This window comes from Canis lupus, chromosome 22 (genome assembly GCF_003254725.2).
Source record: "Canis lupus dingo isolate Sandy chromosome 22, ASM325472v2, whole genome shotgun sequence".
Lineage (NCBI taxonomy): Eukaryota > Metazoa > Chordata > Mammalia > Carnivora > Canidae > Canis > Canis lupus.
Window position 1 is genome coordinate 8689689 of NC_064264.1, and position 442885 is coordinate 9132573.

At 39.0% G+C, this 442885-nt stretch overlaps 1 protein-coding gene, 1 long non-coding RNA gene and 1 pseudogene across 3 annotated transcripts; 1 reads left to right on the top strand and 2 right to left on the bottom strand.

The window, feature by feature from the left end:
- Positions 1-48073: 48073 nt before the first annotated feature.
- Positions 48074-49029, bottom strand: LOC112678749 (dnaJ homolog subfamily B member 6-like; annotated as a pseudogene).
- A 20352-nt stretch (positions 49030-69381) lies between these two features.
- Positions 69382-423938, top strand: VWA8 (von Willebrand factor A domain containing 8). Of its 2 annotated transcripts, none has more exons than XM_035704343.2 (45): positions 69382-69644; positions 83575-83652; positions 110115-110245; positions 113639-113749; positions 129917-130084; positions 134117-134281; positions 134597-134646; positions 135601-135709; positions 137757-137861; positions 156157-156288; positions 158171-158305; positions 158395-158472; positions 185677-185837; positions 187824-187937; positions 197569-197737; positions 199320-199397; positions 206494-206609; positions 213602-213708; positions 217352-217458; positions 230280-230351; positions 248860-248936; positions 273473-273548; positions 275667-275802; positions 278233-278352; positions 281044-281249; positions 283192-283343; positions 295851-295959; positions 297618-297756; positions 301973-302172; positions 308927-309037; positions 309961-310025; positions 310490-310615; positions 311748-311857; positions 312573-312727; positions 316749-316944; positions 324213-324294; positions 328781-328982; positions 374145-374253; positions 377452-377608; positions 384139-384247; positions 399147-399272; positions 400965-401123; positions 414552-414650; positions 415794-416032; positions 418248-423938. In XM_035704343.2, the coding sequence occupies exons 1-45, from the start codon at positions 69485-69487 to the stop codon at positions 418354-418356; spliced, it is 5715 nt and encodes a 1904-aa protein (XP_035560236.1). In that variant the 5' UTR covers positions 69382-69484; the 3' UTR covers positions 418357-423938. The 2 variants fall into 2 exon arrangements, with proteins under 2 accessions (XP_035560236.1, XP_048955293.1); XM_049099336.1 differs by lacking the exon at positions 110115-110245 and adding an exon at positions 244245-244319 and having other exon boundaries at positions 69584-69644.
- Positions 309229-317700, bottom strand: LOC112678834 (uncharacterized). Its single transcript, XR_003147904.3, has 4 exons — positions 317082-317700; positions 314551-314652; positions 310441-310741; positions 309229-309429 (listed from the first exon to the last, which is right to left on the bottom strand). It is a non-coding gene; the product is annotated as an uncharacterized LOC112678834 (long non-coding RNA).
- Positions 423939-442885: the final 18947 nt, after the last annotated feature.

The window sequence follows — 442885 nt, forward strand, 5'->3', positions numbered from 1 at the left end:
TACAGGATATTTCCATATCTTGGCTATTGTAAATAATTCTACAATGAACATAGGGTGTATATATATCTCTTTGAATTAATGTTTTTATTTTCTTTGGATAAATACCCAGAAGTGGAATTGCCAGGTCATATGGTGGCTCTATTTTGAATTTTTTAAGGAAGTTCCGTATCTACAGGGGCTGCATCAACTTACATTCCTACCAACAATGAATGTTTTTTTGTCTTTTTGATAATAGGCAATCTGACAGATATGAGGTGCTTATGTCATCGTGATTTTTGATTCATATTTCCCTGATAATTCATGATGTTGAACATCTTTTCACATGCCTGGTGGCTATTTGTATGTCTTCTTTGGGAAAAAATGTCTATTCAAGTCCTCTGCCCATTTGTGACAGGATTGCTTTTTTAAAATATTAAGTAGCATAAATTCTTTATACATTTTGGATATTAGCCCCTCTTGGATGTATTGGAGATTTTGCATATGCTGTTCTTTTTGTGATGCTCCATCCCCAATTTTCACATGGTTGGCTTCTTTTCATTCAGTGTCATCTACCCTAAGAGGCTATCCCTCCCATTCAAACTAAAGTAGTGTCTCAGTCTCTCTCTCTCTCAATCATCCACCCTGTTTTATATTCTTCATAGCACTTATCACTGCCAAATATGTTATTTATGTGTTTACTAACTGCCTCCCTTCCAGAATGTAAGCATCATAAAAGCACATACTGGTCTTGTTCACTGCTTTATTCTCAGTATTTAAGTACCTGATACATAGTAGATGCTCAATACATTATTTTTTAAAGATTTTATTTATTTATTCATGAGAGACACAGAGAGGCAGAGACACAGGCAGAAGAAGAAGCAGGCTTCCTGCAGGGAGCCTGATGTGGGACTCGATCCCAGGATCCCGGGATCATGACCTGAGCCAAAGGCAGACGCTCAACCACTGAGCCACCAGGTGCCCATCAATAAATTATTGAGTGAAAACTTTATCCCAATGCCTACAAGACAACACTTGTGTAACAGCTGCTATGAGCCAGAGACTGTAATTACACAAATGCTCTCATTTCAACCCAAAGCAACCCTAGAGCTAGGTACTACTATTTCTGTACTTCACAGTTAAAGAACATGCAGCACCAGGACGTCACAATACCTAGTAAGGAGCAGAGCTGGGATTTCCTGCAAGCAGCCTTGCTCCACAGTCCATGCTCATCAATACTATATATGACATTGATTGGCTTAGGTTGTCCACCTGAGGCCTTCCCAGGTCAGGAAACGACCCTCCAGCCTGTCAACACTAACAGGTGATGGGGAGAGAATCCTAAGGGAAAGCAGTAATTGCTGAACACTGAGTAAAAGAAAGAACATGCCACCCCAGGCTGGAACTTGATGGCTTCTCTTGTTAGAGCGGAATGCTCCAAACACTCTGTGCCTTGATACAATGTGCAGAGTATACATGGGTATGAATATTCACCCCCACCACACCCCACTCTCAGGGCAGAGATGGGGAGAAGGAGAACACAGGCCAGCATGCCTTTGACTTTTGTTAAGGCACAGCAATGGTAAGTCAGAGGGGAGGAGACCAGTACAAGAGCAGAAGTCTACCTATAACTTCAAGAAGCTGCTGCCCATCAGTTATCCACGCAGAACCCATGAGATGAGGGGACTCAGTTCCTTGAGGTCCCTACGTGATCATTCTATAACTCTCTAGCCACAGCGCTCAGAGGGCACCTTTCATCCTTCAAATGACCTGAGATGCCTCTTGGGCAGGGATTCCTGTTTCCCCTCTGAGATCTTCCCTCTGCCTTTAAAAATTCCATGGAGTCCAGTCACCAGCGCTGTCTGTAGAAAAGTTAGATGTCCCCATTTCTTCCAGGTCTCATCTTGAAAAGCAGTTAGAACTACATATGTGCTCTTTTCTCCCTTTCACAGGGAACAGCCTGACCGCTAAGATCTGGAGCCATCACCTCTCCAGATCCTTGTCTCCTTCGGCTCCTGTGGTCATGTCTGAAGTTAAGACTGTTTCCTGGGCAACAGCTCTCTGGGCATTTGTAACACCCGGTGCCATTCTGCCAAAGACATCCCACTGTTTCTTTACCAACCTGGCTCCCCATAGCCAAGACGTTCAAATACAAGGTTGTTAGTTTTTTTTTTAAGTAATACTGTTGATGGTTAGTCTTTTCCTGGTCTACTTTTAGTCTCGCCTCCACCCAAGAAGAAATTACTTTTGCTATGTGGCAAATGTACCTATTCTTTTTTATTCAATTAATGATGAATTTTTATCACACTGGGACCCTGAAATTCCTACAATCTAGGTTTATCTAACATCCATGGGGACATCATGAGTCCTGATATCAAATCACATGGACAACCAAGACTGGCCTTGTTGCTTACTTCTCTGCCTACCTCTCTGCATGATTATAGAGAGCAGAGGTCTGTAACTAGAACCACTCTGAGAGCTCACAGGTTCAGAGAGACCAGTGATAAGCCCCAGGTATTCCCATAGTCGAATACAACCCTGGCTCCTTCCTCGATCGGCTCTAAGGTGTTGGCAAAGATAGGAAAAACATTAAGAAGTATTTATAACAAGGAGCATGACCCAGAGCAACCAATCCAGAAGCATTCGGAATTAACAATTAAAAGGTCAAAATTCTCACACACCAAGACTCCATGTATCTGAAAGGGACCAACAGTGACCATATGGAATTTTACTACTGTTGCAGATGACTAGCAATAGGTAACATGCAAGCAAGACAGACAAAATTAGATAAAAACCTGACTAGAGGACAGAATTTTAATTTAATTTTGTCCGTGGAAATACATAACACCCTCAAAAGGGAAGAGCTTTAGGCATACATATATATATATTCCAGTGACATTCCTCTGCTCCTTCAGTGACACCCTATTTCCTACCGAATCAAGGTCAAGCTCTTTCACATGGTGTCCAAGATCTTCAGTAATTAAGCTTCACCCATGCTCTCTTCTTAGGTTATTATTGGCTCACTAGAGTTCCCAGACTCTGGAATCTCCTAAAAAGGGGAAATTTTTGGTTGAGAGACCAATCGGAGGACGTTAAAGAGAAGAGCACTCATTCATAGCTGTCCCAAATCTTTTGAATGATCTTTCCACAATGTAATAATTCTCCATATTGTATACCTTCCTTCCCAAAGTCCATTAAGCTCTATTTCCCAGCCTCTCTGGTCTCTAGGATTCAGACCTGGGACTGAGGATGTGCCAGCAAGACGTAACCACAAGAGACTTTGATCCAGCCTCGTTGGAAGGGATGGGTCTAGCCATAGGCAGTGTGGTCCATGTTAGCAGCGTGAGATGGCAGTGGCTTCTAACTGGATTTCTGATCCTGAGAGAAGCAGCAGCTCACTGGGGAGGCCAGTTCTGCAATGTGGTTCTGGGAAGTTCTACCTAGAGTTCATCACATTAGCCTTTAGGACAAGCTATCTACATAACTTAATAAATCCCTTTATACTTAGATTAGCTAGAGTGGATTTTTTTGTTTGTAACCAAGAACCTGTTCAAAGAGTTTCTTATTATTTCAGTTTGACAAATGAAAGTATTTTAAGAACAAACCGATTTCCCTACCATTCTGATGACATCATAGATTCATGCCTGCTTACAACTTTTGTTCTCTGGGGATAAAAAGGCCAAAAGGCAATTATTTTTCAGAAATAGGTAGGTTGGAGGATGCAGTGAAGTGAGATGCCATCCTCTATCAGTCCAGGGAGAGTTAATGAACATGGCACCAGAGAATAATATTAGGTTCCTCTAGGCAGGTTCAGAAAAGGCAAACAGCACAGACATTTCACTTCCTCTCTTTCCCTTACTGCTGTCTTCTGAATAGTACCCAGCCTGACTTTTGTAACTGAGGTCCCAAAGGAAAGATCTCCCGATGAAGACAAGTTGTCACCACCAAGTGTCTACATAATTAGTTCAAATGCTACAGGAGTTTATCATTACAATAGTCTGAATTCATTACCTTTGATGGCTTGGAAATTTGTTTCCCATTAATGCCTTTTTCTCTAAGACCCTTGTCATAGGTAGGACAGGAAAAAAGAAGAAAGAAGCAGAGAGATCATAAGAAGATAGAACTAGGGGGGTAAGGAGAGAAAAACACCAAGAAAGAGAAGGAAAGAACATAAGTCTAGGGAGCATCTCAGACCAATTTCTCCTTTCTTTTTTCAGAACTAACTTATAATTTCATGTTTGCCCCCAGTGTCTGGGAGATAGAACTCTCTGTTCACTACCTGGGAAAAGAAACTATCAAAAATACTGCTCACAGGGTACCATGTTGAAATACTTACCACCACTTAGGTGGTAAATAGGCTGATTTCACAGATCCCACCTGAATGAAGCTAGTACATGTGCCATTTGCTTGAGACTGCCTTCCCTGACCCCTGAACTCCGGTTGATCCTCTTTACAAGCTCACATGGCACCTTACATGTCTTCATTTTAGCACTGATCATTACTTTAAATAAATAACTAATTATGCAGAAAGACACTGTCTACTATTGCCATCACTTCGTAACAGAAAGGTCTTTTATATAAAAATATTTAGAAAGAGACAAACCTTATTTTGAGAAGAGAAAAATGTTTTCAAATGTAGAAATGTCATACCTTCATTTAAAATACACATTTTATGTGCTTGTGTTTTGATACAAGTTTGCTGACTTTGGCATATCATTGGACATTGCCATAAGAAGAGCTCAATGTCCACCTTGTTCCAGTAGTGTGGTTTTTAACAGGCTCACCAAAGGATTTCGATCAACGGATGTCTCACATGATCCAAAAATACTCTGGTTGAATTGAGAAAGGCTACGGAACAATCATCCCCACAGTTTCCCTGCTGTGCCTGTCTTGTCCTCAGAGCCTCAAGCCAGGTGCCTGGCTGGCCAGGGCTGCAAGAAAAATACCGCAGTAGACTCTCTGCCTGAGGCTGCCCAGCTCAAGCTTCCCAAGGCCCTAAATAGTCAGGAATCCATCTCAAGGGATATGATAGGCCAGAAGACAAAGGGATGAATTGGCATCAGTAGGGGACAAGCTTTTACAGACCGCCTTGTTTGGTCGTTCCCCTAATTATTCTCTATATATGCTCCTTTCACTCCATTCCCCCTGGGTGTTGAGTTAGGAGCCTGTACTTTATTCATATCTAGTTTAGAAGGTTTTAAACATGTTTAGTGATTTTTTCACCTTTGTCCACCATAGCGCATAACTATATTTTCCAATATAATTTCAAAGTTTAACTGAGGTATTTATAATTTACTTTGACAGATGCTCCGTAAAGATCATAAGGCTGTTCTTAGTTTGTGCATGAATTTATAAATGGCTTTACCATTTGTTGAAAAAACATAAAAACAATCTCTCTTAATCCCATATTACTATGGTTTCTATTCTAAGCTTGACTTCTATACGACTCAATTGGCTTCTATACATCAATTCAATAGAATCAATTCAAATAGTAAACACAGTTTACAAGTCAGATGTTACTAGTACATAACTAGTTCTAATGTTAAGATTTATCAAAATGATTTTAATGGTCTTCTTCAATAAATATAACAATTTTACAATAGGCAATTTCACACCAATATGAAGATCCAGAAGATAATGATTGAATTGGGTGTTAGATTTTCACAATCAAATTTCTTGAAATATTCAAAATATCATCCCAAAGTCCATGCCTTTAAAAACCATTTGATAAAATTTAACACCCATTCCCAGCAACACTCTGTATAAACTATGAAAAGAGGGAAACTGCAACTTGTAAAATGGCATCAATCAGAAACAATGGCAAACATCACCCTTAACATTTATCCCTTAAAACCAAGAGAGTAAGACAGAAATGTTCACTATTATGGCTACAGACTTTTTTTTTTTTACAAAAATCAATAGCAATAATCAGTTGTTCTCTTGAAAAATCCTATTTATAACGGTAGCAAAGGATATAAAATACCTAGAGTATATAGAAATATATAGATTTGTATGAAGAAAACTACAAAATTTAGCTGAAGAGCATTTAAGAAAATATGAATGTATCTTATTCTTGCATGGCAAAGACTTAAATATTATATATTTAAATGTTTGTGTTATTATAAATTATTTAAGTGTTACATTATATAATGTTAATTCTCCTTAAGTTGATTTATAAAACCAATTCCTAAAACCATTTGGTCACATCCATCCAGAGACATTAACATGCAAAGACGTCTCTAATTCATTTCGAAGCAACTTATAGCACAATATATACAGTATGATGCCACATTTAAAACAAACAACAAAAAAACTGTGTGTATCCATATATACATGCATATAAAAAAGCTTGGAAAGTTGCACAGTAAACTATTAACAAGGTTTTATTAGTTGAAGAAAAAATTCTAAATATCAACATCAATACAACCAATTAATATAACCAAATCTATTTTTATATATATGTAATCTATAAACTTATATATGTTATATCACATGTAATCAATCAATATAACCAATATCAATTTACCCAATAAATCACGTACTAAAATTCTGTGTTTATCAAATATCCATTTCATAATATACCAAAATGTTGAAGCTCCTTTAAAGAATTTTTTGTTTTAAGGTTTTTACTTTCGAATACTTTGAGGATTACTTAGCTAATAATATATTAGGCAAATAAGTAGATTTTGAATTACTAATTGAAACAAGGACTAATACTCTCATAATAATGAAATCAATCACAGCATTTCACATTTCTTTGTCATCCCTTTATCTATTTGTTTTGGTTTTTTGACATGATGACGAAAGGACACAAAGACTGACTATAAATGAGGTCATTTTCTCCGATAAACTATAAATAAGCAATTATAATTATACTTTATGACATATGCCAAAAAGAACTTGGATTGATTAGGGATTTGAATGAAAATAATCAATTTAGCAATTGCTTCTGACTGAAGAACTAATTTTATAGCAAGAAGAGTGGTGCAATGGCCTCATGTCCACAGAATTCACTGATCGTCCCAAGTTCCCATCATCTAGAGGCCTTTAGGGAATGCTGACAAGGTACAGGTTGGTACAGGTATTGCCTCATAGGATGGAGTACACGTTTTGAACCCATGATTAAAGGGACCAATATGCAGTGGTGTTTCTCCTATAACCAGAATGCCCAGGAACCAAAGCATGGTGATAGGGATCTATCCTCTTACCAGCGCATGGGGGAACCCGCAAATGTTTGCTTTCCATCCCTGAAATTTAGGTTCTGCTGGCTTAAGGCCACAGTTCTCAAGGGAATAATATTTGCTTTAAAATCTACAACAATGTTTCTTTTATTGAACTGGAAGTTGAGACTGTCACCTGGCCGTTGGGACTTCCACTGAATTAACCTGTAAGGAAGAAATGAACACCAGGGTTTCCTCCATCCTAAGCCCACTAGGAGAGCAGTAGGTATATTTAAAAGTTCAGCAGAAATAGAAAATCAAATCCTAAGAGAGCTGATTTAAAATTTAAAGCAATTCCAAAGAAATCTATTGACCTAAAGAAACATCTCTCCAATTCAATCTGTGAGTAGTATTGCAAAGAAAAAGAGAAGAACATTATCACAGAGATCATACTGAGAGAAATTACTGAAACTAACTTGTCCTCTTATGGAAGAAGAAGAAATCTCTCTTAAGTATCTAGAGAATTATTCCTGGATATCCACCTGTGAAATTCTTAAGCTATAGAGACATGTGATATTTAATGGAAATAGCTAAAGGGAGCAAGAGCTATCAATCAAAGATTAAGAGTAAAAGATTTTTAAATATATATAATAGAACATAAGCAAGTCATGAGAATAAAATGAGCATAGAGCTCTTAAAAACACTTGATTCTCCCTACAAACCCATCATAATGCCATCATGCTGTTATTGTTTTTTTTATATTAGTTAATTTGTTTGGGCTTTTGGTTGTCATTTGTTTTGTTTAAGGCAGGAGAAATTTTTTGCAAATGTAGAGCCTGAATGGCTATTTTAACACAATCGGCGTCTACAAAATAAACTACAAAAGATTGGGGCTATAGGAAGGGACAATAAACATGAGTGATTTAGATACTATCACAGCAACAGTAATTAAGTATCTTAAGTAAAGTATGATTGTTACAAAATTTACAAAAAGAGAACAGTGCGAAAATTGTTCCTGAACCAAATTTAAAATGTGAATATAGGGGATCCCTGGGTGGCTCAGTAGTTTGGCGCCTGCCTTCGGCCCAGGGTGTGATCCTGGGGCCCGGGGATCGAGTCCCACATCGGGCCCCCTGCATGGGGCCTGCTTCTCCTTCTGCCTGTGTCTTCACTTCTCTGTGTGTGTGTGTGTGTCTCTCTCATGAATAGATAAAATCTTTAAAAATAAATAAATAAATAAATAAATAAATAAATAAATAAATAAAATAATACTAAAAGATAAACACAATCTTGATCTATACTAAAACTTCACACATAGTAGGGAGCTCAATAAATATTAATTTCCTTCTTTTCTTATAGCAAAAAGAATTTGGGAAAACAGAAACAAAGGAGAGGTGGGGCAAAAAAGCTTGATTTTTATAAAAAATAAAGACAAAACATACTGGGAAATTTGGAAAGCAATTTTATTGATAAAGTTAAGAAAGAGTTGTTTTTTGTTTGTCTGTTTGTTTTGTTTTGTTCTTTTGGGTTTTTTGTGTTTTTTTTTTTTGGTTTTTTTTTTTTGTTGTTTTTTTTTTGCGTTACCCAAATTATTCAACCACTGGCATAATTTGGTCAAATGAGAGAGAAGCCAGATCTAAAGACCTAAAAGACGGAAAGATCTATAATAACTAATGTAAAAAGTGATTAGAGACTATCATCTGTAATTAGTACATGAATTTTTAAATCTAGTGAAAATTCCAAATACAAAACCTCCATAATATAAAATAGAGAATTCTTCTATTGCTTCAGGTTTCAAAAATCTTTCCCTCCCTAGAAGTTTGAGAGATAGTCGATTATATTGTCTTCTCTTTGTAATCTAAATTACATTGATTCTAGGGGGTGCCTGGGTGGCTCAGTCGGTGAAGCGTCTGCCTTTGGATCAGGTCACGATCTCAGGGTCTTGGGATCAAGTCCCACATTGGGCTCTCTGCTCAGTGGAGAGTCTGCTTCTCCTTCTGCCCCTCCTCCCATTCATGTTTGCTCTCACTCTCTCTGAAATAAATAAAATCTTTGTTTAAAAAAAATTATAGGGATCCCTGGGTGGCGCAGCGGTTTGGCGCCTGCCTTTGGCCCGGGGCGCGATCCTGGAGACCCGGGATCGAATCCCACATCGGGCTCCCGGTGCATGGAGCCTGCTTCTCCCTCTGCCTGTGTCTCTGCCTCATTCTCTCTCTCTCTCTGTGACTATCACAAAAAAAAAAAAAAAAAAAAATTATAAAAGGCAGCCCAGGTATCTCAGTGGTTTAGCACCACCTTCAGCCCAGAGTCTGATCCTGGAGACCCGGGATCGAGTCCCACATCTGGCTCCCTGCATGGAGCCTGCTTCTCCCTCTGCCTGTGTCTCTGCCTCTCTCTCTCTCTCTGTCTCATGAATAAATAAATAAAATCTTTAAAAAAATACTTTAAAAAATTACATTGATTCTGGCTTCATAAAATCCTGCTTGGCTCTCCCAAAGTTTTGGGGGTCCCCAGGTGGTACTTTTAGGTGGGTGTGATGAAGCCGAACTGTCACCTTTGCTTATCGTCAGGCTCTTCTGATGTCATTGCCCTTGACCTTCCAAGATGCTTATCTTCTCAAAGCTCATGGTGTTATGAGAAATCAGCACATCTGAGTGAATGGCAGCTCTCCTCCACCTGGGTGAGGTCTGTTAAAGGGATCCTACAGAAAACTATCTGGGGGTAGAGGTATTCCAGAGTTTGTTACAGTCCCTTTTTTGGTTTACATGCAGCTTTTTTCCTTCAGGGCATGAACTCTCTGGCTTGGTTGAGACTTGTTCATGTGGCCACTACTCATTTGACTCTGGAGCTCTCTCCCTCATGGCTCCTGACTCCTTTCAAGGTGGACTCTCTGCCCCAGGGTCCATGTTCTTCTAGTAATTTATCACCTCTCATCACAACCGCTACCCTCATGACTCACTCACACGTCAGTTCTCCGTGTGTCGACATCTGTGTTTACAACTCAGCAAGATTTCATTTCTCCCCAGGAGTCTGCTGGCTTCCGTACAAGTCAGTGATGCACATAGAAGTGAGCAGGGATAGTAAGTACCACCTCTCCCCACCTAGCCCGAGAATGCCAACCTCAACCATGACCTAGCTGCTGTGCCTTGCGTACTAATGAGGAGCCAATCAGGAACACAGAAACCACTCTAGGTTTCAACAGGCAAAGCATAGGACAATGATAAAATACATGTCAGGGTGTTTATAAACACCATGTGCAGCAGAACCATTCTTAATGAAGTCACGAATGAACTCTTAAAATGCCAATCTATCAGAAGGTTATAGCATTGACATACTTGATCTCTGCAATAGCCGCTGGCCTTGGGCTTCCTCCCAAAACTCTCCCCTTGCTTTATTTCTCTGATACTTTCTTCCCTTACCTGTCCAACCACTCTCTCAGGCTCTTCACCGGGTCTTCTACTTCCACCTCCCTTTTAACTTGATAACTACTTGCTGAATAGATTAAATCAGCATTGATCTTCAGGAAGATTTATAATTTGATATAAACTGTTTTTCTTAATGTTTTTCTTAATTTTTTCAAATCTTTCACCAAAAAAAAAAAAAAAAAAAAATTAGGCCATTTATTTATGTAGTTGGTTAGTTAGTTATTTTTACTCTGCCGAAGAGGAAACCCAGGCCTGGAAGGGAAGTCATGCGCTTACATCTTAAATCTACCGAATTAAGTGAAAATCAAAGATCCAGCAGCACTTAAACAAGCCTGAACCCTGGTTCTGAGCTCTGGTCCAGGACAATGGTGCCTCTTCAAATAATAAGCAAATAAATGTTCCCAAGGAAGTGACAGACTGCCATCAGGCATTTTTTTCTTGTCATTTCCTTGTTTCTGTTTTAATTTACTTATTTGTTTGTTTGCCCTGTGAGAAAGGAGTTAAGAAAAAGGCATATATAACATGCATGTTTCTGTCTTCCCCATTTCTTTTTCTCCTCCACCTCTAATATTGTTAGTTCTGAAACAGTAGTTTTCATCTAAATGGGTTTAATGTAGTGAGGTTATAATATAACAATCGTATTCATCTAAATGTGCTCAGCGTATTCAATGGCTCACTTACTTATCTTATAGTATAACATTGGGTTATTTCACATTAAATATCCATCCTATTTTGTATTGAAAAAACGTGAATTCCCAATTTAATTGACTCCCCATATGTCACTTGAATTATTTTAGTGCTAGTTGGGTTTTTAATAGGCTTTTGGACTATGAAAGAAATAATAAAAATGAGGTGTGACGGCGCCATAACTTGATAGAACCTTCAAGGCCCACATGATCTGCACCCACCCCCACACCTTACCTCTCTGGCCTTCTCTCCTTGAGCGTTCCTCTCATTCATGCTGCTCTTCGTTGCCATACCTTAAGTGCTCAGGCATGTCCCCTGAGGACCTTCATAAGGGCTGCTCCCTCTATCTGGAATGTTCTTTACTCCAAAGCCTTTATGACTCACAGCCTTGCTTCTTATACACCTTTGCTCAAATGTCACTTTTCAAGGAAGCCTACTCCGACTGCCCTATTTAGAATTGCAACCTGCTCCTCCCTCCCCGGGCACGTGGGATCTCCCACATACCCTCTTCTGCTTTGCTTTTTTTCTGTAGCACTTGTCATCTTCATACATTCCATGTAACATTTACCTTCATGTTCACTTCCTAGGTTTCATGGTCTCTGTGCAGGCATTTGGAGCTGAGCTCAAGGCTCACTCCCACTCTTGAGAAAGGTAAGAAGGCATAATCACCTGCTTGCTCTGCTCAGAAAGTGTCAGCCACCGAGGAGGGAAGATGGGTGAGGCTCAAGACTCCAATCTTCCATAGGGGTGAATTTTCTGCATTTTCAGAGCAAGCATTTTGGCTATAACTTGCTCAAGGTTGTGACGGTGTGGAAGCCTCGCAACCTTCCAACAGAACAGCCTGCTAAGTTACTAGGAACAGCTTTAACAAGCCTGACACTGCTCACAGAAACTGTGAGCCTTTAGCTAACAGGACCTCTCTGGGGAGCACCTGTCTGTATCCACTCACAGGAGTGCTGGTCTTTTGGGAGGAAGGAGAGGCAGGTGGGGTCATTGGCTTTGGTCGCCTCTCTTTGCCAGACACATAAAAGCAAACACTACTTCTGCCTACCAGCTGAAAGAAATTATAATCAGAAATATTGGGAAAGAGGAAGAAGTGAACACCGTGACCCTGATTATTTTAGATAATCCAAAAATTATTGAGACTAGATTATATAACCAAATTTAGTACTTCTTCTGGAAAAGTACACAATAGAAGATATGTGATACTCAATGAGTAGTACTGAAAATCTGGAAAAATATAACATTATATCTCCCACCTTAGACCTTAGACCTATGCCTGAATGAATTCCGATAAAGTCTAAAATAGAGAAACACAAAAGAATATAATGACATACAAATGAATATTCACTTATTATTGGAGTGTTCTTTGATGTCATGAAAGGTAGAAAAGTACAGATTTGAGAGATTTCGTAGATGTTACTCTAACAAACATAAACCTATTTACAGAAAAAAAGAGACATAAACTGAGTTAAAAACAAAGCAAATCAAGAAAACTATTCAAAGACCTAATTTCTTTCACATATAAAGATCTTGTACAAATGAATAAGAAAAAAAGATGTTCAATAGAAATAAGATAGCCTCGGGAAATTAATGAGCAATCTACACACACAAAAAAAGAATCCAAAAAGAAACCAATTTCTAGCTTGACAAATGCCTAGTGCTGATGAATGTTGTAGGAAATTGATGTTCTTAAATGCTTTTGGTGGGAGTGTAAATTGGCACACATTTTTAGAGACAGTGTGGCAATAAGAACCAAACTGTAAAATGGATATTCTCTGTGCTACAGCAATTCTATTTCTAGCAAAGTACACTATGGGTATCTCATATAAATAATCAAATATGTACTTATAAGTATTCTCATTGTTGCTTTGTTTGAAAAGCTGAAACCTGGAACAACTTAAATACCCATCAACAGTGGACTAATGAAATAGACAATATCATATACTGAGACAATGACATATTATGCAAATGTGGAAAGGTTTGAGGTAAACGGACATATCCTGATTTGGAAAAATATCCCTGAGATTTCATTGAGTGTAAAAAGCAAGTTATAGGACAGTAAGAATGGAAGGATTGAGCTTGTGGGGAATAAAAAGGATATCTATAGATGTGGTGAGATAACTCTTTAAAGCGTTTGTGATTCATCTCCTGTCCCACCATCATCACAGGGCCATTCCCCTCCACCCAAGTCAGGCAGCACAGGGGCAGCCCGGGCCTCAGGGGAGCAAGGCTACATGGAACAGAGAACAAAAGAATCAATTCTCAGCTTTTTAGTTTCAAAATAGACCTTCTGAAACTCTTGGCAGAGACAATAGGTTAAACAATAGCTTTGAAAAAATGAATGTTGATATAAGAGCCAATCTTCCTGCTTGAAATTGGATAAAATATTCCAAGAGAGAAAGGAGAAGCAGAGAGGAGAGTTAGTGGGAACCACACAGTGATGAGGGTCAGCACATTGCCCACCTTGGGCTGAGCTCCAGAGCGTTGTGGGGGGTCCAGTTTCCTGCCCCAGGGCTCCCACAGAATTTTCTTTGCTGTCACAGCATAGGATAGCGACAAATATAAGGGGTGCCAGGCAGATGGGCCTGGGACAGCTTCACTCACTGGCTGGGACCAGGGAGCAGCCTCTGGTTTCTCATAAAAAATCAATAGCTGCTTGAGACCTCTGGGCCAGGAAGAGACAACCCCCTCAGCAGATGCAGCTTCAACTACATGGTCTGGTCTGGTGCCAAATGCCAATATGGCAGACTGACAGATGACAACGGCCCAGGGCCAGGTGTGGTGGTGGGCTCCATGGTAGATGCCTCATGTTCAGGGCTGACTGATGGCTGGCCATCTCCCCTGCCAAGCCTCTGTTCCACACCTGGACCCTAGCACACCAATACAGTCCAGACAAGCAGAGAGGAAGCTCCTCACTTGACTGAGAAGACCTTGAAATGCCTGCATTTCCCTTGCATTGACAATATTTTCTGCCACTTGACAGAACTGGTACTCAAAATAAAGATTAAGATGTTATTTTTTTGTTGTTGTCGTTGTGGTTGTTTAAGTTTTTTTTTTTAAGTTATATTTTTGCACTCCTAAATGTGGTGTCCTGATAATGATCCTGCCTGCTATGAATAAATATCTGCTTTTTATAAATTCAGGAAGGTATTTCAGAAATTTAACAGGGGACGCCTTGGGGGAATAGACGTGAAGAGATGGGGATATCATGGAATTTTCAATTCTGCACTATTTGAGTTTTATTAAAGCATGTATTTTATGAGCATGTATTAATTTAATAATAAATCTTAAAGACCTCATCATTAAAGTGCTCGAAGTATACGAAGTCAAGCAGATGAAGACATGCGTGCAGTAGAGCATGATACTTGCTCCATTCCCACAGCCACAGAAACACAAATGAGACAGGACAAAGACTCCTTAAAGGTAACGATGCAAGGTTCAGATGAATCTTTGAGGACCCCAAGACATGTAGTAAGTACATCATCCCCTGAGAACAACCTCCATTAGGACTAGTTCAGATGTTCCCCGAGGACCCGGTCTGTGAGAAGAGGGTAAACTAAGAATTACATTTTTGACCTAAGTCTAGGCAGAAAAGAAAAGGATATTTGAGTGCTCCCATTGTATCAGTTCATTCATTCCTTTATATTGATCTATGCAAAGCCTTCAAATGTAACTCTTTTTTAAGAATTTTTTAGACTTAATTCTAGGGGAAAAAAACTTGAGGAGAAGGTAGAAAGATTTCCCATATACCCACTGCCCCCATGCATGCATAGTCTCCCCCATGATTGACCCCCATGATTGACCTCCCCCATGGGTGGTACATTGGTTACAACTGATGAACTTACACGGACACATCATTATCACCTAAAGTCCATGGTTTGCTTAGGTTTTACTTTTGCTGTTGTATTTCCTATGAGTTTGGATAACTGTATAATAGCATGTATCCATCGTTACAGTACATGCAGAGTATTTTCACCAAATGGAACTTTATATATATATATAATATTTTTATATATATAAAAATATACTTTATATATATATATATATAATTGGAACCAGGTTTGCAAATAAGTGCTCCCAATATTGATCTGTATCCTTGAAATCGTTTTCATCATATGAGTTCCCCAGGGTGGTACATGTGAGAGTAGAGAATACATGTCCTTAACTACGGCTCTTACATAGTTTAAAGATTTCATTTATTTATTTGAGAGACAAAGGAAGACAACAGGGGGGTAGGGGCAGAGGGAGAGGGAGAAAGAATCTCAAGCAGACTCCCCATCGAGCGGAGCCTGAGGCATTGCGCAATCTCAAGACCCTGAGATCATGACCTGAGCCGAAATCAAGAGTCACATACTCAACCAACTGAGCCACCCAATCACCCTGCACTTACACAGTTTAAATCGTGTCTCTCCCCAGAGTGCTGAGTGGAAGTACCATTTGTAAAACTTTAAGCAATGGCGGGAAAGACTGTGGTTTTGTTGCTATTGCTATTACCATCAATATTCTTCTTCTTACTGGTGGGACTCGGGAGGGTGAAAAAAATGAAAAGTGTCATCTGAGCAAAATTCAAACCGATACCTGGGAGAAATGAATTCTAAGCTGAGGGAATGACAAGAGCAAAAAGCCACAATGTGGGAGCCTGAGGTGTCTGAGGAAAGCAGGAGGCTACTCTGGTCACAGAGCTCACGGGGAGTCAGGTTTTACCCTGAGTGAGATGGGAAGCTGAGGGGAGAGATGGTTGTGCAAATACAATTTAGAATGTAAGATCATCACCAGGCTGCTATGATCCAAGTGGACTGTCAGTGGCAGGGGTAGAAACAGTCTTTTGGATGTTAGTGGAACACACAAATTCTAGGCAAGGCAAAGAATTTGTCTTTCCCATCTGGTGCTCCTAAGCTGCCTTCAGGTAGGTGTCTTATTTGTCTCTTCAAGGCAGGCTTCATTATTCATCATAATTTAATTTCACCAAATAAAAATGGTCAAGGGGGCTAGGAGTTGATGATTAGCCCACAGAGTCTTTCACCCTTCCAATGCTCATAAAATAACCTCTAGCAGTCAAGACGGAAAGCTACGGGCAGGAAGCCCAGCAAGATGGGGGTCAAGGCAGCACAGAATGAGAGGACTGGGAAGGGACCAGATAGCCTTAAGGAATGCAGTGGAGACAGAGGAGTCTGAGTTCACCAACTAAGTCTGTGTAGACAGTTAGAGGAGTTCAGAAGCCCTGCCTGACAATTCAAGCACTTGGGTCATTTTAAATCAATTTATTATAATTGTATTTTGAAAGCCCCGGGCTTCTGTGGAGATTCAAAGATAGCCCTTTGTGCATCATGATATTGTTTCAGGCAGTAGAATTACTGCAGGAAGTCACAGTTACTCAGAAGAGGAGGAAATACTTTCCCCAAGGGTTGCCCTAAATAGAATAGGTAGTGAGGAGAGATATGTTCCCTGATACTGAAGAGCGTCAAGCCAAAGCTACAGTGACCACTTGGAATCCACATGTGTGGCTCTGCTTGGGCCACCATAACAGAATACCACAGCCTGGACAGCTTGAACAATAGAAATGTATTTTCTCACGGTTCTGGAGGTTGAAAGTCCATAATCCAAGTATTGGTAGGTTTGGTTTCCTCTGAGGCCTCTCCACTTGGGTTGAAGAGAGATGGCTGCCTCCCGGCTGTGTCCTCACACGGTCTGCTCCCTGTGTGCTGTGTGCGCCTCCCTCAGGTCTGGGTATGTGTCCACATTTCCTCTTCTTGTGAGGGCACCGGTCAGATTGGATTAGGACCCACCCATATGACCTCATATAACCTTAATCACCCCCCACCTTTTAAAAGAGAGAGAGAGAGAGTATGAGCAGAGAGGATGGGCAGAAGGAGAAGTAGACTCCCCACCACAGAGTGGGGAGCCTGACTCGGGGCTTGATCTCAAGACCCTGAGGTCGTGACCTGAGCCCAAGGCAGATATTTAACCGACTGACCATCCAGGTGCCCCCTAATCACCCCTTTAAACTGAATCACCCTACTTTATCCCTCAATACAGTCACATTCTGAGGTCCTAGAGGGTCGACATACGAATTTCTGGGGTGGGGGTGGGGGGAAGGGGATTGTCACACAATTCAGCCCATAACAAAACAAGTTTCTTTTTTTTTTTTTAAAGATTTTATTTACTTATTCATGAGAGACACACACAGAGAGAGAGGCAGAGACACAGGCAGAGGGAGAAGCAGGCTCCACGCAAGGAACCCGACATGGGACTCGATCCCGGGCCCTCAGGATCATGCCCAGGGCCCTCAGGATCATGCCCTGGGCTACAGGCAGCACTAAACTGCAGCGCCACCGGGGCTGCCTACAAAACAATTTTCTATGAATTTAAGAAACACACACACACACACACACACACACACACGAACCACAAACACACACAACTAAAAATGGATTTATACTCCAAAGTGTAGAGGAACAGAGATGAAATTTAAATGTGCTAAAATGCATTGAAAAGCAAAGCGAAGAAAAAAAAAAAAAAAAAAAAAAGCTTAGTAGTAAGTTAAAGAAAGCCATCTCCCCAAAGAGTTAAATCGCTGTCAAATCATTTCAAGCCAGTGGTAAGCTGGGTTAATTGTCAAATACTTCAGCAAGATCTAGTGGGGGAGTTAACAGCCGTTATTATCTTAAAAAGAACACATTCCTTTGAAATGCTATTATGTTTTAGAAGCACATAAGAGGTTTCCAAGGAGAGTCCCTTTTGTGTAATGATGCAAATTGAGCTGAGTGGTATGCATCATTTCTGGGGTGACATCTGTGGGTAAAGTCAGAAAAATCCAAAGGCTGCACACTGTGTGGAGGTAAATTTTCTTGAAGGAGAATTGAGATAGTTTCCAAAGATGGGCTACACAAAACTCTGTAAAGGGGAGATAATGTGGGGGGCTGGGGGGTGGGAATGGCAGGTTTTAGAGCCTTGCAGGTTTCCTGCTGTTTATAGATCACAGATCCAAATATAGATGTATTTTAAGTTTTTAAAACATTCGTTTTGTGTGAAAATCCCTCTCTACAAGAATCAGCTTCGGTGAAATCAGCTATGAAAGGGGTATCTGTTGACCTCACACATCTGTTCAAAAAGGAAATGATTGGGGCCAAAGAGCCCTCGCTATCTAGATCTTCTGAATAGAAACAAAAGAATTTCTGGAGAAAGAATAGCGGAATGAACATTAAAACGGAAGAAAGTAAAATTAAGTTATAAAATATTAAAAATTAAAAGGCAAAAAGAAATAAATCAGAAAAGAAGTATAGGCATGTGCTATGACTAACTCTTACTTCTCCTAAATGACCACTTTGTTTCCTGGCCCTAATGCCCTCCAGAGATCAAGAACTTAAAGCCCAAACCCACTTATTTATGCTTTTTTACTCTTATTTCCCTGAGATTGGTATTTGGGTAGTATGAAACTATTGAACATTTGCGAGTGCCTTGGCAGTGAGTTATTCTTTTAAAAATGTGACTCCATTAAACATCTGCCTTTATTACAGTTGTAAATGCACCCTGAGTCCCATAAAGCTCTGGATGCATCCAGGCCATGCATCAATATCTCTGAAGCATCTAGGTGCCACTGTGAGGACTTCATAAATAATTATATGCTAGGTTATCACATTATTCACTGGCAAAGCTTGCTCTCTTTAAAGTGGTTTTGAAGAAATCATCTCTGAAATTCCAGTAAAGGATTCATCTGGGGTATTTTAAATACCCCCTGGACCCAGCCTACTTTGGCTCCCATCTCCCATATTCCATCCTGCTTACAAAGGTCCCCAAGAAGTTGAAAACCGTTCACCCTTCAATGGTGGGGCCTCTGTTGATTCCAACTTTATCACCGTCTCACAGGTACTTTATTCTAATTGCAGCCCCCAAAGAACCATTGTTCTGTTTTGTTCACAGCAAGTCTGAGATAGTGTATCATGGTGTCAAGGAGGGGCTTAGTCATGTAATCACATTAACATAAATGAAAAAAAATTAGAAAAAAAAAAAACAAGCAAAGAGCCTACCCTGTGTCTGTGTCTTACTTTTCAGATGATTTTTCAATAATATCCTACATCCGCAATGTGCGTTCAAATTTTGGAATTTCACAAAGTGAAATGTGTGACAGTAGGAAAAGTCATCCCTAAGAAAAGCAAGGTTGGCCAAAGGTCTGGCTTCCCTCCCTTTCTTCCATATTTCTTTCTCCTCTGTCTCTCTCTCCCCACTCTCTCCTCCGCCCTCCACCCCATCCATTTACATATTCTATAGAATGTCTATTTTAATCCAGGCCCTATATCAGGGCACTGGGCATTAAAGATACAAAGGTTGATTAAGGTAAAGCAGCAGTGATAATTCAATATAATAAATGCGATGGCAGAGGTATGGACTGGATACTATTAGAGCACGTCTTAGTTTGGCTACCCCCACCCTCCTAAAATCAGACCCTAAGAGAAATATTTGGGACAGGTGGTTTATTTGGTGGTCACACCAGGAAGCAGGGCTGAGGACATGTGGAAAGTGAGCAAGAAGGAGAAAAGCTAATAAAAAACAGCAGTGGGCTATGATGACTGGAGCCACCCTCCCACTGGAGGTTCTCCGAGGAACTGTGTCCAAAGGACCTCAGGCCACCCCTTGGAGGATCTACTGATTCCCATTGGCTATTAACTGGGAGCTGACTCAGCAGATATTTGCTTCTGCTATGCTTCCACTATGCTCCTGCCACCAGGCTGAGCAGTTTCCTGTCGATTCAGAGAAAGCTCAAGGCAGCGAAGCGCAGAGACACCTCAGAGAGGAGTGGGCCCGGCACAGGAGCTGTCCCCTGGGAGGCCAGCGGGCTATGGCACAGTGCGCCACAGGTCATTTGCTGCAGAGAGCATCGAGGGGCTCCCAATTTGATCTTGGGGGAGGAATAGGAGGCTTGTTTCCTAGTGGAAACAAGGTCTCAGCTAAATCTCAAAGAAAGAGTAGAACTAAGCAAAGGAGAAAAGGGCATTCTAATATACAAGAGGAGCTGGAACAAAAGAGGGAGATAGCACCCTTGGCTGGGATAATGCGAACAAACAGAAAGAGATAAATCCAATGAGTTTTAGGCAATGGACTGACAAGACTTGTTAAGGACAATGAGTGTTTTAGTAGAAGTAAAGGGAGAAAGAAGTTTCTGGTTAGGGTGACAAAGTAGGTGGTACAGGGGGAAGGACAGGGAACCCACTTTGCATGGTGAGGAATATGATAAATATGCTTTGCACATAAAATGTCTAAGGTGCGTGTAGACCATACAGGCCGATAACTGGATGTTGAAAGATATGAATCCATTAGATACTTGCCTTCATTGCATTTATGAAAGCACTCCCGGGTCTCTAAGTTCTGGGCACATCTGGCCACACATTAACTGTCTCCGGGCTTAGGGGAGAGGTAAGGGCTAGAAATGACAAGGAAGTCGGTATGGTTATAACGTGGTGAGAAACTGCTATTCCTTTTTCACACCAGGCCCAGGGGAAGGTGCTCTGTGTCCATTCTTTCAGTTAATCTTCAAATTAGTACTATTTTTGGCTGCATTTGGCAGGTGAGGTGTGGGGAGATGGGCACAGGAGGATGATGTTGTAAGGGTAGGAAATGGTGGAGCCAAGACGAACATCTAGGGCAACGTTACACCACCGCACCCCGTAGATGGATGGCATGAGCTGGAGGAAGGACCCCTTTCCAGTGGAGACAGGAGGGAAGAAGGTAAGGGATGGGTAGAGGCAGAGGTCTGTCATGGGGAAGCGGAGTAAGCTTTCGTAATTCACATCAGCCTCTGTTCTTTCTATGCAGATGTCCTGAAGCAAAGAAGAACAACTTGAGGATATGGTGGGGAGACAGGACAGAGACAAAACCTTGGGACAACTGGTTGAGGAAGGAGCAGACATCGCTAAATCTGGAAGCTCAAAGCCCTTCAGCTTTTGAGAACATCTTTCCAGCTGCGTTTAGATCAAGCATCTTAGGATTTTTACCCCACACAAACACATGCCTTAATAGTCACAGGTCATCCTCTTAGGCCAATGGGTTAGGATCCAGCACCAGGATCAGTGCTGACTCCAATGAGGTAAACTCTTGCCCTCGCACATGGGGCGATGCATGTTTCCGACGATGGAGCAGTCGTGTCTGCAACCAATGCCATGCACACCTGTATACACTGTGGCTGTGAGCCAGTCCTGCCCAGAGCCTTGGTGACACTTGATCCTACATGGCTGTGTCCACGATGGAGGCACAGCTGTGGCGGGATGGATGCCATGTTACAATGTGACTTAACCTTCTGAAACCTTCTGTCTGTGAGTATGAAGATGTAAGATATCAAAGCCCGAGGGATGTTGGTGACCGTGGGGTTTCAAGAGAATCAGTATAGAAAACATATCCAGCCAAGCTCAGAACCCTTTGGGAGCTAGATGGAGGACTCAGACACTAGGAGATCAAGATACATGTATTACTGATCAAATCCTGCCTGGAGAGCTCAGCAGAGTATGTAATACCCAGGTCTGCTCATGTCCCATCCCTAAATTAAAGAGAATTACCCACTCAGTCACAGGCACAGCTGCACGCAAGTCGGCTCCCTCCATGGGTGTCTAATCCTTTAAAACTTAATGCTTGGAGGAGCAGAAACTGTGTTGCTCCCTACAGGCTGACCACAAAAAGAACGGAGGAAGGATGCAGCTGAGTCACCTAGATTCAATCCCTTTCCCCAAACTCACAAATCAGATAAATCCCACATTTTCTGGGGGAAAACTGGGGAGTCAGGCTTCAGAAAAGCCTGGGAGTGTTAGTTAATAGCAGCGCCTCCACAGGGAAGCTGGAAAAAGAGTGAGAGTACCCCACCCCTCCTGCCACTAGCCTGGGCACCCACATGGGGCCCTTTCTTCCCCGTGAGCCAGAGAAGCAGGGAGACTGAGAGACATAGAGACAGAAACAAAGCAGATGAGTCTGCAGAGAGAGTCCTGAGAGCATCTGGTTCAGTTATTCCTTCTACTTCTGGAGTTTTCCATTTTGCTCTATTCCACAAAAATCCTAACAAAGTCCTCCAAGTCAGGTCATGGCCTTATTCATTTGGCTCTAACAGTATCCCCCATGCATTTTTCTCCCAGCAGTCGCTGAATTGGACCATCCTCAGAACCACAGTGTTGCATGTTGAAGGGTCTCTTAGCCTGGGCTCCCCGTAGAGCAAAATCTCAAGTAAGTACTGAAGTTCAAGTAAGTTACTGAGGCATGTGACTTAGAAAGCAGAGGTGAAGGACAGGGGGGCAAAGCAGGGAAGTGGGGAGACCCAATAGAAAGATGCCCTCCTGGCTGCTCACTCACCCTTACTGGTCATTTGCCTTGTGGAACTCAGGGTTGCCCAACCAGGGGAAAAAATCATTGCTCGATAGGCTCCAATCCATCAAAGGTTTGCCCCTGCCTTTGCAGGCTGTTGCGTGCTGTGGGTTCCCACTACGTCCCTGCCTGAGCATCAACAGCGAAGCCTAGGGTGGGAAGCCTGTGTCTCTGTCTGGTTGTGTTTGCAGGAAAAACGAATGTGCCCAGAACTGGTCGTGCAACACAGTAGGGGCTGGAATAAGAGATGGGTGTGGCGGGGAGAACCGAAGTATGCCCAAGAAGCATCGGATACAAAGACCTTCCATCTTCATGATGAAATAGACTCCATTATTATAAAGAAGTAACATACTTGTCTCTTAAAGATGTATGACACATCTCTATTTGGATCTCCAAAAAACCCCAATACATTCCTCATGCAGTTGTAAATAGATCTTCTTTTCTGATAGATTAAAATAAAACCATTGGTAGATTATCACTGTAAATTATCTTATCTTTAATAACATACCAGGCTCTTCCCCCTTTCTTGTTACCCCCACTGTCCTAACTAGTTACGCAAAAGTTAGGTGTTTTTCCTGCTCTCATTCAACATTTACCAAACAAGAAGAGTGTGTCTAAAAACCAACCATCCAACCAAAAATTAAGATCCCTCCCCTGGACACAATTTATTAATTCCATTAAACGTATAATAAGAATACTGGTAGACTGCTATTTTAAGACCATCCCTCAGCCTAACGGGAACCAGAAGAAAGCACGTGAAAGAGATATCATGGTTAGAATGTGTAGTGTTTAGGATTTATCCTAGCAGCCTCAATACCACAGCAACTATGGACTTTTGGTTAAATAACTTTTTCTTTTATTCCATCAGGTGTTAGTGGTTTCCTAAAGTTATCCACAGTTGGATAAACCAACCTTCCCGTTGGGCTATGCAACAATTTTTAACACCCCGCTGTATTAAATGTCCTCAGTTTGATACCTCAAATGTTCTTTTTTTTAACCCCCAAAAGGACACTGAATAATATACATATGCAGATGTAAGTGTGTGTGCCTGTGGGTGTGTATGTGTGTGCATAATTAAGATATATCCTTTTTTGTGTACTGGTAATATCACACTGTTTGTGTTGCTCTGTATTTCAATGTTTTCAATTAATAATACATTTGGAAATATTTCCACATCAGCTCATATGACCTAGACACCTCCTTGAATTTAAAAGCTGTAAAGTATTCCTTTGGTTGGATATACTGTCATTTATATAAGGAGAACCCTGCTGGTGAGCATTTAGTTGTTTCTTTTCTTTTTTTTTTTTTTTTTAAGGTTTATTTATTTATTTTGGAGAAAGAGAGCGAGTGAGCAAGCACAGGGAGCAGGAACAGAAGGAGAGGGAGAGAGAGAATCTCAAGCAGACTCCCTGCTGTGCACAGAGCCTGATGCAGGGCTGGATCTCAGGACCCTGAGATCATGATCTGAGCCAAAATGAAGAGTCCGACACCCAACTGACTAGGTCACCCAGGTGCCCTCATTTAGCTGTTTCTAAGTTTTCCACTATTACCAGTGGCTGCAACTAACAGCCTTGCATGTATATATTTGCATACTTACACAAGTAGATTTGTAGAATGAGACAGAATTTGGGGTTTGCTCCAGTTTTTAAAACTGTATTCCAGACCCAACCCCTGCCTTGTGGCCTACTTCCGGTAATTGGGTCACAGATTTGATTTTCCACTTGGGAGTCTTGCCTTTTTTTTTTTTTTTTTTTAAACTAGCTCTTCAATCCTAAAGAACCAAGACCCTGCTCTGTTTTTTGTCAGTTCCCTACCAGGGACTAAAATCCTACATCGGAACCTCTAGGCATCTTGCTGTCTTGCCACTTCCTAACAGACTTCTCTGATGTCTACTTGAATCTTGAAATATTTTCCATGCCCCAATTTTTTCCCCCTGCTTTGTCTGCCTATTGGGATATCTCTTAAATATTGTATCCCATTGATAACATTTACAGTGACCACCGTTTTTTTTGCTTTAATTTCTGGATACTGCTTTATCTGCTGAACTGGATTGTTTGTATCTGCAAATGAACTTCTTGAAAGCATAAAATTACATAATTATCCCTTTGTAGCCTTGGGGCCTGTCTCATGATAGGGGCCAGTTACATGCTATGATGTACTTGTGAATCTGAGGATCAAAGATTAGAGGATCCCCTGCTTCTGACTATAAAAGATATGCTGCAATTAGAAAAAATGAGTTTAGGATTAAGATACACAGTGGAAGTAGAGAGGGGGCAGAAATAGAATTTTTTGCAATCCTGGGGGCCTGAGAAATGAAACTGATGGTGTTCGTCTCTTAGGTTTTAGAACCACAGTTAAAGGAAAAGAGGGGTTCAGCTGGTTGTGGGGAGAGAGCATAAGAGGGCCTGTGGTTTGATGTGAAGTGATCAGGAAAGTTATATAACCTCATGGACTGGGCAGTGGATTGAGAATCACTTACTCTGTTCCTACCATTTCCCGGGCCAGAAACCTAAGTGACACATTCTCCAGAATAGGAGGCAGGAGGAAGAGTCAAAATCCCAGAGTTAAAAGTCATAAAAAAAAAAAAAAAAAAAAAAAAAGGATTATTTAGGTGAGATCACACACACACACATACGTAGACACACACGTACGCGCACACCCACACACACACACAACCTCTTGAAACAAAAATAGGAGAAATTTACCAGCACCTCACTAAAACTGCAGAGGAAGGAAGCCCTTAGAAGTTTCTATCTAGCAAAGGGTGGTAAATACAGAAAGCAGACTGCCAGTCACTAACCATATCAAATGTAGAACCTGATGGTTAACAGTCTCTAGCTGGTAAACTACTTGTATTATTTTAAGGAATATAAAACACCTATGAGAACGTTTGTACATTTAGTCTCACAATTTCAGCCTTCACCATCTTATTTTTTTTCCCTAAAATCTTAAAAATTGCTAACTGAAAATTCTTCCGGGGGGAGGGGGGAGGAGATTTCAAGGCACAAATTCCTACAGTCCAAAGGGACTAATGCACAGTAAGGGAAGAGAGTGGCACTTTCTAATGGCAATAATGCCTGAGACATATCTTGCACATGAAAAGTAAACTGTGTCCATCTGAACAAGTAAGAGAGGATATCCTGGGCCAGGAAATTTCCCTAACAGAAGTATGCAAGCCTGAGAGCAAGCTATGTTCAGGAGCTGCAAGCAGAGGATTGTTGGGATGGAGAAGGCCAGTGTGTTTGTTGCCTGTTGCTGCCTTACACACTACTCCAAACTCTGTGGCTCAAAACCACCCTGGCCTATTAGCTCAGTTTCTGTTATTCAGGAGTGGGGCACCTTTTAGGCACAACCCTCCTCTTAGGGTTTCCTGAGGCTACAATCAAGGGTTTGGAGGCTGAAGCATCACCTGGAGGCTCAACGAGGGGAAAGATCTGTCTCCATGCTCTCTCAAGTTATTGACAGTCTCAGGACCGAGGGCCCGGTTCTCTGGCTGTCTCTTGGCTGAGGACCAGTGTCAGCACCCAGAGTCCCTCTCAGGTCCATGGGCACCCTCCATCTCAGCGATGGAAATCCTGCCTCCTGGTGCATCCTTCTCACCTCGAATCTCCCACTTCTCCCTCTGCCACGAGGAGGAGCAATCTCTCTGCCCCCAATGGGCTTGTGCAATTAGTTTAGACTAGCCTGGACCATCTTCCTCTCTTACCATCAAGGATTACTAACCTTCACCCATGTGCTGTCCTCAAGGTGTGCCAACCATGGGTAGACTCTTAGGGAACGCAGCAGTTGGGGCGCCCCATTTCAAATGGACAGTGACTACCTAAGAGACATCTCAAGGGAAGCAGATTGGATTCTACAAGAGCAGAAAACCACATTTAAAAAAAAGTCCGTCAATTCAGCAAAACTCAGGTGTTCTGGCTCAAGAAGAGGAGACGTCAAATTTTAAAAGGCTGTCACAGAGGATGGATTGGCTTTGGCCGCCCCGGGCAGTGGGTGGAAGTCACAGGTAGCCCTGGGACCGGGCAATACAAAGAAACATCAGTATTCTCTGCATTCTTTGCATTTTTTAACTTTTTAAAAATTTTTATTTTTTTTCTTTGCATTTTTTTTTTAAAGTCTCTCGAAATATGTTGATGTGAGAACTTACCCACATCTGTGGATTCCAGAACCTCTGAGAGCAGAGCAGATGACTTGAACCTCGGGTCGGAATTGCCTCTTCTTTCATGCCTCTCCCTGTGCTTTGCCCATCACCACCACCAACACCACACTATTATTGGGTTTCTTCTTAATGGGGACTCAAATCACATCCCAGGCAAACTTTAACTAAAGTCCCTTTGAAGAAAACTGGTATGAAATATTATATGGATATAAAAAGACCAAGAGCCTGGGGCTGCCTCTTTTCCGCTCAGCCACTGCAATGGGAGATTATAGACACATCCTACCACGTAGGTGAACCTTGCGGACATCATCCTAAGTGAGATAAGCCTGACATGAAAGGACAGATACTATCTGATTCCACTTATATGAAGTACCTGGGGGAGTTAAATTCATAGAGCTAGAAAGCAGAGGGGTGAGGGACAGGGCCTGGGGGAAAGGGAAATAGAGTTTCAGCTGTAATGGGTGCAGGGTTTCAGTCTTGCAAGATGAAGACTTCTGGGGGATGGACACTGGTGATGGTTGCACAAGAGCGTGAGTGTACCAACTGCCCCTAATCTGTGCACTTAAGCACGTTGCATGTTATGTATATTTTACCACAATTTTAAAAAATGCTTTAAGAGAGACTGTATTAAGACTAGCCAGAGTTCCTTAAGAAGCTTCTTTCCCAAAAAAAACCCCCCAAAATAAAAATAAATAAATGAATGAAAAGAAGCTTCTTTCCCTGGGATTTCCTACTGTATCCTCATCGAACTAAAACACTTGGACAGGAAGAACTTCCCCACTCGATTTCATGATTTTAAGAATCCAGAGCTTCCATCACAGGTTGACCATGTGTTGGAGGGAGCATAGCTCTTTGAACATAGCAAATGTTAATACATTTGTTTATTCCATCTTATTTGTGTGGGACAGTTTGCCAAATAGGCACCCAATTTGAGTGTGGTCCAGAAAGGAAACACAAACGTCAGGACTTGTTTTCTTTTTCTTTTTCTTTTTCTTTTTTTTTTTTAGGACTTGTTTTCAACAGGCAAGTCTTCCCAGAGTGAGCAGAGATCATATAGAATAGGACCTCTTCCTCCTCTGAAATAAATGGACAACTAAATAAATATTAGAGTTCCAAATCCCACCTACCTCCATATTCACGTCGAGGTGCTGAATTTGTCTTGTTCTAATTACAGCCAGAGGGACGCCTGGGTGGCTCAGTGGTTGAGCATCTGCCTTTGGCTCAGGTCGTGATCCCAGGGTCCTGGGATCGAGTCCTGCATTGAGCTCCCGGCGGGGAGCCTGCCTCTCCCTCTGCCTATGTCTCTGCCTCTCTTTCTGTGTCTCTCATGAATAAGTAAAAATAATAATAATAATAATTGCAGCCAGAGAGCTAAATGTCCACTATGATCAAGACCTACCTTGAAACAAATGCTGTTGTACCTGCAACGCTAATCAGTATTTTTTCAAGAGAACTCTTATTTTATAGTCGATTTCCTAACTATACATTAATCTCTTTTTTTTTAAAAAATCCCAGGGCATCTGTGTGGCACAGTTGGTTAAGCATCAACTCTTAGTTTTGGCTCAGGTCATGATTACAGGGTTGTGAGATGGAGCCCCGTGTTGGGCTCTGCGCTGGGCATGGAGCCTGCTTAAGATTCTCTCTCTTACTCTCCCCCTGCCTCTCCCCCTTCTAAAAGAATCCCTTCTTCCTTAAATTCTCATATATAATATTAGATTTTAAATTTTCTACCCTGAAGCGATTGCTAAATTTGACATTGGCATAGTATTTGAGGCTGCATTCTTTCAGAAACCATCAAATACATAATGAGACGTCCTGAAATTCCCCTTCACCTGCTTCCCCTGCTCATCATCCCAACCCTCAGAAAGAGATTTTTCCACAAAGAATCTCATCTTATTGGGTTGCATGTTTTCTACAACAGCCTCTGTTATTTTATAAGAGTAACAAAACAGGGCAGTATTTTGTTGCAACTGATGAACAGATCTGATCATGAGAACAAGTAAAATTTTAGTCTTCCCTAGGGAAACGAGATGTAAAATAGCTACTAAAAGTCAATATAAAATTCACATAAACTCACTTACATAAAGGATGGCATCCATATGTGTTTGTTTCTGCGGCAGGGATTTAGATGTATCTTCTGATTAATCATTTTGGCTCATGCTTGGCTGTGCTGTAGAAGTACCAATTCTTCACCCTTAAGTCAGAGAGATTGCCTTCGAGGAGTTAAATATGATATTGTGGTTAATTGCAATGTGCTCACAGCACTCACAGAAGGCCCTATCTGTTGGCGGCCACAAAAACCGCACTGTGACCTTCGGGGCCACAGCCTCCACTGCTTCTCCAACATCATCATGAGGCTGGCAGTATTTGGCTCTGGCTCTTGTTGGTGTTTCATCACCATGACTCTGCTCGTGACTATGTGTCCATGATATAAAATTAGTACAGGCTTAAGGTACTTTGAGAATGTTCTGCTCACTGACCAAAGGTTTTAATGAAGCATCTAATCTGAACTTGGGTTCTGTTCAATTATTTGATTCCTCAAAATTATTTACCTTTGTGGAAACCCATCAGCAGCTACGATCCAATAGTTTTGTCCTTATGTTCTCCCCTTCGGCTTTATGCCTACGCTACTGATTTCTTTTGAGTTCACTTTGGTAGCTTACACTATCATAGGCTCCTTATTTCCTGCCTAGTTGTGGCATACTTAAAAATTTTTTTTCTTCTCTTTAGTATCTCTATATGTTCCTAGGTTTAACTTATTTTTGTTATATTATTTCCTTTCTTGAAGTATGTGCAGTTATCTTTCCCTTTTTTAAGAAATCAGTCTAGTTTTTATTTTAAAAGCTTTGCTACAGGGGCATCTGGGTGGCTCAGTGGTTCAGCATCTGCCTTTGGCTCAGGTTGTGATCTTGGGGTCCTGGGATCTAGTCCTGCATTGGGCTCCCTGCATGGAGCCTGCTTCTCCCTCTGCCTGTGTCTCTGCCTCTCTCTCTGTGTCTTTCATGAATAAATAAATAAAATCTTTAAAAATAAATAAATAAAAGCTTTGCTGCAAATTAAAACTAAAACTTTTTTAAAAATTTTTATTTATTTATGATAGTCACACAGAGAGAGAGAGAGAGAGAGAGAGGCAGAGACATAGGCAGAGGGAGAGGGAGAAGCAGGCTCCATGCACCGGGAGCCCGACGTGGGATTCGATCCCGGGTCTCCAGGATCACGCCCTGGGCCAAAGGCAGGCGCCAAACTGCTGCGCCACCCAGGGATCCCCAAAACTAAAAGTTTTTTAAAAAGATTTTATTTATTTATTTGAGAGCAAGAGCAAAAGAGAGAGCATAGAGGGAAAGGGAGAAACAGACTCGCCACTGAGCACAGAGCCTGATGAGGGCCTCCCTCCCAGGACCCCGAGATCGTGACCTGAGCTCAAAGCAGACACTTAACCAACTAAGCCACCCAACATTTTTTCTTAATTAATCTATATGAATAAACTACATTATGGATTTCCTGTTAAGAAGAGGATTTGTATTAATAAATTTCAAATGGGATAAGGTAAAAGTGACCACTTGGAAGCATGTTAAACTGTGAAAATGGCCTTATAGGTATCATATTATTTATACTTCACACTTGACAACTCAAACTGATAAGCTTGGTTGGACAACATAGCTAGAATTTAACATAAGAAAAGAGGACATTGGTATTTTCCAAAGTGAATTCCAAAGAACCTAGTTCCTTTACATGTTCATAGCCATTATGTCTCAAAGGGTTCTTTTATATAGAAAATTTGAGAAGCAGTGGGCTAAACAGTTAAACGAGCTTATTTACATGGTACCTTTAAGGAACATCTAAAATGCCAACGTGCATTGTATAGCTCTAAGAGCCAGATATAAATATGCAGCATTTCTGTTTCTGCACATGTTTCATCTGATAAGACTGGTGTTCTATAAAACATACTTTGAGAAGTTCTGGAATATCAGATGAATTCTTGACCTAGAAAATAGTCTGGCAAGGTACATGGTTAGTTGAAGGAATGTCCCAAAACATTCAATGGCTTTCTAGAAGCCACTTAAGGAACTTCATTAAAAATCTTACGGTTCTAAATCGTCCATTTAGTGAGTTAGCTTCATGTTATCATTCACCAAGACAGGCAAGACATGGAGATGTGTGGCCCACTTTGAAGGTGGGACGCAAAGTGAGTGGACAAGAGTCCAGTGCTGCCAGGAGAATGTCTAAGGATTCCACATAGTAGATGTCCTTGTGATATCTAACGGAGAATCTGTTTTCAGCTGGGACAGCTTGGACTAAATGGAGAGCGCCCTCTCCACTCCACACCAGAGGCTGGCTGCAGGTAGAGGTAAGTCTGTAGGTGTGCCTTTTCTCCTTCTCCCTCTGCACGCAGGGCTGACCTGAGGCCTGGAGATGCAGCAGCCATACAGCGGTCATGAGGGATGTAAGAATAACAGCTCATGAGCTAAGGATGGCAAAGGCAAGGAGAGAACGAGTGAGCATGGGTCCCTGACACTCTCTTTGAGCTACTGCCCTGGCCCCTGGGCTGCTACATTTGAATGTTTTGTTATGAGACACAGATGAAATTCTATTTGTTTAAGCTATCATTAGTCAGGCCTTGTGTTATCTGCACTGGGAACATCTTAACCAAACCAATGCTCTGTCTTGGCTGAGAAAGGGCTACTGTGGAAATAATAGATCTGCATCACAGGAAGCTGAAAATCAGATGTGTCTGAACATATTCGACACAACAGTGGGATGAGTCTTCCAGAAGCACATCCTGAGCTCTGAAAAGCTTCTTGAGGAAAACTCATCCTGCAGAAAGCAGATGCTAGACATTGTAAGAGCTTGACTCTGGTAAGAAAGCTTTGATTATTGGGGGAGGATGGGATGTTACGGAAATAGCATTGAATCTCAAATATCAATCTCCAATATTCAATACTGATAATGCAATTTGTTTCCTGACCCGGAGCTCATTGGGAGTTATATTGGATTATTAGGAGGGGATCTGTAAAAGAAAAGCTAAAGGAGATAACCCCACAGCACAAGCTTAGCTTTCTGCCCCCTTTGAGAGTGTAACGCCTAAGAGGCACTCTCCCACTTTGGAACAGAACACTGCAATGCTTTAACATCTCAAAAGCTCTGCTGTGTCCTCAGCTGTTTCGGGAGGTGCTAATGTCCCAGTAAGCTGGCAGATGGCAGGTGTGAGAGGAAATTTGTTTGCAAAGGCATATAAGATATTGTCTGGGGACTCCCAGAAGTATTTGGAGGAGTCTTTGCAGAAGGACTTACAGGTAAGCTGAATGGGCAAAAGTCCATTTACCTACCCGAACAAATTTGATAAATGCTATTAACATAACCTTATCTATACCTATAGCCTGGTGAAGCCTAAAACAATTTATGTTACAGAATGTGCGGAAGTGTTAGTCACGCACAGCTTTACCCCTTCATTACAGCCCCCTCAGGGAGGGTGTTCTCAGGGTAGAAGGCTATAGCACTTGGAGATAGAAGAAGTGATTCCAAAGGTCATCTCTCTCTCTCTCTCTCTCTCTCTCTCTCTCTCTCTCTCTCTCTCTCTCTCTCCTTTCTCTCTTGCAGGATAAGGCATGGGCTATAATGTGCCATCTGAGGCAGTATTTTTGATCCTGGAATTTTAAGAGGAAACAAGGTAAGGCCACACAGAGTAGAATGTACAAGTTGGCTGCGTAGAGCTGGCCACAGGTTTAGGAAGAGGATGCACTGTGCGAGGTGTGTGTATATTGAGTATAATAGCAAAGTCAAAAGTTTAAATTGAGTGTAACCATCAATAAAATTAAAGGCTACCTACTCAATGGAAGAAAATATTTGCAAATCATATATCTGACAAGGGATGAATGACCAAAATATATAAAGAACTCATACAGCTCAATAGGGAAAAAAAAAATCTGATTTAAAAATGGGCAGAAAGGACACCTGGGTGGCTCAGTGGTTGAGTGTCTGCCTTTGGCTCAGGTTGTGATCCCAGGATCCTGGGATGGAGTCCCACATCAGGCTCCTTGCGGGGAGCCTGCTTCTCCCTCTGTCTGTCTCTGCTGCTCTCTCTCTGTGTATCTCATGAATAAATACATAAAATCTTTTTTTAAAATGGGCAGAAAAATCAAATAGACATTTTTCCAAAGAAGACATAGAAATGGCCACTCACTACATGAAAAGGTGCTCAACATCACTAATCATTAGGAAAATGCAAATCAAAACCCCAATGAGATATCGCTTGTACCTGTTAGAATGGCTATTATAAAAAAAGATAAGAGATAAACACATGTTTGCAAGAATGTGGAGAAAAGGGAACTCCCTTTTTTTTTTTTTAAGTAGGTTCCACACCTAGTATGGAGCCCAACGTGGGGCTTGAATGAGATTAAGAATCAGACACTTAACTGACGGAGCCACCCAAGTACCCCATGAGAAAGGGGAACTCTTGTGCTCCGTTGGTGGAAATGTAGACTGGTGCAGCCACTGTGGAAAAACAATATGTAGGTTCCCTTAATAGATAAAAATAAAACTACCATATAATCCAACAATTCCATTTCTGAGTATTTATCCAAAGGAAATGAAAAGACTAAGTTGAAAAGATATATGCACCCCAATGGTCATTGCAGCATTATTTAAAATAGCTAAGACATGGAAACAACCTAAGTGTCCCTTTAGATGAATGGATTAAGAAGACATAATATATACATATATAAAGGAATATTATTCAGCCATAAAAAGAAAAAAAATCTTACCATTTCTGACAATATGGGTGAACTTTGAAGGCATAATAAGTGAAATAAGCCAGAGAAGGACAAATATCATATTACTCCATTTACATGTGGAATCAAAAAACAAAACAAAACTCAAAGACACAGAGAACAGATAGGTAGCAGCTGGGGGCGAGGGAGGGAGGTAGGGTGTTGGGAGGCAAATGGGTAAATGTGGTCAAAAGATACAAACTTCCATTTATAAAATAAGTAAGTCATGAGGGAATAATGTACAGTGTGGTGACTGTAGTTAATAATACTGTATTGTGTACTTGGAAACTGCTAAGAGAACAGACCTTAAAAGTTTTCATCACAAGAAAAAATCCAAACTGTTGGTGATGATGGGTGTTAACTAGACATATTGCAGTGATCACTTTGCAATATATACATATGTGAAGTCATTATGTTGTACACCTGAAACTAATATAATGTTGTAAGGTTAAAATTATTATTTTTGTAAGGTTAAAATTAAATAAATAAAATAATTTAAAAATTAAATAATAAAAAACAGTAAAAATTTAAGTAATACAAAAATTTTAAAAACCAGAAACAAGGGGGGATCCCTGGGTGACTCAGTGGTTTGGTGCCTGCCTTCGGCCTGGGGCGTGATCCTGGGGTTCCAGGATTGAGTCCCACATCAGGTTCCTTGCACGGAGCCTGTGTCTCTGCCTCTCTCTCTCTGTGTCTCTCATGAATAAATAAATAAAATCTTAAAAAAAATACAGAAACAAAAAAGAACTGAGCATAACTTTGCACATCACATTTGAGAGTATCATTTGCGAATTAAAGAAGGTGGAGAAGGAATTGTAAACCATAAAGAATGGTTGAAGGAGGTGTCGGTGCTGAACATGCAAAGAAGGAAAGTAAGGAGATATGTACCTCAATTTTTAAAATAGATAAAGATCTGCCATAAAAAGAGCGGAAGTGATGAGTCATTCCTAAAGGAAAAGCTAGTTTCAAAGATGGAAGTACTATAGCAGATTCAGGTTCAAAGATTTTAACTCTTAGACTTGTTTAACAAAAATGGGCTTTTGGAGGAGTTCTCTACAATGGAGGCATCCAAGAAAGAGCATAATGGTCACACCTCAATGATATATTGGAGAATTAAACATTCTATGGGAAGTTAAACTAGATGATCTCTTGATTTTCTTGCTGTCTCAATTCTATGATTTCTTTAAAGTACAAATTTTCAAATTACAAGAGGTAATACTGGTCAACATAAAAGTTTTTCTCACTTGATCAAGCTGTGTGAGAATCTTGAATGGTTGTGTTAAAGTTATATTAAAAAGTATCCATTCCCCCTTCTAAAGTCATCCAGTAGAAACCATTCCAGAAACACTGCACAAAACTTAAAAAGTTTGTGGGTTTCAACATCCTGGTAAAAACAGTGTTGTATAACTATTAAAGAATTATTTCATAGTATCATAGTGCCTCTCATGTGTTAAATCACTCAAAGTTAAACATGAATCTTTCCCATTTAACTTTTTTTTTTTTTTTTTACCTCTCAGTTGCGAGGTCAGGTCAAAGTATCTTTATGGAGCAAAACTACTCCATTCTTCTTCTGCAGTCATGACAGGTAGAAGGAAATTGCTAAACTGTCCCACAGAGCATGACAACCAGAGAATAAAGTTTCCAGAAAATATTGGTTAAAATATTTTCTGGCTCATGGTCCAGAGAATAAAAGAAAAATTCCTTTAGATGCAGAGTAGTATTAAGAGCTTGAAGCATAATAAAGGTCAGTAAAATCATTGTTCATTTTCCTTGGAAAAGATACAAAGCTCAGAAATAAAGTCCAGGAGAAAATTGAGCATGAAAAAGAAATCCAAGGATAATTATTTTTACTCCTATAAAGCAGGCTTAGCAATAACCACTCAGTTGTTTGCCCAGGGCGGCTGAGAATTTATACCAGATGAAGACATAATAAAGAATTCTGACTACTTTACTCTTATGGGAAGTCTCGAGTAGCCGAAACAAAATCAGAAATTGGTAAATATTTTACGTTTATTTCCATTTTTTCTTAGGAAAGATGTGAGAGCAGGAAAAATAAAATTCCCAGAGGACCCGAAGAAAGAAAAGAAGCTACAACTTTATACAAAACCAGAGAACAGAGTGGGAACTAGTGGAGCGCAGCCCAATTCCAAGGTTTAAACAAAGGAGCTTTGCCACAAATACTAAAATGCAGCAACAGCCCCCAAAACAGGGACAGCAGAGTAAAGAAAAGCTAGCAGCGTGATGCAAAAGCAATGAAAAATAAGAGACAAGGGCAGCATTACTCCCAGCACATTCACCAGAAAGGGAAAAGGATCAAGCATTCCTTACCTAGAAGGAAATGTTTGTTGTAGGAAGTAACAGATTCTCAGGGGAAGCCCAGACAGCAGGAGGAGTCACGGGGATCAAAGGGGATCAAGGAACTTTCTGGGCTCAGAAAGTTCAGAATTAGTAGGAAAAAGGATTCTAACCTTACGGTTCTTTTAAATAATTAAGAGATTAGAAAATACCTGCTCATTGAAGACTTTCGACAGAAAGTCCTTTTCATAAGATGGGGGAAGAGTCAGAAATATAATCAGGGGGAAATGTGTAGTTTGTTTTGTTTTGTTTTTCACTTTACTATCACAAACTCTCCATATGCCCCATCCCCACCTCCATCAAACTTACTGCCCTCTTGTTCAAACAAATAAATGAGCTTCCTGGTAACACTAACGGCATCTAGAGGTGAGAGAGTACTATGGTACCGCTCTTTAGAGGACTGACCCCCCACACCTAAAGCCCTGAATTGTTTCAGACCACTATGATGCCCTTTGACATTAGGCTCAATTATGTAATAGGAAATGGTGACCAAGAGCTACACTCTGTTGAGAAGATGGGGTGGGGGGTTGGCCAGCATCATGAGATAGTGAAAATACCTACATAACTTCTAAGCAGTGTCTCAATTTTTTCATCTGTAAAACGGGGACCATAAGATCTATTTTTTGGATTGTCGTGGTGCAAATCTAGTGGACTGCAACCCAGGATTAATGGCATAAGTCAGTCCTGGACTTATTACCAGGAACAAGGACCTCAGAGTGATCCTAGCTGCCTCTGCGGTGCCCCAAGGGGCTTGCCGAGGTGGGAGCCCTGAATCTGAGCCCTGGGGTCCTCCGTTCCATCCTCTTTGTCAAGGTGCTATCCCTGCTGCAGGGATCAAGTCTCTCCTGAGATGTTCTCTCTCTGCAGGCGTGGAGGGTTTTCCCTTCCTCACATGGTGGACATCAGCGTGGGACTTTTAATGAGATTTTCTGACATTTAGAGGCTATTAGAAAGAAAGTATGACACAGAGAATAACTATTGCGCAGGCCCAGAGCCATTCCTGGGCTGCTTAGAGTGACCACTCCCAACCATCTGCTGGCTGCTTCCTCACTGTGGCGTGTGTCAGTTAGAGCCTTTGGAAAGCACATGTGGGCTTGGAGTTGGCAGTGCAAAAGGTTTACTGGGGAAGAAAACCTACTGGAAGAAAAAGGAGGGACTGGGATTGAGTAGGAGAGCCATCAGACCGAGATGCAGATCTTGTCCAATGGAAGCACCAGAGCGAGGACTGTCTTTGCGGAGGTGGACTTGAGGCAGTCAACAGCTGGAGGCTGGCAGCTGACCTTGCTACTTATAGCTGGGCAGTGAGTCTTCCTTGAAGGGGTCTCTGAGCACTGCACATTCCTGGGTCTGCGCACAGTTCAACACCTCTAGGTATCCACTCCAAATCATCAGAAATGCCTTTGCATCGCTTGGCCTCCCATGCTCACCAACTGACCCCTGACTCCAGAAATGAGACAAAGTCTGAGGTCGACTCCTGTAGCCTCATGTCCTGCTTCACGTCCTACAGACTTCTCCCCTACATGACTGACAAAGGGAAAGTCCTTTCCCCTCATAGAAACCCCACTGCTATCCACGAGAGTGTGGCTGGTTTATAGACAACCACACAAATGTCTAATAGTGGTATATTCCCCAAATATGGGTTATTCCATCTTGAAAAGCACCACATGTGGCATTTCAGCAGCTAATCCAAATGGCACTCTGCCAACCTCAGTAAAGATCCCTACCAGCCTTTTCTCGTCAATGGTACCATACTCTTGGAATCCAGTTGTATCCAGGGACACCTTATTTTTAAAAAAACAATATATGTAAAAAGTGCTTTGAGGATCATTTTCTGTGTAAACGCAAGAAATTATCCATATAGTGCCAAATATTTATGGATGTATGAAAACATTCTTGACTGAATTTCTCACTTTCCTTCTAAATATAGCTATCATGCACTTTCAAATAGTGAGTAATAAGCAAGAACATGCCAAAGTTTAAGAAGAGAGTGTTTAAAGCATTTTCTGATTTTCCTCTTCATAGCATATACTTAATATGGTTAGTCTCAAGCTCAAATAGAGGTTTTTTTTTTTTTCCAAAAGTTAGTTGTAAGACATTTGTTTGGAATTTGGAACATATTTCCCATTGAAATAATGCCCTAAATTGCATTTACTTTCCTGAGTGAACCCACAAAAGGCTACCGTACCTAGAACTTTAAGAACTTACCTCTTCTTCAGTTATATATATATATATATATATATATATATATATATATATTTTTTTTTTTTTTTTTTTTTTTTTTTTTTTTTTTTTTCTTGAACAGGGAGGGAAGAGCAGAGGGAGAGGGAGATAGTCTTAAGCAGGCTCCACACCCAGGGCTGAGCCCACCACGAAGCTTGAACTCAGGACCCTGAGATCATAACCTGAGCCAAAATGAAGACCTAATGCTCAACCAACTGAGCCAATCCAGACACCCAGGCTACAATATATTCTTAGGGATATTATGCATATCAAGATATCTTTAAAAAGATCATTCACCTCCTTCACAATACAATTCAACATGGCAACTTAGAGTGTAAAGAAAACTCAAAAAATGGAAACAGAAACTCAAAAAGGAGGAAGGGTCAAGGCTTTGGAGGGTGGATGTGAGGAGGAAGGATAGGCGGATTTTCCCCCTCCGCCATGCCAATCTCAATTTGTCTTGACTTTTGCCATCTCCTATGTCTGTCAGTCCCTCCATCACCTTGCAAACACAAACCTGTGTTTCTGGGAGTGCTGTGAGGGCAGTGATGGGAACTCCTTTCTCTTTCACTCCTCCCTCTCCCCTCTTTCTCCAGATTCCACCTCTCATCTCCATTTCCCCCTCACTCTCTCCCTTTTCTCAAAAGACTTCTCTTTAATTCTTCGTGGTTGAGCCACTTGCCCCCTCGTACCTTATGTTGTCTTATTTCCACCTTTAAATTCATCTCTAGTTTATCTCTGTTTTGCATCCATGGCCATTGCCTGGATCCGGCTCTCACCATTTCTCCCTGGCAACTCGCATGACTCTCTCTGTCTCTACTCTCATGTATCCCGTCTGTTCTCCATCCTGGACATAAGACAAATTTCATCATGCTGCTCTCCTCCTCAAGGACTCCAATTCTCTGGGGATCAAATCTAAACTCCTCGTACCTGGCTGCTGCCAACCATTGGGCCTCATCTTTTTTTTTTTTTTTTAAATTTATGATAGTCACAGAGAGATAGAGAGAGAGAGGCAGAGACACAGGCAGAGGGAGGAGCAGGCTCCATGCACCGGGAGCCCGACGTGGGATTCGATCCCGGGTCTCCAGGATCGCGCCCTGGGCCAAAGGCAGGCGCCAAACCGCTGCGCCACCCAGGGATCCCGGGCCTCATCTTATCATGCCTCCACTCATTTCTTCTGACTGAGTCCTTCTCACCTCCTCAGACTGGGTTGGCCAGACCCCCTTGAACCTTCCTTAGGGTCCCCCTCTAACTTAGCATTTTTAGTTGTTTGCTTCTGTTTCTCCTATGAGATGGTGAGCACTTTGAGAGAGGACACTAAGCCTCTTATCCGTAGTGCAGTTGTTACAGAATTGAATCCATTCTACTACCAGTTTGAGGCATAGTGACGAGTGGACTGAGGCTCTGGACAAGATGAGGAGCGGTGAGGTTTAAGGAACAGCAGTCCATGTGAGAGTCTGATTTATTATGGGGCTGTGGAGGATCTACTTTAGCAGGAGAGAGAGGGATCCCAGTGAAGGAGGGAGCTTCTCAGCACCTGATGTAAGGGAGAGCCACTTTTAAAACAGGCAAGGAACTTGGGCTAAACTGGACACAAGTAAGTCAGGAAATTCCTGTACTCTCCCTTTAATGTATCACAGCCTCAGCAAAAGCAAATGTCAAAAATCATTATCACAGCTCAAATGCCCCCATTGAAAACGAATGCTAAATATATGTCTTGTTTTAAAGATTCTTTGAACCACAGTCATTTTTGCGAGAAACAAATTTCCTAGGATACTTTCCTAAATCATATATATTCTGAATAATGTCCACAATAACATATACATTAATAATGTGCATTCGGAAACAAATTCTGCTAAATAGTGCTTAATGAACATTATTAATAAGGAATATTAAGGCCCCTTTTTGCATTAGAAGGCCCTCCTTCAACCTACAAAGCTTCTTCCTCCCAGGCAAATCTTGTCTTTAAAAATAGCGCTTTTGACCGGAGCTACTTAAGTAGCCCCAGATTCCTGGTAACACGAACATTTGCCTAACAATTTTTTCTTCCTTAGGAGTTGCAAGTGGCCTTATATTAACTATGTCAGGCTACAAGGAAAACACTAATTTACTAATTCTGGAGTGGAAATTTTTTCCTTCTCTATCCAAACCTGCTGACCCACAGCAACCACAACAAAAATCCGTCAAGGCAGACATAAATATAGGTTTTAAAAAGAGAAATAGAAAGTGTTCCATTTCATGCTTGAGTACAATAAATAATAAATACAGCAAACGAAAAAAATGCTTTGGTATTCTCTTTGGGTGACAGGACAGGCAGAGGAGAAGGAAGGCTGAGGAAGCCAGTAGAATTAGAAATAGAATGAGAGGAAAAGATGAGAGACAGATAGGCATAGAGAACTCAAGCTACAAAAGGAAAGATAAAGACAAAAGCAAAGCCAGATAGGTAGACAAATTAAGTTTTGGTGGTCGATGGAATGTGGGGTGTAAAAAGAGGAAGACACGGAGGTTTCAAATGTTGGTAGAAGGTGGTACCACTAACTCAGCTGAGGAAGACCAAGAGCAGAACCGGTAGGGGTGGGGACAAATACTGAGCTCTGTCCCAGACATACTGTGTTTGAAGGATCTACCGCAGAACCAGAAGGTGATTATATCTCAAGAGTTGGAATGACACAACTCAGAGCAAGGGACTTAAATTTGGAGTTCATCCCCTTAGAGATGGCAATTAATGGTGTGAAAGCAAAAGGAAGAAAGTGCTAGAGAGAGAGTGAAGAAGGGGTCCACCGTGGACACTACAGAATGACTTCATCAAACTCTCGTATTAGCTTTTTCCAGTGAAAGCCATGTGGTTGAATATGCTGCATCATTTTTCAACATTGGGGTTTGACATTTTGTGATTCATTGATCTCAATGCCTATTTCTAATTTGATTGATAGCTACACTTGTTTTAATGGTAAAGTATCTCACAAAGATACACAGACTCAAAGGGAGAAGTGCATCATTGGCAGCACTTACTAAATAATGATACTCATTTTTCTCTCCTATACATTAATTATGCAGCAGCCTTTGTTGAAATCCAGATGGTCGATTTCTGTCTTCCCTGGTATCAATTGGTTGTTCTTGCAAAGTAATTGGGAAGTGTGTTTTAAAATTTTTAACAAGTGGGCTGAAAGGCTACTGAAATTCTCCATTGGATAGATGGTTAAATTGGTTAAAAATTTAATAAAATTAAATTTTATAAATTTATAAATAAATTTAATATTTATCTAATATTTATTTAATTTATAAATATAAAATATTAAATTTATATTTATATGAATATTTAATATTATTAAATTTATAATATTAAATATTTATTAATATTCAATATCAATTTATTAAATAAATTTAATAAAATTTAATTTTAATAAAATTAAATTTAAATAAAATTCTATTTCCAAGTTTTTTCCCAAATATTTTAGGTGTGCAGATATGACAGTTTCAGTAGGTGTTATGTTTACGTTGATGAGGCAACAGATTCACTTAATGGTGGAGACGTTGACAAACTTCCATCTTCAAAATGGTCTCTCCTCAATACGAGTTTCTTTCTAAAAGTAATTAATTTCTTACTCTTTAGCTCACTCTTTCAGATCTGTTGAGACCATGATTGCTTCCCCTCCCAATGTGACTGATGAAAGAGCAGTTCCCAAAAAAGTCAGCTCTGTCATTTCATGTCCCCTTGACTCACAATATTAGTACCACCTTCAATCAGCAGCATCTTTGCTGTGATTTTTTTTCAAACCATTTGTCCATATCTTGAGGATTTGTTTAAAGGTAGATTTGAAAAAAGGTAGATATTATAATCCATAAACCCACGTAAACAGCAGTTTGTGGCAGTAATGAATGAATGAGAAAGCAAGTGAATGAATGAGATCACAAAGGTCAACTTCCTCATTATGCAAGATGTTCTACTTTTCCCTAGAACATTTTGTGTACCTGACATGACACAGATCGAGTGGGGGCAACCACGTCATTTTGTAAATAAACATTAGTAAAGCCTCTAAAGTGGATCTCAAAATGTGAGGAAAGCATAATTTCCTTCTTGTCTGTAGATTTAAAAATATGTAGATAGGATTACTATTATTTTCTTCCCAGGCCCCAGTGGTTTGTCTTCCAAAACCAAGGGAAGGGGAGTGTCTCCACTTTGGAGACCACTGCTTCAGAGAAGGAGAGCTCACACTTTAGCATGTTTATGAATCTTTTGGAGGTGATTTATTTGTTTATTTGGTGCATTTATTGAGAAATAGTTTACATATAGTAAAATTTACCAATTTAGGCAGTTAGTTCTTATTTTTTAAAGATTTTATTTATTTATTAATGAGAGACGCAGACAGAGGCAGAGACATAGGCAGAGGGAGAAGCAGGCTCCCTGTGGGGAGCCTGAAGTAGGCTCGATCCCAGGACCCCGAGATCATGCCCTGAGCCAAAGGCAGATGCTCGACCACTAAGCCACCCGGGTGCCCTAGGCAGATAGTTCTAGGTGGTATGTAACATCATCACAGGCAGGATATGGAAAATTTCTATCGCTTCTCCCCAAATCTCATGACCCTCTGTAGTCCATCATTTTCCTCTAGTTGCAGCCCCTGGCAAGCTCATGTGGATTTCTGTCCGTAATTGAGATAAAATTCATATAACTTAAAATTGACCTTTGAAACCATTTTAAAGTGCATGACTCAGTGGGTTGTAGTATATTCACAATGTTGTGCAACCATCACCCCTGCCTAATTCCAGGAAATTTTCATTACTCACAAAAGAAACCCCATACCCCTTAAATAGTCTGCAAATATTTCTTATAAAAAGCTTGTTCAACATGCAGATTCACAAGTTCCAGAGACTCTGACCCGGTATATGGGGCGGGGGGGGAGGGGGGCGGTGAGACTCTAGAATCTGCATCTTTAATAAGCCCCCAGGTGGTTTGATGCAGTTGGTTTACAAACCACATTTTGAGCATCTCTCTTCTAAAGATAAAGTGATTATAATACAGCACGATACAATCTAATTTTAGAAGAGACACACATGTAGTAATTGGACTGTTTCCTTAGAAGTATTATCTAAAGCTCCCTGGTACTTCACCATTGTCTTCCAACAAATGAGATCTCATTAAAATTTTTCTTTCCTTAACCCTACCATTCATTTTCCTCGATAGAGATTTTCCAGATATTTCTGAGCATCTACAAGGGATATTTCACATCTTTTTGCTTCCTCTAGCCACCTGGAGACTCCTTGTATCACAATTTATGCTGGCTATACCAAGAATGTCAAGGTCCATGGCACGAAGTGCTGTCTTCTAAGCCTCCCTATCTTAGGATGGGTTTCCTGGAAACAGACTTGAGATGGAGAATTGTGCACAGCACAATTTGAGGAGTGGTCTAAGATGTTTTGGGGAGTGCTCTAAGATGACACACTGGTAAAGAAGTAAGAAAAGCAGATGGAGCAGGTGGAAAGGCTAAGAATTTAGCTCATCTTATGGCCAAACCTGAAGGGGGGCTGGCCTTTCAGTGTTGTTCCATACCGAGGCAAGCCCAGTTGGGCTTTTGTATATCCGCAGAAGCCAGGCACTGGCCATAGGCTGCTCTCCAAGAGAAAGAAGAATTTCCTGTGGTGGAGAGCATTTTTTTTTTTTTTAAGAGGACATATTTACTTACATCACTATTTCTGTTTTGCAACTATAATTTTAAGTAATAAAATTTTCCAGGAAATCAGGTAGTTTTAAAATTAAGCTATTGTAACAAAGAACATTTTCACAACATGCTTTTTATGTACATGAATTTTTAAGAGTTTAAATGGTTCTTTTGAAATACTGCAATATAACTAAGAGCTCCTATTTAGACCTTGTAATTTTTTTTTCCAAAACTGTTGAGTTGAGGAGATCATGCTTATCCTTATAATTCAGATCCTTCTAGATGAAGCTCTTGTCAAACACACTTACAAATACAAACCTTCTTCATAAACGATCTATGTTTGACGGTGAGCTGAATCTATTTGACACGTTTTGGGATGAGCAAAGATACTTTCTAAACAACTTAAATCTCTTCTGGAAGTTTTCTGAATCAGTCATGCCATTGCTTGTAAGTTGTAGAAGTTGTGGGACATCAGCAGATGATAGTCCAGCATCTGAGGTAGGGGTATTCAGGGCCCCAAAGAGGTTTCTAAGCAGAACACTACAGTATCCACTACAGTCCACGTTTTTATGCCATTCATACCCCTATGCATTTTCATAGTAAGTTCCTTTGTTTGGAAACAGCTTACCCAGGATTCTGGTTGGTCTCATTTCCTGCAGAATTTACAAAAAAAAAAAAAAAAGTCAGTGGGAAGAGTGAGAGCCCCCACTTCTGCAGCTGATCTGGAGAATATACTGATAACTTGATGCCAACCTCTTCCTTTGCCGACTCTGGTTTCCCGTTAACCTCAGCCAGAAGCTATTTTGGCCTCGGTGGCTTGCCTAGTACAGTCACCCAGACTCTTATTCCTGAGGGGTCGAGCCCCTGCTACTATGACCTTGCAGTTTCTGTATTTGTTCATTTACTATCAAAATGGGGCCACTGAGAACCAAGAGATGCTCATATGGATTACCTGAGCACCAAATATATTCTACTCTGCCCCCGCATTATGTAGCAGCAACTCTGAGCTGTGCCTACAGCTCACTGTCAAACAGCACCCACCTTGCTCCAAAGGGGAGGGGATTTTGACAGAAACTATTGTAATACTCCTGAAGTCAATGGAGCCTTAAGAGACTGTGATTTGACTTTAAGATGGTAAAATGTGTGACTTGTTCATTAGAACCATCTCTGTAGAAAGGAAACCATTTGGCAAAATATTTCTGAGCTGCTCTGTCCTGACACTCCAAGCCTTTCTCATTAAGAAACCAATACTCTTCATTGATCTTGAATCCTCATTTAGCAACTTCCCACCTCTTTCCTTTCATTCATAGCCAAACTCTTCAAAAGACAGTCTATGCCAGCATTTTCAAAAGCATCCAAGGAATACTGGGTCCATGGTATTACAAAGCAATTTCAGGGTAAATGCATTTGGAAATTTTAATTAATTATCACTAATAGCTAAGATTTGCTGATGGTTTACTACAAGTAGGCACTATGCTAAAAGCTTTCAAAGTATTAGCTCATTTATTTTATTCAGGCATTCACTCATTCAACAAATATGTATTGAGTTCCTACCATGTGTCAGTCACCATAATAGGTGCTGGGAATATAATAAATTACAACAACCACAAAAGACATGGTTCCTACTCCCACGGGGCCCACACTTTAGTGTAAAGACAGGTATTAATCAAAGAATCACTAATAAATGTAAAGTTGCAGTGGTGCTTATTGCTATAAAAGATACATGGGGCACCTGGGTAGCTTAGTCAGTTAAGCGTCTGTCTTCAGTTCAGGTCATGATCCTGGAGTCCTGGGATCAAGCCCCGCATCAGGGTCCTGCTCAGTACCGAGTCTGCTTCTCCCTCTGACCTCCCTCCTTCTTGTGCTCTCTCTCTCTCTCAAATAAACAGATAAAATATTTTTAAAAAGACAGAGAGATACATGGCAGTATTGGAAGAAATTGGAAACTCAGAAATTGGAAGTTGGTCTGGGGTTGGTCTGGGAATAATGAATAAGAGATACACACAGACACACACAGAGGGTAAGGAAATCAGTCAAAGATATCATACAACAAAGTGACATGATTCGATTTGCATTTTAGAAAGATCATACTGGAAAGGATGTGGGGAAGAGATGAGAGAGTGACAAGATTGGAAAGAGGAAAACTTCAGGAGGTTCCTGAAGCACACAGAAAAGTTAACATTAAGGCCTAAACCCTAGAGGATCAAGAAAAGGGAAGAATAGATGGCTATGAGAGAGGTAAATTCGACAGGATTTGCTTGGATGTAAGAAGTAAAGGTATGAAAAAGTTTAAGGGTTACCTAAGGCTTCTAATTTGGTTAAAAGATTAAAATAAATTACTATTGACTAGGAGAGGGACCTAGGAGGAGAATCAAGTTTTGAGAGAGTTGGGATAAGTTTATCTAAGTCTAAAATGAATCTGAAATACCCGTGAGTTCTTTAGAGTAAGATTATTCAATTTGGGCACCACTGATACTGTAGGCCAGATAATTCTTCGTTGGAAGCCATTGTCCTGTCTACTGTAGGATGGTTAGCAGCATCCCTAGCCTGAGACCCACTGGGTGCTGGGATCACCCTATTCCCAGTCCTGAAAATCAGAGATGTCTCCAGACATGGCCACATGTTCCCTGGGGTACAAAACCTCTCTCTGTTGAGAATCGTGGGTATTTATTTATTTATTTATTTATTTTGAATGCTCCAAACACATTCACATTTTTTTTAAGCAAATGACAAAGACCCAGTTTACTGGCTTTACTTTTTTTTTAAACCTAAGCTTAACATTACATATTTAAACAACTGTCAAATCTTACTAAGTTGCCAGTGTTCATGCACAACTAGAAACACATCCTCAGGGGATCCCTGGGTGATGCAGCTGTTTGGCAACTCCAGATCTTAATCCTGGAGGCCCGGGATCGAATCCCACGTTGGGCCGGTGCATGGAGCCTGCTTCTCCCTCTGCCTGTGTCTCTGTCTCTCTCTCTATCTGTGTGTGACATCATAAATAAATAAAAATTTTAAAAAAAGAAAAAAAAAAGAAACACATCCTCAATTTATATTAAACGAGAAACGTATTACCATTAATGCATTAACATCTCTGCCTACTAAATACTGAAAAAAATTGAGATTATTTTTGTGGAAGATTCATCCTGGCAATGTGAACTTCACAGCAGGCTGACTCTACTTGGCTTATGTTTCAAACACAATGGAAAAGCAGGTCCGTTCTGATGTTAGTGTACGAAAGAGTCACGGCCACCTTGGATTATGTTTAATAAAAAAGCAAAGTGCATACAAATATTCACAACAATTTTAAAAGACAAAACAAAACAAAACAAAAACCAAACCAAACAAAAAAAAACCCAAAACAACGGTCCCAACAGTAAACTCAAAAGTTTGAGTTGACAAATAGGGCTCTAATGAGCTGTGTATAAATACTTTAGATTAAGTACAGTTATACTGCAAGTTGAGTTCGAGAAATTTCACAAAGGAAGACATAGACATGGCCAACAAGCACATGAGAAAATGCTCCGCATCACTGGCCATCAGGGAAATACAAATCAAAACCACAATGAGATCCAACCTCACATCAGTGAGAATGGGGAAAATTAACAAGACAGGAAACAACCCATGTTGGAGAGGATGTGGAGAAAGGGGAACCCTCTTGCACTGTTGGTGGGAATGTGACCTGGTGCAGCCACTCTGGAAAACTGTGTGGAGGGTCCTCAAAGAGTTAAAAATAGATCTACCCTATGACCCAGCACTGCTGGGGATTTACCCCAAAGATACAGATGCAGTGAAACGCCAGGACACCTGCACCCCGATGTTTCTAGCAGCAATGTCCACAACAGCAAACTGTGGAAGGAGCCTCGGTGTCCATCGAAAGATGATGGATAAAGAAGATGTGATCTATGTATACAGTGGAATATTCCTCAGCCATTAGAAACGACAAATACCCACCATTTGCTTCCATGTGGATGGACCTGGAGGGTATTATGCTGAGTGAAGTAAGTCAATCGGAGAAGGACAAACATTATATGGTCTCATTCATTTGGGGAATATAAAAATTAGTGAAAGGGATTATAGGGGAAAGGAGAGAAAATGAGTGGGAAATATCAGTGAGGGAGACAGAACATGAGAGACTCCTAACTCTGGGAAACGAACAAGGGGTAGTGGAAGGGGAGGTGGGTGGGGGGTGTTATGCTGTATGTTGGCTAATCGAACTCCAATAAAAAAATATATACAAAATATACAAATATATACCAAAAAAATTGAGTTTGTTTGAAATCTTCAAAAAAGCGTGTTCCTGTCAGTCCTCAGTGGTGCCCGTTACAGCTAACATGTCTGCTACACGCATGCATTGTTACTTGTGGTCCAAGTGTAGCAGCTGCTCCTTACCATTTATCGTTAAGGACTTTAACTGGCCGTTGTCTTCAACTTCTACTCTTTCTTCACCATTCTCCACAATTCTCTTTGTAGTGGTTTTTCTGCCATTAACCCTTTTAGTAGAAGGGGATGTAGATATGAAGTTGCCCATCCCACTACCACCAAATGTCATGGAAGAGAATGAAGGGAGGCCCCCGGGACCTGGCGATGCGAAGGAAGTAAATCCTGTATCAAAAGAAGAAAACCCTCCTTGGAAAGATGGAAATCCACTGAAGGCGGAGAAAAACGACCCCATGCCTTGGTTCCTGCTCCCAGGGGGGCCTCTTCTGCTCCCAAAGTAGTCCTCAAATGGGTCTTTGAAGAAGTCAAAGGAAAATGGATCCCTTGCACCAAAAAATTCCCTGAAGAAGTCATCTGGGTTACAGAATGTGAAGCTAAACTCCAACAGAGTGTCAAAATGAACCCCATCTCCACCATCTAGCCTTTCTTTGCCGTGTCTGTCATAGATGTCCCGTTTTTTTGCATCTGATAACACCTCATATGCCTCAGCTACTTGCTACTTACTTTCCTCTCTGCTTCTTCTTTATTTTCAGGGTCTTTATCTGGATGCCATTTTAGGGCCAGTTTGCAGTATTCCTTTTTATTTTTTTTAAAGGTTTTATTTATTTATTCATGAAAGACACAGAGAGAAAGGCAAAGACACAGGCAGGGAGAGAGGGAGAAGCAGGCTCCATGCAGGGAGCCCGATGCAGGACTTGATCCCGGACTCCAGGACCATGCCCTGGGCTGAAGGTAGGTGCTAAACTGCTGAGCTACCCAGTGATCCCCCTGGCATGCCTTTTTAATATCCTCAGCTGAGGCATGTCTCTGCACGCCTAGAACATCATAGTAATCCACCATGTTTTAATAGGCTGTTAGAGTGAGTCCTAGGACAGGGAGTCGGTGGCGGGTAGGAGGCATGGCGGGGCAGCGGCTCAGGTCCCCTCAGCTCTAGCATCGTGGGTTTAGATGGAGGCTGTTCCCAGGGGTTCCACTGCCTTGCATATCCTAATGGACCCGTATTTGCATCTCAGCCCACACCTTCTCGTGAGTTCTATACTCACACAATAAACAGCTCACTAGACATTTCCAGAGTGGCTGGACAGGATGAGGGCCCAATTCAATTCAGGATGATATTTAATCCCATCTGCACAAATTCTGTTCAGAATCCCATTCAAGGTGTCAGTTCTTTAAAATGCCTAAGGGGGCACACACTGCTGTCAAATCCTTGCCTATATAGAGAAATTCCTCTCTAGAAAAAGAGAAAAATGAGAAAGGAAAAAAAATTTTATTTTGGAGCCTGGGAGTAATGGCTCCTTAATAGCTAAATAGGTGGATGTTTCAGGACCTTAGGGAAATCTATGAATCCAGAAACAGACTGTTCAATCACTTAACACTGGTCAGATAACAGGGTTGTCCTAAATTCATGGGTTTAAATGTGTCAAGGAGAATTAATTCTATGTGAGAATAGACCTGATTCTTTCCCTTCATTTTATTATCTTCTCCAATAATACGACAAATATATATTTATTATAGAAATGTCTAAAACAGAAAAAGGATAAAAAATGTATAATTGTTCATGAACTGACCACTCAGGCGTATTCTAGATTTTATATCCTTGTCATACATTTTTTAAAAATTGGAATCCAGTTGGATAGATGCTTTTATCTCCCAGCTTTTTAAACATTATAATGTGGAGGTCTGATGACTATACTATAGTTAGTCATTCTTATTGAGAGATTAACTTTCCGTATTTCAGGATTTTAAATAATGCCCCACAGAACATTCTTTTTTTTTTTTTTTTAAGATTGTATTTATTTATTCATGAGAGACACAGAGAGAGAGGCAGAGACACAACACAGGCAGAAGGAGAAGTAGGCCCCATGCAAGGAGCGTGACATGGGACCTGATCCCGGGACTCCAGGATCATGCCCTGGGCCAAAAGCAGGTGCACTAAACCACTGAGCCACCCAGGGATCCCCCCCACAGAACATTCTTAGACCAAATCTCTGATAACATCCCTGTGTGTCTCCTCAAGCTAGAGTCTTAGAGGGGTATAAAATGTTTCTAGGTCCCTGATCCATGTTGTCATGTCATATCCCAGAATAACTGTACTATGTACACACCCACCAGTGATGTGTAAGGTGAGTCTCTTACCCCATTCTCATCTTCATCACCAAAACTTTAAAAACAACAACTTTGCCTATCTGATGTGCATGATCATTTTTTTCCCTCCTTAAATTAGGCTATAAGATTTGTGTTACTAGTTGTTTCCTAAAGGGTACAACACTCATTGTTCAAGTGGGAAAGGAAAAGCATTCAGGCTCAGCTGCTGCTTGGAGGCCTGGGCTAGGCCAGGTCACCGTGAGGAGGGAAGTGAAGTGAATCTGCACACCCAAACCCCCTTATGCACAGTTTCCTCCTATAACCTCCCTTGTCAAACAACAAATGTTGGAGAGGATGTGGAGAAAAGGGAACCCTCTTACACTGTTGGTGGGAATGTGACCTGGTGCAGCCACTCTGGAAAACTGTGTGGAGGGTCCTCAAAGAGTGAGAAATAGACCTATCCTATGACCCAGCAATTGCACTGCTGGGGATTTACCCCAAAGATACAGATGCAGTGAAACGGCAGGACACCTGCACCCCAATGTTCACAGCAGCAATGTCCACAATAGCCACACTGTGGAAGGAGCCTCGGTGTCCAATGAAAGTTGATGGATAAAGAAGATGTGGTTTATGTATACAGTGGAATATTCCTCAGCCATTAGAAACAACAAATACCACCATGTGCTTCGATGTGGATAGAACTGGAGGGTATGATGCTGAGTGAAGCAAGTCAATCAGAGAAGGACAATCATCATATGGTTTCATTCATATAAAGAATATAAAAAATAGTGAAAGGAATTATAGGGGAAAGGAGCAGAAATGAGTGGGAAATATCAGAGAGGGAGACAAAACATGAAAGACTCCTAACTCTGAGAAACGAAAAAGGGGTGGTGGAAGGGGAAGTGTGTGGGGGGTTGGGGTGATTGGGTTTTGGGCATTGAGGGGGGCACTTGATGGGATGAGCACTGGGTGTTATGCTATATGTTGGCAAATCGAACTCCAATAAAAAATACTTAAAAATAAAACAATGAAATGAAATAAAATTTTCTAACAAAAACTAAAAACAAAATCACAAAACCTCTCTTGTCTTAGGAGCATCCAGCATCTTTACACTTTTTTAACTCTTTCAAATTTTGTTCTTAAAAGGAATTGCTTGAGATTGGGGAAGGCTAAATTTCTTAATCACTGATGGGTATTTAAATTTTGATTTTATTTCTTTTACTTACAAGCACAGCGAAATGTTTCTTCTACCTTGGAGAAGGATGGTTGGTATCATCTACAAGTCTTGGAGGGTTTAAGAGAAGATCCCTGTTCCTGAAAGACTGAGCTGGTCCTGAGAGAGTGAGATCAATGCCGGTATTGAGTAGTGATTCCTGAGACTGGTCTGACCAAGGGTCACCTGGAGAAGAGAGCTCTCCCTTGTTTTGTTGACTTGCTCTTTGGATTTGGGATTGTGGGCATGGTGGTGTGAGATAGTCCTTCTCTTTCACCTACTCCCTCTTCCCTACCTTCCTTCCTTTTGCAAATTACAAAGCAACATGCACTTGTTTGAACCTGCATTTGTCACGACAAGCATGTGTCATTTTTGTAATTTAAAATAATTTCAAAGGAAATAGAAGTTTTTTCTTATCCCTTCATCCATGCCTCTGAGGTAATTATGTTAACAGACTGGTATGCAAGCCTCCACACCTCTACCTGCACATACAAAACACGTACCAACATGAGCGTGGGGGGACTGTTCATTTCTTTTCCTTTTACTAATATGCCTCTTATTATTATGCCTGTTGCTATTATTACTATTATGCCCATTACTCTGCAGCTTGTTCTGTTAACTGAACAATACATCATGTATATCATTTCAAGTCAAGGCATATAGGCTAATTTACTCCTCCTCCCTTTTATTTTTTTATTATTATTTTAAAAGATTTTATTTATTTCTTCATGAGAATACACAGAGAGGAGAGAGAGAGAGAGAGAGAGAGAGAGAGAGAGAGAGAGAGAGAGAGGCAGAAGGAGAAGCAGGCTCCATGCAGGGAGCCTGTTGCGGGACTTGACCCTGGGTCTCCAGGATCACACCCCAGGCTGAAGGTGGTGCTAAACCGCTGAGCCACCCCGGCTGCCCTCCTCCTCCCTTTTAAAAATAGGGAGCTTTTACTTTTTTAAATTTAAATTTTAGTTAGTTAACATACACTGCAATCAATATTGGTTTCTGGAGTAGAATTTAGTGGTTCATCACTTGCATATGACACCCAGTGCTCATCACAGCAAATGTCCTCCTTAATACCCATCACCCAGTGGTGATACCCTTAATACCTTAATATCCTTAATATCCCCCACCCATCTCCCTCCATCAATCCTCAGTCAGTTTTCTATCATTTAGAGTCTCTTATGGCATTTCCTACACTCCTTTTTTTTTTTAATTCTCCCCATTCCCATATGTTCATCTGTTTCTTCCTTAAATTCCACAGATGAGTGAGATCATATGGTATTTGTCTTTCTCTGACTGACTTATTTTGCTTAGCATCATACACTCCAGCTCCATCCATGTTGTTGCAAATGGCAAGATTTCATTTTTTGATGGCTGAGTAATATTCCAGTGTGTATATACACCATATCTTCTTTATCCATTCATCAGTCAGTGGACATTTGGGCTCATCCCATCATCTGGCTATTGTTGATAATGCTGCTATAAACATCAGGGTGCATGTGCCTCTCCGAATCAGTATTTTTGTATCCTTTGGGTAGATACCTAGTAGTGCAATTGCTGGATCATAGTGGGATTCTATTTTTAACTTTTTGAGGAAACTCCAAATTGTTTCCCAGAGTGGCTGTACCAGTTTGCACTCCCACCAACAGTGCAAGAGGGTTCCCCTTTCTCCATATCCTTGACAATATTTTTTGTTTCTTGTGTTGTTAGTTTTAACTATTCTGACAGGTGTGAAGTGGTATCTCATTGCGATTTTGATTTGTATTTCCCTGATGAGGGGTGATGTTGAGCATCTCTTCATGTGTTTCTTAGCCATCTGGGTGTCTTCTTTGGAGAAATGTCTATTCATGTCTTCTGCCCATGTCTTAACTGGGCTATTTTTGGGGTGTTGAGTTTGATAAGTTCTTTTTAGATTTTGGATATTAAACCTTTATTAGAGACATCATTTGCAGATATCCTTTCCTAATCCATAGGCTGCCTTTTAGTTTTGTTGACTCTTTCCTTCCCTGTGCAGAAGCTTTTTATCTTGATGAAGTCCCAAAGGTTCATTTTTGTTTTTGTTTTCCTTGCCTCCAGCAGTGTGTTCAGTAAGAAGCTGCTATGGCCCAAGTCATACAGGTTGCTGCCTGTGTTCTCCTCCAGTATTCTGGTGGTTTCCTATCTCACATTTAGGTCTTTCATCCACTTTGAATTTATTTTTGTGTAAGGTGTAAGAAAGTGGTCCAGGTTCATTCCTCTGCATGTGGCTGTCCAATTTTCCCAACACCATTTGTTGGAGAGACTGTCCTTTTTTCCATTGGATATTCTTTCCTGCTTTGTTGAAGATTAGTTGACCATACAGTGTGAGTCTATTTCTGGGTCCTAAAAATAGATAGCTTTTAACTGAATAAAGTAATAGATGCACCTGTACAAAGTTCTATCAGTACAAATGTATACAATGAAATATTTGTGTGCCTCTCACCCCAGACACTCAGTCTTCTTCCTCAGAGGTGACAATTGTATATAATAACAGGATATTAAGAAGAATTTTTTCTTTCTCTCTGGAATTGGCAAGTAGGGCCTAGAGCTAAGGGCAGAAGCAAAATGACTCCACACTCTCAAGAGTCCTACCAACATTTGGAGCTGGGCACCGTCCCCAGAGCAAGCAGAAGTTGCATTAGCACTATCAGCAAGCACTGGGCCTGACTCCCTAGCACGTAAGGGGAGAGCAGGGATGGGGAGAAGAAATGAAAGCCTTGCTATTATCCTGGGGAGAGCAAGGCAGTATGCTTGTATATCCTACCCCTTCCACCCCCAAAGCCAAGTGAAACGGAAGGGTCCAAGGGAAGGAGTTGGCCGTGGCACAGCCATTTCCTCATGACTTTACTTGGCAAGGGTGTTGGAGCTTCCTGTGAGTCAGGGACACCATTGCATGCCTCTGAATGAGAGCCATGTGGCTTCCCCACCCCTGAGGGGAATCCCAGCTGCAAAGGCTGTGGAAGTTGCCACAGTGGCAAGAGCTGAGCTGGCAAGAGCTGGATGGTCTCCTCAGGACACTGTGCTTCAGAGGGGGGCCTCTGAAGAAGTTGGGCCGACAGCCCTTGAAGTGCTCACATTTGAGCAATGGCCGCACAAGGCAGTGATGACACAATTTAGTAGAACCGTTGATAAGCAACAAGGAGAGGATTATAATTGTACCGGGTAAATAAAGAGACCTTTGTTCTTTGCCCTAAATGTCTTTCCTGTCTGGGAAGCTCTGGGCAATAGTTCTCACCTGGTGTAGCAGCACCTCACGAGGTACAGTTTAGAAATTTGTGGAGGTGGTTTTTGGAGTTGTCACAATGACAAGAAACCATTCCTGGCACCATTGTCAGGGACTAGGGATGGTAGATGATTTACGGGGCACAAATGCTATCTTGCTACAAACCTGTCCCATGCAATTATCCAGTGTTCTTCTGCTCATTCATGTCAGAAACCTATACAGAACTATCTGAGCCTAGGACCCAACTATGTTTTAAATACAAGTATTTTTATAATTTCATTTTACTGTTTATATAACCATAAAATTATTAAATACAAAAACCAAGATTCAAATGTTTTAAAACACACCAAATTTTATTATGCATGATTATGGGCTGTGATTTAGCATGACCCTTTTCCAACAATCCTAACTTCTAGCTAGGGAACAGAAAGCAACTGTGGTATTTCTGCTATAATCACAGCATCTCACTGGATTTGTAAAAGGGTCTGAGTAAATAGGGTAGACATTGAACATGTTGAGGTGGTTAAGTTTCTGCTTTGGGTCCCTGATCATTTTTCAATCCTGCTCTAACTGTGCACACTAAGGAGAAGGAAAGGGGATTATTGTCTGTTGAAAACCCGAAACATGTCAGGGTGCTGCTGGGTAACTAACCTGGAATCCCCAGATCACTAGCTCTCCATTTTATCCGTGAGGAACCCAAGGCTTTAACGGAGAGTAAGGCAGCCAGACCTCGTGATCCTTCTCTGTTTACTCCCTCTTTTCACTCACCTTTGAACTTTAGATGTTTTTGTTTCTCTGTTATGCAAAGTAATCACTGCTGCTCAAAGTGACATCCTTCTTCCTTTGTGGTTGCCAAGATGCCCAAACATTGGTTTCCTTTGGGTAACAACCTTAAGTTAGCTTTGGATCTTTCTCTTTTGATTTTCACAGATAATTAGCCACCTGGTAATTTTTCTTCCACGGTTGTTCTTGGATTTACTATGTTTTTCGAAACAGTCAAGTCCTTGGACACTTCACGTTTATATATGGGTAAGTGATTTATCCCCTCTAAGTCTAGGTTTTCCCACTCGTGAAACAAAAATGACAGGGGTTGAAATGAAATCAGCACTCAATAAAGCTTACTCAGGAAGCCAATAAGGAAAACAGGATTTACAACTAGGATGGTGCCTCCTTCTCCTCCCCTTCCTTTGCAGTCCCCCAAAGGGGCTCTCTTTGGACATCAACTGGTCCTGCAATCCAACTCTGGCACCAACAACCAGGAGTTAGCCCAGACCCCACAAACTGAAGGACACAGTCCTCAACCTGACTATCCTCACTTCAGACCAACTGCCTACAAATCTGGAGGGTTTGCATGACTCCTCCAAGGTCTGATAATTTGCTAGAATGACTCACAGATCTCAGGAAAGCACTAAATTTAAGATTACAGGTTCCTTATTTTTGCTTATTTTTTTCTCTCAAAGATTTTATTTTTTTATTCACAAGACACACAAAGAGAGGCAGAGACATAGGCAATGGGAGAAGCAGGCTCCCTGCGGGGAGCCCGGTGGGGGACTCAATCCCGGGACCCCAGGACCTGAGCCCAATGCAGGTGTTCAACCACTGACCCACCCAGGTGTCCCAAGATTACAGGTTTTTTAAATAAAGGATACAAATCAGGAATAGGCAAATGAAGAGACACATAGGACAAGGTCTGGGAGGGTCCCATGCCCTCTCCCTATGGTACCAGGATGTATCAACCTCTCAGCACATCAATGTAGTCATCAACCAGGAAGCACCCTGTCTAGAAGTTTGGCCATGTGATTTGATGCCCAGAGTTTTTATAGGACTTTTGATTCCATAACTAAATTCCATCTCTATCCTCTCTCCCCTACCCAGATGTCAGGAAGTTGGAGCGACATCCTGTGGTTCAAAGCACTGACCTTCTAACCATGTCATTGGTCTTTCAAGCATGACCAGCCCCCATCAAACTATGCAGGGGCCCACCATGAGTCTCCTCATTAACATAACTCAAATGTGATCCAAAAGGCTCACGATTAACAAAGACACTTCTATCCCTACCAGGAACCTGAAAAAAGACTAAATTCTGTAGTGTAGGGCAGGCTTCAAAGCAAAATTTGAAAACCACTGACCAACAGAGCAAACTATAAGCTTTTAAATATAACATAGCCTAAATAGATGATAAATTCCATGAGGGCAGGGAGGTGGCTTATTCACTACCATTCCTCTAGTGAGTTACACGGTGAGTAGCATACAGTGAACATTTCGTAATGTTGCACGGCACTTTCCTTAAACTCATTCATATGTTGCCTGTGACGTTTTTGCCTCGTTATTTCAAGCTCTGATATGTGTTTTCCCTTCTCCATATCTAGTGTCTAAGTTCCTAGAGGCTAGATGCATTTGTATATTCTAAGGGTATGATAAATGCTACTTAAACAAATGAATCTTTCTTTATGAATAATTATAATGCACAATGCTGAAAGAATTATTTACTTCAAATGGCATTGTCATTTAAAAGAAAATAGAAAAAATAAAAGAAAATAGGTATCACACATGATTCGGTCATAACACAAATAAAGCACAATGGTAATTTCAGATAATCATCTACAATTAAATTTGGGGCTCTTTAAATGAGAATATAAAGGGTTAGGTTGGGATGCCTGGGTGGCTCAGCTGGGTAAGCATCTGACTCTTGATTTGGGCTCAGGTCAAGATTTCAAAGTTGTGGGATAGAATCCCATGTTGGGCTTGGTGCTCAGCATGGAGTCTGTTCCTCCCTCTCCCTCTGCTCCTCCCCCGCTCTTTCTCTCTCAAATAAATACATAAATAAAATATTTAAAAAAAAAACAAAAACAAAAAAAATAACAAGTGTTGGGAGGATGTGGAGAAACTGGAACACTTAGTAAACTTATGTATACTGATGTACACTGTTGATGGGAATGTAACATGGTGCAGCCACTGTGGAAAACAGTATGGTGGATCCCCCCAAAATAAAAAAAAATACAATTACCATGCGATTTAGAAATTCCACTTCTAAGTGTATCTCAAAAGAATTGAAAGCAGGGACTGAAAGAGATACTTGTATACACATGTTCATAGCAGCATTACTCACAATATCCAAAAGGTGAAAGGAGTTCAAAGAGTCTCTCAGGAGACCTGTATATACACACAAAGGGATTTTTTCAAACTGAAAAAGGAAAGAAAGGACAGCCCCAGTGGCCCAGCGGTTTAGCGCTGCCTTCAGCCCAGGGTATGATCCTGGAGACCCGGGATTGAGTCCCATGTCAGGCTCCCTGCATGGAGCCTGCTTCTCCCTCTGCCTCTCTCTCTCTCTCTCCCTCTATCATGAATAAATAAATAAAATCTTTAAAAAAAATAAAAAGGAAAGAAGTTCTGCAACACAAGTGTCTATCAATAGATGAATGGATAAGGAAGAAGTGATATAAATATATATATCCTTATAAATCTCTTTGTATCTATATCTATATATATATTCAATGGAATATTACTCAGATAAAAAAAATAAGTGAGATCTTGCCATTTGCAACAATATGGATGGACCTAGAGGGTAATTGAAATAAATCCAGACAAATACCAGAGAGTAACACATGGAGATGTCCAACCCTTATGTTGTACTCCTAAAACTAATGGAACATTGTGTGTCAACTCTACTTCAATTTTAGAAAGTTAAAAAAAAAAAAAGAAACTGTAGAACTGTTTTTTTTTTCCAAAAGTAAATTAAAGGAAATTCTGACATATGTTTTAAGATGGATGAATCGTGAGGACATTATGCTAAGTAATAAGAAATAAGCCAGATAGCTGTGTCATGAGATGCCCAGTTATTTGCTTAAACATTCTGTGATGGTAGGTGTATCTGTGATGATGTTTTCAAATGAGATTAACCTTTGAGTTGGCAGATTGAATAAAGCAAATTGTCCTCCTTGGTATGAACAGCCTTCATCCACTCTGTTGAAGGTCTAAATAGAATAAAAGAGAAGAGGGAACTCCAACTGCCTGATTCTTTGAGCTGAGACATCAGTGTTCTGCTTTTGGACTCCAACGGAAATATCAGCTCTTCTGGGGTTGCAAGCCTGCCAGCTCTTAGATTGGTACTACATCATCAGCTCTCCTGGGTCTTCAGCTTGCTGACTGCAAATCTTGGGACTTCTTGGCCTCCATAATTGCGTGAGTTCATCCCTTGTAATAAATCTCTTTGTATCTAAATCTATGTCTAAGTATGTGTCTATGCAACCCGGTAGTTCTGTTTCTCTGGAGAACCCTACTACGTATGAGGTGCTTAGAGTAGTCATACTCACAGAGACGGAAGGTAGAACCATGGTGGGGAGAGGCTGGGAGTGGGATGAATGGGGAGTCATTTGTTCAATGGGTATAGACTTGATTGTGGAAGATGAAAAGACTTCTGGGGATGGATGGTGGTAATGGTCGCACAACAATGTGAATGTACTTAACCCCCCTGAACTGTCTATTTAAACATGATTAAGGTGGTAAATTTTATGCTATGTGCATCTTGCCATGATTTTTAAAAATTGAAAAATGTTTTTTTTTAAACTAATAGTCTTAACTATTAAACATACATATAAACCGTGACGTCAGCAAAGTTAGCAATGGTGACTGTGTTATTTACCAACCTCATTATCCATGGCTTGTGTTATGAAGTCTGGTATTGGTGGGAGTAATGGCAGCTATTACCAGTCTTTGCTAATTTTTTGAGACTTGTTAAGAATGTAGAAAAACATTTCCATTTATTCAAGAAATACTTAATGAGCACTTTGCCAGGTCGAGTGCTAGGCACTCAGAAGAAAATGCTCAACCAGACAGCCCCCCCCCACCACCACCCTGCCCTGTAGCTTAGGGCCCAGTGAATGAGAGAGACAATGAAACATGGATAGCACATACAGGATGTGTGATAAGGGCAATGAGACTGAAAATAGGGAAGGAGGCCTACTTTGATAGGGAATCTGGAAGCTTCTCTGAGAAGGAGCATTTTAAGCTGATACCTGAAACTGAGAAAGAACTAGCTATGGAAGAGAATTCTGGATGGAGGGAATACCAAGAGTAAAAGCTCAATAATTCCTGAACTACTGACGAAAATGGTACTTATACATGTTTGCATACCTTGAATGGTGCTGAATGAAGGGGACTTCCATAAGGTTACAGACTAATGGAATGTTTTCAGCTATAAAATAAGAGGTTAATATTCTGCGATAACTAGATTCTTTTGAAGAAATACCTTAAGGATAAATCATTTACAAAGGAAAATATATCTTAAATAAATAGAATTGTCTTGAAAAAATGGGTACATGTTGCTTTTTATCAATTAATTGTATACACTATGGATTGACGATTTTATTTTATTTTTTAAAAAGATTCTATTTATTTATTCATGAGAGACACAGAGAGAGAGGGGGGCAGAGACACAGGCAGAGGGAGAAGCAGGCTCCATGCAGGGAGCCCAATCTGGGACTCAATCCCAGGACTCCAAGATCACGCCTTGGGCTGAAGGCAGGTGCTAAACCACTGAGCCACCCAGGCATCCCTGGATTGACAATTTTAAAGGAATCTTATAGATAATCCTTTCAAACAGTGAAGATTGGTCTCTGATTTAGTTTCTTGATAAGCTCATACATGGTGAAATGGCTTTGTGATTGTGGTTTTCAGTCCAAATTCAGTAGAAGAACAATTGGCATAATGTATTAACTCAGAGTCAAGGGATGGTGCTGGGGAAATGGGTTTCCAGAACGCTGGAAAACGTGGAGCAGAGATGCCTGGGCTCACTCTGTTCTCCCTTGCTGGCCTTTGAGATGCAGGATGAAATCAGGGATCAAAGGAGCCTCACATATATATTTCCTTACCTAGAAGTACATAGGTTGATTACATTTTTCCTGAATAGGCCTTGAATGTAATGAAAATTACGGTGTTGCAAGAATTGAGCTTCCCACAACTTGACAATACCCTACCATGAGTGAGCAGTTGTGCTGGAAGGATGTGCCCCTTTAGGGATTTTTTAGGGGCCTAGAGAAATACACTTGTGGCCATCTTCATTTGACCAAAATTTTTTTTCCTTTGTTAATAAGTTAGGAGCTTGATGTGACTTGCATTTATAATCTACAGCTCATTATATTTTCACGTATATAGAGAGGTACTCTTAGGTGATTGATACTAAAGACAGCCACATCTCTCAGCCAAGCCACTTGTGCAAGGCTTCTGGGGGAAAGTTGGCATCAGTCAGAACTTCCGAAATTATAAGTAACAAAAGCTAAGTCAAATGTACATTAAATAAATATTTATTTTCTCGCTGATGTCCAAAGGAGTGGTTCAGATTTGGCTGATTCGAAGTTCAAAACATATTGCCAGGATACCTTGTTTCTCTTTGCCTTAATCATTTGTTTTGCTTTTCTCTTGTTTTAGGCAGGATTTCCCTGAATTACAGCAAATATGGTCTCAGCAGTTCTTGAATTACACGGGGGCTGTAAGAACCTGTAATCTGAGTAAGAAAGAGTCCCTGCACCCATAGCCATCTCTGATGAAATTCTCTAACTGGTGCTGGGTCAAACTCTGTGAGTGTGAGTCATATGACCAGCCCCTGCCTGGTGAGGTGGGACCAGGTCTGGGAGATTCAGGTGCCCAAAGGAAAAGTGATGACTCCCATTAGAAAAAAGTGGAAAGGGAAATATAACAGACTATCCAGCAGAGAAAGAACCAAGAAATTGCTCTTTTGGAGGAAAAGAGACAGAAGACTGTTGTATCCATATCCATATATATTTTTTCTTCAAATATAACAAAAGCTACTTATCATACTAATCAAGACTTCTAGACACTGCCCATACCGAATTTACATTTAATATCCATTTAAAATCCTTTAAATTATCAAATCACCTCATGTCCAATGCTTGTTTACTCAAATCGTTAACATTTCCTGAATACCTACTGTGTGATCTCTTAGACACTTTCCATTTATTATTGAATCCTCACAATATTCTATTAAGTATTATTTATATTTTCCAGATGAGGATATTGAGGCTCAGAAAGGCTAGGTAATTTGTTCAATGTCACACAACTAGAAATGAAATGTGATTAGAGCCCAGATTTGCCTGGTTCCAAAGCCTATGGTTTTACTACCTCATGTTTATTCCTTAGTTCCACTTATTTTTTTCACAAGGATTTGAGGATTGAGCTAGAGAGGTACACTGGGAGGAAATAGCTATGTATGTATATTGACAACTTACTGAAAAAGTGTTAATATTCTTCATATGGAGAGAGTTCTTAAAATCAGAACAATATATATATTTTTAAATCAGAACAGTGTTTCAAAAAATACATGGAAGGAGTATCAGACCGATTAGTAACAAAAGTGCAAATGACTTAACCGTATGAGTTAAGTGTTCATCATCACTGGTGATCAAAGGCATAGAAATTAAAATAACAATGTCAGTTTGGAGGTGCCAAATAGATTAATGATTTTCTTTCTATTCCTTTCCTTCCATCTTCCTTTCCTCATTCCTTCCATTCTTCCTTCTTTTAATTGTGTAGGGAAGGGATCAGGGAGGCAGAGACCCTCATACAAACTGGTAAGAATAAATATTGGCACAATCCCTTTATTTTCCCCAAATCTAGCTTTTCAAGATAATTATGAGAAAATAGCAATCCCCTGAAGTCCCACTCCCCATCAATCCATTTCCCACAACTGTCTTCATCTCTTTAACTGTATTTATCCCAATTCTTAATATCTCCAACAACATGTTTATATTTCTACTACATGAGTTTTCAATTTTAGATGTTTTCTTGAGTTTTCAGTTTTAGGTGTTATCTATTGATTTTCGACTTTGGATGATGGGAATTTAGCTCTGTTCTCACTAGTCACTATCCTCCTATCTTACTAATTCAGTTATATCATAATTTGGCTAGCATAATATTCAATGTTTATGGTATTATGACTACATGAATGCCAGTTACAGTTAAGCCACATACTACACTGTACTTTACCTTTCCTGCACGTTCTGTTTTCCTCAAAATTAATAATCTTTTGTTTGTTTAGTTTTTCATGAAATCTTTATTAACTCATTAACTATTTTTGTTTCCATTTTCTTAACAATATCTAGTGACATTGATTGTCTTGAAGTCTCTTTGAACTCTCTGATCAGATCCTATGGAGACTGGTAGCCTTTTGGCCTGCTGTACAGCCATCTCCTTCAGCTCTCTCTTCCTTAATTAGGGATTTCCTTTTCCTTTCTCCTGGGCCACATCTTTATCTCCCTAGGTCAAATGTCTTCCTCTTTTTTGGCTCCCTGTCCCTCTTCCTGAGAAAAGATGCATCAAAATACATTGTTTTGGGGATTTTTACATGTCTGAAAATGTTTCTTCCAGCTTAATTGATAGTTTAATTGATAGTTTGGCTGGGTATATAATGTTTGAAAATATTTTTTCCCCCAAATTTTGAAGGCATTGTTTCATTGTCTTCTGGATTCCATTATTGCTATAGCCAACAAATTTCTCTCCAGGGACAAATGTAATGTATAGAGGATAAAGTTCTTTCCCTAATCTACCCATAAATAAAAAATATGCCATTTTTGCGTTAAACATTCAACAAACTTAAATATTATAACTCAGTGCAAAATTAAAATAAAAAGTTTTCTTACTGGCATCTTTATTATGTTTTGATAAACAGGCACCTGGGGTTATACTGCCTCTCTCTTTTCCCTTTGGCTATGACTTTGGAAATTCAGTGCTAATTCTTTTTTTTTTTTTTTTTTTTTTTTTTTTTTTTATGATAGTCACAGAGAGAGAGAGAGAGAGAGAGGCAGAGACACAGGCAGAGGGAGAAGCAGGCTCCATGCACCGGGAGCCCGACGTGGGATTCGATCCCGGGTCTCCAGGATCGCGCTCTGGGCCAAAGGCAGGCGCTAAACCGCTGCGCCACCCAGGGATCCCTCAGTGCTAATTCTTAATTATTGATGTAAAGCTTGATTTTCTCCCTGAAAACTAGCAAATATTTGTGTTTGTTGTCAGTTTACTGAAATTTCACAAATAGCTTCCTTGGGCTAAGCCTTTTTTAATCTGAACACTTGCTTCCTTCATTTCTGGGGAGTTTTCTTGAATTTTGATGATTTTCTACCCTGTTCATTGTATTCTCTACTTGAGGAACTCTTGAATTCTGGAACTCATTCATTAGAATGTTTGAACTGATTCTTTAATTTTTAAACTTTGCTTTTTCTTAATACTTCTGTTCCTTTTTCTGGGAGATTAGTGTAACTTTATTTTCCAAACTTTCTCTTAAGTTCATTTTATTTCTGCTACAAAAATTAGTCATTACATATAGCTAATTTTTTTGTTGATTCTCTTATCTTTGTTTTTCATGTTATTACTTTTTGTTTGTTTTTAGTATTCTTTCAACTTCCTTTGGATTTAATCTGTTATTCTCTTTTTTATATTTAAGTTGAAAGACCAGTCCATTAATTTTTAGCCTCTAAGCACAGTAAAGCTTTAGCTCTACATTACAGGATTTAATTGGAGGCATTTTCATTACTGTTAAGTTCCAAGTGTTTTCTAATTTTATTTTCTTCTTTGAACCATTAGTATTCGGAAGTATGTCTATTTTATGAAAATGTCATGAAATTGATTTCTTACTTAATTGCATTAAGATCTGAAATTCTGTTCTCTGTTCTTTTTTGTTGAAACTTGCTTTATGTTCTTTAACATAACTCATTTCTATGTTCTATTTGTTCTTGCAGAAAATGTGCACTCTCCCACTTATGCTTGCCAATTTTTTTTGTTAATCAAATAAAGCTTGTTAACTGTCCTGTGAAAATATCCTATATATTTACCGTCAATTTTTTTTTACTGAGTCAGTTTAAATTAAAATTATTGCCTTATATTTTCTTCACAACAAGCAAATTCTGTATATTCAGGCATCAAACCCATCTGAGTTTCAGGAGAAGCCCCAAATTCTTCAAGAAACAAAACTTTCTACCTAGAATTAAGCAGATAGATGTGATGCCTTATTGTCTACCTTAGCAATTTTCCCTCCTAGTCTTCCATTTAGCTAACTGTGTAGCCCTTATCCCACCCTGGCTTTATGCTGGGGTCTTCAATTCACTCCCTGTCCTGTGTGTCACCTATAGCTACAGGCACCAGGGAGAGTAGATGTTTTCAGGGCATCCAGCACCTCTGATGATTCCTCAACCTCCCAGGCTCTTCCTCCAGCTTTATTCTGGGATTTAGAGAATTTTCCCTAATTTGTTATAAGCCAATTAATTTTTAAGTGCTGTTTTAAAATGTTTTATCCAGCATTATTGTCGTGTGTGTGTGTGTGTGTGTGGGTGTGTGTGGTGTTCCTCTAGTATATCTTTCTTACATTACTCATCTCTCTCTCTCTCAACTTCTCATGTTCTTGCTCACTCTTATTTCATAAAGATATGTATTCTTGCAATCTTAACCATGAAAAGTAGCAATTCCCCTCCTCATCACTGTATAAATTTTCAGTGATTTACCTACCTTCTGAATTGACATGCTATTTTATTTTCTTTGTCTCACAGTATTTTAAAATGGATTCCATTTTTCTCCTTTCTACTTATTTTTGCATACAGAATATTCCATCTGTCCTGACCTGGTGTTTGCCAGCAGACAGACTGGCCAAGTTGTCTTTGGCCCTCTTGTTTGTCCACTTGTTGCTGGTCAGATTCTTTTCACAGATCTTAAGATCGAGCAGGCTTTGGCTCTTGTGGTTCCTTCAGGTTCCTTCTCATACTCTGAATAGATGGAGTTCAAGAAAACCTACAGTTCAAAGTATTCTCAGGGCTACTATCCCTGCCATGTCCTTGTCTAGAAACATTTCATGATGTAAAGAGGCCATCATCTGTTCTCTTCTTTCCTCTTTTCTCCAATTCCCTGATCAGTTTTTATTTTATTTTATTTTATTTTGATTGCTTGGTAGATAAGGGGAGAGTATTTACAAATTGTTTTAAAAGTGCTGAAGAGGATGAATAGGTGGGGCAGCTTTAGCAGCAAAACAGAATAATGGAAAGGACTGTTACCTAGTTTTGTGACTGAAATGTGTGGCATGTGGGTAATATCCTATAGGTATTATTAAAAATGCACATTCCCAGGCCTTTTCAGACCTACTAGGTCAGAATATCTGGGTAGGGGTGGGGAATGAAGTCTACATCTCTAGATGATTGGGCTGTGCACTGAATTCTGAGAACCACTGGTGTGGTCCACACAGTGGACCTATGATTTCTCAGGAGGATGAACAGTAAAGAGGGATGAAGCACTTACCTTTTAAAATAGGGCATAACAAGGATGGATTATTATTATTATTATTTTTTACAAGGATGGATTATTAATTGAATTTTTCCATCCAGTTACATTAATATGGTAGGAAGAATATTTCCTCTAGACTCTGGGGAAAAAATGAATAATCAATACCAGTTTTTGGTAGTGTGGTTTTTAAAAAAGTATGTGACTGGTTATTTCAGTGGGAATTTGAGAGAAATTACACAGAGGTTGTGATAGACATCTTTTAAAACCAAAGACCTCTGGTTTATCTTCTGAACATTGCTGAGGTCTACTTTTTCTGATTCAGACTCATTGTCACTGACAGGGGTTCATTGTTGCAAGCAGAGACTATTTTTATTGCCACAGAGCTAGAACTTGATGTTTCCTTTCTTCCTTACTCAATTCACAATTCATGTCTCATCTAAAACATGAGCAAAGGGCATCCCTGGTGGCGCAGCAGTTTGGCGCCGCCTGCGGCCTGGGGTGTGATCCTGGAGACCCGGGATCGAGTCCCACATCGGGCTCCCTGCATGGAGTCTGCTTCTCCCTCTGCCTGTGTCTTTGCCTCTCTCTCTCTCTGTGTCTATGAATAAATAAATAAAATCTTAAAAAAAAAAAACATGAGCAAAACGTCCAGTGGTTGCCCAAGCTGCCTGTATGGTGACGTCTAACTCTCCAACTTCATCCCTGCCATTCAAGATTCTTCTTTGTATAATCTTTTCTTCCCTCCCCTGCTCTCCTAGAGATTATGCCCTTCTCACCTGACTGGTATCATTGTCCTTGTCAGGACTTGCTTGTTAGGACTGTAAGCCTCTGCTCACACCCCATACACACTTCTTTGTTTATCCAAGTCTAAACTAGCATTCACAGTAAACCTCAGGTGTTACCTTTCCTCTGGCTCAAATTTTTCCTTCACATTGCAGATTTGTCATTCTAAAATATCCTCGTTTTGGCACTTCCTGGAGGGTAATATGTAAACTCTTTCACTTTACATGAAACATGGCCCCAATTTCTCTTTCCAGTCTTATCTCCACAAACTTGACATACTTGACCTCCAGACACAGTGAATCACTTTGATTCTCAGTCTTGCCACATATTTCCAGCTTTCTGTACCTTTGTACATGCTCTTCCTTCTGCCAAATATGACTTACCCTTTTCTCCACTTGAACACTCTCAAGTGTTTTTTAAGACCCATTTTTATTTTATGTATGTATGTATGTATGTATGTATGTAATTTATTTTTTAAGACTCATTTTAAACATTACATTCTCTCTGAAACCTCACTGACCTCTCCCTGGTGAAGCACTTTACCCCTTGAGTCTGAACATCCTAAACATGTATTTTATTGTATCATAATTCTTCATTTCTGTATTTGTCTTCTGTACTTGAAATGAGCCATTGCTACACAGTACCTAGCAGGGTACTGTTTGTACTATAGTTGCTTAAAAAGTGTTGCTGAATGATTGAATGCTGTAACCTGTATTGATTTCCCCATTGTCTCAACTCCAAGAGCTCTTAGAGCTTACATCATTCATTTTGCTCAGTTACCTCAGATTATTCTTCTACTGTTTCAAGTGCATTCCAGCAAGATTACATACAGATGTCTTGATCAAGACTTAACTTTTCCAGGGGCACCTGGGTGGCTCAGTGGTTGAGCTTCTGCCTTTGGCTCAGGTAGTAATCCCAGGGTCCTGGAATTGAATCCCGCATCCAACACCCCCTGGGGGGCCTGTTTCTCCCTCCGCCTATGTCTCTGCTTCTCTTTGTGTCCCTCATGAATACATAAATAATATATTAAAAAAAAGACTAAACGTTTCCAGACTCAGTGTCCTCACCTATAGAATAGAGGATAATAACAGCACCTCAATCATAGTGTGAAATGAAGTATTGCATGGGAGTGTTTAGCATAATGCCTGGCACATAGAATGAACTCAAGGTGGGGAAAACATTTCGTACACTGTTACATCCTACATTTCCATCATTTTCCCCCAGCAGTCTCAGAGAGCTGAAGATCATATGAGAACACATGCATGAAACCATGTTGTAATGCACTTTGCAAACATTTACCCTTATTTTCACTATGTCCTAACTAGGTTAGAAGTCTGTTTCAGCCTTCACCGCTTAGGTCCAAGTCCTCGGCAAGATGCACAAAGCCTCATCCAGCTCAGTTTATCTTTTATGGCCACCTATCACCTCTCAGCACCCCTCACAGGGTCCTGACATAGTCAGTGCTCCATGTAGAGTCAAAGATAGCGACAGCTCCAGAATTACCAAGGCCTCTAGCTGCAGGTGAAGCCTTCTGCATTCTTTCTGCTGTTCTGTTGCTGTTTGTCCTGCACCCGTGCAAACAAACCGATTTAAACCCTTGGCCCGTTCACTCCTGACATTTTGGGGATGCTGTATAATTAGATCAGGCTTAGCTGGCTTTGGGTAGGCCCCCTTTTGCCTTTGGCATGCACAACAGGGAGCCAGCTTCAGCCAGCGTCCTTACTTTTTTTCTCTAGAGACATAAGTTATATTTACTTGACTCTTCCACTGTAGAACGCCTCAACAGGGGCTTGATGTGGGTCCTTTCTCACATTCCGGCGATTTGTATGTATCATTAAAGATGTGACTTCTGCATTTAGCATACAAGACGTGGTAATCAACAGATAGGGGGAGAAAAATAAAGGACGAGGCTTTTAAAACAGTGTGTGGAGGGAGGCCTGGGGGGCTCAGCGGTTGAGCGCCTACCTTGGGCTCAGGGCGTGACCCCGGGGTCACGGGATCGAGTCCCACATCAGGCTCCTGCAAAGAACCTGCTTCCCCCTCTGCCTGTGTCTCTGCCTCTCTCTCTCTCTGGATCTCATGGATAAATAAATAAAAAATAAGCATATTTATTTTTATTTTTACTTATAAAATAAATAAATTTTTATTTATATTTATAAAATAAAATAAAAAGACACTATGCAAAAAAAATACAGTGTATGGAAACAGGTATGGTGTGAAGCAGCTCGCAAGGAAAGCGCACAATAATGATAAGACGGGGCCGCTGATGGAGAGAGGGAGCCGCGTACAAGGATCCCGGGAGCTGCACCAGCAAGCGCTCCTAAAACCCGTAGGCGTCCCCCCCACCCGGACCCAGTTTGCGGGCCTGCAGGGGACGAGCGAGGCCGGCCGGGCAAAGGCAGGTGAGCGCTCGCAGGTGCGCGAGGCGAGCTCCGCAGCCGGGCTTCCCCGGCGCCGCGGGCGGGGGCGGGGGCGGGGGCGGGGGCGGGCTCCCGGGGCTCGCGCTCCGCGGGGTCCCTGCGCCCGCACCGGCCCCACACGGCCGAGCCCGCGGCGCCCGGGGGAAGGAGTTTCCGGCGGACCCGGCGCCGCTTCCGGTCCCTCTCGCCGCGCCGCCTCCGCTGCCTGGTCCCGGACGCCGCTCGCCGGGGACCCGCTCCCCGGCCGCCGCAGCTCCGCCCCCCGCCCCCCTCCCCGCGGCGGCCATGCAGTCCCGGCTCCTGCTCCTCGGCGCGCCCGGCGGCCCCGGCGGCCCGGCGGCGCGGCGCGTGCGGCTGCTCCTGCGGCAGGTGGTGCGGGGCAGGCCCGGCGGCGCCGGGCGGGCGGAGGTCCGACTGCTGCAGGCCGGGGCGGGGGCCGACACAGGTAACCCCGCGACGCCCCGCGCTCCTCCGCACCCCTCCCCCTGCTGCTGGGCTTCGGGAGGAGCGCCGCGCGGGAAGCGCGGGAAGCGCGGGAAGCCGGGACCCCGAGGCTCGCGTCCGCCTCTCGCGGCCGGTGCTGTGTGACGCGGGGCCGCGCGCCTGCGCTCTCCGGGCCTCCTCCTGCAGCCCGGGGGTGACCCGGGGTAGTGCGCTCCCCTCCCCCGCCGCGGCCGCCGTACCCCCCGATGCCGGTTTGGGGTGAAGGCAGCCCGCAGCCCTCGGGAATTGTTGAGACCCGGGCTTGACCTTGCCCTCCGAGTGTCGGCGGCCTGGGGGCCGGGCTGCGTCCTCTGCCCGCCGGGGCTAGTGGCGGCTCGGCAGGTGCACCCCTTCTCGCCCAGGATCCGCCCCATCGTTACAGTGTTTTAAATGTATAACACAAGCCTTTCTGAATTTTCCAGGGGGCTTTCCTTTCTCACAGCGCTCACATCTTGTTAGAGCTGAAAGTCACAACTTAGTTTTATGTGTTTTTTTATTTTTAAAGATTTTATTTATTTATTTGAGAGAGAGAGAGAGAAAGAGAAAGAGAGAGGCAGAGGGAGAAGCAGGCTCCATGCAGGGAGCCCGACGTGGGACTCGATCCCGGGCCTCCAGGGTCACATCCTGGGCTGCAGGCAGGTGCTCAACTGCTGAGCCACTCAGGTGCCCCACAACTTAATTTTAAGACTCATGAGTGCACAGTTGAGTACCTGAGACTCAGGTACTCAGAAGAGAAAAAGTGTCTTGGAGGCGATCACACCCCTAACTAGTGACAGCTTTAGAATCATTGCTCTGATTTCTAAGCTCAGCTTTTTGGTGTTTGTTTTGCTTTTTGTGTGTGTGTGTGTGTGTGTGTGTGTGTGTGTGGTTGGTTGGTTTGTTTGCATCCACCAGAGCTGGTTTTAGGAATCTTGTTTTTGTTTGATTTGGTTTGGTTTTATGTCGGAGTCAGCATTTGTGCTGTTTAAGGAGAGGGATGTGTGTTGTGGCTCTTGAATGGCAAGGTGATTGGAAGCAATATTTTGCCAGTGTCATTGTTGCTTAGAATAATGGAGGTTTTTACTAGGAAGTTGCAGGTTTCCTTGTTTGTCTTCCAACCCCACCCCAATCATTTTCCTTGTGGTGAAGTTTAGGTCCCATACATTCCATTCATTCATTCATTCATTCATTCATTGAACAAATGTTTTTTTTTTCTTTTTCCTGTGTAGAGTTGTGATTTCAAGTTTTGCCTCTTTACCACTTATTTTGACTCTAGGGTGTTTGTTTGATAGAGGTTTTTGTTTGTTGCTTCTTTGTCTTAGAAAGCAGAGAGGACAAGGGTAGAAGTGCAGCATAATCTATAACTTGGGCTTTGGAGTTAAACAAATGAGTTGGAGTCCATTTTTGCACCGTCTGGATATGGAGACTTGAGGGTGGGTGGCTTACTTTTGTGTCCTAGTTTTCTTAACTGTAAAATGAGGGTAAGGAGAGTATATTTGATAGGATTGTTGTGAGGATTTGATTCATATAATTCCTGCCACATATTAATGTTCAATAAAAGTTAACTTCTTTATGATTCTTAGTATATTCATTTTCAGCTACAAGAGTTATTCCGTTTCCTTGGCTTTAGGTGAAATGAAACCAGTCACTTTAGGTCTAGAATTGTTAGAACTAGTTGAGTAGGCATATGGAAAAAAGTTGATTCATACAAACTTAAAAAATTATGTTCAGCAAATCAAAGTGCAGGGTTTGCTTCAAATGTGAGACTCATGAACACATTACAGACAACATATTAACTAACTTCTTAGACTCAGTCACTGACCTTGGCAGGATCAGACCACAGGGAGTAAATTGTGCTACACCTACTTGCCTTGCTGTTGCAAAGTTGAAGGAAGGAGGACTGGATCAGTGCCATTGGATCCTCACCAGAGATGTGGGCTCTATTAAAAAAAAAAATTGAGAGCCAGGTAAACAGGAGGCAGGCTCTTGGCTATCCGAGGACATGAATGTTGGCCATCAAGGTTGGAATGTCTCATTTTGAACCAGAGGTCATACACAGATAAAATAAAACCACAAATAGCACTATGCTGTAATCAGTTACAGTTTAGGTTGGGGAGATGCTCCCAGCTGCATAGACACATGTGACCAGTAACTCACCTGTCTGTGTCAGTAACTCATTTCTCTGTGTAATTGACCTTGCTTGCTAGCAGTTTGGAAAAAGAGCTACAAGGTACAGAAACAATAGATTCACATCGTATACTGTTCTTGTCTCCTGGAATGTATGTATGTCTTACTTATCTTTATATTCCTTTTGGTGCCTGTCACCGTTTTGTACATAATGAGCACTCAGTGACTCATAATGCTAAAATTCATACAGAGAAGGAGCAGAAGAGGCTGGAATGCCTTGTGGGTCTTCAAGATAGGAGCTTTACAAAGCCTGGTAAGCAGATGGAAGAGGGGGTCTTTTATGTTAAAAAAAAAAAAATCCCCAAACCCACTGCTTTTTATCCTTTGCTATTGGATAGTTCAAGTGTCCACAATTTATAAATTTTTAATGCCTCTTTACACTTCAGTTAGTATTTTCTTTTAGTTTTAGGAACAAAGAGGCTTACATCCTTGTAAGCTACTGTAAAAAGTTTTCAATAAAGATTATTGGTGTTCTCATGGATGGAGCCAAATAGGTTGGTTCAGTAGGATTCTGACATTAAATAGGTTTAGATATACCATGGAGCAAGATCAAGTGATAAACTTGGAAACGTACCTGTATAAATCCACCATAATATGTTTAGTGCTGTCATTTAACAACATTGTTATTAAAAGGATTCACTGTCTTATCTTTATGACTTTGTGTATGAAATAAATTTGTTTAAAGAAATATTTATTATATAACAAATGAGCCACAGGGATGAAAAATACAGTTAAAGAATATACTCAGTAACATTATGATAATTTTTTTGTGTGATGCATGATAACTGTACTTTATATGCTAAGCATTACATAATGTATATAATTGTTGACTCCTTATGTTGGACTAATATACTATTATATGTCTGCTGTACCTAAAAATTTTTTTTGATTAAGAAATAACAACAGATACAAAGCTTGTGATAACACACACCAACAATTCATAATGAAAATAAAAACTCTTCAGAAATAAAGGATATTTCCTACAATTGATGAAGGCATGGTAGGAATCAGCACCTTCTTTCATCTTTCAAGGTGAGAACTTGAAGTCCTGCTCTGTGATGGGAAAGTTCCAAGTTATGTTTCTTTCATTTAATTGGAGGTACCAAACAATTCAATGAAGCAAAAAAAAAAAAAAAGTGGTACACGCTAAAATGGTTAATACTAATATTGTATTGCTCTGAGATTACACAGTCGTGTGCATAAAAATGAAAACTTAAAAAAAAAAGAAAACATAATATAAAGATTTATTACCAGAGCTTTTCAGATTTACTGATACATGACTAATATTGACAAGTCATTTGCATCAGACTTCTGGCTCATACAGATGAATGAGGTGAATGTCTCCCCATTCCTTGAGTTTATACTCCTGGGACCGATTTTGTACTTCTGCCCTCCAGAACTGTAAGAGATAAAATTTATGTTGTTTGAAGATACCAAGTTTGTGGTCATTTGTGACAGCACCAATTGGAAGCTCATTCATCCACTTAAATCTTTTTTGATTTCTTTAGCACAATTTTTCTTTCTTCTGCTTTTTAAATGTGGTTGAATAGGGACACCTGGGTGGCTCAGGGGTTGAGCGTCTGTCTACCTTTGGCTTAGGGTGTGATCTTAGTCAGTCCCGGGATCCAGTCTTGCATCGGGCTCCCTGTGAGGAGCCTGCTTTTTCCCTCTATGTTTCTGCCTCATGAATAAATAAATAAAATATTTTTTTAAAAAAGAAAAATATTTAAAAATACTTTTCATAGAAGAAATTTTTGTTCATCGTAGAAAAGTGAAATATAAATCCCCTAAGGACTAATTCTCCCATGCAAAGTCATAATTGTCAACTTTTTATTGTTAATATTATTAGACATTCAAAAATGCATATAATATTTGTACAAATACACATTTCTTTTTTTAAAAGTGGGATAATGTATATTTTATTATTCTCACTCATTATTGTGAGCATATTGGCAGTGATAAATATTGCCATACATGATTATTTTAGGTGGATATTAAGCTCTTATATTTATCCATATAATTTATTGTACCAGTTTCCCATTCTTGGACATTCAGGTTGTCTATTTTTATTTTTATTTTTTCTAAGTAATCTCTACACCCAGTGTGGGCTTGAACTCACAATCCTGAGATGAAGAGTCAGATGCTCTACTGACTGAGCCAGTCAGATGCTACAGGTTGTCTATTTTTTAAATATATAAAAAGTGCAATAGATATCCATCCAGAAATCATTTTTTTTTTTGTGATTTTAAGATTTTATTCTTGGGCTACAATAGAATTAATGACTCTGGTGAGGGGAAATAGAGAACTCTTGCTTCAACTGAGAAATGCAGTGTGAAGGGAAAAACTATACTATGGTTCAAGTCTTAGCTCAGTGTTTACTAGGTATTGAACTTTGGGGAAATTATTAACTACTTTGAACCTGGAGCAGGCTATTTTGACTCTGAGGGCATTGTGACCCTTCTATGATAAGCATTTAGCAGTAAAATCCCCCAGCAATTGTAACCTAATAAATCGTTGGGAAGACCTGTGGTAGGAACATGAAGATTAATCTGGAAATTGCGAATAAATTTGGTTTTCTCTTGGGTCTAAGTTTTGTACTGAAAAAAAAAAAAAAAAAGGTACACTAAATCAGTGATTCTTAACCAAGAGTTATTCCCTTCCCTCAGGGGAAAATGTGCATAGAAAAATATGGTTCACATAGTTGAGAGGTCCAGTGGTTGCAGGCTAGATGTGGGATGTTCAAACATCCTTAGGGATTGGGTTCTCTCTGCCTTTCCCCACTGTTCCCCCACTTTCCACTCTCCATTTGTTGGATTTACTTTTTGCTGTATTGGTCTCAACATCTGCCAGGATTTCTTCAAATGGTAGCAATGAGAGCCATACTGACAGCCCTAGGTTTTGATTGTCCTTACATTTCACACTGTTAGAAGAAGAGAGAATATCTTTTCCTGTGAGCTCTGACAAAAATCCTTGTGAGAACAATTATTGTCCAACCTTGGGTCATGTGCCCATCTCTAAACCAATCATTGTGGCCAGATGGTGGAATGTTCTGTCAAGGGTTGGGCAGGATACTTACTTCTGGAGATTTTGGTGCAGGGGTAAAAGGTGGGATGAGTGGTACTCTACCTGAACCAAATGGGATGAGCTTCCCCACTAAAGTGAGGAATTCTTTTGTCCAACGGGAAAATAATATTGAGCAGGTAAAACAAAATAGCTGTCTGCTAAACATCACGTACATAATATCCAAAGGGGTTTGTACAAGAATAAGTATTATTTAAAAGATACTATTAATTATTGTTTGAATATAGAAATTATTTTCCTACGAATCTTTGGGAAATTCCTTTAAATTAGGAGCATTGCAAGTGAAAAAAGCAAGCCTTATTACTCTAAATGAGCCTTAAATTTAACTTTATTTGGAAGATTTTATCTTTTGGATTCTTTTCAGGGCTTTTCATTTTCAAGTCCAACTTTCCATGCCTGAATAGAGTATCTATCAGTTTATTGGTAGCAGTATCTGTGTGATAGTTTGTGCTATACAGAGACTTAGGTTAATCTGAGTTATGCGTGCTTGTTTTTTTGCATTATTTGTAATAATGTAATTAAATGTTAAGCAGCATATTCTATAAGTCTCTACTGGTTAATTCCTTCTAGTTATTCTAACAGTTTCCATAATGAATATCTTATATTATTAACTAAAATCTTTAAAAAAAATTATTGCACTTAACCAAAATAGTATATTTGAGGAAAGGTATACGTTACTTTCTTCTGCCAAAGTTATGTTACCTATTGTGTTATGATCAGTATCTCCATTCCCCTATGGATTAATACTCACTACTTCATTTAAATGAATGCTCTTTGTGAGCATTTTAGAAGAGAGATTGTTACCAAAGAATGCAGAAAATCAGTGAAACAGGGCTTAAAACAGTACCCAATTAAGAAAACAGGATTTAATTAAAAGATATAATCTTTCATTTATTCATTTATCAAACATTTATGGAATACCTACTTGGTTTACTATATTACTTTTTGCACTGTGAGTACAAAGATCATTAAAACCTAGGCCCTGCCCACAGAATTTTTAGACCGAACAGTGCTCTTCAAACATTTTTCTCACTTATCTCCTAAAAGGACTTAGCAAACATGTATCCCTTTGTATATTTTGAAGTTGATATCTAGAAATTTTCCTGACAAGGATAGATAGTTGCAGAGTATGGTGTTTTGCAGTATGTTGTAAATATTGACATTTAAAACAAAGATTGTTAACAAGTCAAAGTATATCTTTTAATTGGAATCAGAATATCCTAGTAATTTGTTAGCTACTAGCTCTGTTTTGAAAAATAGATAAAAAGAGAAAAAATCAGAAAGTTTGCATTTTTTATCTCCTTGAATTTGTATTTCAATTACACTTACTCATAATTTTATCTTAATATTTTTTCTTGAAATGTTTTGTCTTTATCATATTTTTCTGCAACAAAAATATCTAATGTTCAAACATATCATTACAATTAAAGCACAGTTCAAAAGAATATAAATATGTTTCAAATTTCTAAAAAACCTAAAATTTTGTGGAAACAGACCTATTAATAACATGAGTGGTGCTTTCCCCCAGTTAAATATTAATTAGTCTAATTAATAGTCCCTAACTGAATATTATTATTACTGCATGTAAATAATTTTGATATACCAATATCACTTAGTTCTTTTTAGACTTTTTAGGTCTGAGCCAAATCAAAATGTTGATTTTCAAAAATGTTATTTTATTTGACAACTTAATTATAGCCTTTTCAGTTTTGTTCATAGCAAAGAATTGGATGCCACTTGACTTGTAAGTAGAGTCACTGACCTAGCCACTAGAATCACTCCTGCCTCGGTTTCTGGGAGGATCAGTAGAACGCCTTTACCAAAATTTATCAAATGGCTATGGTTATTTCCGCACAAAGAGGCTGCTTGTTTAGTCTAATCAGAAAGAGTTGATAAAATTAAAACCCTTCATTCAGCGTACCTTTGCCAATACAGTATTTTTTTTGAGAAAATGCTTTTATCACCTGTTTAATTTTTCATCAAATTTTAGTTGTTTTTTTTTTAAATTTTAGTTTTCATAATTAAAGTAATCTGTAACTATCAATTCAATCAGCTAAATTAGACTTTATGACAGAAAAAAAGTATTTTTCCTTTCAATTCGAATGAATGTTAATATATATTTTAGAGAATGTTTTAAAAGCCACTGAAAGGGGATCCCTGGGTGGCGCAGCGGTTTGGCGCCTGCCTTTGGCCCAGGGCGCGATCCTGGAGACCTGGGTTCGAATCCCACGTCGGGCTCCTGGTACATGGAGCCTGCTTCTCCCTCTGCCTGTGTCTCTGCCTCTCTCTCTCTCTCTCTCTCTATCATAAATAAATAAAAATTAAAAAAAATTAAAAAAAAAAGCCACTGAAAGATGAATTACGGGCCACATTTTATAGGCTTGATTACTAAATACATTAAAGATAAGAATAAAGGAGTCTAGTGGTTACATATTTAAATTACCTGTTTCATGATATATGGTAATGCAATTTTGTTCTTTAATAATTTATAATAAATAATGTAACAGCAGTTAAAATAAGTTATTTGTGTAATGAGGACTATGGTAGAAGGCATGATATTATCTGTTAAATGTGTAATGAACTTTGTATGTGGGCTTTAGAGAACAATTAAAGTCATGTATAAACATCAGAAATAAATTCATCAGTTTGTTTAGACTCCTGATCAAACTTATGACATTGTACTTAGTGAAATGAAAACTCACTGGTTCAGAAGCTAGTACAGAACATTTTCATAGTAAGAAAAAAGAACCGTTTTGTAAGATGAGGAATGAGTATAGTTGTAATGAATATTTCATGGTAACATTTGAGAATAAATTTTTAACTGCCTTTTTGGAAGATAAACATCCAACCTGAAAGAAACATTTAAAAGCTCTTTCTGTGGTTTTTATCTAGTGTACTGTGAAAATTTTGGTAGTATTGAAAACTATTTCAGTTACATTAAAATGGATCAGCATCAATCATATGTACTGCTTCAGATGTTCAGAGGTGCCTTTGTGTGTGTATGTGTGTGTGTGTGAACAGTATGTTCTCAAGAGAAGTATTGAGAAAAGCTGAAAAAACACCTTACCTTTAATATGTGAAGAGCCAGTTTTTGAAGCTTTCTTTGCTTTGTACTCAGAGCTCTCCCAGCTTGGATTATTTGACAATATTAACTCTCACGTCTCTGCTCTGCAATGTACTCTATTTGACACAGGCCAAGATAGTCCAGTCATTTCTAAAGCTGTTCTTCACTTTCAGTAGGAATATATAAGACATGGAAAAGTATTCCTAGGCAGGTGTGTGTTGATTTGAATAGTCTTTAAAAAGAGACTTTTCCCAAACCATAATGTTCTATGCCTCATTTGTTTAGCCCACTGGAGCAATGCACCGTCCACCATGGTAAGATAGATGGGAGGCTCCTGAAAAGGCCTGTGGGAATGGAGAACCTGTAGGGCCCATTCTCAGTTCAGTGTTAGGGAAGAACACATGGAAGTGAGGATCTGAAAAACTGATCTCCTTAAGACTGCCATGCTCTGTACCCTTAGAAAATATGCACTCTACAGACAATTATTGTAGAAGAACAATAGTTGATAATTCTAATACAGTGTGAGAAACATGAACCAGGTACTATGCTAGCAGAAAGACAGGAGTGGGACTCTTGATGGAGGTGGAGAGTGTGCAGAAGGAAAAGATAGGGTAAGTTCAGTGAGGAGATAAGGATATTTGAAGAGTAGTTGTCTGAAGGAAAAGGGGTGTGAAAGAGGGATAGGCCTTTCAGGCCATGGAATAAAGCATCAGTCACTGAGATGGGAATAAAAGAGGTAGAGTTGGTTGAGGCTGGTTGGAGAACACACAACAGAAAATCTAGAGTTCTGTTTTTCTCATGCTAAAGTTGAGGTAATATGTAAGTAATGTGTCCAGTAGCCTACTGATCGGTATGGAACTCAGGAGAGAGATCTGAACCAAAGGAGACATTTAAGACTTTAGTTGTACAGAGGTCAAAGTTGGGCTATTGGCATAGATTAGGTGATTCAGGAAAAGCATAGCATGGTAACAAAAGGTGGCCAAGAATACCAACATTGAGGCTGGAAAGGCAAATGTCATTTTCCTCTTTGCCTACAGCAGATATGACTAATTGATCACTACCTTATTTCTTAACAAATCTGATTTCCATCGTGATTGCTTCTTTAGATTTTTTAGATGCCTTTTGCTTGATTTGCAAATGTTTAAAGACTTTCCAGTTATCTTTTTGTTATTGATTTCCAGTTAATTCCATTTTGATCAGAAAACATACTTTGTATGATTTCAGTCCTTTGACATTTTTAAAGATTTGCTTTGTGGTCCAGCCTAAGATCTAGTTGGTGAATGTTTCATGTGTATTTAAAAAAAAATGCATTCTGTCCTCATTGGGTGTAGTGTTGAGTAAAGGTCATTTATATTGAGTGTTTAATAGTGTTTTCAGATCTTCCTTATTCTGTTTTCTTTTTTTAAGATTTTATTTATTTATTCATGAGAGACACACAGAGAGAAAGGCAGAGACACAGGCAGAGGGAGAAGCAGGCTCCATGCAGGGAGCCCGACGTGGGACTCGATCCCGGGTCTCCAACTGCTGAGCTACCCAGGCTGCCCCCTTATTCTGTTTTCTTTTTTTAAAATCATGAGAATTTTTTTTTTAAGATTTTATTTATTTATTCATGATAGTCACAGAGAGAGAGAGAGAGAGAGGCAGAGACACAGGCAGAGGGAGAAGCAGGCTCCATGCAGGGAGCCCGACGTGGGATTCAATCCTGGGTCTCCAGGATCGCGCCCTGGGCCAAAGGCAGGCGCTAAACCACTGTGCCACCCAGGGATCCCTTATTCTGTTTTCTAATTAATCTTAGCCAAAGGCTGAGAAATCATTATTCTTACTTTTGTATCTTTCTATTTCTTTTTCTCATTCTTCCATCAGTTACTGAGATATAGTAAAATACTCAAGTATGATGATGGATTTACATAGTTCTACTTTTAGTTCTGTCAATTTTTTGTTTCATGTTTAATCTCCCCTCTTCTACGTTGCCACGTCACCACTGTAGATTTGCTGTGTTCCTGCACAAAAGGTCACAGCTCCTTTTAGGAAGCTTTCTAAGTACTCTCACTCTCTCTGTTTGCTTTCTCTCCCCTTCTGCTTCCACTAGGCCCCTTCAGGGAGAGGGGTGGGAATAGCTTTCTGTTGTTACTAGCCCAGGATACTTGCACTATCTTTGTTGGTTTTCTTAAACACTGTCCCACTTTCACAAATTCTTTTATTATACTTTTATTATACTCTCTTTTATTCTTTTATTATACTCTCCTTAGTTACTCAGTTTGAATGTAGCATCCGCTTTTGCTGGGGCCCTGATCAATAAATGGATATGTTTAGGAAAAACATTTCAGTTAGTAGGAAAACCCAGTGCAAAAGCCTGAAATGAGTATGCGTCTGACATGTTCAAGGAATAGTGTGGAGACCAGTGTGGCTAGAGTAGAGTAAGCTGGGAGGACACTAGCAGGAGAGGAGGTTAGAGAGGAAATGGGGGAGCCAGAGCAGAACAGCATTTTGGGCCATTGCAAAGATGAGGATGGAGTGAGAACTTGTACTACTTGACTGTTTTGTTTTTTTTTGACTTTTATTTTATTATGATCACTGTGTCTGCTCTGTTGAGAATAAACTGCAGGGGGGATCCCTGGGTGGCGCAGCGGTTTGGCGCCTGCCTTTGGCCCAGGGCGCGATCCTGGAGACCCTGGATCGAATCCCACGTCGGGCTCCCGGTGCATGGAGCCTGCTTCTCCCTCTGCCTATGTCTCTGCCTCTCTCTCTCTCTCTCTCTCTCTCTCTCTCTCTCTGTGTGTGTGACTATCATAAATAAATAAAAATTAAAAAAAAAGAATAAACTGCAGGGTGCAAGAGTTGTGACAGGAGAACTGTCAGTAGGTGAGAGTTAATGCTTTTCAAGTGAGAAAATTAGTGTAAGTAGTAATAAACCCCTAACTGGCTTGGGTCAACATTATGCTGGTAGAGAATATGGTGAGAAGTGGAGTAAGTGGGATTTTCTGAGGAGGCAAGAGAGAAAAGTTAAGAATGGCTGCAAGATTCCTGATCTGAGCCCCTGGAGGAATTAAGTTGCCATTAGCAGAACTGGGGAATATTGTGGATATCGCACATTTTGGTGGAAATATCAGAAGCACAGTTTTGAATATGTTAGGTTTAGCATCTACTAGGCATCTCAGTGTCTGTTGCTTTCCCTGTATAGAGTTCTGTGGTGTGGGCCAGGGATATAAATTTGGGAGCCAGTAATACACTGGTCGCACTAAAAGGCGTAAGACTGGAAGAGCTCATCAAGGAGATGTGGTAGGTGGAATAGAAAAGTGACTTAGAAAAGACCAAGTTGAGGAGAAGAGGAAGAGCAAGCAAGGAAGATTAGGAGTCATGGTGAGGTAGGAAGGAAACAGGAGAGGGGGCTGAGAGAGGGAGAAAGAGGTGGAATCCTTGATGGTGTAAGTCTTGAAAGGAGGCAGGGCCGGCCCCCACCTTACCCTGGAAATCAGAGGGTCAGCACTTTCTCCTGCCTGCCCCCAGCAGCAGGGCTGGGAACCAAGGCTCGGCCAGTTAAATGCCCTGCCCAGGACTTTGAGGCACCAGGGAACTATGCAGAGTTCTCCACAGTTTACCTGAGGGCAGTGTCCTTATTAGAAGATGCATCTGAAGACTAGACTACAGATGAAGGATCCTGATTTCTGGAACTTAAAATAGTCCTTTCCCAACTTTTCTACAGGTCTGAAAAATATCAAAAGGAAAATGGGGGAAAAAGTCCTCTGGTCATGGTGGCCCAGGTGCGGATCCAGGGGTGCCAGGGGCAGTGTCTCAGTGAACTTATCCTGGGGTGTGACTTTGTGTGACTGCTGTTTGTCCACTGCCTTCCCTCCATGCTGTGGACTAGTTATTTGCCTGGGTCTCTTCAGTGACCCACAGGTCCTGAAGCTCCCTCCCGTAACTGCTGCAACAGAAACTGCAGTGACTTTTACTAGGCTAACTTGAGATGGGGTTTCTGCTACAGCAGTTATAGGAAATAACTCACGGGAACCACAGGTTACTTGGAGTTAAGATTAAATGAAGTAACACAGGGCAGCCTGGGTGGCTCAGCGGTTTAGCGCTGCCTTCAGTCCAGGGCGTGATTCTGGAGACCCACGTCGGGCTCCTTGCATGGAGCCTGCTTCTCCCTCTGCCTGTGTCTCTGCCTCTCTCTGTCTGTGTCTCTCATGAATAAATAAAATCTTTAAAAAAAATAAATGAAGTAACATAAATGACATGTCTATAACAATATTTGCCAAATAGCCAGTATTCATTAAGTATTAGTTGAAATCTAGACTAATTCGGAGGAAAAGTCTGATTTACACTCTAAATATACACGTTTTCTGTATTAGAAAGTATATCTGTGTTTTACATGATGTTTCCTCTCAACTTACCACATAGCTGTAGTATATTTCTTCATCTATAAAATATTTTTTTTCCTTTTTTTTTTTTTTTTTTTTACATGGAGTTACAGATTTCTTCATTTGTAAAGCCTCTGTTTCACATAGTTATTCTGGGAATGTATAAAGTACTTAGAAGATGGTAATCATTCAACAAATCTTGGCTGCTTTTGTTATTATTACAGTGATTTAAGGCCTTAGTCTCTGGGATACCTAACTAGCTCACAGATGGCAATGCTGAAAGTTGTATTTTGCACAACTACTTTTTCTTTTTAAAAATTTTTATTTATTTATTACTTATTTGAGAGAGAGTGAGCGAGCACACAAACAGGGAGCAGTAGAGGGAGAGGGAGATGCAGGCTCCTCTGAGCAGAGAACTTGATGTGAGGCTCGATCCCAGGACCCAGGGATCATGTCTTGAGCCGAAGGTAGACACTTGACTGACTGAGCCATCGAAGTGCCCTGCACAGCTACTTTCTCTAAGTGTCATTGAGCCTTTTACAAATGAAGTTCCAGGTGCAGATGGGATCAGTATGTCTATTTTGCTCTTGGAGAGAGCAAACCAGGGATTGTTTTGGTTTTAGTCCTGCACTTTAGAAGATCAACCAAACAGTAATGTTATGAAACAAAATCAGAACCATGTAGAAGTGAGAACTTTTGCCTGTTTTGCTTGTTTCATGTAGGAATTCTTGGCATATAGGCTGGAGCTTTCCTAGAAATAAGTTGGATTACATTGCTGGAAAACTTCAAGTTGTATAGAGTTGAATTAAGAACCTATAAGGATATAAAAAGGTTGTAAATTGTGTTAAAGATGTCACCTTATGGGTGCTTTGGATGATCTTAAACAAAATACATCCTTCTGTGTTGCTGTTGACTTTACTAGTATTGCTATTAATGAGAAAATAAGGCCAGTTGATAAAATTCTATTGTACTTTGCCTTTTTTTTGCTGATGTAGCATTTAAAATGTGAATTTCACCAATGCTTCATTTTTCCATTATATAATCTATACTTTGGATACAAGTTTGAGGACGTAGTGGTTAATGTAGACACGTATGTCCACGGGGCCAAACACAGGTGTGTGGTACATTTCTATAATAGTTGGGGTGGTCATGGTTGGGAAAGGCATAGTGGGTGGTTTTCTTGTCTCTTGTAATGGTGTGTTTCCTTATTATCTTTTTAGGTGAAACAGTTAATATTGGAGATGTATCCTACAAGTTGAAAACTCCTAAGAGCCCAGAACTCGTGCCACAGAACTACAGTAAGAAATAGTCATTTATTTATGAATGAATAACTTTTAACTTTTCATTATGGGAATTTTCAGCATATGCAAAACTAGAAATAACAGTATAAACATGATGTACTTGGAATTCAGTTTTAACATTTATCGATATATGCCAGTCTTCTTTTAAATGACCCCTATTTTTCCTTCTGGAGTATTTAAAACCTATCCCAGACATCCTTTCACTTCACCCTCAAATATTTCAGTGACGCATTTATTTTTTCATGTACTACTCTTTCTTTTTTTAAGTTGGGATAAAATGTCCACATAATAAAATGCACAGATCTTACGTATTCATTTTAGTTAATTTGGTAATTTTATAAACTTATATAACCACCGATTACTTTTATCACCTGAATATTCTTTTGTGCTCCTTCCCCTCTGGTCTGCTCTGGAAGCCAGTGTTCTTTTTTTCTACCATGATGGATTAGCTTTGCCTGTTCTTTAGTTTTATATATAGTATAAAGCTTTTCTGTGTGTGTATTTGGTTTCTTTCCAACAAGATAATGATTTTGGAATTCATCCATGTTCCCGGGTTTATCGATTTGTTTTTAATTGCTGAGTAGTATTCTATTGTATAAATATACCACAATTTGTTTATCTGTTCTGTTGATAGACATTTGGAGGGTTTCCATTTTTAGACTGTTATGAATAAGGTGCTATGAACATTCCTGTACAAGTATTGTAGTCATAACTTTTCATTTCTCTTGAATAAATAACTAGGAGTTGAATTGATGTGTCATAGGATGGATGGCTGTTTAACTTTTAAGACACTGCCAAACAATTCTCCAAGGTAGTTATGCTATTTTACCCTTTGACCAACAGTGATGTTCTATATCCTTGCCAACACTAGAATTTCCAGTCTTTTTGAGCTTATTCATTCTACTAGGTGTGAAATAGTAACTTACCATGCCTTTGTTTTACAACAGCTTTATTGAGATATAATTGATTTATGTAAAACTTACCTTTTTAAAAAGTTTACCTTTTTTTTTGTTTGTTTTGTTTATAAAGATTTTATTTATTTACTCATGAGAGACACAGAGAGAGAGAGGCAGAGACAGAGGCAGAGGGAGAAGCAGGCTCCATGCAGGGAGCCCGACATGGGACTTGATCCCGGGTCTCCAGGATCACTCCCTGGACCGAAGGTGACACCAAACCTCTGAGCCACCCGGGCTTCCCCAATATTTACCTTTTTAAAGTGTACAACTCAGTAGTTTTTAATATATTCACAGAGTTGTGCAGCCATGCCCCTATCTAACTTCAGAACATTTTCATCACACCCCAAAGAAACCTTGTACCAATTAACAGTCACTCCTTGTTTTGTCCTCTGACAGCTGTAAGCTGCCCTCCCCCCCCCCCCCCCCCAGCCTTTGGCAATCACTAATATATTTTCTGTTTCTGTAGATTGCCTACCCTGAATATTTCATATACATGAGATCATACAATATATGTGGCCTTTGCATCAGCTTTTTTCATTTATCATAGTGTTTCCAAGGTTCATCCGTGTCATAGCACCTATCAGTATGGGATTCCTCTTATGGCTTAATAATATTCTCTAGTATGGTTCTACTGCTTTTTGCTTATCTCTTCATCAGTTGATGGACATTTGGTTAATTTCTACTTTTGGGTTGTTACAGATGGTACTGTTATGAACATTCATAGAAGTTTTTGGACAGGCATATGTTTTGGATATGCACCTAGGAGTAGAATTGCTAGGTCAGATGGTAACTCTATGTTTAACATTTTGAGGAATTATCAAACTGTTCTCCACAGAGGCTGCCCCATTTTACATTCCCACTCACAATGTCTGAGGGTTCTAATTTCTCCATATCTTCACCAACACTTACTATTGCCTTTTTATCATAGCCATCTTCATCAGTATGGGGTGGTAGCTCGTTGTGATATGCATCTCCATAATGACTTGCAGTCACTTGTTTGCTCAAAATCATATCTTCTTTTCTCAGAATTCCTTAAATGACTCCTCCTACCTTGGAAACCAAGGTCACTCCTTACTTTTCACGATTTATTCTCAGCCTCATCTCCTGTTACTCTCCTTCCTTTTTTCTAGTCATTGGACACAAAGTAGATAATTGTTCACTCTTCAGATTCTTCCACTAGACTATGTTCTCCTTGAGGGAAATCTCTCACTTTCATCTAACATAAGTTTCCAATGACTCTACCTCCCTAATGACTCTGCTGTCTGTCCCCTCCCACTCTGTCTCACTTTTCTTTTACTATATTTTTTTGAGTTATTTTCTTAGAGGCCACTCTAAGGATTACAATTAACAGTTTAGCTTGAAACAAACTTGTTCCTATTAATAATAACTTAATTTCAATTGTGTACAAAAAGCTTTGCTCTAATATAGCTCTCTTTCCTTCTACTTCCCTTTTTGGTGTTATTGTCATATGAAATATATCTTTATACATTAAAGTCTTTCATCACAATTTTCTAATTATCACTACCTGAAGTTATCTTTTAAATCAGGAGAAGGGAAGAATTACAAATAGCAATATGTTTATCCTGTCTTTTTGTTTGTTGTTTATCCTGTCTTTATATTTACATGTGTAGTGACCTTTACTAGCATTCTTTGTGTCTTTGAGTACATTTGGGTTGCTGTCTAGTGTGCTTTCATTTAAGCTTGAAGGATGGACTCCTTTTAGTATTTCTTGTAGGATAGATCTTGTAGGATAGATTAATTTTCTCAATTTTGGTTATCTGGAAATTTCTTTTTTTTTTTTTTTTTAATTTTTTAAATTTATTTATGATAGTCACACAGAGAGAGAGAGAGAGAGAGGCAGAGACACAGGCAGAGGGAGAAGCAGGCTCCATGCACCGAGAGCCCGATGTGGGACTCGATCCTGGGTCTCCAGGATCATGCCCTGGGCCAAAGGCAGGCGCTAACCCGCTGCGCCACCCAGGGATCCCATATCTGGAAATTTCTTAACTTTACCTTTTTTGTTTGATGAATTCTTGGCAGATAGGTTCCCCCCCTCCCCCCAGCACTTTGAATATGTCATCTTACTGCCTCTGACCTCTATAGTTTGTTTGTTTGTTTGTTTGTTTCTTTCTTTTTTAAGATTTTATTTATTTATTCATGAGAGACACACAGAGAGAAGCAGGCATGGGGACTCGATCCCGGGTCTCTAGGATCACGCCCTGAGCCGAAGGGAGGCGCTCAACCACTGAGCCACCCAGGCATCCCTATAATATCTATTTCTTTATTGATATTTTCCAGTGAGATATTATTATACTCTAAGTTTTTAGATTTGGTTTGTTTGGGTTCTTAGAACATATTTATAGAAGCAAATTTAAGGTGTTTTTTACTAAGTTCCCTGTCTGACTTATTCAAAAATAGTTTTATCGATAGCTGCTTCTTTTCTCTGCCTGCTATATTTTACTATTTCTTTGTGTTTCTTCCTATTTTTTTTGAGTAGACTTATTAAATAGTATAATCTGACAACTCTGGACATCAGCTTCCCCCGCCTGCCTCGGGCTTGGTTTCTCTCTGCTTGTTCATTTAATGACTTATACAGATTTACAGATTGTTTTTCTGAAGCCTATACTCTGTCACATGCAACCACTGGTTTCTGCTCAGTTAGCTTACTGGCCAGCCAGTGATGGGACAGAGATTTCTTAAATGCCTCAAACACATCTGTTCTCCCAGTCTTTGACCAGGGCCTGAGTGTGCATGTTGGGCATGATTTCCATGAAGCTCCAGAGGCAACTTTTAAGTATGTCTTCCTGCTTGTGCAAAGCTTCAGTGTCAACCAGAGGTGAGCCATGAGGCCCTTCTCATAACTTTCCCAAACATGTGCATGGCCTTCTAGATTCCTAGACATACACTGTGATGTTTCAAGCCTTCCTTTGGATATCTTATTCCCTTTTTTTTTTCCTTTTAAGTTGTTTTGTTTGTGTGTTGTTCATCCTTTTGTTAGCCTCAACTGGTTTGGGTGCCTCAGGCAGCTGTGATGTTAAACAATTGTTGATTTTTTTTTTTTTTTACAAACACCCTGGGTAGTGTTGTTTGCACACTGAGCTTTGAGCTCTGAGTGGATCAAATGAAGTCAAATTCTAAAAAAGGAGCTTTTCAGGGAGCTGTTAGAGAAGTCAAGTAGGGATAGTTTTCTACGGGAAGGACTGTTAGGAAGCTGCAACCCTGTTCTGTCCCATTCAGTGGTTGCCAGGCTGCTGGTTTTCCCCAGCGTTGTGGGTGGTTGGTTTTCAAAGATTTCCACAAAGCTGGGGAGGGAGATCAGGGGAAGTTAAAAGACCATGGCACTTACTGTTCATATTAAGGTTCACCCATTTTTCCTGGATAAATGCTTGTCAGATTGTTGAAAGTCTCTTGTTAATTTCTAGATTTCTGAAACAATTGATTTTTGACAATTTTTACTAGTATTGCCATTGCCTTTGTGGAGGAGTGGATTTTCAGAAGTCTAGTAGTGCACGTCCTCTCATTATGGTTTTAATTTGCCTGTCCTGATGAGTAATGAGGTCAAAGATATTTTCCTGTGCTTATTTGTTATTTGTGTATCTTTCGTGTTATATCTGTTAAATATTTTGCTTATTTAAAAAACAGTTTGCCTTTTTATTGTTGATTTGTAGAAGTTTTTCATAGACCCTAGACACAGAGAGTAGCATATATATGCTTTGTCATATATATGTATTATGAATACTTTTTTTCAGTCTCTGGCTTGCCTAATCATTTTCTCAGTGGTATCTTTTAGTTGGCAGAAGTTTTGGTTACATAGTTTATCTTTTATTATGATTAGTGTTTATTATGTCTTAGAAATCTTTGCCTATCTCAAAGTTGTGAAGATAGTCTGTTTTTTTCTTAAGAACTTTCTAGTTCTGGGACTCCTGGGTGGCTTAGGGGTTGAGTGTCTGCCTTTGGCTCAGTGCCCGTCTCCCAGTCACCCCCACCTCCCGCCCACCTCCCCTTGCACCACCCCTAGTTCGTTTCCCAGAGTTAGGAGTCTTTCATGTTCTGTCTCCCTTTCTGATATTTCCCACTAATTTTTTTCTCCTTTCCCCTTTATTCCCTTTCACTATTTTTTATATTCCCCGTATGAATGAGACCATATAATGTTTGTCCTTCTCTGATTGACTTGCTTCACTCAGCATAATACCCTCCAGTTCCATCCACGTTGACGCAAATGGTGGGTATTTGTTGTTTCTAATGGCTGAGGAATATTCCATTGTATACATAGACCACAGCTGCTTTATCCATTCATCTGTCGATGGACACCGAGGCTCCTTCCACAGTTTGGCTATTGTGGACATTGCTGCTAGAAACATCGGGGTGCAGGTGTCCTGGCGTTTCACTGCATCTGTATCTTTGGGGTAAATCCCCAGCAGTGCAATTGCTGGGTCGTAGGGCAGGTCTATTTTTAACTCTTTGAGGACCCTCCACACAGTTTTCCAGAGTGGCTGCACAGGTCACATTCCCACCAACAGTGCAAGAGAGTTCCCCTTTCTCCACATCCTCTCCAACATGTGTTGTTTCCTGCCTTTCTAAACTACTTTAGCTCTGCCTCACAAATGATGATTTAAGTTTTCATTATTATTCCATTCAAGATATTTCTAAAAATCACAAATTTTTTCTTCGGTCAGGGGTTATTTAGAGGTATGTTTGCTTCATTTTCAGTATTTGGTTTGTTTTTCTTTATCTTACAGTTACTGATTTCTAATTTAATACTATTATGTTCAGAGTATCTAATTTAATACTATTATGGTCAGAGAACATACTTTGTAGAGTTAGTTCTTTGAAATTGGAATTACTGAGACTTAACAATCAGCATATGGACTTTCTTGGTGAGTGTTTCATGTAAACTTTGAAAAAATTAGTGTTCTGCTGATATTGGGTATCGTAGTCTATAAATATTAATTAGGTCAGTGTTGACAGTATTGTTCAAGTCATTTATGTTTTTATTGATTTTATCTACCTCTTCCATCAACTGCTGATAAAGTGGTGTTAGAACTTCTATAATGATTGTAGATTTGTCTGTTTTTCCCTTTATTAATTTTTATTTTGTATATCTCAAACCTCTCTAATAGGTATGGACACATTTATAATTGTTATATCTTCTTTATAAATGGTCCATTTTATTATTATGCAATGCTATCTTTGTCTGGTAACAGTTTTTTTCTTAAAGTTAATTTTGTCTGATAATAATGTAAGCCACACCATCTTTCTTGTGCTAAGTGTTTGTATGGTATGGTCTTTTTCATTCTTTTACTTTCAGCTAGTCTGTGCCTTTATATTTCAAGTGTGTCTTATGAGCAGCTTATTTATCCATTCTGACAAGCTCTTTCTTTGAAATAGAATGTTCACCCTATTTATATTTAATATAATTATTGATGTAGATGTGTTTAAGTCAACCATCTTAATGGTATTTTGCTCTTTCTCCTGTTTATATTTTTATATACATCCCTTCTTCTCTTCAGGGATAATATATTCCATTTTGTCTCTTCCATTAGCTATCTAGTTACACCTCTTTTTCCAGTATAGTTCAGTCCAATGAAACTTTCTGAAGTGATGGATATATTCTATATTTGTGTTGTCCACTATAGCAGGCACTAGCCACATGTGGTTATTAACCATTCAAAATGTGAACAGTGCAGTTAAGGAAACTAATTTTAGATTTTATTTAATTTTAATTAATTTAAACTTGAATTTAAATAGCAACACATGACTAGTCAGTACTCTATTGAAGAGTGATGCTTTAGGGATCATAATATACATCTTGAACTTATCATAGTCTACTTTCAAATAAAGATATATTTTAGGAACAATGGTAACATTTCAACACTATACTTTCCTATACCTCTCATAACCTTGGTAGTCTTGCTATCATATATTTTAATTTTGCATATGCTAAGAACACCACAATATTGTTATTTTTTATTTTAGGCAACCAATGGAATTTTAAATTTAATATATATGTATAAAATAGAGGTTATTTTTAAAGTTTTTAATATTTACCCATATTTTAATATTCTATGTTGCTTTTCATTTCTTCCTGCAGTCAGACATCCATCTGAAAGCATTTCCTTTCAGCCAGAATAGTGTTTTTTTTAGCGCTTCTTTTTAGTAGGCTTGTGATAGGAATTCTCTCATCTGTTGTCTTTTTCTTTTCTTTTCTTTTCTTTTTTTTTTTTAAAGATTTTACTCATTTATTTTGAGAGAGAGAGAGATTGGGAGCATGAGCATGAGCAGGGGGAGGGGTGGAGGAAAAGAGAGAAAATCTTAAACAGATCACCCACTGAGTGCAGAGCCAGATGCAGGGCTCAATCTAAAGACCCGAGATCATGACCTGAGCTGAAATCAAGAGTCAGTTGCTTAACCCCCTGAACCCCCAGGCACTCCTCTTTTTTTTTTTTTTTTTTTTAAAGTAAGCTCTACACCCAAGGTGGAACTCAAACTCACAACCCTGAGATCAAGAGTTGCATGCTCTACCGACTGAATCAGCCAGGTGCCCTTCATCTGTTGTTCATCTTAACATGTGTTTTTATTTTGCTTTCATTTTCAAAGGAATTCCCCCCCCCCCCCCAACACACTGGATATAGAATGCCAAGTTTTTGTTTTGTTTTGGGTTTTGTTTCCTTTTTTGTGCTTTAAAGAAACCATTTTATTATGTTCTGGTTTCTATTGTTTCCAATAAAAAGTCAGCTGTCATTTTTGTTGTACTAATAGTTGTAATTTGCCCTTTTTCTCTATCTGCATTTAAATTTTTCTTTTTAGTTTTTCTTTTTTTAACTAGAAGTTTGGCTTTGGTGTACCTCGGTGTGTTCTTTGAATTTATCTTCTTTGCATTTCTCTGAGCAACTTGAGTCTCTGGGTTAATAAGTTTAATCGGTTTTGGAAAATTCTTGACCATAATTAAGTTGATTGATTTTCTTTTCAGCTTTGTACAGTCTTGTGTTCATCCCACCTGTTGATTCGTTCATTTCTGCTAGTATATTTTTCATTTCTACATTCATTCAGTTTTTCTTTATATTTTCCATCTCTCATACTTGAATACATTCGTGTTGTCCTCCTTTTGCATGTGATATTTTAACATTTTTCATGGTCTAATAATTCCAGCATATAGGCCATTTTTAGAACTGCTTTTATTGATTTTTGAATATAGATCACATTTTCTTCTCTGTCTCATAATATTTTATTGTATGCCAGACATTGTGTATAAAAGAAGTAGAGACTGAAGTAAATGATATTTACGCCCAAAAAGGGCATGCCTCTTCATCTGCTCAGCCCCATGTCTATGGTGGGGGGCGTGGGGACCACTGGAGGAGGAATGCTGAGTCAAATTAATACGTGCTTGAGCTGGGACTGGGCTTTGTTGTTGATTAGTTAGATCCCATTTATCTCTGCCTTCAAAGGTATTGAGGAAAAGATCAGGATTTTCTTAGTAATGTTTGGGATGTGAATTCTGGTGAGATTCCAGAGCTTTCTTTATGCTTTCTAGCTGAATTTTCAGCTCTACAAACCATGGCTAGTCTCTCTTTGTCGAGCTGCATCTTTGGATTGCTGGGGAACTTTGCCATTTAGTCCTATATTCCGCTTGCTTCAACCCAGATCTCTCTTGATGCTGTTGCCCTGCCTCTGGCCTCCAGAGGCCATATCAATGAAGGCCAAGAGTGCTGCAGAAGAATTTATATCAGCATTTCTGCCCAGCACCATCCTTGAGAACTGCTGCCTTATACGGTATAAAGACATGAAGCGCCTTGGAGGGATTTCTGTTGCTTTTTCTGTCCCATCCCCAGCCTTGTGGTTTGTCGCCTTGGACTCACAAAAGGTCCAGCATGCTTCAGGAAGAATAACCTCTCCGTTCTTGCCATTGTGTCTGGGTATTAGTGTTCGCTCCTGTGCCAGTTAGTGGGTAGGTGCAGATCCTCTCATGACTGAAACTTCTCAGTAGGTTGATTAGTCATGTCACCTTGTGTGTGGCCATTTTAAGTTTGCTGAAAGTTCAGCTTGCTTATCCTGATACACCTAGGTCAGATTCCTCCTCCTCCTGCCATCCTACTGGGTATTAAAGTAAGCTGTGGGTTTCTTCTCTCCCTGAAGTTACTCCTTACTCTCTAGAATCTAGTTCATTCAGATTTCTTTGTATTCTTAGCTTTATGACGGGTTTTAGGAAACTTAGTTTTACAGATCAACTGCCCTGTTCTGGTTGTTAGGTTGAAAGTAAAATTCTCTTCAACTCTCTTCATCCTAACTAGAAGTGGGGGAGTCAGGAACATTTGTTTTTAATGTTCATTATTTACTGGTTATGCCTAATCATATTGTAATTGATAGGTTTTCTTTTCTGGAGGTGAGCCTAGGGACTCTTAAATCTTTAAGAAACTGTTGTATTTACCTAGAGAAAACTTAACAAAATAGATTTTAACACCTTACATGATAATTGAAAAAAAAAAAAAAACACTCATTTTCCCCCTGATTTCTGTATCTTTTCTTATGATGAATGTAGCTGACTTTTATAATGAACTTCAGAAGTGAGGGGTAATATCCACTGGTGAGAGAAGGTAGGAAAACTGTTACATAGTTTGTGTTCTGTATGTAAATATCTATTTGGTAGGAGGAGGATTATGTTTAAAATTTTATCTGGGCAGCCCCTGTGGCACAGTGGTTTAGCGCTGCCTGCAGCCTGGGGTGTGATCCTGGAGACCCGGGATCAAGTCCCACGTCAGGCTCCCTGCATGGAGCCTGCTTCTCCCTCTGCCTGTTCCTGCCTCTCGTCTCCTCTCTCATCTCTCTCTCTCTGTCTCTATGAATAAATAAATAAAAAATCTTAAAAAAAAACTTAAAAAAATTATCTGTACTCTTTCCTAGATATGAATTTCTTTCTATTTTCCCTTCCCTTCCCTTCCCTTCCCTTCCCTTCCCTTCCCTTCCCTTCCCTTCCCTTTCTTTCTTTCTTTCTTTCTTTCTTTCTTTCTTCTTTCTTTCTTTTTCTTTCTTTCTTTCTTTCTTTCTTTCCTTCCTTCCTCCCTCCCTCCCTCCCTCCCTCCCTCCCTCCCTCCCTCCCTCCCTCCCTCCCTCCTTCCTTCCTTCCTTCCTTCCTTCCTTCCTTCCATGTGTGAGTTTCTATAGTCCTTTAACTGCTCCAAATCTCCTTGATACTATGGGTACAATCATTTCAACCTAATGGATGTATTATAAGCCTCAAATATCACATAGGAATCAAATAGCCTACGTGAAATGTGTAAGATAGTGCCCAGCACACAGTACTCAATAAATATGAGCCCCTGACACAGTCATTTCCTTAATCTCCTGATTCTGTTCCTCGTTATTTCCCATTATCCTATGACTGTAACACTGTTGAATATGGTTAATACTAAGGGTTGGTATGATTCTGCTTAAGAGATACGTTAAAAACATCTACATCTTCATTCAGTTATACCCTTAAAAAATGAATCTGGAGGGAATCATTACTAGTGATCTTAGTAATATTATCAATCAATTTTAAGTCTTACAAACATTGGCTTTGAATGAACATGTTTTCATATTTTGCAAATGACTGGGGGCAGCATAGTAGAGGTTGGCTTAGATCAAGTTCCATGTATAGAAGGTATCAGTTTTTAAATACAGTAAAACTCAAATATATTGTCATCAAAAAAACCCCTAGAAAAGCAAACAAAGAAAAACCCTCAACATTTTCTAGTTTAGCATACTTTGACTTTTTATTGCTGTTTTCATACATTTGTTATGCAATCAAAATTTTTCACTTCTTTTCTGTTTAGTTGTTAGTAGTTTACTCTTTGAAATTTATCAGAAGAGAGTTTATATTGAAAGCAATTGGATAGTGTATAGACTTCAGTTTGCATTTTCTGTGCTTGCTATGCGTTCATCATTGTTCCCACCATATTCATAACACAAGTATCTTTAGATATAGTAATAGTTGTATATCAAAGTGATAGTAGCATGTTTTACCCAGTAGTAAGTTATTAACATTGTTTCTGTCTTTTGTATGAGCAACAGCACCCATTTGTAAGGAAAAGACTATTGGGAGTTGGTTAACTTGAAATAGGAAAAGTTGCTGAGCTAATAAGTCAATTAAAATCTTAAATATCTCCGTAAGCATATTGTTGCTACATATTGATTGGATTTGATTATTTATTTATTAATAAAACATGTTTTGGGGCATTTATTTACTATATTCCGTTCAAGTATCATATTATTTGAATTACTTCTCTCTCTCTCAGGGACTGTTTCCATGACGGAAAAGCCATAGTTGTTTGGCTTTACTCTTGCTATTACATGACTGGTTGGGGATAATGGATTTTGGTTATGAGAGAACTTTGAGATATATATCTATATATATTATTTTTATGATTGATATATATTTATAATTAATATCTATATTATTTTTTAACCTCTTTTGGAGTTACTTTATATTTTGAAAATGGTGTTTTGTTGAAGTTTGATACCCTGTTACTTTCCTACCCATATTTATGCTTCCATTTAACTCTTTGCTATTTGCATATTTAACATTTTTAAATGAAACATAAAAAGACAGACTTTTGTTAAGAAAAGGAACTTTAGCAATTATTATCCTCTTTGAAACTCATTTCATAATCAGGAAAGTAGGACCATAAGAAAGAGGTCAGAGGACTAATTAGTAGCAAAAGCCCAGATTTCCTGACTTCAGTTTGATTTTTCTTTAATAATTTGTTACAAAAAAAAAAATCTGTTACAGTATTTCTGGCTACTTTTCTTTAAATTTGAGAATGCAGAGAAGATTGGTCTGTTAAGTGACTCCTTTGGAATTTAAGAGTATGAAAAATATTGAAAACTGAAAAATATTGAAATAGTTGAGGCATGGCAATGCTATTTTACTTCTGTCTTTTCCAAGAGCACTGAAAATCAATTATTGTCTTCTAGTAATGAAGAAATAAAAAATTACAGTGTCAAAACATGAACCCTGATACTCATATTTAACATCTTTTTAATAGAAGTGGCAGAGATCTTATTAGCTGACAGAGATGCTGTAGACTGGGAATATTCTCAAGTAGTCTAAAATTCAGTTTAGAACCATGTGAAAGCAGTATTACCTTATGAAAGTAAAATTTCTTAATTCACTGACCATTCAACTGAGACAATGAATGCTTATATTTTATAGTTGGTCGTCAGCTTCTTACTTGAACAGGGTTGGACACGGCATTTAGCCCAGTGCCGGGCACATAACAGACAGAGGAGTTAGACTGTTCTTCAGCTTTTTTATTATCTAGGTCTTGTCACCTCCTGCCTTAACCATTATAACTCCCACTTACCATCTTAGTCCCTAGTCTCACTCCTGCAAGTGTTCAAGTGGGTAATTGAAGATTTTTACTTTTTTGTATGAAAACCGAATCTCAAGCCTTAGATGAAATTGTTAGCTGTTGAAAAAGGGTTCCTTCATGCTTTTATTCTTGAAGTTAAACTATAGTGTATCAAGCTGGTATTTCTTCCAGTGTTCGCCTTATGAAGTTATGCTCCAGGGTAGCAGGTTTTTAATAGATGTCTTTAAAGTTGACTTCAGAGTATATTTCTGCTTCCTTACATAATCTTCTTGTTGCAGTCAGTGGACCAATTATATGTGAGGTCGTTTAAGGTTTACTGGACACACTGAACTCATTTCCAAGCAATTAGGGCACACAAAGGTTTTATGCAAGAATTACAACATGGTGCTTTTAAAGTGGTGATTTTTGGCATAAAGTCGACCATGTGAAAGATTTTTTGGGGGACAGGGATGTTTGTAAATAATTTCAAGAGGTTTGAGAATTCATCAACGTGTAAATGACAGTAGCATGGAAAAAATGGTCATTTTTTTTGTCTGTGGATAATGTCCGCGATCATTTCAGCTGCTTGTCAGTTTTAATGAATGAGTGGCAAAGCTTACACAGAAGGCCTGCAGGAAGGTGTTAATTAAGAATCACTTACAGAATAGAGTCAGAGCTTCAACAATAGTTTGAGGAGCAAAGCGTTCGATCCTTGAGATTTGCCTTATTTTCAGTAGTGTACTAATTGCTACTCACTACATGAAAATTTACTTGTAGACAAAGATTTCAGTTGAGATTTCTGTAGAGTAGAGCCCTCAAAGGGAAGAGTCCCATCAACTCTTAAAGCTGTGTACCATGGCCTGAAGTCTCCTCCAGAGTCACTACAGTAGCCTTCATTCAGTGCCTAAATTTTCTTTCGTCTCCTTTCTCCTAGGCAACATGCTAAAGACAGCATTTCTTGATGCATTTTGTTACCTTTTATTTTCTTTGCTGCTTTCTGCAACTTTCATTGCAGATGCACAATTTTTGAATTATGTAACGTATAAATAGGCTTCTTTGGATCTATGTGGTAATTTAACTGCTAACGATGACATTGTTTGAAAGAGAAAATGAATTCAGGTAGTAAACCCCTTAAAAAGTGACATTTTAATGGATAGCTAACACATATGATAGATAGATAGAGGATTAATACCCTTAATATACAAATATATCTTACAAATTGATGAGAAACATCATATCATCCAGTAGAAAATAGGCAAAGAATTTAAATAGGCATGCCACAGGAGAGGGAATCCAAGTGGCCAATGAGTATATGAACGTATGCTCCAACCCTTCTTAATAGTTAGAGAGATGCAAATTATACTATAAAATAGGAATTTCCATGTATCACCTGGGCCAAGATTAAAAAGTATTATAGAGGCACCTGGGTGGCTCAGTCGGTTGAGCATAGGACTCTTGGTTTTGGCTCAGGTCATGATCTCATGGGATGTAGGATCAAGCCCTGTGTGGAGCTCCACACTCAGCAGGGAGTCTGCTTGAAGATTCTCTACCTCTGCCCTTACCCCTGCTTGCATATGCATGCGAACACTTGCTCTCTGTCAAATAAATCTTAAAAAACAGAAAGTATTATACTATCCATTACCTACAAGATTGCAGGGAAAAGGTGTTGTCATACATTGCTGGTAGAAATGTGAGTTGATAGGGCTTCTTTGGAAAGTAATATGGTAGTGACTATTAAAATAAAAAATATGTGTACCTTGATGTAGCAGTTTCTTTTTCAGGTTCCATTCATTAAGGAAAAAAAGTCAATATATAAAGGGTATTGGTACACAATATGTATTGTAGCATTTTGGTGTTATTGATAGTAACAAAAACTAGAAGCAATGAGTGTGTCAGTAGAGGAATGGTTGAATAAATTATTGTTTACCCGTGTTATGGAATCTTTTGGAGCTGTTAAAAAGGAATGTTAGATTTTTATCTGTGGACCTTGAGGGTGGCCATGCCATATTGTTAAGCAAAAGTTGCAGACTGAAAAACAAAAGTTAGCAGACTTTAGGGTAGTATATGAAGTCTGATACTATTTTTCTTTTAACAGCTTAAACACCTTTCATAGGTACATTATACATCCTTTTGTATGCAGAAAAAAGTGTGGAAGGTTACACTCCAGGTTTTTGATTTTTTTTTGAGGGCATTTGGTTAGGAGTGAGGCTGCGAATGGAAGGGGTCAAGAGAGATCATTTTTCTTTTTACATTTTTGGATTTTTTTTTCTTCATTACAGTAAGTATGTATTAGATTGTAACTTTAAAAATAGCTAATAAAGCCCTCATGTTTAAAGTGAAACTTACTAAAGAATACATCTATTATAATCACTTTTTCTATGACCTGAGTCATAGAAATAAAAAGTTCATGCTTTATGTTTAGAGAACTTGGACTCATTTGACAGGGCCTAAAAAATTCTTGGTTCTTCTGAGATGTGTTTATACTAAAGGTCATATCTTTGGTTTTATTTTATGTTTTTGGTTGGTATAGTCTTATCACGAATATGACTAGCTACCCTAAGACCAGCAAAGATGTCTTCAGTAAATTATCACAATGTAACAATATGTTATGGATGATAAGAACTTTATAAGAAGCTGAGTTGCAAATTGAATTTTGGGTGTTAAATTGTGATCTGTTGATTAGTCAAGATATTCTAATATATGTTACCCATCATATTACTACTTTCCCTGTGTATCAGTTATTCTGTACTTCCAGTATGGCTATTATTACTTTGCAATGTGGTATTTCTAAAGAAATGCACACATTTTTGTTCCTATTATAGAAATCAAATGCAACTAATAGAAAAAAATTTGGATACTGAAATACTGAAAAGCAAAAGAATAAAACTGAAATCATTTATAACTCTAATTATAAACTCTGTTAACATTTTAATGTGATATTTTAATCTTTTAAAAATGTTACTAAGTATAATTTACAGATACAATAAATTTCATATTTCTTTCTTTCTTTCTTTTTTTTTTTTAATTTATGATAGTCACAGAGAGAGAGAGAGAGGCAGAGACACATAGGCAGAGGGAGAAGCAGGCTCCATGCACCGGGAGCCCAATGTGGGATTCGATCCCAGGTCTCCAGGATCGCGCCCTGGGCCAAAGGCAGGCGCTAAACTGCTGCGCCACCCAGGGAATCCCTAAATTTCATATTTCAATGTACAGTTTAATAAGTTGGTTATTTTTCAGTTTCATAAGTTTTGATATATGTATGTAACCATGAAACATCACCGTAGTTAAAATATTGATCAAATAAATTCATCACCCCCCAAAGTGTACTGGTACCCCTTTAAAATGCCCCCTGGCTCTTCCATTTTCTGGGAATCATTGATCTGCTTTGTAGATATATTTGGATTTTCTAGAATTTTATATAAATGGAATCATATAATATATACTCTGTTTTTGTCTGATTTCTATCACTTAGCATAATTATTTTGAGGTTCTTTCATGTTGCATGTCTTAATAGTTCATTACTTTTTATTGCTGAGTAATTACAGTTTGTTCATTCATTCATCTGTTGATGGACATCACTGTTACTATTTTGAGGCTCTTGAAGTACAGCTGCTCTGAACATTCATGTATATCTTTATATGGACATAAAACTTTCTTTTTTCTCGTGTATGTAAATACCTAGGAGTGGAATGGCTATATCACATAGTAGATATTTAACTTTTCAGGAAACTGCCATTCTGTTTTCCAAAGTAGTTGTGTCATTTTCCATTTCTACCAGCAATGTATAAGAGTTCTAGTTCCTCTACATTCTTGCCAGGTCTTGGTATGGCTAGTCTTTTTAATTTCAGCTATTCTAATCAGTATGTAGTGGTATATTATAGTAATTTTAATTTCCATTTCCTAGTGACTAGTGAGGTTGAGCATTTATTTATGTGCTTATTTGCCATCTGTATATTTTTTGGAAGTATCTGTTCAAACCTTTTGCCCACTTTTTTTTTTTAATTGGGTTGTTTGTGTTGTTTTGAGAGTTTTTCATATGCTCTGGATATAAGAAATTTATCAGATATAAGACTTGCAAATATTTTCTTTTGGTTGGTGACTTGTCTTTTTTTTTTTTTTTAAATCTTTTTTTTTTTTTTAATTTTATTTATTTATGATAGTCACATAGAGAGAGAGAGAGAGAGAGGCAGAGACATAGGCAGAGGGAGAAGCAGGCTCCATGCACCGGGAGCCTGACGTGGGATTCGATCCGTGGTCTCCAGGATCGCGCCCTGGGCCAAAGGCAGGCGCCAAACCGCTGCGCCACCCAGGGATCCCTGACTTGTCTTTTAAGTTATTTAATTGTGTCTTTTGAAGGGCGGACGTGTTAAATTTTAGTGAGATCTAATTTATCAGTTTTTACTTTTATGGATTGTGGTTTTGGTATCATACCTAGGAAATTTTTGTCTAACCAGAGGTCACATTTTTTTCCCTAGATGTCTTGACAGTTGTATACACAATTTACATTTAGTTAGATTATCCGTGTTAAAATAATTTTTATACATGATGTGGGTCAAAGATCATTTTATATAAGGTATGAGTCAAAGTTTGTTTTTACATGTGGTTATCTAATTATATCAGAACCATTTCCTGAAAAGACTATCCTTTCTCCACTGAATTGCCTTTGTACCTTTGCCAGAAATCAGTTGTTCATATATAATTTAAGTCTATTTCTAGACTGTTCCATTGATCCCTGCCTTGACACCAAAGTCTCACTATCTTGATTATTATAGTATTGCAATAAGTCTTGAGTCAGGTAACATTAGTCTTCCATCTTTGCTCTTCTACAAAGATGTTTTGGCTTCTAGGTCCTTTGCATCTATCTGATTTTAGGATCAGCTTGTCAGTTTCCACAAAAAGCCTGCTGAGATTTTGATTGGAATTGCATTGAATCTGTACATCATGTTGGGGATACTTGATATCTTAATAATTTTGAGCTTTTCAATCCATAAACAAGGTATATCTCCTCATTTATTTACATCTTTAATTTCTCTCAGTAATGGTTTTGTTTTGTTTTGCTTTTTGTTTTTCCTCTTTGAGATAGAAGGGCATGGCAGGCAGGAAGGGGCAGGAAGAAGGAAGGAGGTAATCTTAAGCAGACTCCTTGCCTAGCATGGAACCTGGCATAGGGCTTGATCCCAGGATCCTGAGATCATGACCTTGGCCTTTAAATGACTGACCTGTGCAGGCACCCTTTTGTTGTTTTCAATGTACAGGTCTTGTATACATTTTGTCAGTCATCATTCAACTATTTCATATTTTTTGATGTTATTATAAGTGGTATTGTTTTTTAATTTCAACATAGAAGTACCCTTAATACTCATGTTGGGAGTTAGAATCGCAACATATGAATTTTGGAGGCATGCATTCAGTCCATAACAATTTCCTTGTGATGTCTTTGTCAGATTTTGGTATTCAGGCAATGCTGGTCTCATAGAATGAATTGGGAAGTGTTTCCCCCTTTCTAGTTTTCTGAATGAGTTTGTATAAAATTGGCTTTTTTCCTTAAATGTTTTGTAGACTTCACCTTGGGGCTATCTTGGCCTGGGGTTTTCTTTATGGGAAGATTTTTAACTAATTCAATTTCTTTGTTCGATATAGCTATTGAAGTTAACTTTTCTTGTATTAGCTGAAAAACAGCTGCCTTTTTTTTTTTTCTTTTTAAGAGAGAGAGAGAGAGTGGCAAGCATGTGCTTGCGAGAGTGGGTGGGGGGAGAGGAGGGACCAAGGGAGAGGAGAGACAGAGAATCTCAAGCAGGCTCCATGCTCAGTGCCCAGCTAGACACAGGGCTGGATCCCATGAATACAAGATTGTGACCTAAGCTGAAACCAAGAGTTGGATGCTTAATCAACTCAATCACCCAGGTACCCCAAGAAGAGCTGACTTTTTTAAGGAATTTGTTTTTCAAGGAATTTGTCCATTTCATCTAAGTTGTAGAATGTATTGGCATAAAACTTTTCATAATATTCACTGATTCTCCTTTCAGTATTGGAAATATCTGTACTCATGTCAACCCCCATCTCATATTCCTGATTTTGTTAATTTGTTTCTTCTGTCTTTCCTGATTTGTCAATTTTATTGATATTCTCAAAGAATGAGCCTTTGGTTTCGTTGATTTTTAAAAAAATTATTTTATTTTCTATTTCATTGATTTAAGCTCTGATCAGTATAAATTGCATTTCTTTGGGTTTAACTTGCTCTTTTTCTGGTATCTTAAGGTAGAAGCTGAGGTGATTAACTTGAAATCCTTCCTTCTTCTCCATATAAGCATTTAGTGCTATAAAATTTTCCTTAAATACTGCTTTCCTGGCATGCCATAAATTTTGATACATTGTGTTTTCACTTTCTTTGTTCCATGTGGTTGGCAATTTCCCTTTTTTCTTCTTTGACCTGATGTGTTATTCACAAGTGTGCTATTTAGTTTCTAAATATTTGGAGATTTTCCAAAGATACTTTTATCATTAATTTCCAATTTAATTTTGGTCAGAAAACATACTTCGTGTGAGTCAAATCTTATAAATAAATCTACACAGTGTTTTTATGAATGACTATTTACATACATTATTTAGGAAAATGTTCTATATGTACAATTTTGTGATCATTTTCATAATGCATTAAATTACAGAAATTTTCCTATCTCAAATATTTTCTAAAACTTGACTTAAAAAAGGTAACATTATTTTTTTGTAGAAATAATACATTTTTTAAAGTATTTATTTATTCATGACAGACACAGAGAGAGAGAGGCAGAGACAGAGGCAGAGACACAGGCAGAGGGAGAAGCAGGCCCCATGCAGGGAGCCCGACGTGGGACTCAATCCTGGGTCTCCAGGATCAGGCCCTGGGCTGAAGGCGGCGCTAAACCGCTGAGCCACCCGGGCTGCCCAGAAATAATACATTTATGTGGTTCAGAAACCAAAACAATATAAAAAAGTGCACATTGAGAAATCTTAGTTTCACCTCTGTTGCCATTCATACTATTATGAAATATTATGCCATATTATTGGCATAATATATATGCCAAATATTATGAAATAATATTGCCATATTATTAGTTTCAGGGGTATCTTTTCTGTATTTCTGTATGCAAATACAAGAAAAACATGCATATATATGTGTATATATATAGTCTTATTCTGATATCTTTACACAAAAAAAACAGCTTGACAACCATTGCACAAGAATATGCTTCCATTTATTTAATGAATTTTGGTGTGTTTTTCCTGTTTTAACAAAAATTGGATGCCCTTTCTATGCTGAGTACTGTGCTGGCCAATATTGTACTTCCTATTTATTTATTTGTTTGTTTGTTTGTTTATTAGTTAAAGTGATAGACAGAGAGAGAGGCAGAGACACAGGAGGAAGGAGAAGCAGGCTCCATGCCGGGAGCCCGATGCGGTACTCAATCCCAGGACTCCAGGATCGCACCCCGGGCCAAAGGCAGACGCCAAACCGCCGAGCCACCCCGGGATCCCATGTACTTCTCATTTAATTTTGATTATAGTGGGACTCCTGGGTGGCTCAGCGGTTGAGCATCTGCTTTTGGCTTGGGGCATGATCCTGGAGTTCCAGGATCGAGTTCCACATCAGGGAGCCTCTTTCTCCCTCTGCCTATGTCTCTGTCTCTCTCGTTCTCTGATGAATAAATAAATAAAATCTAAAAAATTTTTTTTGATTATAGCTATATTGGATCAGACTCATCAGTCTACATTATAGATGAATGGGTTCATGTAAACTGAGGCTTTATATATATATGCATTGTTTTCCTTTGACACATTTAGAGGACCTTATTAATATTCGTTTTTGTGTTCTTGGTGCTAAGCCTATATAGTAGCTCCTTAACAAATGTAGTTATGTGAATGATTTAATTTCTTAGTTAAGTTAGCCTATGGTAAATAATGAGGATTTCAGTTCTAAACATACTGTATGTTTTTACTTTGACGTCCATTTTATCCAAGTAGAGTGATAGGTGATTATTTAGTAAATGAAAGTATACTTGCAGTAAGATTAGATGTGATTCTTTTGAAATCTCTCATGATGTGGTAGGAATGAATGCAGGGGTGTGTGGCAGGCTTGGGTTCAAATTCTTTCTATACTATTTTGTAGGATAACTGTGGTGTGTAAAATAAAATGCCATGAAGAATACCTAACATAAGCTCTACTAGTTAGGGGTGTGGTAAATATTGGGTTCCTTTCTCCTTTATTTCTTCAGGGTGGGCTCTAGGTCCAGAAGGTTATTTGAGTATAAATCCAGAAGCCCATTCATTACCACCAAATCCACACTGTGCAGCCTGCTGTCTAGGATGCACATCAGGTTGAGGATTTTGCAGGTGAGGATAAGGCTTTAATATCTTTCCTTTGGTGGTTCTCACTGGCTGAGGGGTTTGACATGGTGCTTTACCTGTAATCCTCATAATAGTCATATATGATAAGTGTTATTAGTACTACTCTTTTGAAAATAAGAAAACTTAAGCCCAGAAGATTCAGAATTCTTGTCCAAGGACACTTGGACAAGAAATCACAAGGACACTTTGTGAGAAATCACAACTAGGTTTGTTTGGCTTCAAAGCCTTTTTTTTCCCCTCCATTATAATATGTTGCTCCTTGAGATGCTTAGAAAACATCACTAGTTTTAAAGGACTTATTATAATGAAATTAGAACTATGCATAATTTTCTGAAAATTTAATTTTAATCTTTACATGTATGACAAATTTAAGTCTGGGGAGGGAGAAAATTATAATCTGGATTCCTTTAATAGACTTATTTTAAAGCCCTTGAATATGCCTGGGCAAAAATAGTACATATTTTTTTTTTTGAAAAAAGTATTGGCTAGGGATTGAATATGGAATGTAGCCCAACATGAACCAGATGTTTTATTTTTACATAGGGAAGGAAATGTTAGAATATAGGATCAAGCTCTCTGGTATTATTTTGACATCAGTTTATCATTATGTGGACTTCTGGAAGGTAGCATCTTGTGCCTAAAAACATTGAAGTCAGGGTTTTCTCTTGAGCACAGGGCTGTGTTTATATTAGGTTATGCATGGCAGTTTGGCAGTTTGTTTTGCAGATGTTCGTAATGTACAGTCTTACATCTTGTTTCTATTTCTGGAATGCTTTTAAGTATGACTCATGGTTTTTTGAGGCCATCCTAAAAATACAGCTAGTTTTAAGCATTAATGTAAAATACACCACAGACACACCACACAGCAGTACATGATGCTTTCTTTCAGTAGTGTAATACAATTTTTTGACAAATTAAATATTTTCTTTGACAAAATAGACTATGCTAAAATATGAATAAAAAATGAGAGTTCCCTCTTTCTCTTTCTTTTCTTTTTTTTTTTTTTTTAAGAAAAACAAGTCCTCTCATAATGTAAACAACAAAATGAATTGGAAATTTCAATAAAAGAAGTAAAGCATGATATCATTGTCCTCCTCAAAAGCCAAGAAATAGAATTAATGTCCAGAAAAGCAAGTCCGTTAAATTTGATGTAGCCCCATGAGGCTCACACTTGTAGGGAAAGTCTTGGATCTGAAGATAGTGCCTGTTAAAAAGATTTTGGAGGGGCAATAGGACATAATGGCTAAAGTGCAGACTTTGAACTCAAAAGCTTAGGTCTAGGTCCTGGTTTATATGCTTAGGAACTGTGGGTAAATGATAGCACCTCAAGAACTTTGATTTTCTTATTCGTGAAAGGTAGGTAATGAATATTTAAAGAATGCTTATATGGCACTATTACCACACACTGTTCTAAGTGCCTGATTTAATCTTCATTATAGCCTTATAAATAAGTACATTTGTTATATCTGTTATACAGCTGGAGAAACTGAGCACAGAGTGTTGAAATAACTGATGTTTACAAAGCTAGTAAACAGCAGAGTTGGGATTTGAACAGTTTGGCCTGATTCTGTATCCTGACACAGTATAGTCTATCTCCCAGGGTGGTTGTGAGTTCCAAAAGAGATCCTGTATGAAAAATCATTTGTATTTTCACCTGGTACATGAAAAGGATGCAATAAATTATGGCTATTATTATCCCTGTTGTCTTCGTCGTTGTTGTCGTCGTCTTCTTCTTCTATTATTATTATTATTATTATTATTATTATTATTATTATTATTATCCCTGTCTATTGGGGAAGGAAAAAGTAAGGGAAAAGAGAAGTCTTACTGGAGGTAGAGTATAGACTACAAGGCCAGCTGTACGAAAGAAACTTACATAGAACTGAAATGTGATGAGAGCCTTAGATCTCTTGGTACCTAGCAGCTCAATCCAAACTTTTTCACTATTGACTTGCCTCCCTGACAATTTCATTTTTCAGAAGCTAGAGGAAACTAAGAGGAGCTCTTCCTCAGGGCTTAATTGTGACTAATTAGAAATAAACTCATTAGTGGTACGCAAGCAACAGAAACCTTGGGGAAAAAAAAACAAACCCAGGCACTGTATTTCTCAACAAGAGTGCCATTGACGTATTGCGCATATGGAATTGTCTTGGACATTGTATTTAGTATCATTAAATGTCAATAGTGTTCCAGATTATCCCTCATCCTCGAAAGCTTTGCAACAACTAAAATTACCCCCAGACATTTCCAAATGCCTTCTGGCAGGCATACAGTGGTGGCAGTTTTGCCACTAGTTGAGAACCATGGTTGAGTGGCAAGAGTAGAGGAAAGGATTGCTGAGAATTGTCAGATGTGCCTTAGGCCAGTGGATCTCAACATGAGGATCGTGTTGAGTGAGGTACTCCTGAGCATACACAAAATTAAACTCAGTTACCAGGATTCCTACTTTAAATAACTCCATGCCTTTCTCTTGTACTTAAGAAAGTACATGGTATACAAACTGCTCCGTAATTATAGGTATAATTGATTCTTTACGAGTGTGCTAAAAAGAAAAAAATATTCCTAAACCTCAGCACTTTATTGACACTGACAACTTGTGAGGGGCAAACCTCACATTTGATTAGAAACTGCTGCATTCAACTTTAAAAACGTTTTGAAAATGTATATAGTTCCAAGGTCAAGGCATTCAAAATAGAATGGAACTAAATAGAGACTGTGATTATGAATAGTTACAGATAGTTATAAATAATAAACAGTGGGAGGAAGCTGAAGAAACCAACTTGGCTTTACCTTCTATAACTTTGGAGATGTCATATCTTAAATAGTCAAGTCCAGGTAATGGAAGGTCAGGCACATTGCCAAAGCTGAATACAAAGGGTTGAAACCAAACTGTAAGGACAGTGTAGACAGGGCCTGTGGCCAAAGCTGGGATTTGTAAAAACATAAAGAAAAAAATCCCTAAAGTGTTTATGTTTTTAATTATGTATTTGATATTGGCATAAGAAGAGTTAGTAGATCTGTAGGATAGGGAACATTGTGTAATTTTATAATAGAAAAGTTAGAGCTTCTTAATTATTTTCTTAAACAGCAAACAGAATGACTCATCTTGAAATAAGAAAAAGTAGACAATATATCACAAAGATGGAATTAAGCCTAAAGTAGGAAAGAAAATAGTTTAAGTGGACAATTAATATTTATAAATTAAGTTGAATCTCCAATCTCAGGTGAATTGCTTCCATAGCATCGTGAAGCGCCTCGGTAGATTCTAAATGGTCTAGGTCTTAGAGCAGTGTTTGTCAATCTGTTTTTCGTTTTTGCTCTTCTGAGGATATTTACCCCCCAGTTGTCTTTCTCCAATCTCATGAAATGTCAATACCACAGATAAACTATATATCTTACATACGATATGCCTTTAGTGGACAACAGACCATTGTAACATCTAAGATTTTTAAAAAATATATTTATTTATTCATGAGAGACAGAGGCAGAGACACAGGCAGAGGGAGAAGCAGGCTCCATGCAGGGAGCCCGATGTGGGACTCGATTCTGGGGCTCCAGGATCATGCTCTGGGCCAAAGGCAGGCACTTAACCACTGAGCCACCCAGGTGTCCCTAAGAATTTTTTTCAGCCCCTCTTCCAAGGATCAGTTTTTGCCTCCTTGTGGGTAATATGCTCCCTTGTGCATGTTGTTGAGGATTCATAGAGGACAGGAGAGAAGCCAAGCACTTCCACTTAGATGATGAGTCTCCTGATGTTCAGACATAGGGGCACTTGGTTTGGGGAAATTATAGAATGTTTTAATGTGATCCCAGTGACATGACAAACCAGCCCTGCTGCCCCAAACCTTGTTCTTGGTCATCTCACCATGAATAAGAAAATCAGAAATTCATCTTTATTTTTTCCAATGATTAATCATTAGCTTTGTGGGTAGGGGAGTAGACTATACTTGTAAGGTTGTGCTGTTGGGGTTGGTGGGGTAAGCACAGCTTTAGCCTTGGTAAGTGTTCTTAGTTTAATCTTTGAATTCTTTCATGACCTCACTGGGGGATTAAACAAAGTATAAAAAATATGGTATATATTCAACACATATAAAGGACTTTTAGGATATACATATATGTATATGTATATGTATATATGTATGTATTTATGTGTAAAATGCAACACAATAGTAAAGGAAACACTGTAACCCACATTCAATCTAGGAACTAGAATATTACCAAACACCATTGAAGATCTCCATGAGAATCTAATTCCCTGCCCAAGTATCCATTATCCTCAATTTATCATTCTCTTGCTTTTTTGCTTCTCAAGCATTATTTTATTATACATATAGTTACTTCTAATAAGTTTAATTTGCTAGTGTATTGAGCATTATCAAAGTAGTATCATATGAGATTTATTCTGTGACTTAGTTTTTTCACTGAATACTACACCTTTTTTGTTTTTTAATATTACTATACCTTTTAAGAGTTAAATATGTTGGGGTGCCTGGGTGGCTCAGTCAGTTAAGCGTCTGCTTTCCACTAGAGTCATGATCTCAGGTCATGGGATCAAGCCCCCACACTAGGCTCCCTGCTCAGTAGGGAGTCTGCTACTTCCTCTTCCTCTGCCCCTTCCCCAGCTTATGTGCGCAGGTGCACTCTCTCTCTCTCTCTGTCTCTCTCCCTTTCCCTCTCTTTCCCCCTCACTCTCTTTTTCTCAAGTAAATAAATAAATATTTTTTTTTAAAAAAACCTTAAACATATTATTGGAAGTAGTGGTAGTTCATTCCATTTTTGTTATATTTTTGTAATATTCTTTTATGTGCATTTCATCCATTTCCAGTCTCCAGTTGTATTTTAATTTTTAAAAAAATGATTGTTTTATATTTCTTTGTTATATTCGGTTTTGAATAACATTCTGTGAGTATTCCATATGTCTCCTGAGGTATAAGGAAAAGAGTTTTTCTTATGTACCTAGGAATGCACTTCCTGGGCCGCTGGTGATTTACAAATGAGCAAGCACAAGTTAATTGTATTACTTCAAACATTTACAGAATGCTTAGGCAGAAAATGAGCAGATTGATGGGTGGTTTAACAGTAGACTTAGATGGGCATTGGAATGAAGTCGTCTTCTACTGTGAGCCCTCACAACCTATTGCCAACTTAAAGTTATAATATAGTTTTCTTAAATTTTTAAAGAATATGATAACCAGGGCAGCCCGGGTGGCTCAGCAGTTTAGCACCGCCTTCAGCTCAGGGCCTGATCCTGGAGACCCGGGATTGAGTCCCACATCAGGCTCCCTGCATGGAGCCTGCTTCTCCCTCTGATGCGCGCTCTCTCTCTCTCTCTCTCTCTGTCTCTCATGAATAAATAAAATCTTAAAAAAAATATGATAACCATGACTTGTCTGGGATGATTTGATCATGTCCCCTTTTTAGAACAAAAGTATTGGGCTATAAAATTGTGGTATTGATTCTAGTTCCTTATATCACCCTTGAAAATCACTTTTATTTCTTTGGTGACATTATAGGTGATCATTCAAATGTTCTTACAAGCTTTTAAATGTGGGATTATATGATTCTTCGTGAGATCATAAACTTTGTCCTGTTTTAACCTTAATAACAATGGTTTTATTGTGTGTGAGCAGTGTGAGAATTCACCAGGTGTATATATCAATGAATGTGTATGTGTATACAGATAGATAAATATGCTTTTTAAAATATAATAGACTATATGCATTTATTGCTTGGAGATTTATAAGTAGTACTCTGATTTGCATTTCATTTTATCTTTCTTTCCCCCTTGAAGTTTCAGACTCTGTGGTTCAATCTGTAATTCAGCATCTAAAATGGATGATGCAGAAGGATCTTTTAGGGCAAGATGTCTTTCTAATAGGACCTCCTGGGCCTCTTCGACGGTCTATTGCTATGCAGTACCTGGTGAGCAATCAATTTTTATGGATTCCTAAGGATCTTAATTTGGATTAGTGATATTCTAAAATAAACTAAGAATTTACAAAAATATCGGGATTACTCATTACTTGAAAAAAATTCTCATGTTGAAAGATGATTTGTTGAATAAAGAGTTTGGAATAAGTTATCTGGGAAGGAAATGTACATTTATCTTTCATAGCAGTAGGATATTTTTACTGTAACTAAAAAGTTCTCAACCTCTGGTAAAAAAGAGAAATATAAATTGGGATGCCTAGATGGCTCAGTGTCTGTCTGCCTTTGGCTCAGAGCGTGATCCCTGGGTCTGGGGATCAAGTCCTTCATCAGACTCCCTGCATGGAGCCTGTTTCTCCCTCACATGTGTCTCTGCCTCTCTCTCTGTCTCTCATAAATAAATAAAATCTTAAAAAAAAAAGAAATATAAATTCAGGCAATGAGTGGCAGATAGGATCATAAACTCTGAGATTACAAAAGAAAACTGAGTTTTGTATTACTCAGGGACTATTCTTTTATCTCAAATCCACATTTTAAAAAGCCAAACAAATTTTCTTGACTTTTTGATGTTATATGATCCTTAAAGGGAGCCTGTGGTTTGTAAAATATCTCTATGTGTTACATGCTTTTTTCCCTTTAAATAGATGAAAAAACAAGTTTATTAAATAGCTCACTCAAGCTTTATCCAGCTACTATATGATGGACTTCAAACCTCTTTTTGACCTGTTATCCTCTTAAATGTTTGTAGTTCTCTGAGTATGATTGTGAGGTGAATTGAAATATTAAATTTTCAACACAAATGAAAAAAAATTGTACAAGACTTTTTTCCCCCTACTTTGCCAGCATTAATAGGCATTGTTCTATCGATGGGCAGAAGAATGCTATCAGCTGAAGTTCTGTCTGAAGATACTTTGTAGGATGAAGAGAAGAACTTTGCTTTAAACTTCCTTGTGTTACTTGATATTAAAGAATTGATTTCTGTGCTACTGAAATATGCTTCGTGTACTGTTTTATTTCAGTGGTAAATTTATTTTGGTACTTCCAAAATCATGTAGGGTGAGGGCGATAAAAATACATTGGACAAATCAGAACTTAACTCCTTCGAACCCATACCTTTCATATCTTTTGTTTGTTCCTATAACCAGTTTGTGAGGCATAATAGAACATCACAGTATTATCTTCATTTTATTAACAAACAAGGTAAAAGTGTCTTGTTTAGTAATACCAAGTCAGCTACTGAGAATCGCTCTACCTGGTTCATATCAAAGATCAGGATATCTCACTTTGATTTTGTTTCTGGCAAGATCCTGAAGCTTGTTAGGAATGTGGAATGAGAAAGGCTAGGAGATTATGGGAGTCTTGTTGATTCAGAAATGCAGTATAAGTCTGTGAGTGTGAAACTTGTATCTTTAAAAATACACACTTTAAATTATGAAACAGAGCTGAGGCAGCTTTAAGATGTGAAAATACACATAGGAAAACTTAATAGCCTAAGCTGCCCTACAAACTCTGCAGTGGGTTTGTTGCCATTAGATATAAGATCCTATGCCTAGTAATATCCAGAGGAGTTGAAGTCTTTACAGACAGAGATTTGGGGGTAAGCCCACTGAACCAGTGAGAAATTAAGTAGAAATAATTTGATAGCTGTGTTTATTTTATATTTAATTCACACAGAGGGAGTTTTATAGATAGCTCAAAAAGATTCAACAGACCACTGCTGCTTCCTCCATCTGCTGCTCCTGGTACTGTGTGTGAACTTGCTCAGACCTTTACTGGGAAGTAGCAGCTGGGGAGACTTTGGTGTTTGTCTGGCCCGAGGAAGAAACCCAGGAAACTGTCAAGACAGAGGATGATATTCTTGGTGTGGCAGTTTGGGTTGTTACCATGGTACAATTTAACAAGAGGTATCTATGACCTTGTCAACCAGTTTTGACAGCGTTTTTCAGTAGTCACATTCACCTAGTCAGTGAAACAGATATTATGGCACCAGTGATGTGTTCCAGAAGCAAGAAGGGGGTGTCCACTAACCAGAGAAGTTGCTGCTTTAGTCCAAGTGTGCTTTCACAGGCAGTTCATTCTTCTTTAGAAAAATATTGTTTGGGGGATCTCTGGGTGGCTCAGCGGTTTAGCGCCGCCTTCAGCCCAGGGCCTGATCCTGGAGTCCCGGGTTCGAGTCCCACCTCGGGCTCCCTGCATGGAGCCTGCTTCTCCCTCTGCCTGTGTCTCTGCCTCTCTCTCTCTCTCTCTCTCTCTCTCTCTCTCTGTGTCTCTCATGAATAAATAAATAAAATCTTAAAAAAAAAGAAAAATATTGTTTGATATTACCGTATCTTCACCACTGTGACGTATGCTTTCTCTGTTTAAAATGCTTTCTTTTTTCCATACATACTTAAATTTATGGGTGCATGGGAACAAGCATATTTTCTAAGAACAAAATGACAACAATAACCTATTTTTATCAGTATCACATGGAGATGAGGCAGAGAAAAAAACATTCTGTTGTGTGGAAATATCCTCTTCTACCATGAATGGCATGCTCATTCAATTTTTTTCTTTATACTTCAGTAAATTAATTTGTTCTTCCTGTTTAATAACAACATGTTGTATGCCTTATTCAATTGGAGAGCATTGTTGTTTTTAATTCAGTGTTGTAAAATGAAGGATAATGTTAAAAACTTTTTGTGCATGATTGTCACATGTATGGCAAAATGACATTAGGGATGAATAAATTCTAAAAGAAGTGAATTCTGGATGGTTTCCTCTTTAAACCAAAAGTGTTTGTTTTTTGTGAAAGAATTCTTTTTCCCTCTCCTCCTCCCCTTCATCCTTTCATCTTTGTCCTTCTTGAATAGCTATGTTTGTTTTCTTTCCCTCTTCTGTTAATCTCACTATTGATATTTACCTTATTTTCACACTTGGTAAAGTGTGAACCCAGTGTATTATGTAAGGTTGGAAAACCTTGGTAAGTGGACTACATTAATTTAGATGCCCTTTTAAAAAAAGGTGAACATTACTTACTGAAATGGCTCTCATTTGTGAAAAAAAGCAAGTCGGCAAGCCATCACTCATGGTATTTGAAAAGAATTGTATAGAAGATAATAAGATAAGATCTGATTATGATTATTATTGCTTAAAAAGTAAATCATTATTAAGTAGTAAACTATTGGGTGCAGCAAAAGTAGAGCTCTGAAGAGAGGTACATGCATGTTTTGATGAATGCTCAATGTTTTGCATTTTTCTCAAAGCTAAGACTCAGAAGGTTTTAATTCAGAATAACATTTAAGATGCTTTTCTCTAGGGCAGTGGCATTGTTGAATAAGTGGCTCCAAAGCACATGTTGGGAATTTGATTTAAAATTTTGGAACAATTTCACCCTCTGCTCTGCAGGAGCTGACCAAACGGGAAGTCGAATACATTGCCCTGTCAAGGGACACCACTGAAAGCGATCTCAAACAGCGTCGAGAGATCCGAGCAGGGACGGCTTTTTACATTGATCAGGCAAGTTCTTATCACACTCCAACACATGACTGTTTAGTCCAGGTCTATGCAAAATTGATTTTTAAAGTACAAAGATATAGCCTGTGTGATAGTGAAAGATAACGTACTGTGCTTTCTTTAGATAGATTTAATTTAGATTTTTGGTTTTCCTGTTCTTGGAAATGCCTTCTTGGTTTAGCACTAAATAAAAAACTGTAGATGAAATGAGTGGTTCTAAAATGTTACCTAAAGATCAATATGGTGATTTCTGAATTTTTAATTGCTTCCTAGTACTTGCAAATAAAATTTGAATTTTTGAAGAGGAGATGAGGAGCTTTTAAAAGGAAATTCTCTAGCACATTTATAAAAGTATTTTTGATCTAAAAGTCAAGTAGGTAAAAAGGTGTGTTAAACATAGTGAAATTAAATATATACTTCCAGGAACTACAACTTTTTACGGGGGGGGGGGGGTAGGGAGGGAGGTTTTTAGGTGCAGATTACCAAATAAGATAATATTTTATTAATATTATAATGAAGCTTGTTGAATATTTCTTCAAACAAATAGCTTAAAATATTAACTATTGTTCTTCATTAGGAGTACCTAGTAGAAAAAAAGACAGAGATTTTAAATAAGTAACTCATAGGAGAAAGATTTCAAATGTCTAATAAATTCATGACAAGATGCTTATTAACCTTTTCATTTATAAAAATAAAACTGAAAACGTTAATGAGCTATTGTTTTTCTTTTACCTCTCATATTAGCAAAGATTAAAAATCTGCTAATGTCCATTGTTGATGAGGAAAAAAGTTATGAGGAAGCAGCATTGCTGTTGATGCAATTTTGAAAGAAAATTTGGCAATATTGATCAAAAGAGAAAAAATTAAATATATTTGGACCCAGTGGTTATGTTTCTGGCAATTTTTCTTCCAAATGTTATTTGTATAAAGCATGCAAAGTTACATATGCAACGGTGTTTATCATAGCATTGTTTGATATCATATAAAACTATAAATGAAAACTATAATAATGTATATTTAGGAGGGACTCAGTTGGTTAAGCATCTGACTCTCAATTTCGGGCTGGCTCAGTTGGTTAAGCATCTGACTCTCAAGTTCGGCTCATGTCATGATCTCAGGGTTGTGAGATTGGGCCCCAAGTAGGTCTCTGCAGTGGGCACAGAGTCTGACTAAGGTACTCTTTCCCTTTGCCTCTTCCTCTCACCTCATCTTTGTCTCTCCCTCTCCAAAAAAAAAATAAAATAAAATAAATAAATAAATAAATAAATAAATAAATAAAAAGAATATTTAGGAAACTAGTTAAACTAGTTAAATAATAATGGTGAGTAGAATTCTCTAGAGCCATTAAAAAGAATAAGATGAATGTAGTAATAGGAAAGAAATCTAGGAGAAAGCATGTAAGTGATGTTGCAAGACAGCATATGTAATCTGATCCTATTTGTGGTAAAAAGACAAAGAGAAATATATAAATGTTTGTGTATATATTGGAAATTTCCAGAAGGATACACAAGAATCAGTTAATAGAGCTTACCTCTGGGAAATGTGACCCAGAATCTGGGGTGGGGCAAGGAAGGAATTTTCATAGCTCTCTAAATTGAAAGCTTCCTCGGGAGCACATTTAATTACTTTAAAAGAATATACATTTGGCCCTTGAACAGTGAGTAGATCAGGGGTGCTGACCCTTGAGCAATCAAAAATTTGCATATAAATCTTGGCTTCCCCAAAATTTAACTACTAATAGCCTATTGTTGACTGGAAGCCTTACAGTAACAGTCATTTAATGTATTTTGTATATTATCTGCATTATATACTGTATTCTTACAATAAAGCAACGTAGAAAAAAGGAAATGTTATTAAGAATATTATAAAGAAAACACATTTACAGTAGTACTGTATTATATTGAAAAAAATCTGCATGTAAGAGGACCTATCCAGTTCAAACATGTTATTCAGGGGTCAAGTATAATTGTAAAAGGAAACACTGAGTGAATGAATTTTTGAAGACCGGGATATTCACCTTGTCTTATAGATTACTTATTAGTTACAAAAGGAAAAATGTACTTAAAATGGAGAGATTTGGCAGTCACCACCTTTAATGGTGATCACACTTGGCACTATGTAGTGGAAAACCTGAGAAGTTCACATTTCCAATTAAAAAGTAATCCTTTGTGGATGAAGCACACAAGTACATTTTAAAGAAACCTGTTTTATTCACATGATGCGAAGGTTTACTTTATACATTATTTCTAATTACACATGGGAAGAAAATATACCTTTACAATGCCTACTTCTTTTCTGAATGTAGTGAGACCAAGAGTAAGGAGCTCGGGAGAGGGCGTAGAAAACCACGATTACGGCCTAAGTAGCAGAGAGGAGATGGGAACAGACTTAATGACACCGGAAGAACTGGCTCTGGTAGAGTGTGGATTTAAAAACATACTTTTTGAGTGAATTTTGTATTTGGATTGATTGTTGCAGTACAAATAGTGAGGAAGTGAAAGTGGACTTTGATATGCTTACTATTATTATTTTTAATATGCTTACTATTTTTAAAGGTACCTTAAAACTTTGTATTTCTTAAAGTAAATAATTTAGATAATGCTATGTAATATTATGTTCTCCCTGCCATTCTAAAAAGCATATTTTTGGATGATATCTATTTTAAAGTTTAAAAAATATTTAAAGTGCTATTATAAATCAATGCTAGTATCTTATATTTTATGTTTTCTTGGCAAGTCCTACTTGTTATGATGAACATCGGTGACTTAGGATGTAATGCACGGACACCTTCAGAGCCAGTGATTGTGGTATAGGAACATTGTCCTTTTCCTAAGTTACTTCAGACTGTTTGTTGAGATAGTATCTGATTTTCATATTTTTTCTTCTCTTAATAGCTCTTTATTATTTGTTCATAATGAGATCACAACAGTTCCTTGCTTACACCTGTGCAGTCCCATCACACTCAGAATAAAATCCAATCCTTTTAATAAGGCCTGCAATACTCTACGGGACCAGATCTTGTCTACCTCAGCTCCTTTCTCCCCTTCCCTTGCTTTCTCGGCTCCTGCTGCGTGGCCTTGTTCTCTTCTTAAAAATAGATCGAACACTTTCCGCCCTCACAGCCCTTGTACTTAATATTTCCTCTGCCTGGTATGATCTTTTCCCAGATCTATATATTCCCGCCTCCTCATCATTCAGATTATAACTTCTCAGAACGTTTTAGTAATCACTGATGATGCACACCCCCTTCCACATATATGGTGCCATCATGTTACACAATGTGATCTTCAGAGTACCTATCACTATCTGAATTTACCTAATTATTTCTTTGTTTCCATGTTTATGGTCTGTGTGTCCCACCAGAATGTAACTTTCTTTTTTTTTTTAGAATGTAACTTTCTTGTTTATCTCTGGCACCTAAAAACTGTCTGGAATATGACTGGCATTTACATTTGATGATAGATTTCTCCTTTGGATAATCAATCTTGTTAAAATTTTAAGTAAATTAAGAATAAGTAGGTTCCGGTTAAGACCAGAGGGGCTCTACAGTGGAAAAGATTTGTTTTTTACACCTATTTTGAATCTTCAGAATGAATAATAATTCTCATCTGGATTCTAGATAGATGAAGTTGCCAATTGACTACCATCTGGTCATTTGGGAATTTCTTTTATTTGTTTAATACTCTTAACCATAATAATGGAACATTAAGAATAATGGATATTCTTATCTTGATGTCTGATTATCAAGGGGGAGGCACTATCATCATTCACTAGTAGGTGATGGCTCTAACCTAGGTGGGCCAACATCAGTGAAAAAATGCCTGTGGCCATGTGGTAGGTGCTGGGAGAAAGAGTTTGGATTGTTCAGTGTATTCGATGCATGCATATGTGACTGACATTCAAGTGATTACTAATTGACATTTCAGCTGGAAACCTTGGCAAAACCCCCAGTTCCAAGTTGAGGGTCATGACTATCAACTTCTTCACTTATTTGCATGCAGGATTAAGGATGATTGATGATAAAGTGAGAGGTTAACCTGTATTGCTACTCTTGAAGGTTAGAATTAGGTTAATAATTCTATAGTAGGGAATTTGTATTTTCTTTCAAAATAATGTTTATTTTTTCCTGATTAACAATATTATAAATGCTTTTTATAGATACATGTATATATATATAATATAGAGAATTGTTAAATATTTATCAAATGACTGCTGTGTGTTAGGCACTGTCTAGGTGCAGTGAGCAAAAGAAACAAATTCCTGTCATTGTAGTGCTTTTTTTTTTTTTTTAATTTCGTTTATTCATTTTTAGAGAGAGAGTGCACACACAGGTGCAGGAGTAGGGAGTGGGGAGAGGAGCAGAGAAAGAGGGAGAGAGAATCTTAAGCAGGCTCCACACTCAGCACGGAGCCAGGCATGAGGCTCAATCTTACAACCCTGAGATCATGACCTGAGCCCAAACCAAGAGTCGTTCACTTAACTGACTGAGCCACCCAGGCGTGATAGAGCTTATGTTCTAATGGGGGAAACAAAACCATATCCTAATGAAGGATAGTATAATAAAGTAATTGCTAAAGGGCATTGGGAAGGATATAAAAATTACTTTTCTCTTCCCCTTCAAGAACAACAGTATAAATATTTTCTATATTATTTTCTACTATGCCTACATGCATATCTATTTAATCATGTACAATAATTTTTACAAAAATTATATACCATATATATAACATTTTATAGCCTGCTTTTTAAAAAACCTGATATTTTATCAGAAGCATCTTCCTATGATACTAGATATTCCTCAAAATATAATTTTTAGTGTCCATACAGTATTTTATCTAATAGATGTGCTATTATTTATTTAACATTCCCATTTTATCCATATTCCCATGTTGGTAATTTAGTTTTTTTTTAAGTTTTCACTATTATAAATAAGGCTTTGTTAAATATCATTTTATTTGTATCATGTAATCTCTGAGTATTTTTTAGACTTGAATACTAGAAGTATAATTACTCATCAAAAGATCTAGACATTTTCAAGAATAATTCAAGAATAATATATACTGCCAAATTACTTTTTGGAAAGGATGTTCCAACTCATGCTTTCATCAGTGTGCGATGAGGATTGCCTCATGTATTCTTGTCAGTATTGGGTATTTCTTTGAGTGTACTTTGCCAAATTAGTAGGATTTAATTGGCATTTAAAAATTACTAAGCAGGCTGAATCTTTTTTATATGTTTATTGCGTACTGCTTCTATCAGATATCAAGGAATTGAGAGGATATGGAAAAGGAAAAGGGTACCAATGAAGTAAGGTATAGTCTGTTAAGAAAATGGAGGGATCCCTGGGTGGCGCAGCGGTTTGGCGCCTGCCTTTGGCCCAGGGCGCGATCCTGGAGACCTGGGATCGAATCCCACGTCGGGGTCCCGGTGCATGGGGCCTGCTTCTCCCTCTGCCTGTGTCTCTGCCTCTCTCTCTCTCTCTCTCTGTGACTATCATAAATAAATAAAAATTAAAAAAAAAAAAAAAAAGAAAATGGAAATTTACACTGTTTTGTATATATAAATATTTGCCAAAACTTACCCACTTGTTCGTGTAATTTAAAATTATACAACTACTTTGCTGATTGGATTACAGATTAAGCTGTTAAAAAAGAATTGGTTAAAGAAATTTCTATGATTGGCATTTTGACACCCATGGAGACATAAGGAGACCAAAAGATATTTTGTTACCACATTAACTTTCATTTACTTCAGAAGATAAAATAACCTGAAAAAAGTAAATTATCATTGATATTTTTCTCACCTCATTTGTTGACATTCTCTTTACTAATTCTCTTTTTTACCATGTGACTACAAAAAGCTAGAGTGGAAGACTTTAAGTCAATAGAAAATTGCTTCCATTACTCAAATTTGAACCAATATAAATTGACCCACAAATAAATTATATTTTGGTTTTAATGTTTTATTGAGAGGAGACACTCAAGATAATTTGGGGAGTAAAAAGCCAGGATGGGACAGTTCAAATGATTTTCTTTAACTTTTCCTAAGCCAGGAGCTTTTTTCACGTTAGAATCTTGTTAATTTGTTTGACATGGTACCATGCAGTTCCATAATGTATGATGTATGTATTTAATATTAAGCATAAAAATGCACTTTAAACAATTATATAATATTTTTTCCTCTTTAAAAAGTGTTTATTGATCGTATACAAAATAGAGAAAATGAATTATATTTTAATGTCTTTTCTTCTGTTTGGGATTATTCTTTTTTAAAATATTTTATTTATTTGAGAGAGAGAAAGAAAGTATACACAAGTGGTGAGGAGGGACAGAGAGAGAGGGAGAACAGACTCCTCGCTGAGCAGGGAGCCCGATGTGGGGCTCCTTCCCAGAACCTGAGATTGTAACTTGAGCCAAAGACTGATGTTTAACCACTAAGCCACCCAGTTTGGCTGTTTGGGATTATTCTTGATTCTCTCTTATTGATATTGAAAAAAAATAAGGGTTAACCTTTTCTTAATGCACTGCTTAAATATTATAGGTCATCAAAAGCAACTCCTAATAAATCAAATAACAGTGCTATTGATCAGAAAATAATATTTCTAGTTTGTCAAAATGCATTTTACTTATTTTAGCAAATAGAGGAAAACATTTACTTGTACACTTAATCCTATTTGTGGATGCTGAAGCTACTTTCCACGTGGAACCACTTTTAAAATTACAAAGTTAGGGATGCCTGGGTAGCTCAGTGGTTGAGTATCTGTCTGTCTTCAGCTCAGGGCATGATCCCGGAGTCCTGGGATTGAGTCCCTCATCGGGCTCCCTGTAGGGAGCCTGCTTCTCCCTCTGCCTGTGTCTCTGCTTCTGTCTCTCATGAATAAATAAAATAAAAAAATAAAATTACAAAGTTATATTTCAGAAGTTCATTGATAAATTGTTTGGAATTTAAAAAGCATCGTGTATAGAAGAAACAAAGCTGTGGAAAGTGGCTGAATTCTGTTATTTGCACCAGACCCTTTACAACCATATTGTTATAAAATGTTCTGATTGTCACTTGGACAGTTCGAGAAGGTCTCTCTCTGTTTATTCTGGCCTCTGTGTTAGTCAGAACTCAGGCCTTTGGTCCTTAACCATGTTACCCTCTTGCTCAGGCCAACTCTTGTATACTCATATGATGTTAACTGAAAGATTTACATAATTCTTTAAAAAAATCAGGGTACATAATATAACACTGTGGGTTAACTATCCTGGAATTTGAAATAAAATAAAATTTAAAAATCAAGGTAGAAAAACAACTTTTATTGAGACCTCTATAGTACTATGTGCTTTATGTGATTGCATCTAATCTTCAGAACATCCTTAGGAGGGAGATGACTTCCCAATCTTATAGGTAAAGTAACAGAGCCTTAGAGGGCCATGGACATACAACTGATAAATAGTAGGTGGAATTTGAACTGGGATCTGTCCAATTCCAAAGTTTTGGTCCTTTGTACCATATGCTATTTCCCTGAAAGAGCAATGGTGATGATGATGATGATGATGGCCACCAGGACTACAAGGATGACAGTATTGATAGTAATAACAGCTAATCATTTTGTAGAGGTTTATTGTGAGCCAGAGTTTATCTTGGTTCATCTTCACCAGAATCTGTGAGATAAGCACAGTAAGTAGTATAGATTTAGAAAGAAATGGAAGCTCAGAGAAGGAAAGTAACTAGCCTGAATTACCAATAGCAGATAAGTGGTGGTGCAATGAAAAATCAATCTGATCCTATTCTGATATTTTGAAATGAACTTAAAATGTAATTATTTTCATCTTTTTTTGGCTTCCTCGGTGCTGTTACTGTAGCCATTTTGAGTCATTTGAAGCTCTTTGGAATCTATTTTCATTAAATCATGGTTATATTAATAATAATTTCTATTTTAATAGATCTGATAGCTTTAAATGTCTTTTGCTGTTTTCTTTCATAAATAGTGGCATTGTGCAATACCCCTTGAGGATATTCTCACTTAGTAAATGAGGACACAGACCTCCAGATTAATTGTTTGCCTAAGGTCTTTTATCAAGTCAGAAGCAAATCTAGAACAGGGGCTTAGACAGGTTTTGACTTTTAGGTCATGCAGCCTCTTTTATCTTGAAAGATGCATGCCTGCATGTTGGATTGTTAAAGCTGTGATATGGTTTGTCCAGAAGGATCTGGCTGCATTTTTTCTGATTTCTATTTGAGAAAATTAGGTCTCTGGAAGTTCTATAGCTTGAAGGGCAGGAAAGGATCCTTATGGTTGATGTAATTTCTACTTTGAGTAACGATTACAAATATTCATTCCACATAAAATATGTATGTAGTGCTCCCTTCTTTTTAAGATTTCAAGGGAAAAGTATACCACCATTACTTTATTTGAAAGTTTTTTATTTAAAAAATCTGTATAGAAAATATTTGAAATATATAGCCTCAGTCATTCATGCTGACAGTTAAACGTGTTCTCTTCTCATAACAAGTGTGGGCATAGATAGCTATTATCCTTCATATAAAAAATTCTTCCTATACTTACATAACAGCATCTTTTAATTGAGCTGTTACATTTTTATTCCATAAACACTAAAAGCCTTCTGTGAGCCAGTTCTGCACCAGGACAATGCAAAGGCAGGGTTCTCACCCTTTGGGGACCTGAGACTCTTGTTGGGGAGATGAAACAGGCTTATGGGAGAACGAGGAAAACTTCAGCATTATGGCTCCACCCTTATATGCTGAGCAGACAGGGGGCAAAGGGGCATCAATGCAGGGAGGGTAACATGTTTGGGCCTCTGTTGGGTACAAAACCTGTAACAATTTTTTTCTCTCCAGCGTTTCCAATTAAGAGACTTACTGCATGATACAATATGTTGTAGATATATTACTTAATGGATTTTCTATGTAGTTTTAAACATTATTCTTTTTTTAAAATTTTTTTCAACATTATTCTTTACAAATGTGATGAGATTGTATTAATAAAGTTTGGCAGTACTGATTATTTTCATCATTTTTAGACTATTTTAAGGAACAATCAGGAAGCAAGATGATGCTGAATTACTAACTAGTATTATTATTATTTTTTTTTTTTTAATTTTTTTAAATTTATTTATGATAGTCACAGAGAGAGAGAGAGAGAGAGGCAGAGACACAGGCAGAGGGATAAGCAGGCTCCATGCACTGGGAGCCCGACGTGGGATTCGATCCCGGGTCTCCAGGATCGCGCCCTGGGCCAAAGGCAGGTGCCAAACCGCTGCGCCACCCAGGGATCCCACTAACTAGTATTATTTCTGTAAATTCAGTGATTCAGATTTTATTACCAAAAAGCATCTTGTTAAGGTTTTCTCCTTTTAGCCTGTATTCTTGCCTGCATTTAAACATTTTAATTTACGTGTATGTACTGGGTCTATAGCCACATATCCAAAGGGCAAGTCTGGAAGAAAGTTAAAAACCTTGGGTGGTCCTTCTCTGCATGTTGAATTTTTTCTTTTCATTCTTTTTTTCTAAAAATAAATATAGCACTCTTATAAATTTGTAATCCTCTTATTATATTCTTATCGTTGAATTCATTTGCACTATAAAGCATCCACCATCATTGCCACTCAAATTTTGTGTAAAATAATAAGAAAAAAAGCTTTGAAGAATTTTAAAACATAATACTCTTAATAAAGTTGAGCTACATTGCATAATCATAGATTTCATTGTTGGAATAGACTTTTCAGATGGTGTGATTCAGTCTCTAACTTCCAGCAAGTAAAATATGATCATCTTGAGGACAACGGACAATAATAGATATGTAGATATGGTGCCTGTTCCAATGGACTCTTTCAGTAAAATGAACAGGAAGTGAAGGAAGGCTCCTGTTGAGATGGTGCTAGTGAGGATTGAAGGGGTGATGGATGCATGAACTATTTAGAGATTATACTTGAGTCGTTTCAGGAGTCAGAAGTAATGAATTCTGGGTGGCAAGAGAATCAATGAGACTTTAATTGGCAGGCTTTAATTGAAATCAACATCAGGAAGAGAGTTTGGTTTAGGATAGAAGTCATATTTGATTTAGCATGTTGAATTTGAATACCTCTATGGAGATGTTAAAAAGGAAATGGGAGTATGGAGCTCAGGAGGATGGTTAGGGGCATATGGTATGTTTCTCAGGAAAGATGAGATAAAGAAAATGAAAAATATGCCATCTATTGCTATTGTTGCTGTTTACTTAATGTAGCACATAACATAGCACCTGCCATATAATGGCTACTCAGTCAACAAGTAAGAATTTGTGGGAGTAGGTTAGAACTTTGCCAATAAAATAACAAATGGAAAAAGGTTGAGGATAGAACCTTAGGAAATGTTTGCTCTTTTTTTTTTAATTTTGTAAAGAGTACAGGTGTCAGAAGGGTTGGGGAAAGCCAGAGGGAAAACCTACTTGGTAAATGTCTAAGATAGAAGATGAAGCACCAGAGAGAATCAAAGGAAAATACTTGGAGGAAAAGAGAACATGAAGATCAAGAAAATACCTGATACTTGGCTGTTTGACTTTTGGTGCTTGCAAGAGAGCAGTTTCAGTAAAACAAGAATGATAAAGGCTTATAGAGGCAATGTGTATGGGACTGTTTTTCAAGGGGCTTGAAGATAAAGAGAGGATGTTAGGAAGTATTAGGAGACTGTAGGTTTTCCTAAAGTATAGACATGTTTGTAGAAGAGAAGGAAGTTGAAAATGCAATTAAGAAATGGTATAGTTGTTGGAAGATTTTGGAGGTGGTGGGAGGGGATGCCACTAAGCTCAAGGTACAAAAAGGACTGGTCTTTGGGGGGTAGGAGGAGTAATCGTCAAAGACAGAAATTAGAGTAGAGTAGAAAGATGAAGACAAAGGGTAAATTTCCTACATAAATTTAGGGAAAAGACTAGTTCACTGCTACTCAGTTCCAGAGATTTCTTTGATTTGACAGTGTACTACTATTATGATTTGTTTCTGCTCGTGGCATTTCTGACTCCAAATGTGTAGGTTTTCCATACCAAGCAGTTCTCCAATTCTCTGCAGACACCAACAGGGTATCCTAGAATTTAGTTCAATTCTGATGCTAACTACCTGGAGTTAACACAGACCCCACAAGTTAGAGGCGTAATCTAAGGCTACCCCTACTCCAGATGCCAGCTGCAGGTTTGAGCCACCTATACTTCTGGCTGACTGGCTGTATATCAGGGATTCCTATAACCCCTTCCTTCAGTTTAATAATTTGCTTGAATGGCTCATAGGATTTAAGGAAACACTTTATTTATAATTACTGGTTTATTATAAAGGATATCATAAAGGATACAAATGAATAGCCAGATGAAGAAGTACATCAGGTGAGGACAGGAAGGGTCCCGAGTGTAGGAGCTTCTGCCTCTGTGGCATTTGGGGTGTCTCACCCTTCTGGCATGTGGATGTCTTCACCAACCAGGAAGCTCTCCAGATCTTATTGTGTAGGGTTTTTGAGGGAGTTCCAATAATTGACTTGAGTGATTAAATAAATCACTGGCCATTGGTGATTTACTCAGTCTTGCCTCTCTTCTCCCTAGAGGTCTGGAGCTAGGACTTCATGTTCCAGCTCTATCGTGTGGTAGGTTTTTCTGGTAACCATCCCCCACCCTAAAGCTATTAGGGATCAATCAAGATCTGCCTCATTAGCATAAACTCGGTTGGTATGTTTGAGAGGGATTTATTTTGAATAACAAAAGATTCCCCTTTCACCTCCATCACTCAGTAAATTCCAAGAGTTTTAGAAGTTCTACAGCAGGAACTGCTGACCAAATATATATTTGGTCATATCATAATATCACAATTGACTTGAAAAATAATATTAATTTGGGGGAAATGTGATTATAGTTACCCCTAGAAAACTTTAGGGCACTGCTACATAGTCAAATAAAGTTTGAGTTGAATGGAGTCTCTTGTATGTATAGAAATGTATTGTGCAGATTTTGTTTTTCTTTTTTTTAAACAGGCATAACGAATTCCAACGCCTAGTAAAACTAGATTGTGAAGTTACTAATCATCTGCGGTTGCGTTATTCATTGACCTCTTGTTTCTTTATCTACTCAATTTCTCCATCACTTAAGGACAGGTTAAAATTTTTAGCTTTGCCGTTTTCAAGCTGTATAACCTCAATTGAAAAATTGGGTAAAATAGTGTCTACTTTAGAGGGCTGTCATGAGGATTAAATCAAATAGCATAAATGGAAGAACTTGATTCATGCATACCAGTTACTACACTGTAGACCCTACGACTTTCGCTCTCAGTCAGTGGGTCAAACTATCTCCAACATCAAGTAGCAAATTCTTCAGTTTTATTTCAATAATTATGCACTCTCTTTTCTGTCCTTTACCAGCTCTTCCTCATCACCATTGGAACATGTTCAATTTTTTGCTTCATTAAAAAAAAAAAAAAAGAATTGGCTGCCATCAGCTGCACTGTCCCAGCTCAGTTGCCCTTACTACCAGCAGGTCTCTCTCTTCTCTTCATGGCCAGTCATCCTGTAGAATGTAGCTCAACTTGGGCTTGTCTATTCCCTCAGGAGTTGATTGAGATCATGCGTTTTTATTTATTTATTTATTTTTATTTTTTTTTTATTTTATTTTTTTTGAGATCATGCGTTTTTAGCAAAAATACCATAGAAGTGGTGTTGTACCTGTCTCAGAGCATTATATTAGAAATTTAGCACATGAAATTGATACATCTCTTTACTGGAAATGTTAATTTTGATCACTTGGTTAAGGCGGTAATTTCCAGATTCCTCCACTGTTGTATTATTTTTCCTTTTGTCTCTTATAAATGTGTTGTAGGGAGATATTTTTGAATCTATACAAATATTCCATTTCTCATCACACTTTTACCTAGTTATTTTACCAACCATTGATGATTCTTGTTTCCAACAAGAATTTTTATGGTGGTTTTCTATCATTCTTTACTAGTAAGGTTATTAACTTGAGGTCTCCATTGTATACATATACCTGCATGTATGTGTTTTACTCTGGAGAAGAGGTGCGGCATTTGTTAGGTTTTCCAGTGGTCTTTATTTATTTTTTAACTTTTTTTTTTTTTTAAGATTTTATCTATTTATTAATGAGAGACATACAGAGAGAATGAGGCAGAGACACAGGCAGAGGAAGAAGCAGGCTTCATGCATAGAGCCGGACATGGGACTCCATCCCGGGACTCCAGGATCACGCCCTGGGCTGAAGGAGGTGCTAAACCGCTGAGCCACCCGGGCCACCCTCCAGTGGTCTTTAGATAGTATTATCATCTTTCATCTGCACTATTTTTTCCATTTTATGGTCACAGCACCTACCTCCATTAGAGTAGATGAAAGGAATTATTTATGTATTTAGCTTCCGTTTCTGATCTCTCACTATAGCTTATTCCAAATGCCTCTGAAAAGATTCTTTATATAAACAAACCAAAATATATCTGAGTTGAATAGAAGTAGTGTTTGTTGTTGCCCTATGTTGTCTACACTTTGTCTTCCCTGCCACACAGTTGGGAAACCATTAAATTTTGATATCTGTATTTCTAGTTTTATCTTAGAAAACATGTGTTTTCATCTTTATGAAGTTTTTAAAAGTCAAATACAGTATTTAGTCTGTCTTGTAACAAAGATTGATAGAACTTTTAAAGAATATTACCATAGGTTTTGATAACATTTATTTCTCTTGAATTATAATTATAAATTATATTTATTTCTCTTAATTATATTTATTTTTTTCTTCTTATGAGTGATGCTTTCTTGCAGTAAATAGATTCTTTTGAAAGAAAGCTTAATTGAGATGTTAGCTGAAACATGAATTTTTATAAGAAGTAGTTTACATTTTGATTTTTAATGTCTCAGAAACCATTTTTGTGGCTTTGTGTTTTACAAAGCTAGCAGAAATGAGATTCTAATTTTTTTTTTTTTTTTAGGAAATACAGAGTCACTTATATCCATGCATTATTTTTAAAAGTGAAGCTACTTGGGGTACCTCGGTGGCTCAGTGTTTGAGCATCTGCTTTTTTGGCTCAGGTCATGATTCCAGTGTCCTGGGATCAAGTCTCGCATCAGGCTTTCCATAGGGAGCCTGCTTTTCTCTGCCTATGTCTCTGCCTCTCTCTGTGTCTCTCATGAATAAATGAGTAAATAAAATCTTAAAAAAAAAACAAAAACAAAAACTGAAGCTACTACCACAAGATGGCTAGTTTGGTAGAAAATAATTAAAATATATTTGAAAATGATAGATTTGAAGGATTATGCATACATTTATTTTTAAAATGAGGTGATCATGTTAAGTCTAATGCAGTTTTCATAAAAATGTATAAATAAGCTAAATTCTAAAATATAGTATAAAATTCAACATTTTATTGAAATGATACTTGATTAAACAATGTCTGTTTTCTTGTCTACACTTGGAAAGTCATTGTATTGCTATTTGAGAAATTTCTCTAGATATTAACTCTTTTAAAAAAAAAGAAATAATCTTTATATCTTCCCATCAAACATCCAGATCATTTTGGGCTAACTACTGTGGAGAAAATTAAAATTTTTTTTGAGAAAATTAAATTTTAAGCAAAAGGGTCAATATAAATACAGATTTTTCTAGTAAAGCTATAGGGTTATATATATGTTTAAGAGGAAATCACAACCAGTCCATTGGTGCAAAAACACCACATATGAGTTAAGCTATTGCCAGAAAATGGTGTTGGATAGGTACATAGATGCCATATTGTAAAGGACATATATGCCAACTTGAGGAGCTTAGACTTAGTGGGGGGGGGGGAGAGGTAAGGGGGTAGAATGGATGAGTTAAAGAAATATTAAGGAAGTTAAATCATCAGGACATGGTGATAAATTGAATGTAAGAAGTGAGATAGGAATCAAAGATCCTGGCATAGGCGAATGGTACTTCCATCTTAAATAGAAAGTACAGGAGGAAGAGCAAATTTAGGGGAAAGGATGATGTGTTCAGTGTTGTACAGAGGAGCCTGAGGTGTTTTGTGGAGTCTAAATTGAGACCATATGATGAGTCTATGGTGGAGCTTAGTGGGGGGGCTCAAGATTAGGGAATCATCTGCATAAAGGTGGTTGAAACTTTATGATTAAGTGAGATCATTCAGGCCAGACCTCGTAGAGTAAGAACTGTGAGCTAAACATGTGATTCTTGCATTACCTACAGGGAATGTCTGCCTGACGCAGACAAAAGAGAAATGGTTTTTCTAAGAGAAGACAGTACCATGGAGGCCGAAGAAGGAGACTTATAGAGAGAGTGAGAGCATAAGTTTAGCATGTTAATTCTCTGTCTGTTGTTGAATGAACAGGAGAAATGTCATTGAGGTTTTCTTTTTTTTAACCATGTTTTCAAGGATTTTTGACCAAAAAGTATTTTTTTTTTCGATTTTATTCAGGGTTTATCTATTAAAGAAATTTTTTTTTCACATCTTTAGTACTTTTTTGGTTGGTTTTCCTGTCTCTCACCGTTTGGGGTCTACTTTATTTCCTATTTTTTTTCTATTTTCCTATTTTTTTATTATTCTATTAAAAATTAAGTTTAATTTTTTAAACTTTATTTGGAAGACTTCTAGGACTATAGTTATAATAAGTCTGCTGTTAAACCTGACTCTTTTTCTGTTTTGGTAAGTTTATAATGTTGTCAGCATTGAACAGTACACAAACCCAAGTTCATTTTGATGGTGACTCTTGTTTCAATGATTCCCACCCCCACAAGTTCTCACCTAGCTTATTTGATCCTCGCAAGAAGCTTGCGGGAGAGACAGGGTGGACCATACGCTTCATTTATTTTTTCTAGTTAAGGGATCTATTCTCTTGTTTAACTCTGTGGTCGATTCAGAAACAGCTACAAACAGCTATGGTTTTCTGTTTCACTGGGCAACTATCTAAAATGTTGCAGCTGAAAGGAGCCTCAGAGATCCTTTCTTCCCATCCCTTCATGTTCTAAGTAGGCCTGAAGAATGAAAAATCACTTGCCTAAGATCATAGGGGCAGATACAACAAAACCAACATCTCCATACTCAGCTTTCCTGGTTTCCTGGTCCCTCTAATAAGAACCACGAGTTTAATTTGAATTACACGAGAAATGAGACCATGCTCTGGCATCTTCAGTGTTCTCATATTGCTTTTGTTTCTTGGCAATAGTGTGCAGTCCGTGCAGCCACAGAAGGCAGAACCCTTATTTTGGAAGGCTTGGAAAAGGCGGAGAGGAATGTTCTACCCGTTTTGAACAACTTGCTGGAAAATAGGGAAATGCAGCTTGAAGATGGACGTTTCCTCATGTCTTCAGAGCGTTATGACAAGCTTCTCCAAGTAAGAAGAAAAATCCGGATCCTTTGTCCTGGCAGCTAAGCTGTGGATGGTGCCATTTGTTGTAAGACATGATTGTATAGGAATGAGGAAAGTGTTCAGGTGGCTCATAGCTGTGGCAGGTTGCTGCACTTAGGTCATGAGTCTGCAGATCATATTAGAAGATCCCTCAGATTTTTACTTTTGGGTTTTTTTTGGCAGTATAATAACTATTTGTTCCCCACCCCATCCCCTTTTAACGCTCTCTTCTCTTTCTCCCTCCTTTCCTATCTTCCTTTTCTGTCTCCCAAGAACTGTACTGAGAGTCTTAATGGCTTCTAGAAGCTCAGGGAAGACAAATGGGCAAAGTATAGTCTTGGCCTCCAGAAGTTCAAACTCCAGTAGATATTGGCAGAAGTGAATAAGATATTTAACAGATACTCTGACAGTCCAGGCTGCCTGTATCTGATGCTTGCATTTTTGTAAGACCCTTCTAACAACCCCCGATTCCATTCTGGCTCCCCCCATAGCACTCTGTGATCTCTTTAAAACGTGGGAAAGATGAGATCAGACCTCTGTTCCTAACCCTCTCCTCAGTATAAAACCCAAAGTCTTCCAATGGAAAATAGGTCTTGTCTGATCTGAGCTCTTACTGCTCCTTTGGCCTTACTTCCTGCTGTCCTTTTTTATTTCACTTCAGCTGATAGTGTGTTCTCTTTACTATATCTTAAATCTGCTGGGTAGGCATTCTAGTGCTTTGCAGAAGTCACTTGCTCTTCCAGAATGGTTTTCCCAGATACTTGCCTGGCTTACTTCTGTATTCCTTTAAATCTTTGCTCAAATGTTGTTATCAGTGAAGCCTGCTCTCACCTGCCTATTTGACATTTCAGGATCCCCTCTGCCCTCTTGTTCCCTGACTCTGCTCTAGTTTTTCCTTCATCTTCTAATATCTCATAGGATTTATTTACTTGCTATGTTTTTAGTTTATTTGCTACCTCCCTCTACTATGTGATAACTTTCAGTAGAGCAGGAGTTTTTTTCTTTCGCTGATGTTATCTCAAGCTCTTAGAGCAATGCCTGACACTTGGGGGGTGCTCAAGAATTATTTGTTGAATGAATTAAAAAGTACAATAAGATCTTTAAATGCTGTGTTGCAAGTTGATATAAAGAGGGCCACAATAAGAGGGTGTGGGGCCCTTCAGAGGCTTTGGAGAAGGGTTTCATGTAATGTCACAAAAGGGCAAGTCTGCATTCTAGGACTTAGAGTCTCTCTGGCACCTGTGTTGTAGAGGTACACATATGCTAATTTAACTGCCCCAAGGTGGTTACAAATTACTCAAGAACAGAATCTATGTTGTATGTTTCTTCTTGATGCAGCAAATACAAGCCCAGGACACACTAGGCACTAAATACATGTTGGCACCAGAGGTTCTAACTGAACTGATGCTCCATGGCTGGCAGGACCAGAAATAGCTTTTTCATTCTCTCTGTGTGAGTTTGTTTTCTGAGAAACCTGTCTTGCTAACCTTCACCAGTCTGTTTCTTTACTGTTTAGAAGAGTCTCTAGATGGTGTCTTCACTGTGAGGCATAGCTGTCTTGTTTTGGATCTCTCTGAAGAGGATATCATACGAATATAATTAGAAGAGGATAGTTGAGGATTTAAGCAGTAATAAAAGTTAAATTCATTCATATTGTTAGAGTTAATTTACTGAAATGAAAGACATGTTTATTATTCACTTATTTAATTTTTTTAGATTTTAATTAATATTTTATAAGTAATATGAATAAATATGAGAATAGTCATTTATATTATTTTTAAAGTAGGTAGATGCTAGGCAGAACATTTTCTCTTTAGATACTTTCTAATTAAAAGAGAACTATTATTTGCCCCTATAGCTATTTGTCATTTTTAGTAAATGATTTGGAAAAGAATACTCAGATATGGGACCTTTTATTCTTAAGTATAGCAGTTACTTCACAATGAGAAGTGTGATATATTCTTTATTTGTGTTCGAATTTTGTGCAAAGTTATTGAACATATTACTTTGGACAAAAGTTTGAGATACGGGGTGCAGAGGGTTTTAGTATATACAAGGAGTGCTTGTTACTGAGAAGGATATACTACATTGTCTTTTCCCAATGTAAATATTAGTATAAATACTTAATTTTCATTGATAAATGTCATTTCTATATTCAGAGAATCTGTCTCATAAAAATCTCATAGAATATGAAGGCAAGATCCTTCACAAAAAACCACCACCCTAAGACAATTTCTGTGATAAAAAGATTTCAACACCATCATTTAAGTCTCATCTATTTCTAGCATACTAAATCTGAATACCTCAAAATTTTAATGATTTCATAGAGGCAATTGTAGTAGAATTTTGTTATTATGGAAATAGATACATTCCATTTGTATAAATTTTATTTATATCATGATTGTTTTTTTGGGTAAGTGGAAAATAAAAATATTCAGCTCTCTGAGGATTGTTATGGTTTGATTCTTTTGGTTTGTTTCTCAGCAGGGTTAGATCCTGACTCTTGTTTTCTAGTGCATGCGACATATCATCACTGTTAGCCCTGTTACTTCAAGTAGGGTCATAATGTTGGTCATAATGTTCATTATGTTTTTAAATTATTTCATGCAATCAACAGAGATTTGTCCTGTTATGTTTAAGAGATAATAAGTCCTCTCAAGAGCTTGGATCCAGCATGGGGTAGTAATGAACAGAAGTCAGTGCACACATGTATGATAAAAGCTTGCATACGATGCAGTGGAGGATACAAAAATGGCTCTAATGGAGGGAGGGTCCAGTTTAGCGATAATGTTGTTTGTGCTAAGCTTTAAATTATACCTGTGTTTATGCTGTGCAAAGTGAAAAGGATGTTTCAAGCAAGTGGAGCAGTGTTGGTGAAGCAGCATGTATCTGGAGAGCCACAGTTGTGAGATGGGGCTGGAGCCACAGGGTCAGGAAGGGAGGTTGAGGGGTGGGTGTGCAGTAGTTGTTGAGACTGAGAGAATCAGACATGAATTGAGCCAGGAAAAGCGTTGTGTCATGTGAAGAGTTTCTACACTGTCAAATGGGCTGCACCCCCTGAAGATAGGCTGAAAGCTGAGGGCATGCACATTCATATAAGCTTTGTAAGCTGTATAGCTGAGGACAGTGAAGAGCCATTGATAGGGTCAGGCAGAGAGAGAAGGGATGCCATCTAACAGGGGCCTCCTTTGGACCAGTTACTTCCACATACACTCTCAGGTTTAGTTTTCCTAATAGCCACGGTAATGTTGGTGATATTGTTCCCATTTTATTGATGACAAAGCTGAGGGTCAGAGGGTATAATAACATGCTCTTGGTCACTTCATTAGAATTTACGCCAAATGCTAGAACCAGGAATTGTAACACCAAACCTTGTATCGTTTCCAGTCTCAACTCCACCATATAATTGCAGGACCATGAGCAAGTTATAGAATTCCTTTGAATGTCAGGTTGTTCATCCTTAAAAAGGAATTAAATGTTCATTTACATTCTGGTAAATTTAACTGAACAAAATTCATCAAAAGTACTTACCACATGGTGACTTTTCAATACCTGTTAGGTGTTACTATTGATATACCTTGGCAGAAATAGACCTATAACCATGGTTGTCTATTTGAGGTCCATGGGCAGTCTCTGCTCTACCAGTGAGTGGTCAGTGCTTCTAGGACTACCTTTTTACATCCTCTGGTCTGAATCAGTATATTTTTCCTTACCCTCCCCACTCAGTTTCTCTGTGTTAATGACTCCAGCTTAGAGATCTGACCTACATTGCCTTTGTTCCTTGATGTATTAGCTGCTACTAATACTAATACTAAGACTGTTCAACACTAGTCTTCATGTTGTGAGCCTTCCCTGGCACCGTGATCCCGATTTCACTTTGCTCCCTTCCTTGACAGTTTGGTTTTGAGGTGGTTCTCTGATTTACTCAGCAATCAGGGCCTAAAGTCCTTAGCCTGGCAGCTCTTGCAGTTGTAATCTGCATCATTTATGCTGTAAGTTTTGATCTCTTTCTTTCAGGATCATACCAAAACAGAGTTGGATGCTTGGAAGATTGTTCGGGTTAGTGAAAACTTCCGAGTCATTGCCTTGGGCTTGCCAGTGCCTAAGTACTCTGGGAATCCATTAGATCCCCCTCTCCGTTCTCGATTTCAGGCCAGAGATATTTATTATCTGCCCTTTAAGGTATGTATGAACAAGGATCACTTATTTTTAAAGTACCTTTTCTATTTATATTTGTTTACTTTTATAAAAATGTTACTGTGTTTGTATGTCCCTTTCCTTAGTTAATGGAGAGAAAAATATATAAGGTAAAGAAAATCTCCAGAAACTAGGAAGACAAAATATTGTGGTGTTACTTATCTGATGGATTAAAAAGTATCAAGAAATGATTTTTTTTTGCTATTACTAGTGTCCATTCAAAGTTTGAAATGTTTCTATAAAATTTTGCATTTAGTCTGTTACATTCCTTATTGATTTGATGTTTTTGTGTTATTTTAGGACCAACTTAAACTGTTATATTCAGTTGGAGCCAGTGTCTCTGCTGAGAAGTAAGTATTTCAGTTACACACACAACCAGAGACACACATACACACACAGACTCTTAAAAATATCTGGACACTTAACATTACAATTTGTTTGTTTTGCACGTTGATTGACTGATTAATTCATCCATTCAACAACTGTTCTTTGGAGAATTTTTCAGTAGCTCTGGTAAGTACCAATGATAAGGTTAATAAGACATGATTCTTGAAGGCAAGAAACAAGACTTAGTGGAGTTTAAAGATATGGAAATATATTCATTTAATATTGTATAGTAAGCGTCTTAATTTCAAAAAGACATTGGCATTTAAGATGGGTTCTAAAGAATGAGTATGCTTTTGCCAGATAAAGAATGGAAGTAAGGAATTCTAAGAAGTTATTTTTAAAACATGGGATATGAGAGTGCATGCCTTGTTCTTGAGGCTATAAAAAGCTCCTGGTGGCTGGGATTCAGGTTTGGATTAGGAAGGGTGGGAGGGGAGGTTGGCAGGATAAATTTGGGCCAGGTTGTGAAAAATCTCACACATTGTCATATTTAAGAAGTCTGTCTGGGGGCACCTGGATGGCTCAGTGGTTAAGCATCTGCCTTCAGCTCAAGTCATGATCTTGGGGTCCTGGGATGAAGCCCCCAAGATCAAGCCCTGCATTGGGCTCCCTGCTCAGCAGGGTGCTTCTCCCTTTCCCTTTGCCTCTGCTCCCACTTCCGCTTTTTCTCTCTTTCTCTCAAATAAATAAACAAAAATAATCTTTTAAATAAGAAATATACCTGTGTATCTAATCAGCTTCTGAATTTTAAATGGAATATTATAACATGAAGCTGTTTTTTCTTGAGAATTTAATAGTAAGTGTCATCTTTTAGATTAATTAAATTGGCTCAGCCATTTTACATTTTAAAAATAAACACATTTTATATATTAAAACTATTAGAATAACATTTAACATCACTTTATTTTTTCCCCTAGAATTTCTCAGCTCCTGTCCTTTGCCACCACTCTTTGTTCCCAAGAATCTTCTACTCTTGGACTTCCAGATTTTCCTTTAGATAGTTTACCAGCTGCAGTTCAAATCCTGGTATGTATAAAATATATTAATGACTTGTATACCCAAATGTGGTGAAGAATATTTAAAAGTTAATCCTTGGGGATTAATCACTTCAGTTTGCCATGTCATATTCTTCTATAAATATTGTAAGACCTGCAATTAATTGGCTGTAGCACAGTAAACTGGACAGAGACCAGCAACATGTCCTGAGCCCTTAAAGAGCTTCCAGCCTTGGAGGAGGGAAGGTAGACGGCAACTCAGCTAAAAGTTCCACAGAGGGAAGGAGGACCCCACCTGAAGAGGCATGAAGAGCTTGCAGAGGCATATTGTAGTCTAAGCTGTGCCTCACACTTGCTCCTACCTGAGGCAGGGAGCTGGGACTTTCACCCTCAGGCACCAGGAGTCATTACTCAGTGGTCATTGCAAGGGACACAAATTTCCAGGCGCTAGCTGCTCTCGGCCTGTAGCAAAACTGGCTTCAGGAGTTCAAGAGCAGTCTTCTTTAAAAGGCCTGCAGCTGTTGGCTGTTGAAAGGGAAAGGTGAGAGATTCAGAAAGGATAAAAACAGATCTGAGATGTTTGGTGGAGCATTAACATTGTCCACTACAGTTTACCAGAGGTCATGAGAGCTGTGTCAGGAGTGGTGGAAATGCCCTCCATGCAGGAGGCACAGCACTTACAAAGGTGTTGAATCACAAAAGGACTTGGTATGTTTGAAGAATGCTGAGTTGTATTACTAGAGCAAGTGTGTATGGTGGAGAGAGAGAAGTTAGAACTTTATTGTCAAGTGTTTGGCATGGTGAGTGCAGCTTCTGGATTTTATGGGGTGAAAGAAGTGGCCCATGAGATATTAAGTGGATGAAGTGTATAGTAATCAGATATATGTTGGAGGATGATACCTCTGCTGGCAGGGAGGAGGGATGGGGAGAGCATGGTGGCATAAGGAGCAAACAGGAGAGATTCTGCTAAGGAGAGCATCATCCCAGGTAGTAGGAATACTACCAGGACAAGACATTTATTTTTAAACTGTTATTGCTATTCATTTATGTCTCCTGAGACTGAGTTAGGTTTTACAGGTATTGTTTACCCTGTTCTATATATTTAGAACAGCTTCCCTCTTCCTGTTTAGCATGTCTTTCACTTTTCCTTCTTTTTGTTTTTGCTTGGAACTTTTTATTTTTACAATTCTCAAATCTAAAAAAAAAAAAAATTCACAAATAGTAAAATGAACATCCGCAGTGCCTTCAACTAGAATCACCAATTTTTAGCATATTGCCACATTTGATTGCTTTTTCTTTTTTTTCTGAACCATTTAAAAATAAATTGTGGTCAGTATTCTTATAAACTTCAGTGTGCAACTTGTAAGAATTCTGTAGAATGTTCTTCTCATAACCAGAACTGTTAATCATACCCCTCATCATGTTAATAGTATTTCTATAATATCATCTAATAGACAACCTATACCGAAATTTCTCTAATTGTCCTTGTTAATAGACTTCTGAAAGTAGAGTGAACAGAATTGGGAAGACATTTTGATTTGGAAGAAAGTTTTTAGAGTTACAAGTACTTCTAACTTACAGTTAATAACTGTGAAGCTAAGTACATGTGAATGTGACTAACTCAGATTTGGAATAAAAGTGAAGGAGAAGCTACTTTGGGGTGAGTAGGGTAGGGAAATGTGTTCAGACTTCTAGTTTCAGATATGCTGAATGGGAGTCCATGGAAAATCTAAAGTCACATTGGGCAATTGAGAGTTCAAGTCTAGAGCTCAGGAAAGAGGTCAGGATCAGAGGCAGAGACAGAGACAGAGGTCAGGATCAGAGGCAGAGACATGGGAGCCATTAACAGATAGATGGCAGCTGAAAGGTGGGAGTGGGTGAGCTTACCCAGGGAAAGGGTGTGGAACAGGAAGAGAAGAGGAAGTAATGAGTATTTACTTGTGTAGTCTTCTAGAAAACATGAGAAACTTGTTGGTTATTGTTTATAGGCAATTTCAATGTCATATATGTATTTCAGATCAATTTTCTGTGATTATTTTAGATATTCCTCATTCCTATGCATTTTTGCTCCTAAATAGGATTCTTTTCCTATGATGTCAATCAAACATGCAATCCAGTGGCTTTACCCGTACACTATTTTACTGGGACATGAAGGGAAGATGGCTGTGGAAGGTGTTTTAAAAGTAAGTGTCTTATATTTTAACTAACTACTTGAATTTAAATTTAAAAAAATGCGTATCTGTTTCACTTTCCTTTCCTTTTCCATTGTCTCTTCTCCTCCTTTCTTTTCCCTTCTTCTCATTTCTCCCTTTTATCCCTTACTACTTTTCACTTTCCATCTTTTTTCCTTTCCTTTGCCTTCCCTTGCTTTTCCCTCTCTTTTCCAGGCATGAAGGCACGGGAATGGCAGTGATAGGGAAACAAGTACAGAAGTAGTTGGTGTGGCTGGGACATTAGCTACATTTAACAAATAAGTAAATCAATTGAGTGAATGAATATATTGAGGATTATAAGAGCTCTGTTTCTTACTGTTGAAATTAGAATTTATAAATATAGAAAGGAAGAGGGGAAGAAAGACTCCTGAGGTGTTAAATTGGAATTGGAGGAATTAGAATGAACTCATCTTTTTTTCAATATATCTAAACAGAGTAATAGATACAGTGTATTTGTGAATACAGACACATATTTTTTAGCTCTGTCCTCTAAGAACGCCTAAAATCTGACACTCCAGTGGCAATGATCATGCCAAGTGCTGAGACCTCGGTTTCTAAATACCACGCTCCTAGGACGTAGAGCTGGTTCAAGGCTCAGCACAGAGAAAGTACAAAATGAAATGAACCTGGATCATCTTACTGTACCAGAAAGTAAGGAAATGTTTCACAAATGATGTTGATATGCCAAAGTGACAGAGGAGCCAGCTTGAAGTGCCTTCTGTTGGCTAAAATGGAGGACAAGTTTAGCCTCAAAATAAACAATGGTAACAACTAATTATAAACCATCGAACAAAATAGGAGTCCCAAAATTCATATTGATCTAAGTGAATAAATAAATATAAGAGGGAGAAGAAAAATTTATTGAATGAATGCAAAAGGAATTATATAAACAGAAAACCACCATTTGGCAACCACCAGTGGTAGCTGATATAGGCAGGAGTCATCAAAGATTTTTTTTTTTTTTTCATCAAAGATTTTAAAGCTGGTGACTGGATGTTCTATGAAGAATAGGATAATGGGGCACCTGAGTGGTGCAGTCAGTTAAGCATCCAACTCTTGATTTCAGCTCAGGCCATAATCTCAGGGTCGTGAGATTGAGCCCCGCATCGTACTCCACACTCAGGGGGCCTCTGCTTGAGATTCTCTCTCTCCCCCCCACTAATGTTCTATCTCTTTTAAATAAATAAATAAATTAATAAATTAATAAATTAATAAATTAATAAATATCATTAAAAAAGAATAGGATGTTGATGTAATATAAGAATATCTCTTACCAAAATACTCAGTTGATTACAAAAGAAGAAAATGATCCTTTTTTGGTAAACAGCAACTTGACCAGGTGGAACAAACTGACATTGTGTCCCTCCTGAGTGTTGAGCTGAGAAGAGTTCAGCCTCATTTCAGGGACATTCTGGGTAAAGATTCATCTTATGAGTTTGGCCGTGAGAAAGTATGGTATAGACCTAGGTTGAGGGCCATCTTACCTAATGAAAGGCCTGTATTCTTCAGAATTCTCCAGTCCGTAAAAGACAAAAAAGCTAAAGAACTACTTCAGATTGAAAGAGACTAAAGAGATATGACAGCTAGATGCAACATGTGCCCTGCATTGGATTCTGGACCAGATAGGAAAAAGTGACGTTGTTGGCACAGTTGGTTAAACTTGAATACAGTCTGTGGATTGTATAATAGTGTTCTATTAAAATGATTTCCTGATCTGGAAGCTTATGTGGTGATTATGTTGTCCCGAGTTCTTATTTTAGGAAATATGAACTAGAATGTTTAGGGGTGATGAGGCATCATATCTGCAGCTTGCTCCTCAATGGTTCACAAAAATACCAATGATAATGGGTTTGGAGGTGCTGCTGGAGGGAGGAAGGAGGGAATAAATGTGCTACAATGGTAATCATTGAGAAATCTGAGTGAAGGCAAAAGAGACATTCTTCGAACAACTGTGTCCTGCAACTTTCCTGTAACTTTGAAGTTATTTCAAGATAAAACATTTTATAAAGTGAATGTTCACTACACCTTGTTTCAAAATAAATAAATTTAAAAAACAAATATAACTATATGACACTAAGGTAAAATTTATCTGCCTATAACTTAAATTATTAACTTGAAAAATGAGTCCTTTATATTAAACTATGGAAATTGTTATACACCTGTTATTAAAACTAATGAAACTCTTATTTTTTATCATATGTGGTTCATAATATATGGAGCATGATTTTCTTTCAAAATATGCATGGCATAGTTTCCTCATTGTATAGTTTAATGGTAGTGTTTTCTAAAGGACCAGTCATAATTTATAACAATATATTTAGACATGTTGACTCTTGGCAGAGATTTATTGACTTACCCAAATTAATTCCTTTTTATGAAAGATAGTTTTTGTTTTTCTTTGCACCTTGGATTAAGGAACAGGTTTCTTTTCTTTTTTTTTTTTTTTTAAATATTTTATTTATTATTTATTTATTTAAGTCACAGACAGAGAGAGAGAGAGGCAGAGACACAGGCAGAGAGAGAAGCAGGCTCCATGCACCAGGAGCCCGATGTGGGATTCGATCCCGGGTCTCCAGGATCGCGCCCTGGGCCAAAGGCAGGCGCCAAACCGCTGCGCCACCCAGGGATCCCAAGGAACAGGTTTCTAAGCAGTAGGTAGAACGTGAACACTAAGCTGTTGCCTGTATGTATAGGCCCTTCATTTTCTGGAGGCCAAGATTTTACCACCTTAAGCAAATGGAGTAGTATTTGTTTCTCCCTATCCCAAAATCTACAAAGGGACTACAGAAAGAAAAGTATTCTCTATGTAGCTAGTGATAGTGAGAAATCAGAAGTAGATTCTAGGTACTTTAGCAAGTTTTTTAAAACTAATAAAAAGCTCTTCCTTATAGATGCTAAGAAGTATATTTGGGGAAAGAATCTAAATTAGCATAATCTAAATATAACTATATAGTTTAAGTTGTATTCTAGGCACTGAAAAAACTAGAATTCATCTTTGATTTAACCAACATCTGAACTAAGTTGGCATTGGTCATTGAAATAGAGCATGTAGTGTTTAAGAAAGAGGCTGTGATTCCAGATGTGCTCCCTGGATGCCCATCAGCACAGTGCTCAGTGCCTGAGGAACAAGGGTAAATAGTCAGGGATGAAGAAAATGTCATGGCAAAGTCTGATAAAATGAAGCAATGTGGACTCTTTTGTGATACAACTGAGAGAAGATATTCAGTGCCTAGAAAATTCAGTTATAAACAAAGGTATTTATTTTTATAAGGAAGCCACTTTGATGTGTTTCTGATCTCTGATTTCAAAACTAGTTACACAAATTAGATTTCCAGTGAAGATGGTGGAGTAGGAAAATGCTAAGGGCATTTTGTCCCATGGATACAACTAGATAACACCCACATCAGTGTAAATAACCCAGAAAACAATCTAAAGATTGGCAGAGCAGACTCTCCACAGCTAAATATGGAGAAGAGGCCACATCAAAGTGGGTAGGAAAGGTGGAGATGTGATCAGGAGGTAAATGTACCTGGTGAACTGTCTGTGGGTGGGAGGGACACACTGGACTCAGAGGGGGGGAAAGTACAGGCTCTTAATACCAGGTCCCCCAGGTATGGAGACCTGGACTGGGAAGATGCATCTCTGTAACATTTGGCTTTGAAAACCAGAGTTGCTGAATTTTGTGAGTTCTTACAATTAGTGGGGCTTAACACCTGGCACTTTGAAAATCTATGGGCTGGGCTCTGGGAGGCTAATATCAGTCTGAGACCTACCCTTAAAAAGACAGCATAACAGTTGAAATACAACATAGAAATAGCAGTTTGAAAAATACTGAGGTAAATGGGAGGAAGATTTGATTACTAATTTCCGAGCATGTGGTGGAGAAACAGGGATCCTTGGGAGACTTCTCCAAGAAAAAAATGCTGGCAGGTACCATTTCTCTCCCCATCCCTCAGATGGACTACATGGACTAGTGTACATGGACTAATAGTGGACTACATGAACTAGTGTAGCACTAACACAACCTACCTAACTTGCTAACAGTGTGCCCTACCCCTGCATTCTGTGGACACATCCCCTCCAATACATCATGACCAGAGCACACCCAAAGTGATGCCATAAACCTGGCAGTGTGCAAACAGCTCCAACAGGTATGAGCACCTTGACAAAGTGACTCTTGCCCCGGACTGGCCCAAGGTGGCCCCAGATTGGTCCACTTACAACACAGGGATCAAATCCTGTCCACAACAGGGAAGGAGAGCTGTTGCAAATGACTGGATTGAAGGCAGAAGTGGCTCAGCCATAACAGTAGAATGCATGTAAGACACATGGAAGACACCCCTGAAGTGCCAGGTTCTGGTGAACAGGGGACTTTGCATTACAGAGCACTGTAGAACCTCCTCTTCTAAGGCCACTACTTTCAAGACCTGGAGATGTAGCTGACTGTCCTGACACACAGAAATAGATACAGGAGTTAGACAAAATGAGACAGAGGAATATTTCCCAAGTGAAAGAAAAGGAAAAATCACAGCAAAAGAGGTAAAATGAAAATAAGTAATATGCTTGGTAGAGATTTAAAGTAATGGTCATAAAGATACTCACTGGACTTTAGAAAACAGTGGAGGACCTCAGCGAGACCCTTACCAAAGGGATAGAAAACAAAAGAGAACCAATCAGAGTTAAAGAACTCAATAACTGAAATTAAAAATACATTAGGTGAATGGGACATCTGGGTGGCTCAGTGGTTGAGCATCTGCCTTGGCTCAGGTCATGATCCTGGGGTCCTGGGGTTGAATCCTGCATCAGGCTCCCTGTAGGGAGCCTGCTTCTCCCTCTGCCTCTCTCCTCTGTGTCTCTCATGAGTAAATAAGTAAAATATTTGAAAAAAAATAAATAAAAACACATTAGATGGAATAAATAATAGATTGGAAGAAACAGAAGAACATAGCTGCAGCTTGGAGGGCAGAATAATGGAAGGTAATCAAATGGAACAGGAGAGAGAAAAAAATAATAGAAAATGAAAATAGACTTAGGGAACTCAGCAACACCATCAGGCATAATAACATTTGCATTGTAGGGATCCCAGAAAGAGAAGAGGCAGAAAAGGGGGCAGAAAGTATATTTGAAGAGATAATAGCTGAAAACTTCTTGATCTGGGAAGAAAACAGAAACCTAGATCCAGGAGGCACAGAGAGCCCCCGGCAATATATTTAAAAACTTATCCACCACTATCAAGTGGGATTTATTCCTGGGATGCAAGGATGATTCAATATTCACAAATCAATCAATGTGATACATCATATCAATAAGAGAAAGAATAAAAAGCATATGATGATTTCAATAGAGAAAAAGCGTTTAACAAAGTACAAATCTGTTCATAATAAAAACCCTTAACTAACTGGGTTTAGAGGAAATATACCTGAATATAATAAGACTGTATATGAAAAACCCGTAGCTAACATCATGGTGAAAAATGGAGAACTTTTCCCCTAAGATCAGGAACATGACAAGGATGTCCACTTTTGCCACTTTTATTCAGCATAGTACTGGAAGACCTAGCCACAGCAATCAGACAACAAAAAGAAGCAAAAGGCATTCATATTGGTAAGGAAGAAGTAAAACTTTCACTATTTGCAGATGACATGATATTATATAGAGAAAATCCTAAAGGCTCCACCAAAAAACTGCTAGAACTGATGAATGAATTCAGTAATAAGCTCACAGGATAGAAAATCAATATCCAGAAATCCTTTACATATCTATATACTAATAATGAAGAAGCAGAAATAGAAATTAAGAAAATCCCATATACAGTTGCACCCAAAATCCAAAAAACCTGTACTCTGAAAACCATAGAACATTAATGAAAGAAATTGAAGGTGACACAAAGAAATGGAAAACATTTTCCGTGTTCATGTACTAGGAAAACAAATATTGTTAAAGTGTTCATACTACTCACAGTAATCTACAATTTATTTATTTATTTATTTTTTAAATTTATTTTTTATTGGTGTTCAATTTACCAACATACAGAATAACCCCCAGTGCCCGTCACCCATTCACTCCCACCCCCTGCCCTCCTCCCCTTCTGCCACCCCTAGTTCATTTCCCAGAGTTAGCAGTCTTTACGTTCCGTCTCCCTTTCTGATATTTCCCACACATTTCTTCTCCCTTCCCTTATATTCCCTTTCACTATTATTTATATTCCCCACATGAATGAGAACATATAATGTTTGTCCTTCTCCGACTGACTTACTTCACTCAGCATAATACCCTCCAGTTCCATCCACGTTGAAGCAAATGGTGGGTACTTGTCATTTCTAATAGCTGAGTAATATTCTATTGTATACATAAACCACATCTTCTTTATCCATTCATCTTTCGATGGACACCGAGGCTCCTTCCACAGTTTGGTTATTGTGGACATTGCTGCTATAAACATCGGGGTGCAGGTGTCCCTGCGTTTCATTGCATCTGTATCTTTGGGGTAAATCCCCAACAGTGCAATTGCTGGGTCGTAGGGCAGGTCTATTTTATTTTTTTTATTTTTTATTTATGATAGTCACAGAGAGAGAGAGAGAGAGGCAGAGACACAGGCAGAGGGAGAAGCAGGCTCCATGCACCAGGGAGCTTGACGTGGGATTCGATCCCGGGTCTCCAGGATCGCGCCCTGGGCCAACGGCAGGCACTAAACCGCTGCGCCACCCAGGGATCCCGGCAGGTCTATTTTTAACTCTTTGAGGAACCTCCACACAGTTTTCCAGAGTGGCTGCACCAGTTCACATTCCCACCAACAGTGTAAGAGGGTTCCCTTTTCTCTGCATCCTCTCCAACATTTGTGGTTTCCTGCCTTGTTAATTTGCCCCATTCTCACTGGTGTGAGGTGGGATCTCATTGTGGTTTTGATTTGTATTTCCCTGATGGCAAGTGATGCAGAGCATTTTCTCATGTGCATGTTGGCCATGTCTATGTCTTCCTCTGTGAGATTTCTCTTCATGTCTTTTGCCCATTTCATGATTGGATTGTTTGTTTCTTTGGTGTTGAGTTTAATAAGTTCTTTCTAGATCTTGGAAACTAGCCCTTTATCTGATACGTGATTTGCAAATATCTTCTCCCATTCTGTTGGTTGTCTTTTAGTTTTGTTGACTGTATCCTTTGCTGTGCAAAAGCTTCTTATCTTGATGAAGTCCCAATAGTTCATTTTTGCTTTTGTTTCTTTTGCCTTTATGGATGTATCTTGCAAGAAGTTACTGTGGCCGAGTTCAAAAAGGGTGTTGCCTGTATTCTTCTCTAGGATTTTGATGGAATCTTGTCTCACATTTAGATCTTTCATCCATTTTGAGTTTATCTTTGTGTATGGTACAAGAGAGTGTTCTAGTTTCATTCTTCATGTGGATGTCCAATTTTCCCAGCACCATTTATTGAAGAGACTGTCTTTCTTCCAATGGATAGTCTTTCCTCCTTTATCGAATATTAGTTGACCATAAAGTTCAGGGTCCACTTCTGGGTTCTCTATTCTGTTCCATTGATCTATGTGTCTATTTTTGTGCCAGTACAACACTGTCTTTGATGACCACAGCTTTGTAGTACAACCTGAAATCTGGCATTGTGATGCCCCCAGATATGGTTTTCTTTTTAAAAATTCCCCTGGCTATTCGGGGTCTTTTCTGATTCCACACAAATCTTAAATAATTTGTTCTCTCTGAAGAAAGTCCATGGTATTTTGATAGGGATTGCATTAAACGTGTATATTGCCCTGGGTAACATTGACATTTTCACAATATTAATTCTTCCAATCCATGAGCATGGAATATTTTTCCATCTCTTTGTGTCTTCCTCAATTTCTTTCAGAAGTGTTCTATAGTTTTGAGGGTATAGATCCTTTACAGCTTTGGTTAGGTTTATTCCTAGGTATCTTATGCTTTTGGGTGCAATTGTAAATGGGATTGACTCCTTAATTTCTCTTTCTTCAGTCTCATTGGTAGTGTATAGAAATGCCACTGATATCTGGGCATTGATTTTGTATCCTGCCACGTTACCAAATTGCTGTATGAGTTCTAGCAATCTTGGGGTGGAGGCTTTTGGGTTTTCTATGTAGAGTATCATGTCATCGGCGAAGAGGGAGAGTTTGGCTTCTTCTTTGCTAATTTGAATGCCTTTAATGTCTTTTTGTTGTCTGATTGCTGAGGCTAGAACTTCCAGTACTATGTTGAATAGTAGTGGTGAGAGTGGACATCCCTGTCTTGTTCCTGATCTTAGGGGAAGGCTCCCAGTGCTTCCCCATTGAGAATGATATTTGCTGTGGGCTTTTCGTAGATGGCTTTTAAGATGTCGAGGAATGTTCCCTCTATCCCTATACTCTGAAGAGTTTTGATCAGAAATGGATGCTGTATTTTGTCAAATGCTTTCTCTGCATCTAATGAGAGGATCATACGGTTCTTGGTTTTTCTCTTGCTGATATGATGAATCACATTGATTGTTTTACGGGTGTTGAACCAGCCTTGTGTCCCAGGGATAAATCCTACTTGGTCATGGTGAATAATTTTCTTAATGTACTGTTGGATCCTATTGGCCAGTATCTTGTTGAGAATTTTTGCATCCATGTTCATCAGGGATATTGGTCTGTAATTCTCCTTTTTGGTTGGGTCTTTGTCTGGTTTTGGAATTAAGGTGATGCTGGCCTCATAGAACAAATTTGGAAGTACTCCATCTCTTTCTATCTTTCCAAACAGCTTTAGGAGAATAGGTATGATTTCTTCTTTAAACGTTTGATAGAATTCCCCTGGGAAGCCATCTGGCCCTGGACTCTTCTGTCTTGGGAGGTTTTTGATGACTGCTTCAATTTCCTCCCTGGTTATTGGCCTGTTCAGGTTTTCTATTTCTTCCTGTTCCAGTTTTGGTAGTTTGTGGCTTTCTTCTAGATTGCCTAATGTATTGGCGTATAGCTGTTCATAATATGTTTTTAAAATCGTTTGTATTTTCTTGGTGTTGGTAGTGATCTCTCCTTTCTCATTCATGATTTTATTAATTTGAGTCTTCTCTCTCTTCTTTTTAATAAGGCTGGCTAATGGTTTATCTGTCTTATTAATTCTTTCAAAGAACCAACTCCTGGTTCTGTTGATCTGTTCCACAGTTTTTCTGGTCTCGATTTCGTTGAGTTCTGCTCGAATCTTTATTAACTCTCGTCTTTTCCTGGGTGTAGGTTCTATCTGCTGTTTTTTCTCTAGCTCCTTTATGTGTAAGGTTAGCTTTTGTATTTGAGTTCTTTCCAGTTTTTGAATGGATGCTTGTATTGCAATGTATTTCCCCCTTAGGACTGCTTTTGCTGCATCCCAAAGATTTTGAACAGTTGTATCTTCATTCTCATTAGTTTCCATGAATCTTTTTAATTCTTCCTTAATTTCCTGGTTGACCCTTTCATCTTTTAGCAGGATGGTCCTTAACCTCCACGTGTTTGAGGTCCTTCCAAACTTCTTGTTGTGATTTAGTTCTAATTTCAAGGCATTATGTCTGAGAATATGCAGGGGACGATCCCAATCTTTTGGTATGGGTTCAGACCTGATTTGTGACCCAGTATGTGGTCTCTTCTGGAGAAAGTTCTATGTGCACTTGAGAAGAATGTGTATTCAGTTGAGTTTGGATGTAAAGTTCTGTAGATACCTGTGAAATCCATCTGGTCCAGTGTATCATTTAAAGCTCTCTCGTTTCTTTGGAGATGTTGTGCTTAGAAGACCTATCAAGGGTAGAAAGAGCTAGATTGAAGTCACCAAGTATAAGTGTATTATTATCTAAGTAGTTCTTCACTTTGGTTATTAATTGATTTATATATTTGGCAGCTCCCACATTCGGGGCATATATATTGAGGATTGTTAAGTCCTCTTGTTGGATAGATCCTTTAAGTATGAGATAGTGTCCCTCTTCATCTCTCACTGCAGTCTTCAGGGTAAATTTTAGTTTATCTGATATAAGGATGGCTACCCCTGCTTTCTTTTGAGGACTATTCGAATGGTAAATGGTTCTCCAACCTTTTATTTTTAGGCTGTAGGTGTCCTTCTGTCTAAAATGAGTCTCTTGTAGACAGCAAATAGATGGGTCCTGCTTTTTTATCCAGTCTGAAACCCTGCGCCTTTTGATGGGGTCATTAAGCCCATTCACATTCAGAGTTACTATTGAGAGATATGAGTTTAGTGTCATCATGATATCTATTCAGTCCTTGTTTTTGTGGATTGTTCCACTGAACTTCTTCTTAAAGGGGAATTTTAAGAGTCCCCCTTAAAATTTCTTGCAGAGCTGGTTTGGAGGTCACATATTCTTTGAGTTCCTGCCTGTCTTGGAAGCTCTTTATCTCTCCTTCCATTTTGAATGAGAGCCTTGCTGGATAAAGGATTCTTGGTTGCATGTTCTTCTCATTTAGGACCCTGAATATATCCTGCCAGCCCTTTCTGGCCTGCCAGGTCTCTGTGGAGAGGTCTGCTGTTACCCTAATACTCCTCCCCATAAAAGTCAGGGATTTCTGGTCTCTTGCTGCTTTAAGGATCTTCTCTTTATCTTTGGAATTTGCAAGCTTCACTATTAAATGTCGAGGTGTTGAATGGTTTTTATTGATTTTAGGGGGGGATCTCTCTATTTCCTGGATCTGAATGCCTGTTTCCCTTCCCAGATTAGGAAAGTTTTCAGCTAGAATTTGTTCAAATACATATTCTGGCCCTCTGTCCCTTTTGGCGCCCTCGGGAACCCCAATTAAATGTAGGTTCTTCTTCCTCAGGCTGTCGTTTATTTCCCTTAATCTATCTTCATGGTCTTTTACTTGTTTGTCTCTTTTTTCCTCAGTTTCCCTCTTTGCCATCAACTTGTATTCTGTGTCAGTCACCCGTTCTTCCACCTCGTTAACCCTCGTCGTTAGGACTTCTAGTTTGGATTGCATCTCATTCAATTGATTTTTAATTTCTGCCTGATTAGCTCTAAATTCTGCAGTCATGAAGTCTCTTGAGTCCTTTATGCATTTTTCTAGAGCCACCAGTAGCTGTATAATAGTGCTTCTGAATTGGCTTTCTGACATTGAATTGTAATCCAGATTTTGTAACTGTGGGAGAGAGGACTGTTTCTGATTCTTTCTTTTGAGGTGAGGTTTTCCTTCTAGTCATTTTGCTCAGTGCAGAGTGGCCAAAAAGCAAGTTGTATTGGGAAAAGGAGAAAAAGAGAGGAGAGAAAGAAGGAAAGAAAAGAGAAAGAGAAAAAAAGGGAAGAAAAAAAAAAAGAAAAAGAGAAAGAAAAAGAAAAAGAAAGAAAGGGAAAAAAAGGGTGGGGGAAGCAAACAAATCAAAAAGCAAAACAAAACAAAACAACAAAAAAACAACCCAAGGGAGAGTATCTTCTGATTCTGTGTACTTTAAGTCCCTTGACTTCCCCTGGAACTTGTCCGTCCAGCTGGTCTTCTGGGGGAGGGGCCTGTTGTGCTGATTTTCAGGTGTTAGCACTTGGGGGAGCTGCTCTGCCCCTGCCTGGTGCAGGGCTCGGTGGGGGGTTGTTTACCCCGTGAGGCCCCAGGAGGAATAACCGCAGTGGGCGGCAGCTCTGGAAACCTGGATTCAGCCCCCGCAGAAACCACGGAGCTCTCCGTCTGCAGGGCCTGGAGGCTCCGGGCGGGGCCGCTGATCTGCTCAGCTCAGGCAGGAGCGTCCTTGCTGTCCTGGGCGCTCCCGGCCTCTGCCTGTCCCGGGGGAGGCCGGATCCTGGGCTGTGTCCCGGCGCCCTGTGCTGGGGCCTGCGCTGTTGGATTCGCGCTCCCGCCCCGCAGCCCCCTCCGCGGAGCCGCCCCCGAGCCCCCCGAGCTGCTCCGGGTCCCGCCGTGCGCGCTGCAGCCCTTAGGGAGCTCGGCCGCGGGGTGTGGGGCTCTCCCGGGGCGCAGGTGTCTGTTACTGTCCCCGGGAGCCCGCGGGCATCCCCGCCCTCCTGGGTCCTGCTCCACCTCCCCGCGAGCCCCTTTCCGCCCGGGAAGGTCGGTGCAGCTCCTGCTCCTCCGGGACGGGGCTCTCCTGTCCTGGGGACACTCGCCCCGGCCTCAGCCCGGCTCCTCGCGGGGCCCCTCCCCCTTGGAGGCCTTTGTGTCTTTATTTCTTTTTCCCCGTCTTCCTACCTTGATAGAAGCGCGAACTCTTCTCACTGTAGCGTTCCAGCTGGTCTCTCTTTAATTCTCAGGCCGAATTCATAGATTTTCTGGATAATTTGAAGGTTTTCTAGGTAGTTTGGTTGGGACAGGTGATTTGGGGACCCTACTCTTCCGCCATCTTGCCCCTCCCCCCACTGTAGGAATATCCAGTAATCTACAATTTAATGCAATTCTTATCAGCATACCAACAGCATATTTCATGGATTAGAAAAAAAAAAACTCTAAATTTATATGGAATCATGAAAGACTCCAAATAGCCAAAGCAATCTTGAAAAAGAAGAAAAAAACTGAGATCACAATTCCAGATTTCAAGATATACTACAAAGCCATTGTAATCAAAAACAATATGGTACTGGCACAGAAATAGACACATAGATCGATAGAATAAAATAGCCCAAAAATAAACCCACAATGATATGATCAGTTAATCTTCAATAAAAGAGGCAGTAGGCAATGGGAGAAAGATAGTCTCTTCAACAAATAGTGTTGGGAAAACTGGACAGCTACATGTGAAAGAATGAAACTGGATCACTTTCTTACATATATACTAAAATAAACTCAAAGTAGATTAAGGACTTAAATGTGAGATCTGAAACCATAAAAATCTTAGAAGAGAGCATAGGCAGTAATTTCTCTGACATCAGCCATAACAACATTTTTCTAGATATGTCTCTTGAGGCAAGGGAAACAAAAGCAAAAAATAAACTGTTGCGACCACATCAAAATAAAAAAGCTTTTGCAAAGCAACGGAAACAATCAAGAAAACCAAAAGACAAACTACTTAATGGGGTAAGATATTTGCAAATGATGTATTCAATAAAGGGTTATTATCCAAGATGTTTAAACAACTCAACATCAAAAAAAACCCCCAAATAATCCAATTAAAAAATGAGCAGAAGACATGAACAGATATTTTGCAAAAACATACAGATGACCAGCGGACATAAGAAAAGATGTGCAGGGCAGCTCCGGTGACGCAGCGGTTTGGCGCCGCCTGCAGCCCAGGGTGTGATCCTGGAGACTCGGGATCGAGTCCCGCATCGGCTCCTTGCATGGAGCCTGCTTCTCTCTCTGCCTGTGTCTCTGCCTCTCTCTCTCTCTCTCTCTCTGTCTCTCTTGAATAAATAAATAAAATCTTTAAGAAAAAAAAAAAGATGTGCAGAATCACTCATCAGAGAAACGCAAATCAAGACCACAATGAGATATCACCTCAGATCTTTAAACATGGCTAAAATCAGATACACAAGAACCACAAGTATTGGTGAGGATGTGGAGAAAAAAGAACACTTGTACAGTGTTGATGGAAATGCAAACTCTTGCAGTGGTATATACAATGGAATATTTATTATTCAGCCATAAAAGAGAATGAAATCTTGCCATGGGTGAAGCTAGAGTATAACGAGAGAAATAAGTCAGAGAAAGACAAATTCCATATGATTTCACTCATATGTGGAACTTAAGAAACAAAACAAATGAACAAAGAAAAAAAAAAAAAAAGACTAACCAAAAACCAGATTCTTAACTATAGGGAACAAACAGGTTATTAGAGGGGAGGTGAGTGGGGGGATGGTTAAAATAGGTGAAGGGGATCATGATGAGCAGTGACTAATATATGGAAGTGTTGAATCACTATATTGTACACTTGACACTAATATAACACTGTATGTAACTCTACTGGAATTAAAACAATTAGTCATACAGATGAGTTAAAGAATACCGTTAAGGAGTTGAGTTTTCTAAAGAAAGTAGCTAGTATTGTTTCATTTTGTTTGGCCTTTATAATTAAGAGGAACATAGAAAAATGACTAAAGGTCCATATTACAAACAGTAAATAATTTAAATTTTATTTTAGAGCCTAAAAAAATGAAAACAATATTACTTGGATACAATTAGAAAAGTGATTATCTTTTCTTGCTTTAATTGTGTATAGAGCTAATTAAGGAACATACATAAAGGTGGATAGAGAGCTTAAATTCATTTGTCTGAACCTAAAGAACTTTCTTTTTGTGAGATCTTTACACACTGATACATACAACCAGATCAAAGTGTTAAATCACTCTTTTTAAAAATGGTAGCAGTCTATCTATTGGTATAATTTTTGTGATCTGTCCTGGCACAGTCCATGTGGCCCATTTGTTATTCTAATTTTCTCTGTTTTCTCAAGCTGTTTCGTTCACAGGAATGAAATTTTATATATTCTTAAATAATTTTGAATTACCAGAGGTGAAGATTAAGGCAATGTTGTTGAATTGGGGAAGGATATTGAATTAAGAATTAGAAATATTATTATATATTGTAAACCAAGAAGGTGCATATATAACTTTTCCTGGATAATCATTTTCTGACCTACATTGTCATAGAAATTAATGGATAATTGAATGAATTAGATATTCATTTGGATTTTAGCATAACAACTTAGACAATTTTTAAGGAAAAATTATTACTCACTGAAAATATAGTTAGCTGAAATTCAGAACATCATTTTTTCCTAAGCAAACTATTAAAATGGCTAAAAGGAATCTGAGAGAAATCTCAGATGGTACTCACTGTATGATGTTGATGCTCTAAAAACATGTTTCTATATACATAAAATCACTCCTAGCTTTTAGTTAAGGATATCTTAAAGAAAATACTCTCTTTGTGAATCTGCTCTACTTTGAGATGGTATGCTTTTGTTGCAGTGTGTTAACAAGTATATTTGGTCTTCTAGTACCTTCTAGTACTTCTTTTTGACTCTCAGTCCTTTTTAGGTAGGACCAAGTGTGTCTGTCTCATAGACCTGAAAACATATATATGGATCTGGAGCTCTTTTGATATTAAAGATAAATACTTGGGAGTCAGTAATGTATGGGTATTAGTTGAATTGATCACATGGGTGAAAAAAACCGAAGAGTTGCATATATGGTGAGAAGAAATACTATCTAAAGACTAAACACGGTAGAGACAACATTTAAGAATTGGACAGTGTGCGGAGAACCTTCAAATGAAGCAGAGGAAGAGTAATCAGCATACAGATGGTTTGTAGTCTGAAACTGGATGAGATTATTTAAACAGTGAACATAGAAAATATGAAAAATCTACCCTTGAGGTACCCAATGTACACTGCTCAGTTAAGGGAAAAGAACCCACTGGAAAGACTGAGAAGGAGGGAACAGTAAAATAGGAGGAAAACTAATTTATTTAGTTTTATTTATTTATTTTAGTTTGGCAAATAGAATATTATTGGTGAACTTACCAGGAATAATGCTAGTGGAGTGGTGGGAATGCAAGCCAAAAAATCAGTAGGCTGGACGGTAAATCAGCGATAAGGAAATGGAAACAGTAATTATATACTACTTATAAAAATGGGGAAAAGTGAAAAGATGGTGGGTCACTCAAGGATTATATAGAATCAAGAAATGGCTTTTCGTTTGTTTCTTGAAATGGGAAGACAAACATCTTCATAGGAAGAAAGGATATAATCTGTGGAATACATGGAAAATATTTATGGAAATATGATCTGGGAAAGGCAGGAAAGGACATTTTCAGAGCACCATTGTGCCTTGGTTTGTAATAATGGAAGAACATATTTTTCTACCCAGCATCTGGAATGAAGGAGTTACCATTAACTGAGACGGAGAAAGCAGACTTATAGTGGCTTTCCACTTGCTCATAATTAAAGCAAAAGTCTTTTCTACTGAGATGGTGGGAAAAGAAGTGAGGATTGTTGAAAATAGAGATGGTTTTGAGGATTAAAGGGAAAAAATTTCATTTATTTGTTCATATAACAAACCTCTATTGACCATTGACTATGCCCCATGTGTGATTCTGGTTCTGGAGGTTTTGAGTGAACCCAATAGATATATTTTTATTTTGTCAGTGGAGTTTATATTCTAGCAAAGAATGGAGGGGTGTGTGCCTGAAGGCTCTGTTGTGGTTGGAGAAGGCAGCTAGATGACCTATTGACACAGGAATGAATTGGTTCAGATGATCCTAAGGGAGAGTAGTATTGGTTTGTGTTAGTTGCTGATAGGCTTTGGGAAGGAGCCCAGCACAGACTGGGGGCTACATACTTTTTTGGTAACCGGGAAATAGGGTATAGAGAATTTCTTTTCTAGTGCTCCACATCCTAGAAAAAGATATAAAGAAAATGAATAGTTTGGAGGGACAGGATTAGGACTTGGGAAGGTGAGTATGGAGGCCTTACAGAGCAACATGTAATTAACAGTCCCTTTCTTATATTATATTTTATGGTTCAAATAATGTAATCCCAAAGAAAGTGTATCAAAAAATACATTAGTATTGTTTTTTTAAATGACATGCCAGAATTAATAGGAGCAACTCATTAATGTAAAATGGTAAAGTAAATGAACTTTGGTTTATTTGATTTTCTATTTCTTGCTAACATGTAGTCTGTGAGAATTATATATGTATTTTACTCCTCAATTACCTTTTTGATTAATAGTCCTTTAAATTTCCTATGCCAGCAGGTGGTAATTCATCTTGCAACTTGAGTTCTTTTCCTATCTTAGGGTATTCCAGCCTCCTATTTTAATTCTACTGAAATATTTTAGCTTGAATTATTTATAAGGACATAACCAGTTATAGCAAGTGGTTCAAGGCATTAGTGTTCATTTCTGGAATATAAGTTCCCTGCAATCAATGCTATGTCAAGTTAGGCTGACGTTATGGTAGGCGGGTATATCTTTAAGCTAATATATTTATTTTTCTAGAATTTAACGGCTCTAGGTTCTAAATTCTAATGAATTTACTTGGCTAAGGCCTTACTCTTTTCCTATTGAACTTCCCTTAAAATACAGTATAGCATTTTTTTTTGCATGAAATTAAAGTGTCAATAATTGTTATTTGTCTACTACATGGAAGCAACTCCTACCAAATTATGCAATACTATGGGAATTTACGTGTATAAAATGCATAATATATAAGACATATATTTTTTTAATAGCACAAATAGACAATTTTTCTTAGGTTAAAGTAATAAGTGATTGTCTTAAGTACTTCTGACTTCTGGAGTTGTGTCATTCTGTCGGATAAGCAGTGATCTATTCTTGCATTGAGGTTCAGTTCTTTCATTATAGTGATAATGTTCTAAAACTATGGTAGTATTTTGGGGGGATAATTTCTGCCTATTTGATACTAAAAATGAATTAAGCTTTTCATCTTGAATATGCTGCTATCCAAGGGCAAAGGATTTAATTTTTAATTAGTATTCTCATTTTTCATATACTTGTTTGTATTCTTTGTGTGCATATTTAAAAAATATAACCAGCTGGTATGAGGACTGTAACCAAGTGTTAGAACATTGATAACTGATCCACATGGAGAAAGAATCAATGGTCTTGGTCTTTTACAACCAGTTTGATAAATACTGAGAACATACACCATAGAAGGCATGGTGACCATGAGTGATACTCTGGAAGACTGTTAGAATTTATTGTAATCAGTTAGGCTAACCACATAAGCAAACAGCAGAGTGGTGTTCAGGAAGTTCTGGTTTCATTAATTTTAGGCAACATTAACGTCAGTTGATTTAAGAAATCAACCAAAATAGGTCTTATTTTACTTTGACATGTTGTCAAGAGTCTCATCGTCCTTTCCAGGAAACTGGAACCTTTGATTAACAAGAAGTGTAGGCTGCAAACTGCTAGCAGTTCAGGAATTCAGTGTCTCCATTTCCTGTCATTTAGTAAATTTTAGGGACTATTTGCATATTACCTTTACTAATTGGCTTAAAGAGAATGGCATTTATAAAAACAGGAAAAAATACTCATTAATTTTTTACCTCTATTTTTATAATATAGAGTGAGTTTCAGTTCTAATTAAGATGGAATCTTCCGGATATACAACATTAATACTATAATAAAAAGTAGGGACGCCTAGGTGGCTCAGTGGTTGAGCATCTGCCTTCGGCTCAGGTCCTGATCCAGGATCTGGGAATCGAGTCCTTTATTGGGCTTCCTGTGAGGAACCCGCTTCTCAAACCTCTGCCTATGTTTCTGCTTCTCTGTGTGTGTCTCTCATGAATAAATAAATAAAATCTTTAAAAAAATAAAATAAATAAAATGTAAATTACATGATTTTCTTGTAATTTTGTAGCGCTTTGAACTCCAAGATTCAGATAGCTCTATGCTTCCTAAAGAGGTGGTGAGAGTGGAGAGGCTGGTGGACAGCCCTGCCCCCCAAGCTGCGGTGACTGTCCGGATTGCAGAAAAAGAGGTGACCATTCAGGTAACAGATCAAGCTTTATACTTTCTAAGATGTGCTTTGTTCTGCGCATTTTTATAACCTAAATTGGGTTTATCATCCTCTTATAAATCTTCTTTGGTTCTGTAATGTCACATCTATATATATATCTGTATCTCTATTTATCTATGGCTCCACAGTCATGTATGTTTGTAAACTGGAAAAATTCAGGAGAAACACAGGGATAGCTTTTCATCAAAAACCAAACCAAAAACCAAATCAAATTAAGTACTGAATAAAGCATTGTGTATTCTGAGTCCTTAGTAAGAAATAGTGTTTTCAAACATATTTTAGCAGCTAAGGACCACTCTATTCAAATAAAATCTTTCTTAGCTACATGCAAACAGTTAAAAGAGGAGCTGTTCTAGTTACAAAGTGTTTAGAAGAAGGGAAGGATATTTGGTCATAGAGCTCCATCTGCTTGCTCTACCTCTTTTTCTTTGAGGGCCCTGAGAACCCCAAGAGGTGATGAGAAACTGTCCCTTAGAAACACAGCTTGAAAAACACAGACTTAAGTGAATTTTAAGCGAATGTAGGAAAGAAAAATGCTTGCCTTCTTATGTGCCAGAGTACACGTTAATTATAAACTTTTTATGTGCTTTAATGATATTATTAATACTTATTAATGTATTTATTCATTCATCAATCTGGACATTGATTATATCTACCGTGAGCCAGGCTCTGTATTAAGAATTATTAGTGCCCACTCTGTATTAGTTACTATATTTGCCTGTTTGCATATATTATGCCACTAAATCCCCCAATAACCCTGGAGGCAGGTTTTATTATGTCCATTTTATAGATTAGAAAGCAGAAATGTAAAGAGGGTAATTGATTCACCCATGGCCACCAGCTGAGAAACATCACAGATGAGATTTCTAGATAGGATCACTTTCCATTACGCTCTGCTGTCTCTTCAGATCAATGACCTTACTAGGCTGATGGTCTAAATAGAATCAGATGAGTAAGGATTACATTGGAATGGCTGTGGAATATATGTACATATATATACATCTTGTAGGATGACATAGGATTTTTCCAGCGGTCAGGAGGGGAAAGGTGATAAGACACTTGAGGCAGTTTAAACAGTTTGTCCAGAGGCATGAAGTGTGAACAAGATTTCACTATTTGTTTCCCTTTGATAATGGCTTTCTGACTTCATTGCCTGCAGTCCCTTCCAGTTAGCCTTTTTTGTTACCACCAGGATGATCTTTCTTAAATACTAATCTGCGCTTGTCACTTCCAAACTTATAATTCTGTAGGGTTCATGCTGCGTACAGTATGATCAAGTCCTGAGTCCTCAGCAGAACATGGAAATCTTCTAGTGGGGTCCCCAGGAGACTAATAAGGAGGAGATAGGAAATAAAAGAAGTAGGTGTGAAGGATGGGAGGAGAGATTTTAAGAACAGATGCTTCTGAGTGGTAAGCTAAGAGTGGAAAAGGATTTGTAGGATTTTAAAGGAAAAGGATTTTAAAAATCAGGAGGTCAGTGGTGACTTTGGAGAGTCCTGATGGACTGACTCTAAATTCTGTACTGAGCATTGGAATTTGGACAAAAAGCTTCATTCTCAAGTAGTGACATTATTATTATAAGTTATAAATAGCCTGAAAATGACATGATTCTTATGAAAATATCTGACAGCACAGAGCTTTAATTTTAAAGGGATGATTGATTTGGAGGGCTGATGGTAATGATGATCAGATCTGTGAATGAGAAAATACTTGTTGCTGTATTAAAATGTCAAAAACAGTACAGAATTAAATTGAGCAAGGAATTATTAGGGGCTTCTAAAGCATAGTTATGTGCTTTCATTTACTGTTTTGAGAAAAACATATGCATATTATATTTACTTCTCTTTAATTATAGGTGCCAGCTGGGACCAGGCCAATAAATCAACCTTGTGCATCAGACCATTTTATACAGACTTTAAGCCATAAACAACTATTGGCTGAAATGATGCAGTCTCACATGGTTAAGGACATATGTTTAATTGGAGGAAAAGTAAGAATAGCAGTCTCACTGCATATTTCTGTTTCCTGACTTTTGGTTGTTTTGACTTATCCCTTGAATGATTGTGTTTCCATTTGTAGGGTTGTGGAAAAACAGTCATTGCTAAGAACTTTGCAGATAACTTAGGATACAACATAGAACCCATCATGCTCTATCAGGTATGACGTTCATTTTTAGCAGTTGGACTGTAAACATACATATTTGGACCATCAGTAGAACCTGAGAATATTTTTCCTTCAGTTATGACTTGTTAATTTTGATGTACATAAATGACATCAGCAATTTGGAGTACAATTATATTTATTTGGAATTTTTGAAAATGCATTCTGGGACATCTCCTGTGCACAACATACCAGGGTCTGCTTTTCAAGAGAGATTCAATTTACCTGTGCATACATATGCAGAACACATTTAGTAGTAATTTGGAAATCTAAACAAAATGGGTTTCTGCAGCAGTGGGAGATAATTAGGTCTTGACTGAAGAGACTATTTTTTCTTGTTGTGGAAAAATATACATAAAATTTACCATTTTAACCAATTTTAAGTGTACAGTTCCTTGGAATTAAATGTGTAACTGCCACCACTATTGATTTCCAGAATTTTTAAATTTCTTTCCTGATTCTCCTTCTCTTTCACCCGTCCCCCTCATCCCGCCCCTCTGGCAACCACTAGTTTGTTTTGTGTATTTACAGATCTGCTTCTGCTTTTTGTTTGTTTATTCATTTTGTTTTTTAGATTCCACATTTAAGTGAAATCATATGGTATTTGTCTTTCTTTGTCTGACTTACTTCCAGAACATTTTTCTTCAAGTAGAAAGTCTGTATTCATTAAAGAATAACTTCCCATTCTCCCAACCCCAGACTCTGGTAGCCTCTATGCTTCCTGCCCCTATGAATTTGCCTATTCTAGGTACCTCTTTTAAGTAGAATCATACACTTTTTGTCATTTTGTCTCTATTTTACTTAGCATGATGTTTTCAAGGTTCATTCATGTTATGGCATATATCATCAGTTTCATTTCTTTATATGGCTTTATAATTTTCTCTTGTATAGATAATACTACTTTTTGCTTATCTTTTAAATGTTGATGAACACTGGTAGTTTCCACCTTTTGATTAGTGTGAAAAATGCTACCATAAACATTGGTGTATAAGTATCTGTTTGAATTCCTACTTTTAGTTCTTTTAGGTATATACCTAGAAATGATACTGCTGTATTGTAATTCTGTGTTTAACTTTTTGAGGAGTTGCTAAACTGTTTTCCAGAGCAGCACCACCATTTTACATTCCCCAGCAGCAATGTGTGAGGTGGTAACTCCTTAGTAGTTTTGATTTGCATTTCCCTAATGACTAATGAGATTGGGCATCTTTTCATGTGCTTATTGGCCATTTGTATGTCTTTTTTGGAGAAATGCCTATTCAAATTCCTTGCCTATATTTCAATTAGTTTGTCTTTTTGTTGTTGGGTTGTAGGAGTTCTTTATATATTCTGGATATTAACCCATTTTCAGTCATGATTTGTAAATATTTTCTCCCATTCTGTAGGTGTCTTTTCACTCTTCATACTTTCCACTAATGCACAGAAATTTTTAATTTTAATGAAGTCTAATTTATCTTTTTGTTATTGTTGCCTATGTTTTTGGTGTTACATAGAATAAGTCATTGCCAAGTCCAATATCATGAATTTTCCCTATGTTTACTTCTAAGATTATTATAGTTTTAGGTCTCACATTTAGGTCTTTGATCCCTTGATCCATCTTGAATTAATTTTTGTACACAGTGAAAAGTAAGGGTCCAGCTTCAGATCATTTGTATATGGATATCCAGTTTTCCTAGCAGCGTTTGTTGAAAAGACAGTCTTTTCCTCATGGAATAGTCTTGGCATTCTTTTTTTTTTTTTTTTTTTTAAGATTTTATTTATTTATTCATGAGAGACACAGAGAGAGAGAGAGAGAGGCAGAGACACAGGCAGAGGGAGAAGCAGGCTCCATGCAAGGAGCCCGACGTGGGACTTGATCCTGGGTCTCCAGGATCAGGCCCTGGGTTGAAGGCGGCGCTAAACCACCAAGCCACCTGGGCTGCCCTAGTCTTGGCATTCTTGTCAAAAATCAATTGGGCGTATATACAAGAGTTTAATTTTGGGCCTTCTCTTCTACTCCCTTATTTTATCTGTCTATCCTTATCTCAATTCCACTCTCTTTTGATTGCTACAGCTTTGTGGTAAGTTTTGAAGTCAGGAAGTATGAGACCCCCAACTTTGTTGTCTTTTCCAGAATTGTTTTAAATATTTAGGATCCCTTGAGTTTCCATTTGAATCTTAGAATAAGTTTTTCTATTTATGAAAAAGTTGCTGTTGAGATTTTGATAGAAACTGCCCTGAATCTATAGATCACTTTGGGTAGTATTATCATCTTAATATGTCTTTCAATCTGTGAACACGAATATCTTCTTATTTATTTGTCTCTAATTTCTTTCAGCAATGTTGTATAGTTTTCTTTTATCTTCTTGGTTAAATTTATTCCTAAGTCTTTTGAATTATTTTTGTGAAGGTACATGTTGTGTATAGTATATAAAAAAGCAAACTTATAACTGATGTTTTTACTGAGTAAAGTTTTCTCGTGTGTATTTGTTTGTAATGGTATCTCCTAAGACATTTTATCCTACTAATGTATTGATTCTATATGTTAGGCTTTGGGTGGATCTTTTTACTTACAGCAAAGTCTCTGTTTTTATTCTTTAAACAATTTTTTAAGTGGATGTGATACTAGTTAGGTACATTTTAGGTTGTATTTTGCAGTTTTAGTTTATTCTTTAGTTAAACTTTCTTACTGTTAACTTACATTAAGAATTTTTTTTTTTTTCTTTTTTGGAAAAATGACATTCAAACCAGTCACATATTGTGACTCTGGATTATAGAAAGTGTTGTCAGCAGCTCATCTTTCAAAGTGTTGAAAAGATTCCTTTCAATACTGCTTTAGGGTAATTTGTGCCTATTGGTTGAATTGGCCAGAGCTTAAATAAAATCTATGAAGAAGCATAGGATCCAAGTTTATGAAATCATAAAGAAAATAAAAGTGAAGAGATTAAAATAGTAGTGATATCCTTGGTCTTTAGCTATAAACATGTAGAAAAAGTAATTTCTACACTGTACAGGAGGTGACAAGTCTTGGAACCCACTGAAAATAAATTTTGAAATCAGTTTTTATGACTTAATTGTAGATCTATTGGCTTTTTAAAGGGAATTAAGGAAGTGGGAGAGGGAGTTTATCTTAAAATTAAATATCCGGAAGATGCCATGAAGGCTACCTTGCCCTCTTATGAAATCACTCTTCTTGATGTCTTTTGTAGAGATCAGAAGGAAGGTAGTTCAGTATGCTAGCTCATCTGTCTCTACCCTTACATAGCTCATGTTAGAAGTGATCTGAGGATTGCATTTTATCATTTCATCAACCTGTTAAATATCACCTTTCTAATTTCCAATGAAAATACTGTTCTACTAAATTTTGAAGGGGGACCCAAATCATTAATATATTTGTAAAATAAGTTAAATTTTTCTATGGTATCTTATATTCCACTTATAGGTCAAGGATAATACAAGGATAATTTATTTCCCAGGTGCCATTGCTTTGAAATCATATGGAGACCTTTTGAGGATAATATTTCTTTTCTCTATGACTCCAACCTAATTTGTTAGTAGTATTATTTCTAAAATTATACACATGATTATTCACATTAAAATAAAAACTCTTGGGACATCTGGGTGGCTCAGCGGTTTAGCGCCTGCCTTTAGCCCAGAGCGTGTTCCTGGAGTCCCAGGATCGAGCCCCGCATCAGGCTCCCTCCATGGAGCCTGCTTCTCCCTCTGCCTATGTCTCTGCCTCTCTCTCTGTGTCTCTCATGAATAAATACATAAAATCTTTAAAAATAAAATAAAAACTCTCATTCTCATGAAAGCTGAAAATACTTTTACCTCATCAGTTTTTCCAGATAATATGGTTTCTCTATCAGGTTTCTATAGTCCGTTTATGGTGATTTACAGGTAGTGGTAAATTATCCTAAGATTGTGTGCTTGAGCTGTGAAAATTATGGTCACCTAATTCTGCTGTTCATTAAAAGAAAAACCAAGCAAGAGAGTGTCTTTGTATCTACCAATTCAGATCTCAGTTCCACTGGAAAATTATCCAAAGTATCCTGTCATTGAAAATCTTATCTTTATATGTGAAATAATTAGTTTAAGAGGCTGAGAACAGAATTCTTATGTATTTTTGGAGAGTGACAGCAAGCTAACAAGAATACTATTTTAATGATTTTTTACTTTCTTGTTCAGTTTGTTAATTGATGGCTAAACAAAGGTAGGAAGATTCTACCAGAAAGGATTGAGAAAACTACGCAGAGTTAATTATGCAAATTAATTGCATATGCTGAAAACCCCTTTTCCAATTTAGCTTTTCTGTTCATTAGTCTTTACAGAAATATCTAGAAGAAAAATCATTGCTGAAAGCATAGACTTCAAAAAAGGATAGAGAAATATAAAAATGTAGGTGAGGTCTGTTTCCATCTCTCTCCATAGAGCTTCAGCTTCTTTCCATGAACTGGATCAAAGCATAAATTAGGCATTGTATTGACATTTACAGATTTGTAAACTGTTAATCAGTTTGTTTTCGTGATAGAAACCAAGCTCCTGAGATCAAATATAAGACTCTTTGTTCACATTTTCACATTAATTTATAGAGTTCATTGATCTCTCTTGGACAGATGGACGAATTTGCTAGAATTAAAGATGGGTTTGGGTTTTATAATAGTATAGTCCATATTAGTGAAAACTTTCTGGAAGTTTGAGCTGACATAGAGAATTTAGTGGGAATAAGTAACCCAACATCTGTTTTCCTAGAAGATGTGGAGATTTCCCTGTTATTTGTACATGTATAAAGCCACACTTAATCTGTGGGTTTTGCTTTATTTTTAGACAACTATTTTTAGAACTGGATTTCATATGAAGAAAAAGAAAAACAGCCTTAACACAAATTTGTGGCAGTACATAAAGTAAGTTTTATAATAGGTTATAAAAATCTTAAATCACTTGGCTCAAGTGTTAGGTCAGATTCTTTTAACTGGTTATTCTTTTTATAGTGTTGAAGCCAGTGATTTCATAGTTATTGAAGAAATCCAAGTTATTATTATTTTCCTTCATAACCAGATAAGGGCATGTTTCCAGATTTCTTTCCACACCATCATAAACAGCACCAGAGCTGAGATATCTTTCTTTTGTTAAAGTACTGGTTGGATAAAAGCCAAGTCAACTCCAATAAGAATTTTAAGAATAAATGAGTTCCTGGGACTTTTAATGAGAATAATCACTATTGAAAACATATTGAAATCTTAGAGTCATTTTGATTTTTTAGCTAAGTTTTTCTTCCTATAGCTAAACTCAAACCAAATCCTTTTCTCTATCTTCCATTTTATCTACAATTTCTACTTCTTCCTGTTTAACCGAACACAGTGGAAAGTATCTTTCTTTCTTTCATTCTTTCTTCTTTGTTTTCACTACTCTATGTCTTGGATTTATTTACTCACTTCTTGTCTTTGCCTTGACTTTGGATTTTTCTCTCATCAAGATTTTCAGATAACTGTATTCATTTAAATGGTTAATATTCAACCTTGGAGGCAGACTTTCTATGATTCTATGTAGCTCATCTTGTCTTCTTGACTTCTTATTTCGCTACCATGTGTCATCCTTCCTCTCTTCTTTGTATTTGTTCTTTTCTCACTAGACTGACCTTCATTAGGCTACCTTAGAATTTATTTACCTCAGCTCCTTCAAATTTCTTGTATTACAAAATATATTTTTAGAAAACAATGTATGTCATCGTCACTTGAGAACTTTAAAATGGTTGACGTGAGCAGTCCTTTTCAAGTCTCAGGCTTACTAAGGTTCCTATCTCGTGTCTTCTTCAGATTCTCCTTGTTGATGACATTGCTTTGTTTCCTATCTCCTTTGTATAGAATGTGCTTTAAAATTTATTGCAGTCTATCAAAGTATAAAATTTGGTGCATATAAAAATTTCAAGGTCAGGAGGATAAAATTTCCCTTCTAATTTGAAGGAACATTTTTATTCAATAGGATTTCATATTTCTTGCCTGGAATGTCAGAGTTGTGCTACAAGGACCAATAACTATAACGTTTGTCATAATTTCATAGATAAGTTAGAGTGCATTATAATTATGCATTGTATGGGTTAGTTACCTCAGTAAATTTCATCAGGGTACTAATAAGCAGGTGGCAGTTGCATACACAGGGAATTTTACAAATTAAATTGTAAAGCCACAAACTACAACCTTACTCCAACAAGTTGCTTCATAAATAAACTTTATTGGAAACAACAGAGTGTAGGTGGCTCTCTGTAATATATGACCATTATTGGAAAAGGTTACTCAAATTTATGCTCAACTAATTTTAAACTCACCATTGTGATTATTGCCTATACATTTCATCATTTATTACATTTCTTCATTTTAAAAATAAATAATGAATACAATTCATATATATCAAAATTGTTTATTTCATTTTTTCAGTTTAAAAATGAATAATGAATACAATTCATATATATCAAAATCATTTTTAGGTAGCTGATATAATTTCTTTCCTTACCACATTTTAAAGATTTTCATATAGTGCTTGTGCTTTATTTTTAAAATAGAAATGCCACAAGCTTTGTTATCCATATTTTGCAGCTTTAAGGAAATGAAGTGATAATGTCTCTAATTATTTGAATGCACACTCACTTCACACCTCAAATACACAGAAAAGCTAGTTGTTTCATAGAAGTTATATAAAGAAGCAGTTTTAGAGCACTAGCTAATTACTTCAGTAAAAGCCAGTCTCTTGTCACTTTAACAAGAAAAAAATATCTATCAAATATATAATTTAAGCAATAGGTTGAATCAGAAGATGTGGTAATATAATGGGAGGGTTTTGTGAACATTTCTAAAAACAACCTATGGCTGTTATTTAGAACCGAATATATACTCTTTTCTTTTGGAGATTTAATTCAGGATGTATTTAGAAAACAACTCATTTCTATTCTCTAGTTAGCTTGAACTGAATGTTTATGCACATTCTGTTACTGTCTTCCCATTTCTTTTATGGACACTTACGGGCTTTTTTTAAGGAGCATCAAACAAATGAGTGAAATTACTCTATAACAAGGTTGATAAATTCTCTCTTGAAAGGGCTGGGTCATAAATATTTTTGTCTTTGTGGACCAGGTGGACCCTGTTGAAACAAGTCGACTCTGCTGTTGCAGGATAAAAGCAGCCACAGGCAACACATGAATGAATGAGTGTGGCTGTGTTCCACCTTAGCACAGTTTTGGTGGTTTTTGTTTTTCTTCTTTTAATTAAGAGGGTTTTTGTTGTTGTTGTTGTTTTTAATTGAGTGCAATTCACATATAGTAAAGTTCAGTCCATTTTGATAAACACATTTGGTTGTATAACCACTATCTCAATTGAGATAATGGGATGTTTCCATCAGCTCAAAAAATTCCCTTGTGCCTTTTTGTAGCCACCCCCTCCCTGCCACTGGCAACCAGTAATCTGTTTCCTCTACCTATTTTGTCTTTTCCACAATGGATTTAAGCAGCCTTTGGAGTCTGGTTTCTTTCGCTTGCATAATGCATTTGCACTTCATCCACATTGTTGGGTGTTTTAGTATTTGTTCTTTTTAATTGCTCAGAATCTTATCACATTTTTATTGGTATTTATGTCAGCACTTCTGTGTGTTCCTGTAACAGTAGCTTTCTTTCTGGTGCTCAGCCCTTCTCACCTTGGTTATCAACACTAACTTTCTAGGCTTCCCACCTGTTTGCAGCCTGGGTTTTTCCCAACCCATCCTTCCAACACAATTTTGTTCTTTGTCATTTTCCCCCTGCTTTAAGCCTTTGACTCAGCTTCTAATAGTTTGGAGGATACTATTCAAATTCTGTTGCCTGGCACACCACTTTTTAAATTTGGCCCCTCCAAGCCTCTCATAGCTAGGTTTGAGGCTTCAACCATAGGGCTAACATTCACCTTTTAACTCCAGCCATCAAAAATGGCTCGTGGTCTCTTCAGCATGACTTGCTGTGTGAGGCAGCTATGCTTTCTTGCCCTGCTCGTGCTATATGAACCTCCTTCTCCTGTGGACCCGATCATTTACTCTTCACAGTTTAGCTCCATTGCTGCTATCTCTCTGTTTTTTGTTATGTCCCCAATTTGATTTATATGTACTCCCTCTGCCTTTCACTGGCTCTTCAATCTGTGGTTCTGTGCTGTAATAATACCGTATCTGATTTAGTCTAACATGCCATCAATTATAAGACACACCATTATTTTGTGTCTCGCTGAGAAGGTAGTGCAGCAAATTAAATTATGACATGACTTTATCAGTTAGCATTTTTATTTTATTCGTATGGAAGAACTCTTTTAGACTTAATTTAGATCATGTATCGCTTGTGCATGCAGAAAAAAGAAAGTAAAACTGCGATAAATGGTGGAAGCATTTTCAAAACTCCTTTACCTTCAGAGACTGACTCTTCTAAAGCATTTTTTGGTTCAGGTGTAGATGTGTATGTTGTTTCACATAATATTCTCCTCACCCTCTGTGCTTTGTCAGGAACAGAATGCTCTTCCATTGTTTCCAGGATATTCTTCCAAACTACTGATAGCCATTTGAATTTTGATACTGATACTTTCTTGATTTTAACAGGGGGTTGACTGAAATGTTTTAAGGCAATAGCTATGACTCCTATTTTCCCGAGTGGTCTTTAATTTATTGACTAAAACATGAATGGATTATAGTTGTCCTTTTTTTTTTGCCCACAAACATATAAAAACTGAGTTCAGAAATGGGCAGAGAATAATTCACTGGCTAGCAGCTGTTGTGAGATTCTGTCCACTGAAGATGCATCCTGATTTCAGGGATATAGAAACGTAAAAAAGTGTTTATGTTGGAATTGATGGAATTTAGCTATTTGCCTGTCCCATCATTTGCAAGCTCCTAGGGGGTAGGAGCAGCATGTAGGAACATGGCATATAGTAGTTGTCAGGATGAAAGTGAAACTTGCAAATTCTATATCCTCTGTGAATTTTGTAATAAACTATAAGGGCAGTTGTCTTTTCATAGTGATCTTCCTCATCCTTCTTCATTGTCTTAGCCTATTATTCCCTCATATGGACAGACCAGAGTTTATCCAACCAGTCTCCTATATATGGACAATTAGTTTATTCCCATTGTTTTGTAATTACACACAAATTTGCAGTGAGTGACCTTGTGCACATGTGTTTTTATATCATTAGAAGTGTATTTTCAGGACTCATTCCTAAAAGTGAGATTGTGAGGTTGATAGATAAATGCATGGGTAGTTTTGTTAGGAATTGCCAAATTTTCCTTTATAAACATGATACCATTTTGCTTTCCCATCAATAATGCCAACAGACAGGGATACCAAGCTTTTTAATGTTTGCCAGTTTAATACTTCAAAATAGTATCTAAGAGTAGTTTTAATTGACATTTCTTACATTAGGAAAGAATCATTTCTAATTTTAAGGAACATTATGGCTTTTCTTGCTAAATTATCTTTTTTTTTTTTTTTTTTTTTTGCCCATTTTTCTATTGAGTTTTTGGTCCTTTTTCCCATCTGTTTTTGAGTTCTTAATGTATTAGTCATTTTGCTCTCTGTGATATATGCTGCTTCTATTTTCTCTCTGCATCAGTTGTCCTTTGCCTTTATCTCTGAATAAGGTTTTTTTTGCTTCATAGAATTAAAAAAAGATTTTTGTAGCCTAATTTATTAATATTTTGTTTTATTACCTCTAGCTTTTGAGTCATGGTAGACAGTCTTTCCTTATACCCAGGTTACGAAGGAATTCACTCATGCCTTTTTCAACTTCTAGATTGAACTCTCTCCAGTCCTCACACATAGCACCTTCTGTTTCACAGCCAGCAACAGATCACTGAGTCTTCCCTGTGCTGCCCTCCCTGTGTCTCTCTGACCACAGTTGGGAAAGGTCCTGCAGCTTTACAGACTCATGTTTTAAGATTGGGCCCACATGGGTAATCCAGAATAACCTCCTCTTCTCAAGGTCCTTAATTTAGTCACATCTGCAAAATTTCCTGTGTCATGCAGAGTAACACGTTCACAGGCTCATGGACGTCTTTATAAGAGCATGTTTCTGCCTACCACCCTGACCATTTTGGATCACCTCACTGGAAAGCATTGCCATTCATATTTGAGTTACAAATAAAGCACACCTGCATCAGCCTATATAGTTTTCATATCGATAGTGATTCTCTCTGTAGCTACAAGCACCCGACTTCATCATTATATTTTTTGGTGTAGTTGTGACTATGTATTTGTTGAAGTTATGTAGTATTTTTATAACCAAGTTATTTTCCCTGTACTAAAGTTTAGGCATTATCCTATATTTTTATTTGAAATAATGTGTATAGGTGCATTGTATTACCTGTGGATTTTTTCAAGCTTATAAAGCAAATGTTACAAGGTATTGTTTATAAAATGGGTGTATGGGGCCCAATATAATTGAGAGCCAGTGGGCTAGACCATAGCACAGTGCTTGGCATGAAGAAGATGCTCAGGAAATATGTACCATCTTAGAGGTTGGGGTAAATCTAAAAATATTCTAAGGTGGAATGACTTATTTTTATGTATGTCAGGTATAGGTATGATTATTCAGACATTGTTCTCATTCTCCCCATAAAACCATTCAAGAGCTTCTCTATTTATAGTGTTCTGAAATGTAGAAAAAGCGAGAGAATTATTTAGATCAACTTCTGATTTCTGAGAACAAGTTCTTATAGGATAAAGCAGGAGACTATTTTGAGACAAATTCATTTCAGTTCTAGAATTGTAATTTCCTATGTATTTCCAGTATTTTTCCAAAATAAAGTTTCGTGATGATTTAATACTTTTTCTGCAGCCTCTTTGAAGTAATCAAAGTTATTTACCAAAAGTTAACCAATGAGTTACTCTAAAATATGCCAGTAAAGTGGAATTTCCTGACTTTCAAAATTAAGGATGAGAAAGGTTAAGTGCCAGAGTTTATACCTCAAATTAGCCAAAGCTTGTACAATAGTTTCTAGCTTATTAATTTTCAAGCCCCCCCCCTTTTTTTTTTGCCTGCTAATTGTACATCTTTAAAAACAATAAGCAGTGGACAATGAGGCTCACTCTGAGATAAGAAGGAACTGGGTCGAGGCCCTACTACCATCTGTTTTTATTTGAAATGCTTTGCTTCACATCAGCGTGATCTACTTTAGCCTGCTAGTGTTGTCACATCAGTTTGTTTTTTAGTCTTGGTCTGTTTTTCTACTTGCTAGCTTTTTAAAAACAACATAATGAAATGGGGGAATTTAAAAAAATTCATGGTTATCTTCAACTGATAGAAATCCATCTCAACAGTGTGTTATTTTTATAACTGAAGCTTTCTGAAATGTATCTTAGGTTCTCATTTTGACAGAGGCATAGTCAAAAGTCGAATGTAATGACACTTGCAGTATTTTACATTAAGCTCACAACTCGAACTACTTGGAGTGTGTATATGACAGGACATAGCACAGAGTTATGTATTGAAAAGTCAAGATACTGCTGGTTTAACTTGATCATCTTTTAAACATATATTGTAAAAAATGAAAAGTGTGTTAAAATTTAACTGCACAATTATAAAGTTTCATTTAGAAAAAATAGCCTTATATTGCACAAATTTGCCACTTAAAAGACAATAGATTTTATATTTGCTTTTTAAAAAAGTATCCAAATTTGATAATCAAATCTTTTATAATATTTTTGAACTATGCACTAGACTTCTTATTTAATTGAAACCATGTACTTCTTAGTAATAGACAAAATCTTTTGTATTATCTTAACAAATTTAGTTATCATGAGGTATTTATTAGATTTCTAAAAACACAGTAGGAGGCCTTTGGTCATGTGTATAAAAATAAACATTACGATTAAACCAAATCCATTAGCCCAGGGAAGAAAACAAGTGACCAAGGAATCCTACCAAATAAGGAACTGTAGCCTGAAAGGTATTTCATTTACCATCCTTGGTGATGCAAAAACATGGGATCTGTAAACTTGAAGAAGGAAAGATTTTCAAATTTGGGGATTCTCTGTGGAATAGCTCCAAATTTAAGGACACTGTGTAATGAAGTCCAGTACTATTGGTAAGAACACATTGTTATACTTGATCATCTCTGTTAGTTAGTACTTTTGTTTTAAATGTACTTTGAAGTAATCTTGATTAGGAATCTTAGGAGAATTTTTTTTCTTTTTATTTTTTTATTTGACTATAGTTGACACAATGTTATATAGTGTCAGGTGTACAGTAGTGATTCAGCTTCTCTATGTCTTGTGCTAAGCTCACCAGGAGTGTAGCTACCATCTGTCACCATACAGTGCTATTCCAATATCATTGACTATGTTTCCTATGCTACTACTAATTTCTGGCTATTTTATATCTGCAACTTTACCAAATTCATTTATCACTTCTAATAGTTTTTTTTTTTTTTTTTTTGGTGGAGTCTTTAGGGTTTTCTATGTATAGTATTATTTCATCTGCAAATAGTGATAGTTCTTCTTTATCAATATGGATACCTCTTCTTTTTTTTTGTCTGAGTGCTGTGGCTCAATACTCATACTATGTTGAATAAAAGTGGTAAGACTGGAAGTCCTTGTCTTGTTCCTCATCTTAGAGGAAAAGCTCTCAGTTTTTTACCATGGAGCACGATGTTTGCTGTGAGTTTTTCATATATGGTCTTTATTATGTAGAGGTATATTTCCTCTAAATGTACATTTTTTGAGAGTTTTTAGCATGAACAGATGTTGAATTTTGTCAAACCCTTTTTCTGCATCCATTGAGATGATCGTGATTTTTATCCTTCATCTTGTTACTGTGATGTATGTATCATGTGGATTGATTTGCAAATATTAAACTATCCTTGCACCCCTGGAATAAATTCCACTTGATCAGGGTGAGGGTGAGCGATCCATTGAAAGTATTGTTGGATATTGGCCTGTAGTTTTCCCTTTTTGTGGTGTCTTTGTATGGTTTTGGTATCAGGGTAGTTTTAGTGTCATGGAATGTATTTAGAAGTTTTTCTTCCTCTTCCATTTTTTGGGATAGTTTGAGAAGAATGGGCACTAATTCTTCTTTAAATGTTTGGTAGAGGCAGCCCCGGTGGTGCAGCGGTTTAGCGCCACCTGCAGTCCGGGGTGTGATCCTGGAGACCTGGGATCGGGTCCTACGTCGGGCTCTTTGAGTGGAGCCTGCTTCTCCCTCTGCCTGTGTTTCTGCCTCTCTCTCTGTGTCTCTCATAAATAAAATCTTAAAAAAAAATAAATGTTTGGTAGAATTCACCTGTGAATCCATCTGGTCCTGGATCATTATTTTTTGGTAGTTCTTGATTACCAAATTTGGTAATTGATTACCAATTTTTGTTACTAGTAATTGGTCTGTTCAGATTTTTCTATTTCTTTCTGATTCTGTTTTGGAAGATTGTATGTTTCTAGGAATTTGTCCATTTCTTCTAGGTTGTCCAATTTGTTGACATATATTTTTCATAGTGAGTACTATAATCCTTTGTATTTCTGTGGTGTCAGTTGTTACTTTTCTCTTGAGTCCTTTCTTTTTTTCTTGATGAATCTGGCTAAGGGCTTATCAATTTTGTTTATCTTTTCAAAGAATCAGCTCTTGCTTTCATTGATTTTTTTTCTATTTTTATTTATTTTTGGTCTCTGTGTCATTAATTTCTGATCTGATCTTTGTTATCTCCTTTCTCCTACTCACTATGGGTTCATCTGTTCTTCTTTGTCTAGTTCATTTAGGTGTGTAAAGTTAGATTGAGTTTTTTCTTGTTTCTTGAGGTAAGTCCATATTGCTATGTATTTCCTTTAGAACTGTTTTTGCAATTTTGGACCATTATATTTTCATTTTCATTTGTCTTCATGTACTTTTTTATATCTTTGATTTCTTCGTTGGCCCATTGGTTATTTAGAATTGTTTAGCTTCCACATGTTTGTGTTTTTCCCAGTTTTCTTCTTATGATTGGTTTCTAGTTTCATACTGTTGTGGTCAGAAAAGATTCATGTTATGATTTCAGTCTTCTTACATTTATTGAGGCTTGTTTTATGGCCTAACGTGATCTGTTTTGAAGAATGTCACATGTACACTTGTAAAGAATGTGTCAGGTGTTGTTTTTGAGTGGAATGTTCTGTATGTATCTGTTAAGCTCTTTTGGTGTAATGTATCATCTGTAGACACTGTTGCCTTATTGATTTTCCTTACATCCATTGATGTAAGTTGGGTGTTAAAGTCCTCTACTATTAGTGTGTTACCATTAATTTCTCCCTTTGTATTCAGTAATATTTGCTTGATGTATTTAGGTGCTCTAGGGTTGGATGCAGAGATATTTATAATTGTTACATCCTCTTGTTGGAGTGATCCCTTTGTAATTTTATAATGCCCCTTTTAACTCTTGTTACAGTCTTTGTTTTAAAATCTATTTTGGGGATCCCTGGGTGGCGCAGCGGTTTAGCGCCTGCCTTTGGCCCAGGGCACGATCCTGGAGACCCGGGATCGAATCCCACGTCGGGCTCCCGGTGCATGGAGCCTGCTTCTCCCTCTGCCTATGTCTCTGCCTCTCTCTCTCTCTCTGTGACTATCATAAATAAATAAAAATTAAAAAAAAAATCTATTTTGTCTGGTATAAGTATTGCTACTCTGGCTTTTTTTTTTTTTTTTTCCTCATGTCTGTTTTCATGGCAAATGTTTTTCCATCCCTTCACTTTATTTTGTTCATATCTTCATGTCTGAGGTGTGTTTTCTATAGGCAGTATATAAATGGATTTTTAAAAAAATATGTTGTGCCACCCTGTGTCTTTTGAATGGAGCATTTAGGCCATTTTAGTAGTTGAAAGTAGTTATTGATAGATACGTACTAATTGCCATTTTGTTCATTGTTTTCTCGTCATTTTTGTAGTTCTCTGTTCCTCTCTTACACTCTTTCTTTGTGATTGATGAGTTTCTGTAGTACGGTGTTTGGATTTCTTCCCCTTTATTTTTTTGTATATGTTACAGATTTTGAGTTTGTGGTTACCCTGAGGTTCATTTATAACATCCTAAATATATAGCAGTCTATTTTAAGTTGATGGTCATTTAATCTCAAATACACTCTTAAAAAAATCCTTTTTTATTTGCTCCTTCATGTTTCCTGTATGGGCTGTTACACATTATGTCTTTTTAATCATAATTTTCTTATGTCAAATTATGGCCACTTGTTTTCTACCTTTAAGCTCTTAGAGCAATCTTTTAAGGGGCCTTAGTATTTTATAGTCAATCAAAGATCATGGCAAGAATGAGGAGTTTGCTAGAGAATAATGAGATTAGTGATGATGTTATATATCTATATTCTTTTTATGAGGAATATGTCAAAAAAGAAAAGAAAGATAAAACTTTGGTTTGATTTTGAAATTCACAATTTTTGTATGTACAGCGTATTTTGCAAGTGTTTTATTCTTGGAAATAAAAAGTAAATATATCCTCAGCTTTATTGTCTAGATGCCTTTAGTGATTCCAAAATGCCTTGTTTTTCTGTTTTTCCCCTATTAAAAAAACACAATTACTCAGGATCCAAACCACTTTCTGAATGTGTAGAACTTTATTGCTGTTTACAAGCTGGTCTCATAATAGAAACAGGGCTTTCTGAGGTATCTGACATGAAAGCCATTTGATTAAGCCATAGAGACAGTCAAAAAGGACAGCAAAGGGAAGGTATTCTTTAACAGATTTCATTTAGTGCCTCTGGGGATTTAGAGTTGAAGTAGCTTGGAATTCAAGGTGGTACAAGTCACATTCCTGATTTTATACTCTATGGACTACTGTTAAGATATTAACAATCTAAAGAAGATCTTTGACCATTCCCAGCTCCTGTGATGCTTCTTGTCTTCCCTTAAACTCTTCTGGAATTAGGTAGCTATGGGCAGGCAGCCTCTGCAGAGGAAAGGAGTGATGCCCATTATGCCCTCATCTAGGTGAGAAGAAGGTGAGCAAGGTGAGGTTGACCTGCTTCCTCTACCAGCCTATTTCTTTAATCTTAGCAAGCCTCTTTCTGTGCTGCTTCAGGCAGGAGGCTCCACATTTATCCTTAATGACCCTCCTTGAATCCATCCACTCTCCCCTATCTCCCACCTAATGAAAAAGTGTTTGGCTCCCCGCTGCACAGTGTCTGCCATGGGGATCAATTCAGAGAAAGCAGTTTTAGTTTTGTCAGGAAAGTGCCGAAGGGGACACATTAGACTGAGCAAAAGTGTTGTTAAGTAATTCACCTTTGACACACTTCTTAGCCTTCTCCCTATCTAACCTAACCCCGCAGCCAGTCAGTAGTCTAGCATCATTTACTTTTTATAGGATCTACTATAGCTATGAATATCTCTAGTAGCTCTAACCCAATATTTCTAGACCCATTGTTGAGAATTTGGTGGAAAATATATTTGGCATATGGAACCTTACTTGGGATTTTTAAGAACACACATCAGTTATGTTGGTTGAGTATCTGTAGATATTTCTTTCTCTCTCAGTTTCCCTTTTGTTTTGGTAAGAACATTGAAGTTCTACTCCCTTAGTAAATATCAATTAATGTAATACTGTAGTCATCATGCTTTACATTGTATCCTCAGATCCTATTCATCTTTTTTTCCAAAGATTTTATTTATTTTTTTGAGAGAGAGAAAGAGCATGAATGGATGACTGACAGGGAGCCTGACATGGGGCTCAATCCCAAGACCCTGAGATCATGACTTGAGCTGAAGGCAAATGCTTAACTGACTGAGCCACCCAGTCACCCTGATGTTATATATCATATACCTGAAAGTTTGTACCATTTTACCAATTTTTCCTTATTTCCCTTCTCCCAGGCCCTGATAACCAAACCACCTTTCCATTCTCTGTTTCTAAGAGTTTGACTTTTTTTTTTTTAATTCTACATGTAAGTGATACCAGAGAGTATTTATTTTTCTTTGTCTGGCTTATTTCATTTAGCATAATGCTCTCATGGCCCATCCATGTTGTCACAAATGGCAGGGCTTCTTGCTTTCTCATGGCTGAATAATACACCATTATATGTATAGAAAACATGCTCTCTTTATCCATCCATCCATAGATGGACATTTAGGTTGTTTCCTTTATCTTGACTCTTGTGAATAATGTTGCAATGAACACAGGAGTACAGATAATCTCTTAATATCCTGTTTTCATTTTCTTTGGATATATACCTAGAAGTGGGATTGCTGAATCACATGGTAGTTGTATTTTGAATATTTTGAGGAACCTTCATACTGTTTCCATAGTGGCTATACCAATTTATTTTCCCACTAATAGTGCACAAGTGCTCCCTCTTCTCCACATCTTTACCATTTGTTATCTCTTGTCTTTTTGATAATAGCAGGTCTGAGGTAATCTCATTGTGGTTTGATTTGCATTTCTGGATGATTAGTGATGCTGAGCATCTTTTCTTGTACCTATTGGCTGTTTAGAAGAATTTCTGCTTAGATCCCTATATTTATTTTTTTTTTTAAGATTTTATTTATTTTTTCACAAAAGACACACAGAGAGAGGCAGAGACATAGGTAGAGGGAGAAGCAGGCTCCATTTAGGGAGCCCGATGTGGGACTCGATCCTGGGACTCTGGGATCACACCCTGAGCCCAAGGCAGACATTCAACTGCTGAGCCACTCAGGCGTCCCAAGATCCCTATGTTTAAATCAGATTGTTTTATTTTGTTTTCCTGTGGAGTTGTATGAGTTTTTATATATTTTGGATATTAACCCCTTATCAAATATATGATTTATAAATATTTTTTCTCATTAATAAGTTCCCTTTTCATTTTGTTGGTTTTCTATTTTTTTTGTTTTGTTTGTTTTTTTAAGATTTATTTATTTATTTATTCTTGAGAGACACACACAGAGAGACATAGGCAGATGGGGGAGCAGACTCCCTGTGGGGAGCCTGATGTGGGATTTGATTCCAGGACCCTGGGATCACGACCCGAGCCAAAGGCAGACACTCAACCACTGTGCCACCCAGGTGCCCCCATTTTGTTGCAGAAACCTTTTCTTTTTAGTTTGATGTAGTCCTACTAGTTTATTTTTGGGTTTATTCCCTTTGCTTTCGGTCACATTCGAAAAAATCCAAGACCAATGTCAAGGAACTTACTGTCTATATTTTCTTCTATGAGCTTTGTGGTTTCAGGTCTTAACATTCAAGTCTTCAATCCATTGTGAATTAATTTTTTTATGAATGGTGTAAGATAGAGGTCCAGTTTCGTTTTTTTGTATATGGTTCTACTGTCTTCCTCATACCATTTATTGAAGAAAATATCCTTTCCCCAGTGTATATTCTTCACTCTCTTGTCATAAATTTCTTCATGATGTGTGTGGGTTTACTTCTGAGGTCCCTATTATATTCCATTGATCTATGTGTCTGTTTTTATGCCAGTATCATAGTTTTTAATTCTATGGCTTTGTGATGTTGTCTGAAATCAGGAAATGTGATGCCTCCACCTTTGTTCTTTCTCAAAACCTTTTGGCTCTTCAGTGCTTTTTGTGGTTCCATACAAGTTTTAGGATTGTTTGCTGCATTTCTGTGAAGTATGCCATTGGAGTTTTGATAGGGATTATATTGAATCTGTAGATTGCTTTAGGCTTTGGAACATTATGACAATACTAATTCTTTCAGCTTATAAGCCTGGAATACCTTTCCATTTATTTGTGTCTTCTTCACTTCCATTCATTAATATCTTATAGTTTTCAGTTTATTTATTTGTTTTAAAATTTATCTCTTGGTGAAAACATTAAAATTATACACTCAATTGTAGATATTTAATTTGTAAATATTAAACAGATATAGATATTTAATTAGAATATGTTGCATCCCATAATCTATTCTCTAAACAATAGTAGAAGTAAATCAGATCATGACATTTCCTTGCCTAGAATCTGTCAATAGCTTCCTGTCATAGATAGAATAAAGTTAAGAACTCTGTACCTTGGCTTATGAGCCCTCCATTAATGCTTTTCAACCTTGGCTGCCTATTAGAACCACCCAAGGAACTCTGAAAAACTTCCAGTGTCCAGGTCCTATCACCAGACTGTCTGAAGTAACTGGTTAGAATTTTTGACAAAAGCTGGTTGGTAATTCTACAGGCAGCCAGGGTTGAGAACCACTGCCCAGGGTTGGGAGGCCTGCCTCTCGAGCCTTCTCTCTCCCTGCTGGATGACCCTTTGCTGATTATGCTTCAGCCTCACTGGGTACTTTCAGTCCCTTAAATCTGGCTAGCTTCTGCTTTTGGGCTTTTGGACAGGCTGTTGCCTAAGCCTCAAATACTCTAACCTCCAATGTTTGCATGGCCTCTCGTTTGTCAAATTACAACCTAAATATACTGAGAGAAAGCATCCATGGCCCACCAAGTCTTTAGCTATCACATTCCCCAATATTTTCTGTATAGCATTGACCCGCTACGTGATCCTTTTTCTTAGTCATGTCTCCTCCCTCTCTTCCTTCCTTCTTGTCCTCTGTCTCCTTTCCTTTGTCTGTTTTTGTTCTCTTCCCTCTGTAATGTAGAGATCGTGTTTATCTCTTCCACTGCTGTATCCTCAACACCTGGAACAGTGGCTTAATGAGCAGATAAATAATTTTGAAAAATTTACATTATTTTTAAAAGACCAGCTCAAATCTGACCTTTGTCAACTTTTCTTTGCATAGCTTCCTTCCATATTACCTTTTCTTTAAATCCTAGAACAAGAATTTCTTCTGTCATATAGCATTGTCACATGATTTCTATTGGGTGTCCTGAGCTGTTAACTTAGACTTATTGTTAAATGTTGATGTATTTGTATTTTTTTTCTTTATTTGTTCCTAATCCAGCTGTTATTTATCAAGTACCCACTAGGTGCCACACATCTCATTTAATTCTAAAGATATTTTCCTCACAGCATCCATTTATTGTATTATAAGGAAGTGGCAGATTTGGTGTCGAAACCCTGCTTTGCTTCTACTGTACCTGCTATTTCCATGTGGCTGACCAGAAGGGTTTTGAGCCTGGCTAAATGAGGCCAAATACCATATCTGTTCTTTTTACTGAATACTGAACTGCTTATTCATACTTAACAATGCCCTTGATTTTATATATTATCACTTCCTTTTAAAAAGACAGATATCATTGCAAATATTTAAGCAGAATTGATTGTAATTTTCTCACGTGTTCTTCTAATAACGTCATATGCTTGTGATAAAATGCAGCAGAGTTTGTGCTACCATTTGAATAAAATGTGATTCTTTAGTTTGTGTGTTGCTGGGGTTCCATTCAGTGATACCTGCTATTTACCTTTCTTTTTGAAAGGCTTCTCACCTTCTTTTATATACTTTGTTGTCCATGAACATTTCTGCACAAGCTTTAATAAGTTGGCTTATTACAATATTGCTATCCTTAGGTTGTGGCTTTTGTTGTGGGCAATAGAATCCATCCTGACCATCTAATACTGAAAGGGTCTTATCACTGGGTGTTAAGTAGCTTACAGAATTTCTGGGAGAGATGGGGAATAGTGTGTAGATTTTGTCAGTTAGAAATGACAGAGCCAAGAGAGTTTCAGCTGTGGCTGTTCTAAAAGAACAAGTCCCTTGAAGCTGGCTGCCACCTCACTCTCATTGCTCACTGACACTTTTTTCCGTTCCCAGTTGTGTGTATGTGAGAATACTTAGAGAACCTGGGTCACCTACAGAACTTCAGTTGCAAAGCATCTAAGAAATAATGTTTCTAGTTTCCTAACCTCTATAGTATCAGAAGGGTGTTTGATTGGGTATCTTCACTGAGTACATAGGACATTTTTTTTTACACTGACCTTGACTTATGTTTTATTTTGCAACTTTATTAAGATCTGCTTTTGTTGGGTCAGTTGTTAGTGAAACAGTGGGTTTGACTTTTGGTTAGCTTTAGTAAAAAGAATTTTGTTCTGTGTTCATAGAATGAGTCTTTAGTCAAAGCAGATCATCTTGAATAGAACCCATTGGTTATAATGAAGAGAGTTATAAATGGTTCAAAATCAGCTTTTTCCCATCTGTAGCAGAGTCACTTAAGGCAATCATGTTAGGCTCGTAAGGCCATCATTGTATACATCATTGTATACATAAAGGAAGCACTGTATATATAAAGGAAGCATTTTTTTATACGGGTGGCAGGTTAAAAATAGTTCTTTATGAGAAGAATGTGGAGGAGAAGCATGGAAGAGTTTACAGATAATTTTATAATATGTAAAATGAGAAGCTTCTTTAAGATCAAACATAAATGACACTGAGGAATGTTGGCAGCATGCCTTACATTCTGTTCACGGAGCATGCTTAGACTGTAAATAATGGCTTCATTTCTATTCTGGGACCTAAAAATTATTAACATTCTGTGTTTATACAATATTTATGCAGTATTCTGCTGCTAATAGGTATGGACATAATTAATCCCTTATTTCAAAATTGATGGCTTACACCAGTTAGCCTTGGTGTATTCCTTGATTCACTTAAATCCCAGATTTTCTTAGTATTTATGATCTACTGGCAGGATATTTTTTGGCAGGATATTTTTGCTTATTTGAGCAAAACTTGTTTGAGATAGACCTGGAAAGCCCACAGAATGTCAGCTAGTTTCTTTTGGGAGAAAAAAAAGTCATTAATAATACCTACATATCCAAAAAAAATTAAATGCCCACAGTGTATATTTTTATTTCAGAATTAAGAAGAAAGTGAAGGATCTTTTAATCTTTTACACATGCATACAAACATATTTTTAAACGACAATGGAAACTACCTATATTTGGGGGCATTTTGGAGAGTGGTCGTACCATACTCACTACTTTCTCACTCTTCTCAAAGAACTTGATAAATAGTGTTCGTGGAGGTCAGCCTGAGAGGTGTGTAATTGGTACATTCCTATATTGACTCTACCATACATCCACGTACTGATTCATCCAAACTAGCTCTTTCACTGTTGAATTTCATTTACTGAAATTTGTTGCTCTGTTTGTTATAATAATACCTTTGAGGACAACCCAGCTCCTCTGCTTATTAGCATGTGTTCTTGTTTGGGTAAGCAGACCTCTTAAGTTATCTCATCTGCAAAATGAAGGCAATAATTATACTTATCTCTTAGAGTTATAAGGATTACATGAGTTAATTTATATAAAGTACTTGGCACTTAGTGAGCTCTCCATAAGTATTAATGGCTATAATTATTGTTACTATTTTTAACTCCTTAACACACTGTACTTTATATGATGACCTGACCCATGGAACAAATTTTTCTCTATATCATCATCAAAAAGTATAGTGCTGCATTTTTTTTTTTTTTTGGTGTCAGTGCTGTGGTTGTTGCGACTTACATAACTTTTTTATTTCTCTCTTTTTTTGTGTGTTAGATTTAAAAAGATTAGATTCACATTTTAAATTCTTCTAATACGTTTTTTGTGTATTATCTTTACTTTTCTTCATTTCATCTTCCCTTGTTTAGTTTTCTTTATTCACTTATTTCAAATTTTATAACATTGTATTATACATATTTTTGTAAGCCAACTAAAGTACTTCCTGAAATTTTTCTGGGTTCATATATGTGGTGGAAATGCATATGTTTACATACTTTATATAGTTTTTGATATCCTCCATTTACTATAATAATAAAAATTGTCCACCAGAAAAATTATATATGCTTTATGCTGTAAAATTTTACTTTCTTATTAATATTTATATTTAAAGAGATGTAGTTCAGATTTCTTTATATATACTAAAAACTCACTGTAATATTTTCATTTATCTTTCTGAATGATACTATGCCTTAGAAAACGAATCCTAGTCTTATTCTAGTCCCTTGACACACAAGGGACTTATTGAACTTATTTCATAAAACTAATGACTTACATCCAAGTTTCGCAAGGAAATGTCAGAAAAATTAACGTATATCATTCAAAGGTACTAAGAACCTGCAAGGTATACAATGGCTTTAGGGTTCAGATCTATGTTTTCTGATACATTTCACGCAGCCATGCTTCTCATTTTAATAGGACTTTTTTTTTTCAGTAGAGTTCCTCCTTTGCAAATCAAAAGAGCAAAATTGCAAAAAATGAAAATAAAACAGTAAAATAAAATTCCAAATGACACTGAATTTTAAGAGATATCTGGATATTTTCCAGGGATCTGAATGAGAAGGTGAGGTGTTCAAGATTAGACAATGGTAGCTGTAAAGGAACTGGATTTCATGTCCTGTTGTTTTAAAATTTTTAAGGAAATACAGAAAGAGGAAATGGTTTGGGCTCTATGATATCATTAGTACTATTTTTATTCTCTTAAGTTCAAAAGCTTCAGGGATAAGAAAAATATATGCAAAAATTGGGACATTCATCTTTTTTGAATTTAATTGGCGTACTTTCAAAATAATCATATGGATTAAGCACACTCTTTTAAATTTTTCCTTCTCCTTGCTTTAAGGATGCATGTGTAGGCAGGAAGAGTAAAGACATGATATATTTTTAACAGTTTCATAATACAGTATATGTTTAAATAAATACAGATGTTACAACAGTTTTATAGTACTAAAATCCAAATATTCTATAGATGGAAATGCTATTACTTTATTTTAAAGATTAGCTTATTATGAAATTAATTCATATAACTGACCCATTCAGACTATACTGAAAAAATTTTGTCAATAATTAGGTTTGATTAGGTTCAGTTGCACAAAAGTTCAGTTTCATTTTGGTATTCTTACACTGTCTCACAATCAAAAATAATTTCTGATTTTAATTAATATTATGGAAAGTGGAGGGTAATTATCTCTTTAAGGAAAAGCTGGAATCTTCATCTTTTCTCCAAGTACAGGATTTTAATTATGAAAGCTAGCAACTTGTATTATTAAAGGGAATGCTTCTTTCTTTTTCTCAGGAGGGTTTTTATTTTATTTTTTTTTTTTTTTTTTTTTTTTTTTAATTTTTATTTATTTACTTATGATAGTCACAGAGAGAGAGAAAGGCAGAGACACAGGCAGAGGGAGAAGCAGGCTCCATGCATCAGGAGCCTGATATGGGATTCGATCCCAGGTCTCCAGGATCGCACCCTGGGCCAAAGGCAGGCGCCAAACCGCTGCGCCACCCAGGGATCCCAATTTTAATGTGAAGACATACTAGAAGTGAAGAATGGCTCTTTTTTGCCATGATAGTATGAGAGAGTTTAGGTGGTAAAACTGGATTGAGTTAGTCTTCTAAGAAATGCCAAGTGTTTTCCATTTTTTACTCCTGCGAGGATTGAAGAAAGGGAGAATATTTCTGGTCTGTAGTTGTGGTTGGCGTTAGCAGCGCTGGCGATCTGTTAGTTCTTGTATAGCAACAAATAATCATGCTTCGCTTCAGTCAGAAGAAGGGAGGCTCTAGCTGCTAGGTTGGAAAAGGAGCCCTGTGTACTGGTTGTCTTTTTCATCATTTTTACTAGTAAATATTGACTCATTTGAATGAAGCAACTATTGTAGACAGTGTGTGAATTAACAAGATATGCAAGTATTTTGGAATCATCACCAAATGAAGTACTGCTTTTCCATAGTGTGCACAGAACAGTGATTCAGGATGTCTTGGTATGAGAGTAAGGAATTTTCTCTGTTGAAATTAAAAAAAAAAATGTTGCCAGTTGCTAGCCTCAGCTCCTTACAAGTCCGAGCCTCTCATGCCAGAGTCGTATTCCTCATCTTTTTTTTTCCTGGGCCCACACAAGACTCAAGAGCTAAAATGGGTCAGGATACCATATATTTTCAATGTGAAGCTGGCATTTTCAAAATTAACACCCATCCATTTCTTTAAAATATGGTATCAGTGGGATGCTTTATTCATGTTACCTCCTCTCTGAATACCAGTAGGAATACCTAAAGGAAATAAGTTTTACTCTTTCTTCTTTTTTCTTCATTTTTTTCCACTTTTTAATTTGTAGTACTTTGTTATACATTCATATATCCTTGTGTAATCTTATAATTCCTACTAGAATAAGAGAGGGATATAAATAAATAGGATGACACAAAATTTCACATTGAGTTTATAATGTTTCTTTTTTAATGCAGTGTTTCCCTTCTGGGTGGCATTTAATTTATCATCTATGTAATTAATGTCTAATAAAGTACAAGTAGTAAGCCCCACGTTGAATCAATTGAACCCAGATCTTGGGCCTATGCTTATGTATTTTCCAAAAGTTCCCCCAGCTATTTCTGATATGTATCTTTGATTTAGAACTATTATGTTGAAGCATGTTTTCTGTTTTCTTTATTCTCTAGAACAATACATGATATAGCTCTATAATAAATATTTTTCTGAGATAATTAGTACCAAGAGTTTTAACTTTATCAATTTGTATATTAATTTATATTAATTTTTAAAGAGTTCTGTGTATTTGGTTGTTTTTCATAATTTAGTTATGAAAATGATCACAAACATTTATTTTGATTTGTCCTATTTTTCTTACACAGTGATAACCTTTCCTGTGCTTTTAGCTTTTTTTTTTTTTTTTTAAGGATTTTATTTGAGAGAGCATGAGCAGGGGGAGGGACAGAGGGAGTCTGGTCAGTGTAGACTCTGAGCAGGGAGCCTAATGTGGGGCTCGATCCCAGGACCCTGGGATCATGACCTGAGCCGAAGACAGATGCTTAACTGACTGAGCCATCCAGGCACCCCTCCTTTTCTCTCCTTATGCGGCATACCCATGAATAGGAATGAGTTCCTCCTCACCATAAACTATCTCAGTCAACACTGATAATGGTGCTCAATATGGTATTGACTATGGCATGTATCATTGGCAGCTAAGAATGCCATGCTCATATAGTTTGCATAGAATTTAAAATTCGTAGTTAAAAAAGTAAATAAAATTAACGAGTTAAGCCAAATTTTGATAATGTGTCAAAGCCAGACCTTTAAAGCTATGGGGACTTGGTGAGACTATTATTATTCTCAAGTGTCTTTATGATTCAACATAAGCGTATTCATACTTCCTAAGTCAGTACTTCCTTGATAGTGAGAAAATGGAAATAATTGAGACTTACATTTTAATCTTGATTTCAATGTAGATCTGTTGCCATTGTGAATATAAACAAATTTCTTAGTTTTCTGTCTTCTTAAAACTGGAATTGGATATCAAAGAATTTACAAAAGACTAAAATTTTCAATAAAATTGATTGCAGAAATTGAGATTTTGGTATAAGTTGCACAAAAGTTCTCTGAAGCCGATAATGGAAAACAAACTATTATTTTCATCATTAATACATGTAAGAAAAACCTGTTAGTATTATATGGAACCCCAAATATTTTAAAGTATATATTTTTATGCCACTGCTATTAATAGTTTGCTTAAATCTATTACACTGTTTTAGCACTAACACATTGTGTGTGTGCTTTAAAAAATTGCTTGTAACTGCTATGCTATTGTTTGCCAATTCCTGTACCTCAACTGATGACTGTCCTCCTCAGTTTCCTCCATTTTCAAACCTCTTCAAATATACTGAGTCATTGTGATGGGCACCTAGCATAACCTCTCAGGAGAATTCAGCTGCAAGAAAATGGAACAGGATTGATAAGCATCTCCCCCATTGAGTTTGTATGGCCTCTAATTCTTTTTTTTTCTTTTTTTTTTTAATGGCCTCTAATTCTTAAAAAGGAACTCACACATTTTGGTCCCAGCAAAAATAAAGCTGGCTGAATAAAACTACATTACTGTCAAGTGGCAGTGACTACCATCATGTGTATAAATTTCAAATGAACAATTAAAGGGAGGGGGAAAATGCTGAATAATAAGGAAGGGGGGAAGCCCTTCCTCTTGCTATATTATGTGGATGAGTAACAGGAAAAACCTCAAATGACCAAGAAAATTATTCTCTTTGGTGAATTGGAGAAGATGACTTTCTAGTTGTATGGAATGTATGCTCAGAGAGGTAACTATAAAGCTAAATAAACTACCATCCACAGGCGCCTGGGTGGCTCAGTCACTTAAATATCTGCCTACAGCTCAAGTCATGGTCTCAGGGTCCTGGGATGTAATTAAGGCATCAGATCCTGAGATCGAGCCCCTCATCAGGATCCTCGGCTGGCTGGCCTGCTTCTCCCTCTGTTCTCTGCTTGTGTTCTCTTTTGCTCTCTCTCTCTCTCTCTCTCCCCAATAAATAAATAAAGTCTTACAAAAAAACCCTACCATCCCTCTCTTAAAAATTAATTCTGCATTTTCTTTGGTGGTTGGTGGGGCTTGGTTTCAGGATATGACAGCACGTGACCTGCTCCAGCAGAGATACACTCTTCCCAATGGAGATACTGCTTGGCGGTCCTCACCCCTTGTGAATGCTGCCCTGGAAGGAAAGTTGGTCCTCTTGGATGGCATTCACCGGGTCAACGCGGGCACGCTTGCTGTATTGCAAAGGTTTGTATGAGTCATCCACACAAAAAAACACACCATGTAAACAGTAGGTGTGGAACTCTGTCAGTTTTTTCTAAACTGGGTCGTGTAGATCACGAGAAACTTATCTTCTGTTTCCAGCCAGAACAGCAGATATTTTTATAATCGTAAACACAACACAGTAAAACTTCAAATAATGAACATTTGGGGAAAAAAACACTGCCTGCCATAGCAAAATTCTCTGCGTAAGAGTTGGAAAAAGAAAACTTTTAGGTAGTAATTTTGAAAGACTTCGTACATGCTGATTGGTACACACAAGTAAGTCATACAGCTAACACTTCTTACAATTTGTCAGTTACAGCTTCACTGTGTTCAAACACCTTATGAATCATAGATCTAAATTATTGGTTGATCCTGTTGGAATTATTTTGAGAGAGAAAGTATATTTCCTTATATAAAATGGGTAATGGAGGGGTGCCAGGTGGCTCAGTTGGATAGGTGTCTGCCCTCAGCTCCAGTCATGATCTCAGGGTCCTGGGATTGAGCCCTGTGTCCAGCTCCCTGCTCAGCAGGGACTCTGCTTCTCCCTCTCTCTCTGCCCCTCCCTTTTGCTCATGCTCTCTCTCTCTCTCTCTCTCTCTCTAATAAATAAAATCTTAAAAAAATAAAATATGTAATGGATGATGATATTTTATATAGACTAAAAATCTCACTCTGTGTTTATAAACTCAAACATTTGTGTAATTGTTTCCTTATTTCAGTTTGGGTGGGGAAAGCAAGCCACTGCTTGTCAGGTTCTCAGCCTTGGAATCACCTTGTGGGAATGGGGCTTAAAAATCACTGATGCCTGAGCTCCATGTTCTCAAATTCAGATACAAGCGATCCAGGATGAGTCCTGTACACTGGCATTTTTAAACCCTTCCCAGAAGATTCTAATGTGCTGCCAAGATTAAGAACAACTTCAGTAACCATTTGTCTTATATTAGGTGTTTAATTTTCACAGCGATACCATGAGGTTGATATGACTGCCCTAATTTTATAAAAGAGAAAAGTGTAGAGAGATGGAGTAGTAGTTATCCTCTTCCCCAGTCATTCCTCTAATGAGGTACAGAGCTGGATTTGAACACAGATTTGACTGCCTCACTGCCCATGTTCCCAACCCCTGCATTTCTTTCTTTCTTTTTTTTTTTTTTTTATTCATGAGAGAGAGAGAGAGAGGCAGAGATGCAAGCAGAGGGAGAAGCAGGCTCCATGCAGGAAGCCTGACATGGGACTTGATCCCGGGTCTCCAGGATCACACCCTGGGCTGAAGGCAGGCGCTAAACCACTGAGCCACCTGGGGATCCCCCAACCCCTGCATTATACAGTCTTCCCTCTCCTCAGTGCATACTGAGTAGAGGTCATGGTGGGGGGACTGTAATGTGGGCATAAGGAGACTCAGCGGTTGGTGTAAAATCTAGATATAGTGCTATTTGAGCCCTCTGACATCTGGAAGACAATGTTCTCTGTGCTGTGGATGGTCAGGTCACCATCATGGTTGGTATATGAAATAGCACCAGTTATTTCATTATAACAATTTTTGATATGTTAAAACCTTTAATTCCAGAAACAGAAATGTGTTGGTAATATTCTCCCTTAAGGAGTTACAATAGACTCAGAGTATGTACCACCTGCCTTGTTGATTTAATATGCACCTCATGGTTATACTGAGTCACTCATTCAGCTACTTCTTTTCATCTCCTTCCTCCTTCCCGTTTCCAGCTCCTCTTCAATCCTCCTCCTCACTGTCCACATCTAGTAACCATGACTACTGCTCTCCAGGATAGACACCAGTAGTTTTGCCAAGTATAATAGCACCGGCCAGCTTGAAATTTCAACAGATGCATCAAACAAAATTGTTAGACTCAATTGTAATAATAGACAGGATTAAAATGTGAACTGATTCTACCTCTAGTGACTTCAGCCTTCAAGACAGATGAATTTGTTCCCTGACTTTCCTCTCTCCCTTAGGTTGATCCACGATCGGGAGCTAAGCCTCTATGATGGCTCCAGGCTGCTGAGAGAAGACAGGTACATGCGTTTAAAGGAAGAGCTGCAACTGTCTGACGAGCAGCTACAGAAGAGGTAATGTTGGGTGCATTGTCCTCATTCTTGTTGTCAGGTGTGCCTTCTTTTTATTCTTCTAAACCTAGGGTCAAGCCGAGCAAACTTTAAATCATTTAATAAGTTGGCATCCTGAGCATGCTCATAATCTGGCATTTCTTACAACTTGAGTTTGTCGTCCAAGACGTGCTCTATACTCTAAGCCTTACTTTTGTTTCTGTTTCAACACTTCACAAGAACATTAACTCTGAGAAGGTAATCTTCCCTTTATTGTCCTAGCAACTCGGTTTTGGCCCTATACTTTGTATCCCTTCAGGAAAAAAAAAAAAAACCCTCATAGTTCTCATAATTTACCGGGCCCTCCCTCCTAGGAAGTGATCACTTATTACTGAGGTAAAACCACCTGACGCAGGATTACCTTTTGTGGCTTATTTACTTATTCCTACCAAAAATGTCCCAACCAAATGTTATGCAGGAGGCTTGATTGCATCCCAGATCAGGAAATAAAATGGAAACAGCTAGAAAAGATACTTTGTGACAATTGGGAAAGTTTAAATATGGACTATGTACACTACATGATATTGAGTAAAAATTCATAGGTATCATAATGGTATTCAGGTTTTGAAGGAGAATATTCCTTCATTCCTAGGAGATGTGCACTGAGTTAAGGGGTAATGTAAAAAGAGATCAACAACTTCTTTCCAGATGATTCATGGTGAAAAAAAAAGATATGTATGTGTGTGTACATGTATACAATACACAGAAAGAGAGAAAGAGCAAGTGAGAATGAGAACGCAAGGTGGTAAAATCTCAATAATTGGGGAAATCTAGGTAAAGGATATATGGGTATTCATATTCTATTCTTTCAAATTTTCAATGTGTTTGAAAAATTGCAAAATATTTCTTCTAGCTACATACTACTTTCCTTTGAGGACGTTTGGAATATATGTTTTCTGTCTCCTTACATTTTCATAGATATTTTGACATAATTAGAGATTGTTAACTTGGCAAATACCTAGTCACCTAATTGAATCTTATTTAATTGAAGCTTCTCCTCCCCACAAAGGGCTTGCTGACGTATTTTAAACATTAAAATTTTACAAATGATAATTATGTGTATTTCTTACTGTGTTTATGGTTTATGGAAAGTTTTGTTTAAAAATTTCCTTGGAAAAAAAAATTTAAAAAAAAATAAATAAAAAAGAAAAAAAAAATAAAAAAAAAATAAAAATTTCCTTGGAATTTTTTTATAGAAAGGAAATATTAAATTCCTTACATCTCTGTATAAGTTATTTAAAAATTCACTTAATTATACACAGCTATTTATGCTTCTGGGATACACATCATCAAATTCCTCTAGCCCAGTAAACAGTTTGGTTGATTGTCTAGGGAGGGAAGTTCTAAAGATCCTTCTCACTTCATACCTTTAATTTATAACAGTCAGCTTTTGTACAGTATTTGAATATGAACCACCACCCATCAGGGAACAGTTTATGTTTTCAGGGAGATGAATCAAAGCAGTTAGGCAGTAGCTCTCAGCAAGCCTCCTTGTCAGGCTCTTTTGGACTTCAGGAGCATTGTATTTGTAGTCAGATGTCCAGGAAATGACAGCCCCTCTTCCCTGAGAAGCACCCAAGTTCTCCCTAATAGTCACAAGAGGTTTTACAAATGAAAACAATTTCAGGAACAGAGTGGCCCTAAGCATCGTGTTGCAATTTTGGCTTACATTGGTTAGTAGTACCTCCTCCTCAAAGTGTTCCATCTTCATCACTATTGAAATTCATCACTCCCATGAATACAAACCAGGCTCAGTTAGTTCTGTTTCTAGAAGTCATTCCGAGTAGATGGAAACGAGTAGTAAGGGCATTGCTTGGTTTCCTTCACTTATTTTTTATTTTCGTTTGAATTTTGTATCATTGTTAAACGTGCATGAAACTTGGGCCAGATAGCTTTTTCAAGGCTTTTTGTGAAACATACCAGTCCTCTGTCATCTGTCCTCAGACACTTTCCCATTTCCCACAGCCCGGACACTACTTTCAGCTTCAAGCTATTTTTTTCAGGTACTTACCTCCTTATCACTAAATAATATACTTTTTTTTTTTTAAAGGATAGTTGACATATAATGCTTAGTTGTCATATAATGCTTAGTTTCAGGTGTACAGTAGTGATTCAACAAGTTTATACATTATGCTATGCTCACCACAAGTGTAGCTACCCTGCCCCCATACATCACATTACTATATCATAATATGCTTTCATTGATATTTCTTGATTTATCTTTCAATGTTAGGAATTATTGGTTTCTTACTATGCAGAATTAAAGTTTAGCTCTTTTTATCATCCTTCTTCCCACTACATAAACATACATCCCATCTCTCATTCTTCCTGAGTAGTCATGGAATAATTTTCTTTAGAACTTCACTCAATGTCCACATGATGATCACAGCATAAGGACTGTACAGTAGCTGAGACATTTGGTAAACTACAGTCGTTTTTCCTTTCTTAACATACGTTTTGTTTTTTGTAAAGTTAGTGATTGCATACATATGAAGAGAGGCAGATACAGAGATAAATAATTATAATGCATCTTTTAAATGTTAGAACAGAGATCTCTGCAGTAATGCTATGGGAACACAGAAGAGAAAGTGACCCTGTTTTCTGTGTATTTATCACTTTTTTACCCCAGACACTTCCCTTCTTGTCTAAATCTCCTCTCAGCATGTTCAGGCACATCAGGCTTTTATCAGTTTCATCTTTGCCCCATAGAAACATTCCAGCCAGCCCTGCTCTGGACCTGCTGCCCTTCATATTTGTAGCACACATGTCATGCTAGATCTCTGTCTACTCCGACTTTCCCATTTCCTCTGATCTCTGTTTCTGCATCTTTCATCAGGTTAGATGTTGAACCTATTGGACTGAAATTCTAATTTTCTGTTCTTTCTTACGTTCTGTCAATTTGTCAGGTCTTCACTGACTTCTCAGAGGCAAGATGTCTTAACAGTTGATTCTTCTCTGTCTGAAATATTTCTACCAGTTGAAAGCCTAATTCCTTTCCTTATTAGTATTCCTCCTTCTTTTGCCTGAGAAACACACTCTTTTCTTATGATTGTACACAGATTTTTCTCTATTTTGTTGCTAAACAGTCATGTTATAGAATCTGCTTTACTCTGATTGTTAGTAAATTTATCTTTTCCTGGCTAAATCTGATTTAATTTTGTGGCCTATTTTTGGCTTTCCAAGAATAAATATATTTTCTTTTAGGGTTATAATATGTTATATTAGGGAAGAATAGAGTAAGTTTATGACAGTTGACAGTATCTCTTTCAGTGCTGTGTTTATTAGTTGAGAGCTGATGGCTTACCCAAAAGGACATAGCTTAGCATAAAGTGGGAAATGTGTAATCCTTGAGGAAGTTAATTTATTTCTTGAGTTGTTCTTATAATATGACCAACTGTCATGCATGGGTTGATCCTATGTGCTCTGCATATCTAATAGGTCACTCTTGGCATTAGCATTTGAACTATAAATTAGGAACCCATCATCTGAATCACCTATCCTTTCATTTCTCTCCCTAAGCACAGAATTGAAGTTCAGTGAAATGATTATTGTTCCTGATAGTCTTTAAAGAAACTCAGCTATTAATGCTTTGTTTCCTTGGGGAATTTTGAGATAGAGGGAAAAGTCAAAGTTAGAATGAAAGGAAAGAAGATTTAAGAGCTTCTTGGCCTCTAGACCCAGTTTAGTAAATTTCAATATGTTTGTTTTCAGATAGGACCGGTTCTCATATTTATGTCTAGCAGGACTTCTTTAGTGACAAGTAACAAAAAAAACCCAAAAAAACAAAAAAAAAAAAAATCAAACTGTTGCAAAAAGGAATTTATGGGCATTTCATGTAGTCAAAGGAGAGGCAAGGATGCAGTTGGACCTCAGGAATTAACTGGGATTTAGGACTTTACTGTTGCAGGGTATTGTTGCTCTGTACTTCATCTCTTTGTCTTGAATGTCACAATTCCTGACCCATAGTTGATCACTTAGTAAATGTTTTTGAACGAGTGAATAACTCTTAACCTAGTACAGATTCTAGGAAACTCAAGGTAAAAGTAATTCTGGTAATCTAGTTTTAGAAGACCTTCTGAGCTAGCAGTGTTAACTTTTTTTGAATCTACTAACAGGAATACTTTGCCTTTTATGACAAGTCTGATAACCACAGGATCTCAAATTTAATAGCTACTATTAGTGGACTACAGTGCCTTTCAACTTCATACTGTGAAGCCTAGTTTCTAAACAATTATATTTGACTCCTTTACTGACCTTCATTGTATTCTAATTCTTGACCAAGTTCATTTATCTTCATCAGAATGCTCTACAGGCATTCTTTGCAGGTAATTACACAGCTAATGTGCCCTTAGATCTGGCATCAGAAGTGTTAGCAACTTTCCTTCTCTTGTTGCATGACACCAAGAATACAGTGGACATGGTGATTTGAAGTAGCATGATGGCCACACACACTAGACACCATGCCTGCATTTCTCACAGGAAATAAGGACCAAAATAGAACTGTTTCCTTTGATGAGAAAAACTTCTTTGGGGAAAGGGGGAGTACAAATACTATAGGCTGCTAAATGTGTTCCTTCCTGCTGTTGGTCAGAGCATAGATGAAGGGGCTGAGTTTCTGTGCATTACTAATAGTTTATTTTACCAAGAAAGGGCTATGGTTGCCTCAGGAGAGCGATAAAGATTAGTGGCCTAGTCTCAGTTATATAATTATATATGCTCTGATATTTTTCCTTTTTATTGAATATTTTATTTGTACTGATTGTGATCGAACCTTGAAAACAGTTTATAATCTTCCAGTTTTTCTTGATCAGTGGTGAACCATAACTGGACATTGGGTGTAATCCTTGCTTGATTAGCTTCTCCAGACCCTTTTGTTCTTACTCCCATGCTTGAAGATAGGTAGGATCTGAGCATTTTCTTCTGCCTCCCCAGAAACCTCAGCATCTCTTTGTTGGCAAATTAAGCCATGTCAATTTTTAACAAAATTCAAGATAGATCAAGGATTTTATGCCCAGTTTGATTCTTAAAGAGTCTTAAGCAAATTCTGATTTTGAAAAATAACCATTTTTTATAGTCAGGGAAAAGTTCTAAACTCTGTGTCTGTGAAGAGTCTAATTATTATTGTGTTTGGGTTTTGTCTTTTTTGTTTAAGATTTATTTTTTATTTTAGAGAGAGAGAGAGCATGAGCTGGGGGGAATGGCAGAGGAATAAGGAGAGAGCGAATATCACGCGGACTCTCTGCTTGAGCACAAAGCCTGACTCAGGGCTCTATCCCATGACCCTGAGATCATGACCTGAGCAGAAACCTGAGCAGAAACCAAGAGTCGGACACTTAACCAACTGAGCCACCCAGGAGCCCTGTATTTTTGATATAGAGGATGTACCTTCTCTAACATATTCATTCAAGACCAGACCTAGACTAGCTGCTCTTCTTTTGAGTGGAAAGCCATTATTCCCAGTTCTTATCAATTACCTTTCTTTTGTCCTTCCCATCAAAGGTCTTTAAAAAGTTTCTTATAATGATGGCTCTTAACAACAACAATACATTTATTTAGTTTTTAGCATCTGCTCTCTCCCAAGTATCACTCTAGACCTTTTATGGTATAAAGATGAGTAAGAAATGCATCTGTGCAGTTTGCTACGTGGCACAGGAAAAACAGGTGAAATGTGGGCTGTGTGCGGAAAGGCATACCCTGTAGGTTCAGAATGGGAACACTGTAGTATAAAGACCATTTATAAAGTCTTTTTCTGGCTTATGATTAATGTCTTTTAAAATTTTTCTGTGTCATTTCCTTAATATACACATTTGCCAAAAATTACCATCTAAGTTCCTTCAAAAGATTGGACTTTACTGAAGTCTTTCTTCTTTAATTAGTAGCATTTTTGAGGTATAATAAGATATCGTAAACTAAATATTTAAAGTGTACAGTTTCACAATTTTTGATATTCGTATATACTTCTGAAACTATCTCCACAGTCGAGTTAATGAGTATGTCTATGACCACCCCTCCAGTGTCCTCAGACCCCTTTGTAATCCCTCTCTTGACCCTTGTCACCCTCCTCTTCCACTTCTAGGAATCTACTTCCAGTCACTTGATATATCTTGTATTTTCTAGAACTTAATATAAATGTGATCACACAGTATATACTCTTTTTGATCTGGCTCCTTTCATGTTGTTATGTGTATCAAGAATTCATTCCTTTTTACTGCTGAGATGCAGTGGAGAGCACTTTACTTTCTAAAACATGTTTATGTCCCCAAACAAACATATTGACCTCAATACTTTTATTTTTGAAGTCTTTTTTTTTTTTTAAAGATTTTATTTATTTATTTATTAGAGATTGAGAGAGAGAGAGTGAGCATGAGCCAGGGGGAGAGGCAGAGGGAGCAGCAGACTCCTCTCAGAGCAGGGAACCCAACATGAGACTGATCCAGGAACCCTGTGATCATGACCGGAGCCAAAGGCAGACACTTAACTGACTGAGCCGCCCAGGCACCTCTGAAATCTTTTTTTAAAAAGGGCATTTGGGGGCAGCCTGGGTAACTCAGCGGTTTAGCGCCACCTTCGGCCCAGGGCCTGATCCTGGAGACCCCGGATGGAGTCCCACATCAGGCTCCCTGCATGGAGCGGGCTTCTCCCTCTGCCTGTGTCTCTGCCTCTCTCTTTCTCTCTCTGTGTCTCTCGTGAATAAAATCTTTAAAAAATAAAAAATAAAAATAAAAAGGGCATTTTGCCTTTTTAATCTAACTTTTATGAAATATTTACTTATCTGAAGTTAAGCCATACCTTAGTTTCATTTGTTATTATTGTTGTTAAATTTAGTAAAATTAAAGTTAACCTTGGTTTTGACTTTCAATTGTGCTTGTTTCCTAATTCTCCACTATTTACCACTTATCCAGCCTTTGTATTACACGGCGGTTATGTTAACTCACCTGGAAGTAGATGGCAGATCCTCAGGAGTTCTCTGTTGTCCAACTTTCAGACATGGAAATCCTATCATTATCAGGAAATGATTTTCCATATGACCTATTTATGTGTAAGGAAGCCTTTGGGGGAGACTTAGCAGCACAACAGGTCCTTATCCTGTTATTCAGTAGTTTGCTGGCTGAGTTTGCTGGCTTCATAGTCAGTGTACATTTCTCTGCCTGACACATCCAGCTGCTGTCTCAGAAAGTGCCCTCTTTAAATTGGTGCAGCTTACTCACGTACCCTTGCTAGAGTCAGTACCAAAAAGCAAGCCACAGGCAGTGTATATCCTAAGCAGCGATCATCACCTACTTAAACTCAAACCACCTAGTTTGCTCTCATGTTGCTTGTTCTCCTATTAATTACTCTTCTAGTCCTAAATTTACAGCTCAGCTGTGATACCTGCTTCCTGATCTTTTGGTTTAAGGATATAAATTGGACTTCCTCTTTTGGCTTACGTATTGGATTTTGGCTTTGTTTATTCCCTGATTTAGTATCCCTCATGATCTTGAGTAAGAAACTACATCTGCAGATTTAATTTTGTGTAGTCAAGTCACAACAAAGCAGCTCTGTCTCCCACCTTCTTTTGTCCCAACTAGGAAAGAGGAGGATCAAGGATGAATCCAACATCTGTTGTTAGGCCATGGAACTTAGTTTTCTGGAATATGGCAAACCACTTGGCAGAAGTGGAAAATGGGATAACCTTCCCGTTTTAGCTTTTAGATCACAGAATTTTCTGCGTCTAGATTCCCTTGTGTGACTATCTAATTGCTGGCAGTCCTCAGTGATCATGCTATCCCCAGGACTTTCAGACACTGCTCAAGTTGTTATTCTTTCCTGTTTTCCCAGAACAACTCCTTTGGACAGATCATTCCCATGCCCTGCTTGAATATCTGTAAATAAGGATTTCTTTTTTTCCTACCTAGAGAAATGAAATGATATCTGGTAGCTTTTATGAAAACTTGTAGACTTTTCATGTGACCATTTCTAAAAACTGCTTTACCCTGGTTTACAAATTATGATGTGGCCTCTAAAACTACAGATCATGTAGTTAGGGACTCGGTGGACCTACCTGTTGTATTGGGGAGGGGGGGCATTTTCTTACCTCGGCTCTTCAGAGTACTTATCTGGTTCTCGCCACACATGTCCTACCTCCTAATATTCTAGCTGCCTACTCACTTAACTATAGGGCTCTATTGTAATAGTAATGGCAATGAATAGTCCATTTCTGGGGAAATGCCAGTTATGTGCCTGTATTTTTGTTTTTGTGAAGATCTCCACAGGTGTTTTTGCTTTTATCTCTTCTTTCTCATAGCAAGGGTGATATTACCCTTTAAAGTTTTATTTCCAAAAAAAAAAAAAGTTTTATTTCCACTGGGGTTTAGAGTGCAATTAATATGAACTGGCATTATCACCCACATGATTAGATCATAAGGGGTGTCTAGTCCATTCTCCCAAACATACTCAAGTCATTTCACAAATGGTGGGAAGTCTTATGTTATTCTTCTGTGTATTCTAGAATATTTACATCCTTGGATTCCCTAACAGAGATTTATAAAACAGATCACTTTAAAAATCATACTATTTCCTATAAAATGACAGAAGAGTAAATTATGTAAAAGTTTCATTTTCTCTATCTTTTTGAAGACCTAAATATTCTTATTGTCAATCCAAACTTTAAATTTAATCCAGTCCCTCATGCTGCTTAAATTTTCTATGTTGTGAAAAGTCTTCTCATCCTGAATCATACTCCTTGGTCTTTCTATGATTGACATAGAGTGGATTTCTTGCAAGATAGGAGATTTTGAGGGGATTTGGAATAAAGAAAAGGAGCCTGTGTAATGAATATGAACTGGATGGAATTTTGTTTCAAGGGACTATAGGGAAAATCTGCTGGAGGCATAACAACATATCCAAAACAATGGTTTGTGCAGGGATGGAGATCATCAGTGGAAACAGTACATATGTTTTAGCAGTAGGTGAATCTTTATTCTTTTTTTTTTCTAAGATTTATTTATTTATTGGCAGCAGGGGCAGGGAGAGAAGAGAGACAGAGTGCAGCTAGTGGAAGAGTTGCAGAGGGAGAAGAAGAGACTCTTAAGCAGATTCCACAGTCGGTGCAGAGCCCTATGTGGGACTCAGTCTCATGACCCTGAGATTATGACCTGAGCTGAAATCAAAAGTGGGACTTTTAACTGACTGAGCCAACCAGGTGCCCCTCTTTTTTTGTTTTAATGATAGGTTCTTCGGATGTCCTGATTTATTATTCCTTCCTTCCTTCCTTCCTTCCTTCCTTCCTTCCTTCCTTCCTTCCTTCCTTCCTTCCTTCCTTCCTTTCTCTTTCCTTCTTTCCTTCTTTCTTTCATCTTTCATTTGGTCCTGATTTTTTTCAAAGCTTGTTCTTTGGATAATAGCTTTGACCATATTAACAGCAGGAGGCCTTGACGGGGTGAGCACTGGGTGTTATTCTGTATGTTGGCAAATTGAACACCAATAAAAAATAAATTTATCATTAAAAAAAAAAAAACCAGCAAGAGGCTTATCATTGCCCTAGGCTTTAGCTACCATGACCTGATTTCTGGTGTGAAAGTTTATGTTTGTTTGTTTTATTTTTTTCCCCTTTTAGATCCATTTTTCCTGTCCACCCCTCCTTCAGAATCATTGCCTTGGCAGAGCCTCCTGTTATTGGAAGCACAACACAGCAGTGGTTGGGACCAGAATTCTTAACCATGTTCTTGTTCCATTATATGAAACCACTTGTCAAAAGTGAAGAAATTCAAGTGATTAAGGAAATGGTAAGAGTAAGGCTAGCTCTAGCCTGCTGCCTTCAACTTTTCTTATTTTAAGGTACTCTGACACCTGTCAGAGCAGAGTTGGACATTTCTGGCTGCTTCTTCCCATTTACTCCCAAATTTCCTGATATATGGTTCTCATACTTCAGCATTTTTCAAAATCATCTGGAGGGCCTAATAAAATGTGGATTGCTGAGGCATTAGGTCTGGGATGGTACACGAGAATATACATTTCTGAAATTCTTAGGTGATACCCATGCTGCTGATCTGGGGACCACACTTTGAGAACTGTGGATATAAGCTATCTCTCCATTTTCCTCATGAGGAGGCAGTTTTAGGATTCCTTTTCCATGTAAAAATCAGCCAAGGATGACTATTTTGAGTTCCTCCTATAAAGGGAGGCCAAATATATTTTAGTTCCTTAGCCTTTAGAAAATACAAAGTAGTTCTGTTCTCCTCAGTACTGTAATGTATCATACACTTACCTGATTAGTTATCTGGTGGCTTGTAGTATATGTAATGTGTTATTAAGTGCTTCACCTTTTAGAGTTTTAGAACTGCATTGTTCAATGTAGCACTAGCCACATTCAATAAATTTCAAAAGTTCAGTTTCTCAGTCATATTTCAAGTGGTCAGTAAACACACAGGGGCTTTCAGCTACTGTATTAGATAGCATAGGTAAAGAACATTTCCATCATCACAGAAAGTTCTAGTAGGCAGTGTTGTTCTCAATCACAAATAATTAACTTTTTACATAAATGCACTCATCCCCTTTTAAACACCAGAATGAGCTGATTAATTTTAGATCTTGTGCGCGCAGTGGTGGATAAGGGCATAGGCTTTCAATTGAAACAACTTATTCTGAAGTGCCAAATCCACTCCTTAACAGCTTCTAGATCTTGGGTAGATTACCTAACCATAGTGTCTGAAATGATTACAGTATACCAGTCATTGTTCTAACAACTCTCTGATCTTTGTAAATTAAAATGAAAGATATGTCATTGTTACCATTAAATTTCTCATAATTTAATTCAGTTAACTATTTAATTAGATTAAAATTGTTAGAATTCAAGCAACCAGTGTGTGTTATTTGGGCAACTGTTCTTTAGAGGTCATTGATAAACCGATTATGCCCCCTATGTATGTGATTTTAAAGTCCTTTAAAAAATGAATAGCCTGGGCATCCATCCTTTGTACCAGATGCCTTACGTCACTAGATAGACAAATTACTAATAAGTGAAGGAGTTTGGTTTTAATAAGAAAAATGCCTAAATTAGTGTTCAAAAAATTATGCCGGAGCTAACAAATAATTATGAGAAGTTTTTTCTGGGTACACTTTGTGCCAGTTTTTAATTGAGTTAGAGGCTCCTTTCTCTTTTATCCTGGTGATGGGATTGTAAATGAAGAGTGGCTTGGTTTTAACCTCCTGATTGTTAAAGAGAAAGCAGATGCTTAAGTGTTATCATTAGGGACTTTCTAAAAATATAATTCTAATATTGTTTGCTAAGTAGCCAGAATTTCTGGTTAATTGGTCAGCTATTCCCACTTATTCTTTCTGTCTTTTCTCAATTCTCTCATAAAATAGGTCCCAAATATACCTCAGGAAGCTTTGGACAGATTGTTATCATTTACACACAAACTCAGAGAGACACAGGATCCCACGGTAAGTCTGGGCTTTTTCCCATAGGATTTTTTGTTGTTGACATGCTGTTGCTTTATGTTCTCAGAGTTTAATGCTTTAAAATCTATTTTTCAAGCTGGTATTTTTATCTCTTATACTGTGCTTTGCCCTGTGCATATATTTTACTCTTTCAGTGATTTGAACATTTATTTACTCTAGCTACTCATGGCTGGTCTCATAGAAAAACAACTAGCTCTAGAGCTTGGTGATCCTAGGGTTTCGGTTTTGGCCCCCGGGCTCCTGTCCTGAGCAGTCTCATCCAGTCTTAACACTTCAAGTGTGACCTCTTCTGTTAATGACCAAATCTTTCTCTTCATCTTCTAATTTCGCTTTTCTCATTGATTCTAATTGTATTTCCATCCTGGGATGGTGTAGGGGCAGGAAACTTTTCCCTTCCTTCTTTCTAGGTTCTTTGGCTGACCTAATTAAATTAAATTAAATTAAATTCACATGAGACAGACTAAAGAAAAACTAATATCAGAAAATCCGATTTAATTCCATATGTACAGGAGCCCCGTAAAAATACTTGACTTAAAGCAGTGACCAAAGCAGACAGCTTTTATACCTTTTAGACAAACAATAAATTTATAAAGAATTAGTAAGACAAAGAAGTTCGGGCCTGGGGTAGTAAGGGTAGTAAATTAGTGACGAAGTAACAACGTTTGTTTATATTGCCATCTTGGCCCTTTGTTCCCTATTTCTAGAGATAAGGATGCCTTCTACCCTCCTGGGACAGAGAGGGTGCCTTTCATAGGGTGGATTTATTTCCTGCTTTCCTGGGACAGAGGAGGGTCAGAATGTCCTTGCACTAGCTGTTTCTTAAGTAACTTTAATTCAAACTAATAAATATGTCAAAATGGCATATTTTGGGGTGGCATATTCTGTCCCCCTCTTAAAATTTTTTGCATGACTTTTTTTTTAGCATTCACAGTTGAAAACATTTTTGCGCTATTAACAAAAACTAACCCCTGCTGTCAAACATCTAATACACTCAGTATAATTCATGCTTTATCAGGGGTGAAGTGAAAAGGTTAGTTTTCAGTCTGGGGTCTTGAAGCAATAATTAATATTTTAAATAGGCCAAGGCAAATTATATATTTGCCCACAAAGGGATAAAATGTTATTTGCTTTGGGCTAGAATTTTAGTACTGACGCCTGGTCATATCATGCCAATCGGAAGTGTGATTGGTGATTACATATGCATTCGAATAGCAAAAAATAAATAAAGAGCTAATTCTTCCTTAACAAATGCAGTTTGGTAAGTGAAATCTTTTAAAACTCAGGACACTTAGGGAATAAAGAAGAGGGGCTTCATGTTTAAAAAGTTGGAAACCACTGCATATGTTGAAGGATCAAGGGTTATCACCAACTCTGAATCTGTGTTCTCCTCTGTAAAATGGGAAGTGCCATCCACTTCATAAGGAAGTCGTAGTGATTAAACATGAGAATGTGTGTGAAGAATCTCTTCCTTAGTAGCTACTTAATAGATGGTTTCTTTCACTTCCCAACTGGATCCTCTGGGATTGGTAGAAATCCAACATATCTTATACCACTAACCTGTCTTTCCCCTTTAAATCTATTCCTATTTCTTATTTAGTTTTCTGACTGTGTTAATAATCTGTCTCCTTGCTTTCCCATGATCTCCACTTAGCCTGAAAGCACATCTCATCAATTTGGCATCATGATGTCTCATCCATTCTCTTACCTATCACCAGTAACTGTCCTAGTATTTGGTTTCATAATCCTTCTCCTGGAATATTGCTCTTTCCTTTTGACTACCCTCACCACCAACAGTTCATTCCTTGTGTGGCCCTGGATTGCTTTCCTGTGCCTGTTGTAACAAATTACCCTAAACTGCTGGCTTATAGCAACAGAAATTTATTTTCTCACTCTTCGGGATGCCAAAAGTTTGGAATGTGTATTACTGAGTTGAAGCTGAGGTATCAGCAGCGCTCCCGCAGGGGCTCAAGGGGAGAATCTGTCCTTTGCCTTTTCCAGGTTCCAGTGGCTACCAGCATTCCTTGACTTGGGACATCACTATCTTAATTTCTGCTTCCCTCTTCACATCACCTTCTCTTCGTTGAGTCTCTTCAGACTTCTTTCTGCCTCCTTTTTGCAAGGATATATGCAGTTGCATTTAGGAGCACCCAAATAATCCAGGATAATATCTTCATCTCAAAATTTTTTATTTAGTGTGGTCTGCAAAGTCAACTTTGCCATATAAACTAAAACTCATAGGTTCTAGGGATTAGGAATTGGGTATCTTTGGAGGGAGGACCATTTTCCAGCTGTCACAGATCCCCTATTAATAACCCCTGATTGATAACCTCATCTCCAATTTGTCCCTTACTTGTTCTTTTCAGCTACACCATTCTCTTTCTTGTTCCTTGAACCCACTCGTGTCTGCCTTAGGGCCCTTGGCACTCAGTGTTTCCTCTGCCTTGACTGTTCTTACTTTACAGATGCCTCTGCTTCTACTTCCGGTGACTCTGGGATGTGCTTTCTCCCTGTTCTGCCCTTTAGAGGGAAGTAACCTCTCTCCCCAACCTGCTTTCCTGTCGCCTGACATATGATTCTGTTATTGATCAGATGTGGCTGTATTACAGGTTTATTTTCATCTCTTCAATTAGTATTAGTATTTGAACTACTTGAACACACTGTTGTTTATTCTTTTCTTCCCATTTTCTGGCCTGGTGCCAGGCCCATAAGGGACAATTAACAAATGCTTGATGGATGAATGAATGAAGTGATTAGTTAATTAACTACTACTTTATTGACACATTGTCCCTAAAGTTTTCTGTCCCTGAGAATGGTATTATTTTCATAAAAGAAACAATTCTTTAAGAGAAAAAAAGAGAAACTTACTGAAAAAATTTCTGATCAAATCCTTCATATTTTTAAGCTGAATTACAATTACTAATCTTGCTAATATAAAAAAGCCCTTGAGTTGTGCTCTTAAACTCCATCACTGTGGTACCAAAGGGAATGTGCTCATGTCCTCACACTCTTTTTTGCAAGATAAAACTACAGTCAGAAACTTAATGTTATAGGGGCATCTGGGTGGCTCAGTGGTTGAGCGTCTGCCTTCTGCTCAGGTCGAGATCTCGGGGTCCTGGGATGGAGTCCTGCATCGAACTCCCCACAGGGAGCCTGCTTCTGCTGATGTCTCTGCCTCTCTCTCTGTGTTTCATGAATAGATAAATAAAATCCTAAAAAGAAAAAGAAATGTTAATGTTATAAACATTAAACACATTAAGAATTTTTAAATTAAAGTGCATTCTCAATTTTTATTTGATAGTGTGAGAGCAGAAATAACCAAACCCTTTATTCAACACTTAAATGGCTCAACATTAAGCTTTATTCTGATTTTTTTTTTTTTAACACTGGATGTTATTGTAAAGCATCTCGGTGTTATCAAATGAGAAAAATGGTATTTTTCAAAATCAATAGAGAGCCTCCCTCACTGAACACTGGAATGAAATGTGAAGCCTGAATTCATTGTCATTCTTGGATGAGATTAGAATATGGTACATGAGGAAGTTACCATAGGGATTATTGGGACCCTCATCATGAGAATCCTCAGGTTGGGAGTTTTTTATCAAACATTTGCTATGATTAAAATGGGAATTTTTTGTGGACCCACATGGGAATTGCTAGGTCATATTTAGCTTTTGATACTTTAAATCATACTGGCTGAAATAAGCTTATTCTCAATTCTTCCTTCTTTCTTATATCCATCTGGTGCCAAGTTCCCTGAAATATTTGTTGATTCCTTCTCTCCAGTCTTTTTTTTTTTTTTTTGCCAGTAACCTTTCTGTACCTTATCATTTTATTGACAGATCACTGCAGTAACTTTCTGTTTCCTGTCTAAGGTCTCTCTGTCCTTCAGCTACTTTGTGTGTGACCGCCGCCAGATTAATCTTTCTAAAATCACATTACCGCTTTGCATGTAACAAAGTCCTGTTGCCTTTAGAGTAAGACCAAACTCCTCCAAGTATCAGGTCTTTGTCACCCAGCAAGACGTTCTAGTAGAAGTGGGCCGGTTTCCTCACATTCTGCATTTATTTCTGTTCCTTTTGCTCTCATGCCTTTGTTCATAGCATTTCTCTTGCCCGCTTGAACATTTTAATTTTAAGCCCCTCTAGCAGTTGTCAAGTGCTTCGCTTATGTTGGCATTAAATTATATGCTAGTTTGAATTGCAATTTATACTTTCTTATATTTAAATATTGTCTCCTTGTCTAGAATGCAAATTTGTCGAAAACAAGGATGAACCAAATGTTTGCTTGTAAATGAATTCTTTGAGACATAGAATGTGTTCTTTAATAGAAAAGAGGATACATCATAAATGATGATCATGCTCCCAACCTAGTCCCCAAAGGACCATTTAACCCATCTTGTAGCTGAAATATAATAGTAGCTCCAGCACACCAGCATCTCCTGGAGCTGCAAAATACACACGGGAGGAGGTCAGTGCCCTTTGTTCTTTCCTGGATGTGCAGAGACTACCTTCAGTGAAATGCCGGAGTAAGCAAGTAGAGGTGACTTGGGCATCTTGGCATCCTTCCACCATCTATCCTGAACCCTCTGCTAACTTCATGGAGTCCTCTTCTGTGTTCTGTTAGGGGCTCAGGGCCACTGTACTGCCCTCATCGCCTCCTGTGACATTTCACCCTGGCCTCTTCTGACCTCCTAAAGAGCAAGTTGCTTCAGAAGTTCTCTTTTCTGGTTTTCAGTGAAAACTGCTGTCTCCTAATGTTGCTGATCTAAATTAGGAATTAATCCAGTAATAATCTGATACATTAAATTCATATTAGGGGCACCTAGTATGGCTCAGTGGTTGAACATCTGCCTTCAGCTCAGGTTGTGATTCTAGGGTCCTGGGATCAAGTCCCACATCAAGCTCCCTGCAGGAAGCCTACTTCTCCCTCTGCCTATGTCTCTGCCTCTCTCTCTCTGTCGCTCATGAATAAATAAATAAAATCTTTAAAAAAAATTTTCATCTAAAGTACAAGTCACATCCCCTTCCTGTGTTAGATTTTTTTTTTTCCATTTTGAAGAGGCTGACTTTCAACAAAAATTGCTGACATTTGTTGAACACCTATGTGTCTGACCTAAGGGCTTTAGAACAATCAATCTTTCTTTCTTTCTTTCTTTCTTTCTTTCTTTCTTTCTTTCTTTCTTCTTTCTTTCTTTCTTTCTTTCTTTCTCTTTCTTTCTTTCTTTCTTTCTTTCTTTCTTTCTTTCTTTCTTTCTTTCTTTTTTTGTTTCAAGTTTTTATTTTAATTCCAGTTAGTTAACATACAGTGTAATATTAATTTCTGGTGTAGAATTTAGTGATTCAACACTTCAGTACAATGCCCGGTGTTCATCACAAGTGCCCTACTTAATCTACATCAGCCATTTATCTATCCCACCCACCCACCTCTTCTCCAGCAACTCTGTTTGTTCTTTATAGTTTAGAGTCTGTTTTCTGGCGTGCCTCTCTTTTTTTTTCCCCATATGTTCATGTTTTGTTTCTTAAATTCCACATATGAGTGAAATCATATGGTATTTATCTTTCTCTGACTTACTTAGCATAATACTCCTGGCTCCATTCATGTCACAGCTAATGGCAAGATTTTTTATGGCTGAGTAATATTCCATTGTGTGTGTTTATGTGTATACCACCTCTTTATCCATTCATCAGTCAATGGACATTTGGGCTCTTTCTATAATTTGGCTATTGTTGAGAATGATGCTATAAACAGGGTGCATGTATCCCTTTGAATCAGCATTTTTGAATCCTTTGGTTAAATACCTAGTAGTGCAATTGCTGAGTTGTAAGGTAGTTCTATTTTTAACTTTTTGAGGAACCCCGTACTGTTTTCCAGAATGGTTGCAACAGTGTGCATTCCCACCAATAGTGTAAGAGGGTCCCCCTCTCTCCAAATCCCCACCAGCAATCGTTGTTTTCTGTGTTGTTAATTTTAGCTATCCTCACAGGTGTGAAGTGATATCTCATCATGGTTTTGATTTGTATTTCCCTGATGTTGAGTGAAGTTGAGCTTTTTTTTCATATATCTTTTAGCCTTCTAGATGTCTTCTTTGGAGAAATGTCTATTCATGTCTCCTGCCTATTTTTTATCGGGGTTATTTGTTTTTTAGGTGTTGAATTTGGTAAGTTTTTTATAGACTGTGGATACTAACACTCTTAACAGCCTTAAAAGTGAAGGCATTATTATTGCCAACTAAAAGATGAGAAAACCAAGGCTTGAAAATGTCAAATAATCCACCAGGCTAATAGATGGGAGCCTGATTTGTCTGATTTGAACAGTGATAAACTTTATCATTACATTACACTGCCCACTAGGATGATTTCAATACCATGTCAACAAATACTTACTCATACTCACATATCCTGAGTTCCATACTAGCAGCTCTATTAATGGAATTTCTTTCTTTTTTTTAAAGAATAAGAAAACAAAGTGAAATTATTCTGGCAGTTTAAGGGAAGGATTTCAAACTGCAAGCTGCCACCCAAAGGATAAACTGGTTGACACCTCTGTGGTCAGAAACCTAAATTGTCCACAATTCCTTTTCTCTGTATCAGAAGCCATAGATCTACTTAAAGCTCTGAGCATTTTCAAGCTATCTTAACAGTTAGGTTTTGTGGAGGCAGGAAAAAAAAGAGCTCTTTTTTTTCCTGCCTCCACAAAACCTAACAACTGTACATAACTGTACATAAAAGCTATTTGTAAGTCAGGTGTGATCTGTATTATGTAACATCTTTCCTCCATCCAACGTCCTCTCCCCTCCACCCAAAAAACATATATTCTCAGCACTTAGCACAACGAAAACAGTGTTATTGAATTTAACTGATAAACACTTTTTATAGATTCTTTTTTAAAAAACCATCTTTAAGGTTGTTAAGTGTAAATTGGTTTTCATTTATTTTTATTTGTAATTCATTAACAGTACATATGTATTTTAAGTTTGGCCTTGTCCTTCAGGAATAATGAATTCTGCTCTGCTACTCATCTAAAGCGACTCAGCAAGTTGAAACAAGACTCTTAACAGGCTGTCTTTGCCTTTTGACAGGCACAGTCACTGGCAGCATCACTTTCCACCAGACAGCTGTTGCGGATTTCTCGTCGATTATCACAGTACCCGAATGAAAATCTTCACAGTGCAGTTACTAAAGCCTGCCTTTCCAGGTAACCATATTCCTCTTTCTCACTAAATTCAAGTTTCTGTGTCTTTGCTAAAATGGTAACATAAGTTTAATTAATAGTCAATACCCATAAGTCTGGAGAAAGTATTGCCTGAATATGTAGCTATTTCAATCTCATGTTCAGTTGTTAGAACATATCTTATCCTACTTAAGCATAGCAATTTTAAGAGATATTTTATAGATGAGAAAACTATTTAAGTCACTTGCTCAAGTCAGAGAGTAGTAAATAAGTAAAAGTGGGTTTGGGATTTGAATGGTGGTTTATGTGTCTTCTGAACTGGTGCTCTTCAGCATTATACTGAGCACCTCCCAAATTACCATTGGAACTCTCCGTGCTTGATGGTACTCTCCTATTGCCTAAGTTTAACAAAACTAGTATCTTTGTAGTCTACACTAATATTTTTTATACTTGCTTGGAAATTATATAAAATATTGGCTTATAGAATTTTTTTTACAAAATCATACTTGCATGAAACCATATTAAAAGAATAATAAAAAAGAAGGACGTCTGGGTGGCTCAGTCAGTAAGCATCTGCCTTCAGCTCAGGTCATGGTATAAAGGATATATACCAAAAGTTTAAAGCAAACATCTTTATGATAAAATACTTATATTTCCTTTAGAGTTAGGAGTAGAACAAGAATGTCACCTTTCTATACTTTCAGCCAGAGCATTTGCCCAAAGTTATCTGATTGGCTACCTAAAAAATTCAAGAGAAACAGTATGTCATTAGAAAAATAGAGTGGGGATCTCTGGGTGGCTCAGCGGTTTAGCGCTGCCTTCGGCCCAGGGCGTGATCCTGGAGACCCGGGATCGAGTCCCACATCGGGCTCCCTGCATGGAGCCTGCTTCTCCCTCTGCCTGTGTCTCTGCCTCTCTCTCTCTCTGTCTATCATGAATGAATAAATAAAATCTTAAAAAAAAAAAAAAAGAAAAATAGAGTTAGTGAGATTACTTATAAATCCAAATCAGTGACATTCCTATATTCCACTAACAATCAATTGAGGAAGTCTAATTTTTTTTAAATTTTTTTATTTATTTATGATAGAGAGAGAGAGAGAGAGAGAGAGAGGCAGAGACACAGGCAGAGGGAGAAGCAGGCTCCATGCACCAGGAGCCTGACGTGGGATTCGATCCCGGGTCTCCAGGATCGCACCCTGGGCCAAAGGCAGGCGCTAAACCGCTGCACCACCCAGGGATCCCGAGGAAGTCTAACTTTTAAAAATAATCCCATTTGAAATGATAGTAGAATGCTTTGAGCACCTAAGAGTAAGTCTAATGACATGTAATGCTTTTATGGAGAAAAGCATAAATCTTTATTGAAAGCTGAAAAGGACCTAAAGGGAAGCTATACCATGTTCATGGAAGGGAAGTATTGTAGAGCTGTTTTGCTCCAAATTTTATATAGATATGATCTAGTCGGATACTACTAAGGATATACAGAATTTGGCAAGCTGATCTCAAAATTGGCATGGAAATAATAGCAGAGGAAATTTTGAGGAACATTAAGAGTTGTACTTTTTCTGTCAGATATCAGAATCCTTTATAAAACTATATTCATTGCTTATAGTATGATATTGGTGCAAGGAAAGACAAATAGATTATTAGAATAGACTACAGAGATCAGAAACAGACCTACACATCTGTGGGAAGTTAGTATATATCAAAAGTAGCATTATAAGTCAGTGTGGGAATGGATGGACTTGTCAATAGATGATTAAAAATGAAAAATATCCATTTATCTCATACAAAAAGTAAAATCCAGATATATGACAGAAACATTATAAGCCACTCTATAAGTTATAAGCCACAAACCAAGAGATCTTTGATAAAATTTGTAATCACAAAAGGACTGGTATTCAGGGACTATAAAGTATACAAACTAAAGAGATGAAAGAATGAACCCTAAATGGGCAAAGGATGAATAGGCATGCACAGAAGTTAATTCAGATGACCAATAAACATTTGAAAAGATGCTCAACTTCATTATTAATCAGGGAAATGAGATTTAAAACAAAAATCAGCTATCATTTTATACTCTTATAACTTTTACCTATAAAAATTAACATTTTCTGTGAATAGAAGAAAATGTAATTACATTACTACTGTTGGAAGGGAAGTGTCATCACTTTGGAGTTATCTCACAGTATCTTTATGCCTAAGTATATTAATACTCTGAGTTGAGGATTCTATTTCTTGATGTCACCTCAGAGAAAGACTTAAATGAACGGATAAGGAGGCATGTATAAGAATGTTCATTGCATCATTGTAATAATGAAAAATTGGAAATAACTTATCTGTCCATCTGTAGGGAATGAATATATAAATTGAAATATTCATGTAATGAGATACTAAACAGTAGTTAAAATGAAGTAGCTCTATGTGTATCAATCATGGCAGTTTAATATCAAGTAGAAAAAAAATACAGTTTGCAAGAGGAGAGTTGGTATATACTGCCATCTCTAAAAATGTTAATACAGCAAAAATGCAATTATTTTTAATTCATACATATATAGCAAAATAAAAATATGAATAAGAGAAATACACACCAGTTTCAGGGTGAGAATTATCTCCAGGGATGGAGAGAGATTAAATGCTTAATAGTTCCTGTAGTTTTCTATATGTTTGAAATACTTCATAGTTTTAAACAATTTAAAAAACTTAAAATTGCTTACTTTTATACTCACAAATATTTCACTATATAACTTAATTTTTCCAGTGTTATCAACTGACCACATTAAGCTCTACTTTATTACCACTCTATGGCACTTTGCAAAAAGTGAAACAGCTCTCTTGATTTATGCATTATCTGTTGGCTTTAGCAAGCCTACAAATTAAAAAACCTTTTTTACTAACCTTCTATTCAGAATACCACAATCACAGAAAGGAAAAAAGAAAATTATTGATGCATAAAGGTTTTTTCTTTTTTAATGACCTTATTCCATATTGAAGCAGTGAAAAGAAATTGAATTTCACACACAAAAAATTTTTAATTGATATAATTTATATTCATGAAGTCTATTATTTAGCAAACAAAACAAAAGAAATGCTCTAGTGTAAATTTGTTAAACATTAAATTTATTGAATATTAGCTTGGCTTTTAAAATCTTGTTAATTTAATTTTTAAAATACTTTTCATTTGTTTATGCCTGTTGAGTTCAGATTGGAACATTTCTTCATCTGAGGGAATAGTTCCCTAGGTACTTGATCCTCATATACTATTTTTTTTTTTCTTCTCTCATATACTTTAATATGTACACCAAGTCTTGGAGCTAAATGCCTACTTCATTTTCTGGATAGTTGAAAACCTAAGAAACCAAAGGGAAGAAACTTTAGAAGGTTAGGAAGTTATCAGATCTTTTATATTCCAAAAGTTTTTATTGTAGAAGAGTTAATGTGTAGTTCCTATAAGAGTCCTATTCCACGCAAGTATTTTGCATTCCATTACAGTATTTACTTATAGAAAATCTTGGGGTGATGATTCTTTAGCGTTGAAATTTGAGGCAGAATTATAAAAATTAGAAATGAAGATTAACTGTCTCTGACATTGAGGTAATTTTCTCATTCACCAAAAACCTACTTTGCATACAATATTTTTCAAGAATTTTCTTGTGACATAAAATGAATGACATCTATATAAAATTCCCACTCTTTATATTAAGTAATGTTTTAAAAATCATGAGCCTGATAGGACTAATCATACACAGTATGAAATGATTATAATTATTGTTGATGTGTATTTTTTGTTCTTCTGAAGAATGATTTTGCTTTCGGGAGAGACTATTCAGGGATTTATTTCTAGCTTTAAAAATTGCTGTTCGGGGCACCTGGATGGCTCAGTCAGTTAAGTATATGACTCTTGATCTCAGGGCTATGAGTTCAAGCCCCACATTGGGCTCCATACTGGGCATGGAGCCTACTTTTTAAAAAAAAAAAATTGCTGTTGAGTGTTTTAAGACTATAATTTCAGAAACCTAGATCTTTAGTTTTTTTTTGTTACTCAGCTTACTCTATAAGTCTAGCAAATCTCAGTTATTTTAATGGGTCTTTGGAAACTGTTTGGTTCCATTTATCTTCCAGATATCTTGGCTAAAGTAAGTACCTTCAAACATTTGAAATTTGTTAATAACTTTTATATGCCCTTTTTCCTTTTCTAGTACTTCATCTGTCTGAATTGACAAACAAAACCTTCCCAGAAAAGTAAATAACTCACATATAATAAACTAATGTTATAAATAGGATGGGCCATGTTATCTTTTTTTTTTTTTTTGTAAGATTTTATTTATTTATTCATGAGAGACACAGATTGAGAGGCAGAGACACAGGCAGAGGGAGAAGCAGCCTCCCTGCGGGGAGCTGGATGTGGGACTGGATCCCAGGACTCCAGGACCGCGCCGTCAGTCAAAGGCAGACAGTCAAACCCCTTAGCCACCCACACATCCCGAGCCATATGTCATCTTAAATATTCCAATGCTGTTTATAAACTTAATATTAAAATCACGGGTATCAATTAACTAATTACACACTCTAAATAGAAGTCAGAAGGCTGTCTTGATAACCCCTGAGGCCCACAGTCTTTTTCTCCCACTCTTACTACTAATGGCAACATCCATCTTTCCTGCACTGGTAATTTGGGAGCATCCCCATCCTTACTCTAGCTTCTCATGCTACCATCCTATCTTATTCTTTAATCCAAAGATTATATCTCACTTCTGTGACATTGACACAGTTATTTGAGTTAGCCTCGGGTAACTACTCCTGTTTCTGTGTTTCCCGGAATGTGGTTGAATCTTTATTTTTTTGTTACAACCAAGACTATAGAGACTGGAGACTTTCCAGTTCTCTTATTGCTGGTAGTAAATGAAGATAACAATGATAATGGTTTTTAAAAGGCACTAATGCTCATAATGATAAATACGCTTTAAAACTTTACAACAGGATATGCCTTTGCTTTTGTTCTAGGAAAGTAGGATAGAGTGATATTTCATTCATTCACTCATTTATTTTACAAAAGGCCACAGAAGGAGAGGAAAAAGCAAGTAGAAAATATCAGTGAGCAATGGAAAAGGAAGTCATTAACTAGAAAAAATTGAAACCTAGAAAAATTAAGGTCGACCTCATACTACCTGACATACTTTCTCCTCATTTGTGGGGTCAGCCGGTATCTTTTAAAATGTAGATTCTAGAGGTAAATATATTTCAGCTTCCATATTACCTTTGATTATGTGGTAGTGCTGTCTGGGTGTGAGGTTGAGAATAATTCTGAAACATTCAATCTCAGTAGAAAAGAGTATCATATTTTGGCAAGCAGTGTGTCTGTCACTGCCAATGGAAGGGATGCCTATATGCCTATATGCCCTTTTTTGCAGTTCCCTACGGGCTTCGGAGGGCAGTCTAGAAATGTCCCAGTACAGGAGTCAGTGAGGCTGTATAGATGTCAGGGGTTTCTGGGAATACCACACAGTCTCAACTTGAAAGTGGTTATTATTGATCAAGGTGGTCTGACAGGAAGTAATGGAGGTACAGCTGGGTAGGACACTAATATGTGGAGATGGGCAGGTCAGACATGGTGCCAAGACCGAGGCTCTGGAAACAAGATGAAAGCCCAGGTATTGGGTCTGAAAGATGAAGTGAGGCCTTGGTTTTAAAAAAGGTGACAATCTAGGAACTACGATGAAAGGTCAGAGATGAACAACAGTTAAGTCCTACTTGATGCTCAACTGATGAGCTACCGACACAGAGTGATAGAAATCCCCCCAATCATAGCCTGGAACCAAAATGAGGAGGCAAGTGAGGGACAGGGTCATGTATGTGAATTCTGTCACAGGGACAGGAAATCCATCAATTCCTCACACACTCATTCTTTTGCTGCCTTGCTCACACCAGTGTCTCTTTTGCTAGAGCTTATACTCAAGGCTGTAGGAGCCACCACCAAGGATTTAGAGCTATGGAAATCCTAAGTTAGAAGTGTCATGTTCGAGGCACCTGGGTGGCTCAGCCAGTTAAGCATCTGCCTTCGGCTCAGGTCATGATCTCAGGGTCCTGGGGTTGAGCTTTATATTGGGCTCCCCACTCAGTGGGGAGTCTGCTTCTTTCTCTCCCTTTAATCCTCCACCCCACCCATGACCCCCCTCACCCAACACTCTTGCTTTCTCTCCAGCTCTCTTTCTCAAATAAATAAGTAAAATATTTTCTTTTAAAAAAAGTGTTATGTTCTTAGTTTATTTGGAATATTGTGGCAATAGCAGTTACTTTATAGTAGGATAGCACAGGTAAAAAGTTAAAAATCATTTCTGCAGGCTTGCTTGGGATCATAAATTCCAGATTCAACTTGATTTGGGTAGGTGGAAAACTTCATTTTCATGATGTAAGCCCATGAGGCTCATACAATCTATCTGTCGATGAAGAATGCCTCTGCCACTCACCAGATTGTTGTTTTGACAGCATATATATAGAATAGACAAGCTGGTATATTTTTTAAATGGAAGGAAAGACCATACTGTATAATCCTAAATTGAATAATCTGTGTTAGAAAGTAAACATCATTAATCCACTAATTTGAATTTCTGATTGCCAGGTTAGAGCAGGTTAAAGTGTTGTTTTATCTATTTAAGAAAATTTGGTAATCCAGTTAAACAGTTAAACAAGATTTATGAGGTACACTAAATCCATTTTAAAAAGTAAATTAAGTCTTATCCTATAAAATGTTGTATATACCTGAATACTGCTAATTACAAGTAAGTTTTATTAGAGGAGATCAACCAATATTCATCCTCACAGGTACTTAAAGTTTATATTTATTTCAAGACTTTTTATTACTTGGATTTCATGGCTCAAGACTCATCTTCCTTAATTGATTGTATTGAGATAAAGAGAGAGAAGGAGAGAAAGAGTTTGTGTGTGTGTGTGTGCCAAAAAGATACTTAGGAATCACAGTAAGCTTTGACTTTATCATTATGTCCTCCCTGCCCCACCAGGTTCTTACCAAGCCTTGCGAGGTCAGCATTAGAAAAAAACTTGGCAGATGCTGAAATAGAAATAAGTACGGATAATCATCAGGAACCAGAACTGGAGAATTACAAATGTAAGTATTTGACTTGTTTCTTTTTTAAGTGAAATAATAATTATCAAACATTTGTATTATTTATTATTATAATTTCAATAAAAAGTGGCTTTGTTTTCCATCTACTTTGTTTTATGTATTGGGTTGAAGAAAAGAATCTTTTATTTATTTGTTTTTAAATTGAAACCCACTTACAAATTAAATCTTAGAATATTTCCTTTATTTGGGGGCACTTGCATGGCTTAGTTGGTTAAGCGCCTGCCTGCGCTCAGGTCATGATCTCTGGGTCCTGGGATCTCCCTGCTTAGCAGGGAGTCTACTTCCCCTCTCTCATTACTCCACCCCCTTACTTGTGTACACATTCTCTCTCTCTCTCTCTCTCAAATAAATAAAATCTTTTTTTAGAAACAGAATATTTCCTTTATTTCAGTGCATACCAGATATAGGTCCTCCTCCAAAGATTCACAGTTGACACAAACATATTCAAGGCTCTAAGAATCCCTGCCATAAATAAACTTGCATGATTTGGTTTTACCTTTTTTTCCCAAATATATTTCACCATAGAATCTAGAATTCTATTTTCTTTGTCCAACATTTACATTTTGAGGACCACTAGTGTCCTATGGGTTATGTTCAGGAAACTGTTCTAGGTTGATCTAAAATAAAATAATATTCAGAGTACCATTTTCATGCCTTCTTACTCCTTCTGTTTCCACTCATTGTCTTTTGTGAGACTTTTCTTCTGGGTAACCATAAGTATTTTGAGCTTTTGGAAAGTTTAGCTTTTCCTGTAGAAGTTCCTGATTCTTCAATTAGAGCACAACAAAAGGTTCTCTATTTTTTGAGGTAATTACATATTCTATCAAAAATCCAATGTGGAGCCACTGTCTGACAAGGACTTATTGTGGTCCTCTTTGTAGTAGATATTTTTAATAGTTGGGGCTACACTGAGACAGGAATTTGGTGTTAAAGAAATGAGATGAGGGATCCCTGGATGACTCAGTGGTTTAGCGCCTGCATTCGGCCCAGGGCGTGATCCTGGAGTCCCCGGATCGAGTTCCACATCAGGAACTGCATGGAGCCTGCATGGAGCCTGCTTCTCCCTCTGCCTGTGTCTCTGCCTCTCTCTCTCTCTCTGTCTCTCATTAATAAATAAATAAAGTCTTAAAAATATATATAAAGAAATGAGATTACTTTTTTTGAGTAAACTTACAAACTCCACATACTGATGGATCTGGGTGTAGATATGCAGAGCCAGCTCAAAGAGACAATAACTCTGGGACCTATTGACTCATAATGTTACTTGCTTGAATCTTTTAACACATCCACTGAAGGACTGGGTTGTTCTGACTATAACTTGTTCAGTCTTGGTAACAAGCTAGTGTTAGCAGTTTCCATCTGAGCCTTGCATAGGGGATAATGAACCTAAGAGACTTTTGACTCATCTGGTTCCATTTATCTTTAATGTCATCTGTCTTGAGGAGAATTCATTTAATGCACTCTCCTTGTTTGGAGGGCAAGGTTCACCAAATAATATTCTGATGAGGATTTGGCTTTCAGTATAGGTTTCCCTCCAAATAATATGCTGATAGGGCATCCAATGTATCATAGGCCCTTATAAAAGTTGCAGTTTTCATTGCATTGTAATATTTTCTATTCTTGTTTTATATATCAGAATTTATTTTTTTTTAAATTTTTATTTATGATAGACATAGAGAGAGAGGCAGAGACACAGGCAGAGGCATAAGCAGGCTCCATGCTGGGAGCCTGATGGGGGACTCGATCCCAGGACTCCACGATTGCGCCCCGGGCCAAAGGCAGGCGCTAAACCGCTGAGCCACCCGGGGATCCCCTATATATCAGAATTTATATGTAGATCAGAATATATGACTTTAATATTCTTCTGAGAGTCAGGTTTGCATTCAGTTGATATGACAAAATTAGGTTTTGAGTCTTCCAGACTAAGGGCCTTGACAAATGGACTATAATAATAACATTCTATGAGATTTCTTAGTAGATAGCTAGCAGGTTTCTCCCAAGGAAGTACAAGTACCATCAGCCTCTGAATGCATTTCCCTTTCCAAGCTTGAAATTTTAACAATAAACATTACTTGAGTGAATTAAACTGTCCTAAAGCCCTAAATCTACTGAACAGATGTGTTCCATAAACTAAACCATAGATGATATCAGTTGCACTTGAATCTGAAATTATGTGTGTCATCTCAACATACATGTATATAGTAAAGTCCCTGCCACAATCCTGGTCTTTCTCTATACAATTTTATATTGGATCTGTTTCAGAGAACTGCTGGTAGTAAATAAACAGTAGATTCTCAACATGACAGCTTATGGGTTTTCATCCCTGTAGAATGTGTAAATAAAAGGGAAATGGCAAGGATCTATTGGAGGAAGAGGTCTCCTGTGCTTTGGTAAATGTGTTGCACTCCGCACTGGTTAAACAGGGTGACAGTTGATATTTTTAGGTCAAAATCTTTTGCAGTACTCCAGAACACAAATGTTACTTTTCTCCACTTGTCTTTCAAAATGCTTTAGCACAAAAGGGCAGTTTTCTTATTAGAAGGACGGGGCGGGGGCGGGATAGATGGATCCGTTGTTTAAGTATCATAGTAATCTGTCCGCTTACTCGGGTATTTCCACAGGATGGAGTATTATTTGGAGTCAAAGGATTAAACATACCCCACTTGGCAGAAAGAACATTAGACTATACTAAGTTCTATTTTTAGCTCTGCCCATGTTAGCTGGGTGGTTTTAACACATTACTTAATTTATGTCCTTAGCTTCCTCATAGTTCTTGTCTCATTGTTAAGAGAATTACATGAAATTATGTAAGAAAACAATGAAACTTCTAGTTTGAGATCTGGCCCAAGAAGGTCCTTAGTAAGTGATAGCTCCTCTAGTGATCATCAGTAATACTCTAACAACTACTACCATTAATGTTATGATTATTAACCTTGGACTGTGTCAGGCCGTGAACATGTATATCTCTTTACTGGAGAGAGCGCAAATGAGATGTGTTCTTTGACTTCAGATTTATTACTGGGTTTGCTGGCTGTAGTGAGCTCATACTCTATTCTGGATCAACTATTTAAAGCAAATAGGAGACATCAAATAGTAATTGTCACAGAATAACTGTGTAATACCTGGGGTGCTTATTTAAAAATACAGATCTCCTGGACTATCCCTGGAAATAGTAATTTCAGGGGTCTGGGGTGAGTTGGTTAATCAATATTTTTTTACTAGAATTTTAGGGGGTTCTCATTTGGAGTTATTCATGGGTCCCCAGAAATGATATTCAGAGTACTTCAGAACTTTTGAATATGTATTTGGTTTGTTTATATGTTATAGTCTCTGACAAAACAAGCTTATGAAGGTGGCTTCACTGAGTTCTGGTGGGGGCGGTTCTTCTCTAATTTTATCTATATGTTGTTTGCTACATGCATTATTTTATGTAAAATTTATTATATTTTGAAACATTTTAAGCATCTTACATAAATCTGTGTTTTATTACTACCTTCAAGCTTACTTCTTTTAAATGAAATTGGAATTCGTTAATGAGTCCCAAAGAAGTTAAAGATGCTGTATCGCATTATGTTTGCATTGAACTTGGTTACAAGTAACTCTTTATCCTGTGTGAAATGTTTAGGTGAAATAGCATCTGGAAATCTGAGGATTGGAGCCATTAGTGCACCGATCTATAATACCCATGAGAAAATGAAAGTGCCTGATGTTCTGTTCTATGACAACCTTCAGGTAAGATCGTTGCTTTGCACTTATGGATAAATCACCTCTTACATTGTGGTAATTAACTCTGCAGTGAAACTGATGTTTAATTACTTTTGTAATTTGCTAAGTTCAATTCATATGATGCAAAATGAGATGTTGAAACATCTTATATTAAGGCATTATAAACTCTTTAAACTCTTTTCAAAGACACTTGAAAATTGGAAGAGTTGCTACTATGATTAGAGTAATATATTTTATATGTGCACATGCACTAGATTCCAGGCAAATAAAGTGAATATATCATTAAATTAAAAGCAGAATGAGCTAATACTCATCCTCTCTTTTGCTTTTAGTAGTTCAAAGAGGATGTGTCCTGTTTTTTTCCTCATATTCCTTTCCTTTTCCTGAAAATCCCTAATATTTTTCTATTCTCTATTTGTCCTTTTTTTTTCTTTTTAAGGGAGGAAGATAGATAATTTCTTACTTGTAAATTAACCAATAATTATGGACCTTCTACTAAGACACAGAAATAAGTCTATCCCCAGAAATCTTTACTATAAATCTTCATTTTAATAAGAATGTTTTCCAGAGAAAATTACCTATAATGTAGAAGAATTTTTTCTTTTCCAGATTTTATGTCAAGTGGTTATATATTTATTTTATAAAAAGAAATATACTTAAAATTTTCTCTATATTTGGTCCCTAATATGCATGTAAATAAAAACCTTAAATTATGTTAGAAGAACTTATACTTGCTATTTCCTTTTTAAAGATTTATTTATTTATTCTGAGAGAGTGAGAGAAAGAATTCATGAGCAGGAGGGGCAGAGGGAGAGGTAGAGAGAATCCCAAGTAGCCTTTGTGCTGAGCACAGAGCCCTACCTGGGGCTTGGTCTCATGATCCTGAGATCATGACCTGAGCTGAAAACCAAGAGTTGGACACTTAACTGACTGCACCACCCCCACACCCCCACTTCTTACTATTTTTACTCTACTGAGGAGTTAGGAAAATTAAAAAAGGTTTTAATCTGTTATTTCTCAATCATATTTGTTGTTCAATTAGTACCATAATTTATATCCCTATATTATATTAACAACATAGAAGTATTGGGGCAAATTCTTTCTCAATAAAAATCACGATCCAATGTTTTGAAATCTGTCAAAACTGTTAATTACTCCCTATGACATAGGCAAAGGCATCACCTGTATTTGTTATGTATTTATTCTGTAGCCCATTAACTAACGTAGGTTTTACTTTTCTTCCAGAGCATTAATGCTCTTACACAAGAAGTGGACAAATGAACAGATAATAAAGATACTTTTAAAACACAAAGGAGGAAAAGAACCTTGCCTGTCAAAGAAAGACAAAAACATGATTATGAGGAAAATTTACTATTTCTAAGCACTGATGGCATCACACACAGTGTCCATGTACTAGAAACTAATAAAGAAAAAAGAACCAGGAAACTTTGTTATAAGTGACGATTCAAAAAACTCCATGGTAGCAAAGGTTGAAAACACTTCCCAGCAACTAAGAATGTAGGAAATTCAGTAGCAGGGAGGGCCATTGTGCCCTTGAACAGTGTCTGTTGCCATGGTATTTGTGACATAGACATTGAGGACCGCAGGGCTGCTGTGAACTTTACACAGCAGCCCTGAGGGACTGGCTGTATCCTGTCTCCAGATGTACCTTTGCTTCATCAAGCATTATGAATTAACCATTAATGAAAAATCTTAGCTGTACCAATTCAAGGAACTGTGGCTTTGGATTAAATTTGCTTTTGTTGCATAGGTTTTTGTTTCCTTTTATGCTGTACTTCATTTCGAAGCAGTACTTTTTGATGTCTCTTGAATATTTAGGGGCTTCCGTATTATGCTATTCTATGTTCTGTGATCCCCTTAGGACCACATGGTATTGAAATAGATTTTCTAAATGTGTTTTCCACACCCCTAAAGTCAAGTCTATTTTTCCTTATTTTGAGTCTTCAGCAAATAGCACATGCCTGGCATATAGTGAATGCTGAACAAATGTGTGTTCAGTGGATTAATAAAGAAGGAATAAGATTTTGAATGTTCATAATTGGGAGTGTCATTTTATTAAATCTGTCATTAAAGAATGTGTAAAATGTCTAAATGTCTACCATGTATCGAGCCTTGTTCTGAAGTTTTTGGATAAAGAGATTAAAATACATTCACATAAACATACACACATACATACATACATACACACACATACTTGTGTAGCTCCAGGGCTCAAATTACCTAGGTCTGTCAGGGGAGAAAGACAAGAAAATACACATGATTACAGTGTGATGGAAGTACACACGGGTAACTGTGGTAGCACTGATGAGATGATGGTCCCAGATTGGAATGATCATGGAAAATGAGTTGACCAGGCAAAGTTGAGAGGCTCTCTCAGGCAGAGATCAGCATTTGCAGAGACTTGGATATGTGACAGAGCAGTTCATTTAGGATGCTACATATAACTAATTATCACTGGCACAGAGCTAAGGTTTCAAGTAGAATAGTGACAAGAGATGAGGCCAGTGGGTTAGGAAAGGGTCAGAACATGTTGGCCTTGCTAATTAAGGAATCTGGATGCTATTCAGAAGAAATGAGGAAACCACTGAAAGGTGTTAAGGACATTTCCCATAGTAACTTTGCATTCGCTCTTTAATGTTGTCTATAAGTTGGAACCAAGGCAGAGAGAGACTTGTTAGGGAGCCGTGGCAGTAGTCTAGATGCAAGTTAGGAAGGATGAAGGATCTGAACGAAGGGGGTAGAGTGGAGAGGACACATAGCAGGTCTGTTTAGGCAGTGGGTAGAGTTACTGAACTATGTGTAAGATGAAAGGCAAGACTCTGCCTCAGGGAGCACATAGTCTGGTGGAAAAGTAAATGGAACAGAAAATGACTCTAATTTTTGACTTAATATAACGTTGGAGGAGAGTGACGGGAGATGAGGCTAAGACCAAATCAAGAAGATAAGAAAGAGAAAGGGGTTCTGTGGGGTGGGGCGGTAAATTGGTGATGGAAGTCAAGAAATACAGACTTCCAGTTAAAAAATAAAGAAGTTGGGGGATCCCTGGGTGGTGCAGCGGTTTGGCGCCTGCGCTTGGCCTAGGGCGCGATCCTGGAGACCCGGGATCGAATCCCACATCGGGCTCCCGGTGCATGGAGCCTGCTTCTCCCTCTGCCTGTGTCTCTGCCTCTCTCTCTTTCTCTCTCTGTGACTATCATAAATTAAAAAAAAAAAAAAAAAAAAAAGAAGTCATGGAGGTGTAATGTATAGCACGGGAAATATAATCAATACTATTGTACTGACTTTGCAAGGTGGCAGATGGTGGAGATCATTTCACATGGTATATAAACGTTCAATCATGTTGCACAACTCAAAATGAATTTAACGTTGTAATGTCAAGCATACCTCAACAAAAAAGTAAGTAGCCTCGGGATCCCTGGGTGGCGCAGCGGTTTGGCGCCTGCCTTTGGCCCAGGGCACGATCCCGGAGACCCGGGATCGAATCCCACATCGGGTTCCCAGTGCATGGAGCCTGCTTCTCCCTCTGCCTGTGTCTCTGCCTCTCTCACTCTCTGTGACTATCATAAAGAAATAAAAATTTAAAAAAATTTAAAAAAAAAAAGTAAGTAGCCTTTAGTGCAAGGAAAAGAAAAAGGCAGTAAGGATGAACCTTTGTTTCAAAGGTATTAGGAGTCATTTAAGGAATTTCAAAAAAAAAAAAAAGAAGTGACATGATTTTGAACGAAGAAGTGACTGTCAGTACTATAAAGAGCACATTGCCTCAAGGAGAAACTGAAGTTAGAGAAGCCAAATTGGCTGATAAAAATCTAGGCCGGAGATGCAAACACCTAAATGAAAACTGGGAATAGAAAGGAAGGGAGAGATACCGTTGACTTTTGGGTAACTTAATAGCTTAGACTTGATGTTTACCTGGCTCTTGATAAAGGAGGAATGAAGTACGCAGGAAGATGATGATCGAGGTTTGGTCAGGTGGTAGGAAGTTATGCTATTAATGGGGGTAAAAGATACAGCCTAAGGAGTGAGGTTGAGGAGAAAGTAATGAGACAAGTTTTGGATACGTTGAGGTTGAGGAGACTGGGAAGTAACCAAGGATATAGTTTGATAGTGGCTCAGAATATGAGGCTGGAGTTGAGGAGGAAAGTCTTGCTGTTGAAGTTCAGCATAGAATTGATAGCTGAAGCAATGGAATGGGTGAGAGGATTTGGGGAGATTAGTCAGAAGTAGCTCATCAGGCACCAACACATGGATACCCAACTCTGCACACCGCCCTCCATCTCCCTTGGGTGGGTGCCCGTGGGCAACTAGGCACAAGCTACTCTACCCTAACCCTTGACTCCTGAGGAGAGCATGTGAAAAGGTACTGAGACAGAGCAAATGAAAGAACATGGGGGAAGTCAGTACCTAAGGAATTGATACAAAAAGATACCACCTAAAAGATTATGGAGAGAAATTGTTAGACAGGTGGGAGGGTTCAGGAGAGATGGACATCTATCTGGAAGAGGAGACTTTTAAGAAACTGTCTGTAGTACTCAAGTGGGCCAAGAGGTTAAGAGAAGAATTACGTAGGCAGTGACCTTAGCCTTAGTAGGCAGTGACCTTAGCCTTAGCTAATGTTTGTCGATTTGAATAATCAAGTTAGATGGAATGAGGGTGTGAAGTAGGAGAACATGAGTACAGGATAGAAGAATGCAACTATAGTTGGAATTATTTTTCAGGATTGACATTGCTTTTTTATCTGGCCATGCAAGTGCTCGTTCCAGCTTTTCTGTCTATTTCTCACGCAGATTAGCCCTGGAAGGGCTTAAATGTTGTCTGGAAATTGGCACTAACTTTTCATTTTAGAAGGAAGAAGTCTCCAGACCATATTATCACTAGAACCCAGAATAAAGAGTATTGTAGGACTCCCTTTTAACTAGGGTAACCACACACATTGGCCTGCCTAAGATAGGCCCTAAAATAGTTCCTGTTTACATTTGTTGTCTCTCATTATTAACAGCATCTCTTTTGATTCGTTAAAGTGTTCCAGAGTGGACAATAAATTGGCAGGCCCACCTACTTCAAGCTTTGTTAAAACCATAGCTCAATGGTGTATCTGAAAGCATTTCAAAAAAAAAAAAAAAAACTACAAAGATAAACATTCAGAAATACTCATCTGTTTTTGAAGGAAAGAAAAATCTTTCTCAGTTTTTCTAAGAAAAGAACTCTGAAAGTACAGCTTAATTTGACAAGTAAGAGGAAAATGTATGAGATGTCAAAAAAAAATCAATAAAACAAGTTAAGAAAAGCAAGTAACAAACTAGAAAAATATCTGCAGCATGTATTAAATGCAAACAGTTAATTTGCCTTTTCCACAAATAGGGAGCTTCAATAACTTCAAGACTTAGGAGGCTGTTACTGTTTTGATACAGAAAACCAAGAGAAAGAAATAGGGATATTAATTGTTCTGGGATATATTTCCTCCCCCAAACCCCACGTAGAGCCTTTGTGACCTACTTATGGTTGGCCTATTTTTCCAGATATAGAAGAGCAATGTAATTTCCTTCGTGGCTGTTGTGAACAACTTTAATCTTGTTCTTTTATTATATCCTGTCCTAATTCAAATAAAAAATGTGGGAACTAAATAGTATATTTCTAATTCTAAAGTTATACATCTTTGAAGGTAATGATTAAGAGCAATTTAGTGTAAAATGTTCCATGGAAATCTCCAATTATTTTGGAACGCTTATGATATTTACATTATTAGCAAGTATTAATTTAAATATGATGTTAAATTATAAGCCAACCCTACAGAAAGCAATAGTGAAAATTTATTTGAGCTAATTACAAAAACTCTTTGTAAGTAATGATGAGTGGCTTTGTCTTGCTTAGGCGGACTATTTCAAGTTTTCAGTACCAGTGACCTAACTGGTTATATAACTTACAACCACAGCATTAATTTTTATTTTAAAAAAAAATTGTTTGAGTATTGTCTATTACAGTAGATGTTTTGCTTTCTTTTTTATTCAATTTTTTAAATTGAAAAACAAAAACAAAACCAATTTACCCATTTCTCCCACCCCTACCCCCTGCCTATAGCAACCACCAATGTGTTTTCTATATCTATGAGCTTAGACGTTTTATTTTTTTTAGTATATATGTCATATATATTTTGTTTATATATTTCAAATATGCACATGTATATTTTTTAGATTCCATATATAAGTGATCATACAGTACTTGTCTTTCTCTGACTTATTTCAAGTAGCATAATGCCCCCTAGGATCATCCATGTTGTTACAAAGGGCAAGATCTTATTTTATTTTATTTTATTTTATTTTATTTTATTTTATTTTATTTTATTTATTTTATTTATTTATTTTATTTTATTTTATTTTATTTTATTTTATTTATTTTTTAATTTTATTTATTTATTTATTTATTTTTATATTTTTATTCATGAGAGACACAGAGAGAGGCAGAGACATAGGCAGAGGGAGAAGCAGGCTCCATGCAGGAAGCCTGATATGGGAGTCGATCTCAGGACCCCAGGATCATGACCTAAGCCTAAGGCAGACACTCAACCACTGAACCACCCAGGCATTCATTCTTTTTATGGCTGAATAATATTCCGTTGTATCTATATATGCCACATCTTCTTTATCCATTCATCCACCAGTTGATACATAGGTTGTTTCCAAACCTCGGCGGTTATAAATAATGGTGCAGTGAAGGTGGGGATGCAAATATCTTTTCAAATTATTGTTTTCGCTTTCTTCAAAAAAATACCCAGAAGTGGAATTGATAGATTATATGGTAGTTCTATTTTTAATATTTTGAGGAACTTTATACCAATTTCCATAGAATTTCCATAGTGGCCGGATCAATTTACATTCTACTAATACATAAAGTTTCCCTTATCTTTACATCCTCACCAACACTTGTTATTTCTAGTCTTTGTGATAATAGCCATTCTAACAGGTATGAGGTGACATCTCATTAGGTTTTTGACTTATATTTCTCTGATGCTGTGATGTAGAACATTTTTCCATGTACCCATTGGCCTTTTGTAAGTCTTCCTAGGAAACGTGTCTATTCAGATCCTCTGCCCACTTTTTACTTGGATTGTTTGTTTTTTCCTGTTGAAATATATGAGTTCTTTATATATTTTGAATATTAGCCCCTTATCAGATATATGATTTGTAAGTATTTTCTCCCATTCACTAGGTTGCCTTTTCATTTTGTTAATAGTTTCCTTCACTGGGCAGAAGCTGCTTAGTTGGATGGAGCCCCATTTATTTATTTTTGTTTTTGTTGCTTGTGCTTTTGGTGTCAGATTCTAAAATCACCACTAAGACATATGTCATAGAGCTTACTGCCTATGTTTTCTAGGAGTTTTATGGTTTCAGGGCCTAACGTTCAAGTCTTTAATATAATTTTATAATATAATAATTTTGTGTTAATTTTTATGTATGGTAAAAGATAGCAATCCAGTTTCATTTTTTTTGCATGTGACTGTCCATTTTCCCAGTACTATTTATTGAAGAGACTGTCCTTTCTCCATATTTTCTCCATTCTTGACTCTTTTGTCATAAATTAATTGGCCATTGATATATATGGGTTTGTTTCTAGGCCCTTTATTATGTTCCACTGATTGATGTATCTTTTCTGCCAATGTTACACAGTTTTGATTACTACAGCTTTTTTTTTAATTACTATGGCTTTATAATATAGTTTGAAATCAGAAACTGTGATGCTTTCAAATTTGTTCTTCTTTCTCATGACTTTTTGACTATTTGGGGTCTTTATGATTCCATATAAATTTTAGGATTGTTTGTTCTGTTTCTGTGAAAGATGCCATTGGAATTTTGATAGGGATTGCATCGAATCTGTAGATTACTCTGGGTAGTACAGCATTTTAACAACATTAACTATTCTAATCCATGAACATGGAATATCTTTCCATTTATTTGTATCTTCCGTTTCTTTCATTAATGTCTGACAGTTTTCAATACACAGGTCTTTTACCTCCTTGGTTAAATTCATTTGTAGGTATTTTATTCTTGCTAATGCAATTGTAAGTGAGACTGTTTTCTCTTTCTGATGGTTCATTATTAGTGTACAGAAAAACCAACAGGTTTTTTTTTTTTGTATTGCTTTTGTATCTTTCAACTTTGCTGAATTTTTTTTTAGTTCTAACAGCTTTTTGATAATGTCTTTAGGGTTTTCCATATATAATATCATGCTATCTGCAAATAGTGATAGATTTACTTCTTCCTTTCCAATTTCCTTTTTTTTTCTTGTCTGATTTCTCTGGTACTGTGTTGAATAAAACTGGCAAGAGTGGGCATCATTGTCTTGATCCTGATCTTAGAGTAAAAGCTCTAAGCTTTTTACCATTGAGTATGTGTTAGCTGTGGGCTTGTCATATATGACCTTTATTATGTTGAGATATGTTCACTCTATACTGCTTTGTTGAGAGTTTTTTTTTTTTTTATCATAAATGGATGTTGAATTTTGTCAGGTGCTTTTTCTACATCTGTTGCAATGATCATGATTTTTACCCTTCACTTTGTACCACATTGTACCACATTGAATTGATTCGCAGACAATGAATACAATGAACCATCCTTGTATCCTTGCATTAATTCCCACTTGATTATAGTGTATGATTCTCTTATTTTATTGTTAGATTATGGCTTGCTAATATTTCATTGAGAATTTTTGCATTTATGTTCACTCAAGGATATTGACCTATAATTTCCTTCCTTGTCTGGTTTTGATATCAGGGTAATGCTAGTTCTGAAGAGTGCCCTTCTATTTTTCAGAAGAGTTTGTAAAAGATTGGTATTAATTCTTTGAATGTTTGGTGAAATTCACTAGTAGAATCTGGTCTGGACTTTCATTTGTTGAGAGTTTTTTTGATTAAAGATTGAATTTCCTTACTAGTAATATGTTTTATATAAGTACAGCTACTTCAGCTTTCTTTTGGTTTCCATTTAGATGAAATATCTTTTCTCATCTCTTCACTTTGAGTCTGTGTATTTTTACATCTAAAATGAATTTCTTGTAGGTAGCTTAAAGTTGAGTCTTGGTATATTATCCATTTAGCCACTCTATGTCTTTTGATGGAGAATTTAGTCCATTTACATTCAGAGTAATTATTAATAGGTATGTGTTTATTGTCATTTTGTTAATTGTTTTCTGGCTATTTTTGTAGTTTTTCTGTTTCTTATTCTCTTTTGTCGTTTGTTGGCTTTCTTTAGTGTTATGCTTATATTCTCTTTATTTTTTGTGTATTTACTATAGGTTATTTTCTTGTAGTTACCATGAGGCTTAAAATATTTGCAACAGCCTATTTTAAATTGATAACAACTTAAATTTAATCCCATTGTAAAGCTCAACATTCTTGCTCTTCTCCCTCATGTTTTATGGTTTTGCATGTCACATCTTATATTTTTTATCTTGCATATCCCTTAACTAATTATGGTCATCCCTGGGACGCCTGGGTGGCTCAGTGGTTGAGTGTCTGCCTTTGGCTCAGGGCATGATCCCTGGGTCTGGGATCACGTCCCACATCAGGCTCCCTGCATGGAGCCTGCTTCTCCCTCTGCCTGTCTTTTTTTGCCTCTCTCTTTCTGTGTCTCTCATGAATAAACAAATAAAATCTTTAAAAAAATTACTATTGTAATCCCTTACATAATTATTAAAAGCAGTAAAAATAGCTTATATATTTGCCTTTAACCTACATACTATCTTTATAAGTGATTAATCCACTATTTTTATTATATATTTACCTTTCCAATGAAATGTATTTTCATACATGTTCTTATTACTAATTTGCACCCTTTCTTTTCAGCTTAAAGTCCTTTTAACATTTCTCATACAGTCGGATTAGTGGTGATAATTCACTTAGCTTTTGCTTACCTGGAAAACTCTTTATCTGTTTTTCACTTCTGAGTGATAACTTTGCCAGTATTGTTGGTTGGCAAGGTTTTTTTCATTCCTTTGAATGTATCACACCACTGCCTTCTGGTGTGTGATATTACCACTGAAAAATCTGCTGTTTGCCTAATGGGTGTCCCCCTGTATGTAACAAGTTGTTTTTCTCTTGCTGCTTTTAATATTCTCTTCTTTCCTTTTACTTTTGACATTTTAAATATAATGTGTCGTAGTATAGGTCTCTTTAGATTCCTCTTATTTGGAACCTACATCTGATGTCTATTTCCTTCCCTGGGTTGGGGAAGATTCTAGTCATTGTATTTTCAAGTAAAATTTCTACCTCTTCCTCTCTCTCTTCTTGTTTCTGGGGCCCTGTGATGCAAATGTTAGTCCCTTAAGTCCCTTAAGCTATCTTTACTTTTTGTAATTCTTTTTTCTTTTTGATGCATTGATTTAGTTAGTTCCAGTGCCATGTCTTTGAGTTGACTGATCCTTTCTTCTGCTTCATCTGGTCTGCCATTGAACCTTTTTGGTTCAGGTATTGTAATCTTCAACAATATGACTTCTGTTTGCAGAAAAAAATTTTTAAAAAAATTTTTAAAAAAATTTTTTAAATTTTACATTTAAAAAAATTTTTTTTAATTTAAAAAAAATTTTTTTAAAAATTTAAAATTTAAAAAAAATTAAAAAAAATTTTTTTTTCATCTCTATATTGAAGTTCTTCTGCATCCATCTATTCTTCTCAGTTTGGTGAGCATCTTTATGACCATTACTTTGAACTCTATCAGGTAAATTACTTACTTCATTTTGTTAAAGTTTTTTTTTTCTTCCTGAAGTTTTATCATGTTCTTCCATTTGGAACATATCTTCTGTCTTTTCATTTTGCTTAACTGTCTCTGTTGATTTCTATACAGTGTGTGAGATGACTACTTTTCCCACTGTTAAAGGAGTGGCCTCATGCAGAAAATGAACCTTGTCATTCAACCGTGCCTTAGCTCTTTATTATCTCTTAAATCTTTGTGTTTGTCCAAGCTACCTATTATATTTTTAATAGTTCCCAGGAGTTGAGAATGTGTAAAGATCTCTGTGTCTCATATGGGAGAGACTCAGCACTTAAATTTAGGCTGCCTAGAAACCACACCCTCAGGCATCAGCTTTTAAAAGTATGCCCAATAATATAATCCTATGTACCACAAGTGTAAGCCCCACTGATCACAAGAACCAAGTGATCTGGTGCTATCTACTGGGTGACAGCCACAGGATTGGGGCTCCAAACAAGTATGTAAGCCCTTTTCTGGGTGATACTGATGAACTAGAGCAAGGCAAAGAGAGATAGCCAGGATGGCATCCACGATGGCCTATGTTCCTTGAGAGAACTCCATAGGCCTCTAAATGTGTGCCAAACCTGAAGCTTCTTCCTTAGACTGAATCTCCAAGGCAAGCAGAGAGGTTTCCTTCATAGAAAACTAAGGATTGTGCCTCAGTCCACTGTCTGTGCAGTGTCCTGGGCTGGTAGCCTGCCAAGAACCATCTTTATAGTTGCCAGAGTTCCATGGAACCCAGAAATGTAAGGGCCTCCCCACCTCCAGGCACCAGAGCCAGGTGATTAAGGAGTATCTACTGGGTGACAGCTTTAGAAACTAGGGCAGTAGACATAAAAACCAGGACACAGATGTGTGTAAAGCTCCCTTCCAGGAGACACTGGTGCTTTGGTGTGATAGAGGGTGAGCACAAAGATAACACCAGCCCTCTGGGGTCTCTAGCAAGGATTGTAGCTAGCCCCAAGATTCATTTTAAATTAAATACTGTCCCTCACGCCTCAGTCATGATGATTAGTTTATAATCCTTCATAGAAAGATTGAGCTCCTGGGTTTGCTGCCTATTGCTCTACCCTGGGACAGTAGCTATTTAAGAACTGTGTCCCCTGGTTACAATCCTGTGGGGCCTACAAGTGTAAGCCCCACTGGCTACCAGAGCCAGGTGATGTAGAGGTATCTCCTGGCAGCAGTCACAAAAATCAGGGTGCCAGAGGCCTGAGCTCCTTTCTGGGCAGCACCAATTATCAGTCGTATGGGACCAGGAATACAAGCTCCTTTGGCCTCCATAGCCAGGCAAGCCTAGGTGGCAGCCATAAAAATTGAGACACCAGACACACAAAAGCTTTTTTCCAAAAATTCTGGTACTCTGAATCACAGCAGATGGAGAACACAAGGATGGCACTTGCCAGTTTCCATCCCCAGAGAGAATTCCAGTAGGCTTCTACATGCATGTGTTAAATGAGATGCCTGTCCCTCAGGCCAATGCTTTAATATAAGCAGGTGAGCCTCCTTCACTTTAAGTCTGGGCACAGTCAGCTGCCTCTGAGCTAGGCTCCAGGGCAGGTCAGTTTTTCAGACTGCCAGGGTCTCGTGGGTCTTGGGATGTGAGCCTTGTTCGTTTTCAAAGTTAGATGTTTTGGGGGCTCATCTCTCCAGTGTAAGTCTTAAAAGTTGGAATGCTCAATGTGGGGTGCGAACCCCTTCATCCTCAGGGAGAAGCTCCATGTTTTGAGTTCCCTCCCAGTTATAGGATGCTGTACTAGGGGTGGGGTTTGTGGTGAGACTGTGTCCCAGCCTCTCTTACTTGCTTTCATGATTTTCTTCTTATTTATCCAGTGCATAGTCATCAGTCAGGTAGCCTTTAGATTTTTCTAAGAGGTAATTATTTCATATATTGCTGTACAATCTGTACGTTCATGGGAGCAGGTAAGATCAGGATCTTTCTACACTGCCATCTTGAACTGAAACTCTAAATGCTTTACTTAGCATGACAATAATCTTTATTGTTAACTCTGTTACTTCACCTTGATAATGCAAAACATGATTAACCTCTAGTTCTTTTTTCTCTAGCACATGATAGTGATGGAAGACATGCTGAAAGACTTTCTTCTTGGAGAACACCTATTATTGGTTGGTAATCAGGTGAGTTATGTATGGCTGGAACTTAGAGGGTCTTTCACCTTCTACACTTTAGAATTACCTCAGAGCATCAATCACCATTCAGTCACTCATCAAGTTATGTCCATTATACCTCATAAAGGTTGACTCCTCTTTCCCACATCTGTCACCTTAGCCCAGCTCACCATCATCTATCACGTGGGCTACAGCAGTACTTTGCCAATATAGCTCCACCCTAACCTTACTCCTATTCTGATCTACTCTTTGCTCTGCAGCCAGATTGATACTTGTCAAACTAAAATCTGACTAGGTCTCTCTTTTTTGCTTAAATTGGCTTCCCATGGCTCTTACCTATATTCTTCAGTATCTGGCTTCTGCCCACCTTTATAGTCCTAAGCCTTGGCTCCCTTTCTCTCACTAGGTGGTAGCTTGAGCCACTCTGAACTACCTTCAGTTTCTTATCTCTGTCCTGGTCCTTGGTGCATGCTCTTCTCTACATGGAGCACTCCCAGTCCCCTTCCTCTATCCCCCTCCTCTACCTCCTAAGGGGTCTTCCCTTGTCCCTAGCTGAATAAAGTTTCCTCTGCTTCTTCATCCTTCTCTCACACTCTAGTGGTAGTCATCACTCTAATAATGTTACTCTGTTTACATATAGAATGATAGTCTCTCCAACTCGTCTATGTGATCCTCAAGGACCGACGACATAGTTCTCTTACTTGTCTCCGTATTCTCAGTTCCTAGAACAATGTCTGCTACATAATAGATATTCAGCAAGTGTTTATGGAAGCAATGGATGGATGGAAAGATGGAACATCTTCTGATGTTCCCCAATTGAATGATCAGATTCATGGTGACCAACAACTTTGGTTTTTTAACTTGGTCTTAAATTAACAAAAAACATTCAGAAGGAGTTTGGTCTTTATTTTTACTTTTTTTAAAAGTTAACAAAAACAATACATATTCTTTATATATTTAGCCTCTCATACTTAGAATTTTAAAGGGTTGATTTGTTTTTGTTTTTTTTAATTAAAATGAGCCAGTTGAATGGCTTACTGATTGAGTGCACAGGTTTAGAGGTTAGCTGGCTAAAGGTACAATAGGAACCCTTTCCCAGATGGCTGTGACTGTGATGGCAAATTGTTTATCTTACCAAGGCTCAGTTCCCTGATATCTACCCTGGAAATAAAAATAGTATGCACTCGGGTAAGAGACACATGAGGCAATGCACAGAAGAAACCTCACACAGTGCTTAGCTCATAGTAGGTGCTCAGTTAAAATTAAATCTATTTCACTGTGCTTTAAAAAGCACTTTAATATTTTCTTGTTTCATGTTTTTCTAAATAAGAATTAAAAGAAGAGTGATGAATTTTTCACAGATTTTTTTGTTGTTGTTCACTGTTTCAAGACTCTTACCTACCTTTATTTACTGAAAAATCATTTTTCCTGATGAGTATCTGTACCAGAGTGGAAGGATGGAGAGCAGTCAGCAGTCCAGTATTCAGACCTTGATTTCAAAACCCAGGAAGGCAATTTTTCACCTATCTCTAAAAAATAGTGACTCTCATCTCACGTTGAAAAATGCTGTTATATAGCCGAGAGATTTCACGAACTTTTTAGAAGTGGTTAGACCCTGGTATGCTCAGTGTGTCCTTTTCAAGATTTCTGCCTGAATGGCCTTAGACACAGACTCTGCTGGTAGTAGCAGACCAGCATGACAAAGAGAGTAGACCAAGAATATATAGAGCTGGGGCTTGAAGAACAATTTTGCCTAAGGAGCAGGCTTTCAAAAGGAAGGTCCCTAGAGGTCAAGCTATGATGCAGCTTTTAAGTATTCTAGATTATACTGATTCCATAAGGGTTTAGTGAGTGGGATGCAGTAAGAGTTTCTTGGCAAAGGCAAAGTTTACATTGAGCAGATATAGAGTCAGGATTTCACAAGAGTTGTCTAGGTTGAAAGGTTAAAGTTAGAACCTACCCAGTAACCAGAAGGACAGGAGGCATATTCTAACCTCTGGGAGACTGAGGAGAGCTCTGCAGGATGAGGGTGAGATTGAACAGAGGTTTGTTTCCACTTTCTGATAAATGAAAAAGGGGGCAGTATGCTTTGAAATCACTCTAGAGTGCTATATGAAGGCTGAGAAATCCAGTATGGTACCTCTAGTCTATTTCCAGTCCCAAAGAGGAGAGCAAGACAGTAGACAAAGGGCAAAGCAATGGGGTAGAGCGAAGAGCAGCGAGGTACATGCCTAGACCCCAGCATCTGGTGAGGATAGGCGATCCCATTGATTTTCAGGCTTCCCTCAGGTTGGCTCAGCAAGCGCTGGGCAGAACTGGCACGTTGGGGATTCTCAGGAGGAGCAAAGTGGAGGCATGGGGTATCATGAACGTCTCTCAATGGCTGCTGTCACAAACTGCCCCTGCCATCAGCAGATCACAGTGTTTTGCCTTATTTTGTCCTTGTTCTGTTACCGTCTGCTTTGGAGAAAGAAAAATTGACAGAGAGAGATTGTATTCAGTATAAATGTGCTGTATTTTATTGGCCTTTTTCATATCAGAAGAGTTTTTTTGTTCATTTATGATAAACCTCTAAGACCATCAGTGTCATTTAATAATACCAATGTTAAAGGCACTTGCAGATTTACCGAATAAATTCTGCTCTCGTGTCCATGGAATTATCTCATGAACAGGACTAACCCTTTTAGGCTGTTGTTTGATGTCCTCCTGTCATTTGATGTCCTCCATTGTCTGATCCCACTCGGCTCACAGCCTGTCTCATTCCTCCCCTCAAACGTTTGTCCTCAGATAAATTTAACACTGTTTTCCAAACATATCTTCTTATCAGTGTCATATCCCAGCCTTTGATCTTACCAGCACTCTCTTCTTTCCTTCATATTTGCCTTTTGAAATCCATCCAACCCCAGAGGGGCAATGTGCTATCATGGGAAACCAGAAAGCTGGGAATCCAGAGACCTGCTTTCTCATCCAGACTCTTCAATTCTCTAGGTGATATTGGGTAGATTGCTATTACTTTTAGTGGGCTTTTTCTTTCTTTTTTTTTTTTTTTTTCTTCTCCATCTGTCTCTCTTTTTTTCCCCTTATCTGTAAAATGATGGGATTGGAATTGGTATTTCCTAAAGTCCCTCTGGCTCTAATATTCTATAATATGTTTCTTTAATAAAGTCTTCCTGAACACAGGCCTGAAGCTTTGGCCCATTCCCTGAGCTGCTATAGCAGCCCAGTTATCGATTTCCTTTGGCTTCTCGTAGACTTATATATCTACCTGCCATCTCTCTACTAAACAGAAAGCCCCTTGAGAAAAGCCTTAGTGATTTTTGACTAGCATACAGTAGACATTCAACAAATGTTTGCTGAATAAATTACTGGATTTTAGAGGCCTACCAAGAATAGAGTCCTAACTGGTAGGTAAAATGAATTAGAAGTAATATGAATTTAAAATTCCGTTTTAGTTGGATTATTTTCTGGAGAGTCTGAAACATATTGACTGAATTCTTTATTTTGTAAATTTGCAAGTTTCATCAGTGAAGGAAACAAATAAATTAGGATCTAGGGAATGCCTACTTAAGAGAGTGAATAGTTAAGTGGCCTATTCAACTTAATTAGGTTTATATGTTGACAGGATCAAAGATTGGCAGCATTATCACTAGGACAGAATAATGAAATAGTAATATTTTTAAATTTATAATAATAATTAGATGCTATTTAGAATTCACCTAATTAAGTGACACTTAATCTTGTGCATGCTTACATTTATCAGGTCAAGGGGTAGAAATTGAACCAAAGTGACTAGTTAAAGTCTAAACAGAACTTTTTAATTACTTTCGCCAATTTCAGTTCCTTTCAAACTTGTTTTCAAAAGCTAACATTGGTGTTAAGATCTTAGCAAGATTCTATAGCTTGACTCCTTTTCTCCCCCAGCTCTATTAACATATAATTATCAAAGTTGTAATATACTTAATGGGTACAAGGTGATGATTTGATATGTGTATCCATGCTGACAGGATTCCACCCATCTAGTTAATTAAACACATCCACTACTTTACATATTTTCTGTCATCGTAAGAACATTTAAGTTCTCCTCTCTTAGCAAATTTTATTAGGCAATACAGTGTTATTAAACTAGGTCACCAAGTTATACATTAGATCCTCAGAGCCTGTTCATCTTATAGGTGAAATTTGGTACCCTTTTACCAGCCTCTTCCTATTACCCTATCCCTACCCACTTTTCTACTTTTGTTTCTGAGTTTGACTTTTTTTTTTCTTTTTTTTAGATTCCACATATAAATGATACCACATAGTATTTGTCTTTCTCTGTCATATTTCACTTTGCAGAATGCCCTCCAAGTTCATTAGACTCTTGGCTGCTTCCATTTAGTATGTACAAGGGAGTTTAAAGCCACCTGCAGTACTTGTTGGCAAATGCAGAGTAAGAACCCCATGGAGATGTATTTTGCTGAAGATGGAATGGAGTTTCATGTTGTTTCCTCATGCTTTGCCTCAGAATTCTGATCATCTAGATTTCTTTTTTTAGGAATGTGTGCTTTTGCAGCCATCAAAACTCAGACATTTCATCAATAGCTTTGAAAATGTCTTGCTTCATCAGTACCTTTCAATATTTCAGCACCTCAATATTTTATGCACCTTCTCACTTGCACTCTTGTTTCTATCTTCTGAAGCAAAATAATGAGAAAAGGAAAAGGATAATAAGCAAGTAGCGGTACAACTGGTAGGTTGAGGACTGCTGACTCTCATGGGGCGATACCACTGGTTTTCGCTCAAATGCAAAGTGACAAGTGGGAAAATGCCTGTTTTAATCACATGATTTTTTTTTTTTAAGATTTTATTTATTTGAAAGAGAGAGAGAGCATGAGCAGAGGGAGAGGGAGAAGGTGTGGGAATGATAGAAGTAGACTCCCTGCTGAGCAGAGGGCCTGATATGGGCCTTGATCCTAGAACCCCAGGATCATGACCCGAGCTGAAGGCAGATGCTTAACCAATTGAGCCGCCCAGGCACCCCTACATGATTTATTTTGAACCTAAGTAAACTGTTTGTAGCAATTGATTGAGCTCCTTTCTTTCTCTTTCTAAAACATTACATAATGATTTCTCAAAAAAAAAAAGTTAGAAGTTAAGCTTTGGGGATTAAATCTTAGCAGAGAAACCAGCAGTGGGTTGTTGGTATAATTAAGTGATAAACTGCGATGAATGTCTTAATACAAACTATCTGTACATACATACGTCTACCTAACCTTCTGTTTGCAAACTAGAAACTGGCTGATGTCCATGAAAAAAACTTTTTAATAGTTGAAGTTATATAGAGATGCCTTGACAGATTGCTCTATTACCGGGAGCAGCTTTTACAATGAGGAAATTCAAGAGTTAAGTGGTGATCTTGAGGTCTTTTAAGGTTTCTCATCTTTATAGGCCCAATCCCACCTTTTCTTTCTATATGATACTGTCTTTTTGAAGAAATCTGATACTAGACAAGATTTTATAACTGTTGGGAAGCTGAAAACAGTTCCATAAACATTACTTATCATAGCAAAATTAAGTAGCTCACATCTTATTGGGTGAAATAAAATTGATATTTTTTATCCTTTCAGTTTTCTATGTAGGATTTTATGGCATAGCACAGCAGCTTTCCAATAAGAGAAACAGAATTGCTGCCTGTGAGCCAAAAGAGATATGTGCCTGAAATTACAACATCTGATGGTCTGTTAGTACATAATGCTACATATTATAGCATGACTTTAGTATACTGCTACACTCATTATTTTCTACTACTTTAATTATAATATTACATGTGCCTTTTGTGGAATTAGGAGTTCTCATGCTGGCTTTTTTTCTTTTTCTTTTTCTTTTATTTTTTTAAATCATAGCATGAGTTTCTATTTATTTTAGCTTTACTGAGAGGGAAATAAATGCCTATTTTGTTTTGAGTCGATGATACTTCTGTCCCAACTCTACTGGAGGATAAGCCTCTTTCCTTCCCCTGTTTTCTTTTCTTTTGACTTATAGAGCTATATTCTATTTGATACACAGAATGCTGATTGTGAATGTTTTGGGTGATAGAATCAACCCATAGGTGCATAATTTTTATTATTGTTTACAAACTCCCTAAGAATAAACTAAGTATTTATGTAAGAATGCTTGAGTTTTGAGAGGCAGTTGCATTTTATCAGATATTTGAAGGAAGAGCTATTCCAGCAATATAGTGTTCTAATATGCTCAGGTATCTCCTTACATAAGAGTTATTTTTCTAATATGCAGCATTTTATTTTAGAAAGTAAAAATTTAACCATCTCTATATCATGTTAGATCAAATTGCAAAGCAAATCATCAAATTTTAATTTTACTAATGAACATAAAAATTCACAATCACTTCTAAATGAATATAATCCAGTAATTTGCCAGATTTGTCTCCTTCCTTCTTTCCTTCCTTCCTTCCTGCTTGCTTTCCTTCCTTCCTTCCTTCCTTCCTTCCTTCCTTCCTTCCTTCCTTCCTTTCTTCGAGCCATCCCTTTGTATCATTTTACCAATAATAGTGGTGTGGTGAAGTTTTCATACTTAAGCTCTCCTTGTATTTCACAGTTCATATTTTTTGCCCTTATCAAAATTCTATTGTTATGTCTTCCTTATCTAATAAAAAGTTAGCTCTGGCTGATTTTTACATGAGATGTCTTTTCTATCCCTTACTTTTCATGTGCTTCATGTTTTTACAGTACTGGTTCTTTAGGTATTCTTTTCAGTTCCATCATTAGAAAGTACCTCTTGGGCAACTGGGTGGCTCAGTGGATGAGCATCTGCTTTGGCTCATGTTGTGATCCTAGGGTCCTGGGATCGAGTCCTGCATCAGGCTCCCCACAGGGAGCCTGCTTCTGCCTCTGCCTATGTGTCTGTCTCTTATGAATGAATAAATTAAAATCTAAAAAAAAAAAAGTACCTCTTAATTTTATTTTCCTGCTAAAAGTTATAAGTGGCTCCTCCTTGCCTATGAGATAAAATATCTTTCGTACACAGACACTCAAAACAGACCATGACCTGGATCCAAACTCCTTTTTATAATTTTAGTTCTTCCAAATTTGAGTTTCTTACCCTCCCTGAGTGAGCCAGCCCCTTTTGTTCCCTCAGTCATTTTTCATATTGTTTGCTTCACACCGTGCTTCCCTTCATCTTTGCCAAGGAAAATCCTGCCAGTTTTCAAAAGCTCAGATGTTTCTTCTTCAGTGAAGCCTTTCTTAGTCTTCCTCAAATAGAAATAATCTTGGGTTTTTTTTCTGAAATTTTATAGTATTTTTTCACTCTTTTAAAGTTGTGGTATGTATTTGATTTCATATATAGTTGAATTATAGGTTTCTTTTGAGTAAGGGTTAAAAATGGTAATATACATTTTATAATTTCCAATTTCCTATTTTTTTAAAAAATCATCTCTTTTAGTTCTACAACAACCTTTTGATGCAAAATCTTTATGTTTCACATCTTACAAATAAGTCTTCTAAAACTCAAAAAGGTTAAAATATTGCTGAAGATCCCATAGCTAGTTAATGGCAGAGTTAGGGCTCAGACTGCCCAAGCTCAAACTTCTTTTTCATCATAGCACACTATTGTTTACACTAGTTAACAATAATAGTAACAGCAACAACAGTAATACTATGTAATTGCTAACTATTGTTGAGTGCTTATAGTAGACCAGGGACAATGCTTCACATCCAGAGTACAGGGCATTTTATAACTTTCTACAAAAAGTAGAGTATGTAATGAACCCCTTTGTAGCAGTTACTTAGCTTCACAGTTAACAGCATATTGTCCAATTTATTTTATCTATTCCCCCAACGCCTTTTTTATGTTGTCTTTTCATACATTATTCTTTAATGTAATAAATTTTTCTCACAGATATCTCAGCATTTATTTCTAATATACCCATAATTCCATTATTGCACCTAGCAAGTTGATAATAATCCCTGGATATACAGATACCCTATTTTCAGTTTTCCTCAGTTATCTCCAAAAGTGTCATTTTACAGTTGGTTTATTCCAAATCAACATTTAAACAAAGGCTGCTAGTTGTATTTAGCCGATGTACCTCCCAGGTCTCTTTGAAAAAAGAAAGATATATCCTCCTGTTCTCTTTATCCTGAGAGGTGCTAACAAATTTTCATGAATAAAAACATTTTATTCAGAATTATACCAATATTAATGAACTTCTGAGGAAATATTGTCTAGAGTATATTTTGTGAAACCAGTTATCTCCCTGGTTGATGTCATAGTACATCAAACCATATCCATTTTTTTTCGAGACTAGAAACAATTGCCTTCTTTTCTGATCTTCATAGCCTTTGACTTTAAGATAATTATACACTGGGAACATTAGTAAAGTGTATTTAGTGCCAACTAAGCAGAACTCTATGCACATTGTTACTATATGATTTTGTATAATTCTTTGTATCTCTTCCATTTATTAATCATAGGCTTACTGTGATCATGGACTTAGTTTTTCTCCTGGTAAAGTCATGTTTGTTGAATTATTTAATATTGAGAGACTGTGAGTATTTTATTACCAAAATTAAAGGATGTGTGAATTCTGCTAATTAATAATTTGAACTGAGCCCTGGCAGGTTGCTACCATGTGACATCAGAAATATACCACGTTGCCATGCCAGCATAATTGGCTAGTGTCTGGGAAGGGACTGAACACTTTGTCCAGAAACCTCCTGCCTGTAGTACCCAGCTGGTAGTGGCAGAGAATTTGATAACTAAGTATGCTGTGCTTCTAGTAGCTCCAGCAACCTGAGAGTCCCAAGGCTATGAAATACTTGGGGGACATTCATCTTTATTTGATATTAAATTATCTTGTGTCCCTCCTCCAACCCCTTAGTGAAGTTGCTTGAATTACAATGTGGAAATTCTTTACCACTCTGCCACCTTCTCTTTAACATTTACTCTGTTGATCCAGTGTTTCCTAGTGATTATTTTTCTTGTTCTCATTCTAAATCCTTATTTTGTTCTTGCGCATACACAAATTCTATCTCCCCCACGATGTTTGTCATGGCTGCTTTAGTCATACCTAATGACCAAACTAGCAAAGATTATACCTTTGCCATTTATAGCAATACAGTATCTCACAGAGAAATTACAGGGAAGTTGATTTTATCATTCCAGTTATGAATAAATAAATAAATAAATAAAAATCTAAAAAAAGTTTTAAAAAAGAAAAAGAGGTTATGACTCTGACAGAAAGCCTTCTAAGTCAGGGTGTTTTCGAGCCATGCAAACTCGTAGTGCAGTTAAAATGTGTGTCTTCTCATCTGACTTCTGGGTACTGTTCCTTAGCTCCGTGACAGGGTGGACATTTGTGCAATTGTTTTGGATGGTTTACTATTCAGTTTTAATCGTTTTTTTCTCACTGCCTAAGTAATGTATGTTCACTGAGAGAATTTGGAAAATAAGAAATTCCCAGAGATTGATAGAGCAGTAATCTCACATTTTATCATGGGATTACAGAATATTAGCATAAAACAGCATTTAGAGATCAGCTTGTCTAGGCTCTCTGTAGTCAAATGAGCAAATCTAGGCTCAAGATGGTGGTAGAGGCCTCCATCTGGAGACACAGGAAGCAGAGTGCGTAATCCAAGTCTCGTAACTGCTAGTATATTAATTGTGTTTTCAGGTGGAAGCAAAGAATTAGAAAGTTTAACATTCGATGGAAATTTTAAGGTTAAACAAAAAAAGGTAGCCATAACTTATTTCTCCTGATTTTACTCTAATATTAGTCTATTTTTTTTTCTGTAGTCGGTAGTTGTTAATGACATTCATATAGCAGTTTTTTAAAAGAAATAATCTGTAAATATTATACAAGCTGATCTAACTGTGTGAATGTTATTAAAGAATTAGGGGGGACTGCAGTGAATGCCCCAAAGATCAGGCAAACGTGAGGAAAGCGAGCACTGGTGGTGGTTAGCACTTGCCTTGGAGTCCATTTTAAAAATTACTGCAGAAGGGAAGATCCAACCTGATTTTCTCACTGTTCTCCCTTCTGAGCCTTGGATTCTATATAGGGCGTTCCTGGCGCATGATTTAGGCCATGATAACCTTGGAGTGACATCAGGATGTAAACTCCCATGTAAATCAGTGCAGGGAGGTGACCTCCCGACATTCTCTTTTGCAGTATAATGAAACAGAGCACAGCCCAGTCTGTTCACCCAGAATGGATTTGCCCTCAAATCCCACTGGGTGCCGGGTTCTTAACTACTTAGAATTTAAGTTTGCTTCTCCCCAAAATAGGTACATGACCTCCTCCTCACATGGGCTGGCATGAAGATTCAAGCGATTAAGCACTGAAGGGGTGTGCATGCATGCGGCAGAGCTTCCTCCTCTTTGTCCGCACAAAGGGAGCAGAAGCTTCCTGGAACAGCTTTCTACCTCCTTTAGCAAGAGCATGTCGCATGACCTCCCTTTCCTTTCTTTCTTTCTTTTCTTAGATGTTAGTGGCGATGCCCCGCAGGTTATGTGTGAGGCGCTGGTGAGAGGCATGCTAGCAGGGGCTGATCCCGGCCACCAGTCCTCTTGTCGAGGCACCTGACACGTTACTAGAGGTCAGTGTGCTGAGTGCTGTAAGACAACACTTTAGGAACCCCGAGGAGGAAAGCCTGGTGCTCAGAACAGAAGGAGGGAATAGAATGGGAGAGTCAGGCAGAGCTTCCAGAAAGTGAGACATCTCATAAGAACACTAAGGAGTGAGTAGGAGGTGGCTGGATGCCGGAAGGATGGGCTCTTCTCGTCAGAACGAAACACATAAGTGAGGGTGTGGAAGCACAAAGGTTCTGGACTCTGTTGGTTGGTGAAGAACATGTCTGAGTGAGGAACACCTTAGTGGTCAGTCGGTTAATCATCTGCCTTCCACTCAGGCCATGATCGCAGGGTCCTGAGATCAAGTTTTCCATGTGGGTCTCCCTGCTTAGGGGGAGTCTGCTTCTCCCTCACATTCTATGCCCTCCCCCCCGCCTTGTTTTCTCTCATTTCTCTCTCTCTCTCATGCGCTCTCAAATGCTTGCTGTCTCTCTCTCTCTCTTTCTCTCTCTCTCTCTCTCTCAAATAAATTAATTAATAAGACCATGTTTGAGTAAAACTTAGAGGGCTGACATAGCAGCTTGCAAGTTGACCTGCTATGGCAGGGATCCTTCAACATTTAAGTCCCAGGACACTTACTCTTAGCCCAAATCCCATCCCTAAACTCATCTTCTCTTGCCTGCTCTCCATTCCTCCTTGGATCTTTTCTCCTGCTCTTCTTCTTTCTTGCCCTCCCCCTTAATACAATACAGATGGCATTTCCCAAATTCTGTATGTTCTTCTCATCCAGCATGCCAAGCCTACAGCATTTTTTCTTTAAAGGATGTGACTGCTAATCTCTCTGAGGAAACAGGATAACTAAAATAATAAACCTGAGGAATTTTTAAGAATCTCAGAATCTTTCAAAGTCCTTAAAGTCATGGTCCCTGATCTTTTCTCTCCCAGAAACTAGAAGCATGTTTCCGTCCTATCCTCGGTTTGATTCCCATCTGTGGGACATGATATATTCCCTGCTTCTCTTATTCCTGTGGTTAAAGGGCCATCTGACTCCTACCTCTGTGAAGGTCCTTGTCTCCGGTATATTGTCAGAAAGAACAGAATGAGAACAGTAATGTAAAGAAAGCACCATTCTCATGAGACAATTTGTATTTTTTCGGATTTCTCACTCCACAGCATCCTTTTCCCTTTTTAAACTTTCACTCACTAAGTATTATCCTCAATAAGAGTTAATAATGATGTAAAAATGATTTCACACTAATTTCTATTAAAGAATACACATTTTACATACAGAATAATGACAACATTAAAAATTCACAAGAACAAAATGAATATGGTAGCAGATTTGTTTTAGCAGTTGCACTTTAGGTAATGTTTTGTGTTTTACATTTCCCAGTGAGGAAAATTAATATGTGTAACTTTTATGGTAGAAAACTAAGATACTATTTATGTATTTATTCAATTAAATTAACCCTGAGGATTTTCTGTTCTAGGCAAGAACTATGATTGGAAAGGGCACATCACTGTAATTGTTCCTTTTTGCTCAGGATATTTACAGAAATTCCTTCTGAGGTTATGCTTTTAGCATTTCCTCGAAGGAACTATCCGAGCTGTTAAAATGAAGTCAGAAGTGACCTGATGAGATCTTGTTTTAGAAAAATAACAAAACAAATGATGGGTTGGCCTGTTGTGAGTCCAGAGGAAGGACACCAAATAGGATCTTTTCTAGGAGTCCAAGCAAGATGATGGGCTGCCCTTGAGAAGTGACAGTGCATTGGAGAGGAAGGAGCAGATATGGGAAGCAGGCACTTCAAAGTAAACAAATCCAAAATTAAACTGCCTTTTTTAAAACTAAACTTCCCTCCCCCACCCAGTAAATGCACTTCTCCTCCCCTGTTTCATTTGTCAGTAAATGGCACCGCCTTCCACCCTGTTGCCCAAAATAGAAACTTTGACTTCCCTATCTCCTCATCCCCACATCCAGTCCATCACCAAAGCCTATTAGTTCTTTTCCCTAAATATCTCCTAAATCCCTCCATTTCTTCTCCTCAGTTTAAGCCACCATCATCTCCTATTTGTTTAAAGAGTTTCCAAACTGCTCTCCTGTGCTTTCTTTTTTGCTCTCTGCCAAATCATTATACCAGCATGATTTTCCAAAAATCAAAATCTGATCCTATGACCCCTCTACTTCAGTGGCTTCTCAGTGCTTTTTGGAAACAGTCCAAACTCTTTAAAGTGCCTTCCAAGGCTTTGCCAGGGCTAGACCCTGCCTGCCATTCTTGTGCTGTTTATTACCACCACCTACCTCGTACCTGCCCTAGCCTTTGACTTCTCTCAGACTTGTCCGGTGTTCCAGTTCATGATTACCCTCAAGTCTTTACACACACTGTTCTCTCTACCTGAAGCATTCCTCTTTTTTCTGCTTCCCCTTTACCTCCTTGATACCCCTAGTAAACATCACTGTGTGTGGTGGGTCTTCCTGAGCCCTTTGCTAAAATCTTGAGGCATCTTGGATGTCCCATAGCAAAGCATGTATTACAGGCCAATCGATTATGTTTGCTTAATTGTCTATGTTTCCTACTAGACTGTAAGCTGTGAGTGTGGCCATGGGCTGTGGCTGTTTTATTTACCATCATATCTTGCTCAGCAAGTACAGTTCCTATAACATTATGTGTTAAAACAGTTGATGGATTAGACAAGAGAGGGGGAGAAGATAGGAAGGAAAGAAAGGAGGGACAAGAAAGAATCAAAATGTTTCACAGGTAGAGACTACGCAAGTTCTAGTGCCTTTTTGAATGATACCATGGGGAAAAATAGAGTAGTTAAAAACATTCCAAGATTCATTCATTGAGCAGCTGGGTACATGGTAATACTCTTATACTTGGATTAAAAAGAAAAAGGAGTAGGTTTGGGTGACAGCATAATGAGTCCAGTATGAACATCTGGTGCAGAAGTTCATTTGACAGTTAAGAATAGGGGGTCTCAGCTGGAGCTTAGGAAAGAAGTGTGAGCCATGTGTGACGATTCCAGTTATGGGAATGAGTGTGATCGCCCAGAGAGAGTATATGGAGCAAGAAGACAGCTGAGGTTGAAGTTCTAAAGACCCTAACATAAAGAATACAGCAAAAGAACTCCCTAGTGGCAGCTGGAGACTTCACGTCACATCCTACATTTATGGGACTGTAAGCCCCTAAAACAGTGTGTTGCTCAGGAACAGTCTGAAAAGACATGGTTGATTCAGTAACTTTGGAAATGGCGGGGGGGGGGGGGGGGGGGGGGCGGGGGGAAGGGAGCAGGAACTCCTGATAGTAGCTTTTCATGATTTGTTTCTTTCAGGCAGTCCTCACATTTCTGACATTACAATGCATTTGTGATACATGCTTTTCTCTAGATTCATTGAAATTAACAGAGGTAATGTATTAACAAACACATCTTACTCATCTAAATGTATCTATTTAAAATTCTGTTTGTTGTAGCATGCCATTTAAAGCTTACAGAGCTTTGTAGTATATGTGCAAGTGTGAAAATATTTTCCTTCTCTTTGTTTCTATGTTAGGCTTATACTGTTTTCAGGAGAAATCCAGTTAGATATCAAAAAGATTCCTAGGGCAGCCCTGGTGACTCAGCGGTTTAGCGCCACCTTCAGCCCAGGGCCTGATCCTGGAGACCCAGGATCGAGTCCCATGTCGGGCTCCCTGCATGGAGCCTGCTTCTCCCTCTGCCTTTGTCTCTGCCCCCCACCCCTCTCTCTCAGGAATAAATAAAATACTTAAAAAAAAAAAAAGATTCCTAGAGGATGAAATGATCCATTATCCTTACTTTAGTGTGTTTGTCAGTTTGACAGTCAGCTCCGATAACTGAATCTTTCGTAGGTGAAATGTATAAATTGGATCATTTGCAAAAAGTTGCCCAGTTTTTACAAGTCTATAACTCATCACAGTTTCTTGTATTCATTATCTTTTTTTTAACATGTTCACAGTTTATATCTTACTGGGATTTATACCCTTTTCTGGTATTTTCCAAATTCTCTGTATTTCATTCATTCATTGGACAGATATTTATTGCATGCATGCATTTTTGTGTCAGACTCTGTGCAAGGCTCTGGGGACATAGCAGTAAATAGGCCTGGGCCCTGGCCACATGGCACTTTCAGTTCACAGAACAGTGGAAAGAGACTTCAAGTGAGTTGTCACACATACAAATCTCTCTATGCTTAAGAAGGAAAATACAGGTGAGTATAGGAGATGAAGAAGAGCCTGACTTACATAGGGAGGTAGTAAAGGCCTTTGTGAGGAAGGGAATTAAGGTAACGAGTGAAAATGGCTACGATGATGAGTGAGAGAAAAGCTCCCTAAAGGAGAAGGATGTGCTTGTGCAAAAGCCCCTGAGGTAGGAAGAGTTTGGAATCTTTTAAGGACTGAAGGAAGTTGGATGTGACTAGAACGGTGTTTAGGAGGAAAAGAGTGGCACAGGAGGGCTGGAGAGAAGGGTAGAGCCGCTGGGACCAGACAGCCCACAGGAAGGATTTCCAAATTAATTTTAAATGCAGTGAGAAGCTATTGAATGGGGTTGAGCAGAATGACACAATCTAATTTATCTGTCAAGAATTTACTCTGGCTGCAATGTGGGAAATACATTTTAAGTACCATGAATGAATGTAGGGAGCTCCGTCGTGAGACTTTTGCAGGTATGTATTCTTGGCGTACAAAGTATGGTCCTCCGGCCAGCAGTGTTGGTGCCACTTGGCAGCATCTTAGAAATGCATAGTCTCAGATCCCACCCCAGACCTACTGAATCAGTCTGCATTTTAACAAGATCTCAAAGGTGATTCATTCCCTCATCAAAGCTTGAGAAGCACTGTTTTAGACAAAATATGACATTCCTTTGGTTTAAAATGATTCTGGAGAAATTTGGCAGACATAAGATATATTTTGGAGGTAGAAACGAGAGGAATTAGTTATGAATTGAGAGGTAGAGTGAGAAGTAGTGAGAGTGGCTGGGCTTTCTGCCATAAACAGTTGTGGAGATGGAAACATCATTAATTCATTTGACCAGTAGTTCTGTGTCTACCTTGTGCCAGCACTGTTCTACACCCTAGCAATACAGTGGTGAACAAAATAAGCTTCTCAAGGATCTAACATTTCCAGGCTGGAAAAAGGATAAGAAGTAAATAAATTGATAGAATGTTAAATGATAATAAGTACTTTGAAGAAAGAGTTAGCTCTTGATTCTCCTCTAGAAAAGAAGTCTTCCTCCCCTAGCCTTTCCCATCTTTTTGCTCAAGGAATTATCCAGAAGTAATCTTTCATCTTTCTTTTTCCTTTATCCTCCCATATCTAATCCGTCAGCCTGTTTTATCAACTTTACTTGCCAACAACTTGAATATATCCTTCTCCATTTATACCTCCCTAGCCTAAACCATCACTGTCTCTCACCTGGACTCTTGCAGTAGCATTCTAACTGGTTTCCTAGTTTCCATTCTTACTCCCTCCCTTATCATTCACTCTCTGTACCTAACTAAAGTGATTTTTTTATTATCTGTATTAGTTCATGGCACTTCTCTGCTAAAAAGTCTTCCAGTGGCTCCCCATCTCATGGAATAAAATCCCATTTCTTCACCTGGCTTGTAAAACCTAGTTGATTAGGCCCTACTTATTTTTTTTTTCTAGATTTATTTGTTTACTTTATTGGATTTTTTTTAAAAGATTCACTTATTTACTTTGAGAGAGCGTGCACAGAGGAGCAGGGGGAGGGGCAGAAGGAGAGGGAAAAGTAGACTCCCTGCTGAGCAGGGAGCCTGAGGTGAGACTCAATCCCATCAACCTGAGATCACAACCTCCAGCTGAAGGCAGATGCTCCCCCTACTGAGTCACCCAGACAACCCTTATTTGTTTATTTTAGAGAGAGACAGAGATAGAGCAGGAGCAGAAGAAGAGAAAATCTCCAGCAGACTTCCCGCTGCTTGCAGAGCCTGACACAGGCTCAATCTCAGGACCCTGAGATCGTGACCTGAGCTGAAATCAAGAGTAGGACATTTAACCAACTAAGCCACTCAGGTGCCCCGCAGCCCTGCTTACTTTTATTTCTTTATCTCATACATTCTTTTCTCACCCACAGCACTTGAACACACTGGCTGTTCCTCAAATATCCTGAGTTTATTTCCACTCTAGGAGATCGGCTGTAGCAACTCTTCCTGGAATGCCCTTTTTGTAATCGTCATAACACTGGCTCCTTATCATTTAGATTTTAGCTTAAAGTTACTTAAGGAAAGGTCTTCATTTCTAAATCAATATTGATTACCACCCACTCACTATTGCCTTACCCAATCTTAATTCTGTATAGAGAATATCACTTTTTGATAACTTTATTTACTTATTTAATGGTCAATTATACCTTGATGCCTTTCTACCTACTTTTCTCATCTACCTTCCAGTCTGCCTCCAGACTCTTGAAGTGGAAGTTCCTCCATAAGAGCAGAAGAAACCTTACCTGTGTTTTGTTCACTGCCATCTCTCCTGACATATGCTAGCACCCAATAAATGTTTGTTACTATGTTGAATGAATAAACAATCTTCTGGATACAAGTCTCTCCTTTTGTCAGTCAGCATATTTTGCATATTATTGCCATATTGACCTTCTTTAAACATTGATTTCATTGTGTTTCTCTCTGATTCAAGGATGTACAATGGATTTTAATTGCTTGCTACTGACTGTGTGTGCTTCATACCTCTGTTTTGTTTATTAAGTAGTTGGTAATCATTCCAGTCCCCTTGGTCTCTCTTGCATCTATCATCTTATGACATATTTAGTGGATCAAAGAGAAGAGAAAGATTTTAAGGCTATTAGAACCTATATTTATAGGGGGCTCCTGGCTGGCTCAGTCAGCAGCAGAATCAGACAGGCCTGGATTTGAATCCCAGTTCCCCTGTGACTAGCTGTGTGACCATGAGCGTGTTGCTTAGCTTTTCTGAACCTTGGTGTCTTGATTTGTGAGTCTGTAGTAATCATAATACCTACCTCATAGAATTGTTATGATGATTAAAAGAAATAACACATGCAAATACTTAGCATAGAGTGTGGCAGGGTATAAGAAATCAACAAGTGTTATTTATTGCTAGAACATATGATACATGGTAGTTAGCTTTTTAACCACTTCTATTCTTCCCACACAACCCACTTATTAAAAGAGTCACATCCCATTAATAGAGTATTCCACTTCTAGGTGAAAACTTTAAAAAGGGGAACTAGCATGGGAGTGGTTTCCATTTGTAACAGTCTGTCTTCTGCAAAAGGACAGCAACTCTCAGCACCAATAAATGTTAAGGAAATGAGGACATTCCTGGCAAAAACAGATATAGTTGAGACTTACTAATAAACCCTGGTTATAATTTAGGTTTCCACTGTTTTGAGGGACTGGAAAGTGGGATAAAAGGAGAAGAAATGAGTGTTTAATTAAAACAGAAGTGCAGTATTATATTAATCTGCCTGTAACTAAAAACCATACTTCCAAGGAACTGATAAGAAAAGTCATTTTTTTATACTTACTTTATTGCCTTTGATGCCATTCTTCAAATCTGCAATGGTTAATGTTGTGTTGCAATGTCTATACTTAAGTATAAAATTACAAAACTGAAAAAACAAACTGTAGAAGCTAAAAATAATTATGAAGTCCCTTTAAAATAAGACGAGTGTGTTTAGTGTATTTGATGTAAATGAAGCTAGTGTATTTAGAAGTAAATTTGTTAACAATCTCTTTATGTCATAGAAGCTGTGCATATTTGTTTGCTATATGTAAACATATATGTGTGGATGTATGTATGTGTATGTTTTCATTAATAGTGAGCTGAAACAGTACGCACTTTGAGAAAATAAGTTTTGGCAAAATATTCTTCTACTTTGTTTTACTTCCACAAAAATTTCTTTTTATTTAATGTTCTCTATGTAATTACAGGGTGTAGGAAAAAACAAGATTGTTGACAGATTCCTTCACCTGCTCAACAGGCCCCGAGAATACATCCAGCTGCACAGGTAAGAGTATAAAACCCACAGGCTCTTGAGACTTAATTTAATCATTTATTTTCTCCCAGTGCAATTTAAAAATACTTTCTTAAAAGCCCGTTTTATAAACCAGTTTCATTTCTTTTCCTCCTGTCCTTATCCCTCTTCTCCTTAAAAGGCAATAAAACATTGCAAAATTTATTTTTTTAGTGACTAATGCTTTATAAACATGAATTAATAGATATTTTGTGGACAGAGAGTGTTGAACATTACATTCTAGGAGCAGATTTCATCAACATAAAGGTTCTTAAATTAGAATAAAAATATGTAGAAGCTAAGCCCATTCACTAACAGGAAGCTAAAATAGCTCACAAGGAGAAACAATAAACTATATGATCTCAGGTATGAGGTAAAGGACCAAAAATGTAGAATAAGTTATTAGTCTCCTTGTCTTCCTTATAAACACTCTGGATTATTTAGTTTTTTTGAGATCAGAATGCTGGTTCAGGGACAGCTTTTAGCCAGATAGATATTCTAGACATCAACTGTTTCTAGCTTTATCAATCAACTTGTTCTAAATCTTCCTAAGATAAAAATAAGTAGTAGATCTACTACCAAAATAGAGAGAGAGACAAAGACAGAGAGATGGAGAGGGGAGAAAGAGAAAGAAAAAGAATATACCAAGTAACCAGCAACTTAAAACTAGATTAAATTGTTATTTTGATCCCAGGAGATAAAAAATATTGTGTAGTGGAAATAACATTGGATTGATTCACAGGAATTAATTTCTCATTTGGGTCCTTTCATTATGTAATGATATGTTCTTGAGAGAAAAATATAGGGGAAAAAAAGGCAGAATTAATAAATCATAGAGGAAGAGAAGAGAACCAATATAAAGCTGAGGGATTGTCAGAAACTCCGTCTTAGGATTTACACCGCTGGCTGTTATAGAGTAAGTGGCACCAGATTAGTCCTACCATCGTAAATTACAAAACTGTACAAGACTCACAAACACTAGGAAATATACAACTACCAGAGATCTGTGAGCTGAACAAGTACCAGAGCTCCCATGTGGTTAGGAGCCTTCAGTCCTGGTATTCAGAAGATACTCTGTAAAGTCTGTGCATTAGAAATAGAACCAGTCTATCCCTAGAATAAAAGCTACTCTATGTCCATCCTTAATAAGTTTAAAAATTAGCCTTGAGAAAACACAAGGATGCTTGCTATTTAGTAGTATTTGAGAAGTCTTTATTTCTCATACAGAATGACATTAAAAATTAAGGGGATGGACGTTAGAGGGGAAATGTCTTTAAGAGGTCAGTCTGATTCAAAAGTCCCTTAACTGGTTAGCCAAACAAACTTAACATGAAATGAAGGAAGACTGCAAAATCTATTAACAACACATAGCATTCAAAATGACAAGCATTCAATAGAAAATTACTAGACATACAAAGAAGCAGGAAAATTGGTCAACAGAGCTATGACAGATGGTGGAATTAGTAGCCAGAGTCTAAAAACAGTTGCCATAAATATATTCAGGCATTTAAAGGGGGGAAAATGAGCATAATGAGGGAGTAATTAGGAATCCTCAATATAGGAATGGCAACCCTAAAAAGGTCTCACATATGAGCAATTGGAGACTCAAAGGAAAAAGAAGGAGCAGAACAATATTTGAAGATATAATGGATAAATTTCCAAATTTGATGGAAAGCATAAAATCACCAATCCAGGAAACTCAGTGAATCTCACGCAGGATAAACAGGAGACCAAAACAAAATACATCATGCTCAAATTGTTGAAAATTGAAAGCCAAAATCTTTAAAACTTACAGAGGAAAAAAAGACATATTACATACAGGAGAAAATGATAAAAATAACTGCTGATTTGTCATATAAATTAAGCCCACAATTCAGCAAAATGATTGTTTTGAAAGTGCCAAGAGAATGAAAAAAGTGAGTGTAGACTAGTGTATTTGGCAAAAAAAAAAAAAAAAAAAAAAGTCTTTGAAAATAAAGACATTTTCAGATAAACAAAAGCTGAAAATATTTTTTCACTAACAGACCCTGCATAATATAAACAAATTACAGTTCAAGATTTTCCATGAACATGGATACAAAAAAAAAAAAAAAATCTTTAAAGATTATCAACAAATCAAATTCAAGAATATATAAAAAGGATAATACATCATAACCAAGTCGGTTTTATCCCAGGAATATAAGGCTGATTTAACATTAAAACAAAACAAAACAAAACTGAAACCAAATAATGTAATTCATTTAATTTACAGCATAAGGGAAAAAACCATATTATCATCTCAATCATTGCAAAAAAAAAAAAAAGCATTTGATAACATTTAATACCCGTTCATAATAAAGCATTGCAGCAAATTAAAAATAATAGGAAACTTCCTCAACTTGATCAAAGGCATTTATGAAAAACCTGCAGGTAACTTCTATTTAATGGTGAAAAGTTAAATGCTTTCTTTCTATGACTGGGGAAAAGGCAAGAATATTCACTATTCAGCATTATGCTGGAGACTCTAGCCAGTGAAATAAGACAAGAAAAAAAAAAAAAACAAAAAACTAAACTACGAGTTTAAATGAAAGAAGTATTTTTTCTTTAAAGATTTTACTTATTTATTCATTAGAGACACAGAGAGAGGCAGAGACATAGGCAGAGGGAGAAGCAGGCTCCATGCAGGGAGCCTGATGTGGGACTTGATCCTGGGACTCCAGGATCATGCCCTGAGCCAAAGGCAAAGGCTCAACTGCTGAGCCACCCAGGCCTCCAGTAAAATTTTATTTAAAGATGAAATGTTTGTATATATAGGAAATCCTAGGAAGTTTATGAAAAAAAAAATCAAAATAAGTGAATTGAGAAAGGTCACAGGATACAAGGTCAATATATAGCATCAGTTGTGTATTTTTAATAGCAATGGACAATTGGAAAATAATTTTCAAATATTATTTACAATAGCATAAAATATGAAATACTTAAATAAATTTAGCAAAATATATACAAATATTTATATATTTGCTAGTTTTAATAAGGCATAGCAAGTTCGTTTTTTATTTTTTATTTTTATTTTTTTTGGCATAGCAAGTTCTTAACTTGTATAGGTTACCTATATAGTTTCAGAAAATTTCTAACCTATTTACTCAGCTTCTCATAGTTCTTCTTTGTATGAATGATCCCTTACGTAAACCTAGGAATTTCAACTCACTTGTTTTTTAGGAATTTACTATGTCAAGATTACAGGACTAAGTGTTTTAGGAGATAAAGAAATCAACATAATTTCTGTTTTTAAGGAACTCTAATACTATTCTTATTTATGATTTCAATATTTTATGTTCCTGTGAACCTGAAAAATGACTTTTCCCCCTCACCTTTAAGCTTTAAAACCAGTTTTTCTTCCTTCCTGGACAAAGTTTGAGGAAAATAATGAAAGAATCATGAAGTTTAACTAGTTTGTTAGTTCTCACCTGAATAACTTTTATAACATCACAGTTCTAAAGTTTTTGAGCCACAAGACACATGGAAAGACCATATTTTACATTTTAAGTATGATACACAGTGAGCTTTGCAGTTGTTCATTCTTAGGAGAATTTGTGCTCCTTTATTGTGGTCGCATTGTGTTTAGTTTCTACTGCCCTTAAAAATATGTAATTACTTGAAAGTTTTAATTGGTATATATTTTGATGCATTCAAGCATATATTGTCAACTTAAAGCAAAAACAAATTAATTTAAATTTAAGTTATAAGATAGCCAAACAGAAAGCCAACTTCTCTTGAAGATGACGTCAGAGATTGAAATTAGCTCAAAAATTTATGCCCTGGAAAAAAAGAAGTCACTTTATGTAAGAGTCCCTTTGTATGATAGGGCAGTTTTTCCATTTGTATATATTGGACACCAAAATATTTTTTTTTTTTTTGACACCAAAATATTTTTAAAGAAAGATGTATTAGGTTGAATTATGTCAACCAATTCTGATTGTAAATTATGAAGTAATATTACTTAGCACAATCAGCAAAAAAGGAAGCAAAGAAATAAAACAGGTACTTAGTAATTATTCCTGGGTATATGTCACCATCATACTGATTATAAACAGATCTTTTGCTTATAATTCATTATTTTTAATAGTCATAGAAGTTTTTTTTTTTAGTCATAGAAGTTTTGATGAGTCTTATTTTTCTAGAAATTATTCCTTGTCTTCTAATTATTGGCATAAAGTTGTTTATAATATCATATGATATTTTACAGTCTTTAGGATCAGTAATGATATCTTCATTTTTATTCCTGATATTGGTTATTTGCCTTCTCTCTCTTTTATTCATGATCAGTTTTGGCTGAAAGTTATCAATATTATTGGTCTGTTTAAGCAACCAACTTTTGGCTGTTGTGTATTTCTTTTCTATGCAATAATTTCTGGTTTTATCTTTGTTATATGCTTCTTTTAATTTTCTTTGGGTTTAGTATGCTTTTCTTTTTTAAATTTTCTTCTATGGATGCTTAAATAATAGATTTTCAACCTTTAATTTATGTATGTGTTTGAGACTGTTTATCATTGTGTTTCCCTTTGTGTCTCCATTCTTTCATCTCTGATTAAAAAAGGTAGACAAAGACATTCCTAGTATCTTTTAGCTCTATATTCCAATATCTTTAAATAGGCAAGAAGATGGTATTCAAGGTGCTTTAGAAAGTTTAGAAGATTAGAGAGAGATACCACATCTTGCTTTCTGCCTACAATGTCTTTTATACCAACCTTTTGTCTTAAGGTAACAAATGATCCATATATAGTAAAGAATACTGTGCTGCTTATTTATATTCCGTGGTAATTCTGACATTGCCCACATAAGTGTATAAATGTGTTATCTATGAAAAACTTTCTAAATTCAAGATGTAATAAAATTTCGAAGCCTAACATTTGTATTATTTTTGTTTATAGCACCCATTGCTACATAATTGATGATGTATTACAAATTTCTACTCATTATAACAGGGACCCAGGACCTTTTGGCAATATTTGATACTTACTATGAAGTTGGAAGTAAAAACTCTCTGTTTCTACTTAAAATATATAATATTAAAGGATTTTCACTAAACGGTATTCTCACTAATTTCAATGTGAGGAGTTTTTCATTATATACAGCTTTAGGGCTATATTTGCCGTAAAGTTTAAGGTCATAAAATTGCTTCAAGAAAAACGTGTTTTAAAAGACCTAAAAATAGTAGTCCAATAAAATGTTCTGGACTTCTCTGATCTATGGGTGTCCTACTTAGCATCTTTACTTTGTTTATTTTAGATTCCTTTTAATGGATTTGTGATGTTACCATCTAAATAATCAGTCATATTCAGTATAAATTACAGATGTCATTCCAACAAAACCAGTTTGGGCCACTCAAAACAAAATCTTGATAAGTAAAACCATAACCAAACATACATGAATAAAACATACAGCCAGTGTATTTTTTAAGTATTACCATCTTATGTTTTAATGTTCAGATCTCATACGTGAAACATAATTTAATTCATGTCTTCAGTTAAAATCAAGATGTCCTGTGTATGATTTATATAATTTAAAAGATTAATATATATAATTACTTTTATGGCATATATTACAAACAGAAGAGACTACATAGTTCATATTTGTGAAGTACATCTATTTATTTGTTTTTCCACACTGTTATGTTACTTTGACGTTAAAGAGGGTATTTGATATGTCAACTTCTATAGCTATATTTCATCTGTGGACAAAAGGACACTTCTATATGGAAGAATTATTATCTTAGAGCTTTGAAATATTTATTTTACCAGTTAATGTTTTCATTTGCTACCCTTCATATATGAAGATGACAGCACAGATCCAATCAGTAGTATGACCTGTATGCTCTTGATTGGTTACTTTCTAATAGTGGTGCCCATTGTGAATATAGAGTTCCCAGGTTCCTTGTTTAGTCCAAACTTTCTCTTTAGTGGGATTTTCCACACGTATGCTCAACTTATTCCAGACTATGCCATTCCATGTCCTACTCACCAATTTTGGACTTGTATCTATACCTGTCTTTATTCCTCCATCTGAAATGTACTCTGTTTCCCTCTTAATCCTTCAAGATTTGGTCCATTTTTACCTCTACATGGAAGCTTTTCTGATTTGTGATTCTGAGTATAACTTTTCCCTCTTCTGAAACTCCATAGGACTAAATGTGAACCATTTTGAAAGAAAGAAAATGGGTTTTAGAGAACAAGCCATGTCCTTGCCATTAACTTTTTGGTGGCCTTGAACTTCTCAAGTCCTCATTTCCTTACTTACCAAATTGAAATAAAAATACTTGGCATGATGGTTGTGAAAATTAAATGAGAATGTGTGGAAAAAATCAATCAGTGTCTGCCATATTTTAGGCACTTAGATATGTAGGCAAACTAATTAGTTTCTTCCCACATACCCCACTTTCTTATCTCACTCTGATTTGCATTATATTCAATTTCTACATCTCATTTGCATCCTCTCCACTTTCCCCAGTCATACCTCTCCATCTAAGTAGGAACTTTTTGAGGGCCAGAGTCTAGCTTATTCATTATTTGTTAATTCTTTTATCTAATTTGTATGTATTAGATTCCTACTGTTTGTCAGTGGCTTTTAAGGCACTGATGATGTGTAGATGATGATCCCAATCATCACCTAGAGGACCTTGCTTGCTTGTCTGGGGGTGAGACGACAACTTTACAATATGATGTTGTATGTAAGCTATGAAAGAAGCATGTGCAGGCTCTGTAGGAAGGCTGCCCAACTTTGAGTATGTGCATGTGATGTGGTGAAGGTATCTGGAAAAGGTGGCACTCAAACGGTGTCAAGGGATAAGCAGAAGTTTTCTAAGTATAAAACAGAGAACAGGACATTAGGGTTATTGGCAACATACTATCTAAAACCCAGGAAGCCAGAGGCAGCTTGGTATAACATAGGATGTTTGTGCATAGATGCAAGGGTTGTTGCCAAGAGGGAGATATGGGCACCGCATAATTCAACGTACAAGACTTTTCCTCATGCTGACGAAAACTGAACGTGACAGTATAATGTGGAAATTCACAAAGTCCCAGAGGGAAAATGGTTGTATTGACAGAAAATAGAAAAACTAAAAGCTTTTCTAAGTCTCATAGAAAAAATGATTACTGAGCCATCAAAACATCCTTAGCACTGATAGCGTCAGAGAACTAGAGACATGTCACATGTCAGCTGCTGCGCAAAACCCCTGAGATAGTCCTGTCTCATCTTACCCATTAGGAATTTGAAAAGCTATTTTAGAAACAATTTTATCAGCCGTTGGACAGCAGTTTTCCCACTAATGATGCCTTCTGCTGCCTCTTTTGCACTAAAGGAATTATTCCAGTCCCTCTAACCTTTCCACATAAATCTTCAAGTTTGCAATAATTTTTTACTCTTTTCTGGATGATCTTCAAATCCATTTAAATTTCCATGTATTTTTATTTCCCTATTTAACAAACATGTACACGGCAGCTGCTCTGAACTGGGCATTGTTCTAAGCTGGATTCAAAGTGTAACTCATTGCTGCTCTCTACAAATCTGTGAGATCAGTACTGTTCCCCTCTCTGCTTTACGGGTGAGGACAATGAGGCACAGAGAAGTTAAGTAACTTGGCTGAGGTTACAAAGCTGGTTTCTCACAACCTGGCATCAGCCCTCTGCTCTAAACACTGCACCGCCTTGCATCTTAACTTTGTCGTGTTGATCAAATAGTATTTTCATGATGATAGAACCTTAATCAGTTCCTCACTAAAGCACCAGCCGTGTGGTAAGACTGTCAAACAAGTCTTACTTTCTAGACCTCAGTCCATGTATAATAGCTTGACTTTTAAAAATTCTAGCATCCTATTTCTAATCCTTGCTCAACTTGACCCCAAGGTCTTTCCTTTGGCCAATTACCCCATATATTTCCATCTTTCGGTAGTAATATAAAATTTCATTTTTTTGTTTCCTTGATCAGTTTTCCAGATTATTAAACTTACTTTTTCTCCCCTGAGGTATATCATCAACTGTCACCCAGGTAATTCATAAAAACATAAACCAAATTAATTTAGCCTTTTAGGTGATGTCCCTCCCAGGCCGACGCTGCTTCAGCTCTCTCGGCACTCCATCCACAGGTTGAGGGTTATAGAGGTTGCTGATTCAGAGCTGTGCACAGACCCCTGACACTAGTAGTACCAGCACCCAGCATGCTGTAGGCTGTTTTGGAAGAGAAGACTGGAAACAAGGAAGATTTTTCATTTTTACTTCCTAAGTCACAAGCTAAAAACAAGCTTGAGAACCACTGATGCCCTATGCATTTTGTCTTAGTTTTGCCGTATCCCTTGCCATTAGGGAACAGCCACATTCCTTTCAAGTGTTATGTACTTTTTTAGATTGAGGGAAAACTTTAAAAATCCAAGAAATGGAAATAGAATGATATGATACATACCCAAATTTATCACTGAGACTTAACAACTGTTAATATTTTCCTCAAATTTGATTCTACTCTTCCTTTTACAGAAATAAAATGTTGTAATTATAGCTAAAGTCCCCTTCAACCACCACCCCAATCTCATCTCCTCTTCTTCAAGCCCATCACTAATGTAAATTTAATTTACAGTCTTCCAAACCTTTGTGGATTTTTAACTTGTAAAACACATTTTTGTTAAGAGAATTACTTTCTCACACTGACTTCTATTATAAAATTAGGGATACTCTGATGGGGAAGAGATTTAAAAAGCTTTCAGTCATCAGTTGTAATAAAAAATAAATTCAGGCTTACAATTGTTTCAATATCAGATTATCTGAACAGGCTTAACATTGCATCCTAACCACTTATATCTGTTCTTCTCTTTATTGATCTCTCCAGTGAGTATGAGTGGCCAATTTCTTACAGCACCCTTAGGTAAGCAGAGAGAGTGAAAAAGTAGCTTGGACCAGTGCCCTATATTTTTCCACAGTCTTTTTATTTATTAAAATCTAAAAGGCTTTAGAAAGTGCTAGTCCTTGTAAGCGAGGCAGATATTGCTGTGGCCAGACTCTTCAGATGATGGCAGCAGTGACAACAAAAGCAGACAGAGATAGCATGAGGTGCCTAGATTAAGTAAATACATTTGTGTCCTAATAGGATTGCTCAGCTCACAACTCCCGTTAAGTACTTTCTATTAACTGTGATATATCTGTAATATTTTGTACAGGAAGAGTTCAGAACATTGCTAGAAAAATCTAAGAATTATTTCTACATTTTTGCATCATTCATTCATTCAACAGTCAAAAATATCTAGGATGGGTATTCTAGAAGCAAAGCCAGAGATGGAAATGTTTGCGTAAGTAATTTTAGGGGGAGTGCTTTGAAGTAAAACTTGCAGGTTGGCAAAGGAGTTAGGATACGGCTATGGAAAAGAGATGGTTTGGGTTGAGGTCTGGCCTCAGCCTCCTCACAGAGAGCTCTGGAGCATGAATGGAGCTCCCAGTTAGCCCATCTGGAAGCAAGAGGGCTAGGCTGTTTTGCCCTCATCTCAAGAAGTCATTGGTTATGGGCTGCCCCCAAGGAGAGCATAAGGGGGAACCTCTAACCTCCCAGGCATTTCTGGGCAGAGTAGCTCCCCACTGGTGGGGCAGTTCTTTGGAGAAGGGGCATGGCTACGTGCTTTCAGAATTCATTGCTACAGTAGCTGGGGGCTAGGTGCATTTGGTGGTAAAGGAGATCTGTGTAGGACACCAACGGCATATCCTACAGGGAACCTTTACTGAGGGGAAAGTGCAGTCTCCGGCATTGTTGTAGGCCTTGAAGAATATAGCAATGAACAAGACAGACAAGGTCATTGCTGTCATGAAGCTTTGTTTCTGGTGATGATGAGGAAATATGCAATAAGTAAGTAAATAATACAGTAAACAGGAAGTATCAATGCTATAATGGAAATTATGTGAAAGTGTTTTAAAGGCTAACGTGATAAGACGAAAATGGATGTTTGGCAGCAATGACCATCTTCGTGATTGTGGTGGGATTTGCAGCAAGACATCCTAGCATTTTGTAGTTTTGTGTGTTCTGGAGACTCAGTGGATGAATTCACCCAGTGCAAAATGAATCCATAAACGATTACAGGTGACAGTGACTAGAGAGAAGGTGGTGAGGCTAGTGATAGGTTGGAATAAGGGTTCCGCCAGCAGCCCAAGTTACCAGGTCTAGCTAGGATCTGACCCAGGGGAATAGGATGAAAGGAAATAGGGTTACCAGGGATACTGGTACTAAGGGGGAATTTTGGTGTGATAATCAGAAAAATGGAGGACACAGGGCACCTGGATGGCTCAGTCAGTTAAGTGTCTCCCTTTGGCTCAGGATTGATCCCAGGGTCCTTAGATCCCCACATCGGGCTACCTGCTTAGTGGGGAGTCTGCTTCTCTCTCTACCCCTCCTGCTCATGCTCGCTCTCTCTCTCAAATAAATAAAATCTTTGTTTAAAAATAGAGGGCACAGAAGCAGAAAGTATATGCAACTTGTTATAAATCCCCAAATATGAGATTTATAACCTCTTTGAGCAAGAGCAGGGTATCATCCGTCTCATTCCTTGATTAGAATAGGAAATCAGGAACTGACCAAGTCTGAGCCTGCACCCAAGTGAAACTGAATAAAGCAAGGAACAGGACTACAAGTGTTGCACTTTGTAGCAACAAAGGTGTCTTTTATATACACACATTCGGAATATAAGGCTTTTTTTTTTTAACTCTCAGTGGCAGTTGTATATAATTGAATATCATTTACCACTCAGGACTTCAATTCTGATGGTGTGTTACTTGAAGAGGGTTACTAACACTTTTTACTGGTTTCTGTTCATAACTGGTTAGATGGCAGTAATGGGATAATCAGCACTTTAATATGTTTTAAGGTATGGTTTTTAGGATACCTTGTGTCAGAAATTATAAATCATTTATTATAAAACTGGGCTAAAATAAAATGGAAGCTTCACATTTTAAAAAATATTTATTTATTTATTAGAGAGAAAGTGGGAAGGGCAGATGGAGAGGGAGAGAGAATCTCAAGCAGACTCTGCACTGAGCATGGATCCAATCCAGCCCAACACAGGGCTCAGTCTCACTACCATGAGATCACGACCTAAGCTGAAACCGAGAGTCGGATGCTCAACCAACTGCACCATGCAGGTGTCCTCACATTTTTAAAAAGAAGCCTCACATTTTACAAAGAAAGCATGAGTTTGGGTAACCTCTTTGAGCCCAAATTTTATCAGAGTTATTATAAGGATTAAATGACATATGTCACATGTAATAGGACAGCACCTGGTATGTGGTAGGGAGCCAGTTAAAATTAAATGTCCTCTCTATAAGTCTGTACTATCGTCTATCCATATATAGGTGAGTGCCACATCTCCCGCCCCTTCTTTTCTTAGCTTTAGACCTGCATTTTTCTTTTAAAAATATCCTCATAGGTGTCTCTGGGGCATTTCAAATCCAAAATATCCATCTCTTCATACCAACTTCTACTTTGTTGATGTCCTCCAGCCCCCTTTCTATACCTGGTGCATGGCAGGTATTAGTAAGGCACTGTTAATTATATGATTGGTAAAGGAAAGAAGAGATGTTTTCTCTCTGCGCTTATGGAATTCTGTATCCAGTCACCTGGCCTGTAAACTGTGTACCTTGTATCTTTCCCTGTCCTTCATCTTGACACCCAATCATTATGAAATCTCGTTTTTGTTTCTTAAGGTCACCAAAATATCCTCCTCTTTTCCTTTCCCACTGGCCGTGCCTGGACTATTGGCATTAGTTTCTTTTCAAGCACTCCAGAGTTGTAACCAAGTCCTCTCAATTCCTTCCTTGTAATAGATAAAGTATCTCTCTGCCTCCTCCTCTGGGCCATTCCTCATCTTCTCTTGCCAAGATTATCGTGGCAGTCCCTTGGCTAAGAGCTCAGCCTCCCGTCTGTCTTTCTCATGCTTCATGTTGTTCCAACCAATAAAGTTGATCACTTACTGTCTTGCTCAGAACCCTCTGATGCCTCCTGCTGCCAGCAGCATCCAGTTTGAGCCCCCTCACTGGTCTTACCTCTACCCTTTTCTCCCGCATACTAATTCTTACACCATATGAACGGCTTATGATTCTCAAGTATCACGTGCATACTCATGACTCCATAACTTGCCACATGCAGCTTTTTACACCTAGAATGCCCTTTCTCACCAACTCTGCCTGGAAAGTCTTACTTAACCTAGTTTTAGCTAAGCTGGCCTTCGCATAATAGACACTGGTTTAAAACATTCTTGAAAAATAACTCCGGTTTGAAAGTAGTATTAATGATATAAATATAAATGAACTAAAATTGGCAGAAAATTATGTAGGTTAAACCATCAGAATGTGCATCTGATTTGATTGAAAAGAGAAAAAAAGTCTCTGGAGTAAGATTATGGAGTTCACCACACATGAATAGTATTCTCTTCATAATGATTCAAAACAAAGCACTGCTACAAAGAAGTTGAAAGTAGACTTGCACAAAGTGTTACAGGATGTCACCAGTTTGAAGTGGCATATAAAACCAAGACTTTTAATATAAAATGAGAATTATTTCAATATTTTGTAATGAGATGGGAACTAGCCACAAAAACCTTTTTACACTACAGTCTCACTTGTAATCTTATTGTAAAGTATTCAAAAGATGTGTCAAACCTACAAATTAAAAGACATTTATCTTTTACAAAGTCAGGAGGTCACAATTTGTTGATGTCTGTTCAATAACTGTCAGAGAGATGCCCCATAACAAATATTTTAAGAATTAAGAAAGCATTTAATTGGATCCTTCAAGGTAAAATCATGCTTTAGCATTAAAGTAGAAAATAACTACTTAAAATTTTCGGGGCATCTGGGTGGCTCAGTTGGTTAAGCGTCTGCCTCTTGATTTCAGCTCAGGTCATGTTCCCAGGGTCCTGAGTTGGAACCCTACATTGCTCTGTATGCTGACTGTGGAGCCTGCTTAGAATTCTCTCTCTCACTCTCACTCTGACCCTCCTTTCCCTGCTTTCTCTCTCTCTTTCTCTCTCTCAAAAAAAGATTTTCTCTGAAGAGAGCATTTTTAAGTCAGGTGTTTATAACTATAAATATATAGTTTATATGTGTTAGACCTTTTTATTGCTGAAAATAATATATTTTACCCTGTGATGTTGTGATAGAATAAGAAATAAATGCTTGGTCTTCATTCCCCATCCCTGGCACAGGAGCATCTAAAACTCTTGTAATTTTTTAAGTAATAAGATATCTTTTTGTTATAACATTGATCTTCTTCCCCAGTTTTAAGACTCTGTAATCTAAGGGACACCTGGGTGGCTCAGTGGTTGAGCATCTGCCTTTGGCTCAGGGCGTGATCCCAGAGTCCCACATCAGGCTTTCCTTGAGGAGCCTGCTTCTCCCTCTGCCAATGTCTCTGCCACGCTCCTCCCTCCCCCCCGCCCCATCTCTCATGAATTAAATAGATAAATTCTTTTAAAAAAAAAGAAAAGACTGTAATCTCAGGAGTGAGCTGAGTCTTTTCACATGCAATAAGGTAACTCTTGGGCTCCTGGTTAGCTTCCACTGGGATCCTGTTGCCATAGGAACCAACCCTGTGATTAGAGGATTGGAACTTTCAATTCCACCCCTCTACCTCTAGGAGAGGAGAGGAGAGGCACTGAAGTTAATCAATGGCCGGTAATTTGATCACTCATGTCTCCTTAATGGAACCGCTATAAAAATCCTCAGCAGTGGAGTTTGGTGAGCTTCCGGGTTAGTGAACACATTGAAGTGCTAGGAAGGTGGTGTGCCTAGAGAGGGCATGGAAGCCCTATGCACATTCCTCCTTTTCCCCATCACTTGCCTCATGTATCTCTTCCATCTGGCTATTCCTAAATTGCATCCTTTATAATAAATCAGGTGTAGTAAGTAAAGTACCTTCCTGAGAGCTGTTCTAGCAAATTATGGAACCTGAGAAGAGGGTCCTGGGAAATCCTGACTTATAGCTGTTCTGTCGAAAGTATAGACAGGACTTGGAATTGTGTGTCTGAAGTGGGGGCATTCTTGCAAAACTGAGCCCTTGACCAGTGGGGTCTGTGCTTGCTCCGCCACATAGTGGCATAATTGAATTACCTTGTAGACACCCATTTAGTGTCTTCAGAGAATTAGAGAACTGTTAGGTGTGAAAAACCCACATATTTGGTGTCAGAAGTACTGAGATATAGAAATAGATCATGTATCCCTAAAGTGTCTCATCTCCACACTAAAACAATTTCAAATACAATTTCCTAACGTGTTTAAAAATCTTATAAATGAAGAGTTTTGGTGAGTTTTGAACCTATTTTTTCAAAATAAAAATGTTCCACTGATTAGCTTGCAAAGCCATTGATAGACATCAGGAGAGATGGAAATTCCCAAGCCTGGTTGGAATGAGATCGTTTATAGTCTGATAAATGAGAATGAAAAATACATGTTGTGTCATAGGGGGTACAGACATTGTTGCATTTCTGTTTGGATCTCCATCTCTTTGTGAGTTCTTTTTTAGCTATAATAGCCATTAACAGGTCTCAAACTGAATTTAGGACTAAACCATTGCTTCACACAAATACTAAAGTATATCAATCACATTGTTCTCCCCAAAATATCCTTCTTTAATATTTAATGAGAACAAAAGTTTTTTGTATTATTAACAAATAAAATCTAAAACATTTTTAAGTTACCGTTTTTCATCGTAGTTCAGTTTTTGTTACTGTTTTTAGATATTTTAGAATATATCTTCCCAGAAAAAAACTTTTGTTGATAGTATATTCAGAACCACTGACCTAGAACAGTCTCTGCTATTGTGCATGTCATTCATTATCACAATTACATGTTCCCATCTCTGTCTTCCCTGTTGATCAGTGAGGTCTCCCTAAGGGTAAGGATATGTCTTTGAACTGCCTCCTTCCAGCATGATGTCTGGAACGTGGTGGATGTTTGATAAACATTTGTTATCCAAATGAATAAATGCAGTGTCTCTTCTTTCCCATCCATCTTTGAGACATCCCATTAGTCTTCTCTCTCAAATGAACAGATCCTTCATTTCCATGAAATGAAAGTTAAACTCTTGGACATGACATTTAAGAAGACTGAACACTGGCTCACCTCACCTGGCCAGCTCTGTTCCCCTCCATGCAACTATATCAGTGTTCCCCAAAATTTCTCTTATATCTCCTAATTTCTACATGTGTTTGTCTGTTCCTCTGCCTACAAGCATTTTTCTATCCATACCTGCCAATTAAAACAATATTTAATTGTTTTAATTGTTTCTTTAGTCAGAATTAATTGCCTTCTCCTCTGTGTTCCCACTGAACTTTAATTTCTGTTATTGACCTTATCACCCCCTGACATGAATTATATTTGTTTTATGTCTGTTTATCATGTGTGCTTCTTGAGAACAGGATCTCTGATCTTTTATAATCCATCATCCCTAATTATCTGCCTTACATGTTGGTAGTATATAATATTTGTTTAATACACTCATGCATTCATCCTTTCTTTGGGCACACATTTATTGCATGCCTAAAAGGTATGAGGCACAGTGATAGGCACTAGATATGTAGCTGATACCCCCTTGTGTGTAGATGGTATGCATTGTCCTCACAGTCAAGGACAGTCATATGAGCAACTAAAAAGTTCTTAAGTGTAAAATACTATCTATCAAACAATTAGTTCAATTAGGATAGAAATGAGAAAGAAGTAACACTTTACAGAGGGGCCAGCATTCGAGCTGAGCATTCAGCTGAGCTGGATAGTTTGCCAGAGGAGAGGGAAGAAAAACTTTTCAGCAAAAAATGTACACAATTGGGCAGCCCAGGTGGCACAGCGGTTTAGCGCCGCCTTCAGCCCAGGGCCTGATCCTGAAGACCCAGGATCGAGTCCCACATCGGGCTCCCTGCATGGAGCCTACTTCTCCCTCTGCCTGTGTCTCTGCCTCTCTCTCTCTCCATGTCTCTCATGAATAAATAAATGGAATCTTTAAAAAAAAATAAGAAAACATTTAAAAAAAATGTACACAATTCACACAGTGCATAAAACACTGCCAATAATTCATTATAGCCTTAGAGTGTGTGACTCAAATAGCTGAGTGGCATGCATCCATTTCAACAAACATTTTCGAACATCTATTATATGCTGGTCACTTCTCTAGCATGAGTGATGACATCAGGAACAAAAGAGTTAAAAACCCCAGCTTTATGTTTATATTCTAGTTGCTGGTGAGATAGAGGGAGAGACAGAGAGTGAGAGAGAGTAAGAACAAAATAATTAGAATGCATGGTACATCAGATGGTAAGTGCCATGGGGAAAAATAAAGCAGAGGAGGAGCTGGACTTACCTACAGTTTTGAATAGGCTGACCAAAGAAGGCCTCACAGAGAAGCTGACTTTTGAGTATCATTGATGGATAGCAGCCTCTTTCTCGTCTTTTGCCTCTTACAAACACGCCTTTTTTTTTTTTTTTTGTAAGTTTTATCTATGAATTAAGTACTTTTTTCCTTTTTTTGGTGTGGTTTTGGAGATCTCTTGACTAACCTTAAATAAATGGCCATAATACCTAAATTCAAATGAGAGAACAGGACAAATGAACCACAGTCTCATACTCATCCTGTTAGAGTAAAAGAGATTGCCCAGCAGATGAGAAAACTTTTCAAGTCCCAACAAGACACAAGCTGCTTGATATCTGAAAAGGTGAGCTGTCGGAATGCCCACCAGCATGAGTCAGAAAGTGTTGGGACTGTCTTTATGGCATCATTCTGGAGGCCCTCCACAGTGATTATCCTGACAGAGTTCATAAAGCAGTGGACACATGATTGCCATTTATGACTGCTCATTTATTTAAATTTGGATTTAAGAAATAAGATAGATACCAGAAGAGCAAAAGTGGCCAGAGGCTGAACTTGCTCTGCAGTGTCAGCTGTCTTCAGCTCAACCCAGTGTCCTGCAGGTGTCGGCTCAGGTTTCCTTGCTGTTTCTCTCGTGGTGACTGATCCAGTTTTTGTATTGAAACTACTGGATTTGTTATAGAGTAGCATTCAAAATCCCCATCAAATTTTAAGATGAAACATAAGATGACAAGGAAATGTGCTTAGAGCTCTGCTCCTGTCCTCTGGCCTTTAAGTTGTTAGAAATATTTGTTCCTTCTCTGCCATTAAAATGACCTTGAACAGCTCCTGGTGGTATAATCCCTCAGCATCTGACTCTTGGTTTCAGTTCAGATCATGACCTCAGGGCGGTAAGAACAAGCCCCAGTGTGTTCTTACACTGTTGGGCCCTGCGTTCAGTGTGAAGTCTGCTTCACACTGCTCTCTCCCATGCACATGCATGCACACTCCTTCTCTCTCAAATGATAAATAAATCTTTAAAAAACATAAAATAAAATAACACAGGAAAGTGGGTAAGGCTGAAATGATTTTCCTTAAGAAAATCTATCATAGGGATCCCTGGGTGGCGCAGCGGTTTAGCGCCTGCCTTTGGCTCAGGGCGCAATCCTGGAGACCCGGGATCGAATCCCATGTCGGGCTCCCGGTGCATGGAGCCTGCTTCTCCCTCTGCCTGTGTCTCTGCCTCTCTCTCTCTCTCTCTGTGTGACTATCATAAATAAATAAATAAATAAATAAATAAATAAATAAATAAATAAATAAAGTCAATCATAAAAAATTTAAATAAAATAGGTACATTACAGAAAACTTAAAAAAAAAAAACCCTTTAAGAGTTCTCCAAATATATGCTTATTTACATACTATTTTCTATTTGACCTGAGTCATTGAAGTCATAAATTTAACACCAAGCATTGTGAGTTTTTTGAAGTTGATGAACAGCCAGAAATGAGAATAAAATAATTCAAGATTATGGTATACTGAATAATATTGTGATATATAAACAATGCACTTACATAGTGAGTTTTAGGCACTAAGTATCACACAGAGAATGTGTTTAGGGTAATTAACCATGAGACACCTGCCGAGCCAGCATCTTGGAGAACTGGTGGACTTCAGTCTTTTGATGGACTTCAGTAGCAGCAGGCTTTTTCTCATTTGTCTTAGAGATCAAAAATAGGTATTTCAGTTTTATTTTGAATTGCTTCTGGTAAAATATCTTTCGATATTTAATCTCATGCAAGATTGAGTTCATACTGTACCAAAGATGGTACATTATTAATTAGTATGGTGAGTTAAGTTCACTTAAATATATTATGAATTTAAACCCCTCAAGGGAAAGAGTCTCCACCTGTTTTGTTCATAGATACTTTAACATCTAAAGCAATGCCCATTAGTAAAATATTCAATACATGTTTACTGAATGAGAGATTAGGTAATATCCTGGTATGAAAAGGTATTCATTTATTAATTTCTGACTATCACACTTTTATGTTGTTATCCAATTACTGAAGCCTTTAAAAAATATAAATTACTCATTATTTTCTGATAAAGATTTATCCAGTGGACACAGTGTGCATCCTTGCCCACTCAGTTTTGCAATTGAATCTGCATCTTGTTCTTCTATTCCTTTTTAAAAACTGATTAGAAAATGCATTGTTTAATGTCAGGGGAAAGGGAAATAAGGGACCTGTATAACTTTTTCTTTTGGGGCTGGAAAAGGGGAAATTAAGTTCCCACAAAGAAACTAGATCATTCTGAGTTCCTAAAATTCACCAAGTCAGAAAGCTAGTTTTCAGAGTAAAGACCAAAGATCCAATTTTTAAATATATCATATTCATAGATTTATTTTTAAAGGCTGGACAGCTCAAAACTTTCAGATTTTGTTAAAAGATGTGATTATCAGCATGGCTTTTGCACATTGGAGGAATTTCTTTTTAAATAAGTGTTAATATAGTGCTAGGAGATGTGAGGAGGGAAGTAGATTTTGAAAATGAAGCATATTTTGAAATGTTTAGCTTCCATTGTATATTACTTTACTGTGGCTGTTTTCTACCTGCTGTTCCCAGTGAACCTACCCTTGAAGAGCAAAGAAGTGTTGCATCACAGTAGATTTCCTTCCATAAATATTATCTCCCTAATGTCTTCCTTTCTTTTATGGTTTGTTAGGATTTTTTGCATCTGGACACATTACTGATGAGTGATTGACTACTAAATAAACTGTTAGTCCTCCCAAACAGCTATTTTAAGAACTGGAGTCTTTTCAATCACTTTGGCAGAAATGATATTTTGCTTATCTTATTAAAAGGACTTTTTCCTCAAAGCATTCAAAGCACATATAATAATACCATTTCTCTCTCCATTTTTAACTTCCTGGCTTTTTATTTTTACTACATTCTTCATATATTCTAATTCCCTCTGTAGAAATGAGTAATCCTGGGCTTTGAGAGCTTAAGTGATTGACCAATTTTGGAGGACTCACATTTAGGCCAGAGCTGGTTTTTAACAAATACTGCAGTAATCACAGCTAATTTTGTCTTTTTTTTTTTTTTTTAAGGATTTTATTTATTTACTCATGAAAGAATAGAGAGAGGCAGAGACACAGGCAGAGGGAGAAGCAGGCTTCATGCAGGGAGCCTGACGTGGGACTCGATCCCGGGTCTCCAGGGTCAGATCCTAGGCCAAAGGCGGTGCTAAACCCCGAGCCCCCCGGGCTGCGTCATTCTTTTTTTTTGTATTATATGGTAGCACTGCTTATATTAGGGGCTGTTTCTGTTTGAGGGCCTTGGGAAGTTTCTCTCTCAACATGGAGAAATATATTTGCCTTTTATAGGCAAGGGTAGAGAAGTGGTGTGCTACTATTCAAGAGAGCCCAGAATATTTGTAAACATCGTTTAAATTTTAAATTTGTTTGTATCAACTGTTTCTAATTACCACTCTTTGTTTTATTGGTCGAAATTCTTATTAGTAAAAAAATAAAAATTAAAAAATTAAAAAATTAAAAAAAAAGAAATTCTTATTAGTGTCCCTTACCTTTATTTCATTGATTATTTAAAATAAGCCTATGGAAATGATATTCCTGATGATACCATGAACTCTTTTTCACTTGAAAATATCTTTCAGCATCATTTACTTCTCAATCAGTGATGTTATGCTTATCTCTTATTGGCAAAAATTAAGATTTAATTCTGTTTTCATAATCATCCCTCTTTTAAAAATATTAAGCAAATATTTCTTAAGTACCTCCTATGTGCTATATTCTCTCTTTGCTTTCTCATGTTTGGCTCATATTAATGAGTAGTTTATTCCTATAGCCAATTTTATTTAATGAACTATGAAGTTAGAGATAATTTTGTTAGCTATTTGAAACTTTTGGGTATCTTCTTTCTTCCTTCACTCTTATGTTTAGCTACTATTCTTCTAAAAGAAAGCTAATCATAAGCCAGTTTAAACACAACTTACTAAAATATCATTTTCAAAATAAACATCACTATTTTGAGATCATTTGCTCCTCAGTAAATCAGCAGTTATTAGCTTAGTTAAGTACCTTTACAAGCAAAATTCCAAGAACAGATTCGGCTTGCTCTCTAAAGGCCAATTTTCTTTTTCCTTATTTTGATAAAACTTGGTCTTTATACAACCTAATTACTTTTATTGCATCTGGAATGATTTTAAATCACTATCAAAACATTAATAACTCTAATTTAAAAAATTTTTAAATCACAGAGTTAAAAGAAGACTAGAGTTTAGCATTGTATTTCTTTGAGTAACCCCTCTATCTACACAGGCTTTAATTGATAGACAGCTTTAATTTGCAAGACAGTGAGAAGTGAGAACATTTATGACAGCAATTAGCTGAACATTCTAATTAATTCAAACATTAAGGATAACAGTTATAACTGGAAAACCATCTTTTCATTAAAACTTAGGCTAAGGAAATGTGATTTGAGTGTGTTTTAAATTTCCTTCTCCCCAATATTGTTGAAATTATTGACTATTTAAACTTTTATAAGCTTATATTTCAAAGCTGTTCTTGAGAAGAAAAAAATCATAATATAATTAAAATGGTAGCAAATAAAATATTCTCTTAGGGTTATTGCCTATATGTGTGGAAAACTAATTAATATATTTTGATCCAAGATGCTCCTAAATACAGAGCAATGATTTTAATCAATGTTTCTGAAAAAGAATCATTATATTGGCTATATGCTACTTGTGACAGTAATGATTACCTTATCATTTAACTAAGTTTGAAGTTTATAATATTGTAAGGTACCTTGAAAAACAAGCTTTTTTCTTGTTGTGTTAAGTACTATGCAGAAGATCGTGGGTTATTTTCCACTCTTACATAACCAGTGAAACTTATTATCATATAAGCCGAACAGTTTTTCTAATTGCATATTATTTTACATATTTTACTAACGATTGCTTTTCCTTTGATGTATAGGATGATCGATGAAAAGAACAGAACAAAACCACTACTTTCCTATAAATTCCTCTTTTTCACTCCACTGAAAGCCATGCTTTACACTTGTATTCATTCTCATTTGTAGTCCCTTTTGGAAATCATCTGATTTATACATGTTCTGTCAAACCTGGGGTTTTTATTTCTAGCACAGAAGTCTTTTGATAAATCTAATTTGGCAAGTTGTATCCTATCAGAATTCAAGTGTTATAGAACAATTATGTTTGCCTTTTTAAAATTGGAATTCAGCTTGAATTTCCTTCCCACTGACAATGACATAAGAGTTCCTTTTTCCATTTTGATGCTAGAAGGTGTCATGTTGATGCCCATTAAATATGTGACAAACGAGGTGAGAAATTCATTATATTGCTATAAAAATCTGTGTGAACACATCTCTTTCTTTTCCTCACCCACCTCCCCCCTTCTGTATTGCTAGAATATTAACAGCGAATTTATGTGAAATTAAACTATGTGCTTATTTGTTTAAAACTCTAAAAATTAACTTTTTAGTAGAAGATAACATAAAGTATATCCTATAGGAGACTTATAAGACCCAGGAATACAGAAAATGGGTATATGACTAGATATCATTATATTGAATAAGAAACATTTTATTTGCACTAAAAGTTGATAAGCATCAATAAAGTGTCATAATATGTTTTCACGTTTCTTAACATCTTCAAGGCTTTATATCAAACACATTTTAATTTGAATTTTAGCCAATATGAAAGAACAATATTGAATTTTTTGTAAAGTGTAGTGCTTGGGCTATAGGAAGCGGTAGATCACAGGACAAGCATCAGATCCATGAGAGCCAGAATCTGGGGGGGGGGGGGGGGGGGAGCTTGGAATAGAGGTCAAGAAGGGCAATAGGCCAGACCTCCAGGGAATTAACTGAAGCCAATCGCCATTAAGTCAAAATAGAAGGAGAAGCCTTTTAAGCTAGGTGCAAAGAAGTTAGGTGGTCTAGAAATCTTATTTTATTTTATTTTTTAAGATTTTATTTATCCATGAGAGACACAGAGAGAGAGAGCGGCAGAGACATAGGCAGAGGGAGAAGCAGGCTCCCCACAAGGAGCCCCATGTGGGACTCGATCCCACACCCCAGGATCACACCCAGAGCTGAAGGCAGACACTCAACCACTGAGCCACCCAGGCGTCCAGTCTAGAAATTTTCAATGTTTTTTTTTTGAAATTTTCAATGTTAATAGTTGTATTGCCAATATATCTGCTCAAGCCCTGGTAAATGAGGACTCTGATGGAGAAGTCACTCATAACAATCACTCTAAATTCAACTCAACTGGAGTCCATGCTGGACATAAACCATAACTATGGGGACATCCTTTGACTAGTCAACCCCAAGTGTACTTCTTGACATGACTGTACTAATATGTGCTTATAAATTAATTTAAAAAAAGATTCCTGGGATTAATTAAAAAAAAAAAAAAGCCACCCTGGAACACCTCAGTGGCTCAGCGGTTAAGCACACCTGCCTTCAGCTAAGGGCGTGATCCTGGAGTCCAGAATTGAGTCCCACATTGGGCTCCCTGCATGGAGCCTGCTTCTCTGGAGGCTACTTCTCCCTCTGCCTATATCTCTGCCTCTCTTTCTCTGTCTTCCATGAATAAATAAATAAAATCTTATATATAAAAAAAGATTCCTTACATTGAGGAGAGTTAGACTTAATCTAACGCAACATTTACTAAAGTGGTTTCTATAGTTTCAGATTCTCTATTAAAAAAGGGGGAGGGGGCTCATGGTCCAATATATTTGGAAATCCACATACTGTATGTTGTGCTATAAGCTTCAGCATCCATTTTTAACTTTTAGCACTTTGTCATTTTATTCATGCATTCATTTATTCAACAAATTTAATCAAAATCAGATAATTGCCTTGAGAGACAGTGACAACTAGATTCTCAATCTTGATTGGTCTGACTCCAAAGTCTTTCCACTACTCCACAATTGCCTCTCAAGGCAATTAACTGATTTTGATTAATTTGTTTTGCTAAAGCAAAACCTCACTTGAAAGACATTTTAAGTTTGTTTTATTTGTGATTGTCATATGGTATTTATTGTTTTTTTTTTTAATAGATACACATTTTAGAAATTTAACAGGTTGTGATAAATGTTAGCATTTGGAGAGAAGTTTCAGAAACATATTGTAGCACTAAACCCTGAGGTTCACATTCTGAGTTTCAGAAACATATTGTAGCACTAAACCCTGAGGTTCACAAGCCTCACACATAGTAGGTACTCAGAAGAATATGACTGTAACTCCACATATTACTTGAATAAGTGGTAGAGTAGTTTGAAAAGACAACTTTGAATTCTTAAAAAGAAAGATGCTATTCACATTTTGAAAGTAATTTAATTCTCCATTTGACATGCTCAAAATGGCTGTAGGATTTTTTGCTTTAAAGATAGAGTATATGTAGAAGATGAATATTTAAAATTGGTCCCCTTGAGCATATCTAGACCTACCTATCACCTGCAGCTTCTACATTTTTGGCCAAAATATTCTTACGTGATATGAACTTCATATATGTGAGAAAGTCATAGCTCACTACTGAAAATTTGAATATCCTGATCTAAAGCAAGGTCTGGCACATACTTGCAAATAGATTTAAGAAAATGAAATGGATTGCCTTACTATTAAAAAATCTACAGTTCTGAGAGGGAGGTGAGACAGTCCGGCTTTTGCACACACTGACGGCAAGTTGGGCCAGAATGTGTAATTCACAGAGTTACCTTAATTAGCCATGATGTCAACACACCAGTCATCACCGAACTTACTGTCAAAATGCTTTTCAAATATTAAAACTATTATTTCTGTAATGCAAACATATATTTTAATCTCTCCTCTTCACCCTCAGGAGGTGATTTTGAGGAGTGAAGTGATCACAAGGGAAATTCCTAGAAAGAAAAAGAGAAGAACCTAGATAATCTGTAAACTTAGATGGATTCCCAAGCCCTTGTAATTTTTACTTGTATCTTGTATTGCTGTATTACTTTACGTGTATTTACTGTTGCTGAATGGAGTTTTATTGTTGTTATTTTGCGAAAAGCAGAATGATGAACAGAAACTTGAAAAGAAGTCTTAATGTGGAATAATTTTATTCATGTCATTGTATTTCCTTACTAACTTTAAAATGTTTTGGTTTAATTTTAGGGACACCACAGTACAAACCCTTACTCTTCAGCCTTCTGTTAAAGATGGACTAATTGTATATGAAGACTCACCTTTGGTTAGTAATCTAACTGTACAAGTATTCTCAACTGTATTTTTCTCAATGATGATTATATTTCAGCCTTTGAGGGAGGATTTGTAAGATTTCAGTCTTAACTGGAAAACACTCATTCATATGTCATTTGGAAAGTGAACGTTTAAATGCAAATAATTGAGAAAATAAAATGTTTTCTTATTCTGTTTTTTTGCTCTTTGGAGTGATTTAGGGAATGATAGAAATCCTCTAATGATTTCTTTATCATTCCAGAATTAAAAAAAAAATGTTTTCTGTTTTCAAATATGAGAGTTTAGAATTAGATAATGCTTCTAGAATTTTTTAAAAATAATTTTAATGAATAAAATATTAGCCCCGTGTTTTGGGTAGCTGGAAAAAGCCATTCCTCACCTTCTCACATAAGATCCTGGCCTGCTGGGCCTGTCCCTCTGTGTAGATAACTCCTTTGTGTCAGTGGCACAAATAGACCCACATGAGAACCTTGGTGGTCCAGAGGTTTTTGAAGTGATTAAAGTCTTTAGAATCTCCCTTCTGAATTCTCCCAGGTTGGGCCTAACTTTCCCTGAACAGAGATGGGAAGGATGGGGATTAGTGTTAGGAAGCTCTTTATTTTCTGCCTCTTAAAAATTCAGTTTATTTTTACCCAAAAATTAAGGAGAAAAACCTGTATCAACTTTTTTTTAAGAATATGAATAAAATGGGCAGCCCGGGTGGCTCAGGGGTTTAGCACCGCCTTCAGCCCAGGGCGTGATCCTGGAGACCGAGGATCGAGTCCCACATCGGGCTCCCTGCATGGAGCCTGCTTCTCCCTCTGCCTATGTCTCTGCCTCTTTCTCTCTCTCTTCTCTGTGTTGCTCGAATAAATAAAATCTTTAAAAAAATTATTAAAAAAAAAGAATATGAATAAAATATTTGTGGTAGAGGGTATCATCTATTTCTCAATCTGTATTTCCTTAAAATTACTAGCCAAAACTATATAATGAGAAAAATTTATTATATGGTTCACTTTATGTTCTGAGATATTTCTTACTATTAAAAAAATAAGTTTTAAAGTTTTAAATTCATTGAGTGTTTCTCCCATCTACTCTCTTAAAATGGTTTTAAGAGGTAATCCTAGCTTTTACCTTTCTCTTCATAATATCACCATTTATTCAGACACCTAAGACCTAGGACAGTCTCCTATTTTTCCTTTCCCTACTTCCCATCTAATCTCTTGCCAAGACTATAGATTATACCTCCAAAAAACTCTTCAGATCAATTTAATGCTTTCTATTTCCATTTTTCCATTCCTCCTCCCCTAAAATCAGGTCCCCCAAACCACTTTTTTACCAAATTATTATAGTAATCCCCTTTTAGTCTATTTGCATATTGCTGCCAGATAAAATGTCCTAAAGTGTAGCTCCAAGCTTCATTCCTATCATGCCTGAACTCATAAATCTTTATAGATGTATTATTTAATGAGATAAAGTACATATTTCTTGGTCTGGCAATCAAATTGTAGCAGAAACCTGATCTACCCTTTCAGACCATTCTCTCTTTTCTTACATTTAACCTCTGCTTCAGCCAAGATAGACTACTCATATTCACTCTTCCCTCAGTATGCCTCAGGCTTTCTTGAGTGTGACCATTGATTAGGGAATCAATGAATCCCACATGGATATCCTGAATACTTATGTCTTCACCATCCATTCTGATCTATTAAAATCCTGTACTTCTAGAGCTATAACAAATGCAATAGTCTAATATCTACTCTCGATTGTGATGTCTCAATCTTCTTAATTCCCATGGCACTTTAATTTCTGTATTTGTTATATTGTTTTAAATCTCCTCTAAAACACGACTCTGGGGTGTTAAATATGGACATCACCAACATAGGAATAATTATGATGCTAAAGGGAAATAAAGTGATTACTGCAGAGTTAACAGTTTAGTAACTATGTGAAGCTTTTGGTGGAGATCCATAAATTTTGTTTCCAGCTCTGCTACATACTTTTTTTTGTGGTAGTATACCCATAACTTAAATAAAACTAGCTACTATTATAAACCCAAAGCAATGGTGATAAAAATTTTAAAACATTTGCTCTCATTTTTTTGTTTATGATAAATGTTCTGTCTTTAAAGGTTAAAGCAGTAAAGTTGGGTCATGTTCTGGTGGTAGATGAGGCAGACAAAGCCCCAACAAATGTCACCTGTATTTTAAAAACTCTAGTAGAAAATGGAGAAATGATTCTAGCAGATGGAAGACGCATTGTTGCAAGTGAGTATATAAAAAGGCTTTCAATATATGCAAATTTTACATCTTTGGTATCAAATCACGCACTTAGCTGACTAATCTACAAGCAACAAGCATAAATTCAATATAACTGAAGCTGTCTGTGTTGACAGTCATTTTTAAAAGTCAGTACATCTGAATCTTTGTTTCACATTTTTACAGCCAGAGAGCACCTTTAAAAATTTCCATAGTACTCTTAAGACAAATCAGCTTTATATTTTTCTACTCTGAGAATACCAGCTATAATCTTATTATACTCATCTCTCCATTATTTTGTGCAATTTGTTTTCTTATTATTTGGATTTCTTAAAAGCTCTAGCATGTTTCTATGACTTATAATATTAAAATTAATGTTATTATTACTCAATAATTAGAAAAACTCACCAGGGAGTTTTGTATGTTATATATATATTTTTTTCATAGATACCTGAATCCATGTGTGCGCTTGTGTATATATACACACACACTCATGCATTCATGCACATGTACACACACCCATACACCCACACACCCCTACCTCAGGAAGAAGTTATCCTGTGCTTAGGACTATCTTCTTATATTCAATTCATTCATTCATTTATTTATTTTTCTTATTGTTAGAAAAACCGTAGATTGATGAGTCTCATTTGTCCATTTAACTTATAAAGAAAAATTGTTTGATGTAATGTGAGAATATTTTCTAGTTTCTAATTTAAATTTTTGTGTGATGAGACTTGAACATCTGTAACTAGCCATTGAAAATACATATAGGCAATAGCAGAGTAACCAAGCAAATTGAAACTAAGAACTAAAATCTTCAGTATTCAAAGAGAATATGTCAAGAAAACCCATTGAAAATGTACAAGTGCCTCACTAGACAGGTTCTTCTTAGACATTATCATTGGGAGATGGCCATTTCCAAGCCTAGGAAACTAACATACAATATAAATAATACAAGTATAAATATAAATAATAAAAATATTCTAACATATCGACTTCACAGTGATTTTATGGGAAAAATGAGAATTTGAGTTAGCCTGGATACTACCTCCTATGAAGATCTCATTCAGACTCTCAGGATCAGAATCTGTCTGCCCTTTTTAGATGCATTTTGAAGACAGTTAACAGAAAACAAGAAAATAATTGCTGAAACAAAATTGTAGTTAAAGAGTGATTATCTCCTGATGATCCTCTACATTTTCTAATGTATTTTTGAAGAGTAGTCTAGAAGAAAAGGAGTCATCCTAATTTTTAAACTCCAATTTGATTGTACATAATATTTTAAACACAAGAGCCTCTGAAGCTGTTCTGAACATGGTTTCTTAAAGCATCACTTCTAGAGCTGTGTTTTCCGTTTTCTTTCCTTTTTCAGTTTTGATTTTTTATTGCCATTTTTATTTTAATTAACTAATTAAAGTTTGCCTGTGACACATACCCTTTTATCCACCACAACTAAAATTAACGGGGCTCAAACATTAAGACTATTAATTGTATTTTGTGCACAAATATATGGCATATTTGAAAGATTATATTTAAAAAGATTAAGTATAGATTCATACAGAGTCATCTCAAAACTGCAGGTGCTTCACAGCTATCCTTTTTAAAAGATGGACAGCCTAAGGCGGGAATTTAAATAAACCCAGATGACAAGCATTCCTTCTCAAAATAACCACAATAAAGTTTTTACCATCTGAAATTATCGCCTAGACTAGCAGTTCTATCTGAAATGTACATCAGCCAGTAGAATATTATATTCAGTTTCTTTACTGCCTTAAACATTTGCACAAAGGAAGTTTCCATCAACTTGCAGTTACTTATTTTAAGAACCAAGGTAGAATTCTTTAATTGGAAATATGTCAACATTGCACTAATGAGCTGACTAGGTGCTCAAGGGCTTTATTCTATATTAAGTTTCAAAGTAGATAATTGGAAAAAGGAATCACTCATTTGCTGCGTGATGGCAGGCAAAGTGATGCAGCTACTGATCTTATGAAATCCAAAGGATATTTGGATTGTCCTTCAAGTATCCTTTGGATTATTCTTCATTATGGATTCTTTATCTTTTTCTTTTTTTGAGAAATAATAGCACCTCAAGCCAAATTTCAATACTGCAAAACAATATTTGGACAAGTTTGCTTTTTAGATGTACATTGAATTTACATAAAAATACAAGTCCCTGTAAAATTCAGTATGTGCTTCATCAGTATTCTGTTCTTAAGCACAATTCTCAAGAAAGTTTTTTTCCCTATAACCAAATTGTGACAACCAGAGTTTTGGAGTTCTTCTTCTTTTTTTTTTTTTTTTTTTTTTTTTTTGAGTTTTGGAGTTCTTTATGACTGAACAACATGACTGCTTATATTATTTCAAGGCCATCACTTGATATTCCTAAGAATTACTAAATATGAATAAAGACTAAATAGAAATTCTGTTTTTCAGATTCTGCTAATGTCAATGGAAGAGAAAACGTTATTGTGATTCATCCTGATTTTAGAATGATTGTCTTGGCCAACAGACCTGGATTTCCTTTCTTAGGCAATGATTTCTTCGGTACTTTAGGTAAAAACATTAATGAAAACAATAAAAAAATAATAGCAATAACAATAATGTCTTAGTAGCAATGCTGAAGCAGGTCTCATTGAATGCTGCATGTGCTGTGTCATCATCACAACCACCTGGTGAGAGTATTTGTTATCTCATTTTAGGGAAGGAGAGTATCAAATATTCAGAGGGATCCACTTTTTCTGGAGTCACTTAGATAATAGTGTTAGAAGTAGGCTTCAAATTGAAGTCTGTCTGATTCCAGATCCTGTTTTCTCAAACTATTATACTATACTTTGTTGTTTGGAGCCTCTAAAAGGACAAAAAAGGTCCTGCACAAAATAAGGAATGGTTTGTAGTGTGGTTTTTGTCACATCCCTGTTAACTATAAGGATTTGAGACCAGCTCAAATCCAGGTGACTGATTCATATGGATCAGAGAGGCCCTTAGACAAACTTCATCATCAGGAGACTTTTAGAAGGACTTCTCTATAGCAAGGAGGTAATTCTAGCTACCAGTAATTCTCATTTTCAATATGAAGCAGGCTCAGTCTTCTAGGAGGATTCTTGATCTGACAATTCCATATCAGCAAATTTATTCAAGAGAATTACCTGTACAATGATTTAAGTACAAAGATAGACAATATAGCATTGTTTACAGGAAGTAGCCAAACAATGGGAACAACCCAAATGTCCATTCAAATGGAACTGGATAAAGTAATTCCATAAAACACACATAATAGAGTCTGTGCAGCAGTGAAAAAAAGAATGGGGTAAGTTTACCTATGCTGATTAAAAAAAAACAAAAACAATCCTCAAGATATATTTAGTGAAACAGATAGCCATAATAGTGGTCTATCATTTGAATTAATTAAAAAAAAAAAAGGCAAGAAGGAGGTATATACATGAATATGCTTATACACATATAGAATTTCTACAGAAGAGTCTATCTCTCTGACTTCCTGTTCATTCTGTTCTATGATGCTCTTCCCGTCACTCATTCTTTTCCAGTCACTCTACCCTCCTGCTGCTTCTTGAACATACGAGATACACTTGCCTTAGGGCTATATATTAGCTATAACCCTCTGCCTGGAATGTTCTTTCTCTACCAATAGTTGCATTTGCTCAGATGTCATCTTCTCAACAAGACCTACCTGACTCACCTCCCCAACCATTACCATTTCTGATGTCCTGTGCTGTGCTTCTCTCTTCTTTTTTTCTCTCTTGGAAACATACAGTGTCTAACATTTATAGTTACTGTTCATTTTCAGAATATAAACTTAATAAGGACAGGAATTTTGTGTTTTTGATCACTGACATGTATAAAATTCCTAGAATAGTACTTGGCTCATGGGAGATATTTAATAATTATGTGATGAATGAATGAATAAAGGGTTAATGTATTGTATTTGATTTTCCGCAAAAAAACATGTACTTCATATTTGTGTTCAAATGTGTATAGTCTGTGAGATACAAGCTTGAAGTTATCATGGCTTGCATTTTATTCAGTTACTTTTATAAATACATAATAATGATAAATTATGATTTGAATGATTTTTTTTGAGAGGGAGTGTGTGCATGAGTAGAGGAGGAAGGGCAAAGGGAAAAGGAGGGGAAGAATCTTAAGCAGTCTCCATGCTGAGCCCCCTACATGGGGCTCAATCTCATGAGCCTGAAATCATGACCTGAGCTAAGGTCAAGAGTCAGACACTTAACCAACTGAGCCACCCACGCACCCCTATAATTTGAATGATTTTTAAGAACTAGAAAGTTCTTTTTAAAATGAACATGCTAAAAAAATAAAATAAAATGAACATGCTAAATAATGCATATCTCTTTACTGTAACTTCCTTTGGCCCCTGGTTTCTTGGATTATGAATCAGTAAAATTACGTGAACTTTTAATATGAGAAATCATCTGTCTTAAGGATAGGTTATACTGTTCCAGGATAATCTCAAGTTGCCTAAATTACAGTTGAAATATTTCTATGTTCCTTTTTCTTCATTTTAGTTTAGACATTGTCTCTGAGGGCTTCCTTTTCCAAAACTAACTTCCAAAGTGTATTCTAGCAATCTGTACAAGATACAAATTATGTATAGAGCAATGCTACTAATTCCCTCTTTCTGGATCCATAAAGAAGCACACGTGTATATACACGTATCGTATATACACGATAGGTGTATATAATTTCGAAAATATTCAACATGTGTTAAAAATGCAGTCTCAGAACCATATGAAAAGTATTTTCCAATTAATAGAAAAGGAATAAATTACCAAAACTATATGTTGTATTTATGCATTTTTAAAAAGACTCATGCAGGTATTGAAGAACAAATACACTGAACTGTTAATACTGGCTGCCTATGGAAGAGGGAGTGGGATTGGCAGAGACACGGGGAGTCTTCTCTTTTTTGTTTTTATTTGAGTATCTCCCATTGGGATTGTATTCAAATATTATATAATTTTTTAACAGAAATAAATCTGTGAATAATAAACCACACATCATTCAATTTCCTTTTCTTTTGCTTCAGTGATTTGCTTTCTACTCTATACCATCCTATTGTTGCACAGGCTTTCTATGCAGTTTTACACACTTAAAAATAGAAGTGCTTTGGTGAACAACCAATGGCTCTTTAAATGACCATTCCATAGTTCCTATGGCATTATAACGGATTACTGGCATGCTCAATGTGAATCTTTTCTCCTACAGGTGATATTTTTAGCTGCCATGCAGTTGATAATCCCAAACCCCATTCAGAGCTCGAAATGCTCAGGCAATATGGACCAAATGTGCCCAAGCCCATCCTTGAGAAGCTTGTAGCTGCCTTTGGAGAGCTGAGGAGTTTAGCTGACCAGGGCATTATTAACTATCCTTATTCTACCAGAGAAGTTGTCAACATAGTGAAGCATTTACAGGTATGACACACGCTAGTGCATAAAGGTTTAAAACAAACCATCAATCTTGGTTTTTTTTTAGATTGCTTAATTTATACCATGTCTTTCAATTTCTAAGATACAGTACTGATTCAGATTATATAATATGAAGTGTTTTAATCTAAATTTTATTTTATTTTATTTTATTTTATTTTATTTTATTTTATTTTATTTTTATTACATTTTTTAATGATAAATATGAATCTTACCAAACAAAGTTATTGAAATGTATCTCACTGGAAAGTATTTATGTTGCTGCTTTTACTTATACACTTGCTATTTGACTCTTACAAACACAATTTGAGATTGTGAGATGGCAAAAAAAATGAGATATCAAAAAAATCCATGTTAAAATGAATTTAGAGTATCCTCAACTGAAAACACCTGGACATTGCACTATTCTGTTGAAAGTCTCTACCCAATCCTATTCTTTTTTTTTTTTTTTTTTGAGGTTAAAATTTTTTTTTATTTATTTTTTATAGGTGTTCAATTTACTAACATATGGAATAACCCCCAGTGCCCATCACCCATTCACTCCCACCCCCCGCCCACCCGAACTAGGGGTGGTAGAAGGGGTTCTACCACCCCTAGTTCATTTCCCAGAGTTAGCAGTCTTTACGTTCTGTCTCCCTTTCTGATTTAAATCTGGAAGACTAACAGTTTATGTTAGCCTTTGAATTGACTTAGGTGAAATTCTATGCCATGGCCATCATCAAGGAATTAGGAAATTTGGTGAGGGCAAAGGAAGACAAGAGAGTGAGACAGCAGGGAAACTTTACCACTGTTGGACTTTATACAACAAGCATGTTGTATCTGAGTGAAAAATATTTTCATTTTGAAAACAAAAGACACGGAAATAGAAAACTCAGTAGGAAGTAACTATTATATGCCTGTAAATACTGCAAGAAAGTTCTTTAAGATTCAATAAATGGACAGGAAAATGCAATCCATTGTAGCCATGTACAATATATAGTCCACCTTGGAGAAGAAAACAACCCAGGTCAGCAGTACTTTTATAATAAATAATAGTCCTTAGCAAAAAGTCACAACCCAATGACTCTTGACCTTTGACCTATCCCCAGTCCTCTAAGGAAAATCTAGAAAGGAAAATAGAAAGCTTCATTCTGCGTATTAAACCATGAAAAGCCCAGCTCTGATCCCTGTGCCTAAAAAAAAACAAGACAGAGCCAGTAGAGGACACAGAGTACACAGCCAGTATAAATCTCACTGTTAGTAATATTTTCTTTCCTTCCGCTATTCCCTTTTTGTCTATTTACTATACTTTCTATGTTCTTCTTCTCTTCTTTTCTTGCTCCTTTATCTTTCCTTTCATTTACTCACAGATCTGTGACTTCTCTAAATACTTCTATATAGATATCCAACACTGTTCTTTCTATGGAAATACCTTTTTTTTTTAATTTTTTATTTATTTATGATAGTCACACACACAGAGAGAGAGAGAGGCAGAGACATAGGCAGAGGGAGAAGCAGGCTCCAGGCACCGGGAGCCTGATGTGGGATTTGATCCCGGGTCTCCAGGATCGCGCCCTGGGCCAAAGGTAGGCGCCAAACCGCTGCACCACCCAGGGATCCCGGAAATAGCATTTTTTTATTTAGTCAATCTACTACTCATCTTAAAGGCAATGAAAGTCACCAAACAGGATCAGAGCATTGATATAGCATTTGAGAGAAGGAAGTGTTCCCCCTCAAATTCTGATATTTATTTGAAAAAGAAAATATTAAGTTATCAGAGCAAACAAAGGAAAATGTATATATTCCTCCTATCTTGTTACCAGAAAAGGTTCATAAATATCTGCTAAAGTTTGTTCAATCATTATTGTTCTATTATTTTTTTAATCTTTATTATGTTGTATGTTTTATCACGTGTCCATAAGGTTTTTTGTTTGTTTTTTTTTTAATACAGAAATTTCCCACTGAAGGTCTCTCCAGTGTGGTTAGGAATGTGTTTGACTTTGATTCGTACAACAACGACATGAGAGAGATTTTGATTAACACTTTGCACAAATATGGGATACCTATCGGAGCAAAACCAACTAGTGTGCAGCTGGCAAAGGAGTAAGGCAAACTCATTATTGATCAAATACTCTTAGGGGTTATTGTTCTGATTCTGAAATGGTGATAATTCTGAGTCTACTGTTACGTGCTACTAAACTGGCATAGTGTGGAAATTCCATGAGTAACCTTTTCACATATATTATTGCTATTTGCTGGCTGGATTTCAGTCAAATAGCATTATTTATAGGTCTGTGTAAATTGAGAATTTTAATTATTTTGAATGTCTTATGAATAGATAATGTAATCAAATAAAGGGAAATATTTGTTTCTTTAACAGTCTCTGTCCTTTTGTTGAATTACTGTGAGTCTCATTATTTCCTAATCTAGTGCAAAATCATGGTACAAATATGAAAACTACATAAAGGGAAAATATGTCTTTAGTTAAGATGATCTTATTTATGTCACCATATATTTTTCTGTTGTGATCGTTTTCTAAATTTATAATCTTTTAACTTGAGAATGTTGGTTACTTATTTCAGCTTAAAAAAGAAAGAAGTAGTGAAAACAAGTGGGTTTGTTTCATGTAGGCCAATTCCCTGCCTTTTATTTTGAAATTATAGACTACATACTTAACCTTAGTAAAGAATCTTATAAATATTGTTTACCAGAAAGATAGCTGATATAGTTTATTAGTAATTAAGTCAGTGCAAATTCACTAGAAAACAGTTTTAGATTTGTATCACTTAATTGATAATGCATTTAATGCTATCTTTTCTTATCAATTACCATAATTCTCAAGGGACAGTAATTACTTTCAAATTATTATTTAAATTTAATCTCATATAGGAGGCACTCTTTACTTTTCTTAGAAAAAAAATGATTAAGTATAAATTAATGATTAGTCCAGCTATACACACACATACATATATATACATATATATCCTAAATGTATTTATCATCCTTACTCATTTATTCCTTAAAGTTATAATAAGAACTTGTGAGACTATATATAGATAAAAATAAATTTTTAAAGCTTTAATAATTTTTTCAAGGATTCTCAAAGAGAAACAAATATTTCCCTTTTATGGTAAAAGCACAAGATGGAGTTATGTTTGAAATGATCAGTGAATTGATTTATATTACTAGTGAATGAGTAATTTTTTTTAAAAAGAGTCATTTGGTGTCAGTTACTAATACAATTTTCTCTAAAATACTGTTTTACTGATTGATTAGCGGTGTTTGTAGGCATTGTGAAACTAGTTTGCCTTCTATATTAGAGAGTTCAAGAAATTATCTTTATTATGCAAACTTCTTATAAGTTCTTCTGTTTTTTTACTTCCTTTTTATGAACTATATCTTTATCTTCAGTAGGAAATAAGATGGCTTTTATTACTGTTAACAAATTTCTATAGAGTACTGGCTTCATGGAAGCCAGGCTTCTGATTTAAAAATAACTGTTGGATGCTTGAACACTTGAAATAAAAATTAAAATACATATCAGTTGGTAAGGTCAATCAAAAGAAAATGGTTGGCATTTTAGGTTTCTAAGGAAGACAAGTAAAATTGTTTAGCGTATTCATTAGTCTTCCATTCTAAACTGAAAAATCTTGCCATGGCAAGTTAATTCTAACTCTAATATTTGTGAGTGGAAATAGTACATTGAACCTCTAAGCAAGATGGTCACACTCATGCCTAACATGGGGATGGAAACAACCGCTTGTCCACCCACTGCATATAGCTAAAAATAGTCTCATAGATGAGTGAATTTTCCCTTGGGTTGGAGATAATAGTAGACTGCAGTTTGCACATTCACACATTTTTTCCACATCGGTAAATTTCAATGACTTGGGCAGCTGAAGAGTAGTGATGTCATTTTGTTGCCCTCTAAGTGAAATCCACAGGTTCCATATGTCTATTTCTGTTGAACAGTCAGTCCTGTACTTTGCTAGGGTAGCATGGGAAGGTGACAAAGCAATGGCCTAGGAATTTAGCAGTTCATCACATATTCAACCTGTGTGCCAGGTCAGTGCTGGAGAAACAGATCTTAGCCCGTTGGTAAAATGAGGGCATTTATTACAGATAGCGTAATTATTTTAGCTTCTAATTAGTCCATGTTTAACAATGGAAGGGGGTACATTTAATAGTAACTCTGTAAAAAGAGATGTAAAATAAGACTGTCCTAGTAAGGCCTGAATATAGGGTCATTTTCATAAAGTTAATAAGGGGAACTTTATTAAGATAAGATTCCTTCCTATTATAACATCCTTTGCATTTTAATGTAACCTTAATTTTCTCTCCTTGCAAAAACAAAAATAAGAAAGAAGTTGATACTAACGTTTTCTTTTTTCTCCTTAGAGTAGCACACCATTAATAGTAATCACATAGACCTCTGAAGTTTTGCCCCATAAGGACATAAATATTGTACTTCACTAGACCAGTTCTTCCAGTTCTTCCTGGCTGCTCCTGCCCACCTCTGCATATACTATGTCAGTGAAGGAGATCCACATTGGGCTTCTGTTCCTAAAAAAGAAAGACAAAATGTTTTAATTATTGTTAATATCCTTTTGCCCTGAATAAAAAATCCTTGCTATAGCCTCATAATCTTGTTCCCTAATCCAACCATAGTGTTTATTGGATGGGAGCAAAATTGCATTGAGCCCAGAATAAAGTGTTCACATTCACATTCACATTCAAGATGGGGATGGAAAATAATTGGCTACCCACTGTATATAACTAAAATGGGATGTAAGGCAGACACTGTAGAAGAAAGAAGTTTTCACATGGGCACAGATGATACTACACCACTGTTTGTACAGTCTTCTACAGCACTTTTTTCCTCAGCTGCAATCAGAATATATTTTGGCTGTTTAGTGATGTTGCATTAGTGCTCTTTGGTGAATTCCCAGAAGAGTTGCTGTCACTTCCCCTTTTGTCTCCTAATGGGTGCGAGATGGTACCTATCACTCATCTCTGCAGATTTTCAAAGGTCTTTAATAAACCTTGGCTAATCCTGGTACTTTTAGGCTAAGTCTTACTGGGTGGTTATTTTACCTTGTGTGGTCATGCCATAATGCAACTCTTCTTCTGATCTACAATATATTCCTAATTTTTAGTACTGAGATCAGAATTGGACACCTAGACCCTCACGTTACATTGGTCTCTTCCCACTAGTACTTCCTGAGAGGTTTTTTTTGTTTTGTTTTTGTTTTTGTTTTTTTTTAAATCATCGTTCCCTTTTAAGTTTCTAATATATGAGATAGGATAGGCCAGAGAAATGGTAGCTGTGGCCAAATAAGGAGACACACTGGGAGAAATTTAGGTAGAGATAGAAGGATTTGGGTCAAAATTCAGGCTCTTAAAAAAATAACCTGAGCTATTGAGTTCCAAATGTCATTGTTGGGGGGGGGAGGGGGATAAATGAGTGCACACATACATAATTAAGTCCAAAGATCCAACCAATGGCATAATGATTATCTACTATAGTAGAAATAGATCATAAATTTCAAAGAGTTTTCTTGTTTTTCCCTTAAATGAGCTTCTTTTCTGAAGTTTCTTTTATTTAGAAATAAACATACTGCTAGTGCATTAGTTCTTCTAAGTTTAAAAATGTGTTTCAGAGTAATTTATGAACTCAACATGCTGTAGAAACATTTGCTTCAAAGGAAGAAAAAAATCTGTATCTTGTGACATAATTTTAAGTGACTTATACAATATCTTTTCTTAAATTTATTTTTTTTTTAATTTTTTTTTTATTTATGATAGTCACACAGAGAGAGAGAGAGAGAGAGGCAGAGACATAGGCAGAGGGAGACGCAGGCTCCATTCCCTGGGAGCCCGACATGGGATTCGATCCTGGGTCTCCCGGATCGCGCCCTGGGCCAAAGGCAGGCACTAAACCACTGCGCCACCCAGGGTTCCCTCTTTTCTTAAATTTATATGCCACTGTCTATTTGACATTTCTTAAGATGAGAGAATTGTCATTTCATAGATTTATAATGGAATATACTCTACCTGTATGTTTATGTTAATTAATAACAATATTAATGATGGTAATGAAAGCAACTTACAGAAAACTATGTGCCCAGCACATTTCCAGGCATTCTCTTTACCTGAATTTAGATAATCTTCATAACAAACCTATCCTATATAATGTTATATATATACATATAATATTAGTATTGCATTTTGTAGATGAGAAATTTGAGGTTATGTCACTTGCCTAAGGTTAGATAGCTAATAAGGGGCAGATAATATGCATATACATAATTTTAATTCCAGTTCTAAGTACAAATATAAAATTGGTATCCAAACTATAAATCAGAGTTAGTCCTTGGATACTGAAAATTGCTGTAATTGGTTTAAAAGGTCCTTGAGATTTTAAGTAAGCATGTTGGAATTATCATTGACTATGATGTCATACATGTGTAATATACAAATTCTTCATAGAGTTATAATAGATTCAGATTGGGGGGGGTGCCAAGTCCCCAATGATGTTGCGCAATGAAAAGTAAGTCAAAAAGCAGATTAGCATGGACTTTTGGCACAACAAAGATCATTTTAGAGACCCTTCATTCCCAGTTTAGTTTTCCTTTTTTTTTTTTTTGACATAGTGAAGGATCATGAAATAAAACATAATAAAAACATATTGTTCCCATTTAGAACAATAAATACTAGACTTTGTCTGCCATATAAAAAAAAAACAGACGGGCCATTATTCCTTCCTAATTTGGAACACAAAACTAATTTATAGAATCTTCTCAAAGGTTGTGATCATTTCCAAATAAATCAAACATTCAGAGAAGTTATCTCTATCCTCTGAAGTTATCATCATGTGGTTTTCTTTCCCTGTCTTCCCTAGGAGATGCACATGTCTATAAAATACTTAAATGATCATCCATCTTACTCTAAATATTTTGTCATCAACTCTGTTGATTTCTTTTTTAATGCAGCTTAGTTTATTCTTAAATTAGTTTTGTTGTTTGTTGGTTGGTTTGTTTTTTATGGGTTTTTTTTTTTAGAGAGAGAGAGAGAGCATGAAGGAGGAGATGCCGAGGGAAAGAGAAGGATTCTTAAGCAATCTCCATGCCCTTGTAATTACTTCCAATGTCCTATTGACGTCTATATTTTCTATGCCTTCATATGCTTTCTTAAAATTTTTTAAATTTCATTTTTCAGGCAAAATAAGGTAACTTTGATTTAATAAGATCTAGGTCCTTATGAGCTAATATTTTTCTTAACTTTTTTTTTTAAGTAGGCTCCACACCCAGCATGGAGCCCAGCACAAGACTTGAACTCAACAACCCTGAAATCAAGACCTGAACTGAGAGCAAGAGTCAGATGCTTATTCAACTGACTCCCCAGCCATATTTTTATTAAACTTTTTAAATAGACTCACATATTAAACAAGTTAAAAATAGATTGGTAGCTATCGATAGTAATTGCTTTTGAGAGAGGCCCTGCAGAAGAGAAAGGAAGCCCCACTTTCTGTACTCTTTTAATATTCTAACGTGTATTATTTTCTATGTTTTATTTTTTAAATGTCTACCAACTATCTGGGCACTGGAATTATTCATTTTGTTTTCTTATTTAAGTAAAATAAAAATAATGAAGTAAAGGTCTATTCTGAAATTGCCATATTTGGGGACACCACACTGTAATGCCTGCCCTTAGGGTTTAACATTGACACCCTTCCCAATAGCAAAGGAGAAATCACATTAAGCAGGCATTTCTATTGCATTTCAACACAATATAAGTAAATTTATGCATTGGTAGACATCATCATAAACATATTGAATGAGGGAAGACAACACTTTCAAAGCAGCAAAAATAAAAATTGTTGTGCATATTTGCAGACAGAACAGCTTCATCTATAATGAATGTCTCAAAGGGTATCTGTCTAGAATTGGTTTTCTATGTTAAAGATATAGAAATGTCCTGTGTAATTGGAACCTCAATAGCAGCTGCTTCTCTGACCAAAGCCAATTCTGGGGTACCAGAGGCATCAAGGAGAACATTCCAGCCAGGACCTCTCTTTGGAGTAATTTCATTAGGTTTATCTTTGAAAATAGGAATAATTATCAGTTTACTGTTTATCATATTAAATTAAGACTCTTCTTAAAGTTTTGTGATTCTCTTTCCATTTTCCAAACTATATGTGCTATAATTTTCTTTTTATAGTCTTGGTTTTTACAAATGAGTCCACAGTGCTGATCCTGGAGTTTTAAGGTGTGCAGTTCCATTCTGCATGATGATTTACTTTCATTTCATAAAAGAGCTCTTAGTTTTCAAAAGTAATAAGATTTACATAATGACATCCCAGAACTATAATAAGCAGAAGAGTGGCATTGGGTTTTATAGTTTCATACCCTTTGCCCCATATTCCCTTGGTATGTTATAAAGTAGCTTCACAGCCATTTAGTTTGCTTTCAGTTCCTTTATGAAGATGCAGAAAAAATTTAAAATATAATCAATCTACATAGAAATCATTAAGGTTTATGAATCTTCTTTCATACTCATCGTAAACAGTCTCACAAAATTATCCTTGGATTCCCTTAAGCATTTTCAAGTGATATCTGTCACTTGCCTGCATAGAAATCCCCAATCTCCACCTATAACTAACTCTTCCAAATACAACTGCAAAGTAGTTTGCATCATTTATTGAGTCATGCAGTCAGAATGCAATGGGGGAAGAATGCTGTGGTGGTCTTGAGATGAGAAACAAGTCGGTAAAGATGTTGGCACTTCTGAGGTAGCCGAGCATTCATTTATTTAACAAACAGCATTGAGCATTTATGTGGTAAATGGTGTGGTTTGAAGTGGTGAGGTTTGGGGCCCATGGCCAAGAAAGAATCCTTGAGACCTTCCACGGTATTTTGGAAACAAGGTTTCCAGGATCCTAAGGCGGCTAGCTGTTGTTAGGAAAAGGTCATTTATTACTGCTTAGTAAACCCTCATGTGACCCTTCAGTTGTCAATTAGTGGGCCATATGCTTGGAGGGTGATTGCTAACCTGCATCTTGGTGGATGGAGAAAAGGAAGTTTCCAAAGGAATCTTTGTATGTTAAAGAAGACTTACAGGATCCTGGGGGGCTGGCCTTTTGCCCTCAGCAAATTGTCAACATCCAGGCAGCTGAGCTCCAGAGGAAGGTCACTCTACCTGTTTCAAGGACTTGTCAATGAAGTGTAGGCAGTAAGGAAATTTAATATTTTTCTTTTGCCTTTGTTTCCTACATCAATAAACACGAGGTAGGTAGTCATAAATATAAAGGTTAAGAAGGCTTCATATCTGCCTTCAAGGAGGTCCCTCAAGTAGAGTGACTTGTGTTATGTGAGAGGCACACTAGAGAGAATCAGAGACATAGGATTGCTGCCTTCTGCTCTAGGAGAGTCAGGGAGGATTAACCAGGCTGAACACTTAAGGGATTACTGGGCCCTCTCTAGTCAAATAAAACACTTCAGGCAGAGACAGTTTTAAGAGGCTGTGGTGCATTTTGGAAATTACAAGTAGTTTGGTGACTCAAAGGGTGAAGTGAGGGCATGCCATGTTGATGGGCCTAAAAGGGAGAAAAGAGTCAGGGAATCCCAGAAGAATTTTCTGCCAAAAAGTAACATGCTCAAATGCATAATTTAGAAAGATTACTTTTGGGTTTTTTTCCGGGTCTTTTTGTTTTGTTTTGTTTTCTTTTCTTTTTTAAAACAAACTGAAAGGCAGTGAAGCTGACAGCAGAAAGACCTGTCTGGAAGCAGCTGCAGCTATCCAGGTGATGATCAGTGAGGACTGGCCTGTAGCAGTAGGAAGGAAAGGAGGCCCAAGAGCAAGAGAGATTTCAGTGGCAGAATGGATGGGTTCTGAGTACCAGAGAGTCAAAGATTCAAGTGAGATGTAAGCCTTACCCTTGATAAATTCATCTCGCTGGGGAAACACGAAAACTGCCAACCTCGCCATGCAATGTTCTATTCAAAGTGCTATATTCACAGTAGGGTTATCTCATCCTATGAGTCCTTCTTGTGGGAAATAACAGAGGTTCTCTGTGGGGAGTTGGAAGGGTGGGGAATTTCCAACTGGGAAAGATTCAATCCCAATCATTCTTGATGTGGATGATTAGAAAAGGGAAGAATTTAAGGTTAGAAAATACTGACATGTGGCTGTAAAGCAGATGGCAGAAAAAAAGAGAAGTTTTTGCAGTAAAACTTGAAGAAAGATGAGAGAAAGGAATCCTAAGCCCCAGAACCGTACTTTGGCAACTTCTTCAAGGAGGAAGAAAGCCAGAGATGTGTGGAGCAAGCTGCCAGTGTCTGCTCTGGCACAGTGACGCGAGGCACCAGCGCTAAGACTACACAGTGGCATTCTGGATTATTGGGACATGTTTTTGAGAACCATCAGCCAAGAATACCAAGTTTCCCCCAAATCTTTGTCCATCTCATGCATCCAAATTATTCTTCATTTCTATGACCTCAGCAGGACCTAGGTGACAGAAGTACGCAAATCTAAGAAAGTGAAAGCCATCAAGTCTAATGCAGAGCCAGGCAAAGAAAGGAAATGCATCTATACGTAGTTGTTGTGTGCATGGCATTTGCAGCAAAACAAAAGTAATTTGCCAGCGATGTGTGAGATTTTAGGGCAGGGAGATTCAGAAGTTTCTAGTAAATGAGGGTGGGTAACTGGGAAATAGTAATATCCATTATTACTTAAAGTATTTTAAGGGGGCTTTTCTATTTTCTCTTTTTAAGTACACTTTTTATTTTAGTAAATATAAATATTTGCAAGGGATTCACTTCTGACCTTGCTCTGTAAATTTATTCTGTATCAGGTCTTAAATTTGAAAATTGCAAATACAGAACTATATTCTAAAAGTTTCTAAAGGGGCAGCCCCGGTGGCTCAGTGGTTTAGCGCCACCTTCAGCCTGGGGTGTGATCCTGGAGACCCGGGATCGAGTCCCACGTTGGGTTCCCTGCATGGAGCCTGCTTCCCTCTCCTCTCCTCTCCTCCCCTCTCCTCTCCTCTCCTCTCCTCTCCTCTCCTCTCCTCTCCTCTCCTCTCCTCTCCTCTCCTCTCCTCTCCTCTCCTCTCCCTCCCCTCCCCTCCCCTCCCCTCCCCTCCCCTCCCCTCCCCTCTCTCCTCTCTCCTCTCTCCTCTCCCCTCTCCCCTCTCCCCTCTCCTCTCCTCTCCTCTCCTCTCCCTGCCATGAATAAATAAAAACTTTAAAAATAAATAAATAAATAAATAAATAAATAAATAAATAAATAAAATCAAAGTTTCTAAAAGTTCCAAATGTGCAGATTTCCATGGAAACCCAGAAAAGCAAGAGATTCATTCTGCTCAGAAAGAAATATGGGCAAGAGATGCAAAGGAAAGTGATGTTTGACTTGGGCCTTAAGAATGAGAAGGACTTCACCAAAGAGGCAATAGCAGGGAGTTCTGGGAAGAGGTAATAGCCTCATGGAAGCATGAAAATACATAGTGTGTTCAGGAAGAGCAGCTGGCAATTCAAGGTGGCTAAGGCCTAAATTGGCTGGAGAGGAAGAGGAAGGCATTAAGAGCCAAAAGTGAAAAATATGTGTTGGGGTTATTCTATGAAAGGCTCTAGTAAATTCAGTTGGACAGTCCAACCTAATTTTTACCGGAGGTTAGATTTAAAACATTAGGAGTTCGTGAGGACTGCTAAAATCGGAGTTCTTTTTCTTCTCCAAGATGGTAAAATTGATGAAGTTTTGAGAGTTGGTTGGAACTACCCTGAAGGGTTCCACTCTTCCGATAAAAATTAGTAGTTCTGTGGTAAGGAGATGTTTTAGGAATTGTTGCTAATAGGTACGTCAACAACTTTCAATTGCATAATGCCCCTAAAAAGATCCAAATCTTTTTCATCTGTTTCTTTCAGACTCCAGAAATAGTATTGGCAAATGTTCAGAGAAGGCAGAAATTTGCCAGAGCATACTCTTTAAAACCCCAGCTCACCTCTTTATGGAAACAATCTTAGACAAATCTCTTGCATGTCATTCAGACTGTATTACTCAGCTTTGGTGTCCATATGCATGATGTTATGAATTGTATGCATGTTTAGAAAAACATTTTTTTTGGCTTTCTATAACTTGCTCAAGTGCTATAATTTGATCTGAGTCATAATTTTTGGTATTCACCTTTCTTTTAGTTAAAACTTTTACTTCCAGATCTTTATTAATACTTCCACAAGGGATTAAGAAACATCACAACATATGAATACTTCGTTGTTTTAAAAAACATAAATTCATGAGTGACATTGAAGATTAAAAAGTAGTGCTATTTATAGGCCTTAAGTTCATCCTCCTCCCTCCTAAAATCAAATCCAGACATCATTCCAACCAAGACTTTAACAGAGTTAAACAACACAAGTGTCAGGACCTAAAAATCATGGAAAATACCATTGTTGTTTCCATGAAATCAGGTGTAACAATTCAAGTGTGGTTCAAGTTGGGTGACAGATTTCAGTAATGGAATGTAGGGCCTTTTGCTACCTGGTTATTTGTTTAGAGTTAGCCCCAAATTAATGTTGATTATGTTTCCAATTCCAAAGCTTGCTCATGCACCCAAATACAATGCTTCCCCTCCCCCCTGACTACTGACTTATTGAAGATAAGGGGAAGTAGTTGGTTAGATTTTTTCCACAGCTTATTGGGAGGACCTAGTAGTGAAAAATAAATGGGCTTTGGTTTACTTTAGTTGACCAGTCTGGAGCCCACAGGAAAAGTCTTAGGAGAAAACACTTCGTGTTCCCAAGGAGCAGGATGGAGTCCATGTGTTGTCTGACTCCAGAACACCCTACATGTATCTTTCAGTTTTAGCTGTTATTGCCAACAGCAATCTTGTTGTGTGGTTCCAAAATAGTTTCTATTTGGGGTACCTGAAGGCCCTTCCCATACACCGCCAACCAAACAGCTAGTGGTATTTTTGGATGGAGCCAGGCAGCCTGTAATTTCCATGAGTATTATTTAGAATGAGTTTTCAAGTTCAAACCAGATTTCATGAGTATCTCAGAAATTATCCATAAGAACTGCAAGTTGAATAAAGTTACTTTTTCTCAAATGGATGAAGGTTTTTTTTAAGCATCTGTATATTTTTGTGGGATTATTAAAGGCTATTTTTGATCAATTTTTTAAGGGTAGATATCAACCTGTCAACCAAGGATCAGTTTTTAAAGCAATTGTCCACTTCTAATTAGATTTCAAGATGTGTAACTATTTCTGTTGTCTTTAAAGAGCTAATTTGAGAAGCATTTAGAGGCTCTTTTTATAAGCTTTAACAAAGCATATTTGTCTACCAGGGCACTGATTATTGGTAGGTATAAGTATTTTCATTCTGATTATTTACTTTCACTCCAGAGCACCAAGGCAATGTAAGACTATGGAATCTAGCACTGATATTTCCCTCCACTCACTCCTCAGGCTGTAAGGAACCTTGCAGATCATCCCCTTCATTTCACAAAAGAAGAAATTAACACTCAGAGAAATTAGCCAACTTTCCCTTCCCAAGTTTGCAGAGCTAGTTAATGAAAGAACTAGAACTCAGGCTTCCTGCATTTTATTACACCAATTCTAGGTTAGACGAAAATTAGGTGTGTCCTTTTGTTTTCTCTTTATTTGGAGATTCAATTCTCCTTTAGTGAACTGCTGAAAACAAGTGAAGAATGCTATTTATTCATTGAATAAAGAGAAAGAGATTCTAGTCTGCAACAGGTTTTCAAGATCTACCCTTTTGACACAGAAATGTGTTTTTATTACATTTAAAAGAGAGAATACAATAATGGTGTTCTTAAAAACTTAAAAATATGTGACTGGTAGTATTGTGTAGTATTTATTTGATTCCAAATTAATAGAATAGACTTTAAAAATGGATGAATTGCTTCATTTTTTCTCTATATCCTTCCTATACTAGGAACTGAGGTGTTAAGTCACTAAGTTTTTTACCAACTCAAGGAAAAAATATGTACACCTTAATTATATTTACATCAAAGTAAAAACAGAATAGGACCTTACCTTCTGAGTTTCAGAATTTTTTTAAGTTTTTACTTAAATTCCAGTTAGTTAACTTACAGTGTTAATATTAGTTTCAGGTCTACAATTCAGCACTTCCATACATCATCCTGTGCTCATCACGACAAGTGCACTTGTTAATTCCCATCTCCAATTTCCCCAGTCCCTCCACCCACCTCTCCTCTGGTAACCATCAACTTGGTTCTCTAGTTAAGAGTCAGTTTCTTGATTTCTCCCCCTCTCTCTTTTTACCTTTGCTTGTTTTATTTCTTTAATTCCACAGGTAAGTGAAATCATGGTATTTGTCTTTCTCTGTCTTATTTCAATAGCATTATATTCTTGAGCTCTATCCATGTCATTGCAAATGGCAGGAGTGTAATCTTCTTAAACTATATTCTAAATGTTGTATTGTAGACTACCTTTTGATAAAATAAAGTATAACTTACCTGTAAGTGAAGCGTTCTCCAAATTTTTTTATGCGGTTGATAATAGCTCATTATTTTTTTCCACTATGGCTTGGAAACAAGAAGAAATGTTTACTTTTCAAATCATCCTTGCCAGGTTGCCTCTGCCAGAGCAGACGTTCATGGGCTACTGGACAATTGGTCAGTCAAGAAATGGAATACAAAAACTGTTGTGTCCAACAGAAACTCACCATATAGACATAAAGGTTGATACCATTATTTCTTTATTAAAATGTTGAATGTTACAGATTTTTCTATATTTTCCCTGGAAAGAAACCCATACAATCTCAGAAATGACTTGTTTTGAGGTTATTTTAGGTTTAGCTTCTGCTCCAACTCTCAGGGCAATCTGGCCTCTGAGATTAATAATCAATAATACTCAATGTATGTAATTACTAATGGCTAATAAAATTCCTAAGAGCTAACCTGAACTAGAGTCAGGTATGTTGTGTGTATGTGAGTTTTTGGTATATTGTGTTTTATTCTAGGACAGTTACTCCATGATATTCGTTGTCATGTAAAGAGGCAAAGGGAAGAAGTATCAGTCATCAGTAGTTGGAACAGAAACTCCATTTTGTATTTCAGGCAGAAAGGGATTTACTGTGACGAATTAGATGCTTATAAAATCATTAGAAAGGACAGAAGAAACAGAAGTCAATGGGCCACCACTGGATTTTTAGTCTCAAGATCAATGTTCCTGCTTCTACTACCACCCCTGTTGCTGGCAGCTACATGGCCAAGCAGGATCTGCTAACTTTTTCTGTAAAGAGCCAAATAGAAAATATTTTAGGCCGTACAGATTCTGTTGCAGCTACTCAATTTTGCTGTGGTAGCACAAACGCAACCTTAGACAATATTTTAGTAGAGAAACATGACTGTGTTCTCATAAAATTTTATTTACAAAAGTAGGCAGTGGGTCAAACTTGACCTGTGGACCATTCAAGTGCATTTAGTTGGCAGGACCTGAATCATATCCAGAACCCTTACTGGAAGAGAGTATGAGTAATGTAGTTTCTAGACTTCCAGCTCCTGAGATACAGACTAGATAGAAAGGGGCGAGCGAGGTAGAGTGTGGCAGGGATGCTACAAGAGCCAGTATCAAACCCAGACATTTTTGATAAATTAAGGACAGTACAACATGCAGATATTGAAACTCTGGTTCCATCTATATAGTTTTTCTATATAGTTCTCATCTCTAAGTACCCAGCCCTAATATAAGTAACATTATTAAATTAGTTCCACCTGCTTATGTTAATATTTAATACTTTTCACTATGTGTGTGTTATAGTCTACGTTTTATAAATAAAAGTAGTGGTTATCAGTAAGCATTTTTTTTATTTCAAATGCCATTTTTTAAATATTTTATTTCAAAGACCTAGGTCCAGCCCTTATTTTCTATATAATGATATAATAATCATTCTTTACAATGGAACTATATCAGAACCTGATTCATACATTTACATTATTCTCCTGTTTGGGACAGCCCTGGGTCCTAATACTTGGAGTTCAAAACTTAATTTTTGGCTTAAGAAGGAATGAAGTAATGAGAGATCCTATGGGATTTTATATCTGGTATATTTTGTGAATAAAAAGAAAAGAAAGTGAGAAGTTAAATAAGATAGCACAAATGAAAGCATTTATAAATGCAAGTATAAGGTATTATTATTGTTATAGGACCGTGGCAGTCAAAAGAATTAGAAGAGTTAATTCAACATGTTGAGTATTTTGAATTTAAACTCTGTATTTAAAAAAATAAAAATAAATAAATAAAAATAAAAATAAACTGTATTTTAGAAGAACTTTAGCTTTTCTACATTTTGGTAGCCACCTAAATTCCTTAACCCAGATAATTACTTTATTTTAGGGTCCAGCACTTATAAACATACAGGAGTATCCAATAGAAAGATATGAAGAAAGATCCCAAACCTTTACTGAAGAATGTGCCTCCTGGAAGTTACCATTGGATGAAATTAACTTAATCTGTGACATTGCTACATCAAGTGGTATGTCAATTTATTCTTTTGATTTTTCCTTCCTGGTCTGATTTTTTTTTTTAAGAGGGATTAAAAGAACCTCTAAACATCAAGGAGTCTATGATAGATTCAGTAACAGTGTCATTTTTGGATTAGATAGTAATTGTATGTAATTTAGAACTAATTTCCTATAACAACCTAACAAAATACTATTGTGGAATCTACATAAGCGCTGCTAACTTTGTATGCATATGTCTGTTTCTCATTACAATTGTAGCACAAAGTTAAACACACCCAGGCATGTGCTAAGAATAGAAGGGGAAAAAGAAAAAGAGAAACATTGGATTTGGGGGCTGGGATTCTAGTCTGATGATTGCATGAACCACAAAAGCCGGGCTGGAGTGATTTGTAGTCGTTAAACTTATTGTAAAGAACGGCAAATAAGGGATGTGAATTTTGGCATCTACATATCTGGACTGTTGCCATTACCAACTGATTCATGCAGTGTTCCCTGGGTATGGCTTAGCAGAAGTTTTCAATTGATGGCAGTTATTAAGTTCCTATTAAACAGAGGTGGTGACAGAGGAAAAGGAGAAAGTCTCTCACTTGCATAAGATAGGGATCGTTGGGGTGAAAATACAGACGCAAGTTTTTCCCCTTATAAGTTCTTTGAATATTGTGTATTCCTAAAAATCAGCTTTGTTGAATAAAAATACATGCTTTTTTTTGGCTATATTTTTTTATTGGAGTTCGATTTGCCAACATATAGTATGACACCCAGTGCTCATCCTGTCAAGTGCCCCCCTCAGTGCCCGTCACCTAGTCACCCCATTCCCCCACCCACCTCCTCTTCCACTACCCTTTGTTCGTTTCCCAGAGTTAGGAGTCTCTCGTGTTCTGTCTCCCTTTCTGATATTTCCCACTCATTTTCTCTCCTTTCCCCTATAATCCCTTTCACTATTCTTTATATTCTCTGAATGAATGAAACCGTATAATGTGTGTCCTTTCCAATTGACTTACTTCACTCAGCATAATACCCTCCAGTTCCATCCACGTTGAAGCAAATGGTGGGTACTTGTCGTTTCTAATGGCTGAGGAATATTCCATCGTATACATAGACCACAGCTTCTTTATCCATTCATCTTTCGATGGACACCAAAGCTCCTTCCACAGTGTGGCTATTGTGCACTTTGCTGCTAGAAACATTGGGGTGCAGGTGTCCCAGTGTTTCATTGCATCTGTATCTTTGGGGTAAATCCCCAGCAGTGTAATTGCTGGGTCGTAGGGTAGATCTATTTTTAACTCTTTGAGGACCCTCCACACAGTTTTCCAGAGTGGCTGTACCAGGTCACATTCCCACCAACAGTGCAAGAGGGTTCTCCTTTCTCCACATCTTCTCCAACATGTGTTGTTTTGTGTCTTGTTAATTTTCCCCATTCTCACTGGTGTGAGGTGGGATCTCATTGTGGTTTTTTTTGTTTTGTTTTTTTTTTTAAAGATTTTATTTATTTATTCATGATAGTCACACACAGAGAGAGAGAGAGAGAGAGAGGGGCAGAGACACAGGCAGAGGGAGAAGCAGGCTCCATGCATCGGGAGCCCGACGTGGGATTCGATCCCGGGTCTCCAGGATCATGCCCCGGGCCAAAGGCAGGCGCCAAACCGCTGCGCCACCCAGGGATCCCTCATTGTGGTTTTAATGTGTATTTTCCTGACGGCAAGTGATGCAGAGCATTTTCTCATGTGTCTGTTGGCCATGTCTGTGTCTTCTTTGGTGAAATTTCTGTTCGTGTCCTTTGCCCATTTCATGATTAGATTGTTTGTTTCTTTGCTGTTGCGTTTAATAAGTTCTTATAGGTCTTGGATACTAGCCCTTTATCTGATATGTCATTTGCAAAGATCTTCTCCCATTCTGTAGGTTGTCTTTTAGTTTTGTTGACTGTTTCTTTTATTGTGCAGAAGCTTTTTATCTTAAGTCCCAATAGTTCATTTTTGCTTTTGTTTCCCTTGCCTTCCTAGATGTACCTTGCAAGAAGTTGCTGTGGCCAAGTTCAAAAAGGGTGTTGCCTGTGTTCTCCTCTAGGATTTTGATGGATTCTTGTCTCACATTTAGATCTTTCATCCATTTTGAGTTTATCTTTGTGTCTGGTGTAAGAGAATGGTCTAGTTTCATTCTTCTTTTTTTTTTTTCTTTTAAAGATTTTATTTATTTATTCATGAGAGACACACACACACAGAGAGAGAGAGAGAGAGAGGCAGAGGCAGAGAGAGAAGCAGGCTCCATGCAGGGAGCCCAACATGGGACTCGATCCCGAGACTCCAAGAGCACACCCTGGGCTGAAGGCAACACTAAACCACTGAGCCACCCAGGCTTCCCCTTGTTTCATTCTTCTGCACGTGGCTGTGCAACTTTCCCAGCACCATTTATGAAGACACTGTCTTTTTTCCAGTGGATAGTCTTTCCTGCTTTGTTGAATATTAGTTGACCATAGAGTTGAGGGCCCATTTCTGGGTTCTCTGTTCTGTTCCATTGATCTATGTGTCTGTTTTTGTGCCAGTACCACGCTGTCTTGGTGATCACAGCTTTGTAGTACAACTTGAAATTCGGCATTGTGATGCCCCTGGCTCTGGTTTTCTTTTTCAATATTCCCCTGGCTATTCGGGGTCTTTTCTGATTCCACACAAATCTTAAGATTATTTGTTCCAATGCTGTGAAGAAAGTCCATCGTATTTTGATAGGGATTGCATTGCATGTGTAAATTGCCCTGGGTAGCATTGACATTTTCACAATATATTTTTTAAAGATTTTATTTATTTATTCATGAGAGACACAGAGAGAGAGGCAGAGACACAGGTAGAGGGAGAAGCAGGCTCCATGCAGGGAGCCCGATGCAGGACTTGATCCCGGGTCTCCAGGATCACACCCCCGGCTGAAGGCGGCACTAAACCGCTAAGCCACCAGGGCTGCCCTGTGAAAATTAATATTTTCACAATATTAATTCTTCCAGTCTATGAGCATGGAATATGTTTCCATCTCTTTGTGCCTTCCTCAATTTCTTTCAGAAGTGTTCTGTAGTTTTTAGGGTACAGATCCTTTATCTCTTTGGTTAGGTTTATTCCTAGGTATCTTATGCTTTTGAGTGCAATTGTAAATGGGATTCATTCTGTAATTTCTCTTTTATCAGTCTCATTGTTAGTGAAAATACGTGCTTTAAAAATACACGGTTTTGGGCAGCCCAGGTGGCTCAGCAGTTTAGTGCTGCCTTCAGTCCAGGGCATGGTCCTGAAGACCCAGGATCGAGTCCCATGTCAAGTTCCCTGCACGGGGCCTGCTTCTCCCTCTGCCTGTTTCTCTGCCTCTCTCTCTCAGAAATAAATAAAACCTTCTAAAAAATACACTTTTTTTGGTAACAGACTGGTGCTTTTGTGAAGATATTTTACTTTCACTAGTAGAAAATAAATATGGGTTTTGGGGATACGGTCTCAACTTTGGCCCTTGTCACATCTCTCGGGATTGGAAATAAATATGCTGAGATCCTCTGCCCCACGCCTGTGAGAGGTGTCACTGATCTGGAACACGTTTCTGGTTAACCCTTGTCCTGGCCTTCTTTTTCTTTTATTTTTTTTTCTTTTTTCTTTTTATTTTTCTGGCCTTCCTTTTCAAAACAACCTTCCACTGCTGTCAGTAAGAATTTGCCCGTAAGACAAAACTCAGATGCTGCCCTTCCTATAATTTAACTCCTTATTTTAGTATTGTCTACATATACAAATTTGAGTTTCTGTTGCTTTTTTCTTTGTTGCTTTTTTTACCTCTTTTGTATTTGTGAGAGAACAGTATTTTGAGAGCTTAGAATCAGTTATTGTGTATGTATATATATGTGTGTGTGTGTATATATGTATATATATGTATATATCCCAATCAATCCATTTGTAAGTCATCCACTGAGTTCCAACTATGTGCTCAGTTTCATGAATCAGATTTCACTGGACCTCTTGACCAGTCAGAAAATCTCTTGCGGGGACACCTAGATGGCTCAGCAGTTGAGCATCTGCCTTTGGTTCAGCGTGTGATCCTGGAATCCCCGGATTGAGTCCCACACTGGGCTCCCTGCACGGACCTGCTTCTCCCTCTGCCTGTGTCTCTGCCTGTCTTTCTCTGTGTCTCTCATGAATAAATAAATAAAATCTTAAAAAAGAAAGAAAATCTCTTGCAGACCACAAAATTAACACCTTTTTGTCATTACAGAAAACGAGGAAAATACCCTCTACGTAGTTGCATGCAATCCCATCACCTTATACTTTATGAATATGGCTGGGAAAAGTGGCTACTTGGTGGACTTTTCTGACATATTCCCAAGAACAGCCGGTAGAGTTTGGCACCCATTTGTGACAGTGGCACCTCTAGGAAATCCCCTCAAGGATCAAGTGATTCTCCATGAGCAGCAGGTAATGCATCCCAGGCTACTTTTATGGTACAATTATGCCAAGAGTGAGCTATGTGAAGGAAAAGGCAAGAGTAACTTGCCACATGAGTGAAAACACATGCTTTCGTAAAGATTGAGGAGGGATGGGAGTTGTGTTTTGTCAGTACCACAAAGGAACGCCAATATCTTCCTCTCTGTAGAGACTTAGACCTGACCTGTGACTCTGGAAGCATGTAAGTTAGGGTTTCTCAACCCCAGCACTGATGACATTTGAGGCCAGATAATTCTTTGTTGTGAAGTTTACATTCTTTCTTAGAGAGATAAATGACAGAGGAAGCCAACAAATAAATACATCCATTTCAGGTAGTGGTAAGTAATATGTAGAAATAAGGTAATGTCCTAAGGAGTGAGTGATAGGGGTTTGGTAGGGGGAGATGGAAGAGTGAACAGTATCAAAGAGTGCTCTTCTTAGGTAATGACGTTGTATCTGAAACCTGAATGACATTATGTAGAAACAGCCTTATAAATACAGTGAATAGACTTGTCTGTTCAGGCTACTGTCACACAACTAGCATAGACTAGGGAGCTTAAAAACAACAGAAATTGGGATGCCTGGGTGGTTCAGCGATTGAGTGTCTACCATGGGCTCAGGTCCTGATCCTGCAAGGAACCCGCTTCTCCTTCTGCCTGTGTCTCTGCTTCTCTCTCTGTGTCTCTCATGAATAAATAAATAAAATCTTTTTAAAAAAATTTATTTCTCACGGTTCTGGAAGCAGAGGAATCTAATATCAAGGACCAGCAGATCTGGATCTAGTGTCTGGTGAGAACCCACTTCCTACATCACTGTCTCTTCACTGTTACCTCACGTGTCAGAAAAAGCAGGGGAATCTCCTTGGTGTCCCATGTATGAGGGCACTAATCTCATTCATGAGGACTCCACTCTCACGACCTAATCACCTCCCATAGGCTCCGCCTCCTACTACATCAGGGTTTAGAATCTCAACATCTGAATTTTGGAAGGACATAAACTTTCAGTTCCCTGCAAGACTACACGGAGACCCTTTGATTTATAATGATGCTCAAGGTCTAGCCACCACTAGTAAGATAGCACTAATAAAGAGTACAGATGCTTAGAGTCAGGCTTAAAATAATTCCACACAGAAGATATAGATCAAAAAGCAAGCTGTGTTGCAATTAGTGAAAATTCAAAAGGTCTAAGTTAATCTGTACTATACCAATAGAAAGGAATGTGATGTTTTGCATACTTATTATCTGCCTAGTATCCACCATACCAAATGTATTATTCATTCAACAAATATATATCATGCGCCTATTACTGGGGATGCTGCAGCAAATGAAACACAAAACTCTGTCCTGAGAAGCTTACATTCTGGTGCAGGAAGGTAGACAATAAGCAAAAGAAATCATTAAGTTGCATCTCAAGTTAGAAGATGAGAAGTAAGGGAGAGTAAAATAGAAGGCTGGCAGGAAGATTGCCATTTAAAATAGGGTAGATGTGCAGGGATTGCCTAACTAAGGTGGGGATATTTAAGCAAAGACTTGAGGGAATTGAGAAGAACAGATATCTAAAATAAGAGAGTTCCAGGCAAAGGGAATCGTAAGTTCAAAGGCCCAGAGGCTGGAGCATGCTTTTGTTCCATCTTTAAAGAAGTGTGGTGGGAAAGATTGAGTGAGAGGGAGAGTACAAGGAGGTGAGGTCACAGAGGTTCCTCAGCTGGGTGGGGCAGGGTCATGGTGCAGGGAGTAGAGAAGCAGATTGTGCAGAGCCTCACAGACCATTGTACTGTCCTGGGCCTTGCCTATGGGTGGAAGAGGGTGGTGTTAGAGCGTTTCAAGCAGAGGAGTAGCATGACCTGACTTAGATTTTTAAAGAATTTCTCCAGCTCCTCTGAGGTGAATATTCTATAGGTGCTAAGGCAGAATGAAGGAGACTGGTTAAGAAGTTTTTTTCAGTGACCCAGCAAGAGATAATTGCAGTTTAGAGGATGGAGGCTGTCAGTAATAGTGGATTCTGGATGTATGTTGAAAGTAGAATTGATAGGATTTCTGAACAGATCAGAGCCATGGGGTGAGAGAGGGTAGAGTTAATTAAGGGCAACTTCAAGGATAAAGGCACGAGCAACTGAAAGGATAGAGTCACCATCAGCTGAGTTGAGGAATTGATTTGGGAAGGATGAGACATTTGATTAAATCTGAGGTGCCAGGACACCTGGGTGACTCAGCGGTTGAGCACCTGCCTTTGGCTCAGGGTGTGATCTCGGGTTCTTGGATTGAGTCCCACATCGGGCTCCCCTCAGGGAGCCTGCTTTTCTCTCTGCCCATGTCTCTGCCTCTGTCTCTGTGTCTCTCATGAATAAATAAATTTAAAAATCTTTTTAAAAAATAATAAATCTGAGGTACCTCTAAGACATCCAAATAATTGAGCCTGGAGTTCAGTGGAAAGATCAGATCAGGATATACAAATTTGGGGGTTCTTGACACACAAATGTTCTTGAAAACTGTGAGACTGAAAGAGATCACCAAGGGAGTGAGTGTGGATAAAGAAGTCCAAGCTCTGGGTCAATAAAATATTAAGAAACCAGGGAGATTCAGGGAAAATCAACCAAAGGGACTGAAGATGAGTGGCCAGCAAAGTAGGTGGGCATCCCAGGGAGTATGGTATCCCAGAAAGCAAGTGATGAACCCCTCAAGGAGAAGGATCGATTATTAAATGCTGGCCATGTGCCAAATAAAAGATGACCTACATTATCCCATGTCATTCTTGCAGCAGCACATTGAGGTCACCATTAACCATATTTACATGTGAGAAAACGGAGGCTCATAGAGCTTAGAACCTGCCCATTAAAAACACAGTAAAACTAAGATTCAAACCAAATTGGATTGGCCCCAGCAGAATTAAAGTGCATCCTCCCTCTCACTCATGGCAACTACTTGGGGAAAAGAATAGTTTGAACAGTTAAGACATATTTACAATATTCAAGAAATGCAATGTTGTTATTTATAAGTATATAAAGTCACTAGGAGAGCAAAGTGTCACCAAAAAGCAATACTTTTAGACCATGTCTAATCAGGAGGAAATATTGCATAAATAAAATGTCAGTATTTCACTGAGTCAATAAGCCAACTTTAACTTTAGACCTTGTGTAAATAATTATCATAAATTCTGAGTAAATTTTTTTGAATTTCACCCTTTTTTTTTGAATTTTCACTTTCTCTTACAAGCAGAGTTTACAAATATCCAGATACTGCTTATAAAAATGTGTGTCCAGCACATGGAATAAGGGTTTCACTTTATAGGTTTCTAATAAAATATCAATGCTGTTGAATTGAATTCCACAATGAGAAGAATTTGTCATAAAAAGCACATATCTTGGTGATTTTTAATTAAAATTAAAAATTTACTGAATTAAAAATCAGTAAGCCAATCGAAATTTGAATAAGAATCTAAATTTGGAGTATTTATCCAAACGATCCTGCCAGATTTTCAGCTGTCAAATTAGCTGTCAAATCTACATATACCAATTCTTTGAAAGTACAAGATTTTTAGGTTCTTAGCAAGTGTTATATTTTCTCAAAAGACCCAGTTATTTGGCAACATTGCTCATTAATACTCTGTTGAGTGTAAAAAGGTGCTTAACTTGCATAGCCAGCCCTTGGCCTCCTGGCCTTCCTTGCTACCTGACTTGGCCCTTTGACCAGAGTCTGAACCATTTTCTGGAAAACTACCTTGGCATCCTAAGCAAGCATGCACAGCTTATAGGAACGCTTCCACTGTACCCTGAACTACCTCTTCTTTTCCCAGAGAGGATCTCTTAGCTGTCTATTTTATATCATGGCCCTGTTCGGAGATAAGACCTCATGGTGCAGGGAGTGGAGAAGCAGATTGTTCAGACCTCTTTAATTCCATCTGAACAGGATGCATCTGTAAAATTTAGCAAATGGTGAACAATTCTCCCCAACTAGCAAATAAGTGCACTGCCCTCAGTTCTGTTTTCCTTCTCCATTCTGCCCTCCCTGAAAGCAGAGCTAAAATATTGTAGAGAAATACTCCCATTAATTCCTCTATCCCTTGTCTTTATAAAGCTTTGCTAAGGATGCATTTCTCTGGCTAAAAAAGTTGTTCAGAACTTCCTCGCTAAAATAAAATCTCAAGTAAGGGAAGGGAAACTTTGCCATGCCTAAAAATAAAGACCCTCCTCCCTTCCCCCTCCCCTGCCATGAGATTACTTATTTCATCTGTACAGAGTTTAGAATTTCAGACTTTAGGACATTGAGGTCATCCAGAGGTTACTTTTCTCCCAGTCAGATACAAGCATAATAAAATTGCTCACTTGCTTCTTCTCCCTGCCCCCCTAAAGGAGCACCAAAGCCACAGTTACACGTACTCAGATATGACGCAAAATTCTATTTTTAAACTCAGACAGAATATATTATTAGTCATTTACAGAAGGAAGCCATTAACATCTAAAAGGACGGAGCAACAGAGCTCCTTGGTGTTGCCAATTGCTTCTAAAACATTCTAAATACAACAATGGATGGAAATATATGTATGTTTTCTGCCACGTGAGACGATAACGGTTTTTCAGTCCACTTATGCCAAATTATGAGCCTATAAGTATTAGGTCCTAAAAAGGAAGAAAAATGCAAAACCGTACTTATTTTTTCTGCTTCATCGTATCTATTTAATCATCTGTTTATTCTTCTGCCTAATTATATTTTGAAATCAAACATTATTTTTAGGACTTTCTTTTGCTTAGAAGAGTTAATATTATCCCAAATGGCTGAAGTGCTATGAAATCATGTTAATGTAGTTCACATTTGCCACACGAGAAAGAGTGTCTCCTTGAAAAAATACTTGCTAAAAAAAAGATTTAATCTAGAATGGAGACTATAAATTTTTGACTTAATACATTTTCTTAAGTAAAACTGTTAAGGTATTGCCACCGTTTTTCGAACTTTCAAAGGCCAGAAATAATACTTCTCATAGGAAATGATGATTTTTTAAAAAATATCCCTAACGCACATTCTGAATGGAGAATTGCATATTATACCAATGACGCGCTCAAAGAGTGATGTTTGCAGAGAAGCTTAAGCTCTGTCAACATGCTTAGTAGGATTTTTTAATACAGTCACCATGTGGAGTGTAGGAATCTATACAGTACAAATACAATGACTTTAATGCCTGAGCACTTCAGTACAATTAGCTAAGTCAAATAAACTTGAAACCACAGGATGAAGTCCCAGATGTATGGATGAATCATCAATCTTTTTGCATTTCTTTTCATTTGAGACTGGACTACATAAGACAGGGCAAGAGTGGTGGTCAATTCAACATTGTGTCCTCCTTTATGCTTTAAACCTAAGCTGTTCAGTAACTATTAAGGAACAAGCAAACGGATATTCATTTGTTTCCTATATCTTGCAAACTATCTATTCATTCTTTGGATTCATTATGACTTCATTTTCCCCAAAGAAAGTTTGTGAAATGCAAAGTTCATACAGGTTAGGACAACTGGAGGAGCCCTAAATTTAAAACAAAACAAAAGAAAATCAAGAAGACAATTGCATAACAATGAGGCCTGAAAAAGAACTTAAAGGTGCCCTTTTTTGCAAGCCTTTTTGTCTAATCTTCAAACATTTTTTAAGTTTTAACCACAAAGAGCCAAGTTCATTGTGTCTCTTTAAAATATTTCGTCTTTTCTGCCTTTCTCAATTTTAAATTCTTATTCATGTGTTCCTGTTCACTGATTTTAATGTTTAAAGTTTATTTCAACATTTTTTTCTGGGAAAAAAATGCTAACCACTGGGAGGTTATTACTTCATTTGCAAAACTATAATTAATACGGCTGGAGAAATCTCTTGTTTGTATATCATTACAGCACCACTGTGAGTTCTTCAAGCTTAGTGAATTTTAAAATGAAGAAACACTCATTGCAAACTAGGTTCTTAGGATCCTTGATCTTTTCTGGCTAACCCATCATTTTATCATGTACATATCTTCTGAAGTAAACCTTGTGAAAACCACAAACAAGATTTAATTATGCACAGTGTAAGACAGTTTTCAACAAAATATTCTTTAAGTAGCATTTTAATAAAAGTGAACAGACTTTAAAAATTATTGATCCTGGGGATCCCTGGGTGGCGCAGCGGTTTAGCGCCTGTCTTTGGCCCAGGGCGTGATCCTGGAGACCCGGGATCGAATCCCACGTCGGGCTCCCGGTGCATGGAGCCTGCTTCTCCCTCTGCCTGTGTCTCTGCCCCTCTCTCTCTCTCTCTCTCTCTCTCTCTCTCTGTGTGTGTGACTATCATAAATAAATAAATAAAATTTTAAAAAAAATTATTGATCCTCTTAATTTCCTCAAGTATATAATAAAACAGAATCATGGTTAAGTAGCATGTATTTAGAAAGGGTTTTATAAATATATATATATTCTTTACATTCTATATTAAGGAAAACCACGTAGTGTCTTTATGGTGTCTCTTAAGTCTTTCAATATCATCATCTTCCCTTTGGTTAACCACTGTATTCTTTATTCCCACATTGCCAAGAGCCTACTGCTTTAGAAAGAAGAAAGAAAAGAAGGGAGGGAGGAGGGAGGGAGGAAGGGAGGGAGGGAAGGAAGGAAGGAAGGAAGGAAGGAAGGAAGGAAGGAAGGAAGGAAGGAAGGAAGGAAGGAAAAGAAAAGAAAAGAAAAGAAAAGAAAAGAAAAAAAAAGAATGAATCTTGACCTTTTTACTATTCACTTTATTTCCAGAGTAATGTTATCCTATTATTGGATACCACTGGCCAAGCACTTCGACGTCTCATCCTCCCTTCAGAAGAGGTTCCATCTAAGAAACCTTCCTGGTGGAGTAAGGAGGACACGGTAAGGAACACTCAACTTGTCCAGCAAATTTCCAAGGATTTCTGGAGCTTTCTACCTGAAAGATGTGTGCATGCCCATCCCTCTCAGTACCTATTGTTTATAACTGCACTGCACAAGAGAATTCTCATTGTGCACTTGTAGATGTTAATGTAATACAAATAGACATAGATACACATATCATTAAGTTACCAGTAACTTTTTTTTTTTGTAGACCTCATACTCACATGAAGACTTGTCAGGACTGAACTATAATAATAGATCATCGTGAACTTTTTGAGCATGATATTCATGACAGATTCCTGAGCATGCAGTCACTGAACTATTTTCAAGTTGTATGTTTATGTCTTGGCTTCATGTAATAAACTGATGAATATGACACCTGATTGCACCTACTAAATAAATAAACATTTAAATATATTAACTAAATTAAACTAGTAAATAAGTTCTAGGCCAACCCAAGAGAATTTATTCTGAATTTATTAAAAAAAAAGTAATAGATATAAAATAAGTCTGACTTCTTGCCCTATGCAAGAGCATACTTAAGTCTTAAAAGACCATGAAAAAAAAACACCCAGATATCTTAAATACCATAAATATATTCAAATCTACAAAAACTATATTTCTTATGTGTTTATATCATGGTATAAATTCCACAGTTAACCACAAGATAGTAGGTTTATTTCTAATCAGTATTTAGGATTATTTTTTAAATTTTTATCCTAAAGTTATTTTAGTACATAGTTGAAATAAATTTTGAAATATACTTTGATCCACATTATGATAACAATCTGAAGTAAATAAAGAGGTAGCTTCTCAGAGAATTACATGTTTTACATGTCAAAGAACTTTATTTAAGAAAAAACAGCTGAAGAGACATGACTGCATCTCAAACATTTAATGTGAATATTTTGTTTTGTCTTTAGGAAACTTATAAAATGTGTAAAGAATTTTCGCACAAAAACTGGCTAGTATTCTACAAAGAAAATGGGTGAGCTCTTTGTTATAGAAGATTTAACCTGGGATCCTTGTTTTGTCCATTCTGTTTCCTCATTTAATTATACTTATTATAAAACCAATGTAACAAATTGCAAATGTTTTATTGTAAAAGTAACTCCTCCCACATTGTAGAATATTTAAAAACAGACCTAATGACAGTGCTTGGGACACTGGGGTGGCTCGTTGGTTAAGCTTCCAACTCTTGATTTCAGATCAGGTCATGACCTCTGGGTCGTGAGATTGAGCCCTGTGTCCGGCTCCGTGCCTGCTTAAGATTCTCTATCTCCCTCTCCCTCTGCCTCCCCTCCCCCATTGTCTCAATTAACATTTTTCTTTGTTATTATTTAGTCTTGATCTTCTTAGGGTTGCATGATAGATCATGAAATGACGGTGCCATTGTTACTCACCCATTATCCTCACCATTTCCTTTCAGATAGTTTTCTTCTCCTCTTTCAGGAACAACCTGACTGTGCTGGATGTTCTAGAAGGTCGAACTCACACCATCTCACTTCCCATCAACCTCAAGACAGTTTTTCTTGTAGCAGAGGACAAGTGGCTTCTGGTGGAGGACAAAACAAATCAGTGGGTAGATCTACATAGCATCTCATGGAGTGTACCATAGCTCAACCATGTGTATGCAGTTATCCAGCATCCTTACTCTTCTGTCTTCCAATGTCTGGCTTTTAACAATTTCTGAATTTGGCATCTCTGTAGATGAAAATTAAAGGAAAGGGGAGGGGAAAATGGAAATAAATATCACTTCACAGAGTAATTATAAAGTGTTTCAGAGAATGACGTTGAAGTTAACAGTAAAAACATAATGACTTTTAAGTATGATCCATATTTCCTTGGATTTTTCCCATTACTACATTGAAAATTCATGGTATTCTTGCCCAATTAGAGATATTTCAAAATAGATATTTGATTTATCCTCTCTTCGGAGGACCATGGTGTCTGTCCTAGAGCTGTTGCCTTTTTGGAGCTTCACAAAATTCACCCCCTAGAAGTTTCTTCTTCATTTTGTCTTGGTTGCTCTTATATAGTTACATTCATGTTTGTGTTGCTTCCCTCCCATTGGATGCTATATTTCTTGATGAAAGGGAATTATATATGCACATGGCATGAAAAAGTGTGCACAGTAAATTTTGTGTCCCCCTCCCTCCTGCATTACCTTGACTGGCTAAATACAGACTCTCTCTCTCTCTGCCCCTTGGGTGACAAGCAGAAATATCTTGCTGCAAAAGATTTCTGGCTATTCATACATCCCTATTTTAGAAACCTTAAAAATAGATAGATGGGGAATTATAGCAGTTAGGGCCTCTGTCCCTTAGCTGGTCACAAATAAGAGGCCAGGTTCCCACTTGACATACTGGCTAATCAAACAGTCCTATCAATAGCAGGTTCCATGATAACGCAGGTGTGTTGCATTAGGGTTGCTTTTTTTTTTTTTTTTTTTTTTTTTTCAGTTTTCAGCCCTTCCTCTTACTGGATTCTAGTTCATATTTATTACTGCATTGTTATTATGCAATGCTCCCTATACACCACGTTGAGAAGTTATTTGTTCAGAGTGTAACTCTGAAACTGCAAATCATACTCAAAATATAAAAACAAGGCTTTGGCAGGGGGTTGGGGTAGAATTCTGATTTTTCATAGCCTGGACTCACAATTATCAAAAAGGAAAAACTTTTCATTTAGGTGTTTTGTTTGTTTACAGGAAATATCTTTTAACTAAGCCTGCACACATTGAATCTGAGGATAGTGGGGTTTGCCAGTTGTACATGTTGAAAGAAGAACCACCTAGCTCAGGATTTGGAGTTATACAAGGTAAATTGTGTGATCTTTGTGTTTATGGCCGTATGGTTCATGCTTACAGTCCTCTAGCATCATTTAAGAACAATAACATCCACATATGTTAAATTTATGCCAAGAGAGAAACTTAGTAGCTACATTAGAACTAGTAAATAAGAATGTACTATCTTTTAAGTTGTTTGAATTTTTTTAACTGAGAAAGCAGAATTTTAATATACATTTAGTTTCTAAATGTATAAATGTATATTATACATTTAGATATACATTCATACATTCTAAATGTATAAATAATATACATTCTAAGTGTATATTAAATGTAATTCTAAATGTATACTTAATGTAATTATATATTACCCTTTTAGGGTTGCATCTTTTCTTTTTTTACACAGGACCTCAGATTTTCTACTTAATTCATCACAGTTTTGAGGGGTGAATAGTACTTATGAAAAAAACCTAAAACATACCATTACCAGCACTGGATTGGGTCAGTTTCACATCTTTCCTGCGGGTGATATTAATAATATATATTGCTAATGAAATTTCAAATTCAGTAAATACTTGTATTCATTTAGAGAAGATGCCTTGATTGTAAAAACTGAATTTTCTCAAACAAAAGGCCGTGAATATAATTTAAAGTGTTTTCTCTTTTTTTAACTTGTGCTTTTCTGTTCAAGTTAACAAGAATGAAATCTCGGGGCATATGGTATCTAATGTTTCTCTGACACTTCAGAAACAGATCTCAGCATACCTCATAAAATTTCAAGTGATCAGCTATCATCTGAAAATCTAAGTTCAGCTGTGGGACAGAAAATTGCATCTCCTAACCGAATTCTCTCAGATAAGAATAGTTATGCTACAGTTGTTATTGGCTTCCCAGATCTTATGGTAAGCACCATTTTTTTTCAATTATTGAATAAATATTTCTTCTCCTCAGTCTAGCCTGTAATCTATAAGGCTATCATAGGGCTAATTAAAAATGTAACAATATTCTGGTAAACATTTCAGATCAAGTCTATATTCCAAATCAGTCATTAGAAAATGCACTCAACCTATTGAGCTTCTCTTGCTTCTTTAAAATTAACATTTGGAGAGTAATGCAGTTATGTGATTTAGTCATGGGATACCAGTCTTCTTTATACATGGGAGTCCATGTGACACGGTTAAATGTTTAACCTACTGACTATAATTTTACATTATGTTGTCTTAATGTGTGCTTATGTAATCTGTCAAGAGGAGCATTTGAGACTGACAAAATAATATGTCTTCTAGAATTTGTTAGTTATATTTGTTGGGGGGGGTCTCATCACTGTGGATTACATTTTTCAACACTCATGAACATCAATTCACTTTCCATTGAGTTTTGCTCTGATTTCTCATATCTTTGCAGCATCCAGATTATGGTGATAGTCTCAACTATCAGAAGGGACCACTGCTGCTATGTACCATTATCTGTAAAGAAGAGGCTATTTGTAATTGACTTCAGATGAAACTAGTCACCATATTCCCCTGATGAAAACGGGGGAAAATGAAATATAAAGGCTATTTAAGTCCAAGATGCCATCTAATGACCTTAGATGTAGCTCCGTGTATTTTGATTTAACATTTAATTTTCATGATTACGTTTGTAGCTTTTGTTTTTGAATAGAATCATTTAAGGATAAAGATATGGGCTCTGCCTGATGGTACACCCATCTCAAACAATCTCAGATTTTTAATGTAATTAATGAATGGTGACTACTTCAGGATTTAAGGTATCTGAAATCCAAAACCCAGTGGATAATATGTGGCTTAGGATTTTGCCATATGTCTTCCTAATTATTAAGTAAAAAGCGTTTGCTATGGTATTATATAACTGAAAATGAAACACATTGTTGTAATACAGTATCTACATAGCCTTGTCTGAATGAGAGTTGTGTTTAATATGCTTTCTCAATGATTGCTGCCCTCAGTAGGGAAAATACTAGAGCTATGTTTCTGAAGGTGTAGTCATTTAAAATATTGATCTTCTGATTGAAGAAATTAGTATAGGAATATAATGTTACTGTAAAAAAAATGGTTAAAAAGTATTTGGCACTGAGTATAACACATCTTGTATTAACCCTGTAGAAATCCTTTATAGCCTATAGGACTAGTGTTAAATTAAAAGTCCTACCCCCCTACTCAGTATGGTAAGCAACACATAGGAGATGTTAGTGAATATTTGTTAAATAAAAGACTACGGTCAGTTAGGCAGCCTTTCAGCATTTTATGATAACAAACGTATTTTTTAGGTCCTAATACAAAAATCAGGCACTGCACTATTCTAAATCCTTTCATACATGACAATTTTTAAAACAATTTTATAAGGTTTTAAAGATGAAGAAACAGAGAAGGTATATCCCCTAGGCCACAAAAAAAATACGAGTAAAGGAGCTGGTATTTGAGGTCAAGTGTGACTGACCTTCAAACCTGTATCCTTTCTCCTGTACCACAGTGCCTTTCTGCTTTTATGTGAATCTCTTTTGACTCTTCATAAATCTATCAATAAAGGGATATGTCACCTAGTAACTTTTTATAGCATTATCAGAAGCACCTAAATTATTATAAACATAGTATCACTTCCTTACCTAATGCCAAGTAGCCATAAAAACCTATAGCAGATATCATTCTCAATAGCAAAACATTAAAAGCATTCCTTTTAATATCAAGAATAAGACAAGGATACTCACCATCACCACTTATATTAAACGCTCTACTGAGTATCTCAGATATCAAAATTTTTGATAAATTGAATTTCTTCAAAATTGGCAGCTTCGGCTCTATAGAAGACACTGTTAAGAGAATGAAAAGGTACCGCTGGGAAAAAATATTGGCAGATCACATTTCCCACAATGGACTTGTATCTAGAACCTACAAAGTTTCCTTAAAACTCAAAGGCAAGAAAACAAATCATCCAATATAGAAAATGGGCAAACAGTAGCTCAGTGTGAAGCATCAGAGGGCAGAGTCTGAGCAGGTGAGCCCATCCAAGATGGGGGAGGGTATAACCACCGGTGATGAGAATCAACTCCAGGCAGGATGCAGACAGTGCCCATGAAGAGGTAGAAGTAGCCTGGTGTAGGATTTAGAAGCCCCAGTAAGGTGAGGAGGCATCCATTCATGAGTGTAGCCCAATGTGGGCTCTCAGAACCAAGCAGAGTAAGGAAGGCATTTGCCCAGGAGGGAAGGTTAGTAATGGGATGGGATATAAGTCACATTCAGTGGAATTGAGCAAGAAAAGTAAATCTATTAAAGATAATGAAGTCTAGTTTCTCACTGTTGGAGAAGGGAGTTACAGATAGAGAAAGGGAGAACTCCAGAATGAATCCTGTAATCATTGCATTAGAATTGGATCTATTTGTGTGAACTCCTGGTTTTCAATATATTGGGGGTAAATGTGGGGAAAAAGGCAAATAATTTGAACAGATGCTTTAAGAGGCTAAGAGATTAAGTACATGAAAAGATGTCCAATATCATTAGTTATTTGGGAAATGCAAATTAAAATCATGATGAGATACTACTATATGCCTGTTAGAACAGCTAAAATAAAAAAAATACTGACAAATCCAGCTCATACATTTTTATGGAAGAGCAAGGATAAACAATAATCAAGATGTGAAGAAGAACCAAGTAGAAGCAGAGGTATTTGCCCTACTAAGTTTCAAGGCTTATTATGAAGCTTCAGTAACTAAGACAATGGTATGGGTGTAGGGATAGAAAAATAAATGAGTGGAGTAAGTACCCAGCAACAGATGGATGCATATTCAGAACTGTATTTTATAGTAGCAGTGTTGATCAGTGCTATTTGGTATTTGATGGTATTTAGACAATATTTCCAATTAGTGGAAAAAGGACAAATAATGAATCTCGCCTCACGCCATTCACAAAAATAAATCTCTAATGGATTAAGGACTTAAATGTGAAAGACAAAACTTTAAAACATTTAGAAAATATATAGGAGAGTATCTATGATTTGGGAGTAGGGAAGGCTAAATACATATATGGCAAAAAAATGTAAGTAAAGCAAGGGGGAAAATTAACTCAAAATTCCAGAAGAGTTATGAACATCTAGGGCAGACAGAAAGATATGAATGGTAAGGAACACTCAGGGACTTCAGAATGCTGGCAATGCCAGAGAGTAGGTGTATTAGATATTTCATTTTCAAACTGACTTTATTGTTATAGTCCCTCTTTTTAGTTATAATTCATCTCAAGGTAAAAAATATGTTGTATATTTCACATTTGCCTGAAAATTATGATTATTGGTAAGCAGCTATTTTCTATACTAAATTCAAAAATGTTGAGAAATAATCTGATTTTTTATACTCGTGAAATACAAGTATCTGGTGTCTGCTTAAAGGGCTGCATTATACCAGGTGTGGTATACGTACTTTATAGTAGAGTTGGCCCTTGAACAACATGGGGGTTAGGGATGCTGACCCCCTTCACACAGTCAAAACTCCATGAATAACTTTCAACTCCCCAATACTTAACTACTAATAGCCTACAGTTGACTGGAAGCCTTACTGATAACATAAACATTTGATTACATACATTTTGTATCTTACGTAACATTTTATATGTACAATAAAGTAAGCTGGAGAAAAGAAAATGTCATTAAGAAAATCATGAGGAAGAGAAAATACATTTACTGTACTGTAAAAAATCCACATATAAGTGGATCTGCACAGTTCAGACTTGTATTGTTCAAGGGTCAACAGTATTTCAGTACTTTTTTTTTTTAAATGTAGGCTCCATGCCCAGCTTGGAGCCCAACATGGGGCTTGATCTCACAACCCTGAGATCAAGACCTGAATTGAGATGAAGTGTCAGACGCTTAACTGACCGAGCTCCCCTATATTTCAGCACTTTAATCTTTTTCTTTCAGTCACCCAGTGAAGTCTATTCTTGGAAAAGGCCATCATCCTTGCATAAACCAAGTGTCACTGATACAACATTCTATGGAGGAAAAAAGAAAAGTGAAACTCCAAAACAAAGCAATTGTGTGACTCTTTTAGATACTAACCAGATCGTCAGGATTCTGCCCCCAGGAGAAGTCCCTCTAAAAGATATCTACCCAAAAGGTAAGAAACTTACCAACTCCTAATTTGCCAAGGTAGTCAAGGTGTAGTTTGCTTTTGGTAGGGATATTTAATTTATCATTATCATTCTGTATTTATAAATGTAATTTTATCAGGGTCAAGTAGCTAAAAAGACCTACGTGTATGCCCAGAAGGTTTTCACTCAGTTTCTCGCAGTGTGTGGTGGAAGCCACTGCTGTTAAAACTCTTCTTCCAGGGGGATCCCTGGGTGGCTCAGCAGTTTGGCACCTGCCTTCAGCCCAGAGCATGATCCTGGAGTCCCAGGATCGAGTCCCACATCGGGCTCCCCGCATGGAGCCTGCTTCTCCCTCTGCCTGTGTCTCTGCCTCTCTCTCTCTCTCTCTCATGAATAAATAAAATAAAATCTTTAAAAAATAAATAAGTAAAATAAATAAAACTCTTCTTCCTTTGCCTTACAGTCTATATGATTACTTTACTTAGAAGATATTGTCAAAGAGACTTAAAAATCATCAGACCAATAGGGATAGAATATGGGGCCGACTTTTGTCTTGAACTCCCATGATGAAAGGCCAAGGACTCATGCAAGTTACTGCCTTAGCAGTGCTCTCAGAGCTGTCTAATATTTATTACTGCAAAACATATGCCAGGTCCTGTACTGATCACTTTTCCTTGTATACATGTATTTAACCTTCAAATCTCCATTCTGTCGTCGATGAACTCTCTAACTTGTATGCAGGGAAGCTGACAGAGGGAGCTCAGATGGCAGGCCAAGGGTCCCCCCACCCCCACCCCCACCCCCGCCCCAAAGTGGCCACCAGAGCTCAGATCTGCACCAAGTCTTCCAGGTCTATTCTCACTGAACTACACAGGCTTTCATCACAATGGATAATGATGAAATTGTTTGATCATTGAGCCACTGATTATTATTTGCATCATAGTCGTAACATACCCTGTGTCTACATTCATTATTATCACTGTGGACTTAATAAATATAATGCTAGATGTATTATAATCTGTTACTGGGTTTGAGAAGTCCTGATTATATGATAATCTTTAGAATTAATTCCTTCCAAAGAAATCATCATTTCCCCAAAATGTTTCTTAAGGTTGAAGAGGCAGGTGAATAAAGTGACAATCTCAGTACAGTGCTATGATAGGTATATTCACAAGATGATCTATAAAAGGAGAAGCTTGTAGTCCAGACTGGTGATTATGAGCTGACCCTTGAAAAGATGAATAGGAGGGAATCAAATGAAGGAATTATTTCAGGAAGAGGGAAACCTGTGTGAAAGGTACAGGGGCATGACAACATTCCAGGAAATACAAGAAACTGTACTAGAATTTAGTGCACCCAGGAGTCTTCCTTGATACTTCTTCTCCTTCATCCTCTCTATCTAATCCCATCATAAATTACCATGTCCTTTTGATACACCTCACTAGTATACTTTGATTCACCCACTTGACTAGAGTTCTATTACCAACATCCAAATCACTGCCATCTTGCACTGGAATATTACAACAGCCTCCTGACGTTTCTTCTACCTCTCTTTCCTCATCCTACCCATTCCCCACACATCCATGATATTTTAAAGTATGCATTTGTTCTTATTAAGGTTCAGTTTATATGGAGTAAAAGTCATCCTTTTTTGTATATAATTCTGTGAGTTTGGCAAACACATGCAGTTGTATAACCATCACCATAACTGACAAAGAACAATTCCATCTCCACCAAACCCCCGCTTTGCACTCAGCCTCTCTGCCTCTTCCCTATCCCCTGACCGGGTCTGATTTCTGTCCTTTTCCAGAATGTTCATATAAACAGCAACATAGAGTATATGATCTTTCACTTCTGGCTTCGGTCACCTAATGTCATGTATTTGAGAATCACTTATATTATTGTTTGTGCCACTAGTTCATTTTATCACCAAGTAGTAGTCTATTGTGTGGATGTGCACACTTTGTCTATTCATTCACAAGTTGGGGGCTAGTTGGATCATTTCCTCCTTTGGACAATACTGAATAAGGCTGTTGTGAACACTTGCGCACAAATCCTTAAGTGAGCATAAGTCTTTGCTTCACTTGAATAAATACGTAGGAGTGGCATTTTTACATTAGATGAAAGAACCGCCAAACTGTTTTACAAAGTAACAATACGTTTTGTATTCCAGTCAGCAATGAAGGAGAGTTCTGGTTGCACCGCCTCCTTGCCAATACTTGGTACAGTCAGTCTTTCACCATTCTAGGAGGCATGCAGCAGTATCTCATGATGATTTTAATTTGCATTTTCCCCAGTGTCTAATGATGTTGAGCATCTTGTCATGTGTGCCTTCCTTCATGAAATGTCTCAGATTTTTTGCCCTTGAGTTATTTGGGGTTTTTTTGTTTTTTTTTTTTAAGAGTTTTGTGTGTTCCTTATATATTCTGAAGTACAAGTCCACTATCAGATACATTCTTTTCAAACATTTTCTCCCATTTTGATGAAGGGAAAATCTCCCTTCTAGGAATTTTGTAGTTCTGGATTTTACATGTCATGCTCCATTTTGAGATCTTTTTTTTTATACGGTGCAAAGTGTGGATTGAGACTCATTGTTTTATATGTGGATATTCACTTGTTTCAGCACCATTTGCTGGAAAATCTGTCCTTTCTCCATTGAATTTCAGCAGTTGGACCTCTGCTGAATATCAACTGACCACATATGTTTGGGTCTCTTTCTGTATTTTCTATTGTGATCCATTGATCGCTGTGTCTATGCCTTCACTAGTAGCACACTTGATTACTTTCTAGCTTTGACACTTCTTTATAATGAGTGTCAAAGTCAGATAGTATAGAGCTTCTAACTGTTGGTAGGTATCAGTGGGTAGAAAATTAAGAGGAAATCAAAGATAAGGAAGACTTCTGGATAAACTGACCTGGGAGGATTCTTGCTGAAGGTGGGCCAGGGTGATGAGACCTTACCTCGAGGATGATGGAGGATGAGGACACCTGATCACATGTTGAGGGTGGAGGATTCTGGTTAAACTGACTTAGCAAGACTGTTGCTAAAAGTGAGCAGTGCACAGATGAACACAGAAGCCCAAAAGTTGGGGCCTATTTGGAACGAGGATCCAGAAGAGCCTGACTAGAGTTTGGTCCCAGGGGAATGGTCTTTGTCATCATCCATATTGATAGCTCCTTCATTTATTTTCACTGCTGAACACACTACAGTTTATTCATCTGGTCTCTGTTGATGCACACTTAAGTTCTTTCTGATTTTTGCTAATACAGATAATAGGCAATGAATAGCCTCATACCCTTCTCCTTGTGTACATGCTGAGAGTCCATAGGATATATATTTAAGAGTAGAATTACCAAATTGTTTCCCAAATATTGTTCCGGCAGCATAAAAGAAGTCCTGTGCTCCCAATCCTTATCTACTCTTATAAGGATCAGACCTTGTATTGTGGTTTCAGTTTCTCTTTCCCTAATTGAATAACCTTGAGAATCTTTTTATATGTTGTGATTTACTCTTCTGAGAGTTGCCTATTAGGGCTTAGAATGGTGTCCAGCACATAGGAAAAATTTCATAAACATGGACTATAAAAAAAAAAAAAAAAAACAGAAAACCCTAGGAGAATGATAAAGGGAGATCCCAGGAAGATAGCTATGCACAGACCTTAGAGATCAGCCAGTTCAGATGAGGACACATGAGAAATTTGTAAATATTTAGCTAACAAGCATCAGTTATAAGGAACAAAAATAATAAGTTTGTGAAATTTTAAGAAGCATGTATCAAAACTATGAGACCATTATAATCCACAAGTTAAGAGAGGAGTGACTGATGTTAAAGTGTTCTTTGTACCTTACATTGTTCAAGAGGAAAGCAATGATATTAATAAAGTTTATGTGTCAGTAAAGTAGGAATAGAATATATAACTTCCAAAGTAGTAGAAGAAAGATTATGGCATAAGAAATACCTTTGCTCTGGTTAAGAAGCAATCGTGAGCCAACACTAGAATAAAAAAAAATAGTTATTTTTCTTTAAGTAAATAGAATCCAGCCATCTGATTAGTCAGGAACTAATGCATATCAGCCTGTTTATTAAAGAAATCAATAGAAACTATAAAGACTATTTTCCTGGTGGCTTTCACAAAGATGGTATAACTTTTGCTGACTGCAGACAGGGAGAGATTTACTGTTGTCTTCCAGTTGTTTTTCTTCTAGTTAAATGTTAGCTTTTTTTTTTTCTTCTTTTTCTTTTTTCTTAATTACAGACCTCAGCTCTTTAAACACAAAATAACAACTCTGGTTTAGAAGTGATACTCTGTGTTTTGAACTTTGAGTAAATTCAAAGATTTGGCAATTAGCCACATTGCAGGGCTCTTCATTTCACTCTTCATCTCTTAACACAGAAGTGCATTAAACTTGGTAGTTAACAGGTGTACATCAAATTACATTCCTAAAAGGAGTGAATTTTTTAATATGATTTCATCCTCCCTCTGAATGTGTTCTCAGTTGTTTTGTCTGACAGCTTTTATACGTCCTCCTAACCTTGGCGTTGTGCATATAAGCTGTCCCCACTGTTCATGGGACCTATGCAATAAACACGGAGCTGTGACTTGCCTTCCATCATTAGGTAATTCATCCCCACGCATAGCTTATACCTCTCTTTGAAATCCACCTGGACTGTAAATATAATGGAAATTTACTGAGCCTCTGTCCTCTCTATAGTGTTGAAATGTTTAAAATGGATAGACAAGGATTTGGCCAAATTTCGAGGGAAATCTGGCCACGGTGTTCACTTCCTTAATTCAATCACATATTCTGAGCTGATTCATTTTCAAATCAGTAAACGTCAGTTCTGATTATTTTTCAAATGCTTGCCATTACCACCACCACCACCACCACCACCACCACCACCACTCCCTTTATACTGTTCTGAAGTGCTTTATAGCCACAAATTGCCTTTTCTGATACGTGAAAATATTTTTTAGCGCCAGGAGTAAAATTCTTACTTTCTCCTTCTTGAAATAGACACAGCCATTACTGCATTTTTCTCACCCTCTTTATGCCATGGAATTAATTTGCACAGTGAAAGAAAAGATATTTTAAAATAAGTTGGCTTACTTTGCTTTCATGGGCCGTCTGAAAGCACTGGTGGCCTGTAGCTCAGCTTAATACTACTACTTATGAAAAAAAAAAGCACCCGTGAGTGACAAGCCAAAATTTAAGTTGGTTAGCTAGGCAGCTCGAGTCATCCCAACCGCTTCAATAACTGGTCATTTTTGGCAAGGAACTTGGGTCTATAAATAATTCAACCCACTTCAGCTGGGTCTTAGCAGCAGGAACTGTCAAAAATGATATATGGTGCAGAACTTTATCCAAGACTGACCTTCTATCTCAGGCAGCATTTCTAATGCAGGCTGTGTGTGACTGATGATAAGCGTGCTTGTTTTATATAAATGGCCATCTAGGGACAGCCAATTCAGCCGGGTGGTCAGGTTACCATAGTAACTGTCTTTTCTTACCCTCCACTAACCCTGGACATTACCTTCCTTTCCTCCTAGCCCTCTGACCCTTGACACTTCCCTCTGCCTGACTCTGCAGCTCATACCTGGCCCCAGGCCTGTGAGTCCCACCCTGGAGTGTTTTCTGAGTCCCCAGAGGACCACAGTGGATTTTGTTTTGTTGTAGTTTTTTGTTTGTTTTTGTTTTTAAAGGAACTTTTCCTCTTTTTACTGTGGGCTCCTCAGATGAGACAGGAATCACATCTCCTTCTTCTCTGTCCTCAGTGCTTTGTTGTATAGTGTCTGGTACAAAGTAAGCCTAACCATGTTTGTTGAATAAATAAGACATATTTTGAGTTTTGAGTTTTTCAGATGGTCTACTCAAAAACCTTTGGCTACAAACATTAAATAAATATACCAAGTTTCTTATTTTTTGTAAACTATAAGTTGGATAAGTTCAGTGTGCATATCCTGGATATCTCATTCTAACGTGAAGTTGTAAGGTTCTGTGTAAGGGAGATTTTTTTTTTTTTAAGAGACATTAATGACCAATCTCTTGTAAAATGAGGCTGTTTTAAAAAGTTGTTGCCCTAGGATCAGCTTAGGTGGGAGCTGTGTGGAATGGTGGACAGAGCAGAGATTTCAAAGCCAGAAAGGCCTGGATTAGAAAGCCATCTCCATCACTCTCCAGCTATGTCGCCTCAAGCAAGTCACATTATTATTGTACTTCTATTAGCTTCAGCCTCCTCCTCTCTCAAGCAGGAATCATGTGTCTTTGCTGTCAGTATTAAGATCAATACCTATAAAGACTGAGCAGAGTTTCTGGTGGTGTCAGCCAGTGATCATGCGTGATGGCACTCAAGGCTTTGGAAAAGAAGTCAGCAGACCCCTGGAATTGGCTGGAAAGCAATTCCAGAATTGGAGATGGAAGCTCTGGCACCTGTTTGTCATACCCTCTCTTTCCCCAACCCTTTCATAGCTTCCATGATCCAGAGTCCTCATCCCGTGGGCTCATCCTCACCTCACCCTCACCTATGTCAGAGGGCCCTAATAATTACAGGTACCATGTGCTGAGCAACTATTAATAAAGTGCTTTTCATTCACTAAATTCATCTAAGCCTCAAAATAATGTGCTCAGATGCTCAGATGCTGTTGTGACCCCATTTTACAAGTGACAGAAGCAGTGAGATAACTCACTTGACCAGCATAAAACACAACTAAGAAATGCCAGAGCCAGGATTGTATACCTGGCCAGTCTGATTACAAAGTGGGTACTGCTTCCACCACATTATACTCTCATTATGACTTCCTAGGAAAGAAAAACAATTCGAGTGATGAAATCTTTTCAAATAAACTGTAAGTGCTAAAACATCTCATTTTGGGAAGCTGGCAAAGACAATGAAAAGAACTTAGGTCATTTTCTGACAGTAAAGAATCATGGCCTAATATGCAGGTATTTGACAATCTTTGTGTTTCAAGTGATAAAATCTTTTCAAATAAACTGTAAGTGCTAAAATGTCTCATCTTGAGAAGCTAGTAAAGACAATGGAAAGAATTTAGGTAATTTTCTGACAGTAAAGAATCGTGGCCTAGTATGCAGGTGTTTGACAATCTTTGTGTTTCCTTGACAAAAACAACCCTAGAGACTAGACTTGGCTCAGGACCTTGTCAGGTGGGTCTCAAAGCTCTGCCCTAGGCTACTGCTAACTTCATTCCACTTTTAGCAACATTCATGCTTTCTTCTGGTCTTATTTTGATACCGTGCAGTAATTTAATACTCAGCTCGTGTCATGACTTGTTTGCAGATGTTACCCCTCCACAAACAGCTGGTTATATAGAAATCACTGACCTTCAATCAAAGACACTCCGGTATATCCCTATTCCCAGGTAATCCACTTTCACCTATGTTCTCAGTTTGTATGTCTGATTAAAAGCAAGTCAAGTCTTACCAAGTGCTCTGAATAAATGTGTGCTTTTGCCTCCTTAAATAGCAAGCTCCTTTTTTTTTCCCAGTTGCAGTTGGCTTGTATTTTGCTGCTGTTCTGCCTGTTTTACTGCTATTTTTATTTTCCTTTGGGAAAAATGTTCAAACAATATATAGGTGTAAGTCAACCTACGAGGCTTCATTTTTCTATCATTGATCTATTCATTGATCTATCCCAGTGATCAGTTTTTGTGTATCTGAAACAATGTTTTCAGTATTGCAGAAATATTCATCCTTACTATTTTTTTAAAGTTTTTATTCAGATTCTAGTTAATTAACATACAGTGTTCTATTAGTTTCAGTTGTACAGTTTAGGGATTTAATGCTTTAAACAACACCCAGTGCTCATCACAAGTGCCCTCCTTAATCCTCATCATCTATTTCACCCATCCCACCACTCACCTCCCTTCTGGTAACCATCAGTTTGTTCTCTATAGTTAAGAGTCTGTTTCTTGGTTTCTCTCTCTCTCTCTCTCTTTTGCTCTCTCTCTCTCCCTCTTTTTTTCCCCCTTTGCTTGTTTGTTTTGTTTCTTAAACTCTACATATAAATGCAATCATATGGTATTTGTCTTCTCTAACTTACTTTGCTTAGCATAATACTCTCGAGCTCCATCCACCATACTTAACTTTATATTTTAGTTTTCAGAGATAAATGTGTTCAAAATATCAAAGGAATTTAATTAGCATTTATTTAAAATTGTTTTTTGTTTTTTTAAAGATTTTATTTATTTATTCATGAGAGACACAGAGAGAGAGGCAGAGACACAGGCAGAGGGAGAAGCAGGCTCCATGCAGGGAGCCCAATGTGGGATCGATCCCAGGACTCCAGGATCACGCCCTGGGCCGAAGGCAGGCGCTAAACTGCTGAGCCACCCAGGGATCCCCTAAAATTGTTTTTGTTTTTTTTTTTATGTGAAGGGGGTGACTGGGTGATGAGCACTGAGTGGGGCACTGGACGGGATGAACACTGAATGTTATACTGTATGTTGACAAATCGAACTCCAATAAAAAAATATACAAAAAATAAATTTTAAAAAATGAAATTTAAAAAAAGAAATAAAATAAAATAAAATTTTGTGAAGGCTTTACAGTAGCTAAAGGCTTCCAGAGATTTTGTAATGGAGCTCATGACCATTCACTGCTTCTATCACTGTCCAGTGATGGAAGCAAAGTACCCAAACCAGCTAGACTGAGGATACCGAAGGAAAATTATGTGCTTGGTTTCTACCCTTGAGGATCACAAGTGTCCTCACCAGGAGTCTGTCCCTTTCTGAATGTATCCATGCCTGAACTCCCTCTTTCAGCTGAACCATGCACCTGCGCTCGTCTAGTTGGCCTAGCTCCCTCATTCTTCCATACTTTGCCCACCTCCACCCAGTCCATTGCCTCCTTCTAATCTTTTATTCTGCTTTAGCCTAGTTTGACATCACATCCCCTCCTTACATATACTTCCTGACAGAAGACTGAGCCCTCACAACACAGGGGTGAAAACCTCATCTGAAATCTCCCAACAGAGGAGCCTGGAGCATGAAAGAAAGGCCAGCCACACCAAGACCTGTCAGTCACCCACAGCATCATCAGGCCACTTTCCACCTAACTCTTCCAACCCCTAGAAGAAAATAGCCAAACATATGCCAAACATGACAGTACACAGTAACTCAGAAACACAGTTTCATTTCTTAGGACCCATAATCAGTTTCAATAAATAGGAATAATAAAAGCATAACTCAAAAAAAAAAAGTTTACTTATTCCAACATATATAAGTGTGCCTTCTTAGAGCATCTTAATGTGTCCGTTTAATGGAAAATGGCTTTTAGTCATTTGGGGAAATCACTTATTCCAGATGAACTATGTGCTTATTAAAATATAATATTAGTTTAAGCCACAAAAGCAAAGAACAACTTTTTGTTTTTTACATTTCTAAAGCATTAGTCATTTTTCTCCACTATTTCTCTTAATTTCTCTTTCATTAGCTCTAGCTTTTATTTCATTGTTTTTCTCTTTTAACTTTCTGTGTGAACCAGATGTTATACCTGCCATGGAAAAAACATCTGGAAAAACAGCTGTGTATAGAGCCAATGCCAGCTGGTCGCCATGATGCATTCATTTAGAGCCGTACTGTCCACCAGAAATAGAATATAAGTCATGTATGTCATTCTATAGTCCTTATTAGCCACATTTTAAAAAAGGACTTAAAAAAGGAAAAATAAACAGTTGAAATTAATAACATTTTATTGACTCAGTATATTTGAATGTTATCATTTTATCATGCGTACTCTAAAATAAATAAAATATTTTTTAATTTTAAAAAATGTTATCATTTTGACACATGCTCAATATAAAAATTTTAATGAGATATTTTATATTCCTTTTTTCTTCTAAGTCTTTGAAATCAGTATGTATTTTATACTTTTGGAACATCTCAGTTTGGACTTGCCATATTTCAAGTGCCATGTGATTTGGAGTCTGTTCATTATCAGTATATCCTGAATTTCTCTTGAGATTAGCTATTGCCATTTTTGGCATATATGCAATCCAAGAGAACAACCCATCTGGATTTCAGTTTTCCTGCTAGTTGCTTAAATTTAGCATTCTGCTAGATAGCTGGAATTTTCCATCTGATGGCTAACTTCAAATAACATAAAATACAGTAACACCGTATGTAACTACAGGGCCAGAATGAATACATCACTTTTGCTCCCAGTAAAACTTGACTATTTTTCCTCAAATCTTTGTATTGCTTGCATCTGTAAAATGATACTGCCTAGCTCTCATCTGTGAGTGTATGAAAATCTGGGCCTCGCTCTACTATAATTGTATGTATTCTTTAAAGATCTTGCTATTATATATAAAGGGGAATATACATTTAAAATGAGATGAAGGGATCCCTGGGTGGCGCAGCGGTTTGGCGCCTGCCTTTGGCCCAGGGCGCGATCCTGGAGACCCGGGATCGAATCCCACGTCGGGCTCCCGGGGCATGGAGCCTGCTTCTCTCTCTGCCTGTGTCTCTGCCTCTCTCTCTGTGTGTGTGACTATCATAAATAAAAAAAAAATAAAAAATAAAAAATAAAAAATAAAAATAAAAAAAATAAAATGAGATGAGATGAAGAAGAGATTGTAGAGCTGGGGAGCAAATTGTAGTAAATATGTGATTTTTTTTTAGCACTTTTTTTGGCACTTTTTTTGACATACTGAAGAAATTGCCCCTATAAATTTCAAGTTTCATGGTATGAAGAGTTAGACGTTTAGCCAGTATATACAGTACACCACGTCTTACATCTTGAGTGCTCTTAGAAGAATTTCAAACATTATTGTTGCATGTAGATAAACATCATTGTTCTGGAATAGCCCTTTACTTCACCATCTGTACCTATTAATTTTTTCCTAAGGCACATATTTTTGAGAGAACCCCATGAGATAAATCCTGTCTTATATCAAATGTTACCTTCTTTGAGTCCTTCTGAAACTGTAAAATAGTTCTGAAACCCTAGGACCCATCCTACTGTTATCATCCTCTTCATATTAACATTTTCTAAAACTTCTGTGTCCCAGAGTAGCTAGCTTTGTCACTCTGTGTTGAATATCTACTAAGGCAGACTGGAAAAAAAAGTCAAACTAGTCTTGGTTTATTCTTTAGGATATTATAAGATTTTACCCAACATATAGTGGTTTTGTGGTTTTCCCAGATCTACATTGATGGATTATTATGTTTTTATTATCTGATCAGACAATCCCTCTAGACCACTTATTTCATATTGAAAATATCAAATGTATTTAGAGAGCTAACACTGGTAATTAGAATTTCTGATCTGTTTGTTTTATATAGTGAGAGCAATACTCAGGAAAAGGAAGTGTGCAGTTGACTCTTATAGGCAAAAGCAGCATCCCTAGGAATGAATATATAACAAAGGAAAGATGTACATGTATGAAATATATAATATGAGAAATATACAAATTCCTTGTTATAAATTCCTGTAACTTCCTAAGTTAGAAAATGCAAAATAATAATACAAATGCAGTTAAGGCCCATAAACAAGACATCAGTTTCCGCACTTAGACTGAAACTTAGAGCCCTAAGGAGGAAGTCCAGTGTTGCAGGTGCATGAGATATAAGTTGGTTTAGAGTTCTTTTCTTTCTGACAGTGAATGTTAGTATCATCATTTCTGACAGTGAATGTTAGTATCATCATGGGTCCGCAAATACAGCAAAGTATAAATAATCAATAGATAACTGTGTATTTTTTTCCTTACAGATGGATTTCTTGGTGTCTTTTAATATGCTTTTAGAATGTGCTATCAGAATTCTTTATAGCATGTTTAATGAACCCAAATTAGGTAAACTAGCTTCATTACTACCAAACAATTGACTACTGTAATTTCGTTATCAGGTCAGAATCTCTCTCGCCGTATACCACATGGCTATCTACTATTTCAGACACAGATGCCCTTCTAGCTGAGTGGGACAAAGGCGGTGTTGTTACTGTTGACATGGGAGGTCACATCAGGCTTTGGGAAACTGGACTTGAACATCTGCAGCGATCGCTCATGGAATGGAGAAACATGATCGGACAAGGTGACAGACAGATGCAGGTACCACTCAAATTGACCTTAAAAGGTGCATACTCAGGTATAAATTTAGTTCCAGGTGCTACAGTTGTGGAAACTTCTTGCCCCCAAACTTAAATATTGTTGCTTAAATAGCTAAAATAATTTCTCATAATAGAAAAAGACAAATCTATCCCTCTAGATAGTGAAAAAGTTAAAACGTTTACTTTTTTTTTTCTTTTTTTTTGGTCAGTGCTTAAATATGCAGGCCCCTCACATCACGACATGAGAACACAATCAACTTTTGTTGTTTAACCTCCAGCATTAATTGGTTTCCAGCACTGCCTTCACATCTGTTCTGACTTTTACCACCATCATCTTCAGCATCTCTCTACATGCTACCAAGGAAGCAGAAATACTGATATAAAATGCAGCCCATTACCCTAAGGCCAAAGCCTATAGACTAGATAAGATAAGCAAATGACGCATCCAGTAGAGGTGTGTCTTTACCAACTTCCGTATAGGTCCCGATAATACAAACTTAGTGGTAGTGAGAAGTAGACCCAACCATGCGCTGGAAAGAAATGTGGAAGCAGGGCACCAAGGTGAGAGGAAAACTCCAGAAATGACTCAGCCACCAGCTAATCTGGTTGCTGTCTAGAACTCATGTGAACAACAAGGAAAGCTGTGTGCCCATAAGTACTGAAGCATATCATAAAAGGATTTATTTGTTATTGATTTATGTTAATCTTCAGAAGAAAATGTGGCTGTGTACATTTCATTTTTATATAGCAAGGTAGGAAAGAAAAGTAGGTTCCTGCCAGCTGTGCTGCTCTGTAAAGAGCCAAGTAGCAAGACAAAAAATTTCTACCAACTATTCCACTGATACCTGATTGATAATTACTATTTTACATGGTTATTTTTGTGATTTCCCTTAGGGGAGAAATGTATAGATTTATGAATGAGTAATACATATTTCTCTTAGATTCTTTTTTTTTTTAATTTTTATTTATTTATGATAGTCACACAGAGAGAGAGAGAGAGAGAGAGAGGCAGAGACACAGGGAGAGGGAGAAGCAGGCTCCATGCACCGGGAGCCCAACGTGGGATTCCATCCCGGGTCTCCAGGATCACGCCCTGGGCCAAAGACAGGCGCTAAACCGCTGCGCCACCCAGGGATCCCTTCTCTTAGATTCTTAAAAGCTTATAGGAACATTTTGAGGATCGTAAACCAACATAGGCAAGCAACCTCAACTTCTTTTGAAAGGGTATGAATATATTAATTTAATTAAGCTAAAACAAATGTATTGCTCAAAAATAAACATCTCATTAAGTCCAGTGAATCTATCAAAGCAACAGACTGAATGTTGGTCACTATCCATAACAGTAATTAGAAAATTAATTAACCATGGTTTTGATTCTCTTATTATTCTAAACATTAGTTTCTGCTTCCTTTGAATTAAGTGATTCTTTTCATTACAGTGATTGAAGCCAAAGAGTAAAAATTATTGTATTTCTTATATTTCATTTCAATTTCTCATGTGTCATAGAGATGAAAGGTCATATTTTTCCTATGGTCAAGATTGTGGCCTAAATTAACTTTCTTCCACAACAGAACTTTAAGAAGGAATTTTACTCATGATTTTCATAACTGGTTTTGACTGCTGCAAAAGTTAACCCCTGTTTGTGTTTTAGCCATATTCTTTTCTCTTCCCAGTAACTTCTCCGACTCTTGTTCACCTTCCTGTTCTCAGCTCCTAGCGTAAGGATTGATCCACAGTAGGCAATTAATATGCTTGTGTCTGCTCACACTCACATATACTAAATTACATCGGCCATTGAACCCATTCAATGAAAAAATGGAATTGTTCTTTTAAACTGTCACAGATTATTCATTTGTTTTTATGTAACCGAATCCGTATTTATTGAGTGAATATCCATAGTTATGAAGTTAGAAATGTATTATCTAACATCTCAAAAGTAATCAAAATATTTGGCTACAGTGTGCATGGCAACATCTGATCCTTCCCAGACCAAACATCTTCCAGGAAATATATAACTTTATGTCTCCAGTTCAAAGTTCAGTTGTAATAGAAACAAGACTTATTTAGAAATAAAGTTCTACATTTGAGAATTGGATATTAGTTTCATTTGGAAAATTAGAACAGATGTTATCCTACCTTCTCCCTTCATCCTGATGTTCCTTAATCCATCTTGGTTGATAGTGAAATTTGTATTTATGTTCATACTCAAACCAAGAAGCAGACTGTGAGCATGCATCTTTATTGTCTAAACAGACAGGATTCATTGCCCAAATGGTCTGCCATTGCTTTAGCTCTTGGTCACATCTCTCCTCTTCTCTCTGCTTGATAAATAATGAGATGGTATATTTAATTGTTTTTACTTAGACCAGCTCATGTTATTATTTACAAGTAGTTTATACAACCAAATCTAAATAGGAATCATTATGGAGCAACAGTAATAACAAGCAAAAATGTGTCTTTTTTACACTCCCCATAAGGTGCAATCCTTCAATCTATTCCTCCTTTATGGGCCCTTTATTCAGCATATGTCTACTCCTGGTTTTGGAGCTGGAAAAACGCCTTTCTTAGAAATATTGAGAAAAGAGTATGTTCTCAGTACCATCCTTATCACTGGCTGAATGCCAGTCGCTTTCCCTGTTCCTGGCAGAGTAACCCGATCTCCATCTAGTGGTGAAATGGACTTATTTTACATCAAGAAATTTAAAAGGCTTGCTTTGCACTTCAGTAGTTGAAAGGCATCCCCAGGCCTGCTGGCATGGGAGGTTTACACACGCCTGTCTTGTGTGGTTCCTCTTGGTCACAAGGTGCTCCTTTCGGGCAGCAGTGAAGGCTGGGCACACTACCGGCCATGCCATGCCTTACTTATTGACCCACTTTTTTCCCTGACTCTTCTGCGTGGTAGCAAAAGAACTGTTCATACTTAGATAAACTATGTCAGTTACATACTTTAACACTATCCTTTATATCTTGCTACAGTTCAGAAGCCATTGTTGCTCGAATTTTTGGTTTTGCCTATGAATTCACTGATAGTTTTCTTTTAGGAGCACAGTTTGCAAGAAGAATATTTATTGAGCTCTGCATACAAAATGTGCTCATTAATTTTACATGCTTTGATAGGAACATGTGTTTTTCTTACAGCAAACAGCTATAACAACAAACTCATAGTGTCAGTGTAACTTGGTAGTTCTAAAAGCCCATGATTAAGAATTTATATTTATGGGGCACCTAGGTGGCTGTCAGGTAAGCTTCTGCCTTCAGCTCAGGTCATGATCCCAGGGTCCTGGGATGGAGCCCCACTTTGGACTCCCTGCTCAGTGGGGAATCTGCTTCTCCCTCTCCCTCTACCCCTCCTCCTGCTCTCATGCTCTCTCTCTCTCAAAATCTTTTTTTTAAAAAAAGAATTCATATTTATTACCTTTAGACTCCATATTTTCAGAAGCATGTGTTAATTATAAGTAAAAATTTTTCTGACCGTGCTTCATTATGTTCTTTATAAAGCATATTTTTCATATTTTTATTTAGTTATATTTGGATTCATCCCAAGAAGACTATTTAAGCTACACCCCAGTTTTCTTCAGAAATCATCTTCTCTAAAAAGCTCCTGATGATTATTCTTGTGGGAGTACAAAAGCTAAAAGATTATAGCTTTCAAATGTTATTGTCTAATTAAAATAAACTAATTAGAAAGTAAATACTCTGTGTATTACTGGTGGAATCTCTTTGAAGCCTTCGAATAGTACTTATTTACCTGTATACTTTTTAAATGGTTAGAATCTTTGAAACACATCATGGGACTGGCACTTACTCATTCTTACAGTGAAGATAGTGCCTAGTACACAGTAGATGCACAGTAGAGGCATAAAACAAATACATAGAAAAGATAACTAATTTATATTAAACACCACTAATCCTTTTCCCCTTTTATTTTTTTTTTCTTTTCCCCTTTTAAAGAAGATATTCTAGGATTATGAGTCAAGGTAGATTGCTGTACTTTAGTAAATAATCCTGGCCTTCTCTTTAACTACTAGCTCAACGGGGTTTTTGGTTTTGTTTTTTTTTTTTTTTTTTTTTTAAGATCTCAGTAAGATGGAAAGTCCTGCTTCTAGTTTTAGAAAGCACTAGATCATTTCATTGGACCTCTATTAGTACATTTAGTTTTACAGTATACAGACTGTTCTCTCCACATGCTCTGAGGGGGTTTGCAATTCTTTTTCTTTTTAAGGAGGATAGTTCATAGCTTACTCTTGTACTTCATTCTTCACCTTGGCCGGGAACTCTAAAAATACTTAACAGCCTAATTCAGTGGGTCATTATTATAGAACAATCCATACTTTGTAGGATTATCCCATGTACATGTATCTTTGGCCTGAAACAGTAATGCTTTTTAAACAAATGTATAATTTCCCACATATCTCCTAGCAATATGTGAATAGAGCTCATTTTCAGCAAGATGGTCTAGCCATTTGCCTATGTTAACATTTGAGCAATGCCTCTAATGATTTTCCCATGTTTATTCCTGTTAAGAAACTCCCATCCATAGAAATTCATTTTGAATCTAGATTTTGAATAAGACTTCCAGATTTGAATAAAGTTTCTAATGAAAATGCAAGATGGCTGGGGGAGTGGAACACCCAGTGATGTGCTGATAGACCAGCTCTCTGGGGAGGTGAGGGTGGAGCCGTTTATAACATTTGCCAGTTTCCATGGTGTAAATACTCCCTCCATAGCTGCTTTCAAGCTGCCAAAAGTTAACAATTTACTTGCTAAATGTCTAAGTATTTAGCAGCCATCTCTCACAAAAATGGTACAGTCAAGCTCCAGGATACCACTGGCTTGATTAAACCTTTAACTCTCTAAGGAGAATTGTCACAGTTACCTAACTGCAAGGTCTTCCAGAAATCAGACCATAAAAATGTGAGTGAGAGAGAAAGAAAGCAGAAAAAAGAAAGAAGTACTAAGAACACAGGTGAGATGGTATCATGTTATCCCTAGGAAATGTTGACACATGTAGTTGTTCCATTTATAGATTGACAATGCTCTTTTGAACCAGGAATTCAGTCTGAGCAGAGAATTGGAATGAAGTCTGCACTCAAGTAGGATGACACTCATGGGTTCATGAGTACAAGCCTCCTTTCTTATAAACACCATTTCTGAAGGAAATTACCAGTTAATTTTTACATTCCTCCAGAAGCAGTGCCTCCATTAGATCACAACTTTGTCAGTAATTGCTAAATATAACTAACATTAAATGAGCAACCACCCCACTAAGACCAGCAAATCAACAAGCTTATGACTTTCAGGGAGGCCATGAGTTTTCATTAACCTTTTGTGCATATCCAACAAAAATAATAATCCTATAAATTACAATAATTGAGGGCATTATAATGTCTTAAACTAATATAAAAACAGAAATATCATCTCACTTTCTCATTGTAGAAAAGACCTAACCTTAGGAAATTGCTTTTTAAATCAGAAGCAACAGAACTATTTCAATTCCTTTCTTTCGTGACAGACCTTAAGATTATTATTCCATATGGTACTATATCCCCAATGCATACTATTTAACAATATGATCAGCAAGTAAAGAAGTAATCTTAGCAATATTTTCAGTATGTAAGGAAAATAAATTAATTCTATAATATATCAGTTATAAATTGAGATGTCAAATGGATTGAATATGTTGGCAAGCAATGGTTCTGGAATTTTTATGATTCTGAGCCCATTATGTGTATAATTCTGTATAAGCACCACATCACAATGGCTATAGAAATAAAGCCTTGCTGTCACATCTATAAATTAAATTGTAATTTTATTCATAAGCAGTATAGCCTATTGGCTCTACTTTCCACTTATATATAAAGACAATACCATTGTACCTTGCAAAGTTGTGTTAAGAATGAAATGTATTAATATCTGGCATGGAGTGCTCAGTAAACAAATAAAACTTAGGAACTTAGAATTTAGGTAATATTGGGCCATTGAATTCTTTAATGCTTATATGGAAACAAAGCCAAATTAAAAAGAAGCAGTGTTCCCCCAAACAACTAATATTATATCATGACCCAATGAGTTACATAATTCATCATCTATCTTAGTGTTATAAGATGTGAGGTTTGTTTATAATCCTGTTTAGGAAAAGTTTTGTCAGGCCCAAAAAAGGAATTAAAAAAATGGTCTGTGCCTAAACCTGTCAGCTTGAAGAAAAGCAGGAAATCAATGATAGGACAATTGTCAGCAGAGGATTATAATGTTTAGCCTTATTCAAAAGACAAATTAGAACAGGACCAAAAAACACACAGCAAAATATACATCATCTGTAGCCTGAGTCCTAAGAACACTAAAAAGAGCAAGTCAAATTTGGAGTTGTCTTAGTTTTTCCATATGCAGTAGTACTCTATTGTCTCTCCTTCTAACATTCTAAAAATGTCTCTTTTTTTATTTTCTATTTCCTCAAAAGGGCAGGCCACAGGTGCCATCTCTAACCTCTCTTCTTAAAACAATTTGAACCATTCTTTCATTTCTTTAGTTAACATTTGCTGAGCACCCACAATTGCTAGGAGAAAGAAATAAATAGGATACAGATACAGACCCAGGGAACTTAAGGTCAAGCAGAGCTATAACCAAATAAATTGTAGTGTGATATGGTAAATAAACCGATAGGAGCGTGATCAAAGGATCAGAAGACAGCACAGAAAAATTTGACTGTCTCTTTGGAAGGAGTTCCAAGGCAAAATAATCCCTGAACCCAGTTTTTCAGGAAATGGGGAAGGGACTTCTGATAAATCAAATGCATGTGATTGGTTTTGTCTCTCGCCAAAAATCTTAGTAAAAGAACAATAAAGGATCAAAAAAAGTACCCACATGGACAAAGAGAACTAGAAACACACTGACACTTAGGATGGAAAATAAATGGGTGGGTAGTAACTGAGTTATTAACTAGAGAACTAAAACCCATTCCTCCAGTAAGGCACAAGCTGCTGTACTCTGCAGAAACCACAAAGCATTAGGACATCAGGCACCACGTACCTCTGAAGGTTGGAGTGCAGGGTGGCACCAAAAATTGGAAGATTAACTGGAAGTCTATATAGGGACCATTTAGATATCCAGATTTTCTTCTCCATCTTATGCACCTGGGCCACTGGCTCTTCTATAGATTGATCAAAAACAGGAGCTATAATGGAGATTTGTATAATTTGGGACAAGAGTGAGATCATATAGAAAACAAGAAGATAAAGCGGAAGTCTGCTTTTCTTATTTAGATCCCTATGACGCTGGCATCCACATTTATACACTTTGAGCAGAAGAGTAGAAAAATCCCCTTTCTGGAAACTGACATGTCCAAGAGAAAAACCTTTCTGATGCTAACATTTGCAAGTTTCTCCCTAGTAACCTTACAAGAAGACCCACTTATTATCAAGACCTACCTTTGTGCAAAAACTTTTCAGCCCACTTTGTAATGCCTTATTCTTAAATATTATTGGATAGCCTTCTATACAAAAATAGTGGAAATCAAGACAAATGAACAGGGATCCCTGGGTGGTGCAGCGGTTTGGCGCCTGCCTTTGGCCCAGGGCGCGATCCTGGAGATCCGGGATCGAATCCCACATCGGGCTCCCGGTGCATGGAGCCTGCTTCTCCCTCTGCCTGTGTCTCTGCGCCTCTCTCTCTCTCTGTGACTATCATAAATAAATAAAAATTAAAAAAAAGAAAAAAAAAAAAAAAGACAAATGAACAGAGAAAACAAATGTGATGGAGAAAGAACATTTCACAAAGTGACAATTGATATTCTCAGAGAAGTAAAAGAAAATATGTTAGTCATAAAACAGAAACGTGATGCTATTTAACATAGGAACCTTCAAAGAACAGGAAAGATGTCTTGGAAATTGAGCACTGAGTCAGATATAAAAGTGTTGAACCCCACTATATTGTATACCTGAAACTAAAATAAGACTGCATGTTAACTATACTGGAATTAAAAAAACAACCAAACAAACAAACAAATGCTTATGGGGGCGGGGGAGTGGTAGCAAAAATAAACTCTATAGGAGGGGTTGGACATTGATTTGCTAGTATTTGGCATACTCAAGTCAGCTGCATTAATTCAATGTCTTGTCTCCTATTTCTGTAACACATTTAAAAGTTGACAAGTTAAAAGACACAAGGCCCAGTAGGGGGTTAAAATGACTTTCTAGAACCAGTTTCATGTGAACCTCTGTAGGACTTGCTGATAGGAAGACAGAGGCAGGAAAATGGGTGTTCTCCCATGGACTTCTGCTCACTTTCCAGGCAGCACACAGTCCATATATGTCCCCCATGATCTATAGCCTAACAACAGAGCTATCAATATTCTCTGCTTCCATCAGAAAACTGCTAAAAGCACTGGATCCCATAGAGAAATGTGCACTATTTCTGGAGTGGGAGTGTGAAGCCTTCAAGCTGCAGGGCAGAGCAGAAAACTGGCTGGGACCCAAAAGCCAGAGGAACTAGACTAGCTGGTCTGTCCCAGAGGAAGCTGGCATTTTATTCACTTAGAAGTTACTTTTCTTTTCCAAAGTGCTGTGTTCTCATGATTTTATTTAACCACTCAAGTATCAATCTTATTTCAGCCATATTTGTGTACCTACAAAAAAACTGTCGCTGCATTTTTAAATTAATTGATTTATCAGTAATTGTCTGCATATAAGTACAGTGAAAACTTTTAAGTATAATCTCAATATGTGGTAATGAATGGCCTTCCAGCCACATATTTCAAGCAACAATTGATGCCTGTAGATCCAAATATAATTACATATTTGCCATTCTAAATACTTTTTTTTTGATGAGGAAGTTTTCCTGTCATGTCATTGTATGTATAATCTAATGGCTCTACTAGTTGAATCTCAGTCCCTTAAAAATTCTGTTGGTTCCCCTCAACCCCACCCTCTATTTCTAGTTGATTTTCATGAAACAGTGTATATATTCTACACCTGCCTTCAGGAAAGTCAACAAACCATAATCTCCTAGGGAGATGGTAGTGATCCAAGCTGTAGAGTTTCTTTGTGAGATGGGCCGGCCGGGGGTCATCTACTGAATTATGGAAATTATGGACAAACAATAGATATTTGAGTCCCTTGGAAACCAGCCATCCAGAATGTTCTTATAGAGCACTTACTCTGTACCCACCAATATAGGACCTATGGGGAGATGGGGAAATACTGAAATATGAGGCATGGTTTTTACCCTCAGGGAGTTTATACTATGTGACTGGGGAGATGAGGCTGATAGTCATGAAACAGCAGGACGTAGTACAAAGCAATGTGTAGTTCAATGTATATTGGGGAGTTTGGGCCCTGTGCCATACAGTAGTTCAGAAGAGAAGTATGTATTCAGACAAAATTTATAAGTGAAGGAGATGGGGCTTAGGTTGAACTTTTATTTTGTCTTTAGATAGTTCAAAATGAGAGGTCAGAGCATTCCAGGCATTCCAAAAATCATGACCACAGGCATGGATACAAATGAGTACTGTGTGTTTCCTTAATAAGAGGATGAATTGTGCCATAGGCTTGGATCACAACAAATCCAGGAGTGACCTGGCACAGAAACCAGAAGAGTCAGCAAACATCATAGCCAGTGTGATGCAAGCATAGCCAGTGTGATGCAAGCCCACAGGGCAAATCCAGGTTGAACACCAAGTATCCCAAAGAGGTAGTGGAAGATATACCAGAGCAGGGGCAGCAGTAAGAGCCAGGTCTGTGACCACCAGAAACCCACAGGCTGGGGGACTTCAGAAGACAGGGTGCAATTTAGTATCAGCACAGTCTTGTGGACACAGGACATTTTTAAAAGCGATTGAAAGGATGTTAGTCTGGTTAGGCATATCTGTAGCAAATTGTAAGACAAACTTAACTAAAAGCAAGGGGCACCTTTTGGGGAGTGGTGCAGTAAGGAGTTACCTGAATAGTAGAAACTAGGCTGCTCTAGGCTCCCTGTGGCTAGGAACTGCTGGAGGTCATCAAAGAGGAAAAATATGATAGTGTACAAGACCTTCATTGCTAATCCTGAACCTGACTCAGGTCAAGATATAGCCACGTTGCATGGCATTTATGATTTCAGAGAATAAATCTGGAATAAATCTAGGGTTGACAGTTAAAAGAATAACCTATCCCTATACCTTTGAAGAGAGGACCTATTATTTCATGTGATTCTAGATTTATTATGGAAAAGGTATGAAAATGTTTACATAGAGCATTAAACGTGACAAAAATTCAGCTCACATTGACATAAACTACAAAAGGGAATTTATTGGCTCATGTAACCAAGAAGTCTCCAGGCCTTAGGCACAGCTCAAACCAAGGGCTCAACATATGTCATGTGACTTAGTTTCTTTCCTCTTGGCTCTTTTTCCTGGAGTTGCTTCATTGTTACAAAACCTTTTCTCCATCTAGTGGCAAAGATAGCCCTCCTCCCAGCGCTAGGCAACACATGGTTCTCATAGTTGGCAATTCCAGCCAAAGGGGCATGTCTCTGCCAGTAATTTCAGCAGAAGTCTCCAGGGATAGTCCAATAGGCCTGTGGGGTCACAAGCCCATCCGGAACCAATCACTGCGACCAAAGAGATGAAATACTCTTAATTGGTCAGACCTAGGTCATGTCCTCACTCCTAGAGTTTGGAATGAGCAAGGACTCTATTGGTCCCATCCAAACCACAAAATTAGGAATTGGGAATAGGGGAAATAGCTCTAAAGAAATACTGAATAAGCAAAAGACTTGAACCTGTGATTTTTTTTTTTCTTTTTGGCAGTTTTGACAGCTAGAGCCACCCCCTTGGTAGTGACAACTAATGACCTCCCTAGGCTAGGGCTCCCTGAAGGCCAGAACTATTGTCAGATTTATTTTGTTTTGCACTCAGCATGACATTCATGAAACATGATGCTTAGCAAATGCAATATGAAGATAATTAGGCCAGTCGTTGATCCATAGCATTCATTAATTTCATCTTCCATTTAATTCCTAGAGTGAATACCTCAGAAATATATGCTTGGTTTTCTAAGCACAAGTAGGGCAGAAATAAATATTCTAGTTACAATTGTCTTATGAGACTTTCCAGTTGCGAGGGTTCTGAATGAAATGGTCAAGTCTTTTTTTGACAGCCCTCTGATGGTATTATGGTGGATTTTTCTCCCAGTGCAAAGAACTTACCAATATTGGATAATTTTCATTATTTTTTTTCACTTAGGTATTCCTGTTTTAGGAAGTGAAAAAAAAAAAAAAAAGGAAGTGAACACAATGCCGTTAAAGGCCTTGCATTTCACAGTGCTGGTATGGGTTGAATAATCCTTTCCACAAAGAGCGATGACATCTCTAGAGCTCTGGTCAGGAAGTCTAAGCGTAACTAGGTTTTGTGCTAGCCAAAGGGGAAAGTGCCGCATTTGACTGTGAGTCATTACCTCAACCACTCTGCCATCATATTTACATATATAAGTCATTGCCCAGAAAGGGGAAACCCTGACATAATATCAGAAACAAATTCATGTGTTCTAAATCTGCTTTGAGTTAACCCGTAGACCTCCCAACAAATATGTAAGAACTGTTTCACAGCAATAAATAGAACCTGTTATAGTTACTATGGCTCTCTTAGTACTAAAGTACGATGTTTTTTCCTATCCCATGGCCCATAATTACTTAGAAGTTTAAAAATTAGCTACGCATCACTCTGGCTTGATGATAGGGATAAGCTTCTAACCTAACCACTCTCAAAATTAAACAGACTTCAAGCTTCTGAATATAATTCTCCTTCTCATTCAGCTCGAGAAATACTTAGATAGATAGATATGTTTATAAAAATATATGAGATATATAATTTACATACATATATATATGTATACACACACATATATATAAAACAGAGTATCTTTTACAGAACAGGCCTTGACTCTTCCACTCTGAGTTTTTTACTGTCTCTTCTAAACTTTGGTGAGTTTGAAAGGAATATATTGTTCATGAAGGACAACTGCTGATAAAAACAATAAAAAGGAAAAACATTCCCCCTTAGAACATTAAACCCAAGCCTATTTGTAATTTCCTGTCTTCAGGTATAAACAGATAATTTAATTTTTTATTTTCCTCACCAAATCTAATTATGTTTTAAAACTTTTTGTTTATCTTTCTCTCTATATATTTTGTTTCCATGAACCACTTGAAAGTAAGCCATAGACATGATACCTCATTGCCTCTAAACGCTTCAGTGAGTATTAACTCAAAACAAAAGCACTTTCCTACATAACCACAATACAGACCTCAAAATCAGGAAGTCGGCAACCAGACATCATCAATGTTTAATCCACAGAACTTATTCAAATTTCACATGTCCCAATAGCATCCTTTTTAGCACAAAGAGACAAAGAGATCATGTGTTGTCTTTCAATCCAGAATGGTTTCCCATCCTTTCCTTGGCTTTCATGACCATGACATTTTTGAAGAGCATAGCCTAATTCTTGTGTAAAAATATCCCTCTATTTGGGTTTAGCTAATGTTTTCTCACTTTGAGATTTAGTTTATACATCTGTGGCAGAAATATCACAGAAGTGATGCTGTGTTTTTCTCAGTGTGTCCTGTTAGGTGGCACAGAGTGTTCGTTTGTCCCATGACTGGTGATGTTAACTTCGAACATCTGGTTAAAGTATTCTCTATCTCCACTGTTTTTCTCCACTATGAATGAAGCTAATATTTTCTCCTTTTATAACTAATATATGTCTTTTATGGGCATACATTTTGAGACTATGTGAATATCTATGTCTCCTCAAACTTTCACTAATTTTACCATCCATCAGAGATTCTTGTTTGAATCAATTATTACTCCTATGGTTGCCAAACAATGATTTTTCCCAATTTCATCAGTCATCCTGCATTTATCAGTTGGTATTCTAAGATAAGGAAGGATACACCTTTCTTATCCCTTGGGGAGTTTTCTGTTTTTCTTTTTTTTTTTTCCTTTAAGATTATATTTATTTATTTGAGAAAGCTCTCTCTTTCAAGAGAGAAAGAGTGGGAGAGAGCACAAGCAGGGAGGAGTGGGAGAAGCAGGCTCCCTGCTGAGGAAGGAGCCCGACATTGGGATCATGACCTGAGCCAAAGGCAGACATTTAACCACTGTACCACTCAGGCAGCACCCCCCCCCACACTTTGTTTTTTGTTAGTATTATCTCATGGATTTCTATCTTATTTAACAGGTTATAACTCTTGCCAATCTTATTTTAATGTTCAGATTGTTCCAGATTTAGCCAGTGGGAACTCCTTCAAGCCAGTTCTTTGTCCTTTTGACATGCCTGTCATCATTTTTTAGTACTTCTTTAATTTGTGGCACAAAAAAATCAAGCCAATTACTTTTGTCTCTGATTTTCTGTCCAGGTATGAATACTATTTCTTTGTGCAGTTTCTTTGGGTACTGCCTGTTGACTTAGATCATCATCAACCTGTTAATAGAAAAGAAGCATTCTAAAGTACTTCCATTCAACCAACTCACCAAATTAACCTACCCTCTTGAATGAATGTCCAGAGCAACTTGAATATTTGCAGCTCATCAGCTTCTCTCTAATTGTGCTCTAGCACTTTTACTCCAATTAATTTAGTTGTACTTACTTTGACGGGAGACATTTTAGCAGAACCTTCAGGTTGAACTACCTACACATACCAGTTTTAGTCAGAGAATCCCAGAATGCTTTGTCATTCATAATTATATATATTGAAGGAAACTCTACAGAGATGTGAGATAATGTAGCCACCATATATGTTGAATATTTTTCTTTATTATAGCAGAGTTGGGTTGTGAACAAGGCCTAAAAAAGTATCCATTATAATCTTACAGTCTCATTAAAGATTTGGTCAGAGAGAGATAAATAATATTTCATCTGGCCATTGGCCAAGGCCTAAAATAATATTATTATACTGACTTTATTATTGTTTTTGATGCTTATCTATCCATCTTGCTATCCTTGATCGTTAAGTAGCTTCAGATTTTTCTTATTCATTTGGCTGGAATTAGGATTTCTACTGACCACATGAGGGTGTCTGTGAGCTTAGAACAGAAATATTTCAGATAATTTCAACAACTAACAGAACTTCAATAACTAATAACTTGTCATTTCACTATATTGGAAGTTATGATTAAAAAGTATAGTCAGGGTAACCAGAAGACTTGAGTCAATGTTCTTTCCATTTGAAGATCTTTTAACTATTAAATGAAAAGCTTTTACGAGAAGAATTTAGAACTTTTAGTGAGCTTGTGTGTACACAGGAATTTTCTCAGGTCAATTAAGAGATCTAGATCCTCTTGCTGCTTCCACCACTCATCCGTGGCTTTAACCAGTCATGCTATCTCTCTGGACCTTAATTTCTTGATCTATAAAATGAGATAAATTGTAAGCTGATCTTTTAGGCCATTCTGCAAAAGGCAGTAGTGAAGATAGGACCTAAAATGAAGATAAACATCAAGGAACTTCTCTGTACTAGTGATTCTTTTTTTATTAACTGCTTAGGATGTGCTAGCCGCAATCAGTACATTCTCTCAGATAATCATTACAACCACCATTTGATTGTTTTATTCTGGAGGTTGGGTTAAGTAATTTGCCCTAGGTCACTCTCCTAACCAATGAACAAGACTGAGATTTGAGCCTAGATCCATCTAACTCAGAAGGCCATGTTTTTATTCCTCTTCACCATATGACTTCCCTAGGGCCAGAAAACTAATGTCAATGGAGATTATACCCGTAGAGGAGAAAATCATTCTTTCTCTGCCCTGGAGACCAAATGCTTACAGGTGTTGAATGGGGGACACAGACCAGAAGGGTCTGAAGTAAACAGAAAGTCATGCCCCCAGCTAAGAAAGAAGCCTCTACTTAGCTGTTGCCATATAAGAATGCAGGCTCAATTTGGACATTTTCAAGAGGAGACTGAAATTCAGATTTTTTTGTGGGTGGAGGTGATAGAATATTCTGGGACCCACAGATCTCTCTTTCTTCTCACCAAGGAAGGACCATATCAAGAAATGAAGCCCTATTAACTTATAAGCTTTTTGAAGTTACTTACCTATTTTGGTAAATTCCCTTACTTGCTCTACAAAATGTTTAAGTCCTCCCAATGGAATTAAGCCCTTAAAACTGGCAAATTACACCACCTGTTTTTGTATGGCCCACAAGCTAAGAATGTTTTTTAGATTTTTAACGGTTGAAAAAGAATCAAAGAACAATATCTAGTGACACATGAAAACTGTATGAAATTCAGATTTCAGTGTCCTTAAATAAAGTTTTATTGGAACATAGCTACATCCATTCATTTGTTATGGCTGCTTTTGCACTACTAGAGCAGACCTGGATAGTTGCAACATAGATCATAGCCTACAAAGCCTAAGATATTTACTACCTGGTTCTTTACAGAAAACATTTGCCTGCCCCTGGTTTAAAATACAAAAGCAAAAAGGTGGACAATCTGCTTCTTCTTTCTCTCCTTTTGTATACCTACCCTGAGATTGAAAAATGGAATCTACCTAAATTAGAGGAAAGGAAAAGGGGAAAATAATCATAAATGTCTCTAAATTTTATCCAGGCAGAAAGAGATAAAAAAATATGTTTCTCCTTCCAAAGTTATATGCATATCCTCTAAGAAAAGCCATAGTATATCAAATGTTTTTTGTTTTTTGGGGTTTTTTGTTTGTTTGTTTGTTTGTTTATATGCTGTTTAAGTTAGGAGAAACAATGTAGGTCTTAACTGGAAGGGGAAGAATCTAACATGTCCCAGAGTGGTTTTGTTTAATGTATTTTATCAGTGACAAAGCAAAGTTCTCCACTTAGAACAAGAATGAGAAGGATAAAGCTAGAACACTCTCCATACAGCTCTTCTAAATGCATTGTCATGTCCTCTGGCTGGAATGCCCACCACCCATTTCTATGTCTCACCCTTCAAGGCTGAGCACCCCCCAGCTGAATTCCTCTCTCCTTCCTCGGTGTCCCTATGCCCTGGCCACACACGATCTCTAACTACTGGTGACAGAAGGGCAGGCTCCCCAAAAGCAGAATAAATGTCCCATTGAGGCATCTGCTTAGGAGCTTAACACAGGGCCAGAGCTTAATAAATTATTAATGAATCAATCAGTAAATGAATGTATAATTAATTGTGTTACTGTATGATAATAAAAGAACCACTGGTGGTAAAATGTCTTCCTTCTGAGTGTGTACATAAAAGATTCTAGGGCAGCCCAGGTGGCTCAGCGGTTTAGCGCCGCCTTCAGCCCAGGGCCTGATCCTGGAAAACCGGGATCGAGTCCCACGTCGGGCTCCCTGCATGGAGCCTGCTTCTCCCTCTGCTTGTGTCTCTGCCTCTCTCTCTCTCTCTCTCTCTCTCTTTCTGTGTGTGTGTGTGTGTCTCATGAATAAATAAATAAAACCCTTAAAAAAAAAAGATTCTCGTATATTTCCTTGAACTCTAAAATTCTGTGCTTTGGTACATCTTTTTACTGGAAGTGAATTCTGTTTTGATACTAGGAAACATTATAAAGTTGGAAGTCCGTTTTGAGAGAAATAACTTTAGTATGAAAGAAAAAGCAATAACCTTGTCATTGAATGCTAACAATATTAAATTTAACAATATTCAAAATATTAACAGAAAGACTGCTCTACTTAAACTTATTCGCAAAGAAACACACACACAAAGTAAAAGTATCCCACAGGAAATACAGATAATATGATTTTTCTGCCTGACTATAACTCATATATTGTTCATCTAATACAAGTATCCCTATATTCCCTAGCATTCTATTATTGTATTCTTGAGTAATGGAAGTGTTACATTGCAATATCTAATCCTTGACTAAAAATGAAAGTTTGCTTAAGGTCCAGAATCTTCCTACATGAATCCATTCAACATAAACTACTGAGTTAACTCTTTATAAATAGTAGCTCTGAACATATCACTCTAGGTCAGAAGCCTTCAGAAATTGAGCCACCGTTAACCCAAAAATACAACCAATGCTTGCCAGTGTTCAGGGCCTCCATGGCATGCTCCAGCCTGGAAGCACCCCATTTACACCTCAAGCTAAATTACTGGCTCTTTCCCAACACAGCCCATCCTCTTTCCCAACACAGCCCTCCTGCACTTAGGCTCATGCTACTTCCATCTGTGGCACTTTCCCTTCTATCACTCTTTCCTGTTTCTGTGGGTCATGGCCATCCAGTCTCACAGATCCATCTCAAATTCTACCTCCCTCAACCCTCCCCACCCACTAGGCTTATGCCTTTCATATGATACTTTTCACAACCTGCCTTGCTTGTGAAATTGCATTATTCTTCTCTGTAAGGTTTTAAAGTGTTTGAAGCCAGGGACTGTGTTTTCCTCATATTTATTTTTTCTAGATCCTGATATGTATTACACTTAAAAAATTAAAATAATTTTCAAAGTTAAACCACTTAATGTCCAGCCATGGTATTAAGTGGTTTAAGCTGACTCCAAAAAGAAATTCCATACCCATTAGGGCATTGCTGCCCATTCCCTCTTCTCCCCCTTTCCATGTTGTAACATGTATCTGTACTTAATCTCCTTTATTGTTGAATAGTTACCATTTTGTATATATACCATATTTTGTTTATTCATTCACAGACATATGGGTTGTTTCCACTTTTTAGCTATTATAAATAATTCTGCTATAAACATTTGTGTACAAGTTTTTGTATGGACAGATGTTCTCATTTCTCTCGAGTACATATCTAGAAGTGGAATGGCCACATCATACGGCAACTTTATGTTTAACCTTTTGGGCAACTGCCAGACTATTTCCCAGGAGCTACGCCATTTTACATTCCCACCACCAATTTTTGAGGATTCCAGTTTATCCACATCTTTGCTAACGCTTGTTGTCTGTCTTTATTATAGTCATCCTAGTAGATCTGAAATGGACCTCATTGTGGTTTTGATTTGCATTTCCCTTATATTAAAGATGTTGAGCATCTTTTCATGTGCTTACCGGCCATTCGTATATCTTCTTTGGAGAAATGGCTAAATCCTTTCCACATTTTTTAATTGGGTTGTCTATTATTCAATTGTAAGAGTTCTTTATACATCTGGATATTAGACCATTATCATATATATGATTTGCAATTATTTCCCCCCATTTTGCTAGTTGTCTTTTTACTTTCTTGCCAGAATCCTTTGGAGCTTAAAAGTTTTTAATTTTGATGAAGTCCAGTTTATCCACTTTTTCCTTTGATTGCTTGTGCTGTGGGTGTTATATCTAAGAAACCATTGCCTAGGGATCCCTGGGTGGCGCAGCGGTTTGGCACCTGCCTTTGGCCCAGGGCGCGATCCTGGAGACCCGGGATCGAATCCCACGTCGGGCTCCCGGTGCATGGAGCCTGCTTCTCCCTCTGCCTGTGTCTCTGCCTCTCTCTCTCTCTGTGACTATCATAAATAAATAAATTAAAAAAAAAAAAAAGAAAGAAACCATTGCCTAATCCAAGGTCTTGAAGAGCTAACTTATATTTTCTTCTAAGAGTTTTATAGGTTTCTTACAGTTAGGCCTTTAATCTATTTTAGTTAATTTTTGTATATGGGATGAGGTGGGGTACAATTTCTCTTTTACATGTAAATATACAATTTTCCCAGTACTACTTGTAGAAAAGCCAGTTCTTTCCTAATTAAATTGTCTTGGCATCCTTGTCAAAATTAACTGATCATAGATGTATAAGTTTATTTCTGGACTACCAATTTTTTTTTAAGATTGTATTTATTTATTCATGAGAGAGACACACAGAGAAAGAGAGGCAAAGACACAGGCAGAGGAAGTAGCAGGCTCCATGCAGGGAGCCCAACGCGGGATTTGATCCCGGGTCTCCAGGATCACGCCCTGGGCTGAAGGCAGCGCTGAACCGCTGAGCCACCCAGGCTGCCCTGGACTACCAATTTCATTCCAATGATCTATATGACAACCACTACATAGGTTTGATTACTGTAGCTTTGTGGCAAGTTATAAGATTGAAAAGTATGAGTCCTTCAACTTTCTTCTTCTTCTTCTTCTTCTTTTGAACTTTTTTCTTCATTTTCAAAATTATTTTTGCTGTTCCAGATCCCTTACATTTCTATATGGATTTTAGAATCGGTTTGGCATTTCTGGCAGGGCAGGGTTGGGGGGCCCACTAGCTGGGATTTGGGAAGAATTGAATTGAATCTATTTCTTAACCATTCTGGAGTCTGGCAAGTCCAAGATTAAGGCACCATTCTGGTGAAAAACCTGTACATGGTTCATAGCCAGCATTTTCTCGCTGTGTCCTCATCTGGTTGAAGGGGTTAGCAAGCTCTCTGGGGCCTCTTTGATAAAAGCAGTAATCTCATTCATGAGGACTCCATTCCAATTACCTAAGCTCCTCCCAGAAGCCTCATCTCCTAACGCCATCACATCAGGCACTAAGATTTCAATATAAGAATTTGGAAAGATAGCAACATTCAGATCATAGCACAATCTAAGCATTAAGCCTTCTGATCCATGAACATGAAGATGCTTCTAGTTATTTAGTTCTTCTTTAATTTTTTTCAAGAATATTTTATAGTTTTCAGAGTATATGTTTTACAATATTTTTATGATGCTATTGCAATTGGAATTGCTTTCTTAATTTTATTTTCAGATTGTTCATTGCTAGTGTACAGAAATACAATTGACTTTTATTATTGGTCTTGTATTCTGCAACCTTCCTGAACTTGTTTACTAATTCTAACATATTTTAGTGGATTCCTTAGAATTTTCTAGAAATACGAAATCATGTTATTGGCAAATAGAGATGTCTTATTTCTTCCTTGCCAATCTGGATGTTTATTTCAGTTTCTTACCTAACTACCCTGGCTAGATTCTTTAGTACAACATTGACTACATGTGGCACAGACACCCTTGTCTTGTACCTCATCAAGAAGGAAAACACTCAGTCTTTCACCATTAAGTATGATGTTGGCTGTGGGGTTTTTGTAGATCCCTTTATCAAGTTGAGTAAGTTCCCTCCCATTCCTAGTTTGTGAGTGTTCTTACATGAAGGAGTGCTGAATTTGGTCAAATGCTTTTTATGCATCTACTAAGATGATCATGTAGGTTTCTTTCCTTCATTCTATTAGTGTGTATATTATTACATGAATCGTTTTTCACGTGATGATAATCTTGCATTCCTGTGGTAAAGCCTACTTGGTCATAGTACGCAATCCTTTTATCATATATTGCTAGATTCAGGTTTCCTATTATTTCGTTGAAGATTTTTACATCTATATTCATAAAAGGTATTGATCTGTAGTGTTCTTATGATATTTGTTTCTGGTTTCGGCATCAGAGTTATGCTGACCTTGGTTGAAAAATGTTCCTTTCTCTTCAAAGAATTTGTGAAGAATAGTTATTAATTCTGTAAATGCTTATTAAAATTTAATGGTGAACAGTCTGGGCCTGGATTTTTCCTTTGTGGGAGCTTTTCAAGTCACTAGTTCAGTCTCTGTATTTGTTATGGACAACCTGAGACTTTGAAGGTATTAGATATTGGACTAGGACTAAGGAATGCCTTACGTATTGCTTATACTTTATCTCTTCAGGATTCTAAACCAAGGGAGCTATAAATTCAAGCAAACTAGCCAAATGGGACACAAAGTACCAATGCATATGTACTCATTTATTAGTAAGCGGACCAGTATCCAACTATCTTCAGTGCAGGAGTAGTTAAAAACAAAGAAAGCAAAAACTTATGTCTGGAAGCTGAGACGGGTCTATTGCTTCCTCCCTTAAACTCTAAGCTAGATCAACGGATGCCCCAACCTGAACTCCCCTATTGGGTGCAAGCATGGAAGAGGCAGAAAAGAAAGAAAAAGATTGGCTGGATCCCTGTAATGGAGAAAAGTCATACCACTGGTCAGCTCACTTCACCAGAGTAGGAGCTACCAGGGAGCCTTTTACACATTGAATGCACAATGACTCTGCACACTCAGAAAAATGTAGCCCAGTGGATGTCCTGGTCTTTGATAAGTCAAATTGACAGTTCTTCCCTGCCAGATGCTAGGAAAGGAGATATAGCAGACAAAAGCTGAGGGAAGCTTTGCTCTCACAAGGACCAAAGCTGTAGATTATGTCTAGTTTATTCTTCCCATAGAAAACTAATGGATCCTTTTTTTTTTTTTTTTTTTTTTTTATGGTTCCTTTTTGTAACAAATTGACTACACCTGTTCATTATTGTGAAAATCATGGAATGGAGAATCTGGCGTAACTCCGAAAAGGACCAGCTCTGGAATCAGACAGACTAGCCTTTGAATTATGGCTTCACCACAGACTAGCTATGTGACTATGAGCAACTCACAATACTTCTCTAAACCTCGGTTTCTCTACATTAAATGGGAATTATGATAATTGAAAGAGGAACTATAAAGATACATGAGATAATCCATGCATAGAATCTATTTCATCATAGAGCAACTATTAGTGCTTAGTAAATGCATGATATCTATTGACTCTAGGAACCTCAGAGATCACAAGGTACTCCTGATGAGTAAACTGAGCCCCAGAAAGATTAAGTGACTTACTTGAAATTATGTTTATTTCATGACAGAAGTTGAAAAGTCAGTTCTGTATTTTTAGGATTCTTCCTTTCCTTAAGAAAAGGGAATTGAGGAAGAGAGAATTGGAGGGACCATTCTTTCTTACTGTTTTTAGAACATGAACCTCATGATTCCTCTGCCCAGCTGGGTCTGTTCCGAGAGCCTGAAATCACATGTTCCTCCCCCAGGAAAAGTGCCAGGCCCACTCTGACCAGGGGTGGCTTCCAGGAGATGTCATCACCTTTTCTAGACATTATACCTTCTTTCTTCCACATGGAATAAATCATTCAGGAGCTCCTCAGTGCCCCCCACCTCCACCCTCCCAAGGACTCTGAGGAAGCACCAAGCTCGTTTCTCAAGGATCTGACTAAACAACACATTCCTTCTATGATCCTGGTAAGAACTGACCCTGCAAAGCCCCATGGGCATGAATGGGGAATGTCACACACAGGCTGATCTCTGTGGCACAGTAAACTCCAGCCCCCACTCTCTCACCCCTGACCAAAGGGTCCTGGAGAATATCTTACTGTAATTTTATACTCCTCATTTGGAAGTAGAAAACCCAAAATAAAAGCTCAACATCCTCTGACTATGAGGTTTAGCCCTTATAGATCATTTACTAGAACCTATGCAATCCTTCTGTAATGGTGGGAGAAAGAACCCCAGCAGTTGGCTGCGGTACAATTTGGATTAATGATAATAATAATAACCATTTAGTTTAAATAATTAAAAACATAATAAAATCTGCAGACAGGTAAGGAAAGATCTCTGACCTTTTTGCAATAATTATACATTTGCTTATAGCATATAGCTGTTAAATATTAAAACACAATTACCAGGATCAATTTTAAATTTATTAGAACAAGGAGGTTTGTGAAGGATAAAACTTAATGTAGGAAAAGTTGAATATTTATTTTATTTAGCTGATACCTTGTAATTCCTGTCAGTTTAAAATATCAACAATCCTCTTCTATGATCATAACAAAATCTGTTTTAAAAATCAAGTGCCCTGTAAGTTTTAAACTCTTATGCTAAATGGAAAGCATCAGCCTATTATTTTAAACTTTCTCCTAAAGTGTTTCTTTATATTCTTGAAGACCCAAAGCATAAATGGTGTTACTTGTAACTTACAACATTACTTGCCTTTAGCAATTGCTCTGATCTGTGTGTTATTATTGCTACTATGAAGGTAATTATAATTGCATCACTCCTGAGACGATAAAAAAGTTTTTGTAGGTCTGTATGCAAAGTATCTGAAGAAAAGATTATTTTACTTGCCCACCAAATGCAGCTTCCAGCAAGAACTATTGTTCAGGACCTTTTATAGACATAGATGAAATTCCTTTTGCCATTTGAACAGTGTTTATATTCAGGAAAGTTCACAGTTAAGTCTTTGACATACTGTGAAAGGATCTTTTGTTCTCTAGAAAAACATACTTCCTCATCCTTTGAGTCACCTTGTTTTTATTCCCTTGTTTGCTTTTCAGGGGAAATAATGCCTACCTCCCCAGTAATGTCAAGGGAAGAGCTGCTTCAGAAATCAAGGTTGTTCCCCGTGAGGAAAGACGGCTTGGTTATTGGCAGAAAAAAATCAGGAACACTTTTAAAAACTGAAAGAGATAAATAATGTCATGTTAAGCTTCAGAAAAGTTATTTGGATAAGATTTTTTCCAAGGCTAAAAAAAGAGAATCTTTTTTTATCATCATAATTAACAGTGATCAGGCTCAGGAAACAGGAGACCACTCTCTCGGGGCTACAGATATAGCCCAAAAGCACTTTTCTATTGTGTTGGGAAGGACCTTCTCTGCTGACTGTATTGATGCTCTAAGATATGTGTAGCTTTAATGTTTTCTCCTAGTTGGTGGGATCCAGAACTCGCTTTATGATAAACTCAGGCTTAGACTACCCTGATCTGAATTATCTAGCATTATTTATTTAACAACAAATACTGTGACTGTTTCCGCATGCGAACTGATTTTGAAGGGACAAAGCATTGCTGTTTTATTCATCCCCACATGCCCGGTGCTAACCCAGTGACCTGAGTTTACTGGACATGCAGTCAGGATTTCTTAGATGAATGAATGAAATAAATACGTACACTTTCAGGATAACAATTTCAAATAAGATGTTTATATGAGTATGTGTTTGCTTTAAAAAAAAAAAATCTCATTGGTCTGTAGGTATATTCTCTGTGTTCCTGTGTTTCTCTACCCTTACCTCATTTACATAAATGGGCGATTACTTGTGGTTTAGGGATTAGCTATGCAAACCCTTCTTCAGTCACCCTAAACCTGAGCCATCTAGAAATGGATCCTAAAAGCTTCTAATCCTCATTTATGTCTTATATTATACCATAAGCAGGGCATCAGGATCAGTGATCTTCATGCTCTGGCACATTTCCACTGGAAGTATTTTTTTGTCTGTAAACGCTAAGCAGAGATAGGCTTTACTACCATTGTTAGAGAAGCTGGGGTGTTGTATGTGGGAGGAAGGGAAGAGGCTGGAGCTTGTTGACCAATGTTAGGCACTTTATTTATTTATTTATTTATTTATTTATTTATTTATTTATTTTTGTTAGGCACTTTCTATGCTTTCCTTCACTTACTCTTTGTAGCTCTCCATGAACTAGGTTAGGTGATGGTTTTTACAGATGAAGAAACAGAAGTTCATTATGTAATACACCCAATGTCCTGTGGCCAGTAAGTGGCACTATCAGATTTGTGCCACCAGAGCAGATACTAAGTTTGCCAGTTATGCTCAAGATTGCCTGATATAAAACTGATTCAAACCATATAGAAATACTATATTTTACTAACCTTCTGAAAACTATACTAGCCCTACTGATATTCATTGTTTTCTACAAATCTGATGTACAGTAAAAAGGAAAAAGCAGTTGCTTTTCAGAAATATTCCTTGCTTCCTTAAACTGCGATGGGCTTTATAAAACATTGACTTCTGTGACTTTCAAGAACACATTTATTATTTAAAGCCAGTGTGATATAGTAAAAAATCTAATAAACCTGGCTTTTGGAATAAAATGGACTGGGACTTGAATCCTAGCTCTACCACCTAAGAGCTATGTGACAATAAGTTGTTTAACATTCCCCAACCCTAGACTGCTGGTCTTCAAAGTAGAAATAATGCCTCACATGAAGAATTGTGAATATTAGACATAATATGTGTGAAGTAACTAGATTGTGAACGGCATGAGGGCAGGGATCATGGATGTATCATCCACATTCCCTTCCTAATGCATGGACAGCCACATGAGCATTCATCACTTGTACTCATTGAGTGAATGAGTAAGTGAATGCATGAATTCTCTTCAGCAACCAGATTAGGTAGTTTCTGTTGTTCAACTCCATACATACAAATCAGGAAAATTCTATAAGCTATTTTAACAAGAAGAAAAATGGCACACATTTTCATCTTTGCATTGTTTGATATGCCTTTCATTCTTCCAGATGTGCCCAGAAAAATATGATGTAAATGCAAAACTCACATTTAATATTACCTGATTTTAAAAGAAAAAATTTTAATCTAACAAGTGAACAAGTAAAGTGCATTAAAGTGAAAGTCCTGGGGCACCTGGGTGGTTCAGTTGGTTAAGCATCCGATTCTTGGTATCAGCTCAGGTCTTGATCTCAGGGTCATGACAAGCCCCACGTTGGGTTCCACACTGGGCATGGAGCCTACTTAAAATAATAATAATAATAATAATAATAATAATAATAATAATAGTGCAAATCCTAATTTGGGATTTGTAGGCAAAGAATGGCCTTTTCATTGGTACTCCTCACATTTTATTCTCATTTTTTAAAGGTATCCATTTCTCTCAAGTCTTGCTTGGAGCAGCTACATAGCTGGAAATGTTTTGAGTCCCTTTCATGTCACATCTTTTGCAGCTGAGAGCAAACATGTTTTCAGGAGCTCAGAAATAATCAAGTTTTCATTCCAGCTGCCAGAGCTATAAAAGAGGCCTGCTGCATTCTGGGCAGAGCGCTACATTAGGAAACATCAGTTTGGTATTTGTAATACTTGCAGCAATATTGAACTTCCTGTGTGAGGTCATGAATGAACAGCAGATCATGAGTGTTAGTATAAAAATTAGAGTGTTGAATTCTCATTCAACTTAAATTTCAGAAAATATCCTTGATTAAAATCCTGGGTCACTTTTTCCCAATGCTGATATTCACATGTTATGTATCTGGCACATCTCTACTGAAAAATGAATGTTTTATAGTAAGCAATACCTTTTTCACTCTCAGAAAGTAAAGCAGTGGTAACTATAGCTAACCTTATAACACTAACTGTGGCCAGGCTCTGTTCTAAGTGATTAGGTGTACTAATCCTTTTTAAACCCCACAGTGACCCTATGAGGTAGGTACCATGGTTATTTTCATTTTACAGATGAGGTACCTTATCCAGCTAATAAGTGTCAAGAGCCAGGGTTTGAACCCAAGCAGTCTGGTTCATGTCTTTGCTCTTAACTGCTACATTAGAAGATATTTTTGAGTAGCAGGAATGCATATCTTTATTAGGATTCATTTCTCTGACCATCCTAGAAAGGTACATAGGGGCAGGGCATACCACCTCCCTACACTCTGCTTTTGTCATGTGCAACATGCCTAGGTTTCATGTGTGGATTAGAGGCTGTTATGAGGAGATCCTACCAAAGAGCCCTCCAAGGGTTCTTCCAAGACTAAGGGAGACTTCTTAGACTCTCAAGACTAAGTCTTTTTTTTCCCTTCCTGGGAAAAAGACACTTTAATATAATGGCACGATGAAAACATCTGAGTTAGTCAGCTATCACACTGAAATTCTTGTCTTTAAATTCCGATGAAGTCTATCTTTATGACCTTTCTAGCAAAGTGATTGGGTTTTACCTACAATAAAAAGGAAGAAAAGGAGATAGTAGATTCACTCCTTCACAGGTGCTTGTTTCTTAAGAGCTGCACTCATCAAAACTCACGTAAAACATTTCTTCATGGGATGGACAGTCCTACCAATGCCCCTACCAGCACACCTGGCCACTGTACACAAGCGGAAGAAGGCTTTCCCATAGGGGGGATGGATTGCAAGAGAGCCCTCTCTAGACAAACCAGTTAGGGAAAAAGAAAGAGCCTCTTTCTCTAGGCTATCCTCCCCGTGCCTGGTGCTAGTGACACATAGTGTGAACCTCATCCGCACTCACACTGCCTCAGCCAGGACAGCAGCTGCGCAGTTAGGGACACGCCAGCATTCTTTAAACTCTGTGCCTGTCTTGTCTCATCCAACAGTAATATATGCAAGCAACATTAGCTCCCTGAGCCCTGTCAACAATGAAAAGAACCAGGGTGGAAGTGGCCCTTATAAGGAAACCAAGCTCCAGTCAATGAGAAGAAAGCCGCAGGGTTCACTCATTATTCATTCACTTAACAGCTGTTTGTTGAGGATCTACTATACTCGAGGCATTGTACCAGGTGCCAGCTATTCAAAGATGAAAAGTTCTGAATGTCTAGTCTTACTGTCAAGAACACAAAGTAGAGAATCAGGAATGTATGATGCCTGATAATGGCTGGGAGCCCAGGGAGGAAAGGTTCCAGATCAGGTGAAGAGATCCCTAAAACTCTAGAGAAGGGACAAAGCAGGGAACCAAAACAGATTCATGCAGGAGGAAACCAAACAGGGACCTGGTTACAAGAAGATGGATTCAGGGTAGGGGCTTGTTCACAAGGGAAAAGCCAGAAGGTCAGTGAGGATGTAAGGTGCAAAAAAGAGAAGAGACCCACGTGGCCAGAGCTGTCACATTGCCTTAGTCTAGAACCCATAGAATTAATTACCTTAAAAATCTGAAATTTGTCTATTAACCTTTTATCAAGAGGCCCTGGGAGAAACATGCCAGAAACTTTATCTGTGAATTTTGAAGGCTTCAAAAATTCAAAACTTCAAATTTTTTATTTTAAAATTTAAAAACGTCTGCATCCAACAAAATTGCTATTAATACGGACGTGGAATAAACAGATCTTTACAGACAAATGTAGACAAACATGTACGTGTTCTTCTTTCAGATGGCAAGATGTATATAACCCAGTATTGCCTTTGGCAATTGCTGCCCAGAAACAGAGTTTAATTCAATACCCAAAAGGAGTTATAAAGTCCTCCAAGGGGCTGGGTTGTAATATGTATAACGCTCAGTTATTATAGGATGAATGATTGTATAATTCCACTTATGAGACTGAAATGGTGCCATTAATAATTACCCTGGGACAACAGGCACTAACTAGGACCGCCCCCACACAACGGACATGTGAGAAACTGGTTATTAGTCATATTATTTCCATTTGTTTTATTTTATCTAGAATGCAGTTTTGTAGGATTCCTCTGGTATTTTGGAAATATAAATCCAGAACACATGATCAAATAAGACATATTTGCATACCAAGGAAAGGTTTTATTCACTCCTCCACTTATGGTTTTTTTTAATAAAAGTCTTCTTGGATTATAAACCTATAATGCATTCTAGAACACCACACCATATGAATACAAATTAGCATGGCTGGCTCACTAGCTAAGGTCCTGGTGTTGCCAGGGAGACATCACTCCCCATGGTCAGAATCTCTCTAGATTGATGGAAATTGCTTTCTTTTAGAAGTAAGAGAGCGTAAGAGCCATCTTAAAACCAATCATCAGAATCACAGCAGGACTGGCCCCTCGCTAGTAAATAGATGTTATAACTCTTTTCAAAAAAGCTGAGCTGGTACATATAAGGAAATTCAGAATTCCAGACAAACATGACCTTCTACGCATGATCCTAACCAGGTCCCCCAAACATTAAATTTCTAAAGTGATTTCAAAGTGAAATAATCTACCTGACTTTAGCTTGTAATTCTCTCAAAAACCTGGCATTTCTAAATGCTTTGAAACCTAATTGTTCATCATACAATTAAGATTTTAGTTTGAATTGGTTTTGTTTTATGAATATTTAAGATCACTTTTTTTTCTGAAAGAACTGTAAGATTTTTTTTTTTTTAAGATTTTATTTATTTATTCATGAGAGACACAGAGAGGCAGAGACACAGGCAGAGGGAGAAGCAGGCCCTATGCAGGGAGCCTGACATGGGACTCGATCCCCAGGTCTCTAGGATCATGCTGGGCTAAAGACAACACTAAACCATTGAGCCACCCGGGCTGCCCAAGAACTGTAATTCTTTTTTCTTTTTTTTTAAGATTTTATTTATTTATTCATGATAATCACACAGAGAGAGAGAAGCAGAGACACAGGCAGAGGGAGAAGCAGGCTTCATGCAGGGAGCCCGACATGGGACTCGATCCCGGGTATCCAGGATTACGCCCTGGGCCAAAGGCAGGTGCCAAACCGCTGCACCACCCAGGGATCCCAAGAACTGTAATTCTTATTCTACTTGTACATTCGGTATATACTTTCCCCCAGATAATGCCCCCCACCCTTTTATCCGTATCTTGTCTACAAGCAACATAACTCCCCTGCTATTCCTTCTTATCCTTTGTCTTCATTCAAGCTGGTGTTTGAAGGTTTTTTTAAAAATATGCATCTACACCTGGGAGGAAAGAATGAGAGTTCTTGAGGACAGAACGTGTGCTGTTGGATATTTGCACGTTGTTGATAAACCCAGGGGTTATCAGAGATCAGGACTATATAGAAGGACTTCTCAGACAGAGTCCCCTATTGCTTCCTCCAGCCTGTTCTTGTTTATCTTGTCCTCTTTGTTTTTGTAATTTTTTTCATGTTTTTTCTTATGTTTTTAATTAAGTTTTTTTATTTTAATTCCAGCATAATCAACATATGTCTTTTTCTTTTTAAACAGAATAAAGCAATTAATTGTTTGGATACTTTGCTTCAGTAAATTAAAAATATCACTTTTCCAAAAAATTCTAAGATTTTCATTATCATCAGAATGATCAACTGGATTAATTTATTAAGCCAGTAATAATTGCCACCAACCAATAGATAAATCCATAAGAAGCCTCAGACCCTGAAATCCAGTCTACCTTCTTTTTTGAATATAAACAAGACAGAAGGTCCAGTTTTAGCAGGGAGTAGCCAAATCACTAGATACAGCTCCTCTAGTGTGTTTTAAAATAGGCAGAAAACTAGAAGTAGAGATTTTTAACTAGCAAGCATATGAATTTTAAATCACTGAATTTGATCTCTTATATGTTTCAGTTAATCTACCAACACTTTGAATGGTTGCTTTTTCTTGCCACATTGATTTATTTTCCCTCGTAGTCAAGCCAGCTTTCAAGTTTAAAACATTCAGGTTTATTGAGCAAAGGGAGTATCCTTAAAAAATTCACTGCATCTTAGTTTATGTAAGTCTACCAGCAGGAGAATTTTATCACTCCCCAAGGGTGAGTATGAGCCATTTGGGTCTGGCTGCCTGTTAAACTATGCCTATTTATTTATGGTCTCTGTAACATGAGGGAGAGCAAAAGCTGGCTCCTGTGAGCATTCTTTAAGCCTGGACATGGCTTTGCCTCTGCTAAAAACACTGACATGAATAGACTCTGTCACAGACTCAAAGGTCACTTTTCCATTTTGTTCATATTGAGAAACAATTTAGATAATTATCTGTCTTTTGTACCTCAGAAGAATAGGAGCAGAGGGAGGGAGTTGTTTCATTTCCTTGAATTTTCTTTGCTAGCCTACATCGGCCTCTTGAAATTGTAAAATAGAGCGGAGATGTGGCCCACGTAAAGAGCACATCGCTTCCAAGCGTGGCCCACCCATTTGTTATGTTGCTGTTTCTGGAAATCCTTTGTTCTTACAGAGATACCTCACTTTATGCCATGAGAGTCTTCCTCGACATGTATAAGGCCAGTCTGTACAAATCAGATAACGTTTCCTCTTGGTTACATCACCATGCCTTCCAACATGTATTGGAAGGCACACTGTACAATTAAGCTATGGACTGTGAGCTTTTGCCTTTTCAATCCTCAAAGATTGAAAATCCTCAAAGAGGTTGGCAGGTGGATAGGCACACACGAGTTGTCAGACTGTTATGGCACAGAGGACAGTTTGGAGAAGGAGTACTGTGAGACCCCAAAGGAATAAAAGCATCATTTGTTTGGGAAATTCAAAAGCATCTTCTAGAAAGTATCATTTGCAGAATGGCCCTCTTCATGGCCAGATACTTGCAGTTTGTCCAAATTAAAGCTTTAGATTTCACTAATGCAGCCTCCTTATCATTTTCTCCACAACCAACATAGCTAATACTTAATCTCCAAACAGATGGTTATACGCCACAAAACTTCCATTTAAAGGAATATGTTTGGAAATTTTAAAATTCTTTTGAGATGGGAAAAAAGTCTTTTCGGCCTAATCTCCATAATGACTTTCATACAGCCTCTACTTTCTTTATACATCAAGCAACTCTTTCTCATGCTCTCACACAATACTCTAGTCTTGTGCTTCCAAAATAAAATGGAAGCTACCAGAATGCAGCCCTTCCAACTTCCCAAGCCCTAAGGGGCAAGCCCATCCACAGCAGGACTAGCCTCCCCTCCTCTCTACAAAGGCCCGCCTCTCCTCCCACCTTCCCAGGCACTTAACCTCCATGCTGTTGACTCCTTTTTCTCAGGTATCTTCATTTGCTCTCCCTTCTGGGAGCATCAGCACTGAAACATGCTCTACTGTTTTCCCAGACCCCACAGGTCGCACTTTCTATTACTCAAACTCTACTCTAGATAACTCTAAGCCATTTCACAGGGAAGCCTCCTAAAAGAATCCTCTCCACACACTGACTCTGCTTCCAGACCACTGTTCATTCACACCTCCTCCTCGTATGAAATTCTAGCCCCACCTCCCCATCCAGAGAATTGCTCTTGCTAGAGTCCTAAGGACCCTCAACAGGTAGCTAAATTCCATGGGCCCTCCGCGGTCGTCACCTCATGTGGCCTTCCCTTGCTCTGAGCTCAGCACACTCTGTCGAAGCTCAGTCTTCCTTCGGCTTCATGATAACCACAGTCTCCCCCTGACTTTCCTCCTGCCTCTCGCCGCTTCCTCTCAGTCTCACCTGTTGATTCATTTCCCGGGCCACTGCCCTTTTCACTCTACATTCTCTTTCAAGGCGACTTCATTCCCTTCCATATTTGAGGTGGTTGGTGCTCAGAAAGAACCAGAGAAGTGGCAGGGGTTTATAAAAGTGCCTGTTAAAAAAATAGAATGAGCGAGCCCTTCCCTTCTGTCTTATTTAGTAAAATAACAATACATCTCTGCTGCCTCACATATTTGAATGGGACTTTACAGTTTTGGAAAGCATCTTTACACAGCCATGCACAGGCTTCAGAATGGGGGGGAAAAAACCAGATCAACCCCCCCTTCATTTTGTAGATGCAGAACTTGGAAGTCCAAAGCCAGGGAGTGCTTTTCCTAGAGTCACACAACTGCTTCTCGCCGTATTTGACCCTCACAGGAACTCCAGGAGGACATGTATACTTATTCCCATCCAAGAGATGGGAAAACTGTGGACCTGAAAGTTTGAATCTTGCTCACAGTTGCACAGCTCGTAGGTAGCAGGACTAGAACTCGGATCACTTCGTTTCTTAGCAGTGCCCCACACCACTTCTCTGCATTCCTAATATCGGTGCAGTTAAATTAATTAAATTAGATTTTCAAATGAGATTTCCTTTAAAAAGAGAGAGGCGGGCACACAACAACCGCCACACCTGCTAGTATAGCACGGCATGATGATGGGGAAGAGAGGCAGCGAGGGGGGTTTCACGTCATAGAAATCCTGAGTGTAAGTGTTTATCCATACTCAAAGACTGAGTTAGGTTGTTTGTTTGTTTGTTTGTTTATATGTATGTACTGATTAGCAGTGAACTGATTCCACAATTATAAATACATTTCTCCCTCTCCCTGATGATCTTCGGTGAAGGAGAATAAATGTAGGAGTGATCAGCCCTAACTCCTTTGGTTTTTGGGGTCTTCACGTGATGAACTTCTGGGTGCTCTGTTTAGTTCATCCTACTTAGATGGGCTCTAGGATGAGGTGTTGCATCGTCACAAGCCTCAGTGAATACGTGTTACGCAGGTAGATTATGCTGGGTGCTGGTGTGAGCCCAGCAAAGGGCTCCCCATGTCAACTATCATTTAACCCTCTTATTTTCAATTAAACACCCCTACTGCTGTTCTTTCTGCCTGAAATCTCCAGCCTCCAGCCTCCTGTACCAAGCAACTTTACACTTCCTTCAAGGTTCTTCTTGGGCGTTACCTCTTCTGGGAAACATTCCCTGATAGTGGTCCTGACACCCCGCCTTAAGAGCCCTTCCACTATATTCCACTTGCACATTGTACTTACCCCTGGCATAGCACCCCAACCCACTCTCTGCACTGATTAGTAAGAACAGATCCAGGGCACCTGGGTGGCTCAGGAGGTAAAGTGTCTGCCTTCGGCTCAGGTCATGATCCCAGCGTCCTGCGATCGAGCCCCCACATCAGGCTCCCTGCTCAGCGGGGCGCCTGCATCTCCCTCTCCCTCTACCATTCCCCCTGCTTGTGCTCTCTCGCTCTCTTTCTCTCTGCCAAATAAATAAAATCTTTATAAAAAATAAATAAATAACAAGTCCACCTCCTTCTACACACCAATGAAAACTCCCTAGGGTACAGAACAGAATCATGGATCTTTGTATCCTTAGCATCTAGTAGAGGGTCCAGCTCCTGGTCTGTGCTTGCTGAAAACTACTACAGGCAGGTAGGCGGTCTGACAGGAAAGGATGAAAGGGAGGCAACTGGGGGGGGATCCCTGGGTGGCTCAGCGGTTTAGCGCCTGCCTTTGGCCTAGGGCACGATCCTGGAGTCCCGGGATCGAGTCCTGCGTCGGCTCCCGGCATGGAGCCTGCTTCTCCCTCCTCCTGTATCTCTGCCCCTATCTCTCTCTCTCTCTCTCTCTCTCTCTCTCTCTCTGTCTATAATAAATAAATAAATAAATAATCTTTTAAAAAAAGAAAGGGTGGCAACCGAAGGTTCATCTAAGTTATATATGTACAGGGTTTTAAAATGAAATTCAAAAGACTTGTGGAGCACTGGGGGTGGCGCAGTCAGTTAAGCATCCCAACTCTTTGCTTCAGCTTAGGCGGTGATCTCAAGATTGTGAGACAGAGCCCCATGTTGGACCCTGAGCTCAACAAGGAGTCTGCCTGGGACTGTCTCTCTCTCTGTCTTCCTCTGCCCCTCCATCCCATGCTCACCCACTCTCTCTCTCTAAAATAAGTAAAGCTTTTTAAAATAAATTTCAAAAGACTTGTTATGAGAAATGGTTCAGAGACAAACACTTTCAGCTCCTTTTGCTGATTTTTTTTTTTTTGCCCCTGTTATCTCTTACTAACATGTTTCTGTTTCTTCATGATTTTCCATTTTAAGTATGATCTCTTCACTTGAACCATGGGTGTTCAAGGGTGGCACCCTTACACTTTCCCATGCCTACTCCATGACACTCAGTCGTACCTCCATACACCTGCTCTGTGACACATGCTTCCCACCACCCCCCAGCCAATTTGTGCTGGAATTCTGGTTAGACCAGCACTCAGGTTCCATATTATACTATGTTAAATGTTATTGACCGGAAGAACCATGTAGTGTACTTGAATTACCTTTCTGCCAGTCCCCCTTCATTTTCTGGGTAAAGAAAGCTAAGAGAAAATAGGTAACTTTAGCCAAAACCATTTTGCCTGTTAGTGCCAGAACCAGGGTTAAAAGCCAGCCTTCTAATTCCCAGTAATATGGTTTTTCCATGACATCAAGCTGCCTCTCAAAAAAAAAAAAATTTTTTTTTTTGTTTTAAAATCTTAGTGAACCCATGTGAAGAAAAGCCAAGCGTTTATGTGACTCTATCAAAATATTCTTTACACTTAACTCTGGTTTTAGTCAAATTGATCCCTGGTGACAGCTTATATTTCCCGTAAACTAGAACTGAGATGAATGTAGATAAGGGCCCAAAGAAGGAACTTAGAACTAGAAAGAATTTCATCTGGTTTTTCATTTTGAAGATGAGAAGACTAAGGCCCAGAAAGGTTAAATGACTTGCTGAGTGTCACACAGGGAGTTTGTGGCCCCAAGGGGGCTGAAATTTCAGTCCAGCCTTCAGCCCGAGCTCAGCTGAGTACCCCATCCCCTTAGACTCCACTCAGGCACTCTTCTTTGTATAGAATCTCTCGTACACATACCTAAACCCATTCCCTACGTTAAACTTACTCATCCCCCAAAAATGACATTAAAGCATGTCAAGTTAAGTCAACAGCAGAGTATGAAGTGCATTTCTTAAAACCAGGGTTCCGTTAAGCTCCCTCGCCTGGCTGCACAACTAGAGCACCACACTGCATGAGGACCCAGAGTACAATGATGTCAGCAGAAGGAGACCGACAAGAAAACATTCCTGAGTGTCAAGAAGAATTAGTGTCACTACTAGTAAAAGACAGTGCCAGCACTGAGAAACCACAGAGAGCAGGACTGGCTGCCACCCCACTCACCCCAGTTCAGCCCCCAGACAGTCTCTGGAGGGTGCCTGGCCCCTCTCCCTTCTGAGTGATCCTCTTCATCACCTATGGCCCTGTGGCAGCACTCTTGGAAACACATACAGCTTCGTGCTGCAGAGTCCCTGCTGCCTCCTGCCTTTGACCTCCAGGCTTCACAAGAATTAGCGCTGCTGGAGGGGGGGATCCTCAGATCTGGGGGCCCAGAGCAAAGTGTGGGGAGAGAGGGGAACCACGGGAGGCAAATGCAGAGGGAATGTGCTGGGATGGTAGCCAAGGCTTTTGTCTTTGGGGGAGTCTGAGTTTCAGGGTGTAAAGGGGAGACTGTTGAGAAAAACTGGAAAACTAACACAAAGGAGAAGATGACAAACTCCTTTGTGTTTGCACAAGTCCCTAATGAATTAGAGTCATTATTAGGAACCATTTGTCTGTGTCTAATTACTTTGTAGCTCAGTGTCCATGATATGTGACCTAACCTATGTCCTATAACTGTGCCACAACGTCCTTAGAAAGTTTGACCCATTGGTATTGAGTGTTCTTAACCTGTTGCTCACATAGGAAGCACAACTACAGTTAAAAGAATGTTTCACAAAGCAAGATCCAGTAGAAGTCTTTTCTCCCACCCCAAAGCTTCTGCTTTGCACCTTGCCCCCCCTAAGTTCCAGGAGAGCAGTTAGCAGGTTTCTATATATTCTTGTGGCTTATGTACCTCGAGAGCCATCCTGCAGCTTTGAAATGACCACAGTGGCTGTGGCAAGTGCCGACGATGACACAAAGGTGCTATAACCTCGTCCTGCCCTCTGGATGTTCACGGCAGGGCATCTGTACCGGTAAACCTATCCGACTGCACATTTCCATATACCCCCGGTTGGGGTTCACAGAGTCACTGCAATGCTACTTATCACTTTAAGAAATACGGTTTTTTAAAAAAAATGTGTGTAGAGGTCCACACCTACATAAATGGAGTCTGATAAAAGTGTACATCACAGTTACTTAATGGCTGTGTTTTGCCCATGCTCCACGTGGGAGGCACACTCTCAGCCCATTTGAGCTAGTGCGGCAGCCTGGAATGTTCCCTCACAGAGTGAGCCTTGGAGCACAAACCATTAGTGCTCAGCTACTGAGCAATGCACCACTCTCTCTTAAGTGCACACTGCATATAGCTTATTTCTCTCTGGACTCTCTTTATGACGTTATTTTGCATCCTGATGACTACTTTTGACCCACAGTGGCTGTCAAAAGTGTGTGAGAATGTGGGCCCTGTTGCAAAGGAAGCAAGGAAGACGGTGCTGCCGGATGTTACAACATGGGTTCCACAGAAACTCCACGAACCTGAGGAAATGGTTAAGGAAGCGCAGGCTAAACATCGGTAGGCAACACTTTATAAACATTATTACAGCCTGAGATGATGAACCCATGATTGTATGAAGGATAAACTGGAAGAAGAGAGAGCCAGTGGCAGACTGATTTCAGTGAAAACAAAGAAAATGGAAACCCAGTTGCCAGTATGGGATGCCCTAGAGGAAGTATGCTGTGAGGAGCTGCCCAGCATTGATCCACTGAGCGTTTCTATTTTCAGAGGATTCCTATGTCAGGGGCATTTGTGTGGGTTGCAATCAGTGCTTCCAAGAATTTTTAGAATCTGGTTTGTATTAAAAGCCCCTGTTGCTTCCATCCACTCTAGTGGTACAAATGGCTTTTCTACCCATCCTTTCTTTTCCTTAGCTACGTAACACCTCAGAGAATTCTGTTGACGTGGAAGGCACAAGAGCTTTAAAAATTCCCAAATAGGTTTTACCTCTTAGAACACAAAAATTCAATATGAGACTGAAATCACCTGGCCGGGAAACATCACGAGAGATCATTTAGCTACAGTAATGATAAAAGGACATGACAGTAGCTATCCCTCGCCGGGTCCACCTCGTAATACAACACAACCAAAAGCATTTGCTCGCCAGCTTTGCTATAGCCGAGGTGGCCCTGCATTGTTGACCTTTTCCTTGCCTATGGAAGCCTCATGACCAGGCTGGAATTCACTCCAGTGTTGAATAGTAACCTTTGGAGGGCTCCTGAAAGTTAAAGAGGCAAAAATAGGGTTGACTAAATAAAGACCTGATGGTTTACCCCACTTCCACTGTCTGAATTCAATTAGCAGGTGTTTCTGGGGGAACACTGTAGAATACTGGATGTGCTTGCAAGTGGCAGCGGGGAGGGTGCATTTCTGTGCCAGGAAACTGTTGCCATGCCAATTATTTGTGGGTTTTTTAACATGTGTTTTTGACACTCACACATACACAATGATAACATTTGGTTTCCCATAAGGATTTGTTTGTAGGGCGCCTGGGTGGCTCAGTCGGTTAAGCGTCTGCCTTTGGCTCAGGTCATGATCCCAGGGTCCTGGGATAGAGTCCCACATTGTGCTCCCAGCTCAGTAGGGACTGCTTCTCCCTCTACCACTCCATCCTATTTATGCTATCTCTCTCTCTTTATCTCTCTCTAAAATATATAAATTTTTTTTTAAAAAATATTTGTCTGTAATTATAGCCTCTTATCCCATGAGACATTCTCTTGATCCCATCCTCTATATTCCATTCTCACGTTTTCCAAAAGTCGTCTTCATCTTTTGTGTCTGTTTGAATTGAAGTAGAAGAAAGAGATGAATAAATACTCTAAGTAAATTAAGAGGTTGTTTTGGATGGATTCTGCAGCCTTGTAATTTTGTTGTGGACAGCCAAAGAGCTCTCTATGGGTCAGAGAGCAAGGAGGCCACTACCCACAGACTTGGAGGCCAGGAGGGGGAGTCATCCCGGCCCAGTGAAAGGATAGGCCAGAAACTGAGCTGAGGCCTTGCAGGGATCAGAGTCAGGCAGAGGGAGGTGCAGGGTCAGGATTTAAGAACAACCCAGAGAGCCAATAGGGCCATGTGTTTCCTGCCTCTGTTGGGAGACGGCTCTCTGCTGACCCAGAGGCTGGGCCCTGCTGTGCTGTTTGCCAATTATGGGCTGGCAGGAAAGAGCCAGGAAGAGTCCTAGCAGACACCCAGCTGACAGCTCATTGTGGAGAGGTTTGTACACAGGATTAAACTCATATTCTGTTGTGAGCAGTCTCCCACATGTTCATTTAACATATTTATTAAACATCTATTATGTTTAAGGAGATGTGTGTAAGCCACTGTGCCACCAACTGCTGTCAGACAACAACATGTAAAGTAAAATTATAAACTGATACTTGGTCCCCCTTTTTAGCCCAAGTCTGTGAAATCTTTAAAGTGTCCTCTATTTTCATCAAATGGAGTATTTTTGTTGCATAATGATAGACTTAGTGTTGCATAATGATAGACATAATCATAATCTCATTTCAGTGAGAAAGCTCTTTGTCAGAACCTGTAAACTCAGATTAGAGAAATAACAAAGGATGTATACATAGGTATGTGTTCCAGAACATCGTATCACATGAAGGGAGGTGTTTTAGATTATAATTTCAAATGTTTAAAAATACTTAACCAAGCACATCACTTGTGCCGGAAAGCAAAATACATATGAGTTGCTAGGAGCATTCAAGCAGAAAGGAGGAGAGTAAGACAGTTTGGTTGAATCTGGGGAGATGCGCAAAGGGGTCCAGCTCAAAGTCAGGAGAGAAGGGCTGCTAGGTGACTTGAAGAAGCCCCTGAGGAAAGACGGGAACTTTTTCTATGCCAGAAGAGTCCACCCACTCCATCAGAGCAAGAGCTGCCACAAGACAGATCACAGACAGCTATTCTGCTTCTTACATGTAATACTACAATCGCCATAACGAGCATTTGTCTTCAGGGCCAGGGAGCAGACCAAGTACACACTCCCCATCCCCTGCCTCATCCTCTCCATCTGCCACTCTGTCTGCTTGCTTATTCCTAGACTTTCAAAGGAAAGACTTGATTTCTCGGTTAGTGTTAAAGGCACTTACAGTGTGAATGCCCTCTGGGCTTAATTACTTAGTATGAATGAACATCAGCCACAGTGTAATTTTTTAATATTAACGATCGAAAATGAGATCCTTTCCTACTTTGTAAAAATGAAGAGGGATTAAAGAGGGCAGGAGGCCATTGCATATTTGAAAGCAGATGTTGCCATCAGCCAGGGAAGACCTGAAGAGGAGAGTTGCATACTTGATGGTTTGCCAGCAGTCGAAATTGGGACACATGAAAGTACCTACAGACAAAGGTATTTTTGTCGTGCATTTCATTATAGAAGCTACATGTTACTTATGAAAACTGGATGAAGGTTTGCTTATTTTTTAACCAGCTGTCTTCATATGAAAGACCATCATTCCTAGGGACATATTCATGTGACTTTCATTGTAGCTATGAAAGAAATTTCTAATCTGTCACAGTGACCTCAGACAGAAATATGTTTTAGGCAGGTATGCTCAGTACCTTATTCTGGCCTGTATCACCCTATGCTGTGACTTTGTTCCCCTTTGTACAGTATTCTTCTAGAAGCAAAGATCCTGTTTCATGTATCTCTGTGTCCCAGTGAGTAGCAGATGTATCATAAACATACACAGGAATGTTGGAATAAGAGAATGAATAAGTTCATTCAGTTGCCTGCTAACCAATCAAGAAGATCGTAGGCTACCCTTAAGCAGTAGGATTTCTGTGCTGGAATTATGATGACAGTTTTGATGTCAAAAAATTCAAAGAATGTCTTCCTTTTAGAAATAGGACATCCTCCAAAAGGTCAACACAATAGCTTCAGCCCTGCTGCCTGTCATTCATCCTTCAACACGCAATTTTATTAATTTGCGTGCAATTGACTCCCAGTAGCAGAAAACCCAATTGACAGTAGCTTAAACTAGAAGGACATGTATTATTTGCTTATGTGGAAGATCAGAGTGAAGGGACTCCAGGGCTGGCTCAGCAGCTCCACAGTGCCAATGGGGACATAAGCTCCTCCATCCTTCCCTCTGCCACCTTCGTCTTGTTGCCAGACGGTTATCAGACGTAGGCTGCACCTCTATGCATCACACCCTCACCCTGTTTCCCAAAGCAGCAAGTGCATATGTGTTTCAGGGGAGGGCAGAGCAGTGCATCCAGGGCAGCAAGAGAGCTCTGGGAGGAAGATGTTTCCCAGAAACCTCCTGATGGACTCTCTCTTCCATCTCAGGCCACATCCTTTTGCCTAAACCAGTCACTGGCAAAGGGCAATGGGATGGCTCTGCTTAATTCCACTCAATAACGATGCATCTGACTTCTGTTTAAAAAGAAGCAAGAGGGTGTGGATGTTGGGTAGGCAACTAGAAATATCTGCTGCACCACACCTAGTCTCCAGCTGGAAAATGAGAATCAGCTATGTTGTCCAGTCATACCTCCAAGAGCTAACTTTTCTTCCAAAATTATATTCTGGCTATTTATATCATTTTATTGATGGTTTTTAAAAATCCTAACTTAAGGAGGATCCTAAAATATATGAGCTTTACCCAGAATTACAAGGCTTTGATGAGTCATGTCCCTTCCCTGCTCTGATTTTGGGTTGCTTTACTCCGGAACATTTTTATGAGTTATATTTTACAAGATCCATGTTTTTTCCATTTTAATTCATACGTAAGAGGATTCCTGGGATCACAGTTTCTAGGATTACGGCACACTTACCTAAAAGGAAGTAGATTGTGTCAGCCGTGAAAAACACAGAGGTCTCAGCGCATACATCACTTTGTATCAAAGGTTGTAAGGGTCCAGGGCGCCTGAGTGGTGTAGTCAGTATGTATCCAACTATTCACCTCTTGATTTTAGCCCAGTTGGTGATCTCAGGGTCATGGGATCAAGCCCCACGTCAGGGTCCACACTCAGCCTGAAATTGCTTAAGACTCACTTCCCCTCAACCCCCTCCCCCTAAAATAAATAAATCTTTTTTTTTTTTTTTTAAGTGGTAAAAGTCCATGATATTTGTGGTTTGGGGAGTATTTTGATCCATTTAAATGAATATAGTAGTATCTATTTCAGTAATTGGGACGACTTACTTAATCTCATTCTAGGTGAAACAAACCCTCAAAGGAAATGCATTCCAAATCCTCAAAGCATACTTCAAAGTATTCAGCAGTTTATCAACCTTTAGAATGACCAGTGGCTCATGTCTGTCTGTCCCCAGGAAACAAGCTTCCTCAAAGGATAGGCCTTCCCTAGTATCTGTTTCAGTTTCTCTCCTGGGTTGGACTGTCTTAGACTTCCTGCCTTGTACTTTTTATGAACCATTGTCAATTCATGTAGAAGATGCCCTAAAATGCCTTTGAAAACGCTTTGGCAGATGTACTAGAGAAATATCTTCCTGTGAGTATAGTGACATTCATAAAATGACACAAAATTAGATAAACTTCCCAAAATGTTTTTGTTTTGTTTTGTTTTGTTTTGTTTTTAAGTAAGTGTCCTGGAATTCTGTGGTATGTATTTCTCTGGAATAAATCGGGTTTGGGCTGATGATTGTTTTTGTCAAGAATTTGTCAATTTTGAAACCTCTCTAGGCTCCCATTTGGGATTGACTTATGGCTGCCGTGTTGTTGGCAATGTAAGCAATGCCATTTCCCGGCAGATGGCCTGGGAAGACACAGGCGGCAAAGAACATACCAGTTCCTTTCTGCCCAGAAGTTTCATAGCCAATTTTCTGCTTCCCTGTTGGCCCATTGTAGGTGTCTTTGCAACTCCAAGAGCATGATTTCAGGGGTCATGGAAAGGGGCAATTTGAAAGGCTTCTTTTGTCTTGTGCCATCATTTTTAGTATTTGTTCTTAAAAATGATGCTCAGAATAGTTAGTCTTATAATGCTGTCATTGCTCAGACCATTTTTGGCACTTCATCTTTTAGGGTGGGCCTAAAGCAGAGTCACAACTCTTATCAGCAAACTAATCTTATTATTGTATAAATATACCTGTTTGGGGTAAAACCCCAAATTGATCACCTTATTCACCAGATTTGGAATCAGAGCATCCCAACAGTAGGTGGAATGGTAGAAATCATTCAGTTCAACCCCCTTAGTTCTTGATGAGAAAGTTGACGGCCAGAAAAGTTAATTGACTTGCCAAAGGGTACATAACGAGTTAGCAAATAGTTTATACAAGAAATCAACTCTAAGTATCCTTTGGTTGTTGATTAAAAATCAAATTTAGTTTTAACATTAAAAAAAATTTTTTTTATTTAGTTTTAACACATAGTTGCCACTATTAAAGATATTAAAGAAGTCTAAAGAATAGACTCCCCTAGAAGCCATCCAGAAGTGTTTCTGAGTGGTGACACGATTGTCATAAGTGCATCTTTTTAAAACCCTATATTATCATAGTAAATATATCTCCATTTGTAAGTTCCATTGTATTTGGAAAAGCCAACTAGACTATAGTTATAACTTTTATATAAGTTTCTTAAATTAGCAACAGAATAAAACCCTATCCTAGTTCTTAAACATTCCTTGTTTTTCTCATTTCTCAAGGAGAACATCTCGAGGATGCTACAAAGAGCTCCAGACAGTATCTGCTGGGCTGAGGCAAGCTTGTCCTTGTGCTGTGCAGTCCAGTGAAATAGCCACTACCCACATGTGGTTATTTAAATTTAAGTTTTAGTTAATAAGTAAAATTTAAAATTCAGGACCTCAAGTACTCAGTAGCCACAGCGGGCTATTAGCTACCATATAAGATACCATAAATGAAAACATTTCCATCAACACAGAAAATTTTATTGGTTAGTGCTGGTCTAGAATTCTTACAGCCAGTATACATATTTTAATATTTTAATCTCTTACATTACCTCTGGAGAAGTTAGAAAGTGGTGACAAGTTCTGGAAAAGTTTATTTTTTTGTTTTTGGGGGTTTTGTGGTATTTTTAAAGATTTTATTTATTCATGAGACATACAGAGAGAGAGGCAGAGACATAGGCAGGGAGAGAAGCAGGCTCCCTGCAAGGAGCTGGACGCAGGACTTGACCCAGGACCCTGGGATCATGTCCTGAGCAGAAGGCAGATGCTCAACCACTGAGCCACCCAGGTGCCCCTGGAAAAGTTTTTTAAATGTTTATTTGTTCTCTAAATGTTTCTAGCTATTCTGCATAGTTTAATTTTAAAAAGGAGAAAATATTTATTTTCATCCATTTTTAGAACCTGATTATGTGAGTGGAATTCATATCAATTGTCATGTCCTGGTTGCTAAAATTTTCTTAAAGTATGCTAAAATTGTGGCCAAAACTCCGTTAATCTTGCCAAAGCTATTGGCAGACATCTCTCTATGATGTTGTAACATTTGAAATTAGTCTGGACATAGACAAGGCAAGTCATGTTGAATTCATTCTTTTTTTTTTTTTAAGATTTTATTTACTTATTCGTGAGAGACACAGAAGCAGAGACCCAGGCAGAGGGAGAAGCAGGCTTCCTGAAGGGAGCCAGATGCGGGACTCGATCCCAAGACCCCAGGATTACAACCTGAGCTGAAGGCAGACGCTCAACCACTGAGCCACCCAGGCGTCCCTGAATTCATTCTTTTTTTTTTTTTTTTTTTAAGATTTATTTATTTATTTTTGATAGACAGAGAGAGAGAGAGAGAGAGAGAGAGGCAGAGACACAGGAGGAGGGAGAAGCAGGCTCCATGCCGGGAGCTCGATGTGGGACTCGATCCCGGGTCTCCAGGATCGTGCCCTGGGCCAAAGGCAGGCGCTAAACCGCTGAGCCACCCAGGGATCCCCCCCGAATTCATTCTTAATAGTCATTTCATTTGTAAAGATTCTAAATTACTTGCCCACATTCATTAATTCAGCATCCAGAATGAAAGGGCAGGTGCTAACAGGGAATGGGTCGGCTCTAAAGACTGACCTGGCATCAGGCTTTGGGGCCATCTGCAAGCCTCCCTCCTCCACCCTAAGCAATTAGAGAGCAGTGACCTGTCCTCCATGGCTTTTGCAGGCCCCATGGTACTTCACATGATGTCCTGCCAGTACATCTTCTAGAAGTCTTATTAGACAAATAAATGGATCTTGATCTGATCTGCCCTGGAAATCATTACATTTGACAGCGGGCTCATAGGATTCATGAAGTGGGACTCCTTCAAGTTTTTTTTTTTTTTTTTTTTTTTTTTATGATAGTCACACACAGAGAGAGAGAGAGAGAGAGAAAGAGAGAGAGGCAAAGACAGACAGAGGGAGAAGCAGGCTCCATGCACCGGGAGCCTGACGTGGGATTCAATCCCAGGTCTCCAGGATCGTGCCCTGGGCCAAAGGCAGGCGCTAAACCGCTGCGCCACCCAGGGATCCCCTTCAAGTTCTTTTTATTGTGGAGTGATATCTACTGAACTAACTTAGTTGGACTGGAATTCTTGGGTGATTATCAGTCATTTTGATGAATCTGTGCTGAATGAAATTAGGGACCATGAGCCACAGGCTCTCACGGAGGAGGGCTAAAACGCAGCTTCTTCTGTTTGCTGCTGCAGAAACAGTAAATCTGGTTTTAAAATAAAGATGAATTAGGAAAGCCTACAAAACACCATAATAAAATTAGAGAGGGTTGGGAAAATGAATGAGGGGTTTTTCATGTCTGTGTGTAGGCCACTGAAGCACACATAGATACATTTCCTGTTTTTCTTTTCCATGTATTTTATACAAAGTATTTCTCAGAAGACTGGGATTTCTTTAAAAATTAATTTTCTTTGCAAACGTGTATCTGCCATTACTCGGCTGGAACAGCTGGGCAGTGATCCTTTTCATCCATCCAGAGCGTCAGTCTCCAGTGAGATCCACTTTCCCTGCGTCTGGTGGGTGTTGTGCCTTGTGTAAATGCCTGAGGCATGTCCTGCCCCAGGAGAATTCGGAAACTGTAACTCAGTCCAGTTTTTCTTTTTTTTTTTTAAGGAAATTTTTTTAATTAAATGTTTGCTTCCCAACAAAATGGATATTAAATATGATGAAATTTTTTTTTTTTTTTTTTTTTTTTTTTTTTTTTTTTTTTTTTGGCGAGACACTGACAGCAACCGTTGTGTCCTGTAGGCCTAAGGTTATAAGATACCTTAAAGATTTGGGGGAAAAGAATTCTTCCTGCCCTAGAGTTTCTGGTGTTGGTCATGAGATAGTGATAATGTCTCAATTCTTCATTTGTAGATCACGATCCACAGAGACAGTGGCAAAGACGTGAGTTCCCCCAAACACGGGAAGGAGGACCCGGACAACATGCCCCATGTGGGCGGCAATACTTGGGCTGGCGGAACAGGTTGGTAGCCCTGGCATTCTCCTGCGTCGAGCTCCCCGAGGCCCCACAGGCCCATATAAACTGCACACCACCCCTGAGAAGGTTCAGGGACCCTCTGTCATCTCTGCGACCCCCGTGAGTCAGGTGGACTGTGCCTTTCACCCTGTGTCCCAGCATGACATCACACGTGGAAAAACCGTGGCACTGGGAGTCCCACAGACTCTGCCATCCTGGGCCCTGAGACCATTCTGAACCCCCAACCTTGCTACATCAGTAAGAGGGGAAAATATTAACTACCTTACAAGGTGGTGATGAGGATTAAACAAAATCATGATCATGAAGTGCTGAGCCCAGGACCTGGTCTGAAGAATGCATTCGTTATAAATGTTAATCCCTTCTTTTAAATTCCGTGCCCTTGGCATGCTGCCTGCAATCTATAGTAGATTCCTTGTTGACCAGCTGACTTGGAAGAGGAGTGGGCCTTGCCTTCCACATCTCAGAAGTGAGTATATGGAGGATGCAGGATTTTGAGATAAGAGAGTTGGTTGCAGTTGGAACCGGTGGCTGTGGTCTATTCCTTCCTCTTGGCTGCCTGACGGGAGCATTGTTCCCATGCCTGCTGTCTTCCTCCTTCCTCGGCGACAGCTGAAGCAGACACATCTGCTGGGCTGCAGGAATAGGGCCAGACGGTGTGCACACTGTCCGATCTTATCTTGGCCAGGAGCAGTGCTGGCACGAGCTCCATACTTCGCCTTCCCTTAGGATGGTGTGTGCCTCTTGGCCTTGACAGGCTCAGGAGGAAATGGCTTTCTATGCTGAGACAATGTGCTATCACATAGGCCTGGAGACTTCTTGCCTGTTCTGTTTATTCATCAAGCATCAGCTTTAAAGAAAGGGTATTTTTAGAAATGTCCTTTGATCTTGAAATTAGTGTCAAGCCAGCAAGATTAATCCATATGGAATGCATTGTGGAGCGAGGTGGCCAGATGCAGGTCTTTCCCAGCAGTGGGCTTACTCTGGAGCAGAGGTTCTCGCTTTTTATTCAGTTTGACTCTACTAGTTCACCTCTGTCCAGACTGAAGGCCCTGCTTTTGTTTCCCTTAGCCTTTATTTTTCCATCTATTGGATCTTTTTGGCTTCAAATTCTCTGTCATTCTCCCTCAGAATTCTCTACGTGGAACTTAGCACTGACTCAAGTCACTTGATCCCTCTTTCATCATCAGAGCGCCTCCTTTGCTTATTTTCCCGTATCTTTGAAGCTGATTTAGGATGTCCAGGGTTAGCTTCAAGATTATGCCTTGAAGTCTAGAACCTCTGACCAGCATTTTCATTTAAATAGTACAAATTAAGGGCTCTTGGAAGTAGACGTCACGAAGAGCTCCCCACTCATGCCCTCTCCGCCCCAGTGCAACTTGCCCCACGGGCTTCCTGGGACCCATGCTGAGCATTGTTCATACCACCTTCTGAACAATTGTGGGTGTTTTTCCTCTACACCAAAACTGACATCATCTCGGCTCCCAGGAAGCCTTAAGTGCTAATCCATGACCCCTATGTACCCCACTCCGCAATGCCTGAGAGGAACTTCCTTTAGGAAGGGAATCATCCACAGAAACAGCTTTTTTGCCTCCGTCGCTCACTCATTTTCCAGTTACTGGGCCCCTCTGCCTACAGGCTGTCCCTGAGTGAGAGCCAGCAATCACACACATCTAAGAAGCAATTTTCCACCACTGATTTCTAAATAAAAATGAAATCAGATGTACTCCAATCAAAGGGTAAACAGACTATTATTAATAGGCTCTTCTCCTGGTATTTCCCCAGAGGAAATGACCTACCTAGACTTTGGTAAGGGAAGCAGTGCGTGCTGAGTTCCTACCTTTAGTTTATTACACCAGTTATGGCTCCAAAGGAGAAAAGATAAATGTGACATAATTTAACTGAAGCCTAAAAGCTTTCAAAATTTCCACTTCATTAAACTTAGAAATGACCTCATTCTATGTGACTGGAAGTTGTCTGAATAATAATAGTAAGAGCAGCCGCTTATAATGTAGTTCTTACTTTGCACCAGTTACCGTTCTAAGCACTTAGCCTCGTGACAATGCCAAGAAGTAAATATTAGCGACTCCGTTTTACAGAACAGGAGACTGAGACACCATGAAGTTAAGGAACCTCCTTCAAGGACACACAACCTAGCGCACGGACACAGGATTCAAATTCAGGCAGTCCAGTTTAACTATACAACCCTCTGCTACGTAACACTAGTCTCTGATACAATATGATACGATACTCCCCCCCCAATATTGAATTCTCGTCTAAGTGCCCAAGTTACGTGTGAATGAACAAAAGAAACTGATTGCTAGTATTTTAATCATTATAAAACAGAGGTAATAAACTGGTAGCCCAGAGGCCCAGGCTAACCAATATATGTATTTGGGGGGTCAGCAGCACAGTGTTTTATGATCATTTGAATCTGAATGTATTGAGACAAGGCAGGCTTTCTCTAGCTAGCCAAAGTCCTCACCACCTCTTACAGTTTTATCTACCTGGACTTCCAGGCATTTAATTTATATTTACAACATAAACGGTTTACACAAGGTACACTTACAAGCATGCAGACTAGGGCTTATATTAGGAAAACTGTTCTGAAGCTGACAGTCCCTAAGGCTGACTGTATCTCTATCCTAGCTGTCTCTCTCTTACTTTAGGGAAAAATAAGGTAACATGTGAGAGACAAGGAGTGTTGCTCATTTAATTAACAAACACATAACAAGTTATCTGTGGTGTTCAAGCCACTCTTATAGGTGCAAATGTGTAAGATACAATCCCACCCACTAATTAGTGAGACCAGAAAAAAAATATATTAAAAAATAATAAATAGTGGCCAGGAGTGCTCCCTGTCAGGTGGAGTCCTCATCAGAGGAGGTGCCCTGGAATTTGGACTGACCCTTGAACTATGGGATAAACCCTGGCTGGATAGAGAAGAGAAAGGACACCCTAGACAGGGGGATCCCCTTTGTTTCCAGAGAGAGGTCATCTGAATATTGAATTACTAATTAGGTGCAGTTAACATGCTTCACGGGACTGCTTTCGAGCCGAGATCTGACTTTTTTGTCTTGTTGAATGTGGAGTCCCTGTCAATGGGTGAAGGGAGGCCTTGAAATCCAGGCCAATGAGCCTGTGGCTTTTTAGACTCACCACTGGATTTTTGTGGCTTCCTTCCAGGAGGAAGAGACACCGCAGGGCTAGGTGGCAAAGGAGGTCCCTACCGGCTGGACGCAGGCCATACCGTGTACCAGGTGTCCGAGGCTGAGAAGGACGCAGTTCCCGAGGAGGTCAAGAGAGCCGCCAGAGAGATGGGCCAGAAAGCATTTCAGCAGCGGTGAGTGGGCCACTGCCTGGGCAGGTTGGCCTCTGTGGCCGTGGGGTGGCCGAACCTGAGTTGCCCCCCAGCCCTCACATTCTCCACCTCCCACAGCACAAACAGAGACCCCTACCGCCCACCTCCCCAGCACAGACAGACAAGCGAACATAATGCCTTGTCCTTTTTGCTTGATGTATTAAATGCATCGATCCCATATGGCTGAGTAGAAAAGGGAGCTGAGCCCATTAGAAAGGAAAACCAAAGATAACAGCTCTTAGGAGAAATTAAAGTTCAAGACCCTCCATCCATATCGCTTCTTAGTCTCCAAAGGGAATTTAGAAAAGTCTCCGTGATGTTCTCTTCCTGCCCTCAGGAATCTCGTGGATATATGTGGGGACGGGACTCATGAACACGCACACTCACACTCACATGCTCACACACTCAAGTGCTACAGTCACGTGGTATGGGAGCTGTGCCCCCTGCCCCATGCAGTCAAGCCTAAGGTAGGTGAGGTGGGGCCTGAGCTGAGCCAGAATTTGGATCTGCCAGGAGGGGAAACCTAAATGAGCAGAGACCCCAGAGCAGGATGAGCGTAGTGTCTGTGGCGGAGAGAGCCAGCTGGCCTCCCCAGGATAAAGGGTTCCAGCTGGGGTGGTGGGGAGCGAGGTTGAATGTGGAGTCCCTGTCAGTGGGTGAAGGGAGGCCTTGAAATCCAGGCCAACAAGCCTGTGGCTTTTAGATGATCCAGAACCAATCTGGGCCACTTGGATTGGAACCATCTAAAGAATAAGAATCCGCGTGATGCTTTCACTAGACATCCACATGTGTTCCGTAGCCAAAAGCAAAAAATACCAAAAGATGGGCAATATCTCCTTCAGGATTGAGGGAATCGGTGGTGCTTTGGGAGGCAGATTTACACCGTCATGCCCAATGGAAGGGACTGAGTGCCGTTGGAAAAAAGCATGCTCCAGTGTATGTGAGTTATGAAGTTCCTCCCACGTAGAACATCTGGTATTACGTTACACGCTGTGCTTACACATCCTGCAAATAAACAGCACAGAACAATAGGGACAAAAATGCGGGCCCCTCCTGCCCCACCCTCAGGAAAGCCTGAAGGACCCTCGTGTACCCAGCAGGTAAATAAGGCAAGAGTGTCACTCCCAGCCTTTCTGCTGACTTCCCTGGAGACCTGAAACTATTTATTTATGCTCACTGTGCCCACAATTTTTCTTCTGGAGATGGGTAACTTTCCTCTCTCCTTCTCTGAGAGGGAACAGATAACTGTTAGAAATGAAAGCAATTTAAATTTCTCAAAAAAAGGTGGAAGGAATGCTATATGAAAGAACTTGTTAGGATTCAAATACTGTTCTACATTTCATATAAACAAAACATCCATTTAGGAAAAGAACCAGAATATTAGATATGCATCATTCTCCCCTCCCCGACTAACGAGCTCCTGTTGTTGCCATGCTCAGAGGGGTCTCAATTTTGCACAAGGAGACAAATAGAGAGAGTGCTTTGATACACATAGCACATGGCGAGGCAGAAAGACCTTTCAGTGGTGCTTGGGCACAAGTATACAACCCCTTTTGTGATTTCCATGGTAGGGATAAGGAACCTGGTTCTATTAACCACCAGCCTGCAGGGAAAAGATGTCAAGGAGCATTCATAAGGCAACTAATTTAGTGGCAGTGGGAAAAGAAAGAGAAAACATGGGGAAGGGAGTAAGAAAAGCATATACCTCTGCTAATCACTGCAGAGAAGAATCTAGTCCAAGTAAAAGAGAAGACCATATGGTGATTGAAAGACAGGAGGTGAGCAAGAGTATGAGAAAAGAGAGGAAGAAATAAAAACACGTGGAAATCCTGAGAAGTTCAGGGCATAGCAAAACAGAGAGCAAGGTGGGTGCTTTCTACTTTCCGGTAGTAATTACTCCTCTTTGGTGAGTGTCCAACTTAGTACTGCTAAAGGCTCTCTCTTAACGTTATGTATTATGAAACTTTTCAAACATAAATAAAAGGAGAGAGACCCAGAGAGAGAACCTGATGGACCTGCTCTCCCAACTTCAAAAAGAAAAATCTGGCTCCACTCCCAGTCCCCACCCCTGGATTGTTTTGAAGCTAATCCAAGATGTCCTATCTTTTCATTGTAAATATTTCAGAGTAAACCTCTGAAAGGTAAGACCCCCTAAAAAAATAAAAACACACACTACGATTATCATGTCTTTAAAAGGTAATCGTTCTTCACTGTCATCAAATAGTCTGTTTTAAAGCTATTTTGCAACTCTCGGTACATGTAGAATGAGGTCATTTATGCTTTTTAAGCTTTATCATGGCCTATACCTTTTCTCCATGCTTCTTCTCACTCTTTCCCCCTATTATGTTATTTGTATTAAGAGTTGATTGCTTCTCCACTTTTAGTCCCTTGAGGGCAGGGCATTTTGTTCTCTACTGTAGCCCCAGTACCTCGAATTCAGTGCACTCATTCCACACTGGTGGAATGAATAATGCATGCATGAATAGCAACGCTTTATTCACAGATTGGCTAATACTTAATTCAGAAACTGGCTAAAACCAGATTGGGTCAGGGGATGGGTGAAATGAGTGATGGGTATGAAGGAGAGCACTCGTCATGATGACTAATATAAAACTGTATATTAACTAACTGGAATTAAAATAAAAACTTAAGGGACACCCTAGGTGGCTCAGCAGTTGAGCATCTGCCTTCGGCTCAGGGCCTGATCCCAGAGTCCCGGGATCGAGTCCCACGTCGGGGTCCCTGCATGGAGCCTGCTTCTCCCTCTGCCTATGTCTCTGCCTCTCTCTGTGTGTCTCTCATGAATAAATAAGTAAAATCTTTTTAAAAATAAATAAATAAATAAAAACTTTCAAAAAAAAGAAAAGAAACTGGCTAAATCAGACTGACAGCCACACCCAGCCATCCGCCTAGAGGTCCCCCATATTGCCTTATGGAGCCTAACGCTACTGATAGGCTCTTGTCATCATCAAAATGGCCTCTAGTTAGCATTCACTTGTATCTGGATTCCAGTTTGATGCCTCTTTCTGTACATCAAGAATTGATGATACCGTACAACTGAAACTATGCTGTATATTAATTAACTGGGATTTAAATTAAAACTTCGAAAGATTGATTCGGGAGGACTAACAGAGGTAGACAATATAAGACATGCAGAAAGCAGGGCAGAAACATTAAACCAACAAACTATGAATGAAATCGATGGTGAGGTACTTTTCCATGCCTAAAAGAGCATTTAAGGTGGGCACCAGCTGTGGACGTTGTACCTACAACCATTTGTAAAACTAATCAGCCTTACACAGTAGATCTCAGCTTATGTTTGTTTTCCTCATAACTGATCCAAAATTATAGTATTTAAGGCTGACCTATAAGAAAAGTAAAATGAGAACCAAAATTCCCAGACTCTTACGTAACAATAAATATACCCTTTAAAAATATACCGTGCCAACAAAATGCAGTTAGTCCACATAGATTACTAGGATGTGAAGCAGCTGTGCCCTGCAGTTTTGATCAGGGTTAAAGCAGCAAAAAGACATATTTCCAGCTAGTTTTGCGGGCTTGAGAGTATTAACACCGGGAAGCTTATCTGATCCAGAGGCTAAAATTTCCTATTTTCTTTCCCCATTCCCTGCTTCGGTCTTCATCTTTCAGAATTTATCAGCTTTGAACACCTTGTAGGTGATCTTTCTGAAAGCTGACACAACCTGGAATATGATTTCCAGATTTCTTCATAATTACAACAGTATGTGGTGTGTTTTTGGGTGCAACATGATCGTGCCCGAGGTAGCCCTATAACTGGAGCTGATTCTCATCTGACTACAAAGACCAGTCTGCCCAAGGTGACTTGCCAACTGCCTGACTCCTTTCTTGACATGTGTGTGTATGTCTGTGTATTTTTCCCCTGCTAAGGACAAGCTGTATTTTTTTTCTAACCTCCCTTTGGAAAAGTACTAATCTCCCTTCTTTGGGAAAGAGCATATTAGCTTCCTATGAATGAAGGGGGGAAGTAGCATATCCTGCAATGTTCCTGGTGCCCAGCTTCTGTCAGCCTTGACACTTGAGACATAACTTAATCTAATGAAAATTTATAGAGAAGTTTAAGAGATTGCCAAAACCAAACATAAGAGGTATTGTTAGGAGGTCAAGTCCCATACACGTATTCCTAGCTATTCTTCAGAACAGAGTAAATTAGATTTAGAAGGGCCCCTTGGCATGTCACCTTGGGAAACACCATTCAGCTATTATTTACCTTTTGATAGTCAGTGTTTTCAAAGTGCTACCTAACAGCATTTATTGAGTGCTACCAAGTGCCAGGCATTGTGCTAGATACTAGAAATTCACAGAAAAAAATAAGGCTATTTCTTCTCCCAGAGGAATAGAAGAGAAACTATCCATGTGGTAAATGTATTTTTCATGAAATTTTTGGTTTAATTATACATACACACACACACATATGCATATGTATTCATTTTTGTGTACTCGATCTCAATGTAAAGCATATTTCCTTCTGTGGAAAATAAAATTTGAAAACATTATGAAACAAGGAAACAGACTTCTCTAGTAAAAGCTATAACGTGCAGAGGTTTCGTAGTAGGTATCTGTAGGAAAGGCATGAATGGGAATGATCAGTTTTACTGGAGGGATCGAGCAGGATTTCATTGGAAATCCTTCCAGTGGGATCTTGAAAGCTGAGTTGGTGTTAGCTAACCCTTCCAGGTGTTAGGGCAGGAACTGCAGATCTGCCCATGGCCATAGAGACCTATGGTTATGTGTTTCTAACAGGCCTCCAACACTCAGCCCTGTGATGGCTGGATTCTCCTTAGCACTTGGCCTGATTTGGAGGAATAGAGACTATTAATTCTCATTCAGCATTTGGGGTTTCTGTTCCACTCAAGATGATAAATCTATATTTGAGATAAGAGTTTCAGCTATGGACCTGGGATCCATACTCCCATACTCCCAACACTGCATGCATGCATACACGTACATGCACATGTGCACAGCAGTTTAGAAGCCCATGCTATCGCTGGGCTTTGTATATATGTGTTCATTATTGCCTGTCCTAGGATTGGCACCATTACATTTATCAAAACTTACAGAAACATGATCAAATGTAGTGTATTATGGATACAACCCTGTAAAACCCAAGAAAGCCTCACTCTGGGAAGGTGAATGAACCTTCCTCTTAGGATTAGTTTAAGATGCCTGAGTCTTACTTTTATTTCAGTCACTCATTTCACTTCATTTTGAGCACCTGTGAAGTGCTAGGCACCATGCTAGGCACCGTACACCTAACCATGAGGGAGACTCAATCCTTCTCCTAAAGGAGTCTAGTTGGAGAGACCAGGTGTAGCATGGGTAATAAATATTCTGAGATCGAGAAGCACAAAGTGCTGTGAGAACACAGAAGACAGACCTGGGATCAGTCCAGGCTTCCTGGAGGCAGTCCTCATGGATTTGAGTCCTGGAGAGTAAGTGGGAGTTCTAGGCAGAGGGGCAGAGAAAGGAAGTTCCTAGTGAAGGACAAGCCCAGCAGGAGCTCCGAGTGGTGGGTGTGCGGTGTGTCAGGGAACTGCAAGTGCACTGGTGGGGCTGCAGTTGGAAGCCAATGAGGAAGAGCGACAAAAAAAGAACACTGCACGCGATCCTTGGGTGGCTCAGCGGTTTAGCGCCTGCCTTCCGCCCAGGGCGTGATCCTGGAGTCCCGGGATCGAGTTCCAAATTGGGCTCCCTGCATGGAGCCTGCTTCTCCCTCTGCCTCTCTCTATCTCTCATGAATAAATAAAATCTTAAAAAAAAAAAAAAAAAAAAAAAGGAGCACTGCGCCAGCAGGATGGAACTTCAAAGCCACAGTAATATCAAAACACAATTATCTCATTAAAAATGCACAGCAATTCCAGAAAACTCTTATATTCTACCTAACGACACATTCAATTACATTCCTGGGGCCTGGACTGTTATCTTGGTCAACCCAATATCTGTCCTTGGTCTCTAAAAGCAACCCACAGACTCTCTTCTAGGAACTTGCCACATGAACTGACCAGCTGCCAACACCATGACACGTCTGTGGGATATGGCAATGGTTTGCTAAAGAGCTGACTCATTGGCTCATGGGAGCCAGTTGCGCACATTTCTTTCCAAGTCAGTGCTCCATGATCTTCCTGTTAGTAGCTTGGAATTGATCATGGTGGGACTATTGACCCCACAGAAGTCAGCAAATACTACAAATCAGGGCTTTTTGTTGGTTTGGTTTGGTTTGGTTTGGTTTGGTTTGGTTTGGTTTGGTTGGTTTGTTCTGGAAGGCTACTTGTTCACCATTTACCAGCCCACTGCTGGACATTTTCTTCCTTCGAAACTCCTAGCTGGAAACATTACTTCTTGCCTTTTCTCCTCCAAGGCAACCTCAATTACCTAAGACCTTGCTACAGTTCTAGCAGCAGATGAATGGAAGTAAAAGACCACATCTACATTATTTCAGCTGCTATCTTTTTTTTTACCCCTTCTGGTTTCAGGTTAAAGGAGATCCAGATGAGTGAATATGATGCCACAACATATGAAAGGTTCTTAGGGGCTGTTCGACGGCAGGTGCACTCCCTTCGAGTCATCCTGGATAATTTACAGGTAATCCTCCAACAATGAACTAAGAAAATAATCTGGGCCCAAAGCTAGACCCACCCCAAAACTATTGGAGAAAGTTAGCCAAACCCTAATCAGCTGGTCAAAAAATATTCATGCCGAAATGTTTGTGCAAAACTCTGGATCACTCCATGGCCTTCTTAGGTGAGTTCTCCAAGGAAAAATATTTGACCACACCTGTCCAATCAAGGAAACAATAATTTGACCAGCAACCCTAGAAGACACTAGATGTCCTGATTCCCCTCATTTGAGATCTATGAGTATCCCACCTTAACTAGAAATTCACAGATAGAATTGTCTTCCTACAAATCATTTTATCGTTACGGACTCTGGAGACAGAGGAGCATTTTGGATCATCCAGGCTGTGCATTCTCTGTGTCTCCTGGCATCTCCTCCTGTGCTCTCCCAACCCCTACTTTGCCTGCCTTTTTTCAGTTTTTAACTGTGGTTGTCTCAGAACAGTTAATATTGCTCTTGTCCCTTAGAATACTGATTAAGATGCTTCAGTATTTCCCAAGCAAAGACCTGTTATTTGTATAATTTGCTTTGAAAAAAATCCATATGCAGATTGTGTGAAAAGGTAACGTGGAATGATTGGATTTTTTTCTAGTAAAGACACTCAGTTACCAGTGCTTATCGCCCTGGGCATTGAGGGCACCTTCTGGGTGGGCTGTGATCTCCAGGGTAAGGCAAAAGGTGAAAAAGAAACAAAGTGGGTGGTTCACAGGATGTGAGGGGCGATGAGCGGCAGTGCTTATTGCTAAGTAAGACTGAAGAATGAATGCTTTAGTGAGTTGCTCATTTCTTAAGTTTGTGATACACACCAGACATTAGGGATGGAAAAACAAAATGCAGCCCCTGCCCTCAAAAGAAGGAACCCAAAGACAAATAGGCAAATGATTTCTTACATTCTGTAGAGAAGTATGTGTACGATGCTATGGAATGTACAAGAAGGTCTTCATGGAGAATATAACACTTGAGTTCACACTTGAAAGATGCTGAGGATTTTTCAGATGGTTGAGGAGTCAGGGCGCTCCAGACACAGGACACGGGATGTACAAGTGCAGGTTATTGGGTGTGGCTGGAAAAAGCATGTGTGTGGTAGAGGACAGTGGCAAAGAAGAAGGCTGTCAAAGTCACAGAGGCCTTGGGGCACCTGGGTGGCTCAGTCAGTTGAGCATCTGGCTCTTTGTTTCAGATCAGGTCATGATCTCAGGGTCGTGGGATCAAGCCCCATATGGGGCTCCATGCTCAGCAGAGAGTCTGTTGGAGACTCTCTCTCTTCATCCCTCCTCTCTGCCTCTTCTCTCTCTGTCTCCCAAATGAAAAGATAAAACTTTAAAAAAAAAAAAAATACAACCTGGCCCTGGATTCCACGTTTCCATGCAGACAGCATTGGGTTTTACCCTGGTTACAAATGGGCCATTAGATTATTCACAGTACCAAAGAGGAATTCGAGACTACATTTTTAATTTAATTGAAGGAATGAGAATCCTCATCTGATCTTGATTGGTATTCATTGGGCACCAGTCTCTAGTGACTTCTACAAACATCACCACATTTAATCCTCACATCAGCTCTTTAAGATAAATGATACTATGTTCACCAGATCAGCCAAAGGAAGAATAGGTTGACCCATTACTGTGACTTCTTCAAGTAGGACACCAGTTAAGCCTGGGTTCGAGTTAGAGTTACCATTAAGGAGTGATTTCTACTAAAATCCACAGTGATGAGACCAGTATAAGAAACAGTGTCAGGTTCTGCATTCTGCACTCCAAGAGAGATGTGAAAAAAAAACTGGAAAGGGCTCAAAGACAAGCAACAAATACAATTAAATGGATGAAAAACAAGAAATTGACACATATAAAAAAAAAAAAACATAAAGCAATCGGGGTTAATAACTTTCTAGATACCCTCAAATAGAGTCACTAATTATTTCAGGGATGTTTTTATTCTCTTCTTCCCTGGAAATCTGAAAAAGAGAACCTGGGTTTAAATAATAGCAAGAAAGAGTTTTAAGATATAAGAAAGGGAATAAAAATGATTTAATCCTTGGATGAAAACCTAAAACGGATGTAGAACTACCATCTCTCCAACTCTTCACAGATGATACGAGCATTTTAATAATAGCAAGAATTTACTGAGCAATTGCCATGTGCCAGACATGCCACTAGATGCCTTGTGTTATCAGCGGCATTATCAAGATCTCTTCTATCATCGTCGTCGTCGTCATCATCCCTTAGTGACTAATAGTGCCAGCTCTGGAGCCAGACAGCCTGGGTTCTGTAAAAGGCCATGACAAATAACAGGGAAGTTATGCAGATTGACTCAGATGATACATGTAAACTGTTTAAAACCATGCTTATTAGCGCCGTAGCATTCTCTACGGAAGAATTTGTTTCCTTGTTACTTCCATGGTTTTTGCTAATACTCATCAGCCTGGACTGCAAGCCAGACACCCAGTCACGTCCTTGACGTTCACTCATTGTGCTGGTGAATCCTTACGATAACCAGTAAGAGTTATTTTCTACCTTTGATAGATAAGGAAGCTGAGGCATGTAAGTCATCTATTTTCCCAGTCTTCTGAACCGCAGCTATTTTGTTCCTGCTTTGTACGCCAGGAACTGAAGGATAGAAAGATGATGTGACTTGTCCTGGGTCACACGTGTGGTGAAGCAGGTGTCTGAGCCCGAAGCTCGGGTCCCTATTCTCTCTTAGGCCTCTGCTATCTGCTGCCAACTGTCCAAGCCTATGGGAAGTAGCCTTCTCGCATATTCTCATCAAGAATTTTGCATCATTATCCAGATGCCAACATAGCATTTTCAAGTGTTTCCCTTATTGAATATATATAGATTTTTTTTTTTAATCCACAGAAGTGCTATTCTCAGGTGGGCCTTCTAGTGCTCCATGTAGAGAGAGTGATTGCTTGTTAAAAACACAGCTACTGGCCAAGGAGAGACAGAGCCTTGGATGGAATATGAGTCTTTAGTTTGTAACCAAAACAAGAAGGCTTTGTTTGGTCCCCTTTTCGCCATCGTCTGCCAATCCTGTGTGGCTCTGATTGACTAATAGCTCCCAGCTGCCTTGAGGTTGCTGTGTAATCCCAGTAACCATGGGTGTTTCCTTGGTGAACAGCAGAAAGTCTGGCCAGGAACTAGCAAATCATCATTTGAGATGACTTCTCAAAGTACAGCTTCAAGCCCACGCACTGATTCCGGGTGACTGGACTGAGATGTGAAGAAAGGGAACGTTGTTGCCACTCCTGTTAATGTCGGCTTCAGCGTGTGCATCTGTTGCAGCTGTGGCTCTCTTCTCAACTAAGATAGCCATCACTGGTGACCTCCCTCTGCTTCTTGACTGGATTCTATATGGGATATCATAGAGTCCTGGTTATTGGGCCTTTTAAGAATCAATAGCAAGAATTTTCTCATTAGAATAGAGTCTATCATAACTTCAATTATACTGGTTCAGAATCGGAATCTGATTCCAGCGTTCCCTAACAAAAGAAAATATCCCTTCCACAAAAGCCACTGATTGTAATCATATCTTCTCTCCAGCGTTTTGCTAATCTACAATCAGTAATTTCATTCTTGGGCTAAACTAAATTAGCCTTTTTCTGATTGCTTTGGCTAGCATGATACCTCCATGAACCACCAATTATGTTCCTTTTGTTTCCTCTAGGAATTCAAAATGAGTTTAGCTGGAGATAAAGAATGTTTTTGAACCATGACATGTGCCATGCACTGTGCCTGGCACTGAGGGCACAGAGACTCATGGAATGCTGTCCCTGCACTCCAGAAGGCTGAGATTTGAGGAGTAGGGAAAACAGGCACCCAAACAACAGATCATTCCAGTTGAATATGGTAGGCGTCCGGGTAGACAGACGCATAGAATGCAGTGGAAGCCCAGGGGAAAGGGATTCTAGGATCTATTTTTCAGGAAAGGATCCATGAGCTGGCTCTTGAAAAATACACAAGTATTAGCCAGTTAAAGGAAAGTGAACACAGTGCCCCAGCAGAGAATATGGCAGAGACAAAGGCATGACACTGTGCCACCTCCGGTGTGAGCTGAGGACCAACCCTCAGTGTGAGCAGGATTCCACTTGGTGTAAAATGCACCCAAAGACTTGGAACTAAGAGACAGGTAGGTGTCAGGCAAGGAACTTAGAGTTTATTCCTGACCCCCCACTGTATTCATACACAAACAATGGAAAGCATTTCCCCATTCCTTTTATATAGTTTATAATAACTGTACTTTACCCAGTAGATGTTTGTTGAATATCTCTTTTGCCTAAGGTTTCTTGCCTTCAAACTAACCTGGGAAAGAGGATACATGTGTAGTTGTAGTAGAAGACACAATACAATAAAGGCCACAGCAGTGTTTTAAATAAAGTACCGTGTTATGTAGACAAACGTGTGAGCAATTTCTGGACTATGCAAGTAGAGAAAACTCATGGAGGAAGTGCCGCCATTTGAGCTGGACCATGAAGGAATAGCATAGTTTCAACTGGTAACTCTTTTAAGGATGAGGGTGGAAGGACAGTCTTGACCAGAGCTTCTCAAACCTTACGTGGAGAGAGGCCAGGTTTTTTTCATTGATCACAGACTAATACTTTTATAAAATAAAACAGAAATGAATTACCGAAATAAAGATATAAAAATGAACATACAAGATACAAACTCATATTATTTAATATTAGACTCAGCAAACATAAAAGCACTTTGTCAAATTGCCATACCCATTTCTAATGCTTACCATTCACTTCTGTAACCTATTTCGTCATGGACCAGTAGCAACTGTTTATTCACCAAAGGTAGTTGGCATAGCTCTGGTCTAGACAGAAGGAACCTATGAACAGAGCAAGAAGCCTTGAGTACGAGGCTGTTTGGGGAATGACAAACAGTGCAGAGGGACTAGAGTTCAGAGTTTGGGGATGGAGCTGGGGGCAGTGGGTAGTGGGAGAAAAAATGAGGGAAAGGTGAACCCCCATGGGCCTTGAGCACCATGCTGACCGTATTCCATAATAAGGGAGGAGTGTGAACATGGCTGAGAAAGGGAGTCGTATAGTTGTATGTTCTTTAGGAGGCTTCATAACCATGGAGAGGAAAAGTATCAGAGAAGAGAGAGGTGGGCAAACCCGGAAATCAAATCATTATAGTTATTTCCGGTATCCAGGTAAGGAGTGATAAGAACCCGAACCAGGGTAATGGAAGTGAAAATGGAAAGGATGGGACAGTTTGGAGGTAAGACAAGAAGACAGTGACTGACTGAATGTGAGGTGAGGGGAATGGTGAGGTTTCCAAGCCCTAGAGAACAGCAGTAGGGAAGCCAGGAAGAAGAGAGGCTTGTGGAGAAAGCAAATGTTTTGTTTGGATGTTATCATAGTTTCTCACTCCTGGGACACCTTTGTATAAAAATGTCAAGCATGATATTTGAAGATTTTAAGATGCGAATCTGGAGTTCAGGAGCATGGTTAGGGCCAGAGAGGGTGCATATCTATAAACACATCTGCGTCTTCATTCTTAAGGTCATCTGTATAGAAGCAGCCCAAGCCAAGAGAAGAGATGTGTTGATGAAGGTGCGAGTACGGAGCAAAGGGAGAGGAGAGGTGGGACCAGCCACGTCAGGGAACGTCTGCATTTCGGGGAGAGTAGTAAAATGCCAGTTACTCTTTTTAGCACCCAAATGGCTCATCACTCAGCACATGACATTAGTGGCCATGAGGGGACAACTTCAACCAAGTGCGGCCTAGAAATACAGTCCTGCCTTCCAGGCAGCTTGAACACAGGCATCTGACTCAGTTTTCGCTGGATGACCATGAAAATGTTAAAATAACAAAAAGCTATAAGCAGTGAAAAACCATATGACAGTAGAAATTACGAAAGAGTGCTAGTGACTTGCAAGAAGCTTTGAAGAATTTGTGCTGAATGGAGTATGATGAGACCCTATGAATGATAGTACTAGCGACAACTCAAAAACCTCCCTAAGAAATAGCATTACTAGCCACGAAGGGCATGAAACTCAACTGAATCCAGTTGAGCTCCCTTGCATGAAGAGGGGGGAATAGAAGCCCTGAAGCTGGGCCGCCCGAGTGGCTCAGCGGTTTAGCACCACTTTCGGTCCAGGGCGAAAGTGATCCTGGAGACCCGGGATCGAGTCCCACATCAGGCTCCCTGCATGGAGCCTGCTTGCTTCACCCTCTGCCTGTGTCTCTGCCTCTCTCTCTCTCTCTATCTCTGTGTCTCTCATGAATAAGCAAATAATATCCTTAAAAAAAAAAGTTTTAAAAAAAACAGAAGCCCTGAAGCTGGTGAGTAGCAGATCACTTGACCTCCATTTTGTCTCTGCCAAGCAGCAGCAATTGAAAGCAGCAACACTGGGAGCAGTGGGGGTGGGGAGGTCTAGGTTTTCAGCGGTGGCTATGACACACAGAAGGCCGGAGAGGGAATAACACCGGGAAAGGGGCCAGACCAGCCTTAACTTATACTTGGCTTGAAGATGAGATCAAACAAATGCCAAGTGGCCCCGTTGTGATGGCTTTTCCAAACAAAGTTAAGAAATGATGTGGAGATGAAGTTCTCATGCTGGGACTGTCCACAATTCCAGCTCCTTCCCTACTGAGTTCTTGAGCTAAGTAGTATAGATTTAGTTCAACTAAGAACACCAGTTTAAAATCTTCCAGGATGGGCAGCCCGGGTGGCTCAGCAGTTTAGCGCCTGCCTTCGGCCCAGAGCGTGATCCTGGAGTCCCAGGATCGAGTCCCACATCAGGCTCCCTGCATGGAGCCTGCTTCTCCCTCTGCCTATGTCTCTGTCTCTCTCTCTCTCTCTCTGTGTCTCTCACGAATAAATAAATAAAATCTTCCAGGAGAACTCTAGTGATAACAAAGTGGCGAGTCAGTGCAAGCAAGGAGAGTCTATTCCAAATCTGTTCCTCAATGGTTTTGTACAGCCATCTCATCATTCAAGAGTAGGGACACCCAAAAATGAAGTAACACAGGGTCTATGGGATGATCCTGCTGGGAAGGAGAGTAACAAGCATTCCAAGGTGTAGAGGAAGATGCTTCTGCTGGGCTGGAGTGCTTTCTTCAGAAACTAGATTTCTAGAAAACATCTGCTTTGTGTTCTCACAATTCAAAGAACTTGAAGTATGTGAAGTAAGACATGGATTTAAAAAGGTCTGGCTAAGAAGCAAGCAGGAATAATAAGGGAGTTGAATGCAGTAAGGAAAGATTATTAAAAAAAAAAAAAGAAACTAAAAATGCAGTGCCAAAACTGAAATCTGAAAATAGAGGAAGCAGCCTCAATCCAGTCGTAAATCTAAGTACCAACGTGAATGGAAACTTAAATTATTATTCCAGTCTGTAGAGGAAACAAAGAGATAAAAAACCAAAGGAAAGCTGATCAATAAAAACAGAGCAGAGAGCTAACACACAGAGCCATGAGCCATTGCCATAAGTAGAACCTTGGCACATGGTGCGTGTTCAGTAAATACATGCCGACTGAGCCTATGGTATTCCCAAAGAGGATCAAAAAGAACACATAAACAAGAAGAGAAATAGCAACAACAAGGACAACAAAAACCTGTACTGAGCTGAAGACAGGCTTGAGTCTATGATGAAAAACATGTCACTCAGGACCAGGTGAAAGTAATAAAAAGAGATGAGCACCTCACCACGGCTTCATGGAGCTCTAACGTTCCCCAAAGAAAATATCCTAAAAGCATACCAGCAGATAAAAAATAAGCTATTGTTAGAAAAATGTTCATCTTACATTAGTTGTCTCTGAAACGCTGAATGCCAGAAGATAGTAACAGAACACCTGCAGGAAGGGGGTGGGGGTGAGATGTGACCTGAGAATTGTATACTCAGCCAAAGTACCAGGAGACAGAAAGACACTTTCAGATATTCAGAGCCTTAAAAATAAATGTCATTTAAGTACTCTTTTTGAAAATAATTTTGAAATAAATATGTATACACATATGTGCATGCACACACACACGTATATATAAATATTCCAGCCAATTAAGGGAATTAGAATTCTTTAAGAACAGGAAATTCATGGTATAAAAGAACTCTCAGTGAACCCCAGAATCAGTTAAACGAACAATCAAGTCTAAATAATTGTGGTAAATATGTTTCACAGAAAGCTCAAATACCAAGGATAATGCTTTGAAAAAGATACACAATATTTTAAAAAGCAAAATAATAATGAGCGGGGCCTCAATTCTCACAGTATCTCACAAATTAAGCAAAAATCAGGAAGGTGATAGGAGGGAGAGAAGGAAGCAAAAAGTGTGAGAATTCCATTTCAGTCCCGAAAAATAACTAAAGAGGTCAGTCGGGCGTCTAAAAATTTAATCACACCAGCACTTTTTTAACGCATTTGCTGCAAATTACGTGTTTTTCATAAAGATTCTTCTGATTCCTGTGTGGAGAGAGGACCATGGGGCAAGGGAAGAAGCAGGGAGGCCAGGCGGGGGGCCATGGCAGTGGCCCAGGAGAGAGAGAAAGGCGCTGGCACTGGAGACAGGCTTGGAAATGGGAAGAGACGGTAGATGCGGAGAACCTAGAACATTTGCCAGCGCACTAGACGTGAGCTGTGAGACAAAGAGGAGGCAGAGATGCCTGTGGGCCTGTGGCCTGAACAGCCCAGAGGATGGGGAGAGGGGCTGTCTTTTACTGAGATGAGGTCCACTGGGGAATCAGGGCCAGCTGGATCTAGGGCTCAATTTGAACCCGTAAGTTGCCAGCTATAACATGCACACTGCTACGTGTGGTTCCTGGCTCCTTGGAGGTAAAAAAAATATATATATATATATATTCATGAAGAAAAGGCAAAATTGTTTTTATTCATAAAAACAAATTATAAAATGACAGTACGTTGTGTAAAAATATATATATATATATTCATGAAGAAAAGACAAAATTGTTTTTATTCATAAAAACAAATTATAAAATGACAGTACGTTGTGACCCAAAGTCATAGTTTCAGTTCACATCAGCAAACAGGAGAGCAAACTCTTCTAACCAGGGTCGTCTTTGTTAAGTACATGAATCACCGTTTAATCTTGCAGTGAGATGTCACTTCAGGAAACAGGGAACTCCTTAAAATAGGAAGGTCTGTGTCTTCTCTTTTCTGGGCAACACTGTTTCATCATTTAGAGCAGCTAGCGACCTAACAGATACGTAGAAAAATCTTTTTAGCTATGTCAAAATACTGAGAACCACAAAGAAAAATGTTTTGTTTCCACTGATTTATCATGTGTTATTTTGTAGTTACTGCCCAAGTTTCCCTGAATCCAGCATTTTATTTTTTTAAGGTGCAGATTAATAGCATAATTAATAGCAAATTAGTAAGTATATGTTGGTTGAACACAAAGAAATGTTAAGAATACAAGAGCTAATGCTTAATAAAAGAATCACTGCTCCCAGTGATTCATTTCCAAATGAAATGAATCAAATATCCATTTACATTTATTCATTCACACAAGAAGTGTTTACTGATGATCATCTGTATGTTTTATTCTGTAGAATGTATGTGCTTTCTATAAAAATTACTACTTAAGTCTTTCTGATCCCCTCATTAAATAAATTCTGAAGGAATAATAAAAAAAAATTGGCTTACTTGGAGAGTTTAGGAGTTTAGGTAAAGGAAGTCTTAATTAACCACAACCCAGATAAGTGAAGACTCAAGCTTAATCAGAATACTTTCGGTGCTGAAATCACAAGATCGAGTGTCACAAACCACAAGATAATTGGTTTTTCAAGTGTATTCCTCCTAATATCCTCCTTGCTCGGATGAGTGTGGATGTACTTTCTGGTTAGCCAGTTATTTCCCAGAAAATAAATTAACCAGACTATGTCATCCACTGAGCATTTCAGTGAGTCTAAGTGTTTTTTACATGAACATAATAAAACTGTATTTCTTTTCTAGAAAATCTGTAACATAGATTTTTACTAGTGAAACCTAGCTTTATATATAATAAATTCTCATTAGTATGAATTTATTGTATAATACAAAACAGATGGACATTTATAAGAATACTTCATGTAATAGGAATATACTATAAAGCTCATCTTTGGACCTTTGTTATCAATAAAAGCATGACTTTAAATCCAGTAAGAACTTACTAGTTAAGGATGCATTTCAGTGAGTCCCACAAAATACATGTTCCATAATAATAAATATTTCTGTTCCAGCCCACAGTAAATTTTTAAAGTGCTCCCGCTCCCGCTGCTTGCCTCCAAGACTATCCATTCTGACAGGCCTCTTCCTGTTTTGAGTTTCCAAAAATTGGTGGGTTAGCTACATGGCAGATAATAAATTATCTGCCCATATTAATCTGCAAGTTCTAGACTTGAAAACTAATGAATAGTGCTACTATTGTAAAAATGTCTTTGTGCCCGGTCGCTCTGGATCAAAAGACCTAGTGCATACTTTGACTTCTCAAAAACAAAAACTGCTGGTTCGTGTTCCTAAAAATATCAATGACAAGCAGAACCAAAATTCATTTTTCCACAGATAAAAATAAAAAAGGAAGGGAATATGCTATATACACCCACCAAAATGGCAATTTTTTTTTTGAAAGCCATCAATATCAAGTGGTGGTGAGGCCATGAGCAGATGAAACCTTCATACTGGTCATGGGAATGTAAATTGGAAAAAACACTTTGAAAAACTGTTTAGCAGTACCTACTAAAGCTGAAACGTATCCAGGGTCCCTGCCCAACAGAAATACACACACATGTGCTCCAAGGGACATGCTTAGGAAACACTCCCGGTGGCATTATTCTTAATAGCCCCAAAGTGGAAACAATGCCATTGTAGAATGGAGAAATTGTGACAAAATCCTAGGATTGAATATCACTCCAGCAGTGAGCGAGAATAAAGAGCTGCTACACACAGCAGCATGGGTAACCTGACAGCAACGGTGTTGAGCCAGAGAAGCCAGACACAAAAGAGCACATACTGTGTGACTCCATTTTTATGAAGTCCAAAGCCAGGCACACCTAATCCACGCTAATAGAAATCAGAATAGGAAGTTACCTGTGGCAGAGGGAGGGTAAATTCCAAAAGGAGCCCTGGGGGGCCATAGGGGTACAGGTGGTTACATGGGGTGTTCACTTTTAAAGTTCACTGAGCTCTTAAGATTGATGCACTTGACTATTATATAAGTGTATTATACTTAAATTTTAAAATTTGACCCCCCCCCCCAAAAAAAAAGAAAGGGATAGCAGATTTATTTTTAAAAAGCATATTGCCTCCCTCACTCTCACCCCAAATTTTACTATTCTTTTCTTCTTTTGGCACACACGATGGAAATAGTCTTCAACCCAGAGAGTACCTTAAGGGGTGATAATCATATCTAGGGAAAGAAGCAACATCGGCATGAGAAAATCAAGACCTAAAATCCCTAGTTTCTTCCATGATGGTGAATCCAGAGACAGCAGACAAGTATAATGTTCTAAGGGAAAAGTAAGCGTTTTATGATTCTGTAGCCTCCTTAGCAGGGACAATAATAGGTCCCCTAAAGGATCCCCTTTTATCCTTTCTACTAATTATTAGCAAAAGAATTCTGCAGTGCTGCTGGCCTAGTTGTTACTACTTACTAAACTTACTGAATCAAAAACCGTTACCAAACCTACTGAATCAAAAACCACTTTTTTTAAAAATTTTTATTTATTTATGATAGTCACACAGAGAAAGAGAGAGAGAGAGGCAGAGACATAGGCAGAGGGAGAAGCAGGCTCCATGCACCGGGAGCCCGACGTGGGATTTGATCCCGGGTCTCCAGGATTGCGCCCTGGGCCAAAGGCAGGCGCCAAACCACTTTTTTAATCAAGATGCCTGAGTTATTTGTATGCACATTAAAGCTCTCTATAACCTGCAAGCTAGTCTCAAAGCTATATTTCATAAAAAAAATAAAAGGATATTTTTAAATCCTTCTGAGAAAAAAGAACTTATTTTTGTTTGTTTTCAATTATAAAAGTCATGAGTTCATTATATGAAAATTGAAGGAGCGCCTGGGTAGTTCAGTCAGTTAAATGTCCAACTCTTGATCCACACAAGTCATGGGCTCAGGGCTGTGGAATTGAACCCCGTGTCAGGCCCCACTCTGCATGGGAGTCTACTTGAGGTTCTCTCCCTCCCCCCCACCCCAACTCATGTGCAGGCATGTGCTCTCTCACTCTCAAAAGAAAGAAAGAAAGGAAGGAAGGAAGAGAGGTAGGATATTGTATAAAAATTAAGGGAAGAAAGTATCACCCATAATTTCACAAGCCCAAATTAACCATGATTATTAATATTTTTGTTTTCTCCCATATATTTTTCCTTGCATGTATATGATGCACATATACATTGAGATAATACTGTATGGACATGTTTTTATATGTTTATCACGTAACATTTTAGGGTAGCAATCAACTTTCTGCCAGTGAATTTTATCAAACGCCTGCTATGTATCAGGAATCATTCTAGGTGCTGCGGTGGGTTACGTAAGTTATGCCATAAACCTGACTTTCTAATGGAGTACATAGATAATAGAGGCAAAGAGGTAAATAATACATTTGGAAACAATGATAAGTAAAACAGAGCTACAAAGTGACACAGTGCTTTTTTTTTTTCTTTTCTTTTCTAATAACCCATGCTCATGATCGGACCTCGTCGATTCCTTTAGGATTGACGTGTACTTTCTAGCCTTATCGGAAACTGTGATGCACCCTACGTTTCCTATTTGGTTAAACCGAGAGTTCCATATTATATTTAGTTGAATTATATCCCACTGGAAACTGAACAGCTTCCCTTGAACTTCTTTGATGCCGTTGCCTTGTCAGTGCATTGACGAAACGTCGAAAATAGAAACTTAGTGATGACAGTGGCACGGCTGTTACGTGACATGTCACGTAACCTTGTTTCTGTTGTAATCCCGTCTTCCTCTTAAACCCAGCCCTAGAACCCACCTTCCGTGCTGCTTTGATGACAGCTAACTATTGCTACCACATTCTCTTCTACTTTCTGCAGTGCTTATTTTCCCAGCCTACACTGGTCTGTGAGGGCCTGTCCTCACCTATGAAAGGCATTAGAAGCCAGTGCTCTGCAATGTGGTATCTCCAAGAATCATAGAGTCTCGGGATTGAAAGGTACTTCAGTGTGCACCCTAGTCATGTCTCCTTGCACAGAGTATCCTGGAAACTTGCAGAATGAGCCACTCCAGGCATCAGGCATGACAAGGAAGACGAAATAGGAGTCAGGTCCCAATGACCGCTGCAGGGAAGGGAGCCTGAGAAGGTCAGCACTGTGTGGTCACACTTGTCTCTCTGATCCATACCTCAGTGGGAAAGGATTCTAGAAGACTCTGCTCACCCCTTCCTCCTACCACCTGTAGCTGCATTATATCGCAGAGTTCCATGAGCTCGTTGAGCTATGCTCTGATGAATCCTACTTTTCCGTAAGATCATGGTGCTCTTACCAAGAACACACATCAGGAAAGAACGTAGTTCCAAGGGGGGCGTGTAAGATAATTCCTGGAATTAACTGCCCACCAAATATAATATCTTTATGCTGGTGGCTTAGGAGCATCTCTGTCTTTAGTTCATGTTCACGTTAAAACTTTTGTATTCAAATGAGGGAATTTTGCACCTGTTTGCAGCAAGGGTATCAAGAATAAGAAATTAAGTAGTCCAGCCTAGAGCTTCTTTGTGTAGTGGTTGGTCTGCCCCTGATGTAGATACCAGCTGCCCAAAGCTTGGCTTTGCATTTTCCACGACGGCCACCTCCATGACGCAGTGATGGAAGTGTACTTAAATTAATGTGGACTTAGTTGCCCATAATGTGCCCCATTTGATGATGATGATGATGATGATGATGATGATGACGACGACGGCGACGATAGCCCCTGACACAGTTAGCCAGGCCCTTCCTCAACCAATCCCACGTAGTATCTCATTGATTCCTCACAATAACTCCAAGCAGGAATTGGTGTTATCTTTATTTTAGAAATGAGGACACTGAAATGCAGAGAGGTTAAGTAACTTGCTTGAGGTCAGATATCTGATCACAGTGAAGGGAGGATTGGGACCAGGCTGTCTGACTCAAAAGCACATGATCTTAACTGGCACTCTCATTTGCACACATAAAAATCTTCTAGCCATTCTTTCCCACTTCTTAATGTAAATTCAGTCATTGGCTATAACAAACCCATGCCTTGACTGACATACTGTCATTCTTGATTGTTTAACCACCATCTTGGTCCACCTGGCATAGTTATAAGTCATGGTAGGTAAGAAAATATTCTGTGGAAATGCCTTTGGAAAAGTAATTCCGAAGATTTCTGATGAGTGAGACATGGGGGACACGACATGTTCATGAACTATTGTTTTCAGCTGTTTCCCTTTGCACCATAAGTCACAGAGAACTCAAATAACTTCTTTTCCAAAAGGAAAAGTTCTGAAGCTCACGTTTTCTCTGTGCTTGCAGACAATGTTAACAAGTTCAAGCTGATTATTGTGTTACCTAAGAAATTCGCTAAAAGTACCGTGACAGAAAATGCATAAGAAATGTGTCACCGCTACATTTCTGGATTTTGCACGTCTCTCCAAGGGCTCATTTGCACACTGCTTTCCCATTTGTACGTGCTTTGAGTGAGTTCATTTTATCATTCCATGTGTTAAAACGATTAAAATTGGCAAAATCTACATAAAGGGCATTCTTTGTCAGCGGAGCAGAAGCCAGTCCATTTATGAAACTGTGTTTATGCAAAAACATTCCTTATTTGAAAAGATCCCGGGTGTGTTTCCTGTTCTTCATGCAGTAAGGGTGTCAAGTATCCTCCAGAAGTAACTAAATAAGGATTTGTGTGTGCGTGTGTGTTTGTGTCATCGTAGGCTAAAGGTAAAGAAAGACAGTGGCTAAGACACCAAGCTACAGGGGAACTGGATGATGCCAAGATCATTGAGGGGCTGACTGGAGAAAAAGCCATCTACAAACGCCGGGGTGAGCTGGAGCCACAGGTAAGCAATGGTGAACTCGTCACCTCGGGTCTATGGAGCTCAGCCTTCTTTACAAACAGATGCTTTCTTGGGTTGCCATCTTTGTCAAAACATCATAAACCCTAAATATGGCAACCAGATCTCCTGCCAGGGCCTTCCATCCGCAGAATCCAGCTAGCAGCTGGGAGAAAGGCCCCTGCTGTCCATGCAGATCAGTTCCTAAGACACAGAGCAGGAGCCCCCCTGGAGGGGAAACTGGAGACACTCAGTTTCCATGAACCCTGGAGGATTATGCTGGTAAAAACCCTGAAGCAATCTTAGTGGTTTCCTCCTGGCCTTTTACTTTAAAGGTCTATACCCATCCTAAACCTGAAGACAATTTTAGAAAATAAGAAACTCTCCCTTAAATAATTCCACCTGTAGTATGTAGAGCTTTAGACAGCCCTAATATTAAAATATTTGCAATAGGGTGGCAAAAATAAAATGGCAGTAGGTGAAATATTGCATCTCTCCTCTCGAGGGCTCTGTGGTCCCCGACGTCCCTGAATAACCAGAACTGCTGAGCAGCCCCTGAGAGCTGGGGGTGCAGTGACTGGTGTGGAAGAGTAGTCACTTACTCCACTTAAATGTTTATTCAGAGAGGCTCTTTTGGTAATTTGGGCAGTACTCACTTCTGTGTCATTGGCATGAGTCAACAACAACTGCTTTCTTTACTGATTCATCGCGGTCAACAAATGTGTTCAGATCTATCTGAATCGAGAGTGGTCATGGAAGCATATGTGGCACTGTTCTTAATTCAGGCCGACTCAACCAGTTTTTAAGAAATATACTGAATTTTGTCTGAAATCATTGCACTCAAATACCCACGCTATGTTTGTTAAATTACTAACTGTGCTCATTAGCTTTCATACATGTCAGCAAGTGTTTAATGACAGGATAATCTGGAATTTCTCTTCTTCCTTTTTTCCTGTAAAACTGACAAACAGACTTTTGTTTTTAATTCTGCCCATTGGCAGGCATGAGTTCAAAATCAAACTGAAACCCACAGGAGTTTCACATTTTAATCGTCACGTCACTCAACAGCAACTGGTTGCCACTTTCATGCTTTAACTGCCAAGACAAGTAAAGAGGAGTAGTAATGCAGTAACTGGAAGGAAGAGAAACCTGAAAGCTTACCAGTAACAGAAAACACTGAAGAAATATATTCCCTCGGTTCTTTGCCAGACCCCCTCTCACACATAACCTTGTTTCAGAAATCTGACATTTCTTATGGGAAAATGATTTGCAGGTCACTACATAACAGGTAGGAGTAAAATTGATGTGGCCTTCCAAAATAACTCAATCTTGCTAGTGTAACTGACTCCAAGGCATGACAGGAAAATGACATGTTGGGGTTTCAATCTTTCCAGATTATTATTTTTGAGAATAATAGCCTCACTCAGGCAGTTTTACTAGACTAGGCTGGGCCTTGAAAGGACCATATTCTAAAGGAAAATCTTTCCCATATGGCCCCAGCTACCAGCACAAGTCTGAGATTCCATCTACTGAAATACAATCCTTTCCACCTGCCGGGACAGCCTTATGCAATGCCCAGCCCACAGCTGATGTGTGTGCCCCGTGGCTAGCCCTCTGGAACCTCTGTTGAGACCCTCAGAACAGCGACCAGGGATGGTTTTCTGGTTCACAAGGCTCTTCTGTTGTTCCCTCCCTCAGCTGGGCAGCCCCCAACAGAAACCCAAGCGCCTGCGCCTGGTGGTAGATGTATCTGGCAGCATGTACCGCTTTAACGGGGTGGATGGCCGGCTGGAGCGCTCAATGGAGGCCGTGTGTATGGTCATGGAAGCCTTCGAGAACTACGAGGAGAAGTTCAAGGTATGGCATGGACTAAAGATGGCGAGAGGCGTCACTGACCACATCTGCCCGAGGGTCACCCCAAGTTAGGGCGTGATGATGGACAGGTGGGTGTGAGCTCCACCTGCGTGGACAGACATCATGTCCTCATCAGCTCCCTTAGCAGCACAGAGAAAGAGAACCCTTTGTTCTATGTGCCCTCATCATCAGAAAATAATACTGTAATTTAAAGGACTAGCGATTTCTGTAGAAGAAAGCACTGCACTTTACGAGGGTATGATGTTAGTCATGTTATGGAGTAAAACCAGCATTTAGAAACACCACAGGTCTCTTCCCCAAATTTCCCAGAGCCGCCATCCTCATCCCAATTCCCTGCACACCCTATTCTTGCCCCATCACCAAGCAGACAGCCTCCCAAGCTATGAGGACATCCTCAAGGAGCCCAGATCACAGCCTTGCTTTGCCTATCCACGTGCGCAAGGATTACACGTAATAGATGACACCCGCCCCCCAAACGGTGAAGATGGCAACCCTGGGAGAAATGCAGTCTCCCATTTAATCCACATCCATTTTGCTGTTGCACTGTTTGCTCTGCCTCCTGGTCTGAATGTGGAGAAGGGATCCATAGCCAGGTGACTGCCCATGATAAGCCCATCAGTCCACAAAAGCACCTGCACTTCTGGCCCTTCCCGGAGCAGATAACATGGTCATGTGCTGTGTGGTTATCATCAGAAGTAGAGAGAAACGGTGTATGTGTAGAGGGTGCACACTCTCTCCATAGGCATTCTAGATCATCTTCAGGATGGAACACGTCCTTCAGAAATAGGCTCGAGGGCAGCCCCGGTGGCCTAGCGGTTTAGCGCCGCCTTTGGCCAGAGGTGAGGTCCTGGAGACCCGGGATCGAGTCCCACGTCAGGCTCCCTGCATGGAGCCTGCTTCTCCCTCTGCCTGTGTCTCTGCCTCTCTCTCTCTCTCTGTGCCTGTCATGAATAAATAAATAAATAATATTTTTAAAAAAAGAAAGAAATCGGCTCAACATCCCACTTACAGGATTGCTGTCCTGAGGCGTGTCTGTGTATTATGATGGAAACAGATTGGATGGAACCCATCACTTCGTTCCCTTTTAGCCCGTTTTAGAGCTCCAGGTCTCCCAGGGTCCCTCATAGGAAGCTCCACATGAGAGATTCCTTTTAGAATTAAGTGGTAGGAAAAGGCGGCTCACCAGGCTCTGTACAAGTGCGGGATACAAGCCCACATAGGATGTGGACTTTCACTGTAGGGAACAGCTTTGTTTCCCTTGAAGAACGGGGTTGTGTTTTCTGCCGTGATTCATGAAAACCATGGAACTGTTCAGGATTGCCTCGTGGTTTTAGTTGCCAGAAAGCTCAGAGCCAAACTCAAAGACCAGCCATGACAGCCTTCTGTTCTATAGCTTGTGCCCTGGTGTTCAGCCTTTACCTTCCCTGGGCCTTCCCTCCCTTCAGATGTTAAGTTTTTCTTGATTTTGATTTTTTGCTTTTTTTCTGTTTTATGATTTTCTAGAAAATACTTATTTTGATATATTTTAAATCATTTCTAGTAAGAGGTTGAGTATAATCCCTAAGTCATTTGGACCACAGATGACCAGAGGATACTTAAACATACATCCATCACATCAGCATAAATCTCACTCCGTGTTTTAAAACTCTTGGGTTCTGTTACTGTTTAGATCAGCCCATCTGCCTCCTCTGTGAATCTTTTGGTTTTTTTAAGATTTTATCTATTTACTCATGAAAGACACAGAGAAAGAAGCAGAGACATAGGCAGAGGGAGACATAGGCATAGGGAGCCTGGTGTGGGACTCGATCCCAGGACCCTGGGATCACACCCTGGGCCAAAGGCAGACACTCAACCACTGAGCCACCCAGGTGCCCCTGCCTCTTCAGTAAATCTTGAAGGTCAATGTTCCTCAGCTTCCTTTGAGTTATATGGAGATGTTGATCCATTATAGATCATAGTAAACATATCACCATTAAAATTGGCATACATGTTCATACTATCTAGAATAAAATTTCCAGTTAGAAAGGATTTCTGTGCCTTTGAGAACTGCTTTTTCTAAGTTTTTAGAAAGATTTTTTTTAAGATTTTATTTATTCATGAGAGACACACAGAGAGAAAGAGAGAGAGAGAGGCAGAGACACACACAGGCAGAGGGAGAAGCAGGCTCCATGCAGGGAGCCCGATGTGGGACTTGATCCCCCATCTCTAGGATCCGCCCCTGGGCCAAAGGTGGCGCTAAACCGCTGAGCTGCCCTAGAAAGATTTTTTTAGTTCACCAAGAAATCAGTTGACACAGCTCCCCAAGACTGGGTAAAGACTTAGACAGAAGGCAGAAGGTGACAAAACTAATGGGGAGTTCAGAGAACCATTCCAATAGCCTGCAGGGAAGTGGTGTGATTATCACAGAGCACACTGATATTTCATTCCATCCCCTACAGTGGTGTGTACAGAGAGACTGATACTTGTCCAATTCTCTCAGTGAAAAGTCTGTTGTTTGGAATGACTCCTTTTTTTTTTTTTTTTTTTTTTTGGAACGACTCTTAATGAGACTGGATATATCGCACCAAAAAGAAACAATATCACGGAAAAGAGCATTTCCCAGGATGTTGTTTTGTTTTGTTTCTAATCAATAGTTATCACCTATCACCCAGTTGTTGCCATAGGACTTACTGGATTTCCATAAAATGGCAAACATAAATTGCATACGTGCTGAGGGCAGAGTACTCTGCTAGGGACAGAGTGTCCTGCCATCCTTGGGTTCATAGCCTAGTGAGGGAGACCCATAAAGACTACCAATTCTGATGGAAGAATCAGCGAGAGACATGTGGTAACAGAGCTCACTCCTCTCCAGACAGCCTCCCCCCAAGGCTTCACCCCTAGAATAGTATTTTGCTGATAGTCTTTGGTTCCCACAGTGCAAACCATTTCCTCAGTCTTTATCAGTAAAACCACAGATATATTGAGAAGATAACCATATATTACATTACTATGGTAATATAAACTATTACCAAATCCAGTCACTATTTAGAGCAAGAAATTGTAGCAACACACCAAGATAAGATAAACTTCCTTCGAAGTTTGAAGTATCTTTATCGTTGGGTTTTTTTATGCTATTAGATTCTTAATAGACAGCACTTTAATGGTTTGGGGTCTGTGCATTTTCTTATAAACATACCACTTACATTCACTACGGTTCCTTTAGAACTTTTTGAGGAGCACAGAAAGTCCCCAGTGCATTAAAATCTTTCCAACAAAAGGAAAAGACATTAAGGCTTCATAAAACAAGCTCTTTGAGGAAAAGTGATACTGGGACCAGTATGTCAAGGGATGGGGAGGAGGCAGGACAGGGAAAGCACAGGAGTCCCTTTCCTGCAAATTCTTCACCATGTCCATGGACTTCTGAATGGGGGTTGCTTTTCTAGGTCATTTATTCAGTTTCCTCATTCCTCAGGAAACTAAGACCCAGAAATATTAAGGACATTTCCCAAAGTCAGAAGGCCATTTGGAGACAGAATAGGATGGAGCCTGCCCTTCTGTTTGTTTTCCCTTTTTGGCATTTTTGTTTTGTTTTGTTTTGTTTTTAAAATTTCCCCTTTATTTCCCAATATTTTTATTTTAAGAAAATGTAAACCTACAGAAAAGTGGAAGGAACAGTAAAATGAACACCCATATTGCCTTCGCTTAGTTTCACTACTTGTTGATACTTCCCCTCATTTGCTTTATGCTTCTCTCTAAATATGTACTCTCTTCCTTCCTCTGAATCATCTGAAAGTAAATTATAAATATCATAATGCTTTACCTCCCAATATTTTATTATCCTTCTCCTAACAGTAAGAACAGTCTCTAGCACAACCTCAATACCATTTTCACATCTGAGAAAATTATCAGTAATTCCATAATAGCTGCTAATGTCCAATCCAAATTCACTTTTCCCAACAATCTCAAAGCTGTCTTTTTTTTTTATTATTGAACTATAATTACCATGCAGGGTTATATTAGTTCCAGGTGTACAGCATAATGATGCAACAATTCCATACATTACTCAGTGCCTACCACGATAAGCATATCCCCAAAGTGTCTCTTCTAATTGATACCACCCCCCCCCCACCCCCCTAATTGCAATCCAGGATCCAGTAAAAGCCCACTCTTGGTTTTTGGTTGCAGTGTCTCCTTAACCTCTTTTAATCTGAGGCAGCCATCTCCCCTGTCACTACTCCCTTTGCTTTTCGGGGTGGCCACTCTCTTGCAAGTTCAGATCAGTTGTTTGGCAGCATGTCCTTCATCCTGAATTCATCTGGTGGTTTCCTCACAGTGCCATTTATCTTGTCCCAATGTTCCCTGTGTTTCTAGAACTCCTGACAGGCTCCCCCCACCCCGCCCCCACCAGGTACACTAGAGACTTTGAATCACCTCCAGGCAACATGTTGAAGATTTTGAGTGGCCACTGGCCACCCGATCTCTGCCGGGGGGGGGGGGGGGGGGGGGGGGTCTCCGGCCTCCTTTGTCGAGGGTAGGAAAGAGGGGAATAGAGCCTACTGCGATTCCCTGAGAGGGTTCTTTGTTTTGTTTTGTTTTGTTTTTTGTAATTAAACATGCATAGAAGGTACAAAAAGAGTGAGAGTGTGGCCTCAGTGTAAGCCTCTGCCCCCTCTCAGCTCCCACTTGCCCCTCCGGTGGCAGTTGCTGTTAGTGGATTTTTTGTGGTATCTTCTCAACGATATTTGATGCGTGTACATCAAGTGGCAGTGTCCCATTCCCTCTGTTCTGTATCTTTGTAACACATTCAGCTCAACGTGCTACATGTTCTCATTTGCGACAGAAGCATGAGGACTAGGAATACCTACTGTAGGTATGTAACTTTCTCAACAAATATAAAATGATGCATGAGCAAATGACAGTTTTAGGAGTTCCTAGTGAAAAATTTAAATTCCATGGCTCAAGACAGCATCACCTGGGGTGTCTGTAGGAATCAGCAATGTGCTCTGAGACTCCTCGCTCCCCAGTTCCAGATGCTCTTAATGTGGTCCTCCTGCAATTATCCCTCCTTTGTAAAGGTGTCCAATCTACATTTGCTTTGAAACCTTCTGGTCTGGCCCGGTGAGCTGGACTCTTCCCCGATACCTCTCTCTTGGCATCAGCCATGTGTCTCGTTTGGTTTGGGCTCGGCTCCCAAGCTCTGGGTCATTACAGTCCGGATCCAGGAGGCTCATTTGGAGTCAGCCTCCACTTTCTACTCCATCTTAGCATGATCCATGCCAAACCACAGGGACCCTCGAGTAAGAATTGCTGAGAAGAAAAGGTAATGCAATGGCAGGACACATTTCAAAGCCATCTGGAGCTTTTAAAGTTTCTCGTAATTGGTCTACCAATTGCATTCAGTTATTCTCTGGGACAGCATTTACAGTCAGTCTCTTAAGGCAGGAATAACATTATTTGCTAATCATCATCATAAACTCCTTCAATCTTATAATCAGCAAAATTTTTAATGTTCACAGAGCGCTTAAACACCAGAGTGAACAGAGGAATGGTGACATTTGTGTCAACCATCGTATTTAAGTCCAGAAACATTTTTTCCCTTTATCTTCATTCCAGTTTGTTCCTTGTGATTTCTGCAAACTCCTGGGAATGTTTTCACTGTAACCCTAGAGTAGACCTGCTTTTCAAAAGCTCTTAGTGCCTTTGTTTTCTTCAAAGTACTCCATATCACCAAAAATTAGGTGACTGTTTCTCCTCTGCGCACTCAAGTAGCGACACCAGAAAACAGATTTATTTAGTTACTGAGAAACTGGACTTTGAAAAAAAGTACTCAAGTTTATTGTTTTTGTGGACAATAAATCATATTCTAAGGCCATGGTTTCCTAACAGGGAACCCTCGAAGGGTGTCGGGGAGCAATGGTGAGCGGAAAGGAAGTTATACACCTTCCCCTTTCATCCCCAATTAAACCAAAACAATTCCACTTATATTGGTTTTGCATGATGTTTCATAATCTGGGCTTTTGTGCAATATTTCATTTGGAGAAAGACTTCCACCACTCAAAAACATTTTAAAGAGTTAAAAAAAAAAAGCACTATTCAAGAGCCAATACTGGATTGTTCTTTCTTATAGACTCTGAGGACTTTCTTTTTAGAAAAGGCTTCATCAGTCCTCAGGTACGTTTAGATGACTTTGACAAGAGAAAGCAAAGCACAGATTTTCCTATGACTAAGTGAGGTCAACTTTTTCATTCTGTTTCTAGAGTGAACCTTTGAATCTTCACAGAAGCTTGGGAGCAGGAATGGCCTTGGCCATTGTTTTCACTAACTTCTTTGCTTTACAAATGAGAAAATCAAATCCAGAGAGGTTAAGTCCTCTGCTCAAGGTCACATAGCTACACTGGAAAAAGCCAGGAGTTCTAACTCCCACTTCAGGGCCCTTTATTTCTTAGTTGATGTTTTATCCCTGGTTGTTTTGTTTTGTTTTGTTTTGTTTTTGTTTTTGTTTTTGTTTTTTTTGCAGCCATTTTATTTCTGCCCAATTAGTATTTTTACAAAGCTGTGATTCAGGACCAAATGTACCATTTACATAAAAGACTCTATCTTTTCCTTCCCTTAGCACTTCATCATCCAAGTGAGGTATAATAGGCATAACTTTTCTCAAAAATATCTTGGTCAGAAAGGCTGGGTTAATTCTCAGAAGGGTGTGGAAAGATATAACTCACAAACTAGCACCTGCTGAGAAAATTTCTTCTATCAACAGTTTAGCTCAGTGTCTGTAATTAACCTTTTCCCAATGCCTCAGGAACATTTCACACATTTAGAAATCATCTTATCAGGCTTAGGCTTTGAGTAAATTCTTACTGCAACATGGAGATAAGAACAAAGAAGGGTGTACAGAGTTCTCTGGGTCCATTCAAAGTGAAGCAAGAATTCAGAATTGACTCAATTGTTGCTGTGGAAGTATTGACCAAAGAGGTTGGGGCAGGGCCGGATAGCGAGGGGAACAGTTAGGGAATGATTATTTCTCTATGGTAAAGACATTGGATTTAGAGTCAGGGCACCTGGGTTCGACTTCCACCTCTGCTAGCACTAGATCTCTGACCTTAAGAAAGGCTGTTCATCTCTCCAAGCATTCACTTCTTCATTTGTGAAATGAGGTAAAGAATACCCACCCCAGAGACTGTGAAGAGAATCCAGATGAGATGAGATATATAGAAGCAGTTTATAAACTGTGAAGAACTATACAAACACTGACATTATATTCATTACATGTATTTCTTTCTTTCCTATACTTTCAGTGACCCTGTGAGGTTAGATAAAACAGAGATTATTCCTATTTGTCAGAGAGGTGGAGTGACTTATAAGCATATAATGTTAGAGGTCATCTAACCAGTATTATTTATAAGGTACAAACAAGATTTAGAAAAGTTCAGGTTTTTGGGCAGCCCGTGTGGCTCAGTGGTTTAGCGCCGCCGTCAGCCCAGGGTGTGATCCTGGAGACCCAGGATCGAGTCCCACGTCGGGTTCCCTGGATGGAGCCTGCTTCTCCCTCTGCCTGTATCTCTGCCTCTCTCTTTCTCTCTGTGTCTCTCATGAATAAATAAATAAAATCTTAAAAAAAAAAAAAAAAAAGAAACGAAATGAAACGAAACAAAAAGAAAAGAAACATTCAATGACTTACCCCGGGTCAAAAAGCTTGTTAATATGAGAGGTAAGTCTAGAATCGACCTTCAGATCCTTCTTTTTATATTGATTTCTATGATATGAAGAAAGGTTAGCTAGCCAGCTACTATAGCTTATTGGCTAATATTAGGGTTCTGTTGGCACCTCTCTTGACCTTTTAAGTCACATGTTCATCTTTTAAGCCTTTACTGCCCTCTGTCAATGGTGCCATCTTAGAATGGTGTGCTTGGATTTCTAGGAGATAAGAATTTCACACGTCATCAGTCTTGAGAAATAGCCTCCAATGATTGTCTCGTACCTAGCTATAATGTGGTTGTGTAATAAAGCATAGCCTTTCCTAAAGTTAGATGATTATCCTTCCCTATAGAAATCTAAACATAAATCTTACTCATTAAAAAAAAAAAAAAGGGATCCCTGGGTGGCGCAGCGGTTTAGCGCCTGCCTTTGGCCCGGGGCGTGATCCTGGAGACCCGGGATCGAATCCCACGTCGGGCTCCCTGCATGGAGCCTGCTTCTCCCTCTGCCTGTGTCTCTGCCTCTCTCTCTGTGTGTCTCTCATGAATAAATAAATCTTTTTTAAATAAATAAATAAATAAATAAATAAATAAATAAATAAATAAATAAATAAAATAAAATAAAATAAAAATAAAAAATAAAAAAAAAACACTATTAGCTCTTTGTTCTAAGCTGAGATTTCTTTGCAGCCCAGATATCACCAACCAGCCTTCTTATTTGCTGATAAATGTGTCTTGGACTAAAACTTAACATTTATTTTCATTTGAATACCTTTCCTTAAATGAATGAGATTTTTCAGAAGAATATAAAGCAAAAGGGCATTTAAGCAAACTTCTAAACCAAAAAAGTATTAAAATGAGCCTTCTGTGATTGAGGCTGTTCTTACTACTGTGGTCTATTATTTATGTGTATGCTAAAAGCAAGACTCTACAAGGACCCAAGGGAGACCTTGAGGAGTGGAGAAATCACGATGGTATAAATTTTGGGCTACTCAAAAAAAGTTACACTCTAAATGTTAGGTGGTTTGATAACAACAGTAAGGTTCTTATTTAATGACTCTGTGATCCTGCACGGCAGCAAGCCTGAGACCCTGTCGAGTCTGATTGGACAGTGGTCACAGCAGGAACCAGACCAGGTGAATGGCACGATCAACTGTTGGAGAATGGACATGAATGCGTTTGTGTACTTTTTTTCCTTGAGCCCAGACAGTTTTGAGGATTAGCAAATTTCTGTCTATAAAATGTGTTGGGGTCCTTGGATGGCAGATACTAGATAATTATGACATAGAAGTATTGTTTTTAATGGAAGCTTAAAATGATCTACAGTCACACCAGGGAATGTTCCACATTTGGACGTACTTTGGATTCCTCTCAACCATTTTATTTACTTTGGGCGCAGAATAATCCCCAAGCCTGTCTGGAAAATGAGAACCAGAGCCTGCAAACCATTTCTAAGCCCCATCCTGTCCCTGAGGTGTGTCTTCTTGGCCTTTGCCGAGACACAAAGGCAGATCCTTCTGCAAATAGCACTTTCCTTACCACAAATAATTAGAAAGGGAGGGGGAAAATAGGGGAGGAAAAAAAAAGAAGAAGAAGAAAGGGAAGAAAGGAGGGAGGAAGAAAGGGAGATTGGCAATTCAGCTGTCTTTTACCTCACTTGTGTGAAAAAGTATGGGATGCTTTCTACTCCTGGGCAAATAATTAAATGGTAGGTGGGTGGGTAGGTAGGTAGAGCACGCAGTCAAGCAAATGATAGAGGGATAGTTACTAGGAGGTTTCCGAAGTATTTAATCAGCCACTATCTGTTTTTGATGTTTTTAAAGAGCATCCAACAGCTCATTTGACTGCTATTTGTTTCATAATCCACTCTTTTCTTCACAACAACCAGGTAACATCAAACCTATGAGCAGACCACGTGGTCAAATACATGTATCCATGCAGCCTCACCCACGGTCGTCTGATTAGCAAGACTTTTAACTTCCAGTTAATAGGGAGGAGGAAGTCTAATACATTCCCAGCCCCCTTGCCTCAGCCACATCAGAGAGACCTCCCTCTGTTTCCAGAAATTGCCCTTCTCCCCTCAGGTGTAAGATCCTGTTTAGCAGATTAGGTCACCAGGCCCGTAAACCAAGGCAGCCCGCCTGGTACGTTCTCAGGACAACCTTATTCTTGGCTGCCAGCAGTTCCTGCCGTGACCATTGTCAAATCAGACTTGATAGAGCCTGGAGCGTGCTGCCGTGGAGGGACCAGGCAAGCTGTCCCCACATCCGTGCCAGTGCCAGTGCTCGGGGGGCACCCGAGGCATCCACCGAAGCCAGCACTTTGGTGCAGATAGCCGTTGTCAAGAGCCGGACAGCTTTGAGGGTTCAAATTCTGTGACCTTTTCCACCAGATTGATAGCATGTTTTTTGCACATATGGAATTTATTACATCCTTACGAAGCATTGGGTCTCAAGCTTTTTTTTTAATGCACTGGTAAATTTCTCTCACAATTCTTTTGTATCATCTTTTGTATTAATAAAAAATAGACGTTAAAACCCAGCGTAGGTAATGCACCAGCCCCTGCCCAACCCCCTGCTCTGGCCCTCCTCTGACCATGCCCCTCCAATGAAGTGAAGAGGCTATGGGGCCAAGGCGGATATGCCAAGTTAGAGCCAATTTTTTTTTTTTTTTTTTTTTTACTATTTCATTTATTTGACAGAGAGAGCACAAGCAGGGGGAGCAGCAGGCAGAGGGAGAGGGTGAAGCAGACTCCCTGCTGAGCAGAGAGCCTGCCGTGGGGCTCAGTCCCAGGACCCCAGATTTATGACCTGAGCCCAAGGCAGATGCTTAACCAACTGAGCCACCCAGGTGCCCCTAGAGCCAATTTTTAGATGATGCTCCCGGTTTCGGGGATCCCCGAGAAACCTCAGATGAGCCCATGCCTGCTTCCAGGACCTACGTGGGTCCCTTTTCTGGGTCCATCTTCTCAGGGCAGACTGGCCAATGGTGTGAACACCCAGGTCTAAGGTATGGCCCGGGGACAGCTGTGTGGAGGGATATGATGGCGTGTGGGTGTGAGCAAGGGGCCGGTGCCACCCATGCCACCCTGTTCTTGCACAGAACTTCCAGGGCCCCTGGCTCTCCAGGTCATTATAATCTATATTTACTGATCAAAGAGGAAGAACAGAATATACCTTATTTAACAATTTGTGGCCTAGTTTATAGATTTTAAATATTTAGACATCTTCATTTGTTTACTTGTCCCTTCTGATTATGCACTTCTCTCTATCCTTTCCCATTCTTCCTGCCTTTTTTCAAATCTCAGGAAAAGAGGTGTCCTCCCTCCTCCAAACTAGACCCTCTGACTGCGACCCTAATCTCCTTCCCTACTGCCCCCTCTCTGCCGCCTGCAGAATGCACAGACGCCTCTCTCCCAGCACGCGCTGTAGATGCAGTTCCATTTTCCTTTCCGATCCCACAAATTTTTCCCTAATACTGTCCCCACAAAGGCTGCTGTCAATTCTGAGGCCCCGGGCTCACTAGTCACCCTCCTCTGGGATGGCTGGGGTTAGTGTAATTCAGCACAGTTGCACAACCACTCCCTGAGACCCTGCACACAGATTCCCCAGGGCTGTCCCCTTATCCCGCTTCACCAAATGCTGTCTCCTCTGTCTTCTCCACTCCACTCTGTGTCCTCCTTCCACCCACCGAAGAGGATACTCCCCAGGGTTCAGTCGAAGGGATCCTCTGCTCTTCCGTCTCTATGCATTTGCCCTTGGCAGACATGTCTCGCTCCTGGCGGGGGGAACAGCCACATCTCTGAGTCTGTGAAATTTTTCTACTTCTTTTCATTTCAAGTACAGTGGTTTCAGTTACAGTATGGGGTGTTTTGTCAGCTAGCTTGGGCTAACCACCATTTATCACATGGTGGGGAAAAATGCATTCCAGCTTCCAAACAGCTTATTTGTAAAAGAATGTAGCCCACATGGGAAAGGAAAGCTTCTTATTGCCCCAACGAGATTGCATCTGTGCAATAAACACACCAGGCACACTCACAGATACTAAAATTCAAAGATGAATAAGATATGGCCTCAAAGAACTCACCAGTTAAAAAGGAATAAACATGAAAAGAAATTATTGCATTCCGCTACGACACCTAGAGTCATGTTTTGCACATGGTGTGTGTTCGAAAGACAGCTGTTGACTGATGGTCAGCTGGTGAGTAGAAAGCAGTGAGTCATAAGCATTTTGCTCCTCAGTAATATTCCAGATACTCCAAAAGATCTTTTGCCCACACTCAGAGTTTTCTTTGCAGATGCCCTAATTGCCCAGATACCCCAAAGTCCGTTCTAACTTTCACATGAGCATCACGAAAATTCTTAGAGGGAGATAGGAGGGAAGAAGGGAATTTGGGAGCAAACCCAACAGTTAAGAACCACCTTGCTCCAATTATAGTTGCTGTGGGTCCCAAACTTCTTTCCAAATTCCACAAAAATGCTGCACCCCACTCTCAGCTCTAGCCTTTCACGATGTGAGACAAAGAATTAAAAAGGTATTTCCTAAATTCAAAATATAGATGTCATCTATATGTGTGAATGTGCAACCTCTTACACATATATGGAGAGGAAATAAAAGCCTCAAAACTTATACAACAAAACATTAACAGATGTTATCTTTAAATAATGGGAATATGAATAATTCTTACTTTCCTTTTTGTGTTTTTCTGTAATTTCTATGGTGAACACCTTTCACTTTTGTGTTCAGGATTTTAAAAAGCATCTGTGCTGTGTAACAAATTGCTGCAAACATAGCACCTGAAAGCAATACCCGTTTCTTAGGTCCTAGTTCTGGAGTTTGGGAGTCTAGGAAGGCTCGGCTGCATTCTCTGCTCAGGATCTCCTAAGGCCGGAACCAGGATGTCAGTCAGACAGGGCTCCTACCCAGAGGCTCTGCTGTCAAGCCCCTTTGGATTTTTGGCAGAATTCAGGTCATTGTGATTGTAGGATTGAAGTCCCTGTTTCCTTGCTGGCTGTCAGCCAGGGTCACTCCTAGATGCCACTCTCAGGGCCTTACCCCAGAGTCCAACCCCCCATCCCAGCCACAGACAATTCCCACATGTCACATGCCCCCCATACTTCAAGTCTTCCCTTCTGCTACCAGACAGAAGAACTCTCTGCTTTATAGGGTTTTTATGATTAAATTAGGCGCGCCCAGATAATCTCCCTTTTTAATTAACTCAAAGTCAATTGATTAGCAGCCTTAATTACATCTGCAAGATCCCCTTTACCACATAATGTAAATAATCACAAGTAACATCCTATCACATTCACAGATCCTGCCCACACTTAAGGGGAGAGGATTATGCAGACTGTGTATAGCAGGGGCTGGGGTCTTGGGGGCCACATTGGAATTCTGGCTACCAGTGTGTGTGTGTGTGTGTGTGTGTGTGTGATTTTTTTTTTTTTTTTGAACTCTTCTCTGAGAGTTAAGAATGGAATTCTTGGTAGCCCCTGAAGCCCTCATTATACTTTCTACCTCCTGCTGGTAGAAATCATAAGAGGATGGACCAGAAGTAAAGGAACCTGGAGTGTATCTGCCTTTGTTGATAAACACACATCCGTCTCTCCGTACTTCTCCACGGCCATCTGTCGAGCACTTCTGTACAGTAGCAGACCAAAGAGTTGGAGGCTTATAGGTCTGATGACAATTCTTTAGTGGACGGAGGCCTCTAACTCTCTGATTCTCTTGCCTATAGTATGACATCGTTGGACACTCTGGAGATGGCTACAACATTGGTCTAGTTCCACTTAACAAAATCCCCAAGGACAATAAGCAAAGACTAGAAATCCTGAAGGTAAGTAAATTAAGTCACTTCTATATCGTGAAAACTTCCCCCGGATTAGGTAAAACATCTTCTGATCACTGAAAAGATTCGCTGAGGTAGCAGGAGATACAGAACTGTGTTCCAAACATTCGAGCATTAAATGGAGAAAACACTCGTGCCTAAAATCCTTTTCTCCACGGTACAAATTTTAAACTTTGTTCCCTACCTATTTCCAGGGTACTCAGCATTACCCTGAGCAATACTATTATTAATAATACTGAATAATATTATTATCAGGACTCTACAGCCTGGGTCCCCTCCTGTATCCTCTACAGGTCTTCTCAGTCCCTGCATATCTCAGTAAAAGAAAAAGAATGACCCCTTTTAAGTACTTAGTATTTTCTAATGATATTTTTCACATACCTCGATCTACAATAGAAATACACACACACCGTGCATTTAAGGTAATTGCCCCCCTTGTTCTAAGTACAGTGTTTAGTGCTACAACTTTGTTCATTAGAAATTGGGGATCCCTGGGTGGCGCAGCGGTTTGGCGCCTGCCTTTGGCCCAGGGCGTGATCCTGGAGACCCAGGATCGAATCCCATGTCGGGCTCCCGGTGCATGGGGCCTGCTTCTCCCTCTGCCTGTGTCTCTGCCTCTCTCTCTCTCTGTGACTATCATAAATAAATAAAAAAAAAATTTAAAAAAAAAAAAAAAAAAGAAATTGAACCCATTCCTCATTTTTCTTCCATGTGCGTTCACAGGACTTGCCCACATTTAAGAGGAGAGGATTATGCAGGCTGTGCATAGCAGGGGCAGGAATCTCAGGGACCACCCTGGAGTTTTGCCTCCCACTGAGTGTGTGTGTGATACCAAGTTTTATGTTTTCTTACATTTTTCCCACTTTAAATGGCAGCTTGAGTTTTAAGAGCAAGTGCCAACTGGGAGAGTTTGGAAACATTCCCTGTTTCTAACAAAAGTCTTAACCGCATATAAATATCACTGTGTACTGTTGTCGCTCTAAGGTGCAAATTAAATAGAACTTACTTAGAGATTTATTATTCAAGGGCAGTAATGGGTATTTGTGCTTTCTCATGGCCAATAGAAATATCATTATGTTTGTTTAAAAAGTTTCTCACCCATGGCTTCCGTGCAACATCTCTTACCCCCAGACCATGCATGCCCATGCTCAATTCTGCATGAGTGGGGACCACACGCTAGAGGGAACAGAACATGCCATCAAGGAAATAGTCAAAGAAGAAGCTGACGAGTACTTTGTCATCGTCTTAAGTGATGCAAACCTGTCACGATACGGAATACATCCTGCCAAGTTTGCCCAAATCCTGACAAGCAACCCTCAAGTAAATGCTTTTGCCATTTTCATTGGCTCTTTAGGTGATCAAGCAACCAGGTAAGCATCCCCTCCGGATCCGGCAAAGGACAGGTATAGGGACACCTGAGTACCTGCCCAGCACGTGCCATTTCATGGGATTGGCTTCACGAGGGGCAGTGGGGGAGAAAATAGAAGGGTAGGCAGTCGAGTTGCTACAGTCAAGGAGCTGGTAGTCGATTTGAGAGGATATAATACTCTGTGTTTGGATGAGCGATAATTCTAAATTGATTATTTTTCAGTCTCTACTTAAACCAACAATAGAATAACAAATTGATTTGTCCACTAATAAACTAGACAGTATTTTACATGTTTTGAACTTAATGTCAAAGTCTCAAGTTCAGTTCTAATCAGTTCATATTTGAATCATATTCAAAGTAGCAGACATCAGGGCGCCTGGGTGGCTTAGTCAAGTGTCTGCCTTTGGCTCAGGTCATGACCTCAAGGTCCTGAGATTGACTGAGCCCCACATGGGGCTCCCTGCTCAGTGGGGAGTCTGCTGCTTCTCCCTTTCCCTCGGCAAGTTCCCTCCCTCTCTCTCTCTCTCTCAAATAAATAAATAAATACATCTTTAAAAAATAAATATAGTAGCAAACATCTACTATTTTCCTAGCAGAAGATGCTATGTATGTGTATATAAATAATATATAAAATATATTATTTATATACACATACATATAGACGTGTATATATCTCTTCTCACTGGGGAGACAGGCAGGTGAAGCACGCGGAGACCGTGAAAAACAGAATATATAGTAAGATGCTACACTGAACATGTGGAATATTCAGTAGAGAAGTTTATGGCCAGATAACAGATACCATTGTAGATGAACTAAAAGGAGAGCTCTGGAAACACTTTGATTTCTCGAACACACTAACGTTTATCTTTTCAAATTATAAACAGAAAGAACTTGTGATTTTTCTCTGCTTGAAATATTTGTATGAAGCAAAAAACACAAATGAAAGTATATCTCCTCCATCCCCCCAAAACAATATTCCTGCCCAGACCACCTACCTTTCTGTTATTCCTGTCTTTTACCTGTCACTCTCTGAGGTATAGAGTCCTGTTTAGATTATGAAATGTTTTAGTGTCCAAACAGCTTGGCATCTTTTTCTATTCCCTTCACCTCGCTGCAGGACCACAGAGGGAGATTAAGAACTGCCTTACTATCATGTCGTTGCAGTCACTTTATTACAACTGACTGATTTTTCTCAGTTTTGTATTGTAGCCCCTTCTAGAACTTCCATGCCCTTGAATGCAAACCATGCCTTTTCCACTCAGATTTTCTTCAGGACCAGCCCAGTATTAAGCAGACAGCAAGTTCAACAAATACTAGTTGAGCTGAAATAGCTATTTTGTCTTTCTAGTGAACAGATCCTGTTTGAATACTTAAGAAAGTACAATAATACCCTTGTGGTTTCCTAGGGAAATGGTCCAACATCCACTGGCAAAAGATATGTTGCAGAATTAGCTGGTCGGTTACCAGGCATGCCAAATGTATGATACTACACAGGATGGTTGACTTTTATTAAATGTCATTCCAAAACCAAACTTTGTTGGCACAGTGAAAGGAGGCGTTCTTTTGGATAGAACTGTGTCTTGTACTTTGATTGCTTTCAAAAATGGCCCTTTGTTCCAAATGATAAATTGCCATTTAAAAAAATTATCATAAGCCTATGTAACCTTAGTATCATCCAAGCTGCAACTGCCGAAGTCAGATTCCCCTTCATGTTGTATGATGTGAGGCAAAAAAATAAAAGAGAGAGAGAGAGAGAGAGAACCACCTGGGGTTTGGCTGGGCAGCATCTTGGGGGCGTGTTTTCTAAGGCAGGAAAAACACCTAAAAGTACACTGTGAGGCCAATGCATGTGCTGGTCCCAGGTGAGCTAATCCCAGATCCTTCCCTAGGGCTCTGTTTTGCCTCGGGAATACCAGGAAATGACAGTAATAAAAGGAAGGAAATTTCTTCTTTTCAAATTAACTGATTTTTCTCACTGAAAAGACCTCTCTTTTGGTTCACTGCTCTCAGCAGGCCTCTGTTCTGTTGCCCTTCCAGGCCTTTCATTGCCTGGTGACAGCCCATTGGGTTGCAGGCAGGGACAAGGTATTAGAAAGCAAAAACTTCCTTTCCTGAGAAACCATTTGGATGCCGAGGTTTGCTTGGTGAGAGGGCAGGAGGTGGAAGGGGAGCCCCCATTTGCAATGGTGATTTTCTTTCCCTCTCCCTCCTGGCAGGCTTCAGAGAACTCTACCAGCTGGCCGCTCTTTCGTCGCCATGGATACCAAGGACATCCCTCAGATTTTACAACAGATCTTCACCTCCACCATGTTGTCCACTGTTTAAGACGCGCCCTTCATCCCCCCTGATGACCCTGGGATTTGAAACAAGATGGGAGTAAGGCATGCTGTGAAGACAGGAAGGCATCTGTAAAGTGAACCTGTGCAATGACTGGATAATTCTGGCATTCTGGCTCTTCTTGTGCTTGCTTCAGGAGTCAGAATTGAGGAAAGCAGCGGGAGAGGAGCTTGTGCATGGAAATCTACCACCACTGATGGGGTTCACAGGGAAACGGGTTGCCCTGCATTTTATAAAAGGTGTCAGGGTTCATGGAAGACGGTTTGAGAACTGTGGTGCTTGGTTTGTACCCAGAAAGCTCAGGGAAAGAGAATTCCTTGCTTTTGCCTTAAAAGAACATCTGGTCACCTGAGGGAACAGGAGTCATTCTCATACCATTTTCTGCCATCGAGATACAAGTCTGTGTAAACTTGCCCCACCAGGAATCATTATTTTCTCCTCCACCCTCCATCGCCCAGCAAACAATGATTTTATAGTATTAAACCCACTGAAAAGCCGCCCAGCAGCAGTATTTTATAAAAGGTCAGATCTTATTTTTCAATAATTCCATTTTCTTGGCCAAAGCTAAAAAGGAATCAAAAGATCCCTGCATTGCTTCCTTCCCCACTCGACTGTTTAAAGACTTTAAATAATGAAGAGTGACCGTCCTATTTCCGTGCTGTCAGCGTGGAAGGATAAAGGATGTCTTGCCTTGAATTTCCTGTGTCTTCTTGTTCGTCCAGCACTTCTCACAAGTGTCACGTATTTTGGTGTCCAAAATGTAAGGCTCGAAATAACAAACGCTTATGGTTTTACTTAAAGCAAAGTGAAAGCAAGGCAGTTTGTTTGAGTTGAATGGTAACTGGAGATGTCTTTAGCTATAAAACGAACAAACAAAAACACCCTTTTTTTCAAGATTTGTTCTTTTTTCTTTCAAAGTGCACCTTATTCCCCACCTGCTCTTCGGCTGACCTTTATTTATCAACGGGCTCAATGTCACTTTGTTTAAAATCAAACGCTACAGCCAAAGTCAGGCTCTGTTCAACCACATAAGGACTTCCTCTTCACCGGTGATGCAAAGTCAGAATTGCGGGGAGTACCGATGTATGTGTGCTTTCCTGACATGGGTTGGAAAAACTAATCTTGTTAATAATAATTAACTTATTTGTCCATATGTAGTGAAATTGTACAGATTCGTTTCATTTTAATCAATCATAGGAAAGAAAATACCCGTTTGTTTCACCAGCCTAACCCCCTAACAACTGTCAAAGAAATAAAAGCAATCAGATTTCCAGTGCAGTCGGGACTGCCCCATGAGCTCGCCGACTTGTCTTGTTTTTCCAGCCAGATGCTTGCTCTGTGTACTGAATCATCCAGTGATGCGATCGCAACCCAGTAAGTCCCTTTAACCCTGTACCAGCATTAGGAACGGTAGTAATAATAACAAGGGCAGCCGCCCAGTGTTCACTGATGACCTAGAACGCAGCGGGGATGCTAAGTGGGTCCATTCAGGGGTGGGTCCGTTCAGTCCTCACAACGATGTGTGCAAAACAGGTACTTTTTAACCTCATTTTACAGACAAGGAAGGCAAGTCACTTCCCAATACTGAACTCTTGACTATTCATTGTCCTTTTAACATCCTTCTTGACAAGTAAGGAAACTGAGACCTAAGGAAGCTCAAGAAAACAGGCCACACCCCCGGTCAGGCAGGGCCATGGTGGCCCCCTTGGTGCATTATTCTTACCTCAGGCGAGCTCTCCTTGCCTTCGCTGCTCTCTCTTCTTGCAACCTGACCGCAGTTCATAGAGCTTCCTTCCACTCCCTGGAAGAAAGAGGAGCTTTCCTTCCTCTCAGAAACCACCTGCACACATTCTGCCGCTCGGAGGGAGGTGTGGGGACCCGGGACAGGAACACTGCTGGAGGGACACCTCTCACCGGGCCTTCCTGGGCTCAGCCACAAACTTGAGGAAGTGCCTTTCGCAGGGCCAGCTTAACCCCCGGGGTGCCCCTCCACGAGAGGGTCACAGCCCCCAAATGTTTGGGCCCAGAATCCAAGAGTCGGGTAGAGAATGGCATGGGTTTTTCAAAATTTATTTATTTGACAGAGCACAACCAGGGGGAGCGGCAAGCAGAGGGAGAGGGAGAAGCAATCTCCCTGCAGAGCAAGGAGCAAGGAGCCGGATGCAGGCCTCCATCCCAGATCCCCCAGGATCATGACCTGAGCCAAAGGGAGGTGCTTAACCCACTGAGCCACCCAGGTGCCCTGAGAATGGCCTTTTAACAAATCTCACCTGTGCCCTAACTACCTGAGTGAGCAGAAGCCATTTTTTTTTAACATGGGGAGAATGTTCTCACGTAATTAAATTTTCCTTTCCCCACCGGCCAGACATCCTTGCAATTGTAAGAAAGAAAAGGAAAGAAAAAAGAAAGAAAAGAAAAGAAAAGAAAAGAAAAGGAAAGGAAAGGAAAGGAAAGGAAGGAAGGAAGGAAGGAAGGAGAAAGAAAGATCATGTAACTCCTGACTTATTTGTAAAAGAGAAGCTGACAGGGGAGGGGGAGAGGACAGAGAAGACATGAGGAGGGTTTATTTTCACTTCTTGGAATCCCTAAGAAGTTTGTGCCTTTATTATTAAACGCACTTAATTACGGGCCACTCCAGGCTGTTCCCAGGCCCTTCTCGGGGCCAGGACATTATAATAAATGTATTGTTTGCCTCAGGGGGGTCCCATTGAAAGGCATGGACACCAGCTGGGTCTCCCCAGTGAGCCCGGGGAGCCCTGAGAAGGTTCATTGTTACCCCTGAGCACCGGGAGGAATGAATGCACTGAATGGCCACAGCATCAGGGGCCCCTTCCCCCCAGAACCTTCTGTGTGCCCCGGCAAGATGACCTCATCACACAGGAGGCAGTGGATCGGGCCTGGAGGACCTGAGCCTGTCACACGTTGGGAATGAATCATTTAATTCTTTTCCACGTACACCCTTTCCAGTGACCTGTCAGAGGAGGAGAAATCCATCAATGCCAGTGGGATTTTCTCTCAAACAAAACTCGAGGGCTCTGAAATCCATTGAGAAGTAGTTTTCTGGGGACAGCATGGTCACGGTTCCAGAACCAGCTCCAGAGGCTTCAGCCCTCCCTCCACCTGGCTCCTTCCTGTGCCTGTCCCCTGTCATATCAGCTAGGATTAAATTCCTCCGGGGAGCAGAGGAGCTGAGAGGTATGGGACTGGGGGGACAGGCGGGGTCTGCCAGTTTGTCCCCTTTCCATTAGGGCCCAACAATCACAGGTGTGAGGGAGACCCCGCAAGTTCTAAGCCAGCATCTCCTGCCTGGACACCTGGTCTTCCAGAGTTGCATCAAAGAATAGGCAAATGCCCGCTCGCATCTAGTAAGTTGTACGTGACTTTGTCGCCTTAAGAGATAAAATGTCCACTTGCGAAAAATTATTCCAACCAGTAACATCTAGCTTTCGAACACACTCTGATGAAGAGTCTGACGCGCTCCCGCCTTCTGGTCAGGGTGTCCTCAAAGTCCCCGCCACTGCCCTTCCCCTCCCTTTCTCTCAGGTTTGCTGTGGCCAAAGCGCTACAGGTAAACGGAAAGGAATCCGGTGTTGGATCTTGTGGCGGAAGGCTTCATAAACTCGAAGTAGAAGAGTCAGTAGAAAGGAAGTTCTAGATGCTGCTGTGAGGTGTGACCTTGGGCTTGTCACCTCTGGGTCTCAACTGCTTCATCTGTTTGTTTTTTTTTAAGATTTATTTATTTATTTATTCATGAAAGGCACAGAGGAGAGAGAGAGGCAGAGACACAGGCAGAGGGAGAAGCAGGCTCCATGCAGGGAGCCCGACGTGGGACTCGATCCGGGGTCTCCAAGATCAGGCCCTGGGCTGAAGGCAGGTGCTACACGGTCCTGGGATTGAGCCCCACGTCGGGCTCCCTGCTCAGTGGGGAGCCTGCTTCTCCCTCCACGCCTCCCTCCTGCTTAGGTGCGCTCTCTCTCTCCTCTCTCTCTCTCATGCTCTGTCTCTTAAATAAAACCTTTTTAAAAATTAAAGTTTAGAGACACCGGTGGCTCAGTGGTTGAGCATCTGCCTTTGGCCCAGGGCGTGACCCTGGAGACCCGAGATCGAGTCCCACGTCGGGCTCCCGGTGCATGGAGCCTGCTTCTCCCTCTATGTCTCTGCCTCTCTCTGTGTGTCTCTCATGAATAAATAAAATCTTTTTTAAAAAGACTTAAATTTAAAATGTTGAACCAAATTCTAACACTACAGTCCCTGTTTCTAAATCTCATACGGCCAACTGACCCTGTCCCTCACACAAGACTTGCAAGAACCACAGCATTTCAATGTGGTTTTGGCTCCAGAACCCCCACAAACCGCCCCTGTTGTACAGAGGGTTTGAGCCCCCAAATCACCGGGCTTGAGTGTCACCGGCAGGGTCCGCGGCCTAAAAGCTACAAAGAATCATTAGATTAGGACAAGCAGGGTTTCCCCCCTCAGCTGGACAGACACTGCTGTCGGATAGGAATGCACCAGATTCCTGCCCCTCGCCTCCCTCTTTGCGTCTTGCTGCCTTAAACTAAAACCCCGAATCCGCTAATCTGCAGAAGATCAAAAAGGATCAGGAATTGGAAAACTACTGGGTGCCGAGAGCTGACCTTTGTGCCACAAGCTGAACAATGCACAATTGTGTGTGTGGGTTTTTTTTTTTTTTTCATTGTTGAATCCTGTAAACAAAAATCTCCTCCAGAGGCGGGGGGAAATGCTTGCCAAGCAAACCTCTCCGGTTGAAAATGATTTGACTTTTTTTTTTTTTTTTTTTTTTTTTTTGACACTGAGCACCGTCTGGGGCTTCCACCTTCCAACAGAGGCCTTGTCTGTTCTTGCAGCAGCCGGGGCCGAACGCTTTGGAATGCCGGGGTTACATAACCTCAAAACTGAGTGGCGCTTGTGGTCTTTGGCCACCCCGAGCAAAGCAGAACTCTCCGAAGGTGGTTTGGATCCGGAGCGTGGTGGGAACGTCATACTTAGCTCGAAGAAATCTCAGCAACCGACACGTCAGCTCCAAGAAACATCAGCCGCCGCACAAGGCCCTCTCCTCCAGGCAGGCGCCAGGATCACCTGGAGGCTCTCTCTTCTCCCTGGCTTCGTCAAAGTGCTTTGGAGCTGCCAGCTTTTTCCTTGAAAAAGCAATCAGCTGTTGGTCGTTAAACTCTGACTCCAGAGACAATGGGTGTGACCCCCCCGAAGTGTCCGCATATCTTAAAATTTCTTAAATTTCTTAAAGAAATTTCTTAAAATGATGTGCAACTCCGAGGCCTTAGGAATAGTAGTGAGGGTTTGACCTGGGAAGGGAAGGGGACACCTGTCAGCCTGAGCATCCCACAGCAGGTTTGTCTCCCTACGCTGGCCGCGATGGGACAAGAAAATAATGAGCCTGTCAAGAGTACTCTGTGTAATTGGTCTCATGATGCCGTACATGAAGCCTTATTAATTGAAATGAAATAAAATAAGGACGCTTACTCAGACGGGACATTAAAGTTGGGTTTCTGGGTGCAATATATTTATATTAATAAATACTGATGCCAATGTAATGAGACTGAGCCTTTCTTCGTTCCAACACGAATTAAGACGTCTTCTATCCTCGGGGCTCCAGGAATAGAGGAAGTCCTAGCAGAGCTGGTGGGCCCATTTCCTTTTACAGAACATTTTCTGGCCCACAGAAGATTCAGCCCTGAAAACAGTGGCCTGGAAAGGAGCACATTTGGGGGGGGGGGCGGCTGGGGGGCAGTGGAAATGGCAGCACAGGGGAGGCAGCCCATTGAGCAGCCTTGGCCTTGGCTCCTGGGGGGTGGGATGGGGCTCCCACAGGGCCCACGGCTGGTGAGGAACCCAAGGGCTTCGCAGCATGCCGGGTTGCTCCGATTCCGGGGCATCGCACACAAAAGTAAAGAAGGCAGATGGCAAGGGATACGGGGGAAGGTTCGAGGGCTCAGTTCACCGAGGCGTGGTCTGGGGAATACACGTGTGATAAAGGATTCCTCCCTGAAAAGTGTCCTTGGGGGCCTCGAGGTTTTTGAACAACTCTCTTCAAAGAGCGTGCATGGCCACACATTGCAGGCTCGAGTACGACGCTCCGGAAGCCCCGATATTCAGTACGCAGTGTCCCCCCAAAGGGTCTCCCTTCCTCTCTGGCCTCTCCGGGGAGCCTGGGGGAAACGGGAACCCTCTCCGCAGAGGCGGGACCGTGGCAGCTCCGCAAGACCGCCGGAGAGCAGACAGTCGGTCACTTGGCTGCAGTACAGCTCCGCGCAGCTGGCCTGGCTCCTTGCCCCCCAACATCTGAAGTCTGTCTTTGGAGCTGCGTTTCCCCGAGAGAGAGGGGCTTCTTTCAAATACAAATAGCCTGGGAGGCTATCCATCACCCCCATCCTGGTTTGAATTCCCTCATTCACACGCGGTCTCTCCAGGCCCCAGCTGAGATGAAGGTTCCAGACTGGGCCTGTGACCAGTGAGGAAGCAGAGGGGGGGCTGGGGTGCTTGCAGCTGGAGCATCCCCCAAGCAGGGGCCTGGGCCCGGGACTCAGCGTGCAGGCACGAGACAGGGGCTCCCCCGGGGTGCGTGTATCATACCCCCTTCCTCCGGGGAGCACACAGTGAAGGCTTCGTCAGGTGTGGGTGTGGGTGCGCGGTGGCTCGGCGCTCTGCAGTCCTGCCTTTTCAGATGTACCCGGATCTCCGCTTGCCTTTTGCTCCCGCTTAGGGACCGTCCACATTTGCTGGTGTCTGGGTGACAGAGTCAGGTGCGGCGCAGCACCATCAGGGAGGCGATTCCCTAGAAAGGGCAGGGCCCTTCAACACTGGGCGCCTGCCCCCAGCCTCTGGGGAAGTAAACAGATCAGAATTTTTTTTTTTCAATTTGCCAAGAGAACCTCGCCCCTGTGCTGTGGGCTTTACACCACCGAGAGGCCACAGTCCTCACTGGAAGCCTCTTCCCTCCCTGCAGACGCAGGGCTGGCCCACACCCCGTGGGACCCAGGCCTGGCCACAGGGACATTCCGAGGAAGGAGTCGTGCAATCCCGTGCAATCCCATGCAATCCCGTGCAATCCCGCGTCCCGTCCTGGCAAGGACTGGAATGAGATCAACGGGAGCCTCTTCAACCAGAATGATCCTCCTGTACAATGGGAGTACTGAGAATTCCTCTAGGAAGTGTCCGTAGAAGTCCGGAGAAGCGCCTGTAATTCAGGCCTTACTTAGGAAGAAGCTGTTTGTGTAACAGTCTTCTTTTTTTTTTAAATTTCATTTATTTATTCATGAGAGACACAGAGGCAGAGACACAGGCAGAGGGAGAAGCAGGCTCCATGTGGGGAGCCCAACGCGGGACTCGATCCCGGGACCCCAGGATCACACCTCGGGCCGAAGTCGGCGCTGAACCGCTGGGCCACCCGGGCTGCCCTATAACAGTTTCTAAAAAACACCTATTATCAGCATTAAAAAAAAATACCAAGGACCTTTGGAAAATGAGTGTGGCTTTTTAAAAGAAAAAAGCTCCTTTGTTTTTCTCCGAGACGGTTCTCTTTTTTTTTCCACTTCCCAAAAAAAGCAGTTGGGTTTTTTGTTTTGTTTTGTTTTGTTTTTGTTTTTGTTTTTGTTTTTAAGATATAACCGACATTGTATTCATTTCGGGGGGCCACATAGTGAGTGACCGGCCGCTGACAGATGCTGTGGGAGGCCGCCGCGTGCAGCTGGCCCCCGTCCTCCCCTGGCCTGCGGGTGACCCCCGCCCCGTCCCTGCGCCCAGGATGCCTCTAAGGACCACGACATCAGCTTCTCCCTCAGAGCCACGCCGGCTCCCCCACGGGCCGGTCCTGCACCGCCTGATGGAAAAGCCTCGAGGCTGCAGGTTTCACCGAAGTCGGGGAGCCAAGGAGCCGCGCAGAAGCCAGCCCGAGCCGGCAGCCGCTCGCCCTACAGCTGCCCAAGCCGGGGCATCCCCCCAGGCCCCGCAGCCGAGAAACCCCAGGTCCCCCGACGTGGGGCCAGCCGCAGAGTCCCCCGCCCTAGGGCTCCAGACGCGTCTCCTGGCCTCGCCTCCAACAGGAGCCTCAGCATCGGACATCTCGGGGCCCACGAAGGCGTGATGAAGCCCCCTGATGAGCAGGACGTGGTAGCCAGTGCAGGCATCTCTCCGGGAGGGAAGTGGCCCCTTGGAGGTGAAGGGCTCTGGCCAGTTTCACTGGGGGCCAGGGCAGCCTTTGGCCTGGTGCAACATCTGAGCATGGACGCGAGCTCGGAGGGTGGTGGGGGTGCAGGGCCCCCCGAGAGGCCACTGGGCTCCAGGGCTTTCCATCCCTCCAGGACCCCACAGACAGGGCCCGTGCTCTCCATCTGCAGACACCAGCCTCCTGGTCAGAACCTGGGCGCTCAGGCTTCACCATCGCGTGTCTCGGGTGAGGCACAAGGGTGTTTTCTTCGGAGGGACCCCAGCTGGGTGCCCGGCAACCACAGCTTTCCCTTCAGGAGGCTGTTAGCACCAGAGCTGTGGTGCTAAAAGAGACGACAGCGGAGTCCTCTGGATGTCCCCCCAACCCTGGCCTGTGGGGTACAGGCCTCAAGCCAGGGGAGAACTCCTGACGCAGCGAGGTTTGCAGATAGCCGGTGAAGGGAATTGGTCCCTGTACTCGGTCCCTTCTGGGAGGGTGACTGAGGAGTCTCAGAAGGCTCAGCCTGAGGGCCCACGGTCCCATCATATGTGAAGAGAATAATAAAAAGGAATAGCATTATCGCACAAAATAACAAGAGCTGTTACCTAGCACTTCCCACGAGCCAGGCACTTTCCCAGGGCTTTGCATCAAACAAACTCATTAAATCCTCACAATAACCTCAGGAGCCAGGCCCTCTTCTTAGTCCTATTTTATTTAAAAAGCAAAGACATTAATTAATTAATTAATTAATTAAAAAGCAAAGACCACCAGTCTACCCTAAAAGAGAAAAGACGAGGCCACCTGGCTGACCGAGGGAGAGAGAAGTGCACGTGGCACCCTGAAAATCCCTGGGAAGAGCTATGGATGCTTCCAGCATGCTGTCCCGTGATTGTTTCCAATTGCGGGGAAGGGCAGGGATCCAGGCCAGTTTGTCGTTAGCCTGGCCCTGAGAAGGTGCTCGATAAACTGTTGTTGAATGACTAGTTGTGGGAGGTAGAGGCTCCCCGGTCCCGGGAAGTGGCGCTTATACTGGTTCTCGAGGATGAGCAAGATTCTAGGAGCCCAGAGGACTGGTCAGGGAGTCCTGGGGGAAGGTAAGGGTAAGAGTGACTCGAGCAAAAGCCTGAATTTGGAAGGTTCTGGGGGGTAGCTGTTGTGGCAGGCCTGACAGGACTGTTCTCCCATCCTCGGCTGCCACTGACCAGCCAGGAATTTCTAAGTGAGGCCCAGCCCCCCAAACCGGCCTCTCCTCAGAGCCTCCCAGGTGGCCTCCTGGGCTGTCCAGCTACTAACTCCAGCCCTGACTGGCCCGGGGGGAAGGTGGGAGGCCAGTGAGCAGCCCAGGTCCTCCTGGAGCCCGAGTAATGACAGCTCAAGAGAGCAAGCCTCATTACATGGAGCGACTTCGTGATGTGGCTGTTTTGTTTTGCTTTGCTTTTTTTTTTTTTTTTTTGGTCTTTGAAAATGAGTGGAGAACCTTCTTTTACCCAAGATTACAAGTTGGGTTGGTGATGAAAGGTCTGTGCCAGGCAGAAGGAGCCCTCGGGGAGAAGCTTTTACATTTGCAAGCCCTTTTGTTGAAAATGGCTGGCTCTGTGGCAAAGAACGGAAGGAAAGAAAGATGAAGAAAGAAGAAAGAAGAAAAGAAAGAAAGAAGAAAGAAAGAAAGAATGAAAGAAAGAAAGAAAGAAAGAAAGAAAGAAAGAAAGAAAGAAAGAAGAAAGAAAGAAAAAGAAAGAAGAAAGAAAGAAAGAAAGAAAAAAAATTAGCAGAGAGGATCAGAATTATTTCCACCTTTGTGAGGCTGCCTGGGCCCCCTGGCCCATCATCATGGCTGCCAAGCATTTCAACCCCACACACAACCCAGAAAGACCTCCTGCCCTCCTAGACCCCTAAATCTCTAGAAGACTTAGAGAAAAATCAGTTGGCCCATGTTCCCAAACCCGGGCAAAACTGTACTCCAGCAAGATGCTTTGCAAGGAGCCTAACAGAACATGGATTGGTCAAGATGGATGGATGGATGGATGGATGGCAGGCATGGTGGATGGGTAGGTATATGAGTTGAAGAGGAGAAATATTATCCTATTTAAAATACCTAAAGGAAAAATTAGAGAGGAAGACAAACCATGAGAGACTCCTAACCCTGGGAAACAAACAAAGGGTTGCAGAAGGGAAGGTGCAGGGGGCGATGGGGTGACTGGGTGATGAGCGCTGAGGAGGGCACCTGATGACATGAGCACTGGGTGTTATACTCTATGTTGGCAAATTGAATTTAAATTTTTTTTAAAAAATAATGTTTTAAATTGTTTAATAAAGTTGTATATATCACTTAAAAAGTTTTAAAAAAATAAAAATCTGGAGTTGCATTGGACTTTGGAATTGTATGATAGATTATAAACGCCACGAATGTCCCGTTTGTACTTTATACTTGTATTTATTTTTAAGTTGTACTTATTTCATCTTTGTCACAGTCTTCTCAAAGTTTACTTTTATGTTTATTTTATGCTGCTATATTGGTTAGAAAGAACATATATATAATTTCTAAATAAAGGCTATGTGATAAAAATAAATAAAATACCTAAAGGAAAGGAGATTAGGTCCCACAATAATGATAGTGTAGCAGAGGTAGAGATCCAGCTTTAGCCTAAGCAGAAACGCTGTCCCATCTGCTAGAGGGGCAGTAGGGCCCCACCCCTAACCCGTTTGCGTGAGACGAGGAGCCCCTGGAAGAGGATGTCATCCCAAGGGAAGAGCAAATCAGACATCCAGGCTTGATCCTGTAACAAAATCTTAGTAGTGGGAGGGGCAAGGATGCTGTGTGGTATTGAGCATAAATTTGTGTCTGGGTCAGCCCCTGGTGACAAGCACACATCCAGACAGCTGGGCCCAGAAGACGCCGTGATACCCAACAAAGCCATTTTCCTATGGGTAACTGAGTCAGCTCCAAGGCTCAGAGGACTTGGCGACAAATGTCTTTAAGCTCATGGGCACTGGATTCAAATCATGACTATCAAACTCACTAGTGTCCTTGGGAAGTTTTCTAAAACATGTTTTGACTGAGATATAATCCACATACCATAACACTGACCCTTTTAAAGCACACAATTCAGTGGTTTGGAGTATGTTCAGAGAGTCGTGCAAACATCATTACCATCTAATTCCAGAATATTCTCATCGGCCCGGAAGGAAGCCTCATACTCATTCCTAGTCATCCCCCATTGCTCCTCCTTCATCCTCTGGCAACATTAATCTACCTTCTGTCTCCATGGATTTGCCGATGCTGGATGGTTCGTGTAAGTGGGTCCATACAACACGGGACCTTTTTTTTTTTTGCTTCTTTCATTTATCATGTTTTCAGGATTCATCCATGTTGTACCATGGATCACTACTTCATTCTTTTTTATAGTCAAATAATATTCAGTTGTACCAATATACCACATTTTGTTTTCCCATTTACAAGCTGATGGATATTTTGGCTGTTTCTGCTCTTTGGCTGATGTGAACACTGTTGCTCTGAGCGTTCAAGGACCAGCTTTTGTGTGGACATAGGATTTCAGTTCCCTAGGAGTGGATCGGTAAGGTCATATGGTAACTCTCTGTTTAGCTTTTTTGAGGAGTTGACCTACCATTTTCCAAAATGGCTTCATCATTAAATTCTCACCAGCGGTGTGAGGGTTCCAACTTCTCTGCACCCTTTCTCACACTTGCTAGTTTCCATCTTTTTTCTCATAACCACTCTAGCAGATGCGAAATAGTATCTCACTGTGGTTTGGATTTGTGTTTTCCTAATGACTAATGATATTGAGCATCTTTCCACGTGCTTATTAGTCCCTGGTGTAGCTTCTTCAGAGAAACATCTATTCAAATCCTTTGCCCATTTTTTAAAAATTGGCTCTTTGTCTATGTATTGTTAAGTTTTAGGAATTCTTCATGTATTCCGGATGTCAGACCATTATGAGATATAGGATTTGTCATTATATCCCCCATTCTGTGGGTTGCCTTCACTTTCTCGTAAGTGCCCTTTGAAGCACAGAAGTTTTTAATTTTAATGAAGTCCATTTGGTCTATTTTTTCTTCTTTGGTTGCTTTGGGTGTTATATCTAAGAAAACATTGCTGGGGTGCCTGGCTGACTCAGTTGGTAAAGCATGTGACCCTTGATCTCTCGAGGTTGTAAATTCAAGCCCCACGTTGGGTATAGAGATTACTTAAAAATCAAAATTCAAAAATCTTAAAAAAAAACAAAACATTGCCTAATCCAAAGTCATGAAGATTTACGCTTACATCTTCTGCTAAGAGTTTAATGGCTTAAGCTCTCATCTTTGATCCATTTTGAGTTAATTTTTGTGTGAGATAAGGGAATAGCTTCTTTTACATGTGGATATCCAGTTTTCCCAGCACTGTTTGTTGAAAAGACAGTTCTTTCCCAATTGAGTCATCTTGGCATCTTTGTCAAAATAAGCGACCATAAATGTACGGTTTTATTTCTGGACTATTAATTCTATTCTAATGATCCATATGATTCTCCCTATGTTACTAACTCAAAGTCTTGATTAGCAGAGTTTTGTTGTAAGTTTTGAATTTGAAAAATATGAATCCTACAACTTTGTTCTTTCTCAAGATCATTTTAGCTGTTCTAGGTCCTTTATATTTCCGTATGAATGTTAAAATCAGCTTGCCATTTAAAAAGAAAGAAAGAGGGATCCCTGGGTGGCGCAGCGGTTTGGCGCCTGCCTTTGGCCCAGGGCGCGATCCTGGAGACCCGGGATCGAATCCCACATCGGGCTCCCGGTGCATGGAGCCTGCTTCTCCCTCTGCCTGTGTCGCTGCCTCTCTCTCTCTCTCTCTGTGACTATCATGAATAAATAAATAAAATCTTAAAAAAAAAAAAAAGTTTAAAAAGAAAGAAAGAGAAGAAAGAAGAAAAAGAAAGAAAGAAAGAAAGAAAGAAAGAAAGAAAGAAAGAAAGAAAGAAAGAAAGGCAGGCAGCTGGGATTTTAATAGGGAGGATTGCAATGAATCTGCCAATCACTTTGGGGAGTATTGCCATGTAACAATATTAAGTTGTCCAATCCATGAGCACAGGATGAGTTTCTATTTCTCAAGGACCTCTTTAATCTCATCCAACAATATTTTATAGTTTCCAGTTGTATAATGCTAGCACTTCTTTCTTCTTTCATTTTTATTCCTAAGTGTGTGTGTGTGTGTGTGTGTGTTAAGATTTTATTTATTTATTTATTTATTTATTTATTTATTTATTTATTCATGAGAGACACACAGAGAGAGGCAGAGACACAGGCAGAGGGAGAAGCAGGCTCCCTGCAGGGAGCCTGATGCGGGACTTGGTCCCAGGACCCAGGGATCATGACCTGGGCCCGAGGCAGGTGCTCAACCACTGAGCCACCCAGGTGCCCCTGTGTGTGTATTCATTTATTCCTAAGTATTTTATTCTTTTCGGTGCTCTTGTACATGAAGTTATTTTCTTAATTTCATTTTCAGACTGTTCATCGCTCAAGTATAGAAATACAACTGAGTTTTGTACAGTGAGCTCGCATCTTACAATCTTGCCAAGCCCGTTTACTAGCTGCCGCAGAGCAAGTCAACACACCGCAAAGCGCACTATTCTTACTAAGATTCAGCCGCTCAAATGTATGATCTCGACTGTTGCAAGCCCTTTTAGCTTGCAGAATTTTGAGACAGTTGACTCTGACCGTTTTTTGGCCAGTGTTCTCATTGTTTTTATGGAGGGGAGGATTTTCAGAGGTCCTTACCCCCACCATCGTCACTCACATTATCCCCTCTCGAGAAGTTTCTCATCCCTCCATTTCTTCAACTGTGTTACTGTCTTTCCATCATTGGGGGCCTGGGGGGGGGGGCGCTGGTGATTAATAAGGTAATGTCAGGAAAGTTATTATCAGCAGGGAGAGAAGAAATGGCAGGGAATGTGCAGGGTTGTTCTGGAACACACAATGCAATCTTCTAATGACTCAGTTTACACCCAACTAGCTCTCTGGCTACCCCCACCGGGGGCTCCATTCCATTCCTCCTAAACCCAGCCATCGCCTTCATTCCCGTCTCCCTGCCAGAGCTTACTTTTCCCAAGCTGCACTCCTTCAGCTGTCTGATGTCTGACGTGCTCATTACTCACACGCCACCCCTCCCAGGAACTGAGGGTCTAACCCAGTTCTGTTCACGGGTCCCAAGCCTGAAGGAGGCCACAGCCAGCTCAGGCCTGGGGGAAGCAGAAAAACTCTGCTTTGTTCCAACCACCCCAGCTCTATCCACCTGCACGTCAGGCCTCCCCAGCTAAGGAGACTTTTGTAGAAGAGGAATGAATGATTCTAAGAAGACTCAACTCAGAGGTTATGTGGTCTGTGGCATCAACCAGGAACAGCAACAAAGTCGTGGCACTGAACCTCGACTCTGCGCAGCACTTTTCCTTGGCTATATAGGCCACCTGGGCACACTCCCGTCCTCCCAGCCTCACGCAGCCCTGCAGGCCCCTGGAAGACCTGGTGTTCCTCCAGCCTCCTCTCCCACGCTCCACCTCATAGATTTTTTCAGCCATTCAACAAATATTTGCTGAGTACTTTCTGTGTCAGGCACTATCCTGGGCCGGGCTACATCAATGACCTTGCTCTGTGGAACATGCAATCTAGTGACAAGGCCAAAAACAAACAGGATATATGTAGGTGGTATAAGCTCTGAGAATAAAAATGAAAGAGTTAAGGTGCGGGGGGAGGGGGGCACTAATTAAAGTACTCATGGAAGCCTGAGTCTGATAAGAAAACAATTGAGCAGAAACGTAAAGGAAGTAAGGTCCTGGGCTGTGCAGAAAGATAAGAGCATTCCAGCCAGAGAGAATGGCATGTACAAATGTCCTGGGGTGGAAGCGAATTTCACAAGCCTAAAGAACAGCAGGGAGGTGGGTATGACTGGGTGGGAGTGAATAAGGGGGAGAGTGTCAATGAGGCCAAAGACATATCAGCCCCCACACTATGTGATCTTACAGATCATGGGAAGAACTTTAGATTTTACTTTGGATGTAAGTCTGGAAGCCAATGGAGGGTTCTGAGCACAACAGTGGTGAACTCTGAATTGCATTTTGAAAGGAGCACTCGGGCTGCCATATTGAAAATAGATCTTGGGGACACCTGGGTGGCTCAGTGGTTGGGCGTCTGCCTTTGGCTCAGGGTGTGATCCCAGGGTCCTGGGATCGAGTCCCACATCGGGCTTCCCACAGGGAGCTTGCTTCTCCCCTGCCTATGCCTCTGCCTCTCTCTGTGTGTCTCTCATGAATAAATAAATAAAATCTTTTTAAAAAAGAGAGAGAGCATAGACCTCGAAGGGCCCAGGACAAAATAAGAGAGACCAGGTAAGGAGCTCACTGCACCAGGTAAGATGGTGCAGGGACCTGGGCAAGCAGTAGAGGTGGTGAGAAGTGGTCAGAATCTGAATATATTCTGAAGGTGGAGCCAACGGCACTTGCCAATGGGTTAGATGTGGAATGTGACCAAAGGCCGGGAATCCAAGATGACCCCCAGGTATTTGGCCTGTGAAACTGAAAGCATAAAGCTGCCATTTACTGAGATGGGGAAGCCAAGCAGATAAAGGGAAAGAGATGTGGCCTGCCCACCCTCCGCCCCCGAGGTCTCCTCCATCGACAGGCCAGCTATAGCACGACATCCCTTCTACAGTGGCTTCCGGAGCCATCTGCAGACACTTGCAAGTTGTATCCTTTGATGGTGGTGGACTGAAGGCCCTTTGGACATATCCAGCGAAGATCCCCTTTCTGCGGGTCACATTGTGTGAATACGCAGGGAACCAGCAGAGTTTGACCCGGTCCGGGTGGCTGACAAAGGGCAATGCCGCAGACACCCACATGAGCAGCTCCCCAGCTGAGGCTCAGACAGGCTCGAGCAGGGCCGGCAGAGGAGAGGGAAAGGGCATCACGTAAGAGCTTGCCACCTTTGTCTGATGTTGGCGTCATGAGGGAAGTTCTCATCCACACGGTCCTCCATCAGAGTAGCTATGGCTGGGAGCCTGGCACCCGTGTATTTTAGTTTCCCTGAAGATCCTAACACTCAGCCAAAGTTGGGAGCCACTACTTTGAGCCAACAAGTGCTCCTTTTAGTGCCTCCTAGTGTTTGCTGAGTCCAGTGGTGCTTAGCAAGGGGCTAGGTGGGGGAGGGGGCAGGGAAACACCCATGTGGGGTAAAGCAGGAGGAACCACGAAGGGCTGCAGTGCAGTCTTCTGCACAGAACCGAAACCGAATCGATCTCCGAGAAAGCATCGCAAGTCTACCCGACCTCGCTCCACGCCTCCACCGCCAGTCCTGCCTGGAATAGGAGTGTATTTCAAAGACTTTTTAAAATGCCACGCTCTGCCTGGGAATGTCTTCCCAGCAGAGCCCACCTGCGTGTGGAATGTGGCAGAGAAGGGAGAGAGCCTGGGGCCCCGGGCCCACGGCCTGGGGTGTTCATTTCCTACCTGGGCACCGGGACAGATGGGAGGCAGGTGGCCAGGAGCCAGAGAAGAGTGAGAGAATGAAGGAGTCCTCCAAGACACATGGACTTGGAAACAGGTCAAATCTCAATTACGGAGCCAGGAGCCAGAGTGACACTCTCCCCTCTGCTGGCCTGGCACAGGCACAGACTCTCTCACCCCTCCAGGTTTGCGGGTGGCTGGGACCCCACCCCCACCCCCCGGACTCTTTGTAGACAGAACCCAAATAATTTGATGAAGGGAAGATGAAATGAGAAACGTTTCACTCCTTGAAAATTGAGAACATCGTTAAAAACTTGAGGAGATCCCTGGGTGGCTCAGTGGTTTAGCGCCTGCCTTCGGCCCAGGGCATGATCCTGGAGTCCTGGGATCGAGCCCCGCATCGGGCTCCCTGCATGGAGCCTGCTTCTCCCTCTGTCTGTGTCTCTGCCTCTCTCTGTGTCTCTCATGAATAAATAAATAAAATCTTTAAAAAGAAAGAAAGAGAGAAAGAAAGAGAGAGAGAGAGAGAGAGAAAGAAAGAGAGAAAGAAAGAAAGAAAGAAAGAAAGAAAGAAAGAAAGAAAGAAAGAAAGAAAGAAAGAAAGAAAGAAAGAAAGAAAGAAAAGAAAAAGAAAATTGAGAACATCTGACCCGGGTAGCAAACCAAAGTGAAGGCCCTTTGTAAGTGAGGAAAGGGAATCCCCAAGGCATCTGGGCACCAGCACAGGGCTGACTCTCTCTACACCCACCTTCTGGCCCGCCCCCCCCAAAGGGAGGCCGTGGAGACTGTGACTCGGCGCTGTGGGGACAGGCTGGGTGCAGTGGTCAGACCGACCTGGATTTGACCCTTGAGTCCACAAGGACTGACCCCTTGCTTCCCCTTAAAGTCAGTTTTAACCCTTGAGCTTCAGGCTTGCAGGAAAATTAAGCAGATGCTAACATGTGAAAGTGTTCTGTTCCGCTGTCTCCCCCAGGGTTCCCCTTGGTGGCCCACTGGACCCTTTGACAGACTCAATTAAAGCTGAGTGAAGGTCTCATTCCCACATCCCCCAAAGACCTCCTTTCTGTGGGTCCAGAAGGAGCAGAGTGAAAGGACCAAGTTCTAGGCTGAATGATTTTGTTCCTCCAAAATTCATATGTTGAAATCCTATCCCCAGTGTGGTGGTATTTGGAGGTAGGATCTTTGGCAGGTGATTGGGTGATTAGTACCCTTATAAAGAGATCCCAGGGAGCTCTTTCACCCCTGCCATGTGGGGACATGGCAAGAAGACAGCCCTCAGGGAACCAGGAAGCAGGACCTCGCCAGACACCGGATCTGCTGGCATCTTGAGCCTGGATTTGGGAAATAAGTGATTTTTGTCTAAGCCACTCGGTCCATGGTATTTTTGTTGTAGCAGCCCAAACAGACTAAGATGGGCCAGGGTGTGGCCAAGGCCTGACCCCATGGAGGAGGCCCCCAGCACCTAGGGACAGGTCTGGCTTCAGAGTCCTGTTGGGTGAATGGCTTTCAAGAGCAATGCACAGTGAGGTGGTGGTCGACCCAGGACTGGTCCCAGAGAGAGATCACGGTGGCACCATTTCACCAATGGTGACATGAGGTCTGGAGAAGCATCTAAAGACTTTATAACCTTTATAATCCGTGCTTCCAAATTAGAGACAAAATGAGGAAGGAGCAAGGGCTGGCAGTGCTGGGATCTCCCCCATCTACAAGGCGGCACGCCTTAATATGACCGCTGCTCCCTTCTTCTCCCAAGCAGGCTCCAAACAGGGCCCCTGTAGTGGCTTATAGATGGCCACAATTCCTTACGTCATTTCCTCGTCGAGAGCTGGAGTTTATTTCCCTGAGCCTGAGCCTGAGCCTGAGCTGGCCCATGACTGCTTAGGCACCAGAAAGTGCTAGAAGTGACACCGGGCCAAATGCCTGCTAAGCCCTGAAACGCCTTCTGCTGTGGCACTTTGGGGAGACCCGAACCTTGGTGTAGAAAGCCCGGCTCCTCTGCCAGAAAGTCCACATGGAGACGTCATGCAGAGGCCATATGGCAGGCAGATGCCTTGAGGTGACATGGAGAGGCCAACTGTTCTCAGGCCCGAGGAGGCTTCAGGTGGCCGAGGCCCAGGCATCACCTGCCCACAACCACATGGGAGACCCCACGTGAGACCAGCCCAAGAGCCGCCCCGCTGAGTCTGGGAAACATTAAAATGCTCGTCTTCTAGGCCATTAAGTTTGGAGGAGTTTTGTTAACAGAGCCACGGGTAACTGGAAAAGTCCCCGGTGCTGCTAAGTGACTTCCTGCTTCCCCCACCTAAGAGGCCCCACCAGCAAAGCCCCCCGCCCCTTCCACCCAAAGCCGAAGCGCAGAGGACCCCAGGGGTCAGGACAGACATCGAGTACTGAGACCTGGGCGGCCTGGTTCTCGGCCCAGGCAGGTTTAAAACAAGGGGGTCGTCTCTGATCCTGATGCCCCCAGTCACCACCTACTCTCGCTCTCTCTCTGTCTGACCAGGGTGCACCCCTAGGCCCGATCCTCGTAACCTGGAGGGCCAACGTGGCCTCCTCCGTCCTCCAGGCCCTCCCGCCTCTAGGGCTGCTCTCGGGGGTGGACTCCAGCCCCATCCTCACCGGCACCTCCTAACAGACCCTTCCTCCACCCTCCCTCCTCTTCCACGAGCCCGCCCACCTGACGGGAGTCCTAATCTTCCACAGAAGCAGGACGATTTCCAGAACTCCCACTCCAAACCCCGGCCCGCAGTCAGAGGCGCCAGTCCCTTCCCAGACTTGGCACCCACCCCGCGCCCGGCCCCACTCTGAGGGTCAAGTGCGGCCTGTGCACATCTTATGAAAATTCCAAACATGTGCAAAGGCTGAGAGAGACGCACGGTAAACGCCCATGGACCGTCATCCAGGGCCCACAGCAAATCTGTGTCCCCTCATCAGCTCTCCCCAGTACCCACCTTCCAGAGCATTCTGATACAAACCACAGACATCGTATTATGTTATCTCTCAATGCCTCGGCACCCACGTCTAGAAGCGGGGGCTACCCTTGCCAGCCACATCGCCTCAGAACCTAGGCTTTGAGAAGCCCAATCTGTGCCAGGCCCCGGCCAGGAATGCCACCCGCAGGTCAGGCCCACCTGTGGAATGTGGCAGGGAGACGACGGAGTGCTGGGCCTGGCCCCAGGGTGTTAGCTCCAGAGCTGGGTGCTGGACGGAACGGGGGGGGGGGGGGGGGGTGCGGGGGGGTGTGGACCCAGGGAGCCTGAGGAAGGCAAGAGAGTCACAGACGAAGAACAGGAAAGGAGGCTCCCCAGAGCTGACCGGAAGTGCTGCTCTACAGCTGCCCACCCTCTTCCCATCGTCTCCTATCAGAGCTGTGGACCCCCTGAAATTAAAAATGGGTCTAGGCGACACCTGGGGGGCTCGGTGGTTGAGCGTCTGCCTTCAGCCCAGGGCATGATCCTGGAGTCCTGGGATCGAGTCCCGCGTCGGGCTCCCCGCATGGAGCCTGCTTCTCCCTCTGCCTGTGTCTCTGCCTCTCTCTCTCTCTCTCTGTGTGTCTCTCATGAATAAATGAATAAAATCTTTTTTAAAAAATTAAAAAAAATAAAAATAAAAATAAAATAAAATAAAATAAAATAAAATAATAAAATAAACATGGGTCTAGCTGTTCACTGGCCCCCTGAGAAGGGCGCAGAGTCCAGCCAACAGGCAGCCGGAGCAAGTGGCCCCGTCACCTGAGGCCCCGGCTCTGCGGCTTCGGCCTGACCCACGACGCCTGGCTCAGAAGCGTGACAGGACTCCTGTCCTCTCCATAAATCTGAGGCAGAACGAGGAAGGACAGCTGGAAGAGGAGAGTCTCTGTCCATCATGTAGCCTTTTAAAAACGATGTCGCTTGTGAATTCCTGAAAAATAGTAATTGTGCCTCAGGCTTCCGCACGTCTCTCGCAGTGTCTCTACCACGGTCGCTCAAACCTCGACCTGAGTTTTAAGCCAGATCGGTCCTCGTCGTGGGGGCTCAGGGGAGAGTCGTGTGAGCCCCGGGGCACGTCGGGCAGCACGCCTAGCCCCTCCCCCCCGCCCCGGGTGCTGCCGGCGGCCCTGCCCCTCCGCGGGGACACCAGCCACGTCCGCAGACGGCGCCACAGGGTCCCTGGAAGGCAGGCGGCCCGGGTGCGGAGCCCCTGAGGTGCACGGCAGCGAGCAGCGAGCAGCGAGCAGGCCGCTCGTCCACCGCGTCGTCCTTCCTCCCGAGCGCCTTGAATCCCTTCTGAAGGGGCCGCTCACTTAACCGTGCAGATGAATCAGGCGAGTGCGGGCGGGAAATTCTCTTCAGAAGCCTGCAGTTGGGCAGTTGTAAGGATTTTGATCCAGCTTGCCAGCTGTTTGGCGATCACAGTTGCTATTTAGATTTCAGATGTATAAATGATATATATATATATTTTTTTTTTTTTTTTCAGGCTCCACACAGGGAGCCCGATGTGGGACTCGATCCCAGGACTCCAGGATCATGCCCTGGGCCGAGGGCAGGTGCTAAACTGCTGAGCCACCCAGGGATCCCTATAAAAGATATTTAAACCAGAAGTGGCTCAAGTAGCTGTAAACCAAGCCATCAAAGCCAACAATCGTGGCCTGTAAGGGACTGAATTCTGTGTAAATTTTTGTTTTTCCAACATTTAGTTCTACAAAACTAAATGTTTAAAAAAACAAAACAACAACAACAACAACAACAACAAAAAACAAGAGACTGTCTCTGGGGTTGGGGACAGGAATGAGGCTACATACATCTCATGACATTTTTCCTGTGTCCTCTGAGAACCTAGGTCTCGATTTTGTAAGCCTTGACGGGAGGTTCCAATCACCTTCTTATTTTACATGTTTTTCTTTTTTTGGTTTTATTTTATTTAATTAATTAATTTATTTATCTATCATTCCTAAATGAGGCGAAACACCCTTCAGGATGTCTCCATTGCAGCAGAAACTATAATAGCTGTGGGACAATTGCCATCCGGCTGAAAATCTAGAATTTCCTGGAGCTACCAGTCAGACATTTGTCTTCCCCTGATGACTCCAGCTGATTGTGGTCTCACTCCCTCCCCAACCATTAGGAAGTTAAAGCGTCTTATTTGAACCCACAGACCCTGGGGACCAGAGAAGTTCCCCAGGTTAACAGATCTTTAGGCCAAAGGCAGGCTGGCCTGAGTCACCACAGAAACGCTCCCCACGGCACCCTAGACGCCCTGCAGTCTGTTCAGGGCACAAGTTTCCCCAAACCTTGAGGGCCTCGTGGCCACGTCAGGGTCAGCACCCACCTGAAGGCGGTTGTCCCAGAACCAGGGACAAACCTTTGTTTGTCCAAAACAAAGGCCCAGATGCCACAGAGTCTCTGTGAGAAGCATCTTAGTTTGAAAAACTATTGGAGGAAGGGAAGGCTGCCCTGAGGACCCTGCTGAGGAAAAGTCTTTACTTCCCGAGATACCTGGGTGGCTCAGCAGTTGAGCATCTCCCTTGGTGCAGGGCGTGATCCCAGGGTCCTGGAATCGAGTCCCACGTCGGGCTCCCCACAGGGAGCCTGCTTCTCCCTCTGCCTATGTCCCTGCCTCTCTCTCTATCATGAATAAATAAATAAAATCTTAAAAAAAAAAAAAAAGAAGGAAGTCCTTATTTCCCAAGAAGTCAGAGTGAGTGAGAAAGCACAGGCCCGGGGCTCCTGAGGGTGGGCCTCGTCAGTGCTCTGGAGGCCGTAGAGCCTTCAAAGGTTAAGGTATGGCATCTCCACAAGTTCCCAGCACAGTGCAAGGGTTTCTTTATAAATGAGCTGTCACTTGAGCAAACAGAGAGCAGAGCCATGCGGTAATGAGCTGAGAACAGGCGGGGCTGATGCAGAACGAGAGCAGGGAAGGTGAGTGTCTGTAGCTCTTGGGGGGAGGCAGGGAGGCCCGGACGGGGATGTTTTCAGGCTCACTTGCCTCTCGAGTGTGCATGAGGTCGAGCCTCTCTGAGGTCCTGGGCTCAGGGCTGCCTGTCCCCATGGCCACAGGGGTGCAGGTGGCACGACGCTTTCTCCAGCGGCACATCCAAACTGCTCCGTGCTGTCAGCCTCGCTGCGTTGAGTCTCCAGTTCCAAACTCCACCCTGGAAGGTGGAAAAAAAGACTCCTCGGTCAGAGACTGAGTCACAGCAGGAACCAAGGCAGAAGATGGAAATGTTAACCTTTTCTACTTCCTGAGCAGAGCAGTGAAAAGGAAGACTGTTCTGAAGCAGAGGGACTCCGGACACACACTGGGCTTCAGTTTGGCAAAGGGACGTGATGTGCCCGTGGTCGGGGCTCCCAGGGGCCGGGGGTGGGCAGCACTGACCCCCCGGGACAGGAGAGGCATTCAGGCCCCTGGGGTCGATCGCACAGGGCTGGCGGGATCAGCCGCTTGCTGGGTGCCCCAGCCGGGCTGCCCTCTCCCGCGGTGGGGAACAAGGCCAGGCCTTGGGGGGCTGCCCCAGACCACACAGTAAACCCCCACTTGCTGGGCCCAGCTCAGTCGAGTGCCGCCACAGGGACCCTGGGGACTTGAACAGAAGCCCGTGTCTTCCAACAGAGGGGACTTTGTTTCCTGGTCGGGGCCGGGCTTTTTTCTCCTCTCTCTTCAGGGGTCACAGGGGAGGGGAGTTTATGTTATTGTTTTTTTCCAGCTTGGCAACACTATAAATGTGAGAGTTCACGCTGACGGGAAAGAGATGGCATTTTCTCTGAGTTCTGGCTGCAGCCATCACCCACTGCTCAGACCCTGGCCCCAGAGCGTTCTCCTCCTCCTCTGAGGAGACAGGAGGCCTCATAGACGGTGGTGGCCGAGACTTCACCCAGAAGTCAGAAGTGAGAAGCTGCCTGCTGAGGTGGTGCCACCTGGTTTGAGAAGCACCTGGAGACCTTCCTATGGCAGCACCTGGGCTTTCCCTCTGCGCCTGACGCTCAGACCTGGGCCTCCGCCGGCCCGGCCTGCCGCAGCCCAGCTGTTAATGGCCTGGCCATTACCCTGCCCCACATGAAGAATCTCTCTGCGCCTAAAGTTTTCACAGCATCTTGGTTAACTGTCGTCACAACAAATTCATTCATTCATTCATTCATTCATTCACCACTAATTATTAAGAACTCATGGTGTGCTGCGCTCACTTATCCTCCCGATTCCAGTGCCAGAGGACTCATATCATCCCAACCGTACAGAAAAAGCCGAGGAACTTGGCCAAGGCCACACAGTTGGTAAGTGTCAGAGCTCAGGTGACAGTCTCAGAAATGACCCCAAAGACTCCTCCCCCAGAAAGACCCCCAAAGCCAGCCCTCAGCTTCCAGAAGCCTCGGGGAGGCTGTCAGCTGTAGGCGATACTCAAACCACCACAAAGCAGAAATGCACCAGATGCAGAAGCCCATGGTGGACCCCCAGGAGCCCCTCTGGGGGTCAGGCTGCTGGCCCAGCCGTGGCCCGTTGTATAGGAGCAAAGGCCAGTCCTCCTAGGAGTTTAAGTCAGGCTTAGGGAGAGACCAACACTGCTGACTAGATTTCTGCCCTCCCATGGCCCAAATCATATGAGGACCCCATCTTGCCAAGGCAGGGTCCCAAGGATCCAGAGAGTCAGGGTCTGCTTTGCCAGAAATACTGGTCCCAACCAGGTGCTTCAAGAAGTGACAAGGTGGGACTGCCACGTGTTCATAGCCTGGGCCAGCACCCCAGGCCCCCACTTACAAAGACAGGCAGCAGAGCTTGAGGCAGGGACTCACATTGTTGAGAGGGAGCCCGATGTTCCTGGGGGCTGGAGCCCAGGAGACGAGCAGGACCTGGGAGCACAGGGTGGAGTGAGAGGTGA

Coding starts and splice junctions, on each gene's coding strand:
- VWA8 (XM_035704343.2), top strand. CDS start 69,485: ATGCAGTCCCGGCTCCTGCTCCTCGGCGCGCCCGGCGGCCCCGGCGGC. Junction 206,610..213,601: donor ACTAAAGCCTGCCTTTCCAG/GTAACCATATTC, acceptor CTGCCCCACCAG/GTTCTTACCAAGCCTTGCGA. Junction 217,459..230,279: donor TGTTCTATGACAACCTTCAG/GTAAGATCGTTG, acceptor TTTTTTCTCTAG/CACATGATAGTGATGGAAGA.